General features: G+C 42.3%; 4 protein-coding genes across 8 annotated transcripts in view; 2 read left to right on the top strand and 2 right to left on the bottom strand.

Annotated features, from left to right (window-relative positions):
* Window positions 1–41707: 41707 nt before the first annotated feature.
* On the bottom strand, window positions 41708–42673 carry LOC141996809 (leukotriene B4 receptor 1-like). The gene has a single exon (XM_074969105.1). The coding sequence runs from the start codon at window positions 42671–42673 to the stop codon at window positions 41708–41710; it is 966 nt and encodes a 321-aa protein (XP_074825206.1).
* Window positions 42674–86920: 44247 nt separating this feature from the next.
* PLA2G15 (phospholipase A2 group XV) lies at window positions 86921–115857 on the top strand. The gene is made up of 6 exons (XM_074968582.1): window positions 86921–87163; window positions 94947–95103; window positions 99607–99725; window positions 101789–101887; window positions 103305–103529; window positions 111580–115857. The coding sequence occupies exons 1-6, from the start codon at window positions 87004–87006 to the stop codon at window positions 112089–112091; spliced, it is 1272 nt and encodes a 423-aa protein (XP_074824683.1). The 5' UTR covers window positions 86921–87003; the 3' UTR covers window positions 112092–115857.
* Window positions 115858–267574: 151717 nt separating this feature from the next.
* Window positions 267575–516416, top strand: SMPD3 (sphingomyelin phosphodiesterase 3). Its single transcript, XM_074968581.1, has 9 exons — window positions 267575–267822; window positions 338937–339029; window positions 447023–448646; window positions 473304–473379; window positions 487852–488007; window positions 494109–494198; window positions 495768–495831; window positions 507667–507829; window positions 511390–516416. Exons 3-9 carry the CDS (start codon window positions 447303–447305, stop codon window positions 511489–511491), a joined length of 1995 nt encoding a protein of 664 aa, XP_074824682.1. The 5' UTR covers window positions 267575–267822; window positions 338937–339029; window positions 447023–447302; the 3' UTR covers window positions 511492–516416.
* Window positions 516417–537066: 20650 nt separating this feature from the next.
* The window catches only part of PRMT7 (protein arginine methyltransferase 7), a 48872-nt gene continuing 9222 nt past the window's right edge, over window positions 537067–576716 (bottom strand). For 4 of the 5 annotated variants that reach the window (XM_074968577.1, XM_074968574.1, XM_074968575.1 and 1 more), the window contains exons 4-18: window positions 568736–568885; window positions 563364–563472; window positions 562652–562764; window positions 560844–561085; window positions 560278–560458; window positions 558278–558405; window positions 556921–557059; window positions 556164–556247; window positions 553478–553525; window positions 550668–550757; window positions 549063–549224; window positions 542207–542281; window positions 539910–540070; window positions 538149–538245; window positions 537067–537493 (exon numbers count right to left, since the gene is read on the bottom strand). In XM_074968577.1, coding sequence (XP_074824678.1) covers window positions 537332–537493; window positions 538149–538245; window positions 539910–540070; window positions 542207–542281; window positions 549063–549224; window positions 550668–550757; window positions 553478–553525; window positions 556164–556247; window positions 556921–557059; window positions 558278–558405; window positions 560278–560458; window positions 560844–561085; window positions 562652–562764; window positions 563364–563472; window positions 568736–568885 — 1941 coding nt within the window. In that variant the 3' untranslated portion in view covers window positions 537067–537331. The remainder of the gene's footprint in view (window positions 537494–538148; window positions 538246–539909; window positions 540071–542206; window positions 542282–549062; window positions 549225–550667; window positions 550758–553477; window positions 553526–556163; window positions 556248–556920; window positions 557060–558277; window positions 558406–560277; window positions 560459–560843; window positions 561086–562651; window positions 562765–563363; window positions 563473–568735; window positions 568886–576716) is intronic. The other variant, XM_074968573.1, reaches the window with a different exon arrangement.

Below are 576716 nucleotides of genomic sequence, written 5' to 3'. Positions count from 1 at the left end.
GCGGTAGTGCACCACCTGCATGGCTACGAGCGCCTGGATAGAGTCCATTTGATGCTCCATATGCTTATCAGCTGATCTGTGCTTTGCTGCCGAAGCACCGCACTTTTGTGCCGGCGCTCCTCATTCTGCTGGCAGATCCTCCTTTCACTGTCCCGCCACTCCTGCACTTTTTGATTTTCATTACTTGAATGCTGCATTATTTCATGCAACATGTCTTCCTTACTTCTACGTAGCCTTTTTCTGATTCTTTGGAGTCTTTCGGCCGGTGATAACATGGGGCTGAGATCTCAAGGTTGCATCTGTAAAGGCAAAATGCAACACTTAACAGAGGAAGCATTGTTCACACCAGACAGAGCAATGATTCCCCGTACTTAAGGGCAAGCACTGTCTACACAGTAGCATAATTTGCCCGTCCCAAAGCGAGCACACATAACCCACGGGAGCCCCAAAACGGTGAGTAAGCACAGGGTCAAGCGTGACTGATTGTTTCATGGCTGTACTGTCCTCTGGGTTTCTGTGCCTTCGGGAGACCCAACAGGGGCCTTGGGGAGCCCCTATGCTGAACACTGTCCCCACATTTTCCACAGGAGTTCGTCCTGGAAGATATCTCACTGCTGAGAGTGACCTGGGAAGCAAGGGAGGTCTTCTACTGCAATGCGGCTTCAGCCCTGGTCCACATGCAGCTTGCCTGTGGCACGGACAAGTTAGCCTGACTGGGACAGGGACCACAGTGGCTCTCCCGAGAAACCTGCGCAAGCGCATTGCCCAAGTTCTGGATGAGACCTTTAAAGAGATCACTGAGGCCGATTACCGCGATGTGAGAGAGCACATTAATACCCTATTCTGCATCTAGGCATGCATGCAGCCTTAACCCTCCTCGCCCTAAGAGCCCACACCGAATAACTTCCTTCCCAAAATAAAAGCCGCTTACCAGGAACCTCCTCTGGTGTTTGTCCTTCCCCAAGCACCAGCCGCCGCGACTGGCTACCTTCCTCCTGGCTTGAGAACAGCTCCTGGCTGCATGCATCCAGAGATGCCAGGGTGTCTTCCTCCTCGGCACCCTTGCTCCCGCTTTGCTGCTCCTCCTCATCCTCTTCCTTGTTAAACTGGGCTCTGAAGTGTCCATGGTGGTACTCGGAGTGGAGGTGGGGTCGCTCCCAAGTATCGTATCCAGCTCTTTATAGAAATGGCAGGTAGCAGGGGCAGCAGTGGAGTGGCTGTTTGCCTCGCGGGATTTGTGGTAGGCATTCTGCAGCTCCTTCACTTTAACCCAGCACCGCAGTGCGTCCCGGTCATGGCCCCTTTCCATCATGTCCCTTGATATCTGCCCGAAGATATCGTAATTCCTGCTGCTGGAGTGCAGCTGGGACTGGACAGCTTCCTCCCCCCAAACACTGATGAGGTCCAGCACCTCGCCATTGCTCCATACTGGGGCTCGCCTGGTGCGTGGAGGCATGGTCACCTGGAAGGATTCGCTGAGAGCACTCCATGCCTGGCTGAGCAAACAGGAAGGGGATTTTCAAAATTTCCAGAGAATTTAAAGGGCGGGTCTGATGGTTGGTCACCTCAGGGCAGGGCAGTAGAGTTCAAAGTGATGACCAGAGAGGCTAGCATTGTGGGATACTTCTGGAGACCGATCAGAGCGCACTAACAGACCAGGGCATCCACACTGGTGCCGCAGCGTTCCAGCAGGGGTGCACAAAACGTTATTTCACTCGCCGAGGTGGAGTACCAGGAGCACTCTAGCCACAGAGTCAGAGTGCTCTACATGCCTTGCCAGTGTGGACAGGTAGTGAGCTAGTGCGCCTGGGGCTCCTTTATTGCGTTGTAACTCACAAGTGTAGCCAAGCCCTAAATCTGGAGTAATACGATTGCTGTCAGTAGTGTTACTCCACTGACAATAGATCTGAATCTAGCTCACTTTCGCAGAAATAAGTGGATAAGATGCTGCAAATAATAGCTGTCCAGAAAAGCACACGGTGGAGACATATTCTGTAACTCTTTATAATTAGGTTTGCAGGATACAAGAACCTGACAGATTGCTTAGTTACATTCAGGGTCCTTATTCAGTGAAGAATGGGGGAAGCAGAAGACAGCTTGTCACAAAGGAACAGTACAATGCTGCCAAAGTTGAGGCTATGTTGATATTTCCATTATATTTTTAAATACTATTTCTGAGATCTTATGCTGCTACTCCGTTGTTTAATAATATGAGGGCCAGACAGGTTCTTTTCTGACAGTTCCACATTCCTTTTTTCTGCTTTATAAAAGAGGATTAATGTGGTCCAGGATGGCTCTCTAATGAACTTCAAGTGGCAAATAATCAGACACATAAGTCCAGTTTTTACCATGTAGACTTGGCCTAAGTTACCAGTTTGAGCCCTTACGCTTTGGTGCTGCCAGGTCACAGCTGAGGCATGCTGGGCAAAGCCCTTTGGGATAGCTTGTATAGCTGCTGCCTGTGCTGCCTGTATAGCTGCTGCAACTTTCACCGGCAGAAAAAAAGCCTTACCTTAGAGTTAATAAATTCTAATCAAACATTTATAAAAGATAGTATTAAACAGAAATGAGTTTTGATGTAAAAAAAATAATTCCCAGTAATCATCCAAAGGCGCATCAGCTGTTTTAAACATTCATCTTATGACAGTGAACTGTTTAACTTTGGAAGGTGACCAGTGAGCATGCTTTCTGTGCTTTTCATTCTGCATATGCTAAGTCTGCAGTAATATATGCAATGTGTATTAACAGTCCTGTGAGGATTTTGCACCGTAAATTATTTGCATTGAATTGTTGCTTTCACATATACTGCACTGGTCTACAGAGGAGACAGCGTACAGCATCATCAGTTCACTAGAAAAATTATACACAATGTCTCCATAAGTGCCAAGGGGGAGCTTGGTACCAGTATCTTTAAAAGTGGTGAAGAACAAACCCTAAAATTTCTATGGGACAGATCCAGTGTTTTGTAGAAAGCTAAACCAACCATGGAATTGCAAGATGTACCTAACCAGGCATCTTCTCTGTCTGAGCAGCATGGCAGGCTGGAAACAGTATAGTTTTTGGATGAAGTCAGCTCTCAACACAATTGTATACTAATTACTTAAATGAGCCACAGGGGTTTGGGACCTAAATTTGCATGAGTAGAGAGACCTTTTCTCTTAAGCTGTTTGGATGTTGGATTTTTTGTAAACAGTTTTAACTACAATTTAACTAGAATATTCAAAAGGTAAATAAAAGACAGACAGTAGATCTCGTGATTTGCTTTTAATATGATTTCCCTAAGCCTTATAAGAGCTATTATATACAATTGTCTCCAAGGTTTGTGGCTCATCTGGCGCCTCACTCAGAGGAATTTAATATGCATAGGTTTTCCCAAATGTTTGATACCATATCTCTGTTACAGAGGAGGATAATCCTCTAGCTCAGGAAGGAAAATGCAAAACATTAGTTTACTTGTTTTTTTAAAAAAATATCTTCAGGTGAATGATTGGCTCTGAAGAGACTGTACCCTCCTAAGGCTGAAAAATAAGAGCACTCGTCCATTGGTTCATGGGTGCAATATCAGTTGGAGCACCCAGGATGTCTGTGATGAGGTTCTTATCTGACATCTATCAGTATTTTCAGGTATCTTCAAAAGTAACAATCTTCCCAGTAGTTTGATGTGACTAGATTCACTCCATTTTCTGTCAAACTTCTCTCTCAGGCATGCACTTGCAAAGATTAATTTTTCATTTAGTTCTCAATGCTATAAGATTAATAGTCAGTCCTCTTATCCAGAAATGAATTTGTCTCAGTTTAGCTTCTGCAAAAGTTCTATCCCAGGCACTCGTAAGTGTCCCCCTACTGGTGGACAGTTTCCTTTTTCTTGCTGTCGAGAGATTCTTTACTGTAAGAAGTTCAGTGTTTTATATCAATGTACATATATAAATAAAAATATAATAAAGAATAAAAAAGCCAAGGCTTTCCCAGGGCAGGCGTTTGATTAGAGAGGTCCCAAGTAAGGAAGGCAATCCATGGTTTCATGAGCTCTAGGTCTCCTCTTAGGCTGGTGATGTTAGAAAGAATATTTGTTACCGAGACTACTGTTGAACCCCTAAAGTACAGGGCATTAAAATAAGTCACTGATCTTGCTTGTAGTTAAGGTCAGCCCTAGAGCTTTGGGGAGTAGATAGTATTATCACCAGCAAGTCATTAACTTTCCTTCTCCCATGAAACTTTAGAAATCTTGTTTGTACATTGTAGCAATTCAAAATGTAAATTAAGAACAAGAGTGCAGCAAATGTTTAAAAGTAGAACAAACATGGGAACCTTATTACAAAAGGTGTCACTTGTTTCAGTCTCAAATTTACTTCTGTCCCACCCACACCTGCTGGCAGGATTCCCATTTTAGCACTATATGTTGTATCTGTAGTGCCAAATGAGTCATGAAACAACCAATGCCATTTACGGTACAGAGATTAATCCTTACGCTCAAAACCTCCTGCAATTACTACCTGTTATAACATACCCAGGCTGTGTGATTTAAGGGTTAGCCCTGGGGAGCGTGGAGAGGAAGTGGGAAAAGACACATTTTCCATCAAAGACCTCATGTTCTGCATCTGAGTTAAGGCTCCTTTAGACTTCAGTAAAGTTACTACAAGCGCTTAGTAGAACTCCCCTGCCTAACTGGGAAAGGGAACAAAACAATATAAGCCCCTATTCCCATCCATACACCTCCAATCTCGCAGACAAGCAGAATAGGAATTATTCAGTTTTCATCCCTGATGGGGGAGGCATTTGTGCTTATTACACCAGCACTGCCTCCCAGCTTCTCGCCTATGACTTTCTTCTTAGCTGACCCCTTTATTTCTTTCCCCCACGCCCCTGGTCCTCCCCCAACAAGGGCAACCTCTCTTCCTTCATGTCTTCTCTAATTCAGGAGAGGGATAATTATTTACTGTAGTGCCGATGGGTGAGTGAGCTCTCCTAGTGTCCAAGCTGTTGACGGTGCAGTGGTGTAAAATGAGCCAGTTCACTGGAAACCACTGCAACTCAGTATTTTGGTGATTGCAGTCCTCATTTCACAGTTACCTAGTTCAGCTAAACCCTAAGTCTTAACTCATTTTTTCCAGGAAGACATTCCCCTCCTCACCCCATGCCTGTGGTCAAACAAATCCCAGGGCAACATTTAAGCTATGTCTACACAATAGCCTATGTTGACAAAACATATGTCACTCAGAGGTGTGAATATTCCACCGCCCCCTAAACGACATAAGTTTCACTGACATAAGCGCTCGTATGCACAGCACTATGTCGGTGGGAGAGCTTCGCCTGCTGACGTAGCTTTTGCCGCTTGCAGAGCTGTTTTTTTTTTATGCCAACAGGAGAACTCTCTCCTGTCAACATAATAGAGCCTCTTCACCAGATGCAGCTGTATTGGTACAGCTGTGCCATTGCAGCGCTATACTTATAGACATACTCTATCGGGTAAAGCAGAAAATTTCAGAGAGATTCATGCAGTCAGTATTCACAACTACATCCATTCTGAATTGGCCCAATAACCTAAAACACTATAATAACATTAGTATAAACTAGACTGTTTAGGGACATTGCTGTAGCTAGCTCTTGTAGTATAAAGGAATTGGGTACCTTCCCTTTAAATGATTTGTGAGACCTTTCCTGGCTCTCGCTGTCTGTTTCAGGAGCCACTGGACCCCTGCCAGAGCAGCAGCAAATACTGTAGCTAAACCTTGTTTGTTGATGATAGTTAGAAAATACAGTTATTGGGACGCACTGTACGCCTGTGGTTCTTCCATATTGTGTGTGTGTATAAAGAGCAAAAGACAACAATTTTTTTTAATTGCCTTGAGGTTTTTAAGAATAGAGTGTACAATGAAGCATTATACAAATTACCTCCCCAAATGTTCCACAGCCAGTTTCTGTCATCATCCAAGCCTAAACAAAGATCAAAAACCTTACTGTTCCAGTATATCACTTAAGCTTTAAAAAGAAAAAAGAAAAGGAGTACTTGTGGCACCTTAGAGACTAACACGTAGCTCACGAAAGCTCATGCTCAAATAAACTGGTTAGTCTCTAAGGTGCCACAAGTACTCCTTTTCTTTTTTCTTTTTACGAATACAGACTAACACGGCTGTTACTCTGAAACCTGCACTTAAGCTTTGCCTTTTCTTCTCCCTAAATAAATGCTTAAATAATTCTCCATTTTACCAAAAGTCATTGCTAGCCTCCTAAGAAGCTTTTGAAAGAAACTTTTGTATATGTCTAAATTTTACTTATTCGACAACTTGTCTTTGATGCCAGGAAATTAAAAGCTAAATATTAAATACTTTAGCAAAGAATAAAAGTGTACATGCACCCCTGCTATTTTTCATCACAGGTTTTCATGTAATCATTTTGTTATGGAAACTTAGAGTACAGATGAGAGTTTTAAATTTGACCAAATGATGGTGCTGGAAATGTTTCCCCATGCATCTGCTCAGAGAATCTGCCATGTCCCTTGAGCCCTGAGGCCCTTACTCATTAGCAGCCTCTTTTTGATTCAATGCATTGTTAAGGGACACAAAACTCCCCAACCTTACTAGAAAGATCAGAGGACTGGAATCAATTCTGTAAGCCTGACAAAGGGATTGAGAAAGAATGGACTATTTAGTCACATTCATTATGTTACTTTTAAGTGTCAATTATTCTGCACACTGCAATATTTACAGATTTTCTTTTGTGAATCAAGAGAGCTGGGTTTCATTTCCTCTGCCACAGATCTCCTATCTATGACCGTGGTGAACCACTCAACCTTTGTCCCTCGGTTTTCTCCCCCGATAAATAGGGATTTTTGTTCCCTAGCTAGCCATGGGTTCAAGAAGTTATTTTACTAATCTTTTTGAGGTGCTCAGATATGATGGGGATAAGCACCACAGAACTGTCAGTAAAATGAAACACACAGATAAGTGGCACAGAGGAGGATGAAGTGGCACAATGCAGTTCCTGGGATGAAAGATTGGAGTTGGAGAGGGAGAAGGGAAGGAAGCAGAAGCAGTGGGGCCATGAAGGCTTGCTTACGTGGTTACCAGCTACAGCTCTACTAGTCAGCCTATTTCAGAAACAATAGCTGTATGCTGGCAATCAAGGGGTGCGACTGCATGCCATTCTCCAGTGGGTTTTGTGTGTGAAAGAGAAAAATTTAGGGGAAGAAGAAAGGTGGTCTAGGCAGCTAGCACAAAGGAGTGCTGCAAACATTGGTCCAAAAGCTGTCCCCAGTGCACTATTAGAGTGACCGTCACTAATTAAAAACTATTTTTTTTTAAAAGATGAATTTCATGTTGGTGAAACGTGTCCATGTTGGGAGACTGAAATCCTCTTTATCCACAGACAGGATACTTCATGGACACTGGTAATATAAGCTTCCTTACATTGCCCCATTAATGTTGTTCTGCTCCTGCTAGCAGTGACAGGGTTGTTCGGTCTCCAGGTACACACAATTTATGGCTGTAGTAGCAACCCCCTCTGTGCAGGGGATAGGGTTTGCAAATGGATCTGTTGATTTGCCATTGTAAATTGTAAATCCAGATCAATAATGGCAAGTTCTGCATTGACTGTGATAGTAGAGAACAGTCTAAGGTTATGTCTACACTTCCACTTATGTCGCTCGGGGTGTAATTATTTCATCCCTCTGAGCGACATAAGTTATACAGGCATAAGTGCTAGAGTGCACAGCGCTATGTCGACGGGAGAGCTCTCTCCCGTCAGCATAGAGCAGCTACTCGAGAGATCTTACAGCTGTCTCATCCACCAAGCCTAGTTCTTAAGACCCCTTACTAGCAGCAACTGCAGGGATATGCAATGTGTAACGCAAGGGGGAAGGACAGAACATATCTGAAAGTCACTGTGCTAACCATAGTATGCAACAACTGACATTCACACACTAGAAAAAATCTATTCCTGTTTTGTCCTCCCCAGTGATTATTTAGGACAGCACCCTTCTTCGTGTATATTACAGTCTGGGAAAGTAGGTGAACGGCTTGTTTGTGCAGGAAGAGGAGAGCTCCATAGAAATCCTTAGCCAGATTCTGATCTCATGTTGGATTTACACCCAAGTAAGTTAGAGCAGAAGTTAGCTCCTGGGCTTCAGTAAAATGGATCAAGGTTATTCATGGTGTAACTCCCCTGGTTTCAGGTGGAGTTACATCAAGAGTAAATGTGGTGCTTTGTTTTCTGTCCAAGGCTTGTGAGCCCCAGCAATTTGGTAACTGCTGACATTTCCCACCAGCATATAAGCCCTCAGGCAGAGGCAGATAAGACTCAGCTCGTTCACATTTGATTTTATTACCTCCTCCTCCCTGCATTCATCTAGCTCACTAGTCAAAACATGTCCATATTGATTTTAGTTCTTGATGGTCAGCCTCATACAAATTGAGGTGTTTCCCTATTTGCTTCTAATTATGATTTTAATCACTTTCAAATTTGAACTTTTCAGTTATCTTGTCACACACTGAATACACACAGTATGAGTAGAGTCTATGGAGCTTGCTGGATGTTTTGATTTAGACACTGAGCAAAAATATAGACAAGATTACATGGACATATATATTGTGAAACTGTGCCTTATACAAGTGACTCCACCCCAGCGTTACTGTCTGTACATTACGGAATGATCTTACTTTTACATAATGCTTGTCATCCATATCGCCCAGACACAAAGCTTTACAAAGTAATTACAGGTTTCAGAGTAACAGCCGTGTTAGTCTGTATTCGCAAAAAGAAAAGGAGTACTTGTGGCACCTTAGAGACTAACCAATTTATTTGAGCAGAAGCTTTCGTGAGCTACAGCTCACTTCATTGGATGCATACTGTGGAAAGCACAGAAGATCTTTTTATACACACAAAGCATGAAAAAATGGGTGTTTACCACTACAAAAGGTGAGAGAAAACCTTTTGTAGTGGTAAACACCCATTTTTTCATGCTTTGTGTGTATAAAAAGATCTTCTATACTTTCCACAGTATGCATCCGATGAAGTGAGCTGTAGCTCACGAAACCTTATGCTCAAATAAATTGGTTAGTGTCTAAGGTGCCACAAATACTCCTTTTCTTTTTTAAAGTAATTACAAAGTACATACAATATACAGGGACTAATTTACCCCTCACTGAAATGCAATGACTCCTAAGGTGAAAGACCACAGCCTTCTGAGAGGGCCAATAACACTAAACGTCTTAGGATAGGAAGTGAAAAATACCTTGTCTAATTGAAATTAGAGGGAAGAATTTAGGTAGGCAAAACGTAATTATCCAACTGGAGTTTGGCCAGGACACCGGGGTTAACTCTCTTCTTTCAAAGAGTGTCGGGGGATCTTTAATGATCACATGCAAAGAGCACCTTTGTTATGAATCTTCTCTGAAAGATAGCTCCGCCAGCAGCACATTGACACCTGACACCATCCTGGGTAGAGCAGGTCAGAAGATTGTTTTTGCCAGCCACAGAAAATTTAGAGGAAAAATGAAAATTTAGATGAAAAACTCTTTTATCAAAGAAACCCTAAACAGAAAATTTTTGAACACAGCCTTTGTTCAAAAGCCAAAAAGCTTTATTTTGTTCATTCTCCTTACAAAGAGTCAGAATTTTCTACAAAAAAAGCAGACACTTTCTGTGAAAAATTTACTTTAGTCAAAAACACACTTGTGATCAAAAACAGTTTTAATGGAGAATTTTTGACCAGCCCTAATACTGGTGAATTGTTTAATACTAGTTCAGAGGGAGGAGAGCCCCCTAGTGATCCACTAGCACCATGTCCTGCAGCATACAGATTTTTTTTTTTCTTGGCAGATTCACATCCCCTTCCTTACCAGCCAGTTTTATGAATTGCCCCACAACATAGCCTGTAAGACATCATTCTTTACTTCCAGAGAGAGAATGGTATTTAAAAGGGTAATTTCGATATCTATGAAGAGTGCAGTTAAGTGACCAGTAAAAATGAAGGAAAATTATCTTTTTGGTTCCTTCTTCACCAGCATGAGGACCCTATTCTCCATGGCCTTCTGTGGTCATTTACAGCTCAGCAAGGGGGTGTAAAACAAACCAGAGCCATATCAGTGTAAAGTCACTATACAAAGCAGTGGAGAATCAGGCATCATATTTGACTTGGATAAAACCTTTCTGTGCAGGAGATACAAGTTGAGGGAAACATAGACTTCACAGCTTTTGAGGAAAAATGCTCAAACAGTCAGTACAGACACTGGTTAGCCCAAGTTAAAAATGGCACCACTACTACCCCTTAGAATAAAATTACTGTTTCCTTCAGTCAATATGAGACACACATAAGCCCAGCTCCAGCTACCCAAAAATATAAAGCTCCCTGCAGTTCAGAGACAAAGGTGAAAATGTCTAATCTCTTCAAACTGCCAGCAAAGCCTCTCAAATGAATTTATATCCACACTGTCATGGGGACTCAGGTGTCTGCTGGCAGTTAGCCTTGATAACCCAACAGGAGCTTCCTGCAGGTGAGGTGAGGATGCTGATAAACCTAACCTAATCTCTGGTAGCTGGGAAGTCACTGGTTGCCCTGTGATGGCTGTATCAGGCCAGTTGAGGCCCCCTGCTGGAGGCCTCAGGGTCCTACTACACCCCATCACAGGAAAGAGCGGTAGAGGGGGGCCCTCCAGGCTTCATAGAGAGGCTACAGGGAAGCAGCTAATCAGAACCCAGCATATTCTTATAAAAGGAGCTGCTGGACCGATCAGTTCCTGGCTGGAGCCAGAGAAACAAGGAAGATGCTCCTGCCTGATGACTGGGACTTGGACAAGACTTTGGCCCTGAGATAAGGGTGAAGCTGAAAGTCCTGGGACTAAGAAGGAAAATTCCCCAAGAAAATGCAGCAGCTAGCAGTTAAAGGGTAGCAGTTGGCACCTGCTATTTATAGGGTCCCTGGGTTGGGACCTGGAGTAGCGGGTGGGTCTGTGTCTCCCCACCACAGGCCAAGCGGTCTGAGCCTAGAGCAGGGATCTTAACTGTGCCAAGACAAGGGGGCAGAAAACCCCAAAGAGGGTCAGCATTTAATTGAACAGTGTTAACCCTGGAAGGGGATCAAACTGAACTAGTCATGCAGCAGGGGTCAGGAAGGCTTGTTACAGAGTGAAGAGTCATCAGGGAAGGGCCCCACTGCTCCATAACAGAGCAGGTACCATTGGAAACTAGCCCAGGAGGAGCTGAGGCTAATCAGGGTACTGTGATAGGCCCTGTTAGACTGACTGAGAACCAAGCCTGGAGACGGGGCTATGGACTGAGACATTACAGAGGGCACCATGAGAGGCCCTGTTGGACTTGTACGCCAGAAGGGGTCTGTTTTATTGTACACCTGCAGACTGTGTTTGACTCAGCTGGAGGGCTGAGTCACTGAAAACCTGCTCAAGAAATTTAACTATCAAGGGGTCATAGCAAGCAGGGCAAAGCTGAGAGTGCAGATGCAGAAACCCCCGGCCAGCAGGGGCGCTCACACTTCGGCCCTGCCCAAGACAAGGCTTAACGAGTAGTTGCCCAGCAGCAGCATGCTAGGGTCACATAACCCATAAATTAAAGAGAAACCTTTAAATGTAAAAAAAAAAAATCTTTTTTCCCCTGTGTATTTTATTACTTTCTCTAAAGAAATATATCATTGTATCGGCCTGGATCATGCAAACATTTAAGCACTTAAGGAGGAAGGATGGCCTATTTATTAATTGATATTGATGGCCAGAGACTCTGGAAACCCTGGTCCAATCCCTAGTTCTGCCTGTATGACGTTGGGCAAGTCACTTAATCTACCTGCTGTACAACTGGAAGCGCTGTGAAGAAGAGCTCTGTGTAAGTCTGAAAGTTTGTCTCTCCCACCAACAGAAGTTGGGCCAGTAAAAGATATTCCCTCACCCACCTTGTGTCTCCAATTAGAACAGTACTTTTCTACCTCATAGAGGTGTTGTGAGGATAAAATGCACTTACAATTGGGGTACTTAGGATGGTGATGAGAACTATATAAGTACTTGGAAAGATACTCATGCTTAACTTCAAGTACGACTTCTACATACATCACCTCAGAATGGTCATTTTATATTTGCATTATACAGTGTAAGTAGCTACACAAGGTGGAAGGCAGTGAAGAATCAGACCCATTCAGTGAATTTACAGTTTTCTTTTCAATGGAGGCATTTCCCTGGATTCATATTTGGTAAGGTTGCTGAAATAAAAAGTTCACCAACTCCTGTGCCACATTTATTTTGGTATTGCTGGAAGCCATCATGTAGGCCAGTTGCCTGAAGCTGAATATCTTTAAATCACACACAAATCAATCCCAAGCAGTTTAATGGTATGTCAGGTATAAAATGTACAGACCTCACCCATTTGGAAGACCTGCATGTTCCTGGCAGTTAAGCCATTTTCTACCACTTGGAAAATATAAGTGTAAACCACTTTCATTGGCCCTACAACTGATCTTGGGCTATGGCCTAGGAATTCTAGGGTCAGAATTGGGAGTTGCTATTCTGTCTTCTCATTGTTTGACAAAAGAAAGGATATTGTCATTATATGCTAGCAAGCAACTGCTTTGTTTTATGAGAAATTACAGCATTTCACAAAGTTTAATGAAGAACCTTTCCATCCACGATACTGCAATGAGTACTGTGCAAATGGATCTCTGTACCCATAGAGAACATCACAAGGCAAGAGCCTCTGCAAGAATAAAATGTAAAATAGGTTTCTGTTGCATTGGTATGCCACCATTCTTTTATCTGCAGCACTAACATTTAGCTATTTTTTAATTCTCTCCTTGGCTGGGCAGCCTAACATTATAGCACTGTAAGTACAAGAGTAATAAGAGGAAAACTTCTTGGAAAGTCTGTAGTCTTGTACTCACACCTTCACTAAGTACATTTTTTATATTCTCCTGATATATGATTCTGGGGGAGAACACTGACATAGCTTCTGATCCTGCACTCACTGGAATCAATGGCAAAGCTTCCATTGACTTCAGAGTGGGCACAAGTTTGGGGCTATACGGTACTAAAGATAGAAATGCAGTGGGATAATATTTTTATAGTATTTAGTAAATTAAAGCAACTCAGCATAGGCCTCAAACCCACAAACTCTTGTGAATAAAAAAATCATATTTTAAACATCTACTTAATACTCCTTTAAAATGTGACTTCACCCTTGATCCCCTATCATTAAACTCTCTATAGGCTTAATCATGCTAATTCAGGGATATATATATATTTTTTTCATCCTGGAGCTCTAGTTGAAGATGTTTTTTTTCAGTTGATCCTAAATAAAAGAGGAAGAGGTGATTTCTTTGCAAACCTTGCCAAACCCATGGTTGAAGCAAGGTTCCCCCTTCAGCAATTACTCAATGCAACAGACATGGTTTTACCCTCAACTCCACCCTCCCAGCCCCAAGGCAAGAATGCTGCCCCACCTGTCAGCATGCAACTATGTTAGGTATGTTCAGGTTTCAGAGTAGCAGTCCTGTTAGTCTGTATCCGCAAAAAGAAAAGGAGTACTTGTGGCACCTTAGAGACTAACAGGTATGTTCAGTTGCACTCACTGGGAGGAGCAACATCCCAGACAGCAACAGACCTGGCTGTTTCCTTAATCTGCTTTTGCTTAAGGCTTCTCATTGCACATGTTTCCAAGAGAACAAAAAAATGGTCCGGATAGATGTTTTGGAACCAGAGAAACTCATCTTGCAAGACTCTTGACACTCCCCTGACATACAGCTATCCCTGCAAAAAGCTACAAGAAACCCATAAAGAAACTATCCCCATGAGTTTCTGAAACCCAGATGTAAAACAGCCTACGGGCTTTTCTGTTAACTGTCCCTCATCTGAAATGCAAATTTGTCTTCTGCCAACATGAGCCTAGCATTCTCTAGCTTACAATTGAAGACCATTTCTCATAAATCCAGAATCACTAAACAGATCACAGAGCATTAGTTGTGCTAAATAAGCTAAAGTCACAATATTTTTCTGTTTTTCTTGTCACTTTGTGTAATATGTTGTCCAACATTTGTACACAGACACTGGTGGTTAAGGCTCTGGACAGGAACTTAGGAGAACACAGTTCTATTCCCAGCTTTACCACTGTTTTGCCGGGTGACCTTGAGTAATTAGTTTATTTCCCTATGGCTCCATCTCCCTATTTGTAAAATTGGGATAATGTTCCTGACCTCCTTTATGCAGGAGCTAGATATCATTTACAAAGGGACTGGTGGAATCTTCCATACTGGAATTCAAGAAATTAACAGAATGAATTATCTGGATACTAATGGGATATAAATAGGATCATAGAAATTTGAAATGGAAGAGACTTTTCCCACAAGTGCAGGATGTCACCTCCATTTCTCCGTTATTCTCTCTCCCAAGGTGGTGTCATATCAAACTGATACTGTGCTTCATCCTAGTCAAGAGAGTAGATAATTGATCGTGTGCATGTGAGCACACAGATGACTATAGTTAAACTAATCATAGAATCATAGACTTTAAGGTCAGAAGGGACCATTACGATCGTCTAGTCTGACCTCCTGCACAATGCAGGCCACAGAATCTCACCCACCAATTCCTGTAACAAACCCCTAACTTATGTCTGAGCTATTGAAGTCCTCAAATCGTGGGTTAAAGACTTCAAGGTGCAGAGAATCCTGCAGCGAGTGATCTGTGCCCCACACTGCAGAGGAAGGCAAAAAAACCCCAGGGCCTCCGCCAATCTGCCCTGGGGAAATATTCCTTCCTGACCCCAAAAATGGCGATCAGCTAAACCCTGAGCATGTGGGCAAGACTCACCAGCCAGACACCCAGGAAAGAATTCTCTGTAGTAATTCCGATCCCACCCCATCTAACGTCTCATCTAACATCTCATCACAGGCCATTGGGCACTAGTAGTCGAAGATCAGTTAATTGCCAAAATTAGGCTATCCCATCATATCATCTCCTCCATAAACTTATCAAGCTTAGTCTTGAAGCCAGATATGTCTTTTCCCCCACTGCTTCCCTTGGAAGGCTGTTCCAGAACTTCATTCCTCTATTCCTTCATCTAATTTCAAGTCTAAACTTCCTGATGGCCAGTTTATATCCATTTGTTCTTGTGTCCACATTGGTACTGAGCTGAAATAATTCCTCTCCCCCCATGGTATTTATCCCTCTGATATATTTATAGAGAGCAATCCCCTCAACCTTCTTTTAGTTAGGCTAAACAAGCCAAGCTCATTGAATCTCCTTTCATAAGACAGGTTTTCCATTCCTCGGACCATCCTAGTAGCCCTTCTCTGTCCCCAAACCTGGGGTCAGAAAGGAATCTTCCATCCCAGAGTACTGAGAGGAATCTTGATCTGGAGCATTGGTTATGTGCTAGGATCAGATGAGACTACCCCACATGACCAGTTTCCTATGTTCACTAAGGGAATGGAAAAATGAGGGTGTTTGCTCTTTATCTTCTTTGTATAAGAAAGTGATATATCACCTTACTGGTAATGGAAGCATAGTCCTCTCTCATTTCAGAGGATTTACACTGGATTCATACTGGCAGAACTGAGATCTGAATCTGGCCCTCAAACTTAAAAAAGCCAGAGAGACAGATAGGTAGAGCTAGGCTGGAGGCACTAAGTTCAGATCCAAATTTGAACTTTCAGAAAAGTAAGGGATGTTTGGATCTACATTTTATAAATTTGCTGTACATTATTATTGTTTAACAGTGCGATTAATCGCGATTAATTTTTTCAATCACTTGATAGCCCTAATATATATAAATTTGTCTTGAAGCCTGTTAGCTATGCAAATAACTAGTCATGTGTTCCAAATACTGTTGTTTTCATTCTCCATTCCCTCTTTTAAACCAGTTTGCGGCATCTTAACCAGCAAAATGAGCCTCCAGTCTTTATTGGGGCCTCTGAACACTACTGTAATACAAGTAACATAAGCGAGGATTTGACCCCTAAAGACCATACATCATTTTTCTGGCACTGTGCTTGTATGTATTAGTGTCTTCAGGGTACAACTGTTTGGCAAAATCACCTAATGTATTGAACAGTCACTTACGCTCATGGCACTGTATAAAATTTGCCACTGTTTTTCATGCATGCTGGTTTGTAATTAAATTTGGAAGCAAACTTGTTTTCTCCTTCACTTTGTTAGTGGCATATAACAGAACTTACTTTTATGTGGCAACCTTACAAACCAGGCTAGCCCTCACTTCACTCCCCCCCGTGCATCCCAAGGAAAAACCTCAATGATCTGTTTGATAGGGTAGGCAAAATAATGGGGCAAAGACTGTCAGATCAACTAGGTGCACAAAAAACTTACTAGACACTTTATACTGTGACTTAATATAGACCATCCGTAAGAAAAACAAACTAACAAAACTAGTCACTGTGGTTGTACAACCTCTGCAGAGGTTCTCAAACTTCGTTGCACTGCGACCCCCTTCTGACAACAAAAATTACTAGACGACCCAAGTAGGGAGGACCAAAGCATAAGGCCCCCCCAAGACCTGCTACCCCATGAGTGGGGGAAGGAGGCAAAGCCAAAGCCAAAGCCTGAGATCCACCGGCCCCCAGGCAGTGGGACTCAGGCTTTGGCTTCAGCCCTGGGCACCAGCAAGTCTAATGCCAGCCCTGGTGACCCCATTAAAACAGGGTCACAATCCACTTTGTGGTCCTGACCCACAGTTTGAGAACTGCTGCTAGCACAATAGGGTCCTGTTTAAGGCTGAGGCTCCTCGAGCTCCATTAATAGAAATAAATGAAGAAGAAGAAGTTAGAGATGGATGCAATAAACCTATTAATAACACTGCCTCCACACACACGAACTGGTAAAGGACCACTCCTTGCCTTGTGAATATATGAAATTTTATTGCATATAGACAGAGGGCTTTATAAAATTACTCTGTAACCTTTAAAAATATTAAAACTCCCTTAGACACCAACTGATCAAAATTGTTGCTTTGGGGCCATGTAACATGTTAATGCTTAGCAGATGAAGGACTCCCTAGATATGCACTGGCCCAGAAAACAGGGTAATTTGTTATGGTCTATTATGTCAATAACCCCTGGATAACAGGTCATTGGGAGATTCCTTTGAATCCCTGCTTCAATATGTCAAGGATGTAGCAAGGTATGTAAAGGGTCAATTCATCTCAAAGCATCCACAAAATACCTAGCCTAAAATCACATTTACTAAGGCCCTGTCAACACTGGTAGGTAGGAGAGTCATGCTCTGCAATTGACAAGCTGTTTTTAAACAGTTAGAGCTCTTGGTTTCAGCACAGCTTCAAGGTCGAATTACTAGCCAATCTCAAAGCAGACTGATTATGTGAACACAGTGTAAACTAACGAGTACACAAATCTGACAACTAACTGCCAGTTTGTACATGACATTACACTTACAAACACAAATTGTAAGCAAAGGGAGGCACACAAAATATTGCAACAGCAGAATTAGTCTCCATCTGAAAATTCAGCCCTCTGTGTGTTGACAGGCTCTCTCTCTGTCTCTCTCTTTTTAAACAGCCTTGTTGATAGAAATGGTGACCAAGAGTGGCCACTATCAAGCATAGTGTGTGAACCTGGAGTAGCTTACGCGTCTGTCAATTATGGAGACGAATCATGTTATCACAGTGTGAAGACTGTTTTTTTTTTTTTTGTCTTTTTTTAAACACTTTTTACAAGGCTTTACACCAAGGCTGTATTTAGCTCACAAAGAAAACTACAATAATCCCAATGACACAGAAGTTCAATTCATCACAGCTATGTTTTCACCCTCTCCCCATATTTTGACAAAAATCCATTAAATCCTGTAGGATCCTGAGAAGCAATATTCGACCTGACTGAGCAGATAGCAGGCAAAATGTAACAATTATTTTAATGTTAGCGTGGGCACCCCCCCTAGAAGTGAGTTAAATGCTCTAATAGCTATTGATTGGACATGTTCCGAGAAGGGACTGTCTAGATCTAGAAAAGACATATACATTTGAGGCTGATATATAAGTAGGGTTAAGATTCAATAGCACAAAAATGGAAGGAGGCCTGAATAATTTGCATAGCTCTGCTGGACACAGAGACAGAGTAAGGCAGTGTCCCTCAGACAAGAATATTAGAATAGTGTGCCAGCCCCAGTTCTAAGATGTGCCTGAACTATTGGTCAGGAAGTGGGGACAAAAGTTGAGTTTAAGCCATCTTTGTAGCCTCCAGATTCTGGGGCAGGCCAGAGACCCATCTGGTCCCTGGGATAAATTAGAATACCCCAAATGCTACTATTATGCTTGGTTGCCCATAGCCCTAAAGAGATAGCCCAGCAAGTGGGACTCGCCAGAGGCACCCTGGGGATGTCCTGTAAATGGGTAGCTGCATAAGCCTGCTTTCCAGATGCTTTGCACCGCTGAAGCGGGGGCCAAATTGTGACCTGTGGATTCTAGTGGGTAGTCTAGATGTTATGTTCTGGATGGAAGAATAGTGAGTATTAAGGTTCTGTGCGAGGAAGGCTCACAGTCAAATGGAGAATAAAGTGAGGAGAAAGAGGAATGGTAATAGTGACAATAAAGATAAGGAAGCACAGTAGGTTACAGGAAGAAATTGCTGCTTCTCTGCCCCTGGATACTAGCTGTGGTGCAAACATGTTCTACTCTCCGTCTGTAGATTATTAATTTTATCACTACTTTTTCGTAGGGACTGGATTCAGCAAAATCTTGCTCACGCAAGCAACCCCATTCATGTCCACAGAGCTTCTCAGGTCAGAGCTACTCATGTGCAAAGATAGTGGGACTAAGTCTCTGGTGTTTTACCAGCAACCTTGCTCAGTAAATTAGACAAGGACAAATAAATTTCTTCGTTTGTTCCCTTTTTTTCCTCTCCTGAATTTGGCCTGTTTGACTGTAGGTTGGTAACTTTGAGGAAAAGTGGAAAGTTCTGATCTAGCCTTTTTTCAGTGCCCAAACAAAATGGGGAGAACAAGTTCAGCTTGTTTAAAAAGCACGGTCTTTTTTTTTTTCCTGAGGCTTTTTCCTAATTCCTAGTAATTGCTTATTCTGTCACATCTTCCAACATCTCTTGCTGAAAAAGCAAGACTGAAAAGAGAAAGGGTGGAGCAAAATAAATATGTACAGAAAGTGAACAAACAGAGAGAACAAGATTAGCAAATAGCAAACAAGATACCTACTGGAAAACTCAATCATACACAGTCCAAATAGTTACAGGAGAGCACAAATAGTGAAAAAGCTGAAAAATTCTCAGAGGGGAAATACTGAGAACAAAAGATACTCTAAATGTCAGTGAATCATGGGGGTAAGAAGAATTGGAAACAAAAGTAGATACTGAAAAAAAAGTAAAGAAATATTGAAATGCATGAGATAAATGGGGGGAAAAAATAAAAAAACAAAACCAACCAGGAAAATTGAGCAAGAACTGATAAGATATCAAATGGAAGAAATTATCCATTTAAAAAATATTTACTGAGGGCTGGATACTACTTATCAGCTTGCACTGCACATTGGGTCAGGACTTTTGACATTGTGTCTGTGCTTTAACAACTTGACAGTCACTTACATATAAATTTGTTAGTCTCTAAGGTGCCACAAGTACTCCTCGTTCTTTCTGCTGATACACGACTAACACGGCTACCACTCTGAAACTTGCATATATACTGGAGGCTCTGCAAGTAGTCTCCTGGGCTTTGCAGAGGCAGGATCTTCGGATCCACATGCCTTCTGCATTTGTGTTAGTAAAGCCACCCCAAAGGAGTGTGAGCAAAGTGCAATGTCTTGAGTCTCTGACTCCTGGCCTTCCACCCCCGACATGCTTACTTTCGTATGACACCACCTGAAATATTATAGGTGCTTAAGTGAAAGCTAAGATTAGAGTTGTACACTTGTGATTTTAATGTAAGTCTCCTGATGCTGGGTATTTTTATTAAAGCCCTGAAGTCATATGAATATATGAGAATCTCAAGTTTTCATTTAAAAAACAAGTTTCTAGTCCTCTTTGTTGCAGAGATAAGCTTTAAAACACAAACCCTAAAGGCTACAAGCCATCAGGCAGATAAAAAGAACTCTAGATGCATTTTTTAAAATCTCATTATTTTTAAGGCATCCTGTTTGGGATGATGATTTTTAAACTCATTATTTTTAAACACTTGAGGCTGGCAGTTCCGAGACCTGGGTGATAACTGATCAATCCAGTGTTCTTGATATATAGCCAAAGGCTATATGGGAACAGAATAATTTTCTTCTGAATACACAAAGATAAAAAAAAAAGATGAATTCAGTAAGCAGTAGCTAATAGTGAAGTCATGCTACTATACAGCTGGAGCAAGCTTTGCCTAGTACAAAAAACCAGTCTAAAGTGGGATTCATCCTAAATGACATTTTACCTACAAGGGTCCATGTATCCTTTTTTACAACTACTTTTCCCCCTAGTTTATCAGATGAAAGGAACAAAAGCCAAAGCCACCTACATGCTCATTTTCACTCAGGTGTGGTTCTTCCCCCCCAGCCCCCCAAATTATTGCTGGGTTGTGGTGGTAACAATGTGGCTGCTAGTTTGAATGTTTGGCCTTTGAAACTTTGAAAGTCACACTTACCCTAATTGTGAGCTCAACTGTAAAAAGTGAATGTAAGTTCATAAAATGTCACAGCTACCTAGACCAACAAATGTGGAAGGGGAAAGGAGCAGAAGTGAGACAGAGTGAACTGGTCTAAACAAAAAGGCCTACTGATATAACTCAAGAACTGTGAAGATTATGCTTGGTAAACAAGAAAAGTGTGGGAAAAGAAATCAACGGATCAAAATGGTGTGTTAGAAAGTAGGCCTACTTGGTGGACACAGTAATGAGGGGATTGGTTTACCTCCCATTGCTCTCGTTTTGGGTCCTTAAAGAAACAAACTTTGTAGAGAAAAATTTGGCTACTGGAGTGAGTGTCACAGTCATGGCTGCTGTCCCCACAATCTCCTGGGACCCCCAGCCTTTGTCATCCTGATCCTAAGAGATGTCCTGACCAGACCAGGCTAGAAAGAGGGACTCAGATGACATCGCCACCTCTGGTGGCTTCAGTTGAATCCCAAATTCCACCTGGGATGTGAGACTTTGTCTCTCTCTTCCCGTCTCTCTCTCTCTCCCCTCCTCTCACCCCCCATGTCCTTTTCCTTCCCTACCTTTCTCCCTCCCATCATTCCCCTTTTTCCTTCTATCTAATAGGAGTTGGCTTAGCTGGCCAAGATTGGCTATTTTGCAACACTGCTATAAGCCTTTGAACAGAGAGGTAGTTAAAGGCAATGCCCTAAACAGCCCAATGCTGGTACAAGTTTGCCAGGTCTCAGAGCACCTCATAAGACTGTGCTGGTTCTGTGTTTTTCAGAAGTGAGGCTGCAAGTGAGAGCCAAGGTCAGACACAGAAGATGCATTTCTATCTTTGCTGTTCTTCTCTCACACTTTAGTGTGTGTGTGTGTCTTGTTTTGTCTGCTATGAAACGGGATTGGACTTTAATAACAAGAGCTTCAGCCCATCTTAACTAACTCTTCTTTTCTCCAAAAAGGACAGTTATTATCATCTAAGAGACTGTCAGACAAGAGGCTTTTTCCTTCTAAAGACTCTCCAACAAACAGGAATAAAGGATGTTGTTAAATAAATTTCCTTCTTAATACTTTACAGTTCCAATGGTTTAACTGTTTTTCCTTCTTTTTCTGTATCTTTAGTAAAAGGTTAAAAGGATTCTTAATGGTGTTTCAGAGTAGCAGCCATGTTAGTCTGTATCCGCAAAAAGAACAGGAGTACTTGTGGCACCTTAGAGACTAACAAATTTATTTGAGCATAAGCTTTCGTAGGCTACAGCCCACTTCATCGGATGCGTGCAGTGGAAAATACAGTCGAATGATTTTATATACACAGAGAACATGAAACAATGGGTGTTACCATGCACACTATAAGATCATTCTCGTTTCAGTGTGCATGGTAACACCCATTGTTTCACGTGCCACAAGTACTCCTGTTCTTAATGGTATATGTGTGTCATGGTGCTAAACAGGCTGAGATCTGTACACAAAACACCAGATCTTGTTTCAGCTATTTAATGTTGGACAGTGACCAGGTTACGTTAACACCTTTGACTCTTTGGGCCCATATATTCCATCTGAATAAATATAACAGGTCCCTTCCAGCCTCAGTTTAGAATATCTCTCTCCTCTTGGTGTTTACAACGTTTAGGTACTTTTGGATAGTTGATTCCAACCCCCTTCCCCACCCCACCCCCCTTTTTTTTTTTTGCCTTCATTCGGTCAAACTATACATATTTAGCTCTTTTTAATCTTTCTGTCATCCCCTTAAGCAATTTTGTTATTAGTTTCTAAATTTACCCGTTTTCCAGCATCTCTCTAGCGCAAAGGTATTCAGAACTTACCACAATATTCTAGGTACAGCCTCACCTGTTTCATATACAGATGAATCTATCAATTGACTACTATCTGTGAAGAAAACCTTCTTGGAGACAAGATATCAAAAATAAAAATGAGCCAATCACACCCTGAACATATTTTATGGACCTTCTGCAAAAAAAGGTCCTTATTGATAAATTTTTAACCTATTTAAACCCAGAAATTATCAATTTTAGTTACATTGTTGTGAATAGTTATATTTTGTTTCTACTCCATATCCAAACATAGAGGTCCATTTCTGCAGACTTAAGCAACTGCCTAGTTTTAAATATCTGAGCAAAATTATTAAAGTCAATGTGACTAATTTATGAATGCAGAGTTATGCAGGAACTAAGTCTGTGTAGGCTTAAGACCTTATCTTTAAGGAATGAAACATATATATTTGACTGGACTATAACTTTACTAAAAACAAAATGGTTGTCCTATGATCTATGAAAAATGAAACACATTGCAGTACTGCATGTCCTGTGCTAGTACAGTATACTGCCTAGGTCCTTGTACTTGTTAAATGCTGTTTGAGGAAAAGGTGAAACGAGGATTCATTAAGTCTGAAATCTTTGCATAATCTGCTCCAAAAAGCATTAAAAAAAGGGTTATGAAAGAAATAAATGCCTTGGGCCACCTGATAGTTGTGAGCATATAAATGCAAGGGAGGGAACAATACAATGTGCTCTCTGCACTATACCTGCCTGGTTCAGTGTGGGGCTCATCAGAATGAATAATGGAGAGCTGTCAAGTTAAGACATGAAGAATGTGTGGCAGCCAAACTAGTTTCACATCATTTTTTTTTTCTTGTAAATGTAATAGTTCATGTTAGAAAGTTCAACTTGGAGTGAATGTGTAAACACTCAAAGGAGAGCTGTGAGAGATAATCACCTGAGATCAGGGCCAGATTAAGATCTTTAGAGGCCCTAAGCACTGAAAAGATTATGGTGCCCCCCCCATATGTAATTCAAAATAAAAACAATACTATACCGTAAAATAAAATTTTATTTTTCGAAATGACACGAAACTTACATGTATGCTGAAATTAAAATAGCTTCCTTCTAGATTTTCTGATTGCAAAATTCTGGATAAGTTCATCGAAGCTGATTCGACGAAGCATGTCCGCTTCCATACACAGTAGGGAAAGTGAATCAAGTCTGTCCTGACACATTGTTGTTCTCTGAGGGTTTTATATTCTTTTCAGCTGAGAAAAAGAGCATTCTGCGGAACAGTTAGTAATCATCAACGTTAGACAAATACATAGTGCAATCTCCACATTTGGAAATACACATCGTATTCTGTCTTTCAGTAGCGTGTCATGAAGATCAATTTGACTGAATTTCATTTTTCCTGTTTCATTAAACTTTGCATGCATATAACAGTGGAACTGCCGTACTTCTCCACAGAGATTCATGTTCAAGTCAACAGGGTATGAGTCAACTAGCTTTTGGGAACCTTGTGATATTGTTCGTCAGATAAGTCCATATCATTTAGAAAAGAAAATCTACTTGATACTTCTTTGTACACTTCACCTCTCCTCTTCATATGAGCTTCAAGTGTATCAATTACAGCATAGTAAGTAGATAAGCTAAATTTGTCTCTAGAATTCAATACTGTTTCTGTTGCACTGCTATCATTTGCTTGTTTTTTCCTGATTCGCTTGTGGGACTGGGCTTCTTTGTAGTTAGTATCAGGCAAGATATCTTTTGATATGTCTCCAGATCTTTTGAAATCATTCCTCAAAGTGTGTAAGTGGTCTGCTAATGATTGACAGAGGTCTGCATATGTTTTCAAATCCAGTTCTTTTTCTTAGAGAGCTTGACTTGTGTGGTAAAAGAGAACAGAAGAATGGGGGAAGAGTGCGTAGTGGAGTGTAAGGAAGTCTAAAAAAGTTCTGATTTTTCCCATGATGACTACTTCGATGCTTTTTTTGAAATATAAAATATCAAATTTTTTTTTTAAAAAATCTCTTTTTTTTTTTTTGGTGCCCCCTGCTTTGCTGGTGCCCTAAGCACATACTTAGTCTGCCTATTGGGTAATCCAGCCCTGCCTGAGATGATGGGCCACATTCAGAGCGAAGTCTCATTATATCTGGTAATATATAAGAAGGAGTTTAAATTGATGCAATTTACACTGTGTTTTTGGTTTCCTCAATGTACAAGTTACACCAGCTTAGATTTACTGTATGGGAGTTTAACTTGCTCACTACCTCTAAATGTGGTTCTTTTCCTCCATTTTGTAGAGCATGACGTGACAAAATCATGATACAGCATAAAACAAATTACATTTTCATAACTTAGTGAGCAATAGAGGACGATAAATTAAATTGGGGTGCTGATTGCATTGGTCATTTTAAAACTGAATGCTTATACTGCAAATGAAAAGATCTAAAATATCACTGAATATTTTCCATTTGTTTTTAGTTGTAGTAATATATATATATTGTGTGTGTATCCTCCTTTTGTTCTGTGGCCTTCTGAGATAGCTTAAGGAAGTTTCTAGACCCCCCTCTGAAAAACAGGATTATATATGATGGAAATAAGTAGCCTTTTTGTATAATCTTTTCTGTAAATGTAATAGGTAATAACTTGGAATTCATGGCTGAGTTCTGGGATGTATTAAAATCAAAAGCCTAAAGGGTGTTTTAATGGGGAAGACAGAAAGTAAACACTCTGGAGACGTTTTTTTTAAAATGACATAAAATAAAACACGAAGGTCATAAAATTAGTCTTAACTAATTTACATTTCTTTGCTGTTTGTAAGATATTGTTTTGGTTATTGTCCTTGGATATAGTCTTAAGGACTTTTTTCTTTCATTCTTTTTCCAATAAGGAGTTTTTATGTATGCCTTCTGTATTCCTTGCTTTTGCTGATGATCCTCTTCATTAGAGATTTCTGCAATCTTGAATAATTGTTTTAGATTAAATAAGAGTTCTGGCTTGAGAAATGAGGAACTTTATTCTGAGAATCCAGTAGGCCAGATAACTAGTTAGTTGTTCATACTAGGTCTCCCTTGCTGAGTTTAATTAATATTACTTTCTCCATTATCATTAGACCCAAGCCTGTCATGAGCTTAATGCAGGCACACCCAGGTGGAACCCTATTGATGTCAATGGTGCTGCATGCTGGCACAGCAGCTTGCCCACCTGTAGCTAACTGCAGGATTGGAGCCTATGTGTTTTCTGAAGACCTTTACTACTAAGAATTTAAAAAGCATTGTGGATTATTGTTTTGTGCACAGGGGCCCTGATTCAGCAAAACACATAAGCATGTGCTGAAAGTTTGAGGGCAGCCAGGGCTTCAGAATAAGCAGGAAGAAAGGCCTTCTGATGTCACTGATCCATGAGATATGTGTGGGAGGGGCAGCACCAAATGTATGGTGGCAGGAGTCATTTTCCATGCTCCAATAAACGCCAGGCTGGCGTTGGCAGAGTCCTCCTGCAGCTGCTCAGCAACAGCTATGAAAGGGGACTCTATATGTTTTTGGGCTGTTTTATGCTGTATTAATTTCCTCCCACATTTCCTCATGGAAATCTAGGAGTTGAGCATGGGACAGTGTCATGGAGAGTGACTGGTCCTGCGCTCCAACACTGCCTGACTCTGAAAACCAGGTGGAGTATCTGCATGGTCACAGCAAAGGAGGGGATGATGTTTCCATCTACATAGATCTACTCCAGCCACATAAATGGAGAGAATAATCCAGGCATAAATTTGACTTCATTTTGACTAATGATGGAATTACTATACAGTGTGTGACATGGACAGATAGATGTCCATACTTAATCTAATATTGGTCCATTCAGTCCAATATCTTGCATCCATTATCTGATGTTTCTAGGAAGGAAAAACAAACCCTTCTCACGAGTTGTGCAATGGTAGGGGTGATGAAGGGAAATTCCCTCCTGACAGGTGGTCAGCTTGCACCCTGAAGCAGGGGATTGAGTTACTTTGTATCACTGCTTTAGCTTGCATAACTGGTCATAAAATTATAGTCCTCTTAAAATTCCTGCCACACTATTTGTTTCCAGGACTACCTGCGGCTCTGAGTTCCATGGGACAACTAGAATTTGAGTAAAGAAATATTTCCTTAAATTCACTGCCTTTCAATTACATAGTGTCCCCTTGTTTTCATATTGATAAGATATAATGGAAAAGAGCATGCCCTTGGTTTTACCAGCTAAGCCTTTACAGCACTGAAGGTGAGGTTCTTCAGTGACATTCCTCTACCTACCGATAGTGAACCCCTAACCCACTAAGGATCCTCTTGCCTGTCTGAATCCAAACCCTGAAACCAGTCCACAGTCAAACTTCTCCATTCTGCCCTGCACCCAGCTCTGATTCTCTGCTGGCTTTCTCCCCCATCTCAGCAGACATGTACTCCCAGCTGACCTTTCACCCTGCACTTGGTTCCAGACCAGCAGTTCTGTTAGGGACTGACTGCAGGGATATGGCAGGCTCACTTATAAAGAGATAAAGGTAAATGTCCAGCGATAGGGCACCACTTAAGGAAAGAGACTGAACCTGTCTAATTTTCCACTGTTGGTAACCTTCCTGATTCTGGCATATTACTCTTACTTATTGCACCCCCCTCTTCCACCCTTCCCTCTCCTGCCCCCCTCAACAGCAGTTTCCTGAGCATTTATAAAGAATTATATGGGTTATAATCAGTCTTTCTTTTATTTTATTTTTCACCATATTACTCTTTACATCATATTCGTTTATTTGCTATCATTTAAACATTAATCAACACATACTGAGTTATTAGAGTTTGAAAGAGAGACTCTGTAATAGAGATATGTAATCAAACTCTTTAAAGCAGCTCATGGTGTTACAGGGTATGAGAGAATCCTTATGATTGTCTATTGTGTTAGATTCGTTGGTATTTGCTATTAATTTATTTATATGTGCTGCTTTGAAAAATTAATAAACCCTAATTTAATAAAAAAGGAGAGGGAAAGTGGATAGTTCAAGGGGCAGGTAATATGGAGCCTTTCTCTTCTCGTTCCCTGGTTCAATCCCAACCCAGTTTGGCTTTCCATCTGTTTGGTGACTTCCTTGACTTGAATCTTGTGATTTCAGGTCAGTTTTCTGAGGATAAGGTTCCACATCACAAGTTTCTCTTCTAAACTGACAGCTGTTACAACTACCTACTCATCCCTAGACACGGGCATGGCTGTAAGCTACTATGGAGAAGAAGCTTGCCCATGCTGTACTTGACCTGAAGGTAGCAGGACTTCAGTATCCAAGGCTGTCAAGTCAGCACCTTATATGGATTTAGTTTGCCTGTAAACCTTAGAAAAGGAGCGTAAGGGTTTCCTGGAAAACCGAAGGTGATAGCAGCTTGACGAGGGTGACCAAACGTCCCATTTTGGCCGGGACAGTCCCTTTTTTAAGCCCTGTTCTGGCCGTCCCGACTTTTTTGGCAAAAATGGGCAATTGTCCCGTTTGCTCTTGCAACTTCATCAGCTGGCAAGAGCAAATGGGACAAATGCCCACTTTGTCAAAAAGTGGCATGCGGAGGAATGTGTATGGGTGGGGGCAACAAGTGGCAATGCCATCTCCATGCAAGCGGGGGAGGTAGGGCTCTGGTGAGCCGTTATGCCAACCCCAGCCTCATGCAGGGGTGCAGGCAGGGCTCAGGTGAGCAGTGATGCCAGCCCCAGACTTGTGCAGGGGGCAGGCAGGGCTCTGGCAATGCCAGCCCCAGCCTCGTGTGGGGAGGGGGGCTCGGGTGAGCAGCTCAGGCGAGCCTCGCACAGGGGGCGTTCTCGGGTGTGCGGCTCAGAACAGCCTCACGCGGGGCTGGGGGCTGGGATGAATGGCATTGGCCAACCCCACCCTGTGTCCCGTTTTCCCTTTTGGGGAATATGGCCACCCTAAGCTTGACTCTCTCTCTCCTCACATTAATGTATATATCTATTCACCAGTATTTTGATGTCTCACTAATACACACTGAAAAAGTAAAAGTAAATTACTTGCATGCTCTGTAGCAAGTCAAAGATGGTTCCAAATAACAAAGAGTAATAAGAGGCTAAAGCCTAACTCACCGAAACAGGTGCCTCAGGATAGTGCAGCACAGTAGTGAGGCCTAGCATGGGACAAAGCAGTTCTGAACAGTTTCCTGAGAGGAAAAGCAGACCTGTCACTGTCAGGATGGTTGTTTCTTCAGAAATGAGGTTTCAGATGTCTCTTTGCAAATGTCTGCCTTAAAAATTGAGTTATAGAAAGCAGCAGTTGAAGCATGCGGTGGGGGAAGGGGAATGTCTTACCTGATTCATTCCCTGAGTGTGTGTGAGGACAAAGCAGGTAACTGGCAAAGCAGGCCAAGAATAAACAGTCTTTGTATACTGGTGGGTTGGAAGGTAAAGATACCATCATTAATGCTCCCACATCATGCTCCCACATCACCTCAGGTTAGAAGCACAGTTCCCTTCTTAAGGCAATGTGCACTGAGTTGGTGGAAAAAGGCGGGAAAATGATAAACCCAGGACTGTCATATTTAAACTGCGGAAATGTAGTGCTGAACTCCCAGTTAATGTGGCTGGGAAAGTGGATGCACTGAAACACAATGGGGTCAGGATTTCCTTTTCCACATTTTTCAGCAGAGCTTTACCACAAGAGAGCAGCATTTAATGGGCTAAAGCACACTCCGGCAGCACTGATGTCCAGTGTGGCCTCAGATATCCAGCTATCTTCACTGTGAATTTGGCTGGGTCAGACAGATTCTTCAAGATTTCATCTGTATAATGGTAAGTGCTCTAGGGATATAGGCCTGAACAGGATAAAAACAAAAGAATGATCATCTGACGTAAAGATGTGAAACAGTAAGCATTACAGGGATGCACTCTGTTTTTCTCTAATGTTACTGGTAACACAGCATGTTATGCCACAATGCTGTAATCCCGCAAGCTGCTCTTCACAGGCAGACTATATTGACTTCAATAATCCAGACTCCAAAGCTAGAATGTTCCTTCAGAACTTCAATGTATCTAGGTTTCAGAGTAACAGCCGTGTTAGTCTGTATTAGCAAAACGAAAAGGAGTACTTGTGGCACCTTAGAGACTAACCAATTTATTTGAGCATAAGCTTTCATGAGCTACAGCTCACTTCATCGGATGTATCTAGTCCTTATATACTGATATATAGCAGCAGTAATATTTGCAGTATACACTTTAGGCCAAATTCTGCCACTTATTCACATTGTGCAATCCCATTTTCTTCAAAAGGCCTACTTATGGAGTAAGGTACCACTGAAAGCAAGTAAGGAAGGCAGAATCTGGCCCTATGTAAGCTTGCAAGGCTACCTTCTTTGTTCAGCCAAATCCACACACAGTTCTGAGGCAGGAAAATATCATTATATGTACAGTAGAACCTTAGAGTTACGAACACCTCAGGAATGGAGGTTGTCTGTAACTCTGAAATGTTAGTAACTCCGAACAAAACGTTATGGTTGTTCTTTGAAAAGTTTACAACTGAACATTGACTTAATACAGCTTTGAAACTTTACTATTCAGAAGAAAAATGCTGCTTTCCCTTTATTTTTTTAGTAGTTTACGTTTAACACAGCACTATACTATATTTGCTTTTTTGTGTACTTCCAGTTCCAAATGAGGTGTGTGTGGTTGACCGATGATCGTAACTCTGAGGTTCTACTGTATTTCAAACATGGAGAAACTGAGGTACAAAGAGTATACATTTAGAATAAAACTCTGGTGTTCTCATATTAAAATTTTTAGATAGATAACTAAATACTTAAAAATAACAAATATTGATCAGGAAATATGTGGAAGTTTAACCTTTACTTTCTGATCTTATTGCTTGGAGACTGCCATATTCATCTCCTTTCCTCACTAAAATAGGCTGTCCTGACCATACCTCACCTTTCCATGTAACCTACTACATCCTTCATTCCTTCCTGGCACAGGCCTCATTAAACATCATCCTTTCAGTTTGACCACACAGCCCAAATAGTTTGCATCCCAGCTGACCTCACCACTGGATCCTGGTAAGTTTTCAGGCCTGCTGGAGCCAAGCATTCAGGTTTTCTTGCTGAGCTCCCTTCTTAAATCACATTTCCCTGCTGTTTTTGACAGGTATTCTAGTCAGTTCTCAGGGCAGCCTTAACTTCCCCTCTCTCCACCTGCAACTGGACTTTCAGGACGTTTTGGAGGGAGATGTTTACTGGGGCCTGGTTGGTGGAAGGCAAGTTATTTTTATTAATGCTGGGAAGGAAGTTGGTAGTAGCGGCGGAAGGGAAGGGAGATGAGACATGACACTCTGGTAAATACTAGGCAATCAGCAGTGTCTGTCATCTGAACAGAATGTACACTAGTTAACCACCTTAATATTGAAAGGAATATTTTCTATATTCAGCAATCTTCTCTGAATTGAAAGATATCTCTTCTAACGTACACAGACATAGGTAGGTTTCAGAGTAGCAGCCGTATTAGTCTGTAGACTAACCAATTTATTTGAGCATAAGCTTTCGTGAGCTTTCGTGAGCTACAGCTCACTTCATCGGATGCATTCAGTGGAAAAAAACATAGGTAGATATTGGTTTCTTTCCTTCAAGGGCTCCTTCATTCTGACAACCTCAGAACTAAGTACCAGAAGTGAAATGGAAGAGGAAATGCAGTCCAGTGTTTCAGCTTTGTCCTTCGGAGCACACCTAAAACGTATAGGGTCAGATTTTTCAGAAGAGCTCATTTTCCTTTGAGGTGCCAGAATAAAAGCTTAGACTTTAAAAGAACTGCTCAGGTTGGGAGCAAGGTGCTCTTGAAAACCTGGCCATAGGTGTCTGACTGGGAACTGCTGGGTTCTGAGTTTTGTCATAAATCTGACCCTTGTGTGCCTAAATGGGAGCTGAGCTCTTCAAAATGTGGCCAGCGCTATAATTAGCTGTATCTAAGATATAAGTGATAAGCAGTATTGACTGTGAGAAGTCAGGAACCACTTTCATTTATGACAGGTTTCAGAGTAACAGCCGTGTTAGTCTGTATTTGCAAAAAGAAAAGGAGTACTTGTGGCACCTTAGAGACTAACCAATTTATTTGAGCATAAGCTTTCGTGAGCTACAGCTCACTTCATCGGATGCATACTGTGGAAAGTATAGAGGATCTTTTTATACACACAAAGCATGAAAAAATGGGTGTTTACCACTACAAAAGGTTTTCTCTCCCCCCACCCCACTCTCCTGCTGGTAATAGCTTATCTAAAGTGATCACTCTCCTTACAATGTGTATGATAATCAAGTTGGGCCATTTCCAGCACAAATCCAGGTTTTCGCCCCACCCCTCACAAACCCACTCTCCTGTTGGTAATAGCTTATCTAAAGTGATCACTCTCCTTACAATGTGTATGATAATCAAGGTGGGCCATTTCCAGCACAAATCCAGGGTTTAACAAGAACGTCGGGGGGGAAACAAGGGGAAATAGGTTACCTTGCATGATGAAGTGAGCTGTAGCTCATGAAAGCTTATGCTCAAATAAATTGGTTAGTCTCTAAGGTGCCACAAGTACTCCTTTTCTTTTTGCACTTTCATTTAGTTTCACATCACCAAACAGGAGGGGCTTTTTCGGCTATTGAGATTCTGGCATGATATAATTCCATCACTGACAGTGAAGCAGATACGAGTTAATACTGCCTTCTATACTTTCAATATGACAGTGGCATGGTGGTTGTTGTTTTTGCATGGTGGTCTTTAACAAGGACCCAACCATAGATGTTTTGGACCCAAACGTAGATGACTAGCTCAAACTGCTTCAACTATGGGAAGTTTGCATATATTGTTTCTTTACCCCGGGAAGCTAATGTTCTCACAAGCATAAATTCTCCTAATTCCAATTCACTTTAAAATATATATTTTATTATTTATGTGGTATGCATGGCACTTTTAAAATTGAACATAAAATGCATCCTTTGGGACAATCCGAGAGCCCAATCCTGCAAACTCTTGCCCATGTGAGTAGTTCTACTGAAGCTAATAATTCATACAAGACCTAATATAATATGTTCATAGGACCACCATTTAAGCTGAATTTTGCTATTTATGAACAAGAATTCTGGACACAATTATTAAACTTGGTGCTGGATGCTCGCACGTGTACACTCAAGCCCATGTGAGAATTAATTATTCCCTTTCATGAGGTGGTATTCCAGTTTTCCTGAGGCATAAATTAAATATAGGTTGTGAGGGACAGCCTTTCGAATGGCATGGCTTTTTGCTTGAAGACCCTCCTATTTTACACATGATGCCCAGTTAGGGCTACATGTTTCTTTAAGACAGATCAAGTCTGTTGATGCTTATGAGCATTTTTTTAATACTGCATTTCTGTCTTGGTCTCTCCTTAATGATGGGAATTTTGCACACAGACAATGAATAGGTTAAGTACCTTGTTAATGCCGGACAGTCATAGATCTCTAACTTTACTGTTCCCTTGAAGGCCAACTTCAGAGAAGCTTAAGACATAAATTTCAAAAGTATCATAAAGTTGCTTCACTCCTTACACAAACCAAGACAACCCTGGGAGTAAATGATCCTTTGGGAATGACACAAATGGAGGCAGGCTATCAGTTCATGTGTTTATCCTCCTACAATTGCTTCTGAGAAGCTGGCTGGTCAAATAGGTTTCTACTGATACTGAATTTCAAAGTGGAGGGGCTACTCAAATAGAAAGGTACTGCTCAATGTGATTATGAGTGGGAGAATTAGACATAGAGTGTGCTCATAATGTAATTGGAAAATATTAAGGCATTACAAAAGTAATACATAATGATAGAGGAAGAAGAAAAGGAACGTGGTACAGTTTGCTGGCCCTGTAAACTCTGTCACTGACTAGTGGGATCTTTGGAAAGTCATTTAAAATGGGATTTTCAAATGAGACTAAAGGAATTACAACCGTCCACATCCCACTGAATTTGAATGGGATTTGGACATTTAATAGTAAACTCAGGCCCTGAATTAGCAAAATGAAATGGCCACATGGGGGCAGGAGAGAAAAAGACATGTAGGTAAAAGGAATGCTCTATTTTATAGCTTACACTGAGAACTGAGTTTAACCAGATACAAGGTGGGTAAGGTAACATTTCTCTCACCAACAGAAGTTAGTCCAAAAAAGGATATTACCTCACCCATCTTGTCTCTCTAAAATCCTGGGACTGACCTGGTTACAACTACTCTGCACAGTAAATTTAACCATGCATTTTTGTGCCAGCATAATTAAAGGTTCACTGCAATATTTAAAAAAATTCCTTAATAATAGTATTTAAGAAACAGCTAAGATTTCTAGCACCTGATATTGCTCAAACAAAGTCAAGAGGGCCCAAATCTGCACAGATATTGAGACTCCTAACATCCATTGATTTCAGTGGAAATTCAGAACCTTAATACCTTTAGGGATCTACGTGTTTTGCAAATAACTTCAATGGCAGCAGGAGTAGACTATGTTTTTGTAGCATAGACAACGTGTGGAATTTGCTGCAGCACAAGATCTGTCTTAGGGTTTTATACTTGCCACAATACATACAAAACATTTTACAGTGTTTAGGCAGCTGGTGTTCTGAGACCACTTTCTATCATGCTGACCAACATTTTCTCATTCTTTCCTTGTGCTGCCCATCTGTCTCTAGCCACCTGTTGTCTCTTGACGTACAAGTTCTTTGAGTCAGGGATTGTTTTTTGTTTTGTTTGTACAGAACTAGAACAATGGGGTCCTATCCTCTAAGTGGGACTGCCACAGGCTGGCTGGCCCTATAAACACAGTTGGGCTCAGCCTCACTTGGGAGGGATCAATAACCCCCTGCCCCCAATCCTGCTGATCCTGATCATCTGGGGATTATCAATTATCAGAACCAGCTGGGAAGGAGTTGGGGCTCAGAGATTTTAGAAGCTTACAGATGGAACTTCACAAGAGAGTATTTATCAGCGCTACTTTGTTTTCCATTATGATAAATTACCCCCCGGAAAGTATGCAGACAGGAATAGGTATTTTCCTTTTCACAGATGACTGTGCTGTATGGATGAAGGAAAAAAGACATAAAGTAGCTGTGGAAAAGACAAATGAGACACTCCAGAGTATTTCCAAGTGGGGCAACATTGGGGATTTAAATTCTCACTTGCAAAAACAAGTGAAAAACTTGGAAAACTTGTAACGTTCACATAGATAATATCATACAAAAGGGTAAAAATGTACCAGGAAACAAATGGGAGGGGGGCAGATAAAAAGGTATTGAGGCTGAGGTACAGAGCATTGGTAAGACCAGTTTTAGACTATGGATTCCAAGCTTTTGGTTCCGCCTCATGAACAAGTTTTAGAAACCTGGAACTGCTCCAGGCCCAAGGTCTGTGACTGGCATGTGGCATAATGATAACAACACCACGGTGCATGCTCCAAATAGCCACTGGAGAAGAACCTATAAATCTAAGGATGAAACTATTAGATGTAACCTTTTGGGCAAAGGTAAAAGGGAATCATGAAAACAGTTGTACATAATAGATTTATGAGGATTGATGGGTGCTTAGTAGACATTGCAACAGACTTCTTCATATTATGAGTTAAGCAGATATGTAAAAAGGAAAAAATTAGAAAACTCAAAATGTTTAGGCATGGGAAATCAAATTACACCTGGACAGTTATTCTCCCATTTGTGGGTTTGACATCATGAGTAGAGTGGGAGCAGCTTTCTGTGTTCCTAGTCTTGGAATCCAGAAATCTAAAAAGATCTCAAATCATGTGGCCATTCTGACAGCTGAATTAATGGGGATAATGAACGAAAAAAGTGGTGTCCATAGTCTCCTCTGATGAGCTGTTCTGCCAAAAAAACAAACAAACAAAGTAGTTGGGTGGTTTTCCTAAAGACTGGGAGAGCTCACTTGTGGAGGGGAGCTGCAGAAGGGAAGTTGTCTTGTATGACTGGGCCTGAGGAGAGAGGGTGGTAGGAGAGAAGGAGATTCCTGTGGCAGGCCTGGAAGGAGGCCTAAGGGTCTAGCCTGAGGAGGAGGATTCCAGGGAGGAAGTTCTGTAGGTTGGCAGTTCAGATAGGTGCTGATCCTCCAGGGAGAAAGTCTGGACAAAAGCGTAGTTCAGAAGGGGTAGAAGACTTGCTTTTTTTATGTTTCCTTTGGGTCTGTTGTTTAAGTTCAGTAGTACTGCTCCATCTGTGGGTGCAGACAGAGGGACTGGTGGCTGACAGAGCTTCCCTGAGGGAAAGTAGGCTGGACTTGAGAAGAAGCTTTATGACAAGCCTAAGGCTTGACCAGCTGATCCTCTGCTGGGATCAGAACTGCTGCTTTGACTCTGGCTCAGGTGAGTGATGACCAGAAGTCATTACCATATGATTGCCCTCCCTGATGGCAATGTGATACAGTAACTCCTTGCTTAACGTTGTAGTTCTGTTCTTGAAAAATGTGCCTTTAAGCAAAACGATGTTAAGCGAATCCGATTTCCCCATAAGAATTAATGTAAACTGGGGGGAAGTTAGGTTCCAGGGAAATTTTTTTCACCAGACAAAAGACATTATATACATATACAGTATAAGTTTTAAACAAGTTCTAATCAGAGGATTGTCTGGGGACCTGCTCATGAGCTCCCTGAGCTTCTCCTAAAGCAACCGTGTTGATATCAGGTGGGATATTTCCCGGGGAATGCCTTGCTGATAAATGATGAACTAGCACTTGGCTGAGCCCTCAAGTGTTAACACATTGCTGTTAATGTAGCCTCACACTCTACAAGGCAGCACTGAGGGAGGCAGGAGTGAGGAGACACAATGGACGCACACAGCAGCGGCTGCAAACACTTCCCTGCGGAAAGTAAACATGATGATGAACCCACGCTATCCTGCTGGAGCGCACCACTCCCTACTCCGGACAGCGCATGCACGACTGGACTGGCACCGACTTTCCAAAGTGCCAGAGGGTGAAGTGAGGGGGTGAAGAGAAAGTGAGCGGGTCTAAATATTGAGGCACATAATGCATGCTATTCAACAATGATCAGAGTATTTGGAACAGAAGTGACCAATATACTCTTCAAGACTCTGGGCTAAACGTGGCCGTGCTGTAAGACTGCTCTGTGCTACCATAGCAACACTCTATTCACCGGACTGTGGGCAGGGAACTTTGCTGCTTTATTTTACTGCATCACAAACTGAGTGGTGGGGGGGAACCGTCCATTGACAACACAGAAAGTAGGGTAGAGCATAGCTCCATGCCCTAATGCTCTGGGTAATCCAATTAACGCCATTATCAGAATTTCTTGGAAATGGCAGAGTTGTGGTTAGCTTTGTTTCCTGGACTCAACACTACTGCTGACATGAAGTCATGCAGATGATCGCTCAGATTCAACAAACAGTTCATAAGCCTTTGCCATGAATCTGACAGGGGTTTATTTGAAAGACTGTGGAAACTGGACATTGGTGCAAACTATTCTGGGGCACATCTCAGGAGGATGGGTTGTGACTCAGGAGGTCAGGGAAGAGACAAAGAATTTCATTTCCTAGTTTTTGTAATAGATGTGGTATAGCACGGTCTGGTATATCTTCCCATTAAAGAATAATCAAATGCATATAAAATATGACACCAATTAAAAACAACAACTGCAAACTAATTCATCTGCTGCTCCTTGTGTTTTTCTTTGTCAGTGGATAGGTGTTACTTCTGTCAGAATAGGAAACACACAGCCACTATCTTTCTGGTCTTGCTTATATATCTTCTGTTCCTCCTGCAAGAATGACCTTGGTGCAGATACTGTTACCTGGGGTTCTTTCAACCCAAAGCTCTTGGTAACTTTTACTCTGTGTGAGGTGCGGTCAGGAAATAAATCAAGGGAGACACGGCCGTCTGACCTATAGATGTCTAGTACAAACAGGACAACACAAGAGTGCTTTCACTTAAAACTAAACTTTACTTAGTCTCAACCACTTACACACGTCCGCAACAGGTTAGTAAAACACCCCCAACCCTTGATAATTACCGAAGCTGAATGTGGCCTTCGAGTGGCACCGTGACAGGCTTCCACTGGCCAAACTTCTGTCTGCCGGTGGGGACCCCAAGATGTGTCTAGCGGGAGCGTCCCTGAAGAGCCCCTTCTGAGAAGTCCCACTACCTCAAACTTTTTCCCCTTATTTATACATTAGTAATTCAATGACATATCCCTTAAAGAAAACTTGCTAAGCAAGCAGTTTTAAAAGATCAAGCAAGAGATTTCCTTATCGTCATCAATTTACCAGATATGGTTTTTTTTCAGAGTGTCCATGCCTTGGAGCCCTGACCAACATTCCCGGGGGCACATAAAAACAGACTTCCTGTTTTTCTAAAATACATAGATCAGCAATTTCAGCATTCTTAGCAGTAAGGGCACAGGGTTAAACTGCCCTGTCTGTGGCACCCAAAACCCCTCCTGCCTTGGTTACACTGAGGCCACTGCATGACCAATTTACGACCTGCTGACTTGGCTACTTTTAGCAATAAGCAAGAGTGGTTCAGTGCGGCCTGCTGACTTGACTACTATTAGCAATAAGCAATAGTGATTTTAGGCACTTTACTAGTTTGCCAACATCTCCCCGTACAATACCAGTCTCTTGTAGTAACTAATTCTGAATGTCGGGAGTAGAGGGTTCACAGGGTACTGCTTTTGTTATTTTCAGCTTTTATTTGAAACTTCAAAATAAGGGAACTTATTTTTCTCTTTTAGTTCTCTGCTTGGCATGAAAGATGAAACGTTAGCAAATTCTCTCACCAAAATTTTTTTCGTGTGTGATTTTTAAAACAATGTGCCTGACTTGGATCTCATTTATATTAGGGGAGTGAACAGCACTACACTGGTATAACACAGCTGTAACTCCATTGCAGTGAACAGAGTTGTAATGGTACAAAATCAGTGTAATTTGTCATGCATCAGATTCAATTCCTAGATGTGATCTAACATATTTTTAAAAGAATCCTAAAGACAATCAAGAGGAAGGTGTTAGAGAAATGTTGAAGTTGTAATGAAGAACTGAAATCTCAGGATTTTATCTACTAACAGGAGAGACACATAGGTAAATGAAATACTTCAATGGATCTATCATCTGAAGCTCTCAAAGCACTTCATGAATGTGAATTAAGAGTCACAATCCCTTTAAAATACAATAGGTAAGAAATACAGAGTTCACACAGCATTTCAATACAGTTACCAATAGGGTAGACTGTAACAAGTATTAGCCTATGGCAAGGGGGGAATTTTAGGTAGTTGGAATGTAATTATGTGTGTTTGCATGGGTCCAGTTGAATAGGCAGCTCTATGAAAAGTGCCATGTTAATTTTGACAAGGGGTCAGGATCTTTCATTTAAAAAAATGTAAATATGGGAAGGGAGCTGTAGCAATCATGATGCCTACAAATTCTAGGAAATTGAAAGGAGTCCAGGCTGGACTCTTCAGTGTCATTCACAAATCTCTATCAGTGCAGAGGATGGGTGGAGTAACCCTAGAGTAAAAAAAGTCTTTAACAGGATGCTGACACAGCCAGAAGTCGTATGATGAATGAAGCTAGTCTTAGCTAGTGATTTGGTAACCTCAAAAGGGTCAAAGATTTGTCTTTGGTACCAATAAATATCTGAATTTCAGATGCTTATCAAGACCACAGCAGTATGCAAAACTGGGCAGGAAATTTCACAAGGACAAAAGTGCAATGTAAAGGAAAGGAAATGCCTGCTTTATCCACCTCATATTCTCACTATGTGGGTGCATAGAAGTTAAAAGTATGACTACTAAATAGTTACTCACATTTTTTCATACTACTAAAATTGTTTTGCTTGAGACTTAAGTCAATTCTTGTTAGAAACAGGCCTGATCAGAGCCCAGCATTTGAATACCCCCAAAACTTTTAGTTCTGTCTTGATCCAAATCTTGCAACTTGCATCTAGCTCTGGTACTGACATTGTCTGAGTTAGTTTGTCTATTTCTAGTTCTAAAGTAACAAATTGTGACCTACAAGTCCAATTTGAGAAATTTCCCAAGCCAAGAATGAATTATTAAGGAGAACTGTATCTCTTAGCTCAAATTATGATGATCTAGTATAGTGCCTTGAAGCTTTTCACCCTACAGACCATCAGTTAGGGCATGAAATTAGCTACAGAGCTTTAACCCATACCTTTGCCTTTGAAAAAGCTTTTTAGCTATACAGAAGCTTGCAAGACACTTTCATCGCTCCAAAGGAAATGTTCAGTATCTCAGGTCAGAATAATTTTCATTGATTCAGAGGAACCATCCAGTCCTTGTGTAATTTTTTTAAACTATTTCACATATCCTCAATGTGTTTTCTGAACTTTGTCCATCTTTCTAATGGACTATGGCATCAGATCTAAAATCTTGGGATTGGCAGAGTGTGACAGGATCCCCCCAGGATGCAGCCTGGGACTGTGGGACCACTGTGCCCCCTGGACTCACTCCAGCCTGGGCTGTCTCTCACAGTGCCTTGCTAGTGGCCAGCAGCAAGACCCTCCACACACTATCACTCAGCACAACAGCATGTGGAGCCCCACACCCAGCTATCTTGCATATATGCTCCCAGAGCCACTCATGAATCACACAGAGAAAGGCACCAGAGCCAAATCTCCCCCAGCTCCCAGCACTGTACCTCAGAATATACCATCTTGCACTGCTCAAGATGGGCCTGGGTTCGGCAGCGGGCTGAGCAGTGCCGGCGGCTGGGATCCAGCAGGCAGCAGCGTGCCATTAAAAATCAGCTTGCGTGCCATCTTTGGCACGCGTGCCATAGGTTGCCAACCCCTGATATAAATACACTGTCACCTCAACTTTTCCTTATTAGGAGGAATGTCACTCATTTTACCCTTGCATTTGACTCATTCCTATTTCATGTAATATTTCATTGCTGCAGATAATTAGCATAGAAAATGTTACATCATGGAGCTGAGGTTATAGATTATAGATAACACTTTAATACTTGGCTACCTAAAATAAGGATCCTAAATAAAAATGGCTTGACTTTCAAAGGTGCTGATACCTGCAACTCTCTACTGACTTGAATGTGATTTGTAGGTGCTCAACGGGTCTGAAAATCAAGCTACTTATATAGGCTGCCTAAAGTTAAGCTTCTGCTTTTCAAAGTTTTGACTACTGACTAATGTTTAGGTTTGGATGAAAACTTCCTCTTGAACTTTTTTGATGGGAAATAGGGTTTCAACTAATTATTTTTGCAATATCTTTAACTTTTTTGCCAAACCTGGTTGACAAGTCAGATTTTCAACAAAAATTTCCACTGAAAATTTTTAGAAAATTATTTTTCCTGTTTTTGACAATTTTCCATGTAGGGGGTGGGGGAAGCTCTTTCCAACCAGCTCTTCTAATGCCATTATGCTAAATAAATCCCACATTGCCTAAAACTTCTGGTTTTATGTTTTTTATATCTTCAGTTTGGGGGTTTGGCCCATATCTGGGCTTCCTCCTCAGGTTCAAAAATATGGTCAAATCCACCACTTCACCTTGTAAATACAAAATATAATCCAACCCATCTCTTGCTGTGAAGATAAATTTGAGAACCAGCAGAGAATAGCCCAAGTCTCATCTCCTTCCCCTTTCATTCTCCAAAATCCTAATGACATTCCCTTGAGTAATGCATTTTTCCTTTTCTTTTGCTGCTTTTCTTTTTCATCTTTCTTCTTAATCTTTTGACTTCTCCCTGAAAACAAACTTCAAAGTTCAGTTGAGACATTGATCAAAATTCTGTTCAGTTACAGTGGTGTAAATCTGGAATAACTTCATTGTTTCAGTGGTGTCATTTCCAGAGCAACTGCAGTCCAACTGGAATTTGACCCTGTCTGGAGTGGCTGTGTGAAATTGCCATTTGCAGAATTCATGGCAGTTTCTTGTATGGCATTTGGCCTTACCATTAATATCACTTTGTAAAGCAAATTCACAGACTTTTGAACTGATATTGTTATCCCAACTTCAAGGCAGCTGGTAACTATGACCCCATCCAACATACTCTCTAACCCAAACCCAATACTCTTAAAAGAAACCAGATCGTCATCCCTGAACACTGGGATGGAACAGTAATGGTAATAGTTTTGTGATGTGAACATGACTGCCAACTCACTTTATATAACACATAGAACAGCCTTTAGATGGTATTGACTTCCAGTTTGCCCTGGATTAGAATGGGTGACCCTGAATGAATGGTTTTGTTTAGCGAGGCAAAATTAACAGCGCAAGGTGAAAGGATTGAATATTCAGCACTCTAGTCATCACTCACTTCATACATGTCTCTTGTTAGAGAGTCTCTGTGTTTATTGAAGTGTCACTTACACAGATATTTCTCTCTGGGCTTCCTCTCTTACAGCTGAAGTCATCGTTTCAAAGAGTTTGAACATCTTTGCAAATCTCAGGTGACTTTGAAAGTTCCGAGCAGCAAAGGCGTAAAGCAGAGGGTTAATGCAACTGCTAATAAATGCCAGTGATCCAGAGATGTATACTCCCATTTCTGAGACCTCGTCCAATGCCAAAGACATCTTCTGGTTAGAGCCTACTATCTGTGTTGAAACAATTTCTATGATGTTAAACAGATGATGCGGTAACCAACAAACAGCAAAAGCCACAATCACACTGGCAATCAGCCTCGCTGACCGCTGCCTAGATGAGTAAGTCATTGTGTTTATTCTTCTTTCAACACATACATAACAAGTAGAGATGATAACAAAAGGAATCACAAAACCCACAATAGTCTCCAACAAAAGGCACAATATTTTCTGCTGATCAGAAGTGTAGTTGCGATATGTGCACTGCTGACCAATCTTGGTTTCTTCAATCTCTTGAAATGGGATTATGGAAGCTCCAAAAGCAACAGACAGGAGCCAAATGAGAAAAACAACTTTGAGAATCACAGCTTTATTTTTCCACCTTTGAATCATGAATGGGTAGAACACAGCCATGAACCTCTCCAGGCTCAGTGTTGTAATTATAAACACGCTGGCATACATACTGCAGTAAACAACAGAAACCAGTGTTTTGCAGAAGGTGACTCCAAAGAGCCAGGTGTTAGCAAAGGAGTAAATCCAGACTGGTAAAGTAACCAGCACCAAGATGTCTGAAATGGCCAGATTTAGGATCAGCATGACTGTAGGAGATCTTTGCTTCACTTTCCCACAAATAGTCCAGATGACAATGGAATTCCCAGGGATCCCAATAGCAAATGACAAGCTCAGTATTGTGCAGACCACTGACCTCTCACTGTCCCATGTCAGATGGCTGTTTTCTTCTGTTCTATTCATCTTGACTGGAGACTTGTTTTTTCTCTGATGCTAACAATCTCTGTTCCCTGCACTGTTCTTTTAACTCTGTAGACACAAGTAGTGAACCTCATCAAGTGCTCCCTAACCAATGATCTGAAGGCTGATACAGCATGTGAGTTCACATCCTATTGTTCAGTCCTGGCTGAAGCTGAGTTCATACTTCCTATTTCAGTGCGTAAAAGAGTGCATGCGTACAAAGCAAAAAAAAACAAAAAACAAACAAAAAACCCACCATATTCGCCTGATTGCTCTCATTTGTGCCAGTTATGTATGGTTATAATTCCATTTATTTTCATTTACCTCTGATTTACACCATGAGAAAGGAGAATCAGGACCCACATATTTACTTTCCCATGCTTAAGAAGCTTACTACTTCAGTTAAAATTATTGTTTTTATAAGAAACTCTTAACAAGCTAAAGTAAAGTAGTGCACAGGAGCACTTCAGTGTTTTGGATGTGAGGATTATTTTATAAAAAGCACACACCCAAGCAAAAATTTTAAAAATAAAAGTAAAACACTTCAGTATAAGTAGGAATAATATATTTGGAGTAATCAAAAACAAGACAAATGATTGCACCTTGCCTTGAGTACATGCCTCACTTAAAGAAACTGCCAAATTCTGCCTTTTTGTTTTTCACTCCAGTGCAACTCACTGGACCAGATTCTGATCTCACTTACCCTGGCTTCAGTGGAGTTACTCTAGATATACACTGGCATAATAGAGTTCTGAATTTGACCTAGTGACTTCAGTGAGGTTACAGTGGTGTGACAAGGGTTTGGTTTTGGCTCTCTAAAATGAGAAAGAGGGATGTCTTTTAATTCTCCTGAGAAAGTTCTGCTATGGAATACACTTTAATGTAACTTCAGCTGAGCTGAATAGCAAGTGGATAAAGACTGTACACAGGCTAACCTACTCAAGCTAGTTTGACTCCAGCTAGCATGGGTAACAATAGCACTGAAGACAATACAAGCTTCAACACAGGTCGTAACAGCCTGGCACAGATGTATTCCCCTTGCTAGCCTGTGCTGTGCTTTCTTCACTTCTATTGTTACCCATGCCAGCTGGATTCAAGAGAAGGTAGGGTAGTGTATGCACAGTTTTTGCTGTGTAGACATATCCTAAGACTGAAGGAAGAAGAAAATAAAAAAAGCAACTGCAACTACAAAAACAGTTGATGGGACTGGGGAACTGAAATTGGGAGGGTATTTTATATAGACACAAACAGGAAAGCAGAAGGTGTTTACCATTTCTCTCTGAAATCTAAAACTAGTTTCAAGTTTACTCCCTAATGCTGCTGCTCAGATCCAGTTCTACAAACCCAAGTAAATTTGTGCATGGAATAAATGAAGGAGAAGAATCCATCACCTCTAATGAGAATGCGCGTACAGTATTTTCTTTTAATCATTTGGCCGGATGCTGGTCTCCTTTCCAAAGGCTGATGTAGCCCCGTCCGCTCTTGTAAAGGACACAAGCATTCTCATGTTATTTGGCATACCTATGGATAAAGTGATTGCAGATTGGTCTAAAAAAATCAAGAAAGATCTTAGGTTTCAGAGTAACAGCCATGTTAGTCTGTATTCGCAAAAAGAAAAGGAGTACTTGTGGCACCTTAGAGACTAACCAATTTATTTGAGCATAAGCTTTTGTGAGCTACAGCTCACTTCATCGGATGCATCGGATGCTGTAGCTCACGAAAGCTTATGCTCAAATAAATTGGTTAGTCTCTAAGGTGCCACAAGTACTCCTTTTCTTTTTAAGAAAGATCTTAGTTTCCCACAAGCAATACTGAAGAGACCTCAAGCTTTACTCCAAGCCTGCGTAGTCCTTTCATGCCAGACAATATAGAAAGTCCTTCAGGAAAGGACCCAGCTACAACAGAGGAAAATGGAACAGATAAAGGGGAGCTCCAGGTGGCAGAGGAGAAATTTCTGGTTGAACGCTAGGCTCTTCAAAGCAAACAGCATGACTCACAGGCAGCCCAATGCAGGGTGGAACCCTAAATTGGTGGTTGGCTTCAGTTTGCTACTCTCTGGCCAGTAGTGACCTGTGTCTCCACTGGTGCCTGTCACAGAACCATCACACAGATGTCAGTCTCTTCCCAAGAGAGAACAGGGGCCTGGGAACTCAGGGGAGTCTGCAGGTCAGGACCGAGGGGCATCTGCCTCAAGTTGCAGGGCAGTCTGCCAGCATCATGCCCGGTTCAAGTCCCTCCCTCATGTGAGGAGAGGGGTGAGAGTTTGCAAAGACTAAAAGAGTTGATGGGGGAGGGTGATGTTGATGTTACAGTGGCAGGGCAGGAGGGCAAATGAGGCCATGGGGCATAGGCATGTGTTGGCGAGCAGCCCAGTAGCCACTGTTATAGTGGGAGGCCTGCTAGCTCCCTAGAAATGGGTAGCAGGCTCCAATGACCCAGACGGAGCCAGGAATAAGACAGACCTTCAAATTTTCTACACAGTTAAAATTAATTGACATTTTGTGCATAGGCCGTATTTGCAGACATTATGTTGCAAACCAGTTAAGATATTAACGACTGCTTTGTCCATTTATGATTATATGTAGACCACAGGCAGGGTCCAATCAACCATTCTGAATCTTTCTTAAATAATGATGACAAAGGTTACTCAGCCAATCAACACCCTTCTGCTATAGCTAATCTGTATGCACTAATTCTACTGGTTGTAATGAGTCTGTGGCATGAGGGAATCTCTGGTTCTTCAAAGGTTCCATGGCCCCATACTTAGTTTGGGTATCAGTGCTTGAAAGACTCCCCAAGACACTGCTGCCAGCTCCACACATATCAAGGCAGCACTGCCAGGAAACCGATCTCAACAGAACAGCTGGAGGAACCTTAAAGCACAGAGACATTGTGACTCCAGAGCTGATGAGTTAAATGACCTTATCTCTGCCCAACAGCACCATGAGGGAAAAAATTCCTGCCTTTAAAAATCTGTTTGATCTAATCTGAGAGCCTAAATACTTAAATACCTTCATCATAGCTGTATTGTATGGTGTCAGTAAAGGGCAGAGTTAAGGTTGTCTGGGAGCCACAACTGTGCATTTCCATGAGTGAACATGAACGGATTTATTTTAAGTGTAACTGTAACTCTAAATTTCCTGGTTTGGGATAATTATAATATCCCTGCAATGTTTTTACCCTTAAACTACTGATACTGCCTCTCAACCTTAACTCCATTTTAACATAGTTCTTTATCTTGAAGTTTTTATAAGGGGATGCCTCAAACATTATCTTCCACAGCTGATGATAAACCCTATGTCCAGGGTAGCAGGTACTGCAGACAGGAGAGAGAAAGAGATTGGAGAATCTATTCGTTTTCTTTCCCACTGAAATAAAAATAGTTCCATAGAACCATAGAGGGAGGTAGCATTGCTGAGCACAGCAATTTCTAGGAAGTTGCCCTATACTGGAAAGGTTGGCACCCACTTCCTGAAAAGTAGATCAAAAGTGTTCATAGCACAGCCCTGGGCTCAGAGTGTGCAATGGAGTGGGTCCCTGATACTACGGTGAAGAGTGAGATGTGGATGGATAGACTGATCCATGCCCTAGAATTGTGACAGACATGTGGATGGATAATCCATAGATGGATGAATATATGGATGGACTAGAAAAGCTGTAGAGAGACAGAGTGAATGGATAGAAGCGCAGTATCAGAGTTATCACTCAAGGATGCATGGACACAATCTGCTTTACAGCTCAGGGAGTGAGATTTCAGCTGCTGGTGATTTTGGAGCAGGTTCCTGCTTTATCTTTTGGTTTCATATCCGACACTTTTCTTCCCACCGTGTTTCCACCTCCTTGCTGAGGCCCAGCAGGCCCGGAAAGGACAGTGAGGCCAGGATCCTGATTCTCCAGGCTGACATTCTCCATCTGGTCATGAATGCAGGTGATGAAGTACAGCTGGGATCCCATCAGCTGAGTGGCCGATTCACTAACACCCTCAAACACATCTCAAATCAGCCAGTGTGCTCTGAGCTCCCCTCACTTCTAGGCAGGCCTGGCTCAAGTACTAGACCCAAAAGGCCCATATTTGGACCCCATCCCACAGAGTCATATGCCTATGTGATGATGTCATTGCCGGGGGAAAGGGAGCCTTCATGCCTCCACTCCTGGTGGGGGATGGGACCCTGATTCTTCTCTAGACTTGGGGAGGGAGGGACCCCTGATACCGAACCTGTCTGTTTGCTGGGGAACTGGGGCAGGAGGGAGCTCAGCTGCTACTCCTGGATGGAGAGAGGAGAGGTTGCCAGGAAGGAAGTTGCTGCTGCCCCAACCTCTGGTGCTGCAAGTGGGAGAGGGCTTTTTATCCGTCACTGCAGCACTAGTTGAGATAAGAGGCTGTTGCTTGTGCCACCATCCGCGCCTGCCAGCAGTGTGTGGGCAGGCAGGGGCAGGAAGGTGGCCAGGGGCAGGAAGGTGGCCCTACCACAGCTATTTCCTCCCTTCCGTTGGCAGAGGGGATCCCAGACCCCTTCTCTCACATGAGGAAAAGGGGAGTTGGGAGAGGGGATGATTGTCACGACCCTGCTGCCTACTCAAGCCTTCCATTCCCATGCACTGGTAACTCATTCACTTCCCTGGGGGATAACTTTGCTTTGGCTTGGTACTATCTGACCAGAAATATGTGGAACTGACACTAGGGGGATGATCATCCATGGAGACTCAACTGATCTTTTTCTCTCTTTTGCAGAGAAATTAACCACCAAACCCCTAAGGGAACAGATTGAGGAGATGGAGGAACTGTCCAGGGCAATCACCAAAGGGTCTGAGATCTTAGTGGGAGGCTCACAAGAAGCCCTTTTCAAGGTTAAACTTTACTTAATGTCTCTGGAGTTGTGCACTGAAATCCCTTGTGTGGAAGGCGCCAGCCTCACCCTGTAATTTCTTTTCCACAGGGTGCTGGATTGCAGCCTGCTCGCCAGAGGGAAGATTGACCTGCTGCAGAGGCTCCTGGATGGTTCTGCTGACACCAGCTTGGCTGAGGAGGTGACTGACTCATTCTATCCAGCACTGGGTGTAGAAGAGTCTAGAACTCAAGGCTGGAGATTTGTTTTGGGTGGCTCAGGGGAGTAACTAGGATGAGGGGTGACATAGCATGTGGAACAGATTTAATATGGTGTCTCCCTGGTGTGGTTTCCAGCCAGCTGCAATCATTTTGAACTTCCTGGGCAGTTTGAAGTGATCAACCCTAAATGCTCCATTAGCAAATCTCCATTGGCCTGTTGTGTTGCTACCAAGAGGTGACATTTAATTTACAGGTTGTCCTGGAGCCCAGGGTGAAAGCTTGAAACACAAGCTGATCCAGGGACTTAAAAAGAAGCTGGAAGCCCCCAGAAGCCATCGGGAGATATTCAGGTCAACTCAAGGTAAGAAGCTAAAGTAAGGCTGAAAATTCACTGCAGTCACCATTGATGTGAGTTCACCAAGTCTCAGCATCCAGAATGTACAGCGCCCCCATCCACCAACACCATAAGAGAAACGAAAGAGCAGAATATGATCTGGGTGAGAAAATGAATGGAACCACTGTTCTTCCCCTTGTGGGATGTGGTGTTGGCACAAACCCTAATGCCAGGAAGCAGCTCATTGTTTCTGGTGTGTATGTAGGAGGAGTCACTCACTAACAAGATCACCAGGCAGTGTTCACAGTTTCCTTATTTCACCCTGGTAGTTAACATCTGTGGGCCATAGATCTCTTTTACGTCTGTTGGATGCAAGTCGTCTGGACCTGCTGATTTAAAAATGTCTTAGGTGTTGTGCAACACCTTCCTTGGTTACTAATGGATTGGAAAGTGTTTCATCATTCTCATGTGAAATGTGTACATCATCCTTCTTCCTTCTAAATACAGAACAGAAATAATTATTTCAGTGTCATTATTAACAATTTTATCAGCTCCAGCTATTAATGAGCCTGAACCAGTGCTTGGATTACTTTTGTTCCAAATGTACTTAAAAATATACAGAACGCTTAAGATACAACTCAGTATAGATAAATACATCATGAACAGGTGAATGAGTTATCATGATCAAAGTGATGCGCTTATTCTACTACAATTAATTCCAGGTACTTTTTGTGCTGTGTACCCTGTGATCATAATCAGCATCATAGATTCCATATTTATCACCTACATGCCGCATTTCTCAGCTGTCTAACCAGACATATCTAAATATCTGTAGATCTAGGTACTGACACATTTGGCCTACTTATTTTTCATTGACATAATTTGAGATACTGAAAGCAATTATGTGGGAGTCATGAATACAAACAAAGGTACCAGCTGGTGTTAATCCAACAGCAAGGTATGAGAGAGCAAAGGAATGAGAGGGACCATGGGAGCTGCCCTGAAGGAGTCTTGAAGCCTTGAGCAGGCTTTCTACGTGAGCCAACCAGAGACACCTGCAGGGCCGTCCTAACCCATACGCAAAGTACACAGCTGCGTAGGGCACCAGGAAATTTGGGGCACCACATTTCCTGGGGCCCTGCGCTGCTGCATGCTGCTTCAGTCCCTCCTCCGCCTCTTCCCCATGCCCCCCGCCCCTGCTTCGCCCCACCCCCACCCCTTCTCCAAGCCCCCGCCCCTGCTCCGCCCCTGCCCTGTCCCCACTCCCCTGAGGACTGCTGCAGGAGTCGGGCCAGCACTCACCATGTCATAAGTGGAGCGACCTGGCCCCAGCCTGCTCCGCTCCCCTGGCTCCCAGCCACGCCGCTGGTGCGTGCTGGGGGGTGGTTCCCCCCTGACCACCCAAGGCTGGGAGCCAGGGGAGCAGAGCGGAGCGGGCTGGGGGGCGGTTGCCACCCTGTCCCACAGCCACCCCCCCCACAAAGGCCTGGAGCCCCACACAGCCCCCCCACGGGGGGCTCCATAGGGCACCAAAATGGCTAGGGATGACCCTGGACACCTGGTACATGGAAGGGGTTGGTACCTTAGCAGTTGACTCTTAATATAAAAAAACCTGAAGCAGCCCTAAAGGGAAGGGGGGAGTTGATCCTGGGAAGTCTGCAGGGGAGTCAGTTCTGAGCAGGGCAGATGCAAGCTGAACCCCAGAGTGGGTCACCTTATAAGAACTGATAAAAAAGAGTCAGAGAAGGAACTTTTTTGATTGCCCAGGCTCTGAGGTAAGAGCCATGCTCTAGGATAGTTTTTTGGCACTTTGAGCTTCACTTTTGCTTATCTGAATAATATGATTTTGGCAATTAATTGATCTTTAAATATTTATGGTAAATAGGCCCAATGGCCTGTTATGGGATGTTAGATGGGGTGGGATCTGAATTACTACAGAGAATTCTTTCCTGGGTACCTGGCTGGTGAATCTTGCCCATATGCTCAGGGTTCAGCTGATTGCCATATTTGAGGTCGGGAAGGAATTTTCCTCCAGGGCAGATTGGAAGAGGCCTTGGAGGTTTTTCACCTTCCTCTGTAGCATGGGGCACGGGTCACTTGCTGGAGGATTCTCTGCTCCTTGAAGTTTTTAAACTATGATTTGAGGACTTCAATAGCTCAGACATAGGTGAGAGGTTTATTGCAGGAGTGGGTGGGTGAGATTCTGTGGCCTGCATTGTGCAGGAGGTCAGACTAGATGATCATAATGGTCCCTTCTGACCTTAATATCTATGAATCTATGAATAAACTAGGGTTGCCAGGTGTCTGGTTTTTGACCAGAACGCTCAGTCGAACAGGGTGCTGACCGGGCTGTTAAAACTAAAAGTCCGGTCGGCGGTGCTGCGGGTCTAAGGCAGGCTATTCCCTACCTGTCTTGGCACCACGCTGCACTCGGGAAGTGGCCAGCAGGTCCAGCTCCTAGGCGGGGGGCGGGAGCATGGGGCTCCGCTTGCTGTCCCCACCCCGAACACCGGCTCCACACTCCCATTGGCTGGGAACTGCAGCCAATGGGAGCTGGAGAGGCAGTGCCTGTGGATGAGAGCAGAGCTTGGAGCCTCCTGGCCTCCCTGCCTAGGAGCCAGACCTGCTGGCCACTTCTGGGGTGCAGTGCGGAGCCAGGACAGGCAGGGAGCCTGCCTTAGCCCCACTGTGCTGCTCACCAGGAGCTGCTCGAGGTGAGCCCGCACCCCAACCCCGAGCCCCAACCCCCTGCCCCAGTCCTGAGCCCCCCCCAAGCCAGAGCCCCCCCCCCACACCCCAACCCCCTGCCTCAACCCGCAGCCCCCTCCCGCACTCTGAATCCCTCAGCCCCACCCCCCGAGCCTGGAGCCACCTCTTGCACCCCAAACCCCGCATCCCCAGCCCCAGCCCAGAGCCCACACCCTCAGCCAGAGCCCTCACCCCGTCCTGCACCCCAACTCCCTGCCCCATCCCAGATCCCCTTCCTGCACACTGAACCCCTCATTTCTGATCCCACCCTGGAGCCCACACCCCCAGTTAGAGCCCTCACCCCCCTCCTGCAACACAATCCCCTCCCCCAGCCCAGTGAAAGTGAGTGAGGGTGGGGGACAGCGAGCCACTGAGGAAGGGGAATGTAGTGAGTGGGGTTGGGGCCTCGGGAAAGGAGTGGGGCGGGGCCTCGGGGAAGGGAAGGGGCTAAGGTGTTCAGTTTTGTGTGATTAGAAAGTTGGCAACGCTGGAATAAACCCAGACCCCAAGGAGGGGATTGTGATTGAATGAGCAAAGGTCTGTGGAGTCTGTGTAAAAAAGCCTGGAAGAGCGATAAGAAAGAGCAAGGCAGTGTAGAGGCATCCCTGGCCACAAAGGGCTGCATGGGTGGAGGTGAGCTCTCTTGCGAAGGGCTACAGGTATCCTTTCTGGTCTCTGTGGTATGTGGTGTAAGACAGCCAAGCAAAGTTAAGTCGTGGCACATTCATGTGGGTGTCACACACCCTTCTGAGAGATACTGAGGCTTTGTCTACACTACAGGGGAAATTCAATCTAAACTATGCAACTTGAGTTACGTGAATAGCGTAACTCAAATCGACGTAGCTTAGATCTACTTACTGCGAGGTCCACACTCCATGATGTCAACGGGAGATGCTCTCCCGTCGACTCCCCCTGCTCTTCTTGATCTGGTGGAGTACAGGAGTCGACGGGAGAGTGGTCTGCAGTCGATTTAGTGCATCTTCACTAGAAAATGGTTGTGGTAATTTGGACTTTCTCAGATGTTTGACAGGCCATCTTTGTAATTTGGGAGAGGTGCACCTTTCTTCTGTGATGTGTATATAAATCCAAAGTAAATAAATAAATGTGAGATGAACTTGTAAAGAAGGGGTGATCGCTCAATAGCGTTTATTACTGCTTGGAGCTACCTATGGGTCTCACAAGGTTTCCATTTCAGTTTCTTGAGGGTCTTACTCTAATAGGCCACAACTTGCCTTTATCTATTGTGAACTTGGGGGTGGGGGAGCACGGCTCCTGTTCCAATCTAGCCAGCGTTAGTATCCAACCCAAATGGGCAACTTGTCAGGGGATATGCCAACATTGGCACAGTAATCAAAGCTTCTCCAGGTCTTGGAATGCCTGGCTTAACTTGGCTGTCCGCCTGAATGGTGATCTCTTCTATACCTGGGAGCAGCTATCCCAGCAAAACTCCACACAAACACCTGGCAACAAGAGACAAGCCCCATGAACTCCTGTAGTTGGTGGGCACCCTGGGATTCTGGCATTCTTCAGCCTTCCCCTTGCTAGTTCAAGAGTTCCTGCACAGATCAGGATGTTGTCCAAGTACACAAGTCTCCTGAAAAGTGTCAAGTTTCAAACACCTGTTGCATTAACAGCTCAGATGCAACAGCATCACACTAAACTGCCACAAGCCCTGTCCATCAGTAAAGGTGGTTTTCACATGAGGCTGACTCTTCCACCTGGACTTGCCAGCACGTGCTCCATTCATTCAGTGGAGAAAAACATTCAAATTCTGCTAATGCCTCCAGCATATTGTCAATGCAGGGCATTGGGTATGAGTCCTTGTGGATCATATCATGCAAACTTCTTTAATCGATACAAAACCAGATTTTCTTATTCATAATAGGGCCAATAGATCTATGACTTTGGGTCTCTAATCTATGCAGCCTTGAAGTCAGACCAGAGCTGTAAATCGATGGAAGAGGAGCTATGGCTCCACTTCTGAGAAACCCATCAGTGTTTTTGCCTGCCCCTGCAGGTGCAGGCAGGCAGAACAGCTTCTCCCTGCAGCAGAGCAAGTTTTAGAAAACTTATCAATTGGCTAAACATCTCCAGGCTCTTCGGTTCTGCCTTTGTTGAGAGAGGAGATTCCCTTTCCATAGTTGTTGAGACACTTCGTGCATCCTGCTCACTCACCTGGAGTGCAGCATGGCAGATAAGACTAAGTAGAAAGGGAAAGACAAGACACTGTACGTTCTGCACCTTCCTGACGACTCAGTGTCTGGATAAAAATCTGAGCCTGTTCTGCAGAGACCCAGGCTCCTTTCAAGTGCTGATGTGGGACAGGGTTTCCTGGGGCCCAAGCAGGAGACCTCCCAGGAAGCCACAGTGGCAACTTAGTGGAGGCCCAGCCCAGGCCAGGGTTTTCCCTTTACCTCTCCCTGTGGGGGAGCACAGGTGGAAGAACAACAGCAAAGAGCCAGAGATGTTTCCCACCAAGCTTGCTGGAGCCTGAGCTCACAGCCCCAACTGTCAGCTGCAGAGCAGCCCAGCCCTTCCCCCCATGACTTCTGTTGCAGCAGGGCACTACTGACAGAGATCCAGAGTAGACAGAGCAAGAAGAGCTGGGTAAGGGGCCCTCAGCCCAAACCCTCCCTCCATTCTACATCATCCCTCGCCTCCCCACCAGCCTGTTGTTGGCTTAGGGCTCCTCCCTGCCAACAGCATCATCCTAGTTCTGTCTCTTGGTGCAGCAAACCAGCCAAGGACTCCATTTGAATCTCCAGGGTTGGAGCCTGATGCCCCTAGGGTGGGGAAACTTGGAATCCTAGCAAACCCCCTCCAGATCGGGGAGCCCGGGCCAGCTCCTCCCTACAGCTTGAACCTCCTATTTCTCAGGGCATGACAGCTGCTCAAAAGAGTAACTACAAGGTTCTCCCCTTTCCACGGGGCTCTCTGTCTGGAACTTCTCTCCCATCTGAGGAGGGGAATCAAAGGAGGCATATGAAAAAGAAATCTCACAGATGTTCAGACCCCACTAATTGCCCCCAAGAGAAATTACAAACATGCTTAGGATCTGTTTCCTTCCTCCCTATCATCAGTTTTTGAGATGGATGGAAAGAGGAGTAAGTCCAAGAAGTAAGTCCCTGGTGGCAAAGAAAAGAAAGGGAAAGAAAGGGCACTAAAAATAAAAAAAGCCTCCCTCCCCCACCAGTTCCCTTCATCTTCTGAAGAGTCTCATTAGGACAGGGGTGAGCAAACTTTCTGGCCCGAGAGCCACATCGGGGTTGCAAAACTATATGGAGGGCCGGGTGGGGAAGGCCGTGCCTCCCCAAACAGCCTGGCCCCCGCCACCTATCCACCCCCTCACTGCCCCCCTCAGAATCCCCAACCCATACAACCCCCCCTGCTCCTTGTCCCCTGATTGCCCCCTCCTGGGACCCCCTGCCCCTAACCGCCCCCCTGGGACCCTATCCAACACCCCCCTCTCCCTGTCCCCTATCCAACTGCCCCCTGTTCTCCGTCCCCTGACTGCCCCCCTGAACCCCCAACCCATTCAATGCCCCCTGCTCCCTGTTCCCTGACTGCCCCCCGCTCCCCGCCCCCTTGCCATGCCAGAGCCAGCCACGCTGCCGCGCTCCCCGGCAGGAGTGGCGGGCCAGAGCGCTGGCAGCACAGTGAGGTGAGGCTGCGGGGGAGAGGGGACAGCAGGGGAGGGGCCAGGGGTGAGCCTCCCTGGCCAGGAACTCAGGGGCCGGGCAGGACAGTCCCACGGGCCGGATGTGGCCTGCGGGCCGTAGTTTGCCCACCTCTGGATTAGGAGGTATTCTAGAAGGTGCAAAGTGAAATCTGTTTCCCATACTCAGCATAAATCCCAATATTTTTCTTGGGAAGAAGGCCCCACTTTCAGATTCTGACCGCAGTCAGAAAGAAGAAGAGGTTCAGGATAAACTTTTTTCCTACGGATTATTTTAGTGTTATGTTTAAAGAGACAATAACAACTTCAGATCACCTCCAGAGGAAATCCCTAAAATGAGAACAGCCAGTCTTCGAGGGCAAGTGGACGATTAAGTGATATTACCCCTCTGCTTCCAAACTAGAACTTCATATTCCTATAAATCCTCCCTTTAACGAAAATTGTTAAGTGGGACTGGTAAGGCCAAAAGACTGAGTAGAGTTCCTGAAGTGAATTTCGTCCTTCAATTTGTTACTTTTCCTCTTTATTGGCATGTGCTTCACTCTGTTGGCTGTTCTACAACTGTAAGTTACAACTGTAAGCGTATAATTGATGTCAACACCATGAGTGAATCATGTGATTAGGTCATTAGATTAGTTTAACTGATAAGTAAATATGCAAAAGCTGGAAATGTGAATGATTTTGAGAATCTGAATTTCACTAAGGGTATGTCTACACTACAAAATTAGGTTGAATTTATAGAAGTCGGTTTTTTAGAAATTTTTTTTATGTAGTCAATTGTGTGTGTCCCCACACAAAATGCTCCAAGTGCATTAAGTGCATTAACTCAGCGGAGTGCTTCCACAGTACTGAGGCTAGCATCGATTTCCAGAGTGTTGCACTTGGGTAGCTATCCCACAGTTCCCGCAGTCTCTGCTGCCCATTGGAATTCTGGGTTGAGATCCCAATGCCTGATGGGGCAAAAAACATTGTCACGGGTGATTCTGGGTACATGTCGTTAGGCCCTCCCTGCCTCCCTCCATGAAACAACGGCAGACAATCATTTCGCGCCTTTTTTCCTGAATTACCTGTGCAGACACCATACCATGGCAAGCATGGAGCCCGCTCAGCTCACTGTCACCGTATGTCTCCTGGGTGCTGGCAGACGCGGTACTGCATTGCTACACAGCAGCAGCAACCCATTGCCTTGTGGCAGCACATGGTGCAATGGGCCTGAAAACCATCGTCATCATGTCCAAGGTGCTCCTGGCCACCTCGGTAAGGTCGGTCAGGAGTGCCTGGGCAGACATGGGTGCAGGACTAAATTAGGAGTGACTCGACCAGGTCATTCTCTTTAGTCCTGCAGGCAGTCCTATTGTACCATCTTATGGTGAGCAGGCAGGAGATGAGGATGGCTTGCAGTCCTACTGCACCGTCTGCTGCCAGCCAAAGATGTAAAAGATAGATGGAGTGGATCAAAACAAGAAATAGACCAGATTTGTTTTGTATTCATTTGCTCCTCCCTCCCTCCCTCCATGAAATCAATGGCCGACAATCATTTTTGTGAGGTCTGTCAGGGGCACCTTGAAAACTTTAATGGAGATTCAGTCCTGCCCTTTCTTGATTTTAATTCCCTTGAAGCCATGTCGTCAGTCGCCCCTCCCTCCCTCCCTCCGTCAGAGCAATGGCAGACAATCATTCCGCGCCTTTTTTCTGTGCAGACGCCATACCATGGCAAGCATGGAGCCCGCTCAGATCACTTTGTGCAATTAGGAGCACATTAAACATCACGCGCATTATCCAGCAGTATATGCAGCACCAGAACCTGGCAACACAAAACTGGGCGAGCAGGCGCCGTCAGTGTGGTGACAAGAGTGATGAGGACATGGACACAGACTTCTCTCAAAGCACGGGCCCTGGCAATGTGGGCATCATGGTGCTAATGGGGCAGGTTCATGCGGTGGAACGCCGATTCTGGGCCCGGGAAACAAGCACAGACTGGTGGGACCACATAGTGTTGCAGGTCTGGGATGATTCCCAGTGGCTGAGAAACTTTCGCATGCATAAGGGCACTTTCATGGAACTTTGTGACTTGCTTTCCCCTGCCCTGAAGCGCATAAATACCAAGATGAGAGCAGCCCTCACAGTTGAGAAGCGAGTGGCAATAGCCCTGTGGAAGCTTGCAACGCCAGACAGCTACCAGTCAGTCGGGAATCAATTTAGATTGAGCAAATCTACTGTGGGGCTGCTGTGATGCAAGTAGCCAACGCTATCACGGAGCTGCTGATATCAAGGGTAGTGCCTCTGGGAAATGTGCAGGTCATAGTGGATGGCTTTGCTGCATTGGGATTCCCTAACTGTGGTGGGGCCATAGACGGAACCCATATCCCTATCTTGGCACAGGAGCACCAAGCCGGCGAGTACATAAACCACAAGGGGTACTTTACAATAGTGCTGCAAGCACTGGTGGATCATAAGGGACGTTTCACCAACATCATCGTGGGATGGCCAGGAAAGGTATATGACGCTCGCATCTTCAGGAACTCTGGTCTGTTTCAAAAGCTGCAGGAAGGGACTTTATTCCCAGACCAGAAAATAACCATTGGGGATGTTGAAATGCTTACAGTTATCCTTGGGGACCCAGCCTACGCCTTAATGCCATGGCTCATGAAGCCATACACGGCAGCCTGGACAGTAGTCAGGAGCTGTTCAATTACAGGCTGAGCAAGTGCAGAATGGTGGTAGAATGTGCATTTGGATGTTTAAAAGCACGCTGGCACAGTTTACTGACTCAGTTAGACCTCAGAGAAACCAATATTCCCACTGTTATTACTGCTTGCTGTGTGCTCCACAATATCTGTGAGAGTAAGGGGGAGACATTTATGGCAGGGTGGGAGGTTGAGGCAAATCGCCTGGCTGCTGGTTATGCGCAGCCAGACACCAGAGCAGTTAGAAGAGCACAGGAGGGTGTGGTGTGCATCAGAGAAGCTTTGAAAACCAGTTTCATGACTGGCCAGGCTACGGTGTGAAATTTCTGTTTGTTTTTCCTTGATGAAACTCCCCACCCCTTGGTTCACTCTATTTCCCTGTAAGCTAACCACCCTCCCCTCCTCCCTTGGATCACCGCTTGCAGAGGCAATAAAGTCATTGTTGCTTCACATTCATGCATTCTTTATTAATTGATCACACAAATAGGGGGATAACTACCAAGGTAGCCCAGGAGGGGTGGTGGAGGAGAGAAGCACCAGGAGGGGTGGTGGAGGAGGGAAGGACAAGGCCACACAGCACTTTAAAAGTTTAAAACTTTAAAATTTATTGAATGCCAGCCTTCTGTTGCTTGGGCAATCCTCTGGGGTGGAGTGGCTGGGTGGCCGTAGGCCCCCCCACCGCATTCTTGGGAGCCTGGGTGAGGAGGCTATGGAACTTGGGGAGGAGGGCGGTTGGTTACACAGGGGCTGTAGCGGCAGTCTGTGCTCCAGCTGCCTTTCCTGCAGCTCAACCATATGCTGGAGCATATTAGTTTGATCCTCCAGCAGCCTCACCATTGAATCCTGCCTCCTCTCGTCATGCTGCCGCCACATTTCAGCTTCAGCCCTCTCTTCAGCCCGCCACTTACTCTCTTCAGCCCGCCACCTCTCCTCCCGGTCATTTTGTGCTTTCCTGCACTCTGACATTGTCTGCCTCCATGCATTCATCTGTGCTCTGTCAGTGTGGAAGGACAGCATGAGCTCAGAGAACATTTCATCGCGAGTGCGTTTTTTTTGCCTTCTAATCTTCACTAGTCTCTGGGAAGGAGAAGATCCTGTGATCCTTGAAACACATGCAGCTGGTGGAGAAAAAAAAAGGGACAGTGGTATTTAAAAAGACACATTTTATAGAACAATGGGTACACTCTTTCACAGTAAACCTTGCTGTTAACATTACATACATAGCACATGTGCTTTCGTTCTAAGGTCACATTTTGCCCCCCCTCCCCGTGGCTAACAGCGGGGAACATTTCTGTTCAGCCACAGGCAAACAGCCCAGCAGGAACAGGCACCTCTGAATGTCCCCTTAAGAAAAGCACCCTATTTCAACCAGGTGACCATGAATGATATCACTCTCCTGAGGATAACACAGAGAGATAAAGAACGGATGTTGTTTGAATGCCAGCAAACATACACTGCAATGCTTTGTTCGACAATGATTTCCAAGTATGTGCTATTGGCCTGGAGTGGTAAAGTATCCTACCATGGTGGGTGGAATAAGGCTGCCCTCCCCAGAAACCTTTTGCAAAGGCTTTGGGAGTACATCCAGGAGAGCCGCGAATGCCAGGGCAAATTAATCATTAAACATGCTTGCTTTTAAATCATGTATACTATTTTAAAAGGTACACTCACCAGAAGTCCCTTCTCCACCTGGCGGGTCCGGAAGGCAGCATTGGGGGGTTCGGGGGGTACTAACTCCAGGTCCAGGGTGAGAAACAGTTCCTGGCTGTCGGGAAAACCGGTTTCTCCGCTTGCTTGCTGTGATCTATCTACAACCTGATCATCATCATCATCCTCATCCCCAAAACCTGCTTCCGTGTTGCCTCCATCTCCATTGAAGGAGTCAAACAACACAGCTGGGGTAGTGGTGGCTGAACCCCCTAAAATGGCATGCAGCTCATCATAGAAGCGGCATGTTTGGGGCTCTGATCCGGAGCAGCAGTTTGTCTCTATGGTTTTCTGGTAGGCTTGCCTCAGCTCCTTAAGTTTCACATGGCACTGCTTCAGGTCCCTGTTATCACCTCTCTCCTTCATGCCCTGGGAGATTTTGACAAATGTTTTGGCATTCCGAAAACTGGAACGTAGTTCTGATAGCACGGATTCCTCTCCCCACACAGATCCCGTATCTCCCGTTCGGTCCATGCTGGAGCTCTTTTGTGATTCTGGGACTTCATCATAGTTACCTCTGCTGATGAACTCTGCATGGTCACCTCTGCGGATGAGCTCTGCACTCACCTGCAGCTTGCCACGCTGGCCAAACAGGAAATTGAAATTCGAAAGTTGGCGGGCCTTTTCCTGTCTACCTGGCCAGTGCATCTGAGTTGAGAGTGCTGTCCAGAGTGGTCACAATGGAGCACTCTGGGATAGCTCCCGGAGGCCAATACCATCTAATTTTGTCCACAGTACCTCAAATTTGACCCGGCAAGGCCAATTTCAGTGCTAATTCCCTTGTCGGGGGTGGAGTAAGGAAATAGATTTTAAGAGCCCTTTAAGTAAAATAAAAGGGCTTCGTCATGTGGACGGGTGCAGGGTTAAATCGATTTAACGCTGCTAAATTCGACCTCAACTCCTAGTGTAGACCAGGGCTAAAAGTTACAACAAAGTCCTTGGTTTCTGCTGCAAATGAAGCTCATTGACACATAGCCTTTACAATCATCTTTGTGAGAGGCACAGTGTGAAACCAATGATAAAACTGTCCTTCCGTGGATTGTCGGAGAGAATTTTAAACGATTTTACCCCCTTCCCAACTTGTATCCTTCCCTTTCAAAGAGATGGTGTTTTTGATCCATTGGGCCTTTCTAATGTCTGATTTGTGAACCTAAAATAACAAACAGAAAACATCATGCATCAGATGAGAAGCCTGGAACTAATCCCAATAAACTTGTCTGCATGCTAGTGTAAGGAGGCAGGAAGCTGCTGGGCCAAAGTCTTGGGTTCTTAAAGAACCAAACCAAGATGATGTTTTGTGGGAACTACTAGAGCAGCCCTTATGCAGATTTATGGAGCTCAATTCAATGGTGATATAAATGGTGGTGCCAAAGCTGGGTAACTTGCACTGATAGCCAGATCAAAGCAAGTTATGGGCTAGATCTTTCTCTGAATTAGGGCAGGTTTGCATCATTCACAAGTGTAAAGTTCCCCACCAGGCTACAGGAGGATCTCTCCCATGGGAGAGCCTATGGTGTTACAGAAGGACTGTGGTGGTTCCTCTTTGTGACTCTCCTAAATTCTCTTCCATATAGTTGGGCACTCTAAGTAATCTGCGTATCTGAGACCATAATAGCCATTGACCTAACTACACACTGAGTGTTTGATTTTACCCAGGCCCTTTCATGAACAGGAAAAGAAAGATTACTAACATTATTGGGGACACATGGTGCCAGAACTAATTGATTTGCTTTCTACTTTCCTTGCTGCTGGCCTGCTTACCTAAGCCCATTGCCTCCACGCTCTCTGTTTTCCCCTTACAAAAGACTAACTTTCATGTACATATCGTATTACTGTACTGCCCTTGTCTCAAAGTCCTAATCATCACTACAAGTCAGCAGCATCATGACTGGCAGTGTTTAGCAATGCTGGTCTTGCTGCAATTCCTGGGGGAGCAGGGGAAGCCACGAATGTGTTGCATATTGCATTATGGTAGTAAGCAATAACCACTTTCTTTTTTCTTTTTTTTTTTTACACAAATGAAACATATGCATGCACTGTGCTATAAAAAATCCCAGCACCTGGGGGCGCTGCTGAATCAGCCATTGTTAGCTGTTGCTTCCTTCAGTCACTTATGTCACTAGCACCTGCAGCTGAGATTACTGGCTTAAGCAGAGTTACTAGCGTATTTTCTGAAAGGCTTCTCTATAGATAGTGCACAAGACTGGAAGGCTGAGGCCCACAAAAAAGATTCATTTACATAGTAATGTAACATCCGATGGTCCAGGGACATCTACATTGAACATATCACCGGCCACCGACAATACCAGGAGGTGTGAGCTGGTATGACATCGTGCATCAACTATGGGAAAGGGGCTGAGAGACTTTTTCCATTGGACCATATGAACTGGAACCATAAACTCACTGAACATTAAATCCCACCAAATGAGGGTAGATCCATGCTCATCATCGTATCCACTCATTATACTCCGCACCTGAACATAGCCATTATATGGACACGACTTTCATCATTATCTCTGTCATGGAGATAACATTCTTTTCTGGTTTGGTTACTCCCATGTTATTTTAGCTTTCACTTTGCTCTACATTTAGTATTTGACCAGTAATATTCTGTTAATTTCTGCTGTCACTTATATCAGGGCAATCACAAAAGCTAGTGGATGGAATCACCAGGGTTTCCAATCTGGGTTTCCATAGAGCTGAACCACCAGAGCTGAGACAGTTTTGGATAAAATGTTCACTTTCAGCCCATCAAATCCGCTCATGTCTGTTGTTTCTCAGATCAATATCCTGACCTATTCAACCCATTCATGTGAATGAGTACAATTTGCATCCGGTGGGTACATGGCTCTGTTTCCAGCAATTTGCGTTTTTGGACTTTGTGTGAAAGATAAGTGGCCAGTTCTGCTCTCACTTACACTGGTGCATCCGCAATGAGTGGAACTGAGTGGGCCTAAGGATTTTACTGAATTACCCCAGTACACAGGTCAGCAATTGTGAAGCATATTTTTATGACAGGTGACATGAACTCCTTCTGCTGTGGGCTATTGCCAGAGTATTGGCTAATTATGCTACTATAAATGGCAGGATTGTCCCTATTTTGTGAGAGATACAGGGATTGTCTCATGCTATGTAACACCTACAGTAGATGAATTAACCCTAGACAACTACAGAACACCATTTAGAACCTCAGTCACTTCACTATTAGTGTGTGCAAGGCATGTGAATTGTTCCACTTGACCAAGGAGTGTGTCAAGGATAATCTTGTCCAGGTAAACTTGTTTGGTGTGGGCTATTCGGGTTTCTTACTTTGAAGCAAAGGCTCATGGGGATTGCTTGTGTAATTCTGTATGTTATCATGGTTACAGCTGTAGCTGGGATGCATGTTTAGCTAATGTATGGATAATGTATGTCTGCATGAATGCACTGATCATTTGCTATGCTTCTGTAACAGTGCCTGTTACTATTGATACAGCATTCATGATCTATTATTAATGAAACAGTAAGTGTACTCACTGGCACTGTGTATGCCATTAAAAATACTTTGTCAATACTGAGAGTATTTATTTTTAAAAACTATTTTAGTTAGTGACATAACTTTACACATGTCCTTATGGAATAGAGATTAGACTCATTCTCTGCTGTGAGCGGTTTACAATCCTCATAAGCCAAAAATACACAGGACATAGACAGGGAGGAGCTGGCACTAGTTACTAATGAGGAATAGAAGAGAGGAAGCAATTACTGTTAAGGTGAGATTGAAGGAAAGATTTGAAGAAGGAGGCAGAAGGGCCCAAATCCTCACAGGTATTTAGGCTTCTAGCTTTCACTGAAATTAATGGATGTTAGAAGCCTAAATACCTTTGTGGATCTGGGCCAACGTGCTTAGTGAATGAGAACACAGAGATTGTTCCAGGAACAGGGGCTGGTGATAGAAGGCAGGAAGCTGAGTGTCCAAGGAGATGAAGGCAATGATAAAGTGAAAGGATTGGAGGCCATAGAGGTTATAAAGGGGGATAAGACCAGAGGAATAGGTGGGGACAAGGAAGGAAGGAAGTCCTTCCCTCGCCTTCTAGGGAGAAGAACTAGCTGCCTAGGAACACTATAGCTAGAGCATTACTGGGCAGGGTAGCAGAGCAAAAGGAGCTTCTGGCTGACCGCTGCCAGACTGAGGCCCTGGAGAAAGGGCAGATAAGGTGCTAGGGCTGCCCGCACTTGACCTGAGGGAAGTGGCCAACACAGACTGCAGTTTGCGCCTGGAGCAAGGGACTAGACTGGTGACTGCAGAAGGCCACCGAGGCGAGTGGCTGGACTATAGACTGCCAGCTCCCCTGAAAGTGGGGAAGACAGCAGGGCAGGGCACAGCCAGAGGCCTGTGCCCAGAAGAGGACGCTGTGGTCCGGGGAGCCATGTGGGTCACAGAATGATGGAGACAGCAAAGCTGGAATAATGGGGAGCAAGACACCACTGGAAGAGGGCGCCCTGCAGAAGGACTTGAGCTAATTCCAGAACAGCCAGCAGGAGACGCCACGGTGGTGAGTCTCGCACTGCTACAAGTCCAGATACAAACTTTGTAGCTCTGTCCCAACTCTAGTGTATTGTAACAAGTGTATTGCTTTCTGAGCTTGATTTGGGAAGTGGGCATGTAGATGGCTTATTTGGCAACTCACATTATTATTGTAATTGTTTTTGTGGGGATATTCATGGACTGTAGCCATATGTAGGAGCTCGTATACAATGGATAGACTTGTATCAGCACCTTGCCAAGCACTCCTTTATTTATACGCTATAGACTCTGGCCAGGTCTACACCTACAAACTTACATCGGTATAACTACGTCGCTCAGGACTGTGAAAAATTCACACCCCTGAGCAATGCAGTTATACCGACTTAACCCCTTGTGTAAACAGCACTATGTCAACGGGAGAGCTTCTCCTGTTGATATAGCTACCGCCTCTCACAGAGGTGGATTAACTATGCCGACAGGAAAAGTTCTCCTGTTGGCATAGCAGCATCTTTGCTAAAGCACTACAGTGCAGGTGCCACTTTTTAAGTGTAGACCTGCCCTCAGTGTGTGAAAATGCCTGTGTATGTGATTTGCAGTGTTGTAGCCATGTTGATCCCAGGATATGAGAGAGACAAGGTGAGTGAGGTAATATCTTTTACTGGACTAACTTCTGTTGATGAAAGAGACAAGCTTTCTAGCTTCACAGAGCTCTTTTTTAGGTCTGGAAAAGCTTGCTATAGTGTCACAGCTAAATAAAGGGTGGCACAGATTAAGTGTAAGGGGTTAACACAAGGTGCAAGAAACCATTGAAAGTGAAGTGGGAAATTAACACCTCTGCAGTCATAGGACAAAGGAGGATTAGTAGGCTACAAATTGTAGTAATGAGCCATAAAACCAGTCTTTGTTGAAACCATGATTTTTAGCGTCTAGCAGAGTTATGAATCTAAGTTCCTATGCTCATCTTTTGAAAGTGTTGTGCAGGTTTCCTTTGAGGATGAGGACTGAGAGGTCAGATATTGAGTGATTACTTTGGGAAAAGTGTTTAATCGTGGATGATAGGGTATTTTTGTCTTTTATTTTTCTGTGAGTTCATGCAAGAGCATAGGTTTGTTTGGTTTCACCTAGTTAGTTGTCGTTAGGGCATTTAGTGCATACTGGATGAGGTACACCACATGTTGTGATAGGCATGTGTAAGACCCATGGATCTGGAAAAGTGTGTTATGGGTATTGATCATTGTAGCAGGAGAGATATGTTTGCAGGTTTTGCATCTGTTGTTCTGGCAGAGACTGGTGCCATTTTGAGTTGGTGAGTCCTGACCTGCGGGGAAGCTTGCTTCTGACAATGAGCTTGGCAAGGCTGTGGAAGGGGAGGTTGTTTGAAGACCAGAAGAAGAGGTCAGGAAAGATTTCCTTCAAGATGTGGTTCCCATCAACTAGGGGTTGTAGCTGTTGGCTGATACTGAATAGGGATTCCAGTGTGGGGTGGTAATTGACAACTAGGGCTGTGTGGTCAGTGGGGGGTGGTTCTTCTGTACTGAAGTAGGTTGTCTCGGGGTATTTGGGTGTCCCATTCCACGATGCTATGGGTATTTGGGTGTCCCATTCCACGATGCTATCTACTTCTCTGATGGAGTATCCTAGTTTGGTGAAGGCAGTTTTAAGCGTGTTAAAGTGTATGTAATGGTGTGGTTATTTACTTCCTGTTGAATCATAGAATATCAGGGTTGGAAGGGACCCTCAGGAGGTCATCTAGTCCAACCCCCTGCTCAAAGCAGGGCCAATCCCCAATTTTTGCCCCAGATCCCTAAATGGACCCTTCAGGGATTGAACTCATAACCCTGGGTTTAGGGGGCCAATGCTCAAACCACTGAGCTATCCTTCCCCCCATGAGCTATCCCTCTCCTCGTGGACATAGGTCACTCTATGGCACCCTGTCTCTTGGCCCATCCCTTCTGTTCAGGGGCCCTTTAAGAACTCATAGTTCACACAGTTATTCAAACAATCCCCAGAGGGGATCCCATTTATTTAGTCCTCAGGTACACATGGGACCTCCAGGCCTCAACACTAGTACAGTGTCTCTCTCCCAGCAGTCCAACACAAAGTCTTTCAAAACAAAACACAAATGTATACAGTCTTCACCCCAGTGTCAGCTAGGCAAAGCCCCCCTCCTCCTTCAGGGTCTACTGTCAGTCTTTCCCCCACCTTTGGATCTCTCCCAGTCTTCACTTCCTGGAGAGCTTTCTCCTGCTTCTTGCAGTCTCAGTTACTCTCTCCGCATCCATTCTCCTGAAGCTTCCTGCTGCCTTTTTACCCTGAGACCAACTGATTCTCCTCAGGTGGGACGCATCATGTAATCAGGGCTGGTTTAGGCGCTTCAGCCTAAGGGCAAACCACCGTGCTTTATTGTGTACCCTGAACTTTCTCCTTGGTGCAGATTCTGTGATGTCTGAGTGCCTGGCTGTAGATAACAGATTTCTTGGTGAATCTGGGGTGATTACTGGAACTGTGGAGGTAAGTGTGGTGATCTGTGGGTTTCTTTTATACAGTTCTCCATAGGGTTCCATTGCTGAAGCTGATTGTTGCATCCAGGAAGTTGATGCTAGTGTGGGAGTGTTAGAGAGAGAGAGAGTTTGATGGATGGGAGGTGGTTGCTGAATCTGTGTTGGAAATCTGTGGGGAGTTTAGGTTGTCTGTCCAGAGACTGTGTGTATGTGATGGCTCGGGATGGTGACTGCCCTGTGAACCATCCTAGAACACATTTATTAAACAAGGTTCACCCGAGGGTTCCAATCGCGGAAAATCAAGGGGTACTTGAGCATGAGCAGTAGTGAGGCAGAGAGGCCATCTGGGCAGATAAAAAATCCAGCTCTGGCAGCAGCACAGAGATGGTTGGCTGGGCTAACGGGAATATTTCACTGCGGAGCCCACAACCTAGTATGGCCAGTGGAGAAGGAGGCTGGCCTGATTGACTGAAGATCCTATACGCAGAAGTCTATCCTGAGTGCTCGCCTTGGACAGTAGACTACACTGGCATCGCTGAAGATCCCGTGCTGCAGGTCTCAGTCTGCTGCTGGGTGTGGGTAGTTTTGGATGAGACTGACCTAGGCTCAAGAGACAAATGGGGTGCTCAGATAGCAGGGTGATGGAGCCAGGACAGCGAGAAGGGACTGAACTGATGTGTGAGGTTGTGGGGTGGCAGGAAAGGAAGAATCTGTGGGTTGATTGTGGCCTGGGAGTGTGTGGTCACACCAATACTCCTTCCTTCACTTCAAGCACTGATGATCATAGTACCTTTACTGATAGAAAGGCAGCATTGTCTATTGGATTGAATATGGGAGCCATGAACTCCTGAGTTCTCACTGCAGCTCAGTTCCTGACTCAGGGCTCGTCTACACTGGGAACTTACATTGGCATGGCTATGTTTTGAGGAGTGTGAACTATCTACACCCAGGAGAGATGTAGCTATGCCAACCTAACCACTGGTGCAGACAGTGTTAGGTTGATGGAAGAATTCTTCTGTCAACCTAGGTACTGCCTCTGAGGAGGTGGATTGCCAATGCTGATGGGAGAACCCCTCCCATCAGCATCGGTAGGGTCTACACTGAAGCACTACAGCAGCAGAGCTGTAGAGTTTTAAGGTGGCCTTGGGCAAACCCCTGACCTCTTGTGTTTCAGTTTCACCATCTGTAACAGGAAGATAATCTTCTTTTGTATCAGACTCAGTGGGTTACTGTATGGATTAATTAAGGGTTCATGCAGTGCTATAAAATATAATATGCCATGTAAGTGCTAGGTATTGTTGTTTTATTTATTGAATGAACAAAAAGCACTGTGTGGCAGCCCTTCCTCTCATCATGCACATACGTGATATACTGCATGTTGCAAGGTGTGTTGCCTCACCTGCACCTGGCATTCATTCCCTTGCTAATAAATCCTTTAAAGTGTGGGTGCATACAGGACAGAACTGGCAGCTCCTGTACTTGACTGACTTTTCCTATGACTGACTTACTGTTTGATTGCTATTTTCATTGTGGCCTATTTCACCCAAGGCTCTCAAAGAGCTTTAAACTAAGCCCGAAAACATCTCTATGAAGCAGGTAACTATCATCTCCATTATACATGAGAAGGACCTGAAGGACAGAGCATTTAAGTGATTTGCCCAAGATCACACAGCAAGTCAGTGGCAGAACCAAGAACAGGAGTACTTGTGGCACCTTAGAGACTAACAAATTTATTTGAACATAAGCTTTCGTGAGCTACAGCTCACTTCATCGGATGCATTCTTATGCTCAAATAAATTTGTTAGTCTCTAAGGTGCCACAAGTACTCCTTTTCTTTTGTGAATACAGACTAACACGGCTGCTACTCTAGAACCAAGAACAGAATCCAGGAGTCCTTTCTTGTAATTCCTTGCTGTGCTAACTAGATAGTACTCCCCTCTTATTGATAGGCATGCCTGGCTGCATCTGATGGGCCAGCTTCTCCATTAATTTCAATAGGTGCAATCCTGTGGCAATGTAACTGAGGACAATTTGGCCATATATATTTAAATTAGTGTCACCAACATGCTTGAGCATTGAAGAAACAAGCACAGGGTCGTTTCACACCCTAGACCAGAGAACCTGCTGTGTCATTCTTCCTCCATTTACCCCGGATGTTGCATGACCACAGAAGCTTCCATGTGACGTAACTGACTTACTGTCCTCTCAGCTCTGTGTATATGGCTGGGTCCCCCTCGTGTCCTGCTGTTTAAATCATAGCAGCACTTGTACGCGGCAGCTTTGCTCAGCTTTGAGTGCACCATTTGGTATTGTGCAAGAGGCAGGCTTGATCTCGAAATGCTCTTTTCCTTATGTGATTTCGATAAGAGTGATCAGTGTCTTCTCCCAAGCTTCTGATTCAGCCCTTTCCCCACACTTTGTCAATGATGTGTGACAGGTTTTGTTTCCTTATGACTGCCAATTTCCTGTAATTCAAGCCACAATGTGTTAACATAGCTGTGTGGTATTTAAACACAGTGTGAAAACTCAGTATGCTAGCTCTATCAGTTTTACTTCCCTTAGTGTTATCTGACCATGCTTCACTCTGGTAGCACTAATTGGTCTAGGGGTGCTTTTTGCCCTTTATCTGTCTTAAATCATATATTTTTTCCATTAATGGAGTTAAGTTATAAAGTTCAGATATAAACTATCCTCAAGTTCAAGGTGCTCTGATCCAGGTTTTAGTCAATATCACTAAAGAGATAGGCAAAAGCCATAAAATTTGAATCCATCTTCAATACCCATATGTCAAAGTTCCATCTGTTTGACCTGGACTTTTATTTTGGACATATCACTAATTTTTTCCTTGCTTCTTACTGTCCAGTGTGTGATTGACATGAATTCAGTTTGCCCATTTTCTTCAGCAGGGAATTTGGTCCAGAGAACTGGTTGATACGCCACATGATTGCAGTCTCCACTTTGTACGACTTCAGAGGTTGCTGGATAGGTGGAGACTATGTAACTTGGGCATAGCATAAGGAGAATGCTTGAAATGGCCAAACAGCTTCCAGCAAACCGAGAACTCATTCCCCACATGCAGTGTTGTTCTAATAATACATTTGTGATGCAGAGTGGTGGGATGCATACAAGGTTTCCCAAGCTGTTTATGCAAAAAAATAAAAGCTTCCAGTAACTGTAAACTCCATGATCTCATTGCGGTTTTTCACAACTGCTTTTTTCTGAACATGCCCAGAAATGCCCCTTAAGTAGTATTTCTCATGTGCCTGACAGTGTAACACAGTTGTTCCTCATACTGTTCTTCATCCAGTGTGCTGTTAATCCCAGAAAGAACTGTGGGTGCTGCATGTTGTCCCATGTGTTGGAGTGGCATTTAATGGATTTTATCAGAATGGTCATTTCCTGAAGTCATTTACAGCTGCAGGTGCTGAACACCTTTGAAAAATGAGGCCACTTCTATCTAGGTGTCTAAATATGGATTTCAGACCTTAATTGTAGGTTTCCAGGTTTGAAAATGTGCCAGGCCATAATATTTCCTATGTTGTGTGTTATTCTGAGGATTGATCTGTATTATGATTTGCGTGATATAGCCACCTTTGTGTTGTAAGACTTGAGCATTGGGGCAGTGAGTGTACATTTCTGTTCGTGCTCCATTTTGCCATTGTGGACAAAACTCTACGCACTATTGAGCTTTCACTGGGAGTTGAGGATCTCATTGACTGACCCTGTTCAGTGATTAATTACTGCTTACTGTCAGGGTTCTCTTAGCTGATATGCATGACACATCACCCGACAAAAGTGCTGTTATTCCCTCCCAGCAGTTGCTCAACTAATGGTTTCCGATTGTTTACTGCACTCATTTTTCCATGGTAACATCAGCATTTCTTAATTGTCTCCCTGACTAGGAAACTGGTTCTTTCTTGAGTCTGAAGACAACACCCAGCTTGTCTTGCCATCCCCAAGAGGATGGTATGGTAGGATGCTTTAACCACAGCCAGAAAGATGAGTTACTTAGATGTATATTCAGGACATACTATTCCTGGTAAAGTCATATCAGCCATGATATTAATGAATGTGCATGATATTGCACATAAGATATATATATATATATATATATATATATATATGAACATGATATAATGAATGTGCACTTGCAGGCTGCACATCATTATGATGGTGCACATTTAGACCTGGACAATTCATTTTATGCTAGCTCTAAATCTGGCCCTTTAAATTTAGTCTTGAATAATAGTCATTTTTCTGACTCAGATTTTAATGTTTGTTTGGCTTCAAAATATCATGGACTATATATTAGTCCACTTAGTATTATCACAGATGTACACATCTCCAAAATGAGAGATACTGCAGTACATATTTGGGTAAACACTATTCTTTCCATATCAAGCAGACACCTCCCTTAATAATATTCTTGCTCTCATTCACCCTTCCTACCCATTAAAGAGGAGGCCAGAAATTATCTTCCCGTAGGCTGAATGAAAAGAGTCTTCACAAAATTAACATTATCAGGGTCCGGAACTTCTCCATCCCTCAGCTTCATCACTGGAAAAACCTAGCAGTAAAAAAGAGGAAATGGAACCTTAATGACACTCAAAACATCACAGTTCCAGTGGATGAAACATTAATAACTCATTGACACCATTCTCTGCTCTCCTAGATACACTTGTATTATCAGAATACCAGTTCCTCTTTCACCAAACAATTGCACCTATCTAGATAGATACATTTTATCTTTATATATGAATGAAAATCCTACTTCCCCAGACATTCTTGACACTGGTTAAACCCCATATGCCACAATAACCTCCTTGATTCTGAAATCAAGTGGGACACGGAATTGGGTGCCACCCTGGATCAAGATACTTGTGAAATATATATATGAGAATGTAAGACGAATGACCTCCTCCCCAAACCTAAAGAAGAGCTATGTGCTCATCTCCCGAAGGAGAGCTCTCTGTAAACTCAAAAGTATGTCTCTCTCACCAACAGAAGTTGGTCCCATAAAATATATTACCTCACCCATTTTGTGTCTCTAGAGAGCTGCTGAGAGTCATGGGAATTTGTGCAAGATATAACCTGTCCCTGAGGGCTCAACCCACTCATTCTACATAAAAGCACAGATCAAACTTCCAGCCCTCACTTGGCACATTGTCCCTACACTCAGCTCTGCCCCTCCCACTTGCATCTTTCTATTACTCCTTTTTCTTTTCTGCTTCCTCCTAATTTATTATTATTTTATTTATTATTTGTATTACTGTAGCATCTAGGAGCCCCAGCCAAATACCAGAACCCCATCATGCTAGGCGCTGTAAACACTGATTTCAGTAAAAACTCTTTAGGATCCCACTTCACCATCTTTGTTCCTGCAAAACTCCCAACAGGCCCAAATCCAAAGTTCTTACTCAGATTTTACTCATTCCTGACTGTGGCAAAACTTCCACTGACTTACTTAGAGTTTTGGAATTCAGGATAGCAGGATTTGGCCCCTTGACTCATTGGCTGTTTTGCAAGGGTCAGAAATGAAAATAAGCTGAGTAAAGAACTCAGGATTTGGCCTTTAAAGATTAGAATTGTAGTGTTCAGTCAAACCTTACTATAGAGTAAATTCACTTGGTGAACAATTCTTCTGTACTGGATGAAAAGAAATAATTTATTTTAAAAACAGTTCTTTATGGAGAAATCAGTAAAAAGTAGATGATGTCAGTACACAAATATCTGTCAAACTGAGGCTCAAGCGGATGACCTCAGATATAGCCAGGGCCTACAGCATTAATGGCTTAAAAGATCAAAAAGTCAAACTTAAAGTGTGGGTCCACTTTGAAGAGTAACTCTGAAAAAATGGCCTTGTGTGGTTTCAGGATTGCTGTCTCTCAGTGACCTATAGCCCTGCAAAGTCAGCCTGGGATTTGAGCATCAGGCTGGCTTATTTCTTTTTCCTGCATCAGAATAAAGGTTCTGAAGTCCAGTTAGACCCTCAGTAAACCCTGTGCTCAGGGTTTAGATCAGATGTAAATGATTGGTCTTATAACTGCAATTTATTAAAGAATTCTGTTGATTGTGGTGCCTAGGAAGCAACAGACACCAGCTTACTCTCTGATGCTACAGCTGTGATGGATCTACAGTGCTAACAGGAATCAAAAGCAGTAGAAATTATTTTTGTCACCAAAGCAGACATACACTGCATGATTCTTAATACACCTAGGGCGCAGGCCTATTGAGTCAGAAGGCTCCATTTTTAAATAGTCACTTTTCTAGAACAGAATCATGCTTTAAAGCAGTCTGCCCTCATTAAGCCCTATGTTAGGACCAGATCGGGCCACTCACAGGCAACAATTGTAAAGAGTGCAAGGCAGGAATTATAATGGGGCTAGTAGCACCACTTATCTTATTAAGGTTTCCCATTAGAAGACTTTGTTTTCAGTTGTTTAACAGTTTGGGCTGAAATTTTCCATGTTGGGTGCTTCCTGAGGCTATTTTCTGGACAATTTCAGCCAAAATGGATCAGCTGTTTCTGAGAGAGAGGCTAGGGGAAAATACATTGTTTTGCCCAAGACAAAAAATTCTTGAGACCTTTTCTTTGAAATGCATTAGCTCCCTCCTTGCTTTGAAATTTGGCGGAGTGGGGGTGTGGCCTTTGGGTCAGAGATGTACTTTTTGCCATTCTCATGAAAAGCCACCCAAATCTGGACAAGTTATAAGACTTTGAAAAATCGCAGTTCACACATGTTTAGTAGAGACTTGCTAGAGTTTTACAGCTTAAAATCTCTGGTGATTCCATCCTTGCTGAGCATGCTCCAGCCTCTCGTAGCTTCCAGTGCTGACCAGAGTGTGTATGTGTGCCATCCCCACAGAATGACTAAATATGGTCCAGTCTAGGGCTACAGGTGCAAAGCCCAACTTTCCTTGTAACGGTTGCTTGCAGGTGCTCTGGGCTGGGGTGGGGCTAGGCACCATCACTGAGAGCAGAACTCTCTCTTCTTTGCTTTCAATTACCCCTTTGTGGTGCCCATATGAAGGAGAAAGCCATCTGATTTGAATGCATAGGAAATAAATGAAAGTCCAGGGGACGGAAAGGAGTAGATGGGAACAAGGAGTCTGATGAGACAGGGATTAGAGGTGGGGGAGGGGAGAAACTATGACTGGAAATAGGGATACTGGGACTGCTTGGACAAGGAGAGTTTAGCCAGACAGTGGCAGGGAGGCTGGGACTGTGAGCGGGGCTGGGGAGAACAGAACTTAAAGCCAGTGATGGAAATGTGGGAGGAAGACACTGAGATTGGATGAGGCTGAGGGGAGACTGGGACTAGGAATTACTGGGGGCAGAATGGGGGCAGTGGGAAGGAGAGACGGATCTGACCAGGAGCTGAGGTGTAGGGGGAGAGTTAGGACTGACAGGGCAGAGCGAGTGGGACAAGGAGCTAGGGAGGAAATGGAAGAAAAGGCGGAGCTGGAAGAGCAGCCTGAGGAGGTAGACTGGCGCTGGAAGCCAGTGAGGAAGAGGGGAGCAATAATTTGGCTGATGACCTGGGAGGGGTAATTGAGACTGGCTGGGCAAGGAGTTTGGAATGGGGTATGGACATGTGGAGAGACCGGGAGTCAGGAGGGATTGGGTCTTGGGAATTGGATTAAGGGGTCAGGGATGAGGTAGAGACAAAACTGGAACAGCTTGTAGGGATGGGGCAGAAGGGGGTCAAGCATGTGAGGAATAGGCAGAAGTCTGTGCCTACTAGACACATTTCCATCCGGAGCCTAGGAAGGAACCCAAGATTCCTAAATCTCACCATTCCTCCATTGTCAGCAAATATCTGTGAAACCCGCTGGCAAAGGGGTTCTCATCTGCCTGCAGTGCTTGTCCACGTAGAGGCTGACATCCTGTTACTGCTATCAATTACTCTGTTAGCCCAAGTGGAAGAAATCCGGGGGGTGGATCTAAAGGTTACAACCCTGCTGACAACACATGTGGGTGTCAATATGATGCCATGTGATTGGAATTTTTTCGAAATTTCGGTTTCCCTTTTTAAAATGTAGGAAATTACACACCAAAACTATGTTAAAAGAAAATTATTAAGGTTAACAAGTAATGCAGTCATGCCTCATAAACTAGGAAAACCAGAATCAAGGTTGCTTGTGCAACTGCCTTTCCGCCCCCTTGTGTGTATGCATTATGATACAGTCTTTAATTACATGATCACATACTGTTTTGTCCACATGAACCCTGCTTCATTCAGTGTACAGGATGGATGATGCTCACTGAATTAGCAACTATTAAATGTTTTGTTTTCTCCATCATTCAGTGGATAGCTCCGGGCTTTATTTACTGCACACTATTGAAACTCTGTTCTGAAGACAGAATTATTAATTTCCTATTGGGCTGTGTTACAGAGCTCATCGCTACACTATATGAGTGCTTCACAAACATTAATTAATTAATCTTCACAAAAACCCTGTGAGGGTGTGGCATTATCCTTATTTTACAGATGAGAAGTTGAGGCACAGAGAGATTAAAGTAAAAAATATTCATTAATGTTGGTGTTTCCAATTTGAGAACTTAGGACCTCATTTTCTAGAGTACTTGGCATTATATAGTACTATATATTCAAGAACAGCATCCACTGACTTCAGTTGTAGTCATAAAGGCTCAGCACTTCTGTAAATCAGGCCTCAGGAACATACTGTTAGTGACTACATGTTAAAAGTTTGATTTAAGTGACTTGCTTAGCATCACAAAGGAACTCAGTGGCAATAGCAAGGATAGAATCCAATTCTCCAGTGCAGCATTCAACTGTCTTAACTATGAGATCATCCTTTCTCTTCTCGTCTCATTCATTACACACCTTCCAACTTCTGTAACAAATGAAGCAGGGGTCCTACAAAGAACAGCCTCTTTCACAACCCTCAATCATCATCTGCAGAGCAAATCCACCCTGTCCTTTGAATGAGGCAGGGTTCATGAGGAAAAATATGTGATCATGTAAGTAACGACTGTATCATAATTAAGGCTACGATTTAGTAACAGAGGTCACTGGAAGTCATGGAATCTGTGACTTCCAGCAACCTCCGTGACTTCAGCCTGTGATTGTCGGGAGCTGCAGGGTCCCCTGCTGCCCGCAGGGCAGGCAGCTGTAAAGTACCCCTGCCACCTCTGGTGGCCCCCAGAGCTCCAAGCTGCCATGGGTGGCAGGGTACCCCCAAGCTCCCATCCACCGCAGGCAGTGTGGGTGGAAAAGAGGTTGCATAGGCAGCTTAATTCTGGCTTTCCTAATTTTTGAGTGCTTCACTTTGCAACCTTAACAATGTTCTTTTAACATAGTTTGTGTATGTAATAATTTATAAGATGGGGCTTTTTGAAAATCTTTACTAACTGCAAATAATAGAATTGCCTCTTCAAAAAGATCTTGCCATGAGGATTTCAACATGTTTTTTGTTTTTCAATCAAGCTTGATGAGAAGATTTAAAGAACAAGCATCTGCTTCTGCTTCTCTGCATGACTCAACAAATATAGGCACTGACTTGCACTGAAAGTCTGGCAGGATTTTATTAGATTCTCCAATGAATCAAGGAAAGAAAGAAATGTGTAGAATGTTTAGATATTTTTATAGTAAAATTTCATCTTATGCAAATTTCATCTTAGAACAAATGTGCTTCCTACACATATTCAGTCAGAAGTGCTGACTTTAGTGATAAAACTGAATGTTTGTCATCTTATTCACTTTAGCTTTCTAATTAGAGACAGTTACTTACACCTGTGCAAACCAACTAATGACAATCAGGTTGCACAGATGTGTGTGAGGGTTTATCTGGGCCTTCAGAGCCTTTTTATTGATGTTAACAGTTGAGGAAAAAAATAATCTGGCATGGCTTTCGGATCCAAAGTGGAGTTTTCAGGGTTGGTAGTTAGATAAACATATTTGATCTGGAGTCACTGAAACATACTGTACCTTGCTTTTTGTTGTTTTTCAGTGTAGAATAACATTTAAATTACAAAGACTGTCTAACTGGGATTCTTACTAAAGTAGGTCAGTGTAGGGACCTAAAAATCTCTCTCTTCTAATAGAGGGGCTAGATGCCTGTATCTTATTTGTGAGGTAGACGTGAGATGTATAAGCACAAATATTTTTTGCCCCCTTAAGGGAAAAATATATTCTCTGTTTCTTGGAAAGATACTCAAGGTCAGCCAGATAATCTTGCTACTCTGAATGTGAATGTCATGGACTCTGAGCCCTGGTAGTAAAACTGTAAATGTAAGCTATGACTTTTTTTTTTGAATTCAGAAAGAAGTGTTGCAAAAATCTAATTTCAGTTCTCCTTAGTGAGGGTGGAAATTATAATCCGGTCTCTCAAATAACCTATTTCTTGCTCTTTCAGACAATGTTGTTAAAAAAACAATGATATTTTGCACTTTTCTAGCACCTTTCACTCCAGAATCTCAGTCCTTTGCAAGGAGGGTAAAACTCTGTCCTATGCAGAGAGACCACACAAGGTCCACATACTGCTTAAATCTCCATATGTGCTAGAGGGCAGAAGCAGAATGTAGGTAGTGCACAGGGAGACTCAAGCAGTACATAAATTATGCCATCCCTTTGCACAGGTCTAGGATGACCAGACATTCTGATATTAGGGGCCATAGGACCCTAAATTTCCACCCCTTTCACCATCACCTCCATCCTGATTTTTCACACTTGCTATCTGGTAACACTACATAGGGCTGAGTTTCACCTTCTAGTGAAATAAACTTTGCAATAGCCCTGTGAGGATGGTAGAAACTAATAATTAGATTGGTTTAGAAAGTGGTACCTTTTGGGGTCAGGGGTAGAAGGAAGGCTAACCATGGGCAGTATGTAAATAGCTTATTAAGAGATGAGACTTTGGGCTGGTTTGTCAGGGCTGAGAACAAACCAACAATAGATTAGTTTTTCAATTGACTAAAAACTATCACATTGGCGTGGACTGTGCTAAGGAACTAGAGTTGTCATGGATTTCTGATTAATATTCTCCAAAACTAAAGGGTACAAGAGAAATGCTGCTATCAAGTTTAGACAACTGTATGTATGTATGAGATCAGATCCAGAAAGAGATTTCATCTTGTCCTGCAATCATTAATGTGCAATTGAAGAAGCTACTGTCTGTAAGCCAAGCGTCTAGAAATGCAGTGAGGCAAGTCACTACAAAATGCTCACAGGAGATTTTTAAAAATAAACGATAGACAAAGTATTCACTTAATGGATCTTTTTCTTTCTTTTGATCGAACACATTTCTAAGACATTTTTCACACACTTCAGAGTAACAGCCGTGTTAGTCTGTATTCGTAAAAAGAAAAAAGAAAAGGAGTACTTGTGGCACCTTAGAGACTAACCAGTTTATTTGAGCATGAGCTTTCGTGAGCTACAGCTCACTTCATCGGATGCATAGCATATCGTGGAAACTGCAGAAGACATTATATACACACAGAGACCATGAAACAAAACTTCCTCCCACCCCACTGTCCTGCTGCTAACAGCTTATCTAAAGTGATCATCAAGGAGGGCCATTTCCAGCACAAATCCAGGTTTTCTCACCCTTCCCCCCCCCCCCCCCCCCACACACAGACACACATACAAACTCACTCTCCTGCTGGTAATAGCCCATCCCTCTTTGAAACCTCTCTTTATAATGCGCATGATAATCAAGGTGGGTCATTTCCAGCACTAATCCAGGTTTTCTCACCACCACCCCCCCCCACACACACACCCCTCCAAAAACCACACACACAAACTCACTCTCCTGCTGGCAATAGCTCATCTTACAACGTGCACAGCAATAATCCAAGTTTAACCAGAACGTCTTGGGGGGGGGTTTGTAGGAAAAAAACAAGGGGAGATAGGCTACCTTGCATAATGACTTAGCCACTCCCAGTCTCTATTCAAGCCCAAATTAATAGTATCCAATTTGCAAATGAATTCCAATTCAGCAGTTTCTCGCTGGAGTCTGGATTTGAAGTTTTTTTGCTTTAAGATAGCGACCCTCATGTCTGTGACTGCGTGACCAGAGAGATTGAAGTGTTCTCCGACTGGTTTATGAATGTTATAATTCTTAACATCTGATTTGTGTCCATTTATTCTTTTACGTAGAGACTGTCCAGTTTGACCAATGTACATGGCAGAGGGGCATTGCTGGCACATGATGGCATATATCACATTGGTGGATGTGCAGGTGAACGAGCCTCTGATAGTGTGGCTGATGTTGTTAGGCCCTGTGATGGTGTTCCCTGAATAGATATGTGGGCACAGTTGGCAACGGGCTTTGTTGCAAGGATAGGTTCCTGGGTTAGTGGTTCTGTTGTGTGGTATGTGGTTGTTGGTGAGTATTCGCTTCAGGTTGGGGGGCTGTCTGTAGGCAAGGACTGGCCTTTCTCCCAAGATTTGTGAGAGTGTTGGGTCATCCTTCAGGATAGGTTGTAGATCCTTAATAATGCGTTGGAGGGGTTTTAGTTGGGGGCTGAAGGTGACGGCTAGTGGCGTTCTGTTATTTTCTTTGTTAGGCCTGTCCTGTAGTAGGTGACTTCTGGGAACTCTTCTGGCTCTATCAATCTGTTTCTTCACTTCCGCAGGTGGGTATTGTAGTTGTAAGAATGCTTGATAGAGATCTTGTAGGTGTTTGTCTCTGTCTGAGGGGTTGGAGCAAATGCGGTTGTATCGCAGAGCTTGGCTGTAGACGACGGATCGTGTGGTGTGGTCAGGGTGAAAGCTGGAGGCATGTAGGTAGGAATAGCGGTCAGTAGGTTTCCGGTATAGGGTGGTGTTGATGTGACCATCGTTTATTAGCACTGTAGTGTCCAGGAAGTGGATCTCATGTGTGGACTGGACCAGGCTGAGGTTGATGGTGGGATGGAAACTGTTGAAATCATGGTGGAATTCCTCAAGGGCTTCTTTTCCATGGGTCCAGATGATGAAGATGTCATCAATATAGCGCAAGTAAAGTAGGGGCGTTAGGGGACGAGAGCTGAGGAAGCGTTGTTCTAAATCAGCCATAAAAATGTTGGCATACTGTGGGGCCATGCGGGTACCCATAGCAGTGCCGCTGATCTGAAGGTATACATTGTCCCCAAATGTAAAATAGTTATGGGTAAGGACAAAGTCACAAAGTTCAGCCACCAGGTTAGCCGTGACATTATCGGGGATAGTGTTCTTGATGGCTTGTAGTCCATCTTTGTGTGGAATGTTGGTGTAGAGGGCTTCTACATCCATAGTGGCCAGGATGGTGTTATCAGGAAGATCACCAATGGATTGTAGTTTCCTCAGGAAGTCAGTGGTGTCTCGAAGGTAGCTGGGAGTGCTGGTAGCGTAGGGCCTGAGGAGGGAGTCTACATAGCCGGACCCTGCTGTCAGGGTGCCAATGCCTGAGATGATGGGGCGCCCAGGATTTCCAGGTTTATGGATCTTGGGTAGTAGATAGAATATCCCAGGTCGGGGTTCCAGGGGTGTGTCTGTGCGGATTTGATCTTGTGCTTTTTCAGGAAGTTTCTTGAGCAAATGCTGTAGATGCTTTTGGTAACTCTCAGTGGGATCAGAGGGTAATGGCTTGTAGAAAGTGGTGTTGGAGAGCTGCCGAGCAGCCTCTTGTTCATATTCCGACCTATTCATGATGACAACAGCACCTCCTTTGTCAGCCTTTTTGATTATGATGTCAGAGTTGTTTCTGAGGCTGTGGATGGCATTGTGTTCTGCACGGCTGAGGTTATGGGGCAAGTGATGCTGCTTTTCCACAATTTCAGCCCGTGCACGTCGGCGGAAGCACTCTATGTAGAAGTCCAGTCTGCTGTTTCGACCTTCAGGAGGAGTCCACCTAGAATCCTTCTTTTTGTAATGTTGGTAGGCAGGCCTCTGTGGATCATTATGTTGTTCAGAGGTATTTTGGAAATATTCCTTGAGTCGGAGACGTCGAAAATAGGATTCTAGGTCACCACAGAACTGTATCATGTTCGAGGGGGTAACAAAGAAAATAACAGAACGCCACTAGCCGTCACCTTCAGCCCCCAACTAAAACCCTTCCAACGCATTATTAAGGATCTACAACCTATCCTGAAGGATGACCCAACACTCTCACAAATCTTGGGAGAAAGGCCAGTCCTTGCCTACAGACAGCCCCCCAACCTGAAGCGAATACTCACCAACAACCACATACCACACAACAGAACCACTAACCCAGGAACCTATCCTTGCAACAAAGCCCGTTGCCAACTGTGCCCACATATCTATTCAGGGAACACCATCACAGGGCCTAACAACATCAGCCACACTATCAGAGGCTCGTTCACCTGCACATCCACCAATGTGATATATGCCATCATGTGCCAGCAATGCCCCTCTGCCATGTACATTGGTCAAACTGGACAGTCTCTACGTAAAAGAATAAATGGACACAAATCAGATGTTAAGAATTATAACATTCATAAACCAGTCGGAGAACACTTCAATCTCTCTGGTCACGCAATCACAGACATGAGGGTCGCTATCTTAAAGCAAAAAAACTTCAAATCCAGACTCCAGCGAGAAACTGCTGAATTGGAATTCATTTGCAAATTGGATACTATTAATTTGGGCTTGAATAGAGACTGGGAGTGGCTAAGTCATTATGCAAGGTAGCCTATCTCCCCTTGTTTTTTTCCTACAAACCCCCCCCCAAGACGTTCTGGTTAAACTTGGATTATTGCTGTGCACGTTGTAAGATGAGCTATTGCCAGCAGGAGAGTGAGTTTGTGTGTGTGGTTTTTGGAGGGGTGTGTGTGTGTGTGGGGGGAGGTGGTGAGAAAACCTGGATTAGTGCTGGAAATGACCCACCTTGATTATCATGCGCATTATAAAGAGAGGTTTCAAAGAGGGATGGGCTATTACCAGCAGGAGAGTGAGTTTGTATGTGTGTCTGTGTGTGGGGGGGGGGGGGGGGAAGGGTGAGAAAACCTGGATTTGTGCTGGAAATGGCCCTCCTTGATGATCACTTTAGATAAGCTGTTAGCAGCAGGACAGTGGGGTGGGAGGAAGTTTTGTTTCATGGTCTCTGTGTGTATATAATGTCTTCTGCAGTTTCCACGATATGCTATGCATCCGATGAAGTGAGCTGTAGCTCACGAAAGCTCATGCTCAAATAAACTGGTTAGTCTCTAAGGTGCCACAAGTACTCCTTTTCTTTTTTCTTTTCACACACTGACATTCTCTTTATTAGTAAAACATTGGTTCTGGCAATCAGGGCAGTATATATTAGTTCAAATAGATTTTACTCTCTGAAAATCAAATATTGCTGGAAGGCAGCTTGCTAAAATCTTGTTATGTTGGGATCTAAGTAAAATAAGACTTTCTTTTGGAAGGATGGATGATAAGTAATAATGTTCTTTACGCGGCCACACCAAATCCATTAATTAAATCTTTTCATTAATTGATAGTAATGTTTCACATTAGCTTTAAAATCGTTATCTTACTATAACCCAAAACACAGGGAAAATGGGAGAGTCTTCCACAGTTCTCCATGCAGCCCCAAAGTCAAATTAGGCCTGCCGAGTCTCAGAATACAGCCTACAGGAATAGACCAGGTCCAGTAAAAATCATCAAAGCCAATACTTTGACCTTAAAATATATTATTATGAGTGTATGGTGTCTGGCAGAATGGGACCCTGATCAGGGCCTTTAAGTGCTTCCACAATATAGATACTACTATAAAATTTCTGTTCACCTATCAAGGAAAATGCAAATTCAAGTAAATATTAGTTTTGTGGGTAAGATTATTTTTAAAATGATCAGTATTTAAATTCAAAGTACATCAGATGTGGCCACTGGGATCCTTGTAAGTTTCCAGTGAAATCCTTCATCTCGAAAATTAATAGAAAACTCTGAAATTCTAGTTTTAGTTGCTTAAAGAAACATATTTATAGTGCTAATTTGTTGGAATGGGCTAAAGAAATATCTTAATTAGAAGGATGATCAGATATGCGTGTTATTTTATTAAATACATTCTAGAGTCAGTTTAGGATTAGGGACAATTCATCTGTTGTCTTCTTCAATGATTCTATCTGCACCACTTCTCTAGTTATTTCCTCAAAGACTGTAGGATAAGGTTTTGATGCAGAAACCAGAAAGAAACATCCTGGAGTCATGTTTCAGAGTGGTAGCCGTGTTAATCTGTATCAGCAGAAAGAATGAGGAGTACTTGTGGCACCTTAGAGACTAACAAATTTATTTGAGCATAAGCTTTCGTGGGCTAAATCCCACTTCATCAGATGCATGTAGTGGAAAATACAGTAGGAAGATATATACATACAGAGAACATTGAAAAAATGGGGGTTGCCATACCAGCTCTAACGAGACCAATCGATTAAGGTGGGCTATTATCAGCAGGAGAAAAAAAAACTTTTGCAGTGATAATTAGGATGGCCCATTTCAAACAGCTGACAAGAAGGTATGAGTAACAGTAGGGGGAAAATTAGCATGGGGAAATAGTTTTTAGTTAGATTAATAACTCATCCACTCCCAGTCTTTATTCAAGCCTAACTGAATGGTGTCCAGTTTGCAGATTAATTCTAGTTCTGCTTTTTCTTGTTGGAGTCTGTTTTTGAAGTTTTTGTTGTTGAATAATTGCGACTTTTAGGTCTGTAATTGAGTGTCCAGGGAGGTTGAAGTGTTCTCCAACTAGTTTTTGAATGTTATAATTCTTGATGTCTGATTTGTGTCCATTTATTCTTTTGCGTAGAGACTGTCCAGTTTGGCCAATGTACATGGCAGAGGGGCATTGCTGGCACATGATGGCATACATCACATTGGTAGATGTGCAGGTGAACGAGCCTCTGAAGGTATGGCTGATGTGATTAGGTCCTATGATGGTGTCCCCTGAATAGATATGTGGACAGAGTTAGCAATGGGCTTTGTTGCAAGGATAGGTTCCTGGGTTAGTGTTTTTGTTGTGTGGTGTGTGGTTGATGGTGAGTATTTGCTTCAAGTTGGGGGGCTGTCTGTAAGCGAGGACTGGCCTGCCTCCCAAGATCTGTGAGAGTGAGGGATCGTCCTTCAGGATAGGCTGTAGATCCTTGATGATGCTCTGGAGAGGTTTTAGTTGGGGGGCTGAAGGTGACGACTAGTGGCGTTCTGTTACTTTCTTTGTTGGGCCTGTCCTGTAGTAGGTGACTTCTGGGTACGCTTCTGGCTCTGTCAATTTGTTTCTTCATTTCAGCAGGTGGGTATTGTAGTTGTAAGAATGCTTGATAGAGATCTTGTAGGTGTTTGTCTCTGTCTGAGGGGTTGGAGCAAATGCGGTTCTATCTTAGAGCTTTGCTGTAGACAATGGATCTTGTGATGTGGTCTGGATGAAAGCTGGAGACATGTAGGTAAGTATAGCAGTCATTAGGTTCCCAGTATAGGATGGTGTTTATGTGACCATCGCTTATTAGCACTGTAGTGTCCAGGAAGTGGATCTCTTGTGTGGACTGGTCCAGGCTGAGACTGATGGTGTGATGGAAATTGTTGAAATCATGGTGGAATTCCTCAAGGGCTTCTTTTCCATGGGTCCAGATGATGTCATCAATGTAGCGCAAGTAGAGTAGGGGCATTAGGGGACAAGAGCTGAGGAAGTGTTGTTCTAAGTCAGCCATAAAAATGTTGGCATAATGTGGGACGATGCAGGTACCCATAGCAGTGCCGCTGACTTGAAGGTATACATTGTCCCCAAATGTGAAATAGTTGTGGGTGAGCACAAAGTCACAAAGTTCAGCCACCAGGTTTGCCGTGACATTATCAGGGATACTATTCCTGACGGCTTGTAGTCCATCTTTGTGTGGAATGTTGGTGTAGAGGGCTTCTACATCCATAGTGGCCAGGATGGTGTTTTCTGGAAGATCACCAATGGATTGTAGTTTCCTCAGGAAGTCAGTGGTGTCTCAAAGATAGCTAGGAGTGCTGTCTAGCATAGGATAGCGTAGGACCTGAGGAGAGAGTCTACATAATCAGACAATCCTGCTGTCAGGGTGCCAATGCCTGAGATGATGGGGCGTATAGGATTTCCAGGTTTATGGAACTTGGGTAGCAGATAGAATGCCCCTGGTCGGAGTTCTAGGGGTGTGTCTGTGCAGATTTGTTCTTGTGCTTTTTCAGGGAGTTTCTTGAGTAAATGGTGTAGTTTCTTTTGGTACCCCTCAGTGGGATCAGAGGGTAATGGCCTGTAGAATGTGATGTTGGAGAGCTGTTGAGCAGCCTCTCGTTCATTTTCCGACCTATTCATGATGACGACAGCACCTCCTTTGTCAGCCATTTTGATTATGATGTTTGTGATTGGCATTGTGTTCTGCACGGCTGAGGTTTTGGGGCAAGTGATGCTGCTTTTCCACAATTTCAGCCTGTGCACGTCGGCGGAAGCACTCTATGTAGAAGTCCAGCCTGTTGTTTCGACCTTCAGGAGGAGTCCACGCAGAATCCTTCTTCTTTTTGTAGTGTTGGTAGGAAGGTTTCTGTGTGTTAGTATGCTGTTCAGAGGTGTGTTGGAAATATTCCTTGAGTCAGAGATGTCAAAAGTAGGATTCTAGGTCACCACAGAACTGTATCATGTTCGTGGGGGTGGCGGGGCAGAAGGAGAGGCCCCGAGATAGGACAGATTCTTCTGCTGGGCTAAGAGTATAGCTGGATAGATTAACAATATTGTTGGGTGGGTTAAGGGAACCACTGTTGTGGCCCCTTGTGGCATGTAATAGTTTAGATAGTTTCGTGTCCTTTTTCCTTTGTAGAGAAGCAAAGTGTGTGTTGTAAATGGCTTGTCTAGTTTTTGTAAAGTCCAGTCACGAGGAAGTTTGTGTGGAAGGTTGTTTTTTTATGAGTATCTAGTTTTGATTTTTTCATGTTCTCTGTATATCTATATCTTCCACTACATGTATCCGATGAAGTGGGCTTTAGCCCACAAAAGCTTATGCTCAAATAAATTTGTTAGTCTCTAAGGTGCCACAAGTACTCCTCGTTCTTTATTCTGGAGTCATGCGGCTTATATAATGTTCACTGTGCTGCTTTGTGTTTAACTGGTGTCTGAAATTGGCTGGAGTCAGTTGTGGTATTTCCTAAATTGTCCTTGCAGGGTGATTAGCTAAGTCTGTCACATGGTTGTATGTTGTATTGGTCAGTTAATATGCAGATGCCCTGCTGTCAAACCATTCTTAATTGAGAATAAGAACTGAGTTGGTCTCTTGTGTGTTTTTTTTTTTTTTTAACAAAAAGAAAATGTTTGTTTTTATTCTTAACAGCAGATCAGTCTTTACCATAAAGTCATGATTTTAACTTATGAAGTCAGCATCATCAATGCATCTTCCCAAGTGAGCTGTAGCTCACGAAAGCTTATGCTCAAATAAATTGGTTAGTCTCTAAGGTGCCACAAGTACTCCTTTTCTTTTTGCGAATACAGACTAACACGGCTGTTACTCTGATACCTTTTATCAAATATCAACTTTAAATGTAAACAAAACAGAAACCAAAAGCACTTGTTACTGGGCAGTTACAAAACACGTGAGTTTATCTTCTAAGGGCCATGGAGCACCGATTCAACTGTGGTGCTGAGGAAAGTCACATTACATACCCTAAGCTCCTTATTATTACTAGTGAGGTAATGGCAGCTGCAATCACTATATGGTGGTCATTCCTGTTAATATAAAGCCAAAAGGATGATTTGCATATAAAGACAAGTAGGAAGATAAGGGACCGACTCTATTGGTATCCCAGGGTGTAACTGGAATGGAAGATCCATAAATCTGAATAGTCCTGAACTCACAAAATGGAGTAATGGATATTATTTAGGATTGTGATGAGGTATATGTACCCCAGCAAGGGGAGGAAGAAATCACTGATCTTCCTTGTTGTGGAGGAAAAATATCTTCCCTTTCCTGTGTGAGAGAAGGAGCTGACATTCCTGGAGAGATGGGCAAATAGCTGGGCCTTATTAGGGACGCAAACCGTTAATTGTATTTGGGCTGCAGATGAGTCCTTTGGTTCCAGAAAAGTACACACACTACCCACTCCCTGGGCTGAGAAGACCTCTGTCCACAGCACAAAGGGTGAGACACTGTGTACTCGGTGTTCTTTGGACTCAAAGGCCTGTTAATCTATTATCCCTTAGAGAAGACTGATTGTGTTTGTGAATTAATACCTCTGAAGAGAGTTGACATCCTTGTTCTGCAGGACATACACTGATGTCACAGTCAGTTTTACTGGTGTTTGTTAACTCTGAAGACTGAGGTGATGGTTTCAGCAGGCTATGTCCATGAACCTTTGGGATCAGCCTCCATTAAATTTGTTAGATGTTGTCACCCTCTCTTCTTTCCATGGGTGGGGAGATACCCTGGAAAATAGTTTTTGAGGTCAGACCCAGCCTCCTGGTAGGATTTGCCAATGAAGTCTCCTTCCATGTGTGGTGGGTTGTTTTTTTTTTTTTTTTGGTGAACCTCCTTCAGAGCTATTCCGAACCTAACTGTTGTTCTTCCATGTTCAATATCCACTGCAGTCTCACTGTGTGAACCCCAGCGTCTGCTGAACCTCGACAGACCTTGTGAGGTGGCTATAGCAATGAATAACCGGATGAGTTTTGCAGTTTACAATGTAAATGGCCCTGTCATGACTGCAGTGGCTGTGGGAGTGCAGGGCAGGAGGGTGGGGGTGGTTCCTCTACTCCCAAATATTCCCCACCCTGTTGGGTATCTTTATTGCTGGTGTCATCTGCCCTGGAGTGTAAATAGCTCAGGGAAGGGCCATTTCTTGTTATGTGTCTATAAAACACCAGGCACATACACGGAGCCGTCTAGGAGCCAAAGGACCATGGTCTGGGGCCCCGCCCAGCGCTCGCAGCCCGGGGCCGGCTGGCGCTTGGCTCGGCCTGCGATTGGACCTCTCTTGCGGGGAACTGCGTGAATCAGCCTCTCTGCGGTCGCTGGGTAGCGCCTGGCAAAGGGATAGAGGCGCCTGATTGGCTGGGTGGGCTCGGGGCGTTGATTGGCTGGGTGGTTCGGTTTTCTTGGCCGCGTCGGGCGCGCGCCGCCTCAGTAGGCTCTGGCACCGGCTGCGCGGAGGGGCACGTCCTCGAGCTGCCCTCCCGTCGCTGCTGCTGGCTCTCGGCGGCTGCGGCATGAGCTGGGGAGATGGGGCCGGCGCTTGGGCCCCCCCCTTCCTCCTCCTCCTGCTGCTGCTGCTCTCCCCCGGCGGCAGCTGCCTCCCGGGCTCCCGGGCGCGCCAGCAGGGCCGGGGCAGCGCCTCCCCCAGATCCCCGGGGCCGCCCGTCGTGCTGAGTAAGGGCGGGGGGTGGGGGTGGAAGCTTGGGTACAGGATTGGGTACAGAGGCTGGGGGGGCCGTGGGGAGGGAGGCTGGGGGCTGAGGAGGAAGGGTGGGGGGCGGGAGGGTGGAAGGCTGGGGACAGGATTGGGTACAGGAGGCTGGGGGGGAGTGGGGGTGGGAGGCTGGGGGCTGAGGAGGAAGGGTGGGGTGGGAGGCTGGGGGGCAGTTGAGGTGGAACAGTGGGGCGGAGGGCTGCAGATGAAGCCTGGGGTCAGTACGGAGGGGGGTGGAAGGTTGTCTGGCTGTCGGGTTAGTTCAGAAAGTCCAGGGTTAATTAATAGTGTATTGGTGAATTCCCGTTGTGTCTTGTTCTTTACTACTTTGGTCAGGCAGCAAGCACTGCTTGGGCACTGGGCTACTTGTAGGATGGCCTTGCATGCAAGTGACCTGTATTACTATAAACACTTGCAAAAAGAAAAGGAGTACTTGTGGCACCTTAGAGACTAACCAATTTATGCTCAAATAAATTGGTTAGTCTCTAAGGTGCCACAAGTACTCCTTTTCTTTTTGCAAATACAGACTAACACGGCTGTTACTCTGAAACCGGTCATTATAAACACTTGGTTTGCAGGGCTGCTCTGAGTTAGGCCTTGTGTAGACCAGGGCTTAAGGAGTGATGTTCTTAAATGTAAACTTAACACACTTTAAATGTACCTCAGACAAGGCACACTGCCTTTGGGTAGCCTAGCCTTTAACTTCACTAGTTTAGTATGTATTAAAGGCAGTGTGCCTTGTCTATATTAGGCTTTTGAAACTTTTTTTTTTGGGCTAATGCTTGTTAATGTCACATCTTTAAATCCTGCCCTAGACCAGGCTTTACTGTGCTTAACTGAACTTATTCAGATGCATATGTGCAGACTTGCAGTATAGTTGAATGATCTCGGAAGTAAAAACTACTGACTATCATGTGTAATTCACTGTACATAGGACTGGACTACATTGAACATTTTTCCAGTTAAACTGCTGGTGTTATACTTCCCTGGGTGGACACTCTAATTCTGGAATAAGAGTGTCCCCATAGGGGAGTTACACCAGGGGAATAAGAGGGGCTTTTTTCAGTGTATTTTAAGCTGCTTCTGAAGTGGCATAAAGTAAACTGGCAAAAAGCAATTTCATAGCAGAAAAGAGTGTCTACACAGGGAATTATAGTGAGATAACTAGCAGTTTAAATTTGCTCCTAACTTTGTATCTGACCTTCCCCACTTCTGGTTTACAGTATTGTGAACATGCCAAAACTGGGGTGTCCTTTTGTATGTTTCCTAATATGTAGTGATATTTTCTAGGGCTTAATGATTCTTCTTAAGTAGTGGAGAATTAAATAGGAGACTGTGATTCTGGTCATCTGTAAAGCACATTTTCTCCCTCCTTCATTTTTCTCCTCCCTTTATGCATTTCAAAACAGTGACTGAAAATTTACCAGACCTACTAACCAAAAGGTTAAACCACTAGCTAGGGGCCAATGCAGAGGATGCATGGGGGTGACACACTCAGTTCACACTTAGACTGTCTTAATCATATGGGTTGGAAATTTTTCTTAAAATGAAAATGTATATGCTACTGAAGTTGATTTCTAAACCCCTTCGTTTACCAGAGCAAGCTTCCCACTTGTCAATGGCGTGTGGGCAGTTAGATTTTTTTCAAACCCTGAATCAATTCAAGTCATGTTAACAAGGGAAGACTCCCTTTCCCAAAACTTTTATTCAAGTTGAAACTTGTTCCTGAAAGAAGGGAGTGGGTTTCACAGTTGTTAGAAAGTAATATTAAGAATTCTACTTCATCACACAGCCCAGAAAAATCATTGCTGCTTTTTGCAGCAGCAAAGGCGTTACAAGTCCTTGCATCTCTGTTAATAAGCAATAAAAACCGAGAGGCAGAAGTTTCTTGGGTAAATATTAGGTGTTTTTTTTTTTTTTAAAAAAAAAAGCTTGCAGTAAGTGTAATTGTTTGAATATTGTTTCACTCCATTTAAAACAGTTGTCAGGCTTGTTTGCTCCTGAAACTTCCCAGTGCATATGCACACATTGCTGTCAATTGGAATAGAAATGGTAAAACATACCTAATGTATTAAATAGGGGTGTATTTGTTCTTGATACTGATGCATGCCCCTGTAAGGAATACATTCTGCATTTTCAGTATGCAAATGATGATGATGCTATTAACAAAAAATGATTTCCAGAGAAAAAAGCTGGGAAGAGTTTTTATTGGCTTGCCATAGATGTCAAGGCCTGTTTTGATTTACACAGATTAGTTGATGTGTTTAAAATGCTGCTGTTCAGAATTATTAATATTCCCTTGCTGCAGAGACATTCCAAAAAAAGTATGTTGTACATTAGTTTAGATAGTAACTTAGCTGCCGCCCAATGCATTGTATTGCTATGCAGATACTGTTACAGCTTTTAAGTAGATGTCTGGACACTTGGCTAGGATGGTATAAATGTGTGGTAGTGGGAAAAGTTTAGCATCAGTTGCTGTAATTTTCTAAACTCATGAAATTAAGTGCAAGCAAAGCAATTTGCTGTGAGCCATGTTTGTGAAGATTAGGATGAAGCTTTTTTCCTCATCTACCCCACTTCTTCCTTGTTCCCTTTATAACACTGAATCTTGGTAATAAGCTTTACTTACATTCCAGTCCAAGCTTCTTCAGGGTAAAGCTGACAGTGTAATAACCACTGATCCAAATCAGACTCCAGCCACAAAGGAAGTAAATGAGATTGGGTAACAATCATGTGATAAACAGATGTTGTCCATGGGACTGTAATGCTGTTACTTATGAAACAGTTATACAGATTCCTCAAGCATGGTAAAGGAATTTTCCTTAATTTATAAGATCTTGTTTCTTTTGTGACAGGTTTCAGAGTGGTAGCCATGTTAGTATATATCAGCAGAAAGAACGAGGAGTACTTGTGGCACCTTAGACTAACAAATTTATTTGAGCATAAGCTTTCGTGGGCTAAAGCCCACTTCATCAGATGTCTGATGAAATGGGCTTTAGTCCACGAAAGCTTATGCTCAAATAAATTTTAGTCTCTAAGGTGCCACAAGTACTCCTCGTTCTTTCTTTTGTGAGAAGAATCTAGCATAGATTCAATTGCTGAACGTGTATTTGGCAGGTGGGAGAGAAGAGATAATCAGGTGAGTTGTCAGCCAGCATTTTAAAAATTAATAACTTGTCTTGACTATGTCTCTATTCTAATCTGTTCCTTCGCTCCCTTTTTCCAGCAAGCGTCTCACCTCACTTGCCACATGCCTGGTACAATCCTCAGGAAATAGAACTAACCTCCTCCTAACACCCCTAGTTAGGTTTTTGTAGTAAGGGTATATTCTCTTTTGTAGTCACAAGTGAAACTTCTGTAAACTTACATTAACATAATGAAGCTAGTAATTAAATGTCTAACTTGTTTCTTCATCCTCTGAATTGTGACCCTTCCTAATCTGCGCAGAAGTGTGATTGTTTAGCTGCTGTTTAGAAACAATGATTCCCTGGGTGAGAATAAGTGTCAGTTACCTGTCTATTTTGTTTTACACTGGAAAAGAGGACAATATCATCTTGTGAAGCATTTGGTAGGCCAGCCACTGAAACTGATCAGCCATGAGTAACTAACCTAAATATAAAAAGAAAAGGAGGACTTGTGGCACCTTAGAGACTAACAAATTTATTTGAGCATCAGCTTTCGTGAGCTGTAAGTTGCCACAAGTACTCCTTTTCTTTTTGCGAATACAGACTAACACGGCTGCTACTCTGTAACCTAAATATAGTTATGTTTTTGTGCTTCTTTCTAGTTAAGAGCTTTGGTGCAGCAGCCAAAAAAGGCACAAGATTATTTGGAATAACTTGTGGCCAGTTAGTTCTGTAAGCAGAGACGTAAACAGCAGTTTATGGGGTTCTGAGTTTGAACTTCAATACTTTTTGAACTTTTATAATTTTTCAAGAATGTGATGCGGTGCTACAAGGCCCTCCTACTGAAGATGGCTACACTTTCCACTACATTAGTTTTTTTAAATGACCTAAAATAAATTCTGACCTGCTACTGTGCTTACACACACACACTCTAAATGAAGTTGTTTATCAGAGGTCTAATGAGAGATGGGGTGGTTGATAGAGAAATACAGAGTAAAACATTTGAGACAGCAGGTCCAAATTCTTTTCTTCCCTCTCCCTACACCTTCTTTACAGAATAGGCCAGGGCAGTGGTTCTCAACCTATTAATGTGTTACATGGACTGCAGGTTGAGAACCACAGCACCCTCCCCTATGCCAAGTGAACCCCTCCACAGAGTGGGGCAAGGAGCGGAGCCCTGGGCGTGGAGCTGGAAAGCCAGGACCCAGACCCTGACTCGGGCAGCCTAAAACCTGAGGGTGCTGCAGCACCCCCACAAACCCCTAGTTCCCAGTGTCCAACTACCCACAAACCTGCCCAGAGACCCACTCTACTGCCCCCGACCCGCTGCGTCACTCAACAGCCCCCTGCTGGTAGCTCTCCAGCAGGTTTCCAGACCCTGTCTCCCCCTCAGCCAGCTCTGTCCCCTTTCAGATCAAAGCAGCAAGTTTTGAATTTTTTTCAGCACACAGTTGGGTTGCAGCTGGGTGCTAATTGTGCTGCATGCGGGCCATGGGTTGAGAACCGCTGGGCTAGGGGAATAGATTGTTCACTCTCTTGCATACCCAACTGAAGTTCTTTATTGCTGGTGACTTTAAGAGAGACCTTTAGGAGTCTGTTTTAAACCATATATGTACCCCAAAATTTCCACAGAAAAGAACTGCGGGGTGGGGAAGAGGAGGAGGTGAGAGTTTAACTTTCTCCATACCCTAGTAAGAGATTGCTGGCATCAGCAATTGACAGTGGTCTGCTCTCAGTAGGCCAGTTTAAAATAGGAGCTCTTTTTCTCTCTCATCAGTTACTTCTGGGTCATCAGTCTCTCTGAGCACTTTACAAGCAAGTAAAACAAGTGGCTTGCATGTTCAGAGTGCTGCTCCAGTCTACCACTTTAGCAGAGTGAGCTTCTTAGAAGGCTCAACTGATGGAGGAAAAATAGAGTAATGCTATAAACTAGCATGCCCTAAGGTTCAATACAAATAGCTGAACCGTGGCTGTTTTCCCTATTTCAAAGCCTCATTCCTTAAAATGTCCAACCCAAAGATGCAGAAGTCAAGAAATAGATATGAAGCTGTTTACTGACTAGAGACGGTGCCAGAACTTTTATTTGCTCTTATAATTGAAGTTCTGGGTCTGCCTTGTTGATTGGAAGCTATGTATCCTGTTCAGTCTAATTTTTGCTGCTGTTTGTGGAAACTTATGTTCAGAGGCTGATTTCAGAAGCCTTCAGGCAAGTTATGCCAATTTATTGCAGAGGAGCTGTGCATGACCTTGCTTTTATTATAAGTTTGTTTTAAACAGACAATATGGCTGTCTTCACTTGGCTATACATGGTTCCCTGTTCGTCTGCAGTGATTGGGAAATCAATTATTTCCAAGTGTTTTCCAAAAGTAGGAAAAAGTATGTGTATACGTGCAAAATCTTGTACAGTTTTATTATTTTAGAGGTGTGACTTCTTGGAAAGGAATATGTGGGAAGAATATTGTGTAAAAATTGTGTTGGTTGTTGTACCACCTGTTAGCCTTTGGAGGAAAATTGGCAGCACACAATTACTATTTTTTGGATAATAGGATTTTACTATTTGTAGTGCCCTATGTTTTGATTGATTAGAGTTAGTTTTGTGTGGTGAAAATCAAACTGTAAACTCTGCAGACCTGCATTTAAAAGCCTCAAGATGCCAGGTGTACATGCTGAAAAGTGTACAGCTGCACACATGCTGAATGGACTGTTAGACCACTAGCTGGTAATCTGCAAAACCCACTTACACTTGCGAACACTCAGTTTCAGTCACAGTAAATGCACATGCATTTTTACATGTGGCCCTGGCTTTCTCATGCAATAGTGAAATGATGGTAGGAGGGGGAATAGAAAGTGGATTGGGAAGACCGTAGAAGGGAAATTCCAGAATGTTTGTTTTTTGAGTCAAAAAGCTTAATAACTGTTGAGCAAACCTACTACTGCCTTTGGAGTCAGAATATTATTTGTCTTTGCCACAACTTTCTCTATAGAAGTCTTTTAAATTGTTGTATATGTGGAAGTTAATCCATATTGGTTCTTGATTTGTCTGACGTAATCTATTCCAGACCAAAATCTGATTAATTTTTTTCTTTTACCTGAAGTGCTTTAGACAGCCATATGGCCAGTCAGAATTAGAATAGCGGTGAATCTGACAAGTGTCAAAGTGGAATGAATTGAGTCTAGTAGGAACTTGCATTGGTGCAGCACATGTACTGTTACGTCTCAAACAAAAAAAGGCAAATTCAATACATTTAAAATATCGCTGGGTAGGTGGCCTGGATTCTCCAAGAGAGCAAATAACCTCTCTTGCAGCGTAAGACATGTGGGAAAGTAACAGTGTAATGCTGCCTGAGTTGAGTCTGTCAGAGCATTTTTGTTTGAGTTGCTCAATATCTTACATGTTTTTAGTCTTCTCTGTGCAAGTCTTGGCACTTATGGCTGTCAGCATTCGTTTGCATTTGTCAGTTTTTTGTGTTGGAGAGAATAATAAATTGCAGAAAAGGTAAAAATATCAGACCATTTGCATGCTGACTAGGGATAGATACAATAACAGTGTCAAGACTATAACATCAGTTCTAAAACCTGGATGCAAAGGACACAAGAATATATGTGCACATTAGTAAACTACAACCCAACTAAGTTATGTGAAATGAGTCTGTTATGCCAACAGATACAAAGTAATGAAAATAAAGCTCCAATAATGAAGTAAAAGAAAAATAGATCCAAATTCATTTTTCTGTGGGTAGTGGTGAAAATGTTAAATAAGGAATTATGCAACCAGTCAGTGTTGTAATATTCTGAAGGAAAAAATTCTGTCTTCCAAAAGCTGTTGGATTACTCTGTACGGGACACAGAGGTTTTTGATAAGTCTTTGATACAATCTGATTAATTTTTAATTTAATTTTTAATTAACATGTGATACTCATGTTTTAAGATAGCTCCCCTCCCCCCGCCCCAAGAATTCTAATAGGTTGGTGAGGCATGCTTTGCCTTTACAAAAGCCCCAGCGTTGTGTGTTCATCTGTGTGTGTGAGAATTCTGTTCTTTCCTATTGTTTCAACCAATTTGACTGATACAGAAGTTAGGTTTACTGGCCTGTAATTCCCTGGATTGCCTCTGGAGCCTTTTTAAAAAATCACTCTCGCATTAGCTATCCTCCAGTCATCTGGTACGGAGTCTGATTTACACATCACAGTTAGTAGTTCTGCAATTTCATATTCGAGTTTCTTCAGAACTCGTGGGTGAATACCATCGGGTCCTGGTGGCTTCTTACTGTTTATCAATTTATTCAAAAACCTCTACTTACACCTCAGTCTGGGACAGTTCTTCAGATTTGTCACTTAAAAAGAATGGCTCAGGTTTGGGAATCTCCCTCACATCCTCTGCAGTCAAAATTGATGCAAAGAATTCATTTAGCTTCTCCGCACCAGCCTTGTCTTCCTATAATAACGCCTTTCATACATTTACAAAATCTAGCAAGTATCTTTGCTGATGCTGTAATATAACTGCAGTCATACAGTGGTAGAGTAGCATGGAAAACAGCATATGTAATCACTAATTCAATAACAGGTTTTGACTTGTAGTTTGGTATTAGTATATTTCTGCTTTTTTATGTTTCTTGCAGTCCCAGGGGATTTGGGTAACCAGTTGGAAGCCAAATTGGACAAACCCACAGTGGTGCACTACCTTTGCTCCAAGAAGACAGACAGTTACTTTACGCTCTGGCTGAACTTAGAATTGCTTCTGCCTGTCATCATTGACTGCTGGATAGACAATATCAGGTAGGACCACAGCCCTATCAAGAGAAGTATGGAGTTCTTCAGATTTTTCCTGCACCCTTCCCATCAGGTGCAAACACCTTACATAAATATATGCAATCTAAAAATCTTTCTTCAAATTTATGAGTAGCAAGAAGATTTTTCACTAGCTGTTTGGGTGGTATGTGAGGGGAGGGAAGCCTTAGGTAGGATAATGGGATAAAACTGAGGGATCTTCAGGTTGCATATCAAGAAAAGTCTTCTTTAAGTGCCTTTGTTCTAAAAAGTGGCATAACTCTACTGCCCCATAGGGTCTCAGGAATTCAACATGAATTTTCAATGAAGGTTCTTGAAAAAGAAACCTACCACTAGTAATTAAAATACCAAATCTGCTTCATTAGAATATTTTTTAGTTTTAAAAATCTGTATGTGGCATTAGTGTCTTCCCTCATTAAACTTCTGATTGCTGCTAGGTGTACAGAATTATTTAGCAAATCAAAATCCCCAGCTGGCAGATGTTAACTTCTTGTATAGTGCAGTACTATAAAAATACTGCGCTAGTACATTTCTAGCTGTTGTCTACGTGCTGAACTCAAAAGGTGCTGGATTTGGCAAAAATCCATAATGTGGTTCCCTGGGTTGGCAGATAGATTGCTGAAGTTGGGGACGGCATTTTAACATTGTTACAAGCTCACATTTTAGCCACTTGACTTTCAAAAATGTTCCTATGCTAATGAAATGAATCTACTATGATATTTTAAATGGAACTTTAAAGCAGCTCGGCATAATTTTTCTCACTCCTCTTCTCCACCTCAGGCAGAAGCCTCTGAAAACAAGACATCTTACACCATATCCTGAATGTCTACGTTGTATCTAGGGGAAGCAAATTCTAGAGCTGAAGGGTTTTCAGGGAGTGTCCAGTCTCCAGGTCCAAATGTTCAAATCTAGGAGATCTTAGAGCACCGCAACTGCCTTAGCAGCAATGTAGGGATAGGCCAGTCACAACCCAAACCATACTGGAATTTCTGGATTGATGTCAGCACCTTCTATTGCATGTGGAAATTGATAGACAGAAAGCTATTATTCATTTGAAAATTGTTTTCCTCTCTGTGGCTAATGCTATGAAGTAGGTAGGCATTTATATTCACTTGATAGTCCTAGGTAGAGTACATTGCAGTACTCCAGTATGGAAGTCATAAAGGCTAACATCTACACTGGAGAAATTGGCCAGATGAAAAAGATGTTTTTGGCCGTAGTCACTTGGAGCCCCTAAATGAGGATCTGAAAGTATCTCCAACAAACTAATCTTGCCCCTTCCTGCCCACCGGGGGAGGCAGGATCCAATATTTTACAATATCCCTTTTAGTTAAAAATAGCCCAACACTAAATACTTTTCTTTTGAATGTAAAATGTATGTTTTGACGGCCCTATTCCCTTGTAGTGGATACATAAACACCTTTTGAACACAAAAATGGTCCCCCTTAGGGCTTATCCACACTGGACTCTCTCTTTTTTTTTTTTTACCTTCAAAGGATGATTCCTGCAGGTGGGGAGTGCACAGTAGTCTTTACAAATGTGTTAAGTACCTTCGAGGTAAAAAAATAGTCTAATGTACACAATCTGAGGGTGTCTTTTCACTACAGAGTTCACTGAGCTCTTACATGAGTGTTTAACCCCCTTCCCCCTTCCTTCCCCATTACAATCCTCTAACCCAGTGGTTTTCAAAGTTTTTTTCTGGTGACCCAGTTGAAGAAAATTGTTGATGCCCACTACCCAATGGAGCTGGGGATGAGAGGTTTGAGGTGTGGGAGGGGCTCAGGGCTGGGCAGAGGGTTCGGGTGCAGGGATAAGGGCTGTGGGGTGGGGCTGGGGATGAGGGGTTTGGGGTGCAGGAGGGGGCTCTCTGGGGGGGCTCAGGGCTGGGGCAGGGGATTGGGGTGCGTGGAGGTGGTCAGGGCTTTGGGCTGGGGGTACAGGCTCTGGGGTGGGGCTGGCGACGAGCGGTTTGGGGGGAGCTCAGGGCTGGGGTAGGGGATTGGGAAATGGGCTTACCTTGGGTGGCTCCCCGTCAGCAGCGCAGCAGGGGTGCTATGGCAAGCTTCCTGCCTGTGCTGGCACCGCGGACCACACTGTGCCCTGGAAGTGGCCAGCAGGACTGGCTCCTAGGCTGAGGCACACAAGCAGCTCCGTGCAGCTCTTGTTCACAGGCAAACACCCCCCAGCTCCCATTGGCCAGTTCCTGTCTAATGTGAGTGCACAGCCAGGGCTCAGGCCGAGGGCAGCGTGTGGAGCCCCATGGCCAGCACTTCCCCCCACCCCCTCCGTCTAGGAGCCGGATCTGCTGCTGACTGCTTCAGGGGCACAGCACGGTGCCGGAACAGGTAGGGACTAGCCTGCCTTAGCCAGGCAGCACAACAGATGGGACTTTTAATGGCCTGGTTGGCGTTGCTGACTAGAGCCGCCGTGACCCAGTGCCTTACATTCCACAACCCAGTATGAGGTTGCGACCCGCAGTTTGAAAGCCACTGCTCTAACCAAGTTTGGTGCTTTTAATCTAGATTAGCTGACCTGACTTGAGGTACAGGCTAGAACTCTGTCTGGTAACCTGCCCATCTTGCAGGATGCAGACTAAAATCGCTCCAGAGCTGATAGTCTCTGACTTTCTTGAGTGTCCCTGCATAGACATGTCCTTAGAGATGGCTTTTTTTAATGCTGTTGCCTAGAAGGCACCGCATGCTGTAAATAAATATTTTGAAGCAGATCTGATGACAGCTTGGGTAAAGTCCAGTTCTATTTTGTAAAGTAAACAGGGCACCTAACTATGTTAATGGCTTCCTTGGTCTCAGACTTTAGACTGGTTCTCCAACACAGTTAAGGACTCATCTGCACTGCACTTATACTATGTCAAAGGACAAATATTATAACCAGGTCACCCAACAAGGTTATATTTGTAGTGTAAGTGTACTCTTAAGTGGCCTTTTGGAAGCTATTTAATTACTATTTGATGAATGACCAGAGAGAAATCTAGCAAATAGAACAGCGTAATAGAGAAGCATGGATACTCACAACAATTCCCTTTTCTGGGGGCCCTGGGCCGACAGAAATCTAACTGAAATCTAGGTTTGCATTACCTAAGATCAGTTTTACAGTTAATTGTTCTGAGCATTTGTTCTCTGCCAGATTACTCAAAATAGCTTAATTATTTCACTTATTGTAGAGACAAACAAATGTTTGGCTTACAAACTTGAAGTATCAAGTAAAACAGTTAGACTGGTTGTTGTGGGGGTAAAAAAAATGGAACCTGAACAGGAGCTACAAAATACTTAATGTCTGTCCGTCCTTGTAATTTTTGTTTCCCAAGAGGCCTTTGCTTTACTGCTGGTTATGGCTTTTCAAATACTCCTTCCAGCTGGACAGCTATTCCTAGTTAGACCTGATTAGCTTACTTCTATTAAGGGGACCTATGCTGAAGTTTCCTTTTAGTGCTCTATTGTCTACTATTGCATTATCTTCTTACATTCATAACGAGTTTCTCTAGCTTCTTGCCAGACGCAGACTGACACATCCCCAAACTATACAAGGCATTTCATACTGTCTCCCTGGGACTGAAGTCTGCTCGCTTTACCATACACCCAGTTTCTACAGACTGAAGATAGAGCTCTATACTCTTATTTTCAGAAACGAAGTAGAAGAGTAGAAAAAACTTTGTTTGCACTGTGTGTTACCACTTGTATATTGAAGTGCCCTTGTAGTAGTGTCTGGCTTTGTGCTGCTCCATGTAGGTAGTACCTCTTAATCCTTTTTATTGTATTCAGCAAACATAAGTCCCGTCTTAGGTGAGAGCTACTAAGTCAGTGTTCTTGGCTGCAAGGCCCCCGGCTGAGAGTGCTGCTCCCTAAGTCCCCTCTAAGCTGTGCCACACAGCAGGCTATAAATAGCCATGAAACAGCTCTAAAGGGCCACTCAGCAGGGACCTGGAGAGGAGAGAGGTAGGGGTGGGCGGGAACTGGTGAGGGGATCAAGTTGGGGCTTGCAGGACTGCTGTGGGCCTCTCCCTCAGCCCTGGAGCTCCCGTGCTGCCTGCAGGCAGGGAGAGACCTAGTGGGGAGTCCTCTGGCCCCAGCCCTGGGGCAGCCTGCCTGCACCCCAAACTCCTCATCCCTGGCCCCACCCCAGAGCCTGCACCCCCAGCCCTGAGCTCCCTCCTGCACCCTAAATCTCTCATCCCTGGCCCCACCCTGCAGCCCTCACCCCTGCATCCCAACCCTCTGCCTGAGCCCCTTCCCAAACCCGTCATCCCCAGCTCCACCCTAGAGCCCTCACCCCCAGCCAGAGACCACACTCCCAAACTGCACCCTCTGCCCTACCCTGGGCCACCTCCCACACTCCGAACCCCTCAGCCCCACCCCATGTGGCTCTCACATTGAAGGTTTTTTTGCCAAAGTGGTCCCCACTTTAAAAATACTGAAGAGCACTGCTAGGTAGTAAGATGGTACGTCTCATATTATGTTTTTTCTTTCCCCCCAGGTTAATATACAATCGAACAAGTAAGATCACAGAGCCTCCAGATGGAGTGGATGTCAAAGTCCCAGGGTTTGGACAAACATTTTCCTTGGAATTCCTTGACCCTAGTAAAAGAAGTCTTGGTATGTACTAGTTTTGTTCATTGTCACATGTTTAATACCTTTTCCATTACATCTGGTATACAGCACTTTAGAGGACTGCAATTTCAATTCACAGTTCCTTACAGAAGTCTGAGGAAAGCTATGTAGCATTTGTATGAAGTAGGATAGTACATGGGTTCATTTTGCTTATAAACATTAGTATTGTGTATTGTCCTGTCAGAGAAATAACAAAAAAAAAAAAAAAAAATCTTGTGTATGTTACATGTCATGTGGCTAACCTGAGAACTTTGTTTGATGAACAAATGATGCAGAACTGAGTGCTTGTCAATCTGTTAAAATTTATTCAGAATTTAAAATTCTCAGAATGAAACTCCATCAGTCATCCTAAAGGCTTCTGTAGGAAATGAGTGCATAGAAAAAAAACTCTCTGCAACGGGGGCTTGACAAACCATGTGACAATCAGGAAACTTTTAATAATAAAAAAAACCTTCTCTTTGCTGCAGCAGCCCCAGGCCAGGTAGCCCTCAGGGGAATGGATTTCCATAGCCATTATATGAATTTGGGAGATCTGGCACGCCTCCTTTTCTTCCCTTTTCCCTCAAACAATTCGTACAGTAATGGACTCTAAATAGAGGGGTAATTTAGCCCCAACTGCTGTATCTCATGACTATGAATTCCTGAGAAAAATACATCTGACATACTGACAATTTTCATAGTACAACCTCATTGGGAGATGCCTAAGTCTCTGACCCAAAAGTTGAAGTAATGGAGGGTTAGATTTGATGTATTAGCCTGTTACTGCCACTTGTGATACAAAGATTTCTTAGAAAATACAGCAACTCTTTCACAGAATGTGATGGAAAATAAATGTAATGTGTGCACTTGGTGTTAGGATGATACCTGAACATCCAGTAGCCTTCTTTCCAAATGGGGTTTACTGCTTGACCAGAATTCATAGTGCACTTTGTCATGCAGGTCTTGGTGAGAAGAGCATATGGGAGCAGCTTGTACTTAAAAACACAATTGGCTGCTAATTGATTTTGCTGTGTGAGATTGTCATTTCTCTGCTGAAAGGCTATATATTTTTTTTTAATTAGCTTTCTATTCTTAAACAGTCCGTGAAGGGATAATAGTGCATTTACAATCTCCCTCTGACCTTTTTAGTGTAGGACACACTTAAACTGCAGTCCCAGTTACTTTAGAAATCAGTATTTAAATCAGCCCAAACTGCTGATAGGACTTTTGGTACAGAAGGTACTAATCCAAAAGTGAAAAAACCCAATTCTGATGGCCTTAGGATGTTTTAGGCCTCCAGTTAAATGGGCTTTGAAGGATTCTGCTCTGATATGCAGCCCTGTGTCTCCAGGTTTCATCTTTTGTTGCAGTGTTTGTTTAGGATATAACTGTACCTATCCCCTTTACTAGAGACTCCTCAGGTTAAATAAAATGCAGTTTATCTTATCATTTGTGATAACTAGTCTGCAAATACTCTGTCCATTGTTTGCTATCAAAGCAATTGTGTTCAGCCAATTCAAGTGGATTAAAATTCCTAATCTTTTGATGGAAATAAAACTAGTTTCACAGTAGTTCCTATCCTAGAGCAAATCACAAGCGTCTGTATCTAGGAAAAAACGTATTTGGAGGGCCCACACTAGTCTGTACAAATGTTATCTTCCTACAGTTCATTGGTGGTAATCTCATTGTAAAAACTCTAGTGTACATGAGCTCTTAGAATTGAGAATAGTTTATCATCTGCACATTGGTAAGCCACCATATTGATGATTAAGTTCAGCATGTACAAAAGGAAGGTAAATGAAAAAAAGTTGTTGTAGGGTTTGTCTCTCAACAGTTAAGAGAATTTTTCAGAAGAATAAAACCCCTTTGTATCTTTGATACATATCTAAAGTCCTTCACTTTTCCTAATGCAGCCAGCTGTTTAAACTGTGTCTTGGACTACAGTAATAACCTTATTTGTATGGAGGCAGAGTAATCTAACTGGAGTTTAACTTCAGTTTCACTATTGATGGACGCCCAAGAAGGCTGTTGTGATGCTGATCTCTTCGTTCTTCTTTTTCTGTCCACAGGCACTTACTTTTACACACTGGTGCAAAGTCTGGTAGACTGGGGCTACCAGCGGGATAAAGATATAAGAGGAGCTCCCTATGACTGGCGGAAGGCACCAAGTAAATGAAACTTCATTACGTGAATTAGTCATTTTATTGACTTCCTAGGCAGCAAATTTGGCTGAATTTATTACCCTTTTCTTCATGAGATCCCTTTTGCAACCCTAATCCTGATTAGAGTGACTGTTAGGGTCCTAACTCTGGGAAAACTCCACAGGAATTTTGATAAAACTACCCAAGACTTGGAACAAAGCCCCAAAAGTAGTAATATTGGAAAGTTCTAAAGCACCTCACTGAAATTAACTTGGTCATCTATTAGGAAGGCATAATCCCCGGAACCACAATGTTGCTTCAAAGTCTAACTCTGTTACTTAATTGCTTTGTCTGGAGAAATCAGCTCCTCCATGTGTATTGTCATTAAAATTCAAGGCTAAGGGGTAATGTTCAAACCTGTATTCTGCATTTACACATTCCTTTAGCTGTGTAAGAAGGTCAGACACCCTGTACTCTTTATCACACTGTAGTCTTTCTTTACTATCTCCTGTCTTGGGATAAAAAATACACTCCTTCATATTACATGTGAAGACATAATGAGAAAGCAGCACATTCATGCATGTAACATTTTAGAATCCCAGGCTGTTGCCCTGCCCTGAAGAGTTTAATCCTAAAAGATCTAGAACTGAGACATGGTCTTATTTTGAAATCCAGGGTACTTCTTGATGAAAATCAGCGACCCTGATTGTTTGGTAACAGACTGGTCTGTAGCTGGCCTAAAAGGATTACGATGATAGAGAGAGGCATTTTATTAGGTTTTCTTCAGTTTGATGAATATTTAGTTACATGTTAGACAGGAATGGTATTGTCTCAGAAGGCACTAACAGGATCTCTAAATTAGCAGTGACTAGTCTTGTTAAATCTTATTAAATCCATTGACAAAATAAAACAAGTTGGCAACTGCTGCATATAGAATTTTAAAAAGGTCAAAAATACAGCTGGACTGAAAAGCCATGGTTTTTACTTAGTGAGCAAAAATGGGAATTTTCCTAAGGCTTCTTCTACCTTACTGTCTTTTAAATTAAGAATAAAAGTGATCTTCCAAGCAGCTTCAGGTGGGATTTTCAGAAGTGCTCACTGCTGGCATAATTCTACTCCCATTAAAGTCAGTGTGAGTTTTACCATTGACTTCAGTGGGAGAAGTTAGACCAATGTAGAGCACTTTTTTGAAAATCCTGCCTTTTGATAAATACATACTACTGAGAGAGAAGTGGTATAAATAGTCTTCTGAGCTTGAAAGAGTTCACTTGTACATTTTTAGAGAGGAAAATTTGGCTTCCAGCAATGTCCTGTTTGAATTAATGGTATGAACCTGCTCTCTTTACTTCCAGCATCAAAAACTAAGCTTTTAAAACACTGTATATTGAAAGGTGGCATTTGCAAGCAACCTCTTTACTTAACTGTACTATCTTGATGTTTCTAGATGAGAATGGAGACTATTTTGTGGCCCTTCGAAAGATGATTGAGTTGATGTATGAACAAAATGGAGGTCCTGTGGTCTTAATTGCCCACAGTATGGGTAATATGTACACTCTCTATTTCCTCAACCATCAGACTCAGGATTGGAAAGACAAGTACATAAAGGACTATGTGTCACTGGGTGCTCCATGGGGAGGAGTGGCTAAAACCTTTCATGTGCTGGCTTCAGGTAGGTAACCTGCTTAAATACTTGAATTTAAATGGAAGCTACCACAGGATGTTTAAGGGTTACTGTTAACCATAGCATTAGTGGTCAGAGTTTGCGATGCTATAAACGTTCACTTAAAAAACAGCTTTCAGCCCATAAGCTATAACTGCACCAGTTTCAGGCACGATTTCCAAATTCCATTCCCCTCCTATATAGAATATGGTTGAGTTTTCATATCCCTGCATCGAGATGTCCTATTTCCTCCTTTTTGGGATGATGGAATCGGGGGGCAGAAGGGTCTGTTGGCCCCACAGCGGGAATATTGTGCAGGCTCTGCCCATGTGTAAACTCTTGCATGCCTTGGGAGGGGTAGAGCAGACACTGGGACCGAGAGGGGCTGGAATGGGCCTAGGAGCAGGTAGGAGGAATGGCTGGGACCTTAATGAGGAGAGATTAATAAGACTGGGACTTTTCAGCTTGGAAAAGAGACAGCTAAGGGGAGATATGATTGAGGTCTATAAAATCATGACTGGTGTAGAGAAAGTACATAAGGAATTGTTGTTTCATGCTTCTCATAACACAAGAACTAGGGGTCACCAAATGAAATTAATAGGCAGCAGGTTTAAAACAAAAGGAAGTATTTCTTCACACAACACACAGTCAACCTGTGGAATTCCTTGCCAGAGGATGATGTGAAGGCCAAGACCATAATAGGGTTCAAAAAAGAACTAGATAAATTCATGGAGGATAGCTCCATCAATGGCTGTTAGCCAGGATGGGCAGGAATGGTGTACCTAGCCTCTGTTTGCCAGAAGCTGGGAATGAGCAATAGGGCATGGATCACTTGACGATTACCTGTTCTGTTCATTCCCTCTGGGGCACCTGGTACTGGCCGCTGTCAGTAGACAGGATACTGGACTAGATGGACCTTTGGTCTGACCCAGAAGGGCTGTTCTTATGTTTCTATGTTCTTACTGGCCTGGAGATGCCCCCCTCAATCTCAGTACTTTTTCCTCCCTCTGTCCTCTGCTGCTGCTTGCTTATTTTGTCTATCCCCCTGGGCAGCTGTATGGCTGCCTAACCCAGCATGGTAGAGTGTCCAGCACATTCCATTCCTTGCTGTTATCCTTCCAAACTCCCATTACTCTCAATTTTATATAGCAAAACTGACTTGGAAGCTTCTGAATGTTTTTATAAGTATCATGTCAGTTGGCTTGCGCATGAACTCTAAGGGATAACCGCAGACTTGGCAGTTCTTGAGGTATGTGGAATCCTGAGTGATGGCAGAAGCATGACCACCTGCAAAAGTGTGAGCAAGGCGCACATGCCTTAACATTTTAAAGTGGTTTTTAAGAAAATGAATCTCTCAAAATGTTTGGCATTATATATTGGTAGTAATGAGAGGTAATATTTGGTAGCTGAAGTGAATATCAAAGAAGACTTAAATTTATTTATCTTCATTTTGTTTAATACAGACACTGTTCTTTCACTAGCCTTCAAGTAATTGCTCCCAATTAAAAAGAACATACAGTACACAGTGTACCTTTTCGTAATTTCAGTATCATATGGTCATGCCTAAACATCACCTGTAGCAGAGAGGTGAATTAATTTTTGCATATTGCTGCTTAACTACTAAGACGTTTGGCTTCCTCTTTAGCTCACTGCTAACTTACAGGTTTGTTTGCAGTTTTTGTTCCTGAAACACTTTTACCTGAAAATTAGGATGCATCCAAATGCAGGACATATACCAAAGTGCTTACCAGGCGTGGGTGCTTCAGAAAAACATTTCATGTGCTTAAGTAAGGTACTTGGTTTTGAGATGGGAATATACAACTCAAAGCCACTAATTAGAAAGCTGAAAATGCATATATCCTTATTGGGTGCTTACAGTTGTTTGTTTTTGTCAACATAGCATTGCAAAATTGATTCCTCTTCCCCAAATGGCATCCTGTGGCTTGCAGGCTTCTGCAGAAACTACTGACTTTTCATATGGTGTACTCTAAATATCCAGAGCAGGAGGCTTTACTGGATAACTAATTTTGCATGGTGTATCAGGTGACAAAGGATGTGAGCAGAATTAAACAGCACCACGTAGGATCTCCCCATACCTACAGTGTCTTGCTTCTTACCTGTTACTGTGTGAGCAATATTTATTGTATGTAGCATCTCTCCTCACAAAGTGGCTGTGTGTATATATGCATACAGAAGAATCATTTCAATTTCTACTGAAATACAGCCACCACTGGGACAGAATGTAGTCACTGTAACAGCGTACAGCAGCAGGAAACAGTATCAACAGGAAGTGAAGGGGAAAGTTAGGTGGGCAGAGGGTAACTGGCAATGTTGGAATTAATCTGTGTGTGAGGCTTTAGCGGCAGGTGTGCCATTTGAGGCACAATTGAACTTCTTATGTCATATGAAAAGATAAAGCAAGGGAAAAGTGTTTAAGCACAAGTCTATTAATTTCTTTCAAACGAGCTACAAGGAACAGCTTCAATGTTAAAGTCAAGATAGAAAACATTTTCTTCAGCAAAGTGACAGGAGTATCTTCAGGACCTTGTGGTGTCCCCTCTACTCTCTTCCAGTTTCCTTTCTTAATCAGATTCAGGTGGTGGTTATGTTGACTGTTAGGTGCAATTATATGGAAATACTGGCAAGCTTAATTAGGGCACCAGAGGTATTGTGCTACAGCCCTCCTTACTGGACCAGAGAATCAATAGTGCCATCTAGTGAGTTTAAAAATACAGCATATTTTTTGCAACTTAAAAACACTTAAAATATCTATTTTTTTTTTTCCTTTTGGTTGATTCACATTCTTCCTGCACACTTCGGGTGGTATTTCAAGGCATTGTATAGCTGTTGACTTGGTATATGTACTGCATTTTGCAGGATGGTGTATTTTTAAAAAATTTTTTGTACAGCAGGGGTGGTATTTTTTTATGTAGGTGTTCAGAAAATGCACTTGTTCATGTATAGGAGCATCGTGTTTACTTTCTTCTGGTTTACTTATACTCTTTACTCCTGGGGGAATTCTACAATGAAGAATTAAAAATTCTGGGCACACTATTTTCAAATTCTGCAAATTTTATTTTTCAAAATAACACGATATAATCATACCAGTTTCAATTATTTTTGATCATTTATTTCAAAATACCTGTCAGTAAGCATGCCCCTAACAATACAGGCAACAAAAAAGATTCAGGAAATGTTTTTTGACAAATAGATTCCTTACTAGGCATATTAATACAGAGCTCTGAGTAATTTATTTAGACTACAATACAGAACTGTATTTCCTGCACCCCTCAGAAGCAGTGCAAAGGCTTGTGGGGAGTCAGGGGTAACAGAGGAGCTGAGGGAGAGGGAAGTAGTTGCTGGGAAGGAGCCTGCGTGTGAACTTGGAGGGTTGTTGGGTGTGGGTGGGAAAACTATGGAACAGGTTTTGGGGAGCGGGAGGAGGAGGGATTGTTAGGGAGCTTCCCCCATGCAGACCCTGACTGAGCCCTAGCCCCCACTGTCAGGCACATCTGCCCCTGTCCCCATGTGTCCCTGAACCCCCTGCCCACATGGCCCTGCACTGCGCCCCCCCGCCTCCCATGTGTCTCTGTGCTTCCACTCAGCCACCCCCATCCCAATTTGGCCCTGCACATCCCTCCCCCGTCTGTGGCCCTGCGCCTCCACTCCCGTTCAGCCCCTGCCCCAGACTGTCCTCCACCACTAGTCCTTGTGAGCCCCTGTCTGACCCCAGAGCAGCCCCACGCTGTCTGTCTCCCCATAGCACCGGTCTCCTGACTTGGCCCAACAGTTGCTGTGAAGAAGTCAGGGTCTTTCTCTTCCCTCACTGGCCAGGAGCTGCCGCTCTGTTCTGTTGCCACAGCACCCTTTGGCAAAAGGTGGAATTGCAGCAACTTTCCGGCAGAAGCTTTTTTCTGTGGAAAACAATTAAAAATATGCGCATCTCATTAATTTTGTATGCACAGTGGCACAGAATTCCCCCAGGAGTAACTCTTCTCAGCAAATAAGGAACAATATAGAGTCTATAATAATATTTCATAGTTAACAACTTCCATCCAGAAGAATTTCAAATAATTATGTGAGGATTGCTAGTATGCCATTAAAATACAGCCAAAACTTGCCTGGATCGCAGCTAGCCAATAGTAAAACATCATTAGAGTTTCTAAAAATTATAGATTTTCTAAGACAACATAGTACACTCAAGATGAAATAACTCTATTTTGGACCTCATATTGATGGACAAAGATGAATTAATCATTGGCCTGGAAGATGGTGGTTGCCCAAGGACCAGTGATTGTGATCTGATTACATTCAATATGCACAAACAGAGGACAGGTGTTTTGGTGCTTCCCAAAGTTGAGGAAAATTATGAACAGGAGGAATTAGGGGAAAATTTTAGACAGAAAAATGTGAATGAAAGTTTCGAGCGCTTTAAGAAGAGTTCATTAAATGGCTAAAAAGCCACAATTCCACAATCCATGAAGAAGAAAACTTTGGCTAAAGGCCCAGCCTGGTTCAGCAGCAAAGTGAAGGGAGCAATTATAAATAAATAACAAATATATAACAGGGGAGGAGAGGCAGAAAATAAATAGCAATCAGTATAAATACAATGGCTAGCCTGCTGGTATGCTGAGATAGCTGCTTATCATGCTGACCAGTACTGTTTCCTTGTTACTCCCCTCACCCATATGTTATCTCTTGTCTTGTATCTTTCTGATCTGTTTGTACAGCATATAGCACTGGGAGGTCCTGGTCTAGGACTAGGGCTTCTAGGTGCTGTGGTAATGCAAATAATAAATCGGAGCTTATAAGGTGCAGAAAATTGAAATTTTTAACAGTGAGATTGACTAACCATTGGAACAAACAACCGAAGAAGTGCAGAAGCTAAAGACATCAGCAAACAATTCATGGCTGGCAGTACTAAGGATAATAAAGCATACTAGAAACAAAAGGAATCCTAGTAATGGTGTAGGTGTGTTTATAGGTGAAGATGGTAAAACTGGTAGTGATGCAAAAAAAGGCAGAAGTGTTATTAGACACTTTGATCTGTATTGAGGGGAGGAAGCAAAATCATCTTCCTCATTAGATATGGACTGGAAGTACTTTATTTACTCATTACTGGCTAATGAGGGTGCTAAACAACATCTGTTAGAGAGAAACATTTTTAAATTGGTAGGTCCAGGTAACCGGGACAAGTGAGAGTTAGCTGAGGAGTTGATGTTACATTTTAACAGCATGGAATAGTGAGGCAATACTGGGGAAATTCCAGAAGACTGGAAGAGTGTTAATGTTCTGGAAGTATTCAAAAAGGGCAAACTGGATGTCCTGAAGAAGTGCATCTGAAGAAGTGGGTATTCACCCACAAAAGCTTATGCTCCAATACATCTTAGTCTATCAGGTGCCACAGGACTCTTTGCTGCTTTTACAGATCCAGACTAACACAGCTACTCCTCTGATACTTGGATGTCCTGAGTAACTATAGGATGGTTAGCCTGACATTAATCCTAGGCAAAATAAAGGAAACGCTGATATGGGATTCAATTAGTAAAGAATTAAAGGACAGGAATATAATGAATGCCAGTCAATATGGTTTTACAGAATATAGGACTTGTCAAACCAGATTTCATTCTTTAAGATTACAAATTTGGCTGATAAAAGTAACTGCATAGATGTAAAAACAATGAGGAGTCCTTGTGGCACCTTAGAGACTAACAGATTTATTTGGGCATAAACTTTTGTGGGCTAGAACCCACTTCATCAGTTGCAAGTGGGTTCTAGCCCACGAAAGCTTATGCCCAAATAAATGTGTTAGTCTCTAAAGTGCCACAAGGACGCCTTGTTTTTGCTGATACAGACTAATATGGCTACCACTCTGAAACCTGCATAGATGTAATATACTTAAACTTTTATGATGTTTAACTTAATACTGCACAACCTTCTGATTAAAAACTCGGCTCTATACAAATAGCAGTAAAACACATGTTAAATGGATTAAGAATGACATCTCAAAAAGTAGCTGTCAGTGAGAATTGTGTTTGGATGGGGTTGTTTCTAGTGGCGTTCCACAGGGATAGGTACCAAGTCTAATGTTACTAAACATTTTCAGTTGTGGATGACTCATAGATTGGTAGAATAGTAAATAATAATGAAAACAGGGCAGTCAGAGCAATCAGAATCACTTTGTAACCTGGGCCCATTCAAACAAAACATGTATTAATACAGCCAAATTCAAGTTATACATCTAGGAAAAAAGAACAGTCTGTACCTCCAGAATGGAGGACCGTAACCACAAAAGCACAGTGACTCCAAAAAGAATTTAGGAGCTGTATTGGACGAGCAACACAGCATGTGGTCCTTGAGCAATGCAGCGGCAAAAAAGGGCTAATATGCTCCTTGAGTATCTAAAGAGCAGAGTAAAGAGCGGAGTAGGGAGGAGCTATTGCCTCTGAATACAGCACTGTTGAGACTGGTATTCTAATGCTGCATACAGTTCTGGTGTCCACATTTTAAAGTGGATGTTGAAAAAAGCCATAAGTGATTGAGGACTGGAGAAAATGTCTTACAGTGAGAAATTTGGAGCTCAATCTGTTAGTTTAGCAAAAAAAAAAAAAAGAGGACTGAGGTGACTTGATTAGTGTATAAGTATGTTCACAGGCAGAAAATACAAGGTCCTAAATGGCTCTTTAATCTAGTTCAGAAGGCATAACAGGAACCAATGGCCAAGAAGCTGAAGCCAGACAAGTGCAAATTAGGTGCACCTTTTTAATAGTGAGGATGATTAACTATTGGAACAAACTACCAAGGAAAGTAGTGGATTCTTCATCTCTTGGCATCTTCAAGACTGGATGCCTTTCTGACAGTTATGCTTCAGTCAAACACAAATTTTTGGGCTTAATACAGGCGTATCTGGGTGAAATGTAATGGCCTATAATAATATTCAGGAGGTCAGATTTGATGATCTAAAGGTCCCTTCTGGCCTTAAACTCTATCAATCTGTGGCCTTTTCTGTGCCAGCAAAACTTCACTTCTTGGAGATGACTGTAAGGGAAAAGTAACTTCTCCAGCTGAAAATACAGGGGAATTTTTATAATCACAGACAGGCTTGTGAAGAGTCATGGGGTCTTCAGTAACAGGTGTTGTGTGCAAAAGACTGCACTCAAGCAGCAGATTAGTTGCTAGTATTGTGCAGGAGTGCTGGTTCTGGACTGATTGTAGGAGAGAGTGTCCCTTGCTGTACCATCAGTGCATTTTCCTTGGTCTACCACTAAATGAGCTGGCCTGATCCTGTTTAATTTGACAGGATCCAAGCCAAAGTAGTATATTCCAGTCCAGCCGGTGGACATTAAAGTTAGGATCCATGCTTTGTGTCCTGAGCAAAGAAAACACTACTTTCACATTGATTATGTGATTTCCTTGTGCCTCCGTTGAGGAACATTAGTGTGGTACAGATGAAAGGAGGGTAGTATGGGTTATTTGTAGGATTGTTCTGTTTTGTTTTACAAAGATAACACATGAACCAGTAACTACTGCGGATCCTGCTTCCTCCTCCACCCTCACAAAAGCCATGTGGCAATCTGTGTGGCAACTGTAGCTATCATAAATGAAATTGCCCCAGACAGCTTCGATATGACAACTATAAAATTGCTTGTTACTGAACTGTGAAAACCTGGGTGTTCACCTTGTTCTGCAGTCTCATGAAATCTCTTGAATGCACAAATGTACAGAGGGTAACACCAGCCTGTTCTCCCAACAAAACCATTAAGGGAAGAGTGTCTCTGTGAATCACTGCAAAATCTGCATCTGGAATTCCTTTAGAAAAAGAATTTTAAGACAGCTTTACAGATGGCCAGGATGATTGCCTAATGATTGATGATGTGAAGAACTTTTGGGCCCAAAGCTCCCAAATGAGCCCAAGTAGATATTCCTTTAAGAAGAAAATATTTTCTCAGAAGGGTAGCCTCAGGAAAATGCCATTCTGGGTTGTCTTTAGCAATGTTTCTTGATATTTCAGTGTACAATAAATAAAACTTCTGATCAGTAACAGAAATCTGTTTTGTAGGTGACAACAACAGGATACCTGTCATCAGTTCACTTAAGATCCGAGACCAGCAGAGATCTGCAGTTTCAACCAATTGGATGCTACCCTACAATTACACATGGCCTCCAGAGAAGATCTTTGTAAGCACACCCACAGTTAACTACACTCTCCGGGATTACCAAAAGTTCTACAGGGACATCAACTTTGAGGATGGCTGGCTCATGAGACAAGACACTGAGCCCTTGGTCTACCAGATGATACCACCTGGTGTGCGTTTGCACTGTCTTTTTGGCACTGGTGTAGAAACACCTGACTCATTCTACTATGAGGCCTTTCCTGATAAAGAGCCCAAGATCTATTACAGCGATGGCGATGGTACAGTGAACTTGGAGAGTGCCTTACAATGTCAAAAGTGGGTGGACATGCAAAAGCAGGAGGTGATATTGTTTGAGCTGTCAGGAAATGAGCATATTGAGATGCTGTCTAATGCTACAACTATTTCCTATGTGAAAAAACTTCTTTTTGGTTTGTGACACCCTATGTGGACTGGTTTTTTTTTTCCTCCATCACCTGTGATGCCTTCCCTTAAGTGAGGGGAAAATGCCTTTTGATCCTTTGGTTTTAAAACACTTGGGTTATTTATTTGGTCTCTTTTCAGGCCATGTTCGGAAAGCTGTTTGGTGTCCTTAATGATCACTTGTCTCTTGGATTAGTGTTCGTAATGCATCATAGTGTTTTACGTTCTAAAGGCGTGGTCATGTGCATTCTGGTGCTGCTAGACGAATGTCCAGTGTGCATACAGAAGTTCACTTGAACATTTTTCACACCTTTTGTGCAATATGTGCAGCCTATGCTGTTTCTTGTGAGCTTTGGAGAGTTGCGGGGAGAGAAAGAATTGCTTGCTGGTTACTCTCCGTTCTGTACTAAAGCAAGGGAGAGGTTGTCAAGAATTTTTTTTGAGTACAGTAACTTTCCCAAAGGGTCACAAAAGTTCTGAATCATTGTCCTTAAATAAGCTAGTAAATATGAAGGTCCAAGCAGGTGGTCTAAATAGACATGGAGTTAAGATATTGCAGGACTTCGGTCATATCCAACTTACCTCTTTCTTCCTTTGTACTGCTGCTGGAGAAGAGGGAAAGTGCATTAATTACTTGAAGTTCCTTATTTGATGTCTTGGAAAAATTGAAGAGAATCCAGTTGTCCTTTAGTAACTTGAGGACTTAGCATCAAGAGTCTAAGGCTGCTGGCTTCATGCTTTAGATTTTTCCCCCCTAATTAAAAAAAAAAAAAAGTTACTAGCTGTCACTCCTCATACAATGGCTATGGCTACATGGTGTGTACATTGAAATCCACAGGAATTTGGTATCAGCAAATTTTGTGTGAGGTGCTGCCTTCACATGTCAAAGTGACAAGTTATCTCCATTAGTTCAAATGGTAGGTAGATAGATCTCAAAAAACCCAAACCCCCTCCTACCCAAAACAAATAAAAATTAAAGTTCCCACAATGGGGAAAAAACCCTTTTTATGTATCTTGCTTTCAGCCAAGTACACTTCTGCTGTGATCCAGTTTCCAGCTAACTGACCATCTTTCCTATTGGATCAAAATTATGTTTAGTGGAAAAAGCTTAGAATTAGAGAGTATTTATAAAGTAAAATACCTTTCTTGTAGGGGTACTGAGCTCTTAATTTGGGTTGAGAAACAAACATTTAAAAGGGGCACTGTGTATTAGGCCCCAGAAAATTGCATAGCACGCAACTCTCCATGAAACTATACTACAGTAGCTTAATCATGTTAGACCACTTGTCATTGCATTTTTCAGAAAACTGCTATGAACACTTCCAGGGTGCAGGGTTCTTCAGAAAAAGTTACCTTAAGAGTTATGCTCATCAGAAATCCTACAGGATTAAGAATCTATTGATTTCTAATGTTAGGAGATTACCTTTTACACAACCGCAAAGTTTAATCAATCCTGTAGTGCATAGGGGTTGTTTGCTGCCATTGAAATATTTGATTAGGATGTGCTGATCTGACAGCGCTCTCTCATGAGTGTTTGCCACTGCAGAATGTAAACACTCTGGCACAGGGTAGATCTAGAGTTCTCAAGATTCTAATATATTTTATATTAGCTAATCATTTCTAGAAATCCTGACTGGGATCATTGGTAGGTTAAATATCTCCCTGTACAGAAGAGAGAATAAGACTAACTCCCTGTCTCTGAGGGAGGACAAGTATTCCCCAGTAGAACGGAAGGTCTGTCACTTGGAATCAGCTACTTAAGATCTAGTGCTCTGCAACTATATGGCCCAAACAGACTTTCCTGCCTCATCTGTGTGTGCTAGTCCACTGCCAGATCTGAGTTGCCCACTGGCTATCTGTAACACATTGTTGATTGCTTAAATCTTAGAGAACAGAAGGATGAAATCCTTTTTAGTCAGAGTGGTTTTTTTTGGTAGGCTTCTGTAGATTGGTGTACCAAGAACCACAGTTCTACTCTAAGGCTCTTCATATGGTCTAACTCCATTGTGAACAAACTACTGTAAGACTGGTCTGCAGTAGATACAACTATGCAAAGTAACTGATTCAAAAGTCCAGCTTTTTCAAGTCTATTATACTTACCCAGGTAGAATGCATGCTTGCTAACTAGCACCAGGATGGGAGGAACTGGAATCTGTATTGGCTCCAAGCAAAGACTGAAGAATATTGGTAGGGCTGTAGAAGGGACTCAGGCTCTACCTGGTCTGGAGGATTTTTGTAGAACTGGTTTACGTTGGAAGCTTTCCAGCTCTCTGTGTGCTTAATCTGGAAAATGCTTAAAAATCTACAGCAAAAGGGTTTTTTTTGGCTTTGCTACTCTGTGCACTTGAAGAAGCAGAAAAATTAATGCTTCCAAAAGAGCTGCACTAGATTACTCTGTTCTGATTTAGCATTTGACATTTACTGTATTTTCTCCCTTTGGGAAATGCACTGGTATGTTTCCAGCTGATTCCATCTCATACTTTTACTTTCGTGCCAATGACCCTTTAGTCCACACTCACTTAGCTTTCCATTAACAGATGGACCCTACAGTCGCTTCTTGTGCTGAATAAGTCTGCTCTGCTGCTTTTACTTACACTGGTAAAGAGAGGTTGACAGCCCTCTAAACTTTGTAGGCTTGCTGTGATTTGTCAGCATAAATCCTTGTTTCTTTCCTGCGCAGAATTGCACATCTTGTGTTAGTGTGAATGCTGAGGACTCAGTAGTTAAAGTATCCACACATCTGATGATTACTTTGGTTGGGGGTGCTTTGTAAGACAGATCACAAGTCTGATTTCTCATTTTCCATCAAATCCTCCTGAGCCCTGCTCTTTTGTCTACCGTGCAATCCCAGGATAGAGATGTCCTCAGTATGAAATAAATGGAGTACCTAAAATACACGGCTAAACATCCCAAAAGGTGGAAGTAGTTAAATTGTGCATTTCCCTTTTCTGCTAGAAATCTGTTTTCTTTATTGCGTGACCCTCTGCTTTAGGGGGCAAACCCAAGTCTATTTAGAATCATTTTAGTAGGGTTGTTTGCAGTGTTTTTATAGCTATGTTGGTCCCAGGATATTAGACAAGATGAGTGACGTGTAATATCTCTTATTGGACCAACTTCCGTTAGTGAAAGACAAGCTTTCAAGCTTACACAAAACTCTTCTTCAGGTTGGTGGTAAGACTGCTAAAGTATGCAGTCATAAGTATTCTACATTCTTGTGGAGAAACTAGTCTGAGGAAATAATTATTGCTGGGGAAAGAGGAAAATAAAGTGAAGTACCTCAGGTGCTTTGCTTCACTGGTTTGAAATGTGTAATTTGCTGAAATTCCTTCTGAGTTATGCTAATTACTTACCATTTGTGAATGTCTATTTTTCTCCTAATCTTCATTTTCAGGATATTTTCAGAAACCAAAAGTAGTAGAGGACCAAAATGTATTTCTTATTTCTAACAAAATGTAAAGAGAATTCTGGAGGGACTTCAGCTGTTAGTGTAGTGCTGCTGCAACGGCACTATGTGATTCTGCTCAGAACAGAAGATTTTAATATCAAGCAATAAATGCAAAAGAATTGTAGGCCAAAGGAAGGAATGTTTGGCATTAAGATATTTCTTGAAGCAAGGTGTATTCAAGGCCCTCTTAAATTCAGGGAATGTTTGGCAGTTACTTTGCTGCTCTAAACGTAACAGTATTTTGTATGAAATATCATCTGGTGAGACCCAGCATTTTATATATTTTCCTCTTGTATGACTGAGTTATAGATTTCTGCATATTTTGTCAGACTTTGGTAACATAATAAACTTTATCTAATACTGAATGCGTTTTGTCATGGATAACACACAACTACAGATGCTGCTCTCTCTCTCAAATATGCTACAAGTCATGAATTTATTCATGCCTATTGCTGCTTAAAAGGCAGCATTTTAACCAAATTATGAGCTGAACAAGAAAGCAGCATAGCTTCCTTCCAATGTAGAGCAACCTCTTTCTTTAGAAGGGAAACAGAAAATACAAAAAAAAAACCCCTAGGAGTCCTTGTGGCACCGTAGAGACTAACAAATTTATTTGGGCATAAGCTTTTGTGGGCTAAAACCCACTTCATCAGATGGGTTTTAGCCCACAAAAGCTTATGCCCAAATAAATTTGTTAGTCTCTACGGTGCCACAAGGACTCCTCGTTGTTTTTGCTGATACAGACTAACACAGCTACCACTCTGAAACCTGAAAATACAAACACTGTCATCATTCTGCACTAACGTAAATGCTCAATTCAAACCAGTCAGCACAAATTGCCACAGTTTTGAGACTCAATATGAGCAGAAGCCTTCATCCATAGTTTCCAACCTGTTCCTCCTAGGCCTCTTGTGTGGGTAGCTTTTCTTCAAATATGTTGACTTGTTTAAAGTCCTGTTAGACCAGTGGTGACTGGTGACCCAAAAATGGTGGGGGTGCAATTGTTCGAGACATCCCTCTACCTGCTGCCCTTCTACCTTCATGTAGTTTGACAAGATTGTCATGGTAGGGATTGGGGAAGAGGCTGCAGGAGTGGTTTTATTGGGCAGATCAGGGAGGTATTTAGAAAGGAGAGGAGAGTTTTTTCCTTCCCTTTTAAGAAATCAAAGAAGGGCAGGCTGGAGAACAGTATTTACCTCTGTATCCCCTTTACTGTTTTCTAGTCGTTTCAGTTTATCTCATGGCTTGTTCCTAAATGACCAGGTTTTTAATGTCCTGTATTTTAATTCTAACTTATAGTTGTTCTGTTCTCTTTTTGTAGGGCTCCGATTTCCTTTTATTCATTCATCATACTGTCATTTGTTTTTTCCTAACTTTTTTTCTCCAAGTTACACCTGCTTTCTATCAGCTCAACTTCAGCTATTCACCCTCACTTTTCCTTTAAGTCTGTCTTGGTACTTCCATTTAGTTGTTCTCCGCCTGATGGAGCAAATTTCTTGACAGCATAAATGACTACTATTTGGAGCAGCTAGTCCTGGAACCTACAAGAGGAGAGATGATTCTTGATTTAGTCCTAAATAGAGCATAGGATTTGGTCCAATAGGTGAATATAGCTAAACTTAACATCCCTGGGGGGAGGGGAGAGACATCAAAGAAGCCTACCACAGTAGCATTTAACTTCAGAAAGTGGAACTATACAAAAATGACGAAGTTAGTTAAATGGAAATTAAAAGGTACAGTCCCAAAAGTGAAAGCTGCATGGAAACTTTTAAAAAACCAGAATAGAGACTCAAATTAAATGTATACCCCCAAATTAAAAAAAACATAGTAAGAGGGCCAAAAAAGTACCACCATGGCTAAACAACAAAGTAAAATAAGTGGTTGGAGGCAAAAAGGCATCCTTTAAAAACTGGAAGACAAATCCTACTAAGGAAAATAGAAAGGAGCATAAATTCTGGCAAGTCAAGTGTAAAAGTATATTTAGGCAGGCCAAGAAAGAATTTGAAGAGCAACTTGCAAAAGATTCAGAAACTAACAGCAAAAACTTCAAGTACATCAGAAGCAAGAAGCCTGCTAAATAACGTGGAGCCACTGGATGATCGAGATGCTAAAGGAGCACTCAAGGAAGATAAAATAAGGCCATTGTGGAGAAGGTAAATGAATTATTTCCATCAGTCTTTACTGCAGAGGATGTGAGGGAGATTTCCCACTCCTAAGCCATTCTTTTTTAGGTTTCAGAGTAGCAGCCGTGTTAGTCTGTATTCGCAAAAAGAAAAGGAGTACTTGTGGCACCTTAGAGACTAATAAATTTATTTGAGCATAAGCTTTTGTGAGCGATGACGTGAGCTGTAGCTCACGAAAGCTTATGCTCAAATAAATTTGTTAGTCTCTAAGGTGCCACAAGTACTCCTATTCTTTTTTAGGTAACACATCTGAGGAACTGTCCCAGATTGAGATGTCATTAGAGGAGGTTTTTGAACAAACTGATAAATAATAAACCTGATAAATCAGAGAGTAATAAGTCACCAGGACCAGATGATATTCACTCCAGAGTTCTGAAGGAACTCAAATATAAAATTGCAGAACCACTAACTGTGGTATATAACCTATCATTTAAATCAGTTTCTGTGTCAGGTGACCAGAGGATAGCTAATATGACCCCAAATTTTAAAAAAGGCTCCAGAGATGATCCAAGCAATTACAGGCTGGTAAACCTAACTTCAGTAGCAGGCAAATTGGTTGAAACTATAGTAAAGAACAGAATTATCAGACACATAGGTGACCATGATTTGTTGGAAGAGTCCGCAGAGCTTTTGGAAAGGGAAATCATGCCTCACCAATCTATTAGAATTCTTTGAGCAGGGAGCGGGTCAACAAATGTGGACAAAGGAGATCCAGGTGCTATAGCATCAAAGGGTTCCTGAAAATCTAATTACAAAGTCCCTCACTGAAGGCTCTTAAGCAAAGTAAGCAGTCATGGGTTACGATGGAAGGTTCTCTCATGGTTCAGTAACTGCTTAAAAGATAGGAAATAAAGGGCAGGAATAAATGGTCAGTTATCAGAATGGAGAGAGGTAAATAGTGGTGTCCCCCAGGGGTTTATACTGGACCAATGTTGTTCAACATATTAATAAATGATCTGGAAAAAGGGGTAAACAGTGAAGTGGCAAAATTTGCAAATTATACAAAATAATTCAAGACAATTAAGTCCAAAGCAGCCTGCGAAGACTTACAAAGGGATCTCACAAAGTTGGGTGACTGGGCAATAAAATGTCAGATGAAATTCAATGTTGATGAATGCAAAATTATGCACATCGGAAAACATAATCCCAAATATACATATGAAATGATGGGGTCTAAATTAGCTGTTATCACTAAAGAAAGAGATCTTGGAGTCATTGTGGATAGTTCTCTCAAGACATCTGTTCAGTATGCAGCAGCAGTCAAAAAAACTAACAATCTTAGAAACTATTAGGAAAGGGATAGATAGTATGACAGAAAATAGTATCATGCCTCTATATACATCCACAGTATGCTTACATCTTGAATACTGCATGCAGATCTGGTCACCCCATCTCAAAAAATTGGAAAGGATATAGAGAAAGGCAACAAAAATTATTAGGGGTATGAAACAGCTTCCATATGAGGAGAAATTAAAAAGACGGGGACTTTTCAGCTTGGAAAAGAGATGACTAAGAGGGATATGATAGTGGTCTATAACATCTTGTCTGGTGTGGAGAAAGTGCATAAGGGGCATGTTTACTCCTTCACATAACACAGGAACTCAGAGTCAGTCACCCAATGGAATTAATAGGCAGCAGGTTTAAAACAAAATGAAATACTTCGTTATAGAATGCACATTTGACCTGTGGAACTTATTGGCAGAGGATGTGGGGAAGGCCAAAACTATAACGGGTTCAAAAAAGAACTAGATAAGGTCATGGAGGATAGGTCCATCAATGGCTATGAGCCAGGATGTGCAGGGATGCAAAAGTATGCTCTGAAGTGTCCCTAGCCTTTGTTTGCCAGAAGCTGGGAATGGGCTACAAGGGATGAATTGATTACCTGTTCTGTTCATTCCCTCTGAAGCACCTGGCATTGGCCACTATCGGAAGACAGGATACTGGACCATTGGTGTGACCCAGTATGGCTTTCTTAAGGTAAGACAGGAGTTTCAGGGAGAAGACATGGGGTTAAAGCTACTTCATCTTGATTTTCTTTTTCCCTGCTCCCCCTCGCCCCTTTAATGCAACACTCTTGTAAATTCTGCAGGGCCCCATGCTCCTCTCCAGGGAACCATTTTGAAGCCTAAAATGTGCCAAGTATTTGGGACATTTCTAGACTATGTGAATAAAGTCCCCTAGTGGCAGCCAGTTGTACTGCACCTCATTTAGTGATGGGATCTTAAGCCCCACAGGTATTTCGTTAGCAAGTCCTTGCAGTTTATTCTGTCTTCTGCCAAGTAGTTCAACTAATTTAACTTAAACCTCCAAGTATTAGTATAATAGCCCCTTGTATGTAAGACTAGTATAAACACAACCAGACTCTAGATCTGAAACACCACAGGGATATGTTGTAGGGCTAGAAGGTGGCTTCTTTGCCCAAAGCAAATTCAAAACAAGGGCCAGCAAATGAAAGAACTTCAGGACACAAAAGCACAGTTTGCTCCAAATCTTTTACTAACCTCGTGTTTCAAAATATGCAGCATCCATCTTTATCTGAACTTGACCATACAGACCTGTCACATAAGCACAACTAACTTGCAGTTCCCAACATTCCATCCAGGCCAGTCATGCTTATCAAGCTTTATAGAGCTCTCCTTTCATAAATTATAAGAGAACAAACTGGAGTGCTCAAACTGTGATAGTTAGTTAAGCCATTGGTACCTTCCAACAAACTTTATCTGATGCCAAACATTTAAATGATACACATCTATACACTTCAGGACAAAAACTTCTCCTGCCAAGCAGAAAAGATCTCATGGGGGGAGGGGACGTGAGGATGGAGATTCCAAATGGAAGTAGAACAAGAATAAATTAAGCAACTATGCTTTAACTACTGTTCATTAGCTTCAGTATAGCAAATGCCCTTTTTGATGCTATTCCAAGAGCATATACCATAAAAGGAACACTAAAATTGCCTCTGACTGTAAGCTTTGGCAGGACTGTTTGTTTGGGCTGTAGTAGTTTTTAGTCACTGGGATCTCCTCTTTTGCTGTGACAGGAAGGCTGTAAGGTCACAGTTGTGATAGAAACACACCATTCTGTTGGCACCAGGGGGCTACTATGCCTGAATTGATCTTTAATGGCTCCCAGTGGAGCAGATTACTGTCAGACCAATGAAAAAGGTCCACAGTAATTATCTTGCATACACTGCAGTTTATTCGAGAAGGAATTACATAAGCAGTAAAGGGTTACATTTAAACATATAACTCCTAGATTAGACATTAAAGAACTATACATTAAGAGCTATACATTCCTTTTAGCAAGTCTCTCTTTCACAAACATACATAAACAGGCCCTGTGCTAGCCTCACACATTTCCTGCTTGGCAAACAGAGAAGGTGGTTACCAATTCTGTGGATGACTTCCCTCCAGGTCTGGTCTCCTCAGCCCTCTGGTCTGTCTCCGATTTCCCTTGAGGTGAGGCCTTGGCTGCCTGGAAACCCTTCTGGTCACAGTCCTACTCAAGCCCATGGAGCAGAGTTTTGGCTACTCTGTCTAGCAGCTTCTTCAAGAGTCAGTTAAGGAATCCTCACTCCAGTAATTTACTTTGCTTGATTCTTATACTCTTTTTTTCTCAGAGGAGTCTCATGTCTCAAAAGCATGCCCAGTGGGCATGTCGTTATTAATTTTAGCTGATTAGTATTTTGGAAGGTGCTGGGGTGGTACTGAACAAAGACCACTCCACATTTATTCACTCTGGCTTTCTGCGTGGTGTCCTTGCTGTAGGGTCACTATAACCAGGTCGATCTGTGCTCCATGCTGGAATTTTATGCATGTGATATTTACTTTTGCATGGGTCCATATTTGCCGACCAACAGGTTCAATATTGATCGCACAGGCAGGCTTTGCCAATCTTTTATCAAATCTGCTTCTGCTTAGAGGGGCCCTGTTCCCAGGATCCTCTGCAGTTCTTCAGCCATGTTTAAGTCATGTCAAGTTATGCTCACACCATTCGGCACGGCCACACCAATTTCGCACCATCCCAACACATTCCACAGTGACAAGCATCCTAATCCAGTTTCCCTGCACCAACCTGTAAAAAATTTCTTCCTAGTGACCAAATTCTTGTTCCCTTTCTTAGCAGCCAGATACCTCTAGCATCAAGGGGTCCTCATCTTCCCTTATCTCAATGACTGGCTGCTGGCAGCGTGATCCAGACATGAGCCCTGAGCATCAACTTCCATGCTGCTTCTACTCCTCTCCTCCCTGGGGGTGAGTGTGTGGCACTCTGTACCCCAAAGCAGCGCCCTGAAACCTACATATTCACCACTGTCATATAATATGATTATATCATATCATCCGCTCAAGTTGATGCAAAGAAGAATAGCAACAGACCTCCTACACTGAGACATTACAGCAGCACCTGCCAGTTCTATGGGATGGACCAGCATTCTAGCAAGCTAGTGCCCACTGACGAATACAGACTAACACGGCTGTTACTCTGAAACCTAGTGCCCACTGTATTCTCTTCCCTTGGAGTTCTGTAAGTATTCACAGACACACCTCTGTAGCTTCTTTATCACTGAGTATATGGTGCATTCTGGGAAAATGTAGACTAGGATTAGTCTTTCCCATTGCCCTGAGGTGTATCAGCACATCTCTTGTAGGCTGGGCAAAAAGATTAAGGGCCCCAGGGGGGAACATTCTCCAAAACCACACACTTGTTTTGTTTTGTATCTTGACCATCATTGTGAAGAGGTTTGCACCTGCAATGTCTCTGGTGATGGGAGCTTGCTCCTGGGAGCTTGCAAGATCACTCCTCAGAGATTTAAACACCTTTACCCAATTGTCCATCATCACTCCTAGTTATTTCCACTTTCCATTCAGGCTTGACCAGCTCACTGTATGCCTGCATCTAGTTTGAACCTTGAAGATGCTGTAATGAGCCAGCTCAGTGTCTGGGCTATATTGGATGGGTGTAATACTATTTTTGTGCACTATTATGAGGGTTCATGTAGTATGGTTATTGCCAAGATTTGTTTTTGTATAGTAGAACCTGCTTTTAATATAGTATTTTTCTGCATCTAAAACTCCTCTATATGTGGAATTCCACTCTAATAGCTGATGGCCTTTACTGGTGTAAGGGCCTCTACTTCACTTCCCGTAGGAAATGGCCTACCAGGAAGTGCTGCCACTCTCTGTATGTACAGCAGTTAGCAGCAGCGTCTCTCCTTTTCAGAAACAGTGAGAGACTTTTTTCTCTTTTCACTCTGCAGTTTCAAGGGGCTAAGGCAGCTGTTCTTCTCTGCAACCACGAGGACTAGGAACTTAGTTGCTTTATTAAATGAAAAATGAGATTCTCAAATAACCACAAGGATTAGTCACTGATCAGTGAATGAACCTACACATCTACTTTGTGTGGGGAAGTTTGGGTTTGGAAGCTTAACCCATAATCCACACTTTACTTTTTGTTGCATTTTTCTTGCTGTTTTAAGATTGTGTGTGTTAAGGACTCTTCTCAACTCTGGTTAGGTGGTTTGTTTTGTTTTGAGAAACCCTAATACAATCCTAAATTAAGGGTCTTTTGTGAAACTTTCAAGGTAAAGGGTAAGTTATTTTGTCATTTCAAAACTTCAGGCTCTCAAAATGGCTCAAGAATCCAACCAAAAATCTAGCCACTAGAGGGAGAGCACTTCCAACACATGGTGCAGTCCAAGCCCAGCAGAGCTTTGCCTGACACTGCAGCAAGTGGAGGGAGGAGTTGTAACAAGATCATAATCCAAATTATTTAAATATGAACATGTAGTTCTTTGTTTAATAAAGAATGTCCAGACTGCAGAGGAAAGTGACATAAGGAGAAAGTGTTTTGAAACATCAGAGATCTAGATAGTTCTAGAATGCCTGTTACTGTGCTGCAGAAATTCCTTTCTTATCTCATTGCTTCCCAGTTGAGAGCAAAGCACCTGTTATAACTTTGAAATTGTCTTTTGCTGAGAAATACTTTGAAATGGTTTGGAGCCATTTACCCCAAGGTCACAAGTTCAAGTGAGCCAAATTCAATAGGAACTAAAAGTAATTAGCATGTAGTTGCTTCTGCTAAATTAACTGGTGATGTCAGTCCAATCTAGCCAACTTTCTACCCACCTTACAGTGCATTCATCCAGCCCATACTTCTTTAACTTGCTGACAAGAATACTGTGGGAGACCGTGTCAAAAGCTTTGCCAGCTTTTGAGTAGAAAATGTAGCCAGTAAAATGGGTAGAAAGTCCAGCTGATCAGAATTGTTAGAAGTGGGTGGGGGAGAACTGCAAAATACTTCCAAAATCAGTAGTTGTAGGTTTGAAATGAGTGTGTTTGGACTGTGTTTGCAGCCCTCTGCATCTGCTCTCTTTTTTCAACAGAGAGTTTAGAAGACTATTGGAGAATAGTGTTAAAAAGAGAATCCTGAATTTATAATCAGGTTCTAAGGCACTTTATAAAGATTATGCCATTCCAATCAGGGCAGCAATATTTCCTGTGTTTTCAGTCCAAAATAATTCCAATTTCAAATATCCAACACTCACAATGAACCGTTCATGAATCAGCTCCAGGCCTCTTGTGAGTGTAGTTTTTCCTCTAGCTTTGTAATTCAGCAGGGTCCAAGAGTTATCATGGACAGAGCAGGATGATGATTTGTTCTGCCTTGTACTGTGGAGAACATTTATATCCTGTATTGATCAGGACAGAGGATGATTCTTGTTCATAGCCACACTTAGCTCCAGGGTCCAGTGTAGAGCTTGGCTAGCTGTGTGTGTACACACCTTATGAGATTGATTACGTGTGAGAAGCCAGAGGGTGAACCTTGTGAACTTCACCATCATCTCACAGTGTCTCTAGCAACTGCCCTGGGAAGCCTTTGATGTTAAGGGGTTTATAGATTAGAGAAGTGGCTCAGTTAATCTGTCTGTGGACTCTAAGGGTATGTCTACACTGCAATAAAAAACCTGTAGCACAGAGCCTGGGTCAGCTGACTCAGGCTCACTGGGCTCAGGCTGGAGCTCAAGCCCTGAGACTCACTCCTCTTGCAGATTCTCAAAGCCCAGGCTCCAGCCCGAAGAGCTGAACTGTAATTTTATAGCCATACAGCCTGAGTCAGCTGATCTAGGCCAGCTGCAGGTCTTTCATTGCAGTGCAGATGTATCCAAAGATAGATCAAAATCCTGAGTGCATCCCAGTATTTTCTTCCCCCCTCCATTTGAGCCCAGAAGGGAATATAGAGAACAAAGAGAATACTTGTGAATCTAGATCTTCCTCCCTAGGTCTGGGTCAGAGTTACAGTGGTGAACAGAATGAAAATGAAGTGAATCCATGTTCAACCTACAGGATCAGTCTGAAGTTCAGTGATGCAGACCAAGTCAGACAACTCATCGATGATAAGGTTGTGGATGATTTATTCACCACTGACCTTGTGCTCACGAGGATGAGACCATGGTGTACATCTGGTTGGGCCTGTGTGAGGTAGTTGTTTGCCAGCTGCCCCAAACTGGATGTAGCTGCCTAATTATCTTTTTTCTAAAAATTGGCAGGTATTTCCTCTATTTATTTCTTCCCCCTATGAACTGTATTGGAGAAGGGTGCAGTTGGGTAGCCTGATTGGCAGTGATGGCACATGAGTAGTGCACCAGACACTGTTTCATTATTGTTTGTTTCAGTGCTAATGCTGAATACTGTACATTTGTCTACAGCAAGGCTAGCGGAGTTTTCTCTAGGCCCAATACTCAGACCAGGTTTATTGCAATCTTCCAGTGACCCTGATCTGCAGGTTTCAAGCAGACCTAGGGGCTGTCGTGGTTTTGTGTAGAAATTCTTCAGAACCTTCAGCTCAGTTTTGCTTTGTATTCATTCATATTCTAAGCTTGTGGGGCAGGAGAAAAGTTGAGAACCCACACAAGGTGAAACCCAGAAGAAGAGTGGACAATGCCAAACCAAAACTGCCATGTTTCTCCCAGGTCTAATTTGCTATTCTCCACTAAAGCGCCTAATAGAAACCTACTGTAGCACAAAGCCAGCCAGTATGTTCAATGATTAAAAATGAATAGGAATAGAAATGAAATGCAATAGCTGCTCTTCCGAAGCAGCTGGATTTACCCAAGCAGCAAAAATATACAAAAAGGTGAAACAGTTCTTTTTGAGCTATCAGATAATCGGTGTGTTGGCCTAGAAGGGTTGGTGCTCTTCCAGATGAGCTATTTGGATAAGCAAGTGTATTTCATACTTTTCAGTCTATACTGGACACTGTGGTAAAAGACTAGCAGAAAATAACATTAAAATGACATTGTTTTAATTTTTGGTCTTATTAGTCTTGGCAGTTTCAACCAGTATGTGCCCACCTGATCTGGTATATGATCCTGTTTTCTCCAGTCCAAGTGTTTATTATCCAACTCAGAAACTCATTTCAAAGGAATATTGCCTGGTGCCAGCCATGATGTGCGTAAAAGCAACACTCCTCTCAAACTTGTGTGTACTGTGTTATACGTAGTATATTAGGCTACAAACATGGAAGACAATACGCTCCCTATTTAGCCGATGAGTTTATAATCTAGAAAGACAGAAAAGAGGTGGGGGAAGTCGATACAATATAATCAAAGTTATACATTACATCTGCTCACAAATTAACACCATTATGGTTGAAACTAACTGCTCCTTCTATGCCTAACCATTCTGTAACCCCCAGTCTCCTTTTCTGGGCCCTCCCTCTCACCAGTCATTTTATTCCACCCTACATTAAGCAGCAGGGTGGTCTTGGCTATTTAGTGTTGGCAATATTTATTCTGTACATTTCAATTGGTTAGGGTTCTCGCTATAGTTCAACTGAAGTGGATATTTTAATGCTTAATTTTCAAATAAGTATATTTTGTAACAAATATTTTTATTATTAAATTGACAATTTTAGTGAACTGACATGAAATGTAAGGGTAGCCCTGGCAGCAAGAAACTTGTCTGAGAAATCAAATTGGTATTCTGAGATGTAATAGGTAATTCAATGTGTCTTTTGGACAAGACAGAAAACTGATGGTCATTAAAGAACCCATGGTATGTTTCATCGTGGTTGAAGTGCTAACTCTGATGTCCGGGCATTACAGGCCATCCTTGGTGTTCTCCCTTCAACTGCCTTACTTCTTAGCTGTTTTTATTGACTACAAAGATTAAGAGCTCATTCACTGACTTTTCAGTCTCCCTTCCTTGATGGTGGTGGGGGGCAGGCCAGAATGACTATTGATTCAGCAGTAATAACGGCACAGCTCAGACATTCATGGAGATAGGGACAGTCAGACTAATTTAGAGATGAGACAACTGCATGGAGGAAATAGCAAATGTAGTGGTTTCTTTAGAAGTGTGTGATATTAGATTACATTTTGAGGCTTTTAAAAGAAACAGGAACCTTTTCCAATCAAGAATCAAAGGAATGGATGGGACTTTGAGAGGTCATCTAGTCCAGTCCCCTGAATGCAAGGCAAGACTTTGTAATAACAGTTGTTTGTCCAACCGGTTCTTAAAAACCTCTAGTGATGGAGATTCCATAACCTTCCTAGGCAATTTGTTCCAGTGCTTAACTACCCTGACAGTTAGGAAGTTTTTCCTAATGTCCAACCTGAACCTCCCTTGCTGCAATTTAAGCCCATTGCTTCTTGCTCTATCCTCAGAGATTAAGGAGAATGATTTTTCCATCCTCTTCCTTGTAACAACCTTTTATGTACTAGATAACTGTTATGCCCTCCATAGTTTTCTTTTCTGCAGACTAAACAAACCCAATTTTTTCAATTGTTCCTTATAGGTCATGTTTCTAGATCTTTAATAATTTTTGATGCTCTCCTCTGGACTCTCTCCAAATTGTCCATATCTTTCCTGAAATGTGGTGCCTAGAATTGGTCACAATAAGGCCAGCTGAGGCCTTATCACCATAGTGTAGAGTGGAAGAATTACTTCTCACATCTTGTATACAACACTCTTGCTAATATGTCTCAGAATGATCACTTTTTTTTAATGGGCTGTCAAACAACTTTTTAAAAATCACAATCGCAAGATTAAAAAAAGTTGCAATTAATCAGTTTTAATTGATCTGTTAAAGCATAACAGAATCCCAATTTAACTTTATTAAAAGTATTTTTGGATGTTTTTCTACATTTTCAAATATATTGATTTCAATTACAATACAAAATGTAAAATGCTCACTATTTTTTTTATTACAAATTGTGACAAAGTTCCTCCTCTACCTTGATGGGTTTTGTGCTTATTGGCAGATTTGCTTGCCTTAGAGCTTCACAGCAGCCCTCAGCTTGGCCGTTTTTCTGAACCCACAGTCCAGGTCGATGACTCCTGTGTCTGACCAGGAGTTGGGAGGATTTGGGGGGAACCCGGGCCCACCCTCTACTCCGGGTTCCAGCCCAGGGCCCTGTGGAATGCAGCTGTCTAGAGTGCCTCCTGGAACAGCTGTGCGACAGCTACAACTCCCTGGGCTACTTCCCCATGGCCTCCTCCCAACACCTTCTTTATGCTCACCATAGGACCTTCCTCCTGGTGTCTGATAATGCTTGTACACCACAGTCCTCCAACAGTCCACGTTCTCACTCTCAGCTCCTAGTGCCTCTTGCTCCCAGCTCCTCACACACACACACACCACAAACTGAAGTGAGCACCTTTTTAAAAACCCAGGTGCCCTGATTAGCCTGCCTTAATTGATTCTAGCAGCTTCTTGATTAGCTGCAGCTTCTAATCAGCCTGTCTTAATGGTCTCCAGAAGGTTCCTGATTGTTCTGGAACCTTCCCTGTTAGGAGACGGAATCGTTTCTTCGCTCGCTCCTGAGCTATCTGCTTTCCTTTCTTTCCTGAAGCCCCCTGGCCCAGATTTTTCACACTTTTCCTTTCGCTTAGTTTCCCCCCCCGCGTTTGGGCCGGACGCTTTGTTTTTTTGGTTTCGTTTTCTCCCGTTTTTCTGAGCTGCGTCAGTGTGCTGGCCGGTCGCCAGCACCCCCCCCCAGATGCCTGCTTTTGGACTTTGCTCTTTGCTTAATTGAAACCCCCAGAGGAGGGGGGGAGGACTGCCGACCCGCTGTCCAGAGAGGGGAGTGGACGCCCCCAGACCCAGCCGTTTTGTTTTTTGCCTGGACTTTTTTCTTATCATTACAACATTCCTAGCTGCCGAGAGCCTTGGGACAGAGCCAACAGATGCCAGAGGCCGGAGAACTCGCCCGAGCAGCTATGAATCATCGTGGAGAGAGGCCGTAAGACTGAGGGATTTCTTTTGAATTATACCCTCGGGGGGGGGGGGAGTTGACTGCGTTCCAGCTGCGTCTGTGGCGGCACAGGGGTGTAGCAGGGAGCTGCCCCCAGATCCACCGGTGCCCCCAACCCCCCCACCACTACTACGACTATCACGGCCCCCGCTGCCTCGTCCCTGCTGGCAATCTGCCATCTGCCTTCGGATCCAGCTGTTTGCTTTGGACTTTACCTTTCGGACCGGGCATAGCAACCAACCAAACGAGACTCTTTGGACAATTGTGGTGGGTCGTCCTCCCTCCACCCCCACCCCCCGGATTGTTTATCCCATAGTTTACCCCTACTACCGGACCCCGATTTTTGCCCCCCCCCCTCCTTCCGGTGTCTCCCTGTCTCTCCCTGCTTACAATGGCAGAGATGGAGAGACGCAAGGCCCCTCCAACGAAATTGGTTGTCCCTTCCCCATCTACCCCCCTGCCCACCCCTCAGGATTTCCCCACCGCCTCCATTGTTAGTACCCCTGCCCCCGCCCCCGCTGGGGCCTCGGCAGTGGGAGGCACCGGGGCAATTACTACTGCTGCTTTGGTTCTTGCCCCATTAGACTCTAGGAACCCCCCCCCCAGTTCGACGGAAAGGTCGGGGCGGGGCGAAAGGAAAGGGCCCCGCTAATGCCGCTGGGCCCCCCATGGCAGAGGCCGCCCCCACCACTGTGGCCTCATCATCGATCGTGGCACCCCTCCCAGCTGTTCCCTCCACCAGCTCTGCGACCGTCCCTCCCCCGGCCCCCAGGACGTATGCCCGGGCGGCGGCAGGCTCCCCCTCGCCTGCCGCCTCCTCATCTCGCCCACCCACTACCTCCGCTACCATCACTAGCGCCCGGGGCCCTCTTCCCGCCCTGACCAGGAAGCACGGTGTCCGTTGCCTCCTGGTGCCCGCCTCGCCCCACGTGGAGGCATACATGCAGGCGTTGGCGAAGGTGGTAGGACCCATGGCCATTGTGGCGGCCTCCAAGATGTATGGGAAGGTCGTTTTCTTTCTGGCTTCGGAGACTGCCGCCCAGGAGGCGGTGGAGAAGGGCCTAGTGGTAGGAGGGGTGTTTATCCCCCTAGAACCGCTAGAAGATCTGGGCGTTCGCCTCGTCCTCACCTCCGTTCCTCCCTTTTTACCTAACGTTGCCCTGTTACCCGCTCTTTCTGCCCTGGGAAAACTCGTCTCTGCTATCAGCCCTCTCCCGTTAGGCTGCAAGGACCCCGCCCTCCGTCACGTCCTTTCGTTCCGCCGGCAAGTGCAGATTTCACTGCCGGCGGGGGTGCGTGACGGAGAGGCGCTCGAGGGGTCCTTCCTAGTCCCCTACCAGGGAGCCCGCTATAGGGTCTTTTATTCCACCGGAGAGGCCCGGTGCTACCTCTGCCGCTCGGCGGGGCATGTCCGTAGGGACTGCCCTTTGGCCCGGGGGAGAGGGGCACCTGAGACCCCCGAGACCCGGCAGGATATCGGCCCTGTCGTTGCCGACACCCCTGGCCACCCGGCACCTGAAACCACCCCTCCTCCCACCCGATCCAACGCTGCCCCCGTCCGGGCCCAAGAGGTACCTTTCCAACAACGCCCGGGCGACCACGGGAGTCCCGCTCTTGCTGTAACCACCTCGGCAGAGCCTCTGGAGGAGAGTGTGGCACAGCTATTACCAGGTGCAGGAAGGGGCTCGCCCCAAGGAGAACCCCCCGCCCCTCCTGCTGCCTCACCGCTATCCCCCCGAACCCCTGAACCTTTGCCTCCGCGCCCCGCTCCGCCCCCTGCTACTCAACCCCCAGATGACGCTATGGAGGGCTGGACTGTAGTCCAGGGGAAGCGAGGCAAGCGGAGGGCTCGAGCCCCGCTGCATCCATCTGACGCGGAAGCCCCCCGGAAGACCAGGAAGGGAGGTACTGACCTTGAGCCTCCCGCTTCGGCCACGAGTGAGGTCCATTCGCTGGTGTCGGGAGGTGAAGATAGACTGGCATTGGAGGGAGGAATCCCCCCTCCGCGGGGGACCCTCCCCTCCGAAGCCCCTTCTAACCGGATACCACCTGAACTCCCTACGAACCCCGACGTGACCGTTGAGGCGGGCCCTAGCGGAGAGGCCCCCAGGGTAGTAGGAGTCGGCCTCTCCTCTGTGTATGCAGAGATTGAGGCCCTAGATTTGACCCCGGTCACCCAGGGAGGGGATGATTTACTGCCGGCCGGCCTTGATTTAGGCAATCTCACCCCAGGCCCCCTTTCCCCATGTTCTCTCCCCCTGACTGCCTTTCCGGGTGAGCACCCCACGGAAAGTGGTTTACCACCTGATGCCATGGCTGCCACGACCACCCCGGAGCCAGCATCTAGCATTACTCGGAGCCCCCTCCCTTGCCCCTTAACCCCCGACCCTGCTCAGGAGGCACCTTCTTTTTGCTGCTCGCCTCCTGAAGCCCAGGGCCTTACCTCTGCCCCTGCCCCCACCCCTGTCCCGGTTCAATTTCCCTCCTTCTGCAAGGCTACTGCCGCCCCTGGGGTTATTTCTTTTCCGCCTTTTGCAGACTCCCCCCAGGGAGCAGTCTTTACGTTTTCTAGTTGCGACTCATCAGGAGTTGCGCTTTTCCCCCTGCCATCCCCGTCCACCCCAAGGCACGAGATGGATTTAATAACCCCAGCCTGTCAGACGCCCCGTCGGCAGTCCGCACCCTGCCTACCCGCCTTAGCGGACCTCGAGGCTGTATTAAGAATCCCATCGGGGAGTACCCCGGAAACCATAACCCCATCCCCCCATGAGCTGCGGCATGCACTACGGAAGTTCTTAGAGCACACCCGTGGTGCCCGCAATAGGGCACAGCTGGCTCTCCAGCGATGGGGGGACTTCGATCAACTCGTTCAGGCCGCAAGGGCCCTTATGAAGGAGGGCAGAGGGCAAGGGAGGCGCGGTGCCGCAGCCTACGAGCGGGCCCGCGGCTTCCGGAAAGATCTACTTACTTACGGGATGGGACACGGGTTGCTACGCGACCCGCCGGGGGCCATGAGCACCCCCACCAATGAGAACTCCCCACCCCCCCGGCCCTCCGCATGACACCTCTCATTATTGTAACCCTGAATACCAGGGGCTGTAGGATGGCTCTCCGCAGGTCCCAGGTGCTCTCCTACCTTCGGGAGGGGGGGTACTCTGTGGTTTTCCTGCAGGAGACCCACACGGACCCAACCGCCGAGGATAGGTGGCGGCTGGAGTGGGGGGACGGGGTATACTTCAGCCATTGCACGACCTGGCAAGCTGGAGTGGCGACCCTGTTCTCCCCCGCCCTGCGGCCCGAGGTGCTAGGGGTCACTGAGGTTGTACCGGGCCACTTGTTGCACCTCCGAGTTCGTCTGGAGGGGCTCGTGGTCAATCTTGTTAATATCTATGCCCCGCAAGTGAGTTCACAGCGGCCACAATTCTACCAGCAGGTGTCCGATTTTCTCGGCACCCTAGACTCGCACGAGTGCCTGATCCTGGGAGGGGACTTTAACACTACCCTCGAGGAGCGGGACCGCTCGGGGGCCGAGCCGAGCCCGGCCGCCGCGACCATTCTCCGAGACGTAGTCGACTATCACTCCCTAGTGGACGTCTGGCGTGACCATCACCCAGATGACACTTCCACGTTTACCTTTGTCCGGGTGGAGGCCCATCGGTCACACCGCTCTCGGTTAGACCGTATTTACCTATCCCGTTTCCATCTTTCACAGGCCCACTCCTCCACCGTTCGGCCGGCCCCTTTTTCCGACCATCATTTAGTTACCGTCACGGTCTCCCTCCGTGCGGAGGGACCGGGGCCGGCCTACTGGCACTTTAATAACAGCCTGCTGGAGGACGAGAGCTTTGTGATGTCCTTCCGGGAGTTTTGGCTGGCCTGGCGGGAGCAGTGGCGTGCCTTTCCCTCGGTGCGGCGCTGGTGGGATCTAGGGAAGGTGCGCGCCAAGCTCTTCTGCCGCAACTACACTCGGGGCGCCAGCCGACGGAGAAATGCAGCGATAGAGCAGTTGGAACGGGAGGTCTTAGAGCTGGAGAGGCGCCTGGCCGCCAGCCCCGGGGACCCGTCCCTCTGCGGAGCGTGCCGGGAGAAGCGGGAGGAACTTCGAGCCCTCGAGGACCACCGGGCCCGAGGTGCCTTTGTCCGGTCCCGCATCCGCCTCCTTCGGGAGATGGATCGCGGCTCCCGCTTCTTCTATGCCCTGGAGAAAACGAGGGGGGCCAAAAAACACGTCACCTGCCTTCTAGCGGAAGACGGCACCCCCCTCACGGATCCGGAGGAGATGTGTGGGAGGGCCCGTGACTTCTACGCAAGCCTTTTCTCCCCGGATCCGACCGATCCTGGCGCTCGCGGGGTGCTCTGGGAGGAACTCCCCACGGTCAGCGTGGGCGACCGAGACCGGCTAGAGCTGCCTCTCACCCTGGCCGAGTTCTCGGAAGCCCTCCGCCGCATGCCCACCAATAAATCTCCGGGCATGGACGGGCTGACCGTGGAGTTTTACCGCGCGTTCTGGGACATCCTCGGCCCAGACCTAGTCACTGTCTGGGCTGAGTCTTTGCAGGGCGGGGTCCTCCCTCTGTCGTGCAGGCGAGCGGTGCTTGCCTTGCTGCCGAAGAAGGGGGACCTCCGCGACTTACGAAACTGGCGTCCCCTCTCACTCCTTAGCACGGATTACAAAATCGTAGCAAAAGCAATTTCGCTGCGGCTAGGGTCCGTGATGGCGGACGTGATCCACCCAGACCAGACCTATACTGTCCCGGGTCGCAGCATTTTTGACAACCTCTTTCTAGTCCGAGACCTTTTGGAACTCGGGCGGAGAGATGGTCTGTCGTTCGCCCTCCTGTCTCTCGATCAGGAGAAGGCGTTCGATAGAGTGGATCATGGGTACCTCCTGAGCACCCTGCGGGCGTTTGGATTCGGACCTCAGTTTGTGAGTTTTCTCCGGGTGCTGTACGCCTCCGCGGAGTGTTTGGTTAGGCTCAACTGGACCCTGACCGAACCGGTCAGCTTTGGGCGAGGGGTGCGGCAGGGGTGCCCCCTCTCAGGCCAGCTGTACGCTCTGGCGATCGAGCCTTTCCTCTGTCTCCTCCGCAGGAGGTTGACGGGGTTGGTGCTGCGGGAGCCGGAGCTGCGGCTGGTCCTGTCGGCGTACGCCGATGACGTCCTCCTCGTGGTCCAGGACCCGGGCGACTTGGCGCGAGTGGAGGCATGCCAAGCCATTTATTCAGCAGCCTCCTCCGCCCGAGTCAACTGGGTCAAGAGCTCTGGCTTGGCGGTGGGGGGCTGGCGGCAGGTAAGCTCCCTCCCACCTGCGCTCCAGACCATCCGGTGGAGTGCCGGCCCTCTGCTCTATCTCGGCGTTTACCTTTCTGCCACGCACCCTTCTCCGCCGGAGAACTGGCAAAATTTGGAAGGCGGCGTGATTGAGCGGATCAGGAAATGGACGAGGCTACTCCGATGTCTCTCCCTTCGGGGGAGAGCACTGGTGCTTAACCAACTAGTCCTGTCCACGCTCTGGTACCGGCTCAACACCCTAGCCCCGGCCCCGGGTTTCCTGTCCCACCTCCGGAGATTGATTCTGGAGTTCTTTTGGTCAGGATTGCACTGGGCCCCTGTTGGAGTTCTTCATTTGCCCCTGAAGGAAGGAGGGCAGGGCCTGAAGTGTCTGTACACTCAGGTCCGCGTTTTCCGCCTCCAGGCCCTGCAGAGGCTCCTTTATAGTGCAGGTAGTTCGACGTGGAGCATATTGGCGCATGCCTTCCTATGCCGCTTCCATGGGCTCCGATATGACCGGCAGCTCTTTTATCTTTGTCCGAGAGGTTTTCCGCGAGACCTCTCCGGGCTGCCGGATTTCTACCAGGACCTCCTCCGGACCTGGAAACTGTTTTCAACCACCAGGTCCGTGGCGGCCATCGTGGGGGCAGATCTCCTCACGGAGCCCCTGCTACACAACCCCCAACTTCGTGTGCAGGCGGCGGAGTCCCGCACGGTGCGCCAGAGGTTGGTCCTGGCGGGAGTTACGAGGGTCGGGGACCTCCTGGACTACGACCGGGGAGACTGGCTGGATCCCCTGACGCTCGCTCGACGCCTGGGGCTCTCCAGCCTTCGCACCCCCCGGCGCGTGCTTCAGGAGGTGGAGGCCGCTTTGACCCCCGCTGCTCGGGCTTATGTCAGCCGAGCCTTGCGCGAGGGCGCACCCCGCCCATCCTTTACCCCAGGCCCGCCGGACCTCTCCATCGGGCCCCTACCCTGCCGATCCCAACACACCCCTCATCCTTTCACTGCAAGCCGGCTGCATGAATTGCAACCGGTCGGTTTTCAAGTTGCACCACGGCAATATTTATATACACTCACGCTCCATACCCTTCACGCCCGCACCCTGGTGTCCCGCCCCGACACAAAGTGGCGAGATCTCCTACCACCCTTGGAGGGGGAGCAACCTCGGTGGGCCAGCCTGTACTCCACCTTGGTCCCGAGGCCCGTCGGGGACATCAGTTGGCGGCTCCTTCACGGGGCCGTGAGCACGGGCGTGTTTTTGACACGTTTCACCTCCGTTCCGGAGACTTGCCCCTTTTGTAATGTGAGGGAAACCCTGGCGCACGTCTATTTAGAGTGTGCCAGATTGCAGCCTCTTTTTCGGCTCCTCACAAATATTCTTTTGCGCTTTTGGCTTCATTTCTCCCCTCACCTCTTTATCTATACACTCCCCATCCGTGGCCCCACCAAGTCGCGGGATCTCCTGGTTAGCCTCCTCCTAGCCTTGGCTAAGACAGCCATTTATAAGACCAGAGAGCGGAGGTTGGCTCATGAGGCGTCCTGCGATTGTAGGGCCGTTTTCCGATCCTCAGTACATTCACGCATCCGGGCGGAGTTCCTCTGGGCGGCGTCCACAGACTCCCTTGACACCTTCGAGGAACGGTGGGCGCTGTCCGGGGTTCTCTGCTCGGTGACCCCGTCCGGTTCCCTCCGTCTGACCCTCTGATTGTGGGACAGAGCGAGAGACGCCAGCCACAGCCGTTAGCTGCTGTGAATACCATCATTATTGTCATTTAGGAGGGGTCTTATAATACATGGGTGTGCCCCCCTCCCTCCCAACCACCCACCCCGCAGCCGTGCCCATCTTGTCGGGCACTCTCAGGAGAGGGAGGGTCGGTGACCCTGGGCGCGGCACTAGGTAACTCGAGGGGGTGGAAGACCACGAGTGTCGAGGAAGCCCCCCCGCTCTAGGCCACCAGGTAACTCAGGAGGGTGGAAGACCACGAGTGTCGAGGAAGCCCCCCCGCTCTGGGCCTGGGCTAGCCTGAACACCTCTCCCTCCTGAAAGCTGTTGTGTTATACCTTCTGATTGCGTTGTCTTGTTGCTAAGTTTTTCTTTATCTTTTTGTAATTTCTGTAACTGTTACAAATAAACTTCTTTACTGTTTCAAAAAAAAAAAAAACCTTCCCTGTTACCTTATCCAGGGAAAAGGGACCTACTTAGCCTGGGGCTAATATATCTGCCTTCTATTACTCTCCTGTAGCCATCTGGCCTGACCCTGTCACAAAATATTTGCACTGTTAAAAAAAAAAAAAAAAAAAGCCAAAAACTATTTTTCATTTCACCTCATACAAGTACTATAGTGCAATATCTTTATTGTGAAAGCACAACTTACACATGTAGAATTTTTTTCTTACAGAACTGCATTCAAACAAAACAATGTAAAACATTAGAGCCTACAAGTTGAAGCATGAAGGGGCATACAAATGTTTAGCATATCTGGCATGTAAATACCTTGCAACACCGGTTACATGCAAACACCTGTTCTCACTTTCAGGTAACATTTTAAGAAGAGAGCAGCATTATCTCCTGTACGTTTAAACAAACTTGTTTATCTTAGCAATTGGCTGAACAAGAAGTAGGACTGAGTGGACTTTATACATTGAGTGTGACCTTCCAGACACCACGGTGAAAGGATAATTTTCATAATCAAGCAAGCAAGCAATTTAAACCCCAGGTTTCTAAATGAAAAATCTTTGAACAGACCAGACTTCTTGTTTTCAGTTTTATACTACTACCAAATCCAGTCAGGAGCTGGACCCACACAGCGACACAGGTGATGTGTCAAATATAGGGTACACTGAACCTCTCCCAGCATTTGTTAATTAACTTTACATAAAGTCATATGGAAACTGCTGGCACAAGGCATAAGCAGACTAAGCTATTGCTTAGGGCCCCAATCAGCTCAAGGGGGCCCCCATATGATATTATTATTATTTTCATAAGTGTGTGGCTTTTTTAGTGTGTGTGGGTGGAGAAAAATATTCATGCTTAGGGCCCCCAAAGGGTTAGCACCACCATCTGGAAAACTTCTATCTTCTACCAACAACCATGGCATTTTATACGTAGTAGCATGCACAAACAGAGCAGAAATAAGTGAGCAGTACAGCATAGTAAGCAAATTGCCAGTGTTTCCATACTTCCTCCACTCATTCTGCTTAGTAACTTTTTTTTTTTTTCAAATAAACCCAGAGTGACGAATTCACACTAGACAGTAAAAGCAACCTGCAAGATTAGAATTTGCTTTGCTGAGCTGAACCACTCCTGGAAAGCTACATGCAACTCATGATAAATTATTCCATCTTCAAGACAGAAGGCTGCCAACATGCTTGCCACAGTCACACATGTCACCACTGCATGTTCGTTACCAATTCATTTAATAAATCCTTTCTACCATTCCCAGAGTGATACATTTCTATTTATACTAGCCACCTTAGCATAGTAATTGCTACTTCCCACCCAAAGACTCTAGACGCACCCCTTGTCATTCCACTCGTCACAGTGCCTCTCACTCATTATTTACATTAATTGGTGCCTGGAGTACAACTTAAATGATTTGTTGAAATAAATATAATTGGTTATTTCAAGTACAAACTCTCATTTCACAAGGATATACATATGATATTTTCAGAAATAGTAAGCCAGCTGATCTCCACATTCACTTTGAATCAGTCTCTGTCACAGCTTGACACTTCTAAACATTTTTGACAGGGTGTGAAATAAATTTGTAACAGATACATATTTTTACAGACTAATTCAATGTCACTGTGTAGCTCAAAAAGAATATGCTTTGATACAGTGGTTCTATTTTGTCTTATTTTGAGTCTTGCTTTCTTTATATTAGTCAGCAGGTAAGTGAGAAGTGCCAAAAATTTTTTTCCCCAAGTGGCCCCTGATTGTGGGTGCTCCTCTTGGGCCTGCTTTTCAGAAATGCCAAGCACCCACTGCCCTAACTGAAGTCAAATGGAGCTGCAAGTGCTTACCATCTTTGAAAATCCAGCCCAACTCTCCATTTGGGAACTTAAAAGCAGTGGCTACTTTTTAAACTTTGGCTGTATGTGGTTCACCTGGGGTCTGTGCCTGAGTCAGGAGAAGAACTGTGGTCTCCTGACTCTTAGACCTGTTCTTTACCGAAAAGACCATCTTTCCTCATCTATATATTCTGAAGAGCAGGATGCAATTGGCAGTCTGCATTCACATGGCACTGACAGGAGTCTAAAAGCTAGGCTCATACCTATTCTGTCAATTTCTTAGCATATATGGTAAATATAGCGTGTTAAATAGTCACTGATGAAATGCAGTAGCCACTTCATAAATTGTGTTACTATCTCCCCATAACTGGAGCCCGCAAAGCTCATCTGGGATTTACCCATAGTTTTGACAGGTGTATATATATAGGATGAATATCTTTACATGTCCTAAACAGGTAGGCCCTCATTTTGTTCACCTGTGACAGACCCAGGCTAGATGAGTCAATTTTCTCCTCCAAAATTAAATCTAACATTCTGGAAACACAGTAAAGAGTTGTGACAGGCAAGGGATAGTTTATTTCTATTTCATCATTATCTGAATGGTAGCATGATGCAATCTTTTGAGTGCTTTCTGGGATTGAATATAGTGTCTATGGTTATATCAAATGGTTAGAGCAGAGCACTGGAGACAGGACTTCTGAATTATATTCCCGACTCTGCAAAAGACAATAATCATGAACAAACCATTTTTAGAAACCATTTCAAACTTTTGATGCCTCTGAAGTTCTTCACCAAAAATCGACACCTCTGGTAGGACTAGATTTCCGAGGTACTGAGCATCTGTATCTCTAAATTTAGCCAATGTGAACATCAGATATTCAGCACCTCTGAAAAATCAGGTACTAGACATTTAAAGTTGGGCATCCAAATACTGAAACACCTAAAATTATTAGGGCACTTACAAAAGTTTGGCCCTTAACTGCTGTGCCTCAGTCTCCTGTCTGTAAAATGAAGCTAATGCCTGTCTACCTCATGTATCAATGTTTCCAAAGTCTTTTGAGATCCATGAATGAACAGCATTATATATAAATTCAAAATATTTATTATTAATTAGGTATTTGGTAACAAAGTGAAGACTGAATTTAAAGAAACTATATAATGTTTTATAGCATCATGCCTACCTGCGAATGACAAAATAATTCCTTTAGTCAGATCAGACTGAGCTAAAGAAAGTTTTATACCATTGTCCGGAGACCTTAAATGGCATTAAAGCCATATTTATCATTTGAGGAGAGAAAGGAGAGTGAATCTTTATAAACCAATCAGAGTTTCTTGAGGTAGGACTGTTGTATTCTCCATAGATCAATGACTTGGGCTATTCCTACACAGCTTGCTGTCTCAGCGAACTAGGAAAAAATTCCTCCCATTCAAGGAAGCCCAAAAGAAGCATATATATCACGTGTCACTTCACCACTGAGCATCTGCATCTACCACATTGCCTAATGACTGAACAATGTCAAACGTGTTCCAATTTTCAAGGAGAAGGTAGGTAAGTGTGGCTATACAAAGTATATTATGTAGAAAGCTTCTAGAACTATAAGAAAAAGGAAACATTTCTGCAAGTCTTCGTGTCCTTTCTACTGTTAAAGACTGTACACCAGCGGTTCTCCCACTTTGGAGTCCTGACCAACAGTTTGTCGGGACCCCATTTTAATGGGGTCGCCATGGTTGGCATTAGACTTGCTGGGGCATGGAGCATGGGGCTGAAGCTATATTCAATCCCAGAAAGCTGCCAAGGGCCAAAACCCTCGGGCTTCAGCCCTAAGTGGCAGGGCTCAGGTTACAGGCCCCCTGCCTGGGGCTGAATCCCTTGGGCTTCGCTTCCCTGCCCTGGACAGTGCGGCTCAGGCTTTGGCTTTGCTCCCCCACCCCATCCAGGGTTTGAGCTTTGGCCCCCTCTCCTGGGGTCATGTAGTAATTTTTGTTGTCAGAAGGGTCTTGCGGTGTGATGAAGTTTGGGAACCCCTGCTGTACACTCTTAGAGATTATTAAGAGTATAGTACACCACCTGCACAAGAGCCAAATTTTTCATTGGGGAACCGCCATGCAAACACATTAAAATCAGAGACTAACAGTACACATTACTGTACACTATACAAAATACACTGTGGTAATCAACTTTACATCACAGGCCACATCTTTAGACATGCAAATAGGGGCACACAAATGTGCATATAATTGCTATCATTACGCAAACAATTGCGGTCTTTATGTGCACAAATAACCAGCTGTGCGTCTAACTGGTGTCTACTACATTATGTACCTATCTAATTAGGTCTCCAATGATCTAACCACGATTACTTGTACCATCATGGTATGTATTGTAGCAGAGCTCCGACCTTGTCCCCGTGGGTCCTGCGCTTCCAGGCGGTTTATGCTAGCTTCAGAGACTCACTGCAACCCTCCACGTAGCCCTTCTCTCTCTAGGGCTAGGGATACAGTCTACTGAGCCGTTTTCATCATAAGCCAGCAATGGAGGTTGGTGAGAGAATTCCCACAGTCTCTGTTGCTCCTACAGCCTCATGCCAAAACAGTTTAGACTCCAGTCCTGACAGGGGCCTGTTTTCCCCTCCCAGGAAGTGTTTCTATAGTGGTGGGTTGGGGGGAACCTGGGCCCGCCCTCTACTCCGGGTTCCGGCCCAGGGACCCTAATGGTAGCAGCTGTTGGCAGCCAACCTTTTACTGCCAGAGTTGCTACATTTCCCTGGGCCACTTCCCCACAGCTCTCCTGCTTCTCCCTTCTTCACCCTTACCTTAGGGCTCCCTTACTAATGTCTTGAGGGTGTCTTCATTAACCAGCCCTTCAGCTGCACTTCCTGTCCCCTGGCTCCTCTCTGCCTGACTGGAGTGAGCCCTTTTATATTATCAGAGCGGCCTTAATTAGAGTCAGGTGGTCACATTAGCTTAATGGCCTCACCTGACTCTTTGCAGGTTAATTGGAGTCAGGTGTTCTCATTAGCCTGGAGCAGCCCCTGCTCTGGTCAGTCAGGGAACAGAAAACTGTTAACCCAGTGGCCAGTATATCTGCCTTCTGCTACACCCAACTGGCCTGGGTCTATCACAGTATGCACATAGTATGTGTGGAGCATTCATGTATTTCAGCACATATCAGGATGCACAGTGATGACCCTATACATCTAACAGAATATGGAGATATGGTTTTCCCACTGGCTACTCCACCCGTCAATAACTTTTGGGAAAAACATCCCTAAACAAAGGTAATACAGGATTTAGTTGAAATGTTTGCAAACTTCATGCAGTGTTTCCCCCAGGAATTGAAATTAGGGGTTTTTTTGGAATTTAGGGGGGCAGGGGGAAGGGTCAGGGCCGATGAGGGGTGAGACCGTGAGGGTGAAGATAGGCTCTATGGCACCATAGTAAAAAAACTGAAAAATGTTTCATGACCATTAGATTTAACTCATGTTTTAAAATCATCATACAAATTAAAGTTGGCTACTCAAGCCTTCTATGAAGCACTACATTTACATCCTTCTTGGTTTCTTGATTTAATTTTGCATAACTCTGTTAATGAACTTCTTGAATGCAGTGTGTTCGTCTTCAGTGGCTTCTCGTGTATCCGGTACTTCCATTTCTTCAATTGATATGCTCATTAGTTCATTCACGTGATCAGGCACAAGGCGACTTCTTTCAGAACTCAAAATTCTATTCAATGACGAAAAAGAACGCTCAACTGTAGCTGTTGTGACTGGGAGTAGCAAGAGATGAATTCCTATTTCTTTTGGTAGGAAGGCCAGAAGGGGGTGCAGTTGGACTTCATTCTTGAAAAACACTGTGTAAAGGTGGTCTCAGATAAGGGCCTTAATCTCAGAGACCCTTCTGGCTGAGGTGATTGCCACCAGAAAGGTGACCATCCAGGAGAGAAGCAGTAAGGAGGGAGCAAACAGCTCAAAGGGGGGCCCCATGAATCTTGACAGGACCGGGTTTAAGTACCATGAGAGGGGGAGGTCGGTTTCGAACCTGAGGATAGTCTTTCCAGCCCCTTGAGAAACCAGACCGTCATCTCGTGAAGAACACTCACCTGCCATTCACTGGAGGGTGGAAGGCTGAGAGGGCTGACAAATGAACCTTAACAGATGAGATCGCCAGACCTTGCTGCTTTAGGTGGAGCAGAAAGAACACGATAAACTGTGAGAAGACTGAGATGGATAACGATTGCATTTGGAGACCCAACAAGTGAACCTTTTCCACTTGGCCAAGTAGGTAGCCCTGGTGGAAGGCTTTCTACCACCTAGCAAAACCTGTCAAACTTGATCCGAGCAGGCTTGTTCTTCAGGGTTTAGCCACGCAGCATCCATGCAGTCAGGGGGGCGAGGTTTGTGTGAAGCAACCGGCCATGGTCTTGTGAAATCAAGTCCATGAAGCAGGTGTGCGAGTGGAGCTGCCACTGAGAGGTACAGAAGCATGCCGAACCAATGCTGGCATGGCAACGCCACTGCTATTAGGATAACCCTCCCCTTGTCCCTTTTGATTTTTAGGATAACTTTGTGAACCAAGGGGATTGGTGGGAAGGCATTCAGTAGATGATCTTTCCCCGAGAGCAGGAAGGCATTGGAGAGGGAGCCCTTGCTGTGCCTGCTCAGCGAGAAGAACTGATGGCATTTCCTGCTCTGCCTGGTGGCGAACGGGTCCACCTGGGGAGGCCCCCACTTCTGGAAGATGATACTGATGACCGCCAGGTGAAGAGACCACTCGTGGTGAGGAAAAGGATCTGATGAGGTAATCCACCAGTACGTTCTGGGCTTCCGGGAGCTGCGTCTCCTTGAGATGAATGGAGTGTATCATGCAGAAGTCCCACAGCTGGAGAGCTTCGTGGCACAAGGCCGAAGATCAAGCCCCTCACTGCTTGTGGATATAAAACATTGATGCAATGTTGTCTGTCAGGACCTGCACCACTTTGCCTGAGATCTGGAGAAGGATCACTTGGCAAGCCAAGCGTACTGCCCTGAGTTCCCTGACATTTATTTGTAGGGAGAGTTCTTCTTGTGACAGAGGCACTGGGTCCTGAGGTGGGCTCCCCACCCTAGGTCTGACACATCTGAGATTAAGTCTACAGACAGTTGAGGGGCAACAAAGGGTACCCTTTTCATTACCAATCTTGGGTCTTTCCACCAGGCCAGGAAAGTGAGGACTGGAAGCAGGACTGCGAGTACGGAGTCCAATTGGTATTTGCTCAGCCACATCTGGAGGGGCCTCAGGCGCTGCCTTGCATACTGTAGCTCATAAGTATATGCCGCCATGCGTCCCAAAAGTTTGAGGCAGACCCAAGCAGTCATCATCAGGTGGCCATGACCTTGGATATCAGGTCCGACATAATCCAGAATTGGGTCTCCAGCAGAAAAGCTCTGGCTTGGGTCAAGTTGAGCATTAACACTATTCTCTGAACTGGAACCAGAGTTGACTTTTTCTCATTTATCAGCAGGCCTAGCACCTGGAAAGTGGCCTGGACTGTGCTTATGCTGTGCTGTATCTGAGCCTGTGATCGACCCTTGATCAGCTAGTCATCAAGGTACAGGTAGACTTGCACACCCTGAGGAAGGCTGGTACTACCACCATAGATTTTGTGAAGGCTGCCAATAGGCTGAAGGGGAGAGCAGTGAATTGGTAGTGGCATTGAGCCACTACAAACCTAGGAAATCTGCTGTGGTCATGAAAGATAGAGATTTGAAAATAAGAATCCTTTAAGCCGAGGATGGCATAGCAGTCTCCTGGATCCAGAGAGGGAATGATGGAGGCCAGGGAGACCACACAGAACCTCAGTCTCTTGAGATATCTGTTGAGGCAATGCAGGTGCAAGATAGGCCATAGGCGTCCTTTAGCCTTTGGGATTAGGAAGTATCAGAAGTAAAACCCCTTCCCTCTCAAGTCCTAGGGAACTTCCTCTATGCCCCCACATATAGGATAGATTGCACCTCCTGGGTGACTATTTGCTCATGAAAAGGGTCCCTGAAGAAGGATGGGGTTTGTGTAAAAGGGAGGGGTGGAAGAAAACAGGAGGGTGTAACCAACTGTTACTATACTCAGGACCCAACGGTCCAATGTTTTATATGAGCACACTGGGCTGAAGGGTGACAGATGGTCCAAAAAACAGAAGAGGGAGAGGATCTGGAGCTGAGACTGGTATAACGCTCTCAGGCACACCTTCAAAATCCCTGATTGGCCCCACTGGAATGTCTGAGAGAGCCCAACTGGGAGGCTAAGGTGGAAGGAAGGGGCTGACGACACTTGTAAGCCTTCCCCTTTCTTTTGTCGGGATCTTGCCTAGGAGATGCTGCAAACCTGGAAGTCTGCTGGGGTCTAAAGTGCTTTCTGGATACTGGTGGCACGTAAAGCCCTAAGGTGGCTCTCGAGTCCTTGAGGATGTGAAGTTTTAAGTACATCTGTGCCGAAAACAGAGAGGAGCCTTCAAAGGGGAGAACACGGATGGACGGTTGAACTTCGGGAGGGAGGCCCCAGGACTGGAGCTATAAACAATGCCTCATGGTGACCATGGACGCCGTAGACCTTGCTGCTGAGTCTGCCACATCCAGAGCTGCCTGAGGGAGGTCCTGGCCACACTCTTGTCCATCCGTCTCCAGGATGGCCGTGAATGTCTGCGGAAGAGAGTCATTAAATTTTGACAGTGAGTCTGACAGATTAAAATCATACCTCCCCAGCAACACCTGCTGGTTGGAAATACGTAACTGAAGGCTGCCCATTGACTAAACCTTTTGTCTAAAAAGGTCTAGTCTCTTAGCCTCTTTTTCTTGGGGTGGCACTAGACTGCCTCTGTCTGTCCCGCTCATTTGCTGCCAGCACTAACAGGGAAGGGGGGAATGAATGGTACTTGAATCCATTTGCTGATACATAATATTTCTTCTCTTCCCTCTGTTATGGGGGCGGGCAGAGAAGATGGAGTCTGCCACAGCATTTTGGCTGGTCCCATCACTGCTTTGTTGAGGCCAAGGCCACTCTGGAGGGAGCAGCTGCAGCCAGGATATCAAACAGGCCATGTGCTGACTCGAGGTCCTCAACCCCCAGAGCCAGGTTCGCAGCAAGTCTTTTCAGTTGGTCCTGGTGGGCCCTGAAATCATCCTGAGGGAGCAGGTTACATGGTCCTGCCACTGCCTCATCCGGAGATGAGGAGGAAGGCTTGTTCTGGACGGGGAGCTCCCTCCTCTTCCTCTGCTTGCACCACATCCATTGGGGCCACATACTGGATATTGGCACATGGGTTGGTACTGGAATCGGGGTCCAGGCCGGTGGCACGTCTCTCTGAAACCACAGATTATGAGCAATGGGAGGGGAGACCTGGTACCAAGGAAAACCCCCAAGGATTCCAGTATGGCCATTGCATCAGCCAGTGGCCCACTGGCCAGATGCTCACCAGAGGGCCAGTACCAAAGTCTGTTTGCGCATAGGCTGGGTACTGGTGGGTAGATCTTTGGTGGAGCGAAGGATTCCCCTTCGAACTCCAAAGAGGATTCTTCTCTTGGAGACCATGGTGGAACAGTATCTGATTTTGCCTCAAGGTGGTGCCGGGGCTCCAGGGACCGGCAGCGGATCAGTGACCACTGTGTCCGGATCATGGAAGGTTTGCCCCTAGATGGTGCCCAGCTAGTGGGTGCCAGGAAGGAGCTTGATGCTCCTTGCTCTCTCCTGTCCCCAGCCAGCTTGGCTGATGGGGGTCCTTGCAGGATTGGCAGACTCAGCACTCTAGGTGGAGTCGGCGGCACTATCAGTGGCTCCACTCCCCGCATGTCCTCCTTTTGCACCAGAAAGTGCCCTCTTTTGGTGAGCTGTTTTTTATGCTTCTTCCTCAGCACCAGATATGGAGAATGATTCCAGGAAAAGAATGGTGCTGTGGGAGTGCTCTGCACGGATGCCAAAGTACTTGGTGCAGATTGGAACAGCTTGGTTCCGAGACTGGTCTCAGGGCCACCTCCATGAGAATGGCCTTCAGCTGAATGTCCGTCTTTCCTATTGCAAGGTCTGAAGTCCCTGCAGATCTGGCATTTATCTTTAACATGAGCTGCCCCCAGACACTTTAGACATCTGGAGGGTGGGTCACTCACTGGCATCAGCTTGCCACAAGAGGTACATGGCTTGAAGCCCAGCCCCTGGGGCAAAAAGTCTCCTGACGACAGGGACAACTATATACACTACTATGTACACTAACTCTAAGAACTATGTACACTAACTACAATAACTACACAGATAATGAATGGAGAAGAGTCCAAACCACTGGGAAAGAAGCTTTGCCACAGCAAGAAAGATCGTTCCAGCAAGAGTCACGGGCGGTAAGAAGGAACTGAGAGGTCACAGGGCCGATGGTGCCCCTTATACAGGTGGTTTTGCGCATGACCCCACAGGGTGTGAGAGCCAGCTCTGCGGATACCACTAAGGGAAAAATCTCTGGCAACAGTGTATGTGGCGTGCACACACACCTAGCATAGAACGGACATGAGCAAGCACTCAAATGAGAACATTCATGTTTTTCATGTCCCACTTTTAAAATAACTTTAATACCTACACAGGAAAGCACTTTCCCCCCCATACAGTGGTCTTTCAAGTGTTGTGTGTGCTGCTATTCAAATCTTGGGCTAGAACAGTCACTCACCAGAGACCTTTCCACCTGATGTGGTTACTAGAAAATACAGAGGTCCCCCCTACTTTGTTCATTCACTCAAAACTCTTAGGACCAGAGGTGAGAGCATCTTGCAGGACTCAAAGCCTCCCCTGTGCTGGGTACATGTATCAGAGATAGCAGGGGAGAAGCAGAGCAGCCATTGCCAGGAAGCTACTCCCCATATTATGGACGGATAGAGCCATTTCATTCCCTACTCTGCTCCTGGGGCAGCACAACTACATGGTGAACTTTGCATCTGACTGATTATAAATTCACAATCCAGCCCTTGATTGGCAGGAAGCCAATGGAGGCAGCATCGTATATCTAAACACAGAATATTGTCAGGGAAATGTCTGACATCTAATCTCCGTGTTGCCACTGACTAGCTGTGTGCTCTTTGACTCATGTAACCCTTCTATGTCTTGTTTGTGAAACTAGTATTTATCCACACTGCATGGCTTTTATGAGGTTAACGTAATGTTTGTAAATAACTGGTTGGAAGATAAGTGCTGACTGTTCTGTATAGTTTACTCCTTTTTATCTGTGGCTCCTTTTTACACAATCCCTCCCCATACTAATTTCTGCTATTACCTTTCGTCTGTTTAGCACATCTCTAGCATGCAATGTGCCCATAAAGAACAGACTAGCTCCATGGAAACTAAGATTACTTCTTTCAGGGAGAATAATCCTTTTGTTTTACAGCCTGCCAACTAGCAGATGATTGGGCACAGCCAATGCTTTTATTTTTAAGCAGGCTGAATATGCAGACAAAGGAACATTTTATGAAGAATTATGTTTGTTGCTTTCCTTCACAAGCTGTCTGCTGCATTTATCTGCTACTATTTATCCTCTGGATCTGAAACTAAAATAGCAGAGCTGTCAATTTTATTTTCTATTGAATGAACATATTCTATCAAACAAGTGTAAGCAAGCTGAGGACGCTTGCAGTAGGACAGGAGGTAGTTTGGGTCAAAGTAATCTCTTATACACAGATGGAGTTCTAAAGTCACCAATGTTGTGCCCATTTACACCAGCAGTTAATTTGGCCCCTATTTGATTGGTGGCCAACCTCCTGTTTTAAAAAATCTAAAATCACTTGGGAACTAATTATAAAATATTGTAACAAGTAAATAAGTATCTAATACAATAATGAAAAATGGGACTGAACCAAAACCCTGGATCTGAACACCTCTGAGCTCTGGGAGGATTCAGAATCTGAACTTAGATCCAAATTTCACAACTGGCTGCCAATTCTACCAAAACCCTGAATTTATAGGGGACACTACCTCGGCTTTCAGATACACGTGTACAACCTATTAATTTCAAAGAGGCTATTTACATGTGTCAAGGATAGAATTTGGCCGCATGAAAAAGCCATTCACAATAAACAGCAACCAGAGGTTTAACACACCACATCATCATCAATAATGCACAGCAATGAAGCAGTTCTTTAAAACTAAGGAACATTCTGCAGTAAGTTGGGAGCTGAAAACTGGCGGTACTCTAAAGGACTACAGTAACACCGGAAAATCAGAGCTTAACCTCTGCAATAATCATGCAACAGAGTTAATGCTTAGAAAAACAAGTGTAGCAGTAGCATACTCCAGGTGGATGCTCAAGCCAAGAAGTCCTTTCCTGAAAGTATGTTTAAGTTGATGTAGTTTAACTACACAGAGAAGGTACTTCATTCTTGCGTTATATAGAAAACAAAGGATGAGTCCATTATATAGAAAACAGATGGAGAGACTTGCACAGTATCCTTGGCTTAAGAACAGTCTTGTCTATTGATTTACATTTAGAGTAAGAGCCACAAAGGGATTTAGGCACCTAACTGCCACTTTGGGAGTCCAAAATTTAGATCCTCAAAACCGAAGCTCAGCTGCTACCCAACCCTGTGGCACATAAAATTCCCAGGCACCTAAATTTCTCTCAGTGGACATGTGTGAAGCCATCTAACTTCTGATGCCACTGAGCTGCTCCTGGCCTAGCCCCACCAGGATCCTGAGACGAGATGTTTCCTCGCCTAACTGATCTGCAGAGCCCAATCCAGTAGGCATCCTCAGAGGCTGCCTGAGAATGACTGTAGCCTGGTGGTTAACACACTCTCATGAGAGACCAAGGTTTCAGTCCTTGCTCAAATGACTTAAGCGCCTAATTCCAGTGCAGGATTCACAAGTGTGAATTCTGAGTAGAGGGAAGCACCACTCTCTGGCTCAGAGTCAAGTACCTAATCCATTAAGTCTGTGATGCTACTCCCCATATTCTTCATAGAAATATTGTTATGATTATAGCATATCTGGGATGTATTTTATGCAAGATGGGGTCTTGTGAGATATCATTGGAAAGGTTATGATTTACTGAATATGATTATCCTATTTGTAGGCATGTATCATTTTTGTATCTAAAGTTAGGAATATTGACTATGTAACAATTACAAGTGGGTTTGCACCTGGGTAACGCCCACCAGACAAAATGCAATCAGTCTGGCTGGTTAGCCAATGGGCCATTAGGGAGAAAAATAGTATTTTGAAAATGCGAATTTCTCACCTTCCTGGGACATCTTCCTCAGGGCTTATGGATGCTTTGACACTGCGGGGTCATGTGATCATGTCACCTGGTACTGGACTCCATCTTGGACTGTTAGTATTTTTACACAAAGGGGGTGGGGATCAAATTGGGAAACAAAGGATTCCCGCCATATGTAAATCCTAATTAAGCCAGGGAAGTGAGTTAATCAGGGTTGGTTCTTCACTGAATCCTCGCCCAAGATGACTGCTGAAAAGACCTAAATCTGATCTGGGGAAGAAAGGACTGGATCCAGGTTAGAAGGTGTCTAGCCTGTGAAAGGAATACCTGGAGTTCTAAGCTGCAAGCAAGAGTAGTTTGTCTCCAAGAAACTCTGCAACCTGCTTAAAACAACATTTAGGGTGAGAAATTACTACTTGTAGCCAGGTTTCAGAGAAGCAGCCATGTTAGTCTGTATCTGCAAAAAGAAAAGGAGTACTTGTGGCACCTTAGAGACTAACATTTATTTGAGCATAAGCTTTCGTGAGCTACAGCTCACCTCATCGGATGCATTTCCACTGAATGCATCCGATGAAGTAAGCTGTAGCTCACGAAAGCTTATGCTCAAATAAATGTTAGTCTCTAAGGTGCCACAAGTACTCTGGTTTGTGCATAACAACGTTGAAATCTTTCTCCCCCCAATACCACCTCCATCCTCCAACCTCTCCACCAAGGCGTGATTTGCTGTTTCAAGGTCACATACACAAGGCTTACGTTCTCATGGATACGTAGCGCTATGGATGCTGATCCAAGTCTTAACGTGATGGAGTGTTGGAAGTTCTTCAACAATGCCGATTGCATCCATTGCCTGTTTAATATAAGTGATGCAATCAAGCCTGAAACAGTCAATGCATGTTGGCGAAACCTATGGAAAGAATGTGTGAATGATTTTAAGGGTTTCCCGACCATTGACAAATAAGTGAAATGCATTGTTCAGGTGGCCAGGCAAGTGGGTGGTGATGGCTTCGTTGACATCCTTGAGGAAGAAATTGAAGAATTAATTGAGGGCCATAGAGAAACATTGACTAACGAAGAGCTAGAGGAACTGATAAAATAGTCTACAGAAGACGAAAATGATGACGACGAACAGAAAGAGCCAGCAAGTTGGAATCTTCAGAAATTTGCTGAAGTGTTCCAAGCAGCGAAACACTTGAATGATTGAATTTCTGAATATGATCCCTCTACGGAACAAAGCCTCAAAATCACACGTAGTATTACGGACGATTTGAGACCGTATCAAGAAATGTTTGAGCAACTCAAGAGACAACAGCGACAGTTGCTGATCACCATGTTTTTCAAGAAAAAACAAACAGCAGCAGATGAGCCTACACAATCAACTTCTCGAGCTGAACCAGAGCCAACCACTTCACCATTATCATAGTCGTTGTAGACTAGCAAGAATATCCAGGATGAATTGTGAGTGGTTAGGTTTACTGTTTTCCTTTTTTATTCTTTCATTCTTCCGTCCCCCTCTCTCTCTCTTTTATGTAATTAAAAATACTGTAAAACTATATTTTGCATATGTACTCTATTATATACTGTACATTACTGTACACATTATACATATTACTGTACAGAGTTCTACAGCATACACAAAATCATGTACAGTATACTGTATTTTATGGGCGATTTAAGGGATTTTCAAGGGTAATTTTGACTATATGCAATTTTCGCCTGAGCACTGACTTTAGAACTTAACTCCCGCATAAGATGCGACTCCCTGTATTTGCTCAGTAATCTGCTTTGATCAGTTTGCTATCCCTTGTAATCACTTAAAATCTATCCTTTGTAGTTAATAAACATGTTTTTGTTTTCTCTAAACCAGTTTGTGCAATTCATAATTGGGGGGCAAAAAGCTGTGCATATCTTCCTCCACATTGAGGGAAGGGGCAATTTTCATGAGCTTATGCTCTACAATTCTCTGTGCAGCACAAGACCATACAATTTTGGGTTTGCATCCCAGAGGCAGTGTGCACTTGAATGGTGGGCAATCCCCTAGCTGATTCTTCCCATGCAGAGTTGATTTCAGTGTCTGTGTCTTTCTATAGCTGGGCGTTTCCCTACCTGTGTGTGTGCTAGAGGAGGCTTGAGGGCCTGGCTCAGCAGGTCAGGGTGAGGGAGCCCAAGCTGGTGGAACGGGCAGGCTCAGTGGGACTCCAGTACATCAGGTGGCACCCCGGAAGGGGGGGCCACCCATCACAAAGTCCCACTCCTCTCCTTAGCATTTCCTACTGGCTAGTTTAGGTGGCTTCCCGCTCAGTATGCTGGCTTTTGTGGATCCCATTCTTAGGCTCCCATCTCCCTCCAGGCTTTGTACAGGAAGCCTGGAAACCTAATTCAAGGCAGAGGAGTCCAGTGTGTGGTATGGGGCCTAAATTTAGGCATTGCAATGCTAAATCCTTTGTGGATCTAACCCTTAGATTTAAAAAATGTACTAAGCATTAGCTGTGTTGGATTATTTGCCACAGCAAGCCCTTGGCATGTATTATTATTACATCCTTTGTATTTGAGGGATTACAACTTAAGCCCCAGAAATACATGTCACTAACTGATCTTCATCACAACAGTCAAGGTCAATTCTTACGTCAGTTACATTTTAGACTACGTAGAAATAAATAAATAAATAAAATAAGGGAGATCAACAGTTCTGTTACAGAAGTGCCCGACATGCTGTTGGGCCGGCCACAGACATAGCTCCCCATGGGTTAATTGTGCTTGTGTAATGGAACAGATTCCTTATTTGTGGGAGTTGACAGCACAATTGCCCCATGGGGAGCTATGTTTGTGCATTTCTGCAACTACTTCCAGAACTGCAGATCTCCATAACAGTTATTTTCATTTGCAATATAGAAGAGAAGTCAAAAACAGAAGATTGCAACAAACCTCTCTCTCTTCATAATGCCAAATCTCTATTTCCAATACAGATGGCTGCCACCAGTATTCGATTCTGCTGTAGTTTTTTAAAAAAGATAAGAAATTTTATAATGATGATAAATGAAGTAAGATAAAAGAGAAACTAAACCCCATACATTTAATGCATTCATTTGATGAGCTTTGATAAGTCAACTCTCTGAAGTATGGGACAGGAGTGAGTTTTTTGTACAGGCTGCTTACAATTCTGCTTCCAGTTATTATGAATGGCTCACATTCAGATGAGAAATGCAGCATTAAGGGTGTAAACCACTAGAGCCTTGACAGGACCAGACTAGAGATGGGCTTTAGAAAACCTTGATGCTCTTGCATTATAGTGAATGCTTCATACAGCGTTTGAGAGAAGAATATTCAGAAAATCAAAAGGAATAAATCAAAAATGGTGGAATAGTATTTAGCTTTTCATCTGATAGTCACATTGAACAACAGACCAGGTATTTCTGACTTTTGTAGAATTTTAAACAGAATCAACAAATAGGTTTTACATGAAAACTCGGAAGTCAAAATGTTCACTGAAATTCAACCTATTTTACAGTATATTTCCTTGGATGTTAGAGGGGATGGTGATAGTCACACATTAAATGGACTCCCTGTTATCTTACTGTTTCCAGAAGGTGTTACTGTCTATGTATATGGACTATTTGGAAGAAATCCAAACAATTTTTATTTAAATGTTCTTAACTTCTAATTTACAGGGAACTCATGTTGTTGACAAAGGATACTTCAAAACTTCCTTCTTTACAAGGGATGTGGAACAATATTGGGAGGTAAGAAATAAAGCAAATATTGATTAAAGTGGCATAACTATATCTTCTTTGGATGAAGAGAATATTAAATATTCTACAACTGCCAACAAAGCCTGACTTTGCTATTTAACAGAATTGTTTTTTGGTACAAATGTAATGTCATTACATGGGTTATACTCATTTTCAGGAAACCGCAGAATACTGAGCTGCAACAAAACATTGCCAGACAATCAAGAGAGAGGATATTCAAGAAGTGTTTAGTGGCCTAGACATAGGGCTCAGAGATAGCAACTCCCAAGCTCAAATTCCATGAACATTGTGCGTGGCTTAGGACAAGTCACTTAACCGCTCAGGGCCTGATTTTGAAGAATGCATATGAACAGTTGCATGTAGAAAAACGTGTGTAATTGCACACCTAGGAACTGATTCTGCAACACTTATACATGTAATTTTATTCTCATGAATAGTCACACTGAAGTCTGTCAAAGGAATTACTTTCAGATCAGAATCCTAATTTGCATCCATTATTACTATAATGAGGTGCAAAAAATAACACATTTGTACATGCAGATTGTCAATTAGATATATAACTGGCAGTTTAAAGCTTGAACATTTGTGGTAATATTGTATGCAAGCTAAGATCACAATGTAATATTGTGTAATATTTTTTGGAAAAAAAAAATGGCACTACGTGTTTCAATTACCGTATCAGTAAAATAGGGACAATACTTGTGTTTCACAAGGGTGTCATGAGGAGTGAATTGTTAAATATTTGTAAAGTACTATTAAGGACCAAATTTGCCAAAGCCTGCATAGATATTTTGCCTGTGCCTGGCTTAACCAAGCAAATACCCCAATGCACATGCGAATCACAGTATTATCACTTTTATAACTTCATTAAGCCAACTTCTGCTGTTATTAGGCTGTCCATCTGCCTTTGTTTACATAAGTTATTCAAGGTATTTTATTCAAGCCTTTGCATACAGTAGCATCCAGACTCTGTCTTTAGCAGTCAGGAGCATCATTTATAGTTAACATCCTAATGGGTATAGTGGTACTTATTATGAGTCTCTATTTTATTTCTGAAACATATGATAGGCAGGTTTGAAGCTTGCCAAAGTGAAACTGCAGGCTGTGGGAGCGTTAGAGGAAAAATATCATCCTTAGCTTTCTGATTTTCAGAGTGGGATGTATGGCAAACACATGCTTTGAAGAAAAGAATGAAAGAGCCTACAACAGATGCTGGTGTATTTAGTTTTAATATTTGTCGCATAGCCGAGCCAGCTTGGTAGGATTCAATAGTCTTTCCATTGCCATAGCAACCCCTGCTTGTCAGAGCAGAGCTGATCAGATGCAGGTTTCTCCCTTGTGGAAACAATCTGCTAAACCTCTAATCTGCATCTCCACAAACCAATGGGATTTTCAATTCCTATCTTTTAGGAAGGCAATCTCCTCGTACAGTACATCTCCAAGGTGACCCTTCTGATGTAAATTCATGCACCCTACCCGCTACTGAATCCAAGTTCTGAACTGTTTAATGTGGCTAAAAGTGGAAGAGAAGGACTCAGACCATAAGCTTTTCACATGGGAAGTTTTAATCACAATTCTAATTTAGGGAAATAATATTTAGCATTTACACAATTGCATCCAGACACTGGGTGTCATCCTACTCCCATTGTAAAAAACAGAGAAATTCCTATTGACTTCAGTGGTATAAAATTGGGCCCAATGATAAATCCCCACCATACGCTCATATGGTACCCAAGTAGTATTTTATAGATTCACTATTTTACAGATGGGCAAATTGAGGTGGTAGGGTGGGGTGTGCAGTGATTTTCCAAAGGTTACACAATAAGTCAGTGGCAGAGTTTTTCTCCCAACCCTGTGTTTGGTTCTTAATAATAAATAATAATAAATATTATGAGATGGCAACATAATTTATTAAAACTGATACCTGACTAAAAGATAAAACAATAGCAATAGTGATTCTATCAGTTATTGGTGTATTCTGCACCTGGCACAAACACTCCACACTTTTAGGGTTCTCTTGTCCTCCACAGCAGGACAGTTTGCTCAAAAGTTTGGACACAATTTGGATATAACCCTGAACAGAAGTTTTGAGGTTGCTAGAAACAGAGACCTGAAAAATCCCAAATTGTAAGGCTGCACTGTATCCATTCCTTGTTCACCCTTCTTCTTCAACCTCACTTTCCCAGAATAGATGGCTAGATTGAAATTAATGTATTTGCCCTGTGGTAAGACAAAGGAAATGTTGCCTTAGAGTGACTTAGCTAGGTCTTCCAGGATTTTGACCTACACACAGACTTAGAAACTGGAGGCAGAAGAACTAACTCCTTATACAGTAGCTAGAGAATAAGAAAGTGTACATCGCTTATTGTTGAAGATAGAGGCCCTCTGAAAGGATCATTTAGTGTATTTCTAATATAGTATTCAGTAAGATAACAATGACTTTGCTTCACAAAGTCAGAAAGAGAGTGCTTCATATTCTTAATGTAGCTACTTTACCAAAGGTTTGATAGAATTGCAAAGGGTTATGCAGTTTTGTAGTTAATCTATGTCTCCTTCAAACATGATTACTCAATGTAATTTGTTTGATATAGGAAGCAATAAAGCAAGGATCTACCTGCAGATAAGCAGTGAAGTTGCAACTACCAGATATCCTTAACTCTAATGATTATACTTAGGCTTGGGAGCATTAAATTTTTATTGGTAAATATCAATAAATGTTGATTTCACTACATATTATGACTGAATGCATCCCTATATTCACTCCCTACACACCACTGTAATAATCTTTGTACAAAATATGCCTTGTAAGGTATCATTTGAAAACTAATAACTTGCTGGTCAATAATATCATGGTGAAATATATGTAGCAACATTATATGTAAAGTTATGAACATAAACTGAAATCATGACTGAAGTGTGTTTACGGACAAGTCTGGGGCATGGGTAAACCTGTTTCTCAAAGACAAAGGACAAGCTGATGACTCTTACCAGGTGTCATCAAAGCGGATGGGCAATCACCTATCAAGAGGCCATTCTTTGGGGGGGGGGGCGCGGGGCGGGGCAGAAACAAACAGATCTGCATCTTAGGGCTGGTCTACACTGGCAATTTACAGCCCTGCAACTTTCTTGCTCAGGGGTGTGAAAAAACACCCCCCGAGCGCAGCAAGTTACCTCGTGAAGGTGGTTTTTTTAGAGCGCTGGGAGACCTCTCTCCCAGCGCTGTGCAGTGACCACACAAGGCATGTTAAAGTGCTGCTGTGGCAGCGCTTTAGCATTGTTAGTGTAGACTAGCCCTTAGCAAACAACAACATGGAACCTCTTTCACCACCAGACTCCTTGACTTCAACTTCCCCGTCAGAATGAACTTTATCTAGGAGTAACCCTCGGGAAAATGCATTTCAAAGGGTGACTGGACTATAAAAGTGAGGGGCAGAAGCACCCCAACTTTTCTCCCCCATCCATCTATCGCTTTGACCTAAGATGACAAAAGAAAGCAGCCATTTGATTGGGAGAAATCCTGACCAGAAATTTGGTCAGCCCTACTGCTCAGAGCATGTGGTAATAATTTTATCTTGAACCAAGTCTAATTTGGTAAGTTTTAGTCCTAGGAAGCATTTCATCTGTATTTGTCTTTTAACCATTTTTTACTTTAATGTCTTATACCTGTATTCACTTAAAACCTATCTCCTTGTAGTTAAATATACTTGTTATATTCTTTAATCAAAGTTAATCCAGTGCTGAGAACTGTATGGGTAACTCCATGTAGGGTAGCAGACTGTTATATATTGATCCTGTTAGAGGGGCAATGAACCTAATATATCTGGACTGTCCAGGGGAGGGCTGGACAGTGCAGAACACATTTTTTGGGGGGAAAATTCGAGATTTGGGAGTGTGTTGGGGTCACCCTGCAAATAGTAAACAAGGCTGCTGGAAGTCAGTGTGTAACCTGCAGGCTGTTTGTGCGTGGCTCAGGTGGGAGCTACAGCAATGAAGCATTGTCAGGCACCCCAGGCTGCAGGGAAAGGGCGCGCCGCAGCCTCTCACTGGTCTGGATTGCACACTGGAATGTCCTACACAAACAAACAGATGAAAACAATATTTCTATTGACGATAAAAAAAATTTACAGATAGGCAAAGTAAGAACAATGCTGCTTGAGAACTTATCAGAGTTTGCTTTAAGCTTTTTTGTTTGTATATTTTTACATATGTTGACAGTTTGTGTTTTAAAAGTTATATAGCTTTAACTTTTTGCATCTCAACATCTACTGTCATTAACTAATTACTGTCAGACACCCCCCATAAATTCCCAGAACTGTGAAAATTTAAATTGATAAAATTAGAAAACAATTCTTAAAAATAATTGATATTATCTGTCAAAATTATTAAAAAAAAATCAAATTTTGCGAAGACTAATTACAGTCAAATTTCTTTATTTGGATTAAGAAAAACCTTCCATAACACACATTTGTTAAAAGACATGGACCTATATTAGATGGAAAATATGATGTATAAGCCATTGGTAAATATTTGTTACAAGACTAGCTAGAATTTAATCACTGAAACATGTCATACAGATAAACCAGGCAAGGATGTACCTTGTGTAATGATGGTCAATTAAAACGTCTGGTACAAGTGACTCATTTCAGTATTACTGAGCACTCCTATTTTAATTATTATCTTAAGTTTTGTGACATGCATGGACTGAGAATGATTTAAAATAGACTCTTGTGTTTATTCACATCAGGTAATTTGCAGGGAGGCTCTTAAATGTTTAGCCTGCCCAGTTCAGTGTTAAATTGAATGGATTCTAATGAGATGACAGCAAATTCCCGATGTTAACTGTATTCTGGGCCACTTTTCAACAAAGCCTGCCAACCATGTCTAATATTGTCAAATATAAGACATTAAATATAAGCAGAATCCAAACTAACCTTCCTTCCTTCATCCAAATTAACATATTTTTGATCTGGGCCAATGCTGAGGAGGAGCCTCACTCACCCATTGATATGTTAAGTTTATCCAATTGTTTTCAAGGTACATTGTCAAGTTCTTCCATTATTCTAACCATCTCCTCCTCCTCCTTTGCGGGTTTTATTCATGCTGCCTATACATTCCAGCTCATTCTGTTTGCTTTCTCTTGTCCAACTGCTGAAAAATAAACCCATAAATATAGTTAATATTTCATACAACCTTTCTGAATCCCTAGAAAATGGAACTAATATTAAAAAATTTGATATCCCCTACCTTCAGACGTATGCATCGTATTATGGTCCATAACATCGTTATCACTGATTATGTCTACTGAAGCTAGTGGCATTTGCATTAAAACCTGGGTGTCAATCTCTAAAAGTTCTTTTAGTAGTGTAGAAACCTGAAAGAAACTTGGGGTTTCATTACAATGTAGAACTGCAATCCCTCAAGCATGATATACAGGTATAAAGACATTAGACATACATCACATGAATATAGAGATATGACATATGAAGGCTTTCATATCTAGTTTAAAAACAAATTCATAGTGACACTAATCTACTAATGATTCGGCTTCTGACCTATCTAAGACCCTGCTCCTGCAAACATTCTTGCAGATGCCAAGCTGGGTAGTCCTACTGAATTCGACGTACTTGTTTTCACTGGGGTGAATTTCACCCTAACTGTATATGCCCAGCTCCTGCAGACGGCTCACAATATCCTTGTTTGCGAGACAAGGTGGGTGAGGTAATATCCTCACCAATAAAATATATTACCTCACCCACATTGTCTCTCTAGCATCTTGGGACCAACACGGCTATAACAATACGGCAGAAAGTATTCTTGTTCATCACTTAATATGGCCTTGTATAGGGCCTCTCTACTAGGGCATGAAATTCCCCTCATGCAGAGGGCCAGCACAACATTTACTCAACACTTGACTCATATTTTCGGAACCTAAATGGTGCCTACATGTTGCCTCTATGAGGCAGGAGAATTTCACTCATGCAGAACTTTTGTTTTTCAGTTTTTCATTTGTCACTTCACTTAGTTTTTTCAGGTAGTTTTAGAGCTATTTAGAACAAGTGAAGGTCTATTAGGAGACCATGATGGAAAACTTAACAAGGGGATTAGAGGTTACCATGCTTAGTAAAGATAAACTTTGATGGGTGGATGAAAATAATCAATACTCCATAAAAAATGTCTGAAGGATATGAACAGGATATAAACACAACCTGCAGTCTTATGGGAAGCAGGTGAGGCAGGTTAGCTGATTAGTTATTAGTATTATACACATGGTTTGTGTAAGTAAATTCTTTCCCTATCACATTTAAGGTAGGTCTAAGAGGAGTAGCAACAAACTTGGGAGGGGATAAAACAGAATGTGGAGAGAAGTTAAGAAGAGAGGAAGAAGAAAAAATGTATTGGGATAAGGGACAGGAGAGAGGGCAAAGAAGAGGAAAGGGTAGAATGAAATGTAAGGGCTCCATCATTCAAGGTTCTGAGCACCCTGGCCTTAATCCAGCCAAACGCATGAGCAACCCCAGTGTTTTTAGGTGTGGCTGGATTGAGGACAGAGTGCTCAATATCTTTCAGAATTAAACCCTAAGCATGAAGGTTCTCCTTTAAATATCCGTGTCCCAGCACGTAGAAATGGAAATTAAATGGAACAAGGATAGTAACAACACTTCTGTCTATTTCAAACTTTTAAAATTTATTAAAGATCATTTTAAGAATTTTAATTTAGACAGGATTTTAAATACTACCAAAGAAGAGACAGGATGGAGGCAGCATTCTCCATACATTTTCTTCCTCATTTCTCTTCATTTTTGCCTGTTTTCCCCCTGCATTTTCTGCAAGAAGTTAGTTATAATCCCAACATTTTCTTCAGTTTCCTACCGATTTGACTGTAACCCAAAGTACTGCAAGCAAATCTTACCTGGAACTTTCAAGCAATGAATCCAATTATCTCCCCTCATTATACGGAACGTCAATTTGATGGAAGCTTGAACTAGTTCAAGCAAAATTAAGTCTAAAACCAAACCAAGCAGATATTTCTTTTGTATTAATATTTTTTTCAGATCAAAAACCCACCACTGCATTTGGTGCTGTTGACAGTCTTGATGGGAGATCACTGATTACATTGGCTATGCAGATGGAACTAACTCAGCACCCCCAGCAGTGGTCATTCTAGATCAGGGTAGCGGAATGTTGGTGGGACAGCATGGGGAAACTCTCTGCCACTGCCGTGGCTGTATTTTTCTTGTGTATAAACAGAGGACTTCAGGCGACACAGCTATTAATCTGGCAATTTTCATTAGCACTACATTCACATTTAAAAAATAATTAGCCAAAACACCTGGATATTTTTAGACACAGTGCAAATACTTTCCTGGTAGGTTAGACAGACAATGTCTTCAAGAAGCTATTAAGTTAAAATGTGTCCCTCTTCCCAAAGGAGTTAAAGTACATTCTACCAGGGCTAAGGCTATGACTTTTATGACATTCCTATAATAGAAATTTGTAGAGCAGCAACATGGAATACAATCTGAACTCTTAGTAAGCACTATTTATTAGACTTAGAGTCTGGGTCAGATGCAAACTGGCAAGACAGTCCTCTAATCATTGTTTAGTTAGGACTCCACTTCCCACCATCCTGGGTTAGTTATTAACTTGTTAGACTATCCCATGATCGGAAATACACAGAGGACACGAATAAATGAAGTTTATTTACCTGTAACTAGAGTTTTTGAGATGGACTCTGCATATTCACACTCCCTGCCTACCTTTCTCTACTTCCTCAGAGTCCTACTTAACAAAGAACCTGGGACTGCGGGGGAAGAAACTGAAGCAGCTGGAGCACCACACCCGTTTTATATTCTTGCCATGGAATGTTTGATGCTCTCAAAGGGGAGAGGGAAGGAAGGTGAGTGATCTCACCAATAGGCACTGCTAGCTAGATCTCCAGTGTTCAGGCTGCACCAACTGGAGCAGATATTAAGATGTAGGAGGTGTTTGAATGGCAAGAGAGAGTGACTTAGAAAAAATAAAACTAAGAATATCTTACTGAGGCACATAGGACTAAGTGCAGAAAGCTGGGCTAAAATAATGCCCTGGGTCTGATACGAAGAGACAAACACCAACAAATGAAGAATTGTCCCCAGTATGACAGGCCCCTCTAACTCAATTCAGGTTACATGCATGGTATAGGGTCTTCTCAGCAATGAATGAGTTGCAGCACCTAGCTAACAGTGAGATTTATACATAAATCGGAACTTACAATACTCATTTTTGTTGGTTTAAGCAAAATTCTTCACAGTATTTAAACATCTTTGCTGCCATTAACGTCCTTGTACCCAAACCCTTTGACACTTTGTTAGAAGGCACTATAGAAATGTAAACTATTCCTAGCTTTAATTCATTATATGACTAGGGTGCTCTATAAATACATATTTCAGGTTTTCATTATAAACACCTATTAAGTCCCAGGAGCCCTCTTTTTTTCCCCTATGGTAAATCTGTCTCATTTTACAGTGTACCTAGGATTCTAGAGCAGAGACAGAATGTTTGTACACCCATAGTATTCTATTAACAAAGGGACTAATTAGTAATTCAATTAATTGATTACAGGACTGGATTATTTGGAGGAATGTAATTCCAAGAATTTATTAGATTGTCAGGTCTACTTTTCAGATTACTGATTAATTTTAGATCTCCTCTCCATCATGCTTGTGAGATGCCTGGTGAAATGCTAGCTGTACTAGATATCACAGCGACCATCACAGAAACACTCCTACCTTGAATAGGAATGACAGTAATCTGCTACTTCTGCCTTTGTTGGCTAATAAGTGTGCTACTACACAAATTTCAGTTTTTTGGTGATGGGTTCATTCATCTCCAGATACTGCAGAAGTCTCATCTGGAGTTGAATGTGTGGATCATATGGGCCAGGTCCTCATCTCAGAGGACAGGGTGTGTTTTCCTGGCTAGCTGAAGATGGTAGAAAGCATACCTTGCCACTAATGCAATATCAAAAACATCATCCCATCTAGAGATAACCAGTAGATGGTGAAATTTAGCCACAACTTTGTGCACAGGGCAGTACAAATTGCCAGAATACTTCCCTTAGGGTAGTCGAAATCTGTCTAGGAGCAGTTCTAAATTAATGAATTTTGAGAATTTCTAAATTGTTTAAAATAAGACATTCTGATTATGCATTTACAGCACAGCTTGGCACCGGTGTCACTTTAAGAGTAAACTGCAGAGTTTTAAAAATAAATGTTTAAGAGACTGATGTCAAAAGTATCCCCAGAAGGTGAGAGTCAGTTGCAAAAACTACAATTACATGTCAAAATCAAATATTTTAACATCAGTTCATCTTTAGTCCAGCTAGGTATAAAATCAGGTCTGCCAATTTCTGCACCTGTATTCTAAACCACCTGGCTACCCATGGCAAAATGTTACGGACTCCCAGACTTTTTAAATCTACACTGTTATTTTAATAGTCTCTGCTAATTCCAGCTGCTGCTGAAGTACACTGGATAGAGGAATTTTCTGAGACTGCCCAAATCCTAGAATGTAGGTCATTAGTAGGCAAAATTTTTGGTTTCGAAAGTTGTACCTACTAGTTTTGCACATACACATATTCATTTACATATACAAATCAGGTCAAAATATATAGGCACAGGCACAAATACTGAGTTTTTCACATGCAACCATTTACATGCACAAACTCTACAGATGCTATTTCAGAGGAAGGCTCTGAAAATTTAAGCCAACATTCAAAGATACATTCTTAGTCGCCATTGTTACCACAACTTAATCTGCACCCTAGGCCCAATCCAGAGTGAATACATAGCTACTGCAATATAACTTTAGTCAGTGGTGCAAGAATACTCACATATGCCTCAAATTGGCCTACCAGCTGAGTTACCAGAATAGCTGTAGGAAGATTTAAATTAATGACATGTGCAGTCAGGAAAAGTATATAGCATGTCTTTTTGATTGGTATGTGAAGAAAGAGTGCTTAATGCTTCCTTGAGCAAAACCAAAGACATTAGTACTGGCTATGAAGGCAATTTTTATCAAGAGCAATTTCCTCTCATTTGGTTTTCCTGGCACTCAGAGAAGCAGCATATGGAAAGATCCTTTGTATATCAAAGAGCCAGTGCTACAAGTAATCTCTTGACTGAAAATATTTTCCCGAGGGAAAAAAAAACAAATAATGGAATGGAAAACATATCTAAAGACTTCATGACAGTGGGGATGGAAATCATAAAAACACGAATCTTAGTTTTCCCAACCAAAATCTCTGTGGTTTGTGGAGAATTACGTGAGGGTTCTGGACAGGAAGAAATCCAGCTGTCAAACCAAAGGCGAAGCCTGGTGCAATTCTGTACCTCCTATTCCAGCCACTGAATGCTGAGACTGCTCTTGTCCCTGGGCTTTATACCTTCCCTTCCAGGAGTCCTAACACAAGAATACAAGCTATAAACTCGCCAAAATACACTGAGGAGATGGAAATTTTGACCTAGTACAGATCACATTGTTTTTGTTAATGAGAGGAGAAAAAATAAAATTTGCGATATTGATGTACGGACACAAGCAAGGGCATTAACTTAAAGAAAAAGTTAGAGCTAGGATATTGGTTTAGGGCTAGGTCTAAATCCTGGGTCTCAGTTCAAATCTCAGGTTGACTACCTCTGTAAAATCTGTGCCTCTGATACTAGGACCTGGCAGAGAGATGCTGAACTATTTTGCTGGCTCATCCTGGCAGCATGATTAGAGTCCTATTTACTCCAATCCAGGAGAATAAAAGGCTGAAGCAGAAGGAATTAAGCAGGGACAGAGGGATCCTGGATGAAACAATTCTAGAAAAAGCCACACTGGACTTTCTTAAACTCATATTCATTTTTTAAAAATGGATTAAAAATCCAGAAAGGTGGTAGATTTGAACCATTTCTAGAATGCGTGCAGAGCAGGGTGAAACATCACCTCAAATTCAGGAAGGTTTGGGTTTGGAGCTAGTATTTTAAGTCCCCATGTTCAGAAGGGTTTGAATCTGGGAACTAACATATCTGGTGTATGTTCATTAGGTAGTAAGTTCAGATCAGGGTCCTCAGTTTGGGTCTAGGGTTTTGTTTCAGACTTTTGCTCTTCAGTAACGATGGTTCCTTTTACATTCCACAGAGGTTCAAATACAAAGGAATCAGGCATTTTACAAGGTATATCCTTTGTAGTGTAATGAATGATATCCCCTCTTCTCCTCCTCATACAGTCAAGTCTGAAAACTAGTATTTCAATAACCTACCAGGCTTATATTTCTCATGCTTTGTCCCTTTAGTTCTGCAGTCATGTTACTCTTCTGGGTCCTTTAAAAATCCAGCTACTGAAATAGACAATCCCATCCTTACATGTTATACACTCCACAATTAAAACATAACATCTGTACTACCAATCCAACCAGGTGTATTAACTGCATTTTACCTTTCATGCAGTACCGAAGGATCACTATTATTTGTTAGTTATTTTTCATTTTTCAGAGCTTCCATAATTATGGTAGCCAGAAAATCCATTTAATCATTTAAGGATTCCACAATTGGTGGCATCACATTTTCCTGGTCATCAACATTTCTACACTGCCTAAGCACCTTGCTGCTACTGAATTAGCCAGAACACATGCTGTAACAGAGATACAGCACTAGTATGATTAAAGCTGTTCATTGTAAGGGAAGAGTAAACAAGTTCAGACAGAGATGTTTTTAACCTTCATAAAATTCCAACCAAATCCGAAATCAGCATTTTCTAAGATGCAAAAAATTCAGTGCCCTCCCTCCCTTCTGTCCTCTTCCTTACTGTATGTTGTTTTCATTTCCATTCACTTCTGGGATCTGGCTAGGATCAGAACAGGAAGTGCTAATACCTTGAATAAGGCTGCTCTTTTTAATTGCAGTCCAACTAGTATTACCAAAAACCAAATTACCAAAAATCTCATCAGAAAAGCCTGTTTTGTAGAACCAAGGGATATGACTAACTTCTAGGTGCTTTTTTTTTGCTGAACCTTGCAACCTTTTGAGATTCACCAATCAGTATTAATTATCTAGAGCAGTAGTTCTCAGCTGTGGACAATGGCACAACAAAGTCGTCCTTTCAGTTTTCAGAATTAAACCTTTTGAGAACAAAGCAGTGAGGGGGATGAGTTACTGGAAAAGGGTAGTGGTACATAGGAAGATCTCCTACCAAATGGTCCCTCGGTGAAAAAGTTGGGCAAACTATGATGTGTGCAATGAATAAAACTATGGCATTTACTGCTATTTTGTAGAACCTTGATCACAGATGAAAACCAACAGCACTAGGAAAGGAGAACTTCTTACCATTTTACTGATGCAGCTAAATCCACACAGGAAGTTTGATTTTTAAAAGCCAATTCTTACTGATGAAGTAGTCCCACTGCAGGATTTGGCTTTAAGAAACGCTGCTTCATTGGTCTAAGTTACTCTATATTTTACTTATTTATACAATCCATGATAATTAAAGTAAACTGCTGTAACACAGAATATGGGCCAGATCCTGGTCCTCTGGAGTATTACCGTTGGATTTCAATGGGGCTAAAACTTTTCATTGTATATTGAGTAAACAGGATGCAAGGCTGCTGTTAGATTATATATACACCCAGGATGTGAAGTTGTGAGGTATGCGGCCAAAAGCCAACTGTCTCCACTACTTGAAAAGTGTGGTTCTCTCACAACTGCATGACTTATAAATTGGTACATATGGTTTTACAAGTGTGGAAAATGGTGATATCAAAGCTAAAGCATTCCATATCATGTGGTGATTGCTCTATGCCTACACAAGTTAAGGAGCTACTTCAACAAGTTCCCAGCCTGTCTACTGCTTATTTTATAAACTATAGTACTGAAATACAGCATAAAATACTTTAACAGAGCCTTGCAAAATTCAGAAACAAAGTAGTACAGGACCCTATGAAATTCATACAGATTTTTTTTTTCTGTAATTTTTTTCCTGTCCTTGTATGAAATGCAGTGTATGACTGAGTGAAGTAGTAATGAATGCAATATGATACACTCTTACACATCCAGAACTGTTTAGTGATATCACTCTCATGTCCAGACATTGCAAAACTGCATTAAAAATTAACCATATAACTAAATTCACCTTGGGGGAAATGATGCACTCCTGTATTGCTGAATCTGCTGGAGAATAGCTGTCCATTTAGAATTTGGAAGAATGAGCTGGTCCAGGTTGGCTGCTTCCAGATGGTAGCAGTATTGCTATAAGAATGATAAGTACATTTTTGAGAGTACTGGTGAAGTTGGAGGAACTAGATATATAGAACTATATTAATACAGCTCCACTTCTTTAAAGCCCCCAGAATCCAGTTCACGTAGAAGTCGGCTGAAGTGTGCTACATACAATGCCAATGAGAAAAACAAGGTGGTCATAGGATCTATTTTTACCTTATCAAGCTGTATCTTTTTAAAAAATACAGATTTTGCATTTTTGATTACTTTTCTACACTTTTTTTTGCACATAATCACCCTTATATTTGTGCCAACACTAGTTAAATACACTTAGCTCTCATGCTGTCACCAGAACCTCTCAATGGAATTTAATCCAATTACAGTTGTTACCCTTAAAGATATTACAGTTTAGCTTTTGCAACTAGATAATGTCACAATATGCCCTATAGCTAGTGTTGAGGGTACCATACATACCGTGGTAAGGCTACATAGTAACAAAGGCAACTAAAATGCTTATAATGGTGACCATGGTACCTGTTAGTTCTCCATTTTAACAGTGCAGTTCGTTCTACTGTACAATAACTTAAGCTGTGTCAGCACTGCCATTCTATTTTTAGAGGTAACTCACACATAGGCAATTTAAGTGCAAACCTAGGTAATAACAAGTGAGAAATTTCAAATTTGTAAACCATGCTTTGTGCACACACAGCATATCTTTTCCCCTGAAAAGTTATAAACATCTTTTGAAACCAACCAGTCCATACAGCTGATTATAAAATTAACCAACAATTCTGAGATGTCCAACCTTTGGGTCTCAAATAAATACTGAAATGTGGGGTTTTTTTGCTAAAAATTACAGTACATAATTACCAGGGACAGGAACAGATCCAAAGCAAATGTTGTGGTCTCTACAGAGTGTGTGTATTTTTTATTTTCTACATCTAGTTATGCATCTAGCCTTGAGTCTGCAGTAGAAATACTGCTATAGAAACTAGTTCTTCATAGTATTAATAGGCAAAAATTAAGCAATAAGATATGACAAGCCCTACATTTCTTGACCTGCATACTATAGGTCAGGGCTGACCATAAGCATTTTGGTGCCATAGGCAAGCGTCAGTCTTATATACCCCATCCTCCAATCTATCTGTGCAATGTTTTGCCTTTGATTGTCCATTTCATTTACAATTCCATAAAGCAATGCTGCTTTTCATGTGCAACATCCCCCTTTGGGTTGGGGCTCTCCTCCCCAGCCCCTTACTTCTTTTTCCTTTCCATTGGATATCTTGGTGCAATTTTTCCTCCTTTGTTTCCCCCTCCAAGTTATTTATACAGCATACAATTTCTGTTTGTCTCACCCCTCTGTCTTTCCCCCATATCATGTTCTTTTATCTCTTCCTCTTCGATCACAGATTCCTTCTTTCCTTTCCCCTGGATCCCTTCCTGCTCTCACATCCGTATCGCTTAAGCACACAGCCACACACATACTGCGCCCCAACACATGCACATGCACGCACACAGCCCCATAACGCTTGGGAGATTCTTTCCCTCATCTCCACATGAGGCAATAGAAGAGGTGGAATCTTTCCTCACTGGAAGGAAGAGGCATTAAACTGGGTCTCCAGGCTGAGTGCTCTAATAGGGCCTCATGCTCTGCTTGGTCTAGTCTCAGGACTGGTCGACACTGAAAAGTTACACTGGCAAAGCTACATTTCTCAGAGGTGTGAAAAATCCAAACCCAGAGAGACATAGTTAAGCTGACCTAACTCCTGGTGTAGACCCAGTGCTAGGTGAACAGAAAAATTCTTCCATTGATCTAGCTTCCGCCTCTTGGGGAGGCGGATTACCTACAGCAATGGGAGAACTTGTGCCGCTGTAGCATTTTAAGTGCAGATACAACCTCAGTCCAGACAGTTTCAGCCAGCTATTCTGTAGAGGGGAAGTAGCCGCACAGGAGGAAAGGAGAGGGCACTAGACAGCTATTTATGTTTCTACCACTGAATTGTACCACCTTTGGCAACAGTATGATCCGCTCAAAGGGTAGATCCAGCCTGAGTTCAGATGGTCTAAAACAGAGGCTCTCAACCTTTCCAGCCTACTGTACCACTTTCAGGAGTCTGATTTGTCTTGCATATCCCCAAGATTCACCTCACTTAAAAACTACTTGCTTACAAAAATCAGACCTAAAAATACAAAAATGTCACAGCACATTATTATTGAAAAATGTCTTACTTTCTCATTTTTACCATATAATTATAAAACTAATCAATTGGAATATAAATATGGTACTTCATTTCAGTGTATAGTAAATAGAGCAGTATAAAGCCATTGTATGAAATTTTAGTTTGTACTGATTTCGCTAGTACTTTTTATGTAGCCTGTTGTACGAGGCAAATATCTAGATGATCTAGACGAGGCAAATATCTAGAAGACCTCTACGTACGCGTACCCCTTGTTGAGAACCAGTGGTCTAAAAGCAGGCGGCTAGATGCCATTTGGTTGTTACATTATGAGAAGTGCTATGTCACAGCCTGGCTGCACTACCAGACTGCCTTATAAATAGGGTTACGAACTTTCTCTTTGCAGAAAACTGAACACCCTTGCCCCGCCCCTGCCCGCCCCTTCTCCGAGGCCCTCCTGCTCACTCCATCCCCCCACCCTCTGTTACTCGCTCTCCCCAACCCTTGCTCACTCGCTCATTTTCACTGAGTTGGGGCAGGGGGTTGGAGTGTGAGAGGGAGTGAGGGCTCCACCTGGGGGTGTGGCCACGGACGATGGGTTTGGGATGCAGGAGAGGGCTCTGGGCTGGGGCCTAGGGGTTCAGAGTGCAGGAAGGGGCTCAGGGCTAGGGAGTGGGGGCTCTGGAAGAGAGTTTGGGTGCAGGAGGGGGCTTAGGGCTGGGGCGTGGGAGGGGCTGCAGGCTCTGGGGTGCAAGAAGGGGTTCTGGTCTGGGGGTTGGGGCCAAGGGGTTTGGAGTGTGGGAGGGGGCTCCAGGCTGGGGCAGGGGGTTGGGGTGTGGGAGGAGGTATGGGCTCTGGGCTGGGGGTGCCGGCTCTGCAGTGAGGCCAGAAATGAGGGGTTCAGAGTACAGGAGGGGGCTCTGGGCTGGGGCATGGGGTTGAGGTGTAGGAGGGGGTACAAGCTCTGGATTGGGGTGCAGGCTCTGGAGTGGGGCCAAAAATTAGGGGTTCAGGGTGCAGGAGGGGGCTTGAGGCTGGGGCAGGGGATGAGGGCTCTGTCTAGGGGTGGGGCTGGGGATGAGGCGTTTGTGATGCAGGAGGAAGCTCTGGGCTGGGGCAGGGGGTTGGGGCATGGGAGGAGGTTTGGGGTGCAGGCTCTGGGTGGTGCTTACCTCAGGCAGCTCCCAGAAAGGTGCCGGCACTCCCGTCTGTCTCCTAGGCAGAGGCGCAGTCAGGCGGCTCTGCACGCTGCCCCTGCCTGCAGGTGTCGACTCCGCAGCTCCCATTGACTGTGGTTCCCATGGAGCTGTGGAGCCGGCGCTGGGTGGGAGGGAGCAGTGTGCAGAGGCCCCGTGGCCACCCCTAAGCCTAGGAGCCACAGGGAGATGCCGGCAGCTTTCTGGGAGCCACGTGGAGGCGGGCAGGCAGCCTGCCTGTCCCGCTGCGGGCAGCCAACCAGACTTTTAACAGCCCAGTCAGCAGTGCTGACTGGAGCTGCCAGGATCCCTTTTCAATAGGGCCTTCCGGTTGAAAACCATACGCCTTGCAACCCTACTTATAGCAGATGGAATGGAGAACTATATGTCAGTAAATGAGTTAAACTTTTTGTGTAAACCAGGCCTAACTACTAAAGGTCTAATATCAAACCAGTGCAAGTCTGAGGGGTAAACTCAGTTTAAACCTGGTTCATAGGTTTAGCTTGCACCTATATATGCCAGGTATAAACTGATGCAACTTTGTGTGTGTGTGTGTACACTTTTACACTAGTTTAACATTTTAGTGCAATCTCTGTGTTTACACAAGCCCTTAGATATATGAATTTACTGGGCCATGCAGACATGGCTATAGCAACCTTGGCAGCCAGTTACAAAGCTTCCATCCAGCATTCTGAAGTGTTTTCCGAATTAGATATAATGAGTGGCTTGTTGCTGTAGCCTGTACCATTCTAGGCCACAGCAGAATGAATTGTATATTTTACTTCACTCTTTCAATTCCCTCGGCAGGTCCTTTGTTTGGGTTATTTTTACTTCAGTGTATAGTAACAGGCATGACATTTTGAGTAAATTGATGTGATCTAACCTTTACACCCCAGTCGAGTGTTTCAAGAGCTGACACCCCCATAGGCTTTGAAATTAAAAAAGGTACACAGCACGGAGGTGGTTAAATATAGTAAAAGACAGACAAATTGGTGTTTGAAATCTGGTAGCATTCAAGAAATCTGACTTTCCCACTTTCCACCACCTTCTTTTAAATACTGACCACAACTTTTGTTGAACGTTTATTGTTCTTAATATTAAAGAAGATATTTTCATGTTTGATACACAAGCTTTTTATTTTGCAGAATTAACCTAGATATTAACGGGTAATTCAAGACATCTGCATCACCAATGGAGAGTGCTTTAAACTAATAAAATGAAAGGCTGGCATCCTATTCCTTGAAATGCAAATGGGAAACCCACTTGTGTTCTTAAAGTTGTAAGCCATCTCACAGAACATCCCAAAAGCGCTGAGATTTAGCTTACTGACTCAGATACATCAAAGTTTAATGCAACAATAGTAGCAGAACTGGCTAATATGTATATACTACACAAAATTTGTTATTTAAAAGTTCATAAGCCCAGTTTTCAAATATCGGTATCTAAAGTTAGACTTCTAAATCTATATTAAAACATCTGTTAAACCCATTTAGACACTAAAATGTTGATTTAAATTTCAAAATAAACACTTAGTGCCAAATTTTTCAAAAGCAGCTAGTAACTACAGGTGTCCAATTTAAGACACCTTAAAGGGGCCTGTTTTTCAGACAGTATCTGGAAAAAAAAATCAGGCTTCTTTGAAGAGTCTCAAGCTGGGCACCCAAAATCACACCACCATTGTGAAAATCTTGGCCTGCAGTGGGGATCTGTATATAGATTTAGGTACCTAACTAGGCACCCAGGCTTGAGAAAAGGACCCCATACATCATTTGTGTATAATAATCTATTAGAGAAGTGTGTAAATAAGTGACCGTTACAATAATCTCTTGCACACTTGTAGCCAACGTAATTTGTTGTTGTTATAGTTTTAATACTGCATAACATCCAGGATGAACCATACCCTTACTAGCTGTGCAACGTGTTGACTGAGGACTGCAAGTTAGTGAGCTCCCTCATTTAAACCTTATTTTTTTCCCCAGTCTCTCTAAAAGATGTTCTAATTTTACATTCCATCCCACCAGTATGCACACACAAATACACCTACAATCTCTGCAGCAGCCTCAAAAGAGGACAGTGCTCCACTAGCCCAAATGGGCCATAAGTCCAGGGGAAACGGCCACCGTTAAATACCCCCGTGTAAGGAGGTTCCATTTGGAACTGCATAAATAGCTCTGTGCTGTTCCACTATACAGCCCCTGGAACAGGGGGCATGTTTCCTGTACTTAACTATATATGTTAGAGTATATAGGTCTACAATTACTGTTCCCCTGGAGCCATGATGAACATGAGATGTGTATTGCATCAGGCCAATCTAAATGACAAAAGTCTTCTCAAAATGAAACAGAACTACCCAAAGAAGTGAAGAATGAAAGATGAACTCCAGCCATGAGAGGCTTCACATTTATTTTCTTCCCATATAAGTAGCAGCTCTAAGGCCCTCATTTTGAAAGGTCCTAAGTGTAAGAAATACACTGGTAAGAGAATTGTCTTTGCTCCTTCTGGCCCCAATCACCTGATGCAGATTAGGGCTACAAATGATTAATACCTCTCTCACATAACATGGGTTAAATATCCACCAACCTCAGTGACTACTGTTATGCTGAGTGTCCTTAACTCACACCATGAATGACAATTGAAGCTGCTTGTCACCTCTCAGGACTGAGCCCAAAGAGAACAAATTATCTGCTGGTGTAAAGTGGAGCAGCTCTGTTGAAGTCAATGGAGGAGTTCTGTTTACACCAGAAAATTATTTGGCCCTAAATAATTAAACAATTTGTATTAAAAAGAACCAAATTTTCAAAACCAGCCACTAAAATTGCATACACCACCCCAAACCTCAAATTTTGAATACACAAAATATATATTTATGAACACAAAATGGAACTTGTGTGCAAAGTGTGATACTTTGAAGTATCTATACCCACAGGATTTGTGATCCTGGTATAGCTGGTTTCTTTTGCACACAAACAGTTGCATATCCAACTTGTAAAGTAATTTCAAAAGCCAGTTTGAAAAATTCTCTTCCAAAAACTGCATCTCTTCCTTAAAAGCATATGCAAGACTATAGTCTCATAATCCACTGTTTATAATTTCCCTGCAAAATTAACCAAACAAAATTCCATTTCCATCTCCACATCTGTCACCTCCTCAGAGGAATCTTACTATACAGATGGAATTTTAAGCCCTGTATTATTCCATTTAGAGTTAAGGTGTTCAATGAATTAAAGGAAAAGCAATAAACCTGATAAAAACTCAGAGCAGCAGATTCCTACACTAGTTTAACTGATGTTTATTTTTCCCGATTTATACTGTGTGGCTCAAATGTTTAGATGAGATTATTGTGTTTTTCTGACATGGATAACATTTAGTCTTATCCATTTAGCCCTGTTATTTCGACAGTTGCTGTCACTGAATATAGTGGGTTGGAATAAAATATTTGCAAATATAATAGGATTACTCACCATGGCAGGCACCCTTTCCCCCCAATCCCTCTGCATGAACAGTATTTACCAATGGGAATCAACAGGAGTTTATATTTGACTGACAAGTACCTATAATCTTCCCCATTCCAGATGGGTTTGCATGCCAGCCCACAAAACCAAGCTGCTTCCAACCTGCTCCACTCTGATTACTGGAGAGGGCTATAAAATTAAGCTAATTTCAGATCTTAGATAATGAGGGAAATGAGTTCTGCTGCTGCAGTATTGGAAATGACAGACTCTTGCCACAGTGAGTTACCCCATTTTCTCTACCTCTCCTCTCTATCAATGAGAATGGCAGATGAACAAGTCACTTACTGTATGAGAAAAGAAAAAAATGAACCATTTTTTGTATTTCTTCTCCTTATAGTTAATAAAGTAAGTTCCTAAACATCTTCCAAGGTGCCAAAGTAGCCTCATATCTGGAAGAGCTTCACTAACCAACAATCAAATACAGAAGGTGATGTTCAAATAGACCATAAAGCCTGCTCCTGCAAGGTATTAAATTTATCCTACAAATGGTGAAGGCAACGGGAGTTTGAGGCATCAGCATCTTGCATGAGGTACTTGGTCCTTATAGGATCAAGCCCACAATGCGCAGTGAGAGGTTGCCTTTGAAGATCATAAGCATCTCTTAGTAACAGCCTACACTGACAGATTGTGCGTAGAAATGTAGTGCCCCATCTAACCTGTGAGAATTATATGAGGAAAGTCCGTTGAGTTTTCAAAGCTTTCATTGATGATTTAATTATCTTGATACTATGCGGGAGCTAGTATGAATCTACTGAGGAATTATCAAATTGAAGGAGCTGTTTTAAAGTTAAAACTAGCATGTAAATTGAGAATTGCCTGTGACAGGAAAGTGTTGGTTCCTAGGAAGGGAAGGCCAGGTCAGGTCTTTCTTTTGAAAGTGACCAAAGTTTTTTATTCTTTAAATGAAGGATGGATCTCTGACTGATCCAAGTGCTTGCAGAGGTCAGTCACAGCCATAGGAAGAAGGGAGGGCAACATTCCAGGTAGTATTTTAATTCACACACCTTGAATTATTTCAAAGGGAAGTCTGATGTTGATGAAATCTGTGGTCAGTGTAATTCTGATCCCTGGAATTTGAAGTTCATATATAATTTGAGATGGATCATTGATAGACGCCGATCAGTTTACATTATGTGCATGCAACTCAAGAATCTCTGCGTCATGAGTGTCCACTGGGTCTCCGACTCACTGACAGTCTCATGTTGCAGTGTGCTGCAGAAGACAGACATTATGGCCCTAGTTCACCAGAACACTTAAGCATGTGTTTAAGTAAGTTGCTCACTCAGGGCCTGAGGCAGCAATTTTTCTACTTCATTTCAAGTCACACCTTTCTTTCAGTCTTTGTCTGACAGGAGAGAGGAATTATTTTTTTAGTTGTTTTAATGAAGAATAATTTTACAGGATCATGGGTAAGATAAAATCCAGGGAGAAAAAATCTACTTGTGCACTCAACTTGCTTCCTCTCTGTAAAAGAATGCCGGGTTATCAAACTATAAATCCAAACAGCGTGACCAGTATTTTAGAAGTATCAATTATTACACTAATGGTAAGATTCCATGTTTTCTAATTTTCTTATCCAGATTAAACAGAATAAAGCTGCTAATTGAGGTGACCTTAGTCTAAAGATCTTCTATGCAAAACAGTACAGCCTGTATTAACACAAGGACCCATTTTTTTTTGTAAACACTACTAGTATTTTTAAAAAACTTTTTCTGGATAGCAGTCCACCTTGTATTAGCTGTGACATTTGAATGCATGAAATCTCACACATACATCTCAGCAGCTACCATATTGGACTCACTTGTTACTCTGTTGTAAGTAATGGAGGGAAGAATACACCCACAAGAATTTAATATCTCAGAGACTGTGCTATTTACTGAAATGTACTACTCAGAAGGCTAGCATAAATTAATCCACAATGACAGAAGTTCATGGCCCTACTGATACATGAATCTAAATGGCATCATAAAGGTTAGCCAGCCAACCGATGATGGGTCCTTAAGCAAAACAGAAGATGATATATACTATAATTTTGCTTGCCATGTGGAAAAACATTTTGTTGTGCATGCAGAGAATTAACACTAGATGGCACATCAGTCCATGAAATGTGTATTAAAGCATAAGAGGTAATATCTTTTATTGGACCAACTTCTTTGATGGAAGGGACAAGCTTTCAAGCTTCACCTGCTCTTCATGTCTAATATTGCCTCACCTATCTTGTCTCTCTCATATCCTGACCAACATGGCTACAACAACACTGTAAACAACTATTAAAGCACACGCAGTGTTGTTGCAACCATACTGATCCTAGGATGAGAGAGACACAAGGTGGATGAAGTAATATCTTTTATTAGGCCAACTTCTGTTGGTGAGAGACAGAAGCTTTCAAGTTTACATAAACCTGCAGAGGAGCACTGTTTAAGTCAAAAGCTTCTCTCTCACCAGCAGAAGTTGGTCCAATAAAAGATATACCTCACCTACCTTGTCTTTTTATTAAAGGATAGGCAGAGATTGCTGTAGAACTCTGCGTACTCTAATAGTTTAATATAGAACTATATATTCCACTCAGTTTTCCTGCTTACATTAATGAAACACTGGATGGCACTAAAATCAGTTTGGTAACCACAGGAGAGCTGTAAACCTGGCTATATTTTGCCATGACATTTCAATAAACAAATCTTCAATTATCTGATTTAATTATCAATGCACCCAATGTACTACAGTTTCTTTTAACGCACACAACACACAGCCCTCTGCCAAACCATAACTCTCAATTTGGGATTCAGAACTAACATCCACACAATTTTTCAAGAGGGGAAAAAAATTAATGTCTCTCAAACTCATGATTTCATGCTCTTGAGTTTGTTGTTGATCTAGAGGTCTTCAGAACTAATTTTTACTATATGCATATTGAAAAGCTGATTCAATCTTTCTAGCCAGTCTTCTCTACATTTCCATTTGATACTTGTAGCTGGCCTGCGCCAGCTGACTTGGGCTCATGGGCTCAGGCTAAGGGACTGTTTAACTGCAGTGTAGACCAGGGGTTCTCAACCGTTTTCCCTCTGAGGGCCCCCCTTTAACATGTTATAAAAACTCCAGGGCCCAGGAGGGACTGTCTAACGGCAGTGTAGACATACCCTCAGTCAGATAATATAGCTTCAGATTTACATATTCACAGTATCGTACTGATACATCAATTAATTGATGTAATGTACATTTTTCTTAGTGATATCTTAAGGTATTTTAATACCAGGGTAGCAAGAAATACTACCTCCATAATGATATTTTTTGCCAATCCAAACCAAATACATTAATATTTTCAGCAGCAGACCTATCTGAAACACACTGCTATATTTAATGCATTAGTAATAAAAAATTATTGTGTCTGATTTATACACACAGTCAACTGTCTGACAACTTTTCCCCCTTAATTTTAGCATGCTCTTTTTGGAAGACATTCTGCTACAGTGGAACTGTTTATACCAGTTCCTGCAACACATTGATTATCCTTAGTTTTCTGGTTTCATGAGCGTTTGTTTCCTTAACATCCAATTCAATGGGAGCTTTCATACCACCAAGCAGGCAACCTTCATCCGTTATGCTCCCCTAGATACTTAAAAGCCAGAATGTGACATGCTAAGGTGAGAGAAAAACTGACCAGAGAGAGAGTGACACACACACACACATCCATTATGAGGTCTGGGTTAAGGATGATTTAATAGCAGGTTTCACTTCTGAAAGATTAGCTCTTAACCAGTTTCAGGCCTTCTTACCAGTAAAAGCTAATCTCACTGCACTTACTAGTTAAAAGAAGAACAGAATTCTCCTGTGATACTACAGTAGCATTGAACCAACATTATGTAGGACTGGAGCTTAAACCCAACATACAAGAGCTTGGAGACTAGTTTGAACCTCAGATTTCAGTACAGTGTAAATTAAGTGCAACCCCATTGGGCCAGTGCTCAGAAGTAGGGCTGTTGTATTATATTTCCTCTTTCACATACTGCATGCTTCCATATTCTGTACTTATTTGTTTTAAAGTATAGATTAAAAAGTCTTGATCAGACCATTATAACATATCAGTTATCTCTGCCATACAAATACACGATGGCTATCATCCCGGCTGACAAATGGCAGAGGAGCATGCATTAGAAATGCCTTCACCTATCACTCTGTCCTCTCTCTCTCTCTCTCTCTCTTTTTTTTTTTTTTTTCCCCTGTGAGGGAACTGAAAGTAGCAATTTAAGCCAAAAAATTCAAGTTTATTTGTGTAGCTGTGCACCAGATGTTATGGCTGTACACTGCAGGTGTAAATCCTGAATAGTAAGCTTTTTTTGAATTACTGTTGTTCCTAGAATGAAAGCTTTAGTGTTCAAATTTGAAGCTCTCCAGGCACCCAGTGTATATTATTCATGAAGGCAACTACTTGGTAAATTTTTAACTTAGTAAATAAATATCAGTGATTCACTCAGATTTTAAATTTGTTGCACCCAACTTCACAAAGACTTTTAACTTAGAACTGTCCCTAACACCCATTGTAACAATGTGGCTGCCTTAACGATCTTGTAGAGAGACACAAGGCATTTGTTGAGATATCCTGATGTCAGATGCTTGAATTCTGTATAAAGATGCAGGGTAATTACTGCTAAGTTAAAGTGGCAGGTACTTCTTGCTAACTCTAACTAAAGTATAAGAGGCGATGGTGTGTCTCTTTGCTGTGGGAACCAGGGGCAGGGACTACAGAGATGCAGGGAAAGTCGGCATACCAGGATGGGAACTCCATCTCCGTGTGTGTGCGCTCCATCTGCTCCCACCTATGTTCATGCTAAGGCATGGAAATGCACAGTTAGAGCATGTAAGCAACCTTAACTTTGTCATGTAGTGACACGACGAGTGGGGAAAACAAACAAAAAAATCTAGTGTCTCTTTAAAACTAAATTTCTTCTAATCTGGGACCACAAACACGAGAACAGAGGTGAATAAACTACGGCCTGCAAGCCACTTCTAGCCCGCAGGACCATCCTGCCCAGCCCAGGAGCTCCTGGCCCGGGAGGCTAGCCCCCTCCCCCGCAGCTATGCTGCTGTGCGGGCAGCGCTCTGGGCGGCGGGGCTGCGCGCTCATGCAGGGCAGCGCGTCAGCGTGTCGGGCTCTGGCGTGGCTCTCAGACATGCTGTTCTGAGCAGCATGGTAAGGGGGCCGGGGGATTGGATAAGGGGCAGGGGGTCCTGGGGGGCAGTCAGGGAGCAGGGGGCGGTTGGATAGGGGGTAGGTTCCCAGGGGGGCGGTCCCAGGAGGGGGCGGTCAGGGGACGGGGAACAGGGGGCAGTTGGATAGGGCAGAGGTTCTGGGGTGGGGGCAGTCAGGGGGCGGGGAGGGGGGTTAGATAGGGGGTGGAGTTCCGGGGGGTGGTTAGGGGTGGAGTCTTGGGAGCGGGCGGTCAGGGGACAAGGAGCGGGGGGGGGGGGATGCGAGGGAGGTTCTGAGGGGGGTGGGAAGTGCGAGGGGGCGGATAGGAGGCAGGGGCCAGGCTGTTTGGGGAGGCACAGCCTTCCCTGCCTGGCCCTCCATACAGTTTTGCACCCCAATGTGGCCCTCGGGCTAAAAAGTTTGCCCACCCCTGCATTAGAATGTCTTAATCACTTGGTTATTGCAGGGCATCACTACAGAAAAGGTTGTTTGGATGCCCTAACTGCATTTCTATAGCTTAACATGTTTGGATTTCTTTTAAGTTTAACCTTAATAATGAATTTCCAGGGGTAAAATGTTTGGTTTGGGGAATAACAAACTTTCTTATAATGTATGTTGCCCTAAAAGTCTGGTATATACTCTCAACTTAGCTCCATTATAACACTGTTTTGGGAACAGAGAAGAGGTCAGACTCCTAGCATTCTTCTTGGTGCTACTGATCCTAGAGGAAATTAGCAAAGCAACATTTCTGTGGCAACTGCGATACAGATCTGTGATGTTAGAACACATTTTGGCAGCTGTCCTATGAGTGGCTGTTGAAATGGGACAGAAGAAGAATATAAACTGTGAGCTTTAAAAATTATGTAGAATTCTGTGGGTGGGGAGGAGTTGTGGCATACATAATTATTGGTTCTGATACTTATTCAGAATGAAAAATAAGCTTCTTTAGTTAGCCCTGTTGACAGAATAACCTCAGACTCTTGGAGTAGTCACTCAGGAGCTACAAAAGGTCACTAAATTTGCATCATTACTTTAATGAATGATGATGGTTGAATGTCAGCAGCTCAGAATACAACAGTCATTGTAATAATTATATTGTAGTCTAATAGATGTTAAAAGTAGTTAGGTCAACTTACTGATATTCCTGTAAATGCAGCACTGTTCCTTTCAGTATGTTCTCCAGCATGGTTTTAAATGGATCAAGCAATCAAGTTTGGGGTGATAATTATCCTGCTGACAGTCATGTTAGTCATTTTTCTTGGGAAGTCTATTCCACAGTTTAACAGACCACGCTGTTAGGCCAGGTCACCCTGGCAGAATAGACCTCTCTGTTAGAAGCGTTAGATATACAATCCAACATTTCACATGTTAAACACACCAAGGAAGAAAAAGAACACTTCATCCTTAGGCCCTATACACACACTGCAAAAATAACCAAGGTTAAACAGTTGTGGCCCAACCATTTTTCCTACCACCAGGACAGATACCTAGGCAAAAACAAGTTTCTTTAACTTTATAACATGCTTTTTTCTGCTCACACAGGCTATAAAACCCACAGTGTTCTAAATACAGTTGTCAACCACTATGTTAACCATAGTTATTTCTGTATCATTGAAAGGGCCTTATAAAGATGTGATCTCTACTGAGATAGCCTGGAGGGTTATCCAATTAACTGTATCACTTAGACAAGAAGATTAAGTCCAATTTATTAAAAATAACCTCTCTATTCAAACCCAATAATTAAACATCTCCTTGTGTTTCATGTAAGAATTATAGGCTATTCTGTGTTACACAAAATTTTGTGGCAAACCATAAAGACACAGGCTTTTCTTACACACTGATATATGCTATCCTTTCTGTGGAAGTTTCCTTCTATTTTAAAACGTACCCTGATTAAAATGTGTTTGGACTTTGAAATGACAGAACAGTAGTTTGGATAATGTCTTCTAAAGATAACCTCTCCCCACACCATACAACTGCGGCTATAGTCAGTGGAGTCATTTGAGCTACAGTCCCATTGGTCTAAGATAGAAGGATGGGCTAGCAGGTATTCTCCATCATCAATCTTCAGCTTTGAACTCTCACCCTTTGTCAGACAGTTCTGATTTGTTAACTTTCAGGGCACATTACCTTTTCTGAAGACCACTAGGTAAGATGGAAGTATGAGGATATGGTGAGTTAGTTAACAGGCAATTGTGGTTAATGGATTCAAAGGAACATGATTTATTATTTGTATGTTCATGTCGTGACCATACCACAACCATGTCTTAAGTTTTCTTTGGCAAAACTATGTTTCAGCTGGGGCCCATGGGGTAGTATAGGCAACAAGAAAAATCAAATCAAGTAAATAAATACTAGGGAAAATTCTCAGCTCTCCTAAAAAGGAAAGTCATAAATCAGGTATATTCTGGATTCTAAATTGACAAGTATAAATCAGTTTGGGAACATGCTGGCTTCAAGGCTTTATCTTACCTGTGTCGTTCTAGTTATAGATCAGTTAACATACAGTAGTGTGAAAGTACTGTCAAGCCGGTTATTAAAATCTACAGAGACAAGAAGAGTCAGAGGCTAATATTTCATCCACTGCATCTACCATACAGACCTCAGTCTACAACATATGTACTAGTACACACCATTCTGAGGCCATTACAGTACCTACGCACAACCATACATGCAAATATTAAATAGGAAGATGACAGATCACCAAGCCTGAGTATGAAGAGATGAGGAAAGTGCCACTCCTAAATAGGTTAGAGCAGGGGTCAACAACCTTTCAGAAGTGGTGTGCTGAGTCTTCATTTATTCACTCTAATTTAAGGTTTTGCGTGCCAGTAATACATGTTAACATTTTTAGAAGGTCTCTTTCTATAAGTCTTTAATATATAACTAAACTATTGTTGTATGTAAAGTAAATAAGGTTTTTAAACTGTTTAAGAAGCTTCATTTAAAATTAAATTAAAATGCAGAGCCCCCTGGATCGGTGGCCAGGACCCGGGCAGTGTGAGTGCCACTGACAATCAGCTTGCGTGCCGCCTTTGGCACGCGTGTCATAGGTTGCCTACCCCTGCACCAGAGTCTTTCAGCCCCTTTCCTGATCATTTTATGCTTTACAGTTTCAGGCCCAGATTTTTCAACCTTGCATTATAAGATGAACACAAAATTCTGGGATCAGATTTTCCAAAGACCACCCCTTCCTTTTTAGGCTAAAGAGGAAGTGGCTAAGTCTCCCTCACCACAAAAAAAAAAAAAAAAAAAAAAAAAAAAATAATACTGAGCACCCAGCAAGCGCCCCTTCTGATACATTTTTAAAATGTATTCATTGCCTAAATAGGAGCTAAGCTCTTTTGAAAATCTGCCTCCTAATACAGTTTTGCTAGTATAATTGTTGGAGGAAAGGAGAATTTTTCAAAAAGCAGACCCATCTCTACCCCGCATGAATTACAAAGTTGAAGAGTGGTATTTTCACTTATCTGTTGAAAAACATGTCCTTTCCCTTCCTCCCTGCATTTATTTTATCTGCTGTAGAAATAAGTAGAGAAAGAATGTGAAAAATCTTAGTGCTGTGGAATATGGTTTGTGTACCTATGAAAGTAAGGTGGCTTTGTTTTCTGGGTATTAAAAAACTGCCCGCAACATCTGTACAACACACTATGGGCTCCCATGAACACTTTTTTTGACATCCTTCCTGAGCCAATCTTGGCACACAGGGCAGAAACCCTTCTCTTCCGTTCCCCTTTGTCATTTGCTCTGCTTGTATTTGCTCTACAGTGTTGACATTGACTATTCTTCCCTCCCTGCAGAGTTCTTCTTAAGGTTTCCCTTGGGCATTCACTTCCTCAGACCAGTTGGTTTCCACTCGATAGCTTCCTGTGTGAGTCTGTGTATTGACAGCTGGAGTTCACTTCCCAAATACATCCAGCACTTCCTTCCGAGTCAGGTGGAAATGAGATGCTGGTTGCCGATTTGTCGGATCTCTTCATTGGTGATGAAGTTTTTTCATCCAATGCCTGGAATCTTTCATATGCACTTATGTTTGAAGGTATCTAGTTTTCTAATGTTTTAGAACATTAGAAATCCAGCTCTCACATCCATATATTAGCACCAAGATTATGTTTGAATTGAAAATTCTCAGTTTTGTTCTGGTGCTGAGTATCAGCTATTTCCATGCGTTCTTAAATTTAGTAAATGCTGTGGATGCTTTTCCTGTCCTTGATGTCACATCCTTTTTGAGGTCTCAGTTGGCTACTATGGTGCTGCCCAGTTAGATGAACTGTTCTATTTTCTAATTTGATGTTACTGCTTGATGTCTGCGTTTCAAGGATGTTTGTTTTTATCACAAACTAATTTGAGCCCTGCCTGTCCTACTATTTTTGCCAAGTTGTCTGTTTTTATTTGTAACTTTTCAGAGGTGTCACTCAATAGTGGAATATCATCAGAAGTCTCAGTGTTCTAGGCATTTGCCATCTCCCCATGCTTTACTGGTGTTTGTCTTCATTATTCAGTCTATGGCAATGCCACATAACGATAGAGCCCTGCACAGATACAAAAATGTGCATCCGCATCCAATCCGCGATCCGCAAAAATTGTCTGCAGATATCCACAGATATCCGCAGATTTGCAGGGCTCTAAAACAGCTCCATACCTCACCGCGCATCCGAGCTGCTATCCGCAAAAATCGTCCATGGATATCTGCATGGATCTAAAGTGGAAATCTGTAAATTTGCACGGCTCTAACAATAGAGATGAAATGCAGCCCTGTTTCACACAGTGTCCATACTGAACCATTCGCTTGTTTAGCTGTTCACCTTTACGGAGCACTTTGCATTAGTGTACACAGTCATGTTGTTGACTTTAGCTGGGATTCTGTAAGACTAAAGAATATTCCACAATGTCTATCTATGCAGGCTGTCAAATACCTTTTGAAAATCAATGCATTGATGAAGAGGGGAGCTTGCCATTCTACACATTCTTCCATGATTGTGTGTGTGTGTGTGTGTGTGTGTGTGTGTGTGTGTGTGTGTGTGTGTGTGTGTGTGTGTGTGTGTGTGTGTGTGTGTGTGTGTGTGTGTGTGGTCTACACAAAATCTCTTGGTTCTGAACCCAGTTTCTTCTTCTCTACGATTTGCATCCAGTGCCTCTTTCATCCTGTGTAGTATCACACAGCAGAAGGCTTTCCGTACAAGAGAATAATGCAACTCCTCTCCGTTATTACAGTCAGTAAGACCACCCTTTGTGGGTATTCTGACAATGATTCCATGTTTACATTGGTCAGGAGGGATCTTTCTCAAACTTCATTGAACAGCTCTATTAATTTCATTATGCAGGTGGTTTCAAAGTACTTTTAGCATTTCTTCTGTAATCTGATCATCTCCTGCTGCTTTATTTTTCTGCTTTTTGATTACAGCCGGTACTTCTGACATCTCTACTGTACCAATGTTAATGTCAAGTGAATCAGATTCATGTTTCATCAAAATCTGATACTGAGGTGGGTTTCAGTATATTGAGGATGTCTTTGAAATGCTCTGCCCATCCGTTTTCCGGTTCTACCTCAGTTGCAAGCATTTTTCATTTTTGCTTCTTATTGGCCCATGTCCTGTTTTGAAATATCCACAAAGGGTTTTAATCGCTTGGTAAATGGCTCTGTGGTTTCCTATCAGAGCAGCAGCTTCAGCGTCAGCTGCTAGGTCTTCAACATATCTCTTTTTATCTTTCCTTGCTTTTCACTGCTTTATCTGCCTTCTTATACCACTCCTTTTTCTTTCCCAATAGTTAATTTGTCTTAGCATTCAGAAGTTTTCCTTGCAGTACTTTTCTTTCCTAAGTGAGATACCATGTCTCTTGGCTTATCCGATTCTTGCTCTGTCTATGTTGACATCCAGCTGCAACTGCTGCAGTTGAATTACACTGACTCTGAGCACTGGCTGTTTTTCTTCAGGGCCAGTCTAGGTCTCACCTTCCTCTACTTCTGACAGTGCCTCAAATCTGTACTTTAGTTCAAGTTGGAACTTCTCACAGTAGTCTTTTGCTTTCAGTTTTATAATGATTGATTTTCTTTCACATTTTGTTTAAAGTTGATGAGTAATGCAAAGTTGCTGCTAAGATTTGCTGCTCGATACACCCTTATGTCTTGGGACAGATGATCTGAATCTCGAGCTAATACAGATGTGGTCAATCTGATTTTTTGTTTTGCCATCTGATGAATTCCATGTTTCCTTTTGCATGTCTCTGTGATGGAACAGGGTATTTGCAAGAACTAGGTTGGACACCAAGCATAATTCAATGGGTCTCTCACCATTTTGGTTGATGTTTCCAGTGCTTCCCCACTGCTCTTTCCATTCCTTTGTTGTCACATCTTACTAAGCATTAAAGAGACACTCATCAGGAGTAAACCATGTTGAAGGTATTGTGTCAATCACACTTTGGAAATCACTGTTAAGCTCATCTTTATCCTCATCGCTATGTTCCTCTGTCAGCACTCTATGATTGACATCTTTAAGAATGTGGTTTGGCAGTATGATGAGTTGGTTAATATGTTCCCAGTTGAATGATTTTTCTGTAGCATCTGTCAGAGTGAGAACTACTCCATTTGAGTGTGTTTGTTGCAGGGGCGTGCACAAGGGGGGGTAAGCAGGGGCATCCCCCCCAATAATCAGTCGGGAGAGAGAGTTCCTCTGCCCCCAGAGCCACAGCTGGGGCTGGGACCACAGAACATGCCCCTCCAAAAGCGGTCAAATTTAAATTCCTGTGTACGCCCCGATTTGTTGTCACTGTGGCCTGAGTAAATTAGATGTTTCTTCTCTTGCTGTAAGTGCTTCTTATCTGCACCCATCAATCTACTCTCACTGAAGCCCAGGATTTCAAGTCTATAGTTGTCCATCTCCCTTATGATCTGAGAGATATTCTCATGTTCCAATAAGCAGCTGATTACTTGTTACTGAATGGACAGGTTACATGTTATTTATTATTGCTTTTTCCGTGACCTAAAGTGAGTCAAACTGGAAGTACATTGTTGCTATGTGTGACTGGGAAAGTGAAACAGGTAGGTCCAGGACTTCTCTAAGTGCTGTCTATTCAATATTATTATTCAATTTCAGTAAAAAAGTTCCAGGTTGTCTTGCTGAATCTCATAAGGATTTGCTGAACACTCTTACTATGGCAAATGCAAAGAAGTGAATTCAGTTTTGGAAAGCTTTGTAAACCATATTTTCTGCATAAACCAGGATTTCAGTTCTGGGAACTGAGGGTGCTTAGCATGCTTAGCAGTAGAATCCAAGGATCAGGCGTGAAGAGTACAATACAAGAGGCTTATAAAACCTTGGCAGGATACTGTGGGTGTTGGGGAGATTGACTAGGAATACTGGCATAATAAGGAACTGTAAATCAGAGGTAAAGCACTTAAGACTACAATGAGGAGGCACACAGAGTGAATTATCTCTCTCTCAATAAAATACTGTCATTGAACTCTTTAATTTAGAGCAGCATGTCACAACAACAGATCAGTAAAACAGCAGATATTATGTGAGTGAGTCATTCTTTGAAAGGTCATAATTTCATGGACCAGTAGTAGTGGAACCAAACAAAAAAGTCCAGTCAAAACTTCTAGGGAAAAAAATGTACAGGAAGTCATAGCTTGCCACCAGTTAATTAAAAAATGGGCTTAACACATAACAGGTATTTAAGACTTCATTTTGCATTGGGAAAAATGTCTCTATTACCTTCTTGAAAGAGCTAAAAGGAAAAAAAAACACCCCAAAACCAGGGAAGACAGAGCCAGGCAAATGTCCTCAACAAGAGGCTTGTCCATCAGTCCTACAGGTGCACACGGCACATCCTGGCCCTCTGCAAACTCCCAGTGAATACATTCAAAAAGCACAAATAAATTAAACCTACTAACAGAAACAGAATTTGCTTATACCAGGTTTAAGAACATGCCATGAACCAGGGAAATTTGTGACCTATATCCATAGTGCATCCAGTCATGACCCACATGGATATAAAAAGAAAATGTACCATTACTTCCTAATTCCCTACCCCCATTTCTTGCACATAATTTAAGATATTAATTTGACTGGTTTGCTTGGAATTCTCCTTAGACACACTTAATAATCTTTTCCCTTGTTTTAATTATATGTATTAACAAAAATAAACGAAGGAGGCAAGATTACAGATAAAGAAAGGGATTCAGGAGAGGGTTGCATTTAATAAAACCCCAGCTAGATCAGAGCAATACTAGACTCTATGTGAATAGATTTTGTATTTACTGTGTGGGATGCCTCAGACTAGGTAATACAGAAAAATCAGCTTTCAAAAAGGCATAAACGAAACACACAGGCAGAGGTTTCCATTTGTATGGAAAACTATTGTACTCTGGGAGAAAGTGATTCCCAGTGGGAGTAAAGTATTATATTATTTGGGACTGGCAGACATAGTGCAGTAGTTTCCTACTATAGATCTGTACTCCTCAATGTATGTTTTAGAAGTAAATGGATACTGTCTTACATGAAGCCCTTGGTCTTTTTGCTTTTGGAAAAGAAGCCCATCATCTCAAGCATTCATTTGGTGTACTTGCTCATCATTGAAGGCCAACAATATAAAATTCTCCCTCTGCATGGTTTCATGCCTGACAGTGGGGCTGTTTATGAACTTGTGTTGGGAGAAGGATTAAATAAGGATATTGGTCTGAATACAAGATATATCCTGAATATTCAGGATATTGGTCTAAATTCTTTGGGTGGAGCTGGCAAAGGCGAAGAATTGAAAATACCATAACTGTTACTCAGATTGTTGTACCTGACAGAGCAGAATGGGATGCAATTAATTTTGCTTCTACTTCTAGCTGGGTCGTTTGTTTCCATTTCTGGCTGTACATTTGGTCTGAAGAGGATCCTTTTAGTTTTTCCCCTGTATTTTTCATCATTAAAAGATTCCCTTGAGTTGTCATCATGAGCAATTCTGGGAGAGAAGGGTAGTTTAGTTTATTCAGTGGGGTTTCTTTATGAAGTGGTTTTGAATAATAATAGCCACACATTTGCTATCTTACAGAAACTGAAAAAAAAGCTTTGGAGTATTTAAGCAGAAGTATAAAGTGTCACAATGTAACAGTTTGCTTGTTGATCAAGGACATTACAAAGATCATTTGTTTGGTTGATGGTATTTTGGCAGTAAGCCATGATGTTAACAGGATCATGGACTTTGCATTTGGTAGAGCAAGAGGTAAGATACAGCTGTCTTCTGACAACTGTATGCATTGTGAGGATTACCACCACTGCATCATGCACAGCTACACTGTTTTTAATAGAGGTTATTAATAATGCATACAAATCTGGCCCAGAGTTTCTGCTGATACTAGAAGAGAGCTCCCTTGTCCCCAAGAGGAGGTGGCAGCAAGACTAGGGGATCTGCCAGATACACTAATTCAGAGCATCCCTTCAGCAGACATCAGGTGTTCTTGCATGGAGCTTCAATCATAACCTACAGCTGCGGTCCTTCTGGGTCTATTTTCCAAGGCTGGTGCAAAGGCATTAGGCCAGATACTGCAAACTCTTGCCTAAATTTTCTCTCATGTGTTTAAGTACTTGCAAAATCTGGGACTGAAACTACATTACACTTCCCTGAGCAAGTCTGGATGAATATGGACGTTTTAAAAATTTTGTTTTAAAATCTTCCACCATAAAGGAAGAATATTTATTAAAAATCCAAAACCCTTGCCCTGGGTAGGAGGCGGGGGTAGACACTTAGAAAATAGAAAAGGGACCCTATACTTGCTAATTAGGGTAAGAACTATTAATTTCTGCGTATTAATTTTGCCTTCATAACAAAAAGTAATTGTGGAAATTACCCATCCCTATCTTTTCACCTATCCAGCCTGCTACCTTTTTCAGTCCACGGTTTAATACCAAGTACCATATCTCAGTGTGAGAATACCCTGTTGGCGTGTGGCTATATGTTTGATCTGAATCCACTTGATTTTAATAATAAGAATGATTCTCCACTGTTTTCTGCGTAATACCATCTGGCTTAAACATCTTAGAAACACTGGGTATTCAGTAGTGCATTCTTTTTATTTTTGTATTTAATCTAGTAAATTCTTTTAAGGATACACTTCTATTATTCATTTGTAGTTTTGTTTAGTTAGTATTTATAAGATTCATGACCGATGCTTGCTGCTAATTTTATCCTTCATTCTTCATTCGCATGATCCTCCCTCTGTTCCATAGCACCTTTTTTCATTTCCAAGATCAAGCAGCCAATTCTATGGGTCAAACATATGGAAATATTATCCTATTGTGTGATTCTGGGGACACCATAAGAATGGCCACCTAGCCCAGTATCCTGTCTTCTGACAGTGGCCAATGCCAGGTGTTTCAGAGGGAATGAACAGAACAGGTAACCATCAAGTGATCCATCCCGTCACCCATTCCCTACTTCTGGCAAATAGAGGCTAGGGACACCATTCCTGCCCATCCTGGCTAACAGCCACTGATGGACCTATCCTCCATGAATTATTCTGTTTGTGTCTTGGCCTTCATAACATCCTTTAGAAAAGAGTTCCACCATAAACCAGTGGTTCTCTAACTTTCGCCATTCCATGGACAGATCCTTTTTTGAATCCTTCCATAACTTGTTGCATCCTCAAAATGTCTGATCCTGCAGACCACAAGGAAAGCACACCATTGCAGCACAGACCAGAGTTTGAGACCTGCCAGACCAGAATGAAGCTTGGGTAGTTTGTGTAATCAGATTTTAACAGTCTTTGGCCATTAGATCCAATCAAGTCACAAACCCATCCCCAGTATGAAGAGTTATTTTGTGTTATATAATGGATTGATCCAATCCTCCTCTTCTCTTCCTAGTCTTCATCCCTCTCCTCCCTGTCTTTCCTTTAAACAGTCAGTAGAAGGGCTAGACTAGATGAGTTTGAAGTGCCACTCTTCTTACACAAACAAAGCTGTTTTCCATACTGCTCCTGTAGCTTTTTCTGCACGAGTAGTTTCCTCTGTTACTCCTGTGATTGGTGTATAATCCCATAATTCACCGGTGTGTCAACTAGCCCATTTGTTCTCAACCTTTCCAGACTACTGTACCCCTTTCAGGAGTCTGATTTGTCTTGCGTACCCCCAAGTTTCACCTCACTTAAAAACTACTTGCTTACAAAATCAAACATAAAAATAAAAAAGCGTCACAGCACACTATTACTGAAAGATTGCTTACTTTCTCATTTTTACCATAAAATTATAAAATAAATCAATTGGAATATAAATATTGTACTTACATTTCAGTGTATAGAATTCAGAGCAGTATAAACTAGTCATTGTCTGTGTGAAATTTTAGTCTGTACTGACTTTGCTAGTGGTTTTTATGTAGACTGTTGTAAAACTAGGCAAATATCTAGATGAGTTGATATACTCCCTGAAAGACCTCTACATACCCCCCGGGGTTTGTATACCCCTAGTTGAGAACCCCTATTCTAGTCCATTAATTACAAGATTTTTTTACACGACTTACAATGTGTTTAATACATATATCCAGATATTATAGTGATACTATTTGTCTGTTTACCGTTGCCCAACTTTTCTGCTAACTCAGTTGAGTTCAATTAAGAGTGATAATAGCATTACTTGAAGCTATCATTCTTTGGACAAAATGTTCCCAAGGTAGCCTAAAATGGAACTATTTGTAATTTTCAATTGCAAGATGTAATTCTATTGTGCTTACAATGGCGTTACAACTTAACTGTAGAAACATACCCTATGCTTAAGTTTGGCTTTCAAAGCCTTAACCAATAAAAAACATTTGTCTCTTTGAGAAAAACTGCACTTAAGTTTGAGCTGTAAAAGACATGTTAAAATGTCTCAAAGGGTCAAATTTTAAACTAAAATTTAGCAGATTAGCCCCAGAATGTGATCTGAGGCAGTTAATAAGTTTTGAAAGTAGCTTTTAAATTTAAATAAAAAGGACAAGCACTAAAAAGCTTTACATGTCCTAAAAATAAGGCTTACAATTACCAATGACCACCACCTAGCATCAATAAATAATCCTATAAATCCAAGATAAAAACATTAACTACTGTACTTAGATAGTAATAGTATCCAATAAATTGGACAAGGAGTTTTAGTATAGAGTCAGGGTCAAATCGTTTATCTGGTTTCCTCTGAGTTCATGGAAGGAACCAAAATGCAATGGGACCGCTCTGCTTCCACGAAACCACAAAGGCCATGAAGGGATATTGCACAGACCCCAGCCTATGGCAGATCTGAGCTCAGTCCCAGCACTTCCTGTAGGAACATGCATTAGAAGAGATTTTTGGATAGGTCAAGGGAGTGACACACTTTTGAACTCTTAGGGAAGTGATATGGCTGATAAGGAAAACCTGGACTACACAGTCACTCGAACACAAACAGAGACCACCTGCTCCTTCTTCATGGTAAAAGTCCTATAAAATTAAATAGAAAATAACCTTTATAGAATTTTTAATCCAGACTATGGAATTCTCTATCAGGTATACAATTCTCAGAGTAATATGCATTGTTCCCTATTACATTTCTCTTGAATTCTCATGGTTTCTCCTCTGTCGTAAGGAACTCTTCCATAAGAGAGTACTGATCATCCCTAGCTTCAGAAGGAGTAGAGCAGTTACAGATGCTCAGCAGGTTCTGAGTACGTTTCAGGATACAGGCCTGTGTTTTACATGGTATTTCAGCTCGTATCATCTACACAAGGCAACAAAATGGCAGATGAAATTCAATGTTTTTAAATGCAACCTAATGCACATGGGGTTATATTTTCCAAATTATACACACAAAATGATGAGGTCTAAATTAGCTCTTACCACTCAAGAAATAAATCATTGTGGATAGTTCTCTGAAAAACATTCGACGGTCAAATGTTAGGAACCATTAGGAAAGGGATAGATAATGACAGAAAATATCATAATGCCACTAGATAAATCCATAGCATGCTCACACTTTGAATACTTTGTGGAGTTCTGGTTGCCCCCCAAAAAGATGTATTAGAATTGGAAAAGATATAGCAAGGGCAACAAAAATGATTAGGGGGATGGAACAGCTTCCATATGAGGAGAGATTAATAAGACTGGGACTGTTCAGCTTGGAAAAGAGACAACTAAGGGGAGAGATATGATAGAAGTCTATAAAATCATGAATGGTGTAGAGAAAGCGAATAAGGAAATGTTATTTACCCCTTCACATAACACAAGAACCAGGAATCACCCACTGAAATGAATAGGCAGCAGATTTAAAACAAACAAAAGGAAGTACTACTTCTTACAATGCAAAGTCAACCTGTTGTGATGGGGATGCTTTGAAGGCCAAAAGAACAACGGGGTTAAAAAAAAGAATTTGCTAAGTTCCTGGAGGACAAGTCCACCAACGGCTATTAGCCAAAATGGTCAGGGATGCAACTCAGTGCTCTGGGTGCCCTAACTCTCTAACCGCCAGAAGCTGGTAGTGGATGATAATTGCCCTGTTAATCCCCTCGGAAGCATCTGGCATTGACCACTGTCGGAAGACAGGATACTGGACTAGACAGACCATTTGTCTGACCCAATATAGCCATTCTTATGTTCTTAAATGTTAAACATTTGGACATAACTCACACGCTGGTTTCCCCACCCCTTTTTTTAAGCCCACCAATAAAAAGCCCAACTATTTGCATTTAAAAATTAGGTTTCAAAATAACAGTAAAATGTGACAAATCTTCCGATTTAAAATCGAGATTAATACTCAGTCCTGAATTCATGTTGTGTGGTTTTGTTCCCAGTGAAGCACGTCTTGTTTTAATCTTTCGTTTGTCAGTTATGTACACCAACCTTTATATGATTTGCAGTGTTTTGTCCGTGAATTGCTGCTCCCTGTATGAATGCCACAACTAAATAGAAATAGTTATATTCTACTTTTATAGTTACATTCTAAATTGTCACTCATGTTACCATAGAAACCAGACTAGATTTCATCATTAATGCACACAGTGATAAGTGTTTTATTTTAGACCATGGCTAGGTAGATAAAGGTGCCAGCTTCAGTTAGTGTAAATGTAGATACACAACAGCAAAGCACAAAGCTACTGCTGCCTGGCCTGTCACTGCTGACTCCCATAGTTTTCAGCAATTCACAGGGGAATGGTCAGGCAGAAAGAGAAGCTGTTCACAGGTCTGAGGTGGAATTCCTGGTAGAAAATACATTTTTACATAAATCGCAGAGAAATAAACAAGCTGCAGTAGTGGGTTTTCCTCTCCAAGTTAAGTAACTATAGAAGACTGAGTATTACACAGCAATTCATAAATAAGTCGTGTTGAGAAATGATTAGTTGCCATCCCCCTAGCCACAAGGCAGACTTTATGCAGAATGTATATGTAGAAAGCCATGGTTGTAAATTTGCAGCTAACACATGCTTCAGCATGCAATATCTATCTATCCTGTCATCCTAACTTGCAGTGTAGCAGACATGTTGCTAAGGGTAGATGAGAACACTGCAATTCTGTGAGGTGAGAATGTTATCAGCTATCACATCTCCCCCTGAAGATTTATGCTCATTTAGAATACTGTAGGCAAATAGTTATATAAAATAGGCAGCACAGAAACCAGAAGTGGAAGAGATGGGAGGGCTGTAAGGTGTAGGATCCTACCTACCAAATCCTCAGCTGCAGTCAAGTGCACAGCACAGCTGAGGAGTGGGGACCCTTATTGAGCCATCCAAGTGCTGCTCTGGTCCCGGGCATAGGTTAACAACAGCTGCTAATAGCTATTGCTGCAGCTAGGGATCACTGAAGCGTACAGATGCCCCGGCCATGCCATCTTTCTCTGTCCACTACCCTTTCCCTCACCATCATCGCTTTCCTTGTGCTTCCCTCTGACCCACTACATCTAATACGAGCTCCTTGGCCTTGCCTAGAAAATCCTGCACAATCTTTGCTCTTGCTGATTTCTGCTCCACTTCTTCAGCCCCTTGCCCCAAGTCAAACAACTCTCTACTATTGCGGTCATGTTCCCACTAATTTCCGCTCCACCTTCCTTACAGCTCCCTACACCAGAAATTGCCTCTCTGACACAGGTTTCAGAGTGGTAGCTATGTTAGTCTGTATCAGGAAACACAACGAGGAGTCCTTTTGCACCTTAGAGACTGACAAATTTATTTAGGCATAAGCTGTCGTGGGCTAAAACCCACTTCATCAGATGCATGGAGTGGAAAATACAGTAGAGAGGTATAAATACATAGCATATGAAAAGATGGAAGTTGCCTTACCAAGTGGGGGGTCAGTGCTAATGAGCCAATTCACGAAAACTTATGCCCAAATAAATTTGTTAGTCTCTGAGGTGCCACGAGGACTACTCATTGTTTTGGCTGATATAGACTAACATGGCAACCACTCTGAAACCTGTCACCATGGAAGGCACTGAATTTAGACGTATGAAGTGGAAATCCATCAACTTCATGAAAAAATTAGTGCAGATACAGACAGACATCATCTTCCTTTCCAAATGCAAACAGATGGACATCATACCAAAAGGACTGAAGGTAAAATATCTATTACAATCAACATACCATACAGACTATGGTGAGAGATTGTACCACACACGCTCAAACAAACTGCGGAACCACCTGATCAACATCCTACACAGCAAACAGGGGAAGATCAAGAATGAGCTCTCAATAGCCCACTTCCACCTTAATTGAATTGGCTCATTAGCACTGACCCCCCACTTGGTTAGGCAACTCCATCTTTTCATATGCTGTGTATTTATACCTCTCTACTGTATTTTCCACTCCATGCATCTGATGAAGTGGGTTTTAGCCCACGAAAGCTTATGCCCAAATAAATGCGTTAGTCTCTAAGGACTCCTCATTGTTTTCTCTCTCTCTGAGTATACTACTCCCTCCCCCACAGACACACTCCTTCCAACCCCTCCTGAAGACACAACATGTAGATGCACAAGGGTCACACAAATCTCCTCAAATAGATGGTTTCTATGTACAATTATCCCTAAAACATGGAACACAGGCTCAATCTCACTGCTGCATCACCTGCTTTATTTTCATCCCCTTATCTGTTGTTTGAGCATTGTGTATTCGGTTGGAGCCCTTTAGGGTAAATACAGTATTTTCTTACTTCTCTGTAAAGCACTTTGCATACTTGTGGCACTGTGTGTTTGCATTTCAATCGGTCCATTTATGCAATTTATTTTGTTGCCAATTGACGTTATTAGTTATTAATAGAGCATACCCAATTCTGTACAAAACAGAGGCAGACAGTCCCACCCCTTAGGAGCTTACATTCTAAATACAACACAAAGCACTCAATAACCAGAAAAGGATCTAGACTCAAGGCTGTATAGGGTTCAGAGAGAGGTACTTCTTTTCTTGGTAAATTAACATTGGTAAATTTCACCAAAGAAATATTTTAAGAGGGGATTTGAAGAGATAGACAAGGAGAAGGAGGGAGCTTGTGCTTGTTCTGTGTAAATAGGAGCTTTTGTGTATATGCAGGTACACAGGGACAGCTGTCTGCTTATGAGCTCTTCAGAAGTCTAAGCACCATTTCCCCCCAATGCTACTTCTTAAAGCCGGGGGGTGGGGGGGGGGAGGGAAGACTTGCAGCGGTTCACCTGCTATTAGTTTAGTTGAATGCTGATGAAACAAATTACCTGCTTTATTTTATTGTTACAATTTAATTTTTCATGCCCTCAGATGCAGGGCTGTCTATTCCCACACACAATGACCAACCCGCAAAATGAAGCTCCTGATTTTAGAAAAGATTATCCATTGTAAGTGTGCATATTTTAGGTGCATTAGCAGGTTCCACATGTTTAACAGTTTTCATTCACTGAAGCTATCTGTCCAAAAGGGTTCTGTGGCTACATATTCTACCACATGTGGATGCCAGTGCTAATGCACCTGGATTGTTAATTGCTTACAGAGTTTTGTGCATGCCAGGTTGAGAGTACACTGAAAGCCAGGCCCATGAACCATGGCAGAACCTTCTCTCCCCTACCCCAACAGCCAAAACCCCTCAGGTACCCCAGCGTCTTTGGATTGCCCAAGACTAAAACCTCCACTTCCTGACACAGTCTGGGCTATATTTTGCGCTGATTTACCCCTAGGCCTCTGCGGTAACTCCACTAATTTAATATTACTCCCAAGTGCATTCTGCACCAAAAAATTAAAAATTCTTCACACAATATTTTAAAATTCTGAAAATTTTATTTGTCAAATAAATGTGGAAGCTCCAGCGTGGCACTGGGGAGCACAGGCCACTGGCTGCACAGAGGTGGGAAATCACTGTGCAGTTTCCCCCGGACATGGACTCAGCGGTGAGGCTACACCCAACCCTGACACAGTGAAAGGCCCTGGCCTACCCCAGAAACACCCCAAGGCCCTGCCCCTCCGTGCCAGGTGGACCAGGTGTGGACAGGCAGGCTCATCAAGGCTTAGTGTGTGGGGACTTAGTATGGAGGGATCCAGGTGTGGGTGGAGAAGGTTCTCTGTGGGGCAATCTGGGTGCGGGCAACTCAGTGGGGGAACCGGGTGCAGGAGGAATCTGGATTCACAGGGACTTATTGGGGGGTTCTGGGTGCAATGGTAATGGGACTCTGAAGGGGGTCCAGGTGAAGGTGGTTGGGGCTCAATGGGGTGGTCTGGGTGTGTGCAGGGTGATAGAACTCGTCAGGGGTATGGGGATCCAGGTGCAGCTGGTTGGGCCTCAGTAGGGTGAGGATCTGGGTGGCTCATCGGGGTGATCCAGGTGCAGGTGGATTGGGGCTCATCGGTGGGGGGTCTGAGTGCGGAGGTGGGGGTGAGGCTTAGCGGGGGTCTGGGTACGAGTGTGTCTGGATTCATGGGGGTTGGGAGGATGGAGGAGCAGCTCCCTGTACAGGGATCCCTCCCACTGCAGCTGAGGAGTGATGGGTGCAGGAAGCGGGTGGGAGTTTGCAGATCTTCCTGCAGCTGGGGGAGAAATTTGGGGATGGGTCTGACCCGAGTACCTGGGGGTACTCAGAGATCTTTCAGGGTGTACATCAACTGATCTAGGTGTTTGCTGAGTTTTACAGCAGGCTACATAAAAAGCACTAGCAAAGTCAGTACAAACTAAAATTTCATAGAAAATGATTTGTGTTGTTTATACTGCTCTGTGTACTATACACTGAAATGTAAGTACAATATTTATATTCCAATTGATTTATTTTATAATTATATGGTAAAAATGAGAAAGTAAGCAATTTTTCAGTAATAGTGGACTGTGACACTTGTATTTTTACATCTGATTTTGTAAGTTTTTAAGTGAGGTGAAACTTGGGGGTACACAAGACAAATCAGACTCTTGAAAGGGGTACAGTAGTCTGGCAAGGTTGAGAGACACTTACCTAGGTGATATGTAGGATAGAAATAGATTATACTGCTAAAACTGGAAGATTTTTACTCTAAGATCCCAATTCTACAATTGGAGCTACAGTGGCAGACCTTTGCACAGAGCACCTTTGTCTTCAAAGTAAAAAGTTTGCCTGTGTAGATCCAATTGCAGGATTGGGACCTTAAACAGTAAACTTTTCTGGCAGCGACCTCTATATGGGCCTGATGCTTTAGTACTTACAGAAACCATTTATGTTCTACCCGAGTAAGAGCTGTGTATACAGTGCTATGTGCAGCAATGGAATCACAGAACTAAATAAATCACTGTAAATAACTGTGTCCCATTATTTTCTGGTCTCATGAGAGAAGAGTTCTTTTTTTCAGAACACGTTAATTGTCTGCTGTAATTTTAAAGGACATTTTAATAGCAATAAGTTACGTGCTGGTGGATATTACATTGTAGATGTACCCTTAGTGTGCAAAGAGCACGGCCAGAGACAGCAAGCCTCTGAGCCTCTAAGCCTTGGTAGACAGACTCAGGCTCATGCTTAAGAGCTATAAATAGCTGTGTAGATACTCCAGCTTGGGCTCTAAGGGCTAGGGAGGAGAGGCTTCAGAACTTGAGTTCCAGCCCAAGCCACAACTTAAAAGAGCTGTCTGCGCAGCTATTTTTAGTGAGGTAGCACAAGCCTCGCCAGCATGAGTGTGTTGACCCAGACTCAGAGGCTTGCTGCCGCAGGCTGCCATTGGCTGTGTAGACTTTCCCTAGTTGTTTACTCATTTCCCTTCAGGCACATACCTCACAAAACACCTATGAGTTGAGCTATGTATGTGCTGTTTTGGTTCATTGGCATAATTGGTACCCACTAATTTTTTTCCATGGGTGCTCCAGTCCTGGAGGACCCACGGGGTTGGGACCTATGATTCTCAAAGGGGGGGAGAAAACCTGGATTTGTGCTGGAAATGGCCCAACTTGATTATCATACACATTGTAAGGAGAGTGATCACTTTAGATAAGCTATTACCAACAGGAGAGTGGATTTGTGGGTGGGGTGGGGAGAAAACCTGGATTTGTGCTGGAAATGGCCCAACTTGATTATCATACACATTATAAGGAGAGTGATCACTTTAGATAAGCTATTACCAGCAGGAGAGTGGGGTGGGGGGAGAGAAAACCTTTTGTAGTGGTAAACACCCATTTTTTCATGCTTTGTATGTATAAGAACATCTTCTGTATTTTCCACAGTATGCATCCGATGAAGTGAGCTGTAGCTCACGAAAGCTTACGCTCAAATAAATTGGTTAGTCTCTAAGGTGCCACAAGTACTCCTTTTCTTTTTGCGAATACAGACTAACACGGCTGTTACTCTGAAACCTGTCATTATGCAAGGCACTGCATTTAGCTGTATGGAGTGGAAATCTATCAACTGCATGAAAAAACTTGTACAGATACAGACAGACATCATCTTCCTTTCCAAATGCAAACAGATGGACATCGTACCAAAAGGACTGAAGGTAAAAAATCCATTACAATCTACATACCAAACAGACTATGCTGACAGCTTGTGCCACACGCTCTCAAAGAAACTGCGGAACCACCTGATCAACATCCTCTACAGCAAACAGGGAAAGATAAAGAATGAGCTCTCAAAAATGGATACTCTCATAAAAAACCAACCTTCCACAAAACTTCCTTGTCGCTGGACTTTACTAAAACTAGACAAGCCATTTACAACACACACTTTGCTTCTCTACAAAAGAAAAAGGACACTAACCTTTCTAAACTACTACATGACACAAGGGGCCACAGCAATGGTTCCCTCAACCCACCCAGCAATATTGTTAACCTATCCAACTATACTCTTAGCCCAGCAGAAGCAACTGTCCTATCTCGGGGCCTCTCCTTCCGCCCCTCCACCCCCACGAACATGATACAGTTCTGTGGTGACCTAGAATCCTATTTTCGACGTCTCCGACTCAAGGAATATTTCCAACACACCTCTGAACAACATACTAATCCACAGAGACCTCCCTACCAACACTACAAAAAGAAGGATTCTAGGTGGACTCCTCCTGAAGGTCGAGACAGCAGACTGGACTTCTACACAGAGTGCTTCCACCGACGTGCACGGGCTGAAATTGTGGAAAAGCAGCATCACTTGCCCCATAACCTCAGCTGTGCAGAACACAATGCCATCCACAGCCTCAGAAACAACTCTGACATCATAATCAAACAGGCTGACAAAGGAGGTGCTGCTGTCATCATGAATAGGTTGGAATATGAACAAGAGGCTGCTCGGCAGCTCTCCAACACCACTTTCTACAAGCCATTACCCTCTGATCCCACTGAGAGTTACCAAAAGAAACTACAGCATTTGCTCAAGAAACTCCCTGAAAAAGCACAAGATCAACTCCGCACAGACACACCCCTGGAACCTCGACCTGTGATATTCTATCTACTACCCAAGATCCATAAACCTGGAAATCCTGGGCGCCCCATCATCTCAGGCATTGGCACCCTGACAGCAGGATTGTCTGGCTATGTAGACTCCCTCCCTCAGGCCCTACGCTACCAGCACTCCCAGCTACCTTCAAGACACCACTGACTTCCTGAGGAAACTACAATCCATCGGTGATCTTCCTGATAACACCATCCTGGCCACTATGGATGTAGAAGCCCTCTACACCAACATTCCACGCAAAGATGGACTACAAGCCGTCAAGAACACTATCCCCAATAATGTCACGGCTAACCTGGTGGCTGAACTTTGTGACTTTGTCCTTACCCATAACTATTTTACATTTGGGGACAATGTATACCTTCAGATCAGCGGCACTGCTATGGGTACCCGCATGGCCCCACAGTATGCCAACATTTTTATGGCTGACTTAGAACAACGCTTCCTCAGCTCTCGTCCCCTAACGCCCCTACTCTACTTGCGCTATATTGATGACATCTTCATCATCTGGACCCATGGAAAAGAAGCCCTTGAGGAATTCTACCACGATTTCAACAATTTCCATCACACCATCAATCTCAGCCTGGTCCAGTCCACACAAGAGATCCACTTCCTGGACACTACAGTGCTAACAAACGATGGTCACATAAACATCACCCTATACCGGAAACCTACTGACCGCTATTCCTACCTACATGCCTCCAGCTTTCACCCTGACCACACCACACAATCCATTGTCTACAGCCAAGCTCTGCGATACAACCGCATTTGCTCCAACCCCTCAGACAGAGACAAACACCTACAAGATCTCTATCAAGCATTCTTACAACTACAGTACCCACCTGCGGAAGTGAAGAAACAGATTGATAGAGCCAGAAGAGTTCCCAGAAGTCACCTACTACAGGACAGGCCTAACAAAGAAAATAACAGAACGCCACTAGCCGTCACCTTCAGCCCCCAACTAAAACCCCTCCAACGCATTATTAAGCATCTACAACCTATCCTGAAGGATGACCCAACACACTCACAAATCTTGGGAGACAGGCCAGTCCTTGCCTACAGACAGCTCCCCAACCTGAAACGAATACTCACCAGCAACCACACACCACACAACAGAACCACTAGCCCAGGAACCTATCCTTGCAACAAAGCCCGTTGCCAACTGTGCCCACATATCTATTCAGGGGACACCATCACAGGGCCTAATAACATCAGCCACACTATCAGAGGCTCGTTCACCTGCACATCTACCAATGTGATATATGCCATCATGTGCCAGCAATGCCCCTCTGCCATGTACATTGGTCAAACTGGACAGTCTCTACATAAAAGAATAAATGGACACAAATCAGATGTCAAGATTTATAACATTCATAAACCAGTCGGAGAACACGTCAATCTCTCTGGTCACGCGATTACAGACATGAAAGTTGCGATATTACATCAGAAAAACTTCAAAACCAGACTCCAGCGAGAGAACTGTTGAATTGGAATTCATTTGCAAATTGGATACAATTAACTTAGGCTTGAATAGAGACTGGGAGTAGCTAACTCATTTTGCAAGGTAACCTATTTCCCCTTGTTTTTTCCTACCTACATCCTCCCCCTCCCCCCCGTTCCTCAGATGTTCTTGTTAAACCCTGGATTTGTGCTGGAAATGGCCCACCTTGATTATCATACATATTGTAAGGAGAGTGATCACTTTAGATAAGCTATTACCAACAGGAGAGTGGGTTTGTGTGTGTGGGAAAAAAAGGGGGGGGGGGGGGGAAGAAAACCTGGATTTGTGCTGGAAATGGCCCACCTTGATTATCATACACATTGTAAGGAGAGTGATCACTTTAGATAAGCTATTACCAACAGGAGAATGGGTTTGTTGGGGAGGGTGGGTGGGGAGAAAACCTGGATTTGTGCTGGAAATGGCCCAACTGGATTATCATACACATTGTCATACACATCCGATGAAGTGAACTGTAGCTCACGAAAGCTTATGCTCAAATAAATTGGTTAGTCTCTAAGGTGCCACAAGTACTCCTTTTCTTTTTGCGAATACAGACTAACACGGCTGTTACTCTGAAACCTGTCATTGTAAGGAGAGTGATCACTTTAGATAAGCTATCTAGGGGGGGAGAGAAAACCTTTTGTAGTGGTAAACACCCATTTTTTCATGGTTTGTATGTATAAGAACATCTTCTGTATTTTCCACATATGCATCAGATGAAGTGAGCTGTAGCTCACGAAAGCTTACGCTCAAATAAATTGGTTAGTCTCCAAGGTGCCACAAGTACTCCTTTTCTTTTTTCATGTTAGTTTTGTTACAGTCAGTGCAAATTATGGGACAAAATTACCCTCTATTAATCTTATTAGATTATCCTAGATTCCAGGACCAGAAGGTACCACTGTGCTAATCTAGTATGACTTCCTCTATAACACAGGCCATAGAACTTCCCTGAATTTATTCCTGTTTGAGCTATAGCTTTTAGAAAAACATCCAATCTTGATTTAAAAACTGCCAGTGATGGAGAATCCACCACAACCATTGGTAAACTGGTAAATTAGTAAACTGTTCCAATGGTTAATTACCGTTACTTAAAAATTTAACCTAATTTCCAGTCTGAATTTATTGCGCTTCAAACTTATAGCCAATGGCTCATGTTATACCTTTGTCTGTTAGACTGAAGAGCCCATAGTCAAATATTTCTTTCCCAAGTAGGTATTTCCAGCCTAATCAAATCACCCATTTACCTTCTCTTTGTTAACCTAAAAATAGATTGAGCTCTTTGTTCCTATCAAGATAAGGCATGTTTTCTAGTCCTTTAGTCATTCTCATGACTCTCCTCTGAAACTTCTCCAATTTATCAACATCCTTCTTGAATTATCCACCATGACCCTCAAATCTTTTTCGGAGTCACTGCTTCTCAGGAGTTCCCCATCGTGTAAATATGGCCCTTGTACTTTGTTCCTAGATGTATATATTTAGCCTTACTAAAACATACATTGTTTGCTTGCACACAGCTTATAGAGTGATCCAGATTGCTCTGTATCCATGACCTGTCCCTTCATTATTTACCACTTCTCCAATTTTTGTGTCATCTGAAAACTTTAGCATGATGCTTTTGTTTTATGTCATTGACACAAATATTAAATAGCGTAGGGATAAGAACTGATCCCTCCAGGACCTCACCAGAAATATACCTCTTCAATGATGATTCTTCATTTACAGTTACACTTTGAGACCTATCAGTTAGCCAGGTTTGAAGCCATATACTGTGCTATGTTAATTTTATATCACTCTAATTTTTTAAATCAAAATATCATGCGGTACCAAGTCAAATTCCTTACAGAAGTTTAAGTGTACTACATCAACACTATTACCTTCATCAACCAACCTTGTAATCTCATCAAAAAAAGATATCAAGTTAGTTGCTATCAGGTTATCTGCCATAAACCCATGTTGATCGGCATTAATTATATTACCTTCCTTTAATTCTTTATTAAATTATCAGCTGCTCCATTATCTTGCCTGGGATCAATATCAGACTGGCAGGCTTACAATTATCTGGATCATCCCTATTTGCCCTTTTGAAATATTGGCACATTAATTTTCTTCCAGTCTTCTGGAACTTCCCCAGTGTTCCAAGACCTATTGAAAAGCTACATTAATGGTTCAGCGAGGCCCTCAGCCAGTTCTTTTAAGACTCTTGAATGCAAGTTTTCTGGACCTGCTGATTTAAAAATGTCTAACTTTAGCAGCTGATGTTTAACATACTTCTGGGATACTAATGGAAAGGAAAAAGTTATCACCATCATATAGTATGACTATATCATGGGTTTTTTTCCCACAAAAAAACTTAAATACTTCCTTGAACACATTTGCCTTTCTGCATTATTACTGAGAATTCTACCATATCCATCTAGCAATAGACCATTACTAGTGTTCCAAATATACTTAAACTCCTAATTGTCCTCTACTCTGCAGCTTCTGTTTTACACTCATTACTGCTGACTTCCTCTTTCTTCCGTTTGTCATATATTCATGTTTTATAGTTACCTTCACCTTCCCCTCTAAACCAGACCAGTATTTTAACCAATACAGCCTTCTTCCTCAATTGTGGCTTTTGGGCCTTCTTGTAAAAGTGTTCTTAAACAATTCCCAATTACCATTCACATTTTTCTAACCTCTTCCTCCCAGCTGATTTGTTTCAATTTTTTTCATCTTTATGAAATGGCCCTTTTAAAGCACCAATTATATATATCAGTAATCTGGGCTTTATTCTGTTTACACATTGTAAATGTGATCAAGTCATGATAATTTGAACCTAAGCTATAATTAATTTTAAATTCTGGGATCAGTTCCTCTTTAATCAGTCAAAATATGGTCTAATAGAGTCCCCCATGTTGGGTGCAATACTTTATGAATTAGGCAACTCATCTGTAATATTTAGAAATTCCAGGGATGTTCTAGTACTGGCAGCATGAGACTTCCAAAATGTGTGACTCAAATTGAAGTCCCCACAGCTTTTTTCCCTACACATCATAGATAGGTGCCTAAGGATCTAGTCATCCTGTTCCCTAGTGTGATCTGGTGGTCTGTAGAAAACACCAATACCCCATCATATGCTTTACCTGTAAGGACACTGATTCATAAGCATTCAAAATTATTTTCTTTTGAGTTGTCAGTGACTCACAAACAGGAATGTAATTTTTGACAGAGTGCAACTCCCTGCTTTTGCTCACTCAGTCCTTCCTAATTAGGTTATAATCATTGAGGTTAGCATTCCAATCATGCAAATCATCCCATCAGGTTTCAGTAATGCCCAACTAGATCAAATTTATGCTCATAAATGAGTAATTCCAATTCATCCTGTTTGTTATCCAGGCTCCTAGCATTGGTGTATAGGCCATTAAAAAATTTCTTCTCTTCACATCCTGTGGTTCCTTGATTAATTTTGTTTTTAACATCTCAATTTTGGGCTAAATGAGTGCTCATATCTTCCCTTATTTTACCCTCCCCTTTTGTTATTAATTTAACACCCTCTTAACTAGCCTAGCCAGCCTGGCCCTGAGGATATTTGTTATCCTTCTACTGAGCTGGAGACAATCCAAATTATACAGCCCCGTCTCCCCACAGAAGGTGGATCAATGTTCCACAACACCAAAACCCTACACCACTTACATACCCAGTGCTGAAGAGATGCATCTACATGCAGTTCAAAAGCACCTATTGTGCAGGCCACACACATCCATAACATGTTAAATATCAATTATTTTTAATTATCCATGACTACTAGCCAAATACACAATTAGTTTATTTAATTAAGCATCTTAAATCGAATGCTAGCATAGTGAGTTGAATACTATAGGCAATTTTTTTCCTTAGTTATCCCTGTAGAATCCCAATGAAGTACATAAATAAATGTCAGACTATATTCCCTTCATTTATGTCTGTGCAATACGGCTCTGTATGCAGTTCTAGAGAAAAAAACAGTTACCTACCTTTTGTAACTGTTGTTCTTCGAGATGCGTTGCTCATGACCATTCCATTGTAGGTGTGCGTGCCCCCACGTGTGGCTGTCAGATACTTTTGCCTCAGTGTTATCTGTAGGGCTGGCTGTGGCACCCTCTGGAGTGCTGCGCTCTTGCCGTGGTATATCAGGCGCCACTGGCCCTGCGCCCTCTCAGTTCCTTCTTGTTGACAACTCTGACAGAGGGGCAGGAGGGCGGGTAATGGAATGGACATGAGCAACACATTTCGAAGAACAACAGTTCTGAAAGGTAGGTAACCAGTGTTTCTTTTTTGAGTGCTTGCTCAATGTCAATTTCGTTCTAGGTGACTCACAAGCAGAATCCACAGAGGTGGACTTGGAGTTCACAGTCTTGCAGATTAGAGTACTGCTCTGCTGAAACCAGTGTCATCTTGAGCTTGCTGGGTCAGCGCACAGTGCGAAGCAAATGTGTTGATGGACAACAAGTTCGTGGCATGGCAAATTTCTTGGACTGGTACCTAAGCAAGGAAGGTCACTGATGACGCCTGCCCCCTAGTTGAGTGAGCTCTCTCAGTCACCAGCGGGGGCACCCTCTCCAGCTCATCGCAGTAGTGGATTCAGGCCAAGATCCAGGATGAGATTCTCTGGGTGGACACTGGGAAACCCTTCATCCTGTTCGCGACAGCAACAAACAATTGTGTAGACATACAGAACAGACTTGTTCTATCTATGTAGAAAGCAAGTGCCCGCCTGACATCCAGGGTATGCAGCCTGCATTCCTCATCCATCGTACGAGGCTTTGGACAATGGACTAGGAGGCCTAAGTCTTGACCAGTATGGAACTGGGAGACTACCTTGGGCAGAAAAGCAGGATGCGCACGCAGCTGGACCATGTCCTTATAGAAGATCATATTAGGCGGTTCCGACGTAAGCGGACTGATCTCGGACACCCTACAGGCCAAAGTTATGTCGACCAAAAAGGAGACCTTCCAGTAGAGAAGCAGGAGGGAGCAGGAAGCCAAGGGCTTGAAGGGGGGCCCCCGTGAGCCTTGACAACACAAGATTCAGGTCCCAAGGAGGGACTGGGTCCCAGACATATGGGTAAAGGTGCTCCAGACCTTTCAGGAACTGTGCCGTCATGGGATGGGCGAAGACTGAAATGGCTACCAGGTGTAGTATCTTGACCAAAGATAGGCCCTGGAGCTTAAGGTGCAGCAAATAGTCCAGGATGTCTTGCAGCAGGGCCTCTTCCACATGAATGTGGTGATCTGAAGCCTAACATGAGAACCGTTTCCACTTTGCCACATAGATGCCCCTGGTGGAGGGTTTCCTGCTGCCCAGCAGGATCTGCTGAACACCAGCCGAATGCCACCGTTCTTCCCCACTTACCCACGCAGTAGCCAGGCCATCAAGTGCAGTGCCACCAGGTTTGGATGCAATAGACTGCTATGATTCTGGGACACCAGATCTGGCCGAAGAGGCAGCTGCAGTGGGGTGGCTGCCGAAAGACTCAGCAACATGCCGAATCAATGTTGATGAGGCCACCCCGGGGCTGTGAGGATGACCGTTGCTTTGTCTTGCTTCACCTTTAGCAGGACCTTGTGGATTAACGGTATCGGCAGGAAGGTGTACATCAGCACTCCTGACCACAGGATCAGGAAGGAGTCCAACAGGGAGCCCCTGTCAATTCCCAGCAGAGAACAGAACATGTGGCATTTTCTGTTTGTGTGAGGCCTTGCTGGTGGGCTTGCCCTCGCAGGGAGCCTTAGCAGGTTCCACTGCCACACTTGGTGCCAGCTGCGGCGCTCTTAGCTCTCCAGGCGCCGGAGGCTCAGAGGGTGTAGACTGCACTGTCAGCTTGGGCCCTTTACCACTCCCTGGAGTTAGTGGTGGGTCCTTTTGCAGGGGAGGAACTCCCCAGAGATGAGCCCTTTTGCGGGTCCAAAGTGGACGTGAAGCCTGAGCAGGGTCCTTTGCCCAGTGCCCCTAGGTTGGGCTTGTTCGGTGCTGTCATCTTCATTTTATTCTTCAGCACCAGGGATCGGTGCTGGGAGGAGCCCAGTGCTGGGGGTGTGCTACGGACAGAAGTCGATGGGCTGAGTGCCAGTTCGGGCTGTGCTGCCTCCAAAACTGGGCATAAGGCAGCCTGCATCAGGAGGGCCCTGAAGCATATGTCACGCTCTCTTTGTATCCGAGGACAAAAGTTCTGGCAGATGTGACAGCACTCCTTTATATGGGTTTCCCCGAGGCACCGTAGACAACTCTTGTGCAGGTCACTAACAGGCATAGGCCTGTTACACCAAGAGCAGGGCTTGAAACCTGGAGTCCAGGGCATGCCCCGCATGGGGCAAAGTCCTCCCCGGGACACTATCTAACCAAACACTTAACAGGAACTTAACTAACTAACCAACAAATCATTAAACAGCTAGAAGCACAAAAAGTCTATGATAAAAGAGAAACCACTGACCGCTTGCGAAGCAAGGGACAGAGATGCTCCGACTGACCACCATGGGTGATAAGAAGGAACTCAGAGGGTGCAGGGCCAGTGGGGTGATGAGCACAGTACTCCAGAGGGCACCACAGCCAGCCGCTAAGGCAAAAGTCTCCAATGACCATGCATGTGAACGCTCACACCTACAACGGAATTGACATGCCCAAGCACTCGAACAAGAACCAACAGTACTACAGAGAAAGCAATCAGCATCACTTGTTAGTGTACCCTATGTGGCTATGGAATTCTGGTTATTACTGAAGATATTTTCGTTGAAATAATATGCATGTAGTAATGTGCAATTAGGGCTTTATCTTGCAAGGTGCGGAGTACCATCAAAGTCTTATTGAAATCTACCTGTTTCTTCCCCCAGCATACACCCTATGCCAAGTGCTGCGCCACCTACACCTGCTCTGACCCTTGAGGTGGAATCACCAGATGCCTAGTTAAAGCAGCTTTAGGGATGCTTTGAGCGGCTTCAGTCTTATTTGGAGGTCAGGATCTGGATCTGCACCTCTGCCTTTGGAGAGGGGCAAAACCAAGAGGTTCTATAAAGACTTATGCACCCACCCCTATGGAAAAATCATCTCCATGCACTAAGGAGCAGCATCTCCATCTGCAAAGCTGAAGAGGTCTGGATAATTCCACAACCATAGGGCCAGGCCTACAATGGACATGGAGAGCCCTTAGTTGGTAAAGTTATTATCAGACTGAATAGAATCCAGCTTGATCACATATAGCTGTATTGGTTCTGCCATGTCAACAAGTCAAAAATAGATTCAAGAGATGACTCAGACACACAGAGGCCAAATCCAAACCACGCCCCCAGGCAGCAGAAATCAGTGCAGTGCTGCTGTTCAAGGAGGGCAGGGGTGGATGATGTGACAGGATTCAGCAGGTCATTTTCCATGAAAGCTCCCTGCCTGGCTACGCACAGGGGCATGTGAGGACAGGACACAGGCAGTAGGAATGCTGTCAGAGGATCTGCTATGCACATGGGGAGCTGGTTGAGCACAATGCAAATGTATACTCCGAGCTGCTACATGGACTTGGGGAAGGACTCTTGCCCCCCTGTATATCTGGCCAATACCGGACTCATCTACTCTGACCAAACACTGAGATGTTGATTTATACCAGAAAGCAGATCTAATCAAACAGGAGGTGTTGTTTTTACACAGAAAAGTGAATAACTATTATTTATATAATTAGACTATAATCAGAGAATATTTTAAAGAAAGATTTTCAGCAGCTAACTTACTCTGTAGCCTTCCTACACACATCTGTTAAGTTACCCACTTTCACTTGATTTAAACAAAATATATTTACAGTCTGCCATAATAAACTGACAAATATCTTTTAAGCTGGACTTTATCAAAATGCATCACATTGTATCAGGAGACTATAGAATGAAAACTGGGTAATGAATGACAGCATTCAATAGTACAAAGCAAAAATGTCAGCAAAAATGGTATTCTTGCCACGTCCCAAGTGGTATGTAGTTCAACATCTTTGTAATTTCAAAGTCTCTGCTCTGCTGCATTGGTAAACCAGGAATGTGTATGTAATCTACGGTTCCCAATATACTACAGTAGGGAAAAAGGCCTTTTCTTCAAAGATGCAAAATTGAAACATGTTAAAAACCTGCAATATTTCAAGATAAACAAAGTCTCTAATTATAGTCAAGTTTTGGTGAACCATAAAAACCTGCAGGGCTGAGTGAACTGCTGAAGTCAAACCACATGGAAAAATTCCACTGCTAAAACACTTATGGGGCTTACTTTTGAATATCTCATATGGGGCTGGTCGTGATTTCAGAGAGAACAGACAAGAAGATCCTGGTCTCTGATAAGACTGATTACCAAACTCAATGGAAATATTCCTGATGTAAAGTAACCCCCATTACCAAGATCAGCAGAGTTGGTCCTACCCCCACCTGCCTCCTGGCAGAGGGAACGTGTCAGGGATGTGATCAGAAAATGCTGCGCTTCAGGGATCCTAGCCTGCAGTGTGGTCTCTTGTGGGGGATGTTGTAGCCAGGCATTTGCTCTGAGTTACACCTGGGATTGAACTGGCCCTGGCAGTCCCAAGAAATGAGGATGCGCAAAAGCAACCTTTGCTCTTCTTCTCCCACAGCTGCTCTGAGCAGAATCTGACACAGCTGAGGATCTAGCCCAGGACTGGGCCCATACTGTATACAAGAACAAGTCTTTTATTTATTAAAAACTGCTTTTGTATTGCTAATCGTATTTTAAAGAAAGCTAAAAAAAGATGTTCCAAAAAAATCCGTGGCCCTCCTATTAATTCAGTGGTCAGACTAAAACCTCGAGTCTATCAACTATATCTTATTGATCTAGTTCAGGGGTAAGCAACCTATGGCATGCGTGCCAAAGGCAGCACGCGAGCTGATTTTCAGTGGTACTCTCACTGCCCGGGTCCTGGTCACCAGTCCGGGGGGGCTCTGCATTTTAATTTAATTTTAAATGAAGCTTCTTAAACATTTTAAAAACCTTATTTACCTTACATACAACAATAGTTTAGTTATATTTTATAGACAGAGACCTTCTAAAAACATTAAAAAGTATTATTGGCACACGAAACCTTAAATTAGAGTGAATAAATGAAGACTCGGCACACCACTTCTGAAAGGTTGCTGACCCCTGATCTAGTTGATGAAAGGAAGTTTATAGTTAATATGACACCCCATTAGCTCCCATGATGTTAGTGATAAAATATTCTGCTTGCTTTTGTCTTTGATATGTGCATGTTCATCACATTGCATGATAGTGAACAAGGACAGTTTATTAGATATGACCACATTAGCACACAGTTTACAACACAACAGAGAAGCATCCCTATTCAGGAAAGCAGTATGGTAGCCTTTAGAGTAACAGCCGTGTTAGTCTGTGTTTGCAAAAAGAAAAGGAGTACTTGTGGCACCTTAGAGACTAACCAATTTATTTGAGCATAAGCTTTCGTGAGCTACAGATGCATCCGATGAAGTGAGCTGTAGCTCACGAAAGCTTATGCTCAAATAAATTGGTTAGTCTCTAAGGTGCCACAAGTACTCCTTTTCTTTTTATGGTAGCCTGTTATGCGGGACTCGTAAGGTCACCCTCAAATCCCAGTATACCAGCACACATTCCTGCTCTCGCATCATTGCCCTGTTACTCTAAATTACTCTCTTTCTCCACCCACCTTCACACCAAGGGTAGAAAGAGAGAAGCTCCAGTTATCAGACTTTAGGAAATGTCAACTCCTTTATTCTTCAGTCCACAGCTCACCACTTACTAGTGGGTGAAAGAGCAGGAAGAGTCTCCTGTGAGCCTAGTAATACTGCTGCATAAAGCAGCCAATAGGTAGTGCAGAAGAAAGGTGCACCCTTCCACCCAGGAAAATCAGTGTCCGAGACTAGTTGCAGGAGTAAGGGTTGCACGATCAATGACCTTCCTGGGACTACTGGCATGAATAAAGGATTCATTACTTCTGCAAACCTGTCTGGTCTTTTCTGGCCAGAAAGCAGAAGCCTTCTTATGTATTTCAAAAGGCAGCATAATGCACTGTCTCTCTGCAACCAAGTTGGTTCAGATTTAATTTCTTTTAAGCCAACTCAGCTCTCTACAGTGGCTCCTTTGTACTGTGCATAAAGTGGAGTTTTGAAGTGGCAATACATCAAGATATGGAATTTTTGCAAAGTCTATTGAAAATAGCTATTCTGAGTTTTAACTAAAGAGTTTACTTCCATCATTTTAGCTATTAGGATGTTTAACAAAGAAATAAAATGAACTAAAAAAAAGCAACAAAATATGGCAGAGTGAAATATGGATTTTTTTTTTTTAGCCATGCTATTAAACAGCCACCACAAAGGCATTAGGACCATATCTTCCTCCAACAAGCCTATACAAACACCAACATGATTTGTGAGTACAATCTGCATTTGGGCATGTAAACTGACACTTTTGCACACAACGCAGGTAATGGCATAAAGCAATCATTTGCATGTGCAAATACATGTCTACTGGGTCAAATGTGAGTTTCTGTAGGTCCCAACAGCTGCTCTTGAAAATTTAGTGAATACACTTTCCGTACACCATTGGATTTTTTGTTATTATTTGTATTACAATAGTGCCTAAAAGACCTAGTCATGGACCAGGACCCTGCTGTGCTAGGTGGTGTACAAATACAGAACAAAAAGATGGTCCCTGCCCTCAAAACCTTACAGTCTAAATAAAAGGAAACAACACAACAATATTGGTTTACAGTAGGCAGTGATCTCTGCACAAGGGTATCTTATCTACTGTCAAGTTTTTCGTAGGCATGACAAAGAAGAGTTTTGAGGAGGGATTTGAAGAAGCAGAACAACACAGTTCCGCAGATGTTTACTGGGAGTGCCTCCCAAGTGTGAGGGGCAGGATGGAAGAAACATATGAAACAGTTTGTTTGAAAATGTAACAATTGGGCATTGGAGGCTAGCATCCTGGGCTATCAGAGGCTTGTGTCAACAGCTGGATTGCTAATGAGATGACTGGTAGGGTGGGAATTGACTGTGAAGGGCCTTGAAACTGAAGACAAGCAGCTTGTCTTCAGTGTGATAAAGGAGGAGCCAGTGGAGGGATTCAAAGAGAGGGGTCAAGTATCAGAGGGGTAGCTGTGTTAGTCTGGATCTGTAAAAGCGGCAAAGAGTCCTGTGGCACCTTATAGACTAACAGACGTACTGGAGCATAAGCTTTCGTGGGTGAATACCCACTTCGTCGGATGCACGTAGCGGAAATTTCCAGAGGCAGGTATAAATATGCAAGCAAGAATCAGGCTAGGGATAACAAGGTTAGTTCAATCAGGGAGGATGAGGCCCTCTTTTAGCAGTTGAGGTGTGAACACCAAGGGAGGAGAAACTGCTTTTGTCGTTGGCCGGCCATTCACAGTCTTTGTTTAATCCTGAGCTGATGGTGTCAAATTTGCAAATGAACTGAAGCTCAGCAGTTTCTCTTTGAAGTCTGGTCCTGAAGTTTTTTTGCTGCAGGATGGCTACCTTTACATCTGCTATTGTGTGTCCAGGGAGATTGAAGTGTTCTCCTACAGGTTTTTGTATATTGCCATTCCTAATATCTGATTTGTGTCCATTTATCCTTTTACGTAGGGACTGTCCAGTTTGGCCGATGTACATAGCAGAGGGGCATTGCTGGCACATGATGGTGTATATTACATTGGTGGACGTGCAGGTGAATGAACAAGTGATGGTGTGGCTGATCTGGTTAGGTCTTGTGATGGTGTCGCTAGTGTAGATATGTGGGCAGAGCTGGCATCAAGGTTTGTTGCATGGATTGGTTCCTGAGTTAGAGTTACTATGGTGCAGTGTGTAGTTGCTGGTGCGAATATGCTTTAGGTTAGCGGGTTGTCTGTGGGTGAGGACTGGCCTGCCTCCCAAGGCCTGTGAAAGTGAGGGATCGTTGTCCAGGATGGGTCGTAGATCACTGATGATGCGTTGGAGAGGTTTTAGCTGAGGACTGTATGTGATGGCCAGTGGAATTCTGTTGGTTTCTTTCTTGAGCTTGTCTTGCAGCAGGAGGCTTCTGGGTACATGTCTGGCTCTGTTAATCTGTTTCCTTATTTCCTCGTGTGGGTATTGTAGTTTTGAGAATGCTTGGTGAAGATCTTGTAGGTGTTGGTCTCTGTCTGAGGGGTTGGAGCAAATGCAGTTGTACCTCAGCGCTTGGCTGTAGACAATGGATCGTGTGGTGTGTCCGGGATGGAAGCTGGAGGTATGAAGGTAGGCATAGCGGTTGGTGGATTTTTGGTATAGGATGGTGTTAACGTGACCGTCACATATTTGGACCATGGTGTCTAGGAAGTAGTGACACCCCTAAGAGAGGGGTGACATGGTCAAATTGACAGGCTAGGAAAATGATTTTTGCTACAGCAATTTGAATGGATATGAATAAGCCAAGACTGAATTTTCATGGCCAGAGAGAAGAATGTTGCCGTAATCAAGACCCAAGATAATGAGAGCTTAGACAAGAGTTCTAGCTGTGTGGATGGATAAAAAAGGCTTAGAGATGCAGAAAGAATTGGCAAGATTTAGATATAGCCTGCATGTAAGAATCTGGAGAGAGGTCTGTGTCGAAGATGACACCCAGGTTATGGGCGTGACAGACAGGCAGGATGATTGTATTGTTCACAGTGATTGAGAAAGGAGATAGTGTATATAGAGGGCTTGAGGGGGAAATCTGACCCTTTGGTGTGAAATAAACATTATCTTTACACCAAATACTTTAAGGCTAGATCCTGAGCAGTGCTGAGACCTGACAACAGTTGTAGTTGCTCAGAATCAAGCTCTTACCTTTTGTTTTTTGACAAAATGATCATTTAATATTTTATTATGGTAGTATTCAGAGGCCCCAAATTAGGACTGAAGTTTCATTGTGCTAGGCACTGTACAAACAGTCCTTCCCCAGCCCCTGTTCCTCTGAATATCATGAAGATCTGTGAGGATTCTTTAAAAATGTTGCCCCCCATTGCAAACAACTTGCTGAAGTCTTCCTAAACAATGAAACGGGGACACTAAATTTATTGCAACTGACATTTAGTTTAGCTTCCAACATTATCTATGGCAGCCAACATGGAAGATAAAGGGAAAAAACAATGGTTATTAAGATTAAAAATTTTCAAGCAAATAAATAATGAGGGATAAATTTACAGATCCTCCAGGCATTCACCTTACAGAAATGAATGTCTAGATTTCAGTGCAGACTTACTAGATCTCTTTTTTGGACAATAACATGGAATTTTTCGAAGCCTGGCTCACTTACCAGGAGCACAGAGCTGTTGGAGGAAGTTGAGAGAGAACAGGATATTATTTATTAATACCACTTTAATGTAGGCTGCCTCGTTCAGCAAGGCAAACTTGGCTCGAAAAAAAAATTCCTCCTCCTGTGGGAGGCATCTTTTAAATTAAAATGATTCAGACAATATTCTGGCTGATCAAAAGGCTTTAGCCAATTTCCTTCTGACCATATCCATCTCTGCTCCCACAGTAAAGCAAAGGAGCACAGGCCTTCAGGCACATACACTGGAGTAACAGTATTTTTAGATCTTTAATCTCCTGAATGGATAGAGCTATATTAAATATGGATTACCTTTCTTGACTAGAGATAAAACTGAACGGAAAGAGAAAAAAAAAACACTGAATAAAAGAGAGGAATCATCATGAATACAGACCACCCCCAAAACATACAGCTCTGTGTTGTAGTTATTACAGTATCAAGTTAGCAGGAAAAGTAACACTTGACAATCCAAGAATGTCTCTTGTGAAGGAAAAAAGAAGAGATGATGCTTTCCATGGCAGCTACTTTGGCATTGCTTTATTCATTTATTTCTTCTTACTTTAATTCAATTACTTATATACCTTGTAAAATAACAGGCCCTAAATTGGTTCTCACTTAAATCAAGGGTAACTCCACTGGAGTTATTCTAAGAGTGGTATAAACAAGATTAGAATCATGCCCATAAGGTTGTCATTGTACAGAACTGCCTCTGTATATAGACCACATTATAAGATTACCTTTAATAAAAGGTTATTGCACCCTTCCTTCCAAATTCCATGGAGTTCATTCTAATCATGCAAACGCTTTGTTTCCCAAGACCAGCCTTATAGAAAGAAACAGTACTGCTTTGATAATAGCTGAATACAGCTATTTCTATTTATAAATGAAAAGCTGCTCTTTCAATTATCTTTTCACTATTGTTATTACAGTCAATAAAGTACCTAGAGCGGTTCCTGTTGTCAGTTTAAACATTTTCATCCAAGCGTCAGCATAGGTTCTCTTTTTGTCAATCCAATTTGTGCTTGTTAGAAGACTGTACTTTTTTACAGACCTCCAGATCAAGTGGATAGCAGTCCAGTAGCTAGTATTTCACTTGGAACTAATGGTTCACTTGGAACTAATGTGTCATGACTGAGGAGGGTTAACACTGAAAAAATGGGGACAAAATGAATGGTTAGGAGGGATTTCAATGCTAAACGTTCAAGTACCCAGTGACAAGTTGAGTATTGGATAGATGGACACTGGATGTTGGGCAATACTGGGGTTCTGAGAGAGTTCCAGACACAAGGGGCAAAAAGACAAGCATCAAAAGGAATAACATGGGCATGTATAGCACTGTGAGGTAACACTTTTAGCTTTAGTGAGAGTAGGTGAGCCTTGGTCCACTAGCCAGCTGGAATATCAACTAGGTTGCATAAATAGTCTCATCATTACCTCATGACCAATGTAGTAGATTAAGGCAGGATAAGAGATCAGCCCATGCTCTAAAAAGTCCCCCTCTCCTCGGTTTTGCCATTCAACCTCAAAGACTTGAACAAGCCATACCTGGATGGCTGGGGCCTGATGTCCTGTGAAACTGACTGAGGGAGATGCAGATTTCCTAGCCGAAGGCTCACAACATTCTCACTATTTACTCTCTTCAATAGATGGAAAAATGGCAGTCCCAGTACAAAGGCTCTAGTGATTACCCCAGGATCCAAGTCACTGGACTAGTCTCCTGGGAGTTGCTGCCTTTCATGACTATTTATAGGCCTCAACTCTTTTGAGTATATAGCAATAATGAAAAACTAAGCTAAAACTCTAGGAGAGAGATATGAAGGAAACCCCTACAATACACACATTTTTCTAATCTGTTGTACATATTTAATCCTCTTTTACAGAAAGAAAAACAGCTTTAGCTACTGCCGCCAACAACAGTAATAATAAGGTGCCTAGCTAGACAACCAGAGTGATGATAAAGAACTGCTTTTTTCTAAAGCATAATCCTTTGATTTTCAGGACGTTTCTATTTTGTGGGTTATCCTGCAAATGATTCCATTCCCAAAATGGCCTGGGAGACATCAGTAATTCAGACCAGCTGGGACAGTGGAAAAGATCTCAGTGGGCATGGCTACTAGCTAGAGTTTCCTACAGAACCACCCCATTTTCCAGTGACTGATATGGTTGCCAACCCTCCAGGATTGTCCTGGAGTCTCCAGGAATTAAAGATTAATCTTTAATTAAAGATTATGTCATGTGATGAAGCCTCAAGGAATACATCCACCCAAAATTGGCAACCCTAGTGACTGACCTAATTTAAAGGCTAAGCTCCAAATATAATGAAGTACTCCGCCTCTATGCAGAAGAATATTCTATTGCCTTATTACACTGGGCATGTTCTCACTCATGGTGTGTCCTCCACTAGCAGTACTCCTGCTGTGACAAAGAGCTGATACATTAAAGAGTAGGAGGACTAGAAAGGTTCAACAAGGATAAGTGCAGGGTCCTGCACTTAGGACGGAAGAATCCAATGCACCGCTACAGACTAGGGACCGAATGGCTAGGCAGCAGTTCTGCGGAAAAGGACCTAGGGGTGACAGTGGACGAGAATCTGGATATGAGTCAACAGTGTGCCCTTGTTGCCAAGAAGGCCAATGGCATTTTGGGATGTATAAGTAGGGGCATAGCCAGCAGATCGAGGGACCTCTATTCGACATTGGTGAGGCCTCATCTGGAGTACTGTGTCCAGTTTTGGGCCCCATACTACAAGAAGGATGTGGAAAAATTGGAAAGAGTCCAGCGAAGGGCAACAAAAATGATTAGGGGACTGGAACACGTGACTTATGAGGAGAGGCTGAGGGAACTGAGATTGTTTAGTCTGCAGAAGAGAAGAATGAGGGGGGATTTGATAGCTGCTTTCAACTATCTGAGAGGTGGGTCCAAAGAGGATGGTTCTAGACTATTCTCAGTGGTAGAAGATGACAGGACAAGGAGTAATGGTCTCAAGTTGCAGTGGGGGAGGTTTAGGTTGGATATTAGGAAAAACTTTTTGACTAGGAGGGTGGTGAAACACTGGAATGTGTTACCTAGGGAGGTGGTAGAATCTCCTTCCTTAGAAGTTTTTAAGGTCAGGCTTGACAAAGCCCTGGCTGGGATGATTTAATTGGGGATTGGTCCTGCTTTGAGCAGGGGGTTGGACTAGATGACCTCCTTAGGTCCCTTCCAACCTTGATATTCTATGATTCTATGAAAGGGGCTGAGAGCACAGTTACAGAGTCTATAAAGTTTTTTAATGTGTCAACAGAATTCAGCCTTAACTGCTGTCACCTCAATCAGTAACCAGTCACTGATCTCAACACTCCCATACAAATGAACTTAGAGATAAGGTTGCTCAAGTGTATTTCAGCATTCATCAATGCAAAGTAAGAAAGCAAAGCAGACAACATCCATACTTAACAATACCAGTCTCTAAGCATTACCTACAACTATCATGACACCAAAGCCTCACCAGAGCCATGCCAAACACTTTCAATTCAACAATACACACACAGTGCATACAAAAAAACCCTGTTACTTACTGGTTAGTCTCTAAGGTGCCACAAGTACTCCTTTTCTTTTTGCAAATACAGACTAACACGGCTGTTACTCTGAAACTTACTGTAACTGTGGTTCTTCAAGATATTATGCAGACGTGCATTCCAAGTAGGTGCGTGCATGTCCTGCGTGCTGGAGCCGGAGACTTTTGCCTAGCAGTACCTGTAGATGGGCGGCGCTTGTGCCTACAGCTCCTCGTATAGTCTGGGGAGGAGCTGTAGGCACATATATATATGGATACAAGAAGTTATCCATTTAGAGATGGTCTGTGCAGACACCACTTGTCCATTCATGTGGTCCACATACATACGAACAGGCAAGACAAGGCATGAAACTGTTCATTCTGTTCAGATAAAAGGCTAGACAGATGCCTAACATCTAATGAATGGCAGTGTTGCTCCTTCGGGGAGGAATGTGGCTTAGGGAAAAACCACAGGCAAATACACCGCCTGGTTCCAATAAAACTGAGACCACCTTGGATAAGAACTTTGGGTGTGGCCAGAGCATTACCTTGTCCTTACAAAAGTGTGTGTACAAAGGCTCCACCACCAGAGCCTGCAACTCACCCACGCCCCTGGCAAAGGTAATGGCTATCAACAATGCAGTTTTCTGAGACAGGAGGGGCAGTGGACAGGATGCAAGGGGCTCAAATGGAGGCCCCATTAGAGTGGCTAAAACTGAGTTCAGGTCCCTCTCGGACCAGAGGATGCAGGCAGAGAAGTCCTTTCAGAAATCTTGTCACCATGGTGTCGGAAAAAAGCGGATTTTCCTTGAATAGAGGGATGAAATACCGATATTGCTGCCTGGATGTGGTCAATCTGCAGGAACACCCTCGATTTCATGGAGTCTGACATGGCCCCAATTAATTCTATTTGTTGAGTAGGGACCAAGGTTGACTTTGCGGTGTTTAGAATGAGTCCCAATTGGTGAAGTAAACTGAGCATGGTGTTGACATGTGCGAGAACCTCCTCTCTGGAGCTGCTGCTGAGCAACTTGTCATTGAGGTAGGGGAAGATGTGGATTCTCTTCCTCCTGAGGTATGCCATGACCACTGCCATAAAGACTTGGGGGGCAGAAGAGAGGCCAAACAGGAGAAAATGGCGTTCTCCTACTAAAAAGAGAAGAAACTTGCTGAGACTCAGCAGAATGGCCACAAGAAAATAAGTATCCTGAAGGTCCAAAGCAATGAACCAATGATTCTCAGACAAAGCAGGGAAGTTAGCTCAGAGAGTGACTATGTGGAACTTCACATATTTGATTAATTTGAATCTGCAAAGGTCAAGGATGGGCCTCATCCTGCCCTTGGATTTTGATATCAGGAAACACAGGGAGAAGAAACCGTGACCCTGGCAATGTTCCCTCTAATTTTTGACAGGCCATGTGTGCAAAAAATTTCTTCTGTGCAAATTTTTGTGCACGCGGTGTTTCACCGTGTGCGTGGGGTTTAGGATCTGTGCGCGCGCGGACATGTACACAGCTTAGAGGGAACAGTGGACCTTGGGGTTCTCACAGAACCTCCTCCACCGCCCCCAATATTAGCAGAGAGCAGTGTCTCGTGAGAGTGGTCCCTCAAGAGGGACAGGGATGGGGGTTGGGGAGAGGGTATGGAGAAGAACTGGATGGCAGTGTCTAGGACCCAGCTGTTGGTTGTAATCGAGACCTAGGCATTGTAAAAGTGGGTCAGCCTGTCCCCAAAGGAACGGGAGGACAATGAAGGTGAAGGAAGAACTGGAATGGAGCTCTAGACCAGGGAGTTAAAATGGGCGCTTAGCAGTTGTTGAAGGAGGGCAAACAGACCAACTGGTCCCCGAGTTTGGGCGCTTTCTCTTGTGAGACCTGTTCCTCTTCCTAAGGTAGTGTGATGTTGCACTCTATATGTTTATGGAAATATGCTTAAAAGTGTAAATATAACATAACTGGAATATGCTTTATGCTAGATATGCCATGTAACATATCTTTGCAAAGGTTATGATCTACTGAATATATTAAACCTATTTGTATGCATGTATCATTTTTATATCTGAAGTTATGAGTGTTGGCTCTATGCTTGTATTTGAAGTGTTTGCTGTAGGAAACACATAAGGGAGGTTTAGCCAACATATTGTGAAGGGACTATTCAAGTAATGGGGAGTACTTAACTAACAATGGACTTTGGGAGACGCCAATCCACATCTGAGCTTTCCTGGGAACGTTCAAACTTCAACATAAACAATGGTGTCAGCCTGCAAAAAGCTGAATCGTTCATGGACATGTGACTTGCCCAGGTGACTACAAACTCCATCTTGTTGGTGTAATTTTGCACAGAAGAAAAAAGGGGTTTCCGCCCACAAGAGAGAATATAAAAGGCCCTGGAAGCCTCTCCTTTTTTGTCTTCAGCTGGCTCAAGACCCTGGGTCTGTGTTGCAGCAGGCTTACGTGTCTGGCTCAACAAGACAGGGTTCTGGAGTCCCAGGCTGACAGGGAAAATGGGCTCAGAGGTAGTTTCAGCACGTCAGGTGACAGTCCCAAGGGCGTCTCTGTGACCAAACCCGTCAAAGGTAGTCTCACCATCTCCGAGAGAAGGGCTGCACAAAAGGAATCTGCAGTCTATACTGGCTGTTGCTGCTGTGCTCCATAGTGGCATCTCTGCGTGCGCAGTACATATACCCCCAAATCCTTAAAGGAATGCAAGCTTTCATTAATCTTGTTCAAAAACCACTGCTTGGACATCAAAAGGCAAGTCCTTAACCACCTGCTGGACATCCAAAATGATGCCCAAGTTTTGGAGCCAGGAAGTCCTCCTCATAGTAATCACAGAGACCATTGTCCTGGCCAAGGTGTCCGCAACATCGGGGCGGACTGCAGCGATGTCTTGGTCACCAAGTAGCCTTTGGCAACAAATGCACAAAACTCATAATGACAAGCCTCAGGCAACTGCTCCTCAAATCTGGACATATGCGACTTTCTCAACTGGTCAGCTTTGGACAGCAGATCTTGCTGGTTCATGATCCTCATCTGTAATGATGATGAGGTGTTTATCTTTCTGCCGAAAAGGTCCAGCCACTTAGAGTCTCTATCCTTGGAGGCGGACTTGACCCTGCCCTTCTGGGCCCTGTCATTCAGCCCTGTGACCACCAGGGAGTTCAGTGCTGGATGGGAATAGAACCCCTCATATCCCCACACAGGCACAAAATAGCGCTTCTCCAAGCACTTGACCACCAGGGTATTGAGGCTGGCGTACCCCAAAGGACTCTCACAGGTTTGAGCAGCACATCATTAATTGGGAGGACCACCCTCCCCAGGACAGACAGCTGGATAATGTCCACGAGTTTATGGATATTCTCCTGGAGAAACTCTGCTTGAACATGGAGGGATGAGGCCACCTAATGTAAAAGGTCCTGGTACACCTTAAAGTCCTCTGGGATGGAAGGGAAGTACAAACCAGGGACCACAGCATCATCCAGGGACAAGAACGAGGCCCTTAGCTAAGCCACAGTCAGGTCCTGCTCTTGGGGTAGAGTCTCTGGATGGGGAAACTCTGGTGGCTCCACGGGAAGGGCAACCATGGGTGCCTGGACGTGCTGCTGATCTACAGCCACCAATATCACATGTGCAGGCAATTTTGCTTTTGACCTGGATGACAAGCAAGACCTCCAGGAGTGAGGAGCTTCCCAGTGAGCTCAAGGGGGCCACTAGTATGGTGTAGGTATTGGTGGCCCATAGGCACTGGACCAGGGACTGCCATCCTGGTCTCAGGACACATGCCAATCCTAGTAGCCATACTGGTCCACCAGTGGCCTTTGGCCCTCCTCCGGCAAAATGGAGCAGGAGGATGAGGATCCCAACCCTGATGCGGAGGAGTCTCTGGATCTTAGAGATATGGGAGGAGCAATTCCAGAGGGGGCCAACAGGTGATAAGACTCATCTGTGGCCCAGAATGAGGTTGGAATCGGCACTCCAGATGTAGCTGGTACTGCAGGCAAGGTTGGTCCCAGAGCAAACAGCAGTACCAGCATGCCTGAACGCCTTGACATCGAGGATGGTGACAACCATTAAAGAAGCATCTGCAGAATCTACTGCGTCAGTGCCAAGGAAGGGCCCAGTACCAAAGACCCCCATAACGTCTTGGGTGCCATATCCATCCTAACCACTGGGAGGGGTGCTTCCGGATGCTGTGCCAAAGTGCCCAAGAGTTCAGTGGTATGCTCCAATAGGGTGGCCACTGCAGGTGCCAGCCTCACCAAGTCATGGACCAGTGGCACAGACGGGACCAAAAGGCAGAGTAGGTCTCCTGCAACCTGGTATGCTGATGTCACCAGCATCGCTCCTGTCAGTACTAGACTGAACAGACGCCTGGAGGCCAGAACCAGAGTTGACTGTATGGGGTTTCTGCCCTCCCTACCCTGTACCAAGGGATGGTCAGAGGTACCCATGCCATCCTGTGCACTGGAGCCGGTCCTGTGCCAGTCCATACTCTTCTTAGGCGAGGCAGAGGAGTCACCCCAGGACCTGGAGTGCTCACAATTGCTCTTCTGAGACCTCATCAGTGGCTCCTATCGCTCTTCAGAAAGGCACCTGCCCCAGAATGAGAGGCAGCAGTACTTTCTGAGCCCAAGGGCAAGCTACAGCCTTGGTACCAGGTCAGTCCACATGGCCTGTTCAAGCAGGTGCTGCTTGAGGTGAAGATCTCCTGCCATCTGAATTCTCATCTTGAACGATCTACAGATCAAACAGCACTCCTTAAGGTGGGCTTTGCCAAGGCAGAGCAAGCACTGTGTATGGGGGTCACTGTTGGGAATTGCCACTCCACACAAAGGGCAATGCTTGAACCCCAGTGAGGGCACCTATAACTTTTTTTTCTTTTCCACTAACACTAACCATTAACAACGTACAATGAAATAAGTAAGGTTGTGAGCCAACAACTGCACGGAGCTCTGACTCCAGCCAATGGGCAGTGAGAAGGAACTGAGAGGGTTGCCTCATATAGTTAGGGGAGGGGCTATAGACATGAGGTGCGAGCACCACCCATCTACGGGTACTGCTCGGCAAAAGCCTCAAGCTCAGATTCATGGGACACACACCCACATACACTCCCACCCCTACTTGGAATACACGTCTGCCCCTACTTAAAGAAGAACTGAAATATCACAGTGAAGAGAGAGAGAGAATGTTTTAAAAGATATGCAAAAGGACTTGTTAAATAAAAAAGGAAATCTGTAAAAAGACCAGTAAAAATATAAATGTTAATCAGAAACACCCCAATATATTTCCCCCCATAAATATTTAGAGAGGGGCCTAATCCAAACTCCTCTTTATCTACAGAGGGTGGGGGATGCCTGATGCCAGAGCCACCTCTACCACTAAGGAGTTCCTTCACCAAGAGAATACTCTGATGGCCATTTCAAGTCAGAATCCAGCCCATAATGAAAAACTGTATAGATAATTAAATCTACTCATTGGTGTAAGCAGCAGATTTTCCCCAACACTAGGGGATATAGTTTTAAGCAGTTCACACCTAAACCCTGTATAACACTTTGGAAATTTAGGGGTAACTGAATGAATATTTTGTAGCAAGTCCTCTCTAAATCCATTGCTGAAAAGCTGCCCAGCATCACTAAACTCCCCAATTGAAGTTGAGATGAAATCACCCTATCAGAGACCAAATTCAGTTCTGGCACAATGGGTTGACATTCTCACTGAGGGCAATGGTATTTCTGCTTACTTACCCCAGGACTGAAGTTGCCAACACCCTCTTTCCCCTACTCCTAGTTTGTCTTGAGCTCCTCCCTTTCATAATGTTTACAGTTACATAAGAACAAAAGAATGTCCCTACTAGGTCAGACCAAAGGTCCATCTAGCCCAGTATCTTATCTTCCAACAGTGGCCAGTGCCAGGTGCCCCAGAGGGAATGAACAGAACAGGTAATCATCAAGTGCTCCATCCCCTGTCACTCATTCCCAGCTTCTGGCAAAGAGAGCCTAGGGACACCATTCCTGCCCATCCTGGCTAATAGCCATTGATGGAGCTATCCTCCATGAATTTATCTAGTTCTTTTTTGAACCCTATTATGGACTTGGCCTTCACAACATCCTCTGGCAAGAAGTTCCACAGGTTGACTCTGCATTGTGTGAAGAAATACTTCCTTTTATTTGTTTTAAACCGGCTGCCTATTAATTTCATTTGGTGACCCCTAGTTCTTGTGTTATGAGAAGTAGTAAACAACATTTCCTTATCTACTTTCTCTACACCAGTCATGATTTTATTGACCTCAATCATATCTCCCCTCAGCCATCTCTTTTCCAAGCTGAAAAGTCCCAGTCTTATTAATCTCTCCTCATACAGAAGGCCTTCCATACCCCTAATAATTTTGGTTGCCCTTTTCTGAACCTTTTCCAATTCCAATATATCTTTGTTGAGATGGGGCAACTACATCTGCACACAATATTCAAGATGTGGGCATAGCATGAATTTAATACAGAGACAACATGATATTTTCTGTCCTATTATCTATCCCTTTCTTAATTATTCCCAGCATTCTGTTCGCTTTTTTGACTGCCACTGCACACTGAGTGGATGTTTTCAGAGAACTATCCACAATGACTCCAAGATCTCTTTCTTAAGTGATAACAGCTAATTTAGACCCCATCATTTTATACGTACAGTTGGGATTATGCTTTCCAATGTGCATTACTTTGCATTTATCAATATTAAATGTCATCTGCCATTTTGTTGCCTAGTCAGCCAGTTTTGAGAGATCCTTTTGTACCTCTTTGCAGTCTGCCTGGGTCTTAACTATCTTTAGTAATTTTGTATCATATGCATATTTTGCCACCTCACTGTTTACCCCATTTTCCAGATCATTTATGAATATGTTGAATAGGACTGGTCCCAGAATAGACCCCTGGGGGACACCACTATTTACCTCTCTCCATTCTGAAAACTGACCATTTATACCTACCCTTTGTTTCCTATCTTTTAACCAGTTACCAATCCATGAAAGCACCTTCCCTCTTATCCCGTGGCAGCTTACTTTGCGTAAGAGCTTTTGGTGAGGGACCTTGTCAAAGGCTTTCTGAAAATGTAAGTATACTATATCCACTGGATCCTCTTGGTCCACATGCTTGTTGACCCCCTCAAAGAATTGTAGTAGATTGGTGAAGCATGATTTCCCTTTACTAAACCATGTTGACTCTTCCTCAACAAATTATGTTCATCTGTATGTCTGACAATATTGTTCTTTATTATAGTTTCAACCAGTTTGCCCGGTACTGAAGGCAGGCTTACAGACCTATAATTGCGAGGATCACCTCTGGAGTCCTTTTTAAAAATTGGCGTCACATTAGCTATCCTCCAGTCATCTGGTACAGACTCTGATTTAAATGATAGGTTACAGACTACAGTTAGTAGTTCTGCAATTTCACATCTGAGTTCCTTCAGAACACTTGAGTGAATACCATCTGGCCCTGGTGACTTACTGCTGTTTAATTTATCAATTTGTTCCAAAACCTCCTCTAATGATACCTCAATCTGGGACAGTTCCTCAGATCTGTCACCTAAAAAGAATGGCTCAGGTTTGGGAATCTCTCTCACATCCTCAGCCGTGAAGACTGATGCAAAGAATTCATTTAGTTTCTCTGCAATGACCTTAGCATCCTTGAGTGCTCCTTTAGCATCTCGATTGTCCAGTGGCCCCACTGGTTGTTTAGCAGGCTTCCTGCTTCTGCTTCTTAAAAAAAAATTTGCTATTACTTTTTGAGTCTTTGGTTAACTGTTCCTCAAATTCTTTTTTGGCCTTCCTAATTGTATTTTTATGCTTCATTTGCCAGTGTTTATGCTCCTTTCTATTTTTCTCACTAGGATTTAACTTCCACTTTTTAAAGGATGCCTTTGTAAAGTTGGCTAAATCATTCAGCAAAACAGAAGTTAAGGTTTTTTTAAAAATGCATTGTGAAAGAAAAGCCAACTGTTCAAACTGACATGTTCCTTAATTACAGCCTCTTGAGAGATGGTTGGGAGGGCCCAAAGAAGCAGATGAATAGTGGAGGTTAACTGATTATCTACCTTGCTCATCCCAAATCAAGACAATTGTTTTTGTAATCCAGGCACATAAGGTAGTCCCCCAAATCCAATTTTAGGAAGGCAGACACCATAAAGAGGGATGATTGCATTAAGGTCTCAATTAGATAACTACATTTAACTGCTTTGCTGTTTATGTCTGTTTGCTAATTTAACTCCCATCCTAGCTAGATAAGAAGATTTAAAAGTACTAATTAAAGTAACTTTGCTGGTCCAAAATTAGTAAATAAAATTGGATATGGGTTCATGGATTAAAATGAAGCAAGTCAAAACAGGTTAGAGAGTGAGAACTATTTTCGCTATTTATATAACACCGCACAGGATTGGGCAAGAGTGTGGGAAGAGGAGGGGAGAAGTACTGAGATATGGAACATAAAAAAGCCAAGATTCTCTCCTACATCCATGCTGCCAGTGCAAACAGTCCTAAAAGCAATATAGCTGGCTCCAGAAGAATCACAGCAGCCTACAGGGATCTCTGTCTCAAGTAGAAGTGAAGATGGCGCCTATCCAAGCCTTTCCCCCCAAGACCAGTTTACAAGCAGTTTGAACACTTGCACTATATGTCTTGAAAGTGCTATTCAGATTACTAAAAAAATGTAGCTAAAGAATCTCCTACCTTTTCAATTACCTAAGGAAATACACTTATAAGAGCAGTCTTCAAATAGTTATGAAAAAACGTACTGATCAAGCCCTTCAAGTATAAACACATTCCAGATATATTACATGAGAAAAAATATCTCTGCTTGATGTGTTAGTATTGCAAGGGATATAACAGGATAAGAGGCACAAACAGTATTTCCAGATAATTGCTACAATGATCCATAGGGAAAATGCATTTAAGGACCACAATTAAGTAAAGAAGTACACAGCCTTAATCTTAATAGATTTAACTGATTAGAAAATATTAGTTTGCCAACTTTACTTCTAGTTTTTAACTGGCCAAATCTTTTTATGGAATACTGGTTAAGAGTTTAGATCCTGATTTTCAAAAATGCAATTGCTTGTCCAATTGACACTCAAAATTACTCCGATTACATGCCACCTGGGTTTTGATGCACAACTAGCCACCTGTATGCAGCTGCTGTAATGCATCTGTGGCAATGCCAAGTAGACTAGGAGCATATTTTACAAAGATATCAACACAAAACTCTACAACAGACAGCAGCATCTGCTCAGGAATTAATACTCTGTATAGGATACTTTTTAGAGTACAGCATGCACTCCAGGTGTCTGTTTTGGCTTTTACCCAAGCTTTTTCTTGTTCTTCCAAGGAGTATGAAGCTTCACTAATAAGCATCCCAACTTTTCTATCTTGTCTGTTTGATGCATTTCTACCATCCTTCTGATAAACTAGTAGCTCTGTGACCCTTCTTTTTAGGTCCTTCCATCATTAGGATGAGCATCTGTTTTTCAAAATTCTGTAATAGGATTACCACAGTATTTTAATACCTGTCATACCTTTAAAGAACGCAATAGCTATTCTCTCAGAGATTCAGGTGACAGTCAAGAGTTTTAAAAATGCATTTCTTGACTAGAGAAATAAAGAAAATAAAGACCTTCTGGAAAAATAAAGTGTGAAGCCCTCAAATTTTCAAAGGAGAGACCTTTGAGTAAGTACAAATGACACATAGAAGGGATGATTGTCTTCACACTTTCCAGGGTGGTTCTATGGAAACAAAAAGATTATATCCCTGATTTTCAGAAGTGTTCTTCACTTCTGCAGGTGCAACTCTGCATATGTAAATATTGTGTATGTAATGGAGTGTGAAAACATCATTTAGTCATCTAAATACCTGATTAAATGGTGTCACAATTATTTATGAGTGCAAAGTTGAACCTGCAGGAATGAAGACCCAGTAAGCCTAATGGTGATGAATGTACAGGTTTGAACTGTGGAAGATGGGGGTTTTGTTTGTTTCTTAAAAAACAGTCAAGAATTAAATCTCCATTAATCTATGGAGGAGTATTTCAGTTGAATGTAGGTTTAATGCTGGCAGCTGATTTCAAAAAAATTAATAGTGAATTATTGACTCACTACATCTAAACAAGGTACAGTGGCACTCTTTCAGGAGGAATACAGCTCTTGCTTAATAGAGAAGTTATTTGTAGTTTGTCAGACAGAAAGCTGGGTTATTCCATCCCAGGTACACCTACTACTTTCCTCATAATTTCCTCACTAACTAAAATGCTGCCTAATTCAAAACTCCAGACATCATGAGCCAAATGAGGAGCAGCCCTAGTAAGGGCTGAAGCCCGCAAACACACTCACATATCCTGTAGCCTGGCAATGGATCCAAAGGGACTTGAAAAATACAGGCAAGACCTAGAATAAGTGACTGTAATGCTCAGTTTCTCTAGGTGCCTTTTGTACCACAAAAGTAGAGTGGTTGGAAAGGATAATTACAATGTGTGTGTACAGGGGCCACGTAAACGGTATTTTATATATACTAGTTCTATGTATGTTCTAGCTGGCATTCCTGCTGTGATCAGTCTATGTTTAATATAATGTGCCAGGGAAATCCAAAAAATTTACACCAGATGAGGATCTGGATCAGTTTCTTTTATATTCATCATGTACGAAGCCAACAGGAATTGTGATGGAGGACTGAGTAAGGATTGCAGGGTTTGATTTAATATGTTTAAATTTCTCCTCTACTGTAGGTTTTGTTTTCCAGAGCTCATCAAGTATCATTTCTATTATACCTCCAAATATTTAATTTTTGCTACTGTTTATAAACTGTACCTTCACGATGCTGCCTTTGAATGCTTTGTTTTTCACCCTGTCTAAGCTTTGAGCCCTGTATACCAATAATCCAATCCCCTACAGAAAATCAATCCACAAGGCTTTTTCCACCCACACAGAGCTGAAAGAGAATTATATGGATTTTAGACTAGTAAGAAAACAAGGAAAGTAACAGATTTACACAAAAGGTTACAGCAAAACAAATACTGCAATAAAAGAATTAAAATAAAAAAGAGTACCAAATGCAGCTTCTCTTCAAAACTGCATTAAATGACAAATACATAACTAAAATGTCCCTCGCCTGCACTAACAGATGTCAGGCGAACCGATATTATTACCAAGTTTGTAAAGAAACGCCATTCCTTTAATTAATTTTAATCTTCTTAAAAGGATTACCAATTAACAAAAGTATATGGCTCAAACCGACTCCATTTAATCCTTTTAAAACCCACATTTTTAACATGCTCAAAATATTTTCAATGATACTATTCCTGTTGCTTTTAAGCCACAGAAAGGTTTTGTACCAGTCAAGCATTGTTAATTAGATGACGCATGTTCCCTAGCGCAGCTTTGAAGACATTAATTTCCCTTCATCCTGAACTTTAGCTACCTTCAAGTTTCACCAGCAGTTTCTAAATCAAGCCAACCATCAAATAAAATCACTTTTATTTAAGTAGCCTTTAGCCCAGTTGTTCCTTCTTAGCTGCTTCACCCATCATGTAGTTCAGAGTTACTCTTTCATCATAGTACAAAACGCTTTTTTAAAATGGGGGGGGGGGGTTTAAATCCTGCAAAAAAGAGAAGGTTACTCACCCCATATAGTAACTAACATTCTGCAAGATGTGTCCCCCTAAGGGTGCTCCACTTATAGGTGCGGCAGTGCCTCCTGCGCCTGGGATTGGAAATCGTCATCAGCAGTGCTCTTTGGACTGCACATGCACACCTCCCCCCCCTCATGCTGTGCGCGACATACATATACATATCGCGCTGTGTGGTCCAACCTCCCCCAGTTCCTTCTCTGCTGCAGAGCGTATGTTTGTTGGGTTCCAAAGCAGAGGGGAGGAGGGTTGGAACTTGAACTATATGTCTTGAAAGTGCTATTCAGATTACTAAAAAAATGTAGCTAAAGAATCTCCTACCTTTGTTACAAGGAGGAGGGAGAAAAATTGTTCTTCGTAACCTCTGAGGATAGGACAAGAAGCAATGGGCTTAAATTGCAGCAAAAGAAGACATTAGGAAAAACTTCCTAACTGTCAAGGTGGTTAACCACTGGAATAAATTGCCTAGGGAGATAGTGGAATCTCCATCACTGGAGATTTTTAAGTGCAGGTTAGACAAACACCTGTCAGGGATGGTATAGATAATACTTAGTCCTGCCATGAGTGCAGGGGACTAGACTAGATGACCTCTCGAGGTCCCTTCCAGTCCTATGATTCTATGATTGTTGGGCTGTGTCCACCACAGTAGTGAGTCCTTCACTTGCACTAGCATGGATAGTTTCTTGAGGCTGTGTTTATGAGGAAAATATACAGTACGGAGCCATGCCTGAAGACAATCGCATGAGTAGTTTTGCATGCCTGACCACAAAGGTGGCCGCTGCTTTGTGCCCCTAGAAACTGGAGACAGATTCTGGCAGAGATCTGGGGGCATACCTGTGCGTTGGATACAACATGTTATAGCCGAGAATCTGTGAGGTGGTAGGAAGGCTCTGGATTGTATGTCAACCAACTGTGCACCGATGAATCCAGATGTTGTACTGGCATTAAAGTGGACTTTTCTAGGTTCACAAGGAGACCTAGCTTCGTTATATGGATGGCTCAGAGAGTGTCAGTTTCGGATGGGGCCTTGAGGAGACAGTCATCCAAGTATGGAAAAATGATGACTCCTTGTTTCCTGAGTTAGGCAGTGACTACCTTGAAGAACACCTGTGGCACTGTGGACAGTCCAAAGGACAGTACTTTGTACTGGTAGTGGTCATTGCCCACAACAAATCAGAGAAATAATCTGTGGGCAGGATGTCTTGTAATATGAAAGTATGCATCTTGGAGGTTGAGGGCCGAGAACCAGTCCCCCTGTTCCAGTGCTGGGATAATAGTGGAGAGGGTAACCATCTTAAAATATTGCAGTTTGACTCATTTGTTTAGATTGTTATGGTCCAGGATAAGTTGCCAGCTGCCAGATTTCTTCTGGATCAGGAAATAGTGGGAGTAGAAACCCTGCCCCATGTGCTGGGAAGGGACCAGTTCTATGGCTCCCAGTTGCAGAAGATGATTGATTTCTCCCTGTAGAATGGAATCGTGAGAGGGGTCCCTGAAGAGGGATGGGGAAGGAGGATGGCAGGGCGGGAGAGACAGGAAGGGGATGAAGTACCTTTCCTTCATTATCTCGAGGACCTATTTGTCTGAGTGATGAGTCTCCAAGATGGGAAAAACAGAGCTGTAATATGCAGGTGACCTCTAGGCTAAACACAGAGTTCCAGTAAGGTGGTATTGGGGGAATGCCATTCCCCCTTTTTAGCTAGTGAGCAGAGGAAAAACTCCCCTTCTTCCTGGCTTAGGGGAGTGTTCCACCTACAACTCCACATCCTCACTAGGTGGTACAGTGAGAGCTCCCCCCTAGTTTCGATCTACTTTAGCCACTGGCTGAATGAGACCTTTACTCTGAACTCAATCAAACTTTGGGGTGTTTGAAATTGGGATCTGAGTTTTGTGACTTGAGCCTGTCTGGTTTCTACAAAAAAAGAAACTAGTGAGGAATCTGTAGGTCACAGTAAGTGCTTTCTTAGTCTATGTAGCAGATAAAAAGCTGGGAAAAAACAAATGTAAAACAATTATGCAAAGTCATTCTCAATAGTTCATGCACGTGAAACCTTCTAAAGGGATGAGACAGAGGGTTATACCCTCAAACATTGTTCTGCCATACAGATGAAGATCCTGGCATTAGAAGAGTGGAATTAAGACTGCAGTTGACGAGGGGGAAAAATCCGTTTTAGATGTGTTCTTCAGCTGATACTTGGCAAATGACATCAGTCAGATGCGAAGTAACAAATGCTGCTAAGAGACCAAAGAACACATATGAGGACAAAATAAATAGGGTCAAACAAGTAGAATAAAGCATTAAGACTTTGGAGAAACAGCAAATCTCTCCTAAATAGTGTCAACCTTGATAAAAAAGGAAGAAAGGAAATTCAAATAAAAATGCAGACTGGGCCAAATCCTGTAGTTTTAATGTATGTCATATCCAGGAAAGATTCCTACTGGCATCATTGGGAGTTTTGGCTGCATAGAGAATTCACTATCTGACCCCATCCCACAAAAATATTTTTATTTTAAGAAAATAACAAAGTCAAAGAAAAAACAAACTGTACTAAGAAACACTTTCTATTCTATTGCTTTCACTGGCATGATATCATTACTCTTACTAGAAAATGAGTGCTGCAGGGTGTTTCCTCTTCTCCCTTCCCGAGGCAGAGAGCAGTTGTGACTGTTTGGACCCCCTCCTGGGGTGCCACCTGATGTGCTGGGGTCTCACTGAGCCCGCTCTTTCCACCATCCTGGGTTTCCTCACCCTATTCTTGCTGTACTAGGCTCTCAAGCCTTCTCCAGCACACACACAGGTAAGGCCCAACCCAGCTGCAGGCACAGACTGAAATCAGCTCTGTGTGGGAGGACTTAGCTAGGACTTAGGACTTAGACTCACGTGCACATCTCCTTTGGGTATAAACCCAAAATAATATTGTCTTGCACTGTATAGAAAGATCTGCACAGCAAAAGTTCATAAAAATCACCCTCTCCCTCAATGTGGAGACAGATAGGCACAGCTTCCCCCCCTCCCCTGCCCCCGATATGAATAGCAAAAAATGGGTTTTGAAATAAACAAGAAATAAGATTATTAACTACAAAGGGTAAATTTTAAGTGACTATAAGGAATAGCAAACACAACAAAGCAGATTACTGAGCAAATAAAACAAAACACACAAACTAAGATTAATACACTCAAGGTTACAAAATGTAATTTCTCACCCTAAATGTTGTTTCAGGCAGGTTGCAGAGTTTCTGTAGCTTAGAGTTCCAGTTATTTCTCTTTACAGACTGGACCCCTGTCTAAGCCTGGACTCAGCCACTACCTTTCCCTTCAGGTGTTTTTAGCAATCTTCCTTCTTGGATGGGGAGGCGATGGAGAAGAGTCCCGACTGCCTTCCTTTCCAGACTTAAATAGAATTTACATAATGGCGGGAATCTTTTGTTTCCCATTCTGACCCACCCAGCCCCTCTTAATGGAAAAACACTGAAAGCCCAAGATGGGGGTCTAGTACCAGATAACACAGATCACCTGACTGTAGTGTCAAGCAGCAACCCCGGGAGCTTCTCAGGAAGGCAGGAGATAAGACTTGGAAGATACTAATTGTTCTTCCTAATGGACTGGTCAGAAAGCCTGTGGCAGAGCCAGGTATTGAATATAGAATCATAGATGTGGAAGGGACCTTAAGAGGTCTTCTAGCCCAATCCCCTGCACTCAAGGCTGAACTAAGTATTATCTAGACCATCCCTGACAGGTGTTTGTATAATCTGCTCTTAAAAATTTCTAATGACTGAGATTCCACAACCTCCCTAAGCAATTTATTCCAGTGCTTAACACCCTGACAGTTGAAAGTTTTTCCTAATGTCCAACCAAAACTGCTCTGGTTGCAATTTAAGCCCATTGCTTCTTGTCCTAGGTTAAAGAGGATATAGATTTCTCAGTTCCAGTCCTAGTCCCTTAACCATAAGATCACCATGACACTGAATTGGATCCAGTATTTAATGGAGATCCAATATTGTGACTAAAGCACTGGGGTAGCAGGAGTTCTGCCACATTCTAAGCCAGTTGGATTTCCTGCCCTTCCCCCCAAAGCTCGCATTCTTGTTCAATGGTAGAGAGCAATATAGAAACCAAACTTAGAGATCATGAGAGCACGGACTACTGTTGCTAGGTCCATTCCTATTTGGACAGAGCTCATTTTATTAAAATTAATATGGAATATGTATCTTGTAACAACCCCTCCCCGAAGAACTAATGGCTGAACAATATACTCCTGAGAGAATTCTGCGCCAAAAATAAAAATTTTGCATGCTATATTTTGAAATTCTGCAAATTTTATTTGTAATAAATAAATGTGGAGGCTCCAGTATGACAGTGGGGAACACAGGCTACTGGCTGAATGGAGGTGGGAGATCACCCTGCAGCCCCACCCCACCCCCCAGGACATGGACTCAGCAGCGAGGCTGCACCTGACACTGACACAGTGCAAAGGCTGGGCCTGCACTAGAAACACGCTGAGGCCCTGCCCCTCCCCGCCAGGCACACCATGTGCAGGCAGGCTCAACCTGGCAGGATCCAAGTTTGGAGGGGCTTAGCATGGAGGGATCCAGGTGCAGGTCAGAGGGTTGAATACTGCGTACAGATGTGGTCGTCTCATCTAAAAAAAAATATACTGGCATTAAAAAAGGTTCAGAAAAGGGCAACTAAAATGATTAGGGGTTTGGAACGAGTCCCATATGAGGAGAGATTAAAGAGGCTAGGACTTTTCAGCTTGGTAAAGAGGAGATGAAGGGGGGGATACGATAGAGGTATATAAAATCGTGAGTGGTGTGGAGAAAGTGAATAAGGAAAAGTTATTTAACTTGTTCCCATAATAGAAGAACTAGGGGCCACCAAATGAAATTAATGGGTAGCAGGATTAAAACAAATAAAAGGAAGTTCTTCTTCACACAGTGCACAGTCAACCTGTGGAACTCCTTGCCCGAGGAGGTTGTGAAGGCTAGGACTATAACAGGATTTAAAAGAGAACTGGATATATTTATGGAGGCCAAGTCCATTAATGGCTATTAGCCAGGATGGGTAAGGAATGGTGTCCCTAGCCTCTATTTGTCAGAGGGTGGAGACGGATGGCAGGAGAGAGATCACTGATCATTACCTGTTAGGTTCACTCCCCCTGGGGCACCTGACATTGACCACTGTCGGTAGACAGGATACTGGGCTGGATGCAAAGTCATTCTCAATAGTTCATGCACAAGTCCATGGGGCCGGATGCGTTGCATCCGAAAGTGCTAAAGGAGTTGGCGGATGTGATTGCAGAGCCATTGGCCATTATCTTTGAAAACTCATGGCGATCGGGGGAAGTCCCGGACGACTGGAAAAAGGCTAATGTAGTGCCCATCTTTAAAAAAGGGAAGGAGGAGGATCCTGGGAACTACAGGCCAGTTAGCCTCACCTCAGTCCCTGGAAAAATCATGAAGCAGGTCCTCAAGGAATCAATTCTGAAGCACTTACACGAGAGGAAAGTGATCAGGAACAGTCAGCATGGATTCACCAAGGGCAAGTCATGCTTGACTAATCTAATTGCCTTCTATGACGAGATAACTGGCTCTGTGGATGAAGGGAAAGCAGTGGACGTGTTGTTCCTTGACTTTAGCAAAGCTTTTGACACGGTCTCCCACAGTATTCTTGCCAGCAAGTTAAAGATGTATGGGCTGGATGAATGGACTATAAGGTGGATAGAAAGCTGGCTAGATTGTCGGGCTCAACGGGTAGTGATCAACAGCTCGATGTCTAGTTGGCAGCCAGTATCAAGTGGAGTGCCCCAAGGGTCGGTCCTGGGGCCGGTTTTGTTCAATATCTTCATAAATGATGTGGAGGATGGTGTGGATTGCACCCTCAGCAAGTTTGCAGATGACACTAAACTGGGAGGAGAGGTAGATATGCTGGAGGGTAGGGATAGGATACAGAGGGACCTAAACAAATTGGAGGATTGGGCCAAAAGAAACCTGATGAGGTTCAACAAGGACAAGTGCAGAGTCCTGCACTTAGGACGGAAGAATCCAATGCACCGCTACAGACTAGGGACCGAATGGCTCGGCAGCAGTTCTGCAGAAAAGGACCTAGGGGTTACAGTGGACAAGAAGCTGGATATGAGTCAACAGTGTGCCCTTGTTGCCAAGAAGGCCAATGGCATTTTGGGATGTATAAGTAGGGGCATAGCCAGCAGATCAAGGGATGTGATCGTTCCCCTCTATTCGACACTGGTGAGGCCTCATCTGGAGTACTGTGTCCAGTTTTGGGTCCCACACTACAAGAAGGATGTGGAAAAACTGGAGAGAGTCCAGCGAAGGGCAACAAAAATGATTAGGGGACTGGAACACGTGACTTATGAGGAGAGGCTGAGGGAACTGAGATTGTTTAGTCTGCAGAAGAGAAGAATGAGAGGGGATTTGATAGCTGCTTTCAACTACCTGAAAGGGGGTTCCAAAGAGGATGGCTCTAGACTGTTCTCAGTGGTAGCAGATGACAGAACAAGGAGTAATGGTCTCAAGTTGCAGTGGGGGAGATTTAGGTTGGGCATTAGGAAAAACTTTTTCACTAGGAGGGTGGTGAAATACTGGAATGCGTTACCTAGGGAGGTGGTGGGATCTCCTTCCTTAGAAGTTTTTAAGGTCAGGCTTGACAAAGCCCTGGCTGGGATGATTTAGTTGGTGTTGGTCCTGCTTTGAGCAGGGGGTTGGACTAGATGACCTCCTGAGGTCCCTTCCAACCCTGATATTCTATGATTCTATGGACCTTTGGTCTGACCCAGCATGGACATTCTTATGTTCGGGGGTTGTGGGATTGCCATCCTTACTTCTGCGCTGCTTTCAGTGCTGGGATCTGAAGGCAGCAGCCCCAGAGCTTCCTGCAGCCGCAGAAGGCTCCTGGAGGTGGAGATGGGTCTGATCCAGCCAGGGAGTGACCCAGCCAGGGAGCATCTAGCTGCTAGTCCTGGCCAGGCTGGGGAGGGACAGGACTTGCTCTTCCCCTGAATGGCTGCTCTTGGGAGCAGATCAGACCCACCTCCAGATACCTCCCCTGGCTGCAGGGCACTCCCACCAGCACAGGGGAAGGGGAGAGATCAGATCCACCTCTACCTATAAGAATCTCCTGTAGTGGAGGTAGGTACCCAGAGGTGGGTCTGATCTCCCCTGAGCGCGGCCGTACAGGGGAAGAGCAAATCCTGTCCCTCCTCAGCCTGGAGGGGATGAACAGCTGGAGCCAGGGGGCATAGTAGGAGCCCACAGCTGAGCCCCCCGCTCTCTTCCTGCCCTCACCTCCAGTAGTTAGATTTCATGGGGGAGGTCTGATTTCACAGCATGTGACACGTTTTTCACGGCCGCTAATTTAGTAGGGTCCTATCTATAAATCCTGCCATAGTCACACACAAGAGGTATAACGTACTACTATCCCCAGTACAGGCAGCCATTTCCACAGGAGAGGCTTTCTTCTATTTGCCTGTCAATTCTGATAGCCTGATGCCAGGACAATTTCTACACCATGGGAACCTGCCACTGGTAGTTGACCCAAGACTTATTCCAAACTTAATAGTTCAAACAGAGTGTAATTTCCTCAGTTCTCATTCCTCCCCAGAGGATAATTCTTCCCCTTTCCTCTTGTTTCAGGAGCTGAAAGCTGTCTGTTCATTTGTTATGATTTCCCAGGAGACCAGCAGTGATAGGGATTACACCATCATGACTGCAGCTCTCTCCATATGTTTTCCTAGTAACCACAGCACTCAGATTTTGTTTGAATTTTCTCTAATGACCCCTATCAAGGATGCTCAGAGAAAACATAATTATATAAAAGTCTCTGCAGAGTTTGAATTAAAAATCTCATAACTGTTTTCAATGACTTAAAATGAGAAGTGTGACTACAACGAAAAACAGGAATAGCAAAACTGGCTTTTTCTTCTTTATCTGCGTGGAGACTTCACCCTGCTCCTCATTTTATTCTTAGCTATTGGTCAATGCATTTTGATCTTTTAATTTAAGCAAAGACAATTTAGGCTGAATTCATCCCTAATGTAACTCCACTGACAGAGAGGAGTCAGCTCTTTGTCTTTAAGAATTCTAGCCCATGTGTTTTATTAAATTAGAAGCAATGTACGTTTCTATTAAAGGAATGAGCAATAAACTCAGAATGAATGTCACAAATGAAAAAAATGTGAAAGTATTTAAGTAAAAGAAAAAGATCAGAGATTTCAAATGTTCTCTCCTTTACTTAGCTGGTGGCTGCACTGTCCACCACAAGCCAAATAAGATGCTGATTTAATCTGGGGCACTGTGGTCACTGGCTCTTGGTTTTCATGGTCTCTGAACCCTTTTTAAACTTGTTTTCCATCTGTTACAATTTAACATAAATTGCACAGATGGCGATAACTATAGAAGCTGTAATCACTGGGAGAGGCAGGGCATGAAAACTCTTCCATACCAGGATGATAAAACTTCATACGCAATACAGAGATTTTCTTGTGATCAGCAGCTAATCAAAAGGTTGGTTTGTTTTTTAAAATGTAAATGCAAACCTTCTCCCATTGAAATCAGAAGCAAACTCCTTTTGATTTTAAAATAACCAGGCTTGAAAAGCCAATCCAGTCTGAATCAAAAGCTTAGGAAAGAACCACAAAGCAAGGTTTGTGATGAGAGGCTGGAATACTTTCCTTATTAGGACTTCAGCTTTCTTAGCCCCAGTATAAAATTACAAGGGGCCAAACCCCAAAGTCGTGGGATTTACTCACCAAAGTAGGATAAATAGGATTTGGCCCAAGAAGAAACTCATTTGATAGGGCTGCATGTCACTACAGGACCAGCTAAAGGAATGGATGTCTTTAGAATAGATAACAAACCGGTTATAAAGACACTGGGGATGAACAAAGTCAACAGATAATGGATGAATACTTAAAGCTCCATCACCCATTTCTGCACCCATGACCCTACCATAGAAAAAGAACAATGAATTCTAAGAATTCTCTGCTCAAGGAAACTTTTCAGACTTTTGAGGGGTCTAAAGCTGGGAGCTTTATCCCTGTGTAGTGTTAAGGCCATGGAGGCCACCAGACTGATTTCAGGTATACACTTTGGGCATATCTACACTACAGCCTTAAGTCAACCTATGTTAGGTCAACTTACAGCCACTGTAGTAATTACTGCAGTAGCTGATGTCTGCACTACCCTCCTTCTGTCGGTGGTGCATGTCCTCACCAGGAGTGTTTCCACTAACTTAAGAGGGTCAGTGTGGGGTGCTGAGAGCCATGGCTCTCAGCTCTGCGCAGCTCCCCACTGAGAACCCAGCTGCTCCCCCGGCCCTCTGCTCCCAGCTCCAAGACAGCCAACAGCCAATGTAAGCAACACTGATGTAAGCAAGTAAGTGCAGTAACCACACCGATATAAGCCCTACACCTCTCATGGAGGTTTAGTAGGGCACTTACATCAGCGGTAGCAAGGCAGTAGTGTGTACATTGACCTAGTTAGGTCAACATAAGGCAGCTTATGTCGACCTAACTGTGCAGTATAGACCAGGCCTTAGATACTGGGGATTTAAAGAACAGAACTCAAGTGTTTAGTATAGTCAGGAAAGTAACAAATACTTTCCTCATGGATTGTATTTTCTAAATGGACAACCAACCTACTTCTCAATTACCGAGGGACAATCTCCGCTCATTGATATATTTTGCTTTCCACAGTCAAATCTCTGTACAACTTTTCATGAGTGATGTACCCAAGTATTCGGATTCTGATATCTAAACTGTATGGTTAAATCTATTCACCCAAATATGGGTTATTGCTGATTATGTACTCTAAGTATCATGTTTCAGAGTGGTAGCTGTGTTAGTCTGTATCAGCAAAAAGAACGAGGAGTACTTGTGGCACCATAGAGACTAACAAATTTATTTGAGCATAACCTTTCGTGGGCTAAAACCCACTTCATCGGTTAATTGATCACTCTCATTATAGTGTGTATGGCAATGCCCATTTTTTCATGTTCTCTCTGTGTGTGTATATATTAGATATATATAATCTTCCTACTGTATTTTCCACTGCATGATGAAGTGGGTTTTAGCCCGCAAAAGCTTATGCTCAAATAAATTTGTTAGTCTCTAAGGTGCCACAAGTACTCCTCGTTCTAAGTATCATATGACTTTTAAAAAACTAACTTTGCATTTGTGGATAATCTAAGCACTACACTCAGATGTACAGACACTCTTTCCCCAACCTATGTATTACATAATTTTTTAAACATTAGCTTTAATAAAATTTTTAAATCTGTTCCTGGGTGCTGCAGTCCACTTCAATGTCAACGGTGACTGAAGAGGATTTTTGTCTGACATAATTTTAAGGGTTTTTTTTTTTTTAGCCATTTGATTCATAGATATTAAGGTCAGAAGGGACCATTATGATCATCTAGTCTGACCTCCTGCACAATGAAGGCTACAGAATCTCACCCTGCAATAAACCTCTCACCTATGTCTGAGCTATTGAAATCCTCAAATCATGGTTTAAAGACTTCAAAAAGCAGAGAATCCTCCAACAGGTGACCCGTGCCCCATGCTACAGAGGAAGGCAAAAAACCCCCAGGGCCTCTGCCTATCTGCCCTGGAGGAAAATTCCTTCCCGACCCGAAATATGGCGATCAGCTGAACCCTGAGCATATGGGCAAGATTCACCAGCCAGATACCCAGGAAAGAATTCTCTGTAGTAACTCCGATCCCACGCCATCTAACATCCCATCAGAGGCTATTGGGCCTATTTACCATGAATATTTAAAGATCAATTAATTGCCAAAATCATATTATCCCATCATACCATCTCCTCCATAAACTTATCGAATTTAATCTTAAAGCCAGATAGGTCTTTTGCCCCCACTGCTTCCCTTGGAAGGCTATTCCAAAACTTCACTCCTCTGATAGTTAGAAACCTTCGTCCAATTTCAAGTCTAAACTTCCCAATGGCCAGTTTATATCCATTTGTTCTTGTGTCCACATTGGTACTGATCTTAAATAATTCCTCTCCCTCTCCAGTATTTATCCCTCTGGTATATTTATAGAGAGCAATCATATCTCCCCTCAACCTTCTTTTGGTTAGGCTAAACAAGCCAAGCTCCTTGAGTCTCCTTTCATAAGACAGGTTTTCCCATTCCTCGGATCATCCTAGTAGCCCTTCTCTGTACCTGTTCCAGTTTGAATTCATCCTTCTTAAACATGGGAGACCAGAACTGCACACAGTATTCCAGGTGAGGACTCTCCAGGTACTAACACCTCCTTATCTCTACTGGAAATACCTCGCCTGATGCATCCCAAGACCACATTAGCTTTTTTCATGGCCACATCACATTGGCAGCTCATAGTCATCCTGTGATCAACCAATACTCCAAGGTCCTTCTCCTCCTCTGTTACTTCTAATTGATGCGTCCCCAGCTTACAACTAAAATTCTTGTTATTAATCCCTAAATGCATGACCTTACACTTCTCACTATTAAATTTCATCCTATTACTATTACTCCAGTTTACAAGGTCATCCAGAACCTCCTGTATGATATCCCAGTCTTTCTCTAAATTGGCAATACCTCCCAGCTTTGTATTATCCGCAAGCTTTATTAGCACACTCCCACTTTTTGTACCAAGGTCAGTAATAAAAAGATTAAATAAGATTGGTCCCAAAACCGATCCCTGAGGAACTCCACTGGTAACCTCCCTTCAGCCTGACAGTTCACCTTTCAGTATGACCTGCTGTAGTCTCCCTTTTAACTAATTCCTTATCCACCTTTCAATTTTCATATTGATCTTCATCTTTTCCAATTTAACTAATAATTCCCCATGTGGCACGGTATCAAATGCCTTACTGAAACCTAGGTAAATTAGATCCACTGCGTTTCCTTTGTCTAAAGAATCTGTTACTTTCTCAAAGAAGGAGATCAGGTTGGTTTGGCACGATCTACCTTTTGTAAAACCATGTTGTATTTTGTCCCATTTACCATTGACCTCAATGTCCTAACTACTTTCTCCTTCAAAATTTTTTCCAAGACCTTGCATACTACAGATGTCAAAGTAACAGGCCTGTAGTTATCCGGATCACTTTTTTCCCCTTTTTTAAAAATAGGAACTATGTTAGCAATTCTCTAGTCATACGGTACCACCCCTGAGTTTACAGATTCATTAAAAATTCTTGCTAATGGGCTTGCAATTTCATGTGCCAATTCCTTTAATATTCTTGAAGATTATCTGGGCCCCCCGATTTAGTCCCATTAAGCTGTTTGAGTTTCGCTTCTACCTCAGATATGGTAATATCTACCTCCATATCCTCATTCCCACTTGTCATGCTACCATTATCCCTAAGATCCTCTTTAGCCTTATTAAAGGCTGAGGCAAAGTATTTGTTTAGATACTGGGCCATGCCTAGATTATCCTTAACCTCCACTCCATCCTCAGTGTTTAGCGGTCCCACTTCTTCTTTCTTTGTTTTCTTCTTATTTATATGGCCATAGAACCTTTTACTATTGGTTTTAATTCCCTTTGCAAGGTCCAACTCTACTTGACTTTTAGCCTGTCTCACTTTATCCCTACATGTTCTGACCTCAATAAGGTAGCTTTCCTTGCTGATCCCTCCCATCTTCCACTCCCTGTATGCTTTCTGCTTTTTCTTAATCACCTCTTTGAGATGCTTGCTCATCCAGCTTGGTCTACAACTCTTATGAATTTTTTTCCCTTTCTTGGGATGCAGGCTTCCGATAGCTTCTGCAGCTTTGACTTAAAGTAATCCCAGGCCTCCCCTGCTTTAGATCCATAAGTTCTTCAGTCCAATCCACTTCCCTAACTAATTTCCTTAATATTTGAAAGTCAGCCCTTTTGAAATCAAAAAAACCCTAGTCGCAGATTTATTTTTGTTAATCCTTCCATTCAGTTTGAACTGAACTAGCTCATGATCACTTGAACCAAGGTTGTCCCTACAACCATTTCTTCTATGAGGTCTTCACTACTCACCAAAACCAAATCTAAAATGGCATCCCCTCTAGTCAGTTCAGCAACTACTTGATGAAGGAATCTATCAGCTATCACATCTAGAAAATCTGAGCCCTATTATTATTACTAGCACTCATCCTCCAGTCTATATCTGGGAAGTTAAAGTCTCCCATGATCACGCAGTTTCCATTAGTATTTACTTCACTAAAAACATTAAAGAGGGCTCTATCCATACCCAAATTAGATCCCAGCAGTCTATAGCACACCCCAAACACTATCACAGGGGAGGCTCTAGTAGTTTTCTTGATGTGTCTCAATTTTATATGGTGTAACCCCAAGACCTGTAAATGGACAATACTTTGTATATATGGAAGTATATGTTTTCAACTGGATAGTGGACCAAACAGGAATATGAAAGCCAGGCACTTTCTTCTGGAAAATGAATGCCAGGAATGTTTTAGCAGATGGATCTCCTGTAATATTGTTGGAAGGCACCAGGTGATGCTACTACAGATAGGATTACAAGAAGTCAGTTTAAGAAATGTTTATTTTCAGCTGTAATGCAGTTCTTTTTGCAAGCTGAATGTATCACCAGCAAAGTCTGCTCTGTCAGAATCCCTTGCTAACAGGTGCAGCTGCTGCCTACAAGTTATATAAGCTAACAAATTACATGGTACCAAGTTGTTACATAACCTGTTGTAAAAAGAAAAGGCGTACTAGTGGCACCTTAGAGACTAACCAATTTATTTGACCATAAGCTTTCGTGAGTTACAGCTCACGAATACAGACTAACACGGCTGCTACTCTAGAACCTGTTGTAAAACTGTTCAGTAGCCTGGAAAAACCAAAAATACCATCCTGTACAGGCCTGTATCTTGTCTTGGAAAATCCTGCATGCACTGACTAAATAGCGTGGCCAAATGGAGGCTGAAAGTGAGAAATTATCTTTCCCCTCATTATCAGTCATCTCTCAAGCAAGACTCCCATTGAAATCAAATGAGTCCGAGATCATGTTTGGGCCCATTCTATACAATTTTGCTGCTGTATTTCATCTTAGTTTTAGCTGTCCTTTAGAGTACATGTTTATGTTCTCTTCAGAATTCCATACAACTCAAGCAGACTTCTAAGGTTTTGTCTTCTCAGGAAGACAGCCATGCCTACTAAAAGAGCTAGGAGAAAATAAGATCCTCAAATCCCTGCACCCTTCTGATTGTCCTTTGATTTTATCTTCCAATTTCTATTATATCAGAGATCAGAACCGTACAGAGTAATCTAAAGGGATCTATGCCAATCCTCCATGAAAATGCACTGATTTATATCCAATACCTCTGTATATAGATTTCAAAACCATATAGAGGGAAATTTACTGCTTTTGAACTTAGTGGCAATGAGTGGTTTTAGCAATTTATCAACTATTTTCTCCATGGTCAGCTTCCATATAATGTTTTGTAAGGACATCATTTCTTTTGTGTTGTGTCTACTGATCTGTTTAGAATTACTTTAAAAACCTATATTAAAAATAAATTAAGAGAAGGCAGTGAACCATGTGTCATTAATCTTGTTCTGCTGTTTCATGTCCACCCTGATAAGCATCCAGGGAGGTGGAGGGGTGGGCGGCTGGGATATCAAGCTTTCATATCTATTCGTGGCATAAAGAACACACTGCTATGGGTTAAAAGTCATCATTAAATACAAGCTGAGAAGAGCACAACGTCTACCCTGATAGCAACTGCTTCTGACATAGCTGACCAGAGAATTCTGAGAATGGAAGTTCTTGAGGGGAAACCCTAGAAGTACTTTTCCTTGCACTTTGGGTCTTGGGGGGCTGTGATTTCAACAACTGCTGAAGAAGAAACTGAGAACTCACTCAGACCCTGGCAGGCAAGGGGGAAATGGTTTAAAAAAAAACAACTACATTTTAATCTCTTTTCATTTATTTCAGGTTTTTTTAAACGAATCCACCTTTAAGAGTTCATTAACTCCAGCTGCTTGTTCTCCTGCCCCATGCCTCCGCCTTAAATCATAATCATATCCATCGCAGGCAGTTATTGCTATCAAACAATTATAACTTCAGGTTGGAGATTAATGCCTGGCCAACACTAGACAATTACATCAGCATAACTATGTCGCTCAGTGTGAAAAATCCACATCCAACAGGTATAGTTAAGCCAACCTAAGCCCCCATGTAGACAGCGCTAGGTTGATGGAAGAATTCTTCCTTCAAGCTAGCTATCTCCCCTCAAGGAGGTGAATTACCTATGTTGACGGGAGAATCCCTCCTGTTGGTGTAGGTAGTGTCTACACTGAAGTGGTACAGTGGTACTGCTGCAGCTGTGCCACTGTAGTGTTTTAAGTGTAGGCAAGCCCTAAGAGGCAGTACTGATGTATCCTGAGAAAACAAGGAATTCAGAGAGCAATCTGTGGGAATTTAAGAATATTGGGCCGGATCCTGCAGTCCATGCTCAGCCAAAACCCAACTGTACTTCATTTTTCATCCTGTATCTGACAATTCCTTTCATCCCTGTTTGTGTGTTAACTGGGAATCATTCCCTTTGGTATGGTGACTGGAATGAGGGCTATTGGATTTGCCCTTGTGCCTGTGCTTATCTTGGTCTATTCAAGATGGTTGATCTTTATTTTAATGCTTTGCATTTTATATTTTAACTCCTACTTATTGCTCAATGGGCACCTTATACATGTATAAAAATGAAGTAAAATAAACTAAAGTCAGTTTACTTGCCCAAGTAAAGTCTCCTGGATTAAGTCCATTTAGACAATAGTTTTGGTGAATATTTTAAACTCTGTGGATTGATCAAGCAATTGGGAACATAGCAATTGCTATACTGGTTCAGACCAGTGCTCCAAAAAGGGAAGCCACTAATCACAAAACTGGTTTGCTTCAAGCTTCTTCCCAGGACCACTTCCTATGACACCAGTCTGCTCTTCACAATATTAATTCCCAGGCCCCTCACAAGCTGTTACCAGCTCCATCTCCCCTGGGAATTTAGCCCCCAATTCCTTTAGAGTGTCCCCAGTCTACCACTGACTTCTCCCATCCCATTCTGTTGACATACTGATGAAATGCACTGCATAAGAACAAGGTATTGTTATCCTACCCTACAGAGGGCAGGAAACTTAGGGCTTATCTGCACTTGAAATGCTACAGTGCCACAACTGCCGTGCTGCAGCTGTGGCACTGTAGCACTTCCGTGTAGACTCTACCGAGGTTGAAGGGAGGGGTTCTAGCAGAAATCATCCACCTCCCTCAGAGGAAGTAGCTAGGTTGGTGGAAGAATTCTTCCTTTGTTCTAACACTGTCTATACAGACAGTTAGGTCAGCTTAACTACTTCACTCAGGTGTGTGGATTTTGCACATGCCTGAGTGATGTAGCTGAGTTGACCTAACTTTTTAGTGTAGACAAAGCCTTACAGCATTCTCCTTTCCCCTCCCTCCCCTCTGATCCTTCACAGGAGACCTTACTCACTCTCAGTCATTTGCTACCTACACTACAAGTCCCATGAACTGGGAGCAAAGCCAGGCATAGGTGGCAGCACGGCCTGAGCGCCCTTTAAAAGGACTAGCCCACCTGGGACATCAGAGCACCTTGATTTCTTTTAGTTTTCCATTTTAAAGTCACACTATGCACAGAACTAAATTTCATAGTACATTATAGCACACTGTGTTCATATATACATTATTTACCCTCATTTGTACTCTTCATCTTTTTGCTTATGCAGCACATGATAATCAGAGCCAAGTATATGCAATGATAGCAGTGCATGGGTTCAGAATCCTCTCAGTACTTAATTCCTGTCCCTTGGGCCGGTGGGGGGAAAAACACGATAGAGATGACTATCTTCAATCACCCAGGGAAGAGGCTATTTCTACTGCATTTCTTTACTTGCCAAACCATGTAACCACTCTTATTCATCTGAAGTAAAGTACTATACTGAAAGCCTTCTGACCGACAGGAACGTTACTACTGGAGATCACAGAAACCAATACAAAGGTAAATAGGAACATGCATGGACTGCTTTAGAAAAGGGCGATGGAAACACTTTGCACAGAGATTATGGGGACTTAATTTGATTAAAACTTCAACAGTACTCACTGTATTAGAGCATTTAATTAATTTACTGGAAGGTTAGCTTCAACAATGCCATTTGATAGAAACTTAACCTGAGAGTCAGAATGTCTGAAATGAGCAAGAGAGCCAATGTATATGTTGAACAACGAGTTAACTCATATTTAATGAAGAGTAATGGAAATAATCCTACAAAAAATCCTGATAAAGCCACTGAAAGTTAGGGACATTGAAAAAAATAGCAGTACCTGAAACCTTTTTGCAATACTCCTGTGTTTTTATTTATTTACTATTAAAATGTCTACTCTCTGTCATACTACACAACTCGAAATTGAGAACTACTTACCTATCAACTGGAAACGGAGACAATGATTTATCTCACAGGAGTGTTGGGCTGAATTCATTAGAACTTTGAAATCATCTGATAAAAGGCAAAGTAGTAGTATTGTCATTGATAACTGCTCTCATTTCCACCAGAGATTACACTATTGCTGTGCCTCAGAATTGAGAATAGCTTAATATTTGATTAAAAATACATTTTGATCTCATAGGAGAAAGAACTAAGGTTACTGACAGTCTGTTCTTCTCTAACTTCTGTTTTTTGCATTTGTGCATAATTGCCAGTGTACTGTTTCTACACTAGTTAAACTTAATTAAAAATGCACCTGAAATAATAGCTACATTCTATGTGAAGAAGTGTGTAGAGAATTAAAGAAATGCTCCTGTTATCACAAATCTACCTAAAATTATTCTGTGCTTCTATTTCTCCTCCAATAAAACAGGGTTATTCTAACTTACCCATTCTGTGCTTGCGAGTTAAAGGTTAGTGCATGCTTGTCTCGTGCTTTATGTTTTTGAAGTGCTATTCTTAGTTTACTCTTGCAGCATGGAGGATCACACAGCAACATGGTGCAGGGGAGAGCAACACTCTCTTTCTGCTTACCACAGAGCCTAAAGGGGAGCATGCAATTCTTGGGATAAATACATAGAGAAGAAATGGGAAATAGGATGCTTGTCAAACACTTTCTGCTGGTTTGAGGAGAAAGCTATGGCTCCAGCCCACACACTCTTTGGTAGCCAGTACAGTCCTTGTTGTTCTCCAGTGCCAGGAGTCAGGCTGTAGTTGTGCCTGGTCCCTATGCAGGAGGGCAAGCGGAGAAGCTCACAGGACCAAGCCCCATATATATTTTTAAAATGCTTTTAGAAGTACTATACACAGGGTGTACTGCATTTGTATACACTAATTTATTTTATCTTCCATGCCCAAACCATCATATTAAAATTTCAAAGAGAAAAAAGTATATCTATTTCAGTAATTTACAAATTAAGAACCATGCTTTAAAAACGTTTGACAACAATTAGTCAGACATGCTTACATATTAGTTCAGGCATCTTTAAGCTTTTGTTTAGGAGTTAAAATACATTCTGGGGAAATAACTCACACCTTTCTTGGTGAAACTCCTGTGCACACAATATGTAAGTATAGATGAGGAGGAATCTTACAGCGAACAAAAATACAAACTATCATGTCAAAAACCCTGAACTACAAAGTTTTGAAATCCTTGTATTAGATGAACTAATGCTTGTCTCCAGTCTCTCTGCCTACTTTCTCATCACAGAATTTACATAATCCAGTTTCGAACTACATTACACAGATAGAAAATGAGTACTTGTGGCACCTTAGAGACTAACAAATTTACCTGAGCATAAGCTTTCGTGAGCTACAGCTCACTTCATCGGATGCTCACGAAAGCTTATGCTCAAATAAATTTGTTAGTCTCTTAAGGTGCCACAAGTACTCCTTTTCTTTTTGCGAATACAGACTAACACGGCTGCTACTCTAAAACCTGTCATTATACAGATAATGCCCCTGGAGATGATTTACAGAGTATTTTGCAGTTCTCGTACGCAACCTCCTATATAGTTCTCAGAATTCCCGTTATTACCTAGGCATTTCAGGCACTTTGTGAAAGACAGAAGACTTTACATCTTCTTATCTAGGGCACCAGAACCATAGATGTTGATGATCCAGAGATATGAATGGTTTAAAAGACAAACGGCCCAATCCCGAAAGGTGTCAAACTCCTCCTCTGTGATACTGAGAGTGCTCAACTCCCACTGACTTAAAACAGCTGAATTAGGGCTTTAAGGTGCTTAACACCTTGCAGAATCAAGTCCTAGAACACATGAAGGAATTTTATATGAATGCATACAAATGCAGAGGTGCCAGGTAGGTCATCATGCTCAGTGCTCCTTCAATATAGTGGGTGTGTCAACAGCTAGTCCAGCACAAAATGAAGTGTTCCTGAACTTTTTCTTCAACTGTCATCAAAGTTGGGACTTGGCCTTTTATAAAATATATTGTGGTTTCCACATCAGTTCATTTGGTTCTTAAGGCAAGTTTGAAAAATAAAAATAAAGCCCATGCCTTATAAAAGGTGTTATTCCTGCAAGCTAAAATCCTTTATTCAGCAACAGAACACACAAAGCACGAGGTGGGGCAATATAAGCTTTCCCACAGCACATCATCAATGTACTTCTACTCTGACTCCTAGGGGTTGGAGGGTACTCAGTCTCAAAGACCATTCATTTAATAGCCTCTTTGCTGAGAATACCAACAAGGGTTCCAGTTGGTGCTAGTTCTGTAGGAGGTTTGTGAGGTTGACATTTGTCCACTTGCAGTAACCTCATTTCAATTACTATAAAAATATTTAATTTCACACAGGCTACCAACAGCTATCAGATTGTAAAAGACTCGTCTCTAGTGACTGGGATGAATTTGAACCATGGCTCTAATGGGTAAAAAGCTTTTCAGCCATCCTGCTTGGCCACATTCTTTCCTCAACTATATTTTCTAATTTTAAGTTTCAGAACCATTTAGACTACTGCCCATGTTAGAGCCCTCTTGAAATACCATTGCCAAGACAACTTACCTTGTTCTAAAAGGCATCAATGATTTAATTTCTCAAAACTTGATAAAGCATCACTTGTTGTATAGCAACTTTTTTGGAGTACATATAAAAAGTATTACAACAGTGTTTGGGCCAGATCGTCAGGTCCATTGGAGTTATTCTCAGTGCACTTACGGATGGGGCACCATAGGTACTTATCTCCCACTTTCCCTCCCCTGGATTCTATGGGCAGCCAGAGGCTAGTTCTCAGTGCTGCTCTAAACTGCATCAGTAGTCAGCAGCTCAAGATCAGAAAGTGGCATGCCTCACACTCATTCCTTCTCTCACCTCCAATGTACCCCACCACATGGTTTATGCTGTGAGGCAAGAGCAAGTGGCACAGAATACTATGCTGGCTGTACATCACCGGAGGATTCTCATGTTCCCTCTGCACCAATACAGTGGCCAAAGGGGATGAGGAAGAGGCCAAGACATGTCCCTTTATGTTGCAAGACTGCAACTATAAACAGCCTTATCTATATATCTTTACTAGAGGTATTATGTACATTACTAAATATAACCTGCACTATAGCGTATTATTCTTATAAAACAGAAAGTAGGGTAGAGAGAACTATAGTCATGTACACTTCGACAGAGCAAAATGTATTTAGCACTGTGCAGAGTCTTCTGCACAATAGAGGAAGTGGTTGAGGAAAAGCTAAGTGAAGAACAGCTAGATTTCAACTATCATCCTGACCAGAGTTTTCACTCTACAGGCTTGTCCACACAGTGTTTTAGTCCATACCAGAGGGATGAAAATTTTAGTCTGAACTCATGTTGTACATTAGCTAGTCCATGGGGACCATCCTGGTGCACACTAAAAGTTCCTTAGTGCACATTAATGTAGGCCCATTTCAAGCAATACTACATTCATTTATGCTAGGGAACTCTTAGTGTGCGCCAGCAGGGCCCACAGCGACCAGTTTGTGCTGATTAAAATTTATACCCTGCTGGTGTGGACTAAGGCACTGTGTAGATAAGACCAAAAATAATCAGAGAGTATTGAATGGCAAAATACCACTCAGCACAAACTTTGTAGATTTTAAGAAAGCATTTCACAACCTCCATTGCAATTTACTCTGGAGAATTGTTATGTATGCCAGCAACAATAATTAATATAATCAAAGCTTTACATCAATGTGCAATATAAACAGTTAAACTAAACCCAGACTTCAGAAAATGGTCTGACATAGACAATAGCGTCAAACAAGGTTGCACTCTCTCACCTTTCCTGCTTCGCAATGCCATTGACTTCTTTATGAGAAAGCATAGAAGGATACAACACAGGCATCGTACAGCTTAACAACAGCGCACTAGAAGATTTAAATGTTGCTGATAACATAACTCTTCTAAGTTACAATTCAACTAACATGGAAGCAGAAATTGAAAGACTGTTTGGTGTTGCAAAGAAGGCAGGGTAAATAATTAGTTATGAAAAAACAAATCTAATGAGAACCCCAGCAACTCCCAATTCAAACATTACATTAGAAGACAAAGAAGGACAAGAAGTGAGTTAATTCATATACCTTGGCATTAACATACAAGCCAACAGGGATATTTAAAAGGGAAAAAAAGTCACAAATTGGCAAGGCAGCAACTGCATTTACCAGTTTAAATGAGATTTGGTCATCAAAAAGCTACATCTTGAAAACCAAACTATGAATCTTCAACTCAAATGTCATTTCCAACTTAATATGTGGATGTGAAAGCTGGAAATCCACCAAAGGTATAAATGGACTTCTAAATGTCTTTGAAAGGAAATATCTCAGGAAAATACTACGTATTAAATGGAATGAATTTAAAACAGATGTAGAGATTTAGAGAATTCAACAACCCCCTTTCTTCAAAAAGTTATCCAGAAAAGAAAACGGAAGTATCTGAGTATCTGAAGTTTCTGGGAGGAATCAAAAGTAACTTCTGGCAAGCAGGTGGTTCTGGGTATATTACCTGTAAGACTGACAGGTGCTGTAGACAAGTCTAGATGGAGAAAATCCTCTACCATGATTTTCTTTAGCTAATTAGGAATATTCAGTTACTGTTTGTCCAACAGTTCAAACATATAAAGTGCTACAGAAGTGCCAAGTAGCATTTTCTGCCCTAAATTGCTCAAGAAGGAAAGCATGACTTACTGTTTAAACAAAAGAGAAAATATCTGAGGTACCATATCACGTGATCTTATCTTCCTAAATAAAGAAATACAACATTAACCAAGATAATTTCTCCTTTGCCCCACCCATAACTGAATCAATGTTAATAAAATTGTCTTTTTCCAAACAAAGCACCTAATTTAGGTGAATAATGAAGGGCATTAGCATGATTTTTTTTTATTATTACAGTGCTCGTGTATAGATCATTTCATTTCCTCTTAGTGCTAATGTGGAAATTGGAGGCTGCTGCTTCTTGAGAGCCCTGTACAATCAATATTCTTCTTCGGAGTTTAGTATCAGATTCAAGGGGCACTGCCAAGGCTTGTAGGCCAAAAATTAGATCTGCCAGTTTTGTATTGCAAGCGTGTATATGTATGTTGCAGTGTCCATGTTTACCTTGTCTGCTCTGTTCTTGTGAAGAAACAGGGTATTTTGATTCACAAGAACTCTGCTTGTTAGGCTGCAACAGGACTTTATTAACATTAAGTGAATTAGGCAGGAGTAAGAAAACAACACATAATTTTGTTTTATTATTCCTGTAAATTTGAATAGACTGTCTGCTCACAAGAATAAAGCTGACAGGCTCAGCCTATAAATCTTTAGTATTAATTGTAATTGTTTAGAGTTTTTTTTAAACTTTCAAAAGAAAGTTGGAGTCATTTTGTCTCGGGGAATGAGAATTACCTGAATACTTAAGAAAATTGCACTCCCATAAACGGATCACAGCCTGTACATTACGCAAACATTTTTTCTAGGAATAGCAGGCAAGATCCAAGCAGATAAATTATAGCACATTTTGACTAATACTGTTCTTGTGAACGTTACTAAATGTCAATGTATGCATATTAATCTACTTTGATCCCTGAGAAGTTCTGGCTATAGTTTCAAGCCAATATTTTCAAATCTGGGTGTGATGCTGCCAGATGCCAGCTCTTGCCAAAGCTGCAGGCATTAGCTGAGAACTGATAAATTCATAGCTGGAGATTAGACCAGTTCACCTGTATGTTAGTTTTGTTCAAAACAGATATTAGTCTTATAAGAATGTATTTAGCATTTAGCATCTATGAAATGCCTGTAAATTGCTGCATGCATTTATCTCACTTGTGATGTCGGTATTCCATGCTATAAGAAAATATGTAAGTTTTGCTTTATAATTTTGAGAATGTTTGCTCTGAACTTGTGAATCCAACCATGGGAATCGTCCCTCCCCCCGCAATCCATAAGGACTATCAAAATCAGGTGGGTCATCAAGGAACATCACAATAAAAAGGACTGGTTAATGGCCCTATCATATCTTGGAAATGCTATGTGCAAGGAAGCTCATCCTATGGACTTGGAAGCTGAATGAAGGAACCAAAACAGTCACAGGAAAATTTTCCATCTCTTCGCTGTTTGAACTCTCACAGGGCCAGAGCCACCAAACTGAAGCCAGAAAACCCCAGGGGCTGCCTCCTAGGTCCACCCTGAGACACACTTTGGGCATGTTTATACTACAAAATTAAGTTGACCTATGTTAAGTCGACTTACAGCCACCACAATAATTACTGTGGTTTTTCACGTCCATACTATTCTCCTTCCGTCAGTGGTGTGCATCCTCAACAGGAACACTTCCACCGACTTCAGAGGGGCAGTGTGGGGGGCTCCAGACATGGAGCTCCCTGCCAGGAGCCCCAGAAACAACTGGGTTCCTGGCAGGGAGCCCGGAGTAGGGAGCTGAGAACCCAGGCAGTAGCCAGGCTCACAGCTGGACCCCCCCACCCCCACCCCACGGTGACAGCCCCAGCTATGAGCTAGTCATGGGGGTCACAGCAGGGAACCTACCAGCCTTATTTGTCAATTTCACAGCTCCACAGAGGAGCTGTGAAATTGAGAAAAATAACAGCCGTCAGCCAAAGTAAGTAATTCATTGCTCGAACAACACTGACATAAGCCCTATGCCTCTTGTGGAAGTGGAGTTAGATGTCTGTGTAGTAGGGCACAAGGCTGTAGTGTAGACACTGACATAATTAGTTCAGTGTGAGCTACCTTACATCAACCTAACTCTGCAGTGTAGACCAGACCTTTGAACTGAATAGTTAAAAAAAATCTTTAGTTTATTACAGGATTGGCTACTGTCTTTGGTGTAAGATCTAGGGTACCAATTGATCTGGGGGAAGTGACTGGTCTCCTGGGACTGGAAGCAACTTGAATATGGTGTAACTTTCAGTGTAAGCGACCATTTCTCTGAACAGCTGATCGTGGTGGGCAGGAGGTACTTGGAGGGGGTGGGGAGCTGATCGAGCGGGCCCACCAGCAGGTGGGAGGCACTGGGGGGAAGGAGGAGCAGCTGATCGGGAGGCTGCTGGTGGGTGCTGAAGTAGGGCTCCTAGAGCTACTTTTTTTAAAAAAAGTGATAGTGATTTTAGATGCCCATCCTGACATCTTAAAGAGACCTGATTTTTAAAGAGAGCTAAGCCTCTGGACTCTGAGAATCAGGCCCCTTTAGGGCATCAAATTGGGCCCTGAAACAATTCTATATTCAAAAACCACTAGTCACTTTTGAAAATTTAGGCCCAATCCCATGGTTAAGCATCTAAATAGTAGTGGTTTTCCAAGGCACCAAATGCCTATAAAAAACACTCCAGTCATTGTGAGCTCCAGGGCTCAGATCCTCAAAGCTACTTAGGCACCAAGATACCATTAAGGATCTAGGGCCAGGTGCTCAGCACCTCTGAAAATCTGCCACTTTTATTTAGGCAGATTTAGGAGCTTTACATTAGGCATCCAGATTTAAAGTTCTGGTTGGTTTTAGCACTAGAAGAGCCTGTTAACATTTGGAAGTGGATAAATAACATTTCTATTTGTAAGTGTCCCAAAATGTAAATCTTCTACCCTTTATCCCAGGAATCATTCAGCTCCTCACAACTAGTTACCAATCATACTTTTGTTTATTTTTTTAGGGTTACAGGTAGAACAGAAACTTCTCAGTATAATATATTTAAAAATTTGACTATGGAATCCTATCATCTCCTTTCATAGAGAGATGGGTATAGATATGCTGTGATGTCTCCTCAATGCTCCATTATAGGGCCCACGTTTGTGTGTTTATGTAGCGCTGTCAGTGGGATTTATTTTTCACTGTTTTACTTTGAGCTGCTACTGCTGTGTAGATCACACACAGGTTTATTTATCCATTCTATTGATTGTGTAAGCTGGACAAGCTTGTGAGGTAAAGTCAGAGTTGTCTTAACTTTATGTTTGCTTATAATTTTGAAACTTAAGACATCTCCCAATGACATCTTTATTGTTAGCACCAACGTTGTCTCCCTGTTAGCTCTGTAAGAAATCTGTGTGCGCTCTTCAGTCGGGAGTTGGGCTAGGTGACTCACGTACAGCATATTGCCAAACTACCCTATTTGCAGTTTAGGGATCAAATGGATTAAAACAGACATTTTTACATGTAGATGCCAAGATGTTAGATCATGCTTTTCTCATGCTGTTAAGACATGACTACACTCTCCTCTGACAGACAAGACTCTCCATATGATACATTAACCGTTTATCCCTGATGCAAGGGCCTTGGATGGTACCAAATTCTCTCAACATGTTTCTGCAGTTCCAAGCATTCTTTATCTGATGATATGTCATATTGGTTTTCAGATTCTTCTTACAATTAAGTTTATGCCTGCACTCTCCTACTTCATTTTAAATATCTGGCTGTTCCATAGGATCCCACTTATGACCTCTGTTTGGACTGTTCTGTGTGATAAATAAGACTTTAAGATTTAGGGTTACATCACTTACCCCCTTTTCCTTCCCCAACCCCATATAGTGTGTGTGGTGCCAAGAGAACAAGAAATCCAATGCACCTAAGCCTATTTGGAAGCTAGGAAGATAGCCAAAATAGCATTATCCCACCATATCTATGCACCTGTGTATGTCTTACAATCATGGAAGAAGGTATCAGTTCATTAGTTGTGCTCAAAACCAGCGCACACTAAATCTAATATTTTACATCTGACTGTTTCTGTCCAAAAGCAAAACATTCTCCAGGGCTCACCAGCCCTTCATATCATGCTCATGTACCTGACAATAAAAGGGCCTGTGCCATATGTGAAATCTTTAAAACTTGTCCTTTACTTAGCTGGAAAACTTTGAAAACTCAGGGTAAGTTATAAAACATTACCTTGGACTCTCTAGGATGTGTTGTTTTAGATCATCTTAAGCCATATAAGATGTTTGGCAAAATAAATAAATAAAATAAAAAATACTTTGAGTCAAGTCTTGGCTTGTTAACCACATTGTTGAAAGAGCAGTTTCATAAGGATTTTTTTGAAATGGATTTGTTGATCCACTTTTTTCTTTTTAAAGAGTGTTCTTACTCTGAGTTTTTTGTGGGTAACCTGTGGTCCAGGTCATTACCTACAAGGGTATTTTTAAAACATAGCACAGACAGAAGCTGGTAATGTATTTCAGAACAGGGAGCTTTTTACTGATGGTTGGCAATGAAATGCATTCATTTGACGTCCATTTTAACATCTCTAATAGTTCAAAAAAGTTTATTTTTAAAGTAACAACCTTGAAGCTCACAAACCCATATTGTTCAACAAAGCAACAAGAACAGATAATTCTAAACAGATTAAAAAAAGTAAACAAGCAACCCAAACCTCACACCTTATGCTATATATAGTGATACTTAAATCTGTAAAGACACTTTACATCTTTGTGTAGCTGTATTTTCCATGTTTTCTAAAGTCACATACATTTCCAGAAATTATGATAGTACATACCCAAGTGACAGAGCCACTTATGCAGGCTCCCCCATTACCAAACTCATTCCAAAAAACTGGGTGTGGTTTAGAAGGCTTTAAAGTCAAAAGTGCTTCTCCAGCACTTCATAGGCTTTCTGGGAAATCACCTCTTAATTTTATTTTCTCATGCTCCAATGGAAGCCTTGCAGACCCTTCATTTTGTGAAAGCTAGTAAAACTCAAATGTCAAAAAGCAAGGGAAGTTAATTAAGATGACTTATTTAGCCTTCAAGAGACCCTACTTCAGGGTGTTACACCATCTTACAATAGCAATGGCTTTCTGCACCCACAAAAGGAACAGCTTCCTCAAAACACAATGAAGGTTAAATCAGAAGAGCACGGCCAAAAATCTGGTGGTGTCCGGTTTGCAGCAGTCAACATTAATTTAAAATCGGATTAACTGGTGAGCAAAGAAAGCAATATCATGAAAGGACAGACATTTTAGTGCAGTGGTTTTCTATCTGTGGTCCATGTATCCCTAGGGGTCCACAGACTATGTCTAAGATTTCCAAAGGAGTCCGCACTTCCATTCAAAATATTTTAGGGGCCCACAAATGAAAAAATGTTGAAAACCACTGGTTTAGAGGATCAAATTACACAAGGGGGCATCACTCAAAAACAGCAAGGAGAAATCAGGACAACTTACAACTCCGGTAACTAGCATAGTAAAATACAATGTTAAAAGGTTACCTGCAAATTATATCTTAATACACTGGATATGTACCCTTTTTGCTTCTGTATCATGTAAAAAGAAAGCCTAAAAGGTTATTTGAGAAGAAAAATGGAGTGAAGAAGGGTCTGCTTGTTTTTATAACGTTTGTACTAGACTCCCAAAGGAGGGTAGGGCGAGGAGCATGATGACACAGGATCAGCATGGCTCACCCACCATAAGTGGAGTAAACATTGCAACCAGTAAAAAGGTAGCTGTAGCATGTGCCCCCACCAAGAAATTTTGGTTGTCAGCCAGAAACACTCCTGGGATTCCTGTGCTATGCAGTCCCTCCACATCCCCCTCCAATGTGCCCACTTCTTGAATCAATCATCTGATCTAAAATACAAGATGCTCTCATACACAGAAGTCTTTAGAACTACTTATCTGTACAAAGATTCTGATTTAGGTGATGCTTATTGACAGTTAAAAGCATGGGTGGAAATGGTGCTTGCAGCATCTATTAAGAGCATACACTTATCTTTCATCAAAATAGTTCACAGACTAGGGGTCTTATCAAACTCACTGCTGCTCCTGATTCTCAGATAATAGCAAGTATCTATGGCTGGCCTGGAGACTGCAACCATTCTGGCCTAATATAGACACCTCAAAGGTCATGAGACTTTTTAGATAAATGCAGCATAGGACAGGGCAGCTGGACTGTGCACTGTGTGGGGTATAATGCTATAAGCCAGGGGTTGGGTCTTTCTGAGTTGCTGGGGGGTGCTCGATCACCAGTCTGTCCCCAGCCCCACCCCCACCCCACCTCTTCCCCCAAACTCCCACCCCGCCTCTTCCTGCCCCTGCCCCACCTCTTCCCGCCCCCTCCCAACTGTGCTCCACCCTCAATCCTCCCCTCCCCCCCGCACGCCTCCTGCATGCCGCTGAACAGCTGATCACGGTGGGTGGGAGGCACTGGGAGGGAGGAGGAGTTGTTGACCAACCAGGCCCGCCAGTGGGTGGGAGGTGCTGGGGGGCGGGAGGGGGCTGACCGGGGTGGGGCTGCCGGTGGGTGCTAAGCACCCACTATTTTTTTCCATGGGTGCTCCAGCCCCGGAGCACCCACGGAGTCGGCACTTATGCAGTGAGCATGTAACACATTTTGCATTGACTTCTTATTTGCTTCTGGGTACAATTCATAGGTCTGGTGGGGACTCTAATGCTCTGAATGATCTGAAGCATGGCTATTTGAGGGTCTGTCTGACTCTATACTTTTTCATAGCAGTTCAAACCATCACCGAGGCTCTCACTGTCAATCATATGCTTAAAAATTGCAGGACCAGCCTTAGGGCTTTCTAGTTTATGTCCTCATCACTACTCTTGGGAGTTTCACGGCAGTTTGAGTTTAGAAAGTTTTGGAGCATGACACAGGATTATTTTATTTAGCCTCGGTCTGACTTTTTTTCAGTTTCCTCTTTAATTTCATTCCTGAGTAAACAGTTTCTCCCCTTCACCTAGCCACAGTGGGTGGCTTTATGCCATATGTTGTTTTTTAAGGTCATGATTCTACAATGGGAATCCTTCCTGAATAAGAGGCCCAAAAAAAAAAAAAAAAAAAAAAAGAAGAGAGGCATTGTGTTTTAGTGGATAGGGTATGGAACTGTGATTCAGGTATCCTGGGTTTATGCCAGTTCTGCCCCTGACATTTCTGTGACTTAGGGCACCTCTCTGTGCCTCTGTATACCCTCCCACTCTTTGTCGCTCTTGTATAGATTGTATAGTCTCTCTCTAAATAGATTGTAAACTCTTTGGTACAGTAATCATCTCTTACTAGGTGTTAGTTCAGTGCCTAGCACAACGAGGCCCTGATCTTGATTGGTGCTTCTAGGCACTAGTGTAAATTAAATAATAATAAATTTGTAGGTTTTGACCCTAAAAGCCCAATCCAGCAAACAAAGAAGCATTGAATACCCTTAGTCATATGAGTAGTTTTATTGAAATTAGTGGTATTACTCATATGAATTAAGTTTATCCTCTATTTGCAGAATTGGTCCTTAATGTATAAAAAGCAGTTAGCTGCCATGGAATAAAGTAAAAAATATTATTATAATTTAATATGGAGAATAGTCTAAAAAAACCCCAAATGTCCAGAAACCTTCAGAACCTATTTTACAGACTGGATTTTATTTTGAGAAGACAGTAGTCAACAGAGAATAGAAAATGAAAATAGTCTATTTTTATAAACCAAATGATCAAGGCATTGTCTTGAAAGAGTTAAAACAAATATATTGAGGGATTACAAAACCTGGTAGAAAGGAATTGACCTGGAATTTCTCCAAAACAATTAGCTTGACACTCTGTCTCTAAAAAAGTGTTATGGCTAAGCGTGCTGGCTTTATATTGTAGTGGCAACCAGCTAAAATACCAATAGAGTTTACTTCCATCTTAAATTCATGAATAGAAATTGGGACAGAGTGAAGGGGTGTGTTTGGGAGAAAAGTATCTGAAATTTTTTTTAAAAGATGCTACTTCTAACTCACGACTTATTCTTTATGCAGTTTTTAAATGAGGACACTTAATTTGTTTATATTTTGTACTAATATGATGTTCTATTAAAATATTGATTTGTGATAACCAAGGCTGTGCTTTAAAGTATAAAAGAGTGATTAAAATGCAATTGCCTGTGCTGGACCAAAGAAAGCTGCCACAGACCCCAGGCGTATCCAGTAACAATGCAGAAAACTTCTGGTTTGTTCTCTTATACTCTGCAATTGAAGCAGTCTGTCTGTGTCAAAAATTTTGCTGAATTAAAGCTATCATAAGCTTTCAGCATGAAAAATTATGAAAGAAGCTTGAATTCTGAACCATAACAATAAAAAATAAAGTTCCTTCTGCAAATTACAACTTGCCCCAAGCTAAATGTGCACCGCAAATACGGAGCATGAAAACTAACTGCCAAGCATTAGATGCCTTAGTTCCCTAATCTATGGTTATTCCCCTCCAAAATAAGTGGTCCAACAGTTGATTTAGAAAGTTACAGCATCATCACAATCAACATTATAAGGAGTAATGGCTCTGTGCAGTATAAACCCTAAATTTTTAATGGATATGCTGAATTCAGAGCCTATTGCTATCACACTGTTATGCAACTACCAGTAATGTAGAGTGGCTAGGTTTGTCAACTTTATTTTGCGTGTATTTAGACAGCTGACACAAACTCTCTTTTAAAGGGATTGCTGTTCAAATGGTGCATATCTGCTACAAAACATGATATATGGGTCCAGATTTACCAGACTTTTAGAAATCAACACACAAGGCTATTCTTTCACAACAGTTAATCTAGAGGAGCAGCAAGAAATTATTTTAAAAAAGTTGCCTTCTGAAGCTGGTTTACAGAATCTCTTAGGTGTCATTATGCCAGTAAAAGCTGAGATCTGACAGATCTGGACCATCTGAAAAGGCTGAAAAAGTGACACAGTACACAAAACTATATTATCTAAAATGGATCAAGAGAAGATCCAGAGATCTAAACCTAGCACTGGATAGGGGCCCAAATACTAGCTGACTGCTATTTGCTGATTGTTTGCTTCAGCAAGCTGGCACTTACTGGAAGATATCTCAAGAGGCTCTGTCCACTGCAAACCTACTAACCTTCAGTTCTCTAACAGTTCCTTCAAATGTGATTAGAACTCTATATTCCCAATCTCTAAATGTACACATATAGTAGTTAAACTAACCATTTTCCTTTCCAAGATCAAGTAACAAGCAATTATCTTATGATACTGGCTTGTGTGTTGTCTTCGGATGGAACACCATCCCAGAATAAACTCCCCACTCCTACTACAACTTGAAATTCTAACAGCTAAGCTTCTTTTAAAGAATGCCATAATACTTCACATCACAGGCAACCCACCCTGTGGAACTGTGGGGCTACATTCAGACTAGAGGTAAATGAGTAAATTCAGACCAGCTTAACCCAGGTCTGCATTTGGTCATTAGTTTAACTCCCGCAGTCACTTTTACTCTCCTAATATTTTTAGATATATTCATTCATCAAATAGTGGAAGATCTTAGCCCCCATCACTTCCTTACTGTCACCAGGACAGACTGTAAACATTAGTAATCCTCTTTCCTTTAGTCCCTAGGATAGTTGTCTCTCAGTAAATGAGGCCTAGGTGACCTCTCTACAACATCAGATTTCTTTCCACTACCTATCTAATCTCAGACCAGAACCTTTCATTCTTCACACATGCCCTAAGTGAGTTTAACAAAGGCTTGAGAATGTTGCATTTTAGCTACTGGAGCTGGAGGCAGTTCCCTTCCAGTGGATATTAATATTGTGAAGGTGTACAAAAAATTAAAATTGCAGCTCAAAGGAGCCATCCATAAGGTCACAATCTTTCCACCTTCATGCAAGCAAAGCTCCCACTGAAGCCAATGGGATCTTTGCCTACACAGCAGTGACCAAATAGGGTCCTAAAAGGCAGTAGTCTCAATGTTTATTTCCAGAAACAGTGTACAGTGTATTTTTTTTTTTTTTTTTGCTATTTTCATCCAACTATGTCGGTACATTTTCTTCAAATGCTTTCCTGACTGCTTCAAAATAATAAAGAGCAGTTAGACCTATTGTGTAGCGTCCCATTTCACTTCCAGCAACCACGATCCTTTTCTGTTAAAACAAACTGATCATCTGCTTGGGTTACTACTAGCCTCAAGAATTACAAGGAAAGCCTGGATTCTTTTAAACTAATCTCACCCCCCAGCTCTATTGTTTGACTTCTTTCCTTGCAAAATTCTACTAGCTCTTCCCTCTACCCATTTCACTCCTTGTTACTTCTAGACTTAGTCATCCCTGATTAAAAAAAAACATTTCTTGCTATTCTAAGACTAATTGCTTCCTCCATTCTGTGCCTAGTTTTTCTGTGTAGTTAGCACTCTTCCCTGAACTATGCTATAGACACTATTACATGTGTATGGAGAACATATTGGTGCGACATAATGACATGCTGAAAAAGCCTTTAATCACAAGTGGCATGAGTAAGTTATACAGGTCACCTCATCTGAGTGCTGATAAAATCTTTGTATCACCCCATACAATCATGTATTTTGTATATTCTATGTACACTGCAGAAATTAAAACAACTTTAGGAATTGTTTACTCTTAAATAATGGACTATTTGAAGGCAGATACAAGCGGTGTTCTAAAACGGACTTAAAATTTTCTATTCTAAAACATAAAATACTGGGTCAGAGTGACTTATCTTATCTCCTTCTAATGGCATAAAGCTCTTTTTTCTAGCCCAGAAGGACTGTAAAATATTAAAATCATGACTTTTTAAGCACAAAGAAATCCCTGTCACTAGCCCAGGTTTGAATCTTTTCTGTTCTTCACCCACAATAAATATTTCACATGGCCTGGCAATTTATCCTGTGGATGTCCTCTCCATATATTATATATACACACCCATATAACCTAGACTATCCAAACTGTTACATCTTTTCAGTGTTTCCTATGACATTTGGACAGAGGCTTTACTTTATACGTATGAGTACACACTACATCTCCAGTCTCTCCGATCATTAACTCTTACTTACAGTTTCTGGAGAATTAAATATTCAAATATTGTTAATATTGCACCTCTGAACACTAAAATTAAAGTTCAAATAAGATTCTCATTCCACATGCTGATGTAACATCCTTTTTGGCTATATTATTTGGCACAATGTCTACTTTGCTGTTAAGATATCAAATAGACTGTAACCCCTTCTACTAACAAAGGGGTCTTCCTATATTCTAATTTGTTGTCAATCAGTGTTTCTCAGTTTATTGTTTTGCAAGATAACAAGTGCAATATTGCTCTGGCTGTAACTGACTGAGGCTGACAGACTGGAGGTACTGAGGATGAGTCACTGCAGCTGCAGTTCTTTCATTTAACAAAAGCAAATGCTAAGCAGCAGACCTGGGAAGTGATTAGACAGAATGATTAATGACTTTCTGGCCTGGTTATTTTTCTATGCCCATCAACATAGCATTTGGGTGTATAACAAATTGAAAACAAGCAACACATTAAATTACTCTTAATAGACAACACTAATACCTTTCCTCTCTTCTCCATGAGGATGGGTGAGGGCTGGGCTGCTGGCATAGAGGTGGGAGCTATTTCTTCTCACTAAGATTGGGCATGGGTTCTTCTCATTTCCTGCTTTTCCTGAACCATGTGCTAAGGAAAAAGGAGAGTAACTGGCTTGCAGGAACTTTTGTCAGCAACAATACACTCCAGCTGCTGTCAGCAGCAGCCAGGATGTATACATTCAGTTACTTGGCCCTTGAAAGCCTGAATATTGCCTATGGGAGACCTTAAAACACACTTTATATTTGATTTGATAAGGCCATTCCACTTTAATGAAGGATTTGAAGCATGATAATTTCAAACAAACCATATGCAAGCCCATGGTTGCATACTCATCCTGAGCAGAACTTATTCCATTTTCAAAGCTGTTCCTAGTGGAATTTTTTTTTTGGAATCTGGAATTAAAGTGATGCTTGCTCTTCCATAACCGTGCCCAGAAAGCATTTGCAGCGCAGTGCTATTTCAGAGCACTTTTAGAGTTTGAAGTTTAGGTGTTTCTGGATGAGCCAATGTCTCTCCTGGTAACATATAATGGCTGTTCTCACCAGGCCCTTTAATTGGAGGACAATAGGAACGGTCTTGCTGAATGAATGAACTTTAAGTTGCCTACGTTTTGGATACGTTCCTTGTGTATCCTGGTTTTTTGTTCTTTCTAAAGCAGAGTAGTGCTACCACTACAGCAGAGAAGCTTCAGCTGAGAAAGGGACCTAATGGGCCCTCGTTGCCTAAACCAGAGGATTAAGGGCTGGATCCAAAACCCATTGAAGTCAATGAAAAGACTCTCATTGATGTTAATGAGATTTAGCTCATGCCCTGAATTCCGGAAAGGTTTAAGGGAATATGTTATTTTCCTGTGCTCCTGTCACCCCTGCTCCATTATGTTCTTAAATTCCTCTTTGGGAGAATTACACCAGTGCCTCTGTCTCAGTTATGGCATATTCTCTAAAATCAGCAAGTTGGTCCTGACACAAAACTTGGCAGTTTCAGTCCATTGTTATAGGCAGGAGCACAGAGGAACATGAGATATGCTGCTACTGTTGCTTGGTTGAGCTGGGTAGGAAGGAGAAACAGGTATAGGAAAGAAATTGCTTATTTTCCTGATCGTCTCGTATCTGATTGTCTCTTCACTATGGTTCAAGAGAATATATGTAAGATCATACAGTAAACAGGATTAAAAGTGGAACATTTACCTTACAATCACGGCAACAACCCAAAATACTAACATTTATTTCACTTGCAATAAGGTAAATGCTGTTCTAACCTTGCCTAATTCATATTATCAAAACTTCATGATGCTGAAAAGATTTTCCCTTTCTTGTGTATTCAAGAAAGCAAAAAATTATCTGGCCTAAATGCGTCCTTTACAAATTGAGCAGACAAAGCACTGGAAAACATAGTCTAGGGAATAATCCTAAACTGCTCAGGTGGGAATGGACTGAGCCAGTTCACAGGTTGCTGTACGTGTACCACGGATGGTACACAAGCTGCAGCAGGGTGGTATGCAGGTATGAGCTAGTCTGCCACACAATTCATGTCTGCGTAGACCCTGCTGCAATGCTCTAAAAGTTCCCTAGTGCATCTTCATCTACTCCCATTTCAAAACAGATCAAAGCACACTAGAGAACATAGTGTGAGGCAGCAGGGTTCACAAGGACACTATCTTTCACTAGATTGCCATGCACTACATATACATCCCAGCTTGCTACAAACTAAGTGTTTGTATAGACTAGCCTGATGTGGCACTCCAGGTCTGAGAATCGCTGGACTAGATATAACAGCATAGTGAACATTAACCTACCCACCTCCTCAAGGCCTGACTCCATGGATGCACCTTCTTTACTGGTCCAGTACTAGCAGGGGAGACTGCCATCAGGACTCATGGAGCCATTCCTGACAGAAGTTTGGAAAGAGGAGAAAAGAGATGGGGAGTCAGTGTGGTCCCTATGTGCTGGAAGAAAACATAGTAAACTTTCCTGACCCTCTGTGTCAGAGTAGTCTATGCAGAGGATAATGAGGCCCAAAGGAAGTTTCTGTAGCTGGGAAAATATAAAGAAAACAAGCTGCCTACTTGAGTACACTAATCCTATAATTTCCTGCATCTCGGTTTATTTTCAGTACTATTTCTGGAAAAGCTTCCTTTGGTCCTGAAAGAAAAGAGGGGCAGGTGGGTATAAGGCAGTTTAGATAGCCTTACCAGGGGAGTACATAGCAACTTGACATATACATTTCAGGTCCTGTTTCTTCTAAATAATGAAGTTAAATTTAAAACAAACTACTTTTAACACCTAAAAAAGGCTGTAACATGCATGTTGAAACTTGCCAAATCTAAGGTTCAAACAGTTGAAATAAATGAGTTGTTCAGTACATTTCCATTGGTTTTGGTCAATATTAGGTGATTATGAAATTAAAAAAAGACCCTTTTCTTTAAAAATGCAAGCCTCTCCCGCCTCAATTCCTACTGTAACTTGATTTAATTTTTAATTAATTAGGGACCTTAAATTGTAACTACCAAGCACAGCCCCCCATTCTTTTCTTTTGCAGTCTAATGGGTAGAATGTGTATGTCTGGCAGGACTACTGGGTTCTATGCCTAATTTCAACTCTGCCTCAGTTTCCCCCACTGCAAAACAGTTACAGAACAATCCTCACTGTGCTCTAGAATGGCCTGGGAAGCACTGTATAAGTGTCAGTATTTAGTGATACTTATCTACAAAACAGTAAAATTCAGCCTGGAACAATTCTTCTTATAAATTTTAAATTCCAGCTAAGTTTGCAGAAACTTTCACAAACATTTTGATTAATACTGAAAATTGATTAAAGGTCTAGAAAACATGACCTATGAGGGAAGACTGAAAAAATTGGGTTTGTTTAGTGTGGAGAAGAGAAGCTGAGAGGTGACATAACAACCTTTTATGTACTTGAAAAATTTTATCACAAGGAGGAGGGAGAAAAATTGTTCTTCTTAACCTTTGAGGATAGGACAAGAAGCCATGGGCTTAAATTGCAGCAAGGGCAGTTTAGGTTGGACATTAGGAAAAACTTCCTAACTGTCAGGGTGGTTAAGCACTGGAATAAATTGCCTAAGGAGCCTGTGGAATCTCCATCACTGGGAATTTTTAAGAGCAGTTTGGACAAACACCTGGGTTGCCCACTGGGTTGTCAGGGGTGGTCTAGATCAATGGTTCTTAACCTGGGTGCATGCACCCCCTAAGGATGAGAGATGCCCTTTCTGGGGATGCGAGACATGCCAGATTTTTTTAGAAGGTAAATCATCGAAAACACAAATTAAGCACAGACACGTAAGGACAGCTACGTTGTTTCATCAAACCTATGTATTTATGAACATTATACGTTTTTTAACGATTACTGTAATATACAAACAAAAAATATATCTAGGTTTAAAGAACTGACCTACTTCAACGATTTTTGATAAGGGGCGCGAGAAGATATTTGCAGACCCAAAGGGGTGCAGGCTGCAGTAAAGGTTAAGAACCACTGGCCTAGAGCAGACTTAGTCCTGCCTTGAGCGCCGGGGACGGGACTAGGTGACCTCTCGAGGTCCCTTCCCGTTCTACGGTTCCATGAAGTATTACTAGCCCTCTGCAATCAGCTTCAAACCCGTGCCTTGTATTTTCAACATGGTTTTATTTGCCCTCTGAGCCTTTAGGGGTCACGTTTTTTCAGCTCTCCTGCGCAACACCGAGGACTACAACTTCCGTTTCCCCCCCTCCCCCAAGTAAAAGCTAAGACTCTGTCGCACCACACGAGGAGCTGGGCGGGGCGTTTATACCGCACACCTGCTGCCGCGAGCCGCCGGAGAGCTGACCAGGCACGGGAGGCGTTGAAGAAAGCCGGCTCTGGCGCTGCAGGTAGCTTGTTCTGTGGGTTTTTGGGCACCGGCCGGCCGGCGGGCGGGCGGTGTGAACGGAAGGGCTCCACCGCCCGGCAGCGGGGCGCCGTGGCCTGGGCAGTCCGGCTCTCGGCAACAGGCAGAGGTCGCACTGGCCTGTTCCCACTGGCTCGGGCTTGCCCTCGGGCACGAGGCTGCCTTCAACGGCCAATTTACCACACCAGCGGCTACCCGGGCACGCGGATCAGACTTCTTCCCGCCTCACAGACGGGCATGCTGGGAAACGTAGGCCTGGCCCCAGGGCCTCTCCCAGCGACCCTCCCCCGCTCGTTCCGCCTACTCAGGCCGAACGTAGCAGCCTGGCCAATGGCTTCCTGAACGCAGCGTCCCCGAGTCAAAGGACTACAAATCCCAGAGGCCAGCCGGAGCGGCCGCGGAGGCTGGTGGGAGATGTAGTTTCTCCTTCAGTCCTCGGCACGCGAGGTGGCTCCCTTTAGGCAAGCAGCACGGAGAAGGAAGGAGCGCGGTCGTGCCCGAGTTAATCCGCGGGCCGCAGCTCCGGCGGCGGAGTCAAACCGTGAGCTCGGCTCTGGCGGCGGCAGCGCTGCCCGCGGAGAGAGGGGGGGCCGGCCCCGGCCCCGGCCCCGGCGCGCGCCGATAGGCTGCGCGCTCCGAGGCTGGCTCCGCCCGCGGGTCTGTGTGGAGCTGTTCAGCGCCCAGGTGCTGAGTCTCCCGCTCGCTCAGGGAGGCTTCGGTTCTGCTGCTCTTTCCCCGGGACGCTGCCACGGGCTGCGATGGGACTAGTATCAAATCGCCTCCGCCGCCTCCTGCAGGCACAGTGAGTGACTCCAGCCGCCCCTCAGCCCCGGAGGGTTGGATGCGGCAGCCTCAGCGCCCCACTTGCTTGGGGGGGGACGGACACCCCAGGTAAATCCTCCGCCTCGCGGCTTTGTGGCTGCGAGGCTCAAGTCCGTACGGGGCATTTCGTGATGCCTTTGAGACAGAAGAGTGGATTCTCTTAGGGGAGCGCTTTGTAGTGCACCACTGGGAACAAAGCTGCACGCTCCATATGCTTTTAAGCAGTTGCATTATTTTAATTTCCTGAAAGGGGAGGGAGGAGGAAGAGGTTGAATCAAAATATGCAAAAAACAGTGCCCTAGCTGCATCTTGCAAACCCTCTCATGTGTGCAGTGAAGTGGGTTTTGTAGGGCACCCATGTTTGCAAATTCGTGGTTAAGCAGCATACAAACGAAATGTAGCATTTGTGATCTAGCATTAGCTACAACCTAATGCTGTAGTAAAGGTTGCAAAATGGTTTCCTTGTGTACCCCCATTATCGGTAGTGATTGTATGATTTTTGCCCACTGCAGAAATTTCTAATTCGTTCCTGTCGTGGTTGCTAGCAACATCAAGTGGCTGAGACAGGCTAGTGAATGTAGTTCCTATGAATATGAATCAGAAAGGGGAGGGAGAAATCCCTCAAGAAATCCCTCAAATATATTTAAGGCCAAATGTGAAGTTACCTATTTGGTGAATTCATTCTGCTGACATCCATTGTGCTTCTATGCCTGATGCTTCACACTTCCTCTGATGGTGTTGGGTGGTGGAAAGGGAGTCGAATGTGAATATTGAACATGCATAATAAAGCATGGTGTGCCTTTAACTGTTTCTTTGTACCGTGGCATGTATCTGCAAAGGGGCAGTGGTTTCTAAACTAAACAAATCATATGCTTTGTCCCAGACCAGTCGTAGTAGGTGTAGTAGATTGAGGATATCTCCTTATTCTTCAATTTGGGGATTATTTCAGCATCTGTGAAATAGTAAAGCAACCATAAGAGGTTGGCACAGTGAAGTGCTTATTTCGGGTGTGGATAATGAGAATGAAGTTCAATCTAGGATTGTTCTTCCAGCAATACAAAAATCATGCAAATGTTTTCTGTGTTGACTTAAGCAGGGGAAGATGCAAACTGAGAGGAATGCATTGCTTACTTTGAGAGAGCCAAATGCAATTCAGTTAGCACACTGACATATGTTCTGTACTCTTCACATTCTTCTTCCAGGCCATAGTAAGAAGGGATTTGTGAGTAAAGTAGATTTTTTTTTTTTGTATTGCTCTAATGTATTGTTCCAGAAACAAGTAATATAAACAGTTACTGGGAATAGTAATGCAGTTCCACTTATTTTAAAGTCAAATAGATGTGCCTAGTCTTAGTTTCTATCTTATTAAAGGCAGCATATTCCAAGTAAAGATTTTTGCTGTATTTCTTTTCATTATTGACTGAGAGTCAGCCATTTTTGATGCACTTGTGATTTTAATGTCCACATAAGTGTTACTGTAATATTTAAATTCTAGAAGAAAGGACTTTTGTTTAGTTTATCAGGGCACTTTGTCTAATGAGCCTTATGTGCATGAGCCTCCAAGTGCCTGAGATTTGTGTAATTCAGTTTGGCAGTAACTTAGTACAGCATGCAGGGTAAAACTAGTTGAAGTGGATTCCTTTTTTATCATGCAGAAAGACTAGTTAATCACAGTTCATAGTAAGTCCAATAGAGCCATTGCACGTTATAACATTTTTTTAATGTTTTGCTTTCTTTTTAAGCCCATTGTACAAATGGCTTATAAAAGACTTATTGTTTTATAAAATAAAAGCATGCTCTATGCTTGCATAAAAAACTAAATGGAACATCTTGGGCTCTATACTATATTGCTTGCACACCTAAAACTCGCATGACTTCTGTGACAGTCTTCGGTGTACAGAGCACAGGATCAAGCTCCTTTTGTGCAGTATGCTTTTAAAATCAGGTACAATTTTTGAAAATTGCAAGTAGGTGTAAGATCCAAAGGGGTGGATTTACCTTACTACAGGTAAAATTGTTAGACTCTTGGCAGCCTTTTATGTTCCCTTCCAGAAAAAATAATGCATATTCCCCATAACTGCTCCTTCCTTTCAATAAGCTTTTTACATCAGTAATTGGGGAAACTGTGGATTGTGATTAATCATTTACAATTGCCATGCTGCTGAATTTTCTCATATGGGTTCATTAAAGGGAGCAGATTGAGAGGTCTGTCATTTGGCTCTTAACTCCTTTGGCTTGTTTACTTAATGGTGGTAACAGTGTCTTCTCTCTGACTAAATTGATTCATATCTGAATACTGAAATGCCATTATTTACCTATAATTTAAAAGGAAGCAGTCAAGTTAAAAATAGCCCCCCCCCCTTTCTTGGATCATGGGACAAAGGTGGCTGCTTATAGGAGTTGCTGGGGCCACTTTAGGTCCCTCTTCTGACTCACTACTGAATAGCCTCTGAGGAGCCATTAAAATAGCTGAGGGTCAGCTAAGCAGCAGGTGTGCTGGCCACACCCTTTCCCAAGAAACATTTCCTACACTGAGAATTGAAGAGTGGCATAAAGGGAGCTCCACTTGCTCTTTACCTCTTAGACTTTCCTTATCAGGCCATTTAAAACAGCTTTACGGCTGCTTTGTGGTACTGAGCCAATGCAAAGTTATCTTAATAGGGCCAAGGATATTTTTAAAAATAAGCTTCCTTACCTATGCTGCCCCCAGATAATTAAAACAAAGCATATATTGCACAACTAACTTTTCATTATTTCTGCAGTTTACCTTCATTTCTCTCAGCCTGGACAATAACTAGTCAGCATCCATCTTGCATGCAGATTCTGTTTCAGTTAATGTCCCTTTCCAGTTCTCATGCACTAACTAGCATTATGCAGGAAAGTTAAGTTGCAAACACTGGAGGGAAATGTTTATTTAAACAAAGCTTTTTATACTGGACTACTGAAGTCATGGAAATATTTATTTTGGACTTAAGTTATGTAAAAGCTGTTTTTTCAGACACTAAATGTTGTGCCAGAACCAAAGGGAAATATCTTTAAAATGATGTGCTCCCATTTATTATTACAGTTAATCAGGGTATGTAGCTAGGAAATAGCAGTTTTGATTAATACTGTACATCCTTATAAACAGGCTCAGTATAAAGTGTGCATGGATGCTGTTGGAAACCAGTGATTCAGTATGTCTCAATTACTAGAAAAAGTGACAGAAAAGCATATTTACTTGGATACCGAACAATACCAAATAAGTAGTGCAATATGTCACTCAGTATCTTGTGTTTAAACAGAGGATATTACTGTTCCCTACCTTCCTAGAGGGTGGCTGCATATAGTGAATGTAATTTATTCAGAAATTCAGTTCTGAAAGAGAAGAGGCAAATAACTCCCATGTATTGTACCACCTGTCCACCTCAGTTTAGCAGTACGTTTTGCATTAACTTTAATTAATAGTTAATTAATAGTTCTTATCTGCTGTAAATGTTCTTATTGTTAGTGTATTTACACAATTCTCCCTTCAAGAAATTAATTTAAAGGCTCAGTTCACCAAACACTACTGAGCACAGGGCTTACTCTTGCGAGAGAGGTCCTGTTGATTTTAATAGGAGTAATCTCATTGGAACTATTCAGGGTAGTAAGCAGTATTTTCAGTAACATTTGTGGGAAAGGGTCCTAAATCAAGAACACTAACTTTGGGATTATAAGGTATTGGTTGTAAACCTAGACCCTTTTACCGGCAGATTTTGAGTAACTAGAGGCATTGGCTTATACGCTGTCAGTGCCAAGTCTTGAGCATAAAGTGGTTTGACTTGAGATGTCCCGGTATTGCTGTCAAGCTGTCTAGAATAGCTCACAAGCATGAGTGCCAGTCCCAGGGCAGACTGTCAAGGAACTAGGCACAAATCCCAAGCTGGTGGTATGTTCTATAATTAGATTTCACCAACCAAGTGTGAACTCTTCAAGCACTATAACAGCCTTAACATGGAGTCACAGATAGTCTCCCTTTGGGCACTTCAGTCAATCTTGCCACCCAGGCAGGCCTGCCTTTGTGATAGATGCCCTTACACCAAAAATCACAAATATATTCAGGTTACTCCCAGTCCCATAAGACCAGTCACTTATCCCTGGTCTCTTACCCAAGACAATGCTTTACTCCTGGGGGAATTCTGTGCCACTGCTGAATGCAGAATTTATGCGCAATTAATGTTCTGCACAGAATTCTATTTTTTACCCTGCAGAATTGGTGCTGCAGAGCTGCTGGCCACCACTAGGGGCTGCTAGACTTGGCAGAGCTCAGTTCCCCAGCTCACAGAGGGAGGGAAGGGAAGTGGGAGCTGGAGGGTTCCTGGCAGCTGCCCAGCACATCCTGAAGAAAGGAGGTGGTATTCAGGAAACTTCATACAAGCCCAGTCTGACCAGCATTGGGCTGTTTCTCCCCCGGATAGCTGTGGGTGCGGGTGTCTGGCCCCATAGCTTGGCTCTGGGTGGAAGGGGGTGTGGGTGTCTGGGCTGGATGTCTAGCCCCATAGCTCGGCTCTGGGGAAAGTGGGGGAGAGTGTTTGGGCCAGAGGAGGTTCTGTGCAGCCCCCTCTACCCTCCTATGTGCCCCCTCCCAGTACGTGCACACACCCCTCCACCACCACTCAAATATCCCTTCCAGCATCCCCCTCCAACTTACTCCCCCTAAAGCTCCCTCTGCCCCTCCTCCCTGGCAGTATCCTCTATTTGGGAACCTCTATATGGTAACCTCTATATAGCAGAGTGAAAAAACAAGAATGAACTAAAGACCAGAGGGGCAGAATTTCCCCGAGATGCACCCAGCTGGCATGTATGATACACCCAGACTGAGGTGCCCAACAAAAGCATAACAGAAACAGGTACTGGGTTGTTGTAGAGGTTTCTTTAACTCTCTACTCCTGGTGGAATCTTTTTTTGTTGTCCATATTGTTATAGCCATACTTGCTGACAGGTATTTTGAAATAAATTACCAAAATAATTGACAGTGGCATGATTATATTGGCAAATAAAATATGCAGACTTTTTAAATATTGTGTGCAGAATTTTTAATTGTTTGGTGCAGAATTCCCCCAGGAGTAAATGCTTATAGCCAATCCTGTAATAAACTAACTAAAAATGTATTAACTAGAAAAAAGAAATGAGTGATTTAAAAGGCTAAAGCAGGTAAAACGTACACACACAAATAAATTAGTCTTAGGTTCCAAAAGATGATAGTAGCTGCTATGTATGTCCTTTAGGGCTAACCCAAAATAAGTAGCTTGGAGATCGCTTGCTTAGAAATATTGCCCTCTCCAGATACTAAGCCGTATAGTGATGATGATTTTTCTTGACAGGGATTTTATTTGCTTCCCCCTGAGCTCAAGCTGATGGGATGAGGGTTTGAGCATGTCTCCTCCACTTCATGGGTGTTAGGGGAGCAATTAAAAAAGTCTTTTCTCCACTGATGTTCCACAATGGCTTGTCTAGTGTCTATAGGCCTTCATTTGTTGGGCAGGAGATGACACCTCTTCTGGTAAGTTAATATTTCACAGTTGGTAATGGTTTTCTCTTGATGGTGGGGGTTTACAGTTTTAGCCCTGGTCTACACTGGGGGTGGTGTGGGGTGCGGGGTCGACCTAAGATACAACATATGCAACATAACCTGGTAGTATGCGGTCTGCAAATCAAGAGGTAGAAAACATCTTGACTCCATGGAGTTCTGCAAATACTTCTATGTGAGGAAGAGGATGGCTGTCAGTCGCAATAGCTTTATTTGGCTCCCTTAAGTCCACCCAAAGGTGAATGCCTCCACCCTTCTTCTGCGTCACTACTACAGGTAAAACCCATTCCAAGGAGTCGATCTCTTCAATAATGTCCTTTTGAACAAGTTTTCTAAGTTCCTCTGAATCAGCTTCCCTGACTGAAAACGGTAAGCGCCGTCACTTCTGTTGTACAGGCATCACGTTATTCCTCATTTTAACTTTATGCAGAAACACATAAGCACAGCGGAGTTTCTCCTCAACCTGGTGTTGGGTCCCAGCTGAAATTGGTGTGTGTACCGCCAGAGTGCTTTGCTGAGGGAGATCAATTTGTCCATTAACTACCCTGAAATTTAAAGCAGCTAATAAATCTCTGCCAAGGATAGGAATGCCTTTGTGGACAATGTAGAACTCTGCAGTTACACAGCAATCGCCAAAAGTAACTATTGCTGGCAGGCAGCCGTGTACTGGAATATGGTTTTTCAAATAGCACACCAAGAGAAGTTTGGGTTCAATAAGAGGCATATCTTTAAAGTAATGCAAATAGATGGAATCAGGTAGTATAGATACTGCTGAGGCAGTGTCCAACATTAGCTAAATAGAGTGTAATTTGCCTGAGGGTATGGTGGAAACGTTTACAGTGCACTTTATCTGTCCTGGAATATGTGCAGTAGTGATTTTGTCCACACTCAGCACAGTAACATCTGGTATTGTAACTGCGTGCACCTGTTGATTGAACTGGCTGCTGCGACATACTTTAGCAAAATGCCCGATCTTTTTGCAATGATTGCACTGAGCTACTTTTGCCGGACATCCTGTGTAGCTTGCAAGGTGTTGTGGGGATCCACAGCGAAAGCATACTTTTACTATATTTTGAATTTGCTGATTCGGTGATTTTCCATTAGTTTTCCTCTTGTAATCGTTTGTCTGCAGTGATAGTGAACTTTTCTGCAAAGGAGTCACAGCCTGGACTGTGCCTCCTGTATCCATGCTCGTTATTCTGGCTTCAGCTGTAGCTGACTCAATCTGAGTAGCAATGGTTATTGCTTTTTCTAGTGTAAGTTGTGGTTCTAGAAGTAAGCGTTCTCTTATAGAAAGCATGGTGGTTTTCTCAATGAGCTGGTCTCTAATCATCTCATCTGCCATATTCCCAAAGTCACAAGTTACAATCAGACTCCTCAGGGAAACAATATACTGCATTATAGTCTCCCCTGTTTTCTGCTCACGCTGGTGAAATCTGTAGCGATTAGCTACTACATTCACGTTTGGCACAAAAAAGTTCTTTAATGTAGTGAGTGTAGTCTCATATTTATCATCTGCAAGGGGAAAAGTGTAAAATATACACTGCCCTTCTGCTCCAAGGCAGTGGATTATCATAGCACGCTTTCTTACTTCAGAAATCTCTGTAGCAATGATTGCAAGCAGATAAGTCTCAAACATATGGATCCAGGCAGTAAAAGCAATTGGAGGCTCACCTGGGCTTTGCAGAAAGGGTGCAGGTGGGTTCAGAGGCAGAAGATCCATCCTCGTCGCCAAAATGTTGTAGGAACGAGGCAAGGTACTACAGACTTGAACTTTATTTTTAAAGTGGAAACCTCCTCTTTTCCAAGCTGCTGCTGCACCCTCAGTAGCTCTCACTCCACCGCCTCAACTTCCCCCCCCCTCCTGTTTCCTGACTCCCAACAGCCAGTGCTCACAGTTCTAATAATTACAAGCAGCATCTAAACACCACACACTGGTAGAAGAAACAGTCCATAACTTGAGCACACAATAGAGTGTGGTATCTTAAAAAATGACTTGTATGACAGTATGTGGTAACTTTATCTTGGATGGTTAGAAGTTTCCAGGAGAGATCGAGGCAGCCGTCTGGAGACAGTGTGTCCAAGAATGGGACTGTGCCTAAATTGAAATCGAAAAGTCTGAGTGGTTTCACTCAAGAACTCCCCTTTTAATGTTCATTTTGAGGCCCGCCTGGACGGGACCCATCTGTTCATCCTCTATCTAGTCATCAGTAACCAAGACACTCTCTTGGTCCTAATGAAGTGAACGGTAAGGTTCCTGTTGACCTAAATTAAGCAGGATCAAGTTATTGCAGGGTTGCTGTGCAACTGACAATATCACCTGCAAAACCCATAGCAAAGACTTGAGGGCCTGAGAAACGAGAGCCTGAAACTTAGGCCAAAATTCTAAGGCTTAGTATGTAACTGACCAGTATGCTGTATGGGAGGGGATGCTGTGGCAGCGTGCCCAATGTGCCTGCCTATGTAATTATTAGTCCTTCTGGCTGTCAGCCTAGGAGGTTTGGTGTTAAGCATTATTTTGTATTCAGTCACTCAACTTCATGTAGTTGGTATAACTCAGTGCCTGTGCCCGGGCAGGTAACTTTTTGTGACAGCTGTGCAAAGCAACCTATTCAATAAAACATTTTCCAGTTCAATTTTTCCACTTCTCTTCTGATACAGTGGTATCAAGGGGTTATAGCAGGTTCTGTTTCCACCTTTACCACTCATTCACTATTGGTAAGCAGCTTGCCAGAGTTTTCAAAAGCAACCACTGATCTTCCGTACCCAGCCTGAAACATGTTGCTCCGGACTCTTCATATATACTGAACATCCACAGCTTCCATTGACTTAACTGTAGTTATAAGTGCTCATTGCCTCTGCGAACTGAGGCGCAAAAACAAACCATCCAAAATTAGTGGCCATTCGTGGAAAGCTTGGCCTAATCCTCTAAGAGTCCTGCCTGTAAAATATGCTCTTGGGGGAATTCTGCACCAAAAAATAAAAAATTCTGTAACAAAAATTACCGCGCACAGTATTTTAAAATTCTGTGTATTTTGTCAAAATAACATAACCACACCAGTTTAAATTATTTTTGGTCATTTATTTCAAAATACCTGTCAGCAAGTACGTCTGAATGGGAGTGGAGGCACAGGGCCACATGATGACAGGGGAGGGGGTTCAAAGCTGTATAGGGACAGAGCTACATAGGGACACGTTCAGGAAATGTTTTTTGACAAATAGATTTCTTACTAGGCATATTAGTACAGAATTCTGAGTAATAATTCATTTAAACTACAATACAGAACCATATTTCCCACACCCCTCAGAAGCAGTGCAAAGGCTTGGGGGAGCCGGGGGTAATGGAGTAGCTCAAGGAGAGGGAAGTAAATTGCTGAGAAGGAGCCTGGGTGTGAACTTGGAGGGTTGTTGGGTATGGGTGGGAAAAGAATGGAACAGTTTGTTTGTTTTTGCGGAGCGGGGAGGGATTGTTAGGGAGCTTCCCCCATGCAGATTCTGGCTGACACCTAGCCTTTCCCATTCAGTGAGGCACATCTACCCTTGTCCATGTCTGCTGAAGGTGGGACAAGAAGTAATGGCTTAATCTGCAGCCCAGGAGATTTAGGTTAGATATTAGGAAAATCTTCCTGACTATAAGGATAGTTAAAGTACAGGAAGTGGTGGCATAAATGTAAAGGGAAGGGTAAACCCCCTTAAAATCCCTCCGGGCCAGAGGAAAAATCCTCTCACCTGTAAATGGTTAAGAAGCTAAAGGTAACCTCGCTGGCACCTGACCAAAATGACCAATGAGGAGACAAGATACTTTCAAAAGCTGGGAGGAGGGAGAGAAACAAAGGGTCTGTGTCTGTCGGTACGCTGTTTTTGCCAGGGATAGACCAGGAATGGAGTCTTAGAACTTTTAGTAAGTAATCTAGCTAGGTATGTGTTAGATTATGATTTCTTTAAATGGCTGAGAAAAGAATTGTGCTGAATAGAATGACTATTTCTGTCTGTCCTTTTTTGTAACTTAAGGTTTTGCCTAGAGGGATTCTCTATGTTTTGAATCTAATTACCCTGTAAGGTATCTACCATCCTGATTTTACAGAGGTGATTCCTTTACCTCTATTTACTTCTATTTCTATTAAAAGTCTTCTTGTAAGAAAACTGAATGCTTTTTCATTGTTCTCAGATCCAAGGGTTTGGGTCTGTGGTCACCTATGCAAATTGGTGAGGATTTTTACCAAACCTTTCCCAGGAAGTGGGGTGCAAAGGTTGGGAGGATTTTGGGGGGAAAGACGTGTCCAAACTACGTTTCCCAGTAAACCCAGTTAGAGTTTGGTGGTGGCAGTGGATATTCCAAGGACAAAGGATAAAATTAATTTGTACCTTGGGGAAGTTTTAACCTAAGCTGGTAAAAGTAAGCTTAGGAGGTTTTCATGCAGGTCCCCACATCTGTACCCTAGAGTTCAGAGTGGGGGAGGAACCTTGACAAGTGGTTATAAAGAGAGGTTGTGGAATCTCCATATTTGAAGGTTTTAAAGAAGAAGTTAGACAAACACCTGCCAGAGATGGTTTAGTTATACTTGCTCTTGCCTTAGCAAGGGGGATGGGTTAGATGGTCCCTTCCAGCTCTGTTTCTATGATTTAAATCAGATCATCATCATCAAGGGCCATACTCTATCAGTCTGCTGGTGAAATATAGCTAAAAATACCACTAATGCAGTACAAATCCTAGGAAAAGTGTCTTGAGAGCTCCTCTGATAATTAAGGGTTTTCTGAGCAGTTTGTATAGGACAGAACTTTGTCTTGTATTTACTATAGTCAGTAGTGAAGATAAATTGCTGTCTTGCGACTAAAAAGGCACTGGCTTGGTTTGTATATTTTACTACTGCCTTATAATTTCAGGGTTTATGTACCACAGTTCCTCAAATCTGCTAGCTGAGCAAATGAATAGAAGATGAATGGTTTCTCTAATGTGGCACAATAATTGGAGGAGCCCTTTCAAGTAACTCAACCACTATCTAGTTAAGCAATAATAGCAGCAAAAGTAAACTGCATGTGGGATTCTAAATACATATTGGTAAACCCAAGTTATAATTCACATACATATTGAACGCTTCAAAGAGTTGCTTTAAAAAGACTGAGTCTGAAAAGATACTTTTAATCACAGGATCCCATTTTACCTTCTTTTGACTTCATTTAAAGAAGTTAAGATTACTGTAATCTCATTTGGAAAAAGTAGCTTGCTGCCTGTCTTTTAGATGTAGGTGGGGCACAAACCAAAACCCCAGATCCACTCACTAGGATTTAAATGCTCTCATTTTGCTTAAGTTCAGATCTACTTTCAAACTTTGCAGTTCAGACCCTGTTCTCCTCCTGGTCTCAAGTTGACCAGGCATGGGAGGGCAGAGTGTTTCACTATGACAAGTGATAACAGATAATTAACAGCTTCATGGCTGCTGGAGGCCAGACAATGACTGCACATCTTTGTGCCACTTTTCTACAAGCCACAGGGGCCTTGATTTTATTTTGGGAAATGGGAGAGGGTTTGTAAGGCTGGTGTGATCTTTTGGCCATCAGCTGATCGATTGCACCTAAAATATCTCTTCCACAGAGCTGCCACTGCAGTCTTTCATGTAGCCATCCAAGCTAAAACCTAAGGGGTCGGATGAGCTTGAGCTCAGGTGGAAAGCACAAGGCTCTGCCAGAGCTGCAACATCCACAACTATTTCTAAAGTGCTAGCTCAAGGCTTGCTAGTGTGAGTCTGGGTTGGTAGGCTCACTCCCAGCTGCAGTGTAGGCATTTCTGAGGGACATATTGGTAGGCAGATGACAGGATGCAAAAGAAATCCAGCCTCACACTTACAAGAGGAGCATCAGAAGTGCTGCATCCAGGCACCCTGGGAAGGTTGCGGGGCGGGGGAGAAGGGGAAATCTGCCCTCCCTCATCTTCAACAGCCATCTCAGTGAAGGGAGAGGGGACTTCAGAAGTTGAGAGGAAGTGTGGACAACCTCACGGAGAGGGCAGACATAATGGAGGAGGAGAAATAGGATCTTTGCAAGACAGAAGATGTCTGTGTGGTCTTTTGATGGATGGGAAGTGGCGATAAAGGACAACATGCAGAGCGGGTGAGGGACAGATAATACAGGGGCTGAAAGAAACAACAGACGGAGCAGGGTGAAATGTAGGTCCAAACCTAGTATTGGAACATGCGAGGACTGGGATTGTGATCGAGTCCGATGCAGGGAAAAGGGGAAGGCTCCTTGCATCCTATTCCCCACGGTGTGTACTTGAAGAGGGAGCCAGAGCCTGACCTTCTATCACCCACCCCTGAAATACAGCCACTGCTGAGCAGCAGTTCAACAATTGTTCAACAAAGCAAAAGCCACACACCACTTTAGGATAGGAAATTAACTCCACTCAGATTAAACCACATTTATGTTCAAAAGGTTAATGACCTGACAGACTGGTTGGAGTACTATTACACTCTAAAAATGCCATGGAATCTCTAAGGACCACAGGTGTTTAGGAGCTTGGTTTTTCATCCCACCAGAGAGGCACTGCCATCACAACAGTGCTCTTTAGCATCATACTGAGACACTGGTTTAGGACTGCCAAAACAAGGGATCACTTACGATATTGTCTAAAGAGATTCCAAATGTAATGAGAGGCAGAGACTAAGCCAGAGATAGTTAACAATCTTTAATGCCAGTGCAAATTCAAAGGAAATATTGTCAATATTTAAAATTATACGTTAAAAGTATTTTTAGACTTCACATCAAAGTAACTTCAGAGAATTTCAAATTAAGACTAACAAGTACCATTAAACATTTATATTGGTACTTTTCTTTTACTCCAGATTGCATGACGACAAAAATAGCCAGTCTCTCCTGAGGTGTGGAGAACAGATACCTCACAAACCACCATCCAACCTGTTATGCATATTCACATCTTGCTTTGAGCGAGCCTTTCCCAGGTACTCTTGACTTAGAGCTCTCTTGATCAGAACAAGAATGGGTGATGCACTGTCTTCTTTGGCAGTAGGAGGGCAATCTGCCTTTGTGCAGAAAGAGAGAAGTGTATCTGCCAAAAAAAAAAAAATCCTTAATATTCCATATACTCTGCAAGGTGAATTATTATGCTTAGTGTTTTCCTGTATAAACCACATTCCCTTCCTTTTGAAACAGGATTTTTAAGGTTCCAGGACTAGTACCATGAGAAAAGAATATGCAAGAATGTCCATGAACTTTGCACTAAAATCTGCTTTTATACCTAATAAAGGCTAGTTTCTATGATAACACCTGCATAAATGGCCTAAAATACAAGTAGCAATGACAGTTCTGGGCTGGGTGAGGGAATCACTTCAAGGAAACATGCACATGAGCTGGTTTATTTTTACCTTCCGTTTCATGCAGCTGCTGGGTGAAATTTTAAGGGCTGTATTCACTGTGTCTTGGCACATTATTCTCAGGTTATTGGTTATGTTGGAGAGATTTCCTATGCTGATATTACATCAGAAATGTTTTTCTTGGCAGTGCTACATGGTGTGGGTTTTTTGTAGTGGAAATCTGCACTGAAGCATTTGTTGTATGATGGTATTGGCTGTTTGGCATGTTCTTTTGCATATTTTTATCCTTGGATATAGCAAACACACAGGGTGGTAATTTTGCTAAATATGTATTTTGAAGATAGGCATATCATTGGGTTCCACTCCTTACAGTTCTGATTGGTATTGGTTTTAATGGTCCTCCAGGGAGATAGGCATGGATTAATTTGCAGATAATGACAATCTTACAAAATTCTACTTGCCTGCTCACTAAAGCTATTTTAAAGTATATTTGATTTTGTCAGCCATATGTTATGAAAAAGAACAAGCCAACATTTAAACACAGTTCTGGACTACTACACTCCTTTGCCTGTGTCCCCTTTTTAGCAATCTTATGCATCTCTCACTTGTACATCTTTGTCTCTTTTAGGTAAGATTTTTCCATATCACATGTAGCTCTCCAACTGTCACCATTTTAAAGATGTTACTATGAAGTATATTCTGCCATGTTTACGTAACAATTCTTTAAACAAGTGATGCATAAGGCATTTTCTATGGATCAAACTCTTTGCATAATCTAACATAATTGATTCTTTTTAAAGACTGTGGATTAAAAAAATATGGCAAATACCTTACCAGATAAATGAGAAGTATGCTTTATATTACTGTCACCCCAATATTTATTAAGCAGTTGCAAGTACTCTGTCAGACTAGCATGTTAATTCCCACACTACCCGCATGCATCAATAGACCAGATTTGAACAACTGTGTAGTGCCATCTGATTTAAATTATATTGAACTAATTGGAAGTTAGTTGCATAGTCTACTACTAAACATTCTCTCATGCTGAAGTATGTTTAACTTTGAGGACTGAGAATGTGAGATTGAAAAACACCAGTAGAATGAGAAAAATAAGTGTCATTGTTTAAGAGTAAGATGGAAGTTCTAATACTGAAAGAGTTGTTGTAGGTGTCTAAGGTGTTCTAGGGAATCATATGTTGGTTGTTTATTGCTTCTGCTTTAAAGAAGCTCTGGCTGCTGACACTGATTAAATTCAAACTACATAGAGATAACCACCACTAATAGCATAACAAAAAACCTTAACATACTAGCTAGTGTATACAGCAGCATAATATACCCCCTTCCCATTCCACCCAAAACCCTGTACCTTCAGCCTGCCTCAGAAGCTCTGTCAAATAGAATATGAAACACATTTGATTGGATGAAGACTTGTTTTCATTCTACCCTAAGACATAGCAGTGACAGGGTAGGGTGAGTCATGAATGTACCATATAAGTTTATTGAAGTCCTCGTGGCCTCTGACTGACTTCTACTCGAGCTCATGTATGAAGGATGTACAATTGTGGCTATTTTTGTTTCCATCTAAATTCCAAGACCTTGGCATAAATAATTGCTTTTATCTAGAAGTGATTTTAGGTTGATAGATCGTGCACTGTAGTGGTATCAGACCTTGTCCACAAGGAGATCACTGCTTTTTTCCTTAGTTTCTAAGAAGACCAACTTCAGAATCATGTCTACTGGGTCAAAATAGGGTTTACAAAACTTGACTGTCAAATCATCTCCTGGAGAAGTACTTTTTTGTCACTTTAACTTCTTCACATGAGAAGAAAAGTAGTACTTGTGGCACCTTAGAGACCAACAAATGTATCTGAGCATAAGCTTTCGTGAGCTACAGCTCACTTCATCGGATGCATTCAGTGGAAAATACAGTGGGGAAAGCTTATGCTCAAATAAATTTGTTGGTCTCTAAGGTGCCACAACAAATTTATTTGAGCATAAGCTTTCCCCACTGTATTTTCCACTGAATGCATCCGATGAAGTGAGCTGTAGCTCACGAAAGCTTATGCTCAGATACATTTGTTAGTCTCTAAGGTGCCACAAGTACTCCTTTTCTTTTTGCGAATACAGACTAACATGGCTGCTACTCTTCTCATGTGAACAGGTTTCAGGGGTTCTCCATGTCTATCAGGATCTACTACTTTTGATGAATAAGGGCAGCTTTCTTCCTGCCCCTGGAGCAAGGGAAAACCAGGAACCAAGTTATAACAGGCACAATTGATCACAGGTCTCTGCCCACGGCATCACAATTATGCACTGTTTCTTACTCAGGGGTGTGGTAAATCTATGATCAAGCTCCTAGAAATTAACACTGGTCCTAGAATTAAACCCAGCTCTTCGATGTCCTCACACAAAGTGCTGACCACTGGGCTGGTCCTTCAAACAAATGTCCTGATTCCCTGAATCTCTCCCAAAGATTTCTCTTACTTTTTAATTCGTCTGCTTAACTTTACATAGAATAGGCCAACAGAGATCAAAGATGTTCTGTGTGCTTTTGTAGTGGTTTGAACACTGTACTGCAGATATTGGCTGAACCATAACAGCAGATTTAAATTTTCTAGCACTTTTCTCCCAAAACATACCCTAAAAGTAGAAAGCAGGCATGTTTTAGAGTAGCAATCAATTTAGACAACTACCACCATTCTGGTCTGCTGAAATTCCTCTTGTCTGGGGCTCGGGCCTGCCAGGGGCTGGGGCAGCCCAGGGATTGAGCCAGTGGCCTGGGGCGGCGCTGGGGCTGGCCTGGGGGTTGGGGTGGCCCGGGGGTCGGGGTGGTGCTCGGAGTGGCTGGTGCAGGCCAGCCAGTGGCTCGGGGTTGTGCTCAGGCTGGCTCGGGGCGGGCCAGCTGGCGGCTCGGGGCGGCTGGGCTGGGGCTCCTCTGGCCATGGGAGGAAGAGGCTCAGGGCTCTGGAGGGTGAGGGTGGGGCTTCGGGCAGAAGGGGTGGGGCTGGTGGGCTAGCCTCCCCAAAGAGGGGGGTCCACTTGCCACCCATGTGAATGACTGTTTAAGAAGAAGTTCAAAAAAATGCATGCCAGTCAGTGTGGAAATAAAATGACATAAAGGGCTCAGTTTCTGAATGTGCCCTAATTCAGATGTGCAACATTTTGTGCACAACTGAACTTGTACATAATCAAAACTTAGTGCAGAGTTGCATGTGCAAAATTAAAAGCATGATTCCAGTTTCTCAGACACTGAAGCATATTCTATCTATATGCCCATTTATAACCATTTTTTTGTTCTTGTTTGTACAGTGACTAGCAAAGTGGGGGTGCTGGTCCATGACTTGATTTCTGAGGTGCTATCGCATTACAAATAACTCTGCTGTATACCTACCTTTCTGCTGGATTGCTATATCTAAGTCTTAAACCATTTGTGTACTTGGATTAATGCAACACCAATTTCTAATCATGTACTGGCACAGTTGAATGCTGTAGCTTCTTGAATGCTGTAGCTTCTTGATTACCTGCAGCTTGTTTACCAATCACCTTAAACACAATGTAAATGCATACACAGATAAATAGAAGAGATTTACAATAACAAAGACAGGCTTGACTACCTGCTACATCTGTAGCAATTGAAAGTTAACTTCATACCCTAGATCAGTGGTTCTGAACCTTTCCAGACTTCTGTACCCCTTTCAGGAGTCTGATTTGTCTTGTGTACCCCCAAGTTTCACCTCACTTAAAAACTACATGCTTACAAAATCAGACATAAAAATACAAAAGCGTCACAGCACCCTTTTACTGAAATGGCTTACTTTCTCATTTTGTCTGTATGAAATTTTAATTTGTACTAACTCTGCTAATGCTTTTTATGTAGCCTGTTGTATAACTCGGAAAAATCTAGATAAGTTAATATACCCCCTGGAAGACCGACGTGTACTCCCGGGGTACACGTACCCCTGGTTGAGAACCACTGCCCTAGATTGCAGAGAATTTCCTGTTTACGTCATCTGCTTGCACAACTATATGTATACTTTCTTGAAGTTCTAGCCATGGAGCTAGGAGCTACAGGTGAATAGAGTTAAATATGCCATGAAATTGAAATTATTTTTTTGAAGACCAGTGTCAAAGATTTTAGCTTTATTTATGAGGGTAAAATGTTATTTTTCTTGGTGGTGATCATATGATATTCTTTTCCTTTATCTTTTATGCAAGCTACTTGACAGGAACAATAAGCTTAAAATATTGAGATGGTAAATGTAAACTTAAGTCAAACGCTAACATTTATTTTAGATTCCTTTGGGCTTTATTTGTTGATTCTGAGAATTAAAATTAGTTCATAAGGATTGGTCCTGTAGTTAAGGCTGTGGGTCTGTCATGGAGGTTCCAGAAATCATGGATTCCATGACTTCTGCAGCGGCCAGCAGCAGCAGTAGTTGGGGTGTGTGGGAGGGGGCTAAGGGCTGAGAGTTGGCGAGTACAGGGGGGTGCTTACTTTGGGGGGTGGGGGTTCCCTGGCTCCTCCTGGCATGGCCTCCCCGCAGCTCCTAGGTGGTGGAAGGTCTGGGCACTGCCCACACCCACAGGCCCTGCCCCCGCAGTTCCCATTGGCTGCGGTTCCCGGCCAATGGGAGCTGTGGCAGCCAGCGCTTGTGGCGGGAGCGGCGGAGCCCGTGCCCTGGCCCATTGCTCTGCCGCCTAGGACCTGCAGGGACGTGGAGCCAGGTAGGAAGCCCCTGCCAATACCTCCCCACCGCCCTCCCCAGCACCAGAAGGGGTCCTGGGCTGCGTGCTGTGGCCTGGCCACCCCGCCCACTGTACCAGCGGGGGTGGCCCTCCCTCCCCCAGTACCAGCGGGACCCTGCCCAAGTTTTAGTCAGGGCAGGTATTTTTAGTAAAAGTCATGGACAGGTCACAGGCCTGTGAATTTTTGTTTACGGCCCGTGACCTGTCCATGATCTTAATAAAAATACCCGTGACTAAAATGTAGCTTTACCTGTAGTACATACATGCACATACAAGCAAGCTAGTGGTGCATTGTATGAATTTACATATGCAGACCGAGTCAGTGCACACGCCAGTCGATAGCTGCACAGCAAAACATTTCAATCATGTTTTTATGGCAATTTGTGCAACCACTTTAAAGTCCTATTTTAACTATATTTTAAATATTTGATTTTTTTTTTTTTTTAAATCTTGCAATTCTGGAAAAAATAGAAACAACTAGAGATTATTCTGATTGTTTATGCTGTCACAATTCTTGATAAAAATACAACCAAGAACTGTACAGTTGGCCAAATTTTTGTATTAGGATTTGCATACATTGTCAGAAGAAACTTGGAGATAAGGCTTTGTAGTGGCTTCTGGCTAGAAGAGTACCACTGAACACACTCCCTGTTTCTGCCTGAATTAATTTAGTGAGAAATTATTGCTAAGTTCCTATCTTCAAGTGGTGCATTCAAGATGCCAAATGATAAATCTCTGTGGGAGAGCCTGTATCTCTGTTCTTTCACATGATGTAAGACTGCAGCTCCATTGTATCCTACATTTTCCTGTTGTACTTCACACATGGCAGAAACCCTGCTATGCTGAAATTTTATATGAACTCTCACTAAGCAGTTTCATTTTGACAAGAGATACCTGCCTGGCAAAATATCCCCTCTCCACCCTGAGCAGAACTAGGACTTTTCTTCACATGGGTACTGGGTATTTTGTGGGAGGCGGAGGAAGAGAGGAAAGTCATAAACTCATCCCCTGCTGGGAGCAATTGTAGCAAGACCAGGAGCAGAGATTCGTAAATCTTTCCCACATTAAGTAGTAGCAATTTTGCCTCCTGCTTTGCTCAGCCATCATGAGATGGAGGAAATAATCTCTGTGGAATGCAGCATTTAACCCCTGTCTGGTCAGGTATAACTGCTGTATTCCAAGGGAATTAGTGGAAAGCTTCTCAGCCTAGGAGTTCAGTCCCTTGAGAGGGATCACAAGTAAGCATCAAAGGATCATAACCACCCTGCCCTTCACATATTGCTAACTGGTTGGAGGCAGTCCTGGGTTGGAAGAGTTAAGAATTCCTGTATCAATGATACCTAATTACATGAAACTTTGTCATAAGAAGGAGTGAACATGCGTTGAAATGCATGCACTGAAGCAATTCAGGATTCTCACTCTGCTCTGGCCCAGATCCAGACTCCTTGCCGCTCAGTGTACACTATCTCTAGGTGATAGAACTGGTGCAGTTTTGTGGTGCAGGATTGGGGTGGCATGCAGAGGAATGAGAGGGAGAGTCCGGGAAATCTGGTACTGCATAGATCCTTCCCATGCTTGGGAAGGGTCATGTGGGAAGGTCATTGCATGTATCCTTCCTACTTTGGCATGGGAAGGACTGTGTAAAGTTTTGGAGGCTATTCCAGCCATTGGTCTGAAGTAGCCTTGGCTTAGGTGGCTCCACAGCTTGGAGGATTCCTCCTCTAAGTGCCTACTTAACAACCAGCCCAAACACTGGGTTTTGGCCTTGCCCTGTAGGACTTTAACTATTTCCCAGTTTGAGTAATTAGAGTTGGTAGGTTCCCTTCGGTTCTATATAAGTTCTTATATTGTGCTCATCATTCTAGGAGTTTGTGTAAACTTCACGTAGAGACTCCTATCAACTTCAGACCATCCGTCTGATTAATATACAATGCTATAGCTAGAGAGCCATTGACTTATGGGTATGGTACTGAGCTTGCTTTCTGCTGTAATGTTGGGGAGCGGGATTAAGTTATTTTTAGATTTTGTCTGGTTCCTCAGAGCTTTTTACCAGGATCTTTTAATCTTGGACAAGATTCGTAATTTTTTTTTCCTGTGCCTGCCACCCAAGTACAACAAATATTCACCATGCTGTTACTGCAAAATAATCAATGACTTAGATCAGAGAAGCATGAACTGAAAAGTCAATATTCGGCAGATTGCAGAAGAGTAATGACAAGCTAGTAGAAGCCAGCTTCTACAAGCTGGCCTCAGACTCCATTGCATCCTTTAAGTTCAGCGTAACTTGGGAAAGGCTCACGTTTACATTTGCCCCATAACCGAGGAAAGCATTTGCGTGTTGCTTGAACAAAGTGTCTCTGTGGGCTGCAGTGTGGCAAATAGCTACAGGCTCAGACTGGGGCAGTAAAGAGTGCACCACCGCAGTAGAAGCTCTGGGTGGTATTGCCTGAAGCAGGCATAATTTCTGGCACTTCAAGGAGCATGCAATCACTGACACCCTGGTCAGTGGAGGCTAGAATGCCTGGTCTCCTCTGTAGCTGGCAATCTCTTCTAGCCAGCTTGAATGGGGAATGCAGGGCCATGAGCCAAGTCCCTCCATGCTCTCTTTTCAGGGGCAAGTCTTGGGAATCGGGCAAGTCCTAATACTTATCTCCCTGAGCATAAAGAGTCCCATTTTATTGAGCACAACGTAGAGGAGAGGCTCCTTGTTACCCACACAGGGGATATGCACTATGAAGCCCTTAAGTGGATAAGCTACACCTCCCCAGTGTGTGAACTTCGTTAAATGGCATATACCCTCTAAGCATAAGAATACACCCTAGTAAAAATGGCTGTGCCTAGTTTACACTCTTGTTTCCACTGTTGATAACCCTGGGAGCTACCCTGGTGATAAACCAAGAGTGGGAGAATTTCTGAAAAGTCTGTCCAGCTACATTACTTTGGCTGCTGCCATCCTACCTTGTATAGAACAAGTAGTCCTTCAGACTCTTGCATTCCATTGCAAGTCACCCTTTCAGTTTGTGGTAGAACAGTTATCCATTATAGCTATATACTACACTCTGTATGTATTATGTAGGTATAAATAAAATTAAAACGCCCAGCTTTTTTTAGGGAGAGGAGGGAGGGAATATATCCCTTGAGTTCTGAAGATTCTGTTATTCAGGCCCTCCCACCTCACCCTCCTATCTAGTATCAAATTACAAGTCGGCAGGCAACTTCATCTGGCATAAAAGGAGTAGACATAATATGGTATAGTAGGAAGATCTGGAGCCCTTCCTTATAAACCAAAGGAGTCACTTAAGCAATGTAAAGCACGCTTCTCAGCCTCAAGGCCTAAACCCTCCTCAACATCTCTCTTCTGAGGTCTTTCAGTGTAGTTCAATTAACTGTAAGTGGAGAGGGAGAGACATGCTGTTTCAAGACCTGACTATCTAGAAAAGTTTTTCCTCAACCTATTTACCATTGTGGGCTACATATGCAGCCCTCTGTTTTGTGAGTCTTATCCACACAATATATATACTACCTGTATGTCACATGGGCTGCAGCTCTGTGCTGATTGGGCCGTGGGTTGAGAACCACTGATCTAGACTATCTAACCATATATCTAAGTTAAATATTAAGGCTGTTAGGATGGAGACCCTGTCTATCTCTGCTGTACAGCACAATGCAAACTGATAAACAAATGAGAATATTTGTTGCCTCCAGAGTGATCTTAGCTGGAAGAGACTATGAACAAAAGAGAAAAAAAAAATCAAGCTGCACGACAGCGCAGAGCATTGTCCAGTAGACTACTAGGTCAGTGTGGAATATGCATTACTGTATATAGGTTAATATGTGAATTTATAATGCATGCTTTCTGCAAGTAACAGCTTTTTCAATTGCTATTTAAGATTCAGCTTTGGAGCTGATTGGGACAATCTGTGTGACCTTGTTTTGTTAACAATACTAGTTCCATTATCCTTTAAGTTTACACCACACCATTCCTTTGACAGAATAAGAAATGTAATCATCAGGGGAGTTGGGATTTTAATTGGACTAGGGAACTAAAGAGCCTGCTTTATTTTGCAAGTAGTGAAGGGGATGAATTTCCAGCAACTCTTCCAAGCTTTTAGCTTGATTAATGTGATAATGGAACATTATGTTGTGTATTAGATTAAGCTGTATTCTTTGGGGGCAGGGGGGCTTATCTTTGTAGTTGGAAAGCCTCTTTGACTTCAGTGGGCTTTGCATTGGCCTTTAGCAAGCATATGAAAGCTTTTGGCATTGGGAGAAAGGATAGCTTTTACTACACTACTACAAATCTCTTTAGGGCAGTTACTGCTGCTCGCTATTTGTATACAGGAGCTCATTCCTTGACTACTTATGGTAGGAGTGGTAGTAATCACTATAGTTAAGGTTGCATAAGATAATCCATTCTAAACCCCCATTTTCAATTGCTTTTAGGCTTCAGAAACTTTTTATTTTAGTCTATGCTTTTAAGGCTGGGTCTCTCCTGAACAGTGAACTTTAAGCAAAAACAGCTGAGCCATTTTGGGGTATAAGCAGAAAGTTGGAAAACTTCATGAGAAACTTTTTCAAAAAAGGTCACAGCCCTAGCACCAAATGACTAGATAGAAGTTTTGAAATTTTGGCTAGGAAACAACCCTCCATTGAGAAGTACCTCAGTGTTCCAGAGAACTTGTTTTTGTTTTGAAAGAGCTATGAACTCTTAATTAATGCACTTGTGCAGTAAAAATGATGTAAAATTTTAAAAGCACTTTCTAGCAATGTTCACAGGGATGGTAATGTGGCTACACATGTATTCACAGCAGAACACTCAGTAAGTGCACAGTGAAGGGCTGATCCAAAGTTCATTAAGTTGTAGGTATCTTTTGTTGACTTCCGTGGGCGATTGGCTAGGACTGGTTGAAAATCTTCATCTAGTTAAAAACAAAACACAAATTGAGTTTTTGACCAAACCAAACTTTTAGTGAAAAGTGGCTGCTTTCCATGGAAAATTTCATTTTTCTCAGTGAAAGTTTCCACAGGGAAAAACATTCAGACTAGCTTTAGCATTGTTTCAAGGCCTAAATAAGGCATGGCTTTGTAAGGGGGGGTGGAGTTTGTATTTGAGAAAAAGTATGCTCATGTAACTACACTACAATTCTAATGCACAAGGGAACAGAGTTAGATTTGCACATGCATGTTTACCCCTATAGTTTTAGTGCTCTGCTCTATTAGAGAAGGGGAAACAAAACTATGAATATTCCATCAAAGAAAGATGCTTTCAATAATGTCATTAAATAACAGCATCCACTTGGAGACATAATTTCAAATCAAAAAGATCATGAAAAGGCAAATTAACAGTCCTTGTGGTGATCAAAGTAGTGACACTCTTCACTGCTGAACTACAATATTTGGAGACATCTAGATACCTTGCATCTAAGCTCTTTTCTTGCTGTTGCTTCATTAATTTAAACTGTGTAATGCTAGTATTTTCTGAATAACCGGTTTCTTCAGATTACACGGTAAAGATGTGCACAGGTACTGTGACTCTGATTCTGAGATCAGATATTCAGAGCTATTCATTATTTGTACCTACAAAGAACTGGGCTTAAAAAAAAGAGCATGAAATCAATGTCCTCATACACTAAAGAAACATGATAAAACATCACCTGGATGGCACAGTTAATGCTAAACTAACCTGGAATGTTGGGAATGTAATTTTCCGTTGACTACACACAGGAGGAGGTGGCCATCCTGGGTGCAGAGTACAGCTGTGAAAAACATTTAAGGTTCATAACATTTTGGTGTAATCCTGGACTGATTGATGATCAAGGAAAGTATGCAATTTCACAGGGTTTGCGAAAATCAATGGCTCTGCCTGAGTTTTAAGTGAAACTCTGAATGTGAACCCACATGGATTAGAACATAAGGAAATGTTGGCACACAGCAACACTTAAGTTTTATTTATATATATATATATATATATATATATATAAAAACTTTGCTGGGGTTCACTCCAGTACAATACAGATGTGGCACATATCCATTTTTTCCTTAATCTGTAACTGAACCCTGGATGTTCTCTCTCTACTCTAAAAGCACCAGCTGCAAGCATCCGAGCAATGGTGAGGCAGGGATTTTCAAAGGGCCAAAAAAACCTTTTTTATCTGAAACATTTTACTTAGGTGAACAGGCCAAATAAATCCTTGAAGTCAATGGAATTACACCAGAGATTACTTTTCTTTGTACTCTTTCTATCCTAACCCTATCCCTACCTTCCAACCAACCTAAACCGGTTAAAAATGGCAGACAAAATTTGTCAGGCTCCTTAACCTTCTCCCCAATTTACTGTATGACCACCCTGTGTCTCTCCGCCACAGTATCCTGTGTCTCTCCGCCACAGTATCCTGTGTCTCTCCGCCACAGTATCCTGCAAATCCTGCCTCTAATAATCCAAAATAGAGGATTCCTGGTATGTGTTGCTTGTATTTCTGCACATCTTTAGAATACAATTATTGTGCCAAACCTTTCTGTAGCCTAGCTGATAGAATGTAATGCATTCAGGCAAAGACTTCTATTAAATGGAGTTAGAAATCATTAGAATAATGTAGAACAATGATTAAGCCAAGGCTCTCACTTTTTTCATTTTGTAAAAATTATTAACTTAATACACAAATATTCAAAGATAATTATAAACTGTTACCTTTGAAAGTGCAATGGTTCAACTTGTGACTTGTTCATAGGGTAGAAGTCTCTTTGGTCATTGCTGCTATCTGTAGAAAAGTAATTTTTAAACTGTTTAGTGCCTTTAATTTCTGTGCAGAGGAAATTCATTAAGATTCCCTTTAATTTGTGCTGTGATAGCTTGTTCCTTCATAGTCCAGTTTTTTTTAAAAGTGCCCTTGCTATCAGGTTTTATTTTGTTGGCTGTTAGCAGCATGCTACATTCATCCTAGGCCTTAAAGATAATAGGCTAGTTCTCTATCTGAAACAAAGCTACAGAACAGTAGAACAAACAGAGGAGGTTGGCTGGTTTGGGCTGGGCTTCTGTTGTGGAGCTTTGGCGGGTTGACCCCTCATTCCTATTGAAGGAAGGCATTTGTATCTCTGAGTTAGGTAAAGGGAACAATTACAGCAATCACATCCTTGTAAGGCAAGGTAAACTAATGTTTATAAAGGTTTTTGAGAGACTTTGACATATAATACTTTGCACACATTCTCTTAGAAGATCTCAAAGCCCTTTACAAACTAAACATCCCTGTGTGGTGTGTTAGACTTATTTTATGGTAAGTGAAAGTGAGACCTTGTATATACCAGAAATTCTGTACTTCTAGAAGTGTACCTCATAGAGGCATAGTGGATTTTTAATCAATATAGTTATAAGCCCTAGTGTGCATGCAATTATATTGGTCTAAAAATGCCTTCTATCGCTATAGCTTATTTTGTTTCCTGAAGCAGAGTAAGCTAGATCAGTATAAGCACTCTTAGACCAGTGTAATCCTATCACACAGGTGTATAGCTGGGTTGCTGCTTTAACTTGAATAGTATCGTTAAAGCGTTGAAACTTTCTAGCACAGACACTTTCTTAAGTACAAAGACTAGATGACTTGCCCAATGTCACACAGTGGATCAGTGGCACAGCTGGGAATAAAATCCAGTTCTTCTGACTACTAGTCAGTGCTTTAAACATAATGAATGCTCCCACTCCCATAGAGTGTGAAGTAATATGTTACTGTGGGATGAAACAAGTACCCATTTTCTTTCTAAAGACCAACTGGAATTTAAATTTTTCTGAAACATTAATTTGCATGCTACATTTTTTTTTTTGTGCTGGTTCTTTATCATGGTTCTGCGACATACTTTTACATTCAACTTCTCACCATTCATGAACATGTATACTTTAGTGCAAGCTGACTGTAAAGAGCTAATGACAGACATTTTGAAAACCATTCCACCAAAACCCTACAGATGTACTACCGTGTAATGTGATTGCATCAGAGCTGAGAAGCTAAATGCTTAGGGCTGGTCAATGCTTGGATGGGAGATTCAGGGGACTTCTGTAGGAGTCATTTGTCTGGTTGAATTGGTGAATGAATGTCAGCAGGGTGTTCAGAAGCACTTCAATTTTTGAAACTGCTACCTTCCAGATGAGAACACCAAGTGCCTCACTGTGCAGCAGGGGTTTGGGGTGTGGCAGGGGGTCGGGGTGCAGGGTGTAGCAGGGGGTTCAGCTGCAGGAGGGGTTCAGGGGGCCGGTTGGGCCCGGCGCACACCGGAGGCAGGGCAGGCTCCCTGCCTGCCTGCGTGCCCTGCCCCTGCGCCACTCTGGGAAGCAGCCGGGACCTGGGCGGTGCCGGGGGGGGGGGCGGGGCACAGGGGTCTGTGTGTTGCCCTGGCTGCTCCTCCAGGTACCTCCCCTGAAGCTCCCATTGGCCAGGAATGGGGAACCAATGGGAGCTTCGCGGGAGGTACCTAAAGGAGCAGCCAGGGCAACACACAGACCCCTGTGGCCCCCCTCCCTGCCCCAGGTCCTGGCTGCTTCCCAGAGCGGCGTGGGGGCAGGGCAGGTAGGCAGGGAGGGAGCCTGCCCTGTCCCCAGTGCATGCCAGGCCAGAGCCACTCTAAACGCTGGAGAGGGGGCTGCGGGGAGCTTGCGTGCCGCAGAAAATTAACCCTGGTCCAAAGCATCAGTAAACCTATCAGTGAAAATCTATCCCTGCTTATTTCACTGTGAAGTGCTAGATAATGCAGATCTTAAAGAGAGAGATCTTATTCAGACTGATGTTAATGGAAGTCTCAGACTTCTTTGGGTACACCACAATGCCAGTTGTTTGGCTATCGTACAGTGTTTTTCAATCTGTGGGTCAAGACCCAGAACTGGGTCCTGGCATGTCAGGCACTGGGTCTCCTTGCTCTGGCCAGCACCGCTGACTGGGACGTTAAAAGTCCCATCAGCGGTGCTGCCCAGCTAAGGCAGGCTAGTGCCTACCTTTTCCGATGCTGTGCTGGGCCCCGGGAGCGGCCAGCAGCAGGTCCGGCTTCTAGGCAGGGGGGCCATGGGGCTCTGCACCCTGCCCCCGCCCCAAGCACCGCTTCTGCACTCCCGGCCAATGGGAGCTGGGAGGGCAGTGCCTGCAGGTCAGAGTTGTTCGAAGCCGCTTGCGCGCCTCCGCCTAGGAGTGGGACCCACTTCTGGCCACTTCCAGGATGCAGTGCCTCAACAGGCGCCAGAACAGGCGGGAAGCCTGCCGCTGCACCCTGGCTGCGCCACTGACCGGGAGCTGCTGGAGGTAAGTCCTTGCCCCAACCCTGCACCCCAAACCCCTGCCTGAGCCTCCCCAAACCTGGAATCCCTTCTTGCCCCTAAACCCCTCATCCCCAGTCTCACCCCAGAGCCCTAACCCCCTCCTGCACTCCAACCTCCTACCCAAGCCCAGAGCCCCCTCCCACATCCTGAACCCCTCATTCCCGGCCCCACTCCTCATCCCCAGCTCCGTTGGGTCATGGGCATCAACAATTTTCTTCAACTGGGTCCCCAGTAAAAAAGTTTGAAAACCACTGCTATAGTATCCAGCCTGGAAGTTCGGTTACTTGTATCTTATTCCTGAGTTTGACACAGTCTGGCTGTGTAGCTTGATCATGCTGTTGCAGTATCAGAAAGACACAGGTAACAAAACACAATGCAATAGTTTGTGTGGGAACCAAAATTCCTCTCTGGAACTGGTTTAATTCCTAAAATTAATACAACAAAGAAACTAATGGCCCTATTTTGCCCCCAAACAAACTGTTAGCATATAACTGGTAGGCTAGAGGGCAGGTTGGCACTAGTCTTGTTTTTGCAACCCCTAAACCTCTCCAGTGGGAATGGCAATAATGAGGGAGGAGGGCTTTGTATTTAAGGCTGTGGGCCATTCCTCCATGCAGGCTGCTTCCTGTACAGCTAACTCTTACTAATCATTCTCCCACTTCTGGCTTTTCTTGTAAAGACGCAGCTGCCTTTCATTGCCTATAAGTTAGCCATGCCCATGGGCCATTGGCTTCCCCAGCTGTGCACCCCTGCACAGCCTGACCCCTGTGTATAAAGTGGGGAATTCCCCTCCTCAGAGGGGTGTGTGCAAGGCAGCCATCCTGCCTATTGCTATTCTGATCCCTGCTGGACCCAGTCTCACTATGACAGGAGATGACCTCCAGCATCAACTCCCAGGCCTGCAGGCCACCTGAGTGGACATTCATAAGAGCCCTTCCAATGAGAGCTGCTGCAGGAGGCAAGCTTAGCTGTCCAACCCTGCGCCCTGGAACCAAAGGAGTGTTTGATGGGGGAGCAGCCAGTAGCATTTTCATTGGGGGCGGAGGGTGTAGAAAACACCCAGCAGCTCAGGGTGCCATTGCTCCCCTCTGAGGAAAATTACTTGGCTACTCTATCTCCAACTCTGTGAGATTACCCCTGGGGAGAGGTAGGGGTGAAGAGCCTCTGGGGCAGGGTTAGCTCCCCCCCCCCCCCCCCAACCCTCAAGGCATGGGGGATAGGTTGGGTGATGAGCCCATGGAGCTATGGGAATAGAGGTGTGGTGGGGATAAGGGGAAGATGTGGGCCTGGATGGAGAGCACTGATGTGGGACTGAGGACACAAAATTAAGAGGCACAGAACTGAGGAGGGGCTGGAGGTGTGCACAGTTATTTGATTGAATGGGTAGATGTGGGGCACAGCTTCAGCTGGATGATTTGTGTAAGGTGAAACATGTTTTTTTGCAGGACAGCTGATGCTAACAGAGTTTGAAGTTGCCCAATTTACTTGCCCTCATATACTAAACATTTTTTATTCCCTTCAAAATTAACATTCATATTGAGGATAAATTAAAGATACCTAAATTGCACTAGACTTTATTTTATATTAGTTTTTTGTCTGAGGCAAACTAGTCTCCAAACTTGTAATGTGGCTTATTGTATAGGTATAGTCTGTTACTGAACGCTATATCAAGATGAGATCTCTACAGATAATTACAATACAACCCACTTATTATGTTTATTGAAACTAAAAGTCTGAGGCTAGAATCAGTGCAGTCATACATCACACTAATTTGCATTGTACCTTATGAATAAAGAATCCTGCTTGCAAAACATATAATTAGTCAAAGGGAACAACAGACAGTAACAAAACCTCGCAGGGCAAGTGCTTTCACACTTTGAATTTACTGAGTAATTAGACCAAGCAAACATTGACTACTCAGTGGATTAAGGGGTTGATCCTGTGAGAAGGTGAGTACCCTGAACTCTGGTGACTATGCTGGAGTAGAACCTATCTATGCAAGTCTTTATACTGTGTTTTCCTAACTGTGAGGATTTTAGGAACTTGGGGCCAAATTGATTAGCAAATTGTACTTGTTCAGGGGGCAGGATAAATGCATTTAAATTACACCCATTTATTAGTAAGTGGTTTTAAGTAACTTAATTTCTTACATGCCAATGTATTAAAAGACTTTAAATTTATCCTCTGAAATTTGCTTTGTCTAATAGGAATCACCTACATTTGGATAAACCAGGAGTTAATATCAGATTAAACAAAAATTACATTTTCACACATCCAAAAATGGGTGGGGAAAGAGTTAAACTGAAAAATGTAGCATGTTTAGGTTTTCGGGGAATGTGTTAACTGCACAACTTTTTATTTCTGGGGGCAAGGTCTTAAATGTGTTTTCCAAAGATAATTCTTTAGCAGATGCTCTGGGCCTTCTCCTGATTACTCTGTTCTCAGTGCACAAACAAGTCCAGTGTTTTCTATTTGAGCTATGAAGCAATCTACGATGCTAACAGGAACTGATTTTATGGTAAAGCAACTGCACAGAATTGTGATAGATGCCATTGTAGTTACACATTCAGAGGTAATAGCAGGGTAAATAACTGATTTCTTTTTTTAGAAAAAGAAAATACTAAATAGAAAAGACCAATGGACTTACTGAAGTCAAAAGTGAAGCTTCCATTGACTTCAGAAGGGATTTGTCTTGCAGGCAGAACACTTAACTGGAACATAGTGCCACGGCCAGTTTGTACATTTTCAGAAGGACAAGCACTGAAAAACATTGCAATTCAAATTTATTTTATGTACTGTACCAACTTTCATAGAAAGTGATTCCCAAAACATTTTTGAATTTAAATGATACAATTACAGAACATTTTAGGGAACACATCACAAACAGTGATTATATTCTTCTCACTGAGAAACATATATAATATAAAGAGAGTTCTATTTGCTGCATGTACACTTTTTTCTAGTAAATTTTAAACATGTCTTATAAATGTAAAGTCAAATTTCCATAGTCAGAATGGAGGTATCTTCTTTGAAACAAGTTCAGCCTGTTTTGATCACAGGGAAATCAAATCATGAGGGACCACTGCATTTTTTTTTTTTTTTTTTAGCAGGATAGTTAAGAGGTTTATAACCTGGTTCTGGCTCTAGTATAATTTTACTAGTGAGAGGCTGGGCCAACATAATTGAATAACTGAGGGAAACCCAAAGCAACAGAAGTGTTACCCAATGCTGTTTCAGAAACAGTGTTGCATAAACAAAAGAAGCATGAAAACAGGAACTTGGCCCATGGGCAATAGTAATAAATTCAGCACCAGTCAGCTTTGCTACTTGAAGTAGTGCTACTTTCAGTCAGATCCTGGTTGACACGTGCCTCATTACTTGCTGGCTGGAAATGCATAATGAAACGTCCCACAAAGCTCTAGAAGCTGCAGTATAACTCTAGAATTCATGAAGCCACATTTTCAAAAAAGCTCAAGGTCAGATTTTTTAAGTGCTCAACATCTACAATTTGCACCAGATCTTGAAAAGAGCTCAGCACCAATGTGCTAAGCCCTTTTGAAGATCTGTACATTTAGTTTTGTGCCTAAATGCTTGAATATCTGGCCCAAATAGCATAGTTTAATGTTTATTTGGGGATCTTATCAAGCAGTGGGAACAGCCATAGCATTTGGACAGAGAGGTTTGAAATCTGCTCGGTAGCACCCTGTATCTTTCGAATGGGGTCAGAGTTGCAGCTCTGTGGCTCTAGACCACTCGTGAAAACCTCAGAATCACTTGGAGTGATGGGGCCACAGACCACTCTGCAGAGAGGGAATTAGTCAGCAGCAGTAGTGGGAGAAGCAGGCGTTCAGATACCATGGAGATGAGCATGCTGTAAATACCTAGTTTAGATAGATAACGGCAAAGCATATTTTCTCTGTCCCACTAGCCCCTCTGTTGTCCTGTCCAATGTTCTGGAACCTGCCCATCTGTTGAGTCAGGGATCTGACTGGCTGGGAGTTGGGAGTGTCTACATTGCAGTGTAAGTACGAGGTTAGCAGAACTCAAGTTAGCAGAACCTGGGTTTGTTAACTTAGAGCTTGAGCAGCTACATTCAGTTGTAACCCCAGGTTAGGAATTATTGAACCCTGGGTCCCAACTTGGAGCTCCAGTGTCTGGGACCCTCCCCCCTCACAGGGTCCTAGAGCCTGGGATCCAGTCTGAGCCAGAATATCTACACTGCAATCAAATAGCCCCTTAGCCCGAGACCCAAGAGTCCAAGTCAGCTGTCACGGGCCAGCCATGGATTTTTAATTGCAGTGTAGACATATCCTCAGACTCTCTATTTTTGGGTGCTATATAAACACTTAAACTTCATAAGTAATCATAATGTTGCTCACTGTGCAGCATCTGCATTGTCTCTATAGTAGGCTCCAGACTGTGTAAAGGTTGGGCAAACCTTATTATTAAAAACTTTAGCTGCTATTGAAGTCAATGACAAAACTCCCATTGACTTCAATGGAAGTGATTCTGCGTTCTTTATTAATATAGTTAGACTGAACACAAAATAAATGTTAAATTGAAAAGGTCGTATTTCATCTAGCTACCTTTTAAAGGCTGACAGAGCTGTCAGGGTATGGTAAAGTTTGACTCATCCTGACTTCCTGTGCAGTTACATGATTTGTTAGTTATTACATATTTGTATTCTTTAGAGGATTCCCAATTCTGTCTTTGAATAATTCATCTTAATCTTAAACCAGTTTAAGACAAATCCATTTCTATAATGTATTGACCCTGTCCTCTAGCGGGTGGTTGCTCAGCACCTCAAAATTGAATCTTATAAAAGAAAAGTCATCATGAATATTTTATATTCAACACTTAAGTTTTAATCAGGTTTTCTGTATTCTTCTTCTTGGGTTGATGGCTTTTGTCAGTAGAACTCTTTCTTACTGTAATTATACTACTTGTATATAAAGACTTAAAAAAGCCTCTTTACCAATAAGGCGCCAAGAATAATTATATGGATGTAAAATGAACTTGCAAAATATCTAGGGCTCCACGTACAGGGAATCTTCATGATGAATCAAAGTTTAGAAAGGTTAAGAAAAAAGTATAGATGAGCTTAATAAAATACATGGATGAGTTTCTTGCTGTCACTTTACTACTTCCTTATTCATAGAATAAACATAAATGGAAGCTTATGCTTCTTTTTCTTAATAGAAGGATAGTTTCAGGTTTGTTATAGGCTTTTCTAATCTTTATATATGCCTTCCTACAAGCTGGAAAAAAATGTTGATATTGTATTTCTCAACTGGTGTCCCCCCCCACCCCCACTTTTAAAATGGAAATCCACGTGGCTGTTTTTAACAACTTCCACTTGTCATTGGTGTCAGCATGAGTCCTGGGGTAGTGTTTGTTAGCCCTGGTCCACACTACAAATGTATGTTGGTATAACTATGTAATTTAGTGGTATGGAAAATCCACACCCCTGAGCAGCTCAGTTATACTGACCAGTAGAGACAGCGCTATATTGGCAAAGCTACCACCTCTTGTGGAGGTGTAGTACCTACGCCAACAGGAGAAGCTCTCCTGTCGGCATATGTAGTGTCTTCACTAAGTGCTTCAGTGGTGCAGCTGCATCACTATAAGTGTACACAAGCCCTCAGTTGACTGCTGCAGCTGAGGAAACAAAACATTTTTGTCTGGGCGCTTAGAAGGGGCCATAGGAGGCAGTGTGATGCCAAACTACCTTATGGGGAGCTCCGGGAGTGACTCTGCCTCAGGGAACACTCTCTCATGTAAAGGGAGTGCACAGACTGCACCCATATTTGAGTATGGTGCATCCTGTTTCCCAAGGTGCAATGTACCTGCACTGTCCAGGCAGAGTCACGACTCCTCATCACCCCTTATGGGGCATGAAATCCGCTCTCCCAGCCCTTTGTGCAGGATATGCAAGGGGGTTGGGGAAGGGCTTTTTTGCATCCTTCCTGGATGAGGATAAGGTGAGCTATTATAATATACAAATGTTCAACTAAAACCCCCACAAAGATCATCATCCCTGTCATCATATTGGAGAAAGCGTACTGGAGGTGTTTCTGTTGAGACCCAGCTTCCTCTCCTTTTTAAAAAGATAACTATTCATTTTTTGCATTTCTAGTTTTTCTCTGATCCCGTGGATGTTTTTCTGGGAGCGTATATTTCATTTGCTGAGGCTAACACAGTGAATCTGATTCAGCTCACACCTCATTGACATTGTGAGCCCATTATGACATCATCACTATCGAATTAAGTGCATAAAGATCAACAGGAACTACAGTTCCAAACTGCAGTGCAATATGGCAGGAATACTAAGCCCGATGGGGAAAAAATAAACAATAAACACAGCAGCTTTATTAAGAGGCTATTTCTAATAAGCAAGCAGTCACCTTAAAGTATCCCCAAGCTATTTAGTGTTTAACACATGAATAAACCACCTCTTAAACATGACTCAAGACCAGCTAGAATTGGCCACAAATACAGCAGACTGCAGTCTGCACAGTTCTGTGTACTGCTTGAAGTTTTCATGCCGAAATAAAAGACAATGCAGTTAAAAATAATAAATAATAATAATAAAAATAGTAATAATCCTTACCGGTTTCACTGATTAACTAGCAGATCAATGTTTCAACAACCAGTGATTTATTAAGCACTGAAAATATGTCTTCATTAAATATTTGTCAGGTATTTAAAAAATGTAAATACTTATAAAGTGCAATTAAATCATTTACAAAATCATAAATAATTACCAACAAAATACATACCGCAGCCCTCTTTTATGATTGAAGCTACTATAAACTAATCTTATTTGCCTGTCCCAAAAATTTGTCTTTGCGAGTGAGTGAGTAGTTTTTTTATAAGACTGATCTAATGTTCTGTGGAATTCCCTACAGCTTTTCAAGAGAAACTCCCACCCACCTTAAGGCCACTTCATGAAGAGTGCATCTTGTTGCGGTTTGATTAAAACTGACTTCCCTGCACGTTTCATAGATGTGACTATTTTAAGCGACTTGAACATTCAGTCAACGCTACTAAATTCCATTAGCCCTTCAAGTTGCTTGAGCCATTTCTCAAATGTAACTGCTTCCAATCCAAATTACTAATCACTAGAGCTGGTTGAGGAATTTTTCAGCTGAACATTTTTTTGTTGAAGTCTACACTGTTCATGAAACAAGGTTGGTTTTAATGAATCTCCTGACTCAAAAAATTTTGTAAAATTTTGAAATTGTCATTTTATTTCTGTTTTCAAAACAAAATCCATGTTTTCCAGTTTCGAACAATTTTTTTGTTTCAAAATTTAAAATTGGACTAAAAAAGTCAGAAAAAAAGTATTGTAACGGCACCCTTCTCTGCTCATGCCACAAATCAGTCATAGACCTCTTAGCGTGCCAGCACCAGTACCCTTTTATTTACAGTGTTAGTTCCCATCACCATTTATATACAATCCATTCCACGCAGCTCCCTGGGGGACAGCTAGCTTGTTCAGCCAGCAGGGAATTACAGCCACAGGCTCCTCCCTTTCCAGTTCCCCCCCGTAGCTTCCTTTCTGCCAGCTTTATATAGCCCCCTGTCTGATAAGGCCAGCAGGTGTTTCTGCTGAAGCCCTTAGGCGAGCCATACCCAGCCAGCACCAATTAAGGGCTATTAATTGGGGCTGGCTAACAGGGGCCTGGCTCAGAACCTCCTGGCCAGCACCCTGTTACAGGTATGACTCAAAATAGTGTTTTGAAATTACTGAAACAAGGAATTTTGTTTGACCCAAACTGAAAAAGCTTTTGAGACTTTTTGACTTTTCACCCTGATTTGGGATGGGGAAAATTTTTGTACTCAAAAATATTTGCAGGATGGGAAAATGGTTTCCTTACCCAGCTCTACTGATCACTTTCTGGTTTCAAGTGTGGATGCAGAATGTGCCAAATTCTGCTTTCAGGTGTGGATGCAGATCCCAAAATACACTGGTAATTCTTGAAACCAGAGTTAGTGAGATTTGAAGATAGCAAATATACAGACCTAAAGAGTGATTAACGGAACTGCTGGTCTGGGAGTGGCAGGAGCGTGGGGGACTAGAACAGAAATTGAGTCAGTTAAAGAGCGGGTTATAGGTGCCGGTGAGGAGTAGAGGGAAACCTCATGAGAACTGTGACTAGAAGTCATGAGTCCTATGCCAGAAGGAACAGCCAGAATGAATGCTCTAAACTATAGTGCAAAAGAAAGGGAAAAAAGTAGATCTGAGGAATAAGGAAGGATCTGGTTGTGCTGGTGTAAACAAGAAGAAATAGCCAACTCCAGCTTTGAACCCCCAGCTGTCAACTTATATCTAAACAATTGGATAGAAAGGAGCCTTCATAAAAAGGCCATTGGAGCAAATCTGTACCATATGTCCTATATAGCACAGTCTTCCTTCACTTACTTACTTACTATCATGTCACATCTCAGCAGACCATGTATTTACTAAAAGCTTTTTGGCTATAGGGACACTTTGCACTATTATAGAGCATTTTCAGTTCTCCTGATGAAATGTCTAATGCAAGCTTCTGACATTAGAAACAAAATACTCAAGCTCTGTTTTCAGCAACTGGAGATGGTCGCTTTCTAAGGTTCTCTTGTGAAGCCCTAAGGAATTGTATCTCAAGCATTAGACAATTTAAAAAAAAGTGGGGGTTAAATATGCAGTGTACATTTGAGAATTGGACTTGCAGCATGCCTGCACTTTAGCTACTCCTTGTTGTTTGGCAGAGTTTTTACTAAATTATTAAATATCATCCTGCATATAAATCTTAAAAAATAATTTACCCTGTGTTTTAAACCATAAAAAATCACTTAAGTCTTCCAGGTGCTATGAAAAGAATGCTGATGTCAGAAGTGTTGAGGTTTTGTTTTTTTTGGGGGAGTGGGGAGTGAGACAGGTAGTTATGTAGCTAACGTAGCTGATGAGTAGGGTTGAACGTTAATTCGTGACATGAACTGTGACTTGTCTACATCAGAAGGAGTTTGCTGGCTTAGTTATACCAGCACCACCACCCCAGTGGGGAGATAGCTTATACAAGCAAAACAGTTCTTTTGACAATGTAGCTTATACCAGTTCACTGAATGAAGTAAGCCTTACTGGCAAGAGGACTTTTTTTGCTGGTATAATTGTGTCTACACTAGAAACTTTTGCTGTTATAAAAATGTCTCAAAGAATCACACCCCTGACTGACATTATTATACCAGCAAAAAGCTTATTATCTTAAGATCAGACAAGATATTTGGCCCTTTAATTGTGCTATCTAAATAATTACGTAGACGACAAAGCTCGATTTTTCACAAATTGATCAGCAATTGAGAAATCATGGGCTGGTTGGAATTCAGATATTTAGAGTTAGATGGAATTAGGGGTCCTGGATTTAAAAAATGGCACAATATGGCTTTTAGTATTTACTATAGGACAGGTCTAGCACTTGCCTCTGCAGATGCTGATTCTCACTTTAAAACAGACTGGGTGGGGTTCTGCTGTCAAATGAGCAGCTAACTTTTGGGGGTGACTTTGTTGGGGCTCCATTGACTTCAGAGCTCAGGGTACTGAGCACCTGGCAGAACTGAGCCCTAAATGTCCTGCCTAAGGTGATATAGTAAATGAATGGCAGAAATATAAATAGAACCAAAGAGTTCTGACTTCCAGTTCCATGCTTCTGCCACTAAGCAACTTTCCCTCCCTCTCAGAGGAATTTGTGGTGTGATACACTATAGTACTAAATCTCCTCTCTGGCTTTGACAAATTCCATCTTCCACAACTTCGCTATTCAAAATGCTGCACAAAGATCATTTTCCTGGCTTGTGGTTTAGAGCACATAACCCCTGCTTTTTTTGCATTCTTTCAATAGCTCCATATCCACCTCATCGAAAGAAAGGTACTTGTTTTAACTCTTAAAGGCCTTTGAGGCTTATCTCGCCTCTATCTATAATCTCGTGCTCTCGTTGTTGACTCCCACCTCCGTTTGGACAATGGTGCCAGTCTTGATTGCTCATTTATCAAATTTTCCAACAAGTACCTTCTCCTGTGGTGCCCTCTTATACATGAGAGGACCTCCTTGTAAACGTCCATGAGATCATTGTTCCAAATCTTCTCCTTAAAACTCTCCTCTTGCTGTGATATTTTCAGAAAACTTCTGCAATGGTTAGGCAGCTGGTGTGTAGTGACTACTGCTTATAATGCTGTTCAAAAGCATCTCATTGTTACCTTGGTGCTTTCCCAGTCTGTATTTCTCTGTTTTTCATTTGCACTCAGACTGTAAGAGCTTCAGAATGTAGACTGTGTTTTATTAGATATTTGTTCAAGAGCTTAGCACAATGGAGCCCTGATCCCTGACTGGAACTCCTAGCCATCCCTGTAATATAAATGCTTCTTTTCTAATTTATCTGATAGCTTTTAGCATATTCTTGTCTATAAACAAATACAAAAATGCATTTGTTTGTTACATTACCAGTGTAACATCCTTCTGTATCGGTTTTTTAAAAATCTTTGTCTACTATAAAAATAACTTGAAACAGATGTGTGATGGGGCATCTGCCCCTCACTGGCAGAAAAGGGGTTAATAGAGCCCTAGGGAGGCTGCGCAGGAGGCAGCCAATCAGAGAAGGGCTAAAGGGAGCAGCCAAGCAGGCCCATATAAAAAGGGAGCTGCAGGACAGAGGAGTTCAGTTCTCTGCTTGGAGCCTCAGGGATGAAGGACTGTGTCTCTGGAGGGCTGAGAGAACTGCCAGCACACTGGACAGAGCAGTGCTGCTAGTAGGGACCAGGGGAGCACAAGAGAGCTCCTGGCTGGCTGCTGGGGTGCAGGCTGAGGCCCCAAGGCAAGGGCAAAGAGGATGCTGGGGCCACGAGGAAGTGGCCAGACAACTTGCTGCAGTAGCCACTAAGAGAAGTGACTGAACAACGGACTGCAGGTCCCCCGGAATGGGGGAGCACAGAGTGTGGCACAGCTGGAGGGCTGTGTCACTGAAGAGGATGCTGCGATTCTTGGAGAGACCTGGGTCCTAGAGCAGGGGTGACAGTGGTGAGGCACCACCCGAAGAGGGCACACTACCATGCAGAATGAATTCCCAAGACAGCCCGCAGGAGGTGTAACAGTGGTGAGTGAACCCCTTTAGATGATACAATGTATGAAAGCTTTTTGATAGGCTGATGCTGCGAAGTGCTGAGAATCAATGCTATTAATGGTTTAAATACAGCATAACTTAATCTAGATGTACAACATGGGGACTTCTTTTCACTAAGCAGCAAGTATACCCCTGCTCTGAATGACTGACCATGAACCACAAGCTGAATTTTTTTCCCCCAAGATTTAAATTATTTTTGACAGGTCAGCTAGACTAAGAGCCTTCAGGGATCCGTCTTTCGTAACGAATGGTACATTCGGAGTAACAATACGCAGTCATTTTTAATGAAGCCTATCATTTTCCCCCTCCATTTCTAAGAACAAGGGATATTTTCTGAACAATATTTATAGAGCCTTTAAATGCTATCAGTGCTTTACAGTAGGTAGAACATATCAAACAACAAACCTGCTCCAAAGCTGCAGTTATTTTATTTTCAAGATCCGTAAGATACTGAGGGTTTCTACACTTGATCATCCCATGCTGAGAATGACAGGGGAAAAATGTTGCCTTTCATTCATTTTGTCAGTTACGACAATTGCTAACCAAGAAAAGTGTCCACTCCTCAGAGACCTTTGAAGACAGAAGCGCTACTGGGTGATGATGAGTTCAAAAAAAAAAAAAATTTGAAAAGGCAGTGTTTTGCACAGAAATGTTTTTTCCATTGGAAACCTAGATCTCAATCTTGAGCTCCATTTCTATGAAAGCTCTATAGATTCATGAACCTTTTCAGTGATTCAAGATACATGAAGGATATGCATCTGTTCACTTTCTTAATTTGCAATCTTCCCTTACTTATTGAATGTTTAAATTATATCAAGGAGTAAGAAAGTACTTAGCAGACTTTAAACCTCAATAAAAACATTATCCACAACCATGGATGTTTCCAGAAAGTTGAGGTACGAATAATGGCATAAAAATATGGCTGTAGGAGAAAAATGACTGCTGCTTTGCCTAGGCAGGCAGAGTATACAGATCAGTAGGTTACAATTTCTGAGAAGTAGGAATAACACCTAGATCTTATAGTGGTTTTTATCAGTAGATCTCAAAGTGTTTCACTGTCTTTTAATGTATATTTCCTTAAATACCTCTGTGAAGTATGGACATAATATCCCCATTTTTCAGAGATGCTAAGTGACTTGCCCAAAGTCACACAGGAGATCTGTGTTCAATTCCCTGCTCCGTCATAGACTTCCTAAGTCCTAGGCTAGTGCCCTAACTACAGTACTGTCAACTCTAACCATTAAAAGTAAGATTCCCCAAAATGAGCAGCTTAAACAGAAGTTTTAAATAACTCCTAAGCCTTTTTGTTTGCCTTCTGGCATTTGAGTCTGTCAGGTTTGTGATTTCCAGCTTCTCTCTGAAATCATGAGGGCTAGGCACCTCGTTAAAAGAATGGAGAGTCACATGATTGCAGGAGCTGGGCTTTCAGAAAAAGCAAATATGGCAAGCGATGGCAACAATGCTGCAGAATAAAGAAAAAACACTATTGTTAATAGGATGTTATGGGTCAAATTTTTCAAAAATTGCATCTAAACTTATACAGCAATTTTGCCATTGCGGCAAATGATGCAACTCTTTGACCATAGACCAGATAATTAAATGGCTAAGTCCCATCACTTGCATCCACAAAATTTTGCCGATAGTGAATTTCACCCGTGAAGTTTGAGGTCACAAAATTCAAAGCTGGGTTGAAATCCTTCAGACACACACACCCATATATATGTTCAAATTACCTGAAAGTGTAAGGAATCCAGGCAAATTAAAGAGATGTACAGATAGAGAAAATAGTTTACTATTTATCCTGTGCTTCAAAAGCTATTGAGTGGAAGTGGCTGCTCCACATTGTGAAGCGAAGCAGAATAAAACACTCTCCCTTTATAGTTAGAAAAAGCAGACTTGGTGAATGTAATATGAAAGGATTTTTCTGTGCTGCAGGGGGAGAATTATTACGTATGAAACTAAAAGGAAACTGTCTGTAGGTGAATTCATGGGATATTTCACAAGGGCATCACTAACCAGGTTATTTCAGTCACAGTGTCATACAAAGTCATGCAGCGCTGGTGCTCTTTTGCGTATATAAAGGGCTGACGGCATAAAATGCATGTCTGTTCACAGGTGAATATGAGATGCTGATCTTATTAATCCATTCATAGTTCAGGTTTTTGGTATACTTTTCAGTGTTTGTACTTGTACAATATATATATCTGCAACATATTTGGTCGTGTGATAATATTTGCAGTAGGGATCATTTAAAATATATTGTGAACTGTACAATTCTATTGCCGTTTTGCAATGGCAGATCTGAAAAATTTTCTCCTACACAAGCTTACAGCCATTCCACCTTATGGTATCATCCTATCCTATTTCACAAGCTAAGCAACACTGAGCTGGATCACTACTTGGTTGATGCTAAGAGATTCCCCGTCTAAATGTTGCTGATGTGCTGATTCAGGTGATGGCACTTGTGTGCTCCCACCATGATGAAAGGAGACATTGCACTCCTTTAGAGACTTACTTCAAGATGTCTTAAAACAGAGAGCTGATTGCTTGCGGTCACTAAAGCGCGCATGGCACTTCTCGTAACAGTGGGGTGTCTGGGCCAAATTCCTACTACATTCATAGTTTCTGTTGAATTACAGCATTCTTCATTCCAACTGTCACGTAGTGTTCCTATGTGTTAAACAGCTTTTGTGTTCCACCCCAAAGATGACTTCATTCGTGGGTGAAGTGATCCATACGTATAGCTTGCATATGCATTTGTGAAGCATTTTTGGATCCTTCAGGATGAAACTTTGATTTAAATGTTGCAGCCCAAAACTAATCCTGGGCTGATGACAAGCCCTAATGATAAGGATATGTTTTGGGGCAATTCAGATATTTGCGTTTGCAATGGTCTGTGCAGCCAAACCTTGAGGCTTTATGCACAATATTTTTGTACTATTAAATTTGGCTGAGAGGGGAGTTTGAGCGCTCCTTCCTCACATCCCTAGCTAGCCAAGCAAATTTGCCAAGTACTGGTGAAGGACTGAAGAAGGGTACAGGAAGCAGTCAACTGTAATATCCATAAGAGGAATTAAAATGATTGTCAAAAGAGGACACATTTTATTGAAGCTGTCATCTTTCAAAAGCCTTCAGAGCCAGATGCATCCTCTGAGCTCATCTTTGTTCAGTTTGCCACCTTGAACATCATTGGACCCTAAAGTATACTTTTTAGGGCCCATTGAATTCTATAAAGTATCTTAAAGTGATTGTAAGTTGGTCATAAATTAGAAGTGATTTAACTAATCAGAGGAAGGAGAAACACCCCAAAAGCTGTAGGTTAGGCACCTCACTGTATAGTTTTTATCCCTTGTGCTATGCATAGACATTGAGTTGTAGGCTGAAGTGATCTTAATCTGACCCATGTAAACAATCTATGTACTGAGTAAAATGCCCCTCTGTGCAGCATTTGAGTCCTCCTTATTTTGAGGGCTTAAATGATGGCTCTCTGAATAAGAATAAATCTGCTCCAGTAGGTACAAAAGGAACAATATGCTTTCTCAGTGACCTGTTTCAACCTAAGACTCTGTGAAGGTATAGCTCAGTGATACACAGTGTAGGTGAAATCCTGGCCCTGTTGACTTCAGTGCGGCCATCATTTTCACCCTACCTCAACATTGCTTCACAAGGCTATAAAATATCATATACACTTCCCTCCAGAAAGCTGTTCTTGGGTTTGAGAGCTACAAATGTTGATTGCATATTATTCAGCTATGTTGATCACCCCTCCATAGTTTAAGTTAGCAACGTGAGCAAGTTCTGTCAAAAGGTACTAAATATGCATTTCAAAATGCCTGCTAACTTAAAATTGTCATTCCTCTCGGTCTGAAAAATCTAGGCAACCACCAATCTATTTACAAATTTACGAGGAGGCATATGGTGTTGCATGTGGTAATTCAGTAAATAGTGATGACCTCTGTATCTTTCCAGAAAGAAGGGCTATATAACGAATGCCAGCTTAATGTGTAGATTGTTTTGTTTACATTTCATTCAGGAAATGTGTAGAGCATGTACTGAAATACTAATGCAATTCACTCAAACTGGTATACAAAACTTTCAAGTTTAAATATTGTAGTCAAGTCCGATAAATCTGATGGCTGTTGCTGACTTTTTTCTCCCCCATGCAAATAACACCAGGCATTTCAGCATTCTGTGTAAACCAGTGTGTCCTTCACAAACCAACCTATTTTGAAAATGGAAGAAACTTCCTTATGTCCAATTTCTGCATTCAATGGAAGTCTTGCCTGAGTTATTCTTGAGTAACTCATAACAGGATTTTGGCCTAAATAAACATGGTTTTACAATATGGGATACTTCTGAGGGAAGTATTGACCACAACTGTCGCTTTTTTGTTTGAGTGGTAATTCTGCCTATGAGTATCTTTATTGTGTAGCAACAGACTTCCTTCAGACTCGTCACTAAAGTTATTTATTGGAAATAAACTCCTCAACACAAAGCTTAACTCAAACTATACTATGTAACACACAATCATATTTAACTGGCATCTTATGGCTTAATAGTTTACTGTCTTTTAGATGAGATGCAAATTTGATATCTTTACCACTGGTGATCATTCAAGAGCCCATGGCACTTCTTGCATGAGCATAAGGCTTAGTAACTCAAATTAGGATTTGGTCCCAGCTCCAAAACTAACTACATCTTGCCTGCCTACATTTCTCCTGCCATTTCAGTGGGCTCTGATATTCTTTACTTTGTTTTAAACTGTTGCACACAGTTAAACAGCAGCTGCTGCATTGCATCCCAAAGGTATTAGCATTTTGCTGGTTGGTGAAATCAATCCTGTACATACATGTAGCCCTAACTTGACACTAAGGGAACTATTTGCTTTAGTAGGCACTAAGCTCACTAGTGTTTGGTGGCTATAGCTTCTAGTTTGTATGGTAGGTAGTCTAGGATTCTTTAGGATGGTAGATGCTGTTTTAAAAGTAAACTCTTCCCGATTTCAAAATAATTTGAGACTTGCATTAAACCTTGAAGTTCAAGGCTTCCTACCATATCTGATGGGCCGCATGCAGATGCTGTAATAGCATATGTCTCCCAATATGAGACCTGTTTATCAGCAGAGAATTGGCTTCTGAAAAGAAGTTTGGTTTGATTAGGTTTCTCTCTTGGGGCTGGCTTGATGGTATCTTTCATATGAAGAGCTAAACATGGCAAACCGTGAAGAGAAGCAAATGAAAGGAAAAGGCAGCCTTGTGTGTCAAAGTATCAATTATAGGTTTTCACTAGCTGACTATCTGTATGTGTAGGCTGCCATGGCTAACTTAGAATCTGTGCATTGCAGCAAGAGAGTTTGGGAAAGGGTGAGGTCACAAATATTTTATGAAAGTTCTGGCTGTTGTAAGACATTGTATGAGACCTGCAAGATTTGTATATACTTTGAAGTGTTTATGAACTTCTCTAGTACAATCTGAAGTCTCCTTTTTAAATACTGAGAACTTGTCTCCATAGTGTGGCAATGTGCACTAAAAGGGTGTGGATTTTGAAGTTTGCACCAACATGTTGCACATTAGGTGGTCTGTGTAGACCATTCTGGTGTACACTAAAAGTTCCTTAATGGTGTTTGTAATGCAGCGTTTGGATATGCTGGGTGCCAAGAGCCAAGCTTTGTGCATATTGGTGTATTATCTCATAATATTCCTCCATGTCTAACTTCTAAACATTTAAAGTGTTTCCCTCCCCAAAGACCATTTTTATAAGGTATTAATCAGCCAAACAAAATTTCCCACAGAGTTTGAGCTACAGACTAAGTAGCTACAGTTGCAAATTTTTAGATGCAGCAGGTCTGTCTGCCAATAGCAGGCTCCTTTCCTTGACACTAAGGGATTGTTTACATGATGACTTATTGTGCAGCAAGCCAGGATGTAAGCGTACAGTGCTTTAGGCTTCCATGTGGTAAGTTTCCATGTGGACCCTGTTACTGAGCAGTTAAATTTCCATATTGGACTTTGACGTACTGCCATTTCAAAGAGGGGTAGGTCTGCTGCTATAGCCAAACAGCTGATGCAAGTGGGGCCACTGGAGGCTGCTGCATTCAAAGCCCCACTACTGCCATATATCCCAAGAAGAAGGTGGGTGGGATGAGAGAGAAGAAAAGGTGAGAGGAAGGAAAATAGTGAGTGAGAGAAGGGAAACTTACCAAAATTTGATCACACACCTCATGCACTTTGTAGGATGTTCCAATAGACCTACTCAATTATGAAAGGATTCCTATTTAGCATGATTTGTTTTTTATATAAATAATCTGCGCTGGGAAGGAAGCTGGTGAAGAGTTTATACTCCCAGCAAGTGTTACAAAATAGTTCTACATGCACGTGGACCACCTTTGGCTGATCAGATCAAAGCTTTTTCCCCAAGCCATTCAAGAATCTCACTTAGTCACTGACACAAAGAGACAGATTTAAATGAACAATAACAAAATTCCTCAGAGAGGAATTCCATTGGTTTTAGCAGTGAATCAGTCCCTCAGTTCTGTATCTCCCATTTCTACACAATGCATGTTGTGCTTGAGTATATTTTCAAAGTGTGAAGAATTCACTAGGATTGGTTCTATTTCATTTATGCTCTTATTTTTTTTTTTAATTTTAAAAAACCAGGCTAAATTACTCTTTTTTGGGAGATCGTTTGAACATGCCTGATCTCTTCTGCACTCTTTCAAGTCTTGCTGTAGTAGATGCAATTGACCATATGCTTCAGATGAAGTTTAACTAGTAATTTATACACCAGTAATCCCATCCCCCTATCACCTGTTGTTAATTTCTCCTTGATATACCAGAAAATGTCTCTAGCCTCTTCCCAGACAGTATTAAGATTTCATGCACTGCATCTTCTGACTAGTGATTATCAGGCTTGCTATATAATCTAGTTTTGCACCTTCCACTCATTGCTGACGGTAACTGAAAGACAAATGAAATGGGGCAGCTGCTATGTTAAAGCTGCTGTTTCTGGATTTAAGGCCTTTCATTGTGCCTGCTTGGAATCTGAACTTCACTGTTTCATATTCAGGTGTCCAAATCGCCATTGAAGTATGGGCACCTTATGTGATTTTTCTTTTTTTAATACTTTCCCCACCTTTGAATAGTGGCATTCCAGTGTGGTGTCAGCTTTCCCATCATTACCTAATCTAAATCACATAATTCTGTCGAGACAGAGGAATACTTGAGAGCCTCTTATTTGTATCCCCACTTCAGTTAGCTCTCTGGAACATGTCCTTTTTTTAGCATGTCTGTTTGAAAGATTCTGTACCTTTCACAAGTCAGTTCTGTTTCTATCATTCACTTCTTGATTCCTCATTTTTCTTTTTCTGTAAATCTAATTTTTCAAAGGTCTGCTGTCTTTGTTTCCAAAGGCTAATGCAAAGTAATGGTTTAATCTCTGCCATTTTCTTTTCCTCTAATTCCTGTCTGTATTTGAACCCTCACAATTCTTCTTTAGAAGGCCTGACCCTTCAAAGCAACAATGTATTTTTGGTTCATAATTTTTTTTAAACCTCAAGTTCACTCAGTCTAGAGACTAAAGAGATTTATTACTGCTTTCTATGCGTACTAGAATAATTGATGTGGTGTAATGGATTGAACACGAGACGTAGGAGTCAACAGATCTGGATTCTATCCCTAATGCTGCCAGTGATTTTTCTTTATATGATCCTGGGCAAATCTCTGTGTCTGTTACCTCTTTGGTAAAACAGGCAAATAAGCACTTTGGCCCAGATTGTCAGAAATATTTATTTCAATGGAAGTTAGGAGCCTAAATATCTTTGAGGATCTTGGACTTTATATATAATTATCTGCTGTATAGAGGGCTAGCAGAAAGCATATGCACTGCTTAACCCTATTTTAAGGACTCCTTCCTGGGGGAGAATTTCACTCTATGAGCACAAATTTAACAATCTTGTTAAATGTTCCAGTTAAATATAAAGCCTTCCCTTTGGATAACCAACTATATGTCCTCTTGTATTTGTGAAAGTAGTCATTATAACTTTAATAAACAATTTGAACGATGCCTGATAGTCAATACACAGTCACAATCTAGACAGACTAGGTCACTGATGTAATATTTCTTTACTATCTCCATCACAAACACTGTTGCCATGCAGCCAAGATTTGAGGTACCTGAGCAACCTTCTCTGATATCTACCTTACTCCATCAGACTTCTGGCCAAGAGGGACTTTATTCCAGGGCCAGCTGGTGTAGATTCATCAGTACTTCTAACCAGAGCCGATCCTAGACCAAATGGCGCCCTGGCAAGAAGCATAATCGGCACCCCTTCCATTTGTTAAACTTTTGAATATCTTATTTTTTTTATTGCCTTTTTAGCCCATTCATGACTTTGCCTGATTTGCATGCATGATTTATCCCTCTCATATTAGACGATAAATTTGCACGCTAGGATCTGTAAATCTGTATTTATTCTTGCCATATAAGCAAATAAAAATCATTTCCTCTAAGCTTATAAAACTTTTTAATTTTAAGAATAACTGAAATGTACTAACATCAAGAAATTGAACTGTGCGCCAACATTGGGTGGACCAATATTAAATAGTGTTACAGTTAGAATATTAATCCTAGTCCTTTAGTTTAAAAGGTCTCTATTCTCGCCTTTGCTCTTGCAAACTGAAGCACAGTGTCGGAGAGCTCCAAAAACTGGCCAATGGCATTTTCAAATGATAAAATAGCAAGCCATGTCAGTCTCTCATCAGCCATCATCAATCAAAGATGTTTTAATGACCATGAGCTTTGAAAAGCTGTGCTCACCACGCGACTGTGACGGCACCATGAGCAGAATCCTCAAAGCTATCCACGCACCAGAAAAAGATAGTGTTCCTTTACTTGAATACAGTCATCCTCATTGTCAACAAATCTTACTGTAAATGACATCTTTTCACTGTGACTAACGTTGGGAGTGCAGTCCATTATTACAGCGTAGTACTTAGCTTTGCCAAGTCACATCAATATGTTATCAGGCATCTTCCTTGCCATAAGGTCAATCAATTCATTTTGAATTGTTTTGCTGCAGTAAGGGTCCATAGCTTCTTTATGAAGTACTTGACATCGGTACTATGTATGATGATGTATTTCCCACGGAGCTCTGCCAAACCGAGGAAATTCCCATTATGTTCTGTGAACAACTTATCTGACAAGCCCCAGAAAGCCAAATTATTATTTGCAAGGAAGAGGATAATTGAGATTAGATGCTTGAGCACGTTCCTCCAATGCTGGGTTTCTACGTTAATAATGTACTGATTTTCTGCACCTATGCATTTATTCATCTTGAGCCTGGACTCTGCCTCCATCCATTTGGAGTAGGCCATAAAATGGCCAGGTGACTTTTCATGTTGCTTCAAAGCATCAGCTAAGTTATGTCAGTAATTGTACCCAGAAAGCGCAAGCAATGATTTGGTATTCTTGTCAAATATTTGACAACAAAAACAGAACACTTTGATTTCAAGTAAACTAGCCAACACCAATTCAGTTTCTCACCATTTGTCAAGCACTCTTTTGCAGTGTGACTTTAAGAAGTTTCAGAGTAGCAGTCATGTTAGTCTATATCAGCAAAAAGAACAGGAGTACTTATGGCACCCTAGAGACTAACAAATTTATTTGAGCATAAGCTTTCATGTCACTTCTACTCATTTATTGGAAATGTCATATCCCTGATTTTGCCTGGCCCATTCAAAATTGTATGATCAATATCTACAGAGTTTAGGATTGCCGCCCATAAAGCAAGATCTGATGTATCGATTTGTGGTGTGCAGTTTTTCTCACTGCTGTTTCTGTCATCATCTGAGGCGGATTCGTTTTTATTGTTTCTCTTTTTCATGTAAACCAGATTTTTCTTTGTCATTACTCTCTCCTTTTCGTGTGAGCCACTTTCTTCTTTATCATCACTCTCCTTTATGCCGCCAGGAAAATTGGATGATTCTCCATCCTTTTCTCACATTTCCATTCCTTATCTTCAGGCAAACCTGTTAATTCCTTAGTAATAAGACTTCCATCATTTATGCTTTGCTGCTCAGTTTCTTCTGCATGATCACTACTGCCTAAAGCCTGGTCTATGTTGTTCTGTTTCAGATATTTTCCCATCAAATTTGCCCCTTCCTGCAAACTAGATTGCAGTTGAGCTTTTCACTTCTTATACTGAGCTCCTGAAGGCTTCTTCGGGGCATCTTTTATTTTTTACGGGGGGAAAACAGACAGTATTAGGGAGAGCAAAAGTCATTGTTCCACAGTCTTAGAAAGTCATCAGACATTAGGTGTTAAGCATGGCAAAAGACATAACAGTATTTCTTTTATATTGAGTAGATAAATATCTCTGGCATCTCATTAAATATGTCCTTATTAGTTCCTGCTTACACTCTTGAAGTTTTAAAACACAAGAACACTTTCACAATTACACAATAAAACAAGGTTCACAATATCGCAGCTGGGCTGTCACTTTGTTCTTATATCTCACTGGCTGACTGGTGGTGCTCCATCCTTCATATACCCAGGAGGGCATGGCTGATAACATTCTGGGAGATTTCAGGAAAATATAGCTCTCAGAAAGTCTGGAATGTTCCACAAGAATCTACAAAAGTCCAGAACATTCTAGGAGGTTAGTGGAAAAAATGAATCCACATACGGAATACCTAAAATGTTTTACTTCAAATGTTCTATTTTCCCTTTTGTGATTTAAAAAAAAAACACCCCGAGCCTGGCATCCCCCCAAGCCTGGCACCCCATGCGGTCACCTGGGTTGCCTGCATCTAGTCCTTCATCTAACCACTAAAATCTACCAGTAACTTTCAGCTACAGTAGATACCAAAGAGAGAGTAGGCCTTAGTAAAACCTACAAAATACAATGGGTGGAATTTGACACTAACACTAAGAAAATATAGGACATACAGCTCGCTGTTAGTTACAGTGGAAACAGAGATGTAACTCTGCTTTACAGATAATGTGTCAGTCTGCCCAACTGCACCTGTAAAAACCCATTGGAGTAGTACTGGAGAAAAAAAGCATATTATAATTGGTTGTATCTTATGCCATTCCCACTTAGAGTTTAAAGTACTGATTTTCTGAGAACTCAAACACAGGAAATAGAGGAGTTACTCAAAGGGTAAGACTTAAGCACCAATAACAGCTTGAATTAACTAATATTTAGCGAGGCTAGATATGCATCACTTTCTCACAGCCAGAGTACTGAGACCTGTGAAGAGGGAGGGAAGCTAATTCTCTGAAAATACAGAATGTACTCCTATCTAAAATATTGTAGCAGCCAGTCACTGAGTGTCTGTATTTCCTGTTTCTTATAGGACATGGTTTGGATGTTAATATACTGTACTGTTAGTTCTGTTGTCCTACTGAATGCAACAATTAGTTCTGACTAGTTTCCCACAATCCAGCTCTAAGACAAAATTGAAGAAAAATGTCCAGGCAGGGGAACATTGCCTGTCTTAGCTGCCAGGTATATAATTTCTGGTATAAACAATAAGACTGCCACAGTTCCCAAATAATCCTGTAAGGTGGTGGTGTTTGCAGTGGTGGCAGTCCATCACAGTTTAATCATGGCGATACAACAGAAACTAATAATATAATTAGCTTCTCAAATCTTTAAAGACTCTACTTTGAGAAGTCTTAAAGCTGACTGATTCTATTATGCTTAAAAATTGGGGACGTGATAGTACTAAGGACTCTTTGCCTATACACCTCATTCCCAGATCCTGACCGCATGCTCATCAACGCATAGGGCCAAATGAATCCGTGGACTTCAATGAAATTACAGTAGGGATGCATGTGGGCCACTGCAGGATTCAGTTCCCCCTATAATGTAACTTTCAGTTTCAGTATAATGTAAACTGCAGTTTCAGTGCTGTAAAGTGGCAGTGTAGACAAGGTCTAAACTAATGACACTCTGCTAGTGACTAAAGGTCACATAACGTTGAGAATTTAAACAATTAGCAGAAAAGTGAAGCTGAACCACATTTAATGGAAAAGGGCATTGTAAAAGCTATAAAAGAACTTGGGTTTTCAGTATAGAGAACTATGGGTCCTTGGGTTGGAAAAGTAACATCCATTTGGTTTTAGTGCCAAATGCTTTCTTCTTAGATATTATTTCAACACAAGGATCAGTAACTTTTCAGTACAAACCTCCCTTCCAGTAAGACTAGATAACAGGGTTGAGATTTCAGCATTTTATAGCTTTGTGAACTACATAAATCTGGACAGCCAGGTGCTCACAAACCCTACTTGAGCACACTCAACCTGAGTGAATAGGTGTGTGGTGACCTATTAGTATATGCAAACACCTGTGCACCTGTCTAGTTGTGGGGTTTGTACATGCAAAAGGCAGTGCATGCAAATATTCAGACAAAATGGAGGCTAATTGAAAATTTGGCCTAAATTCTTGCTTGTCTTTTCCAGAAGTAGTTTAAAACCCACTTGTTAGAGAGGCTTGTTGCTTCATTTAAATATGCACAAAATGATTTTTTTGTATATGCCTCTTACTAAGATATTTACATATATGCTCTGTACAAAACCTTTCTCTGAACAATTAATGTGGGACTGAAACTGTCAGTTAGACTTGTTTCCTTTCATATAATATGGCTTGAAAACCACCTTCTGCACCCTCTTTCCCTCAGCAGTTTTTAAATGGGTAATTATTTTTAAGATTTAAGGTTGGCTAACCCCTAGACTGTAATTTCCTTGACAATGCCACCTACTTGTCTATTGAGACATGGAATATTAAATCAAAATGACATTATTTAAAATCTCATGTGGAGGTTGTGCTTTAGTAGAATTCTGCAATCTTCCAACCTGAGTACATGCAGTCATCTGTGCCCAAATTTTTCATGGCTTTAGATCTGTTATTACAATGACTTGTTGGGAATCAAGGATTTTTAATTCTCTAATCAAAATTGAAAAGCTTTTTATGAAAGCTTCAGATTGTCATTACTTTTTCAGACTAGTATTTTTGTACCAGATGCAGTTGTAAGGAGATATTGCCAATGCTTCGTTTAAAGCTCTGTAAATACACCTAAGTTAAAAACAAATGAGGGTTTTCATTGTTTAGAATTTGTCAGTACTTGTCAAATAAGCAGAATTCTTCTGTCTAAGTGAGGTGGTACAGCTGCTATTTTCTCAGATCATAATTCACCAGCAACTGATATAGAAATATCTGTTTTGGTTTTGGACCTTAGGAGCAATATCTTGGTAGGCTGAAATATATATTGCAACAAAACCCCATCAAATAAAGGTTAAATAGAATGCTCTGCTTTCTTTTCTTATTCCACTATAAAGCGTTTTGGAACGCTGGGGAGGGCAGTCATGCCGCACTGCAAATGCGAAATGTTACTGCTTTGGTAGGCTTATTTTCATAGTGTGTATACATTATAACTAAGTATTTTTTGCCATTTTTGCTCTTCTTCTAAGCTATTACATGATCTCATAGGCGCTGACTCCGTGGGTGCTCCAGGGATGGAGCACCCATGGGGAAAAATTAGTGAGTGCTCTGCACCCACTGGAAGCCAAGCTCCCCGCCCCACCTCGCGTCTGCCTCCTCCCCTGAGTGCACAGTGTCCCTGCTCCTCCACCTACCTCCTAGCGCTTGCTGCCGCCAAACAGCGGTGTGCTCAGGGGAGGAGGCGGGGACATGGCGGGGATTTGGGGAAGGAGTCGGAATAGGGGCAGAGAGGGGGCAGAGTTGGGGTGGGGACATTGGGGAAGGGGTTGGAATGGGGGCAGGGCCGGGGGCAGAGGGGGGTCAAGCACCCACCAGCGCGAGTAGAAGTCGGCGCCTATGTATGATCTACCGGCATTATAGTAAATTAAAGTATAAATTTTAGAAGGAATTACAAATACAGTCTACATATGGACAGTCATTTAAATGTGGAATACTTTTGCATATTCTGGAATACAATTTTATTTCTTTCCATAACTGAGATGAGTGAGACGCTATTATTTGCAGTTGAGAAAAAAATGTTATCTAGCTAAACTCATGTGTAATATTTGCAAATTCCAGATGATTCAAGAGAAGTTAGTCTCAACTGTTCAAATGTGCTTTGACTCACTCTCATGCTGGATGTTTCATACAAAGAGAGGTGTGATGGGTTGGATCACAGAAACCCCTTTGGGACTGCCACCTGATGTGCCAGACTACCTCTGAGCCCATTTTCCCTGCCAGCTTGGGACTTCAGTACCTTGCCTTGTTTGAGCCACACACGGTTGCCTGCTGCAAACACAGATCCAAGTCTGAACGACGTCCCCCACAAGCTGCAGGATTAACTGAAGACAGCTTAAGAAGTGCTCCTGTCTCCAGCACTCAGATACCCAGCTCCTAATGGGGTCCAAACCCCAAATAAATCCACTGATAAATTGTTCACCCTCTATAACACTGAGAGAGAGAGATGCACAGCTGTTTCCCCCTCCCCCCAGTATTAATACTTACTCTGGGTTAATTAATAAGTAAAAAGTGATTTTATTAAATACAAAAAGTAGGATTTAAGTGGTTCCAAGTAATAACAGACAGAACTAAGTAAATTACCAAATAGACTTAGACTTGCGTGTTTTATTTTAATACAGTAGGAAACTAAATGCAGGTAAATCTCACCCTCAGAGATGTTCCAATAAGCTTCTCTGACAGACTAACCACCTTCTAGTCTGGGTCCAGCAATCACTCACACCCCTGTAGTTACTGTCCTTTGTTCCAGTTTCTTTCAGGCATCCTTTGGGGTGAAGAGGCTATCTCTTGAGCTAGCTGAAGACAAAATGGAGGGGTTTCCCAAGGGCTTATATAGCCTCCCTCTTGTTGGTAGAAACCCCCCTCTCTCTCCCTGTGTAGAATTACAGCTACAAGATGGAGTTTGAGTCACATGGGGAAGTCACATGTCCATGTATGACTTAGTTCTTTACAGGCTGACGCCATGTTAGCCCAAACGTTCCCAGGAAACCTCAGATGTGGATTGGCGTCTATCAAGGTCCATTGTTGGCCAAGTACTCCCAATTACTTGAATAACCCCTTCACGCTATGTTGACCAAATCTACCTTAGGTGCTTTCTACAGCAAACACTTTAAATACAAGCATAGAGCCAATGCTCATAACTTCAGATATAACAAAATACGTGCATACAAATGGGATGAATACATTCAGTAGAACATAACCTTTGCAAAGAAACTTTACATGGAATATGTAGCATAAAGCATATTCCAGTTATGTCATATTTAAATTCATAAGCATACTTTTATAAAGCATTATGGGGTGCAATGTCACAAGAGGTTCTATTCTAGAAAACTCTTTATTACATTAAAAAAGCTCTATTAAAAGAATGGTCTGGCTGTAAAGCCAAGAACTCAGAAGATGAGAAATGCAAAATTACGGTTGATCACTGCCTCATTCAGTTAACAGGACTGACTGTATTCTGCAAATCAATCAGGGCTACATAGTGGCTGAGGCTGTTTTAAGATGCTCATCTGCTGCAGAAATTGAAGGTTGTGTAGTGAATGAGACACAGGCGATCACAGGAAGAGAAGTGATGATCTTGTGGTTGAGGCAATTGACTGTCATCCTGGGGAACTGGATTCTATCCATGTAGTTAGGTTGCACAAGGAGACTGAGTTAAGAAGCAGCCCTAGTTCTAGCATTTCCTAACTTTTGAGTGCTTGAGTTTAACTACTGTGTTCTTAACCTAGTTTCTTTTTAAAAACATAGGAAATCAGATAAAACATCTCACACAAAATTTATCCTGTGGAACCAAATTGACCCCATGTGGGTTGTCAACAGGGTTGGAAACTTTAGGTCCACAGCACAGACCTGTCTGTGACACTGGCAGACCAAGTGCCAGCTTATGTCACAGTCCCCATATCTCGACTGAACACTGACAAATGCATAGCTGTAAGTGGATTCCTCCCATCAACTGAGTTTGCAGCTCAGAGTACATAGCATGAGGGGGATTAAAAAAAACCCTAACGAGAAATAACAGATTATCTTTATGCTGCTAGGACTCGGGGCGGTTAGGTGTGAGCAAGAGATCCTTAGCTGCTTAGTCTGAGTTAGCCCTAAAGGACATATAGAGCTTGCTTATCCTAGAAGTGTCTAGTATCTTTTGAAAAGGAAGATAGTAACTTGTTTGTGTGTGTGTGTGTGTGTGTGTGTGTGTATATATATATATATGTGTGTGTGTGTGTGTATATCTTTACCTGCTTTAATCTTGTAAATAAATTTAATTTCCTTTTCCTATTTAATACATCTTTATATAGTTTTATTATAGGATTGGCTACAAGCGTGTCTTTGGTGTGAGATCTAAGGTGCAACTGACTTGAGTTAAATGACTCGTCCTTTGGCACTGGGAGTAACCTGAATATTGCTAAATATTGAGATTCTTGGTGTAAAGGTCTATCTATCACAAAGGTATGCTGACCTAGGTGGCGAGATAGATCAGCGTACTCTAAGAAACTATCGTTGACTCCATGATTAGGCTGTTTTAGCACCTGAGAAGTTTACACTTGAGAATTGGCTGGTGAAATTTAAGTATAGAATTCACAACCAATTTGGGGTTTGTGCTCTGGGTCCTAACAGTCTGCCCTGAAGTTGGTATTAATGCCTTTGAGTCACTACAGGCAGAGTTATGCTATCATGTGATGAAGTAATGGGTAGAAGTAGCAAGTTGTGATCCCCTTTATATCAACTGCTGGTGGGGACAAGAGACGCTATGGCAGGACATTTCCCAGCTATATACTAGACAGCAGAGAAATGTTAAGATTCAAGAATTCTGTGTTCCTTTCTAAGTTCTGGAGGAGTTGGTGGTCTAGGGGTTAGACCTTTCTACCCTCATCCCCTCAACAGAAGTAGGATTGGATCAAGACTTAAAATTCCCATATACTGTTTCCTGAAGCCCCCAACATGCTATAAAAACTCCAGGGCCCTAGTTTTTAGTGAGGGAGGGGGGTTGCCCTTGGGGCTCCAGGCTTCAGCTGCTGGGCTGGTGGAGGGAGCGTAGGGCTTCTGCTCTGCAGGGAGGCAGGGCTCTGGGCTTCGGCTATGGGGAGGAGGTTCTCAGGGCTTTAGGACCATGGGAAAGGAGTATGCTGGGGCTTGGCGCTTCAGCCCCATGGGGTGCACCGGGGCTCCCTCTGAGTTTGAAATATTTATCAGAGCTCCGCTCCAGACAGCTCTGGATGAATTTAAGCCCTGGATTGGACTCAATATAGAAGAAGAGGAGGACAGGGAAATGTATCCATAGTTTGACCAGGGGTCACGATCTTCTTATCTGTGTTTCTAATTCAGCATTTGCACTAATATCTGATACTGTGGTTCAGAAACAGCCAATGAATTAACAAACTATCCTCTGCAACGTGATAATCATTAAAGTTATGAGATTGAACTAAATGTCTCATATTTGATTTAAACAGTAATGGGTTTATCAATTTCCTGTGTGCAATAAAAGGATAGCCTGCAACCCAATCCTTAAATATTAAAAGATCAATAGCGCTCGGGGAGAGGAATTGGAAAAAGGCAGGGACAATTGTACAATCACCATTAAGGAAGGAGAAGATTAGCAGCCCAACACTGTAGCCTAACAGGAGCTCAACAGCAAGTAACCATCAAATAAACAGATTATTGGTAGGGGCTAACACTGGGAAAAACTTTCTTTGTGAAATCTGAGAACAGCAGAAACTCACCTGGATTTGGCTTTCATTATACATGTCAAGTATGGCCAGGTTTACCAGTTCTTTCTGATGTCAGCAAGCCTGGGACAAGCGTCACACAAATCTAGACTGAACTATGGTTTCAAGGGAAAACCAGGAGAAATTCCTTTGAGGGTGAAAGAGGGGGAAGGGCAGAGAATAAAGGAGGTAGTTAAAATTTGGCTTGGAGGGAGGGCAATGGAACTTTGTGTTTTTTTTTTTGTTGTTGTTTTTTTTTAAAAGCACAGCCTCTGACATACTGGCTGGGTTGAGTGGGAAGGGGAAGAAGATGGTACTTCTCCATGGGCAAAGTGGTCTTCATAACAATTCAAAAAGGCAGCACCTGACGTAATGATGGTCTATCTAGAGTTGGCTAGCAGCTGCTAGTGTGGTGAATTTAAATTATAAGAAGAGTTTTGAGCAGAAAAGGGTGAGGAGCAGGCTCTCTGTGTTATAAATTAATGAAGGAATGAGTATTTACCTTTCCTTCACAGCATAGCAAAGCCATTTACAGAACATACTAGCTGTATATGCTATCACAAACACAGGGTCCCTACTCTAAGGGGCATGCAATCCAAGGTGCTAATCAGTGCGCTCTAAATGGGTGTCTCTGTCTGCTGGATGGATCACTGTTGATACAGGGATTTGTCTGTTGAAGCTCATTGCAGGATTAGGGACCTGCCCTTTATTTGTGAAAGTAATCCTCTGGGATAACATACATGGTAATACAGTTGGACTATAATAAAATATTGGCAAAATCCTGCATTATTTACAGAGGTACATTTCTAAAGGAAGAAAACATGTCGTCATGCTCCCTCATCTTGTTCAAATCATAGATACAATTCAGAAGTAGAGCCATGAAAAACCTTTATTGTACATGGCTAATAACTGCTTTATTAATCTCAGGAGAGAAAAATGTTTTTTGTTCTTGGCTGCAAAGAATTTTTTAAAGGGTGGAAAAAAATCCAAGCCACTCTGCTCAAATTTACATGATAACCTTAGAGGCGCTATGTCACATATTAATACTCTCATTTTACCTTGCAATATTATTTCAGGGTTGTCTTTTATAAGATGTATCATGCTGGAAACCAGAATCTAAATATATCAGATAACTTAATGGAAACCTTGTTGATATTATGTCATCCCTTCAGTGAGCAAGCTTACTGGTGATAACACCCCCAAGCAATTTCTGGTTGCTAGGATTGTTTGTGAAAAGAGAGAATTTTTATTCCAGGAAATCATCAGAAAGAACATTTAAAAATTTAGGGATTAATTCCAAACCCACTGAAGTCAGTGGAAAGACTCCCTTTGACTTCAGTGCTTTGAATCAGGCCCTCACAGTGCCCCATTCTGCAAAGCTGTTGGATCTTCAAGAGCTCCTTCCAGGCTTAGAATGTCTGGCCACATACATACACAGATGCATCCTGAAAAAAACAATCGTATCAATTTCTGACTGTTGAGGTGCCTGGTAGAATTAATAACACATGGCTGACATGATACAGCCTAACAGTAATTTCACAGCTGTTACGATGCATCATTCATGACAGGCAGTAATGGAGATATGTGCCACGATACCCTGCAACGGCCCCCAGGTCAATCCCTTAGTGTGAAACCATCCAGGTGTTAGTAATACCTGGAGTGTGTCTGAAAAGCCACAACTGTAAAAATATGTACCTGTCTTTAGCTGTTAAGCACTTTGCTGTTTTCCTGTTTTTATAAAAAATGCCAAAATGTGCCAGAGTGATTACAAAACTGCTGCTAAGTTTCAAAGCTTCTTCACTTTGTCACGTAACTTCCATTAAAATCAATGAGGTTCATGTTGGTAAAACCCAGAAGGCCAAATTTTCAGGAAGCCCCCCCATGTTAAGTTAAATGTTGGCACATATTTGTGCATACAGTGTGTATGTGTGGAAATAAATGTGTGTGCAAAAAGTTTGAGGGTGCACCTTTGCATACTTACTCAGAGAATACTCTTTTATAAAGTAGTCTATTTTATTCATGATATATACATTTTACAGCTGAGAGAAACAAATCTGAATGAAGGGGAGTTGGTGTATTTTTGTCTCATTCTAACACAAAAAAACCTCATACTGCTTTTAAACACACTTGAAATTTCTTCTCTTCCATTCTCTTTTGCAATGCCATTGCTACCACTTTTTGCGTGGCTCTGATGGCACAAAAGGCTAGTTGAGCTGGCCTAATCAGCCCACTGAGGATTCCCTTACTTTGGGAGAATCCTTGACTGTAGTAGAGCCTTTTGTAACTGGCCTTTATCACCCCTCCCTTCATTGCCCCAACTTAGTTTTGTGGCTGGGGAAATAGGACATGCTGAAATGCTGCTGCTTTCTGGTGATTCCCCAGCTGGCCTTGCAGCCCCATAGGGGATTGTTCACCTCTGTGCATTAGTTTTCCCCATCTGTAAATGTGGATAGTAGCTGCCTATATCATAGGAGTGTTGTGCTTTTTTAAATTTGTGAAGATAACACTTAAGTAGCATTTTTTACTGTAACTTTTATCATATTTTATCCTGTCACTGTATATTTGACACTGACCTGAGCAAAAAGCATCAGGGGCGATATTTTGCTTTCTCTCCTCCTTTTCTCTCACCTCACGTTAAATTTAAAGTGTAGTATTTGAATGTTGGGGCCACAAAGAGAATCAATATAATCTGTCCCCAATCCATTTATAAAGAGACTGCTCAAACTTTTTCCTTTTACAACAGAAAAGGAATTTAAACCCTGTTTACGTTAATTTCCATGTCATGTGTGTTAAACATTTTCCTCCAAAAGATGGACATTTATGTCGGGTATCATTAGGTGACATCATTTTAAAGCCACTAATGTCACAGGCAACTCAAGAGCTGTCACTCTGATCACGAAACGTAAGAACATGTCATTCTGGGCTCCTCACAGACACTGCAATTAATTTTAAAAATTTATATTCTGTTGCCCTTTAAGGGTGAGATAAAGAATACTGTCTGAAACTTAATGAGTTCTTGGCTAGAAATCTTTGGAAATGTATATTTTTAACAGAGGTAATTTTTGTCAGAAGGTTGGCGAGAAGAAGAGTGGTGGCTGCCTCTTTATGCTTCCAAGTAAGGTGAAAATTGCATTTTCATTATGTTCCTTTTGGTGATAGAGGTGAATGCTGAAACTATTGTGGAGGAGGCTCTCAAAACCAGCATGAGGACTTGATGCTTTTTTAATGTGCATGTCAGACTCAGATCAGTCGTCTTGGTTTCAGTATGCAGAAGGGATACGTTACCTCTGACTCCAGCCCAACAAGGAAGTTACACTCTTGTTTAGATGTAGCACAGAAAATCTTTAAGCATTAGTATGTTTTTCGCTTGGCAATTGTAACAAATTAAATCTTGAATTGAGACATGATTGAGCCTTAAACACATTTAAGGGCAGATATTGTTTTCTAATGATCAAAACACAGGACCTACATTATGTATTCCTGATTTTTCCCCACACTCACTGTGTGTTACCTTGGGTAATTTGCTTAAATTTTCTGGGGCCTTTTCCCCGTCTGCAAAATGGGAATACTACTTTGCAATCTTTTCATGAAAAAGCATTTTAAGTTGAGTACTATTATTATATTCTGTATGCCAGGCAATAATTTTTTTTGACTATGTATGTATCCTACTTGTTTTTGAGTTATTGGAAAGGCACAAAATGAGGTGGATTTAGAAGAGAAGAAAGACACCTTTTTTAAATGCTATCTGATTATTTATTACAACTCCTATTTCTTCTAGTTACAATCCTAAATATATTCCCTGTTAACTAATTTAAGAGGCTCTTCTTTTATTAGCATCACACACTGGCAGTATTTTGCTGATTTATAATGGGGACGGGGTCTATCAATTAGCATATTTATTTCTTTATCTGAAAGGGTGATGCTGAATGCTGATGCATATCATTTGTACAGTTCATGTATCACTTTAAGTGATTGTGACTACCCAGGGTACAATCCAGACTAATGAGTAGCTCTGTCACTCCTGCCCTCTAACCTGGGGTGCTCTTTACACTGCTTTGCTGCTGTAGCCTCTAGCCTGGACACCTTACAGACAGCCTCCAGCATGCAAGTCACTCCTAGCTATGCTTGTAAGCGTGTTGCAACCAATCAACCACAACTTGACTTTTACCGGCCTTGGTTATATTGCAGTGACCCCAACACACACCCAGTCCTATATTTTTCCTTAAGGAAATGTATGTCCTGTGCTACCCAGCCTTCTCCTGGACAATACAAATGTATATAAAGTCTGTCATTTGATTATTAGAAATGATATGCACACATCTTGTTACCAAAAATGGTGTTTTCCAGATACTTTGATTTAAAAACAATGGATTAGGTAAATCAATAAAACAAGTTTATTAATTAGAGAGAGAGAGATTTTAATTGAATACAAGTAATGAGGCATAAAAGTGAGAAATGATTGTAAGAAAAATAAAGATAAAATGCAACTGGTGCCTGATTTAACAAACTATGCTAAATTCAAGGCAAAGTTTTTCTCATCACATGCTCTCAGCAGTCTTACTAGCTGAACATCTTAGGCCAAGACCCCTTCTCCAGTTCAATGGCAGCTTTCTTTGTTCCTTCTAGTGTAATGAATTGATGGACAGAAAGAGAAAGAGGAGGGGTACCTGAGGGTGTCTTTCCCCTTCTTTTTGTAGTCCTGTCTCCGCTTTGAGAAGCATTTCCAGCTGGGAACAAAACGGCAGTCAGTCTGTGTGGAAGGGAACTTGCCCTTGCTGTTTTTTTTTCTAAGATGTGGATTTTATGCCCCTGCCCCCTTTCCTACTAAAGACTGCCCACTTAGCAAGTAATGGTCCATTAGGTGTCAGCTTGCCCTTTGACTCTGAGGAACTGATTTGGCCACTCCCCAGGTCTCTTTGGAAAACATACTTTTAGTCATGATCTCAGTTTATGTTTATAACTTCGGTATAACTCTCTTGGGTTTGCAAGTGCTTCCTTGGTCTTCTTTCTTGTCTATCTGTAAATAGTTATACTAAACTACAACTAGAGCTATATATGTTAGTTTACTTTGGGGGTTCCCCCCCCATAACTTCTTCCCCAGGACTGGGGCCTGCCTCTGTCTCAGGGCTTCAGGTCGTCTGGCTCGTGCCTGAAGCCCATGCCCAAAAGGGACCCACACGATTCCTATCTCAAGTGCCTGGGGGAAAGTCACCAGCCAACAGGTGCAGAATCTGCAGGGGCTTTAACTCCAGAACTAAAAAGGAGTGGAACTTTTGGCTGAAACTCCTCCTCATGGAGTCAGCCCTTCGCCCCCAGACAGTGCTGGACCTGGCACCGGGAACTTCAGTGCACAGTGCCCCGGCCTTGGTGCAGGAGGCTTCTGTCCTAGGCAGAACTATCACTGCACATCAATGTCAGAGAGCTCCGAGCGTTGAGACTAGCTTGCCAGACATTTCAGGCCTGTCTTCATGGCAAATGTGTTTGTGTTGATGGACACCACCACAGCGACATTCCATATAAACAAACAGTGTGGTGCTTGCTCCTCTCCCAAGAAGCCCTCAAACTGTGGGACTTTTGCATTGCCCACTCGATACAGTTAGAGGTGTCATACCTGCTGGGCTTACCAAACAAACTAGCTGATCACCTCAGCAGGTGCTTTCATGGCTACAAATGATCTCTCTGACCAGACATTGTCAGCAATATCTTCCAGAAGTGGGGCCCTACCCAGATAGATCTGTTTGTGACACGGAATAACAGGAAGTGCCAGCAGTTCTGCTCCTCCCTGAACCACAGTCCCAGCTTCATCTCGGACGCCTTTCTCCTCTTGTGGTCAGGAAGACTACTGTATGTGTTCCCACCCTTCTCTCTCATCCACAAAGTCTTCCTTAAGGTCTGGCAAGATAAGGCATCGCTTATTCTCATAGCACCAGCGTGGCCCTGCCAACACTGCTTCCCTACAATGTTAGACCTCTTGGTGGACACGCCCAATGTCCTTGCCCATGATTCCGAACCTCATCACGTAGGACCACAGCTGCCTCCAGCGTCCCAATCTGGAGTCTCTCCATCTCACAGCATGGAAACTCCATGACTGAACTTGTTAGAGCTCCAGTGCTCCGATTCGATTAGGGAGGTTCTTCTGGGCAGTTAAAAACCCTCCACTCGTGCCACTTATCTGGCCAAGTGTAAACAGTTCTCTGTTTGGCCCTCTCAGATGGGAAAACTTCCACTCCAATCCTCAATCCCCTTTATACTGAACTATTTACTCTACTTAAAGCAACAGGGGCTGGCGGTCTCTTCAATTAAGCTGCACGTGGTTGCTATTTCCGCTTTTCACCCAGGTGCAGCAGGGTGGTAGTATTTGCTAACCCCATAGTTGGATGCTTCCTTAAGGGGCTAGACAGACAGGTGTGGCAACCGATCCCCCATGGGACCTCAACCTGGTCCTCTCCAGGCTCATGGAACCCCCCCTTCGAGCCTCTAGAAACCTGCTCTTTGCTCTGTCTCTCTTGGAAGGTGGCTTTTCCTAGTGGTCATAACTTCAGCCAGAAGGGTGTCTAAACTCAAAGCGTTAACTTCTGAGCCCCCTTATATAGTTTTCTAGAAGGACAAGGTGCAGTTGCGGCCGCACCCAGCCTTTCTCCCCAAAGTAGCTTTGCAGTTCCATGCAAATCAGGACATTTTCCTGCCAGTGGTTTTCCTGAAACCGCATGCCAATGACAGGGAGCGTATGCCCCATTCCCTGGATGTTAGACGTGCACTGGCTTTTTACATTGAGCATACAAAGCCGTTTGGAAAGTCGATGCAACTCTTCACCATCACTGGAAAAAAATTAAAGGGCTTCCTATCTCATCCCAACAAATTTCTTCTTGGCTCATGGTCTGCATCAGGACGTGCTATGGACTGGCAAAGATTCCAGCCCCAGCGTTGACAGCGCACTCCACCAGAGCCCGGGCTTCATCTGCAGCATTCCTGGCACAGGACATCTGCAGGGTGGTGACATGGTCGTCTTTCCATACCTTTACATCGCACTACGCCACCACACAGCAGGCTAGGGATGATGCTGCATTTGGTAGAGCAGTGCTTCAGTCTGCAACGTGGTGAACTCTGACCCCTCCGCCGGGGAACTGCTTGGGAGGCGCCAAGTTGGAATTGACATGAGCAATCACTCAAAGAAAGAACGGTTACCTACTTTTTGTAACTGTTGTTCTTCGAGAGGTGTTGCTCATGTCCGTTCCAAGACTCACCCACCTCCCCTCCGTTGGCGTGTCCAGCAAGAAGGAAAAGAAGAGGCAATGGGTTGGCAGGGACCATGAAGGCACCATTCCAGGGGGCTCCACAGCCGACCCGATGGGTACGGCTAGGGGAAAAACCTTGCGACTATTTTGCACGCGGTGCGCACACAAGCAACACATCTCGAAGAACAACTGGTCCAGTGTCTTAACTGTAAAACCTTGTGTTCCTCCTAGAGAGTTAAGTCCTGATTCTGGAAAGAGTTGGGCCTTGATGGGCAGGTACTTCCATTTGGAACTATAGGTGGGTGTAACCCTTTGCAGACTGGGGTCTTAAATTTATTATTTTAAAATGCTTGAAAATACTTTTTCTATATAAAGGCATATAGATAATTTTTGTGTTCATTATGGTATTTTTATTAATAACGTAATTCTGTGTTCTTTTTGCCTTAATAAAATAGATATATTTGAGAAACAATGTTAATAACATTCTTCCTCTTGGCAACCATGCCTATTTGTAACCAAAGAAGTGAAAATTTGTTAAGAGCAAATATAACTTCCCCATTATAAACACTTACATAAGGTATAAGCAGTGCGGAATCCTTTTTTCATCCACTTTTTTTAAGTAGTCATCTGGCCAGGCAGCAGAGACTTTAATTGAATTTTAATAAAAAGCACTGGTGGGAGTACACGAAAATCATCCTTTTTTATTTCTTGGGAAGATTGCCCAAATCTTATCACCTATTGGGGAAACTTCTCCTAGAGAGAAGTAACAGAGCTAATGTATTTCTAGGAAATCTCTGCCTTGTTTGTCATTTTTAGTAGGAAGGCTGCACTGGCTGCTGGCTGTAAAATTAATCCAGATTAATTCTCTGTCTTAGTCTTAAAGATATTTTAAGTGTTTTCCATATATGAAAAAAGCCTGTAGAAGGATGCACAAAAGGCATCCTCCTTTCCCCTTTGATCTATTACACAGGCAGCATCAGTTTTGCATGTTTTTAATGGGAAGTGCAAGAATTGCCTGGTGGTGGGAGAGCTCAGTTTCTTCATTTCCCCTCCTTCAGCAACAGTATGTCCTGCCACTCAACCACCTTCTTCTGTAGCTCCTCCCCATTTCAGCCCATTTCTACTTAAGAAAAGCGTACTTTACTGCAGTCACTCCTAGCCCTGGGACTTTAGCTGCCAAAAGAGACACTATGTCCCTAGGACTGGCTCTGTTGGCACGACTGTTTTCTTTGTCCTTCCACAGAGAGCCAGACAATGAATGGAGACTTTGTATACCCTTATTCCTCACAGAAGTTGAATGATTATATCCTAATGTAGTTTTCCCATGGGGCTGCTGCAAAGCTTTTTTCACATTTATCACAGTTCTGAACATGGACTAGTCATAGCTGATTCCTCTTCACTCAAAGATGAACAAACTCAGGAGAACTTGCTGTGAGAGTATTCCTCTCTGCGGCTGCTGCGCGTTAACACGTATAAGTAGATGTACACATCCCATCTTCACTGTTGGCCTGCCTGTGATGAGTGAACCTTCAAATGGCCATAGGCTTGGTTCATGGGTATTTCAGGTTCTTATTTGAACTGTCTGGTCTCCAGAACCCAGTTGAATGACCATATTGTCTGGGATGTCCCATTTCTCCTGAGTAGGTCTCCTTTTCAGACAGCCCACTTACCTTAATTCAAGTTAAGCATAATGGGATAAAAAAGTTTGTAGGTGACCAGATCTATCCTTCCATTACTCCTTCAAGATTAGCAGTTCTCCCAGTAAAGTGTGGAGTGTTCCCTTTGGCAAACGTTGTCTTTGCCTTGTGTTCAAATGAAGTGATTAGACACTGCTTTTAATGCCTAACTTGGGCATCCAGATATGAAAATTGGGTTATTTGGAACGGAAAATGGTAGTTAATTATCTACCTACGAGGAATTTAGCCTTTTGCTCTCAGTAGTTCTGAAATGCATGAGCACAAAAGAGTCTCAGCTCAATGTATTCTCATCAATGCTAGTACAGTTACATAACTAAAGCCCAGCACATCAAGCTGAAAGTCTAGTATGAAGACAAAGGGTTGTGCCCTTTCCATTGCTAGACAAAATGTATCTTTTATAGCAAAAAAGGCCATATTTTGTGCAATTTAATTAGTTATTTTGCTAGTAAAACATGCCTATTCTAATACAAGCAATTTTCTTGCAAAGCATGGTGGTGTATTTTAGACTTAAATTTGGCACCAGATTATTTTTTCCTTTCAGGAAACTAAAGCAGTCTACTGAACTAGTGTTAGCACTATAGCTTTTAAGATTCAAGTCTTAGTTTGGATTGAATGGTAACATATTTGGCAGCAGCTCTTAAGATATTAATTGCATACTTAAGAAGAGTTATCCAAAGAGCTTTTTTTTTTTTTTAAATGAGTGCGTAAAATATAAGTGTGTGCATTTTTACCATCATCATAGTAGAAAAAAGTGTAGATTTTGTTCCTGGGCTGGGAAATTTTCATGGCAGTGTTGCAAATTTGAATTATTATCTGTAAAGTACCTATGACAAAAGTATGCAGGTACAATAAAATAATTACAATACTGAACACAGTAGACTTGATTTACATACAAAATCATGTCCTGAATGAAAGCTTGCATGGCCTAAAGCATCAATAAACAAAATATAGTGGGGTGGGGGTAGGGAGGAGCAGTCCAAATCCTGACTAATTATTGAAAACATTAAAGAGGATTTGAACCTTGCCAAACTCAGGATTAGACACTTGGGAGCAAATGGGAGCTCCAGAGGTCAGGCACCAGAATGACGTATTCTAGGTACTAACAGCCACGTTGGCCCAGTGAAACATCACTTCAAATGGGTTTTGTGGTTGGTTGCACAAAGAACAAGTGAGTGCATGACTTGGTCCCTCTACACTGAAATGCATTAATTTTTAAGAGCCTGTGAGGGGGATTTCCATGAGTGATAAATGGCAGACAATTTCTGTTGGCTTCTTAACTAACATGCTTGCAAATGTACACAGTGGAGTCGTTATGGTTTCATTTAGAGAGCCACAGTGCTGCACTGACAAAATGAAAAGGGAAGAAAAATACATGGGTCAGCTAGAGGTGGTGTTACTTTTCCCAGTACTCACAAGCCAATCTTATACTTTACGTGACTCACCTTGTCTCAACCGAAGTAACAAGTAAGAGCCTTAAGGGAACAGTCGGACCTGTATCTTCCATATTGCACTTGTAGACTATTGCTTTCCAGCTGTCTGCTAATTTCAGCTGCTAGACTTAGGTGTGAGGAAAACATGGTTACATGCATCTATTTGACTATTGGGTTTTTATGATCTATATTTTTATATGGCTTTTTAGTGCAATATGTTTGTATGTATTAAAAGCCTGGAATGCACTAAAAGCAAACAGACTGTTTTACCCACCAGTCTGTTTCTCCCACCAGTTGCGTTCAAAACAGTGATCTTTTGTCCTGTGTGAATGACTAAGGGCTTGTCTTCAAGGTGGGGTAATATGTTCTTTGGGCATGTGATTTCTAAAGTGCACTAATGTGTTGCGCATTAATTTGTCTGTGTAGACCCTGGTGGTGTGTGCTAAAGGTTCCCTAGGTCTAGTGCACTTTAATATAATGCTGTTTCAAATAGCACTATGTTAAAGCACACCAGTGAATTCACAACATATTAGTACTCTTGAGAAATCACACCTCTGTAGTTCAGCATTACCCCACCATCTAAACAAGCCCTAACTCTGTAGCGTCTCCCTTAGATGAATTAAGCGGCACTTTAGTAATGGATCACAAACTACTCCCTTGTAGTGCTTTTAGCAAATGTCTCTTCAATTTTCTAGCTACTTTTCTGGAACAGGAGAGACCCTGGTAATGAAGAGACATATCTTGGGCCCTACCAAATTCTCGGCCATTAAAAACGTGTCACGGACCGTGAAATGTGGTTTTCCCCCCTGTGAAATCTGGTCTTTTTTGTGCTTTTACCCTATATTATACAGATTTCACAGGTGAGACCAGTCTTTCTCAAATTGGGAATCCTGACCCAAAAAGGGAGTTGAAGCGGGGTTGTAAGGTTATTTTAGGGGGATTGTGGTATTGCTACCCTTACTTCTGCACTGCCTTCAGAGCTGGGTGACTGGAAAGCTGTTGCCCGGGTACCCAGCTCTGAAGGCAGTGCCCCGCCAGCAGCAGTGCAGAGGTAAGGATGGCAATACCATACCAGGCCACCCTTACTTCTGCACTGCGGCCTTCAGAGCTGGGCAGCTGGAGAGTGACGGCTGCTGATCTGAGGGCCCAGCTCTATAGGCAGCAGCACAGAAGTAAGGGTGGCGATGGCAATACCATACCAGGCCATCCTTCCTTCTGCGCTGCTGTTGGCAATGGCTCTGCCTTCAGAGCTGGGATCCCGGCCACCAGCTGCCACTCTCCAGCTGCCCAGCTCTGAAGGCAGCGCTGCCACCAGCAGTAGCACAGAAGTAAGTGTAGCAGCACTGTAACCCCCCCACAATAACCTTGTGACCTCCACCCCCAATTCCTTTTTCGATCAGGACCCCTACAATTACACTACCCTGAAATTTCAGATTTAAATAGCTGAAATCATGAAAGTTATTATTTTTTAAATCCTATGACGATGAAATTTACCAAAATGGACGGTATCTCGACATATCTCATGCCCTGGAACTGTTATTTCAGCTTATTATTATAAGTTTATTTTTAAAGACTGTTTAAATGAAAAATTTTGATAAAGCTTTTCTCTGATATGTGAACAGTTTAACTACAGTAGTTGCATAGTGTTACTAAATGTTTTTCTTTGTTCAGACTTTCATACAAGTTGGCATATATCCGAATCACCTGCAGTGACATTAAATGGGAACTGTATGTGGAATGTGTATGTAAAAAGCGGAACCATTAATGTATTAAAGAGGGTGCTTTTTCTTGTAAATTGCAACACTAAAAGATCCAGTGGTCTAGAGAGGGATTCTTTGGTTTGTCTCCAAGCCTGTAGAAGACTTGACACTTCAAGGAGAGGAAATACTGAGAATGTTTCTCCTGGGAAATAAACTGCATTATCTAGCACTGAGCTACATGGGTAGAATATACACTCTTTATTTGAGAAGTTCCAGGAGGGGTGATGGTGGTGGAACAATTTCACATAGAGTATACAAAGTTCAATGTTATTGTCTGGCGAACATCCCACTAAAGAACCTGGAAAACATCAGAAGTCTTGTTACTTAGGCTGGAATTTCTTCTGTTGTATAACTGTGAATGTATTAGGTATAGTATCGTGCATGCTATGTACCTCCTTAGCCTCTAAGGTTCTGTATACTGTAGGGCCCAGATCCACAACCCTTAGTTATCGTAGATAGATACTGTAGGATAGTAATCTCATCAAACCCAACAGGATTACTAAGCATGAGTAGGGGTTACAGAATCGGGGCCTTAGATATGACTCTGCAGAAGATAGTTAGTTATAGTGTTTCCTCTTGCTTCCGTTAAAGTCAATGGAAATCTTACTGCTGACTTTACTGAGAGCACGATTAGGGCCAATGTGTACATTTCTACCCTTTATAAATGTACATGGATCTAGAGTGTCATTGCAAGATCTTTTAAATCAGACCTTAGTGAGGCACTCGTCGTTTTCCAGCATTCCCACCCCCACAATGTGTCCCACTTGAGGTCCAAACTGCTTATATTAGAGATACAGAGGGGCAGTGGCTACTATTCCAGCCTATAGGCTAAAGTAGAGTAACTCCTTACTAATGTCAGGGTGTCCCCCTCCCCCTGCTCCTGCACCCCGCTTACCCCTTCTCTGTAGAGCAGGGTGGGGACAAGGCAGGGCTCAGGACAGAGGGAACTTGTTGGCCACAGCTTCTGTCTCAACTTCCTGATCTGCTTAAAAAGACGATGTACTTAGAGTGGTGTCAGCATACTTAAAGGAATAATGTGCATCTTTCTCTCTCACACAGGGTGTGTGTTTCTGTCTCTGGCTGCCACGCTGTCTCCCCTCCCTCCATTCATGCTGCCTTGTAGAGTGTGAGGCTACATTAACAACAATGTGTTATCCCTTGAGGGCTCAGCCAAGTGCTAGTTTGTCAGTTAGCAGTAAGGCATTCCCTGGGAAATATCCCACCTTCTTCCACCCTGACTTCACCACCTCAACCAAGCTTCACAATCATCATTGCTGTGTACAGTATTAAACTGTTTGTTTAAAACTTATTGTGTGTGTGTGTGTGTGTGTGTGTGTGTGTGTGTATGTATGTATGTATGTATGTATGTAGTTTTTTGTCTAGTGAAAAAAATTTCCCTGGAACCTAACCCCCACCATTTACATTAATTCTTATGGGGAAATTGGATTCGTTTAACATCGTTTCGCTAAAAGTCGCATTTTGCAGGGACATAACTACGTTAAGCGAGAAGTTACAGTAGTAGCTGCAGAGAGGCTGTGCTCTAGCCTTACTGCCTTCCCATGGATTTGAGTTGGTGGATTTTATTTTTCAAACACCTACAGAGAGGCTGCAGGCAGAGATGAATTTTACTGTTGTTTAACTAGAGGATGCATTGCTAAAATACTTCAGTATTCATGGTGTACAAGTCAGTTTAAAATATTAATAATTAATGTTTATTATAATAGTGCCTAAGGGCCAACCAAGAATGGGGCTGCTGGTGCACAGAGTAGGAGACCGTCCCTGCCCTAAAGAGCTTACAATCTAAATAGACATGACAGACCCGGGTTGGTGAGGGGTAGAATACATCAGCAGAGTGAACAGTGGGTTGACAACAAATGTCATGTTAGTGCAATGATTTCTTTCTTGTTGGTGGGTTTAGTTAGGAGGGCATCAGCTAAATGGAAAGAACAGGGAAGGGAAGAGGGGACGTTGAAAGGAAGAGGAAGAAAAGGTAAGAGGAGTGATGAAGAGGTGAAGAGACTGTGGGGAAGAGGGAGGGTTGGAGCAAATAGCCAATCAGCACAGGGCAGAGAAAGTCCAGTCGGAACTCTAGAAAGATTTCCAAAGGTCCCTTCTTTGGCTACTTTTGCCCCGACTGAGTCCTGGCTGGTTCGTCTTTGCAGCTTTCTTGCAAGCCTATGTGTGTGGGGAGTGGGGGTGGAGGGGAGATACAACCTGGGTCCTAGTGCCTCCAGAGTTGGAAAGAAATACCTTACATCTCCTGGCATTTATTGATCACTAATCATATGTAATCCCTTTAATTAAAGAAGAATAACTTATCATCCTCCCATTACTAGAAAGGTGCTCTGTCTTTGTTCAACCTGTACCTCTTGATTGTCTTTTCATACACCTGTACTGTCGTTCTCTTGTATTTAAGTTTCTTCCACTTGCTGTAGAAAAGTCCCTCCAGATTTTTGCAGTGGCTTAATGAGACATAATCTGAACATCTCGAACCATTTTCAGCCTTAGAAGGACAAAGAGAGATGATGTTCCCTCTCTCTCCACTCCCATTCAGGAGTGTTTTTAATTTTAACCCTTTGAACTGTAGTGGCAAAATTCAAAAGCTCTTCTCATATACCATTGGCCCTAGAGCATATCCATTACTGGCAAAATCCTGTTTGTGTGAGCAATGGGATGTGAATAGGGGAACATTAATTGGCCCAACAGATGTGACAATTTATTTCTCTGCCCATTTGACAAGGAAACTTTTTCTTTTGCAACCAATTTGTTGCATGTGCACATTCAGATTTAAAAAGTAGGATTTTTTTTGTTTAAAATTTCATCTTTATCCATATACATTTCACTGTAGTTTGATACTTAGAAAGTTTAAGGCTGTTAAAATACTATATTTTATGCTTGTTTACTTATTGGTAATTGGAGAAAACTAAATTTTATTTTGTTTGTGGCTCATGAATGAATCATTACATCCCATTTAAATTGGAGGACATGTAAATATTAGGAGACTGTTTTGAAAAATTGTGCTTATAGAATTGTGTATTCAAAAATGCTCATGCAATGTAGATGCCTCATTCTTGTGTAGTTACTACAATTGTATTTATATGCCAGATAGTTTTGGTTGCGTGGTTGTCATAAACATATATACAATTTATATAGGCTAACTTGCATATCTAATATCGGAACAATAGAGTAGTCTAACACTCAGATAAGTTACTACAGCGTGTATGAGTAATTGATGCAACTGCTGTATCCATCTTCATAAGAAATCTTACATAATGTAAATCTAATTTCAGGTGAAGAAATTTTCAGATACACACATACAGAAGCAGCAAGGATTGAATGAAAATCTGAAACAGAAAGAACCAACTATACACATTCTTTTCCAGGTATGTTACTTTTGCTTTTATAATTGAGCCTTAACTTAAAGTTTGATGACCCAAGCTTGGAAACGATTTGTTAGTTTACTAATGGCATGGTATTTCTTTGTTATAATCCTAAAAATACTAGAAGAATTGCACTCTTGCTTTAGTCTTAAATAAACAAAACAAAAACTGGCTAAGAACATATATTCTAGCAGATATTCTGTATGAGTACTATATATTAATTTCCATATTTCCTGTCCACCTGGCACTTTGTTCAGTTGCATGAAATGGCACTCTAATTAATTATTTGTGTTTATGGTGGTACCAGCCAAGATCAGAGCCACATTTCTCTAGGCACTATACATACATAGTAAAAGATAGTCGCTGCCCGTAAGAGTTTACAAAGGGTGGAAGAAGGTAAGTGTTTGTTTTGCCAGTTAGAGGGGATATAATTTTTTAGAATGGAATTAATGTATAAGCATGGATGACTCTTATATTTCAAGTAGTATTATTTAGTTTCTGTGATTTGTCATTTTGTTGCTGATAAACATAATTTAGAAGCATGGGAAAATAGCACTTTGTGAAACCCATTAACACGTACGGCAGGGTGGATTAAGCAGAGGAATGTAGACAGGACTGAAGTTCATCAACATCAGCTCTTCAAACCTAGGAAGTTGAGTCTGTGATGTACACTCAGAGATGAAGATAGCTCCATGCCCTACAGAAAGGTGGATGGATGCCCAGGGTTGTTGCTAATGTACCATGGCTGAGACCATGACCAAAGTTAGTGATCAGTTCAGTCATATGAGTGGGAACAAGACCTATTATCAAACCCCCACTTATCCTTTTGATGCTGTTGATATCTAAAGGCAGTCACATTTGAAATTGGTTCCTGTGAAGATTTCAGATGAAACACTTTTACCAGAGAATTTGTTTTGATTCGAGATTTTTGTTTGAAAAATTTGTTTCAAGTTGAAATTTTCATTTCAGTCTTCAAAAATGAAAAACTTGTTTTCAGATTTGTGATATTCTCTGTCCCCACTGTCCCTTACTTTTACTTTAAATTAAACTACACTGCAGTAATTTTGAAGCATTCAAATGAAACACTGCTTTGTGCAGAACAGAGTCAGCCTGTGGCACTCGCCTTCACAGGAGGTCACTAAAACAAACATTGTGGCTGGATTTTTAAATGAGCTATATAACTTTTGACCATTAGTAACACCTACAGCTATACATAAGCTAAGAGATAAGAGTAACCACATTTCATGATTCAAAGCCTGGCATGATTTTTTATCACTTGAGAATGTGGGGATTAGGAAGGAATTTCTCATATGCAGAATTGGGGTTGTTGACAATTTGTTTTGGGGTTTTTTGGAGTGGGGGAAAGAGGGACAGTTACTTTTCTCTTCACTATCTGAAGAACTGGAAGAAGCGGAATGCTGAATTGCCTGCACCAGTGGATCTGTTCTAAGTTCCTTTGGTATAACTGTCACTGTTTATTTGACAGGTTTCAGAGTAACAGCCGTGTTAGTCTGTATTCGCAAAAAGAAAAGGAGTACTTGTGGCACCTTAGAGACTAACCAATTTATTTGAGCATAAGCTTTCGTGAGCTACAGCTCACAAAAGCTTATGCTCAAATAAATTGGTTAGTCTCTAAGGTGCCACAAGTACTCCTTTACTGTTTATTTGCAATACAATACACAGTGCCTAAATTCCCTGCATACCAAATATATCTTATTATGTAATGTTTATTTTGTTTATACAATAATGATGATTTTAGCATACAGTGAAAATAGTTACAACAGTCTCCTCAACCTTTATGGATGAGGACTCAGGCTTTATTGCACATTTATCAAGCTCCTACTAAAAGGCACCGACTGTATCACCACAGTAAATAACATCCTCTGTAGATGTTCTCAGAACTCACAAAGAGGTATTGCTTGGGTCATTTCATAGATGACCATTTACATGCCTTTATTTGCAGCAAGAGGATAGCTTCGGTGCTGAGGGTCTGCTCCTAAAACATTAGGCCTGCTTGGATTATCATTTTTTCAAGTTACTTTACACATAATGTTGAGAGCCATTCAGTAATAGATGCTTAATCCATCTCTAAATTAATGAACAGCAAAAACCGGATTCAGGATGGACTAGCATGTCAGGTTTCAAGCTGCTTTCTTGAAAGGCCTTCTTGTATTGGAGATAACACTGATAACTATGTCAGTTTTTTTTATCTTGGATTTCCACCACAGCACGTCAATACGTGACCTGTGAGACTATCCAGTTCCTTTCAGTTTCTAGCCACAGGTTTAAAATGATTTTAGTCACACATTTGTTCTGCATTTTAACAGCTATATCAAAAATTAAAGGAAGTTGAATAGTAAATTTTCTTACACTGGAAGTATTGTTGAACTGCTTCTACTTCAGATGCCCTAAATGAAATAATCCCAAAACCACAGTGCTCTCTAGTTACACCTCAAATAGGAATCCACTAACTCTTCTATTTTACAGGTTAAATAATACTACTCTTTAATTAATATATGATGAGAGATTGCAAAGGACACTATAGGCCTGATTGTGCAAGGTCTCAAGTACATAAAAAAATAAGAATGGCCATACTGGGTTAGATCAATGGTCCATCTAATCCAGTATCCTGTCTTCCGACAGTGGCCATTGCCAGATGCTTCAGAGGGAATGAACAGAACAGGGCAATTTATCAAGTAATCCGTCCCTAGGTTTGCCAGGCATCCAGTTTTCGACTGGAACGCCCGGTTGAAAAGGGACCCTGGTGGCTCTGCTCAGCACAGCTGACCAGGCCACTAAAAGTCCGGCTGGCCACAGCATCTGGCTCCACATGGCTCCGAGAAGCGGCTAGCATGTCCCACCAGCTCCTGGGTGCAAGGGCGGTCAGGGGGGCGGCTCCCCGCTCTGCCCCTGCCCATGGTGCAGGCGTTGCCCCAAGTGCCAGCTCCACAGCTCCCATTGGCTGGGAACTGCGGCCAGTGGGAACTGTGGGGGCGTTGCCTACAGACTGGGTAGTACACGGAGACCCCCTGGCCCTGGGCCCCCAGGGCCTAGGAGCCAGAGGGACATGTCATTGCTTCCTGGGAGCTGCCTGAGGTAAGTGCCGCTGGGAACCTGTGCCCTGCACCCCCTTCCACACCCCAAACCCCTGCCCCAGCCCTGAGCCTCCTCCTGCACCCAAACTCCCTCCCAGAGCCCGTGCTCCGCACCCCCCCCTGCATCCTAACCCCCTCCCACACCCCGAACTCCGTGGCCCCAGCCCGGAGCCCTTTCCTGCACCCCAAACCCCTTATCTCTGGCTCCACCCCAGAGCCTTCACCCCTAGCTGGACCCCTCACTCCCTCCCACATTGCAACCCCCTGCCCCAGACCAGTGAAAAAGAGCAAGTGAGCAAGGGTGGAGGAGAGTGAGCGACCGAAAGAGGGGGAATGGAGTGAGGGGGGGGGGGGCTCAGAGAAGGTGTAGGGGCAGGGCCTCGGGGGTGGGACAGAGCAAGAGTGTTCAGTTTTCTGCAATCAGAAAGTTGGCAACCCTATCCATCCCCTGTCATATGGTCCCAGCTTCTGGCAGTAAGAAGTTTGGTGACACCTAGAGCATGGGGTTGTATCCCTGACCATCTTGGCTAATAATCATTAATGGACCTATCCTCTATGATTGTATCTATTTATTTATTTTTTGAACACAGTTATATTTTTGGCCTTCACAATATCCCTTGGCAATGAGTTCCACAGTTTTGGCTGTGCTTTATGTAAAGAAGTGCTTCCATATGCTTGTTTTAAACTTGCTGCCTATAAATTTTCATTGGGTGGCCCCTCGTTCTTGTGTTATGTAAAGAGGTAAATAACACCTCCTTATTCACTTTCTCCATATCATTCTTGATTTTGTAGACCTCTATCATATCCCCCCTCAGTCATCTCTTTTCTAAAATAAACAGTCCCAGTCTTTTTAATTTCTCCTCATACGGACTCTGTTCCATATCATTTTTGCTGTCCTTTTCTATATTTTTTCCAATTCTGATATCTTTGTTGAGGTGGGGCAAACAGAACTGCATACAGTATTCAAGTTGTGGGTTTAACATGGGTTTATAGGATGGCATTAAGATACTTTCTGTCTTATTATCTATCCCTTTCCTAATGGTTCCGAGGATTCTGTTAGCTTTTTTGACTGCTGCTGCACATTGAGCAGATGTTTTTAGAGGACTATCTACGAGTCTAAGATTTCTTTCTAGAGTGGTGACGGCTAATTTAGACCCCATCATTTTGTGTGTGTTGTTGGGATTATGTTTTCCAGGGTGCATTTCTTTGCATTTATCTGAATTGAATTTCATCTGCCATTTTGTTTCCCAGTCACCCAGTTTTGTGAGATCTGTTTATAACTCTTTGCAGTCAGTTTTGGACTTAACTATCCTGAGTAATTTTGTGTCTGCAAACCATGTCACCTCACTGTTTACCCGTTTTTCCGGATCATCTCTGAATATGTTCAACAGCGCTGGTCCCTCAACTTCCATTGAAATACATTGCAAGTAAATATACTCGGCACTAGAGCCGGTCAGGAAATTTTTGATAAACCTTTTTCTGTTTGAAAAATACGGTACATTGAAACCAAAACTTTTACCGAGAAAGGACTGGTTTTGACAAATTTCCCATTTCAGTTTTTTTTTGAAAAGTTTTGCAATTGTCAGACTCTTCATTATGGCATTTTCAGAACAAAGTTAATTTTTTTTTCCAGTTTGAAATGACTTTATTTTAAAATTTAAGATAATTTATAATAAAAAAAAATAAAATAATTTAAAACCAAACTGGAATGTTTCATAATTATCAAAATGAAACATTTTGATAGAGCCAAACTGAATTTTTTTTTTTCAGTTTGCGAACGTTTTTGAGATTTTTTTTGACTTTCTGTTCCAATTTAGGATGGGGGAAACTTTTCCTGTCCTGGAAAAATTTGAGATTTTGAAAACTTTTTTTCTGCTTAGCACCTCACAATAGATTCAGCACTGTGCAGATTTGAATCCTACTTAGATTAAAAGCCTTTTGTACAACACCTACCACAATGGGGTCCCGGTGCGTGATTGGGGCTCTTAGGCACTACAGTAATTCAAATAATACATAATGATACAAAAGCTAGACTGAAATAAATGTTCGACTGACTGGTTACAGTTACAGCAAGGACTGTGTTCCAACCACTATAAGAGATTCCTGCACCACTTTAGCATACCAAAGGCTTGCTGCGTGTAATTTTATAATTAGAATGCCTAGAAGGCATGTGTTTTGAATCCCAGTTGTTCTGGACACTGTACAAACATAGTAAGGCAGTCCTTGCCCCAAAGAGATTACACTTTGAGGAGACAAGTTACACAAAAGGAGGGAGGGGAAATAGAAGTGCAGAAGGAGGAAGTGACTTGCCCACAGTCACACAGCAGGCCAGTGGCAGAGCCAGGGATAGACTCTCTATCGGTAGAGGGACTACAATGCCTCTAGATGAGTCATTGCAAGGGATCAAATGGACAAAAATTACACTTTCACACATGCTTTATCTCTTTCTCTATTGCCATCTATAATATTCTGCCGCGTGCGCTGAGAATTCTCTCCTCACTTCATTGCTTTTTTTTTTTTTTTTTTGGAATGCAGGTTCTTTTTTCCCTCTCTCCTTAGTTGCTATGTTTTTGACACGTGTTTGTGGTTGACAAAGATGCTTTTGCCACATTTTACTTTTGAGATTTTATTTCCTGGTTTTGCCTAAGGATAGTTTCCATTTTATAGTTTGTTTTTTTTTCTCCCCACTTCTTTTTTCTTGGTTTTGTGCTCTTCTTCTTAGTCCACTTTTTAATATTGTTTTGGTTGGTTTCTTCCAGGGCCTAATTAATCAATTAGCTTAGGGTCAAATCATTCAGACATAGGTGCCCTGGCCCTGGCCCTGTCTCTGTCTTAATCTCCAGGGCTCATCACCCTGTGGCAAAGTCTTTATTGGGATAGTGTAATACTTAAAAAGGTCCCCTGCAATTAGCCTTTTAATTTCAATATTGTGTAGAAGAGACCTCACCTGACTATTGTTAAGCCAAAACTGATATTGCCATATGAATGTGGGTATTGCAGTGCAAGTTCTACATGGTTTATAGAGCACTTTAGTATATTTTGTGCAGACCTTCTGATTTGACACTTTTCATATCCTACTGGGAAGATTAGGCTGAACACATTTTTGCATTCAGAGTTTACTGGTCAGTTTCTTTCTTTTCTCTCCACCCAACTTCTTCAAAAAGAAAAAAACATCAGAATCTACATTTGGTATAATGACCATATATTTTATTTCTGTGACTTCTCTGGCACTTGTCCTGAGTTTTAGACAACGCCATACATTTAACAGACAACTGGAAAAACTCCGGAATGGAAGTTTTGTTTTGAAAATCTTAACCTTTCAATTACTGTCCCTACTCTACTTATGCTACATTGATGACATCTTCATCATCTGGACCCGTGGAAAAGAAGCCCTTGAGGAATTCCACGATGATTTCAACAATTTCCATCCCACCATCAACCTCAGCCTGGACCAGTCCATACAAGAGATCCACTTCCTGGACACTACAGTGCTAATAAGCTATGGTCACATAAACGCCACCCTATACCGGAAACCTACTGACCGCTATACTTACCTACATGCCTCCAGCTTTCATCCAGACCACATCACAAGATCCATTGTCTACAGCCAAGCTCTAAGATACAACCGCATTTGCTCCAATCTCTCAGACAAACACCTACAAGATCTCTATCAAGCATCCTTAAATCTACTGTACCCACCTGCTGAAGTGAAGAAACAGATTGACAGAGCCAGAAGAATACCCAGAAGTCACCTACTCCAGGACAGGTAAACAAAGAAAAAAACGGACACCACTAGCCATCACCTTCAACCCCCAACTAAAACCTCTCCAGCACATCATCAAGGATTTACAACCTATCCTGAAGGACGATCCTTCACTCTCACAGATCTTGGGGGACAGGCCAGTCCTCGCTTACAGACAGCCCCCCAACCTGAAGCAAATACTCACTAGCAACCATACCCCACACAACAAAAACACTAACCCAGGAACCCATCCTTGCAACAAAGCCCGTTGCCAACTCTGCCCACATATCTATTCAAGGGACACCATCATAGGACCTAATCATATCAGCCACACATCAGAGGCTCATTCACCTACACATCTACCAATGTGATATATGCCATCATGTGCCAGCAATGCCCCTCTGCCATGTACATTGGCCAAACCTGACAATCTCTACGCAAAAGAATAAGTGGACACAAATCAGACGTCAAGAATTATAACATTCAAAAACCAGTTGGAGAACACTTCAACCTCCCTGGTCACTCAATTTCAGTCCTAAACGTCCCAATTCTCCAACAAAAAAACCTTCAAAAACAGACTCCAGTGAGAAACTGCAGAATTGGAATTAATTTGCAAACTGGGCACCATTAAATTAGGCTTGAATAAAGACTGGGAGTGGATGGGTCATTACACAAAGTAAAAACTATTTCCCCATGCTAATTTTCCCCCTACTGTTACTCACACCTTCTTGTCAACTGTTTGAAATGGACTATCCTGATTATCACTACAAAAGTTTTTTTCTCCCGCTGATAATAGCCCACCTTAATTGATTAGTCTCATTACAGTTGGTATGGCAACACCCATTTTTTCATGTTCTGTGTGTGTGTGTGTGTGTGTGTGTGTGTGTGTGTGTGTGTATATATATATCTTCCCACTGTATTTTCCACTGCATGCATCTTATGAAGTGGGTTTCAGCCCACGAAAGCTTATGGCCAAATAAATTTGTTAGTCTCTAAGGTGCCACAAGTACTCCTTGGTTCTTTTTGGCCCTTCTTTGTATGTCTTTTTGGAGCCTACGATGTTCTAGATGTTACTGCAAACAATTTAATTAAGTTATCATGAGTTTCCTTTCAGTACCATAATTAGATTTTTAATTCTGAGGCTATTTGTGTAGACAGATGGAAAATTTAACGTTTGTGGGTCTATCCACTGCATTTGCAACCCCCCCATTTATACATATAGATACAGGTTTTTTTCTGTTTAGGAGGTATTTGTCTGCAAATATTGTGTGTACAGTTAAAATAGCTCAGCCATCCTCAAAGCCAAACTTTAAAATTGCACCTGCAAGTTTTGCTTTCATAGGGCTGAATTCAATTCCTATAGAGGTCACCAGGAAGATTCCTGCCCGCTCTATGCCAGTTGTCTACGCTGTCTCAGAGAATCCCCGTAAAGGATTGCTGTCGCAAAAGTAAAAGCTTTTGTCCTCTGGTTCAGAGGGATTGCAACATATGTATCAGGGCCCTCCAGAGGCAGGCTGCTCTGCCCCCAGCTTTGGAGCTGCGCTGATGAGGCACCTAGTGCTTTTAATTTGGTGCGGAGCGAACCCCCAGCACTGGGTTCCTCCCGGCACCGATCCCCATTGCTAGTGCTGAAGAAGAAACCTAAGAAGATGGCACCAAGCAAGCCCAACCAAGCTTATGCCCACTCTGGACCCACAAAAGGGCTCAACCCCAAAGAGTTTCTTCCCCCAAAAGGATCCACCACCGACTCCAGGGAGCAGTAAAGGGCCCAAGCCAACAGTGCTGTCGACACCCTCCCAGTTCCTGTTCACTGGTGGCAATGGTGAGCTGCCAGACCCAAGCCTCAACAGCCCTGCCCTGGTCACCGGAAGGGGACAACATCTTGGGCTTGGAGGCGCAGTTCAGCTCTTTGCCCAGACAGCAACACAATTGGGCTCCAGAGGGCACATCTACGGCATCAGTGCTGACCTAGCAGCAAGGCCAGTGGCCAACCCAATGGCCTTTATTGGAATGCCTGGGGAGTTCCCATCATGCCGTTGCCGCGCTCCCACGAGTCCTCAGTCACCGAACCAGATACAGGATGAAGGCAGTACTGATGGTACCGGACTCAATGCAGGATGCTCCGGTAGCCGCCACGGGTGAGGAGCCACTACCCACCCCTAGGCCGCCCTCTCTGGTGTGGGAGGACACCACCAGCCCTCCCCTGGTAGTCCAATCCTCCTTCTCCTCTCTGGACGAGTCGGTGGTGGGCCCCTCGAGAGCTAGCCCCGCGGACGATTTTAGGGAGCATCAGGTGTTGCTCCTCAGGGTGGCTTCCAAGTTGGGCCTCAAGGCGGAGGAGGTGGAGGAGCAGATGGACACATTGTTTAACGTGTTATCAGCATCCACCCTGGCCCGCATCGCACTCCTGGTGCGGTCCTGAACATTGCCAAAAACATCTGGCAAACCCCGTCCTCCATCCTGCCCACTTCCAAGAGGGCAGAAAAGAAGTACTTCGTTCCCATGAAAGGGTTTGAGTACTTATACACCCACCAGGATAGTTGGTCATGTCGGCAACCAACAAGAGGGATAAACAGGGGCCCACCTTTTCTGCCCCTAAGAATAAAGAGGCCAAAAGGGTGAATTTCTTCAGTCGAAAAATTTATTCTACAGCCAGCCTCCAGTGTTAGATGGCGAACCACCAGGCCCTCTTGGGTCACTATAACTTTAACTTGTGGGACTCTCTCCTGAAGGTCAAGGACTCCATGTCCCAGGAGACGGTCCAGGAGTCTCCAACTCTGGGGGAGGAGGGGACTGTGGCAGCTCGGTGCTCCCTCCAAATGGCCTGGGACGTGGCTGATTCAGATGCCTGAGTGGTCACCTCGGTGTTGGCCATGTGGCACAGTTCCTAGCTCCAGACCGCCAGCCTGTCCCAGGAGATGCAAGCCTCTATTCAGGACCTCCCGTTTGACAGTTCAGCCTTTTTTCCGACCAAACGGATGCTCGTCTGCATAGCCTGAAAGACACACGGGTGACCCTCTACTTTCTGGGGATGCACACACCTCAGATATTGAGACAGCTGTTTCAGGCTCCCCCGCCACCTCAACAGTGGCAGCCTTGGCAGGCACCTGCAAGGAAAAGGTATGTAGGGCTTAGTAGTCACTGCTGCCCTTCATCGTCCCAGTTTCCTGCACAGCCTCGCCCGGCAAAGCACCAAGGGGGCCAGAAGTGCTTATTTTGAGGGCGCATTCGGGAGTGATGCACCAGCCAAAAGCCCAGAACCTTCCCACCTTTTCTTCAACCACCTTTTTTCCCTACCTCTGAGCCTGGTTGCGGGTTACATCGGATTGTTGGGTCCCAGACATAGTGGCTTGGGTTTTTACCCTGCAATTTTTGGCTGCCCCTCGCTCCTGCCTCCCCATTTCCCCATCCTTCTTCAGGGATCCTTCTCACAAGCAACTCCTCATTCAGAAGGTCGAATAGTTCCTAGGCTTGGGGACTGGGGAAGGAGGTTCCTTGGGATATGGAGGGAAGAGGATTCTTGCTACTTCCTAATCCTGAAGGCAAAGCCTGGATCTCAGACCCATTCTGGACCTGCATAGCCTGAACAAGTCTCTCAAGAACAAGTTGAAGTTCTGTATGGTCTCCCTGGCCTCCATCATCCCATCTCTGGATCCGGGGAACTGGTACGCCGCTCTTGACTTAAAGGACTCTTATTTTCATGTCTCCATATCCCCGGGACACAGGCATTTCCTGCATTTCATAGTGGCCAGGCACCTCTTCTAGTTCACAGCACTACCCTTTGTCCTGTCTGGCCCCCAGAGTGTTCACGAAATGTGTGGTACTAGTGGCGGCTTACCTGAGATGTCGAGGGGTCCAGGTCTTTCTGTATCTCGATGACTGGCTCATCAAGGGCAGGTCTCTGGGGAAGGTGTGCAGGAGCCTTGATCTGATGTGGTCCACCTGCGTGACCTGGGCCTATTGTTAAACACAGAAAAGTCCATGTTAACGCCAGTCCAATGCATAGAGTTCATTGGAGTGGTCCTCAACTCCATGTGGGCCAGGGCCTTCCTTCAGGAAATGTGTTTTCAGGCCATGTCGAATTTAATCTCCTACATAAAGAGCCACCAGCTCACCCTGGCCCACATGTGCCTGCAACTGATAGGCCACATGCACATATGTGGTCAGCTAAGCCCATCTTCATCTGTGGCCTCTGCAAGCGTGGCGAGGCTCGGTCTACACCTCCAGCAGGCATCCGCAGGACTGAGTGGTCACAGTGCTGAACCATGTCCTCCTGTCTCTGGATTGATGGCGGGATCCCAGGTCGGTGCTGCAGGGAGTCCCCTTTGTGATCCCATCTCCGTTGATCACCCTGGTCTTGGATGCATCAGATCTGGGTTGGGGAGCCCATCTGGGCGAGCTCAGCACCCAGGATCGGCCGCTGGCTCCACAATGATCTCACCTTTCATATCAATGTCCGGGAGCTCAAAGCAGTTCGCCTAGCCTGCCAGGCCTTCTTGACCCACCTGAAAGGCAAAGTGGTGGAGGGCCTCACAGATAATACCGCTGCGATGTATTACATGAACAAGCATGGCGGTGCCAGGTCTTCAGCCCTTTGTCAGGAAGCACTCAGCCTCTGGGACTTTTGTGTGCAACAAACCATTCATCTGGTAGCATCCTGGCAGATCACCTCAGCAGGACCTTCTCATCTCGCCATGAAAGGTTGCTCCATCAGGAGGTGAACAGCCTAATCTTCCACAGACTGGGGACTCCCCAGGTGGACCTGTTCGCTTCCAGGCAGAACAGAGAGTGCCACATGTTCTGTTCTCTGCAGGGCAGGGACAAGGGCTCCCTGTCGGACACCTTCCTGATTCCGTGGTTGGGAGCACTGATGTACGCCTTCCTACCAGTGCCGTTAATCCACAGAGTCCAGCTCAAGGAGAAGCAAGACAAAAAGCAACGATCATCCTCATAGCCCCAGCGTGGCTTTATCAACATTGGTTCGACATGTTGCTGAGTCTTTCAGGAGCCACCCCGCTGCAGCTGCCTCTTCAGTTGGATTCACTGTCCTAGAGCCATGGCAATCTGCTGCATCTGAACCTGGCGGCGCTGGACTTAACAGGCTGGCTACTGTGTGGCTGAGTGGGGACGAAAGGTGGTGTTCCGCTGCTTTGCAGCAGGTTCTGCTGGGTAACAGAAAACCCTCCATCAGGGGCACCTATGTGGCAAAGTGGTAGCGGTTCATGTGTTGGGCCTTGGATCATCACGTTCATGCAGAAGAGGCCCCACTGCAAGGCATCCTGGACTATTCGCTGCATCTTAAGCTCCAGGGCCTGTGACTATCCTCGGTCAAGGTTCACCTGGCGGCCATTTCAGCGTTCCACCCTCCGTTCCAAGGCAGGTCAGTCTTCGCCCATCCAATGATGGTTTGGTTCCTGAAAGATCTGGAGCACCTTTATCCACATATCCGGGACCCGGTCCCCCTTTGGGACCTGAATCTTGTGCTGTCAAGGCTCATGCCCCATCGAGCCCTTGGCCTCCTTCTCCCTTCTGCTTCTCTCCTGGAAGGTTGCCTTCTTGGTTGCTATAACTTCGGCCCGTAGGATGTCTGAAATCAGGGTGCTCACATCGAAACCGCCTTATATGGTCTTCTATGAGGACAAGGTCCAGCTGTGCCCACGCCCAGTCTTTCTGCCAAAGGTCGTCTCCCAGTTCCGTACTAGTCAAGACATATAGCTACCGGTCCTGTGTCTAAAGCCTCATGCAACAGATGAGGATCGCAGGCTGCATACCCTAGATGTCAGGCGGGCACTGGCCTTCTACATAGAATGAACAAAGCCGTTCCATAAGTCTATGCAGTTGTTTGTTGCTGTCACAGACAGGATGAAGGGTTGTCCAGTGTCTTTCCAGAGAATCTCGTCCTGGATTACGGCCTGCATCCGCTACTGTTACGAGCTGGCAAAGGTGCCCCCGCCGGCGATTGTGACTGCTCATTCAACTAGGGCGCAGGCGTGCTTGGGTGCTGATCCAATAAATCTGTCGGGCCGCAACCTAGTCATCCATCCCCACATTTGCTTTGCATCATGCCCTGACCCAGCAAGCTCAGTTTTGGCACAGCGGTGCTCCAGTCCGCAAGTCTGAACTCTGAGCCCACCTCCGAGGATTCTGCTTGTGAGTCACCTAGAATGGAATCGACATGAGCAAGCACTTGAAGACAAACCGGTTACCCACCTTTCGTAACTATCATCCTTCGAGATGTGCTGCTCATGTCTATTCCATTACCCGCCCTCCTACCCCTCCATCAGAGTTGTCGGGAAGAAGGAACAGAGAGGGTGTAGATTCGGCAGTGCCTGATATACCGCGGCACCCCAGAGAGCGCCACATCCGGCCCTACAGATACCACTAAGGCAAAAGTCTCCGATGTCCATGCACATGGGCGCACGCATACCTAGAATGGAATGGACATGAGCAACACGTCTCGAAGAACTACAGTTACAAAAGGTGGGTAACCGTTTTTTCCTCTGTGGCAGCATATCCTCCTGCCTTGTGTGGTGAATGCAGAATTTGCACGTAGAAGTTTCCCCTTTACACTTGGATCTTTTGGGGCACAGTCTGGCCCTAATATAAAATTAATGTTTTATTAAATGTGCACCTGGAAAAACCTTCGTTTAAAGAATGACCAAGCCCTTTCACTGATACCTGCAGACTTAAGAAATAGCAGTAGAGGTTATTATATTTTTATTTATGTATACAAGAAAAGTTGAATTGTTGTCTCTAACGGCCTGTGAAGAGAAAAGTATGTCTCTTTTTATGGGTGGCTGCTTCTGAACAAGGTAACTGGGGGAATTCAATAGGAAGTACCCATTGTCTTACCTTTCTTGTGCTATAGGCTCATTTAACTAGTCAGATGATGACTGTAAGGATAGCTAGCATTCAGATGTACGGTTCATGATGAAGTGCTAATGTTAATAAAATCTTCATACATGAGTTTGGAGTGACTGCATAACTCACAAGGGGTAAAGCCAGTTATTCATCCCAAATAAGTGCCAATAATCTGTATAACACAGATAGGTTTGCATCTTGTTGATGCCATATTTTACAGTAAAATTCTGAAGTATTTCTGAACTAGTTTTAATAGATCCTATTGTTCATTCACCTCCATTTCCAAAGCCAGATTTACTTAGGATCATGAGTCCAACTGTGTAGGCTTGAGAGGAAGAGAATCTGTGTCATGTACTGCTAACTAACTGCACCCAGGATGTGAAGAAAGTGGGAGTGGCTCTCTAGAGAGGGAACTAGAAGCTAGGACACAGGAGGTGCTGGAGGGAAATGTTAGGTGATGGGTATAACCCTGAAGCATAGGGTTGCCAGGTGTCTGGTTTTTGACCAGGAAGTCTGGTTGAAAAGGAGATATGGCAGTGTGCAGTCAGCCAGAGGAGGCATGGGGCATAGGAGGGGCTTGTGGGGTCAAGTGTACCCCCCCAGATTGGCTTGCCGGGGGCAGGGAAGGAGAGGGGCTCTGTCCTTCTCTCCCTGTGCCTTCTCCTGGCACATTCAGGCACTCTCCTTGGCAGCTGGGTGCAGGACGGAACTGCTTCTGCCTGAAAGAACCTGGCTAGGGGGCAGCAGAGGCCCAGGGACAGGGACTGAGCATCCAGGGAGGAGGCGGGTAACGACTCTGGCTCGCTTGGTCCCTGTCCCCATCAGCAGGGCCCAGGCAGGGGGCGGCCTTATGCTGCCCTAGCTACTAGGGGCAGGGGTCGAGTGAGCGGGAGCCCCTCCCCCCAGCATGTTTCTGGTTCACTCGGTCCCGTCCCTGGCAGCTGGGCCTCAGGGGAAAGAGGAAAGGGAGGAGGCGGTGCCTCGGAGGCAAGAGGAAGGGGAGGAGGCGGTGCCTCAGGGGAAGAGGCAGGGCAGGGGTGTCCAGTTTTCTGCAATTAGAAAATTGGCAACCCTACTACAGCAGCCCCTTTAACTTCTTAGTTCTACTTACTCTCCTCCATGCACAGTTGCTGTCTGAGAGGCATGCTTCCCCCAGCATGCCTTTCTAGGGCTGGCCCTTTAAATTTGACAGAGACAGTTGGCTGTGACTCCAAAGTGGCCATTTTGTAGTTAGGATCTGCTGGCTGTATCCTTCTTTTCCAGCTTGTAAGTACCTGTTATGCTTTTCCCTGGCTTTCCCTTTTTTATTGCTGAGGAGGACATAGCATGGGGACAGCTGAGCTCGGGGAACAAGGTTAGTCTGGTGTTTGTTAGAATTTGTCACATACCAGTAAAGCTATATGCCAGGAAGAGGGATGAGTTTGGATTTAAACTCAGGGGCTGTGTGCTCTGTTGTGGACATGGTCATCCCAGTCACATTTCTTACTAGAGGTAGGATTTGCAGACACTCCCTACACAAAGGAACACTGGCAGGCAGAACAACAGCTGCAGTAGCAGTAAAAAGAGACTTTATTCTCACAGTAGCACACAAGGGCTTTAGTTGCAGTTTATGAAAGAGTAACAAGCCCAGGTTGCAGCTCCACAGGAATTGCAACAAGTCCAAAATTTTGGTGGGGGAAAGAATTATTTTTATGGCTGTGTGTGTGTGTGTGTGTGTGTTGGGTTTTTTGTTCTTTTTTAAGACAATGGCTCCTGGGAAGCTGCTCAGAGGTGTGAAATGTTAGTAGTTGTGGCAGAAATGGATGACTAGATAGAGTGTAGATGATTCAGTCAAAAGTGCAAGATAAATGTAGTGTAACACACTGGGCTAATCACTGCCACATAAGAAATGTGAAGGCCAAGACTATAACAGAGTTCAAAAAAGAAATAAGTTCATGGAGGCTAGGTCCATCAATGGCTATTAGCGAGGATGGGCAGGAATGGTGTCCCTAGCCTCTGTTTGCCAGAAGCTGGGAATGGGCAACAGGGGATGGATCACTTGATGATTACCTGTTCTGTTCATTCCCTCTGGGGCACCTGGCATTGGCCACTGTTGGAAGACAGGATACTGGGCTAGGTGGACTTTTTGTCTGACACAGTATGGCCATTCTTATGTTCTTAAATCACAGAACCATGAGAAGTTACTTTTAGAATGTATTTTGACTACTTTGCTAAAGCCCTACTTTATGCGATAGACATGCTGGTGAATTCGGGCTTGGTAACTTAATTAATGGCAACTCTGTCATGTCATGGAAGAGATTAGGCAAAAGCAGATACACAGGAATCACTTTAGAGTATAATAGATATTTAAAAATTGCATTTTTAAAAAAATGGTGTTTAAGGAGCAGGTCAGTATTAGTCCAGGTGATATTTTACTGGTAAAGGGAGGGGGAATTAATTTTATCACGTTACCTACAAGATTTTTATTCACAATGCAAATATAGGCAGTACAGATTGAGAAGCAGAGTGCTATAGTTGTAGACATTAAAAGTATGTGGCACATTTTTATTCATCTTAATTGTTAGCTGAGCTTAAAGCATCATAAAATATGACCTTTTTCAATTCAGATGATAGCAAACCTCTTTTATGGAGCTTACCACTTCTCATGCCTAGCTCAGTGACAATGTTTTCTGATTATACCCATTTAAAGTGAAAATCCTTCTGAGTTTCTGTGACTAGAAAGTATGGATTGTTTGAGCCATTGGTGAGACACATTTAGAATGTACATATTTATTTTTGTTACTGTTTTTGGTACCAAAACTTTATGCTGAACTAGTCTTTTCAATATGAGATAGCTGCTTGGAAATATTCTTGTCCATTCTTATTTACAATGTCTTGCTAGATAATAAAGGGGTTGATATCCATGGCTGGCCTGGCAGTCTAATAGCAGCCTGATGCAGAGAAACAATCTTTGGGTCACGAGCACAGCTCAAGCTCGAGGAGTGGAAGCATTGCAAAGGTGGCATGCTCAGCACCTAAGAGGAAGAGAAGAGAGCACTTATATGCTGCTGTATGGTGACTTGACTGTCTTTGGCCTGAGCATTGGCTTGCCCAGGAGGGAATCACGTCTCTCTCTTCTTCTTTGACTGTTACAAAACCCTAACATGGGATATAGGATATGTTGGAAGCACAGCATTAGAAAAGAGGGAGAGGAATTATTTCAGGAGACCACAGAGGGTATGAATTCGGAAGGCTGACAAATTTAAGGTAGATGGAACACATAGTTCAGACAACAGTTAACAAAATGAATAAAGAGCTACAAGAACTGATTAAAGAAGAAGATTAACAGTACTAATGTGTCTAGCTTGGAGGACAGCAGCAGATCCTTTGAGCTATATTAACTACTAAAAATAAATTCTCTACTCGGAAGTCTCAGTAGCTTCCAAATATTGACAGATGGTGCAGTACTCTAATAGTTTGCCAAGTACAAGGAACAAATTGGATTATTAATACAAACCTGGAGGTCCACTAATGTAAATGATTTGTCTTTACTTCTGAATGATTTCATATGCAACACACTGTAAGAGTCTTGCTGTTCTCTTGTTATGCCAAACACGAACAAATAAAAATGTGATTAGTTCAGCCGCCATTCAGTTTTCAGGTAGAATAATCAGTCCATATTCTGTTGAATCAAAAAGGTGATTTAAGTTTTTGTTTGTTTGTTTTACACAAAAGACCCTTCCTTCCTCTCATTGTTAATATTATGTTACTGGTTTATATCATTGAACACTTCCTTATGTAATGCAATGTAACTCAAGTAATGGATGTAGTAAATAAGTGGGGTTTTGCATCTCCCTAAATGGGAAATATATTTAGATTCCCCAAATTTAAAAAGACATTAGATAAGTTTTTAATGATTTCATTCTGAAAGCAAGTATAATTAAGTGCACTGCTGATGCAGTCTACAGAATACTAAGATTTAGTGTTTAGAATTTAGGTGAAATCCTCAGTGAGAGATATTAAGAAAACAATTTTCAAACACTGTGCAAATGTTCCTATAAATTGGGCGTTAGCATGAGTCTTTTTTTCTGGCTAGCAGTAGCCCCATGCACAGCCCCTCCTTTTCCCAATCCATTTCGCACCTTGCAGAAATCATTTATGTAATGTGAATGTAGATAAACAGGCAGGGCCGCATTGTAGTGAGTAGAAAGATTCCCATTACCTTCAGTTTGCTTTGAATCAGGTCCACAGCCTTCTCCCCTAAACCCAGAATACCCCTTTGACTACGTGCATGGAGGATCCACAGAGCAGCCTCTTGGCTGCTGTTATAGGGAGTGAAAGTTGAAGTAAACACCTGCCACTCCATGTTTACCCTCTTATCTGTAAGTTTTCTGACACAATAACCTGCAAGAAATTGGAACCTGAATGGGACAATTTGAAGAGCTAGAGGTTACTTTGTTTCATTCCTTCCTTCCTATCTTTTAAATTATCCATTCCGGAACTGAGGTATATTAATGGAATATTTGGGTGAACTTCCACAGTATGTGGCTGTAAACTAAAAGTTTCAGCCTCCTGTTAAGTTGTCATATTACAGTGCACTAAATATATTGAACCATCAGAAGGAGGATGAACATGCCTTTAAAAAACAACAACACTATTCTTAGCAAGTAGCTGAATTATTCTAAAACTCAGATCCAATTGCTTATTCATCCATAACAGTTAAAAATGGATTTATACTAGAGGTCCCTGGTTCATCTCGTTTTTTTCCCCGCATGGGTGCTCACCAGGGATCCTAGTTTTCCCTGATAAAAAACTCAAAGGTCTCCGATTTAAAAAAAACCCTATAAAAATCCGTGGTTTTCTGCAGTGAAAATGAAATGCTGAACTTTAGTTTCCCTAGCCACAATATATATAGGTATCAGTTGAACACAGTCTTTTATTGATTATAATTTTTAAGCAAGTTTGAAGCCTACTATCAACATGAAATTTCTCCTTGTCAAACTCAGTGACACAGTCTTTGGGGTGATTTTTAAAGTTTTCAGCATCTTTTCATAAGTTTAATTATGTCTGGAGACTGAAGTGAAATTTGAGATGCATTAAAATACGAACCCCTATGATGCCATTGAGTAACCTCTATACGCTGGAAGCAGTTTATTGAGGTATGTTTAGCTATGTAAATTTAAAGCGCATTCAAAAATAAGCCACAAGATGATGGGGAAGTTGCATGCATTGAATAAGTGACACTGGTACTTTTAGTAAAATTTAGTTAATAGTTAATATATATTTTAATTTTTTCCACAAAATTTAAAAACTGAAGAGTCTCTGTAAAAATGCAAAATCCACATTTTTCTGTCACGGATGGATTTCTAGGATCCCTGGTGCTCACCAATGGTTTTGCAGTTGCACACAGCCTGAGATTCAATTTATTATGTTGAGACCGTTTGACAGAGACAGTGCATTTTTAGGGATTTATTTGCGTGGTAGTAACAATATTCAGATAGGCTCCCACCCAAAGCACAAATCAAAAATAGTATGCTGTATTCCTTCCTGTTCATGCATCATTACCAGTTATCTTAACCAAAAAAGTGTATCAAATTAATTCAGATTAGATGAGATGATGCATGAGCCAGAGTGTACGTAGCTTTACATGCAGATTCCAGGTAGAGTTTGGAGTGGAAAAAAATCTTATCTTAAGGAAATTTGGTATGGAGTTTGAAAGGCTATAAGCATGGTGCTCTAAGAAGCCTTCCACCCCCTCCCCCAACTCCCTCTTAGATTACAACTACCCTATAGTATTCTGTCATATATGCCCTAGATTGGGACTAAGGAATAGATTTGGTCAGAAAATGGTGAACGTCTTTCACATAAAATTTTTACCTCTTTTTGACAATTTGTCAGTTTCAAACTATTTTTTTTACTAGCTCTATAAACTTTAAAAAAGGCAATTGTTTTGAAGATTTGTGCTTTTCACCAAAATTTCAAAAATTCTGACTAGTTTTTGTACAGAAAGACTGACATGCATTCAGAAGCTCATAATTGTGACAGCAGACCAGTATATTCCTTAGAATTTATTGTATTGCTTTGTCTGTTTCTCCCTATCTCAGCTGCTTTCCATCTAAAGTAACTCAGCCAATTTTGCTGTCAGTTACACTGGTGCAAGTCTAGAATATTGCCTTTGATTTAATTGACACTTCTGGTGGTGTGAATCTAGAGCAAAATTTGCCCTGCTGATTTCCCCTGCCTCCCCAAGTCTTCCTGCTTTTGCTCTGTTGCTCATTTGTTTTTAAAGACAAGCAGGTCGTGACTTCTTCATTGTTTGAATGCAGAGAACCAGGCTGTGGAAAAGAACAGCTCTCTCCGCTCTGTTGCGTCTGACCTTTTAGAAGCTGAGGCCCCAATTGCCTGATCCAGACAGCTGAGGAAATATTTCCAATAGAATAAGCAAATGGTTCATTAATAATTCAAATTGCATGAGTTAAGACAGCCAGCCCATTTGTTATTCAGTGTTTGAATTAGTATAATCTTATTTCCTTTTATTTCCTGTGCTGCCTTTATTAAATCCTGTCTCGTCATTGCATGTGATTAGGTCATGTCATGAAATAATCAAAACAGTTAGTGTGCTTCTTAACAACATGTTATGTTCATTCTGAGAGTGAAGACTGGACTGAATGGATACAAGTGGAAATTTATATAAATAACTGAAATGCTTCTAAATAGCTTACAGCCATAAATCACTTTGTGCTGCGATCCCAAGCAGATCTCAAACTAACTGCAAATTTAGACCAACCTAGTACTTCAGCAGGAGACTTACAAGAGACAACTATCAGAAGGGTAGCAGTGTTAGTCTGGATCTGTAAAAGTGGCAGAGTCCTGTGGCACCTTATAGACAGACGTATTGGAGCATAAGCTTTCGTGGGTGAATACCCGCTTCGTCGGATACATGTAATGGAAATTTTCAGAGGCAGGTATAAATATGCAAGCAAGAATCAGATTGGGGATAACGAGGTCAGTTCAATCAGGGAGGATGAGGCCCTCTTCTAGCAGTTGAGGTGTGAACACCAAGGGAGGAGAAACTGCTTTTGTCGTTGGCCAGCCATTCACAGTCTTTGTTTTAATCCTGAGCTGATGGTGTCAAATTTGCAAATGAACTGAAGCTCAGCTGTTTCTCTTTGAAGTCTGGTCCTGAAGTTTTTTTGCTGCAGGATGGCTACCTTTACATCTGCTATTGTGTGTCCAGGGGGCTTGAAGTGTTCTCCTACAGGTTTTTGTGTATTGCCATTCCTAATGTCTGATTTGTGTCCATTTATCCTTTTACGTAGGGACTGTCCAGTTTGGTCAATGTACATAGCAGAGGGGCATTGCTGGCATATGATGGTGTATATTACATTGGACGTGCAGGTGAATGAACCAGTGATGGTGTGGCTGATCTGGTTAGGTCTTGTGATGGTGTCGCTGGTGTAGATATGTGGGCAGAGTTGGTATCGAGGTCTGTTGCATGGATTGGTTCCTGAGTTAGAGTTACTATGGTGTGGTGTATAGTTGCTGGTGAGAATATGCTTCAGGTTGGCGGGTTGTCTGTGGGCGAGACAACTAGGTGCTGCAGAATGAATTAATAAACTGCCATGTTTTTAGTCAATTTAAGAAACTGAAATCCTGGAAACTTGTGGTCAATAGAGATACTGTGCTATTGCATTCTTCACAAGACTAAGGGCATTAACTATTGTACCCTGACCAGATTTCTTCCCAGGTAATTACACTCTCCATCTCTGTAGCGTCATCTGCATACAGAAGTCTTTAGTTCAGACTATATGCTATTGTTCAATGTTGTTCTGAGTTCTATTCTGTCTACTATTCTACTGAGTTTTTTAAATGCGCCTAATTCTGTAGTGTCTGAGCACCTGTTAAACAGCTGCTGCATTTCAGTTCCAAAAATGATTTGGGAGGAGAGGTGCTATGCACAGGGAGAGGTTGGGGTTTTTTTCGTAGCTGTAAGATAGATGGTACTGCACGAGGAAGGTGAGAATGCAGAACTCAGCTCTGTGTTAAAATACAGATATTCAGTTCCCAAATAAAATAAATCTAGGTTTCCAAATGATATGAAAAACCTATGATGGTCATGATATGGAGATTTATGCTTCTATTCCATATTAAAAAGTGTGCATAGCTGTGTAATGCAATCCTGCATTTCCTGATTGGTTCTAGCCTTTATAAATTAACCATGAGCCACAAGCCTAAGGCTGATACCCAGAGATTATTGCAAATAAATTGGAGACAGTGTGAATATGCTTGAATCCGAGTGAATTTTTTTAAATGGGTTCTGTAGACTTATAGATCAGCTTATGTTTAAATTTGCCTACAATGCTTTCACTGCTTTCCATGAACAAATTTGGATGATGAAGTGTCCCAAAATGCATTTGAAGGATTTTCATGTGCAGCTAACCTCTGCACATGTTTAGTATTAAGAGTCACTTATCACTATTTTATTTTTATCAAGACTGAAATGTACTGATGTTTTTTGTTTTGTAACATGATCAACAATGTGGGACAGTAGCAACTTTACGAGCCAGGAGAACAATATGCAACCCACCCTTATAAGAATCCAGATGATAGAAATAAAATTGCACCATGTATTGCTGTAGGATCTAAATATACTAGTCATTCCTGTGCTCCACTGTTTTACTCAGGAATGTCTTAAAGTTCTTGTTATAGAGGAAATTCATTCTTTCCAATGGCAAAACAAAGATGACCACATGGTTACATTCCTCACAGTGTAGTAAAAATATAACTTTGATAATTATCAATTCTATTTCTGCCTGTCATTTAATTATTAGGCATGAGTAGAGTAGTATATGTGACTGGGATTCCATTCTCAGAATAAAGTGAGCAATTTAGTAGTATTCAGCTTCAAACAATGAAATATTTTGACCTAACATCCACCTGGTCCCCAGTGATTTCGCAAAAACGTTCTGAACACTCACAGGGGGAGAGGGTAGGGAGGGTTGGACTTTCATTGGTGGGATGACATTAGCCCAGAGCAGTTATGAAACAAAACGGTCACAGGGTAAATCATGCGGGTTGAGAAGTCTGGGATGATTACTTGAAATCAGCCAAGTTACACAAATTAATTCAGAGTAGTAGCCGTGTTAGTACGAGGAGTACCTGTGGCACCTTAGAGACTAACAAGTTTATTTGGGCATAAGCTTTCGTGGGCTAAAACCCAAGTCATTGGATGCATGCAGTGGAAAATACAGTGTGTGTGTGTGTGTGTGTGTGTGTGTGTGTACACACAGAGAACATGAAAAAATGGGTGTTGCCATACCAACTGTAAAGAGACTAATCAATTAAGGTGGGCTATTATCAGGGATAAAAAAACCTTCTGTAGTGATAATCAGGATGGCCCATTTCAAACAGTTGACAAGAAGGTGTGAGTAACGGTAGGGGGAAAATTAGCATGGGGAAGTAGTTTTTACTTTGTGTAATGACCCATCCACTCCCAGTCTTTATTCAAGCCTAATTTAATGGTGCCCAGTTTGCAAATTAATTCCAATTCTGCAGTTTCTCACTGGAGTCTTTTTTTGAAGGTTTTTTGTTGGAGAATTGCGACTTTTAGGTCTGAAATTGAGTGACCAGGGAGGTTGAAGTGTTCTCCGACTGGTTTTTGAATGTTATAATTCTTGACGTCTCATTTGTGTCCATTTATTCTTTTGCATAGAGATTGTCAGGTTTGGCCAATGTACATGGCAGAGGGGCATTGCTGGCACATGATGGCATATATCACATTGGTAGATGTACAGGTGAACAAGCCTCTGATGGTGTGGCTGATGTGATTAGGTCCTATGATGGTGTCCCCTGAATAGATATGTGGACAGAGTTGGCAACGGGCTTTGTTGCAAAGATAGGTTCCTGGGTTAGTGTTTTTGTTGTGTGGTGTACGGTTGCTGGTGAATATTTGCTTCAGGTTGGGGAGCTGTCTGTAAGTGAGGATTGGCCTGTCTCTCAAGACCTGGTGAGGGATCGTCCTTCAGGATAGGTTGTAGATCCTTGATGATGCACTGGAGAGGTTTTAGTTGGGGGCTGAAGGTGACAGCTCGTGGTGTTCTGTTACTTTCTTTGTTCACCTGTCCTGGAGTAAGTAACTTCTGGATACTCTTCTGGCTCTGTCAGTCTGTTTCTTCACTTCAGCAGGTGGGTATTGTAGTTTTAAGAATGCTTGATAGAGATCTTGTAGGTGTTTGTCTCTGTCTGAGGGACTGGAGCAAATGCGGTTGTATCTTAGAGCTTGGCTGTAGACAATGCATTGTGTGATGTGGTCAAAAACAGACTCCAGTGAGAAATTGCAGAATTGGAATTGGAATTAATTAATAGCCCACCTTAATTGATTAGTCTCATTTCAGTTGATATGGTAATACCCATTTTTTCATGTTCTCTGTGTATATATATCTTCCTACTGTATTTTCCACTGCATGCATCCAGTGACGTGGGTTTTAGCCCACAAAAGCTTATGCCCAAATAAATTTGTTAGTCTCTAAGGTGTGTGACAGGGTTGGGCCAGATGGCTACAGGAGAGTGATAGAAGGCAGGTATATTAGCCCCAGGTTAAGCAGGTCCCTTTTCCCTGGGTGAGGTAACAGTGGCAGTTCCAGAATAATCAGGAACATGCTGGAACCAGTTAAGGCAGACAGGCTAATTAGGACACCTGGAGCCAATTAAGAAGCTGCTAGAATCAATTAAGGCAGGCTTATCAGGGCACCTGGTTTAAAAAGGACCTTACTTCAGTCAGTGAGGGGTGCGCAAGGAGCTGAGAGTAAGAGGACATGCTGCTGGAGGACTGAGGAGTACAAACACTATCTGGCATCAGGAGGAAGGTCCTGTGGTGAGGATACAGAAGGTGATGGGAGGAAGCCATGGGGAAGTAGCCCAGGGAATTGTAGCTGTCACACAAGCGTTACACAACACTGTAGACAGCTGTGATCCACAGGGCCCTGGACTGGAACCCAGAGTAGAGGGCGGGCCCGGGCTCCCCCATCCCCCCAACTCCCTATTGGGTACGGGAGGAGTTGACCTGGACTGTGGGTCCCACCAGAGGGGAAAGTCCCCTGGCCTGTCCCCCAACCCACTAGGTGGATCAGCAGAGACTGTGGGGATTGTTCTCCTTCCTTTTCCCCATGCTGGCCAGTGATGAGGTTAGGTGAGTGAACGGCAGGTTTGAGCCACTAGCAAAAGTGGCCAAACTGAGGGCTGCCGTGAATCTCTGAGGCAAGCAAATCCGCCAATAACCGCAAGACCCACCAAGGCAGAGGAGGAACTTTGTCACAGGTGCCACAAGTACTCCTTGTTTTTTGACAAATTAATTCAACTCATTATCTTAGCGTTCCACAACAAAGGTTTCCTGGGAAAGAATGCCTAGGATTTAATTTGTGCTGCTGCCAAGAACAGAAATAGTGTGTGGGCAACCAATAAAGGGAAATAGAACATTTCTGAAATAGATGTGATTTAAAAACTAGAGAAACATCTCTTTGCATTAATCTGAGGAATGAATGACTCTCTTTGAAAGACCAAATTACAATGTAAGAAATAGATTTGGCAGTACAAATAATTCAGAGTGAGCGGGGGAAAATCCATAAACCATCAAGCTAAGTTCTGCAAGCAGAGGGATGATCCTAGTTGTACTGCAATAATGCATCACTTACTATAGTTGCCCAGGGTATAGTTTCAATTGATGCATTTTCTAACTACTGTAGAAATGCCAGGATATTATAAAAGCGTCTCATATGGTTTGATTGAAAAGGTAATGCATTATGTTAAAGTTCAGTAAAGTCATTGGATACTGTAGTAGTTATTGTTAGCGCCAATATAGTGATGTTTAATTTCAAGGTGTTTTTATAAGTGTTAATTAGTTAATCTTCATAACAGCTGTCAGGTACTGTAGGTAAACAGAACTGGGTCAAGTTTATCTGTGATGTACATTTACAAATGGGGAAAACAGAGCAGTGACGGCAAATAAGCAAATTGTGTTAGAGATGGGATTACAATCCAGTGATCCTGGTTCCCAATCCTTTTTCTCTTCCCTGATATGCAAAGACATGCTTAATTACGCTGCAGGTCATGTTTCCACATGAATATCCTGATATAACTTGAAGAATGACTCCTTTGTCTTTCGTTAAAAACAAAAACAATTTGCATATTAACTGTATCACTATGTATGAAACCAGATCCTAATGTGGTTATTATAAAATAACTCTAGGGCAAATTCTGCTCTGTTTGAAAACAACCTAAGTGATTTACTTTAAATAAACTGGTTTTAAAACAAAGAAATAGTAGCTTTTTAGGAATTTAATATTAATGGATTAAATTCTGATCTCTGGCACACTTCTGCATTTCCGCTAAAGTCACTGGATTTGAGTGGGAGCAAGAGTAGAATTTGGCCCATTTCTCTTTCTTTTGAGGTTTGGGACCCTTTTGGTTGTGTAGGAATCAGGCCCCATTTAGTCTTAACACATTACTGTCCAATGACATTCTAATTCTTCTGAAAGATTTTTATTTCATTTAAGTGTGTGACCCATTTAAATTCCAAGTGGAAGATTATAAATCACCCTTTCTGACTTACATTTTTAACTTTCCTGACCTTTTAAAAATATTCTGTTGTTGTTAGGCTACCATGGCTACCGAAGCCAAGACCTTTCCTTTGATACTGAATTGCTTTCATTATCCATATTTTAATTACATTGATCTGGCTTCTACATACTTGTCATTCAAATTTGCTTTTCAGTTAGAGGAGAATGACTAAGGAAAAACCTTTGTCTGCTATGTATGCTGTGTAAGCCGTGACCTTTTGAGTTCAGTATTCATTTTTATGGGGTTCACAAATAGTCTTTGTCACCAAAAATACCATCTTATACCTATTACCAAACAGCTATCAAATAAATAAAACGTTGGTCTACAGTAGGACCTTCCTTTGGTCCCACGTTGTATTTTATATTGTCTCATGACAGTTGTAATCTACTTGGGGGTCAGGACTATGTCTTTCATCTGTGCCATGCTTTCTTCTGTACCAGCCCTCAAGCATGAAACAATTTTCCAAACTCACTCATAAAATTACTAGCCTGTCCTCCTTCAAATCCCTTCACAGTGATACATGTGGGAAAGTGCCAGCCAGCTAACAAGTCAGGATTACTGATAAATACCAATATTTCTTGTTTGTTTATATCTTAAAACTAAAAAACCCAACAACATAACTGAATTTGAGTAAAAATTAGGTTACTGTATACACAGGGCTCAATACTTCAAGTTGCTGAGCACTCTGGCCCTGATCTAGCAAAGCCTATACTTAAACACGTGAATAGTCTCATTGGGATCATACATATCGGATACGTATGATTGGAATCAATGGGACTACTCATACTTAAAGTTAAATATATGCTTCGCTGGATGGGGGTCAGACTCTTTAGTACCTTGTAGGACAGAGTCTGTAGTTTATAATACATTTATCATTGTCACCTTCTATTGAAGATAACAGAATAGAATACAAAATACATTAGACTAAGTTATATGAGATCATATCTGGACTACTATAGAGCGCCGATGATATTCATCTCACTAGTAAAGTTCCTTCTCTACACTTAAATTTCACACTAAAAATATATATCCAAAGTGTGTGAGCAAAACTCGGATAGGAGCCAATTTAAAAATATTGGGGAAATTGTGCGTTCAGTTACACAGTAACTTGTGATTTTCATAGACCTTCATGGGTATAACAGAAGAATTTATCTCAGACCCTTCTGTCATGCCCAAAATCCTGAAAACTGAGGATATACTTAGAAAACAGATATATTTAGAGCAAATTAAATAGTCACTTTGCCGCTAGATTAGTGGGCAGAACCATTAGGGACCAAATTTTTTCTCAGTTATACAGGAGTAAATCCATTGGGCCCAATGCTCAGGCCTGCCTGACATGTGGCTGGTCTTATGTGATACAGCCTTAGAGTAAGCCAGAATTGCCAGCCTCTTGACAGGCTCTGGCATTTTCTACGCCAGGGGTTGTGAAATTCAGTGGTTGAGAACCAGCTGTTCCCGCTCTGTGCCACTGGAGGATTTACACACACACACCAGGGGACTCCTTTGGTGGCCACTTTTGTCAGGTTCAAACTATCTTCAGGCCTGGGGGTGGGGGAGCCTAGGGAGGTGGAGGAGTTTTTTCCTAGCAATGGGAAGAGAGGGAGAGGATAGACAGTCTTGGGGGCTCCTTTAGACAACTGATAAATACATTCTCCTTTGAAAAGTGTGATGCAATAAAGCCATTTCAGACAATGGTCATGTATTTCACAATCTGGTATGTAAGGAGCATGTGTCAGAAAGGAAAAGGGAGGTAACCAAGGATCTTTTTTTCACTCACACTACCTGTTTCTTAGCACATTACTAACTTCTCTTTTCATATGGTTTCTCTGTACTGAAATGTTATGTTCTTGCGTTGCAGACCTACAGCATGTGAGGTAGTATAACCCAGTTGGCTGTTACACAGTTTAAGCCATGAGGCGTTTTTATTAATCCAGTTACCCTCCGTGTGTTAGTTCTTATGTGGGACATGGCAGCTTCAGCACTCCCTCCCTCCCAAAGTGTGATATGGTAATTGCTGTTAGACTTAATCAGATAAACAGTTGTCTTGGGGTGGTAGAGAAGGTCGGTGAAGCCCCCTCTAGGTAACTATGTTCAGATTAAGAAAAGGAGTACTTGTGGCACCTTAGAGACTAACCAATTTATTTGAGCATAAGCTTTCGTGAGCTACAGCTCACTTCATCAGATGCATACTGTGGAAAGTGTAGAAGATCTTTTTATACACACAAAGCATGAAAAAATACCTCCCCCCACCCCACTCTCCTGCTGGTAATAGCTTATCTAAAGTGACCACTCTCCTTACAATGTGTATGATAATCAGGGTGGGCCATTTCCAGCACAAATCCAGGGTTTAACAAGAACGTCTGGGGGGGGGGGGTAGGAAAAAACAAGGGGAAATAGGTTTCCTTGCATAATGACTTAGCCACTCCCAGTCTCTATTCAAGTCTAAGTTAATTGTATCCAATTTGCAAATGATTTCCAATTCAACAGTGTCTCGCTGGAGTCTGGTTTTGAAGTTTTTTTGTTGTAATATCGCAACTTTCATGTCTGTAATCGTGTGACCATAGAGATTAAAGTGTTCTCCGACTGGTTTATGAATGTTATAATTCTTGACATGTGATTTGTGTCCATTTATTCTTTTACGTAAAGAGACTCCAGTTTGACCAATGTACATGGCAGAGGGGCATTGCTGGCACATGATGGCATATATCACATTGGTGCATGTGCAGGTGAACGAGCCTCTGATAGTGTGGCTGATGTTATTAGGCCCTGTGATGGTGTCCCCTGAATAGATATGTGGGCACAGTTGGCAACGGGCTTTGTTGCAAGGATAGGTTCCTGGGTTAGTGGTTCTGTTGTGTGGTATGTGGTTGCTGGTGAGTATTTGCTTCAGGTTGGGGGGCTGTCTGTAGGCAAGGACTGGCCTGCCTCCCAAGATTTGTGAGAGTGTTGGGTGATCCTTCAGGATAGGTTGTAGATGCTTAATAATGCGTTGGAGGGGTTTTAGTTGGGGGCTGAAGGTGACAGCTAGTGGCATTCTGTTATTTTCTTTGTTAGGCCTGTCCTGTAGTAGGCGACTTCTGGGAACTCTTCTGGCTCTATCAATCTGTTTCTTCACTTCCGCAGGTGGGTATTGTAGTTGTAAGAATGCTTGATAGAGATCTTGTAGGTGTGCCTCTGTCTGAGGGGTTGGAGCAAATGCGGTAGTATCGCAAGGTAACCTATTTCCCCTTGTTTTTTCCTACCCCCCCCCCCCCAGACGTTCTTGTTAAACCCTGGATTTGTGCTGGAAATGGCCCACCTTGATTATCATACACATTGTAAGGAGAGTGGTCACTTTAGATAAGCTATTACCAGCAGGAGAGTGGGGTGGGGGGAGGTATTTTTTCATGCTTTGTGTGTATAAAAAGATCTTCTACACTTTCAACAGTATGCATCCGATGAAGTGAGCTGTAGCTCACGAAAGCTTATGCTCAAATAAATTGGTTAGTCTCTAAGATGCCACAAGTACTCCTTTTCTTTTTGCGAATACAGACTAACACAGCTGTTACTCTGAAACCTATGTTCAGATTGACTAAAAGGCTTTGATATCCAAATTCTCTCCAGCTACTGTGTCAAGCAGAATAACAACCAACCATGTCTGATTTTTTCCAGACCAATTTGTCCCTCTTCATCCAAGTTTTGTTTGAATTGCTCTACAATCTGTGGCCAGTTGTGCTTGTGTTGCTCCCTCCTGCCGAGTTAGCTGCAGCTTTAAATAAACCTCCTCCCCCCACACCAACCAGTGCTATCAATCAGTATTTCCCTAATCCTGAAGCTAACAGAAAACAGTCATATGGCTGTTAATGGGGGGGAGCCATAGAAGCTGCAGTTACCATGGCAACACTGTTCCCTGGGGTGTTACCAAGCAGAGATGAATGCTGTGAAATTAAGCTCTGCTCAATAGGTAGGGGGGTACCTTTCCATGGGGTGGGGTGGGATGAGGAGTTAGTTACACTAAATCCCCAGGTAGTTTATATACTGCAACTGGCATATTAGTGTTCTACATTAACTCTGTCTTTCTGTCATTCTCTGCACCCCACTCACATGCTTCAGTGCCTTAGCTCCATATAGTATGAGGGAGCTCTGCATCTTAAGGCACAGGAGAGAGAAATCCATCTTCCATGTAAGATATTACAAGATGTATGTGTAAAAAAGGGGGAGAGTGAATTCTGACTTTAATCTTATCTGCAACCCAGTCATCCTGACAAGCAGTCAAGTACCTGAAGTCAAATCCTACCCTCATTTACTATGCACTCACACAGCCCCATTAGTAGTAGTTGCAAAAGGGATAAGTGAGGCCTTACATAGTGGAACTGCCTTTGTTCTGCAGCTATCAGGGACCTTTTGTACTGTGGCAGAACTTACTCCAAAGTGCACTTGTATTTTTGATGTAGGGGGTGTGTGTGTGTGTGTGTGTGTGTGTGTGTGTGTGTAAGACAGACCCATAAATGTACACAGTGCTATGTACTAGGTAACTTCTTATTTATTAGTTGTATTACTATAGTGCCTAGGAGCCCTAGTCATGGACCGGACCCCCGGTACAGTCCCTGCCGCAAAGAGTTTACAATCTGAGAATAAGACAAGAGACAGCAGCCTGACAGTGCCAAACAAATAACAGATTTCCGCTTCAAAGATAAGTCTTAAGTAGTGGTCCTCAAACTTATTTGATCAGGGCTCCTCTTCTTTGTGTCTAGTTGTTTATACCCCCCCCCCCCACAAGTACATATACTGCCTCTCAGCTCTGAAGGCAGAGCAGAGAGCAGCGGCTGCTGGCTGGGTGTCCAGCTCTGAAGGCAGTGGCATGTCAGCAGCAGCATAGAAGTAAGAGTGGCAATGTGAAAAGTGATATTCATCAATATCACTTTTCACAGCATATTTAGGGCCCCATTGCCACCCTGATTTCTGCACTCCCGGTGAGGAATTGGGGGCAGGGGGGGAGAGGGGAAGGGCTCTGGCTGTCCCCTTTATCCCCACTTCCTGGGTATGCACAGCCCTTCTGCATGAGCCCCAGTCACCCAGGGCTGACAGCCAGACCACTTTAAAAAAAAAAAAAAAAAAAGGCACACAGCCTGTACCTCCCTTGGGATGAATCAAGTGATCCATCCTGTAGTTTAAGAACCGCTGGTCTAAAGGAATAAGTAGCTACACTATAGTATGTCATGTTACAATGCAGAAGACGCACAACCACATCTAAGAGACCATGAAGGGTGCCATTCCACACAGCAACTAATAGGTTTCTCATTAATATATGGGGAATGATATGAAAAAAAAATTGTTTTTAAACTGAGGAATGTTTGTTGTCTTGTAAAATAGAAACAGAATAAAAAGAGGATATTTGGGTTTCAGAAGAGTGTAGACTTATGCCCTCTCCCGCTTAGTCGTAAAATACATGCAGGTTTCACCCTACTCTACAGTCAGAGCTTCACAAACAAAACAGTTTGACCCATCCATGGGCTAGATTAGACCTGTAAGGCACATCCCAGAGTGAGATAAAGTGCAGAGCTCCTCTGCACAGGGCAGTATCAGGAAAGCAGAAGTCCTCTCTGCGCACCCTCCTAAAGCCCAACATGCCAGGTATGCACATCCAGTACTAAACACTCCTCGGGGCACAGCCTGCTTCCTGTTGCACACTGTTCCTTCTTTGCCGTCAGCATAAAGAAAGGGTTGGACAATTGCATGGCTTTCTCCCTGCTCCCTTTGGGTGCCTTAACAGTCTGCTCTTTACTGAGCTCAGGGACTGCAATTCTTTGTGACAGCTAAGCAGACACTGCAAGGGGTAGGGAGGCCTCCTTTTTCCTCTCCCAACTATCATACACTTGCGTAAGGGCTGGGCAGAATCTGGTTCAGAATAAGAGGCTGGTTACTCATGAGTAGACCTTGTACAAGTAATGGTGATTTTTATGGCCATCATATACACTAATTGGAACTATAGTTGTGTCTTTGGTGGATATGGGCAGGGGAGAGGGAGGAGCTGGGGTTGAAGAGGATGCATGCTAAATACAGATACAATCATTTATACGTACTATATATGCCACGGTTGCTTACTTGAACTTTCCTGGAAAAAACGGAGACTGGTTATGTAAGTGGAAATTCTGTGGTTTTTTGCTAATGCTTTTTCAGTCATTCTAGAAGTTGCATTGTTTAATGTAAAACCTGGGTTGGAAGACATCCATGAAGACTGAAAGCTTCATAAAGCCCAGGCAGCTGCAAAATTTACTAGTCTTTGTTAGATTAAGTAGAAGTGTCTTTGGCGAAATAACAGCTAATTAAAAACCTCTAAATTACAATAGTTTTACCTCTGTTAGACTGATTTTACTTCACAGCCATAAAACAATGGAGGTTTCAGAGTAGCAGCCGTGTTAGTCTATATCCGCAAAAACAATGGAGTAGAATGAATACTAAATACATTTAAATAGTGTCCTTCATGAGATTTTTTTTTTTCTGGAACATGACACTCAAATGCTATTCAGTACAGCAACAAAGAATCATGTCTTTAATTTACATTTAAAAGTAAAAATGCAGCCAAATTGTCAGATCCAAGCTAAAAGCTAATTAAACTAATTTTGAGTTTACTGTGGATATTAGCCGCGTGGACATAAGAACAGCCATACTGGGTCAGACCAAAGGTCCATCTAGCCCAGTATCTTGTCTTCTTCCAACTGTAGCCAAAGGCAGGTGCCCCAGAGGGAATGAACAGAACAGGTAATCATCAAGTGATCCATCCCCCTGTTGTCCATTCCCAGCTTCTGGCAAACAGAGGCTAGGGACGCCATCCATGTCCATTCTGGCTAATAGCCATTGATGAACCTATCCTCCATGAACATATCTAGTTCTTTTTTGAACTCTGTTATCGTCTTGGCTTCACAACATCCCCTGGCAAGGAGTTCCACAGATTGACTGTGCGTTGTATGAAAAAATACTTCCTTTTGTTTGTTTTAAACCTGCTGCCTATTAAGAATTCAAAGGACTTATTGAACTTAAACATGGAACAAATCAAAGAGCGGTTTTGCCACTGGACATACATCACTGGCTAGAAAGTTAAGGTGGCTAAAGGTCTGGAACATGGATTAGACCCACTGGAGGCAGTTGAGTATATTGTAGCTATAAGAGTTTAAATATGACCTTACTATCACACAGATAAGTGTTATAAATAATAATCTAGTCAAAAATGATAAAGGACAGCAGCTCCATTGTCAAGTCTTTCTTGTTAGGCACTGGTTTTGCCTGGATGTATCATTTAGATGTGACAGAAGGAAGTCTTTCATATTCCAGAGAGAACCTTCAAAAGGTAAATCTAATTCCCAGGTACTTTCTCAGTAAGGCTGTGAGGGGGGAATAGATACTGAAATTCTAACTGGGAGTCGTTGTGTAACAGATTACATTGTTAATACAGAGTTTAAATATATACATACATGGAGATGGTATACAGGTGATAAATCAGAAAGCCATGTGATACATTTATTTATCATGCACTTTTGACTGGCTCACCTGCCCTCTGTCCACGGAAGTATTTCCCTGTGACCTATTTTAATATATGAAGACCCTGAGAATCTACCAGTGTTTTTTTTGTTTTGTTTTAGTCAGTCTCCAAAATGTTTGCTCCAAATGTTTGTACCCCAAAAATATGAAAATACCCCAGAATCAGAAGTAGCTCAGGCCCAGGATTGGCAATTAGAGCTGAGCAAATATTCGATAGGTTTGGTTTGGTGGCCAAACCAAAAACCATGAAGGCAGGGGAAAAAGTAGATATCCTTTTGAACTGAAACTGATTTGTTTTTGTTTTTCTCAACAAAATTAAAAAAAACACCCAAAATTAGTTCAGGTCAAACAAAGCCTTTTTCATGTTGGTTCCTTCATATTTAATTTCAGAAATGTAACTTTCATTTTTGCTTTCAGGGTGGATTGTATGTATGTTTGTGAATTTTGCATATGCTTTTGGCAAATAAATAAACAGTTCCAATGCCCCTGAAAGATGCATTTTTCAGAGAATTTACAATTTTCCAAAAATATTTCACCCAGCTCTGTTGAGTGCTAGGCCAGTGACAGGTTTTCTAGACCCAAAGTGTCATGATTTTAAAGTTCAATATCTTGTGACCCTAGAAGGATAGAAACAGGAACTTTATGCCATTGGGTTGTAGAGATGTACCCCTTTCCAACAGGAGCCAGCACTCACTTCTAGCCCTGGAAGGGTCTGAGATGTTAGACTTTATATTATTACATTACTATGTATAAAAAGCTATCTGGTGTCATTTTTAGAGGTTCAAAAATGTCATTTTTTCCTCCATATCTGATCCCTGCACAGCTGGAGTCTTTGTTAAGCTTGGTGTCTTAGTTACCAACAGATGGATACAAAAATAGTCCTAAATTCAAAAAAAAAAAAAAATTGAAAATACATCATCAGAATACATCATGATGTGGTATGATACGTAAGTATGACTGGTAATAACTCACTTATGGCTTTGCCACTTGAGAATAGTGCTCCTAACCCAGACTCACTAATCAAATCTTCATACTACATCATCATATAGTCTTTTTAGCATATGAATGCCATTTAAGATGAATTTGTCTTAGTGTGCACTCCTAAAGCCGGCATTATGATGATGTTAGTGCAGAGCGGCTGTGGTACAGTGCAAAGTGATCTTGACACATGAGTGGGTCATCTCACTCATGGGATAGCACCATTTGCTTCATTAACACTACTTATGTAAGAAAGGCAGGATTTAGCCAAGGCTTTGTAATATAAGTTGCAATTCTTCAGAATGAAAAGTGAAATTTACATATGTAACAGAATGATTTAGCCTCTGAAGCTTGAGAACTATACACCTGACTTGCAAAACGTTTTGTAAGCCACAAACCTTCATAGTAAGGTTTATTAACACTGCTGAGATAATAATTTGTAGTAATAACTTACTCAACAAAGTTTGCCTTTTTTCCTGTTCATGGAATTTCCTTGAACAGATCAAATTTCCCAAAATTATTTACAAATTTAATTTATTGTGGCTAGCTACTTCAAATCATGAGATTTGAGCTGTTGGTTGTTCGTCATTGGTCACAACACATTTTTTCTGTTCCTTCATTGAATGAGCATAACTCTTAGAATCAGATTTCTAGGGCAAAGCTTGATAAATTTCTTTTTTCCTAGATACTTTTAGCATACACCTTATCTGAGTTTTGAACTTGTGGAGCTCATCATAAATGTTTGATATACTGTGGGCACCAGGGATTGAATAATGACCACCCATACTATACTTCTTACTGTAAGCATTTACCATTATGAAGATGTCAGTGACTAAGCAGCATTGTGGCACAGTTGTCTCTGAGAGACTAGAAGTTGTAAGTTCTAATCTTATTGGTGTCTTAGAATCCCTCTGTCATAGATAGCTCATATTCTCCAAGAGCTGAATATTATTAGTAGGCCAAATACTGTATTCAATACTAAGATGAAACTGCCATTGAAGGCAATGGAATAACAATATATTCATAGTTTTCAAGGCCAGAAGGAACCACTGTGATCATCTACTTTGACCTTATATATAACGTGGGCCAAAGAACTTGCCTGAAATAATTCCTAGACATTGTCAGTGATAGAGAATACATGGCGACCCTTAGTAAATTGTTCCAGTTGTTGATTACTCTCACCATTAAAACTTTTCACCTCCTTTTCTATCTGAATTTGTCTAGCTTTAACTTCCAGCCATTGGATAATGTTATACCTTTATCTGCTAGGTTGAAGAACCCATTATTAAATATGTTCCCCATATAGATAATTATGGACTGTAATAAAGTCACCCCTTAACTGTCTCATTGTAAGATAAATAAATTGAACTCTTGTAAGTCATATTTTCTATCCCTTAATCATTCTCCTGGCTCTTCTCTAAACTCTCTCCAATTTATCTACATCCTTCTTGAATTGTGGGCACCAGAACTGGACACAGTATTCCAGCAGTGGTTGCACCAGTGCCAACTATAGAGATAAAACAACCTCTCTACTCTGAATCAAGATTCCCTTGTTTGTGCATCCCAAGATTGCATTGTCTCTTTTCACCATAGCATTATACTGGGAGTTCATGATCAGCTGGTTATCCACTATGATCCCCAAAACTTTTTCAGTCACTGCTTCCCAGAATAGAGTCCCCCATCCTGTAAGTATGACCTATATTCTTTGTTCCTAGATGTGCACATGTACAGGTAGCCATATTAAAACACACATTGTTTACTTGCACCTAGTTTACCAAGCAGTCCAGATCACTCTGAATCAGTGCACTCCTCCAATATTTGTGTCATCTGCAAACTTTCAGTGGTGAGTTTTTCTTTCAGATCATTGATAAAACTGTTAAATAACATAGGACCAAGAACTGATCTCTGAGGGATCCCACTGGAAAAAAAATCTGACAGTATTTTATTGTAGACCTGCTAGTGCTACATAATACTCATAGTTTGTCATCCTTACTGACATTTATGATGTTACTCTGAACGTGCTGGTTTTTTGTTTTTGTGTTTTTGTTTTTTTAAGTCCCTTGTTCTTGCTGTCAATGTAGGGGAATAAAATGTTTTAACAAATTTAAGTAACATTTAAAAAAACTTATAAATTCACACCCTATGAAGTGTGGTATGCCTGGCTAAGCAAGAGCTAGATAGCATGGAAACCAGTTGACATGGGGCATGACAGCAAGGTTAAGGCAACATACAATATATATGTCTGTTCCCCAAGATTAAACTTCAAAAATTTCATCCTCTAAGCAGTAATAAGCATGTCTGTGGCTAACACAAAGCCTTTAATCCTGAACTAGCACAAACCAAGCTAAACACACTTTAATCTTACACCATGCATTGTTCAGGCAGAACAAATGAAAATCTGATTTAAGAGGTAACTCTATTCACTCCATCTGCCTCCTACTAAACAGGAAATGAACTTTGTATTCTGATACATAAGTGAAGCTCTGCCCCGAATTAAAACGCATCAGATTGCCTGAATGTGGAAATTAACCACCTGATTGAAAGTGCACCTTATAAATATTAACTCTGACTGCATTCTAAAAATAGAAGGCATATTAAAACATCAAGCGTAATAAACATATGGCCTCTCCTTAGCACTCGTTACTCTTTATCCACTCCATTTTCTGCTGGGATGTTGCAGGAGAAACCTGTCATTTGACCTTTCCCTCAGTGGATTAATTTGTTGAATAAGGAGCAGAGTCTGGAGTTTACAGCTGGATCCAGTAGGGTGCTGGATTGAATGTTACTAAAATAGCCTTGATTTGTGAAGAAACAGAGGGATAGAAAATTGAAACTCAGGAAGGGGCTATGATTGCACTGGATGTTGATGCTGATCTAATACAAACATTAGGGATTTTAGTTAAAGATGTTAAGAATAGCATTATGCTGTGGTTGGTCTGATCTCAGAGGCAACCATTTGAATGTTTATGCCAGTGCTGCAGAGCTCTGTGACTAGAGCTTTCCAAGATGATAGTAAGGTCTGACAAGCTTCCTGAAATAGCTCTAGAATTTCACTTTGAAATTCTTTTCATCATTTCACCCCAGCTAATTACCACTTAGACTCAGAGAGAGTTTAAATTACACCATATTATGGGGAATTTATGAAAATCTGCCAACAAAGGTTCTCCTAACATGATCATAACTACAGTTGATAAACATTAATTACTTGTTGCTGGAAGTCTCTAAAGATATTTCCCGAGTAGGTCTCAATGTTTCTTGGAGGAGAGAGATGCTTCTGCCATTTGGAAAATTGTCTACTTCTGCCAGTGGATCATGCTGGCTGTCAAACAAAGAAACAAACAACTCCTTCCCCCCCAAAAACCAGCCAAATAAAAATGCCTTAAAACAAATAAATAAACCCACCATGAGTGTTTTCTAAGTCTTGTTTGTAGTGGTGGCAAGGTAATGTGATACTTGTTCCCATTTGAAAGTTTGTTTTTTAATGTCTCTGGTGATATTTTATTATGGTAACATTAATTGTCAGAGCACCTAGAAGTCTTATAGGTCTGTGTTATTAGTATTTATAACTAAATAAATACAGTTATATATACTAGCAGTGAAAAGTACAAATACAGTGTAGCATATTCTAAGGTAAAATGTGGACTTCTAATACCAGCTCAGGTTGTTTCTATCAACACAGGTTAGTAAACTATTCTATACCCACTAGTACTGGTAACAGTGTCATTTTTACATGCTAATATAAGGGTAATTTTTTTGAGTATTCACTATAAGACTACCATTAAATTCAACAGGTATTGTACATAGTTGTTATATATTTAATACTGTTGATCAAAATATTTACTAGTAGTCAAAGTTGAAAATGGACAATTAAAAAGAGATGTAAGCAAAGGAAAAATGTGTTTTGGAAGAAAGATGGAGAGCTGAAGAGGGGGAGATGCAGGAAGGATGCTCTGTGATGGCAGCTGTAGAGAAGGCTTTCACATGTCAACATAGGTGAGATTGCATGAAAGGAGTGATTTGAAGAAGGGAGTAAAGAGAAATAAGATCTGTGGAGTAAATGGTGTTGACCACTATTTTGCATAAAGTTTCTTTAAAATCAATAAAATATTAGAATACATGTGCTATAGTTTTCTAATAGTTGCATTTTAAAAAAGCAAGACAAAATGTGATTTGGAAAGTCCATCCCAGTATTCAAATTCCCACCTGCGTATATTTAGACTGTAAGTTTTTCTGGGCAGGGGCTGCCTCTTGCTATGTGTTTTATAGTGTCTGCACTGTAATATTTAACCCCTGTTGTCTATATTTCAATGCCAGCTTGCATTCCAATAATGCTCCAAATGAGGTGTTCTTGTAAAGATTCTCACCCTTACTGCTGGATGCTGAAAGCTCTCGATCAATTTAGCTTAGAAATCTGAGTTCTTGCCAAAGCCACCCAGCAGGTGAAACATTTAGCTATCTGATTTGGTCTATAAATCGCTGAAAAGGAGGTGAATGAGTCTACAAATGTTTAATGATTTCTATTGAACAGATGAGCAGGAATTTATATATAGTACGTGAAATTTCCTATCTCCACAGCGCTATTTGTTTTCAAAGCCATGTGAATAATACAGGTATCTCAGTAGGAAACTGCATACTTTCTGTAGCAGTCAATTTCAGAAACAAAAGTAAATTTTCTCTGTCATTAGACAGCTCCCTATGGCATACAGCTTCTATCTAGTACGTTTTTGTGCTCTTAAATTTCTTTGGTATGTCTTTCCAGTGTCCCTTCTCGTCTGAATGCTTCTGATGACAACAGCAGTATATATTGGTGATAACAGGAAAGATCATTACTATAGTATATCAGCTTGCATTGTCTGTTCGAACCAGACCTTTCTTTGCACAAAAACCTGTGTTCTCCCATTCATTTCACGATCCAGTTCAAATTTGCCTTCCATGATTGTAAAATATTCCATAAATTTGCTTCAGTCTTGTGACAGACTGACCTGTATTACCCTGGGCAAGCTTTATGGAATCAAGATTAAATTTAAACCTTACTGAATAAGTTTTAACATCTTTGGAGTTCATTGTATTAAAAGTGCCATTGCATGTGTGTTATCGTGGAAATGTGTGTACTTCCATAGGAGAACAGCAGAGGGTATTAGGCAAATTCACTAGGTAGTAACATCTTCAGAGAAGCCAAGCTCCTCCTTCCCCCCACTCTGCCCTGATTGGTATGCATGTACTAATTCAAATTGGATTCTCCAGGGAGAGACAGACAATGAAAGGGGTTTTGGATAAATAGCTTGGCTTTAAACTACCTCATGGACTTCTTTTTGATCCAGCAAATGGACAAGACACCTGGTACGCAGAGGACCCGAGTCCTTAGGGTAGGGTTGGAAAGACTGGGTACTGGTTTTGGGATGAACCCATGATGAACAGGTAACCACAAGGAATCTCCCTTGGGCGAGGGGTTGACAGACTGGTCCTGTCAGAATCCATGTTAGGGTTGGGGTTAATTCTTGTAAGCCTGTGGGTTCTTTTATTGTTTAATGTGTTGTCTCTACTGATTTTTACCTTAAGAATAAAATAGGCTTGATAGAAGAAACAGCATGGTTCTGAAAAATTTACCAATTGCAACCACACCTACATCTATGAAATCACATCTGTTAAACATCTCTTAAGAGAAAGCCAGCAGGTGTCCTGGCAACTTGACTGTGCTGGGAAATACACAGTGAAGGTATTCAATTGGAAATACCCCAGTCAGAAGAGAGGGATTTGTGTCTTCATCCAGGCAACAGCGGGAGAGCTGGAAGTCTGACGTTTGGGTGCACTTTCTGGACTACTGAGGAAAAATACAAGTGCAGTTGCCCTGAACTGAGACAAGTCTATTTTGCCTTTATTGTATTTCTTTACTTGACTCTCAACATTGGTCTTTTCTGTACCTTCATGGTCCCATTAAATATGTTGAGACAACTTTTTTGTCTGCCTTTCCTGCCACTTGGAGCATCCTTCTCCAGCTTAGCTCTTTTAGAATCTCATCGGAACACTTATCTTTTCTTCCTTGTCTGCACCTTCTAATTTCTGTTTTCACCTGCTGTTATTTATTATTAGGGTTCAGCAAAGAGTACAGGAAAATTGTATGATAATCCATTGAATACTAATTTCATTTAGTCCCCCTGCATGACCCTCTGGAGTCCCTTTTCTGCAAATGTTCAAGAGGGCAAGCTTCACTGCATAAGTACTGGGGGGGGGGGGCTTTAAATTCAATTATCCACTAAAAATGAAATTATAAAAATTCAGAAGGATAAAGTATCTGAAATTTAGACTTTGCACTACGTTGGTAAATTCCATCAGTCAAAGAATGAAAATCGTGCTATGTGATGCATGTGGCTTACCAACATTGAGCAAATTCTGAATATTTTAATGACCTTTTCATAAACAATTCTTATTGGGGAAAAAAGTATTCAAAGAATCAAATAAATTAATTTCAAGATCTGCTCACGAACCTCTAGCAAACAGGGAAAAGAGACTACTCATCTCAGTTTATTCAAAATTGTTACAGCATGAGATGCTTTTTCCTTCAGCATTCTTTTCTGTTGTCAAATTGCAAAGGGACTTCCTCACTAGTCAAATGAAAGCCTCTTAAAACTTAAATTTGAGGCTCAATCTTACATGTAGACCTTGTAAAGGATATATGTTATGCTTAAAAAGTCTCTGCAAAGCATCTCCCTATAGTATGCAGAGTCCCAGTACTTCTTGGACAGACAAACAAACATGCTTTAAGACAAATCAGCAATGTTTGTTCAATAAAAACAATACGTTACCTTTCATCTTTTTCCTTAAGTTAAATTGAAATAAAGAATTAATGAACAATATTAGATTTTATTTGCTGACTAAGAGAATTAATGTTTCAAATTTTCACAAGGTTATCTAATTTTAGTGGAAGTCAATTCAGTTCCTATTGCAAATAATTAGACTAATAAGAACATAAGTACAGCCATACTGGGTCAGGCCAGTGGTCCATTTAGCTCAGTATCCTGTCTTCTGACAGTGGTCAATGCCAGGTGCTTCAGAGGGAATGAACATAAAAGGTGATCATTGAGTGATCCATCCCCTGTCATCCACTCTCAGCTTCTTGTGTTATGTGAAGAGGTAAATAACACTTACTTTCTCCACACCATTTTTGATTTTATAGACCTCTATCCTATCCCCCCTTAGTCATCTCTTTTCTAAACTAAACAGTCTCATTCTTTTTAATCTCTTCTTATATGGACTCTGTCCATACCCCTATCATTTCTGTTGCCCTTTTCTGAATTTTTCCCAATTCCAGTATCTTTTTGGAGGTGGAGTGACCAGAACTGCGCACTGTATTCAAGATGTATTCATACATCATGCAGATTTTTTCTGTGAAGATTTAACTTCTGTGTACAATTTTTGCACATTAGAGAGAAGAAGATAGGTTCACAGATGTGTGTAGTGTGGTATAGAACTTTATCTGTTAGACTCCTGTCACCTTGTCTGCACTGAAAATGTCTAGGTGACAGTGATATGAAGCCTGTGCCTTGTATGCATTGCTGCTAGCCCTGGTGTTGCTGTACAAGTGCTAGAGCAGTGGAGAGAATATTTGAGACAGCCAGTTAGATTACACTCACTCTGTGAGAAAGAGAGGTTATGCCTGCAGTGTGGATTTGCCCTGATTACAGCAATTGCTGTAGCAGCACTAGTGCAAACTCCTAGTTTAGAGAGGGTACACAGCTGTAATCCATGATCTGACGTGGTGCAGCTTATCCTGGTTTCAGGTAGTCATAGCAGTACATATTCTTTTAAAGAATAAGAGAAGGAGCAGATTGTCCACAAACACTAAATGTGCTTGAGAATGGTGCTTAGGCACATTTCTCAGCTATCAGAAATCAGTCTAGAAGGAGTCAATTTTAATGAGTCAGAAAGGAACAGTAGAGGGAAAATTATCAGTGAAAAGAGAGGAAGGAGTAGAAAATAAACCCTGTTGCTTCATGGATAAAGGGATTCAGAGAGAAATCCTGTTGACTTCCAAACAAAAATTTAAAGGAAATGTCTGATTTAGTACAGCGGTTCTCAAACTGTGGGTTGGGACCCCAAACTGGGTCATGACCCCTTTTGAATGGGGTTGCCAGGGCTGGCTTAGACTTGCTGGGGCCGGGGGGTGAAGCCCAAGCCCCCTGCCCAGGACCAAAGCCATAGCTTCAGCCCTGGGCCCCCTGTCCTGGGCAGTGAGCCTTGGGCTTCAGCCCCAGGCCCCAGCAAGTCTAAGCCCATCCGTGTTGTCGTCCCCCGTTTCTCCCCCCCAGCCAGGGCAGTGGGGCTTGGGCAAGCTCAGACTTCGGTCCCCCGCTCCTGGGGTTGTGAAGTAATTTTTGTTGCCAGAAGGGGTTCGCGGTGCAATTAAGTTTGAGAACCCCTAATTTAGTATAATATTAGGGTAAATCAGGAAATTAACAGGACTATTATTATCTGAATCAGGGGTGGGTGTGTGTGTGAGCATGATGGTGAGTAAGATTATTACTTATACTGCTCAGGGAAGAATAATCGATATAAATTGGCTACCTCAGCAGGGCTAGTTACTTTGAGGTGAATGACAGAAATAATATTAAATATTTTATTATAGGAGACTGTTATGACCCTTCAGGACAGCATGAAAAGAAAAGGCAAAGATTTGGTATGATAAGGGATATCTGCAAACAGGCCAAGACACTGATCATAGCCTATTTGGACATTGACTGGAATTATAATTTCAAAACAACAATGGAAATATGCTTCCCTTTTTCAAAAGAATCACTGCAGAGCTCTCCTTTTCAGAGGAGGGTCTAACAGCTTCCTAGCAGAAAGACAGTTATACATTTACCTTAGGAAATGAGCCAATATAAGATATATAAAAGACACAAAATAGTGTGAACCTCAGTGATTTGATCATTTGATATTGTAATTAAAAGTGAGATTAGGGCAGGCTCAGGAAGTAACTGAACAAATATAGTGGACTAACTTTGGAAGGAAAATGAAATTATGTATAGACACCTGATTGGAATCCACTGGAGAAAGGAGAGATATGTATAGAACAGTTCTTTATGAAAGAGATAAAGGCATGGATTCTGTTATACTCTGAGGAGAAAGCTTGCAAATTGCTTCCTTGAAATAATGACATACAAAATCTGTTATCCCAGAGATCCTGTTAGGAGTATACTTTCTTGTAAGATTGTACTGTTTCATTAGGAATGACTGAGGGAAAATGTAACAGGAGTTAAGTTTACTTAGTATCTAAAGGAGAGAGCCACTTGGATGATATCCCTGAATATTTTTTTTCAGCCACTAAATCTGGGAGACTCCACCCTTTCATGAACTGAAGTAGAGGGAGGTGTTGCTTTCCCACATCACATAGTTCCCCGGTCGTTTTGCCCCTTACCCCTCTCTGCTGTTCCATGAAAAAGAAGCTGGAGCTAGTTACTTTTAAGGCACTCTGGAGAGGGTGCTTGCCCTTCAAAGTACAACTAGTACTCTGTGATTATGGAGCCTAACCAGGCTGCAGAGATGTAGGTCAGCTATCTACCTGAAGAGTGCTAAAATCAGGATTTACCCATCTTTAAAATATAGAAATAATGAGTTCAGTAGTTGTGGGCGAAGCCTGGAGAGTTTTAAATGAGAAATGTTTATGGAAATTCTTGGAAGGAGAGTGATGAGAACCAGCCAGCACTGCTGCAAGAAACTAAATATCGTGAATCAATATCTTGTTGGCTATTACAGCTAGAGTAGATACAACGAAAACCTTCTTCTTCTCATTTTTTGAAGGTACACACTATACATTTGTAAACAGTGATTTATTTTGAAAACTTTTCAGATTAGTTTTACGGCTATATCAGAAAATGAATGATTGTTTGGTTATTTCATTTACCAAAGGTAATTGAAGCAGATATTTATGAAGTCATTGGGAGGTGAACTATCTCCAATTCAACAGGTTAATCATTAATATTTGGAGGATTTTCTTGCCATGCTGTATTAGGAGGAGAACATCACTAGACAGACATTTAAATTGTTTTATTTAACTAAAACAACAATGTTAAGTATTCTGGATTTTTTTCTTCAACAGCAAACATATTTTAACAAAACAAGCATATATCCTTCGCTTCTCACATTTATCTCCAGACTTCTTCTCCTTGTCCAGATCTATTCCACCCCCAAAATCTTCTATTCATTGAACTTTTTGAAACTTTGCACTTTTAGAGAGAGGTAAGGGATTGGCTCTGTGTACACAAATTTGCAGAGGGACAATAGAGTTGAGATCTGTTATTTCTTTATTTATTTATTTAAAAACATTTTAGCTGTTAACAAACATGTTACCTCTGGAGACACAAATCCACAGTTTGAGAACTGCAAAACAAACTAAGCATCTCTGATGGTATCTTCTAGACTGAACACTGAGTCCCACTGGGTAGATAGAAAGATCAACCTAAATAATCTATACAGAAGCCTGTGGAACCCCATAAGATTAGGTCCCTAATCCATGAACTATTGGAATCCATTTACAAAACTCTTCTTAAACATTACATGAATATATTGTCTCATACTATAGAATTTATAATCCCTATTCCATGATGAGATATCGTGAACTATAATGTATCTTAATTAAAACTATCTTTATATAAAATGATTTTTGAGGAAAAAACTTATAAAAAAAATCTGATTTAAATAAAAAAAAAATCCAATTTTTTTTTAATTGATTTTTATCCACCCTGTTAGAAATGAGATCATTCAATCTCGGTATATTTTTTGCCTGGTGAAATAGTGCAAATTAATAAAATAGCTGAACTTTGAAGTACCTGAGATGAGGGACCATTCTGAGATCACGTGTAAGGAAGAGGCAAAGATATGAAAATGGATTACAACTCTTTGGAATCCTATGGTTAGGTAAAAGAGCATAGAGTATCTCAGAGCACAGAAAAATGGTGATATACGAGCATTGTGGTTTTTGTTGTTGTTTTTTAAAGGGAAGACAGCAGCAATGTGGTAATCTTACATTTTTATTCTGCAGTGTTCAGGTATGCTGCAAGGAGCTGTTGTCATAAAGCAGATTAATTTACTGCCACAAAAAGGAGCACAGTATTATACACTTACTAGGCTTTTTCTGTTTATAGGCTTTTTAATTATATGCAAAATCTGTTCATTGTAATTAAGAAAAACTTTGACAAATATGGCATGCTTTCCATTAAATGACTGATGGGAGTGTAACAGCAGCTGCAAGAATCGTTATAAAAACATTGCTGTTATTTGGCATATGTATACTTCAGTCACTATGAATGAAATATTTCTTTCTGAAGATAAGATTTTCTATATAGTCCATCTGATTACGCTTTGGCCTGGTCTACACTACGAGTTTAGGTTGAATTTAGCAGTGTTATCTCGATTTAACCCTGCACCCATCCACACAATGAAGCCTTTTTTTTTTTTTTTTTTTTTGACTTAAAGGGCTCTTAAAATCTATTTCTTTACTCCACCCCGACGAGGGGATTAGCACTGAAATCGACCTTGCCTGGTCGAATTTGGGGTACTGTGGACACAATTCGATGGTACTGGCCTCCAGGAGCTATCCCAGAGTGCTCAGTTATGACCGTTCTGGACAGTATTCTCAACTCAGATGCACTGGCCAGGCATACAGGAAAAGGCCCGCGAACTTTTGAATTTAATTTCCTGTTTGGCCAGCTTGGCGAGTTCACCTGCACAGGTCACCATGCAGAGCTCATCATCACAGGAGACCATGCAGTCCCAGAATCGCCAAAGAGCTCCAGCATGGACTGAACAGGAGGTACGGGATCTGATTGCTGTATGGGGAGATGAATCCATGCTGGCAGAACTCCGTTCCAAAAGACGAAATGCCAAAATATTTGAAAAAATCTCCAATGGCATGAAGAACAGAGGCTATAACAAGGACTCGCAGCAGTGCTGCATGAAAATTTAAGGAGCTCAGGCAAGCCTACCAAAAAACCAGAGAGGCAAACGGCCGTTCCTGTTCAGAGCCCCAGACATGCCGCTTCTATGATGAGCTGCATGCCATTCTAGGGGGTGCAGCCACCACTACCCCAACCCTGTGCTTTGACTCCGTCCAAGGAGTGGGAGGCAACATGGAAGTGGGTTTTGGGGGCGAGGAAGATAGCTCACATCAAGGAAGCGGAGAAACTGGTTTCCCCAAAGCCAGGATCTGTTTATCACCCTGGACCTGGACCCAGGGCTCCCAGACCCTGAAGGCGGAGAAGGGACCTCTGGTGAGTGTACCTTTGTAAATATTATACATGGTTTAAAAGCAAGCATGTTTGATGATTAATTTGCCCTGGCATTCGCGGCCAGTACAGCTACTGGAAAAGCCTGTTAACCTGTCTGGGGATGGAGCGGAAATCCTCCAGGGACATCTCCATAAAGCTCTCCTGGATGTACTCCCAAAGCCTTTGCAAAAGGTTTCTGGGGAGGGCAGCCTTATTCCATCCTCCATGGTAGGACACTTTACCACGCCAGGCCAGTAGCACGTAGTCGGGAATCATTGCAGAACAAAGCATTGCAGCGTATGGTCCTGGTGTTTGCTGGCATTCAAACAACATCCGTTCTTTATCTCTCTCTGTTACCTTCAGGAGAGTGATATCATTCATGGTCACCTGGTTGAAATAGGGTAGTTTTAGTAAGCGGACATTCAGAGGTGCCCGTTCCTGCTGGGCTGTTTGCCTGTGGCTGAACAGAAATCTTCCCTGCTGTTAGTCACGCGGTGGGGGGGAGGGGTGAAGCCATCATCCCAGAGAATTGGGTGTGTTGGGGTTGGGGGGTGGGGGGAGGGTAAGTTGGGTTTCTGCTGCACGTGAACCTGGAAACCGCAGCCCCTCCTTTTAAATTGCCAACCCATTTTTAATGGGCAACCCAATGGCTACTTAGTATGAGAAATGAGGGCGCTGCTGTTTGAAGCCATTCCCACATGTTATGAAGGTTAAAGAAGCCAAAAGACTGTGGCTTTCCATGGCTGCCCGCAAGCCGAATTCTGCTGCCTGGCCCTGCGTGAGTGATCTCTGACACCAAACGGGCATACCCTCAATAAGAGGCAGAATGCGATCTTGTAATGAAAGCACATGTGCTATGTAATGTTAACAGCAAGGTTTACCGTGAAAGAGTGTACCCATTGTTCTATAAAATGTGTCTTTTTAACTACCACTCTCCCTTTTTTCCCCCCCCCTCCACCAGCTGCATATGTTTCTCCTTCCCGGAGGCTAGCGAAGATTAGAAGGCGAAAAAAACGCTCTTGCGATGAAATGTTCTCTGACCTCATGCTGTCCTCCCACACTGACAGAGCACAGCAAAATATGTGGAGGCAGACAATCTCAGAGTGCAGGAAAACACAAGGAGAGGTGGCGGGCTGAAGATGGTAGGTGGCGTCAGCTTGCTGAAAGAAGGCAGGAGTCAGTGCTCTGGGGGAGCATATGGTTGAGCTCCAGGAAAGGCAGCAGGAGCACAGACCACTGCTACAGCCCCTGTGTAACCAACCGCCCTCCTCCCCAAGTTCCGTAGCCTCCTCACTCAGATGCCCAAGAACGCGGTGGGGGGGGCCACCCCGCCACTCCACCCCAGAGGATTGCCCAAGCAACAGAAGGCTGGCATTCAATAAGTGCTGTGTGGCCTTGTCCTTCCCTTTTCCACCACCCCACCCAGTGCTTCCCTCCTCCACCACCCCTTCCGGGCTACCTTGGCAGTTTATCCCCCTATTTGTGTGATGAATAAATAAAGAATGCATGAATGTGAAGCAACAATGACTTTATTGCCTCTGCAAGCGGTGATCAAAGGGGGAAGGGAGGGTGCTTAGCTTACAGGAAAGTAGAGTGAAACCGGGAGGGGGAGTGGGGGGGTTTCCATCAAGGAGAAGCCAACAGAACTTTCACACCATAGCATGGAGCACCCCCTGCTGCACCCCCTGCCTGCAGCCAGCCCGTCTCCAGCCACCCCCGCATCCACTGCCCTGCCCGCAGCCAGCCCCTGTTTCCAGCTATCCACTGCCCTGTCTCCAGCCAACCCCTGCCGCACGCACCCCCTGCCCTTCCCGCAGCCAGCCCCTGTCTCCAGCCACCCCTGCCACGCCCCCTGCCCTGCCCGCAGCCAGCCCATCTCCAGCTAGCCCTGAACCCCACTGCCCTGCCTGCAGCCAGCCCCTACCTCCAGTCTGCCCCTGCCCTGTCTCCAGCCAGCCCCACGCCCCCTTGCCTCCAGCCAACCCTGCACCCTCCTGTCTCCAGCCAGCTCTGCACCCCCTTGCCTCCAGCCAACCCTGCACCCTCCTGTCTCCAGCCAGCTCTGCACCCCCTTGCCTCCAGCCAACCCCACACCCTCCTGTCTCCAGCCAGCTCCGCACCCCCTGCCCTGCCCGCAGCCAGCCCTGCACCCCCAGCCTCCAGCTAGCCCTGCCCCATGCCCCTGTCTGCAGCCGGCCCCACGTCCACTGGTGTCCTACAGTTCCCACGGCAGTAACCCTACACACCTGCTTCAATGAGGGGGGCAGGGAGCAGCTGGGACCCACGCATGTGCACACCCTAGGGTGACCAGACAGCAAGTGTGAAAAATCAGGACGGGGGTGGGGGGGTAATAGGAACCTATGTAAGAAAAAGACCCCCAAATCAGGACTGTCCCTATACAGTCGGGACATCTGGTCACCCTAGCACACCCCCAGGGAGCGGTGGGGACCCACACCTGTGAAACGGAGCTCATTTCTAGTTCAGGCCCATCTTTTTAAAAAAGAACTTTACGTAGGGGTAACATACATCTGTGTTTTCCCAGACAGGTCAGGCTTTTTGGTTCTTAAATCGCCGGAAAATACAGATGTATGGTAACCCTGTTGGTACAAAAAATACATACTGGGGCATATCCCTTAAATCAGAACTTTTTATAGGGAACCGGTTGTTAAGGTTTTGGAAACTCATCACTGCATGAGGGCCAGTTCCCACAGTGGGCAGCACCCACCCTGCCTGGGGCCCTGAAACTAGGGGAGGGGGTGGAGCCCACCCTAGAGAGCTGAGCCTACCAAGTGATGAGCTGGAGCCGGTTTGCTGGAACAAGTTGTTAAATTTAGAAGCCCATTTAGAACCGGTTGTCCCTTGTGGGACAACGGGTTCCAAAAGGGCTTCTAAATTTAACAACCGGCCAAAGGTGGCGCCTTAGGTGCCGACTCCGTGGGTGCTTCGGGGCTGGAGCACCCATGGGGAAAATTTGGTGGGTGCAGAGCACCCACCGGCAGCTCCCCGCCCGCCCGACCCCAGCTCACCTCCACTCTGCCTCTGCCCCTGAACGTGCCGCTCCGCTCTGCTTCTCCACCCCCGCAGCTTCCCGGGAATCAGCTGTTCGTGCGGGAAGCCGGGGAGCGCTGAGAAGCAGGCGGCAGCTTTGTGCTCAGGCCCAGGGAGGCAGGGGCGGAGCAGAGGTGAGCTGGGGTGGAGGGGCGCGAGGAGGGCCTCCCGCGCCACAGCAGGTAACCTGGGGGACAAGCAGGGGAACCACTCCCCGCCCCAGCTCGCCTCCGCCTACCTGGGCCTGAGCGCGAAGCCGCCACCTGCTTCTCAGCCCTCCCCGGCTTCCCGTGCGAACAGCTGATTCGCGGGAAGCCTGGGGCAGGGGGCGGAGAAGCAGGGCGGGGTGGCGCATTCATGGGAGGAGGTGGAGGCGGTGCGGAGGTGAGTTGGGGCCAGGCTGGGAGCTGCCGGTGGGGGCTCTGCTCCCACCAAATTTTCCCCGTGGGGGCTCCAGCCCCAGAGCACCAACGGAGTTGGTGCCTAAGACGCCACTTTTGATGTGATCAGTGGGGGGGAGGGCCGCTCCCCCTGCTCCCCCCCAGCTATGCTACCCCGCCCCTAGTAGCTAGAGGGACCTGCTGGATGCTTCCAGGGAACCGCCCCAGGTAAGCACCGCCGGGACTCCCCACCTCGTCCCCCAGCAGGTCCCTCTGGCTCCTAGGGGTGGGGTGGGGTGGGCACCCACTACGGTGGCCCATGAGACCCTCCTGCCCGGTTCTGGGGGCAGACGGGACAGGGGTGAATGGGGTAGCAGTCCCCGGGGGGGGGGACGTCAAGGAACACAGGGGGTTGGATGGGGCAGGAGTCCCGGGGGGGGGGGCAGGACCCCGTCATGGGGTGAGGAGGGAACCGGTTGTTAAGATTTTGGCAGCTCATCACTGCTTCCAGCCCTACATTTCTATGATTCTATTATTCTGTAAAACTCTAGATTTCAAAGAGAGTGCCAAACTTTTGATATACAAACTACACGGAGCTCTAGCAAAAAGACAAGTTGGAAGCGTCTGCATGCCTTTTTATTACTACTATTGTATTCCTCCGGTAGTTCTAGAACAGTGGTTTTCAACCTTTTTTTCATTGTGAACACCCCTAAAAGTTTTCAGATGGAGGTGCAGATGCCTTTGGAAATTGTAGACATAGTCGGTGGCCCCCCAGGGGTCCGCGGACCACAGGTTGAAAACCATAGTTCTAGAAGCAGGCTAGATTATTGATGAGCAAGGACATATGGTTTGTGTAGCACAGGCTATCATTTCATTAGAACTGCATATTTTAAAATTAAGATTCTCATGAAAAATAATGGTTTAAATGAAGGGAAATCTCTTGTTAAACTTGAATATTCTAAAACACATGGAATTCTTCCATCCCTAAGTTGGTAACTAATTTGGATAAATCAAATACATAAGTTTTACTAAACTCTGATCAATTTAATTCTTAGTCATGGGGTTTATTCATACAGGTTTGCCTGAGCAGAATAGCCCTTGAGCACAACACATTTCTTTCTAGGTACAGTGTCTTCACATAGCTGTTAACTCTGTGCAAGCTCCTTTCTTCTCAAGGCCTTCAGGAGTCTGATATGCAGAGGAGTTCAAGTGGGGACTTGGGCAACATTGCTTCAGTGTGTGCTGCGCATCTGTCTCCTTGCTCAGGAATCTGAAAATGGACTCATGATTCTAAATGGTGGATTTCAGACATGCTGTTTCCTGTTAGATCTTTGAATATCCATTCTGCAGTTGTACCCTACAATGGTCTCTGTCTTCGTTCTGCTCATGGCAAGAAGACAACATCTTATTGTGTTCCAGAATACAGTGCTTGTATATAAATTAAAATGTGTGTGCATGGATTTAAAACATCTTATGACAAACAGTTGTCACTTGGAATAATGTGACCTTTTCCATTAGCAGAATCCCTTAAAGTGCTTCTTGGTAATTGTATTTTCAAGTACTTTGAGTCACTTAATGTAACAGTAGCTTGCAGATCCCAGTCCTGAATTCTGTAGAGTGATGCTCTTACCCCACCTTACTGAGTTATATAAAGGCAATTTGGTTACACTCTCACCTGAAATTCCATCCTGGACCAGTTTCTGAGCTTCACTTTGATCTACTGTCTTGTCAGCAACCCTTCTTTTCCTTTTGCTGTAACTTTGTGTGTGCGCGCATGCTCTCTCTCCCTGTATCGCTCACCACACTCCTGACTGATTTTAATAGCTTTAACAGATTGCAGATTTCTTACAGCTATGAGTTCTCCAGAAGATCACATGGTAGATAAGTTGTGCTTTTCTTGCCAAAGCTTCTAGGCTTGATATCCACTAACTGGCGTGATCTTCTCTGTATTCAGTACAGTTCTTTACAAATGCTCTTTAGGAATGAGGCATGTCCCCCCAGTTATTTAATTCCATTGATACTATTGAATTAGGTCAGCTCTGTCCAAAAGGAGGATTTCATAGTGTCGTTGTCGTTATTACATTCTGGAGCAGTTATGTTCTTTGAGATTTTTGGGGCAAAATGAGGATTTAACTTTGAACTGCTGGTTCATAAAGAGACAAAAAAAATAATCCCACCTCAGATATTTTGCTTGTATTGGGGAGTATTTCACTCTTAATTCCTCCAAGAAAGTGAATAAATCTATGTCAGTGTTTTTGCAGTAGTGGAGCATAGCACTGATTTGTAATGCTAGGAAAAAGAGCAATAAGAACTGCAAGACTTCTTTGTCTGCTTCCTTTCCTAATTAAAGGGGAGATTTTCAAAGGCACAAAGAGCTCGTGTGTGCCTAACTGCCCTTTGTTCCTTGGAAAATCCCTCTCCTATCTTTTTAGGGCTTGTCTACACTGTCAATTAACAGTGCTGCAACTTTCTCTCTCGGAGCATGTGTAAAAACACCCCCCAGCGCAGCAAGTTGCAGCGCTATAAAGCACCAGAGTAAACAGTGCCCCAATGCTGGGAGCTATGCCCCTCATTGTGGTGCGCCGCGACCATACAAGGCACGTTAAAGGTCATTCAAAAAGATTTTTCCTCTCATTTGAACAGGTTTTTCTTTAAATCAGTTTCACAGTTGCAGTTCAAACCTTTGTAATCTAACTTGCAGTCACTTAGCAATAAAACTGCACTTTCCCAAATGTGGTGTTCATAATATAGGCAACCACAATGCCTATTGGAATAACAGGTCTTAAATTTGGTTCTCCACTTGTGAGGTAACTCCCCTTCCCTTCCCTTCATGTGTCAGTATATTTATCTCTGCATCTGTAACTTTCACTCCACGCATCTGAAGAAGTGAGGTTTTTACCCACGAAACTTTATGCTCAAATAAATCTGTTAGTCTTTGAGGTGCCACCGGACTCCTTGTTGTTTTTGTGGATACAAATTAACACGGCTACCCCCTGATACTTGTGGAAAGGATGAGTCTTGTGAACGAAAACTGAGAAATGCTACCTAAAAATGGCAGAGCATTATAACTCATTGTTGACTATTAAATAAATGTATTAGCTTTCCTAATACTCATCTTCATGGCTCCAGTCTGCAACAAAAATGAAGGCTTTGTTAGTTTATTGCTAGTTATAAAACATGTTGGCTTAGGTTCAGGTCCCACTGAAGTAAATTCTTTTTGCTGTTGACTTCATTGTACCCGTATTTGCTCTAGACTTCAGTTTTGTCAGAGGTATCTAGATTCAAGTTCTTTTCTATACTGACATTTCTATCACCAATAACTAACTACTGTGAATAATTAAGATACTATATGCTTATTCCTTGGATGTAGAAGCTCAACTCCTTGTCAATCATATATATTGTGACAAAGTTCCTCCTCTGCCTTGGTGGGTCCTGCGCTTATTGGCGGATTTGCTCACCTCAGAGGTTCACGGCAGCCCCCAGTTTGGCCACTTTCGTGGCTCAAATCTGCCGTTCACTCAGTTGGCCTCATCACTGGCCAGCATGAGGAAAGGAAGAAGAACAATCCCTCGGTCTTTGCTGATCCATCTAGTGGATCATGGAACAGGCCAGAGACCTTCCCCTCTGGTGGAACCCACAGTCCAGTTCAGCTCCTCCGGTATCAAGCAGGGAGTTGGGGGGATGGGGGGAACCCGGGCCCGCCCTCTACTCCGGGTTTCAGGCCAGGGCCCTGTGGATTGCAGCTGTCTACAGTGGCTCCTGTAACAGCAGTGTGACAGCTACAACTCCCTGGGCTACTTCCCCATGGCCTCCTCCCGACATCTTCTTTATTCTCACCACAGGACCTTCCTCCTGATGTCTGATAATGCTTGTACTTCTCAGTCTTCCAGTAGTACACCTTCTCACTCTCAGCTCCTTGCACACACACCACAAACTGAAGTGAGCTCCTTTTTAAACCCAGGTGCCCTGATTAGCCTTCCTTAATTGATTCTAGCAGCTTCTTGATTGGCTACAGGTGTTCTAATCAGCCTGTCTGCCTTAATTGTTTCCAGAAAGTTCCTGATTGCTCTGGAATCTTCCCTGTTACCTACCCAGGGAAAATGGACCTACTTAATCTGGGGCTAATATATCTGCCTTCTATCACTCTCCTGTAGCCATCTGGTAAATAGGCCTAATGGCCTGTGATGGGATGTTAGATGGGGTGGGATCTGAGTTACCCAGGAAAGAATTTTCTGTAGTATCTGGCTGGTGAATCTTGCCCATATGCTCAGGGTTTAGCTGATCGCCATATTTGGGGTCAGGAAGGAATTTTCCTCCAGGGCAGATTGGAAGAGGCCCTGGAGGTTTTTCGCCTTCCTCTGTAGCCTGGGGCAAAGGTCACTTGCTGGAGGATTCTCTGCTCCTTGAAGTCTTTAAACCACGATTTGAGGACTTCAATAGCTCAAACATAAGTGAGGTTTTTCGCAGGAGTGGGTGGGTGAGATTCTGTGGCCTGCGTTGTGCAGGAGGTCAGACTAGATGATCATAATGGTCCCTTCTGACCTTAGTGTCTATGAATCTGGCCCGACCCTGTCACAATATATATCCAGTAACATCTAGAGGCCCCAATTAGATCAGGACTCCATTTTAGTGGATACTGTATAGACATGTAGTAAGATAGTCCCTGCTCCAAAGAGTTGAAAATGTTAGTTTAAGAAAAGCCTTAACAAGCAGGTGAAACAAAGAGGGTTGTGATGGACCAGTCATGGTAATAGTAATATTAGGGTTCTTTTCCTGGTTTTATTGTTTGCCGAACACACATCCAGGAGCAGATAAATTTCAATAATAATTTAAATAACATCGCCTCAGAAAATATTCTGTTTTCATAGATAGGAATATTTTTATTTTATGATCCCATTACTGCTCCTACAACTCCTATGAAGAAATGTGATGCATTCATCCTTTGTTGCTCAGTGGCTGGCATTAGTTTCCTTATTTTCAGTTAATGCCATAATATATATTTAAAATTAATAGCTACTTTGCTGCAAAAGCAAAACCCTATTGATGGAGCTGAATTTTTCTTATCTACACAAATTACCCCTGAATGATACAGTCTGTGATTCTGCATGCCATGTGGCACCAGCCTATAGTACTTGTCTTTGCCCCCCCCCCCCCCGGTAGACATTTCACTTCCCCGACCCGTAGTAGACAATAGATGTTTTCTGGTTTGCTGGTGAACTGCAAGGAGATAAAGTATTCCACCATTTTAGTTGTGTTGAGTCTGACTGAAAAAACTGAAGTGTAATGAATTGTGTGGCTTTTTTTCTTTGCAAATTATACGAAAAGAGAAGGCTAGTACAAATGAGAGAATAGGGTTTAGAAGTCTGGCTTTTGCACAGTTGGAGGTTTCTTGCAATTTACTTGTTTGCAGCTCCATCTGCTTCAGAAAGCAATAATGAGCCACTAGTTGGCATATTGGCTGATTAGAAACCTCTGCCAATTTAGAGAGGATTGATGGATTACTGATGTGTGACTGTTCAAAAGCACACCTCTCCCTGCCATTGCAAATTAGAAGGGATCTCTCATTTCAGCATATAAATTACCTTATCCTCTTAGAGACAGATTTACACTTATAGTGAGATGTTCTAGGAATATAAATATTTATCACATGTTATATTTGAGGTTCTGTTTTCAATGGTTGAGTGCAAACAGCATCTTTTGCTCTGGCAAAGACACTTCATATGTTACCCTAGTAGACACTGATCTGCATAATATTATGCAAGTGAAGGTGTGATTGTAACATAGGAAGATACATGTGTGCTACCTTTAATTTGGTGAGCATGGGTAAATAAGCACATGTAGATGTGATGGTATGGCCTTCAGCATGAGCTAGCTGCCTCAGTACAAGCTGTCTCGGGAACCTTGTGTGCCTGCTGAGATGGCTAGCTCATGCTGGAGCCCAGGCAGCTGTATCTACACTACTACTGTCACCTGTGCTAGCTAGATTAAAACTATAATCCCCCTCTCACTTGCAGCATAGACATACCCTTAGAGTAGCTGGTCTTTCAGGGGGAGATTTTCAGAGGCACAAAGAGCAGTTAAATGCCCAATTCCTATATAAAGTCAATAGAAGTCGGGTGCCTAACTCCCATTTGTGCCTTTGAAACTCTTCTGTCCCGTCCCCCCCTCCCCTTTCCAAATGGTCAGGTGAAAATTCTTAATAGTATATTTTGAAGTTTCTTTATATACTGTTTTAGAAGAATCCAGAATGGACCTGTCTCCAGGTCTATGAGAAATTTCTCTCACTCCCCTTTGGGATCATTGCACAGTAGAATTACCCCTGCTGATTCCAGAGCTGCTGTGATGAATATTTAAGCATGACATTCTGTGCAGTGGAGAGAAAAGACTGTATGAAAAGAACACTGCTGCAGCCTTTTATTTTTTTTCTTCTCTGTCTCAGTTATTATTTTTTGTGGTAAATTAAAGTGTGTGTGTGTGTGTGTGTGTATATATACACACATACGTATGTATATATGTGTCTATGTATATATGTGTGTGTGTGTATATATATATATAATAAAATAAAATACTCTGCATTGCATGAATGAAAGCACTCCTCCATAGAGCCATTAGCACCAGACAGAGGGAAGACAAGCAGTGTTAGGTAGGCAGACCAGAACCAAGAAAAAGCCCCCAATTCTTTCCTGCTATTATTCAGCTGCTGTATAATCACATAACAGGTTTACCAGCCAATATTAATATATGCAAATATAGAATTTAAAGTTAATGCACATCTACACACTCATTAATTCACACAGACAAAATCTTAGTGGAAAAGTCAAGCAGGCATGTACAGTACAAATGAACAACTCACATAAAGACTAAGACTCCGATCCTCCAAGTTGTTCTGCCTGAGCGGGTTCCCAGAGCCTATGCTAAGCCCTGTTAATTTTATCAGGGCTCAGCATGGGTCTGCCCGTATGGAACAAACTTGAATGATTGGGGCCTATGAACAAATTCTTCTCTGAGATAATCTAGCTCCCATTGAGTCTATTTAACCTAATCTGAAGGAGGAATCTGGCCCACATGAAAAAATACAGCATTATCAATTGTAATGTGGGCCATGGTCTGCACTTAGTTACAGTGTGCAGCCCCACTGAGGTGCACAAACTGCACAAGTGTAATAGCATGTAGAACTGGGCCCATTGTGTTTAAATAATGTGAAATAGGGATTCAGGGTTGGGCATTTATCATAGCCACACTCTTCAAATACATTGATGTGGTTTGCAGAAGTGCTAATATTTAGTAATTTACCATCTGGTTAACTACTAAGCATTTCTCATTACTTTGTGATCCCACCCCTGCACATATATGATTTTTTATAAGAAGAAATACCTGGATTGTAAGATATTTGAGGTAGGGATTGTCTGTTTATTCTGTGTTTGTACAGCGCTTAGCGCAATGGCATCATGGTCCATGACTGGTGCTCCTAGGTGCTACAATAATACAAATAATAAAACAATTAAAAGGAGGTGGGGAGAAACAGATAAGTAAGCCTCCAGTGCCAGCAGCACTGTATGAATGGAAGACAGCTGTGTTTAATACTTTTAGTGGGCCAGATTCTGAAGTCCATGGTCTCGCTCTTCTTTTATGTTGTTGTGCATGTCCCCACTATGTGTGTACTTTTTACTACGAAATAAACAACAGTGCAGTTACCAGAGAAACCTACCTGTGAGGTGATCACATGTACCCAAGACATAGAACATAGAGTTGGCTAACCTACTCACAGCAAATGGGTTAGACACTCTCTTTATTTTTTTGCAACACTTTCAAGGTAATTACCTAGACTACAATTTAAAAACAAACATTTCTTGTCAGCTTGGCTGACTTTTCCTCACATGCTGATATTTCACAAGCAAAACTGGAGATGATTCTTGTTTTGTAAAACCTGTGTCAGATGGCTCTTGGTTTTATAAAATCCAAATAAGAGGTGATCCAGATTTTATTTATACAATTCTGTAAAGTTTAGCTAGTGACAGAGTTGGATAAATGGTCTTGGCCTATCTATAGATACACAAGAGTTTGAGCAACTTCTTCCTTTTTTAAAGAAAATAAAGCTATAAAAATTGAAGGAAAAACGTGTGATTAGTGTAAAAAGGGAGTAATGTGGTTGTGAAACACTAGAAGTGTGTATCATGCAGTTAATATCCATGCAATATGTCACCAAAATATTGATACTTATTGATAAAGCCCCCTTAGTAAATCATGTAGCTGGCTCTTCTAAAAGCAAAGAGCATTTCTACTTGCCTAGACAAGACCTGTCTTTGTCTGAGAACCCTGCTTGAGCCAGTGTAATCCCTTCAGATTTGTAATGCTGCTTCAAAAATAGTGCATGGAGCCCCACTGGTCCTGCAGTCTTTGTACACCCAACACTTCTATGGGCATAAACGGTGGGACTGGATCCAGATCATGCTCTCCAGAGCCACACTTGAAAGCATTTGTGTTCTTCCATGACCAGTGCATTGCCAAGTTTATGGCGGTTTTGATTATATCAGGGGTGGGCAAACTACGGCCTGCGGGCCAGATCTGGCCCCTCAGGGCTTTGGATCTGGCACCCCCGTGGCACTGTGGGCCCCGCTCTGCTCCGGGAAGTGGCAGGCACCACATACCTGCAGCCCTTGGGGGAGAAGGGGCAGAGGACTGAGCGCGCTGCCCTTGCCTGTGGGTACCTCCCCCGAAGCTCCCATTCGTCAGGAACGGGGAACTCCTCCCCCGAAGCTCCCATTGGCTGGGAACGGGGAACTGCGGCCAATGGGAGCTTCAGGGGAGGTACCCACAGGCAAGGGCAGCCCGCTCAGTCCTCTGCTCCTCCTCCTCCTCCCCCAGGGGCTGCAGGAACGTGGTGCTGTCTGCTTCCCAGAGCGGCGTGGGGCCAGGGTCAGGGCAGGCAGGGAGCCTGCCCTGGCCCCAGTGCGCGCTGCTGCCACCCCTGAGCCGCTCCAGGTAAGCTGGGCCAGAGCCCGCACTCTGAACCCCTCCTTTACCCTGCACCCCAACTCCCTGCTCTGAGCCCCCTGCTGCGCCTTGTACCCCTCCTGTACCCCAATGCCCTGCCCTGAGTCTCCTCCCACACTATGCACCCCCTCCTGCACCCCAACCCCCTTTCCTGAGCCACCTCGTACACCCTTCACCCCTCCTCTGCCCCAACCCTTTGCCCTGACCCCCTTCCTGCACACTGCACCCCCTCCCACAGGCCACACTCCCTCCCACACCCCAACCCCCTGCCTCAGCCCTACATTTATGGCCCTGCATGCAATTTCCCCACCCAGATGTGGCCCTCGGGCCAAAAAGTTTGTCCACCCCTGGATTATATGGTGCTAGGTTTGTAAACACTTAGGTTATCTGCTGGTTTATTTTCTGCATAGCCTATATCCTTGGAATAGCTTTCAGGCATCCTTAGATAATGTAATTTTTCTTGGAACTACAAATACAGTGTTCTAAACCAACATACTTGCAACTTGCCAGTTAATCTCTTCCTGGTCAGCTCACAAAGGTGCTTCTCTTGGTGTATTCTATTGCAGAGAAGATGTCAGAGCTCAAAGGGTGAAAACCACAGTGCCAGATGGCTCTCTGCTCTGCATTATTAAAATTATCCCTTATTTTTGCATAACAGCATTTACATGAGATGAGCCACCAAACATGAACCATTGACGATGATTTCTTCCAGATTGTTGCTTCCTTTTATCGCATGTTGCTGTCTGTACAAGCACAGTGCACAGCACCTGCATTTTGAAAACACTGAAACTAAAGATAACTTTAATGCTCATTGACATGCACAGAGTGAAATGAATTCAGTGGTAGAAAACAGAGGATTGTCACAAAAAAAAAGACAAAGATACAGGTAAAAGCCTTCCACTCTGTGAATAACAAATACAAATGTGGAGGAAAGAGGAAAGAAAACCGTGATCATATTTCAGTAAGTTAAGAGTTATGATGAAATTGAACTGGATTTGAGTCTGCTGATTTTCTGCCCCTCTTCCCCGCCATTCCTCCCACTCTGTTACACAGTAGTTATGCTATACCTCATGGAAAGACATATCTGTTATGTCCCTGTGGCCTTTGTGATTTACAGATTCCTCATGTTGTTGGAATTCCCTCCGAGACTCCTTTCCACTCAGCTTCCGAGAGCTCAGTTTGACTCCAGTCTCATTACTCAGGTTCCTTTATTTGGCATACACTAAAGCTAAACTTAGTTGATCAGTCTCGAGCATAGGGGGTGTATAGGAAGTACCATACATCAAAAGTTACACAGAAAACCTCTTCCTTTATATAAATTTACACATTACGTTGTCTTTACTATACATTGCATCATACATTTTGGGATTGGCTTGGTTACTTTGTTTGAACCACTCCTTGGACAGCTTGCTCAGTCCACTCACTGTCCATGCACGACTTACTGTTTACCTCATCTTACATTCTAGGCTTATCTTGTCTATTGTAAATGGTTCACTGGGTGTACCCACTCATCTTAGCTAGTTTGGACGTTGTGTCTCTTAGCTTACCGACTGTGACATCATCTGATTAAAGTATGACCATGCAAACCATTGTTGCTCCCACTGTTATATAATTGCAACAAATCTTATACAAAGTTTAGTACTCCTTTTCTTTTTGCTTATACAAAGTGTGACACGTGGCCAGAAAGGGTTAAGCAGCTTGCAGGCTAAATGACCCAAAGTCAACCTTTAGTGACATGTTAGAAAAGTATGTGAATGTAATTAGGGCCACTCCATGGTAGATAGGCTAGAACTTTGAAATGCAAACCTATATTGTTAGAAATCAGAGGTGATGCTAATTGTATGTGTGTACTCCTATCTTGTTAAATGTTCGCCATGTAAACAGACAGTTCCTGTCTGTCACTATAGCTATTGATTCAGAGATCAAAAGGGAATATTAACATTTAGATGAATCTTGGGTGAAATAATGTGATTGTCTATATATCTCTTTAAAGTTTGTGATAGACTTATGTTAATTTGTGTAGCTAGTTACTGATGATGCTTAGGAAATAGATCTACTTCGTCTCCATAATTGTCTATTGTTCGCCAAAGGACTCTGAGCTGTCAAAGAAGACCTGAAACTGTATAAAAACCCGTTTGGTCCTGATCCTTTTTATCTCAGACCTGCTTAATGCTTCATGCAGGGGAAGCTTAAGTCAAAAGGTTGAGATCTCCAGTCCTGACTGAATGTCCCTGAAAATGGACATTGGACTATACCCTGTAAACTAATTCTGAAAGAACTTTCTGCAACTACAAAGCTGACCATCTCTACTATGAATCTGATCTCAAACACTGTACTCAGATCTGTATGTATACTGATCTTTTAACCAATACACTCTCTCTCTCTCTCTCTCTCTTTTTTTTTAATTTAGTTTAGTTAGTGAGAATTGGCTGCAAGCATGTATTTGGGTAAAATCTGGAATATTCATTAACCTGGAAGTTAATGTGTCCAATCCGTTGGAATTGGTAGAACTTTTCTATACAATGAATAAGATTTTCAGTGATCCTCATCGTATTTAACTTGGGTATCTGGGTGGAGGCCTAAGGCTGGTTTACTTTAAGGGAACTGTATTGTTGGCTTCTGGGTAACCAATGAGGTATTATAGAAGCTGTTTTGTGCTGGCTTGGTAAATCTAAGTATTGGAATGTCCACCAGCTTTGGGGATTGTCTGCCCCATTCTTTGCAGTTCACCCTAATTGAGTGTCCTCAGTTGGCTCCCCTGGGCCTCCGGTCACACCAACCCATTTACCTATCTTAGTTAGCACAGACATTCTGTTTCCAGCCTGCTGATCCATTTTACCTCCTTAATCCTGTCTCTCTCAAGAAATGAGTCCTTACCCACATCTAATTACTCCTCTTAAGACAGACCTGCATATGTTAGAAAATATCATCCTCATCCAAAAAAGAAGGTTTAGGTGGTTGGGCATGTACACCATATAGAAGATGGGAGACCTAGTAAGCAAGTGTTTGAATTGCCTTGTCTTCCCTGAATGCTCCTTTAGTACCTCAATTGTCCAGTGGCCCCACTGGTTGTTTCCCTCTTCTGATGTGCTCTTCTCTGACTGCTATTTTCCTCTGGATAAATAAATAAAATGATGTTTTGAAGAAGCTGTTTTGAGTCACTGCATTTACCTGCTGGTAAATGAATTCCAAAGGGAATTCTTTTGCAGGTCCTAAACCCAGTTAGGACTGCTGAGGAATCACATTTGGTGAGGCTGTAACTCAGGATCTGGTCTGTCAGTGGGTGAAACACAGGATTCTAACCGGGGACAGGAAAAGGCAGGGGACTGCATTCTGCAGAGACCAGTGAGGAGTCAAAGGTGCAAATTATCCTGTAACTGTGGCACAAGGCTTAGATGACACAATATGGAAGATACTGTCTAACAGCAGCTGTAACATTTGGCTTTCTGACAGCATTTGCAGATGTTTTCTTTGGCAATTTTATAATTACTTCTTGTAATGTAGTTCTTGTTATGTAGTGTTCTGAATTATTCCATTCTCACTTTCCCATATTCTCATTTTCAGTCTTTGGAACTGACACCTTTTGACCTATTTATAATGCAATCCCTTCCCCATTCCTTGGAGGAGGCTATGTGTGGCTTTGTTGTGGCATACTGCATGTGGACATTAGGTATGTCCAGTGCTCCTAAACCAGGCTTTCTTGTTGTGTTTTGTTTTTTAAATCTAATAGAAAAGTGTTTTGGTGGCTGGCCAAATGACCATAACATTACTGGGATAAACAGTATATGAGATATGCAGTACATCTGAATGCCATAAGAACGGCCATACTGGGTCAGATCAAAAGTCCATCTAGCCCAGTATCCTGTCTTCCGACAGTGGCCAATGCCAGGTGCGACAGAGGAAATGAACTGAGCAGGTAATTATTGAGTAACAGTAATGTTACTGTTGCCCATTTCCAGCTTCTGGCAAACAGAGGCTGGGGACACCATCACTGCCCATCCTGGCTAATAGCCGTTGATGGACCTATCCTCTATGAATTTATCTAGTTCTTTTTTTGAATCCTGTTATAGTCTTGGTCTTCACAACATCCTTTGGCAATGAGTTCCACAGGTTGACTGTGCCTTGTGTGAAATACTTCCTTTGTGTTTGATTTAAACCTACTGCCTATTAATTTTATTTGGTGGCCCCAAGTTCTTATATTATGGGAACAAGTAAATAACTTTTCCTTATTTACTTTCTCCACACCAGTCATGATTTTATAGACCTCTATCATATCCCCCCTTAGTCGTCTCTTTTCCAAGCTGAAAAGTCCCAATTTTATTACTCTCTCCTCATACAGAAGCTGTTCCACACCCCGATCATTTTTGTTTCCCTTTTCTGAACTTTTTCCAATTCCAATATATCTTTTTTTTGAGATGGGGCAACCACATCTGCATGCAGTATTCAAGATGTGGGCATATCATGGATTTATACAGAAGCAATATGATATTTTCTGTCTTATTCTCTATCCCTTTCTTAATGATTTCCAACATTCTGTTGACTTTTGTGACTGCCACTGCACACTGAGTAGATGTTTTCAGAGAACTATCCATAATAACTCCAAGATCTCTTTCTTGAGTGGTAACAGCTAATTTAGACCCCATCATTTTATATGTATAGTGGGGATTATGTTTTCCAGTGTGCATTTATCAACATTGAATTTCATCTGCCATTTTGTTGCCCAGTCACCCAGTTTTGAGAGATCCTTTTGTAGCTCTTTGCAGTCTGCTTTGGACTTTAAGTATCTTGAGCAGTTTTGTATCATCTGCAAATTTTGCCACCTCACTGTTTACCCCTTTCTCCAGATCATTTATGAATATGCTAAATAGGACTCAGCTCAGTACAGACCCCTGGGAGACACCACTATTTACCTCTCTCCATGCTGAAAACCGACCATTTATTCCTATCCTTTGTTTCCTATCTTTTAACCAGTTATCGATCCATGAGAGGACCTTCCCTCTTATCCCATGACAGCTTACTTTGCTTAGGAACCTTTAGTGAGGGACCTTGCTCATTGACCCCCTCAAAGAATTCTAGTAGATTGGTGAGGCATGATTTCCTTTTACAAAAACCATGCTGACTCTTCCCCAACAAATTATGTTCATCTTTGTGTCTGAAAATTCTGTTCTTTACTATAGTTTCAACCAGTTTGCCTGGTACTGAAGTCAGGCTTACTGGCCTGTAATTGCCAGGATCACCTCTGAAGCCCTTTTTAAAAACTGGCCTCATATTAGGTATTCTACAGTCATTTGGAACAGAAGCTGATTTAAATAGTAACCACAGTTAGTAGTTTTGCAGTTTTACATTTGAGTTCCTTCAGAACTCTTCAGTGAATACCATCTGGTCTTGGTGACTTATTACTGTTTAATTTATCAGTTTGTTCCAAAACCACCTCCAATGACACCTCAATCTGGGACAGTTCCTCAGATTTGTCACCTAAAAAGAATGGCTCAGGTTTGGGAATCTCCTTCACATCCTCAGCCATGAAGGCCGATGCAAAGAATTCATTTAATATCTCCGCAATGCCCTTATCGTCCTTGGGTTCTCCGTTAGCATCTCGATCGTCCAACAGCCACAGTGGTTGTTTAGCAGGCTTCCTGCTTCTGATGAACTTAACATTTTTTTTGCTATTACTTTTTGAGTCTTTGGCTAGCTGTTCTTCAAATTATTTTTTGGCCTTCCTAATTATATTTTTAGACTTCATTTGCCAAAGTTTATTCTCCTTTCTATTTTCTTCACTAGGATTTAACCTCCACTTTTTAAAGGATGCCTTTTAGCCTCTCACTGCTTCTTTTACTTTATTATTTAGCCACAGTGGCACTTTTTTGGTTCTCTTACTATGTTTTTTAATTTGGGGTATACATTTAAATTGGTGTCTTTAAAAAGTTTCCCTGCAGCTTTCAGAGATTTCTCTTTTGGCACTGTATCTTATAATTTCTGTTTAACTAATTTCCTCGTTTTTGTGTAGTTCCCTTTTCTGAAATTAAATGCTACCATGATGGGCTGCTGTGGTGTGTTCCCCGCCACAGCGATGTTAAATTTAATTATATTATGGTCACTATTACCAAGTGGTCCAGCTATATTCATCTCTTGCACCAGATCCTGTGCGCCACTTAGGACCAAATCAAGAATTGCCTCTCCTCTTGTGAGTTCCAGGACTAGCTGCTCCAAGAATCAGTCATTTAAGGTGTCAAGAAACTTTATCTATGCATCCCATCCTGAGGTGACATGTACTCAGTCAATATGGGGATAGTTGAAATTCCTCATTATTTATTTATTTATTTATTTTTATATCCTCTCTAATCTCCCTGAGCATTTCACAGTCACTATCACCATCCTGGTCAGGTGGTTGGTAGTATATCCCTACTGCTATATTCTTATTATTCAAACATGGAATTACTATCCATAGAGATTCCATGGTACAGTTGGTTCATTTAAGATTATTACTGCATTTGATTCTACGCTTTCTTTCACATATAGTGCCACTCCCCCACCGGCATGACCTGTTCTGTCCTTCCGATATATTTTGTACCCTGATATTACCGTGTCACATTGATTATTCTCATTCCACCAATTTTCTGTGGTTCCTCTTATATCAATATCCTCATTTAATATGAGGCACTCTAGTTCACCCATCTTATTATTTAGACTTCTAGCATTTGTATATTAAGCACTCTAAAAACTTGCCATTGTCAGCCAGTGAATGCCTAAGTGTGAAATCCCTCCCTGAGGGCGTTAGTCTGAATTAAGAAGTATGTAGGCCTTGTGCTGGCCCTCTGTATAGGGGTGAGATTTGGCCCCCAGTCAAGAGCCTGGGGAATGGGGGGAACTATTTACAAACCACCAACACAATGGAAGCCTTTGCATTTATTTGAGTGGGCATTGGATCGGATCCAGAAATAAAATTATTCTATCACTTGAGAACCCAACGTGTTTCTTGGGGGTTAAAACTTTATTACAATAAATTTTAATCTGTAGGATGGAGTAATGTGGTACTCACCATGAGTATAGGTGGCAGAACTTGATGCTAAAGGACAGACATGACTGACAAATAAGACTGTAATATACACGAGGAAAGCACAGGGTTAAGGTAGGACATGGATTATGGGAACATGATGACATGGTTAGTGGGTTAGGGATACATCATCTAGGTGATTCCAGAAAGCTTTCTTTAAGTGTAAACAATTTTCAAAGTAACAGTAAAAGAAATAGCTGGGGAAAATTTTCTTGCATCTCTCTAGGTGAAGTCTTTCAGTTGCAAAGGATTTGAAGGGGTAAAGTCTAAACTTTTGCTTTTTCATTTGCAAGACTGGAAGACTGAGAATAGATTTGGACAGAGGAGAAAAAGGAAATGTTTTGATGTAAGGTCTGAGGGGGCTTACAAGAAACTGATTGTGGTATTAAAGACTGTTTTATTTTTTTATTATTATTATTTTTTTGCTTTTACGTATTTACTTTTAATCCATAAAGGCTGTGTGACGCCATTCTTTTCCAGATGTAAAGTGGAAATATTGAAACCTAACTACATTTGCTAAGTACTTTGAGATCTCTAGATGAAAGATGCTATTTAAATACAAAGTATTGTTATTATTATTATTATTTAAATTGGGGCTCTTATTTTCTATGCAATAATACCTAGTTGATTCAAATCCCTTTAATCTGAGACTCCCTTTCTTCTCAGTTTTCATATGTCACCTGGTTTGAATCACTCATCTGGTCATTCCCCAGTGATCTTAAATCCATGTTATTTCTAATTGTGTTTGTTCGCTAGAATATTTTAACTATCCTGGCTTTGTTAGTATTTATATTAAAAAGCTGTTTGTTTGTACACATCAGGTTAAACTTGTGTCAGTGGAGTTGCACTACTGTAAAAGCAGTGTAACCGAGAAGAGAATCAGGCATATTGCATCTAGTATTTTTCCCAGTTATTCAGTGGAACACACACCTTTATTTTAGCAAATTAACCTCAAAAGTCCAGGTGAATTACTGCATGACTTTAGCAAAGCTTTTGATATGGTCTCCCACAGAATTCTTGCCAGTAAGTTTAAAAAGTATGGATTGGATGAATGGACTATAGGGTGGATAGAAAGCTGGCTAGATCGTCGGGCTCAACAGGTAGTGATCAACGGCTCAATGTCTAGTTGGTAGCTGGTATCAAGCGGAGTGCCCCAGGGGTCGGCCCTTGGGCCGGTTTTGTTCAATATCTTCATTAATGATCTGGATGATGGGATGGATTGCACCCTCAGCAAGTTTTTGGATGACATTAAGCTGGGGGGAGAGGTAGATACGGTGGAGGGTAGGGATAGGGTCCACAGTGACCTAGACAAATTAGAGGATTGGCCAAAAGAAATTTGATAGGTTCAACAAAGACAAGTGCAGAATCCTGCACTTAGGATAGAAGAATCCCATGCACTGCTACAGGCTGGGAACCGACTGGCTAAGCAGCAGTTATGCAGAAAAGGTCTCTGGGATTACAGTGGACGAGAAGCTGGATATGAGTCAACCGTGTGCCCTTGTTGCAAAGAAGGCTAACAGCATATTTGGCTGCATTAGTAGGAGCATTGCCAGTAGATCAAGGGAAGTGATTATTCCCTTCTATTCGGCACTGGGCAAATATATAAGCTCCCCAGGAGGAACAGCAGCTCAGTCTGCTCTACCTCACTTCAGGGCTTGGAACTCTCTCCTGCCTAATGTGGTAAGACTCCCTGAGCCTGCTCCAGCTTTGCTCTTGTTCCCACTCTGTTCCTAGTCCTGCTGCATCCTTGCTCTCATTCCAGTCTCGCTCCAACCCCATTGTGGACTCCTGATACTGGCTCTGACCCCTGACTCTGATCACTGGGACTGACAGCCATGGCTTCGACCTCAAGGCCTGATCATCCCCATCATAGTTTCTGACAATGGGAAGCTTCTGTCTGAGGTACCTGAAAGGTTGTGCCCTTCACTAGGAAATCTAAGCAAAATTCTCATGGCTGCTATCACTGGTCCAACAACACTGAAATAGTACAGATGGGAGCCCAAGCATTAACAAAACTGTAGCACATTCCTGCAGCTTAACTACCTGGTAATGAAACCCAGTCAAGAGTTGGTTGAATTGACCCAGAGCTTTTCCCATTATGTCAGTTAAACTGCTGAGGAGCCTTGCACTAGGCAACTGGCAGTGCAGCTGAATGGATTGTAGCACAAGTAAGAATTTTTAGTGGTGGTACTGTACTGGTACTGTAAACCATGGTGCAATGATTGGTTTGTCTATCAATTGAAAATTGTATGTTAATTGCAGGGGCTTTTGTAGCCATCTTGGTTCAGTTGAAGAAATCACCCAACTGAGATGAGCCTAAAACATAGACAAACTTCCTGAAACCAACATCTCATTCTCAGTGTGACTGTAGTGGAGATACCTGACTGTAACCCTCCCAATAATACTCTCTGTCCACCACTGAGAAAATCAATTAAAGATATTATGACTGTCTATTACACTGTTTCCAGTCAGAAAGCCACTGTGTTGGGCAAATGCTTGTTCCTGATGGGCAAGTACAGAGTCCTGCGTTGTTTTTTGTTTTATTCCTGTTTTGGCTGAACAAGTTAAAATACGATAGAATCAAATCTGGTTTTGTTTGCACAGCATTCACAATAAAGGTAAGACAAGTCCCTTTACAAGGAATGATTTAGATGACATGTGGTGCAGTGTGACAGCCAACTGCACATGCACTCAGCATTACTTCACTACTTAGACCCATGTTATCTATGCAACTGCATAGGGACCTCCCTGCCCAGGAATCCCATGTACATATGCCTGACTTGCCAGCAGGGGGACTGGTTACAAGTGAGGCTGGAGATAGGTAAGGGTTGCACACACAGCTTTTGACATTGGGACATTTTATTTTACTGAGAGAAGGAAAGTTGACCGGGGCAGCAACCTTCTGCAGTAAGATGTGACTGAGTTAAGTCAGATTTAATGGCAGCTATTCGTGACTTGAAACAGGAGAGTAGAGGCTGTAGGTTTATTCCTTGTTCTTTTCAAAACATGTCTTGTGACCTTTAGTTTTCTTGGAGAGTGTCTTTTGGAGGTCTCCTATGGAGGGGCTCAGATTCTATGTTGATGGGAAAAGAAGAAATGCAAAGAAAAGAAAAGTAAAGCAGAAAGAAACAGTGAATCATTGGAAATCCACTTGGACCTGTTCACATTGAAGTCCTGGTATTGACAAAGAGGGGTTTCATAAGGACTTCAGGGTTTGGGGCTCCAGTGTGGCACCTGAACCCCCTCTGAAGCTGTGCTCCAGAGCTCAGTCTTAAAATGTGGCATGAAACAAGCTCCTTTATTCCCGTCTCTGTTTTTTCTTTGCTGCATTAGGATTGGTGCTGCTGCAGATTATTACAGTCAGTTAATAATAAAGAGTTTCAATCCAAAAAGAGAGAGCATGCACACTGTTGGGATATGGGAGCACCAGTGAATTACATAACTGACAGTCGCATCACGGTTGCTGATCTGACACCACATAACAATAATGTATGATGGCTAGAGGTACCATGATCTTTGAGCCCCTCCATGCTCATGTTCTTTAGCTGCTGTATTCATTGCTGGTAACTCAGTTAGCTAGGGAACCACAGAGAAAATGCATCTGCTGACCTTTAGTGAATGCTTTGGTCCCCACGCTGAGATACTCGTTGAAGCAGATGGGGTAGAGCAGCATCAGTTTGTAAGAATCTCCAAGGGAGGATGGATTTTCACAGACATTTCAAAGTCTGGGAGGCATGAGAGTAGGCTTTCCAGCTCTGTTTCAAGATTCCAGGCATGACCATGCATGCGATTCATGAAGGCATATCCTGTCTGCTCTGTTCTGCCAGCTGGCTCTGTTATTGTGAGCCTGCAGTGTGCTGAAATGGACAACAGTCCTGCCCATAAACACAGGATCCTCACAGATTTCAATTGGAAGCCCACGGGGTATTGACACATACAATAATCTAGTGCTGAAGCTCAGGATTCCTGTAAATTTCAGTATTCTACCAGCTCAAACTGAGTGAGAATAGCAGTTAAAGCAGGAATACCATACAGGATCCATGCACACTGTAGAATGTATGCCCAAAAAATGCATGAAGCCTAACTCCCTGACATTGGTGCTTTTGCCCACCAAGAATCAGGGATTGTTTTCATTTTGGTGGGGTGATAGCACTGTGGCACAGAAGGAATGTTTTTTTTTTCCTAATGTAATTATCTGGAGTGAGGGGTAGAGGGTGAGAGCGATCCATTTTCTGTCTGTGAAATTTGACAGTATATTTAAAATGTTTAAATGTAGGCTATATCTGTAGCCTGGAGGGCAGGAGAACAGGCTTTTAGGGGTTTTTCTGAGAGTCTGACGAAGGGAAGGTTTTTTATTTTTTTATTTAAATGTTTTTGTTAAGTAAACTGGACAAAAATTGTGTGTGTGGGTGGAGTTTAAAGAAAGAGAGGATTCTGCTTTTCCTCCAGCCTTTGCAGTTCCCCACTAATGTTTAGATAAGTGGAAAGAGAGTGACTGAAACTCCTCTGTCATCCAGTAGCTAAGAAGGAGAGAAAGCTCTTTGGATGACTTGTAAACTTCATGCTTCAGACCGTGCACTAATCTGCTACTGAACTTCCACTGATGTTCGTGGGAGCTGCACATTCAGACTGAGGGCACTATATAGCTCATGAGCTCTGCATCTGTGCTAACACAATGATTCTGCACTTATAGTAAATAAATCGATAAATAACTTATAGTTGTAGATTTGTCACAACATCTCACTAGTATTTGCATTTCCCCAGTGAATCTTCTCAGTAACAACACAGTCGAGGAGTCAACCCTATAAAACAGTCTGAGCAACATACGGTAAATAATTATGACAGGAATAAGCATTTATTCATAATAACCAGCAAACATGTATACTAAACGTTCAGATATTTAAATTAAAATTCAAGTGAAGCCCAACCACCATTAACTAATTTCTTGGAAATAATCATTGCTCAAGTGCATATTGAACTTTTTCACCTGCCCATTATAGGAATGTGTCTAAATGCTGCTCCTCAGTTGAGATGTTAATATTCAGGTCATGTCACAAGAGCGGAAAGACCAAATATATTAGATATATATAAACTGAAATAGGTTAATGATCATTTTCAACCTTAACAGAAAGGGAATGCAGTATCTTTGGTGTATACAACAGATGCTTCTATACAAGAGACAAGAGTCAAAGAAGGGAATAGAAGAGATTCAGGATTTCTGGGGATAATGCACAATAACTGGTTGATCAGTAAACTAGTCACCCAACGGTTACATAACTGACTTATCTCACAACACAGAGGCTGTGATTTTCATAGCAGCGTGGAAGATACTCATCTTTCATTACTTTTTTAACTCAGGTGAAACTTCTCCAGTCCAGACATAAAATCCCTGGCTGAGATTTTCATATTAAAGCATCAACTCGGATTCCAACATCACTGTTTGAAATCAAGAAAACCATTAAACTCTCAGCACCTCTCAGCTTCTTCATTTCAGACCCAGCCTTCAAAATCAAATGATGCTCCCAGAAAGTTTTCCCTGAGGTTGTCACAGTTCCAACAGATGATCTGTCTGGTATGTTGTGATTCCTGGGAAAGCTCAAGTGTTTTGCCTCAGACAGAGAGCCGCTCTTTCATAAACAACTAGAGAGTTCAACCTAAGGGTGATTGAAAAGCAAATGCATGTTTTAAAATATCAGCACTTGTACCAAAACACAGATTTACCTAGAGACACTGACAGTTTATAGTTGGCGGATAATGCATGCACCATGATAAGGGATCTTATTAATATTAAATACCTGTTTAATTAGCACTAATGTGACTGGGAAGCTTGTTATGAATATCTAAAACTTATGCGGGGGGGGAGTGGCACTATATGTGAAAGAAAATGTAGAATCAAATGAAATAAAAATCTTAAATGAATCCACATGTTCCATAGAATCTCTATGGATAGTAATTTCATGCTCTAATAAGAAGATAACAGTAGGGATCTATTATCGGCCACCTGACCAGGACAGTGATAGTGACAATGAAATGCTAAGGGAGATTAGAGAGGCTATCAAGATAAAAAACTCAACAATAGTGGGGGATTTCAGTTATCTCTATATTGACTGGGTACATGTCACCTCAGGACAAAATGCAGAGACAACATTTCTCGATACTTTAAATGACTGCTTCTTGGAGCACTTGGTACAGGAATCCACAAGGGGAGAGGCAACTCTCAATCTAGTCCTGAGTGGAGTACAGGATCTGGTCCAAGACGTGACTATAACAGGACCGCTTGGAAATAGTGACCATAATATAATAACATTTGACATTCCTGTAGTGGGAAGAACACCTTAACAGCCCAACACTGTGGCATTTAATTTCAGAAAGGGGAACTGTGCAAAAATGAGGAGGTTAGTTAAACAGAAATTAAAAGGTACAGTGACTAGAGTGAAATCCGTGCAAGCTGCATGGACCCTTTTCAAAGACACTATAACAGAGGCTCAACTTAAATGTATACCCCAAATTAAAAAACACAGTAAAAGAATTAAAAAAGAGCCACAGTGGCTTAACAACCATGTAAAAGAAGCAGTGAGAGATAAAAAGGCATCTTTTAAAAAGTGGAAGTCAAATCCTAGTGAGGTAAATAGAAAGGAGCGTAAACACTGCCAAATTAAATGTAAAAATGTAATAAGAAAAGCGAAAAAGGAGTTTGAAGAACAGCTAGCCAAAAACTCAAAAGGTAATAACAAAATGTTGTTTAAGTACATCAGAAGCAGGAAGCCTGCTAAACAACCAGTGGGGTCCCTGGACGATCGAGATACAAAAGGAGCACTTAAAGACGATAAAGTCATCGCGGAGAAACTAAATGAATTCTTTGCTTCAGTCTTCATGACTGAGGATGTTAGGAAGATTCCCAAACCTGAGTCGTCTTTTGTAGGTGACAAATCTGAGGAATTGTCACAGATTGAAGTGACACTAGAGGAGGTTTTGGAATTAATTGAGAAACTTAACAGTAACAAGTCACCGGTACCAGATGGCATTCACCCAAGAGTTCTGAAAGAACTCAAATGTGAAATTGCGGAACTATTAACTACAGTTTGTAACCTGTCCTTTAAATCAGCTACTGTACCCAATGACTGGAAGATAACTAATGTAACACCAATATTTAAGAAGGGCTCTAGAGGTGATCCTGGCAATTACAGACAGGTAAGTCTAACATCAGTACCGGGCAAATTAGTTGAAACAATAGTAAAGAATAAAATTGTCAGACACATAGAAGAACATAAATTGTTGCAGAAAAGTCAGCATGGTTTCTGTAAAGGGAGATCATGTCTTACTAATCTATTAGAGTTCTTTGAGGGGGTCAACAAACATGTGGACAAGGGGAAGGAGTACTTGTGGCACCTTAGAGACTAATCAATTTATTTGAGCATAAGCTTTCGTGAGCTACGGCTCACTTCATCGGATGCATACTGTAGAAAGTGTAGAAGATCTTTTTATATACACATAAAGCATGAAAAAATACCTCCTGATGTTATTAGGCCCTGTGATGGTGTCCCCTGAATAGACATATGGGCACAGTTGGCAACGGGCTTTGTTGCAAGGATAGGTTCCTGGGTTAGTGGTTCTGTTGTGTGGTATGTGGTTGCTGGTGAGTATTTGCTTCAGGTTGGGGGGCTGTCTGTAGGCAAGGACTGGCCTGTCTCCCAAGATTTGTGAGAGTGTTGGAACCACTAACCCAGGAACCTATCCTTGCAACAAAGCCCGTTGCCAACTGTGCCCACATATCTATTCAGGGGACACCATCACAGGGCCTAATAACATCAGCCACACTATCAGAGGCTCATTCACCTGCACATCCACCAATGTGATATATGCCATCATGTGCCAGCAATGCCCCTCTGCCATGTACATTGGTCAAACTGGACAGTCTCTACGTAAAAGAATAAATGGACACAAATCAGATGTCAAGAATTATAACATTCATAAACCAGTCGGAGAACACTTCAATCTCTCTGGTCACGCGATTACAGACATGAAAGTTGTGATATTACAACAAAAAAACTTCAAATCCAGACTCCAGCGAGAAACTGTTGAATTGGAATTCATTTGCAAATTGGATACAATTAATTTAGGCTTGAATAGAGACTGGGAGTGGCTCAGTCATTATGCAAGGTAACCTATTTCCCCTTGTTTTTTCCTACTCCCCCCTCCCCCCCCCCCGATGTTCTTGTTAAACCCTGGATTTGTGCTGGAAATGGCCCACCTTGATTATCATACACATTGTAAGGAGAGTGGTCACTTTAGATAAGCTATTACCAGCAGGAGAGTGGGTTTGTGTGTGTGTGGGCGGGGGGGTTGAGAAAACCTGGATTTGTGCTGGAAATGGCCCACCTTGATTATCATACACATTGTAAGGAGAATGGTCACTTTAGATAAGCTATTACCAGCAGGAGAGTGGGGTGGGAGGAGGTATTTTTTCATGCTTTGTGTGTATATAAAAAGATCTTCTACACTTTCCACAGTATGCATCCGATGAAGTGAGCTGTAGCTCACGAAAGCTTATGCTCAAATAAATTGGTTAGTCTCTAAGGTGCCACAAGTACTCCTTTTCTTTTTGCGAATACAGACTAACACGGCTGTTACTCTGAAATGTAGACAAGGGGGATCCAGTGGACATAGTGTACTTAGATTTCCAGAAAGCCTTTGAGAAGGTCCCTCACCAAAGGCTCTTACGTAAATTAAGTTGTCATGGGATAAGAGGGAAGATCTTTTTGTGGATTGAGAACTGGTTAAAAGACAGGGAACAAAGGGTAGGAATAAATGGTAAATTTTCAGAATGGAGAGGGGTAACTAGTGGTGTTCCCCAAGGGTCAGTCCTAGGACCAATCCTATTCAACCTATTCATAAATGATCTGGAGAAAGGGGTAAACAGCGAGGTGGCAAAGTTCGCAGATGATACTAAACTGCTCAAGATAGTTAAGAGCAAAGCAGACTGTGAAGAACTTCAAAAAGATCTCACAAAACTAAATGATTGGGCAACAAAATGGCAAATGAAATTTAATGTGGATAAATGTAAAGTAATGCACATTGGAAAAAAATAACCCCAATTATACATACAATATGATGGGGGTAATTTAGCTACAACTAATCAGGAGAAAGATCTTGGAGTCATCATGGATAGTTCTCTGAAGATGTCCACACAGTGTGCAGCGGCAGTCAAAAAAGCAAACAGGATGTTAGGAATCATTAAAAAAGGGATAGAGAATAAGATGAAGAATATCTTATTGCCCTTATATAAATCCATGGTACACCCACATCTTGAATACTGCATACAGATGTGGTCCCCTCATCTCAAAAAAGATATACTGGCATTAGAAAAGGTTCAGAAAAGTATGATTAGGGGTTTGGAATGGTTCCCATATGAGGAGAGATTAAAGAGGCTAGGACTTTTCAGCTTGGAAAAGAGGAGACTAAGGGGGGATACGATAGAGGTATATAAAATCATGAGTGGTGTGGAGAAAGTGAATAAGGAAAAGTTATTTACTTGTTCCCATAATATAAGAACTAGGAGCCACCAAATGAAATTAATGGGTAGCAGGTTTAAAACAAATAAAAGGAAGTTTTTCACTCAACGCACAGTCAACCTGTGGAACTCCTTGCCTGAGGAGGTTGTGAAGGCTAGGACTATAACAGGGTTTAAAAGAGAACTGGATAAATTCATGGAGACTAAGTCCATTAATGGCTATTAGCCAGGATGGGTAAGGATTGGTGTCCCTAGCCTCTGTTTGTCAGAGGGTGGAGATGGATGGCAAGAGAGAGATCACTAGATCATTACCTGTTAGGTTCACTCCCTCTGGGGCACCTGGCATTGGCCACTATCGGTAGACAGGATACTGGGCTGGACGGACCTTTGGTCTGACCCAGTATGGCCATTCTTATGTTCTTATGTTATGTTATGTGATAGCAAGTAAGAATACAATTAAAAAAATCCCCAAGAATGCATTACAAAAAAAGTACTTCAATATTGGCAAATTGCTGTTTAGTTTTACTTATGATATATTAGTAAATTAACTATTACAGATTTTGTAGAAGTAAGAAAGGCTTAGTCATAGACCTCAGTAGAGCCCTCTTCTAAATCTTTGCTGTGAAATGGGGAGAGACAACCACCAATATTGCAGCTTACTGAAGAATTGACAAAGAAGTTTCTACTGTAATATGTAGCTGGAGAGCCTTTATGTATATTCTGATTTATCCACAAGATTATTCTCCTCTTTTTAACGACCCCCCCAGAATTATTTAAAGGTTGGGGCACCTAAATCCTCTGCTTAACCAGATACATCATGTTCTGCAGCATTTTAAGCTTTCTCAGCTTGCCCCATCAGTGTGTCTTTAGGATGAAGTCAAAAGTTCACATGGATTTGTGAATCTACTCTGGCATATGTAGCTACTACAGTTGCAGTCAGTATGCTGGATATTAGCATGCCTTAATAACTGTTTTTATGTTCAAATGCCTTATTTCAGTTCAAAGATAGGGGGATAAATGTGCACAGAAAATAGTGCAAAAATGTGCAGTCATTGGGCCCATAGATTTATGCCGATAAGCTGTAATGTATTTTGGTTTCTGTGATGTGGGGACACACATACTGGGAAATGGGCTGAGATCACCAACTTAGTTCACGTGGACTTCTGAACACTCATTTGAGGGTGACTATTTTTATCATCTTTTACTCATAATATTGCATATTGAAACCTCAATATTTCAAGGTGTCTACTGATTTTCATAGATTACAAGGACAGAAGGGACCATTGCAATCATCCTATATAACACAGGTTATCAAACTTCCCCAAAATAATTCCTAGACTCTAGAACATATCTTGGGGGGGGGGGGGCTCAGTTTTTGGATGCTCCGCTTAAGATGCCTTAAGTGGCCTGATCTTCAGAAAGTGCTGAGCACCCACTTTTTGAAGGGCGAGGTGTTCAAGTGCTTGTAGGGGTGTGTGCATCCCATGCACAGGTCACAGAGAGGTTTCCTAGCAGTGGTTCTGCCCACAGCAGAGGTCCTCAAACTCCAAAGTAAGAGTATTAAGGGGAGAACTGTGCCAGTCCTCTTTCAGTTTCTTCTTGACTTGCAAACTACATGCCATCATCTGTGGTTGGAACTTTTATTTTCCCTGAGAACATAAACTTTTCATATACTCTAAAAATCTTTATTTTATTTCAAGAACTTTTTGTTCTGTTTTGTTTTGTTTCCCCAGTCAGCAGGGTCTCTGGGTCCTGCCCAGTACTGGAAGAGCCTATGCCAAGGTCCCCAGGTTTTAAACCATGCTCAGGCTGCAGAAACCCTATGCTTGACAGTGACCCTCATTCATGCTGTCTCAAGTGCTTAGGTAAGGGTCACATTAGAGATGGGTGCTGTATTTGTCCTGCTTTCAAGACCAGGACAAAGGAGATGAGGGAGGAGAGTCTCCATTATGTCCTCATGGAGGCTATCCTTAGACTGGCATTGGAACCCCTATGGTGGTCGAAGGGTAGTTCTTTGACTCCATCCTGAAGTGCTTCCCAAGTTTTGCCTGCATACAAGACCCATAGGAGATCTGCTTCTTCAGAACAGTCTTCTCGGAGGCCCAAGACTTCAGATCAGGCCAGGGAACAGAAACATAAGAAGAATTTGGCATCAGTTTCTTCAAAGTCCAGAACCCAGGATTCCTCTCTAGAAGATCATTCTGGTACCACAGTTCCCCAGTACCAGCTCACATGGAGAGACCTGAGTATCGACTCCAGTGCCCTGCCAGGGACCATCAAGACTGGTTACCCGCCGGCAATGGAGCAGTCATCCGTGCTCGCTGCGGAACAGAAGCTCATGTCTGTACCAATTATGATAGAGGCTTATATCACAGCCAGGGACTTGTTAAGCCTGTTGGTACTGTTGTCACCATTGCTTCAGGTCAAAGTCCATTATCTGGCACAAGTGCAACTGCTGAGACTGTTGGCACCAGTACACTCCATTTTGGGGCTATCAGCTTTGGTCTCTGTACTGTCTCCTTCCACCTCTTCTGGTTCAGTACTGGATCCCCCACACTGCACATTCCTGGTGGCCAGGAGGCTGTCCATGCTTTCCCTGATACTGCATCCCCAATGCAGATTTAGATCTCGGTCACCAAGGACCTCTCCCAGTACTGTGCCACTTTGGCTCAGGATACTCTGATTCTTCATCAGACTGTGAGGTAGCCTCTTAGGTATCTCAGTGTTCAGAGTCCAGCACTTTCTGCCAATCCCGTTCCTACATGTATTGGCCTGGGTTGGAGAAGACTTCAGCCAGCAATTGGGACACTTGACCAGACATGCCTTGGGGGATGCCTCCAGCATCTGGATCTAGATCACCCATACCTTATATGGAGCTTTCCCAAGGGAGAGCTTTCTCCTGACAGTATCAAGAGAGCTGTGATGGTTGGTACCAATCAGCCTTCAGATTCCGATGCTCAGGACTCACTGCAGACTGCCCTGGTACTGCAGGAACAGCCTCAGGAGAAATCTTTACCTTTCCTTCAGGCATCCTCCTCATCAACTGATGAGGCTCTGGTACCAGAGGCATCATCCTCAGTTCCTGATGACTTCAAGACATATCAGGAGCTCCTCAGAAAAATGATAGCATCTCTGGGATTCAAGTGGAGGAAAAAACCTACAAACTGATTGACATTCTCCATCCCACTGTGGAAGGAAAAGCCCTGCCTATCAGCAAGGCCATTATGCAGCCAGCCAAAACACTCTGCAACCCTCTTCTTTCATTCCACCTGTTGACAGACAAATGAAACATAAATACCAGGTTCTATCCCATGGGTCTGAGCAGTTCTATATACATCCCACACCTGGCTCACTAGTAGTGGCCACAGTGAAGGAGAAGAGCTGGCAGGGACAGGCTAAGGCTACTCCCAAAGACAAAGATGCCAAAAAGCTCAACCTGTTCGGTAGAAAAATTTATTCTGGAGCGAGTTTACATTGCCAATCACCATTCTCCATTGTTGCGGGTTGACGTCTTTAACTGGGAGACAATATTTCAGTTTGTGAGCAAGCTGCCAGAAGGTTTCAGAGAATAATTTTAATCACTCATTGCTGAGAGCCACCTCATCTCTCAGTCAGGCTTACAGGTTTCTTTGGATGTGGCAGATTCTGCAGCCAGGGCAGTGGGTGAGTATGGGATTCCTATGGGGGTGCAACACAACTGAGACATGTGCATTGTTCTCATCAAAACAGATGTGGTGTTGCACACGCTGAAGGACTTGAGAGTGGTTTTGAAATACTTGGGCCTTTACACTCTGGTGATGAAGAGGACAAAATATTGTTCTCAATACCAACCTAGTCAGTAGTATTACACCTTACATCAGGCCGTCCAATCTAAGAGAAGACAAAAGTACCAGATGGAGATCGAGGACTTCTGCTTCCTCGGTCTCTTCATCTTGGTATCCCAAGGCCTTGAAGCAGCTTATTTGACTCTTGTGTCAAGAACAGCATACTCCCTTGAGCTGGATCTTACTGGCCCTTCCCCACCTTTCCAAGACAGGTTTTCCTATTTCCCGTACAACTGGCCTTCCATCACCTCAGACAACTGGGTGCTAAGCATAGTGGAATCAGTATATACACTGTATTTTATTTCTCTCTCTCCTCCCAGGTACTCCTCAGGCAAATCTGTACTAAGACAAAAAATGCAGACCCTATGTTCTTTGGGAGCCATAGAAGAGGTACTCTTCTACACCGAGGCAGGGACTTCTAATCCTGTTATTTTCTAATACCCAAAGCCAGGAGAAGTGTCAAACCCATCCTAGACCTTTGGAATCTCAACAAATAAAACAAGAAAGGTTCTATATGGTAGCCCTGGCTACGATTATCTCCTCCCTGGATCCAGGATATAAGCACACTGCCTTGGCTTACAGGATACCTCCTTCCATGTGGCAATCCTTCCTGGCCACAGAAAGTTTCTGAGGATTGTCACAGGAGACAACCATTATCAGTTCACAATCCTGCCTTTTGGCCTGTCATCAGAACTTGAGGTTCTTTACCAAGCACATGGCAGTAGTGTCAGCTTACCTTTGCAAAACAGATCCATGTGTATCTTTACCTGGACAACTGATTGGTTTGCGGTTGCTCCAGACACCAAGCACAGGCCGCTGTCCATCAAACTCTGCATCTGTTTAATGCCCTGAGCCTAAAATTAAACAAAGAAAAGTTGATGTCACCTTTGCAAAGGATAGAATTAATCAGAATGGTCTTGGACTTGACCTCTGCCAGGGCATTTTTGCCTCTCTCAAGATTTCAGACCATATGGGACCTCAGTGCATTCCTCAAGGACCATCCTCAGATCACTGAGAGGAATTGCCTTAGGCTCCTAGGTCATATGGCTACGTATGTATATGTGACATCTACAGATGACTACACCAGCACCAGAGGAGGAAGGAGAACTGGCTACTTTATGGGAGGCAATTGGCTGCTGGCCACCAAGGTGAAGAACTAGTATGTTGTACTTGCAACAGGAGGTGAGGAGTAGATCAAAAATAGGAGGCTTACAGCCACTGCACCCAAAAGAAGGAGGCATAGAGTGCTGATAATCAGTGACTTCCTTCTGAGGGGGATGGAGGCATCCATCTGCCAACCTGATGATGTGTCCCAGGAGGTGTGCTGCCTGCCTGGACCCTGTGTCCAAGACATTATGGAAAGTTCGTCAAGGCTCATCAGTCCCTCTGACCACCATGTCAGGCTGCTCATCCACGTGGGCTCTAATGATACTGCCAGGCATAACTCTGAGCAGATAAGTGTCTGTAGGGGTCTGGGAGCTGGGATGAAGGGGTTGTGTTCTTATCCATCCTTGTGGTTGAGGGTAAGGGCCCAGGCAGGTATATGCACATCCTGGATATGAATGTATAGTTGTGCAGATCATGTCGGTGGGAGGGCTTCAGCTTCTTGAACCATGGGATGCTGTTCTGGGAAGAGATGGGGCCCACTGACTAAGATGGGGAGAGCATCTTTCTGCACTGACTAACCAACCTACTCAGGAGGTTTTAAGGGGCCAGGTGAGAAAAGCCCACAATTAAGCATAAAAAAGGTGACTTTAACAGAGGGCTCGTTGTTTGGTGGGGATATAGAATTTTACAGTAGGGTCCTAGGATCAACAAGAGGGAAATCGCCAGGGGGAATCTGCTCAGCATCTTATATGTCCATACACAGATGCAAGGAGTATGGGGAATAAACCCAGTAGAACTGGAAGTATTAGTACATATGCTAAATTTTGATTTAATTGGTGTCACAGAAACTTTATGGGATAAGTCTCATGACTAGAATATTAGTATAGTGGGATATAGCTTGTTCAGGAAGGACAAGCAGGATAAAAAGGAAGGAGGTGTTCCATTATACATGAAGAATACATACACTTGTTCTGAGGTCCAGAAGGAGGTGGGAGGCAGACCAGTTGAAAGTCTCTGGGTAAAGATAAAAGGGATAAAAAATAGTGGTGATATCATGATAGTGGCGTACTATAGACAACCAAATCAAGAAAAGGAGGTGGATGATGCATTTCTAGAACAAATACCAGAAATATCCAAAACACAAGACCTGGTAGTAAGGAGGGACTTTAACTATCCAGACATCTGTTGGAAAAGTAATAAGGCAAAACACCAATATTCCAATAAGGTTTTCAAATGTACTGAACATAAGAACAGCCATACTGGCTCAGGCCAAAGGTCCATCTAGCCCAATATCCTGTCTTCTGACACTGGTCGATCCCAGGTGCCCCATAGGGAATGAACAGAACAGGTAATCATCAAGTGATCCATCCTCTGTCGCCCATTTCCAGCTTCTGGAGACAACTTTTTTCTTTTCTTTTCTTTTTTCAGAAAGTAGAGGAAATAACCAGGGGGGATAGCCATTTTAGATTTGATTCTGACCAACAGGGAGGAACAGTTAGTGAATCTGAAGTTGAAAAGCAATTTGGGTGAAAGCGACCATGAAATTGACAGATTTCATGATTCGAAGAAAAGGAAGGCATGAGAGCAGCAGAATAAGGAGAAGGGACTTCAAAAAAGCAGATGTTAACAGATTCAGATAACTGGTAAGGTTTAAGTCCCATGGGAAGGAAACCTAAGGGGAAAAAGGAGTTCAGGAGATCTGGCAGTTTCTAAGGAGACAATATTAAAGGCACAACTGCAAACTATCCTGATGTAAAGGAAGACTAGGAAGAGGCCAGTATGGTTGCTTCAGGAGCTCTTTATTGACCTGAAATCAAAAAGAAATCCTACAAAAAGTAGAAACATGATGAATTGCTAAGGAGGAGTACAAAAGAATAGCACAGGTATGTAGGGACAAAATCAGAAAGGCTAAAGCACAAAATGAGTTACACCTAGCAAGGGACATAAAAAGCAGAAAGAAGAGGTTCTTTAAATAAATTAGGAGCAATAGAAAGATGAAGGAAAGTGGAGGTGATGTACTTAGTGGGGAAGGAGAGCTAATAACTGAGAACATAAAAATGGCTGAGATGTTTAATGCATATTTTGCTTCCATCTTCACTGAAAAAGTTAATGGTGACCAGATACACAACACATATTACCAACAAGGGGAAAGGAATGCAAGCCAAAATAGGGAAATAAAAGATTAAAGAATATCTAAATAAGTTAGATGTATTCAAGTCCGGAGGGCCTGATGAACTTCATTTTAGAATACTGCAGGAACTAGGTGAAGCAGTCTTGGAACTATTGGCAATTATATTTGAGAACTCATAGAGGCCAGCAGCATCCCAGAGGACTTTAGAAGGGCAAAAGTAATATCTTTTTTTTAATAAAAAGGGTAACTAAAAGGACCCCAGGAATTATAGATGACTTTGATACTTGGAAATATTCTGGAACAAATTATTAAACAATCAGTTTGTAAGCACCTAGAGGATAACAGGATTATAAGGAATAGCCAGCCTCTATTTTGTCAAAAGCAAATCATGCTAAACCAACCTAATTTCCTTCTTTGACAGAGTTCCTTGTCTAGTGAATAAGGGGGGAAGAACTAGATGTAATAGGTCTGGTTTTTAGTAAGGCTTTTGATGTAGTCACACATGACACTGTTGTACGCAAATAAGGGAAATGTGGTCTAGTTGGGTGCACAACTGGTTGAAAGACCTTACTCAAATAGTAGTTATCAAAGATCCACTGTCAAACTGGGAGGCTGTATCTTTTGGGGTTCTGCAGAGGTCAGTCTTGGGTCTGGTAGTACTCAATATTTTCATTAATGACTTGGATAATGGAGTGGAGAACATGCTTATAAAATTTAGATGACACCAAGCTGGGAAGAACTGCAAGCACTTTAGAGGGCAGAATCAGAATTCAAAACAACCTTGACAAATTGGAGAATTGATCTGAATTCAACAAGAGGCAGTTCAATAAAGAAAAGTGCAAAATACTACACTTAGGAAGGAAAAGTCAAATGTACATCTACAAAATGGGGAATAATTAGCTAAGTGGTAGTATTGCTGAAAAGGATGTGGGGGTTAGTGGATCACAAATTGAATATGAGTCAACATTGTGATGCAGTTGCAAAAACAAAGCTAAAATCCATTCTGGAGTGTATTAACAGGAGTGTCCCGTGTAAGACATGGGAGGTGACTGTCTGCTCTCCTTGGCACTCGTGAGGCCTCAGCTGGAGTTCTGTGTCCAGTTTTGGGTCCCACGCTTCAAGAAGGAGTTGGACAAATTTCAGAATCCAGAGGAGAGCAAGAAAAACGATAAAAGGCCTAGAAAACCCTGACCTATCAGGAAAGTTTTAAAAACTTGGCATGTTGGCAAGTCTTGAGAAGAAAAGTCTGAGAGGGGACCAAATAACAATGTTCAAATACGTTCAGGGCTGTCATAAAGAGGACTCTGATCAATTGTTCTCCATGCCCACTGAAGGTAGGACAAGAAGCAATGGGCTTAAACTGCAGTAAGAGAGATTTGTGTTAGATAATAGGAAAAACTTTTTGTAACTGGAGTAGGTTTCCAAGGGAGGTTGTGTAATCCCCATTACTGGAGGTTTTTAAGAACAGGTTTTTAAGAACATCTGTCAGGGATGGTCTAGGTTTACTTGGTCTTGCCTTAACACGCGAGGGCTGGACTAGATGATATCTCCAGGTCACTTCCAGCCCTACATTTCTATGATTCTGTGCCAGGCTGCATCTCAGAACGTTGCAGGCATGGCCTGAGTAAGCCTGTCGTCCTCAGATTCACCATATAGACAAGTTGGTATGCATTCCAGAAAGGATATTATAATCTCTGACCTGATGGATCAACAACTGCTTTTCAGTATGTTATGCTATCAAAGGGATTGCGCCTCCTGACAAACTCACAGCTCACTCAGAGCACATTTGATGTAACATTTGTGGCACGCATCTCAATTATGGATATCCATCTGCACGGCAGTGACGTGGTCTTCCATTCATACATTCACCAGACATTATGCACTGTCTGCTGCATCAAGGGAAGGTACACGCATAGGGAAAGCGGCTCTACAGTCCCTCTTCCAATGAGATTCTGAGCCCTGCTGTCTGGAATAACAGCCTGAGCATCACTTACAGTGTAATGGACATATGCAAGCACACAAAGGAGAAAAATGGTTACTCTCTCATAACTTATTCAAGATGTGTTACATATGTCCATTGCACAATCCACCTCCTTTCCCAATGCAGTGAAGTCTACTATTGGCTTCCAGTACAAAGGAACTGAAGGAGAGGGGGGTGACTCCACCTTTTATACATTATTTTTAGAGCATGAGGCACTTGGCTGTCTGCAGGGCCACTCCAGCAGGTACCACTAGGGAAAACTCTCTGGCACCAGTGCACAGGTTGTATATTCACCTATAGTGTAATAGACACACACAACACATCTTGAAGGAAAAATTACAAGAAGGTGAGTAACCATTTTTACTTTAAGATGTCTCAAATTAAAGTGAGGCACCCAAAGTCGCTAGTCACCTTTGAACATTTAAGTATGAATAACCATTCTGATTTTTTTAAGAGCACAGGAATTCCTTTGCATCACCTACCTTTTTAAGATGGATGGTTCAGGGGTTAGGGCACTAGCCTAGGATTTAGGAGACCTGGGTTCAATTCCCTACTCTGCCACAGACTTCCTATGAGATCTTGGGCAAGTCACTCAGCCTCTCTGTGTCTCAGTTCCTCATCTGTAAAATGGGGATAGTAGCACTGCCCTGTTAATAGAGGTGTTGTGAGGAAAATAAGTACATTAAAGATAGAGGGCTGTGCAAGTACTGTAGATAGAAGGTTATTTTCAACATAACTAATTGCATTTCATAGAAGACTAGAGACACTATGTCCTTCTGGGTGGGTTGCAGCATCTTTCCAACCTCAATGCTGCGTGAAAGCCCCTTGTATCTCTACAGCAGAAGCGGGTACTCAGCTGCTTTGCTGTTTCAAGAATTTACAGGAAACATCACAGTGTGTGTTCAGTAATAAGTGTTGTGCATCCAGTGTTATTAAAGTCTTGAAGCTTGTGACATTTATTTAAAAATATAGCACTGGCAATAAAGAGCATTAACCTGCGTTTTTAAGCACGTTGCTTTTATAACATAATCTACCCATGATTATGAAAGTAGGCCTTGTTATGAGCCCTGAGGGGATGCAGCTTAAGTACATGTGTGGGTAGGAGGACAATACAAAATTGATTATTATTAAAATTATTTTTTTTCCCTGGAAAGCCCATAAACCTCTTTGTTGTTTTAGCCTTCCAAATATACTATTGAGAGCAACACAATGGGGGAACATTTGAACTGAACTGTACCCTATTAGATAATCAGTGACTAAAGTACTGAAACAGAAATGTTAAGCATGAGGTTCCTGGCTCTTCTCAGCACCAATCAACTTCTGTTTCACAGCACTTCATCACACAGTAGATTCCGGATAGATTTCTATACTTGATAAAAGATAATATGTAGACTGGCACTGAGCATTAGTGACTGCAAAACTGCGTGGGCTGAATGGCATTCTTGAAGAGACCCAGCTATGGAAAAACTGCTTAGAATTGGTTGACTCAAATTGTTTGTTGCAATGAATTACCCAGGGAACTTCACGCTTTTTTCCATTGGAGACTTGTTTGCTGATTTGATTTGATTTGATTGATTGATTGTGTGTGTGTAGACAGTGGGTCCTAAGCAAGTAGTCAAAGTGAACATTTCATAATTTCTGGTGTGTGGTTGGTTGCCCATGTCATATAATGTCATTTTTCCTGCCTGACTGGGTGACTGAAACTGGCTGAATAGAAGGATAACAAATGGTCAACAGCCAACATTCTTTTTCACCTAGGGAAACAGGGGTTGGTATTAAAAACGGCCATTCCCCAAACATTTGAGCAAACAAAACCTGCATGTGAGAATGTTTGTTTGCAAATGGGAAATAAGAGATACAAACAGAGTCAAACAGAATAGCTATTTGGAATCCAAACAAAGGTTCGCAAACATGGGGTTTTAAAAAAATATTTAACCAGCTTTATTTTGTATGTCCTATCACAAAGACAAAACTAGGAAGTATCTGTTTTCAGGTGTGTCTAGTAAAGAAAGTTCTGAGTGCTGCAGAGAATATTCAGTGTGACAATATTTAACCTAATAATTGTTTGATTTTAAAGAGAGGATTTCCTTCTTGGACAAAGTTTTCAGAACATACCAAATTTAAACACTAATCCGTAGCATTTGCGTATTGCTGCTCTTTGTTTTTCTTTCTCTTGTAATTTTAGTGGTGTATTTATACATGTATGTTCATATGTGTATATAATATATATCTTGTACATGTACATAAAAGTCATGGAAAGGCTACAGATAATTATATACAAAGAATCATGTTCAAGAGCCCTTCGAATAGAAGCAACCATGCTTAAACATGAATGTTTCTAGGCTGCTGTTCATCTAGGTTGGAGTTTTCAAAGAAGCCTGTGAGACTTGGGTGCCTAAGTCCTTTACACTCTGAAAATTTCAGCCCTAGTGAGGGCATGAGCAACAGCAACATCTTACTGCCTTTACTGCTCACTATCTGTGCCTCTTTGCTTCAGCGAAGTCACAGGGCTCAGCTGGTGACGGAACAGCCGCTTCCAAAGTGATTGGCTGTGATCTTAATCACAGGGTGATGAATTCGTTGCATGCTCAAGACAAGATGTGCTAGAAGGAAGAGAATTCTCATTAGAACATATCTTCAATAGCAATACCAAAGGGAACAATTAAAAATGCTGGAGAAGAAAAAATGTCCTTTGGTATGATGGTTCATAGCTTAGAGACTGGGTGCTTAGGCAATTGCTAATGGGCAATCCAGCCTTTTATCTCTGTCATCTGTTCAGTCCAGCACAGGCAATTATAGCCAAAAGTTGAACCAGCTGAAGGCTGTTTAGTGCCCCATGTAAGTTTATAGTCTCCCACTCTAGGCCCCAATAGATAGATAGATGTCTATCACAAAACTATTTAGCATTGCCTGCTAACAGTGAAGGAGCATGGAGATAACTATCTTCTCACCCTCAAAAAGGGCTCCACAGATCATGGTATAGAAGTACTTGTATAATATACAGATTTGGGGCATGTCTTTCAGTGGCTGGACCTAAAGATTTTAACAGCCTGCTACGTACAGTCAAGGGAGTTACTCCTTTAGGTCACGTTGTAGTAGCTTGTACTTTTGGTTCTGAGCATCCAAGTTTGTTCTGTTCATGAAAATGGTTTCTGCATGTATGTGGCCATGGCACACTGGACTTTCAGGTATTTCATGTACTGTGGATACACTTTTCTGTGTTCTCTGTGGATACACTTCAGTTCCTAGTGCTGAAAATCTAGCGCTTGTCAGAAGCTAAATTCACATGATATATTAGGACTAAAATTAAATAAGGGTTCTTCTTTTAGCAGGTTTGCTCTTGTGTTCGCTCCAGTTTTTGTTGTTGTTTTTTCAGTCTTATTGGTACACTTGGTGAACCCAGCAATAATTATCTCAGATAGAAATCTACTGTGTTTGACTCCCATTGACAGTGAAGCTCATTAGACCCCTATTATAATTATTACCCTCTTTATGTACACCTTGTTAAACACTTAAAAAGCTAGGATTCCAGGGGATGCTGTTTTAAGAATGTATTTAAATGATCAGGATGAATTATGTAAGGTGCTTAACAGTATGTTCCCTCCACTTCACTTACAATTTTACAGAACTCAGGATGTTTAATAATCAGTTACTCTGCCTAGCAGTGCTCTGATGCTCAGTATGCATTTGCTTCATTAATGCAAATTTGTCTCTGGAAATAATCCCTGTAAAGGCTGTGTGGGAGATCTAGGCATGACCAACAAAGGGCTTCTTTACTTGCAGCATTTATACGAGTGTACCTGATAGGACCTGCAAAATACAGCACAGGCCAGGGCAGTTCCCAGCAATGGCACTGCACACAACCATAACAACTATCGCAGAGAACTGTTATGACCATTTAAAAGCCAACAGATGTCACTTGGTCACTATCATTTTAACCTATTCAAAGTACAGTGAGACAGTCAGACCACCAGTAGGTGGTAAGGGTGGACTTTTTTAATGGCAACCACTTCGATGCCAAATGGAAGTGCATGCTCAACGTTAGGTTTGGCGGAATCTGATTTTTTTAAATATTATTTCAGCAGCAAATAGCGATGTTTATTTTTAAGCATTTTTTAGATTTAAATTGATGAAAACTTGCACAGTTGCATGAAATTGTGTGTGTGGTGGGTGGGGGGAGCCAACGTCACATGTCAAAATATACAAAGTAAATTTCCTTAATTCAAACTCTAGTACATTCTCAAGCATTATTTTCCTTACTTTGCCTATCTGTACATTCAGATGATCATCTGTGGAAATATTTTGTCTTCAGTTTATGTGTGTACAGTGAAATTACTGTTTATTGGCATTTACCAATACAAATATAATCCTCTCAAGCCTACTCATAATGGAATGGGAGTTCCATTTCCACTTGGTTTCATGACCAAGGTATCTTATGGCAGAGTTGAGCATGTGACATGCATAGCTATCTATCCTAATAAAGAATCTGCAAGGATTCCTTAATACTTTTAGAGATGCATTTCTGCTACATAAATTGACTCTTTAAAAATTATATGGGGTCCCACATTTACCACAGCTTGGTGATTTCCAGGTTAAATTTGTTTAGTTATAAGTAAAAACTTTCAACACTGCAAGCTTGTCACTGGATTTGGAAATCCGCTATCTCTATGGCTCATGCGTCACCAATAATAAAGATTCTACAGGGAAATGCTGCCCTCATTTGTACCTGCACAAACCCATTAACTGCAATGGTGATTTGCAGATGTTACTGAGGGTACCATTTGACGATAATGGGCCACACAAATGGCCTGGTAAATTTTATGTAGTTGATTATTATACTGATGATCCACATGCCAAGAAAAAAAGATCAAGTTCAGTCCCAGAGCTGTGCTGGCTCTGTAGGGGCTGATTAGTAAAAACAGAATTTTTCACATTGAACTTAGTTGCTCTGGCTCTGAGTATACACACAGAAAGCAGCCCTGTTGAATAAAAAGGTGCCATTTTTACATTGTCACTCTTTTGACCATCGTCAAACTTTAATCCACCACGATCACTTTTTCAATTAAATAATTATACTACCAAGATATTGTTTTCCCAATGGCTCCTCTTCAATATCATTACAGCAGTAGAACCGCAATTGAGAAAACAGGGGTCTGGGAGATGTTTGTATGCTAAAAGTTCTGTGAGGACCATACTGTTCATATTGGGGATAAGCCCGCGTCTAAATGAAGATGCAGATTTCCAACACCTTAAAAATCAGTGTTGTTTTGATTAGTTGATTTGTTGAGTTTGATTTGTTGTCTCATCTCCTACTCTAGTTAAGCACATAGCCTCTGCTGATTGATTATGTAACAACTGCTGTGTTAAACATTTTACTTTCAATTGCAAGTAAAAGAATTTATGACAGTGTTGGCACAGTAAAATTTTAAAAACCCAGTGTATTAAATATTAACCATATTTACCTTCAGTGCTACTATATCTTCATATGATAATGCTAAAAGAAAACTGTAATTATTAATTTTAAATTGCTAAACATTCTCTAGAAAGAGTATGTTTGTATATAAATATATATACACACAAATATCTATAGACATATATAGAAATGATATTTCGAAACAGTTTTTTAAAATCCTATCATTTTTCACTAAATCTATTGTGCAGCTGTCTCTGAGTCTGATATTTTGCTAATACTTCATTAGATGGGGTCACCTCTTCCGAAAAAAAGTGAGAAGGAAAATGCACCTCACCATTGGAACAAATGGAAGATTTGACACCTTCAAAGCTCTGTAGCAACATGAATTAAGAAAAAATAGAACTTTGGTCAATTTAACAATAGGTTAACTCATGGTTATAACCACACTTAACTGAAGGACAATTAAAATGACAAAATTTAAGAAACGTATAGAATTTAACCTCCAGAAACTTTGAGACATCTAATTTCCAGCTGATGACAATACTGAGATGCATTTCCTGTGCTCTAACACGCAACACCAAATTATCTGAATAGTTGCTTATTGTTTGCTTGTTCATTAATCTTTTTATTATATTTAAGATGCCAGTAAACGTCTCATACTGATATATTATTTTGTATTATGTAGTGTGGTATAACGACTAGGCTGCTGCTGACACAGTTTTGCTTGCCTGTTTTCTTTTAAACAAGGATCACTGTTCAAACAACAGAAATGAGCAGTAGCAAGATTGCTCTTATTCTTGCTTTTCTTATACAAAGATTTAAAATATTTTGAGTGGCTGGCACCAGCAGCTATAAATGAGAAAAACACTTCTGAGGTTTCACTACTATTTGGTTGTGCTAAATGCGCCCACCCATTCATATATATAAATACAATGGGGCACATGGACTAGGAACCGCTGGAAATTTGAGACTGAAAGGCAGCACTGTAATGCAATTAGAGACATTCCGACATGAGCGAGTATCTGTTAGCAAGCAATAAGAACAGAAGAGTTATAGGCTATTTAGTGGAAAGTGCCAGAAACCTGGTTCTTGTCAATCAGCGTTAATACATTTCCAAAGATGCTTTATTTTTGAGCAATGCTTCCTATACTAAAGCACTAACGGCGTCCGATCATACGGAACGTATATTTTGTAATTTTTCAGGATTTCTAAACAGGATTCCTAAAGGAGAGGAACAGACTTGATTTTGTCTTTTGAAAAACTGTAAAGTTATTATGCTTAAAACTGAAAAAGAAATTTAACTTTAAGAGCAAGTAGGAGTATGTTGCGATCAGCCATTTTTTCCTGTAAGATGTGAGAGTCTGGAAAGACTGTTCAAGGATGCTCTTTTGGGAGCATGAATAAAAAGTAAATAATTGAGAGCAAAGCTGATGCCGGATAGTGTATCAAAGAATTTCATTATGATGGGGAATTGAATGGGCAGCTGCATATGCAAATGCTAATTGCCCCCTTTGTATGTATAAAAGACCAGAAATGGGTCTTTATCAAACCCTTTGATCTGAACCCATGTGAATGTCACACATTTTATGATCCAGTTCCTGTTCCAAACTGTATAGCAGGTCCTCATCACTACACTAGGCCCCAGCCTCTTAACTCTGGCTCTGGAATCCTGCTAATTTTGGGAAAGTTCTGTCCTGGATTCTGATCCAGACTTTGTGATTCCAGTGTCCCTTGATCAAAATCAGATGGGATTATCTATCAAATATTGTAGGCACCAGCGCTTAGGAGCAAAATATTTTGTAAAATCTGAACAAAATTCAGCCATAGCTTGTTTAAAGATGTCAAGAAATCCGTCTGTTCCCCCAGCCAAAGTACAGGTTAGCCAGACTGAATATAAAAATCCATTATGCTATACAGTAGCTCCTCACTTAACATTGTAGTTATGTTCCTGAAAAATGTGACTTGAAGCGAAACGATGTTAAGCGAATTCAATTTCCCCATAAGAATTAATGTAAATGGCGGGGGAGGCTAGGTTCCAGGGAAATTTTTTTCACCAGACAAAAGACTATATTATATATATGTATATACACACAGTATAAGTTTTAAACAGACAATTTAATACTGTACACAGCAATGATAATTGTGAAGCTTGGTTGAGGTAGTGAAGTCTTGGTTGAGGTAGTGAACCCTTGGTTGAGGGTGGAAGAAGGTGGGATATTTCCCAGGGAATGCCTTGCTGCTAAATGATGAACTAGCACTCGGCTGAGCCCTCAAGGGTTAACACATTGTTGTTAATGTAGCCTCACACTCTACAAGGCAGCACAAATGGAGGGAGGGGAGACAGCATGGCAGACAGAGACACACACCCTGTGTGAGAGAGAGAGAGATGCGCATTGCCCCTTTAAGTAGTCTGACCCCACTCTAAGTACATTGCCTTTTTAAGTTGAGACAGCAGCTGCTGCCAGCAAGCTCCCTCTGTCCTGAGCCCTGTCATGTTTCTCCCCGCCCCCACCCCACTCTGTGGAGATGGGGTAAGTGGGGGCAGGAGCAGGGGGGAGGGGGACACCCTGACATTAGCACCTCTCTCCCCCCGCCCCTCTGCACCACAAGCAAGAGGGTCCCGGGAGCAGCTCCAAGGCAGAGGGCAGGAGCAGCACATGGCAGTGGGGGGAGGGACAGCTGAACTGCCGGCAATTGGTAGCCTGCTGGGCGGCTGCCACACAGGGAACTTAGGAGAGTGGGGAGCTGATGGGGGCTGCCGGTTCACCCTGGTTCCAAGCTCCAACGGGCTGCTGTTTCTGCAAGCAGTAGACAAAGCAGGCGGCTGCCAAACAACATTATAAGGGAGCATTGCACAACTTTAATCGCATACGTTCTCTAATTGATTAGCAACGTAACAACAAAACAACGTTAACCAGGACGACTTTAAGTGAGGAGTTATTGTATATCTTCTCTGTTGCATATATGGATATGAAAGAATTAAAACAATCCAGTCTAACAATGTTACAGTGATGGAGTGGGTTTAAAAACAAAACAAAAAATCATTTCTGATAGAAACTGGAACAGATTTGAAACACCATGATGCAAGAAGTAGTGCCCTAATCTTAATCAAATTCCTGATTTACGGAAGGTCAGTGAGCTGTGTTTGGTGAATCTCAAAAATTTCAGTTTAGATGAGAATTTCAATGGTTGGATAGTTCTCTGGAAATCTGTCATGAGGACTGCAACTCATGAAAACAGGGTATCTTGAAAGATTCTCAGTACATCCTGTTTCTGAGCCTGAACACTATGTGGTGCATTTTGGCAAGTGCTGACTCTTTTATGATCACCACAGTACAATATTAATTCTATCTGCTCAGAGGCAACATGATCAGGATAGGATATGGGAGTGAGAGTCAGGAAACCTGATTTCCATTACCAGCTCTGACTCAGACTTTCTGTGACACCTTGGCCAAGTCACAACCTGTCTGCCTTTCAACTTTTCTATATGTGAATAATTGTAATTAATTTCTCCTACGTACTTTGTAAGCAGTGGATGAGAATCTCTATAGAAGTACTATTATTTATTAGCAAGGACTCGTGTGTTTACTGTAGCTTACAGTAACTTCTTACCAGGTGGTAAGAACCAGTTCAGCAGTATAAAGAGGCCAGTGCTATGGAGAATGACCACTAACTGACCCATAGTTGGCTAATGAGAAGCTTGAAGGTCATGGGTGTCACGTGAGAATGTATAGCCTCACCGCTTAATGGGAAACCCACACACAATGTATGTCGCAGATGTTGTATTCTGGCCTCTTGTCGGTTTTAGCAGAGATGGTGACATATGAACAGGAAAAGTTTTCTCTCCAATTCTGGCTCTGGCAGCCAAAGTTAATATTGTTTTCCTTCACTAAGATTAATTAAACAACCTGTCTGCAAAGATCAGATTTATTTGGCCATTATTGAGTTACACCAGCTCCTGTGAAAGAGGAGGCTAAACCAGACCAGAAATGATTTTGTAAATAGAGCCCATTCCAGTTCTATTGTATAAACAGAGCTTAGTAGCACGGATTCACATGCTTCCATGCTGCGGTTGGCCTACTACCACTCTGCACCAAATAAGGACTCAAAATAAAGATCGTTCTACTTTTCAGGTATTCAATGAGATCAGCAAGTGGGTGGATGAGATTTTTCCAAGTCCTGCCCAATAGCAAGTCTCCCTTGAAACTCCTAGTTGTATGCCTGCTGTTTTTCCACACTTGGCAGAAATATATGTTATGGAGTCTTACTTCCATCATTTGCCAGTCCAAGAGACCGCGAGAACCTTCTTAAGATTTATTGCAATGTGCTACTGTAGGAGCATTCTGAGAATTTGAGAGGCACTTTATGTGCAACAGCATAATATATGAGCAGAGGTAGCTTTGGGTTAATTTTTTTTTGGTCTATCCCCTCCTCAATTTGTATAGAACTGCACACCCTAAAACGCAGGTTTCCACGTGGCAGATATCTAACTGCTCAGGTTGTTTGTACAAATTCCTGGGGCACACACAAACTTGGATAACGCAAAATTATAGGCCATTTTTGCAAATTTAATATTATCTTTTCAAAATGCCTTACAAAACTGCATCATTAATAATCATTAATAAAACACGCTTTAACAAAAGCCATTTGCTGAGTTCTCTGGCCTAAGAGTATATAGTCTACACTGCTATGCAGGAGTCAGAAGTTTGCATCACAGTCTCAATCTCTTGCTCTTCAGGGTAGAAGGGTTTGGGAGTACTGTGGTAGAAGGATATCCATCTCTTGGGGCTGAGAGAGGAGTATCCTACATCACTCAATCATAATGCTTCAACTGATTAAAGAACAGCCTGGGTGACATCCCATAAAGACGTCACGTGGAAGAAAAAGTGTAATAACATCACCCACAAAATAAGGGTTTTAATAATGAAGTATGTATCCCTGGTCTTTATACATCACTAAAAGAGTTGAGTGTGCATGTCTGTTTTCATGTCCACATAACTTGGGGCTTGCATTTTTGAGGCACTTCCATTTGGAAGGTTTAAATTATAGAGATTCATTCATAGGGCAGAGGATTTTGGTAAAATTAATGGCCAAAATTCTTTTTTCAGCAATGAGGTTAACTGAGAGCCTCCATTCTCTGCCATGCTAAACTCTGTGAAGTTCTACAGATAATGCTAAGTTAGTTATTTTTGACACCTTATCAGCTGCTCATTCTAGTGTCTGAGAAAATGCTTCTATCCTTTCTCTTTCTTGTATGGAACTCATGCAGAGCTCTCCAAGCAATATCACAACCCAAACAAGTGATATGTTTGTTCTCATGCATTGTCCAAATGCACCTGTGTTCAAGGTAGTGTCCCCAGCCAAATGAAAATTAGTAGTTTTCTCAAGCAATGCATGTAGCTCACTTATGACGTTTATTCAGGTTTCATGAGACAGTTAGCAAAAGAATAAAAAATGACATTGCACAGTTTTTACCTGGAAACATGCTTCCTTCTTTTTTGTTATGATCCTAAATACTGCAACCTAATTTGCATGGACAGACCCCAATAAAATCAATAGGGCTCCATTTGGGCACAGGATGCAATGGTAGTATTAATGCCCAGATTATGGGGGCACTGGTTGTGATTCCATTGTTAGAGCTGAGTTTTACATTTAAAGCAAGGGTTAAATCTCTTATGTCTGAATGATACATTATGTCATCTCCAAATTTACAACATTTAGAGTACAGAAATAAATTCCCAGAAAATTTAAAATAAATCTGTTGCAACAGGGCAGAATTAAGGCTACTTGCAGGGCTGGTCGAACATTTTTAGCAATTTTGATAGAAAAAAGAGTGACAATTTTAATGAAAAATGTATCCCATTTTTCAGCTAGCTCCCATTATTTGTCTTATAAACATGTATTTTCATACATTAACATGTTTGGATTTTAAATCTAATCTTAACTCTGAATTTCATGGATATACAATACTTGTATTCTGGTTAATTACCACAGTCTATCATTTAAAGTTAGTGATATGTATTTTCAACCTTAACTCCAGTTTGATATAGGGTTTTGGGGGTTTTTGGTCTGAGAATTTGTAGAGAATTTGGGACTGGTAAAAATACCTGATTGAGAGCTCTGGAGATGGTAGTAGCCTCCTGTCTATCCACACAAGAGGCAAAGCACAGTGCAAGCATCACCATTTTGACCACCAATAGGTCTCAACCCGGAAATAGAGAAACCCACCTCTAGGTGTGAGAGAGTAGTTAGGTTCCATGCCAATTCAGTGCTTAGTTTCTCTGCTGAGACACAGAAAGGATGTCAATTAAAACCAAATGCTCTGCTGAGTGAACGCAACTGCAACCGCCAACTCATGTTATATAAGCTGTTAAGTAGCCAACAGAAGGTAACTTTCTCTTCCTACTGATCTGACTCTAATAGAGTTGGACAGTTACCCCAGGACTGAATTAGATCTATAAAGTTGGTATGCTTCGTATCCCATTCCAAATACCCTGAGCTACCAAGGCTGTGCCACAGGGAGTTAGGTGCGCAGCTCTTATACAAATTCAATAGTAGTGATGTGCCTGATTCCTTTAGGCTCCTTTGGAAATTCCAGCCCAAGTCCTCAATACCTTTTTGTTCTTATAAAAGGTTGCAGAGTGCATAGCACTGAACTCCTCAATAAGCATGCCAAATGCAGTGCTGGGTCCATTCATTTAAATAGAAAGTGATCTGAGCATTTGTGGATTTTTGCTGTGGACCTTCATTTGCTGGCTGACAGCCCTGGCTAGGCATCCTACAAGACTTATGAGTACACATTTAAATACGTTTTTACAGGATAGTTCAATTAATTTTAACAGCATGTTTACAATGGGTTATGCCTGACGGTAGCTTATAGATTCAAGTTACGGGGCATTTGGAGATTGTTGGATTAGCTCATTTTAAAAGATCATGAAAAATGTGCCAAATACATATTAAAATTGAAGTCTATAACAACACTCCTTCCTCCCTGCATAACAAATCCTTAGGTGGACTGTATGCAGCTTTATTCATCTGCGTCAGTAATACTCTTATTTCAATACCATGTGCCATAGACCCTGTGAGAATTCGCATCCAGGAGTTGGTGGTGAGTGGAACTTGCAAAAGCTGTAAAACTCTCATTGACTTCAGTAGGAGCAGAGTTATGGTGCTTTTGAAATTCTCTCACAGTATATCTACGATGACTGCCTAGAGCTGCATCACCATGTCATGTTCTCATATAGGACAACAGGATTTCAGTAAAAATTTTGGGTCTGTAATGATTTAAGATAGCAACTCCTATCTTTAGGGTGCTCAACACTTTCCATTATAAAAGATACTTGTGACCTTGTCTTTGCGAAGGTGTCACAGCCTATTGTTTGGAGACTTCTATAAGTGTGATGCATATGCAAATCTTCCAGCAGTCCCAGTTTTTGCAGGACTGTCCTGCTTTGACCCACAAATCCCCTTGTCCTGCGCTGATTGAAGTGGCTCCTGTCCTGTGGGGCTGGCTGGGTTTAGCTCCCCATTCCAGGCATTGCAACCCAGCTCCAACAATGGGGTCATAGTGCTGCTTGGTTTGGGGAGGGGAGGGTGCCAAATTTGAGCAAGTGGCATTGTGACCTTCTGTGCCATGTCACAATGTCATGCAACTCACTTAAATTTTGCTTGGCTGGCCCCCCATCAGGGTTAATAAGAAGAAACTCTTTGTCTAGAATTAACACACACACTCTAAAAAATCCAGGTAATATTTACTGAAATATTCCAGAGATGTGCCCTTTTTTCTCACCAGTTTTAAATCTGTGAACAATGAAATAGTACAATACGATTGAGGTATAATATGGTATTCACAATGTAGCTGAGCAAATAATTAAGACTAATTGATTCAGTTAACATTTTCTCTTTATTTACATTTTAGAAACTCTCATCACTAATGAATCATTAGCAAAATACAAGTATTATACTAAGGAAAAATAAGAATATATATAATGTAATTTTGTCAGATAATTCAATTAGCAGTATCAACTCAGGAAAAAGACCTGAGCATCGTTGTCTTGCTATGCCAGAAGGACAGGAGACCCTGGATGTGGTTTAATTAGGCCACAACTTTATTATTAACTGTCTGGGAGTGTACTGTGCAGGTAAAAGTGTACAGTGCATGATCATTTCGGTATATACCTGGGGGACTTCTGTCAGCCCTACCCAGGGCTGAAAGTAAGTTAGAGGACTTACTGGTATGCTGGAGTCCTGAGCAGGGGGCGTGGCCTCAACTGGAAGAGTCGGGGCCTTAAATCCCCGGGCCCTTTAAATCTTGATTTAAAGGGCCAGGGCTCCAGCTGCGGTAGTGGCGGCTGGGAGTCCGGGGCCCTTTAAATCACCCCCGAGCTACCAGCTGCAGAGGCGGCTGGGAACCCCGGGGCTCGGGGGCGATTTAAAGGGCCCACGGCTCCAGCTGCCGCTACCACAGCTGAGCCCCGGGCCCTTTAAATCACTGAGAAGCTCAGGCCCTTTAAAGCTCAGGCCCTTTAAAGCTCTGCCAGAGCCCAGGGGCTCCACTGTGGTAGCAGCTGCCGGAGCCCCGAGCCCTTTAAATCCCCGCCTGAGCCGTGCTGCCCGAGCCCTGGGGTAGCAGCAACTGGGCTCCATCGGGAATTTAAAGGGCCCCAGGGCTCCAGCCACTGCTACCGCCCCTGCCCTTTAAATCCCTGCCACAGCCCCCCCACCCCAGGGCTCGGACAACAGGGCTCAGGTGGGGATTTAAAGAGTCCTTTAAATCCCTGCCGCAGCCCCGCCGCCGCTACCCCAGGGCTTTAAATTGCCCTCTGGGAAAGCTGGTCCAGCACACCGGCTCTTACCGGTACGCCGTACCGGGGCGTACCAGCTTACTTTCACCTCTGGCCCTCCCCCTTTGCCATCCTGGTCCCCAGCCTACCCACTACTTGGACCTTACTATCCCCCCTTCAAGTGAGGGTTAAGGTGAGCTATAAAGGAGAGAGGCTGGCTCCCTGCCATGCCAGTCACAGGAGCCTAGATCCTCCACCCCCCATTTCCACTTCTTTAATAAATACCTTCTTTAAATCCTTTACCAATGCATTTATCGGATCACTGTATCCCTTCACTGTGGACAGTTCAGTGAAGACATCTGCTCAATGTGTAGCAGCAATCAAAAAAGCAAACAAACTGTTAGGGTGCATGAAGAGTGTCATGGACAATAATATCAAAAATGTCATTATGCAAATTAATAATACACCCTCGCCTGGAATACTGTCGTCAGTTCCAGTCACTCTGTCTCACAAAGGATATAGCAGAAATACAGGGGGTTCTGAGATAGGTGGCAAATGACTCGAGGTATGAAAAACTCTCGTGAAGACAGATTTAAAAGATTGGGACTGTTTAGAGAGGAGATGAATAAGAGGAGACATGATAAGAATAACCGTCAGCATGGATTTATCAAGAACAAATCATGTTCAACCAACCTGATAGCTTTCTTTGACAAAGTAACAAGCCTTGTGGATAGAGGAGACGCGGTGGATGTGGTATATCTTGACTTTAGTAAGGCTTTTGATACTGTCTTGCATGACCTTTTCATAAACAAACTAGGGAAATACAACCTAGATGGAACTACTATAAGGTGGGTGCATAACTGGTTGGAAAACCATTCCCAGAGAGTAATTATCAGTGGTTCACAGTCAAACTGACAGGGCATATTGAGTGGAGTCCTACAGGGATCAGTTCTGGGTCAAGTTCTGTTCAATATCTTTATCGATGATTTAGATAATGGCAAAGAGAGTACACTTATAAAGTTTGCAGATGATACCAAACTGGGAGGGGTTGCAAGTGCTTTGGAGCTGGGAGCTGCGGGCAGCTGTGCCTGCGGATGGTCCATGTAAACAAACTGTCTTGAGGCCCACCAGCAGATTGCCCTGACGGGCTGCAGGTTGCCTACCCCTGATGTAGACAAACACCTGTCAGGGATGGTGTAGATAATATTTAGTCATGCCATAAGTCCAGGGCACTGGATTAGGTGACCTCTTGAGTCCTATGATTCTGTGATAAAAGTAATGTATACAGAAGGTAGATTGGGAACTTCTATTCTCCCTGCCTAATAAAGATGAATTCTGGAAGTAAAATATAAATCCTCATGCTTCAGGGCATACATCAACCTCTAATTACTTGTGATTAGAGGTACAGCTGGACAAAATTTTTCATCCAAAACTTTTTTTCACTGAAAAATGAAGATTTGGATTGATCGAAACATTTTTTGAATTTGTGTTGAATCCGCTGAATTGTTTCAGTCAAAAAAAATCAAAATGTTTCATTTTGACAGTCTGGAAACAAAACATTTAATATTTTTGATTCAAAATGATTTTTTTATAAATTTACTTAGCTTAATTTTTTTTAAATTAACATCTTAAAAAGCTGAACCAAAATGTTTAGTTAGACTGGAAACAAAATTTTAAAGACTTTTTTGGTTCAATGAAAAATTTGATATTTCTTTATTTTGGGTCAATCTGAAACAATGAGAGTTTTTTCAGTTTTTTGTAACAGCTAGTGAACCAAAAGATCAGTTATTTACACAACTCTAATTTGTAGGAAACCTGCCCCCAGGCAAAGTTATCTCATAACTGCCTATTGCAGGGGTTCTTGAGCACAATTCTGAAGCTGCCAGCCCTGGCCATAGTCAGAGCTAGGCTATTGAACGAGATGGACCACTTGTCTAATCCAGTATGGCAGTTTGTGTGAGTCAGCTTCACCACGGAGAGACACATCGTCTATAACGTTAACACCTTTAAGGTCTCTGAGTTTATCATTCTGTATTCAAACTTTGTGTTACTATATTCCGATTTATTTATAAGTTAATCAATAGATTCCAAGAGTAAAATTTCCAAAAGCTTCCAAGCTAAGTTCCCTCTAAGCTGCGTGGCCATGCAGCTGCCCATTGAGCACCGCATAGGCACTCAGGGCTGCAGCGGGGAGAGATGCCTCTCCCCAAGCCCCGGATCTGCTGCAGCGTCCCGACCCAGCCCAGTCCTGGACCTGCTGCAGCTGGGGGACAGGTGCCCCTCCCCTGGCCCTAAACGAGCCTGGCCTGGACCTGCCGTGGCCAGGGGACAGGCGCCCCGACCCAGCCTGGCCTGGACCTGTCATGGCCGGGGGAGAGGCGCTTCTCCCCCCCCAACTCAGATGCTGCTGGGGGGAGTCCTCTCTCCCCACCGGTGCCTCGGGAAGCCCCACTGCACCCCAAACCCCTCATCCCCAGCCCCACCCCAGAGCCCACATCCTAAGCCGGAGCCCTCACCCCCCTGCACCCCAACCTTCTGCCCCAGCCCTGAGCCCCTCATCCCCAGCCCCACCCCAGAGCCCACACGCCCAGCCAGAGCTTTCACCGCCTCCCTGCACTGCAATCCTCTGCCCCAGCCCTGAGCCCCCTCCCACACTCCGAACGCCTCGGTCCCAACCCGCCACATGAATTTTGTTATGTGCACCAATATGGAGGTGATATGTCACACATCACCACCATATTGGTGCACATAACAAAATTCATTCCACACATGGGTGGGAAAAATTAGAGGGAACACTGCTCCCAAGTTGCTTAGGAGCTTAAATCTCATTGACTTGAGGGATTTAAGAGCTTTTTAAAATTCTACCCTTTACAGTCATGCAAATTTGATTGTAGAATGGTAATTCAGAAACCTTAAATAGTATTATGGTTACAGATGATGCTTCTCTTTGTGGTAAAGCTGACTCACATAGGACCTGCCATAGTGGATCAAACCAGTGGACTATTTATTTCAGTAGCTTAAGTCCCATTTTCAAAAAAGGCAGTTTGGAGACTAAACTCACTGTAAGCCAATTTGATGTAACCTTCTAAGTCACTTAGGTGCTTTTGAAAAGGGGACGTATGCTCCCAAATCATTTACAGTAAAATTTTCAAAAGCTTCTAACTCTTCATCAAATCACTATGCAAGTAGATAGGGAATTTTTAATTTAATTTTTTAGTAGGTGCATCTATTGTTAAATTAATAAGACATGCAAATAAACAACCCAAGGAACCACTAGAGCTTGTCTCTCTCACCAAGAGAAGTTGGTCCAATAAAAGATATTACCTCACCTTCTCTTTAGTGCACTTTTGGGGCCACTCTAGATAACAGAAAATACTAATTCTAAAAATCTTTAGTTGAAATCTTTTCACCAGATGCCTTGCTATCACTTTAACCAAGAACTTCCACACCAGCAGGTTTAAGAAATAAATTAAGTTCTTTTTTTAAGACTTCAAACACTTAGTAAACTACTAAAGACAACTGCTGTTTACCTTCTGTATGCTTTAAGAATACATTTCCTTGCACAATCTTCAGTTCTCCCTTAATCCCTCCAACCCCTGTGAACAAAGCATTGGATTACCAAGTAATATCCCTCAACATGAGGAATTATGCACTTAGCCTCAGGTTCCATTTAAACCACTGCACTAGGAGAAATATTACTGACGTCATTGTTCATGTTTTCAAAACCACAAACTGCCGCTGACACATACAGAGCCCTTTCCTTCTTAGCATTGCAGAGAGCTGGAGTGGCACAAATTTCACATTTCTTCCCCTGTTTTGTTCTGTTGGTTCATTTGCTCTTTGTGCATCTTGGAGGTGATGGGTGGGTGGGGGCACGTTCTGGTTGCTAAGGTACAGGACTGAAAGTCAGGAGATCTAGGGTCTGTCTGTTCCTGGCTCTCACTGATTCTCTGGCAGGGAAATCACTTAACTTCTCTCTTTGTTTCTGTAAAATGAGGATATTTTACTGTCTCAGGGGTATTGTTCAGCCCTTCCTCTGAATTGATTTGCTTTTGCCATCAGAAGTCATAGTCAACAATATTTTTGTACAAATCTCCTTTTTTAAAAAAATAGCTATACAACAGCATATTGAGATCATGTTGAATGCAAGAGTTCTTTATGCTTGTATAATCGACTCAGTGAAGCCATTTTCATTGATCATATTATGGCTTACTTGAAGAATACTTAATATACAATTTATTGACCCTTAAGTCCATAACAGACTTGCATTGAGTGTGTGAAGGCCTACTCTAGTTAGCTTTACTGTGTCCTGTCATCCAGTAGGTGTTGACTATATTATTTACAAAATTGACACCAGGAATCATATGTCCCCCTGGGAGCCATTGGATCTACCATGATCTATTTAAGGATGCTTTTGTCCAAGGAAAATCGATGTGATAAATTATGTCTCTATCATAGTTCTACTTGTTTGGTATGGTATTTTTAAAGAGGTAGAAAAGAGAGGAAATATTAAATTCAAATTGAGTTTCTAGTGTGGAACAAAATCAGTCCCACCAAAATGTTACATATCATTAGACAGAAAACTGGAATATAAATCCATGTTCTACCCTCTCTTCCCAAGCCCCAAACAATTGTGTGTTATTTACCCAGGAGACAGTTGCAGATTAGAGCCTTTCAGGCCTACTGGCTAATTATGTAATTAGGCAGGGGTTTTAAAAAAACATTTTAAGTACCCAGTAGATTAGAGAGGGTTCTTCACACATCTTCTGGTCTACTGGATAATTACATAATTGGATGGGATTTAAGTTACTTTGATTTGTACATACCAGACTGGAAAGATGCCTTTCTGTGTAGTCTCATTACATTATTTTAGAAGCCCTAAAATCTTTTGGAAAAATTCAGGAGAGCAGATTTCTTAGTTTTTCTCCATCAGCACCACCCCAAAGTGCCAACAACCGTTAGATGGTAAATAGTAAGTCAGTTGCTTGACACTTGCAAAATAAGACTTTTCTTTAAACTGAATAACTGATTTTATGTTATTTATGAGATTATGAAAAAATGTGTTGAGCTGATTTTAAAAAAAATTTACACTTCTCAGTCAGACTCTGGGAGGCTGGAGCAGTTCCATCGGCCCAGAGAACTGAGAGACTTGTAGGGCTCACTGAAACTCCAGTGAATAATGTTGGCCTCCTGACATTAGCAAAGGGTGTGGTTAGCTTTTGAGTGATGGGGAGAATATGACTCTTCTCAAAGAGAGGACTTGGTGTCAGCTATTTAGGGAAAGGGACTCCTTTTAATTTTTCATTTGAACCCTCTTCCTAGTGTCGCTATATCCGTACTTGTGTGGAGCATTGTTGGTGGGCCAGATTCTCCTCTCAATTTTTTCCTGATGTATTACCATTGACTTAAATAGTTATTCCACTAGTGTAAATGAGAGGAGATTCAAGCTGATGGAATTTTGGTTGAAGGGGAAACCCCTGCTTTTATGAACACTCTCATGGGATCTTTACTGTTCACATAGAACAGAAAGAACTTCATCTTTCAGGCATCTTATTCAGCAGAGCATTTAAGCATGTGGTGAAGTCCCATTTAAGTCAATAGGAGTTTAAGCATATGCTTAAGTGCATTTCTGAATAGGAATTGACTTGAAGTCTCATCCATCTGACCTCCACACAGTAAAAACTGAACGGAGTTTCTTGCACACCTTGCTTCAAAAGGTTGAATAACTGAGCTGATGCTGAAACTTTAACCTGTGGTCCCAAGGAATCTAGAAACAGATTCAGATCTGATGCTTAGACTTCTAAGCTCTTTGCTCCAGAGAAGGATCAGACAAAGATTTGCAAAAGTGAGTCTTATTGCAGCCTCCAAACCAAGCACTCTAGACATCCATTTTTTTAATTAAAAGAAGAGGGATTGTTCCACATCCTTAGTAAAGGTTCAGATCCTCCTGTACTATCGCTAAAGTCAATGGAAGTTCAGCCTTTTACCTGCGTGGAAGAAGGAGTAGGGCTGAAATGTAATTTTTGGGAGGAACCTAAATTTCCTCTTTAATGTGGTGGTCGGATTTTGCAAGGCATTGTCATATAGAAAGAAACTCAGCCTAATGACTGGGTAATTTAGATTTTTGTTTGCACTTCCCAGAACAAAACAGGCTCATTGCCAATGGTAATTTTTTGTGAAAAGAAAGGAATTCCAGTTCACCTTAGTGATCATTGATTTCAAGACTCCGATTTTAGAAATGTGATGTGAGGGCCTTATCACAATGGAAAGAAAACCTAGAACTAGGGAAGAATTTCTCATCCCTTTTAAACGGATAACATGGCTGGGAAAGAGGAGAACTATTGACACCACAAATTATAACGGTGTTATTTTTATTATTACTGTTGACCTGTACAGGAGACTCTGAGGCTGCACTCTGGTTATTCATATTAAGCACAGCAAAGAAATGTGTTAGCGGTGGCAACATAAATCAATACTAAGAGCTTGGCCCAATGGGAGGGAAATTTACATAGTGAAAGAAAATTGAGGAACTGTGTTTTTCCTCCAATAGTATATCAGTGCAGTGCCTAACCCAAGCTTCTGCACATGTTCACTCTCTCAATAGCTAGACTTATTCTTCCTATACAGTTGTTTTGCTTGCTGTAACACATTTAATAGAAATGCCCATTAGAAGACCTAAATATGCACTAAACCACTTAAATTCACTGTCAGTGCTCAAGCAGTCATCAGTGGATCCAGCCCCAAATATTAACTCTGACCATGCCAATATTCATTCTCTTGCAATCCTCATCTTGTCCCCTCCCCAAGTACGAAAGGAAAGAGATGAGCATTGTAGCATAGCTCACTATATCCCCTTTCTTTCTCATTTGGTAGCTATGCCTTTAGTCAGCATGGCTTAATACTGTACAAATTCTAGGTTTTAGAATTATAGAAATCAATTATAGAAGGGAATTTTATTCCAAAAATTAATAAACACTTGTCACTTCACAGTCTTATTAGCAGTGTTGACAAAGACACTGATTTGAATTTGTTTAGCCTAAGGTAAAGAATATAAAATCCTTTTATCCATGCTCTTACTCTCTTAGAATCATAGAATATCAGAGTTGGAAGGGACCTCTGGAGGTCATCTAGTCCAACCCCCTGCCCAGAGCAGGACCAATCCCCAACTAAATCATCCCAGCCAGGGCTTTGTCAAGCCTGGCCTTAAAAACTTCTAAGGAAGGGGATTCCACCACCTCCCTAGGTAACGCATTCCAGTGTTTCACCACCCTCCTAGTGAAAAAGTTTTTCCTAATATCCAACCTAAATCTCCCCCACTGCAACTTGAGACCATTACTCCTTGTCCTGTCATCTGCTATCACTGAGAATAGTCTAGATCCATCCTCTTTGGATCCACCTTTCAGGTAGTTAAAAGCAGCTATCAAATCCCCCCTCATTCTTCTCTTCCGTAGACTAAACAATCCCAGTTCCCTCAGCCTCTCCTCATAAGTCATGTGTTCCAGACCCCTAATCATTTTTGTTGCCTTTTGTTGGACTCTCTCCAATTTCTCCACATCCTTCTTGTAGTGTGGGGCCCAAAACTGGACACAGTACTCCAGATGAGGCCTCACCAATGTCGAATAGAGGGGAACGATCACGTCCCTCGATCTGCTGGCAATGCCCCTACTTATACACCCCAAAATGCCATTGGCCTTCTTGACAACAAGGGCACACTGTTGACTCGGCAACAAGGGCATGCTTATTTCGTGCTCCTTTATCATGGCTGTACTGATTACTTACCTTTTCCTGTCTTCACTGCTGTCCACCTGTTGGTTAACTCGCCTGTTTCTCGGTTTGAGCAGAGTGGAGTTGCCATAACTGTTGCTACTCTAATGCAAATTTTAGAGAACAGTATAGCTAAGACTTTTTCATTTTGGTAAACAAGCATCAAATTGTTCTCAGCCCTTTATCACAATGTGCCTTTGCCTTCAAACCCTCATCACATAAATATTTTCTTGTTCATCCAAGGACTTTTACGTCACTCCAAGACAGATTAACTTAAGTGATAAGATACTAAATATAATACTGTTTTACAACTACCTACAAATAACTGGCAAATAGAATTTGATGAGATGTAGATATATTTGATTTAAATAACAGTGCAGCCTCAAGGAGATAGAGATTATAAAATTTAAAAAAACCTGCTAATGTAGTACTCAGGTTAAGACTTTAAATTTGCAACAGCAGAGAATTCAGTGTTATAATTTTCATGAAAAGAAAAGGAGTACTTGTGGCACCTTAGAGACTAACCAATTTATTTGAGCATAAGCTTTCGTGAGCTCACCTGTAGCTCACGAAAGCTTATGCTCAAATAAATTGGTTAGTCTCTAAGGTGCCACAAGTACTCCTTTTCTTTTTGCGAATACAGACTAACACGGCTGTTACTCTGAAACCTATAATTTTCATGGTAACCTTAAACTTATTTGCATTGAATGGGCCAGATTCAGAAATACAAGTGAATGGAGTTATTGCAGATTTACATCATATAGCTGAAAGAAGATATCACCCAATGTTTAGCAGACAATCACACATTGCCATTTAGAATGAAATGACAGCAACCAAAAGGAAAATAACCATTGACTTAGAAGAAAAACTGGTGTGAGTGTGGGGGGAAGGGGGGAGAACATGCTTCAAACCTTGAGTAAATATTAAGTATATTTTTACTTTTTTGTCTCTACAGGTTTTTCATCTGCCCCATCTGAGATTCATTATGGTACCTTGCAGTGAGCAATGACCTCCTCTGAAGACTATAGGTGCCAAAAAGAGAGAGACAGTGGCCTTGTTTCCCTCGTACTTGACAAAGTGAAATGGTGCTCTTAAGGTGATAAGTGTTTACTACACTTGCAAACCCAAACTGTTGGCTGGACAATTTTTCCCTGACCTCCACCGCAGTGTTCTGATGGACGGTTGACGGTGACATCATGTAGTAGTCCCTGAAGTGTTGTCATAACTGAGTTGCAATGGTTTTATACACTTCCCCATTTCCCAACAGCTTTCTATCAGTTCTGCATTCCTTTTCCTGGGGCCTGATTTTCCCATGTTATTGGTTTGCAGATAGGCTTGTGGCCTCCTTTATTCCTACCACCTATGAGAAACGTCAAAGGGCAGATGATCCATGCTACTTTCAAGCACTCTGCATCATTATTACCACTCCCATCTACTTGGCACTTCTGGTGGCATCTCTTCCTTTTGCCCTGATTGGCTTCTTGTTATGGTCACCTCTCCAGTCAGCTAGAAGGCCATATATCTACTCCAGGCTAGAAGACAAGAGCCAGGTCAATGGAGCTACACTACTTACTGAATGGAAAGCTACAGGCAATGGGAAAAGCTTCTGCTTTGGTAGTGCCAATGTTTGTCTGCTACCAGACTCTCTGGCAAGATTTAACAATGTGTTCAACACACAGGCCCGGGCTAGAGAAATTGGGCGGAGAATCAGAAATGGGGCAAGCAGACCACAGATAAAAATATATATAGATTCCCCCACTAACACATCCATCAGTGCAGCCAGTTTCAGCAGCTTGGTCTCTCCCCAAGTTGGAGATAGCACTAATCGTGCTGTCAATGTAGGCATCAAAAGGACATCATCTATGGAGTACAAAGGAGACAATTCTGGCTCAAATAACAGTGAGGATAGCAGAGATGCTAAAACTGGAGGGGAACTAAATGAGGGAGAGGACAACAACACATGTATCGTGCGCATAAGTGGGGAGGATAATGGCCACATTTCAGACCCAGAAGCGGATGCCATTAGTGGCCAGGCTCATATCAGTAGCCCAGCAGAACACTCATTGGAAGGTGAAAGAGAGAGCCCAAAGGGTCAAATACCCAACCATAAACAGAAAGAAGGAGATTCTGGGAGTTTAGACAGCTACACTGCCTCACGAGAGTCCCTGGTTAAGGTTCGCATTGGAGATGGAACAGTGGACCAAAGTAACATCAACAACAAGCTCCTTTACAAAGCTTCGGTCATGAAGAAGACCTCTGTGAGGAAAAAGAAGCATATGGATGAAATCTTTGACCATGAGATCTCTGCTTTCTTCCCTGCCAACTTGGACTTCCTGTGTTTGCAGGAAGTGTTTGACAAAAGAGCAGCAGAGAAGTTGAAACAGCAGCTCCATCACTATTTTGAATACATTCTATATGATGTTGGGGTCTATGGCTGCCATGGCTGCTGTAGCTTTAAGTTTGTTAACAGTGGCCTGCTTTTTGCCAGCCGCTACCCAGTTATGGATGCTGCCTATCACTGTTACCCCAATGGAAAAGGAACGGACTCCTTGGCTTCCAAGGGGGCCTTGTTTCTCAAGGTAAGGCCCTTTCTTTTTGAAACCCGTAATTGTCTCTAGTGCACGCTTGGTTATAAATAACCTGTACTGTTGGTCAATAAACTTTGTTAGAGATGGGTCAGAGAAGCAGTTTTCAGATCTGGATTACATTTAGGCTAGAATTTGTGGTTTAGGGAATGTGCTAAGATGATAGACGTGCATGAAACGTTGAAGATTTGGGGGTAGAGTTTGAGTTCAGATTTAAGGGTGTCAAAGTGTCAAGCTGTTCTCTTGGGATTTTGCTCTCATTTTGACGAAATCTCTTTTTAATAAAACATGTATGCTTTAAATAAGCCTCGAGAGACTCATTAACAGGTGAGGGATAATGACGCTACCATTCACTCGCACTGTGTGTTTACAGAGCAAACTGGGGATGTTTGAGGGACAGGCAGCCTCAAAACAAAACAAAAACTAACATTATTTCAAGAGATATGTGAACTGTCTTTTTAGCATGTAATGATGCCTCTCCCACTGTGTGAGGTGACAGTTGATAAAGAAGTAAGCAAAACCAAAGGAAAATGTTTGGCACTGAAAATTATGATAGTAGTTTATGCAGAGTAAAAGATGTAGTGGAGGACAGTGGTGAGTACCAAGTGCAAAACGAGTGGACCAAAAAGTCTGGGGAGCCTGTTTCACATAGTGACTATTCAAGAGGGTTGTCTTGTAAAATTTTCCAGGCTTTGGAGAGCAGGTCTGAGATGCTTCTCTTTGGGAGGACAGTTTTCTACAATCAGAGTGCAACTGCCCATTCTGTTTTCCACATCAGAAGTTTGGGAGCATTATGTTTTTTTCAATTTCTTAGGACAATTATTTTAAATAAGATGATAGTTGTGAGAATATATGATCTGAAGTAAAGAGTTGTGCTTGTCAGAGTCAGAGGAGGCAGATACTAGACATCTCCATAAAATGAGCTGGTTTTGCAAGACTGGCAACATATTGTGTTGAATTCTTATGAGACTGGCTGTATATCTCACCGGAAACTACAAAGCACACCCCTTCTCATTTTGGATTTGACCAAGAACCAAAACTGTAAGGCTAGACTCAGATCCAGGGTTTCTAATCCAAACGTATCCAAAAATCCCCAGGAATATTAGATTTTAGGTTCTGGCCTTTGACATAGTGTGAGGAGTTTTCCCAGGGTGCAACCTGGACTGTGGGTCTGCTGAGTCATCTTGTCCCACCAACCTGGGCTCCCTCTTACACTGTGATGCTATTGGAAAGCTAAAAGCCTCTGGCAGGTAGTGCACTTACGCAGATATCCACAGGCAGGGACACACCCAACTGAGTTGCACGAATGCTTCTCCTAGCCGCTCATGAACCAACAATAGAGAGGCTCCAGCAAATTCCCTCCAGCTCCCCAGCCTTGCACCCCTGAACTGTACTATCTTGCCCTGGACAGAAGCCTGACCAGTGTAAGTTCATTACCCCGTCTGCCCCTTCCTCGATGTGGAGAGGATACACACTAGCCTTTGTAAACTGAGCTGAGATTTCCCAAGCACTTCATCCAAAACACACTGTTTTAGGTAAAATATAAAACAAAGGTATAAACTACAGAAATATAGATTTTAAGTGATTATAAATAGTAAGTGTAGAGCTCAAGGTTGGTTATCTAAGAAATAAAAGTAAATTTCCTATCTGAGTTCTAGAATCTAAACAGGATTTGAATCGAGCAGTGTCTCACCCTGACAGTATAAACAGGCCACAGATCTTCAGTACTCAGGCTGGAACTCTCCTCCAGCCCAGGACCACCCTCCCCAGTTCAAAGTCTTTGTCCTCCAGACATGTTTCCAGATGTTGAGTTGTGGGGAGAGTGAGGCCAAGTCATAATGTCACTTCCCCTCTTGATAGTTTCTTCCAGCTTGCTGGAAAAATCTATGCTTGTGACATGGAGATCCACCCCCATTGGTCAAGCAGCCTCCATAGTCTACATGATGTCTCTGAGAAGTCTTCTGAGATGTTTGGGAGTGTGGATTCCCTTTAACAGACCATGAGCCCATCTGGCTACTCCATTGTTGTACCTGAAAGGCTGGTTGTGGGTGTTCCCAACCTCAAACATATTTCAGTAACACACATAGCGCAAAACTTCATTACTTCACATACAATGATAGCACATACAATCTAACAGGATATTAAAGTTCAACAGATCAAGAATTTTAAAATGATACCTCACAAGGCATACCTTGTACAAAACATCATCATTATGTGTCAGTGGTGAATATGGGGGTTCCAGGGTGCTGCTTTAAGGTACAGAGTGCCACACATACCTCCAGTTTAAGAATTTTCTCCAATAATTTAAGTCCGAGGTTTCATTTACAAACAATAAAATGTTTCAAGTGCTCAAAGCAGATACATTTTTCTTGCAGAAGTGCACTTTAGGTTGTTCAAAATCCATTGTTGCAGTAGTCATTAAGAATAAGAGACTGAAAGTACAGCTTAATAAGGTTCAGTGCAAGTAATGAACAATGGGAGCTCCTGTAATTTTTTCTATAAGGTCTATAGGTGAATGGATAGCTGATAGAATGTTTTGGTAAACCCTAATAACAATCAAATCAGAACCTTTAAATATGGGAATTAGAAGACAAGCAAACATACACATACATACGGTGTATAATTTGTAATCATTTACCATTCCTAATATATATTACATATTACAGAACCAAAATCCGAGGTCTGTACACCGTGAGCTAATGAGGTTCACATTTTGGACCTAAATTTTGTAGCCTGAGGTATGTTTATCAATAAAAAAAAGAACTAAAGTTTGTTCTGTCATCATTCAGAGCTGCATACATAAAACAAGTATAAACTCTCTACAATATGGAAACTACTCAGGTCACAATGATTCCACTGCAATTTGTGCATATATTAAGGATTAAGAGATTGTTTTTAATCTGCTTTCAGCTGCCCATTGCTGCGTCATTGATTTGTTACCCTGCTAGGAAGTCAGCAGTGTTTCCATTCCCCTTGCAGAAAATTAAGCCTCTTTTCCAGATACCATTGGGATAATAGACTTAATTATTGATTCAAGTTCTTAAAGTCACAGTTTAGCAGGGGATGAGGGACCAATTTACTTTAAAGACTCCAGAAGGGCCAAGATCACTTAAATTGGTACACATCTCAGACCCAGCTTGAAAACAATATTTGTTTCATGCCTGTGTGATTCTGACACATTGTATTTTATTCCCCAAATGTTTTTATTCTGAATTAAGTGTACTCTGTACTATGAAATGCTTTTCAGTTTGAATTGTACATTAATGGTCACAGGTTATTTCTTTCATGAGAAGATGCAGGATGATCTATATAGTTTAGCTTTGACACAACTTATTTAGTAAAAAAAAGTTTTTAACACTTCACAAACAGCAGAGTTTATATATTACTGAAACGATAACCTACAACAAATGAGGGGCTTGGATATTATGGGCCTGAGCCAAAGACCACTGAAGTTAGCAGGAATTTCCACTGATTTCAGTGGGCTTTAGATAAGGGTTTATATGGGGATGTCTGCATCTGTACAGAACATATAGTCCTGCAGACATCTCTGCAGCTGGGAAGTGTATTTCCTGCAGGAAGCAAATACCATGCAATGGAACACACCCTGGAGGACAATTGGTGTTGTAAAGCTCTAGAGCTCTTATCACGGAGTGACATAATTCATTTTGTTGTGTTTGGAACAATAGTAATGAGATTTCATAGGACAGACAACTGTGTTTTTAATAAGAGCTTAACTAGACTACATGTGAGGAGAGGCCATTCTAGGTAATTTTCAGCAGATATCTGTCCCTAAAAGTCATCCAAGTGCCAGTACATTAAACCAAGGGAGCACTAAGTTAAATCATCACATCATCAGCATAAAATCTGTCTGATTGTAAAATACTGTTTTTTTGCCATACCTGAAATTAACTATTTTAAAATTAACTATTTTATAGAAAATATGGTGACCATGCTTAAGAGTAATACAGGAGAGCAGCATCTGAGCTTCTCCCTTGACCATGGGGGAGCCACATGGCCATGGGGTAATCAGCTGCCTATTTCCTTCAAGCTGGAACATGGTGTGTCTTACAAGAGTTATAACATGGGAAATGTCCCTGACATAACGCCAGGTGTCTGGCAGTCCTATTCTCCACTAATTTTACAGGCTTCATCATCTGGCTCTTCTTAGTCTTATCTCATTCTTCATTCTCAGCCTCCAAATGCTCCCTGGAACCCCTCTTCAACTTGCTGTCCCCCACATGCTTATTTTGCAAATATATTCCCAAGCAATCCTCATCTATCTTCTCACAAAGTACATTCTTTAGATCCTGTTTTGATTTTCCATAGTCATTTGGGAGCCCCTGATTGGAACTGGATGTCACTAGTTTCCAGATTAAGATTTTCATTTGCTAGTAGTTATTCCCACATTGCTTTGGACCATATCCAACCTAATCTGATTTAAATTAAGGGTTTATCTCAGCATCAGTCCATGTAGTCTTGTTGAGGAAGAGCCTAGCTGCTCCCCATTCTAATTTCAGGGATGGAGTTAAAATTATTCTTTATGCAGGCAGGCATATTGCAGGACTGTGTGATTAGATTCTGTCTGCTTCATGTGGAAAGGAGAACATGCTGCCATTTTAGGAAGAGGAAAGCTATGTCTTTCAAAAACAGAGTAGTACTTCAGAGTCTTCCTCTTACCTCTCCTGTACCACAGATTCAGCTCTCAAGATAAAAGAGGAATGACCTCCGTACTGTGGGGGAGAGGCTGGGGGAGGGAGGGGAAGAAGAGTTGATTGGGGTGAGTGTCATGGGGTTATGTATTTAATCATGTACAGTTTCCAGCCATCATGATGACAAACCCTTAAACCTTGCAAAATCTCAAAAAAAAAGCTAGCTTCCAAAATCAGAAGAATGTTCACAGGGGAATGGAGGGTGTGAGTGTGTGTCTTATTTTATTGGTATCATCTGTCCCCTGCTATAGAGCAAATGCAGCATGAAGCTAGATTAAATTTAAATTAAATTCAAAACTGTTTGAAATTTGAGTGGCTTTTGCATTACAAAATGAGACTATTTCACCAAAAAATTCCCTACATTTCACACACTTGCGTCTTTGAAATAAGCCCTTTTTCCAGTGAAGAGGGAGCTCTGTTATAAATTAGGATTACCCTGCCCCCGATTGTGAAGTTCTGGATTTTGAGGGGTTTGTGTAGACAAACAATATAGTTTATCTGGGGCTATAGATAGCTGAAGTATCAGCAGTAGTATCTGTAAAACACTCAGCTCTTACCTAGTGCTTCTCATCCATAGATCTCAGAGCACTTTGCAAAGAACGGTCTGTATTGTTATCTCTGTTTTGCAGAAGAAGAAATTGAAGCACAAAAAGCTGATGTGACATATTCAAAGTAACATAGTAGGTCAGTGGCAGAGCCAGGCCTAGAGAGAGAAAAATGGAATCCAGAGCCTTTTAATATTGGTTCAAACCTAGCCTTGACCAGTGGTGGCTGACTTGATGCCAGCTGACCGCTTTTCATAGGCCTGTATAAAGGTGGATTTTATAGTCCATCACAGAAGCCACCATCATCCTTGGCACTTTGGCTGGCAATTTCATGAGCTAAACCATGGATTGGGCATGGAAGCTTGAACTAATTTCTCCTCCGTAGAAGGTGATATCTCCAGGTCAAGATTAAGGCATTCTAATAGGCTTGGCAGAACTCAATTTTTATTATTTTTCAAATTTTGATAATTGGTACTGATTATTTTATTTTTCCTGATTTTTAATTATTTTTACAGTTGTGGAAAATGGAGGGGGTAGAATTGGGATTAGGGCTAGGGCAGCGCTGACAGCAGGGCTACAGGGGGTTGCCGAACTGATAGCAGGGTTGTTGGGCAGCGGGGCTAAAGACACCTGGGCAGAATGTGCAGGGTAAACTGTAGTCCTGGGCCAGCAGAGCAGAGACCCTGGGCCAGGGATGCAAGGAGGAAAACAAGCTCTGGGCTGCAGGGGAGGCCACCCCACTGCTGAACAGTTCCTGCCCAAGGTGGGCTCCAACACTCTTGGCTGGTGAGTAAGTGAGCAGGGCCATGACAGCAGAGCTGCAAAGGGCTGATGATACTTGATCCCAGCAGGTGCAAGGTGTAGAGAAGGCTGCAGTCCTGGTGGGGCAGAGCAGAGACCCCTGGCCAGGATTGCGAGGAGGAGGAGGAAGGGGGAGATGAGCCTCCAGTCACTGGGGATACCTCCCCACTTGAACGGCTCCGTCCCTGGGCAGGAGCCATTCAGCAGTGGGATGGCCTCCCCCACAGTTGAGGTTTGGCCTTCTCCTGATGTCCCTGGCTTGCGGTCTCTGCTCTGCCCTGCCAAGACTGCAGCCTTCCACACACCTTGTGCCTGTAGGATTCCAGTGTCACTGGCCTGTGGCTGTGCAAGGAGCTGTCTGCAGCTCCATTGTCCTTCCCTTCCTCCCTCCCATAACTGCAGGGCTACAGAGGGTTCTCTCTACTGCTGCAGGGTCGGTGACACCCAATCACTGCATGCGCAAGGTGTTGCACCGAGTCACTGTTGGAATTACTGTTGGAATTTTTTTTTGTGATTTCAGTGTGTGAGCTGAAATCCATGTTTACTGACATCTCTCAATTTAAATAGAATCCTGCCAAGCCTATGTATTAGCAAGACAGTGAGGGGCTGTTGCTTCCTGTATGCTCCATGTTCTGTTGGTAAGTGGAGAACTTAAGTCTTCAGAACTGTCAACCCAGCACCTTGTTCCCTTGAACCTCTGGTAGTGTTCTCCATCTCAAACATGAGGGTCCCTTTGGTACATAATAAGAGAGATCTAGGAGAAAAAAATTCTACTCACATCTAAGAGACAATTTAATAGGTAATGCATTAAATCAACTGGTCTCTGCTGCCACTGAAGACTAATGAGAAAAAGTTACCAAACATGCCGGAAAACCAATCCATTTTCATACTCTGACAACTTGGGCCCTGCAAGACTCTGCCTTGGATTTGGTGACATTGTGTTCTAGCACAGAGTTCCCCATTTGTTCCCTCGGGAAACAACCTCGGACTCTTTTGCAGATTTTACATCTCCTGTCATAGCCTTTAATGTTGTTTCACTACAAAAAGGGGAGAGATATCTTTGCAAAGTATGACTGGCTCACATGCTTTTCTGTGCTCATGATGATGTCTGATAAGCCAGATTGCCTCCTGATTGGATGAAAGTAAATACAAGTGGGACCTTGTGAACGTCCATGGTAGTCATGAACTTCGCTTTAGTGTGAGTGCATTCACACACACACACACAAGCACACACATTTTTTTGTCCTACACTCAGCTGAAGAATAACTTAGTATCATAAATTTTATATAAAAGAGAATGTGTTATCTCCACTAGGTAAGGGGAAAAAATCAATCCATTTTTATTCTGAACAAACAGTGCACTGTATTTGTCAGAAGGTGAGGTCTTACCCGCAACCATTTTTAAGCATGGACTTTGTCTTATCCACTTGTTCTACCCAAGAGTGTATGCCATAAAATTTGTCCACTTCCCTGCCACTGAAACTCCAATGCTCTTCCAAACTGGGTTCTGATATTTGATATTTTTTATGTCTGCATTGTGATATCATTTTGTATCCTATGACCTAAGTTTCTTTCCTACCACGGTACAAGTTGGGGATCTCAATAGGCTGTTAGCTCCCCATCTCACTATAATACATTCTGGCTAATATTAACACCCTGTGTCTCTCCTCTTCTGAACAAAGAATAGCACAGTGCTGTAATGAAGTGTCCTGGTATGTGGACATCTTTACTTACATGCAACAGAATACAGCACGTCCTCAGTTACTATGTATTTGTGTCTATTTCACAGATGCTTACAAATACAATGTTACTGCATAGAACAGGAAAATGGCTTAAAATAAACAAGTTTATGTAATGGTTTAGATAAACTCAGAAACTTGTATATTTCTCTATTGACAGTGGCCTGTTCTTTAGAAATCAAAGTTTTTGCTGATAGGACAAAGATAAGAAAATATTTGTGAGTTCTCATCAGGGATCCTAGTTTTCCATGAAAAAAAAAACAAACTTCTTCAATAAAAAATCATAAAAATCTGCATTTTTCCACAACTAAAATGAAATCTGACCGTGGGAGCCCTGCCACCCGGCCCTGAAGCATCAGTTTCCCATATTCCTGTGTGAGCACCGGTGGTATGGGGTTCTACTGTATATGTTTTGTTTTGTTTTTTAAAACGAAATGTAAAAATTAAAGATTCTCTGTAAAAACGCACATTTTGCATTTTTCCATGGCAAATAGATTTCTAGGATCCCTAGTTCTCATCGACATAAGATATTTCTACACTGTGACAGCGCCTGGATAAGCTAACTTGGGCTTGTGGGGCTTGGGCCACAGGGTTAAAAATAGCAGTGTAGATATTCAGGCTCAGGCAGGAGCCCTGGCTCTGAGACCTATCTTCCTCATGGGGTTCATGGAGCCTGGGAATCAGCCCAAGCCTGACTGTCTACACTGCAATTTTATAACACGCCTGAACCCAAGTCAACTGACTCAGACAAACTGCAGCTGTCTTTTATTGAAGTGTAGATACATCCATAGTTTTTTTCATAGAGCAGTGTGTTCTATGGCATTTTGCCCTGCATTTGAGTGGGAAAACTATGCCACCGCCTAATCTTAATTCAGAACTCTCCGAAGTGGAAGTTGCTTTGAAAAGGAGACTCCAGTTGTGTGCAATTTCAATCAAATAGGTAATGGAGCTTTCATCCACAGTGTCTACTAATAATTGTTTCGTAGCAGCAGCAGCAGCAGAAGCATGACATATAGAAAAGGAGTGTAGTTTCCTTGCAGATCAAGCACCATCTGATCCATAGAAATGTAAGGTTGAAGGGACCTCAAGCGGTCACTAGTCCAGCCACCAGCCCCATGTTGAGGTAGGGCCAAGTAAACCTAGAGACCATCCCTGACCTGTGTTTGTCTAACCTGTACTTAAAATTCTCCAATGATAGAGATTCCACAAACTCCCTTGGAAGCCTATTCCAGTACTTAACTATCCTTATAGAGAGTTTTTCCTAACTCCTCCTAGCTTGGCGTCATCCACAAATTTAATAAGCATACTCTCCACTCCATTATCCAAGTCATTACTGAAAATGTTGAATTTTACTGGACCCAGGACTGACCCCGGCAGGATCCCACTAGATATATCCTCCCACTTTTACAGGGAACTATTTATAACTACTCTGAATATGGTCTTTCAACCAGTTTTGTACCCACCTTATAGAAATTTAATCTAGACCACATTTCCCTAGTTTGCTTATGAGAATGTCATGTGTGGCTGTGTGAAAAGTCTGTGAAAAGACCCCGGCAGGATCCCACTAGATATATCCCATCTACTGCTTTCCCCCCATCCAGTAGGACAGTAATCCTGTCAAAGAAGGAAATTCGGTTGGTTTGGCATGTTTTTTCTTGACAAATCCATCTTGCCTATTATTAATTACCCTGTTATCTTCTAGATATTTACAAATTGATACTGTTCCAGTATCTTTCCAGATAGTGAAGTTAGGCTGACTGGTCTATAATTCTCATTGTTCCCCTTTTTAAAGAGAGGTACTATATTTGTCCTTCTCCAGTCCTCTGGGACCTCACCTGTCCTCCATGAACTCTCAAAGACAATCGCTAATATTTTCGAGATTGTTTCAGCTAGTTCCTTAAATACTCCTGGGTGAATTTCGTCAGGTTCTGTGACTTGAATACATGTAACTTATCTAAATATTCTTTAGCCTGTTGTTTTCCTATTCTGGCTTGTGTTCCTTCACCCTTGTTAATATTAACTGTGTTAAGCATCTGGCCATAATTAACCTTTTTAGTGTCAAGTTAAACAAAATAGCTATTAAACATCTGAGCCTTCTTGATGTCATACATTATTACCTCTCGTTCCACACCAAATAATGGACCTGCACTTCCCTTCTTCTTTCTCTTGCTCTAAATGTATTTATAGAACACCTTCTTACTGCCTTTTATGTGCTTTGTTAGGTGTAACTAATTGTGTCCCTTTTTGATTTTGTCCCAACATGCTTTTGCTATTCTTCTGTATTCATCTTTAGCCATGTTCCCACTTTCTGTAGGATTCTTTCTGATTTTCAGGTCATTAAAGAACTACTGATGGGACCATATTGGCTTTATGCTATTTTTCCTATCTTTTCTTTGCATTGAGATAGTTTGCTATTGTGTTTTTGTGGTGTTGTCTCTTTGAGGACTTGCCAGCTCTCCTATATTCCTTTTTTCCCTCAGACTTTCTTCCCATGGGACCTTACCTACCAGTTCTCTGAGTTTGTTAAAGTCTGCTTTTGTGAACTCCATTGTCCTTACCTTGTTGTTCTCACTCTTTCCTTTCTTTAGAATTACATATCCTTTCATGTTCACTTTCACCCAAATTGTCTTCTACCATCAGATTCACAATCACTTCTTCCCTGTTAGAAGCCAGTCTAAAATGGCTGGCCTCCTGGTTACTTCCCCCACCTGCTGAACCTAGAAGTTGTCCCCAGTACAGTGCAAGAACTAAATGGAGATTTTGTATTTTGCTGTATTACTTTTCCAACAGATACCTGGGTAGTTAGAGCTGATCTCTGTCTATGGCCTTCCGATGACCTACGTGGATGTTGACTCTGTTTCCATTACTGGCAATCTTACCATGCAACCGAAGCTTTTGGTGACCATGTGATTGTTGACCCTGTAGCAGCATTTCTTGATAAACGTGTTGTGTAATTTGTTGGATTCCATCCTAATAATGCGTCTGTATCAAGAAAGCCGCTAAAACCGATCTAGTCCTGATGAATTGCTGGTTTCGGCTACAAATATGATCACCGCTTCACAATTTGCCAGAATAAATACATATTTCCCAGACAAAAGCTATGTTTTTAAGTAGAGTTAAAGGTAAGAGTAAATATCCACAATTTAAGGTAAATTACAGGGATGTTGTAATTGTTCCAAAAATAAGCTTTATAGCCCCAGGAAGTTCACAGGTTAAACTTAAAGGAATTCCAAACATTTTAAGAGTATGTAAATGTAGAGTTAAGACATTCAGACAACCACTGAGAACAATGAGTGAAGCTGTGGTTTCAGTCCCATTGAGAACGATGGAAGATGGCTGCCATTTTGAAAGAAGGCAGTTATTTGTGGAATTCTCAGCAGGAAATTATTGTATCCTTCAGCCTTTCCTGAAAGAGAAACTTTCAGCTATGAAGAATGAGAAAAAGTGACCATATGTCCTAAAACAAAATATTCAAATGTAAACAATGCGCAAGATTACAGTGAGTTTTAAGTATATCAGAAGTTTGAAGGTGTTTTGTTACTGAGCCATTGGGGGAAAGAAAAAATAAAAAATAGAGTGAAACTGGTTGCTAAATTTCTTTATGAACCCATAGGAATTTCAATTCCTAAAGTAAGGAACAGATTTACTTGTAAATTCTCAGAAATTCATGCTGTACTCAGACTCTTCAGAGTAAGTGCTGTAGTTTTAGTGAGGATACACTATATTTTTCATACATTCAAAAGAAGAGTTTTAATCTCTACTTCAGGTGCACAGCACAACACATCCTTAATTATGGATTTACTACTACTATCTCCATCATAGATTATAGGATAGTCAATGACTCTGAATGCAGCTGATTCTATTCCAAGTCTGCTCTGAAATGCACTTTTTAGCATTTGTCACTCCCTGGAGGTTTCTTTTAGCTGATCAAAGAGGAGTTCCTTGAATCACCCTCTAGAGAAAAGAGATTTTCTTTTTATGTTAGTGATTTAAATAGCTTTTACTTTGATAAAGTTTCTTCACTCTCCTTCACCAGCTCTTCCTGTTTCTTTCCAGACAGACTCCCTGTTTCAATAGCACATTCAACAAACACCTATGTTTTGTAGAACAGTAAGTGGTAATGTGATTACAGATACCATAAGTTACCATCATTTAGTTTTATTTGTATGATTGATTTGGAAACTTTCTTCCTGAAGTGTGGAACATTCATTAGGTGCTTGTACTTGTAATGGGTTATGGAAATTGTCTTATTACCCTATGTTCTAAGTTCACAAGGTGTAGTTTGGATATTTATTCCAATGCATTTGAACCATTTGAAGTCTCTCTTTCCCACCTCCCAAGCCATCTAACTTCTTCCTTTCCACCTGACCTTATCTCCCATTTCCCAACAGCTCCCGTAACCCCAGTCCCTAGATCCCTTTTCTCAAGCAAAGAGCTTCCTCTCACCAACACCCAACAAGTTTCTTGACAACCAGCTCCCCCTTTTTGATGCCCAACATGCCCCTCCTTCAGTGACATCATATTTTATTATCATCTTTATTATGATAGTGCCAAAGGGCCAACCAAAAATGCATCTCCACTGTGCTAGGTGCTGTACAAACACATCATAGTAGATGGTCTCCACCCCAAATAGCTTACTATCTAAATAGACAAGGCAGACAAAAGATGGCAAAAGTTGTAGAAACCACAAGCAGAAAGAGCAGTGTGATGGCAGCAATTGTACTGTGGTTTTTGTTGCACTGTGGTGGGTTTTCTTAGGATGGAATCAGCTGAATGGAAGAAAGAGTGAAGAGGACAGGGCTGGGGAGAAGAGAGTAAGGAGGGGCAGGTGTGGAGTGAAGTTAAGATCAGTGGTCTCTGGAACTCGCAACATTCAGGAAAGCAGCCAACCCAGAGTAGGTGTTTAGATTTGCTGGTACTCCAAGATGGATTTCAGCATTGGTAGGAAATCCATCTTGGATTTGGGACTGGGAAGGGATGGGAATGTATGTATAAAGGTAGCTAGCTTACTTATTTTGTGAACTGAATAAAAGATTATTTGGGGATCTGGGCTGAGGGCTGGGATGTTTCTTGAGTTTTTTTATAAATTTGTTACCCCCATACCTGCAGTTATCCTAATATGTATAAAAGGGGCATATACTGCCATGCATGGTTTTGTTTAAGCAACTTTTAAAAGCAGTTCCATTTAAGTCAGGTAGGTGACCTAAATATTTTCTACACACTCAACTTCTGTCATCATATAGTTTTAATGCAAAAAATATTTAGCGTCTGCTAGGCCTGGATGTGTCAGACACATATTTTGGGGGTTTTGTTTGTTTTTAATACCATGTATCTCCACCCTGTTACAATTAATATCTTTAAGAAGGATATTTTTCCCTCTTTAGTGACAGGAAAGTCTGAATTACCGACCCCATCCTTTCTCTTTTTGCGCTTGGGAGAAGTTAAAATGCCACAAGGATAGAGCATGGGTGGAGAGATTATGGAACATAGGTATATCCTTTCCACAGCCAGTAATTGCCAGTTAATGGTATTGATCATATCCAAATAGTTTCACTTTCCCCCTTCACTCCACTTTAAAACTCCTGCAAATCTTGCTAGTCCTATTCTCCCTTGCAGTTGTTTCAGCATCATATTTTCCCCCCAACTTCAATGTGAAGTCAACTGCTGTGACATGAACTCAGAGCAGTAGTTGGTAGGATGGGTACCAAAGAGAGTTTTGAGCTAATCTCACTAACATTTTAACTTACATGTAATTTATTTAAATTTAATGTGCTTAAATAATATAGTAATAATACATTAATTATGTTATGTTAATAATTTATCTCCTTTAGAAACTACAACAGATCCCTGAAGGCGAGAGAGACAGAAAGCTGCCAAAATAGTAAAATAACGATTTTTGCAGACCTTGTAGAACCTATCTAAACTAACCAAGAGAGACTACAGGCAGATAGTGTAGGAATAAAATATATCTTCTTTGGAAGCTACACAGAGTCATTAGGCTTGGTCACCTAACCCACAGGATAGCAATGCAATGGAATCACCAGTAGAACTGGTGGACGTTTTTCCATTGCAGCTGTTTTTCAATAGAAAATTTAGTTTTGACTAAAAGAAATTTTTATGAAAAAAAGACTGCTTTCTGCAGAAAATTTAGACTTCTAATCAAAGAGCAGAACAACCAAAAAATTTTAACTGAAAATTTCCAGACAACACTCAACAACTTAATTTGGACATGTTGAAATACTTTTTTAGACATTTCTGGTCAAAATGATGTGGTTCACCATTTGTAAATCAAAATATTTTGACTTGTTTCAACCTTAAATCAATTCCAGTATAGGAGAATTCTTTCCTGCAATATATTTTAAGTGCTTTTTCTAATCTAGTTTAGATATTCCAAGCAATAGGATTTCCACCACTTTTCTTGGAGATTATTCCAGTCTAATTGATCTATGAGGAAGATTTTTCCAGATATGCAATCTAAATTTTCTCTTCTGGTAGTTTCATCCCCTTATGCTTAATTATACCTCTCAATAATCCCTCTGCATTATTGGTTTTTACAGGAATTGTAGATGGCCATCATGTCACCCCTTAAATATAGCTTGGTGATGGAATGTGTATATAGCCCTTCACTCATGCCTCATAAGTGAATCCCTCCAACCCAGCAATCATTTTGTTGTTCTTATCCTTGCCAATATGTTTGTACCATTCTGGTTCTTAGGTGCCCAAAGCAAATTCAGTATTGTATTCGATTTATGGTCTTGCCTCTTGACTGCGAGTTGAAAAGATAGGTTGTAACTTCAGCATCCTGCAAGATTTCTGAACCCAATCCTGAAAGTGAAGTCTTCAATTAAGTATATAAATAGCTTTGCCTAGTCACAAGAGCTGAGACAGCATCAAGAGAAGCAATTACTTGAAAAAGAGAAAAGGAGAAATTGAAGGGAGAAGATAGAACACATCTCTTAACAATAGGAATTAGGGTTTGTCTACTGGGAAGAAATTGCTCAGATATGCTGGTCAATTTCCCTGGCTTAGACATGTCCCTTAGAAAATGTTTTGCCATGGGAAATCGTTGAGGCACTTTTGATAGAAGTATTCATTAGGTGATTTGTTGAAAAAAATTGAGAGAGTACTATAATGGAATATTTTTACTCCAATCACAGGGATAAACTAGATACTCCAGTTTTTTCCCTTTACTACGTGTGTTGTCTCTCAATATGTATCTGTCTCTATTAGCTTTTATATATAGATAGATATATAGCTTTTATATATATATATGCAGACTCTCTCTCCCTCTCTCAATAGCTCTGTCTATAACACATAGTTCAAACTCACATTCTGTGTTCTTCTCGAGATTTCTCAGCATTCCGTTGCATTTTAGCCACGTTGACGGAATCTTATTAGGAGGATTTTCCTATAGTGGTAGCCTACTGTGCTATATATTATAAAGTCCTATTTATGTGTCATGCTCCTGTTCTTAATCTGGGATGCTTTATTTCCATGGAAAATAATAACACCATTGAGTCTACTTCTATATCAGAATGGAAAGCCCCTGTTTGAGTAGTTTGAGCAGCAGTGCTCCTAAACACAATTTTTGTCGTTAAGGAGAGAGTATTATTGCTGTAATCTCATACCACTATGCTTGTCAGCTTGAGCTAGTCTTACCTCACAGTATTAAGGTAACTGTTTGGAGTTTTGCCATGATGTTAGGCAAATTTATCATGGAGCTCTATCATTTGGAGGTAAATCTTCAAATTAACTCGTCACTATGACAGCTTGTGTTTTGTTACTCATTATAAAGACAAATTTAGAATCTGAATGGCAGCCAAACCCTATAAAATGAATGATTTTTCTCACCCTAACAGAGGGTGCTGGATGTATACTGCATCGCACAGTTCTGTCTTTTGGAGAGATTTGTGGCATTACATTGTTTTCTCCCCTTTTCCAACTTGGGGCTTGTAGCGGGGCGGTCACCCCGCTCTGGCCCTGAAGGGGTTAAAACAGCCCTGGGAAAGGGCTGCCCCGGTGAACAAATAGGGTAGGCTGATTGGGGAAGCAGCCACAGTTTGGGCCACACCCCAATCAGGCCACAACTGGCCCTGTATAAGGGCTCAGGGAGGAGCTGGGGGACACTCTCTCTCTAGCTCTTGAGAGAGATGGACCTGGGTGCCTGGGAGAAAAGGGTACCTAGAGTGGAGCAGGGCTGGGGAAAGGCCAGAGGAGCTGGGGAGCTCCAGCCTGGCAAGTCCCCAGGCTGAGGCCTTGTTAAAGGCCTATGCACATACTGGGGCTGGGAGGTGCAGCCCAGAGATAGGCAGAGGCACCAGGTCCAAACCTCCTTGCCAATGATGAGTTAACAGACTGCAGTCTGCCCCGGTGAGCGGGGGCTAGATGATGACTGGCACTAGCCACTGAGATGAGGTGCGGATAGAGGGTTGGGGGTTCCCTTGGGAGGGGAGACCCAGACAGTGGGGTACTGCAGTGGGCAGAACTCTGAGGTAAAGGGGACCGGAGTCCGGGAGGGACACGGGGCCAGCAGCAGGCGAGACACCTGCCTGCAGATGGCGCTCCATACGCTGGAAAGCTGATTCCCAGGATGACCAGCAGGAGGCACCACACCTGTAAGTCGTCACTTCGCTACAGTGCTCCTCGGAAATCAGTTTTTAATTGCATGTGGGTATTGTGAAAGAACAAGAATTTGTATGTTAATTTAATAGTAGCATGGAGATAAGTGATGCCAACAGTCCCTGCTCAGGAGCTACAGTGCTTATTGGTGAGCAAAGAGTTTACCATTCCCCCCCAACCTATGCTAGCACATTTCAATATGGGTTTAAAATGTGTGTACCTATTTCCGACCTTTCTTATGTCGGCACCTAAAAGATACAAAGATGTGATAGAATTTGACTGTTATTTTGCAAGTAATATCTTGGGGACTTCTATGTATCCCCCTGGGAGGCAGGATATCAATGTTCTCCAGCTCAGTATGACAGTCATGCCAGGATATGGTAACTCCAAGTGACGCTAGATCAAAGAGCAGTTCAGAAAAATCTCACTATGACCAGTCATGTGATGAAATAAAAGTGGCTCCCTTAGCTCTGGCACTCAAATAACTGTTGCTGTTAGCAAGCATTGTGGATTTTTTTGTTGCTGATAATGAGTATCTGTTTTGTCACAAGCTTTATTGGCTTGATTTCATTTATGGGAAGGAAAGAGGTAAGTCACTAGGGAATGAGTGTCTTATTCTATTAGGCCCAGAGTCAGTGCTAGGGTATTTTGGGGGAGTAGTGTAGGAAAAGAAGGAATCCCCTTTGTAGGGCTTTTTATTGATTTCAGTCTCCTGTGAATCAAAATGAAAGAGTACCTGAGCTGTTCACTGATTTTATAGTTCACAAGTGGAGGTCCAATGTAAACAAGGAGCAACAGAGACTTATGCTTGTTTCCTAATAGAATTGCCTCCTAAACCCTTTTTGAAATAAAAAGATCTTTTCAGAGCCTTACTAGCTGAGTAACTAACAAGCTTCAGATTTCCAACGGTGTAACAGAGATCAGAATCTGTCCTTGGATCTTTCCATACCTGTCTTAATGTTTGATTAGTGGGTGTGCATTTATATCTTGTTTTACCTTTGCAGATGTACTATGAACTGGAACATGTTTTGTATGTTGCAGTATAATACTGAGAGAGGTACTAATTTTGCATTTGTCAATGTATAATTATATAAGCAGGTCACTTTATTCAATCACATACACATTCTCTCAATTTTAATTCAGCTTTAGATAACATCAGAGTTTAGCAGGATGCTATGTATGGCTATTATAAATTAGCTCCTCTTGCTGTGGTTTATCTAACCGAAAATGGTTTGGAAGCTTTAAAGGCATATTTTAATATTAGTTTATTGGAATTTTCCTTAGTAGATACAGTTTGAGAAAGAGTCTATATCTCATACAGATACACTTCAGAAATGTCCACATGAGCAATATTGAGCCTGATACTGCAATGGGATTTTGAATTTGCATGGGAAGCTGTTTTAGGCACTTCTTCACAATCCCATGCCATTATAACAGGAAACTCAATAGAAGGATGCAATGGCAGGTGACAATAAATTATGCATTTTAAGCTAGGTTTTGCCTTTAGGTACATTCCAGAGCAAGGGTTGGTGTGAAAATGGCACCACCACAGGAGTGTAGCCCTGAGAGGCACTGTGTACCTCAGGCACCCTTCTGCAATGCAGTTCCTGTGGTCCTCTGAGCTGGTGCTGAGGCAGAAGTAATCTGTTACAGGCCTGTAGAACACAGCATGCTCCCTTCTCATGTCTTGCCAGCTTCACGGTGGGGAGCATCAGAAATGGAACCCTGGTCTCATCCCCACACCTGGAATCACAATCTGAGCAGTTCTAATGCAACTAGAGTTAAGGGTCTTCCTCTCCCAGATTGCCCTGTGTGGCTGTATTAGACCCAGCCATAGCACAGCCTGTGATATAGTTTTCCAGAACTGCCTAATTTGGGGTTCTTACTCTTGCATTGATCAGAGCAAGATTTTTCCTTTAAGTTCATATGTGGTATAAAATATTCTCTGTAACAAGGCAGAAAAGAAGACTGAAAGGCCATTCCTGAGATTATTAATACCAAACATTTGTTTTAGTGAGTGTACCCAGGATATTTCCTTGTGATAGTGGTCATATTTGACACTTATGACCCTTCAACCTGAAACATGCCAAAGCACTTTAAAAACTATTGCGTAAATGCTGCATCCCTTACCATGTGAATAGTCCACTGACTCTAATTGTGGTGCTTTTGGATGTGGTCTGCAATCACACTGTGCAGACCCTACTATTTTGTTTTGTAATCTAGGCTCTTGGGGTCCCACATCCCCATCCTTATGCACAGTCAGTGTATCTCATTTTACTGGTAGTCCCATTGAATTAGACTACAGTATTTTCAAAGGAAAGGTGGGAAGATTGGGCCCTGGGTGCCAGTAAACAGGATTTATGTGAACTTCAGCCTGTGGACTATCTGACATTTTTGGAAAACACTGTCTAGGATAATGCCTCATGGGACAGTCTTCTAGATTATCTGTTATGGCACTGACCTTCTAGCACCAACAATGCAGTTCAGGTAAAGTGAATTCCTATTTGAGTGATTTTGAATTGGGTTGCCCTAGTATAATTGCTATTTTCTGTACAAAAGTGGATTAGAGAGCACCTTCTGTGTTTGGCAGCAAGAACCAGAAACATACACTTATTTCTTGTCCCAGACTTGAGCAATCTGCTGGTCAAATACTGACCATATGACTGAGTTCTGTGAAGGTGGAAACTCCTTCCAAAGCTAAACTAACACACCAAGATGTGTGTTGCAGGGACAGTGAATGCTCTGGGTTGTTTTCCCACTGTCCTGCCTGCAGAGCTGTCCAGATAGCATTCTCACAATATAATATAGCCATTAAAATGGAGCACTCTCAGGGGAGTCGCAGTATTCAGCAAAACAATGCACTGCTTACGTACAGAATTATAGGGTTAGTAATATTGTGGAGGTCCAGTAGCTATCATGGCTGTCCATACTTCAGTGCTTTTTCATTTACAGAATAACAAATAGATATGTAATCAAATTTTACTTATTATTTAGTTTATTTTTGTGTTTTTGTTTTTTGTTTTTTTTTTCTGTACCGGGCTAGAGGTTGCAAGGATTTTGTTTTCACGTTGTAACCACGGATCTTTTCTTCCATCATGACTGCTTACAGGGACCCTGCCCAGTAGTTTAGGGTAATGGTGCCACTCAGTGAAACAGAAAAATCAGCTCCCTGTTACAAAATGGCAGAATTTTAGGTTTGGGGAATGGGCTATTCAGCAAGCACTCGAACATTGATACTTTCCATGGAAATATTGGCCATGTTAACTTTTTGGCTGTTACTTGGTACTATTTTTTTGGAAACTTCAAAAACATTTAGAGAGGTCCCTTCCATTTCTGTTCACACACATACATATTATATTCACACATATACATATACTTCGTGTGTCTGTGTGAGATATGTGTATAAAATAAATTTGATATATAATGTAAATACAATTACATGTACATACATACATCGTAGCTGTGCTTCTCAGATCAATTACAAAGGTAATGTGGCATAAGTGATTCCATTCTAACGGGCCTTTTCAGCTGGCTATAAAACTTACTCATACTGACCTTTGAGACTGAAACTTTCCACGTTTGGTCAGAGCCTGAAAGCGAAAATGGTTCAGACGGTTTTAGACACCGAGGTGTAAAGTGTACACTCTTGCCACAATAAAGAACAGTTTTGCAACTGCTGTTTTTCCCTTTGCAGAGTGGAGTGGGAGGCTTGTCTCTCCTCAGATGTGGGAGAAATGTGTAATTTGCCAGAAACTCTAGAGGTATAGATGTCCTTTTTGGTAGTCGAGTGAAAAATCTCATTTCACTTGGCTGCAGGTAGATGGCTTGAAAAATATATATTGCGCCCTGGTTTGTGTTATAGGATAGGGGCTTGTTGTTTTTAAAGTAAAACAATCCCACAATGTTGTACTGGTGCTGCACCTACTGCATAAGAGACTCATTTAATGTGCATGTGGAAAATGGTGTGTATGTAATGAGGCAGCCTGCAGAAACATCCGCAGCAAGACTCCTGCAAGCGTCAGTGGCATCCAGCCAGGATTCCCTGATATCCCTGTGGGTCTGCAAGGATCTATTGGCTTTGGAGTAAAGCTGAGTTAATTCCAAATCTCCCCTGTCCTTGTTCCCCTTCCACTTCAGTGAAGAACACAAAGTAAAGTCTGAACACTGAATTTCTCTACCGCTGTGCAAGTGTAATCCATCAAGGGCAATGAGAGTAGTTTCTATAGGAACGTATATACTATTATATTAAAATGCCTTTAATAGACACTTTCCATAGAGCCACCTATAGGCTCAGCATAGCATCTCTATAGAAAAGCATCACTTAGCTGGAAATGATCTCTACCATTCATGCATAGTTAACTACTCTAATGAGCTCCAAAAGTCCAGTTGGAAAACTGGCTAAAAGATGAGTGAGAAAGCTAGGGCCAGAGCAATGTAAGATTTTTATTATGTGCTTTCTTTTTCCAGATGGAAAAATAATGAACATTGACAGGAAATTATCAAGCATAAATGACCTGTAAATTCACTGCCTGCAAAGCCTGTAAAATTAATAGGATATTTCTCGGACAGTTGGAGAACCTGAAAATCCAAACAAATGGACAAAACTCTACCCATCTTAAAACTAGGTTACATTTTTATTTAAGGTTGTCAGATGAAATTTACAGCGGCTTCATCAAGTCCAGTGATACAGGAGTCATCAGCAAAGCTATGAGGTTTTTTTTTTTTGTTTTTTGTTTTTTTTTGAGGCTCAGATAAAACTTTCCCTTCCAGGCATTTTCTTTGATAGACATACTGTATTACTGTACTGTTTTAAATCCTGAGTAGGAAAATCAAGCACCTGCAGCAGCTTCTCTGTTCCATCCATCTAGAGCCAAATCCTGATCTCATTTAAGTCAGTGGGAGTTTTGGCATTGACTTCAATGGGGCCAGAACATATTCTGTACACATGCTCCACCCTTATTCAGTTTAAAAAAAAAATCCATCTGAAGTCTGTGTCTATCAAGTGATTTTCATGATGTTTTCTTGTGTTATTGTGCTCTGTCATAAGTTCTATGCAAGCGGACCTTCCTCAGAATTTTGCTCTTTAGAAATCTGGTAGAGGGTTGGTTTGATGTGCGTGCAGTATCTGTGCCCTCTGTCTATAAAGCATAGCTGGTAGGTTTCATTTTAGTCTTGTCATTGGTGACTATTTCCCCATTAAGAGCTAAGTTATGTCTGCTGACCACATGCCGTCACTGGGGTTTTACAGAGGTGCACCACCCTATGGGGAGAAGTTCTCAGACTCTTAGGAGGAGTGTCCACATTACTGTACTCTTTTAAGGAGCTTAGCATACTTCCCCATCTTTGGGTACAGCTGGCCAGTACTTTGGGGGAACAAGCCATGACTCCATCTACACTCATTGAGGGTCCAGGGCTCCCACAAGAACTAGCCAATGACCAGACCTTGTGCTTCAATGAAGGCAGCAACTGCAAATCTGCCTGACCCTTACACAGATCATATAAAGCATGGGGAAGTTCCTTACTTCATAGATTCTAAGGCCAGAAGGGATTATTATGATCATCTAGTCTGGTCTCCTGTACAACATAGGCGATAGAATTCCCCCTAAATAATACCTAGAGCAGGTCTTTTAGAAAAACATCCAATCTTGATTTTAAAATGGTCAGTGATGGAGAATCCACCATGACCCCGATGGATTGTTTCCATGGTTAATTACTTTCACAGTTAAAAATGTACACCTTTTTGCCAGTCTGAATTTGTCTAGCTTCAGGTTCCAGCCACTGTCTCTCATTATACCTTTTCCTGCTAGATGGAAGAGGCCATTATTAAATAGTTTTCCCCACGTAGGCACTTACAGACTGTAATCAAAACCCCTTAACCTTCTCCTTTTTACACTAAATAGACTGAGGTTTTTGAGGCTATCACTGCAAGGCAGGTTTTCTAATCCTTTAATCATTCTCATGGCTCTTTTCTGAACCCTCTCCAATTTATCAATATCATTCTTGAATTGTGGGTACCAGACCGGGACACAGTATTAGAGCAGTGGTCACACCAGTGCCAAATACAGAGGTAAAATAACTTCTACTAGAGATTCCCTGTTTATGCATCCCAGGATCGCATTGTCTCTTCCAGTAACAGTCTCACTGGGTGCTCATGTTCAGCTAATTATCTACCCCTCAAATGTTTTTCAGAGTCACTGCTTCCCATGATACAGTCCCCCATCCTGTGAGTATGGCCTACATTTTTTGTTCCTAAATTTAGCCATATTTAAAAACTCATATTATTTGCTTGCACGCAGTTTACCGCGTGATCCAGATCACTCTGAATAAATGACCTGTCCTGTTCATTTACCATTCCCCCAATTTTTGTGTCATCTGCAAACTTTATCTGTGATTTTATATTTTCTTTCAGATCACTGATAAAATTGTTAAATAATGTATGGCTAAGAACTGGTCCTTTGGGAACCCACTGGAAACACATCCACTTGAGGCTGATTCCCAGTTCTTAATCCATTTGTGTGTGCCATGTTCATTTTACATCATTGTAGTTTTTAATCAAATTGTCATGCGGTACCAATTCATTACCTTGCAGATGTCTTAAGTATATTATATCAACACTATTACTTTTACAACCAAACTTGTAATCTCATGAAAAAAAGATATCAAATTAATTTGACAGGATTTATTTTCCATAAACTTATGTTGTTTTGCATTAATTATGTTATTTTCCTTTAGTTCTTTATTAATCGAGTCTTGTAACAGCCTCTCCATTATCTTGCTTGTGATCCAAGACAGGCTGGCAGGCCTATATTTAGCTGGCTCATTCCATTTTCCCTTTTTAAAAAATTAGCACAACATTAGCTTTCTTGCAGTCTTCTGGAACTTCTCCAGTGCATCAAGAATTATTGGAAATGAGCATTAATGGTCCAGCAAGCTCCTCATCCAACTCTTTTGAAACTCTTGGATGCAGGTTACCTAGACATCCTAATTTAAAAATGTCTGTCTTTTGTAGCTGATGTTTAACATCCTCCCAAGATGCCAGTGGAATGGAAAGTATGTTATCACCATCTGAGGAGACTGTCATCTGTCTTTCCCCAAATACAGAACAGAAATATTTATTGAGCACTTCTGCCTGTTCTGCATTATTACTGATAATTCTAGCATTTCCATCTAGTAATTGACCAATAACATTGTCAGAATTCTTTATGTTCCTAATATATTTTTTAATCTTCTCTTTATTATCCTTCTTTATTCACGACTATTATTTGGTGGCTGAATAAGGCTGAGGCAGATCTAGTGTTAAATAAGATGAAAAGACTAAAGCACAACTTAGTTCTAGTGCCTGTGTGTCCTCCAACAGGTTTGTCTTACAGATCTACAGTCTAACGTGTGTGGGGGAGAGACGGAGTACATTACACTGTAGCAAAATGGGCTTCCGAAACCCCCTCTACATTTACCGGGGAAGTAAACACTTGTAAGGAAGAATCCCCTAGCTGTGTTTTAGAGGATGTGGAATGCCCTAGTTGGGGGGGAATCTAGAAGAGCGAGGAAAAAATTACGTTTTCCCTGCTCTGGTTGACAGGTACAGAGGCTGCTGTTGTGAAAATCTGCAGGAGGAAAATGTAAATGTCTAATTGAAACACAAAGCAAAATTCTCCAACACCCTTACTCCCTCTCCCCCAACAACAAAAATAGAGAAAATAATGGGAAAACATAGTGAAATAGAGAAAACATAGTGTATAATTTTGTTTTTCAAAGCCTCCTTCCCTTTTTCTGAATTCCAGTTTTCTGTAAATGTCTAGATTTTTGTGTGTGTGGAGACTGCTAATTAGTCTCATGGTGCTTCTGAGTGGGGCTTTAATCCTGCACCCGCCAGAAGGGGCTGGGAGGATTGGGGCTGGGAAGTTGTTTGCAGGCAGATAACCAGTGAGATGTGGATGGGCAAGAGAGAGCAACAGGGAATGCTTTGCAGTTTGAAGTAGCAGTGGACAGAGAAGTTAGGCAGTGAACAGACAGGAAAGTAGGACTTCTATTAAGGCAAAATCTCCTGTGGTTTTTGCCTCTCTTAGATCCATGTAAGTGCTTAAAGTGGTATTGGATGGGAGCGGGAAGGAATATTTTCAGGGGTGTAACTCAAGAGCTTCTGTTGAACAACTGAAATCTTATATGCTGCACAAGACAGAGGGCCTTGACCATAGTAGTGACATGTTCATTAACAGCCTTCTTTCTTCCTTTCTCTTAGGTGCAAGTGGGAAATACACCTCAGGACCAAAGAATTGTGGGATACATTTCTTGCACTCATTTGCAAGCTCTGGCAGGTATTGTCTGGATTTCCTTTTCTGAGTGTTGTTCTCATTGTGTTTCTAGTTCTGTGCCAGAAGTTTCTCTAATCAAGTGCAAGAGCAGCACATCTTTCCCCATTCTGCATTTGTAACAATGTCATGCAGGTAGCAAGGGAATGGAAAGAGAGAATAAGATATCTGTAAAAGCCACACATCATAGATTCTTCAGCCACTTCTTGAAACACAAACAAAGTTGCACACCAGTAAAGATTTTAGTGATGGTATGTTGGGACCTGAACCTGTGCAGCGCTGAGTACCCGCTACATTCTGTTGGTTTAAAAATCAAGGGCGCTCAGCACCGTGCAGGATCAGGCCGATAAGTATCAAAGTAACTCCCAGGCATTAGGTACAATGGAGAAATAAACCATTTCTTTTCTGAAGCACCCGTTGGTGATCCAAAACTGTCACTATTTTTATATATTATGCTGCAACTCACACTGCTGCACCAAGAAGAAGAATAAAATAAAGTTGTTGATGACAGTACCATAATTGGTCAGGAATTTTCCATCAAAATGTTTGAGACAGAAAATACAATTTTCGCAAAATTGCAACATTCTCATGGGAAAATGGAAATTATTTCAGTTTTCTGTTGGGAAAATCTAAAGAAAGTATTTAGTTAGGGTCAGATTAACCCAAATCAAAACACATTTCTGATCAGGCAGACACATTAATGTTCCTGGCCTGTAGAGGACAATAGCAGCATGAAGACAACAGACCCCTATGGGAAACTGGGGGCATGAGACTCCTGAATTCAGCAGCTCAGGGAGGACACAGATTACTGTCAAACCAAGTCTACACAAAATGTTTTGATTCCCAAATGAAATTTTTTCTGAATTCTCCAGTCTATGAAAAATTTTGAATTTCTCATCCCAAAACTTGGGGATAAAAACAAAAACTTTGAAACACCAAGTTTCTGACCTGCTTCTATAAAGATATTTCCCAGAATCCAAAGGAACAGTGTTTTCTGAGACTCATTCTAATGCACCAGAAAATCATCATCATAAAAGTTTATAAATAGAATAACTTCCTACACCCTGAAAAACCATGCTAAGTGAAGCCGATCCATCGTCACACAGAGAAGTTCAAGTAGAAATCAAAAAGTTGGAAGAAGCCCAGATTCTCTGCCTGATTTTTGCTTGCCATCTCCAACATAAATTGTTAATAAGTTTATGCTCTGTTTAGAAAATATTACTGGTCCTATTTTAAAAACATTTTCCATTTCTTCAGCTACTACCATATATAGTGCTTGCTATGTTATATGCATTGTTTCATGAAATACTTTCCAACATCATGTAAAACAGACTATATAAAATACAATAAAAAGCCCAGCAGTGGCTCGGAGACTACGAATTGTATATGTTTTTGAACTCTTTTAAAAAAAGAATGGGGAAGATGTTATTTATCAGTAGATTTCTCAGCTCTTCTTAGTGTATGTATATCATTGTGGATCCCACTGTAGGTACATATGCCCCTTATGTACATGAGACCAAAGTCTTGAATAGCAGTATGTGTTGGGGCTGTGCATGTGCCCTGCGTCTCCTTAAGCTCTTTCTGTACAGCGAGACAGAACCTGGTAGCGGTCTGACGAACTAACCTTTACCACCCACTGAGTCTTTCTGAAATTATTTGAAACGTTCAGAACTTTTCTGATCCATTGATAAAGAACCACCACAAACAAAATCAAGCCATCTGGTAGAGCCGGGTAAAATTCTCTGACTTTTTTTTTTTCTTCAAACAATGCAGATTTGGATGACCAGATTATTTAAAGAATTTGTGAATATTGGCTAATTGTTTCAGTTGAAAAACCATTTACAATGTTTGACATTTTCAAAATAAAATGTTCCAACTTCAATTCAAAATGACATTTAATTTCAAAATTACCTTTTATTTTTTAATTAGAGGTAGAAAAGCTTGAAATTTAAATAAAACATTGTTTTGGATTGAAAGAATTTTTTTCCAGATGTTTTTGGACTTATCAGCTAACCAAAAAATGTCTACCATCTGGACTGAATGTTGAATGTAGACTGACTTGTATGCCCCCAGTCGGTACAGAGCACCTGAACATGGCAGATTTGACACCTGCGGACTTTAAGCCCTGCTCTTCTTGCAAAGGATTAATTCCCCTGTAAAATGGATACAACAGATGCCTCTTCTGTTTAGGAGAGACCCATATACTGGAGAGGTGCTTGGTATGCTAGTCATTCTCATTGAGCATGCACAGTTGAAGTTTCATCTACTAAAGCAATCTCTGAAGATTTGGGAGGAGACGGCAAAACTCAGATACCAGATAAACAGACCCTCTTGAGTGCCCCAATGAACAAACATGCCACACCTCAGACAGCATAGAAAAGAAAATGCCCAGAAAAGACCCAGTGCTCATACTGATACCAGCACTGATGCAGAAACCAATCCCTCTGGTATGAAGAGAGGCTATCCTGAGCACAGGAGCAGAGACTCCAGGTGAACTCAATGTCTTTCTACGGGGACAGACCACACACTTTCTGGGAAGAAAATCACTAAGCCCCTCATGGCATAAAATCCAGTGGTAAAGAGCAGCCTACCAGAACAGCACAGAGTGAAAGCTCCCCAGCACAGACCATGGTACTGGCAACACATCCTTTGATGTCAACAGCTGAACCAAGGCCACCTGAGATGCTCCTGAAAAAACTGAAAGTGGCTTTGGTGCTGGACACCTTCCAATGTCAGTGTAGACCTTGGTACAGAGAGCACCATATGCCTTAGTGTTGTCCATAGAGGAGATGTACTCCTTTTCACTACCAGAGCACACATTGTCACTTTCCTCAAAGTGGAGAACCCTCTCCAGTTAGATCCATGGAGATATCCTAGAAAAGGCAGCTGGCTCTTGTTACAGGGCTCAGCCATTGTCACATCAGGAATGGTACGGTATCAGATAAGCCATACATATCCATTCAACATACCACTGTTTCCCTGTTGGGCTTACTGGGATCCACGCTCATATTCTTCTGCAAGCCAATCTCTGTTGCATTTGAGGAAGAAGAAAAGATTACACTCCCTGGTGGCATCCCTGGCCAGACCATTGACAACAGGGAGCGAGTACCACCACAAGGAACCAGACCTCAGTCCAGAGTATCATCATCGTCCTACTTCACCACCTAATGACCTTTCTTCATCTTCTGATGAAGCTGTGCCATCACCGCAGGTACTGGCACTGTGCTTTGTCATTTCAAGAACTTGTCGTGACAATTGCACAAACCCTAGAAATAGAGACAATGATGATGCAAGAAAAGTCTTATGAGGTATTTGAAATATTGACAACTTCTGGCCTGGCCAGAATTGTCCTCTCTATAAATGAAGGGTTTCTCAATCCTGCTAAGGCTCTTGGGCAAATACGTGCCATGATACCACCCATAGTGAAAAGAGTGGGCGACGGGGTGGATCACTTGATGGTTACCTGTTATGTTCATTCCCTCTGGGGCACCTGACATTGGCCACTGTCAGAAGATAGGATACTGGGCTAGATGGACCTTTGGTCTGACCCAGTATGGCCATTCTTATGAGTGGAACAGAGGTGCCAAGTCCCTTTAAAAAGGGTTTGAGTGCATGACTGACTTTCAGAAGCAGCCTTATCCCATTGGGCACGGTCTGTCATAACATTGGATAGTTGGGTGCTAGAGATCATCACCAATAGCTACCCTCTTCAGTTCTACTCTTCCACCCTATTCACCCACCCACCTTTCTCATCCTTGTTCGGGAACTCTCCTTGCAAAAGTCTGTTACAGGCAGAAGTCGCCTGGTTGTTTCATCAAGGAGCCATAGAGGAAGTACCACTAGAATTCAGGGGAGGAAGCTTCTACTCCTGGTAATTCCTTATCCTAAAGAAGAAATGACATCTTTGTCCTATTCTGGACCTGAGGAGACTGAACAAATACATGTGCAAACTCAGCTTCAGTTACACAGTTATGCTTGGTTTTCTCACAGCTGACAGAGTCAAGATTCCTCAAGGGCCTCCTGTGTACCTATCCAACTATGAGAGACCTGACTCCGATGTAGGATCTCAACATTGTCCTCAAGAAACTCAGGGAGGTTCTGTTCAAGCCACTTTTAGGTTGTTCAAAATATCACCTTACCCTCAGGATGGACTTTCTATTTGCTATCACCTTAGTATGGAAAGTCAGCAAACTCCAAGCCTTTACAGACAGACATTCTTTCATAGGGACAAGGTGGTACTGAGACCACACCATAAGTTCATCTCTAAAGTGGTCTTGGAGTTTCACCTAAAACAGTCCATCAACCTGCCAGTCATCTTCCTGAAAATTCACTTGATGCTGGAAGAGAAGAAGCTACATAAGTTGGACGTTTCAAGAGTCATGCTCTTACCTTACCAAGACCAAGTCCTTAGAATCCAGTTAATGTAATAAATGAAACAGTCGTTGAATAAATGATTTTGATAAAGAACAGTTGCTTACCCTACAGTAAGAGTGGTTCTTTGAACATAAGAACAGCCATACTGGGTCTATCTAGCCCAGTATCCTGTCTTCCCACAGTGGCCAATGCCAGGTGCCCCAGAGGGAGTGAACAGAAAAGATAATCATGAAGTGATCCATCTCCTGTCACCAATTTCTAGCTTCTGGCAAACAGCGGCTAGAGACACCATCCCTGTCCATCCTGGCTACTAGCCATTGGTGGACCTAAATGTTGAGATGTTGTAGTTAGCCTATACAGCTACAGCGAGACCTATGTTGTCTCCCCATCTCTTGGTAGCCATGTCAGTCTCATCCAAAGGCCAGGCCTCTTGTGACAGAGAATCTGAGTGGATCATGCAGTGTAATTCCACCTGCTGCCAGACAGTTGCTCACTCTAAACGTCAAGGCATACTCCCCGGGGGCACAGGCAGCGCCTTCCGCCTGCTTTAGACACATGATCTGCAACATGGAGCAACTCACTGACCTTTTTGCCCTTGACATGGCAGCTAGAGCTGATGCTGAGTTTGAGAGAGCCGTTCTGCAATTGTTATTTGACTGATGCAGCTGAAACACCTCTTTCCCACCATCTAGTGAGATCCAAACTGACACATACTTGAAGAAAAAAAATAAGTTACTGTGGTTCTTCAAGGTGCTGTAGTCAGTGTGGATCCAGTGGCCTGCCCTCTGTCCCTGCTTTTCATAGTTCTTGGCTAGTGCAGACTTTGAATTATGAGGAAACAGAGAGTTGCAGCCACTCCACCCTTTGTGCCTTCATACAAGAGCACAAGGAGGTAAAGGGTATATGAATGGCCCCAATGAACACTGTGGTTCAGAATAATTCAGTCTTGCGCCCATGAGGAGCACTGACCCCTACAGCTGGTTTCACGCTGCCTACAACATCTCAGAGAATCAGTTACTGAAGGGTAAGTCAGTGTTCCTTAGCAAAATAAGTTATTTGTTCAAAGGTGGTTTCATTTATTACACTAACTGGATTCTAAGGATTTGATTTGTAAAAGTTCATAATATATTTTGCAATATCAGCAATTCAGGTTTGGAAAATAAGCTGTGAGAATTAGCTGCCCTATCTCTAAAACCAAAAATGTCCTGTTCAGGTTAGAATTTATAGTAGTTGCAATAATAAAATAAAGGACAATCCTGCAAACCCTTACTCAACACATAGGATCAGACCCCAAGTTAGCAGGAGCTGTGTGTGCCCACAATGAGCTGTATTTTACTTAATGTGGCTATAATTGTGCTTGAAGTAGATGGGAAGAACACTGCATCCCTTTTGGGCTGCACTAAGACTACTGCAGATATGGCCTTATGCAAAACATAGATTTATTATAAATGGATGGAACCTTGAACCTATGCTCCAGGTCAGAGCATGTTCACATTAACCTAGTCAAGGACAAGTAGCACACATTTTGTTTGGTCAGTGTTTCAGCAACAGTGAGACAGTCTGGAACAGAAGTGGCAATCACTATAGTAAATTGAAGAGACTGAATAGCTTTAAAAAGAGACATGACTTTTCAGCTCCATTTTAATAATGTAAGATTCTTCTTCAGTTTTCTATTTTTATCTCTGTATTCTGGTAACATTTTGCTCTGAGCATTCATTTTCTGGAGCCTAGGGTTGCAGTTGTTCTGAGTCCTGATTTAGATTCTTAGCTTCCATTTAGCTCTGGTCCCTTTTTACCACCCAATAACCCATTCTCTCAGCTAGGTTTTGACACCAGTACTGTCAGATTCCATAAAAGATTAGAGGACAAACAAACAGAATGGGGGAAAAACATGTTCACTTCTCAGAGTCCGAGCTTCTCCCTTTAAAAATAAGAAGTACCCTTCGTAGTTCTACTTTCGTATGTTTGCTTCATATTTTCAGGCTTATCTGTCAAGCTATATCAAAGACAACAGAATTACATTTAAGAGCCTACATGTCCTTCAGTTAGTCATATTAGTTTATGTAATGAAATGGAAAACAAACTCCTAACAGTTTGGCACAGCTGTTTTCTGTTAAGTGTATTAATGGCTTGATTCAAAACATTTCACCTTTTTAAAAAAGAGTAATGATAGAAAAAGAATAGGTGTGGCATCTATTAAAAATACAAACATTTTAAAAGGTTACCATTTAATTCAAATAATAAGATACTGCTCAGGGTAATTTGGACCCCCTTCTAGGATATATAAACTTGCACACAACAGCTTTGATGTTTGGGTAAGATGTAAAATGGAGGGATCTGAGCCCTTATGGCTATTAAAGATACCATAGCACTTACTGCAAGAGATGTCCTGGCCAAATTCTGTTATAAGCAGTTATATATCTTTTTATACCTAAAATTCACCCTTTTCATTAAAATGGAACTGGATATAGATTTTTTTTTTTTAATTTACTGTCCTGGACCTGTTTTGTAGTGTTTCTGTTATTAAATTGCTGCTTAGAATCATTCCAGAAGTAGCTGCATTTCAGTGGTAGATGGAGTGTTCCTTTAATGAGGCTTGAACTTCTTACCTACCTACCTCACAGGGGGATTATGAAGCTTGATTGGTTCTTTCATGCCTGCAAAATGTTCTGCTATCCACTGATAAAAACTGCTTTAAAAGTGCCAGGTATTATTGTTTGGAAGGTGGGGTAATCATCTTCTGGCTTGGCTGAAGTCAGAGACCTTATTGCAAATGTAAGGATCATTTTTTTTTCAGTGAAGTACAACTAACACTTCAGTTGTTAATGGTCCCGGAGGAGTTTGCATGTCACTATGCATGTGGACAAGTGGATCTCCAAATTATATTATTAATTTGTTTGAAGATGCTTCCTGTTTACAAGGTAACAATAGTCCTGAATGAACTCTGAGGTTGACATGTTGACAGCAAAACAAATCAACCAAAAAAACCATTTAAATCTTCAAGGATGCAGGCTGAGGAGTTTTAGCACAGGATATGGTCGTTACCCAGTGAACAGACAGTACTCCAAAACTATTATTATTGAATTACAATTTGTAAGTAAATATTCATATTTTAAATGAAAGAAAAATACAAATATCAAGATAAGCGAAGTTGGTAAGGGATAAGTTTTATTAAAAACAAAAAAATTAAAATCCACATTTCACTTTTCTTTCGTTCCCCACTTGTCACCAGGCTTCACCAACTCCCATGTTTTTACCACCTTATTTCCTTCTTAAAAACAGCATAGTTTCTCCCTACAGATAACCAAGGCCCTCCTCCCTAGCTTTATATTAATCAATGGGAGCTTTGCCAGTGACTTCACTGGGGCCAGGAACTCACCCATTGCTTTTCAAAAATGAATGGAAAGGAGAAGCTGTGAAACACAAACAAGCCATTCATTCTGGGCAAAAGGGACTGGCTGACCTGGAGGAAATGGAAGAGAGAACCCAGAGGGTTTTTAAAAAATTTCTCTTTCTGTGGTTTTCGTTGCTCTTTGGTATTTCCCACCATGTTCTTCCTTGAAAATGGTGGAGTTGAAGGGATTAGGAAGCATCTTTCTTGGTGGCAAGAGCTTGAAAATGTTGAATGCAGGAACCAGTTAAAACAGAGGATTTTGTCTTTTTCTAAATCAGTTGTAGAGACATAACTGTAGAGCAATTAGTGCAAATCTCTGTACTCTGGTTAAGTACTGATGTTAGCCAATCAGAACACAGAGAGTCTGAGTCTGAACAGTTACTGAGAATTGCATGCCTGGGGGCAAAGAAATTACAGTTTTTAGTTACAGTCCAGCAACCCTATTCTAAGATTTGCTGGGACAATTTCGTTTAGTGAACAGTAAGTGAGTGGTTTGTGGAATGACTACTTGGCTGGGTACTCTGTATTCTGGCAGGACTTCTCCACTCTTAGTTGTCATTAGTTTTGCATCAGAAGCTATTGATTGCTCAGGTCTGGTAGGACTGGGCACCACCAATAGTCCCCCTGCTGCTAGATACACAGTGTAGAGTAGCTGTCGTGCAGCTTTGGACTTCCTGCATTCCTGAAGAAATTCTTGGTGGGGCTGGCCTCTGGGGATCAGTTAACCTTAATCTCTCAGATGTGGGGAATGGGGCTTCTTCAAGGAGTGTCCCTATGAGTGTGCCACTTTAGGTGCGCTAGCAACCCCTGCACCTTTGATCAGAGATTTCTCATAGCAGTGTCTGTCTGGCCCGTGCATGCGTGTTAGTCAGTCTTAAGTGCCATTGTTATATATCACTGCATGGGTGAACTGCCCTCAGTTCTGCTGGAGCTCTGGCAGTTGTCCTATTGAGATTTCCACAATCAATTTCTCGGTCTTACTGATATTAGTCGCAGTGGTAGTTTTCCATAATTAGTAAATACTTTTGATATAGATTTTTTCTTTAAAAAAATATTTTCTTTTTTCTATATGGTATTTAGATATTTGATAGTTACTACTACTTACTGGGAGGTAATGCCCCGTTCTCCTGGCTTCAAGCACTGTCTGTTGTGCTGGGAGGTGATCCCGGTCAGCAGTGGGCACTCCTGCTGTATCCATTTCCTCAGGGAATTGCACATTGCTCAAAAGTGCAACTTTTGTCTGGCACGGAAATCAAGACTCAGAAAAAAAGAGAGAGGAAGTTTCATCTCCTTATGATGGAGACCTCTCTACATCCAGCCTCTGACCCAGGCCAAGGAACAATCCCCTTCCCCTGTATGTTGGTCCCCAAGCAAGTCTGCTGCCTCGGAACCCCACACTTCCAAGGCATCTAAGAAGATGACACAGGACTCCTCTCATAAGCCTTTGAAAGAACATGCCCCTGGCTTGCCAGGTAGAGAACCTACCTCTAAAAAGCAGAGGTCATTGGTTTTTTCAGCTACCACGGCACCACTAGCTCTTCAGTCAGGTACTGCTGAGGCTCACAGTTCCTCAGAACCCACGGCACAGCTAGACTGCAAGGCAGCAAAGCCACAGGCCCAGAGAGACCATCAGTACCATTATCAGACTGAGACAGCAAGAAGAGCTTTTCCTGTGCTTCCTCTGACCATGCTTCCCTTGGAGCTCACGAGATCTTCAGTACCATCAACAACTGCTCTTCCCTCCGAGAGCCCAAAGCCTGGGTACCTTTAGTGTCCTTGGTCACAACTACCTCAGCAGAGACTTCAGCCTCAGGAGTTCTGTTTTCCCTGGGACCTGGCTGTATCTGAGATGCCCGGCTCTCTGCTCCTCGGCTCCAATGTGCTGTCAGTACGGAGAACAGCCAGATTGCCTGAACTTCGCCCGATACCAGCTGTTTCACCTCACATCTCTCCAGGCACGCCACCATTCCAGAGTGAACTTGAGGAAGAGGATTCTGATGAAGCCCTTGCCTCGTTCTCTCAAATGTCAGTTCAGGGCTCTCCTCCTAACTCCAACAGAAGCCCCTTCCTAGAAGCCTCTGCTGAAGCTGCAACTGTTCATGGCCCATGATTACCACCAATGCCTCACTAGTATGAGCGCCCTTGGGTGGCTCCTCCTATGTCTTATGCACCTCCTCCATGTCCATATTGGGACCCCAGGGCAGCTTATCACCAACAGTTTTCCAGAGCATCAGGTTCCACCCATCATAGAGAGAGGCATCCAGCATCACCTATTCCCTCCAGGAGGCCTGATCCTCCAGGGGAATCCTTTGAAGAACAGGAGGCTAGAGCTGATGAAGGGATTTCTCCTATGGCTAACATTTCCTTTTCATCGCCAGATGAAGCACTTATGCCTCCTCCTCCTCCATCCCTGGCAGATGATTTTAAACATTTCCAGGATCTGGTTAGGAGAGCCGCAGATGCTACAGATGACCTTCAAGGAGGTGACAGAGCCTCATCATAAACTGTTTGGCATCATCCATTCACCCTCCTCAACCTGCAGAGCCTTGCCTGTTAATGAGGCTCTTCTGAACGCAGTGAAGATCATCTGGCACACCTCAGCTTCTATTCTGCCTACATACAAAAGAGTAGACAAGTAGTATTATGTCCTAGGAAAGGAAATGTTTATATTCTTATCCATCACCTACTCTTTGATAGTTGACTCAGTGAATGAACATGGTAGTTAGCACCATGCTAAGACAATGCCTCATGACAAAGACCACAAGTGTAGGGACATACTGGGGAGAAAGTTTAGAATTGCCAGTTATCAGGCTTTGATGGCAAACAACAACCATGTGAATTACACCAAACCGACCTCTTTTGTGGACCATCTACTGACAGAATACAGGGAACAGTTCCAGGCAGTTATTGCAGAGGGCCAGCTACTTTCCAGGACAACCCCGCAAGCCTCCTCTGAGCCGCTGATACCTCCACCTGTTCGATTGCTTCAGCGGTGGGAATGAAAAGAGCCTCCTGGCTCCAACTCTCTGAATTTCTGAAAGAGGTCCAGAGTACAGTACAGGACCTTTTTTTGATGAGTCCAGCTATTTGCAGATGGCATGGAGGAGTCTCTGTGAACACCGAAAGACTCTAAAGCTACCTTAAAAAGAAAAGGAGTACTTGTGGCACCTTTAGAGACTAACCAATTTATCTGAGCATAAGCTTTCGTGAGCTACAGCTCACTTCATCAGTTGCATCTGATGAAGTGAGCTGTAGCTCACAAAAGCTTACGCTCAAATAAATTGGTTAGTCTCTAAGGTGCCACAAGTACTTCTTTTTGCATACATTTTGTTTCTTCTTCTTTGAGTGTTCAGGTGTTTGGATCCACCAGTTTTTTCCCAGAGGAACGTCATTCTTCAATGATGTGCTGAATGGATGGAGTATTATTGGCAGCACAGGGCTGGTTCTAGAAAATGATAAATTATCTGAAAAATCAGGCCCCAGGGCTCTCGAATTGGGTACCCATTTTTTCACATGAAGGTCTGTGCTTCAGTTGCCCTTGAAAGAGGAGTTGTGAAGCTAAATCCGTCAGTGTCTGTGTAACACGCAGATGCTAAATAGGACTGAAAGGGACTTCCTGGATCATCTCATGGAGTCCCTTGCTATTGCAGGGAACAGTGTCATACAATCCTTTTCATAAATTTATCAAGCTTCATCTTAAAACTGCCCAAAAGTGTTGTCTATGAAAATGAGAGAGTCCAGAGATGTCCAAGAAGACAGTGGTACAATACAGTATATAAAGCCATCCTAGCAACCCCCAACAGGCTCAAATGCTGGTTTAAAACAGACTTACATGGAATCTGCTCATAAGATTCGCCCTACGCAACCTTGGCATAGGAAAAAGGAGATGATGATCTGTTGTATTAATTTAGATGGAATATATGGGCCCACAGAGTCAAAGGTGTTAATATGATCCTGTAGCTGTCCAACATTAAATGATTTTAAACAAAGTTTGATATACAGAGACCTCAGCCTGCTAAATATTATGGCAAACAATTAAAAATCCTTTAAAACCTTTTATTAAAGATACAGAAAATAAAGAAAAAACAGTTAAAGCATTTGAAATGTAACATATTAAATAAGGCTTTCATTTTAACAACATCCTTTGTTCCCTTTCCTTTTCTCTGGAGTTAGTCTTTAGAGGGTATTCTTTTTGGGGGGGAAAGAAGAAGTTAATTGAGAGAGGCTGGAGCTACCATTGTTGTTAAAGTCCGATCCTGTTTCCTAGAAAGCAAAACAAGACACACACACACACACAAAAGCAGAAGAAAGAAAGAAAATGCAGGTTCTTTCTCTGGTGTTTACTCTCAATTGCAACTTCACTGCTGGAAAAACATGGGCACAGCATACAAGCTTTTCAACCACTCCAAGAACTAGAAAATGTATTCAAGCATCAGGCTGTTTAGGGGATTTTTTTTATCTGCCTCTGCTCACAGGCTTACAGTAATGTTGCAAAATATGCAGTCTTGGCCAGCTAAGCCGGACTCTTGTTAGAGGACAAAAGGAGAAGCATAGGAAATAGAAGAAAAAAGGTGGGGAAGAAAAAAGACACATTGGATTGGGGTGACAAAGTCTCACATTCCTGGTGGCAGTAAGGATTCAGCCAGAACTGGTGGAGGTGGCAATGTCATCCGAGTTCCTCTTAGATCGGTCTGGTAAGGACAGCTCTTGGGATCAGGACTACGAAGGCCCACTGATGTTACAGTGGATCTCAAGGATAAATGACGGTGGCAGCCATGATAGTGAAGCTTGCTCTTTCCCCTTCTTTTAGTCAGCTGTTGTCCCCCTTCACTTCCTCTGTAACAACTTTGATCTCAAAGCTTCTTTTATTTTAAGGACACTGAAAGGGAGTGAAGGGCAAAATAGTCCATCCTCCCACTGTTTTGTCCACCAGCAGGCCTAATTTCTGACACCAATTTTGATTAATTGATTTCTGGTCTTGCATTGTTCTTGTTTATGTGGCGTGCTCGTAACACAGTCCTTGCATTACATAAGTAGGTGTTTTTGTTTGGACTGATACAGTCTGTCTCTGTCTCTTTTTTGCATCTTTTCCCACCAACATTTGTTATTATAGGCTATTGTAACATTTTATTAATTTTCATTCAATTTTCAGAGATGAGCTCTGTCAGAGCTCTTTCAGAGATGAACTCTAGGGTAAAGATGTGGGGACCTGCATGAAAGACTCTCTAAGCTTATTCTTACCAGCTTAGGTTAAAACTTCCCCAAGGTACAAACTGTTTTACCTTTTGTCCTTGAACCTTTATGCTGCCACCACCAAAGTGTCTAATAAAAATAACAGGGGAAGTGCCCACTTGGAAACGTCTCCTCCCCGCCCCCCGCCAATATCCCCCCAAGCACTGCACCCCCTTTCCTGGGGAAGGCTTGATAAAAATCCTCACCAATTTGCATAGGTGAACACAGACCCAAACCCTTGGATCTTAAGAACAATGAAAAAGCAATCAGGTTCTTAAAAGAAGAATTTTAATTAAAGAAAAAGTAAAAGAATCACCTCTGTAAAATCAGGATGGTAAATACCTTACAGGGTAATCAGATTCAAACCCCCCCCCCCCCCAGCTTTGACAGTTTCTTGTCTCCTCAGTGGTCATTTTGGTCAGGTGCCAGCGAGGTTATCTTAGCTTCTTAACCCTTTACAGGTGAAAGGGTTTTTCCTCTGGCCAGGAGGGATTTAAAGGTGGTTAGCCTTCCCTTTACATTTATGACAAGCTCACAATTAGGGTAAATTAATTAGGTTGTTTGCGCCCACTACTCCAGTTGGAAGGCTGTTCCAGAACCTCACTATGATGTTTAGAAACCTTCTAATTTCCAGCAAAAATTTATTCCTGGCCAGTTCATACCCATTTGTTCTTGTGCCAACACTGTCATATAGCTTAAATAGCTCTTCTTCGTCCATGGTGTTTACAGTGGTGCATGCCATAGTAAAGCCCCTGGGGAAACTAATAATTCTGTAGTCTATGAATGGTTTGAATGGTTAGCAAGCCTATAGCCTCATATCAAACAATGAGTATAAAATGACCATCCATTCTGAGAACTGAATGGAGTGGAGGTCCTGTGGACAAAATAGTTTGCAATCATGTAATTAAAGACTGTATCATAATGCGTATAGAACCGTAATTCTGGAACTTCTTAACTTAACTTGCTTTACTTTGCAACCTTAATATTATACAAATTACATATAAAAACTACATTTAAAGAGAGTGTAATTCACCCCTTTGCAGAGAGCCAGCAGAAGGTCTACAAACCATTTAAGTCCCACTTCAACCTTATGTCAAGGACTTACACAGTGTATAGGCTTTGTGAAAGGTCTCTGCACAGAGGGTGAATTTTATTCATACTGTCCAAAACAATACCAGCCACTTTACATACAAATAGTAAGATATTCCTTTCCCCAAATTGTTTAAATATACACCCTGCAGTAGGGGAAAAGATGAAATACAAGGGCTTGTTTGGGGAGAGGGGGGGTAGGAGGGATTGGAGTGGGTTATGCTTTTATTCTTTTTATCTCCCTCCTGCGTATATTGCTTTACGTCCCTAACAGTGTTCGTTAACTGCACGAGAGGCATGCAGCATTCAGAGTATCTATCTGTAAAGTTAAATATTGTTTTAAGAACATTCCCTTGTACTCAGGCTTTTTTACTTCGTGCTTCCCATAGGAGACACTACTGTTCGATGTGAGCAACTTGATCTGCTTCAAGATTGGCTGGCTGATTTCCGAAAATCTACCTCCTCCTCCAGCACAGCCAATCCAGAGGAGCTGGTGGCTTTTGATGTGATCTGTGGAGACCTCAACTTTGACAACTGCTCATCTGGTAAATCAAGCTTTTTCCCTTCCTCTTGAATACGTAGCATCACAGTGAGCTAGTAAGTTGTTGTAATGTCACGTCTAACTGCTTTAGAGCAGTGATCTGCCATTGTATATGGCTTTTGCAATCACATTTAAATAAGAATAAACTGCTATAAAAACTTTTAAAAATGGGAGTAAAGATTGTTAATCTGAGTGGGCAAACCCAATGTTTAAGAGATACCTATTCATTAAAGGGGAGATTTCTAAGGCACAAAGGGCAGTTCTATCATTTGTGCCTTTGACAATCTCCACCAAAGTCTAGAAGAATCAGAAAGGTGGCTCTTATCTCCTCTGCATTTTTATTGTCACTATGGCACCTATATACCCTTTCTTTCTAGTTACTAATGTATATCAACAGGCATATAATCACGGGGTACCTGTGGAAAAAATCTTACATAACTATGTAATTGAAGACTGTATCATAATGCATACGCACAAGGGGGCTGAATTAATGTTCCGAAGGCAACTTTAATTCTGGCATTTACTAACTTTAAGGACTTGAATTTGCAACTTTAATATTCTTTTAACTTATTTTTTGGAAGTTATTCCTCATATGGAGGGCAGAGGGCACCATTAAAAATAGACATTTACTACCAATAGATGTTAAATTTACAGTGGAATTAGGAGTAAAGAATATCTCACACACTAAGATAAAGTCAAACATGGTACAGTAAATGTTGTTTTTAATGGCATGAACTGTATGTGTTTGTATAGATTTGCACAGTGTGTATAGGCAGTTACATAAATAGATGTGAATTAATTTTAACTGGCTCATCACTATACTAGCTGGGCATACCACAGAAATTAAAAAACAATTATTACCAGCAATTGGCACAAATCAAAAAATCCATCCCAGCTTCTACCACTAGTGCCAGTTAATGCGGGATCCCTTCCAAATTATGTTCTAAAAGTAAGAAATATTCCAAGTAAAAAAAGTCTAGCATTATGTTCCAAAAGTACGTGAACTTGGACTCTGGTGGACTGTAAGAGAGAGCAAATTCCAGAACCAAAGGCTGTCTACTAGTGATGTCCTACTGCTTGCTCAAAGGAGTTTAACCCTGGGCCCAAACAACACAAGCTTTGCCAGAACAGCAGCTGCTCTGAAGACTATAGGGAGAGGGGTCGTCTAAGACAGCCAGCATTATAGATACTAGCTATCACCACCAAGAAGCAGCTTGGAAGCCAGGACAGGGTGTAAAGCACAGGTGTGTGTGTGTGTGTGCGTGCCCCACTAAATAGGCAGGTAATTGCAAACTGCTCTTGCTGAAGCATCCAAATGACTTCAAATGGTACCCTAAATAGAACACATTATAGCAGTGCAGCCTGGAGATGGCCAAAGGCATGGAGAGGGCTACATCTGAGAGGAAAGGTCAGTGTCTGAGCTACCACTACTACATGGGCATACAAAGAGATGGATCCACTAGGATCCTCAGAGTGTGAACCAGTAAGACAAGGGGTGGGAAGAACCATGATCACCACGAGTCTCTTAAAATGTTCTCTATTGTGCGTATTGGTTTATACTGTGCTTTTAGTCAGCTAGGTTAGAGATAAATTCAAGTGTTCAGATTGGGATCTAAAGTTTAGGACCAGCAGGTTTATGGATTCGTAGTCACTGTTCATGCCCATTTGCTTAGTGGAGATATTAGTGTCCATAGGGAATCTATCCCTTCTAAGGAAGCTGGGTGTACCAGTTATGTCAAAGAAAAAGATACCTCCAGTACAGTCCAAAATAACGGCTATCCTCTCATATCATGTCTTTGAATGTGCTTTTCTTTTGAAACGGCTGATGAGATCGATATAATGCTGATCACCACTGAAGAGGTTAGTTAATCTGGTTTGGGTAGATAGATGTTCAAATGAAAAAATTCAAAATATTGACTGCCCCTGCATTGCCTAGTCTGGTCTCATTTGTGCTACCACTTGGCAGCCAGGACTGTCAGGAGATGAATAACCTACCATGCTCAGCTTTGGATCAGATGCTCACGGTCAATTTAGTTATTGCATCTCCAGTCTCAAATGAACCCTGAAGTTGAGCAGAAAGGTATCTGAAGAACAGAACATGAAGTTGGCAGACACTCTGAGCTGGCATCTGGAATTATGAATCAGCATTCTAGAAATGAAAGTCAAGATTTATTGACCGGAGTTTATTAGTAAAGCAAAAATTTCCCTATACTTTATTGGCTCAGAGATAAATCAATTTTAGCTGAACTCAGATACAGCCAAATCAGAATTCAGTTATTTACATGCTTGTGTAGCTTTGCTCCAAATCTTAAATAAAAGAAGCTTCCTGGCTTGTAAACATGATCATTTCAGTCAATGAATGAGCTAGAATAATCTTTTTATACACTATGTAGCAATTGTACAATATAGTATGTGCATTCTATCCAAGTGTCAGATGTTACTTGGTTGACAATCTATTTTTATACTTGTGAAGCTGGGTTACAGTGGTTGAGTTTTTGTAGGCATGTTTGCATAGGGGTTTAAATTATTGAAACTTAACCATTGTTAAAAGGGATGCTATCAAGGTAAAAACTGTTCTTAGATGTGTTGCTAACAATTAAAATTATTAAAAGCATTTAAAATCTTTTACTTTTGCTAGCTATGAAGTTTACTATTTTGCACTTTTGAAATGGAAGTTGAAATTAAGTTGATCACTTTCATTTTCTATTTATAGTCAGTCTCACTTTTTGGTTCTCATGCATTAAATTAGAACAATGCTGCAGTATTTGTGTTTATAACTTTGCAGGGGAATGTTTTTAATTTAAAAAGTCACAGATCTTTGTTAGGTAATGTACTTTAGACCGAAAATGTAGGTTTTGTATTTTTAAGTACTAAATCTTGATATTTACCAATTTTGCCTGTAAAGAGTCTGGAAGGTTTTAAGGAAAAAAATATTAACTGAATATTTTTAGACATGCCAACTTTCTTTACAAACTGTGAAACTGTAGAATAGTTTGCTTGCTCCCGTGAAAATCTAGCTCTAACTCTTTGTTGAAAGTTATACCATTAATCCATCTTACATTCGCAAGTTCCTTGGTCATCCCATGTTTTAGGGTCATTTGCAGCAAGTCAGTTGTACCCTAGTACTAGAGAGTTATCACACTTCTAACATCAGTACATTGAATTCTCAGTTATCAGGAACTTTATTATAACGCTGTCTTTAATGTCAGGCCAATGTAGTATGACTCTGATGGAAATCTATTATATTTTAAACCTTTCGCTATGAGATAAAAAACCGTTCAATGAGAGGGGCTAGGCTGTACTTCTCAGCCATGAATAGTAACAATTGCTGTATGAAAGTGGATTAATCATCACAGAACGTTATTCCTTTCCATGGCTTCGCTGATGAAAGTTTATAGGCATATGAAACCTTGTGACAGAGCAAAACTTGGAGAAATAAAATTGTACAGATTTCATCTGGTCCTTAAATAAAAATACCTGAACAAAATCAATAACCTGCTGAGATAGGAGGGATTTGGTTTAAGTGTACCTGTCAAGTCTTAAATACCCTAGTTTTCTGATCCTCTCCAATTCCTCCAAGATGTCACTGCTAATTTATTACTGCTTAGCCCCAGAATCGTCTTGTGGTTCTAAAGACGGCAGCTGAGATATTGCGGGTGCAATAGTTGAAATAGGGGTATCAGTTCTCAGCTCAGTAAGATACACTGAACAAAATGCAAGAATGGGATCCTGTGGCCCTATAGCTAGGGACAAAACAGATACAATGACATAAGAGCCTGTAACAGCCCCAGGTTAGTAGATGGTTAGTACAAATGTGGCTACAGACTGAACATTCGTGTTTCCATTTTCTGGCCCCTTCTAGTTGGAATTGAGATTGTCACACAGCATCATCCCTTGCCAAGAATAATGTTGCTGTCCTGTAGAAGCAGGTCTGGTTTGCTCTTGTTGATGCAGATCAATGTCCTCCTTAGGTGATACATCTAGCTCAAACTTCAAAGAAGTTCCCCCTCCCTCGTTTTTGAGTGTATCCATTTTCATACACATTTATGGATTTTGTTGCCTTGACAATAGACTGTGACAAATGACATCATTAGTTCCAAGTGCAGGCATTTGTGAATGTTCCAAGGATCCCTAGAGGGAACTTGAACTGTTGATAAGAAATTCTAAAATCTAAAACGGTGGAAGTGCTGCAAAGAAGAAAATTGTCAAGGGACGCTTTCAGTTTAAAAGGTTTTAAAAAATATTATTGGATTTACAGCAGTGTTGGTATTTTCAGTCTGAGGGTCTGATCCTGCAAATCCTACTAGATATGAGATTTACTATAATAAATAGTGTACCCTGAATTATAATTCTCCTTGATCCAGTGCCAATAGTACTAGTTTGTTACATTAAATAAGCCTAGAGGCATATATTTGCTATTAGACTTGAAGTAGAATAATTGGTACTAATTGTACTCTGACAGAAATTAAGCATTGAAAATGCATGTAGTATTCTGGTTGTAATTTGTACTACTTTAATACTCGGGATAACAATATCACAACACAAAATACCATTTCTCTGTCTCTTTCAGTCTGTTATGTAACCTAAGTATTTCATGAACAGTGCATCTTGTAAGGCAGTCATACCACAAGCTTCTAACTTCAACAACTGCACTGCAGAAACTATATACATACCCAACTCACCATATGTATTGTCAATATGAAGCCAGCGGATCTAGTTCTGCACTGCCTAACATTTAATACCTACATTGTGTAGTCATTTACATCAGTACATAGTGCAAGGCAATGGAGAATCAGGCCCATTAATTGCTCCCAAAAATCAGATGGGCAGGATTCGGCGGTGAATCACTTTTTGTTGTTGTTTAGACATTTTCTTCTGTTTTAGAGTGCTATATTTTCCAACAGTGAATCTTTGTACTTAGTGGAGGTTTGTTGGCAGGAGCATTTGGAGAGTTCAGGAAGTTGAGAATAGGATATTAACTAATTGTATACAGTAGCAGCAACCAGCTCCAATGACATTAGGGCTCCATTATGCTGGGTGCTCTATCAATGCATAGTAACAGTAAGGGCTAGATTTTTAAAAGGTATTTAGACACCTAAAAATGCAGATAGGTGCCTCGTTGGAATTTTTCAAAATTAGGCAATGCCTGACTCCCATTGGGCACCTCTAGGTGCCCAAGTACCTTTAAAAATCTGGCCCTAAAGAGTTTAGGCTCCTAATTAAGACAAGATGCAACAAGGCAGTATAATGAGGAAGTAGAAGCTTGGGGTGGAGAGGACCAGGGATAGGAAAGTGGCCTATTTTTCATGATTTACAGTTTTGGAGGATTTGAGATATACAGGTAACATTTTTAATGCCATTAATCTCAACGGGCCTAAGGTCTTTCACCTTTAGGTCACCAGTTCAAATCCAGCCCAGGTAGTTAGTGCCCAAAAGTCATCATTTGCTGTCTGTTCAATGGGCCAGTTGAAATGAGTTATATTAACCCAACATGTGCCACCCCCACAACTGGCACTAATTGGTATGCTGTTGGCAGTCTTGCAGAGACTAGAAATTGAAAAGGCATGGAGACTGGTCCCTCCAGGACAGGGGTTATGTAAATTACCCAGGCAAGGTGGGAAATCTACATTGCCATTGCCTGCAATCAAACCTGTTTTGAAGATAAATAAGGGGCATCAGTTCCTTCAGCTGTCGACTTAGCATTAAACTAGTGATGAAAGGGAGACATTTAGGAAATACTTTTGTCAAATCTGAGGACTAAGATTTAGAAAATTTATAAAATGTAGCTCATAGTTAAGAATCTTGACTACTATTGTGATTTTTTGTGTGTGTGTGTTTAAAATTCATTACAGAATGTTGCTTATATCACCTTAGAAACCAAAATGAAATCAGGTTCCAAATTAAATTAGTGCTGCTGTAGTCTTGAACAGAGAGGTTGCTTCAGAGTGATGGAAGGACCCTCCTCTCCCCTCCAGGGGCACGAGCTGAGGACACAGACTGGAGAGTCAAGTTTTGCTTTTGCATGGTACCAGTTTTTGCACTGTATTTTAAAGCTTGCACTATGTGATTGATTTGCTTTTCCTTGGACTTGTTCTTTCCTTGCAGAGGACAAGCTGGAGCAGCAGCACTCCCTGTTTACACGCTACAAAGATCCATGCCGGCTTGGTCCTGGGGAGGAAAAATCATGGGCAATTGGTAAGGTTTTGTCTCAAAACTGTCAGAGGCAACCTATTTTATCCTTATGTGGCCCTGAGACACCACCTGCAGGCAGCATATGGTATAATTAAGGGGGGACTAAATATTTACAAACTATGGTTTAAAAGTACTGTCCTCAACCCGTGTCATATCTTTTGCAAACCTCAGAGTGCTTTATTGTACTATACACTGTACCCAGATAGTGGATGAGGTGATCTCTACCAAAACGCAGCCCCTGCTGGAATTGAACATGGCATCAGTTTCAAAGACTACTCAGGTACCCTGCCACAGTTTAGCAACGTTAAAATTAGTTTTTAAAACCCAGTTGAACCATTGTGGTTTCTTTGTATTCCAATTCTAATCTCTCAGTTGCACCAAGCTATTTATACGTAAACTGAAGTATTCAGCTTATGATCTGACTCTTCCAGCCCTATTAATTGCTGATATTATAAACCATTGTTTGTGACAAGGTAATTAAACAATTCCATTGGCACTGTTTTCATTTTCACATCCAGTTCAAACGGCATACCTTAGGAAAAAATTTATTCCTGGTGTAATTCCACCGATTTCAACTGAGTTTCACTGGAGATTACTTTGCCCACTGGACTTCCACTGAAAAGCTTTAAAAACAGGAGTGGAGGAGGATTCACTTTAATTAGTTACCTTTATTTGACTGATTGAGGAAGTGGTTGTATTTAGTCACATGTGGAAGAAAGTAGACAGCATGATTCAGGAAATCTGAGACTTGGAAAAGCTAAAGAGAAGCAGATCCCTACAATCAAGACCCATGGATTTCAGTGGAGATGGAGTCAAGGCAGTGGTTTACCCAGACAGCATTGCAGAGGTGGTGATAGAAAAAATTTCAGATGTGGACACTTGGCTGCTTTTAAGGGTTAGGTAGAAAGTACAAATATACAGGGTTGGGAGGAGGGTTTCTGGCAGTTGAGAGGGAGTCTCACCCCAGCTCCCTGCTGTTGAAGCCTTTTGCTGATAGCCTATATACACTAAACCCTGCCTCCCTGCAGCCAGTTTTCAACTTATCAGGGCCTGGAAATAGCAACAGGTGAGGAACACTGAGTGTACAGCTCTGCTGTGGGGAAGAAGGAGGAAGAAAAAAATAGACCATGTCTGCAACAGAGTGGGGGGTAGGTCAGATTGGGTAGTTTGCCAGGAAGGTTTAAAAAGCTCGGGAGGGGGGAAGAGGTTCCCTGTAGGAGGCAAGGGAGAAGAGACACAAAGGGATCAGAAAGAGGGAGGATGGAGGATCTGAGTGCAAGCATTCCCATCCTCATTGCAATTAGAAGGTTTTTTGCATTCGTTCTGAAATGGAAGAGTCCCATTAGATCAAAAGCATAGCCTGCATGGGCAAGATACAGTCCCTGAAGGGAGGACATGTCCAAAGCAAATGCAGTCGGTTTAAGATAAGGGTGCTAAGTGAGTATAAAATGCTATCAAATCAGAAAGGAACACTTTCTGATTCCACTCCCTTTGCACAGCTACAAGTAATTACGCAAGGTGCAAGTAGCAATAGATATGCTGAGTTAGTCACGTGTTCTGTTTTGTTCACAGGTACCTTGTTAGATCCTGAAGGATTGTATGATGAAGAAGTGTGCACTCCAGATAACCTACAGAAGTATGCACTCATTTTCTCTTTCACTATTAATTGAAAAGCTAGTTTGTCATTTTCCATTTAATATTTTAATTCAGGTTATAAGTAACTAAAATTTATTATCTGATGGCTGTTTGGTGGCCTTTGAGAAATGTTGCTTACCTTTGATTTGGCAACAGCAGCAGAGGTACTAAGGATTTAATTAATTCTAGAAACTGTACTTACTTTGCATCTCCATAGGTGGTCCTGCCTGACCCACAGGAATACTGTGAATGTGGCATAATGTAAATATGTATCGATAATAAGAGGTTAAAGCACTATAGTATTACTGCCCAAGCCAGATAGGGGAGTCATGCTGTCTTATAGCCAAGTGGAAGACTTCAGATTCTAGAGATGTAACTCTGACATCTTTAACCAGCACTAGATTTACACCAAACCAGTTAAAAAATGAAATGGGTGTGTGGGGGGACAGAAACAGGACTAAGTAAACTCTGGGTCTAACCAACCTTGAATTTTGAGGAAGTTTGGATCGTGACTCCAAAACCTGTGGCTATTAACCATATTATCAAAAGAGGTATGCACTATAAAATTCAAAGCTGGCTAATATTCAGTGAATTCACACCTCTGTATACATTCGGTTTGTTGGAACAGGACAACAAAACAAAGGTCTGAATGCTACTAGTCTGGCCCTAACACAGCCTGTTTGAAGATCTCTCCACACCTGACCAGTCCGGTGGACTTGGTACTAACAATGAGGGAACTGGCTGAATAAAATAACTGGCCCAAGAACTACAACTCAACCCAGACTAACCCGGTGAGGTTATGTAGATGCTGTCATAGTAGTGGAAAGCTCCCATAATTCATTGTACATAAACCAACCCGGGGGGGAGGGGGAGAGAAGATGATCATTACATCAAACATGCCATGGGGGGGGGAAGCTGAGTATCAGCCAGTAGTACTGGCCTGTACTTGCAGTTTATTTTCATGGTATGTTTGATTTAGCTATATGTCTTGGGCATGTTCCAACTCACTGCTGCAAAAGACCACTTACCAAAGGCTGACAAAACCTGAGGAGACATTTCTTTAAGGACTATACGAGACCTTAGATAATATACTGTTGAAGCAATTCCGATGCTAGTTTAGTACTTTGCTGAGCAACATCTTTAACAGACAAGCATGTGCTTGTCCTTTGGACATTGTCTTCATTAGTAGATTGTATAAATCATAATGATAAGTACAGAAGATCCAGCTGCTGCATGGTATCAAAACATACTTTCTACAGAATTTCTGGAAGCAAGTCTATAAATGAAATATACTACAGTGATAATAAGGTTGTTTGAAACTTGGTTAAATATGTGAAACAAAGGTAGACATGAAACTTAACTAAGTTAAAATTTAGTTGTATGGAACTTACAGATTTTAAAAGGTAAAATCTATGCCTAGCTTATATTCAACAATTTACAAGCTGTAGCCTGTTTTAGGAACACCTTATTAATCAGCAGTTAGGAGCAGTTATTAAGGGTAAACTTCTCAACAGGCCTCCAAAATCTACAAATCTATTTACATTTGCATATTTGCCTGTGCAAGCCAAATGACCCCTCTCTTACATGCACATTTGCAGGCACATCCATTCAGATGTACAAGATGCAAAACTATCCTGTACTAAAGGCATTTATGCAAGTAAAAAAGAGGGGTCCAGTTGTCCTGCACAGGCAAATCTGCACATGTAAATATGCATGTGCACATGATTCCCCATTTTTTGGCTCCAAGTGCAGGCAGGGAGACTTACAAACTGGAGCTCCCTAAAATTTTTGTGGATTAATTTTCAAGGGCTCCTTTGGGACAATTTGTCATTGAACAGATTTACTGTTCCTATTAAAATAAAAACAAATATACAAAAACCCCAACCATAAAAGGAGCTATTTGCATTTAGTAATGAAGATGGGTCACATTGATAAATGGTTTATAAAGGATTAATACTTATGTTACATACATGAATAGGTGAATAGTATAGATTGTTATAAGCAACCCACTGAACTCTTAATTTATTAGCCATTTATTCAAACATCTGTCATTTATTAACTATCTAGAAACTATTTATGTGCAACCGTAATATAAAGTATGACTGAAAGAAAGGGTTCAGGAGTTTTGTTACAGGATTAAATGAAAGACCTCTTACCTGCCAAGATTAGCATTGGGGTTCTTCTTCTCTTGGAACACTTAGCAATTCCCTCATCCTCTGAAGTCCTCATCCAAAGCCTACTGAAGTCAGTGGAAAGAAAAGGAGTACTTGTGGAACCTTAGAGACTAACAAATTTATCTGAGTGTAAGCTTTCGTGAGCTACAGCTCACTTCATTGGATGCATTCAGTGGAAAATACAGTGGGGAGATTTATACACACAGAGATCATGAAACAATGGGTGTTACCATACACACTGTAACGGGAGTGATCAGGTAAGGTGAGCTATTACCAGCAGGAGAGTGGGGGGGTGGGGGGAACCTTTTGTAGCGATAATCAAGGTGGGCCATTTCCAGGAGTTGACAAGAACGTCTGAGGAACTGCGGGGGGGAGGGGGGGAGGAAATAAACATGGGGAAATAGTTTTTACTTTGTGTAATGACCCATCCACTCCCAGTCTTTATTCAAGCCCAAGTTAATTGTATCCAGTTTGCAAATTAATTCCAATTCAGCAGTCTCTCGTTGGAGTCTGTTTTTGAAGTTTTTTTGTTGAAGAATTGCCACTTTTAGGTCTGTAATCGAGTGACCAAGGAGATTGAAGTGTTCTCCGACTGGTTTTTGAATGTTATAATTCTTGACATCTGATTTGTGTCCATTTATTCTTTTACGTAGAAACTGTCCAGTTTGACCAATGTACATGGCAGAGGGGCATTGCTGGCACATGATGGCATATATCACATTGGTAGATGTGCAGGTGAACGAGCCTCTGATAGTGTGGCTGATGTGATTAGGCCCTATGAATAGATATGTGGACACAGTTGGCATTGACTTGAATGGACTTTTAATCAGGCCCTAAAGGAGGACAGGGATTTTCATAACTTTTCTGAAAGTGATTTAAGGCTTTAGAGAGGCCATCCCCTATAGGAGGGAAGCATTGGAACTTGGATTCTTCTTCGAGTAGTGTCCCTATGGGTGCTCCACTTTAGGTGTCTGTGAGCCCCAGCACCTCTGTTCTGAGATTTTTGGTAGCAGTGTCCTGTTGAGCCCCCGCATGTGCTCTCCCTCCCTCGTGGTCTGCCTCTTAGCACTGGGGGGGAGGACCCCCCTCACTTCCTTCTCTACCGCCTTTGGCCTCTGAGGGAAGGAGCAGTTGTCCCTTCCTTATCTGTGTCATTAGCATAAGTAGTGTTTGTTTTGTTACCTTTGTTCTCCCTAAAAGTACTCAGGCTAGTATTTTCTTTTATTTTATTTTATTCCTTTGGTTTAAAAAGAAAAGAGAAAAAAGGAAAAGAACTTCACTTTCCTTCCCTGTCTGGGGGCATTCCCCCCTCTCCCCAGACATCTAGTAGACTCATAATTATTTTCTTTTTCAGTTTAAAAAAAAAAGTAAAGACGATGTTCTTCTTCATATTCCTCCCTGCTAGAGGAGGACACCCCCTGTCCAGGGGCTTGCCCGGCTCTCTCTGCCCCAAGCGGTGCCTCTCCTGCCAGGAGTCAGTTCCTGTAATGGCCAGACACTCACTGTGCCTGGGAGACCCTCACAGAAGTGCTTTACCTGCCACACCTAAAACTGCAGCCTCACAGGAGCTGGGAGCTGATGTAAAAATTCTTCCCTATGGAGAAAACACTTCAGACTGCAGGGGACTCCGGTGGGTGTTGACCTCGGATCATCCATGGAGCCTTCACTTCAAAAGGGGTTGAGTGGTGAAGAGGAGGAGAGAGAGAGAAGAAGGAGCCTCCAGTAGACTCCCCCTGGAAAAGCTCCTCCGAGCAATTGGCCAGGCAGAGGGGCGTTCCCCAGTGCGGCCATCTCGGTAGGACAATACCACCAGAGGAACCTCCTGCTGTGAGCTCAGCTGCCGCTGGGGGTCAGCACCGAAGCTCTGGAAGCTGAAACCTGAGAAGGGGCTTCCTGCTGTGAGCTCTGCCCTGCTCTGAGCTCTGTTCTCTGCACCTACAAGGGGCTTCTGTAAGCTCTGTGCTGCTCTGAGCTCTAATCTGGGCAACTACTGCACCGAGAGGGCACAGTTACCGTACCATCTCTAAAAGAGCGACACAGAGAAGCCCTGCTGTCAGCTCTGCTTCTGCACAGAGACACCAGAGGCTTCCACCTTCATGCTCTGAGGCAATGGTACCATCCCCTAAGGAGAGGGGACAATTACTGTACCGTCTCTAAAAGAGCGGCATAGAGAAACCCTTTGGTACCAGATGCAACAAAACTCCCATCTAGGAAGTGTTCTGTACCTTCCCAACCCTTGATGCCGACTTCAGACACTCCTCCGGGGGGGTTCCGGATGAACCCATGGTAACACAGGTACTCTGATAGACCTGTGGCCTCAGTACCCAGAGAGAGACAATTACCATACTGTCTCTAAAAGAGTGGCACCAACAAACTTTTTGTACTGGGCAAAACTCTCATTTAGGAGTGCTCTGCCCAACTATCGGTACTAACAATGTACCACGGACCCTTCTCGGTGGTACCAAATGAACCTGTGGTACTGCATGAGCTCTGGTACCGTGGAGACCTGATGATTGGGGAAGAGCCACAATCCCCATTACTTGGTACCAGGACCCCGGTATCGAGCACATCCCGGCACCCAGAATCGCTCTTAGCATTGGGCTGTATACTGCCAATACCCCAGTCAGCGGCACCCTTACCCACTGACGAATCTGACACTGGCAAGGAGGAGATCATTCCCTGGCCCCTCAAGGTGGCCCACCACCACACTACAAGGGTCATCCCCAATTCCATCACGCCAACCGCCCGTGCCTGCCTTCCTGCCTCTTCCTCCCAAGGCCATATTGTAACTCTTTGGGTATATACACACACATGGCGCGACCGTCTCAGGGAGAGTCCACCAGATGGTTTGCTACAGCCTGGCACCTGAGCCAGGGCAGGAGAGCACCTGAGCCAGGACAGGAGAAAGCTTTTTCAGAACAGGAAAGAAGGGGGAAGGGGAAAAAAAACACACCTGAAGAGGAAGCTACCTCTTCTCCTCATCTCTCCCAGATGAGACTGTGCTGCCCACCCCTCATCACTAGGTGAAGATTTAAGAACTTTCTGTATCTTATCAAGAGGGTGGCAGACGAGCTGCAGATTCCCTTACAGGAGGTGGCAGATACCCATCACAAGTTGGTGGAAATTCTGCACACTACCTTCTCATCTAGAACTGTCCTCCCAATTAATGAGATGATTCTAGATCCTGCCAAAATCATCTTGCAGAGACAGCCTCCATCGCACCAACCAGCAACAGAGTGTAAACAAAAACAACCCTACATCTCTACCCAAAGAGGCAGACTTTGTTTTCAACATCTGCAACCCAACTCCATCATAGTGGATGTGGTTAATGCTTGAAGCAAGCAACATAATGCCAAGTCAACTCCCTATGATCAGGCTTCGCAAGTTGGCGTATTCATCAACAGCATTACTGTTTAGAGTCATAAATTACCAAACTGTCATGGCCAAAACAATTTTGTTAATCTTGGGAAACCCAGGATGTTTCTGAAACATTACTGGAAACACAAAAAGAACAGATTCAGACCATTCTTAGAGAAGGTCAGTTAATAGTTAGACCGGTCCTAGAGACACCACTGGATGTAGCTGTTACAGCTGCCCGCCCAGTCTCCATGACAGTGGTACTGAGGTGGGTTGTGGGTTTTTTTTTTTTTTTTTTGTTCGCCACACCTCTCTAGATTGCCTAAAGAACTACAGACTTCCAATTTGAAGGGCCAAACTCTTTGCGGAGAAGACAGATTTTCTCTCCACATCCTGAAGGATTCTCGGACCACACTACACTCCTTAGGAATCTACGCTGTGGAACAGAAGAGAAGATATACCTCTCAACCACACCACAGATCACAATCTTCTCAGTACTCACCATCTCTGTGCTGTTATGAGCCACAGTGTAAGAGGCCCAGGTCTCAAAAGTGAGAACAGTCTGCAACCCAGTCCATGACCTCTCAAACTGCCTCTTATAAGCACTTTGAGCTGATCGGGGGCCTGAACAATGATAGCATCAGCTGCCATCTATACACCTGTCACACCACTCAGAAGTCACCTTACTTCACAGCAGTTAGGACCAGCTCTAGAGCAAAGAGATTGATTTCTAGCCCTGAACTTACAAGGTGCCTACTTCCATATCTCAGAACAGTCATTGTGCAGGAGATTTCCTACTGCTTACCTTTGGGGCAGGATCATTATAGGTACAGACTGCTCCACACAGGGTAGTCTCCAAGGTTCACTTCATTGTAGTGGCATACTAACCCCGGTACAGTGACTGGACTGTATCAGGACCAACCTGATGTAGTACAAGCGAGAGTGCTCCTCTTACTACCCACGTTCACCACCCTGGGACACATGTCTCCCTAATATGCTGGGGAGCTCATCCACAAAACAACAAGGTTCAGGACAAATGGCCTTCCACAGAAATGACCTTCCATATCACTCTTTTGGGGCTGTCAGGAGTGCCTGTGCACAAACTCTGCCTTTCATTTAAAAAAAAAAACAACCCACACACACAAAGGTTATGATAGACTTTATACAAAACATACAGGTCACATTAACTGCCAAGGAGCTGCCAGATCGCCCTCCCTCTGCAAGACAGCATTCAAACTTTGGAATTGATGCACCCATCACAATGTGCTCATCTCAGCTGTCTGTCTACAAGGGATACAGAATGGGATAACCAACAGTCTCAGTTGGAATTTTCTCATGACAATGAGTGTATACTGAATTCACAGGTGTGTCAAGATATAGCCCCCATTGGGGAAACATTCATTGATAGTTGCCCTCATCTTCCGAGCGGACAGGGCCCACTTCTATGTCTTTTCCCAGTTTCCTACCCTATCCAAGATTCTGTTGAAAATTCAACGAAACAAAGCAAGAGTTATTGTGATTGCCCCTCTTGACTATGACAAGTCTGGCTCCCTTACCTGACGTAGATGGCAACGTGCCCTCCTGTTCCTCTGATGTCAGCCCATTCGTCACCCGCTCTCTCAAAACAATAGGCTGACCCTTCACCCCAACCCATGGGTCCTCCGCCTCCAGGCTTGGATCTTTCTTTGTTCCAAGGCTTAGAAGCAGAATGCTCTGACAAGCTGAAACACATGTTACAACACAACCACAAGTTGACCACTCCACATACCTATCTACAGAATGGAAATGACTCCAAAGTTTGTACCATTCCAAACGGACAGACCCAACCTTTTTTTTTCCTCCCTCTTATTTTTTCATGACGTTTTAAACTCTCACTCAGCTCCCTTAAGGTACGTCTCATGGCGAAAATGGCTTCCCACTTGGAGTTTGCTCAACCACTAATGCGTAGACTCTTTAAGGGCATTGGAACTCTCTTCCCCCATGTGACACCACCCACTCCAGCCTGGGACTTTAATCTAGTTCTCAGGGCTTGGACTAGACCTCCCTCCGAGTCCAGGGCAAATTGTTCTCTCTTACACCTGTCCATGACGACAGCATTTCTAATTGCCATCACCTCAGCTAGGCACATAGGAGAAGTAGCGGCCCTGATGGCACACCCATCATGCACGGCCTTTGTCTTTAAAAAACAAACAAACAACTCTAAGGCTATATGCCAAGTTTCTCCCTACTTTTTCTGCACTTTCCATATGAATCAACAAATCCATCTCCCTGTTTTTTCCCAAAACCACATTGTGACAACTGGGAGACAATTGTGCATATGCTAGATATTAGAAGGACATTAGCATTCTACTTGGACAGGACTAAGGACTTCAGGAAATCCCCTAAACTCTTCCTTTCGTCCACAGAAAGATAAACTCTGTGATAACTCCTCAAAGACTATCCAAATGGGTCTCTAGTTGCATTAATTGCTTAGCAAGGGCGCAACTTGCTTCCGTCCATACACACTCCATGAGATCAGTTCCTACCTCAATCACATTCCATAGGGATACCCCTATCTCTCCAATCTATAGAGTAAGGATTGAGGCCTCTGTCCAAACTTTTGCAGAACGTTATGCGATCACTGAAGATTTGGCCACTGACACCATCTTCGACTCCACAGTACTCTCTGAAGTAAAAGACTCCGCTTCGAAGTCCCAGCCTCCAGTGGTGGGTACTGCTCCGGAGTCACCTAAAGTGGAGTACCCATAGGGACACTACTCGAAGAAGAAGAGGAAGTCACTCACCTTGTGCAGTAACAATGGTTCTTCGAGATGTGTGTCCCTATGGGTGCTCTACAACCCACCCTCCTCCCCTCTACTTTGGAGTTCTCTACAGGGCTCTGTGGTAGAAGGAAGTGATGGGGGGGTTCTCCTGTGCAGTGCTAAATAGCCTTGAGGCAGACCACGAGGGAGGGAGAGCACATGCGCGGCTCAACGGGACACTGCTATCAAAAATCTCCAATTAGAGGTGCAGGGGCACACAGACACCTAAAGTGGAGCACCCATTCAGGCACAAATCTCGAAGAACCATCATTACTGCACAAGGTGAGTAACTTCCTCTTCAGGCCTTGGCCAGTGATTTGCAGGTACTATTAATAACATTTATCTGTAACTTTAGAATCCACATTACAGTAATGATTTTAGATTGATTAGATTTTTAAAAGCATTTTAATTAACTTTTACAAAGCTCATTCATAACTGATATGCATAGAGAATCTAAAATGGTATCATCAGCATAAAGATAGAGAGGAGCTTCCAGCTGTCCGACTTATATTATTAATGTAGATGGGAAACCAGATTGGGCTTAAAATAGATGCTTGTAGAAACCCTTCAGTAATAAAATTTGGCTGTGATATAAACCCATCCAATTTAACAAACTGTTTATATTGGCATAGGTAGCTCTGGAAACAGTTCAGCAAATCACAATCAATGCCAATCTCCTACAGTCTATTAATAAAATCACCGTCCACATCATTAATTGCTTTAGACGAGTCAATGAAGGTACAGCACAGACTTGTCCCTTATTAAAAGGATAAGTAATGGGAACTATCATATGAGCTAGAACAAGCCTGACCCCCTCATTAGAAGAATATAATAAGCATAAATAGCGAGCAAGCTGTTTATTAACTAATCTTTCCATAAAACTGGGACAAGTTAATAAGGTAGATATTGATCTTTTACAACTTGGACTCTACGTTGCACCATTGTTCAGAGGTGAACACACTTCCATTTTGAAAGAGCCTTAGCTGTAAAGCTGAGCTTTTAATTTAGGGCAAGTAATTTCTTCTCTCAGAAGGGGAAAATTACCCTGATTCAGAGAGCCAACACAAGGCCATCTGCATCATTTAAACACCACACAAGGTCTGTGGGGGTGGGGTGGCGGGTGGAGTATTCACTGGTTTTACAGAAGTACCGGAGCTCTATACTGGAACAAGGTCTCCATAGTCCAGCACAGAAGGCCGCATTAGGGACCAGGCAAGAGATGGGATTCAGATCTACATTTATGAAGATTCAGTGGCCCCAATGCAATGTGTGTGGAGAGTGTGTGGCCCACAATTCCATGCCACAAGCTGGAACAACATCAGCAGAAGGGCTATGGGGCCTACACAGTTTCCTGCCTCCCTGGGTTGTGGGATGGCTTACCCAAGCTTTGTGCAGGTGGAGTGAAATTGACTCCAGAATGTCAGATACCAGATCACATTCTCTCACTCATGTATCATACTTTTTGCAGGTGTTGTTTTACTGTGTGGATTCATCAAACAGTCTGATATTCAGTATTAAAAATGGGCTGTGCGGATTAGTTGTGATTGGCCACTGTAGTCACATGCTCTAATTGGAGGAGTCATAAATTTTGTAATAGGCAAGAAGGTTTTTAAAAAAAGCCTCCTAGGGGTATTAAATCTCTCAAGGAGAAAAGATTCGGAAGATTTTTTTTAAACCCTTTCTCCTTCCTGTGTCCTAGGTCCTATCTGAGGCATCAGCCCTATAAAGTTTAGATTGCTGTGTATATCATATTGGCATAACTTATTACATTCACATGGAGTAGTTATGTGCTACTTCTGTGGCATGGCATACACCCTGCTGTATCAAGCAGCATCCCCTCACATATAAATTATACGAATTTTACTGAGCATACAAATTTAAAATTCATTGTCCTGGAGTATTTGAGATGAAAATTCCTTTTCCATAAACATTTGTGCAGATAACGCAGTCACTGAAACGGTCACAGGAAGTGAATATAAAAGTGTGTGTGTGTGTCCCCATCCCAGTATTTGTCCAGCTCTGCGCAGCTTTTGCTCAACTTCATTATTTAATTTGCGCTTCCCAAGTCTGCGTGGGCTGCTGCTTTTCAATAGAGGTCAGCTTGATTATAGCCAGATCACTTTCTTGAATCTAAATGAGACTTTCACAAAGAGCACAATTTTCAGAAACAAGCTGTAGAATGAACAGTCTGACTCTCCATGTAACAGGATCAGAATGTTTAATAAGCTAATTTAACACAATTAAATTACATGACAGTCCAAATTTGAAACATCCTATATGAAAGAAAATTTCCCTTTATAAGATGGTTACTAAAAATAATCTGTCTGGTCTTAGATAACTATCAGAACATTCATATTTAAATTAGTCAGAGGAAACAAATGAACTGCAATACATTTATATTCCATAGACTTAATAATCCACCATAACATGGTATGGCTGGCTATTATCTTGTAAAGGTGGGTAAAGTGCTTCTTATAAGAATCAACTTTAGCCAATTATAATTTGCATTTACTCCCAACTTGCCAAAAAACTAAACTGTCCTCTTAAGTGTTGCAGTTCTTGCCTTGTCCCAGTTCAGATTCTTTTGAAGGAGGGAATTTTGAGAGATGATGATAAAACCAGGGACTATTTTTCTTCCTAACATCAAATCATTTCATAAAAGAGTCCTGTACTTGTCACCTTTAACACACACACACAAACACTAACTACTAAACCCTTTCATGATCATTTTAAAAAGCCAGGACATCAAAATGTCATTTTTTTTCTCAAGATGAATTTAAAGGCTTTGTACCTGCTAGGACCCAAGTTCATGGCTCAGTGTTTCTGCTGCAACAGTTGATGATGTAGCTTAATGATGTAATCAACTTTTACAAGGGAAACCACAGACCTCTGAGCTCAGGTTCTGGCAGGTAAGTAAAGTAAATCATTTTCAACTACTTGGTTTTGGAAATCATTTGTTTGTACATTTTAGCCCAGATTTTCATAAGAGTGCATGCACAAAAGGGTGTACTTATCTGCATGCCTAAATTAACACTCAAAATTTCTGTGATTGCACGTGCTGATGACCAGTTAAGTTTGATACCTGCAGCAACTCCATTTGCAGGCTATCTGCAAATGCAGTAATTGTATATACCAAATTCACATGGTGGATCTTTATGCCAATATTCTACTTTCCTTCCCAATGCAAAACTCCTAGTGACATCAGGGTCAGATCCACACACATAGTGGGATATCAGTATTGAGACTCATTGTGAGAACGTCCAAGCAGAACTGTTCCCTCAGTCAGCTGTAGATTAATATAATCTTATGCTGTAAAATGCATTCCTGAAATAATGGATTTCACTCCACTACTATTTACACTGTAGACTCCTCCGGACAGCACATAACACAATGTGCGTGCGCGGGGGTGGGGGGGGCTGCATTAAAAATACTGATGATAGCTTATTCTACACATAGGGGTAGAGCTGGGAGATATTTAACAGGCTTGTGTTTTTTGTAAACCAGGGTGCTGGAAAGTGAAGAAGGGAGGAAAGGATACGTGGTCTATCCCACCAGCAAGAACCATAGTTCAAGTCAAAAGGGGAGGAAGGCATCACTAAAAGGCAGTGGGAGGAGGATTGACTACATGCTTTACACAGAAGACGGTGTCTACCTGGAATGGAAAGTGGTGAGTTCTGCCGTGAAGTGAACTGTAACTCAGAATGTAAAGTGCTTGGATGGCACATAAGGCCCTGCAGATTTGTGCATAGGGCTAAATTCAAACTCACATCTCCAAAGGGAACTCACCATTCAGACCCTCTCTCCTGCTTCTGTCCTGGGAGGTCTGGGACTTCTTGGAAGTGAGAGGTGGTGGCTTGGAAGTGGGGTGGGATAAAGAGGTTAACCAGCTACTTACGTGTTTAAGCAGCCTAAGATAATGTTTGCCAAACTTCCATGAGCATGGGCTCTGTGCAAGAACGCATCAGATCTCAAAAATAGCCTCAGTTCAAATGGGTTTGATTCTAATATCTCACATAGCACCAGTAAGTACATCCTCTACTTTACCTTATTTCATGTTTATATAGTGACTAGCATAATGGAGTCCAGTCTTGGTAGGGGCCGCTAGGGTGGTAGGATTTATTAGCTACAGTAATACAGATAATACTGCATACGGATTCTTGGAAAGTGGAAGGATGTTACAAAATAAAAATGGGAATTTTTTCCCCTCCAGCCTTAAATTTGGCAGGGGTAATTTTGTGGGGCAGAAGGTGCTTTTTCTTATGCCCTCTAGCATTACTCTCTAGTTTTTCATTTGATGGTCACCAATTTTTGAACTTTTTGCAAAACCTTATAGAATATCCTGGCCAGCGTAACACGATGATGATGATAAAATAAATACACTGTACTTCCAATGCACCGTGAATCTGGGAGGCCCTCAAAGTAATATTAAACCTGTTTGCTATGTGATACTATATGCGGAGCTGATAAAGCTGCCTATTCTTAAGGCTGCCCAAAATGTCTCATTATACGGCCACTGAATGAGGCAGAAGGAAAAAAATGTGATTGCATACTTAAATATTATCATAATGTATGTGTACAAGGGAGCCAAATTAAGATGGCATGTAGTTTTTTGTGAAATGATATAGTTGGTGCAGATAGGGGCACCCTATGATGCCCGCAGCCATATGCACAGTATGAATAGTGCATACCACTGGCAGTGGTGAGGAAGAGCGGCACGGATAGCCCTGCTGCCCACTCAGGTTTGGCCTGGCAGCCCTTCAGTCATGTCTTTTTGGCCAAAATTAAGTGAGCAGCATTGGGACCACAGTGCACAGGGGTTGCAACACTCCTCAGATTTTAGCCTGTGGCTCCTTCGTCATGATGGAGGGGCTAAAATTTGAGTGGCATTATGACCCCTGTACACGTAATGTAGGGGCTGTGGAGCTAAACGTGAGTTGTGTGGGGACACCTTGTGCAGCATGTCGCAACACCAGTTTGGCCCTACTGTACCACCCCATTTGCTCCATCATGAGAGAGGGGCCATGGAGCCAAACCTGAGTGGGTAGTGGGTGACCAACACTGCTGCTTTGGGGCCAGCTCCCGCACTAGGGCTCCCGGCCACACATGGAGCCTCCCCCTTCTTCGAGAAGTCTGTCTCCCTCCTCAGAGATTGGAAGTGACACTGCACCTGGGCAGGCCGGGCTGCAAGGTGGGGGCTGAGTGGGGCACAGATTTGGTGGATGAAGCACTGGAATCAGCAGCTGCATTGGGGATGGCTCCACAGAGACAGATGGTGGAAAAATTGTTGGGGCATCCCTGGAAACATCAGTAGTTAAAGTTGCTCCAACACTTCCCATCAGAAGGCCCTGGTTTTGGTTCCTTATGATTTTGCCAAACTTCAGTCAATTTGGGCTGACATTCTCTGTGCCAGATGTCAGCCTGATGGAATTTTTGGGGGGAAAAAAAATAGTTCAGCTCTTTCGGAGATGGAGGTGAGGGGAAAATACTTGGTTTTGTCCGGGTTAAAGGATTTGCATAGCCATTTTGTTGACAAGCGCTAGCTCCTCCATGCTTTGAAGCAAGAGTTTGTGATTTGACCATGGGGGGGAAGAGGTGTGTGCCTTTTGCCATTCCTGTGAACAGCTATCCAAATTATGAGCCTCTGAAAGTCTCAGTTCACAGATGCTCACAGGCTCATTAAAGTTTGGCAGACAAACTGTCTGAAGGTTCTGTTTGCACTGGGCATGCACCACTCAAGGGCTGTGGGGACTGAGCAGGACTTTCCCTGCTATTGTTCCTCCTGGCTGCTGGGGACCATTGTGACACAGGTCCAGAACTGGGAGCAGAGAGACAGTGTCTCCTGTGCTCTGAATATCTCAATGCTCCTGCTGCTGAAGCCCGGGCAGAGGAGGAGGAATCAACTTGACTTGAATTCAGAGGGGTCAGGAGATGTGGAGGGGAGAGCCTGGGATGAGGACTGGGACAAGGACAGATTGGAGGGCCAGGTGGCAGAAGGCGCTGTAATAAACTAGAGTACACTCCTCCAAATCTGGAACTGACAACAGTATTCCTGAGTCTCAGTATTCTTCTAAAGCAGTCATTCCCAAACTTTAAACAGCCCGCGAATCCTTTTCACTAAATTGTGAAATCTCGTGAACCCCCTCCTAAAAATGAATATTTCCAGGGATTTAAGTTTAAATTTTCTCCGCACTCCATGGGGCTCCTGCTGCTGAACCCCGTTGACCGCCCCAGTCATCTCTGAGCTCGGGCTGCAGGTCCCGCTGACTGCCGGGGCTCAGGCTGCCAGTCCCAACTGCCCTGTCCCGCTCTCCGTGGGGCTCGGACTGCCAGCCCCACGCGGAGTGCTGGGGTTCGGGCGGCCGGCTCCCCTGCTAATGGGGGTAGGGCTCGGGCTGCCAGCCCCAACTGCCCAGCCCCGCTCTCCCTGGGGCTCAGCCTGTCTGCCCTGCAACCAGGTCCCACCTGCTGCCTTCAATGCCCAGGATCCTCTGGCCGCCATTAGTGAAATTTTTCTGGCAAATCCCCTGTAACGTTCTGTGAACCCCAGTTTGGGAACAACTGTTCTACAGCTAGCAGATAGCTTTGATGCCCACTGGCAAAATGTGTGCCGTATCTCCCACCAGTGGCTGGCCACAGAGTTTGTCAGCTTACTAGTGCTATCAAGTGTTCCTCGAGTAGCAGAGGTCTGTGACATAGATTAAAAGTTCTAACCCTGTTGATACCAATATGGTTACACATGACAAAATTTGTTTTTGCCTGTTTGCTGCCTTTTTCTTTTTAAGGACACAGGAAGTTACATTAAAGAAGGTTTAGGTTGCTAAGCACTCATGAGTTAGGAAATTGCCAAAATTAAGATTGTCTCTGCAGCCTTAAATTCAGTCTCCTCATACATATGCAATATGACAGTCCTGAATTACATAAGCACATGGTATTTTCCCCAAAACAGGATACCTGTCTCATCCAGTAGGTGTGTATATATTACAGGTGTAACCTTTGCACTCCAGTAGACAGAACCCCACCCCCAGAGCACTGATTACACTCTCCCCTGGAGCTTTCTGTGGCAGCTTACTCCACCTCTAGCACAGCGGTGCCCTCTACATCCATGGAATCAGGGAGATAGGTTTTGGGCTTAAGAAAGTAAACTGGGAGGAGATGTAGAAAATCTAAGCCTGGTGCATTCTGAATACCTTGCATTGATTTTTGCACTCCCCTTTTGTTCCTTTGCAGGAAGTGGAAGAGTTCAACTTTATTACACAGTTAGCAGGTTTGACAGACCACCTGCCAGTTGCTATGCGTCTGATGGTATCTACGGGGGAAGAGGATTCTTAAAACTGACCAGTTTAGACAGAAGATTAGAAGAGGGAAGTTTCAGTTTATGACTTATATCAGAGGATAGGAAAGAACTTTTCTGGTGCCACGTTAGAAAAGATTACTAGACCTGACCCAGGCTACCCCCCACAACTCAACTGGCTTTCAAGTTCCTCTCAGAATGTACCAGCATTGGAGGATATAAAGGGAAGAAATTGTGTGGGTTGGGACCAATAACAAACCACTGTCACAAGTTGGTCAGGCAACAGGGCAGGGCTGTATCTCAACGCTTTCACTGTGGACTGTAAGGAACCAAGATGGAAGTCCTTATTCCTTTTGAACCAGTGCCATTCTTACTAAACCATTTTTTTATACTAATATATAGCACAATTTAGTTTGTAATCCGTCTGTGAGTTAGTGCTGCTCAATGGATTTTTGCATAATATCTTTGTAAAACTAAGCTAAAGCTTTTTTTTTCTTTTCTTTTTCCAAGCCTGTTAATGTCGTAGCAGCATGCCTGCATCAGTAGCATGCGCCCGCATTGCATGCCACTCTAAGCTAGTAGTCATTAAGATACCATGGGGAAATAAGACTAGAAATGGGAATTCAAAATCAGAAACTAGCCAAAGAAAAGCATTCTGGGACTGGCTAAACATTTTCCAACCAACTTGATGGGCTTCAAAACAAAAATCTGTATCCAATTGGCAGATAAGAATCTTACTTTTTCAGAGTCCTCCATTTAAGGATTATGATTAAAAATCAGACATTAAAGTTTAAGAATCCAGTCCTGCAATCCTTACTCCAACTATATTCCCATTAAAATCAACAAGAGTTTTGCCTGAGTAACAGCTCCAGAATAGAGCCCAAAGTTTGCTATTCACAGGATACCACTTTTACTTTAAAAAGGGGACCATATTCTCTCTCACTGTCATAGGCTTCCTTTCCCACATTTAGGGCAGTTCTGATTTACAGTATACGGTAACAGAATATTATGGTCATTTTGAATAGATTCACGTGGTACCATTGATAATACCAGAGTCAATTCACTGCCCTGACTGGATACAATGAATAAGGAAGGCTTGTAACAAACATGCGAGACATAGGGAAAACAAAAGACGCGACTATTTCAGAGAACAGATGAAGAAAGCAGAGTGTGATTGACAAAAGACTGGTTAGGACTCTGATTTTCAAAGTAACAAAAAGTGGCGGTGGAAGAAAGAAAGAATGGGGAATTGAAATGTGAAGACTTTTGTAAAGGAGAACTCTCCTCCTGAACTGAAAATAATTTTTAATGTATGGAACAAAACCCTGCATTCTTTGTGCCCTCAGTCTTCGAGACTTGGCCAGTTAATTTGTATATTTTTGGTGGTGGTTTTCTCTTTCCACTGCACAAACATGTACATCAGCCCCTCCGTTAGCAGTGAGTTCTCTCTTTATTGTCCTATCCCAGTACCCTACCCTTTTCCCCTTCCTACCTCCCCGACTCGTAATTAAAAAGGGGATTCATAACTGAGCTTCTCGGCCCTTTTTCCATTTAGGGATGTAAAATGGGGCACGAGCAAAGGAGGGGATGGAAGCAAAGGCGAACACCACACTGAAGAAATAGGCTTTTGTTCCTAGGGAGAAGAGTATTCTACTCAAAAGGATACCTCTGGGCCCACACAATCCACTAATTACCTGTTGCTCTTTAATCCAAGCCATTGCTCCGTTTTTACAGTGTTTTCCCTATTCTCTACTATATATATAAGGTTTTTAAAGGAAAAATAAATATTGAATTTACATCTCATCTGGGCCCAAACATGCACCAGTTTAAACAATTTTTAGCCAACCTGATACAAACATCCGTGTGAATACTTATTGTGCTTCAGTTTAAACCTGCTACAGACTTAAACGAAACTGAAATAAGCCTGTTTAAAACAGAAATGAGTGCATGCAGATTCTTGCATCAGTTTAACTACCTAAATCTAAAAACCAAACACTCAGTTAAACCTGTGTCACTCTGCATGCAGAGAAGCCCTTAGTGTTAATGAAAGAAACAGACGGATATCACTGGCTAGAGCCAGGCAGGTGCTAGCAAGTTTTCTCCCTCACACTGCTTTGCCATTGCACCTCAATCTTGACCCGTCACATCCCTCATTTTCCAGTTCTGGGCTCCTTTGAACACATACTGCCTCTCACAACTGAATTGTGCCAAACTGCATAGGGGTTTGTGACATACAACAAATGGAGACTAGAAAGAGGCCGAATTTAGCCCCCCTTTTGGTCTAAACAAGAATTGAAACCAAGTGCCAAGAGGTAGAAGTCTGAAGCACTAATTATTTCTCTCCGTATACAGAGTGTGTGTGCACAGTTTTCTGCTTTCTTAGCTCTGCAGTTAACTCAGAAAGACTTTGAAAAAAATGCTCGTAATCCTATTTTCTATCTTGCTTGTATTTTATTAACGTTTTTAAGAAAAAACAAACCCAGTACCACTAGCAATTTGTGTACTGCCCAGCAGCTGTGCTGCCACATTGCTATCAGTAGTAGAACGAAATCTGAGGTTCAGTATTTTTAATAGCTTTCCTAACCGTGTAAATTCGTTTGATATCAAACTCACTGAGTATCAGTTACAGTTGCTGAATTTATTGACACAGTGTGAGATGTAAACATAAACAATTACTGCCAAACAATGTTATGCTATTTACAGTAAAAACTAATGATGTCTAAATTACTTTCAGTTTAGTTCTGTGAAGTCATGCTGACTCTAAAACACAGGCACTTTCCTTGCCCTTTTGGGATATGATGAGAGATCTTTTCAATTTTGAAATAAGCAGTTTCTTAGATTTTGACGTTCTTAATTTTTCAGTGCTCTCTGTTTTTAATTGTTGATCAATGGATAGTTGTAAAACAGTCTCTATTTAAAAACAAAACAAAACACACCAACTAACCAGTATAGTTAGTTGTTACTAATCTTACAGATCTAACTTTGCAAGAGGATGATGCTGGGAGGTACAGTATTGTGACTCCATTGTACAAATGCTCTTTGCTTTATTGCATCGATCCTGTGCCTTCTGATGCCTTGATACACTTGAAGGATTTAGAAATACATTTAGAAGATTGTAGAACACACACTTCCCACTCCAGAGGACAGTGTGCCATGTGAAAGAGGAACAGAAACCATTTTCTCCACACTGACTCAAAAAGAACCACTCAGTAATTCTGTTGGCAGAATTTTGATCCAAAAAGGCCTTAGAACCCAGGTCAAGTGATGGGATATTTTTATTTTCCTTACTTTTGTTAAAAAATAAGTACCACAGGAAATTAAGATGCAAGCAATTCTTCTAAAATAAATTCCAGCCTGATTAAGGACAGCATGACTAGCCCCATTAGCAATATATGATTTACAAAGGGTTTGAGTTAAACTTTCAACAGCTACTCACCCTATTGGGCATAGGAACTTCAGGTATCTCCAAAGAGTGGGTGATAATACTTCTTTGTGTTTAATAATGTAGCATCATTGAACATCAGTACTATTTCTTTATGGGATGACTATGGACATTTTAGCAGAAGTGTCACCTCATGGGTTTTTAAAAAGACATAATACACACACATGCCCTGAAGCTTCAACTTCTGCTTTTATTACACTCAATTCTCATTTTACAAGTAATTTCAGAAGAACAGGAGAATGTTCCTTAAATGTGTATAAACTAAGGATACCATTTTTAAAAAGGCCTAAGGGTGTTAGGCACCCAAACCCTATTGGCTTTCAATGGGAGATGGATGCCTAACTCCCTTAGGCCTTCGAAAACACAAGCCCAAAAGAACAGTCTCTAGCCTTTCGGGGCTCGTTCAGATCTGGTTAATCTGTGCATTATTTGTTTGCCTGCCTGGGGCTCTGAAAGGCATCACTGGACTATATGCGATCAAATGAGATACCGTGGTACAGCCTGCATCAAGCACTGAGGAAGAGTGCTTGTGACATTATGGCTGAATTCCACATAGTGTAATATTATACTTATGACAGTTATATTTTGGCTAATGTATTCTGATGGAGTTGGCATAGTATGTAGTTAGACTCAGAAATGGGCTGCTCAATAAAGGTGACCTAATAAAGGTGAATTGTACTCAATATTGGCTTCAAGAAGAGCTGCAGGTACTCTGCATCCTGCTGAACTGAGATCTGCATCTGCGGTTACTTTGAGGAGAGGATGTTGCCTAATAAAAATTCTCTTTTACACCTCACTGCAATATCTTGTCCCAGTAGCTGTGACAGCCAGTCCCTGACTCCTACCTGTTGGATAAAGCATGAAGATTTACGATGGGGCCTGCAATTATTTTTCTTTAAAAAAAAATTATTTTTTTTTAAATTGCACTTGTCCAGTGATTCAAATTAAACAGATCTGACTGTCCTCAAATTAATATGAGCAGCTCTCAGGCCACTTTTGGTTGGCCTGAGTTCAGCCCAGCTCAGAAAGTTATTTTTTCCACTCTCCTTCTGGGTCAAGAGGGATGAGAGAAGAGGAACACATAGGAGTCTAGAGTGATGAAGAATTCCTGGCTCTCCTCCGTCATGACGATGGTCACTAAAAATAGGTATTAAGATTGTTTGTTTATAACCATCTTGTTTTAAATATGACTATTAATCTTGATGTTTTTAAAATATTGTATTAATGCTGAGGTTTAGAAACCCAATATAAAAATAACTTTTTTATTTCAATGATTTTTTTGGTATTGTATCCTTCTGGGACCTAATGTTTTTATATGGTAAGCACACACCTGACATTTTGTTATAAATGTATAAAAAACAAGAAACCAAACGTTCATTGTTTTCTTTGCCTGTAAGAAAACCACAGTCTTACACCTGATAAAAACCAGATATTTTGGGGGGAAAAAAGCTTTTTTCTTTACTGGTGCTGAAAGGAATTAATGGTTGATGCAAACAAGATAATAAAATTTCAAGGCTCAAACATTTCTCTGCAGTCCGTTTATTACTTTGGTTTCAATGTGTTGGAGTCTAAAAATATTAATGCTGAAAAGGGTCTAATGCAGCTGATAGAACTATGATTCTTTATTAAGTTTTCCTATGTAGTCTCATCATGTTGTCATTATTTATATTATAGTAATATCTACTCTGCCCAACAGAGATTCCACTGTGCTAGGCACTATACAAACACATAGGAAGACATTAGTTCCCATCATGAAGAGCTCAGCAATCTAAACTACTAAAGAAAGGGAGAAATAAAGTATTAGCCCTGTTTTACAGATGGAGGGATCAGTGGCACAGAGATTAAGTGACTTTCACATCATCCCCCAGGAAATCTAGGGTACACCATATAGCATTGAACCTAGATCTCTCAAGTCCCAGTCCAGTGCCTTAGCCACAAGATAATCTTCCTTCCTCTTTCTCTAATAAATGCTACTTGCAAAGGAAAACTTCACAGAGCCATGTTTCTTGTTATATAATTGTAATCTTGGTGCCTCCATGACTTTAGTCCAATCCCTGAACTAGTCAGTATAGATTCAGAAAAAGCCTATGCTTCCAGTCAACTCAGTTAAAATTAATCAAAAAATACACGAGTGTTCAGAGTTCAGTTTCTATTGACTCAATTCACTTTACTAAGAAGAGAATCCACTATGGTGTTTCAGCCCTTTTTGACCATTCCCAAAGGCACCTGAAAAGAACCCACAGGGGCTCTACAAGAATTTTTTTTTTATTCTATGATCATAGAAAAAGAAATCACTAGACCACAAGTCAATAAGAATGTGTACAGTGCAGGTATTTCTTTTAATTAGCTAGGAAGGGACCTTTTCATCTTGTGAAACAGGAAATCAGAGAGACTGGCCCCTGTAGCCCCCTCCCTTATTACCTCCTTGATCCTGTCTGCACCCTACTGTCACTGTTGCACCTTGGGTTGGCAGGCAGTTTGACCATTGCTGTGGTGAACCCCTGGGGTGTTGGACTTACTCATTCTTTGACATCCTTCTTGGTCTGTACCTCTTCACCACCTGCAAACTTTGCTCTTTACCAGCAGTAGTGTTAGCCCTCAGATGTTACTGTTTTGCACTACAATAGGACCTAGAGGTCCTAATCAAGATTAGGGCCCCACTGTCACAGGCATTATGGAAACATAGATACAATCTCTGTCCCAGACAGTTTACAATCTAATTAGTTAAAGGCTTATAGAGCACTTTATACATATAAAGCACTATGACAGAATTATAGCACTGCTAAGAATTATAATTCCCTCCTTCTCCCAAGTTTTTAATTTGGTTAATTATGAGTTTATGCACAGCACCCTGAGCTCAATAGAAACGGGGTTGCTTTTTGTATTTATGCTCAATTAGCCTCAGTTAGCTTCTAATTGTCAGAAGCTGGGTGTAGATGATAGGAGATGGATCACTCAATGATTGCATGTTCTGTTCATTCCCTCTGAAGCACCTGGCATTGGGTTAGATCAGAGGTGGGCAAACTATGGCCCCCGGCCAGGGAGGCTAGCCCTCGGCCCCTCCCACACAGCCACGACACCAGGCAGGTAGCATGGCTTGCACCTGCCCACTTCCCAGGCTTTCCAATAAGCCAGTCCTGCAGCTCTGAGCGGCCTGGTAAGGGGGTGGGGACCGGTTACATAAGGGGCAGGAGGTCCCAAGGGGCAGTCGGGGACAGGAAGCAGGGGGCAGTTGGATGGGGCAGAGGTTCTGGGGGCGGTTAGGGGCAGGGGTGTGGATAGGGGTCAGGGAGCGGGGGGGGGTTAGAAGTTCTGAGGGGGACAGTCGGGGGCAGGAAGTGGGAGGGGGTGGATGGGGGGAGAGCCAGCCTGTTTAGAGAGGCACAGCCTTCACTACCTAGCCCTCCATATAGTTTCGCAACCCCAATGTGGCCCTCGGGCCAAAAAGTTTGCCCAACCCTGGGTTTGATAGACCATTGGTCTGACCCAGTGTGGCTGTTCTTTAGTTCAATTATCTCATCACCTTAAGCACACAGGACGGCTGTAGAATTCTTCACAACAGTTCAAAGCACATAGTCTCTTCATTCTCATTAAGTTGAGAGACTGCCTGAAAACTTATTTCTTGCCAACTTCAAATGGTCACTTGATTACAAAAAATGGGTCTAGGTACCTTCCACTTGCAGGTTTGCTAAAGACTGACTCTGACTCCTGCTGACTCTGTCCCTGTGGCAGTGTTCAAAAGTCCACTCTTAACCTCCCTCATTTCCCAAATGAGCCTCTGTTATGGATTATCTCATTTACAGCTTTTGTTGTTGCATTAGTTACTTATATACCCTTCACTTGCATACCCTCTCCCTCCTCTCTTTCATGTCCATTGACCTTTGGTTCCCAGAATTTAGCTTCACTGGAAATGAAAAACATGGACATCTGCTTCAGGTTCACAGTATTTGAAACTGGAAATGACACACAGCATCCCTTTATTTATATTATATATATATTTTTTTTTACTTCTGGGGGAATTCTGTGCCAAAAAATTAAAAATTCTGCACACAATATGTTAGAATTTGACAAACAAAATATGCAGAAATGACAATATAATCACACCTGTTTCAATTATTTTTGGTCATTTATTTCAAAATACCTGTCAGCAAGTATGTCTAATACAATACAGACAACAAAAAAGATTCAGGAAATGTTTTTTGACAAATAGATTCCTTAGTAGGCATATTAATACATAACTCTGAGTAATTCATTTAAACTACAATACAGAACCGTATTTCCCACACCACTTAGAAGCAGTGCAAAGGCATGGGGGAGTCAGGGATAATGGAGGAGCTGAGTCATTCAGTCAGGTACATCTGCCCGTGTTCCTGCACCCCCCGTGTGTCCTTGCATCCCCTGTCCACAGGTGTCCCTTCACCCCCACTCCCCCCACCCCACATGGCCCTGCATCCCCTCTCCCATCCCTGTGTCCCTGTACCCCCTCCTCATGTCTGTGCCCCTACTCAGCCACCCCCTGTCCCTATGTAGCTCTGCACCCCCTCCCCAGTCACCATGTGGCCCTGTTCCTCCTGCCCCCATGGCCCTGTGACTCCACTCCCACTCAGCCCCTGCCCCAGTTTGTCCTCCCCCACTAGCCCTTATGAGCCCCTGTCCAGCCCCCGCCCCCAGCACTCCACACTGTCTGTCTCCCCATAGCCCCTGATCTGGCCTCACAGGTGCTGCAAAGAAGGCAGGCTCTCTTTCTTCCCCAGCTGTCTGGGAGCTGCTGCTTTGTTCTATCACCACAGTGCCCTCTGGTGGGCAAAAGGCGGAACTGTGGCAACATTTCAGCAGAAGCTTTTTTTCTGCGCAAAAAATTAAAAATAACCATGGCTCATTAATTATGAGCATGTGCACTAGTGCAGAATTCTGCCAGGAGTCATATATAAAAACACTACAGTAAACCCCCAAACCACCACTCTCTCTAATTTATGGTGTACTATTTTTCATTGTTGCTGTAGTACAACAGTAGTTCCTACCTCCCCCCCCCCCGCCACACACATACACCCATTTTTATATAAAGACCCTTGCTCAAAAATCAGTAGAATCTGAATCTGCAAAAGGAACAATTCTAGTTCACCCTCCGTACCATGTGTGTGTAGGATGGGTGGATAATTCAGGCCAGTTCATTGCTGAAAGTGCTCACCAGTGTGACAATTAACATTAGCCGTAGGGATAAATTTTGTGAGGTGGATGCCTGCTGACTGCAAAATGGGAAATAGGACCAGACCATTTCGCACAGCCCACCAAACACTCCCATAGTAACAACAGTTGGTTCAAATCTCTATCAGGTTAAGTAGCAAACAACAACCTAGGCTGCATCTCCCAATCCAGACCTCTAGAGTCATCCAGTTCCCCCCGAAAGAAGAGCTTTTTAAAACATTTTAAAAGTAGATGCAAATGCTCATCACCTAAATTAGCAGAGCTTTGCACAGAGATGAGCTTCCAAAATCTTAACAACGGGTTCCCTCCTCACCCCATGAGGGGGTTGTTGCCCACCCCCGCCCCCCAGGACTCCTGCCCAATCCACCCCCCTCCCCATCCCCTGACTGCCCCCAGAACCGGGCAGGAGGGTCTCGTGGGCCACCATAGTGGGTGCCCACCTCACCCCTAAGAGCCAGAGGCACCTGCCGGGGGGCGAGGTGGGGAGTCCAGGAGGTGCTTACCTAGGGCAGCTCCCAGGAAGCATCCAGCAGGTCCCTCTGGCTCCTAGGGGCAGGGGACCGTAGCTGGGGGGGAGCAGGGGGAGTGGCTGCTCCCCCATTGATCATATCAAAAGTGGCGCCTTAGGCACCGACTCTCTGGGTGCTCCAGGGCTGGAGCACCCACAGGGAGAATTTGGTGGGTGCAGAGCACCCACCGGCAGCTCCCTGCCCGGCCCCAGATCACCTCACCTCCGCTCCGCCTCCTCCCCTGAACGTGCTGCCCCGCTCTGCTTCTCCGCCCCCTCCCCCGGCTTCCCGCGAACCAGCTGTTCGGCGGGAAGCCTGGGAGGGATGAGAAGCAGGCAGCGGCTTCCTGCTCAGGCCGAGGGTGGCGGAGGTGAGCTAGGGCAGGATGCGGTTCCCCTGCGTGCCCTCCGCCTCCCTGGGCCTGAGTGCGAAGCCGCCGCCTGCTTCTCAGCCCGCCCCAGCTTCCCGCGCGAACAGCTGATTCGCGGGAAGCCTGGGGGGGCGGAGAAGCAGAGCGGGACGGCGCGTTCAGGGGAGGAGGCGGAGGTGAGCTGGGGCCAGGGGTGGGGCAGGGAGCTGCTGGTGGGTGCTCTGCACCCACCAAATTTTCCCTTTGGGTGCTCCAGGGATGGAGCACCCCTGGAGTCGGCGCCTAAGGCACCACTTTTGGCCAGTTAAATTTAGAAGCCCTTTTAGAACCGGTTCTCCCTCGCAGAACAACCGGTTCTAAAAGAGCTGCTAAATTTAACAACCGGTTCTAGCAAACCGGTGGGAACCGGCTCCAGCTCACCACTGGCTTTGCAGAAAAACCGAACCTAACACTGTGCAAATCATGATGTAACATAGTTACCTTAATAGCAGCCAGTAAGCTTGTAAACTCAACCTCAGAGTGGAAAAGCAAACAGCAGACACATGTTTGCCTCTGACACTTTTGCAAAGCACAGCAACAGGAAAGGTCAGTCTGATGAGCTTTGGAGGGAACCCTAATGCATTCTTCACTGCTGCACTGTCATTAGCATAGTGAATATTGATGTCTCGGACCACTTTTCATCTCGCTAAAATGGAATTTGCCTCACAGATACATATGCCAAGCACCATATTAGCAAGTAATTGATACAAATCCATTTGCTTTAACTATATGAAATGCAGGGGTTATTACTAGCTTACTGCTGTATTGTGTCAGAGGAGCTGTGCTACTTGCAAATAATGGCGAAGGATAGAAGTGCATTTCCAAAGAGAAAAAGGATTACAATTTAACCTTGTTAAACCACTGACCCATGTGAATGCCAAGCAGGATAACGTGTGCACATGGTACAGTGCAGTACGCCAACTATGGGATGAGTGTGTCTGTATCAACAAGCAGCTTCAATAATTATAGAAGAGTTTTAAATTATAGATAAAATGGCAGTGACACCCCACATGGGAAAGAGAAAACTGTGAAGACTTTTTTTAAATACAATGGGTAAAGGACTAAACAGTGGTTTTGTGATCTCTGAATAAGGTAGCAAAGGGTGTCAGTAGTTCAGGGTCCAGATTTTAAAAACTGGAACTACAAATATAATGAAAACTACAAGCTATGTGCCTAACATTGCCTCAATCATTTTTGTTTCTGTGTTGTAATCCTTTCCCTCACCCTTCATCTGCTTTTGTCTGTTTAAAATTGTAAACCCTTCAGGGCCAGGATCTGTTCTCTTGTAATTCTGTGCTCTGTTTATATGATAAAACAATACAGTCATTTTAAACTACTGTAGTTACAACTGCAGCCATATCACGTTATGCTGGGATCCTGCTGAGCGCTCACATACTCAGTACGGCTAGCTCAGTTCTTGGATGGGAGACCTCCAAAGGATAGCTAGGTACTTGTAGAAGGTGATGTATTCATTGTTCAGTAGGTGGCACTTGTCCATATAAGCATGAATTCTAAATCAATCCTGCAGTGGAACATAAGGGGCAACGTGATGGTGAAAGTGCCATCTTTCACATGGGACCGAAGCAGAGATCCTGACTATTTTTGGTTATTAAAGATGCCAAGGAATCACAAGGGTTTTGGGGCATTGTTAACTTCAGCGTCCTGGCCAAATTACAATTTTGATAACATTCTTGCTACTTAAATTCTCTCTACTATTTCAACTGAGTACAGTATTCTTCACTTCTTAGTTTAAACTACAATCGTTTAGTGTTGCAGTGTGCTGTTAAATACCTGATGCATACCAACCAAGATGTGGTTGCATTTCATTGGTGGTTAAAGTGATCTCTTTGGGTGAAATCCTGGCCCAGCTGAAGTCAGAACTCCCACTGAGTGTTTGTATGTCAGATGATTAAGCACATAAAGCCCTTTGGGATCCGAAGGGATGGCTGGCAGGACACATACAAGACACTAATTAAGTGAAATCTATCTTTAGTCTAATAGGATGCCAGCAACTGTGCTCAAAATACTTTGGAAAACAGTAAATGTCATTAGCAATGTACTCAAACTAATTCTCTGTACTAACCTACCCCCAAAATAAAGTTGTTTATAAAAATGGCAGTTCAGACTCTGGTAAAAATCTCTTTTTGGTTACATATAATTTCCCATTGCCATGTTTGCTGGAAAAAGCTATTTGTAGCCATGATACACTCTGCTTTCTAATAGAGAGGGTCTTGTAGTTCACAGCAAGGACCTTATGCTGTTGTTGCTTCTTTAACTACTTGGAACGGGATTGGGGGAGGGGGACTCTTGGACACATTGCTGCTTACCCCAGTGAGGAATTCTCCACTAACCCTCAACTGGCCTTGCGTAGGTTTCAACCTCACCTTGGAACCCTTCCCAGCTCTGCTATTCTATGGACCGACTGTTTGCTCCACTGTTAAACACCAGACTTACACGTTCTAACTTATGTGTTGACAGAAATAATAGTGGATAAATATTGTATTGGCCAGTCAAAAAGAACAGGTTTCTGTCCCTCCAAAGCACGCAAGTGTACTGGGTTTTTGCAGAACATTCCACATTTCAGCTGAATCAGTATGTCCACTAAACCTTAAGAGGAACTACACACACACACACACAAATACGTCAAGAGGGGAAAAGGCCCATTGGTTTGCCCTGAAAAATCATTCATTTAGAGAATACCCAAACTGCTGGCCAGTCAAAGACATTCCAGGGGAAAAAATCAAAGAGGAGCCCATATGCATGCATCTTCCTGCTGGGGAGGGAAGGGAAGTGTTCCTCCTGGAAGTGTTTTTTCATTTCTTTAACCATGGATAACTCCCCCCTGGTTTTAGCTATTCAGAGCCGGACCCAATCAGGGTCCAAGACAACTCAATGGAACACAGTGATTATTCTAATCAAAGTTTTTTTGCTTAGGCTTAGAAAGTTGTGCCTTTACCATTGTCTCATGACAGAGGCAAAAAGCACCAACAACCTCCCTTCTTCTTTCATATGTAGACGTCAGAGCTTGATGTCTAAGTTTGGTGCCCAGTTGTGGCAACTCTGGTAGAGTCAGAGAGCAGCCTCTAGAGCCTACAATCAAGTAGACGAGGTAGATGCAGAGCTGGAATCCTGAGTTTCCTTGAGGGTGATTCCACTCTGTGAGGACATCATTTTTGGCTCCCTGGCAGCACTGATAACCTGTGCATGGTAAAAGGGTAGTGGCGCTCTTGTCCAAGAGTGCGTAAACTGTTGTAGCAAAAAGACATTGTCAGATCAGCAGTGGTAGCAGCAGGAGTGAGATTCCTCCCCTTACTATGAGCAGACCTTTTAGTTGGCTCCGTATGTTACTTCCTGACTGAGAATGGGGTACCAGTCAACTGGAGATGTAATAGGTTGGTTTCATCCGGTCACAGCTCTCCAGGCAGATGTAACAGTAATGGCATCTCATCAAAGGTCTGGCAGAACTATGTGCACTAGCATGTACAGCCTGGAGACGGGTATATAGTTCAAGCAGTCAAAAATAAGAAGAGTGGCAAAATTCAGCTCCACGTCAGTAAGCTGAGTGTGGTGACTGAGCCCCCAGACCACACAGCAATATTCAACTGGAGCAAACTGCAGAGCCAATATAGATGTATGAAGGACTGAAGGGTCTGCTCCCCAGGAGGTTCCTGGTAGTTTTCTTTTCAAGGTGATACAGAAAAAGTTCTTCATTTTCAGGTGTTCCTGTCGAGGGCAATATGTCAGGCTACAGTCAAGTTTTACGCCCCAATATGTGATAGCTGGTGGGAATGGCAGTAGCCATCCTTGGACATGGATTGAGATGAGCTGATTGGCAAGATGATTGTTTAGGTGGAAAGTAGTTGCCCCTCTCTTAGTTTCATTGCTGAAAGCATGTGGACAAAGTATCCATGTTTTGTCTGAGATTCCCTCCAATCCTGTGGAAGTTGTTTCCAGTTTCACCAATACAGATGTCATCAGCATACATAGTTTTCAGCCTGTTTTTCAGGAAGGTTGTGCGTGTATATATTGAACAGAGAGGCAAAATTGACCCTTGTGGAAGGCCACTGTGGAGCTCTTTAAGGCAACTTATTTTCTCCTTCACTTGCAGGATGAAACTTTGGTTATGAATAATTTCTTGGATGAACTGTACCATCAGTCTACAAGGAATAATATGCAGCAGTCTGGCAGTCAAGCCAACACACCACACAGTGTTGGAGGCTGCTGTCAGATCAACCAGGACTGCACCAATTCTCTTTCCTTTTTCAAGTGTATTTTCTATGTCTCGAGTCATACAAAGTACCTGATCTTGGGTACATCGTCCCCTCCTGAATCGAGTCTGATTCCAGGCACAACGTAGTAACAGTTTCTTTCCATCATTCTTGCCTGGTTTGATTAAGAAGGTGAAAATGGTCTCTACTTTTATCAAAAGCCTCCTTTTCATTCTTGGTGTATCTAAATTCCTGGTATAGTCTGGTTGCATCAGATGACCATCCAGTAATAAATTGTTGATGAAATTGCTGAGGTATACAGTGGCCAAAACTTTATTGCAGACACTGACATTTTTCTGAATATCTGATTCTGAGTCTTTACCCACAAGAGACTCCAACTTGGATTGGAACAGATCCCAGATTGCTTTCTGGAAATTCCACAGAGGTTTTTGGAGACTGCTTGTAGATGGAATTTGCATGTCTCTTGTGATCAGGCATGGCTGGTGCTGGGACCGAGGAAATTTATCAAGCACTTTACGCTCTATGACCACCACAAGGTGTTGTCTAGATGTAGAAAAGAAAAAGTAAGGAAAAGAACTCAAGGTCTTTATGTCATTGTAGAAAGTGCGTGGCTGCATGGGATCACATGGAAGCTGCAGGCCAACCATCAATGGCTACTCCTCTTGCTTTACTTTATCCACATCATTATCAGGGCATCCAGACTGGGAATTATGTGAATTAAAATTGCCACATTATACTGAAGGTCCTGAGTAGGCGGGTAAGACAACAATAGGCCAGTTGGAAGTTTGTAGATGTTATTTAAAAAAAAAAAAAACAATAAAATCAGGTCCTTCACTTTAATAGCCTGCCATTCAATGATATCATTTGGATTTGGTGCTGGAATACCTTCCCGAACGTAGGATGCCATTTTGTATTGCCTGTGATGGAAGTGAGACACAACAGCAAAGCCAAGAATTGATTATTGAATCTGAGTAGTAGAGTGTGTTTCCTGAAGCAAGATGATGTGCGCTTTGTATTCTGCAGCCACTGAAATTCTCCTCAATATTGAGGTGCAGCACCTTGAAAGCTGATCCTAGCACCAAGATTCACGAGGATAGCCTTGCAAAGCTTCCCCATATGGCCCCAGACCTAGATGCTGCCTAAGAAAGGAGTTTTGCCAAGACAATTTGATAAATCAGTGCACCTCCTTACTGCACTAGCAGTCTCAGTACAGGGCTTTTTGAGGAAGGATCCTGGTCCATGACTAGGACGCCTAGGTGCAATTCTAATACAAATAATAAATTTAAGAGGGGAAGGAATTATTTGTTGCTTTCATTTATTAGCTGGCTGAACTAATTTGTTATCTGTACAGGGAGATACAGAAGGGAGAACTACCACTAGACCACCTTCAAATGCATTCCCTTCCAGTGTGCAGTGGGCCAGGCAAGTGCAAGAAGGTGGCACTCGAAACTCCCTGCTCTGGCTGGGATCAACCCAGCCCTCCTCTGCCGTGGGAGAATTCACAGATCCTGTTGAACTCCTAAACATTTTATTACAACACCTAAAACTTCTTGTTTTTTAATTGAGAAAACTATTCTCTTCTGAGCCCTGATGAGGGCACAAACCTCTAGGAATGTTCAATGCTGAGTTTCCTAGCTGCCTTGGAACCACTCCAGTTGTGCATGTTTCTGAGAAAAACAGCAGCTCTAGTTCTGCTTATGAAAAATACAAGCTTATGCTCAAATAAATTGGTTAGTCTCTAAGGTGCCACAAGTACTCCTTTTCTTTTTCCGAATACAGACTAACACAGCTGTTACTCTGAAACAAGTCTAAATACGTTATTCAAATGGTACCTTTTGCTTTACTATAATTTTCTTGCTATTGCTAATAAATCTTATTTTTAAACACAATTATTTTACCTGTGGTTCATTGGCTGGTTGGGCAATTTCATGCAGACTGCCTCAAAAGACAGCAAAATCCCTCAACCCCTAAGAAGAGGCAAAGCAGGCTACAGGGTATGTAAAGCCCTGAGTCCCATTGAGGAAGTCTGTTTAAGGGCCTGTCTTCTCTCATTAAGCTCCATAATAAACGGCTATGGGTGTGCGAAGACAGAGAGAAACTGCAAGTTAACAAGGGTGTGTTGGCTATAATGTGCTACATAGCTCTGAATAGCTGATCTGTTGGGTGATTGTTAGTGTGGCAGACTGAATCTCTCAACTGATTGCCTGTGTGACACATAAGGAAACAGTAGTGTTCTAAATGGGGATGTATTCTCTCAGTGACTGATGCTACAACAATAGGGTACTGCCTAAAAACATAATTAGCATAGAAGGGCCAAGCTCTAACTTTAATCTGTGCACAAGCCTCCCACTGACATCAGCATGAACTCCATTGTGGACTGAAAAGCATGAAATTCTGCATTCATGATCTACGCCACAAACCATCATTGAAGGAATTCAGCACTCTCCATAGAATAAGTCCTAAAGCCCTGTTCTAGGACCAAATAGATCCTCAGGTGTTGTAAAATGACATTGCTCCATTGAAGACAAAGGTGCAACATCGATTTACACCAACAGAGAACCTGGCCATACATATAAGAACAGCCCTCTTCATCAGCATTGTCTCATCCCCATGCCTGCAAGTCACACCACACCTTCTCCTCCCATTACGGTTAACATTTGGTTATTATCTGTATTACATCATTGCTTATATGCCAACTAAAATCAGGGTCTCATTGTGCAGACAGTGCACAAACTTAGTGAGAGACCATCCCTGCCCAGAAGAGTTTACAATTTAAATAAAGAAGACAGACACAGAAAGCGTTATCTCTATTTTACAGACGGGAAATAGAGGCACAGAGAGATTAAGTGATTTGCCCACAGTTACACAAGAAGTCTGTGGCAGATCCAAGAACTGAACCCTGATCTGATCCCCAGTCTGATGCATTAACAACAAAGTCATCCTATTCATTATTAAAAACTAATGACAGTCTCTCAGATTCTGACTGTCTGACTTCCCCATTTCATCCTTTGGAGTCATGATGAGTTTTTGACATTTATTTCTGTGTAAATGCCTAGATCTGGTAACGGGACAGACTGGTTAATACAGAGGTTGCCCTTGTAATTTACTTATTCTGCTGTGCAGTATAAACTGTGTTGCTAGTATTTCTGGGACTGTTCTTGGTCAAATGTGATCATGCAAAAACAAAATAGAAGCACCTATGGAAGAGCACACGGGGGGGGGGAAATTAGGTGTGTGTCCAATTCTCTAGCACCTTCTTACAAGACCACGATGCATGCTTTAGAACAGGGGTGGGAAAACTTTTTGGCCCGAGGGCCACATTGACCTTGCGAAACTGTATGAAGCACCGGGTAGGGAAGGCTGTGTCTCCCCAAACAGCTTGGCCCCCGGCCCCTATCTGCCCCCTCCCACTTCCCACCCCCCTCAGAACCTCCGACTCATCCAATGCTTCTTGTCCCCTGACCATCCCCTCCCGGGACCCCAGCCCCTAACCGCCCCCCGGGATCCCAACCCCTATCTAACCCTCCCTGCTCCCTGTCCCCTGACTTCCCCAACCCCTATCCACATCCCCATCCCCGACAGCCCCCCCGGGATTCCCACGCCTATCCAACCGCCCCCTGCTCCCTATCCCCCGATCGTCTCCTCCCCAGAACCTCCGCCCCATCCAACCGCCCCTGCTCCCTGTCCCCTGATTGCTCCCCCGGGACCTCCTGCCCCTTATCCAACCCCCCCTTACCATGCTGGTCAGAGCAGCAGGAGCTTGCAGCCCGGCCAAAGCCAGCCACGCCACCACCGCACTGCCCGGCAGGAGCAGCGGGCCAGAGCACTGCGGTGCGGCGTGCTGAGGCTGCGGGGAAGGGGGGACAGCAAGGGAAGGGCCAGGGGCTAGCCTCCTGGGCCAGGAGCTCTGGGGCCAGGCAGGATGGTCCCACAGGCCCGATGTGGCCCGCGGGCCATAGTTTGCCCACCTCCGCTTTAGAATGCTGATTTGTAAGCAGGTAGGAAGTAAAAGTCTGTGAAAGCAAGAAGAACCAACATACTGTACTGGGGTCACTCTGGTTCTGTCAAAAGAGCAAATTTGACATCAGTGGAAGATCCATGCTGTATGAATGTTTCCCAGCGGCTTTCCCCTTTGAGACAATCTGATCTTAATAGAACGCTACAGCTATAAATAAACTAACACAACAAAGAAATTTTTAAGAGAAAAGAAAAACTTGTATCAAGATAAACCTAAAACACTTATCCTCAAGACAATTCACAGGTCACCCTGAAACTCTGACCTTCACACTTCCTGTTCAAAAACAGGATTTCAGACAATGAATATACTGTAATCTGCAACATACATTGGAATGAATATCCCTCACCCACTGAGATTTTCCATTCTGAGCCAAATGCACCTTATTTGAATGGGGACTCTGTGTTAGCTTATTGGCATTCTAGTGCCAATGGAGACAAGGATGGTACATGCTTTGTTATAAACTCCCATCTACCCCCCGCCCTAGAAAGTTCATGTTATTTTGGCCAGGTCAGCTCCAACGGTAGAAAGAAACGTTTTTAATATCTAACCTTGTTTGTAGACAGAGTGTCTTTTTGTTGTAGGGGAATGGAAGTGCTACACCACCTTACCGTGTTCTGGGATACTTCTTGGTTTGTGCTGCACTAATTAGTCTGTGGGGACTGTTTTAAAGGAATATTGAAAGGTACAAATACGCTAGCCCCCAGTGCAGCCAAGGTCATGTGTTTCATCCAAAAATTGGATCACAAGTGACACCACCATCACTGCAAAGCAGCAGTAGAGCTCAGCAACGTATTCTGCTCCTCTCACCTTCTAGGAGAAAGAACTCAGACTCTTGTGCTCTCCCTATCAGAACTACCTTACGCAGTAAATCCCAATCTCAGCGAGGCATCTAGCCTCCACATGTGCCACCACCAATCTTAACGCACAGAGCTTCAACACACCTTTATGGTAGGAAACAACTTGGTTAACCAATGGCTTGGCCAGCTGTTGCCCTCTCATCCTCTTCCCTCCCCACTCCCATACAGTGATTTGCACTTTGTGTGTGGATGTGCATGTGGACATGCATACATAGTCCCCTGCTTTCCCCAGTTCCCATACACCTGGCTCCAGGGATGAAATCCTGACTCCATTAAAGTCAATGGGAATTTAACCACTGACTTAATGGGGCCAGGATTTCATCCCAGCACTCTTCTTACAGCAGCTTCTGCATGGTGGTCCCTGTACAAACTCTGTGGACAAAAGGACTTCATGCACTACCAGACTTGGAATCTGGAGAAATGATATCCCAGCTCTTGGAGGACCCTGGGACACAGGTGGCATGTGGGAGGGCAGTGAACATTTTATCAATAACTTGGGGAGAAGCCACTCAAGGTCATCAAGCCATAGGAATGGATCTACAAGCAGGTACCTGAGGTCAATCTCATTGGCACCCTTACCTAACACACTACCAGGGCAATATTTTCTCAAGCTGTTCCTGATGGCCAATAAACTCCTGTGGTAAAAGAGACTAGGAATGGTTATGTCTTAACATAATGGACCTGCTCCCGTTCAAGTCAGCAGCAAAGCTCCCACAGGATGCAAGGGAAAGCAAGATTAAGTCCAATCTCAAAGAAATTGTGCTGCACAATTGGGATTTTTTTCCCCCAAATCCCCAACCAGACCTCAGACCCTCCCCCCCAGCCAAAAGCAAAACATTCGCTCCCCAAGAACAAGGGAGACTGCGAAAACATTAGCATTAGTATGCACACAGCAAGATGCATAATTGTACGGTGCTTAAATACTGCAGCTGTAAATACTGGTGCCTTAAAACAAAACCATCTTCAGTCCTACAAGTTTGCTCAGTAACCAACCTAGCCCAAACACTATGGCTTAGACCTGCTTTCAATGGTTTTAAATGCATCTCTAAAGGAAGAGCTGAGGCTCTCCTGCAAACTGGACCCTAAAAGAAACTACTTAAACATTCCCCCCCGCCATGGAGAGACTGACCATACTCAGTAGCACATACACCTCAGAACATTTTCCTTCCCCTCACAAGCTTCCCATTGAAAGGCATGAGACAGAGGTTTCATTCATGGGAAGAATGGGGTCTCAGGAGGTGTTCTGCACAGATGTGCAACAACATCAATAAGGAGAAAAACTGACCCAGTGACATTCAGGGTGTTGATTACACAACCGCACACGGGAGTTCTAAGGTAAGGCCACTGCCCTGTCCTTAATTCCCCCTGCTTGGTGCCGTGCCCAAGCAAGCTGGGCTACACTCCAGCTGTGACATGGAGTGGGGCATTATACAGGAGTAACAGGGTGGCCGTATTAGCAGGGAGCTTTCTTGCCTTTCTCAGTTTGAAAAAATCACAGTGGTGTGTGTGTGTACACCCAACCCCACCCCAACCCCATCCCCGTGTGGGCGGGTGCAGTGACCCAGAGGAGAATAGTCTCCCCTTGGCCCAGGGCTGCACTCACTCGCTCTGACCAGGGCCTGCTGCTGCACACCCAACGCACGGTGACTCAAAGCACCAGGCCGAGCTGTGAATTCAGGCACTTCCTCAGCTTCAACCCAAGGAACTGGCAGCTCCCCTGGCCCAGCCCCTCATCCCGCTCTCCTGACGCTCCCTGGAGGCGCCACACACCCCTACGAGGGGCAGCCCGTCCGTGGGCATCTGGAACCTTACACTGGAGCAGAGCGAGCGGCAAATGGCAATTGCCACTGCTGACGTGGGCTCTGTTCCCAGCTGCCCCACACAACGTGCCCCACACGTTACCAGGGTTATGAACCCGAAGGGGAATTAGATGAGGTAAAAGACACAGACCCAGACACCCCCCCCCCCCGCCATTAACGTACCAACAGAGCTTTGCCTGCGAGAGGCGGCCTCCCGCTACCCAACCCGCCTGAGAGGGGACCTGCGGCCGGTTCGGTCTGGAGGTTTAGCCGGACTAGCAGACCGTATGACAGCCTCCAGCAGGCTATGTGCCTGTCTGGCCTCACACCAGCCCCCGTCAAGCCTACCTGGTGGCGTCGTGTGGGGGAAGGTCCGTTATTCCCTTCACGGGTGGGCAGGCTGTTCCCTCCTCCCGTGTCTTCAGGGCCACTGGCCCCCGCCAAGCCTGGCCAGCCTTGGGAGCACAGGGCCAGCAGGATCCTGCTGCCCCCCAGGCTCCCAGAGCCTGCCCATCGCCACCCTGCCTCCGAGAGAGGGTCTCAAAATGGTGGCCTGTGCTAGCCCCTGAGGGCCTGGGGGAAGGCTCAGCCAATCAGGGAAAACAACCCAGGCAGCCTGCATTCAGGCACTGAACTTTCCCTCACCACAAACCCTCGCTTCGGGCCCAGATTGGCTGCCACTGAAGTCAATGGCAAAGCAATGTTCAATAGGAGCAGAGGGGAGGTGCTTTAGGTTTAGTGACGTGGGGAAAACACAATTCAGCTGGTGGCTGGCAAGTGAAGGAGGTAGTGCTTTTCTGTGCTGTAATGAGAGTTGAAATGCTGTTTTAATGCCTGGGGAAATCTGTGAGGTCAGTATAAGAGGGGTAAAGTGCACTGTATTGAAAACTCTGCTCAAATTGTAGTCTGTTGCCTTATATTTCAGGGTTTGTTTGCTTTTTCTCCCTGGCCCTGCTTGCAGGCTAGGAAGCTCTGTAGGGAAGTGTTTGTTGGGCCTAGCAAACTCAGCCTGTGTGAAGCTGGGGTGTACTATGCCCCTCAGATTTAGGGAGCAGCCTACATTGTGTCTCTGTTTTTGGATTCTTGTGTGTTAGCATTCTGAATGTTAGGACAAATGTTGCATTGCAAGCTTCCAACAGGAGTGTTTAGGTTTTTATCTATCCTTTCTGTACATCATTAACATAAGGCTCCAGCATTTTGCAATGACCATTGCTTGGAGATGGTTGTTTAGAGAGATTTCATGTTAGGATTCCTCACTCTCCTGCCCCTCTAGCTGCTTTATCCAAATGCTCATTTCACGGCTTCTCTCCTAGCTTGGAGTGTCAATAGAGTCCCTGGGGCACTAATGATAAATAATACGGGGCATTTCTGTTGCCCATTTCATCCAAGGGTATCAAAGAACTTTATAATCATTCATTCACTCAGCCTCACATCATGCTTGTGAGGTGGGAGGGGAATTATATATATGGCTCTCACCATTCACAGTGGAATGACAATAGCTTTAACAGCTCATAAACACACTATAAGAGGGAAGGCAGGAGGATCTTGATGCAGCATTTCCTAGTGCGCTTGTTGAAGTCTCCCCACCCCTGCGGGCCCCAAAGGCTGTTGTGACTCCTTTGCTGGGTCCTAAGATTGTGGATGGTTCCTTGTAGGCTTCAGTAATGTGTGGTGAATGCTTGCTCTAACTACAGACATAGCAGGTACACTAGGCAAAAACATAAATGGGGAGTCCTTAATCTACACTAAGTAGGATGTTGTTACAATACTGTAGGCAATCTTGCTTAAGTGAAGCCCTGTTCCACAAAAGTCTGAGGGGGAGGGCAGTCCTCTATTACTTGGAATAATTGCAAAGCAAGGCCCTGATCCTCCAGCTGAGTCCACATGGGTGCAGAAGTCTGCCCAAGGAGAGACAGTTGCAGAATCTAGGCCTAAATCTTTACAGCCAGGAGGGCAATCATTTAAAATCATTATTATTACTGTTATTCATGGAGACAAGGAATTGTTGGACCATGTCATTTGTGCCTGAAGCCGGTGAAAAACTGGCAGATAATTTCATGCCACTGGGTCAAACATCAAGCCCTGTGGTTAAATCCTTGTTTTCTCCGGAGTTTTTTTGCCACAGCTGAGAGGGATAAACCAATGATTTGCTGCTACCAAGCCTCTCTCTACTGCATTTCTCAGTAAAACTTCATAAGGCTGCAGTATTGTATGTGCATTAAGGAAACAAAAGATTAAAGCAGAGCAACTACAAGTCAGGGCATGAGTTTTATTCCTGATTCTGTCATAGAGGTACATGTCCTTGAGCAAATGATTTAAGCTCTAAGGCCCTGATCCTGCAATGAGCTCTGTGTCGGCACACACACACAGCACCATTAGTTTCCTAATCTGAACAACAGGGATAATACTCTAATGGTCTCTAAAATGTGTCTTTTTAAATACTACTCTCCCTTTTTTTCCTCCCACAGCTGCAAATGTTTCAACGCTCCCCCTATCATCTCCATCCCAGAGGCTAGCACAGATAAGAAGGGGCTGAGAGTCTTAATTCACTAATATGGGTAAAGTGCTTGCAGCTCTCTGGAAAGAAGGTGCTGTAAAGCATTATTACATTAGCATTATTGCTTATCTGTTCATTATACATAAGTCCATAGCAGTCTTGTTTGCAATGGTAAATTGCAGTCTTTTAGGGCCAGATTTTTCAAATTAGGTGCATGCATATATGGTGTGTCTAATTTAGCATCAAATACCTCATATATACACAAGCCAGCCAGGTGCCTTGTACAAGTCTGTCCCATTATGTACATTTCTGAGGGGAGAGGTAAGCCTAGAACATCTCCAAACATACATTTTAAAAAAAAACCCTAAAATGGATTAGAAAGTGAATTTTCAGCACCCTCTAGTGGCTCAGTGGTGTCAAGCTCAGCTGCTCTAATAAGTATAGATTGATTGATCCTCCTACTAAACATGGAGACAGGTTTCAGAGGGGTAGCCGTGTTTGTCTGTATCAGCAAAAACAAGGAGGAGTCCTTGTGGCACCTTAGAGACTAACATTTATATGGGCATAAGCTTTCATAAACTATGGCAAGGATCTCAGGAACACTTATAGGAAGAAAGGACGATCTTAGAGCAGATTATTACAACCCGAAATGAAAGTTAAAACTGAAAAGTGATGAAGTTCCTACACCCCCATGTACCTTCACATCCAAAATACTCCTTATACTACCTGTTCATGATAATTTTGGCTCACTACAACATATCTGGATAGAAACTATATGCTAACTTTCTCCTACTTCCTCCATGAAAGGGTGACTAGTTAAATACTGAGCCTCCAGTGTATAAAAATGTAAATTCTAATTCTCCCCAGTGGTTTCTAGTGCTGATAGCATGCAAGCTTGGGCATGTCTGAGCTGGGATCAAACCTGCTGCAGCAGGACTGACTATAGTCATTATAAAGCAGTCTGCAGCCCAAAGCAGCTCTAGCTCAGATGCTATATTATTGCAGTGCTGCTGTCAGATCTGGGAATAAATGGGAGTTTGAGCATTGCTGTTAGGTAAAGTGTGCTTTTCTATTAAAGTGTCTTATTTCTTAGTGTGCGTCATGGCATAGTACAGAGACAGAAAAATGTTTTTTCTTAAAGATATGTGCAATGTCAGGGAACGATAGTCTTTTCGAAGCGGTGATTATTTGAGCAATTACAGATAGTGCAGTATCATAATTCTACCTGGAAGGGTCCACAGCACAGAAAGGTCAATGCAGCTGTTGGACATGAACATGTTGCATCTGCAAGCAGTCATTTTCCACCAAATCATTCAGATGCTCAGATATCAGAACAATTCTACTAGGTACACAGTAAGCATGTAATGTCTTGATGTGTGTTGCACGTCAGAAAGGCAAACTGTGCCTCAAATTTATGCATCAGATCACACCATCTACTTTGTAGGCGTCTGCTGCCATATCAACAGAAGGGTCTCGTGCAGATCTGCCAAGTCCATAATTGTGTGCATATCAGTGCTTGTCTAAATATATTGGGGGCATCTGCAAACAGTAGCGGTATTGGCCCCCGGAACTAGGGTACGAATAAGTCAACTATTTATGTGAACTATTTATTGATTCCACTGTGTCCATGTCTCACATACTTATTGCCCTTTTCCTCTGCATTGACTTTGCTTCCTGCAATTTTTTTTATCATTAGCAATATAGTTTCATTCTACATTCCTGCTTGTAGCTTACATTAGTGGACAAGAATTGGGCTCAGTATCAATCCTTGTGGCATTCTGTTAGTTATCACCACATTAAATTGTTCCACAATCAAGCCAAGGTATTAGATAGCCAAGCTAGTTCCTTTATTTGTTCTAATAGATTGTGTATGTTTCTATAAAGTATTCATGTACATTTGATGTTAGAAAGCTTGCAATGTAAAGACTACTTCCCATTTAAAAAAATTTCATTGTAATATCTAGAGTGGTGGATAGCTGGTCAGAAATGGGCCCTTACATACCTGATCATTATGAATGAGGATTGAATACCCTTCTATTTGGTAACTTAGCCTGCATGCGTCATCTCTGCTCCTGATTAAATAGTAATGCATCTCTATTTACAGAGAGTATGACCACCAACTTGTAATTTCCAATTTATCTTAATTAGATATCTTCTAAATTCCCATTACTCACTTCCAGTTTTTTTTTTCTGCAGCAGTTTTCAGTCCACTGTTGGGTAAAGGCCTCTTCAGAGCTGCAATACCTTAGACACTGGCTGAATCCAAATGTTGTCACAAAATACTTTATCACCAACAACTTTTCTGTAATGAGTCACAACCTGCAAAAGGTTTCTTGGGTATCTTTAAGTGGTTTCCCTTTCCATATTAAACGGACTACCTCATGAATTTTCCCACATATCCCATCATGGGATATCTACTGGTAGAGTCTGAAGTGAACATCCCATATTCTGAATACAACAGTGGCAGGTGCTACTGAAAACAGTAAGGTAAATAGATTAATTTTACTGTCCTAGCAAGGGACTAAATAAACTAACAGGTTAACTCATTTTTCTCTAATGTCAAAGCAGGATGTAATCTGTTCATCCCTTAGGATGCTAAATTAATGTTTAAGATTTATTAAATTTGCTTTAGATCCCCGAAATAACCTCAAAGCACTTCCGTTCTCATGCTGTAACAGGCAATGACAGATGGATTTATAGTCCGATAGGCATTATGCCACCTGACAAAACCAGCAGGTACTTCTCTCTCTCCCCTTCTCCAGTTGTGTACTTTGAAAACACCAGATACGCTTGAGGTAGGTTACAAAGCAGTCAGTTTGATCACAAAATCTTTGCTGTAAAAAGGAAACACTATCACCATCTCTCAATATATTTATTATAACTTAGGAAAGTGTCAAGTAAAAGCAGACTGTTTTATGATAATGGTTTAAAACTCATTGCAATCTCGCCCGTCTTTGGGTTAAAATTTATAGCGTATGTGATAGCACTAGGGAGGTCTGTCAGAGTTTCTGGTTCAAGTGCAGAACTGAAGAAATAGACAGCTTGCTTGCAGTGAGGATTCCATTTGCAATTGCCCTGTAGACAAAAAGAAAAAAAATAGTCCACAACTCCAAGACACGAAGCAGTAATACCCTGATCCTCTTAAAAGAGAACAACAGTTCTTGTCACCAGTCCAAACACACAGATCAACATTAACCATTCTCTCACCTTTGATTACATCCCTGTCAACTCTTACAGGAATGATATATTCTCCATTGCTGCTGAGGAAATGTTTTGTATTGCACAATGCAATGTGAAAAATAATAATTTGGTCACAGAACACTTAAGGTGAGATGAAGTTAGTGAATATTTATTGTTCTTTTCCCTTAATGTTTTGCTTTTACTGAATTAGGCAGAGCAAGAAGAATTAATCATAACTTCAAACTACAGATGGGTCTTGAGCTGTGAATTTTAGCTCCAGAACTACAGAAGTGTTTGGAATTGATTCTGACCTCTCTGTTTCAAACTACCTTCTTCACATCTAAATAGACAATTCTACTGGCATTGTACTTACATAGTTTAACATAGTACTACAATGAAGTGTAGTGAGCAGCTAAATCTAATAAAAACAGCACCAAGTAAGATAACCAAGACTGTGTGTCCAGGAGAGGTGGATTTTTCACTGTTGTAATTCTATAAACTTTTTCCTTCCCCTCAAAGAATACAGCTCAAATGAAATTAAGAAAAATACCTTTTCATCTGAAATCTGCACAAGTCCTGTGCTGACTGAGATATCAGCAGTCAGATGATATTCCATCCACAGAACTGCTCCATGGCTCTTCCCAGTCCTGGAAAGAAACGAGTAAATTGATTCTTTTCTGATAACTTTATAGAACACTTGTACCTAAAACAATGTCTCTATTTTTTGTGAACACAGTATTTGTGTTATGGTATTCGCCCAATCAGTTGCTTGGGGAGGAGTTGAGTAGCTGAATAGGTCAGTCATGGATGGCAACTGTATAACCAATTGCTGACCTGTAAATCTGACAAAATGCAGGGAAACTATATTGGAGCAGGCCATGACTGTGTGTTTGGGTCCGTGATAATTAAAACTGTGTTCCAGGTTAGTAGGTAACAAGGCACACATTGACAGGGAATCCTCCTCCTCCTGCCTGGAAGGTTGGGTGGGAAGGGGTTTCCTCTGTTTTCATACCACATCATTTCCCCCTTTTATTCTGAATCCTACAGATGCCTTCACCCACCTCCTGCTCCCAGAGCTTGGCTGGAAGAGATAAATACAGGACCAAGTCTGCATTCTATTTTCCACTGAGCCCGCTGGTGCCTCAAGGGGCAATCTCTGGCTGCGTGGCTACAAAAGTCATGCTGCCAGGGAACACAGCTGGTGCTGAAGCACAGGGAACGCACACAGATGAGTCTGGCCTCTCATGGATCTCCATGATCCACACAGAACTCCCAAGTATCTGCCAGCTTTGGGGGCAGACTTTACGATCTATTCTGAAAGGTGGGGACAAATTTCATCCCTGCAATAAAATGAGAATTCCTCCCCTATCAGGGGAGCCTCACAGTCTTCTCTACCAGAGCTCTGTCCTGTGAGTTTTGCCACAAGAAGGTATAATCTGGACCACATAAGTACCCATAAAGTGTGTATCACACAGAGAAAGCCAAGTTAGACATTTACATTAGCACGTTACAGTTTTGCATTTAAATTTGAAGAACAGAAATCCTGAAGTAATGGAAGTTAAAACCAAGTTTTCTTACAAGTTTTTTTACACTAGTTACACAGTATTCCAGAATTATAGCCTACACCGCAGAACTATTTGAAGAGGAATGTTACTTCAATTTTAGAGACATGTGACTATGAAAAGTCAGTTGGAATTCTCAAAATACATGTTGCATATAATATTTAAGGAAAGGTGAAATAGCTACCTACAAATATTGATAATTACAGCAAAGAATTATGTACTTACAGCTAGTAAAATGAAACCATAATTTGGAAGATAAACTATGTGCTGGTCAGAAAGAACTGATCAACCACAGAACAGATGGTTATATTTGGAAAGGGGAAATAAACATCCAGATCTTGGTCTGGTTGACCTAACCTATATATTAATTCAATCAAACTGTTAATATTTAACTCATGGCAACATACTCTATACCCGTTTGCTCATATCCTCCTTAATAACAATGCTATTTTTAAATACAAGTCCATTTTCCAAGAAATAACCTCTAATCTCTGTCCCAATTCCCTTTTACTTCAGCTGACAACTGACAGATCGCTACCCACGAAGGTAGGTAAGTCTGGGTTTGAGGGTAGGCAGCATTAGGTTACAGTGCAGTGTAGTTCTGTATTTTTGTGGCTTTTGCAACTTCAGGTCTCTCCTTTAATGCTATTTAAACGTGGTCCTGGATAGTTACCTGTAGTAATGTATAAAGCAGTTGAATGCAAGCAAAGGAAAAACTCATTATGCTTTTCTTAGACAATAATTCTCACCTTAACAGATTTACAGAGCCATCTGTGCTGAGAGTATGTTGTGGTACAGTCAGTCTGAAGTCAAATGTCATAACCTCTTGGGGGTCAGACAGTGATTTGCAAGGGTATTCCCACAATGGGTGAGGCTCTGCCTCCTTGGACTCCCTAAAATTCAGAGAATTCTGAAGAAAGAAAAAGCCTGGTAAAGACAAAAACAGACTGCAGAATTGGAATTAATTTGCAAACTAGACACCATTAAATTAGGCTTGAATAAAGACTGGGAGCGGATGGATCATTACACAAAATAAAAACTACTTCCCCATGCTAATTTTTCCCCTATTGTTACTCACACCTTCTTGTCAACTGTTGGAAATGGGCCATCTCTAAGGTGCCACAAGTACTCCTCATTCTTTTTGCTGATACAGGTTAACACGGCAACCACTCTGAAACTCCTTAATCAGGTTTCAGAGGGGTAGCTGTGTTAGTTTGTATCAAGAAAAACAACGAGGAGTCCTTGTGGCACCTTAGAGACTAACAAATTTATTTGGGCATAAGCTTTCATGGGCTAAAACCCACTTCATCAGATGCGTGGAGTGAAAAATAAAGTAGGCAGTGTATATATATTACAGCACATGAAAAGATGGGAGTTGCCTTACCAAGTGGGGAGGTCAGTGCTAACGAGGCCAATTCAATCAAGTGGAAGTGGCCTATTCCCAAATAGTTGACAAGAAGGGGTGAATATCAGAGGGAAAATTTCTTTTTGTAGTGATTACAAAAGTGACTGGGTCACTACAAAATGATTTTCCCTCTGTCGATAGTCCTTCTTCACAAGGACTCTGTTTGTTTGTTTACTCCTTAATCAGTGATGCTAGGTATAATGTATGATGTGGTTTGTGTACCTCCTAGCTAAACTACAACAACACAGATAAGCATGAAGACATCAGCCCTTAAAAGATTCCAGCTAGTATAGAGAACATGCATAAGTCTCTTCAGAAACCCAGGCTATTGCGAACACATCAAACCCGTTCTTCCCTCTCTAGACTTGCTTCCCCTAGAATATCAAGTTAAGTTTGTCTGTTCCTATCTTCAAGGCTCTCAATGGCCTGACCCAGGTTGTTTAAAAGATCACCTAAAGCTCCAGCATGAGGACTGTGGTCAATAACTCTGGTCCTCAAGCACAACAGAACTTCCTATCACAAGGGTAAAGCTTATTTTAGACAAGAAACAGAGCTTTCTGAGCTTTCTTGGGTGCCAGTCTGAGGTTGTGGAACCAGTTCCCATCATTTTCTGTCCCAAAAGCAAGGTACACTTCTTTGACCTGCTTTCTCTAGCACACATTCTCTACCAGCATTTCCATAAAATTTTAAAATGTAGCATTCCAAGGCTCCATTGGCTACACAGTTCTCCCCTGGGAAGAGGATAAGAGAGAGAATAACTCACACATTGGTTGCCCCTACTTTTTTGTTAACTGTAAAATCTGTATTAGAAGAACCTACCTTCCTATCCACTACACTTCATAAGGGTATTGCCAAGTTACTTATACATTCATTTAGTGTCATGAAAATTCTGCCTTTGATAGAAAGATAAAGCAACTACTGGGACCTACCTACACAAATGCTCTCATTAACAAATTTATTTGAGCGATCTATAGCTGTTAAGTCTCTAAGGTGCCACAAGTGCTCCTTTTCTTTTTACAATAGATGAAGTGACTCTAAAGTCGGTCACGTTAGAGAGGTCTTTCAGAAATGCTTGAAAATGACATATACAATTTTTGCAATAAAGCTGATTGGTCCTTGGGCTTTCCAAGCTCACCTCGTTACTGGTAATGGGACATGCCAGTAAAGTTGGTGTCAAAGGATTAACCACTACTAGCCACGTCTCATTGCTGGTTCTTGGAAAGCGTCTTAGTTTAAGTAACTGCACTGATTACAAGTGTGAGGAAAAGAAGTTAATGAAACTATTGCTAGATTTGATTTCCAGCATAAAACGCAATGAACTTTGAGAATACATTTTCAAATCCCTATTTTGAATCAACAAATACAGTGTTTTCTGAATGCTTGAAGACAGTAAAACAGCTTTGTCAGATCAAAAAGAAATACAAGGCTAAAAATCAAAAAAGACTAACTTAATTCCTGGGGAAAAAAATCTTAACTGAGAATACCACTGACATCACTTTAGGATGAAACAAATTTTGTGTGTCACATGCACAGATGTAAAATACATTATTCACTCATATCTTCCACTAAATTACAGCTCTTTTCCCTTGTAAAGTTAAAGATGTCAGATTCTGCCTAAAGACTTTAGATGATCCCTCTTACCTTAATCATGTCATCCATAATGTGAACATCAAACCCTTCACAGGTACCACATGGGCTTCGAATTCGCCACAAGTCCTAAGGAGGCAAAGCAAGTATTTCTTTTAGGCAAGAATTTTAGTTGTGAACCAAGCTCTTAACTATATGCTGCAGCCAGTTGAAAAGGCTAGGAAAAGTATTTTTTAAAAATGTTTTCAGGCTAGTTGAATCAGGGGATTAATAATGGGACATATCACCTTCAATCTTCAGGCTACAGGACAGAATACAGATCCAGTTCAGGAACAACCTAAAGCTTTTACTATCTTAGTCTGTTGGCTTTTGTTAAAGAATTGGTCTCAGTTCAGTTTCCAGAGAACAAAATACCTAAATCACAAGGGGTATCTTTTTTGCTGCCTAGACGCAAAGGGCATGTGAAAGGTTATCCTTTCAGAGGTGGATCCTCCAGGTTGGGAGGTATGCTTATGGTTCAGTGTGGAAACTCTGCATTTCTTCCACCTATGCTGTTGCATCACTGTGGATTAAGAGTTCAGCCATCTGGCACTTTTCAATTTAATTTTTTCCTGTAATTCTTATGGGAAAACTGACAATTTAAAGTGCTGTAATAGCACTTCACCTCAACCATTAAATTGAAGAAACAAAACCATGCAGACCAGTGGTTTTTAACCTGTGGTCCACAGATCCCTGGGGTCTGCAGACTATGTCTAAGACTTCCAAAGGGGTCCGAACCTCCATTCAAAACTTTAGGGGTCCGTAAATGAAAAAAAGATTGAAAACCACTGATATAGACAAGCAGTTTTGCTAAATGAAAGAACATTTCTCTGGAGAATGTGCACTTTAGTTTTATTGTTGTAGCATAGGACTTCATTTTCATTCTTGCTTCCCATTTATTTGCAATAGCCAGATAAGACAAGCCAAACTGAGTTTACTGATGATAAATAGATTCTACATCAATCATATTTTGTCAACCCAAAGTATTCCAGCCTCTGAAATCAAGCCACCTATATGCACTTATGAAGTGAACATTTTTTTTCAGCTAGACTCTTTCCACTCATGAGCAACAGGAAGAAACAAACTATTCTTGAACCACATGGTCCAAATGCCCATGTCACACGAGTATTTTGGTTCATGTTTAATAACTAGAGCTACATTAATGCTAAGGCAACACTAGACTCAAAAGCTGAAACCACTGAGAACTGGAGGGCTCCACAAGTGAAATTTTTTTACTGAGTTTTCTTTTTCTGGCTGTAAAGTTTGTTGCATTATTCCCGTCACAATCACACCAAGATTGCCTACAAAATTACCTATTCTAGCTGCTTGAATGTATTTGGAGACACACACACACACACACACACACAAAAGTGTGTGGCAGATCTAGTTTCAAAACACTTGCCTGAAAGTTCAGAGCAGCATCTATACATTTCACCTAGTAATAAGGACCCTTAGTACATATCCTGGACACACTGTGAGATTACTAAAATCAGGTTTTTAAGGAAATGCATATACTGTCTAGTAGTGTTCCTAAAAACAAAGGGAAAATAAATCCTTAAGAATGGACACTCATCTAAAATAAACCAATATATCAATTATATTTCTACAGCATGGAATCTGTATTACAATGATAAGCAACCCTTTTAATACAAGTCAAAAATGCTACCCTACAATGGATACAAAATTATCCTGCCCTCATGCTCTGCCTTGCCTACTGGAAATCAGGAAGCAAGGAAAGAGGGTATACTGAAGTCAAATATTTTGGACAAGTATATTAGGGGAGTGAAACAGGTTTCTGGTAAGGTGCTCTGGTCTCAAATAACAAGTTGAATGCAGGAAAAGTGTTTTGTTTATGTAGTGGACGTTTGAAGAATTTGAGATTAATGCTCAGAGATTTTTCCTTGACAGTTTTGTTTCAGAACTAAAAAAAATGCTACTGTCACTGAAGGCATGGGTGTTTTTATAGTTCATTGAACTTTTATCACTGTTCAGAGTATAAAAATAATAAAACACTACCTCTAAATGCATGTACTATATACTTAACAGAACAGATAATCAAATTGCTCAGAATATGATGTTATAGTCACAAAAATGATAATATTCCCATTGCTTTAAAACAGCTGGTATGGCAGTTGTTGTGCAACCCTGCATGCATATCCACAACCGTTCCTTCTGATGTAAGCCCTACTGAACTCTTACACAGGATGAAGCTTCTACCCAACCTTGTATCTAATGATAGGGGAATGATATTTTGAGAGATGTGGCATTAATCAGATTAGAGTATGGCTCTAAATCATTAAAACTTGCATTTCTCAGATATTATGCCTTAGATAAGGCAAGATGCAATTTGTCAATGGAATAAAAATTATCTTTTGACAATAAATGCAGTATGGTCAAACTAAACGTTTGTTTGTAATTTACCATACTACAAAGAAACCACAGAACTGGAAGCACAAGTATAGTTCTGAATCTGGTCCCCTAGGGCTATGTCTTACACAGCAAAGAAAAACCCCAGCTGCCCAGTGCCAGCTGACTCGGGCTACGGAGTTGTTTCGTTGCTGCGTAGACTTTCAGGCTTCTGCTCTGAGACCCTCCCACCCCCCAGAAAGTCTACACTGCAATGAAACAGCCCAGCAAGCCCGAGTCAACTGGCATTGGCCAGCTGCGGGTTCTCTTAGCCGTACAGACGTACTCTCATAGACCAAAAGGTGACCATTACGGAGCCTTTGTCGTACATAAATCCTATTCTACTCTCTAGAGTCTTGTGTTCTTCAGTCAAAAAAATATACATCTTCTACTTGGGTTGGGAGAAAAAACATTTAAAATACCTGGGATTAAAATATTCAGAATAGATTTGTGTTTCAGAAGGAAAGGTCGATATATTAAAGCCACCAGCTACAGAATCTTTCATACAAGATCTATAGGCAAGGCTCTAAATGAAGGATGTAGGCATTATTACCCTCTCAAGCAATTACCTGTAGTTTTGCTAGCTTCTTCCCCCAACAGATTTCTTTAGAAATCTGAACTGTTTTATGGTTCCTCAAAGTGCACATTACACCACCTTTGCATGTCTGGTGAGTTTGTTACCCATCATATAGTTCTTTGTACTCTGCATTATGAACATATCAATATTCCCCTGGATATTTGACCACCACCACCACGCACTGAAGCCATGAAATTATTGTAAAGCAGCCTTTATGATGTATCTGCTTCTTTGCTTATTACTGTCACATTTTCCTGCAGTAGCCTCCAAAACCTGATCTCAAAAGTCCTTCTGAGTTGGGGCTCAGCTTCTTTGTTCCTCACCATACTTCTCCCTCCAGTCCACTGTAGTTCTTACCTTAAGGGTTAAGAATCCTAAAATAATTGTAATTGTAGGCTCAAACAGACACGGTGATAAATCAGATTAAAAAAAAACCTTTAAGATTGGTCTTCAATGGCCTAGTGAACGCAGAGATAACTGCCACTAAAATCACCTAACAGAATGTCCTGGGAACATGTCAGTGTTCCAGAGGAGTTGCTTCTGTACCTTTTTTTTTTTTTTTTCAAAATTTAACTTATCTGAAGAACAAATGTCAAAGTTTCATAATATCCTTAACTAAAAATCTATCTTACGGCATGCGTGCTGTGTACTGAAAGGTTTCTGAACCTTTAAGCAGAACACAAATTGGGTACACGGTGCTTTGATGAAAAATGCACACTCAGACAAGCCATTACAGATGTAACTCTTCCACAGCATGATTAGCCCTTATCCTACACATCAGATCTATTACTTCAAAGAGTAGCATTACTTCAGAGACATTGCAAACTGTTCTGTATTCTCGGAGCAGCCTAGATAGGAGGAGTAATAAGGCCCTGGGAACAAAGAACAAACACACCCGATCATCAAGTCAAAGCTGAACAGTCATTTTAGAGGTCCACATTATCAGATGCTACAGGAAATCTGAAAGCATGAAGACCTCTACAAAACGTGAGTGATAGTTTAGCAGAACAAGAAGTTGCACAAAGTCTTTCCTGAATTCACAAAGAACTTTTACAACTCATTATTAAAACAGGCAACACATAGTACCAACTGAGGATTTGCCTCGTTATTTCTTCAAAGGGGAATGAGGTGGGGGGGTGGAAATATGCAAGGCTCTATGAACTGCATATAATTTTGACATTCTTACTAGCCTCTCCCTTTCGTGTGGCAGGATTCTATCACTCAGACAGAGGCAGAGTTATTTCCTATGAAGGATTTTACTAGCTATAGTGCTCTCAAAATTTCCCTTCAGTAACAGTTGTTGGAAGACAGCAGCTCTTACTGTATCCAATGAGTCAAAGAACAGGTAGTATTTCAGTCCAACGGTCATCTATTTACAAGACTATTGTGCCAATCTTTAGTGGATAAGCAAATTAACCAGTTTCAGAAAGACTCATTTTATTCCCATTTATTGCTATAAAGAGTTAGCACATCAATGTTTCTGCTCTCACCAGGTCTTGTTTACTGAATTTCTACTTTACACAGAAGGTCACAGTTATACCATGAGCCAGATAAAGACTGTTCTAAATTAATGATGCTGAATGCATCAAAAGCTAGGGTAATTATGAAGCATCTCTAACCAGCCTTCTGTCCAATGACCTTTAGTACATTTGAAAGGATTTAGATCAATAAGTGGAACAAATAATTTAGTGCAATTCTCTGGAATGATGGTGAATTTCCTCCCCTTTATGACAGTTGTCTTTTGGGCTTTAGATTGCTCTGGATCTTCTAGGGTTATTCAACAGTGCCCAATATTAAGAAATTTATGCTTAACCTTTTCTTTAACTGCAGTCATCACTTAGGTTATATTTTATATAAAAACTGATCAAAGAAAGCCCTACAAGGCAAATGGTTTCTGCTCTCCATTCACTCATGTTGTAGGAAGAAAAAGCCAAAATCAGCACACTCTCTGAGGGAGGGGAGAAGAACACCACTACTATCTTTAGCACCATTAAGATTTGTTAAATTACAGAGCTTTCTTGTACAATAAAATTTATTCAATGCAGCTTAAATTTTTCATGAGTGGCTATGATTGTTGGTGCTTCAATTTTTCCAGAGTATAGGAGCTCAACACTTTGTGAGAATCAGGCCTTTTCAATAAGTCTTGAGCTGGGCATCCAAAAATTAAGGCACCCCAAAATCACTAGTTATTTTGGAAAATGTAGGCATGTCTACTTTAAAGCCATGCAAATAGAATATTTACTTGGCTTAGAATTTTGTAACAAATGGGTTTCAAAACTAATATTTTCAGTATTAGTTGATTACCAAAACAAACTTGCTGCTTGACACACTTTGTGTTTATTCAAAAACAGACTTATATTTCCAAAGCAGACAGCTTAGCAATACCAGTCAGGTTACATGGAACCTGCCCTTCATGGATTTGTTCTCAGGAAGAAGAGCTAAACATCAAATGGCTGGATATGAAGAGGAGTGTACAAGAAGCTTAAGGAGACCATCCCACTCTAGATATGTATTTAACTGCCACTGCCCGCAAAGGGAGTTGTGCGCGCTTGTGTGCAACGAAGGGAAGATATAATCCTAAATCTGCAATATTCTACTGTGCACCTTTATTCTTAATGAAGAAAACTCGTTTCTCTGTTGTTCTGTTCTGAGTGAGTGCAACGCATTAATGTTTTGTAATGTTATATTTTATAAACACACTATATTTGACATGACACACTAAACAGCTCTGAACAGCTTGTCGTTCCTCAGGATAAGAAACTTTTTATATGATGGAGACAAAGGCAACACTGATTAAGGATCAATACAGATTATTTATATGTACAAAAGACATACATTTTTAATGAACTACAGGTGTCTTGTCTGAATAGCTTTTCTACCCTCACTAAGAGCGATAGATAAGTTTGGCTAGAGATGTACAGAGAGGTAAATACACACGTGCTGTAAAACAGTGATTAATCCCAGGTCTCCCAAGTCCTAGGTAAGTGCAAAAACCTGGACCATCCTTCCCCTGGTCTACTGTAAAGCAAATCCACATGATGATCATGCATCTCCTCATTTGATCAACTTGAAAAAGAAGTCACTTTTCTCTCTCTCTTTTTTTTTTTTTTTAAAACCTGTTGTGGTTACAAGCAACACCTATGATTCCTAAAATAGAAATGGGAGAGGAGCTAGTACATAAGATAATTAAGATGTGGTCCATGATATGAAAAGGTTGAGATTCACCCCTCCACTACAATGTTGCTAACTTAACATTAAAAATTACTATAAGTTGCTGAAGCCTGCCCAGTCTTATAATTGAAAAGTGTCATTTATAGTTTAACTTATAATTTTTCAGAACATAGCACTTATTGGCAAAACAATTTTGATTTATTTCCAATAATTTCGCTTCACGCTACAGATCAATTTAAAAATATTCAAACCATTTAATTGTTAAAAAAACAAACCCCTTCAGTTTCAAAGTGACTGAAGATCTTGGTTTCTGCTGTGCAGAGGGAATGAAAAAAACTAGCAGTTTCAGGTGTTGAATTGTCTTAAAAAAAAAATGCAATCTTCCATGCTGAAGTGCTTTTAACACTCTGAAGCACAGCTCCTAATGAATGTGTAAAACAGTGTATGCCATGCTGACTGCTAAAAACTTAATTTGTTCTTCCAATAAAAAATAAGTTCAGTTCAAGATAAGGAATGACTGAAATGACAACACACTACCTTCAATTTGAGATGTCAAATTGCTCTCATTTTGCTCTATTGTTAAGAGCAAGACTGTGATGCTGAAAAAACAAGGTGCTCAGATATGATAAACCTGAAATGTAAAATACTGTTGAAGAGAGCCAACTTGGTTCAATTTTGACTATGTAACTATAAGCTGCATAATTCCAACCATCTCACCTTGAACTCCACGACCATCATGTAAAGGGAAGCAGACTGTGGCAGGACAGTGACACTGTTTGTGAGGTGGGCTGCCACAGCTGTCCTAGCATACAGGAAGTATAGGTTGTGCCATGGTAACAGGCTTGTAGTGAAAAACGGTTCTCCTATGAGGACTGAGACCTTGACAAAAAGGAAAGGCAAAGGCATTTAAAAAAAAAAACAACCTCAAATAAGCAAGCAATTTACAGAACTCCTAACTTGTCATATTGCAATCTTTAGTAAGTAAAGCCATCCAAAAGTGGGCCTCCCTGTTTCTGCTGCATATTCTGTACTGCAGAATAGACAAGTGTATCTGATTTTTTAGAATCCACTGGTAAACAAAGGTATTTTCCTATAATACTAAGTGTGAGGCAAGTTTAATTATGATTAGATGTGAAGAGTTTTGTAACTGAATTCTGATAATCTGCAGTATTTGAACTTAAGGATGTGAGCAAGCAACACTTCTAAACAGTCTTTGACCCTGGGTTCAGGATATTTAACAAAAAACTGTTCCATGTAGCGCTCGTCCACATATAAAAGTTGTGCCACTTTGGCTTTAACTAATCCCCTAGTGTAAATGCAGTTACACTGGAACAGATGTGCTAACAACAGTATAGCTTATTCTCATGCAAGTATAAGGTACCTTTATGCCAGCAGAACTACGGCCTTGCTAGGGGTTGGTTGTAGAACTCTTGTGGTTAAAAATAAGTCAGCACACTAACCAACAGTTAGTATTACCATAACACCTAGGAGCCCTACTCATGGATCAGGATCCCATTGTGCTAGATCCTGTACACAAACAGAACAAAGAGCTGGTTCCTGGCACAAAGAGTTTAGAACTTATATATAAAACATGATATTGTTTTATCCAACAGGATGATGGATATTGACAGGCAGAGGACCACAAGGAAACAATGAGACAATACTGGTCAGCATGAGAGGCAGTGGTCTCAGCACACCAGTCACTTAACCAGTGTCAAGTTTTTTGTGGTCATCATGGCAAAGGAAAATTTTAAAAGGATGGTTCTGAAGGGGGATGAGGGAGCATTGCAGGTGTTTACAGGAATCTCTTTCCAAGCATGAGAGGCAGCGTGGGAGAAAATATAAAGGTGCTCGTTTAGAAATGTAACAAGTGAGTGATGGAGGCTGGCATCATGGGCCAATCAGAGGCAGGAGTCAACTTCTCAACAGTGAATAACAGAGGATAGGCAAAGTGAGGATAAGCCATAAAGGGTCTTGAAAATGAAGACAAGTAGCATAAGTTTGATGCAACGGACAAGGGGGAACCAGCAGAGTGATGTAAAGGGGGCATGGCACAGTGAAATCAACAGGTTAGGAAAATGATCTTTGCAGATACATTCTGAAGGGATATGAGTGAAGACCAGGCCAGATTTATTTTCCAATTGGACAGAATCTGGACTACCTACTCACTGTTACACCACGGACATGAAGAGAATGGACAGACAGCTTTGGTTTTAACAGAATTGATTTAACAGCTATTCAATCCCAATAGAAAGGAAAGGTACTTTTCAGTCTGTTTATTATTAGTGTTTTTAGAGCCAAAACAGGGCAAGTGTTACCTACCTTTTTATCTTCCAAATCAGAAGCGGTCAGTAATTCAGGACGTTTCTCTATTATTTTAATTTTATCTCCTACATGGTTGGCTTTAAATATCTTGAAGAGAAAAGTAAGTCATTTATACTTTTTCTTTTAGTACAGCTTTGAGTGTTTCATATTTTGACTTTTGAATAAGCTACTATTTTAAACAATGTTCTGAAGATGGAAACCACGACCTGGAAAGTAAATTCATAAACCCAAACCTATTAGTGGTTCTTCTCACCATGTGAGCATTCAGTAAACAAAATACCATAATACCGACAACCTTCATTTGATATTCACAAAGGAAAATACTTTTGAAATATATATGATTTTATTTTAGTTAAGTAATGATACATCTACAGACACTTTGTTTCTGGGTATGAGTGATTAAAATTTAAGTAAAAACTATGCCACACTACATCAGACCATTGATATATTACATCAGTTATCTGGCCTTTGTCAGGGCCTATGCCTGATATTTCACTAAGACAGGAGTCAGCAGACAACACTGCACCAGGCTTCAGTAAGTGTTCTGTTTGTGTGGCATATGTTTATGTTGGAGACTTCCTGCTGTTAATAGAAGAATCACTATATGTCTACCCCACTGTAATTTTTATATGTATCTATACATATAAACACTTTTGTTTAATGATCAGAATTGTATTTTGTTACCAGAAATTTGTTATCACCATTAGTTTCTCATTTTTAAAGTTGGAATCATAGGACTGGAAGGGACCTTGAGAGGTCATCTAGTCCAGTCCCTTGCACAGTATTATCTAGACCATCCCTGACAGGTGTTTGTCCAGCCTGCTCTTAAAAGTCTCCAATGATGGAGATTCCACAACCTCCCTAGGCAATTTATTCCAGTGCTTCACCACCCTGACCGTTAGGAAGTTTTTCCTAATGTCCAGCCTGAACTTCCTTTGCTGCCATTTAAGCCCAATTGCTTCTTGTCCGATCCGCAAAGGGTAAATGAGAAGCCCACACCTGGACACCACCATAGAAAAACTACAGGAGTATTTGTGGCAACTATCTTTCTTTAATGCAGACACTGCAGTCTGGAAACTTTGCAAATGCGAATGGTTCCCTATGTTCTTCACAAAGTCAGAGACGTACATTTCTCAGGACAAAGTTCTGAGTCAGCAAGGAGATATTAGCTAGGGTTGAGGACCATATCAACACTTCATGCTTCAGGGATTAAATCAATCTCCATTAGCGATTAGGACGAGACCTTCACGTGGGGGCAGATTATCCTCCAACTACCTACTGCACCGTGTGTTGAAGCATCTGGTGCTGGCCAATATCAGAGGCAGGATACTGGACTAAGGGTCAGATCGAATATGGCAATTCCAATGGTCCCAGTGTTAACTGGAGTCACAAGCATAAACCTCAGTACAGAGATGACATTATCCCCAAATTTATTTTCCTTATAGTGCCTTACAACCTTGAAGAAATGATGTGAATACTGATAGCTGTTTCCATATGTATCACAAACACACTGCAATACATAGGAGATGCTACTATACTAGAATAATCTGCTTTATTACTAAAGGAACCTAAGCATCAGGTATCAGAGGTCAATAAATCAACTATATAAATTTTTAGACCTACTGACATCTCCTGAATTCTCTTAGCCATAAGAATGGCCATACTGGATCAGACCAAAGGTCCATTTAGCCCAGTATCCTGTCCTCTGACAGTGGCCAATGCCAGGTACTTCAGAGCAAATGAACAGAACAGGTCATCACCAAATAATCCATCCCCTGTCGCCCATTCCCAGTTTCTGGCAAACAGAGGCTAGGGACACCATCCCTGCCCATCCTGGCTAATAGCCATTGATGGAGCTACTCTCAATGAATTGATCTAGTGCTTTTTTGAACCCTATTACAGTCTTGGCCTTCACAACATCGTCTGACAGGGAGTCCCACAGGTTGACTGTGCATTGGATCATGGATGAGTACAGAATGCATGGATTAATAGTCCTTCTATATCAAAGCCCTTTTCAAAAGTAGATGCTAATAGCCACATTTTATAGAAAAAAAAACAGAGAAAGTGACTTATCATGGTCACATAACAAGCCAGCATCAGAACTGGGAATAGAAACCCATCTCCCCACTCACTGGACCATACTGCCTCATCTCCTAATGTAGTAGTGCACCTGATTCTGCGAGATACTGAACACACTCCACTCCCATTAGAATCAATCACCTCTAAGGTGGCACTCACCCTTTTGCAGAGTCAAGGACATTAATTGCATACTGTGACCTCATTAGAGCATTGTGGATATCATGATGAGTCCAATCACTTTGTAGGTCATCTGACCTCTCACAGCTACAGATGGTCTAGCTCCAAAGTATCAATAATACTGCTGCCAACCACATTTGGTTTTGGAGGACAGATTGTTTTTGGAGGGAGGGAGATGGAGGAAAAAGATGGTCAGTTAGACACAGCTTCTGCTCAGTATGTCAGTTTTGTAACACCTGACAATTTTATTCTCAAATCGTCACGGTTTCAACAGTAAGGGGACATTCTGAACACTGACTACTAGAAAATCTGAAGGCAAATTCAACAGAATTGAATGACTGATGCCACTTTGGTATAATACACAATTTTTCCAAGGAAGTCTTGTCAAATTGGATGACCAAATATGTTAAAGTGGATTTCATCTCTGGATTGCCAATGCAACCATGACCATCGTTTTTTTATCTGGCATGCCTTGTGTGCTGGACTTCATGAGACTGTGAAACCAATAGGGAATCAACTTATTTGTTTAAGTAAAAGGATTAACTACTCACTTTCTCCATGAGACAATGCGATACTGCAGAGTTCTCTACTGTAAACACCTAGAGAGAATACCGTATAATCAATCATACTGGCTTAATCACTCAAAATGCATTAAAAATGACTTCATACATATTCAGTGTTATGGTCTGGTGGCATGCTCATAAATATCCAAGTGAACTAAACATGCTCATTTTTAGCTCATGACAGCAATATATGTTTCACTTTTCTTTGTCTCTACAAAACTACAAGTTAAACTTTGCTTGCACAGCTGTAAAATGAACACAATTTGACTGTAGAACATTGATATTTGTTCTAGTCTTTCCCCACAGGAAAATCCATCTTATTTTCTTAAAATTAAATTGCAACAGAACCTCATTAATCCAAACTCTAGTTAATTGCAAATCTAAATATCCACACTACACAGATTTCAGAATTTGCAGTTTATTGAAGCAGAGACTACCAAGATTCTGGTACAGTTGGGGTTGGGAAGGACCCCTGTGGGATAATAGATGTGTCATTATGTCAGTTCCTGGTCCCACTCCAGTACTTAATGACCACCTGAAACAGGGATAGGGCACTTACAACTGGCCATAATGCCAGTGCTCCACCACTACTGGGTCTCACTCCTTGAGTGTGGCTTCCTATGATCCTACTCTACCAGTTGGAAATACCACTGAAACGCATTACAGCATACACACCTTTTGACTTATGGGTCCCCAGTCTAGACTTAGTCAAAATTTTTCTATATTTGACATCTCATTAGTTCTCATTTTTTCTTCTTTAGGGCTTGTTATTAAGCTATAAGCGCTCTCCAAGTCTGGTGCACTTGAGAGATCTTTACATGTGTTTAAGTATTTCAAAGGAAATGAAGCGTATACCCACCCACCTGCCATGCCCAGAGGACAGCTTTACTTCACTCTGCATATCAAATTTGGACGAAATTGCCACCTGAATCCTCCACAGTTATGACACTGCTTCCATTATTAGTCATGACTGAAGACGACACCCAACTGTACACTTCTATCCCACAGAAGACCCTCGCTATAATCCTCCAGAGCACCAAGATGAGTTTCTCACAAATGGAAGACAGGTAGCAGCCACACACCAGCCTGTTATCAGCCCAGGATGAGTCATAAATGAAGCTATTCAGCTATGCACATAACACCAGATCATGTGTGTAATTTGGGCTTTGAGAAGTCGTGGAGAATTGTTGCCAGCCACTTAACTCACTGAGTAGTGCAGCCATCATTCTTCTGCCAGACAAAAGCAAAATACTTGTATTCGCCTATTAAAGGACTTTTGTTTTGCCAGAGATCTGTGCCTAAATGGCAAAACAATGTTGAATACTTTCTCTCTCACTGCATCTTTTATGATTGTTAGTTTAGGCATCAATTAGCAACAGCATGCAGCTGTGAGAATGTCTGAGCACGTACAGCAAACTCAAGTGTTCAGTGTGTATTAACTAGGGACATCAAAGTACTATTGAAGAGGGAACATTCCCTTCCCCAATCAGGGGATTACTTTTTAGAGCACAATTTTCAGAAACTACCTTAGAGACTGAAATTAATCACTGTTCATTTTTGGGTCATCATCCTTGCTGCTGATTACAAACTAATTAATTTCAACAGTTGCAAGGAAAAGTGCTGGGCAATCTGGGAATTTTGGAATCATGAGCTAGTTAGTTTTTTGAAGAGTCACTGGAATAGGCTACCACATGGTTATGCTTAGGCTTGTCACTAGACTAGAACTTAACATGTCAAAATCTCAGGTTCTGTCAAGTAGGGGGATGTAGTGGGGACTATATTGCTGTGACTGATTAGGGACTCTGCAGTTTTATAATGCACAGCCTTTTTACACTTACACTGTAGATGTATATTTCTTAAACACTGCCCAATTATCAACTCCACAGACCTGCATTATTTACTTTCCTCCACTAATTCACTCTCATACTTACAGATTAGTGAAGGTATTAAAAAGTTTAATTTAAAAAAACCCTTAAAAAAAAAAAAAGGAAGGAGTGAGAGAAAAGGTTTGGGCCTCAATCCACACATAGGTGGATCCCACAGATGGATCATCTAGCAAATAGCATAAGAAACTCATACCTGGGGTGATGAGATGTGCCCAGGAATTACGTAAGTTTCCAGCTACTCAGTCTCAGAGTGAAGTATGTTTTAATTTGAATGACCCTGTCAGAAAATGAAACTAGTGGCATCACAACAGCCCAACTGGGTGTGCAACATGTAGGTAACATTAAATACTTTGAGTACTGGGTGTACCTCACTGCTACACTCACTCCATTTCTCACTAGAGAATAAACCTAGCCACTCCAGAATAGCCAAGGAATGGTAAGCAACAAAAGGAGAAAGTTACCTACTCGTCTCACAGTGAAATGAACATTAACAGCAAGAGGGGTAATTCAGAAAGGAACCAATGAGGAAGCGCAGGACACAGCTGGAGCCTTGGGCTACAGTTTGGTTATAAGTAACAAAAAAATGGCAGCTGCTCCTGCTGTATAATCTAGCGTTTGGCTGTTACATACAGCTGAAGTTCACCTCCACTGCTGATCTAGTGGATTGGACCTGAATATTGGACCTGAATATTACTAAAAATCAACACTGAAATGTTCCAGAGGACTGAAAACATCTATCTAAAAAACAAAGACCAGAAAAATCAACTGGAAGCAGTGAAGCATTGTACCTTCTCTGCTCCAAGATACTGAGCCAGCAGAGGAAGCAGGCTGCCGTCACTGATGCAGAGGCAAATACTGTCTTTTTCCAGCACCTGCAGAAAATAAGACAAGTTGTCATCATTATTCTTATTCCAGATTAAAAAGTTTTCAGATAAAGAATTTCTACACTAGCTTGTTTGTCGAAACTTAAATTTTGGCTAAGAGACATTCCTCTAAGAAGATAGGGATTTGGGGAGCTAAAAACCAAACCAAGCCAAAAAAATATCTGCAAGAGTTTTCTCCAAGCAGAAATTCAGAATAGAAGATTTTAACAGAGGCGTACCAGAAGTGTTTATATCACCCCCAGAGTAGGTTACAGAGAACTTACTACTCATCACACCCGTACAAAACTCATGTTTTAATTTCCTCTTGCAGTTACTAAGAGCCTGTCTGTGTCTCTTAGGGACTATTCTCAATAGCAGGGACTCTTTCATAAATAAATTACAGAACTAGAATGGGTTCACATTTATAAGGCCTGTGGACATCCGCAGTTCAAATAATTTGATACTAGATATTTCATGACTAAGTCTGATTTACAGCTGTGTTTCTAGCTCAGACAAAATGCAGTGTGCATTGTGAACAAACCTAGCACATACTCCCTTTGGAAAGGGAGGTGAACCACCCACTATTGGAGTGGAAAGATGCACATGGACACCCTGGTAGAGAGATCTGGAGAGAGAAAGAAAGAGATGATGCCATCATGAGTGGTGGAAGAACCTCACTCACCGTCATCAGAGCCTGGATGTACTGATTTGTTCGGTTCTGATCATTCAGCTCTCCAAAGCGTGGCCTGTTCCAAAGCAGATGAGCCTGACAGCTACAAAGAGGACTCCCAACATAGGCATCTTTTTTGTCCTCTTCATTTCTAAAATACAATATGAAAAACCTTGTATGCAAGGTGGTTGTAGCTGTGTCAGTCCCAGGTTATTAGAGACACATGGTGGGTGAGATAATATCTTTTATTGGTGAGTGAAACAAGCTTTCAAGCTTACAGCTCTGTGCAAATTCAAAAGCGTGTCTCTCTCACCAACAGAAGCTGGTCCAATAAAAGGTATTACCTCACCCATCTTGTTTCTCATGAAAAACATTGACTTGCATATCAGTTATCCGCTGTTTCCAATCAGCGAATGTGTGTGTTCTAACCAATACATACTTGGAATACAGATTACAGATTGCAGTTTACTAGTCATGCTTTCCTGAGGATTTTTTTAATCTCTGTATTTTTGCATCCAATACAATCAAGCTTGTAACTGGCCTTCATTTTTAAAAGCATGAGCATCCTGCTGACTTCTATGGGAGAGACCAAGTGCTCCGACAGTGTGGAAAAAAAATCAGGCTGCTCGTTTAGGTGCCTAATTATGGACAAAGTCGTCTAACTTTAGGCACCTGCTTTTAAAAGTCCTGTCCCCTGTTGTCATTATGACTTAAATACTCAGTGAGTTCCTCTGTCTTCACCATGAAGTTGGTGGTCTTGCCAAATTGTGTGGGACTTACACATTAGCTGTTTTCATGCTCCCGTCATGATTTACTTGGACTTTCTAACCTTATCATAAGAATTATAAATTATAAGGCCAGAAGGAACAACTGTGATCATCTAGTGGGACCTCCTATATGACAGAGGCCATAGGACTTCTCCGAATTCATTACTGTTTGAGCTACAGGGTCCTGTTAGGAGTTGAGAAGTGTCCAAGGACACTCTTGTTCCTCTGTCACAGAACACTGAAGACAGACATGCTAAGTACCAGAGACAAGGCAAGGTCCCTTAGAAGCTCAAACTGTGCTCTAGCTCCTGAGCATATTTTTCTACTCCAGTCCCACCGAGTGGCTTTCTGTTATTTGCTAGATGTTTACCCTACACCATAACTTAAGTGATATTGCTATACATAAATAGGAAATATATAATGGTAATGAGGAACCTACAAATTCAACCCTCCACTATGAAACCTGGCGAAGTAACTAATGACTTTAGTTTCTTGCCTTCATCATTCCCAAAAATACCCAAGCTGTACAAGTAGCAGCACAGACCCATGACTTCACGTCATTAGTTTGAGCACCAGCTCCTCTCCCTCACATCTATACTTACCTGGCCTTCTGGAGCTTATACCACACGGAATATTCATCACGGTATGCAGTCAGGTACACATTCTCACCCTGAAGAACTGGTTCCTCATTTGGAAGAAAATATACACACTGCATCCAATGATCTCTCCACTGGAAAGGTTTGAACAGCAAAAACCCAGGTATTTGTTTGTAAGTAATTAAAAGTGATCTTCATTCAACAACAAATACTTCAGTTTGGGCCAAACAGAAGTTATCCCAGTTCTAGTAAGCATAGGCAGGACTTTGCAATACCAGTCAGTAAATGAATGAGCATGACAAACACTGTTCTATTTCAATAACACTGAGAAAGAGGTGGATGTTGTAACTGCAAATGCTTACACAGATGATGTCTTATGCCAAATGGACCCATAAAAATAGCACTTATAAAGTGCAAGAGAGGGCTAACCTCCTCCCACCCCCCATGGCAACACATGCTAGCCTAGTGGTTTTCAAACATTTTTTCTGGCGACCCAGTTGAAGAAAATTGTTGATGCCCGCGACCCAACGGAGCTGTGATGAGGAGTCTGGGGTGTGAGAGTGGCTCACAGCTGGGGTGCAGAGGTGAGGCCAGGAATAAGCGGTTCAGGGTATGGGAGGGAGCTCTGCGCTGGGGCAGGGGGTTGAGATGCGGGAGGGGGTCAGGCTCTAGGCTGTGGCCAAGGATGAGGGGTTTGGGGTGCAAAAAGGGGGTCAGGGCTCTGGGCTAAGGGCGCAGGCTCTGGGGTAGGGCTAGGGATGAGGGGTTTGGGCTGCAGGAAGGGGCTCTTGGTTTGGGGGAGGGGCTCAGGGCTGGGGCAGGGAATTGGGGCACGTGCTTACCTCCGGCGGCTCCTGGTCAGTGGCACAGCAGGGGTGCTGAGGCAGGCTTCCTGCCTGTCCTGGCACTGCAGAGGCTCAGTGAGGCTCTCACTTGCAGGCACTGCCCACCCCCTGAGCTCCCATTGGCTGGGAGTGTGGAGTCGGTGCTCAGGGCAAGGGCAGCACGCGGAGCCCCGTGGGCCCCCACCTAGGAGCCAGACCTGATGCTGGCTGCTTCCGGGGTGCAGCGTGGTGTCAGAACAGGTAGGAACTAGCCTGCCTTAGCTGGGCAGCACCGTCGACGGGACTTTTAACAGCCCAGTCGGCGGTGCTGACCAGAGCCGCCTCTACCCAGTGCCTGGGTCACAACCCGCAGTTTAAAAAAACCACTACACTAGCCTATCAGCACTTCCACATGCTTTCTGACTGTCTGCATCGTCCAGATAATGAAACCAACTGCACCACATTTTGTCATTTTGGAAATCTTCTGAAAAAGACTGTTTCAGACAACATTTGGGTTTCAAAATCCCTATGGAACATTGCAAGGCTTCTAAGATGGCCATTATCATGTCTGCTTTTTAACTTTCATTCAATGCAGAGGGAATGCAGGTAGCAGTTTTCATTAGCCTTTTTCCCTTCATTTTTGTCAGTTTCTCTATTGTCGTAATAGTAAATATATTCCTCGAAATGCAAGTCTGTGCTCTGATAGTGATTAATACAAATATAACTTCAACCCAATACCGGCATATAAACTCACTACTATAACCTTAGCTAACATTATCCCTTAAAGATTTAGTACAAAGATTATGCTACCAACACAAAACACAGGTGAATAATCCCCATCCTGGTTACAAAACTAAAACTAAAGAAAATAATTCATTTCAGAAAGCCTTATTTCATGGAGGCAAGAATCAAGTATTAAGAATTATAACTGAAAGGAGAAATGAATTTTTAATACTTATATTACAAAAGTGAAGGTGGTCTTAAAATAGGTGGGTTTTTTGGTTAACATACATTTAATATGCATATTTAGAATTTTGCAATAAACAGAGTGCTAGTCAAGTTACTAGACTTCAAGAGCCACCTGCTCAAGCAAGTCACCACACCCATGTCATTGAAATAAAGAACATTACATGCCTTTATTTAAAATAATAAATGGATGGTGGAAATTTACCAAGACCTTACCTGAACATCATTAGAGGTGGGTTGTATCCAGGATGGTGCCATAGTACATTTTATCGTCCCAGAGGGGTCCATGTCAACATCCCACCAGGAGAGGATCACTTGTGCCATGCCAGATTTTATGGGCTCCAATTTTGCTGTGTAATAGGTTGAGGAGCTGTTTACTTGCTTACTGAAATCCACACTGCACAGAGAAGCATCAGTTGTACTCAAATATATTTTAAATGACATATATTCATTCAGATAGTTATGCAACATTAAGAGTGTGTTTTTTGGAAAATGCAGCAAGTAGAAGAATAAACATGGGGAGAGGAGGGTTTAAGTAATATTATACAAATGGGACTGAGACAATTTAAAAGCTGTAAAAATTGCTACCCTGAAATCAAACCATACACTAAATTTCAGCAACAGAAAGAAAATAAAAATGTCACCTAAGTATTATTCAAATGTTCAATGTCAGCTCATCCCAAACTTTGCTTGCCATCAGCTTCTTCAGCTGAATAATATGGGGTTTTTTGGAAGGCGTAACAAAGATTTTATTTATTTTTACTACTAAGTCTGTCCCTCACCTGAACATAGTTACAACATCGCTGAGGATAGTGAAGTCACTCCGAGGCACCTGGTTTAGCTGGATATCATAGACAGAAGGAACACCAGGACAGTTCTCTATTTCTGAAGGGAAGACAATAATTTTCTCATCATCTTCTGCTTGGATGTGAACAGGAAATAGCTTGTTCCAGGACCACATTCTTTTGGATTCCACTAACTGGGCATATACTCTTGCCCTGTGAGGCACTGCCTCACCTCCTTCCTAAGCATTTAAAAACAAAGAGTAAATGCATTCAACAAAGCTGAGTTATTAACATGCAAGGAAAATAAAATAACTTATTTTGAAATAGTCCTGTGGCACCTTATAGGCTAACAGACGTATTGGAGCATAAGCTTTAGTGGGTGAATACCCACTTCGTCAGATGCACTTAGTGGAAATTTCCAGAGGCAGGTATAAATATGCAAGCAAGAATCAGGCTGGGGATAACAAGGTTAGTTCAATCAGGGAGGATGAGGCCCTCTTCTAGCAGTTGAGGCGTGAACACCAAGGGAGGAGAAACTGCTTTTGTCGTTGGCCGGCCATTCACAGTCTTTGTTTAATCCTGAGCTGATGGTGTCAAATTTGCAAATGAACTGAAGCTCAGCAGTTTCTCTTTGAAGTCGGGTCCTGAAGTTTTTTTGCTGCAGGATGGCTACCTTTACATCTGCTATTGTGTCCAGGGAGATTGAAGTGTTCTCCTATAGGTTTTTGTTTATTGACATTCCTAATATCTGATTTGTGTCCATTTATCCTTTTACGTAGGGACTGTCCAGTTTGGCCGATGTACATAGCGGGGGCATTGCTGGCACATGATGGTGTATATTACATTGGTGGACGTGCAGGTGAATGAACCGGTGATGGTGTGCTGATCTGGTTAGGTCCTGTGACGGTATGGAGGCATGAAGGTAGGCATAGCAGTCGATGGGTTTTCGGTATAGGGTGGTGTTAACGGGACCCTGCGAGGTGTTAACGTGACCGTCACTTATTTGCACCGTGGTGTCTAGGAAGTGGACCTCCCATGTGGATTGGTCCAGGCTGAGGCTGATGGTGGGGTGGACGCTGTTGAAATCATGGTGGAATTCTTCCAGGGTTTCCTTCCCATGGGTCCAGATGAGGAAGATGTCATCAATGTAACGTAGGCAGAGAAGGGGTGTGAGTGGACGAGAGCTGAGGAAGTGTTGTTTCAGGTCAGCCACAAAAATGCTGGCATATTGTGGGGCCATACGGGTGCTCACAGCGATGCCACTGGTCTGGAGGTATATATGGTCACCAAATTTGAAATAATTGCGCTTGAGGATAAAGTCACAGAGCTCAGAAACCAGTTGTGCTGTTGTATCATCAGGGATACTGTTCCTGACAGCTTGTATTCCATCTGTGTGTGGAATCAGGTGCTGTGAGGTTTAATTAGCTAATTTTTGTAAAGTAAATACTAATGCCATTCTATATCTACAACAACAGACATTGGTGCCAAGCTTCAAGCTACATTCATTTCTTTAGTCTCATACTGAAGGTATCAGATCTACCTTAACTTTTGAAGGCAAATAACCACTAAGCTATAATCATCAATATAAAACTTACAATTGCAATGAGTTCAGGGGAGAAAAATAAGGACTCAAAATAAATGACAAAGGTTTGTGACAAATTATTTACCTAGTTAGAAATTAATACAGCCGATTGGTTCAGTAATATAACATACAAGGTCAAGTTCAATCCTCATGCAATGCCACAGAAGACAAAGGAATTACACCTGGGATGAATTCAGCACACTATCTACAACCATTCTCTTACCTGTACAAGATATTTGTGGGCATGTTCATAGGATGGCAAAGCCCCTTCTCCTATCAGCTCTGTATCAAATAGTTCTGTTATCAGGATGTTTGCACGACACTGCATGTCTCCATCTAAAAAAAACAAGTTAATACAATGATAGCCTGTGAGAGACTGTATGACCCTCCTACGAGGTGCAGCACTGAGAGTATGTGGGCTTGTCTACACTGGCAATTTACAGCACTGCAACTTTCTCGCTCAGGGGCGTGAAACCCCCCCGAGCGCAGCAAGTTTGAGCGCTGTAAAGTGCCAGTGTAAACAGTGCTCCCAGCGCTGGGAGCTACACCTCTCGTGGAGGTGGGTTATTTAGAGCGCTGGGAGAGCTCTCTCCCAGCACTCTGCCATGACCTCAGAAGCCACGTTAAAGTGCTGCCACGGCAGCACTTTAGCGTTGCCAATGTAGACTAGCCCTAAGTCACGCAAAAGCTCATTTCTATAGTGATGTTCATATATCCATTGGGAAGCTTAAACATTAGATTCAGTGACTTCTCTTCGGGGGCCATACAATTCAAATTAAAAGTTCTGCTTTGTGTTTCAGGTTTCCAGAACACATTCCAGATTAAATGCATTTTTTTTTAAATTAAGCTAAATTTGAAAAGTTAAACAGTGTGTCTCCTGGCAATTTTTAAGTACTTTAGTTAATACTTGATTTTATTCTTTGAGTTCTTCTCACCTGGCCCAACTGTGACTTCAGTGGAGTGCTTGTTGATTACCTTGATCTTGTCACTAAAGCCATTTTTCTCCACTATCTTCACTGCAGCAATAGCCATAGGAGTGAAGACCTTGAAATTATAATCAAGAATGCAACATGCTTAATAGGATTAACATCAGCATCTAATCACCACCACAAAATGAGTCTATTAACTAAACCTTGTTAAAGAAAATCCTTTATTTTAACCATACTTAGTCCTGTGAAAGTGTAGTACATTGTGGGAGTATTATTTTCTAAGGGTAAAATTCACCACCATGCACAGTAGCAGCATGAATCCTATGTACCATTTACACTTTCAAAACAGGGTGGAAGTGGGACATCAGAAGTGCATACGCCTTGCACTGCCTCTCTGTAGAGGAGTGAATGTCACCCTGTATGAAAAACCCACAATGTAAGTTATCTCCCACTGTGGCAGTCAGGCCAACTTTTCTAAGTTTTCAAAAGTGTGAGAAAGCTGTGTTGAGAAACTTTAAACAACAACATCTCATTTCTAGACTGAAGTTTATTTTAGAAGTTCCTCACATGAGACCTCCCCAAGACCTAACTGAACTGGGAACCAAAATAAGACTAACACTGAAACAAAGCAGGAGATCTTGTTAAAATTTGCACCTAGTAACAGTGTTAACAGTGGCAAAATACACTGCTTTCCATATCTACAGCTTCCATGGGAACTTTTTTTTTTTTATTCCTGCCAAAATGTAAGCGTGAAGACAGGGATGGAAAAAGCAACAGCTGCAGCACATCACTGGGCTAAAAATGAATATGCTTAATACACACAGAGAATGTTTTAAAACAACAGCATCAATCTTTCTAACTAATTTCTATACTATAAAAGACTTAGTACTGGGAACTTTTAAATATCTGGTCTAGCTGAAGAACCTGATTGTTTAGGATTAGTCGCCAGTTTTCGATCTGATCCATCATTTTCAGAGCAGGTTAATTTGCGCCTAGTTTGCAGCATTAAATAAACTAAAAGGGTTGCTCCTGCTAAATTACGTTAAGCAAATGCAAAACTTTTGGAGCTACTTAGAATACTGAGCACTATTCCCAAATTGTGGTCTGCAGGCCATGAGTGATCTGTGGGAGCTAGCTGGTTACATGGTGTTTCCAGCTGCTAACTTGCATAAAGATAACCTATTTAATGCATATTTAATGTAAGAACATAAGAGCAGCCATACTGGGTCAGACCAAAGGTCCATCTAGCCGAGAATCCTATTTTCTCACAGTGGCTAATGCCAGGTGCCCCAGAGGGAATGAACAGAACAGGTAATCATCAAGTGCTCCATCCCCTGTTGCCCATTCCCAGCTTCTGGCAAAACAGAGGCTAGGAACACCTGACTAATAGCCATTGATGAAACTATCCTCCATGAACTTATCTAGTTCTTTTTTGAACCCTGTTATAGTCTTGGCCTTCATAACATCCTCTGGCAAAGAGTTCCACAGACTGACTGTGCGTTGTGTGAAAAAATACTTCCTTTGTTTGTTTTAAATGTTCTGCCGATTAATTTCATTTGGTGACCCCTAGTTCGTGTGTTGAGAATGAGTAAGTAACACTTCCTTATTGACTTTCTCCACACCAGTCGTGATTTTATAGACCTCAATCATATCCTTCCCTTAGTAGTCTCTTTTTCAAGCTGAAAAATCCCAGTCTTATTAATCTCTCCTCATACGGAAGCCATTCCATACCTCTAATCATTTTTGTTGCCCTTTTCTGAATCTTTTCCAATTCCAATATATCTTTTTTGAGTTGGGACGACCACATCTGCATGCAGTATTCACGATGTGTGTGTATCCTGGATTTATATAGAGGCAATATGATATTTTCTATCTTATTATCTATCCCCTTTTTAACGATTCCCAACATTCTGTTTGCTTTTTTTGACTGCCGCTGCACATTGAGTGGATGTTTTCAGAGAACTATCCAAAATGACTCCAAGATCTCTTTCTTGAGTGGTAACAGCTAATTCAGACCCCATCATTTTATATGTATAGGTGGGATTATGTTTTCCAATGTGAATTACTTTGCATTTATCAACACTGAATTTTATCTGCCATTTTGTTGCCCAGTCACCCAGTTTTGAGAGGATTCAGAGTAGCAGCCGTGTTAGCCTGTATCCGCAAAAAGAAAAGGAGGACTTGTGGCACCTTAGAGACTAACAAATTTAATTGAATCGACTCATGAAAGCTTATGATCAAATAAATTTGTTAGTCTCTAAGGTGCCACAAGTCCTCCTTTTCTTTTTCCAGTTTTGAGAGATCCTTTTGTGGCTCTTTGCAGTCTGCCTGGGACTTAACTATCTTGAGTATTTTTGTATCATCTGCAAATTTTTCCACCTCACTGTTTATCCCTTTTTCCAAGATTATTTATGAATATGTTGAGTAGGACTGGGCCCAGTACAGACCCCTGGAGGACACCTCTATTTACCTCTCTCCATTCTGAAAACTGACCATTTATTCCTACCCTTTGTTTCCTATCTTTTAACCAGTTACTGATCCATGAAAGCATCTTCCCTCTTATCCCATGACAGCTTACTTTGCTTAAGAGCCATTGAGGAGGGACCTTATCAAAGTCTTTCTGAAAATCTAAGTACACTATATCCACTGGATCCCCCTTGTCCACATGCTTGTTGACCCCCTCAAAGAATTCTAGTAGGTTGGTCCTTTACAAAAACCATGTTGACTCTTCCCCAACAAATTATATTCATTTATGTGTCTGACAATTCTGTTCTTTATTATAGTTTCAATGAATTTGCCCAGTACTGAAGTCAGGCGTACCGGCTTGTAATCGCCGGGATCACCTCTGGAGTCCTTTTTTAAAACTGGTGTCACATTAGCTATGCTCCAGTCATTTGGTACAGAAGCTGATTTAAATGATAGGTTACAGACTACAGTTAGTAGTTCTGCAATTTCACATTTGAGTTCCTTCAGAACTTTAGGTGAATACTATTTGGTCCTGGTGACTTATTACTGTTTAGTTTATCAATTTGTTCCAAAACCTCCTCTAATGACACCTCAATCTGGGACAATTCCTCAGATTTGTAACTTAAAAAGAATGGCTCAGCTTTGGGAATCTCCCTCACATCCTCAGCTCTGAAGACTGATACAAAGAATTCATTTAGTTTCTCCGTAATGGCCTTATCGTCCTTGAATGCTCCTTTAGCATCTTGATCGTCCAGTGGCCCCACTGGTTGTTTAGCAGGCTTCCTGCTTCTGATGTACTTAAACATTTTTTTTGCTATTACTTTGAGTCTTTGGCTAGCTGTTCGTCAAATTCTTTTTTGGCCTTCCTAATTATATTTTTACACTTCACTTGCCAGAGTTTATGCTCCTTTCTGTTTTCCTCACTAGGATTTAACTTCCACTTTTTAAAGGATGCCTTTTTTGTATCTCACTGCTTCTTTGACTTTGTTGTTTAGCCACAGTGGCACTTTTTTGGTTCTCTTACTATGTTTTTTAATTTGGGGTGTACATTTAAGTTGAGCCTCTATTATGGTGTCTATAAAGAGTTTCCATGCACCTTGCAGGGATTTCACTTTTGGGACTGTATCTTTTAATTTCTGTTTAACTAACTTCCTCATTTTTGTGTGGTTCCCCTTTCTGAAATTAAATGTGACAGTGTTGGGCTGCTGTGATGTCTTCCCCGCCACAGGGATGTTAAATTTAATTATATTGTGGTCCCTGTTACCAAGCAGTCCAGCTATATTCATCTCTTGGACCAGAACCTGTGCTCCCCTTAGGACTAAATCAAGAATTGCTTCTCCTCTTATAGGTTCCAGGACTAGCCGCTCCAAGAATCAGTCATTGAAGGTGTCAAGAAACTATCTATGCATCCCATCCTGAGGTGACATGTACTCAGTCAATATGTGGATAGTTGAAATCCCCCATTATTATTTATTTTTATAACCTCTCTAATGTCCCTGAGCATTTTGCAGTCACTATCACCATCCTGGTCAGATGGTCAGAAGCATTTGACTTCCAACTTTTAAAGGATGTCTTTTTGTCTCTAACTGCCTCTTTTACTTTGTTTAGCCATGGTGGCACTTTTTGGTCCTCTTGAGGTTTGTTTTTTATTTTGGACTATACATTTAGTTTGAGCCTCTATATAAATCCATGGCACGCTCACACTTTGAATACTGATGCAGTTCTGGTCACTGCATCTCAAAAAAGATTTATTAGAATTGGTAAAGGTACAGAGAAGGGCAACAAAAATGATTAAAAATGAACAGCTTCCATATGAGGAGAGATTAAAAAGACAGACTTTTCAGTTTGGAAAGAAGATGATTAAGGGAGAATATGACAGAGGTCCATAAAATCATGAATAGCGTGGAGAAAATGAATAAGGAAGTGTTTATTGGTTCACAAAACATGAGAATCAGGGGTCACTCAATGAAATTAATAGGCAGCATTTAAAAACAAACATAAGAACATACTTCGTCTCACAAAACACAGTCAACCTGTAGAACTCGTTGTCAGGAGATGTTGTGAAGGCCAAAAGTATAACTGCATTCAAAAAAGAATTAGATAAGTTCATGGAGGATAGGTCCATCAATGGCTATTAGCCAACATGGTCAGGAACACAACCCCGTGCTCTGGATGTCCATAAACCTCTGACTGCCAGAAGCTCGGACTGTATGACTGGGGATGGATCACTGGATAATTGCCCTGTTCTGTTCATTCCTTCTGAAACATCTGGCACTGGCCACTGTTGGAAGACTGGATATTGGGCTAAATCAGCCATTGGTCTGACCCAGTGTGGCCATTCTTGCGTTCTGTGCAATCACAAATAGATGGGGAAATGGTACATATAGCAGTCTCTCTATTAAGATGTGTTGCACAAAATGAAAAAGCTTGAGAACTCCTGGTCCAAGAGAAAATGAAACTTAAGAAAAGCCACAATGTGGTTTGAGAGTACTAGCATTTTTCTGAACATTCATTAACTCCTCCATGCAACGTATCAGTCACAAGGAATACAGAAAACACAGTTCAAAAAACCTAATTTCAAATAATACTAATTAAGATTTTTCTGTCAAGTTTAGAAAAAACTGTCCATCCTGAGAAAATTAAAACAAATTTCTGTAAGTTCTCATAAGGGCTCTTTCAATATGGTTTACCTCCTCCACCCACACCCCTATAGGTTATATTATAAAAGCTACCTTCAGACAACATGACACACAATGGCTAATGCACACACACTACTCATTTTGTAGAGGGAACAACTGGACTGCGGCTCTAAAAGCCATATTATGCATACACTCCTACCTGCATACTAGAAGTTGTGCCACTTCCACCTCTTGAACAGCAGGTATATGTATGGTCAACGAAGAATTGCTCACCTCAATGGCATAGCAGAAGTCTGCACCTGCTGTAACTGCCATCATGGACAGGAGTCCTGTGCCAGTCCCAATGTCTAGGACAATTGCTTTCTCACCCCTTTCTTTCACCCTGTTTACAGCAGCACGGATGCCCTGGTAATACTTCACATTCTGTAAGAAAGAGACAGATCAAGATTAGCCACCCCAATGGAATTCTCTTATACAGTCAACTCTTGAGCAGAGGTCCTGCAGTCTCACTCCTTGGGAGTTTGTAGATATCTGCTTTTGCCTTCGTGGGGGAACAGTTAAACACCTAGGATCTAAACTGAATAAAGCACCTCAAAATGCAGAGAGGCAAAATTACTGATAAGACTTTATAAATGATTTATAAGCATAGCGCTAAACTTTGAGCAAAAAGTTCCCTGGAAATCTATGTTTGGAAAAGATAAGAATATGAGGATTTTAGAGCATGTTGTTCTCCAAAACTTTTCTACTCAAAAAATAAAGGGTATGTTAATGAATATTTTAGGGTGATCCAGGTATACTGAGTTATGATATTAAAATATGAAGAAAATTGCTGACAATAAAGGCTAGGTTTTATTAGTTTAATGTTGAGCTCTATTGATGTTATGTTAACAGTTTATAACGACACAAAATGGAGAATGAAAAACAAATTATGAAAGTTTGGGTGTATGTATAATGACAAATAAAGTTGACTGGAGGAAAGCTAATGAATATGTGACATGGAAAGGTATACAAAAGCAAGGGAATAAGGGTCCAAGTTGGAGAATACTGGTGCAGAAACGGAGGCAAACATCATGACGTGTAGAAGAGCTTCCTGGTACTCTGGAATTTGGAAACTTGGGCCCCTTCCTGTTCTGTCTTGTCTGTTTTATTATCTGTCAGATATATGTATGATGAGAAACTCTAAGTCATAATGATTCTGCCTGAAAATAAAGAAAGGTGAAAACTGGTTGAGCCCAAAATTGATAGACTCATGCCTCATTTTCCCACATTAGACTTCAAAATATAGATATATGTTACATAATAAAGATCAGTAGAAATAAGTGTTTTGACAGGAATGTTCATCTGAACAACATCTGTTCCATTTACAATTGATCACTCAGTTATTTACAAAGCATGCATGATCCACATAAGTTATCTGGAACTACGGTCCTGCCAACCAAAACAAATAAACCAAAGCTTCCTTTTGAGATTACTACCAAATATTTTCCCTTTTTTTGACAGAGAAATTCACAGTGCCAGCCACAAACTGACCTTGACAACACAGGTGCTGTATATTCCTGTTGTAGCTCATTCATTTGCACTACAATACTGCATAGATATGCTAGGCAGTATTAGCAACTGATGCTGCATTTTACCCAACATTAAAATATTAGAGCCTTGACAAATATTCAATACTAAAAAGGAAAGATCAGGTTTGCTCTTCGGGGACAGAAATAGGAAGGAGCTTAGGATTAGTGGCCCATTCAGGGTGCAATATAAAACCCCATTCTAGTCCATATGGTACTAAGACTAGGGAATATGTACAAAATGCTTTCAAGTGGTTTAGCAGAAGCTAGCTCTTAGCTAACAGCTCCAGTGATTTACAAAGCAGCCGTTCTGTGATTTTACCACAAAGCCTGCAAAACAGATAAAATCCAGACTCTGTGGTGCATTTCATTTTGTATGAATGTTAGTTACATAACTACTGCAACTGGCTGCATATTCTTTGCTTCTTTATAATATCAACTGGTATAAAGGCAAGTTTCTTTGTCATTTATTTTTAATGCAATATAACGAGTGATAATTATATAGAAGATAAATTTGAAAGTTCTTTCTTCCTTGGCAGATGGAAATGTTTTGGATGGGTTTATTTCCTATACTAAGGGATGAATTTCCATTCCCAAGGTGGAAATTGAGGCAACAGACAGAGACTGCAACTAATTTTCCTGCCTAAGACACAGAAGAACCTGAACCATGAGAACTTACCCTGAATTATCTAGTTTGTCCTAATTAAGTGTTTTAGTAGCCCAGTGCCCTATTCAGAACTCCTTACGTAGGCAAAACTCCAGCTGAAGTTATGGAGTTTTGCCCTGAGTTTAGAAGGATGATTATGTCTCGACTGTTTGAGTTGATATGGAATGGCCATTTTTCTTCTTTTTGGAGTCTTACGTTTCACAGAAAACGTATACACTGACATTTGGACAGCACTGTTGCAGGATTTTTCATTTTGATGACTTCCCATAGATCCCACGGATGTGTCCTGCACCTACTATTTACAAAAGGAACCTGACCACTGTCTAGACTGTGGCAATCTCAGTATGACATTTGGTTCATATGTACTATTTTGGTATGGAAACATGTGATAGTATATTTACCATCACTAACAACATACCTAGAAAAAGCACATTACTGAAAGGATCTGGCAAGCTTTATCTATCAGCTTAGTTTTAATGTTTCAGAAAGGCTACAACAGTAAAAAAAACACCCTATGCAAGGAAAGTTGAAACACCAAGACATACATTTAAGCAGAAATAAGCTCTTCCTACTCAAGTCCTCTAATTCTCAGTACATATTGAAAACTATAAACATTGTTTAATCAGGTTCCTGACTTGCGCCCCATTCCTCCAAAGACTTATGCTCATAAGATTAATACCACTAAAGTCAATGAGCCTACTCATGCTTAAAGTTTTTTCAGGATCAGGGCCTCAGTGTTTTCACTCTGTTAGGTCACATCCATCTATATCAGGAAAAATGGTTTTGATGCAGATTAGTAAACAAAGCTTCAGCTGAATTAGGCAAACTTATTAATAGTCCTACAGTAGTTTGTGTAGGAGTTATCAGTTAAGACATTCTGCTGAAGATATTATTAAGCAGGCCTGGGTACATTTTAAGCAAGAAACATATACTACTCAGGTAATTTTATACTTTAGAATTTTGTAGAATGGAATTTTAACAGAAAGATGAAAACTGCATAATTTTCCCTAAAGGATCCACAATGCCTGGCCAGACACTACTGTAATTACTTTGAGAGGCTGTTGTGAAACAAGTGTGTGTAACTCAAGCTTGTAAAATTTCCTTATTTAATACTGGAGAAAGTTTATGACTAACAGCTGGCAGTTTGTGAAAAGATAGTGTGTGCACTTAAAGTATATTGTTTAAGCGATGAATTTTTCAAAACTGGATTAGTCAACATCTTTGATTAATAGAACTATACAAACTAATCTGCAGGAGCAGGATTTCAGTCTACATGGCTGACAGCAATCCTCCCCCTATAAAAATTCCTATAAACACAAGTAAACAAAGTTCACAACAGAAAGAAACTAAAACACTGCCTAACCAGTTCAATCTTTTATAAAAATGGAAACCTTTGAACTGTCTTTTTAAAAATAATAATAAATAATAATAATAATAATAATGCTATTGAAAATTTACAATCTACAAACGACACCAACTAGCTTGTAAAATACTCTGCTAAAAACATTTCCCACTGAACAGAATGGAAATCTATATTTACAAATTAGAAGTTTTTCCATATTCAAGAACAAACCCAAAAAGGCAGAGTTCACAGAGGCCTTGTCTAGACTAGGATAGATGTGTGATGTTAAGAATGTTATTAGAAGACTAAGGCACACCATCTTTAACATGTGCTAAATAGGCAGAATTAAAGCCTAAAAGCAAGTCTAACTCTAGGCTTAGAACATATTAAAGTATACACCGCTTCACATCAGTGGTTTAACTAACCAGTTTAGTATTCTAGCATCACACCTCTAAATCCTAGTCCAGGTAAGACCTGAGTGGCAAAGTCTTCAAACTAGGGTTTGATTAATCACAGCTAACTCATGTGATTGACTCAAAAAAAGTAATCATGATTAAAAAAAATCAATCACGATTAATTGCAGGTTTAATCACACTGTTAAACAGAATACCAATTGAAATTTACTAAATATTTGATTTTTATACATTTTCAAATATGTTGATTTAAATTACAACATAGAATACAGAGTGTACAGTGCTTACTTTATATTATTTTTACTACAAATATTTGCACTGCAAAAATGATAAACAAAAGAAATCATATTTTTCATTTCACCTCATACAAGTACCATAATGCAATCTCTTTATTGTGAAAGTGCAACTTACAAATGTAGATTTTTTTTTTTGTTACGTAACTGCACTCAAAAACAAAACAAAGTCCACTCAGTCCTACTTCTTATTCAGCCAATGGATAAGACAAACAAGTTTGTTTACATTTACAGGAGATATGGCTTCCCTCTTCTTATTTACAAGATCACCTGAAAGTGAGAACAGGCATTCGCATGGCACTTTTGTAGCCGGCATTGCATGGTATTTACGTGCCATATATGCTAAACATTTGTATGTCCCTTCACGCGTTGGCCACCATTCCAGAGGACAGGCTTCCATGCAGATGACACTTGTTTAAAAAAAAGCGTTACTCATAAATTTAGACTAAACTACTGGGGGAGAATTGTATGTCTCCTGCTCTGTTTTACCCGCATTCTGCCATATATTTCATGTTACAACAGTCTTGGATGATGACTCTGCGCATGCTGTTCGTGCAGATTTCACTGCAGTTTTGACAAAATGCAAAGAAGGTACTAATGTGATATTTCTAAAGATAGCTACAGGAGTCGACCCAAGGTTTAAGAATCTGAAGTGCCTTCCAAAATCTGAGAGGAATGAGGTGTGAAGCATACTTTCAGAAGTCTTAAGAGAGCAACACTCCGATGCGGAAACTACAAAACCCAAACCACCAAAAAAGAAAAATCAGCTTTCTGCTGGTGGCATCTGACTCAGATGATGAAACTGAACATGCGTCAATCTGCACTGCTTTGGATCGTTATCGAGCAGATCCCGTCATCAGCATGGATGCATGTCCTCTGGAATGGTGGTTGAGGCACGAAGAGATATATGAATCTTTAGCGCATCTGGTACATAAATATCTTGCAATGCCAGCTACAACAGTGCCATGAAAACATCTCTTCTCACTTTCAGGTGACATTGTAAACCAGAAGAGGGCAGCATTATCTCCTGCATGTGTAAACAAACTTGTTTTTCTGAGTGACTTGCTGAAAAAGAAGGAGGACTCAATGGACTTGCAGGCTCTAAAGCACTGGTGGGCAACCTGCGGCCCACACCTGGCCATTCAGAGTAATCTGCTGGTGGGCCGCCTGTAGCTCCCAGTGGCCTCAGTTTGCCGTTCCCAGCGAATGGTAGTTGCAAGAAGTGGCGCAGGCCGCAGGGATGTGCTGGCTGCCGCTTCCCACAGCTCCCACTGGCCGAGAACGGCAAACCACGGCCATTGGGAGCTGTGGGCGGCCGTGCAAATGTAAACAAACTGTCTGTCAGAGCACTAGTGGATTACCCCAATGGGCCGTGTGGGCCGCAGGTTGCCCATCACTGTTCTAAAGTTTTAGATTGCATTCAAAAATAAAACAGGGTTTTAGTTTTTTTTTTTTACCTAATTCTACATTTGTAAGTTCAACTTTCATGATAAAGAGATTGCATTACAGTACTTGAATGAGGTGAATTGAAAAATACTATTTCTTTTGTTTTTACAGCACAAATATTTGTAATAAAAATTATATAAGAAGTGAGCACTGTACAGTGTTCTGTGTTGTAGCTAAAATCAATATATATTAAAATGTAGAAAACTTTCAAAATATTTGAATAAATGGCATTATATTATTGTCTAACAGTGCGATTAATCGCAATTTTTTAATTGCGTGAATAATCGCGATTAATTTTTTTAATCGTTTCACAGACCTACTTCAAATCACTGTAGCCTTGGAAGGGGAAAAAACCCCCCAAAACACAGGGTTGTTACGACCTCCCAAATCAAGTTTTACCTTGGTAGGATACACAAGTTTTTATTCACCCTTCCAATTTGATCAAAGGCCACAAAGGGCTTTTGATGTAGATAAAATTGGATTCCTGAGAAAAACCCTGAAAATGGATCTCAAGCCTATACAACAACAACTTCAGAACTTTACTCCTCAGATCAAAAGTCTGAACTTCAACAAGCAGGACATGGGTCATTATCCAACTGTTCTTCCTAGGAATTAGAAGTGTCGTACCACATTTCACAACAAAATCAAATCGATGCAGTCCCAGGAAGTTGGCATCCATTTGGAAGCGCTTCTCTTCTGTTCTACTCACTGTAGAGTCCTACTAGCGATTATTTTTTAAATTCAAGCTTGCACTCCAACTCAAAGCTTTAAAACCGGTGGTATTGTCACACAAAACATTACCATGGCCATCCACTGCTGTTTCCAAAGCTTCAGTGTCATTCTCCTCTGTGATCTTAAACCACTAGTCTCATCAGTGGAATTCACTGAAGCCTGCATCACATATAATTCCTTGCCAATATCCACAGAGATATTTTTTGATTAAATCACACTTCGGGAGAGAGTTTACAGCTCTGTAAAGCCAGATGCAGATGGGCATAATTCCTAGCTGGAGGCAGAGTTTGACAGCCCATTCTGATCTATTGCCATCTACAAAAAAAATCTTTAAAATAAATTAAAGGAATCAAATTACAAAAAGAAAATAATACATAAACTACTGAGTTATGAAACATCCCCAAACTTTGGCTTGTGAACTAAGTTTTTTTGGGGGGGTCGAAACGCTAAAAGGAAAAGAAAGGACAGAGTACTGATGATCCAGCACTTCAAAACAGCAGTTCATACCTCTCAGAGACATGATTTCACGGTCTCTGCAAACTCAGGCAGACATTGCTGTATGGGTTACACTCATTTCACATTTTGGAAGTTTTCTTTGCAACCATACCAGTTAAACAGTTTTAAAAATTAAATCAAACTTTGGATAACAATTGAGAAGTCTGTATGCCTCGTTGGCTAATCTATCATATGCCCACCCAAAGGAGAGGAGGGTGTAAGACAGAGCACACCCTTTAGGGAACACTGGGTTAAATGTTCAAAACACCACCTGCAAGTTAGTTTGCCTTAGTAGAAAACCGGGTTTCAGAAATTCCAATTTTGGAAGTAGCTAAATTTCCAGAGGATGGAAGACCCATGGGATGAACATGGAAAACTGAATGGTCTGGCCTGTGTGTCTAGTTTCTCAGGGAATCTTCAACATTATCCATTTGGCAATTATGCATTTTCTTATTCTTAACTGCATAATCCATGGGAGCCTCATGTATTCTCAATACCACAACTACAGAATTTCCTGCAGAGCCCCCAACTTGCTGCAGAAGTATGCTCCAGAATTTAAGTTTTCATAGTTGCAGGATGATCTTCTAAACATCAGCTGAGTTTAGCGGATTCAGTTTCTTCCTGAGCCTGCAAATAGCATGAACCAATAGTTCTAAGTATAAACTGACTCTGTTAACTTTAATAAGAGTGTTAATTCTGAAACTGAATGATGACAACAATGTCAGTACTTCACTATTTCACTTCCGAGCACTGCAGCACAAACCTCCAGCAAAATGCTCATCTCAAAAACCCAGACCACTTTCTATTACTTCTTGGGTACTAAAGCTCCAAATAATCCCTGCACTGCCAAGACCTCCAGCTTTGTCCTTAACTTCTCTAATATAGTTACACATTTTCAAATCAAAATACTGCAGCATATGAAAGAGAAACATAGAAGAAAATGAATGCAACATCAAATAAACTAACAAAGGGGACACTGCACTGATTGTATTAGGACAAGTCTACGCTACCGCACTACACTGCCACTATAGTGCATCTGGTGAAGATGCATTATGCTGACGGGAGAGCACTCTCCCACCGGAATAATTACTCCACCTTCACAAGAGGTGGAAACTCTGTCAGTGGGAGAGCGTCTCCCGCCGGCACAGCCCAGTGTGACCACCACTTTAAGTCAATATAACTTATGTCGCTCAGGGGGTTGTCATTTTCACTCCCCTGAGCGACATAAGTTATATCGACTTGAGCGGTAAAACAAACCAGCCCTGAGTCATTTTTCCTACATTCCTCACGTTTTTCATTTA

The sequence above is a fragment of the Natator depressus genome, chromosome 12, assembly GCF_965152275.1.
Source record: "Natator depressus isolate rNatDep1 chromosome 12, rNatDep2.hap1, whole genome shotgun sequence".
NCBI lineage: Eukaryota > Metazoa > Chordata > Testudines > Cheloniidae > Natator > Natator depressus.
This window is presented reverse-complemented; position numbering and strand designations above follow the sequence as displayed.

Bases quoted from the DNA above. Each gene is read 5' to 3' on its own strand.
- SMPD3 (XM_074968581.1), top strand. From the start codon at position 447,303: ATGGTTTTATACACTTCCCCATTTCCCAACAGCTTTCTATCAGTTCTG. The intron at 495,832-507,666 runs GTATGCACTCAT...TTTGTAAACCAG, and splicing joins ACTCCAGATAACCTACAGAA to GGTGCTGGAAAGTGAAGAAG. The intron at 507,830-511,389 runs GTGAGTTCTGCC...GTTCCTTTGCAG, and splicing joins TCTACCTGGAATGGAAAGTG to GAAGTGGAAGAGTTCAACTT.
- LOC141996809 (XM_074969105.1), bottom strand. From the start codon at position 42,673: ATGAATAGAACAGAAGAAAACAGCCATCTGACATGGGACAGTGAGAGG.
- PLA2G15 (XM_074968582.1), top strand. From the start codon at position 87,004: ATGAGCTGGGGAGATGGGGCCGGCGCTTGGGCCCCCCCCTTCCTCCTC. The intron at 87,164-94,946 runs GTAAGGGCGGGG...TGTTTCTTGCAG, and splicing joins GGGGCCGCCCGTCGTGCTGA to TCCCAGGGGATTTGGGTAAC. The intron at 99,726-101,788 runs GTATGTACTAGT...TTCTGTCCACAG, and splicing joins CCCTAGTAAAAGAAGTCTTG to GCACTTACTTTTACACACTG.